Source organism: Phaenicophaeus curvirostris, chromosome 7, assembly GCF_032191515.1.
Source record: "Phaenicophaeus curvirostris isolate KB17595 chromosome 7, BPBGC_Pcur_1.0, whole genome shotgun sequence".
NCBI lineage: Eukaryota > Metazoa > Chordata > Aves > Cuculiformes > Cuculidae > Phaenicophaeus > Phaenicophaeus curvirostris.
This window is the reverse complement of record NC_091398.1, coordinates 26,324,656-26,756,262: the sequence shown is the minus strand read 5'-3', so window position 1 is coordinate 26,756,262 and position 431,607 is coordinate 26,324,656. Positions and strand designations below refer to the sequence as shown.

The 431,607-nt window shown below is 44.7% G+C and overlaps 8 protein-coding genes and 1 long non-coding RNA gene across 12 annotated transcripts; 6 read left to right on the top strand and 3 right to left on the bottom strand.

Moving 5' to 3' along the window:
• Nucleotides 1-3,607: 3,607 nt before the first annotated feature.
• Nucleotides 3,608-23,100, bottom strand: PECR (peroxisomal trans-2-enoyl-CoA reductase). The gene is made up of 8 exons (XM_069861384.1): nucleotides 22,968-23,100; nucleotides 19,373-19,506; nucleotides 10,393-10,558; nucleotides 9,642-9,723; nucleotides 7,820-7,916; nucleotides 6,247-6,357; nucleotides 5,540-5,651; nucleotides 3,608-5,416 (listed from the first exon to the last, which is right to left on the bottom strand). The coding sequence occupies exons 1-8, from the start codon at nucleotides 23,080-23,082 to the stop codon at nucleotides 5,328-5,330; spliced, it is 906 nt and encodes a 301-aa protein (XP_069717485.1). The 5' UTR covers nucleotides 23,083-23,100; the 3' UTR covers nucleotides 3,608-5,327.
• Nucleotides 23,101-23,784: 684 nt separating this feature from the next.
• TMEM169 (transmembrane protein 169) lies at nucleotides 23,785-41,498 on the top strand. 2 transcript variants are annotated; one of them, XM_069861354.1, is made up of 3 exons: nucleotides 23,785-23,803; nucleotides 35,581-36,011; nucleotides 37,455-41,498. In XM_069861354.1, exons 2-3 carry the CDS (start codon nucleotides 35,708-35,710, stop codon nucleotides 38,075-38,077), a joined length of 927 nt encoding a protein of 308 aa, XP_069717455.1. In that variant the 5' UTR covers nucleotides 23,785-23,803; nucleotides 35,581-35,707; the 3' UTR covers nucleotides 38,078-41,498. The 2 variants fall into 2 exon arrangements, with proteins under 2 accessions (XP_069717455.1, XP_069717453.1); XM_069861352.1 differs by lacking the exon at nucleotides 23,785-23,803 and adding an exon at nucleotides 28,184-28,457.
• A 12,160-nt stretch (nucleotides 41,499-53,658) lies between these two features.
• On the top strand, nucleotides 53,659-107,627 carry XRCC5 (X-ray repair cross complementing 5). Its single transcript, XM_069861377.1, has 21 exons — nucleotides 53,659-53,708; nucleotides 58,346-58,459; nucleotides 58,990-59,173; nucleotides 60,364-60,412; nucleotides 61,932-62,054; nucleotides 64,833-65,021; nucleotides 67,648-67,762; nucleotides 70,612-70,750; nucleotides 72,634-72,746; nucleotides 76,081-76,143; nucleotides 76,823-76,960; nucleotides 77,858-77,948; nucleotides 78,966-79,099; nucleotides 83,836-84,032; nucleotides 88,186-88,279; nucleotides 89,681-89,750; nucleotides 97,577-97,686; nucleotides 98,204-98,300; nucleotides 100,327-100,394; nucleotides 105,082-105,153; nucleotides 106,096-107,627. The coding sequence occupies exons 1-21, from the start codon at nucleotides 53,691-53,693 to the stop codon at nucleotides 106,108-106,110; spliced, it is 2,193 nt and encodes a 730-aa protein (XP_069717478.1). The 5' UTR covers nucleotides 53,659-53,690; the 3' UTR covers nucleotides 106,111-107,627.
• Nucleotides 68,520-307,620, top strand: RPL37A (ribosomal protein L37a). Of its 2 annotated transcripts, none has more exons than XM_069861389.1 (4): nucleotides 68,520-68,524; nucleotides 304,811-304,939; nucleotides 306,154-306,236; nucleotides 307,461-307,620. In XM_069861389.1, exons 1-4 carry the CDS (start codon nucleotides 68,522-68,524, stop codon nucleotides 307,522-307,524), a joined length of 279 nt encoding a protein of 92 aa, XP_069717490.1. In that variant the 5' UTR covers nucleotides 68,520-68,521; the 3' UTR covers nucleotides 307,525-307,620. The 2 variants fall into 2 exon arrangements, with proteins under 2 accessions (XP_069717490.1, XP_069717488.1); XM_069861387.1 differs by lacking the exon at nucleotides 68,520-68,524 and adding an exon at nucleotides 303,867-303,945.
• On the bottom strand, nucleotides 136,413-238,278 carry MARCHF4 (membrane associated ring-CH-type finger 4). 2 transcript variants are annotated; one of them, XM_069861381.1, is made up of 4 exons: nucleotides 237,832-238,278; nucleotides 167,665-167,826; nucleotides 158,553-158,745; nucleotides 136,413-138,291 (listed from the first exon to the last, which is right to left on the bottom strand). In XM_069861381.1, the coding sequence occupies exons 1-4, from the start codon at nucleotides 238,276-238,278 to the stop codon at nucleotides 137,930-137,932; spliced, it is 1,164 nt and encodes a 387-aa protein (XP_069717482.1). In that variant the 3' UTR covers nucleotides 136,413-137,929. The 2 variants fall into 2 exon arrangements, with proteins under 2 accessions (XP_069717482.1, XP_069717483.1); XM_069861382.1 differs by having other exon boundaries at nucleotides 167,671-167,826.
• Nucleotides 238,134-239,467, top strand: LOC138722791 (uncharacterized). The gene is made up of 2 exons (XR_011337751.1): nucleotides 238,134-238,268; nucleotides 239,419-239,467. It is a non-coding gene; the product is annotated as an uncharacterized lncRNA (long non-coding RNA).
• SMARCAL1 (SNF2 related chromatin remodeling annealing helicase 1) lies at nucleotides 261,993-298,687 on the top strand. The gene is made up of 16 exons (XM_069861374.1): nucleotides 261,993-262,985; nucleotides 263,661-263,711; nucleotides 265,735-265,995; nucleotides 267,197-267,247; nucleotides 270,911-271,091; nucleotides 272,064-272,214; nucleotides 274,836-274,994; nucleotides 276,202-276,267; nucleotides 284,816-284,956; nucleotides 291,023-291,241; nucleotides 292,080-292,150; nucleotides 294,355-294,457; nucleotides 295,571-295,753; nucleotides 296,247-296,347; nucleotides 297,897-297,993; nucleotides 298,413-298,687. The coding sequence occupies exons 1-16, from the start codon at nucleotides 262,115-262,117 to the stop codon at nucleotides 298,617-298,619; spliced, it is 2,913 nt and encodes a 970-aa protein (XP_069717475.1). The 5' UTR covers nucleotides 261,993-262,114; the 3' UTR covers nucleotides 298,620-298,687.
• A 34,282-nt stretch (nucleotides 307,621-341,902) lies between the features above and the next one.
• On the top strand, nucleotides 341,903-404,733 carry IGFBP2 (insulin like growth factor binding protein 2). Its single transcript, XM_069861383.1, has 4 exons — nucleotides 341,903-342,305; nucleotides 398,904-399,127; nucleotides 400,607-400,747; nucleotides 401,986-404,733. The coding sequence occupies exons 1-4, from the start codon at nucleotides 341,903-341,905 to the stop codon at nucleotides 402,151-402,153; spliced, it is 936 nt and encodes a 311-aa protein (XP_069717484.1). The 3' UTR covers nucleotides 402,154-404,733.
• A 4,751-nt stretch (nucleotides 404,734-409,484) lies between these two features.
• IGFBP5 (insulin like growth factor binding protein 5) lies at nucleotides 409,485-430,905 on the bottom strand. Its single transcript, XM_069861385.1, has 4 exons — nucleotides 430,523-430,905; nucleotides 412,572-412,798; nucleotides 412,275-412,394; nucleotides 409,485-411,913 (listed from the first exon to the last, which is right to left on the bottom strand). The coding sequence occupies exons 1-4, from the start codon at nucleotides 430,851-430,853 to the stop codon at nucleotides 411,782-411,784; spliced, it is 810 nt and encodes a 269-aa protein (XP_069717486.1). The 5' UTR covers nucleotides 430,854-430,905; the 3' UTR covers nucleotides 409,485-411,781.
• Between the last annotated feature and the right edge of the window lie 702 nt (nucleotides 430,906-431,607).

Below are 431,607 nucleotides of genomic sequence, written 5' to 3'. Positions count from 1 at the left end.
CATCAAACACTAAACCATGCCCCTCTGCACCTCGTCCAGCCGTCCCTTAAACACCTCCAGGGAAGGTGACTCAACCACCTCCCTGGGCAGACTCTGCCAGTGCCCAATGACCCTTTCTGTGAAGAATTTTTTCCTAATGTCCAGCCTAAATCTCCCCTGGCGGAGCTTGATGCCATTCCCTCTTGTCCTGTCCCCTGTCACTTGGGAGAAGAGGCCAGCTCCCTCCTCTCTACAACCTCCTTTCAGGTAGTTGTAGAGAGCAATGAGGTTTCCCTTCAGCCTCCTCTTCTCCAGGCTAAACAACCCCAGCTCTCTCAGCTGTTCCTCATAAGGCCTGTTCTCCAGCCCCTTCACCAGTTTCGTTGCTCTTCTCTGGACTCGCTCCAGAACCTCCGCATCCTTCTTGGTGCAAGGGACCCAGAACTGAACACAGGATTCAAGGCGTGGCCTCACCAGTGACAAGTACAGGGGCAGAATCACCTCCTTGGACCTTCTGGCCACCGCAAACCCAAATACTGCCTTCAGGCTGCCCCTTTTTCCCCGCACAGACTGGCCACTCTCTGCAGGAGCTACCTTTAATCGGTGAGGAGCGCTCCCCAGCAAGGCAACTACTGCTGCGACCCTTGGAGTCTAAGGAGCAGATGACTGTAAATAGTATCACAGCACTGTAATTTGCTTTGTATGGACATAAAAAGCAGCTCAGAGGCTTCAGCTATTATGTACGAGATGCAGGGATAACCTGTGAGTGTTCAGCAACCCCTTCTGTGTCATGCTGGCAGGTGGTGCATATTGAGAGAGCCGTGATCTGGGCCACAGCACCGGATCCCGCAGCACAACAGTCCCAGCTGAGCTGTGCTCACTGCTGCCTTCTGGCCCTTTGGACAGAGCTGTTTAACCTTCAAGACAATCAGAGGTTTGTAAAGCCTAGACAAGCCCTTGAAATCTACCTAAAACAAGGATTTGGGTTATTGTGGCCACCCTACACAAACTTGGGAAGACATACTTGAACAGAAGTTTAAAACTACATCACTATTATAGGCATAAAAAATTATGCCAGAAGTTCCTTACACAGACAGGTCTGCAGTGGGACAAGACCTAAGCTACATATTCAGGTGCCTAAGTCACGTTCCAGTGGGAATCACATATAAAACTAAAAAAATTGCACATCAAGGCCCACAACTTGAGTAGTCTGAGGTCTTCCACTGAAATAGGCTGCAGGCAGTGATAAAAACAAATATTGTCATCTCTTTTTCAAAAGAGGACTGTGCTAAAGACAGACTGATGAAGCCCATCCAAGAAAGGCACAAGGCTCTGAATCACGCTGATAAATAAGAACTCCAGAGCCAATATGAAGGAGATGCAGTCACACCTCAAAGCTAAGACATTCTCTTCTACAAGCTGGCAAAATCGTCAGCCATGTTCACGAGACATTTGCCATGACCAAGAATCCTTAATCTGAAAGTTAAAGGTGACCTTTTCTGCTAAATGAGCCTATAAAAAAAGCTGACGTTGTGTGATGCTTCTGCATCATCAAGTAAGATCAACGAGGCACAGTTGCTTACACAGCTTTGAAAACACATCCAGTGTTTCCCTTGCCTTAATGTTCTAATTCATGGCCATTTGTCAGTTTTAGCATCTTGCAAATGGATTTCACTGATGGAGGAAGCATTAGTGAACACTACATTTGGAAGTCAGAGTTCCTGCACTACAGAAGAAGCCAGCAAGGATTGTGAAAATCATCCCACATTCCTCTCCCTGTGTGGTGCTTCATATTTCTGCACAAAGCCCGCATAGCACACAGCACTCTCGCTGCACTGTTAGCACCATCCCATGAGGGCTCTGAAGAGGTGATGCACATCCTGGCAGTCACCAGTGCTACTGTGCCATAATGCCTAAAATAGAGCATCTTCAGTATCAGGAGCAGGATAAACAGCTAAATATTGACTTTGAGATAAAAAAATACCTACCAGCTCCAGGGACTAGCTCTTATGACACTGGCTCAGACTAAGCTCAGCCCAAACCCAGGGGCATGGTTCTCAGATCACGTGTCACACTACTGGAGCAAAATAAAGCTTATACAACAGAGCAATTGCTGATGTGGAAAAATATAAAAATAAATGACAGAAGTTACAATAAACCATATTAGTTATTTATGCATTCAGCAGAAGCCCTGTGCAGGCGATGGAAGCTGGGAGAAGTAGGGATGGAAATCATAGGGTAAGCACATCCTAGGATAGTCTAGTCAAACAATTAACTGAAATCTGGCAGTATGGCTCTCCCTGGATTCCAGAATCAATACCTCATTGCAATAAGAGGTTCTCACCTTCTAAACATATTGCTTGAGGCTAACAAGTGGCTGTATTAGTTAACACTAATGCTAAAGCCATAGCTTCTAAACACTTTAAATGGGAACGAGCCAGGCCCCATAAGACAAGTGTAATTGATCAAAATTCCCCTTTGTGGAACTACACCACTTTCATAAATGTTGAGTTCTATGACATATTCAGAAATAACACTAGACAGTAGAGCAAAGAAGCAGCTGATAAGCATCTATTTACCAGTAAAATGAACATCTGATAAGGGGTAGGCAGAATAGTACAGGTTTAGCTAGTCAGAGATAAATATTAAGGCAACTGGAAAGAGATTTCTACAAAACGGTAAATGTAACTGTCATTCTAACATTCTTCTCTTTACTTATTACAACTTACAGTACTGCAAACTTTTGAGTTTTAGTGTTTGGTCTATAAATCTCCTTGATTCCTCCTAAGGTTCCCTAGCTCTTTCCCACAGATGCATTCAAGTCCCTTGTAAAATAAATAAAATAAAATCAAGCTCCGTTCTCTGAACTTCAGCTACCCAAATCTTAGGTGGGTCAAGGATGTTTTTGTTACCACACCCATTTTTTTAACCTCTCAATACCCTTTGATCAAGGGCTGTTGTTACAAGAGTGTAGGAAAAGCCTTGCTACGGCTGATATTATCTAGAGCACTAAGAGCAGAAACCTGAAACATTCATGCTGCCAGCTGACACAACACCGGCTATCTGCAAGGTGCTGCAAAACTTTTACAATAATTTTAAACGGCATAAAAACAGGCCAAAGAGGCAAGGACCGAAATAAAACCTCTGTTCTGAGAATCAAACATTTCACATTCTCCCCAGTGTGAGAAAAAAATGCAAGAAAAAAAAAGATAGAGAGGCTGTGCTCATTGCAAAACCATTACAGCAAAGGAGTTACTATCCTAACATGTAATATAATGTGATAAGCATTTTAATATTGTGCACAGTAAGCCTCAGTGCTTGGTGAACATTAGCATTGTTACAGAAAAAAAAAAAGAGAAAGTGAAAAAAAGCAGAAAACACTGATGTTACCCCTTCTCTTTTGAGGATGTATTTTGTGTATTCTTACACCACGCTCACCCCTAGAGTATTTTGAGTATATTCTCCTATTGTACTAAACAGCTGCGCATTATGGCTTCACAAACGCTGGCTGTTTCAACTTCTTGCCAGGGAAAAAAATGCACACAGGAACAAGCCTCTTCTAAAGAGCTACCTTAGATCTTCTTAATACATCCATTCCTTTGCTGCATGTTGAAGAAGGCAAGGCCAAATAAAGGTTCCTTGTATTCAGTGCAAGGTTTGTTATAGATCTTACTTGTGGAGGAGTTTATTAATTGCAGACTGAACATGTCTCCCCCATAGGAGAATGCTCACCTTTCTAAAGTTCCATTTCACTGAGATGAGTGATTCATTTCAGCATCATTATCTATAAATTTTTCCTCTTTAAGAATATTCTGACTCCAAAGATAAAGAGGAAATCTGCAACAGTACAAAATAATTATTTCCAAGTTTATGCTTAAATCCTGTAGAGAATAATTCTGAGACATAATAAAAATAATTTAACTGTATCAAATCACTTCCATTGCACATCAAATCTGCAGTCCACACTTATCACAGAAGCTCACAGTCAAACATGAAGAGAAAGTAAATTCCACAAGTCTCAAGCCTGTTCATATTTAGCCTGCTTTTGCAGAAAAACGTTAAGAACATAGAAACAATCTCTTAAATAATTTCTCTTAAATGCAATGGGCTAGGCTTCTAGAATTAGATAACTAACAGGTGCATTATCTTCCAGGAATTCTCTTGCTGTGTACCCTGAACTACTACTTGCAATAACCAAAATATGCCTTGCACACGAGGTTTGAAAAAAAACTAATATTAGTTTCTTGCAACCAGGAGAAAGCATTTTAGCTCAAACCCCATAAAACTGGTGCGTCTTCATGAACCTACGTAAGTTCCCATATTTTAATGAAAGACACAGAAGTCAAACATCTATGCAGAGAACAAGCACATGGCAGAGACTCTTACATTCAACCCAAAATGAAGTGTTAAAGGGGTTGCTTCTATAGCAGCAACTTGATTCCACAAATTTCACACCACAGCTTTTGCTTCAAGACTTTGCATGTTATGTTGTTCAATCTATACTGTTTTCCATCACTGTATGCTAAAGCTTAACTTTATTAGCTGATTATTCTATTATTTAAGTTGCAGCCAGATCAACTCATTATGTTGTTATATCTGCAAACTATTCCAAATATTCCCAAGATAATATACTGTATTAGTCTGAAAAATTAGAATTATAGAATCATTAAGGTTGGAAAAGACCTCTAAGATCATCCAGTCCAACCATCAGCATAACATCATTATGTCTAATAAACCATTTCCCAAAGTACCACGCATACATACTTGTTTAACACCTCCAGGGATGGCAACTCCACTTTGCTGAGCAGCCTGTTCCGTTACTAAGAGCATTCTGCCTCAGTTTTAATTCTTTCCAGGGGAATACCTACTCAGTCTTTAAAATCATAGTTCAATACTCAGTGTGTGGCTGAACAGAAATAGTGTAGAGCTAACAGCACCCTCAAGGGTTACTGATGCAGCTAACAGCTATTTAAATGATCTCCTCCCTGAATTCATCCAGCATAGAAGGGTTCCAAAACATTTCTGCTGTTTCCTTCACTTCAAAAGAAATATATTTTTATTCACTTCTCACTGAGATTCTTCATTACTTAATGCCCATGCAAACAGAGAATTTGTCTTTTTACTTTCCCTTCCCCAAAAGACAATGATTTCAAGGCAGTGATTATTTTCAGAGAATAAAGTTATTATGTACAGCCTTTCAGATTTAAATATAAACCAATGAAAATCAAGGCACTCAATGTAGTTACATATGAGCAAAAAAAATTATATTATCGAGAATAAGACGATCAAATCACAAAGAAGCATTATCAGCAAGTGTGCAACTAGGAATAAGGTGAAATCTAAGTCTTTTACAACTTCGGCTTGATCGTGTCAGAAAGAAGCTTTTTCAGCATTTCGGAATTTTTTCCTTCTGGTGACGAGGGCCACCTGTCATGATCTGAGGGAAACAAATAAAACAACACATTCAGTTGACTGAGAAACTAGGAATTTTACTTTTGTGTCCTCCCACTGCCCAACTTCAATCACTTGAAGGGCATGAATTTGTAAGCCCATTTCTTACCAGGTATATCTAGGGCATGGCCATATAAACTTTGGCCACCATCCACGACCATGGTTATCCCAGTTATGTAAGAAGCAGCTGGAGATAGTAGGAAACACACTGCAGGAGAGATCTAGCAAAAGAAAAGACAATTTTAATCTTTCTTAAACTGCTGGGAATTGTTCACCTCAAGAAGGCTTGTAAAAACTTTTACAGGCAAGACATAGCAACATTTTATACTCTGTAAGGAAAACAGTAACAGTGTTAAAACTGTCTTTCTAGCCACAAACATCAAGTAACAGACAAATGCCAGTAAGCCCTCAAAGACCAGCATCAGATGCCAAAAATCAAACTAAAAAGTTGACCAGTTTATCAGAGACGCACATTCTTCGTAGAAGAGAGCTAAGTACTTTTAAAATACACCTTTTTTTTTCCACATTAACATTCATTCTTTCAGCCCTTCCTGCTGGAAGTAAACTTTTTTAGAACTGCTGTCTACTATGAAATGCTCCAGCTCTTACGAGGTATCTAAATTATGTTGCCAGTGTAACAATGACTATTGGTTTAAGTCTCCCACTAGGCACTACTATACATTACTACAAACTTTTTTCTTTTTTAATATTTCATTGCAGTGAAAAAATAAGTCTTTTTTGTTCTCCATGTAATAAAGTGGCTTCAAAATTGAGACAAAGAACTAGAAATATCACAAATGTTCTGAAACACATTACCTCTTCAGGAACCGCTGACCTCTTGGCGGGAATCTTTGGTATGCTCTGTAACCACATGTTTATACCTTGTTCTCCATAGTTCGCAACAGCAGTTTCTGAAAATACCAGTCCCTATTTTTAAAACAGCATAGTGAAAATTAGGCTCTCTTGCATATACTTAAACTACAATCATTCTAAAGTTGTGAATTTGCCATTACTGTGATCTTCTGTTTGTTTAAACTAAACAGCACTTGAATGCAAGTTCTTAAGTTTAATGGAACAGTATAATTTATACTAGAAGGTAATGTGGCTGCTAGCCACATCTCCATTCAAGCATAATAATTCATATTACTCCAGTTTTCCGCTGTCACTTCAATAACTCAAAGACTGTTTTGAAATTACAAGCACTTCATATTATCTTACAGCAGAAAACTACTAAGCCCCAAGAACAGTTCTCAACGGTTTCTTGTAATCTGTAAGAACACTACATTGATTTTATTGTCAATTATGGAAGCAGACAGATTTCACAGTCAGAATTCAGACTCTCTGCTTCACTGCTATAGAAATACAAATAAGTGACTGCCTTTGATCTGACAATTATGCAGTCCAGCTTAGACTTGAGAGGGAAGAGGAAGGCTACCACAACAGGAACGCTGGTTACATAAATTAGTTACAACAGAACCTTTGGGATGCAAGTTCAAGTAAGGTAACAAAATCTTAATTAATCAAAGGAGCATACACTATGATTTATTTTCTAAGATAACTGTGAAATGTGAAGGATTATATTTCAGGAGCTAGGAAAGTAACTTATATGTGAAATTATTTTTTTTTAGAGTTACCTATATACCCATTCCATTCATGTTACTGTGCTCCTATAAAGCAGTAGCAGTTTTGTATGGTTACCACAGACCTAGCGTTTCCAGAAAGGTGGCAGAAGGATCTGAAATATTACAGTAGCTAATAGATTTTTTTTGTTATCAGCATAGCAACAAAGCTAGCAAACATTCCTGAAAGAGGCAAAACCTTGAAGTGTTTGCTTGTGAAAAACTTCTTCTGACGTGTACTATAATCTGTACAATTAGGGAATTATTATGCCTGAAAAATATATTCACATAATAATGCTGTCTTAATTATTTACTTCTGAATGATGTGTCCCTGCCCATGGGAGGGGGGTTGGAACTAGATGATCTTTAAGGTCCCTTCCAACCCAAACTGTTCTATGATTCTATGACTTGATAAACCAGAAAAAAAACCTCTCTTAACAAGAAAAATAAGTCAAGAGGTCTTAATATTTATCAGGTCTCCAAATGAATTGGGCCTCACAACTAACTCCTCCCAAGTATCCTTTCATTAGGCTAGCAATCAAGAGTGCCTAGACAAAGCAGAGAACAGAAGTAATTTTAACCTACATGCCTGGCTTGTCATCCAAACAGTACAAAACACTCTCAAATGACTGGAAGAATATAGATGAGGGAATAACAAATAATCCACAAACATTTTAAAATAGATTTTAAAATCTCTTCTGGTCTGAAAGTTTCTGAAACACGAACGTGCATGACTGCTGAACTTAATCAGATCATTTGCAATTACTTACAGGAGCAACACAGTTGATTCTTACTCCGCTGGGGGCCCATTCTAAAGCTAAAGTCTTGGTTAGGTTCTCCACTGCGGCTCTTGCAGCTCCCGTATGCCTATTGAGAAAAGAAAGCAAAAGAAGCATCTGCTCCCTCAGCTAACAATGCCCAATGTTAATTCTACCACAGCCTCACTAGGGCAGACAGAGTAGCTTTCTGTGGCTGGACCAACCACCCCAGAGAGAGAGAGAGATGTTCTAGTTTGTAAGTTTGACCATAGCATCACAGTATAAACAAACTATGCTAAGATTTTCTGTCATGTATGGCAATACTTATCATCTCTCACCCAACACGGCATGAGGTCAACTACATTCTACTGCAGAAGCAGGCTTATAAAATGAAAAACAACCGGAGGCAAAGTTCACCCTGTGTAAAACTACAAAAAGGTAGGCTACACAGGTACAGCAACACTTGAAAGGTCAGTGGTCTGAGAAATAGTTTAGACCTACTGACAAACATGATTAAAATCAGCCACTGTTCAAAAAAAAATTATTATAGGTAAGCAGTTTTGTCTGTTCACACATCCAGTTATATTTCTCTTTTTTTATCTCTTGGTTCAACCCTCAAATACAGCTTCAGTCTATTTGCTGTGACAATTCAACCAGACTTAACTATAGTGGAGAAACTCAAATAACTGTAGCTTCAGCACCACCCTGTGGATCTCTAAATTTATTCTGGATTGCCACAAGCAGGCTAGTGAGAAAATATTCTGCTGTTCCTTAAAACAGTGAAATTTTGAAAACCTGCAACCCTGAATGAGGACAAAGAGAGGTAATATACAAATATAACTTGAGCAACTGCTACATTTTCTTAAACAGAAATTCAATTTCAAAGCAAAAAAAAAAGGTAGCTGCAAAGGAGAAATTAAGATTTTTTTCAGTTAAGAAACTGCCAGAATGCAGCATTTTGACAACTTAAAAATTTCCCTTGAAAAGAAAATAACTGAAACAAATCACTTTATGAGCATCCATTCACTTTTAAAAAAATTGAAACTTTTTTGATGGAAAAGGTTCAAATCTGAAGACTCTTGCTCATCTTTGTTTTGTGGGCACAGAAATTTGAACATATATAGTACACATAAGGATAGGGCAAGGACGCTGCATTTTCATGCAGCTGTGATCATTTGTATCAGTATAAAAGAACTACAATATATTTGTATCCATGAACCTCCTCCCAGTAAAGAAAGTGGCAAAGAAAATGGAAACGATTCTTTGCATCACAGATTTTCTCCAATAAAGATAAGTACAAATTGAGAGTAAAAAAGGAAAATGGGAAAGGCAGGCATTAAGTGACCCGAAGGACAAATGCAAAACCTTTTAACATACTAGAAATGTCCCTCTTACTCTCCTTCTGCCACTCCAACTCCCCTAACTCATTACACCATCAAGACCTGTAAACTGACCATACAAGGGGAAAACAGGTGCCAAGTTCTTGTAAACCTTCCCGAAATTTGGACAAAGAACAAGCAAAGGTGACGTTTCAGTGCAACTGGTCCCACTAGCACCAGTAAAAGCTTCACTAGCAAGTCTTGCTTCGTAGCTTCTTACAAACAAGTTGACAGATCAGAGATGTCATTTACTCCTGTAGTCTGTACTGAATTAACAGAAGATCCCACACATAGAGCCAACGACAGTCTTGCTCTCTCTTGACCTAACTCCTGCATTTCCATACTTTGCTGCTGGCCAGCGCACATCTTTCTAAAATGAAGTATTGAAGAGCAATTTTAGTACTTCTAGGAGAAAAATATATGAAAACGTAAAAATAAAATAAAATATATATTACGACATTCCAGGAAACCCATTTCTCACGGCAGCAGTAATGTTGACAATGACTCCTCCATGTTCCTGCATCCAGGCATTGTACACTGTATGAAGGAGGAAGATAACCTATAAATATTAGAAGAAATGCATACAAATGAACCTGTCAACTGGAAGCTAAACTTGGACTCATAACTCCAAGTACGCTACACATTTCCTGTGCAGATTTAGATAAACAATCTGCTCTTTGTACCACAGCCTCACCACTGGATTAGTGAGATAACAGTTGTGGTCTGGGTAAGACTCAATGTTTCTAAGAAGCCTTTGGTGAAAACTAAGATTTCATGCTTCCATGTAAATCACATCCATTTCCACGTTCCCAATGCTATCTGACAATCATGTACTTCACTTAAATTTAACTTTAAATTGACAGGTCTGATGGGAGAGAAGTCTTTTTCTGTGTTACACAGAAAGAACACTGGCCATAGAAGTTAAGTGGTCTTCCTATAGTCCTTTAAGAGTATCCAAGCCAAGTGACTCCCCAAACATGGCCCTAACCAGAGGATCACACTTGCCTAAATGTAGGTTTGTATATATGAACAAATGTAATGTACAACTTTACGCACAGGTTTGGATGAGTTTCATGGAAACAAATATCCTCTGTCAGAGAAGTGTGCGGAAAAAAACAAGGCAGGGAAATTTTACATTTCTTGTCTTCTAGTTCTGCTTTAAAAACAAAACAAATAAACAAAAACGGCTTAATCTTTAGTCCTTACCTGCTTTGCAGCAGTAGAAGGTGCCTGTCAGATTCGTATCTACCACAGCATTCCAGCCTTTTGCACTAATGGCTTCAGCAAGACTTGCGAATTGTCCCCCTCCATTATTCACCAGGAAGTCAATTTTCCCATGCAGACTCAGTGTAGACTTCACTAAAGCTTCTACCTGAAATAATATTTGTTAGTGTGGTGTGCTGATGAAGCTATATACCCAATTTCTTTATCAGATAGTATTTTCTCCCTCATGGCCTTCTCACACACACGGAGGAGTCTGAATTTCCATGACAGGTTTAGACAGCCAAGAGGGATTGGGCCGAGTCCACGTTTATTTAGGAAACCTTCCTGGCACAACGCAAGTGCTACATGAAGTATAAGCACCGAAAGAAGGGGATCTATGCTGCTGAAGGTTTGTAAAAACAAAGGCACACGAAAGCTTGCAGTTTAAGACCAACTAAGAATCTTCTGACATTTTTCACAAGGATTGGGGTGTTCAAGTCAGATGCTGGATGACTTCTGCATAAGATAGCTAGGTTTTTTTCATCTGACACATACAACTGAGCATTTAAAATAGAAAACATCAGTCATCTTGTGAATTTTAACATTCTTATCTAGAAGTTATGTACATTCACTAAAGCTCTGACATTTGAGTTGGCAACAGCCAGTCTTATGCAGACCAAGAAAGTTGGTTTGGTACCCTATGAAACATGAACTCTAAAAAGGATATGGAGCTGTTGGAACGGGTCCAGAGGAGGGCTACAAAGATGATCAGAGGGCTGGAGGGCCTCCCGTATGAAGATAGGCTAAGAGTTGGGGTTGTTCATCCTGGAGAAGAAAAGGTTCTGAGGACACCTTACAGTGACCTTCCAGTACCTGAAGGGGGTGTACAAGAAAGCTAGGGAGGGACTGTTTACAAAGGCTTGTAGTGATAGGATGAGGGGGAATGGCTTTAAATTGGAAGGGGGAAGATTTAGACAGGACATAAAGAGAAAATTCTTCACAACGAGGGTAGTGAGGCACTGGAAAAAGTTGCCCCAGCCCTGGAAGTGTTCAAGGCCAGGTTGGATGGGCCCTTGGGCAGCCTGATCCAGTGGAAGGTGTCCCTGCTCAAGGCAGGGGGGCTGGAATTAGATGATCTTTAAGGTCCCTTCCAACCCAAACCATTCTAAGATTCTATAAAAAGTACTGGAAATACTCTAAGTTGTAAGAAAGGTGACTATTTGAATAAGCAAATACCTTCTGTCTATAAGCAGGATGAATACTTATAACTAAAAGCACTGTCTGGCACTATTTGCCCTTGGGTACTCCAAGAAGGTATTAACAGCAAATTGTAATAGACATTTTATCCAGTCACTCAAAGAGCTGTCAGCGCAAAAAAGGAATGGCTTAAGTTCATATGGAAGGAAAGAGATTCTGAGAATCTAAACCTTACTCTAACACTAACCTAATATGAGCTAGTGGCTCCACACTAAGCCTTTTGCATTGTTTCCTCTTTTGGAAGTACAGAAGTTCTGCCCTATGCTCACACTAAAGGCAAGAGAACTGCAGGGCAATGTATTCCAAAGCATTCAAAGATTTTACAGATATCAAAGCTGATGTATTCTTCCGATCACAAGATAGGAATCAGAACTCTGTAGCAACTGCCTAGTAACTTAACCTTTATCTCCCAAAACAGTGGAAATAGGACAACATGACTGTTTCCTAATTGCATTACCTATCGTCACTAGATACCATGCATCAGTTATTTTTATTCAAGCATATGTAAAAAGTTAATCTTGCATCTGTGGTCAAAGAAAACACAGACTGAAAAAAAAAACCCAAAAAGACAAACAGCAGAAGCAATGTTGCTGCTGAAAGAGATTTGATTAGGGAAAGGACATCAATCAGCCTTCTTCTGGATTGAGTTAGCAGTAGAAGACATTTAGGAACAAAAGAACAAGCCATGCATGATCTGTATCTTGCCAAGAGCATCACCAACTCAGTTTCATAAATAGCTGCCTTACATCTTTTGCTGCTAACAGTGCAGGATGTTTTCACTGGATAGTATAGATCCTTTAAGGATGCACTTCTCTGAAGAAGGAAACCTTAAATAAACATAGAGTGATTGAAGCCTGATTGAAAAACTAATGCCTGCTGAGAAAAAAATGCCTCAGAAAAATAATCGTGATATATAAAACACCATGTTTAAGTTTTGAATAGCATCCTATTCCTCACATCAGTAACTACAGCTTGTGGGATTTGAGGAAAAAAAAACACAAAAAACCCAAAACATCTGTGACAGCAGTCCCAAACCCACAACTTGGGAGAACTACCTCACCAAAAGACTTCCAGGTTTGCTTATAACCAGAGAAAAGTAACGTATGTCCTGGTGGGCAGCAAAAGTTATGCTTTACTCAGCAATATCAAACTCTTGTCCCTGTCCACCTGGGAGTCTTGCTTTGAATATTTTTCTCCATAAGTTATTGAAGTACGGGCTCATCTATTGAAGAGAAATGCTTCCAGTACAAGGAATGTTTAAGCAGACTAAAGCTAATCAGGCTGGGAAAAAAATTAATAGAAGAAAATCGACCATGAAGAGACATTACAAACAAGTTTTCAACAGGTGGATATAACCTGCTATGATGGATCAATTCAAAATGGTTAACATGTTGTATCTTAAGAAACTCAGTTGTTCCTCCTTGTCACACCATATTCTCAGGACAATTAAAAAAACCAACAAAAATAACCAAAAAATGCATACAAATTCTGCTTTCTGAAAGGCTCTCCAAGGACAGCCCAGATGGCTCCAACTGTAGCAGTCCTCATAAAGCCTTCTCTGCGTAGAGAAAGCACAACTGCAGTGCTTCTTCCAATTACACTAAACATGGTGACAGCAGCCATCAACACAGTGTGAAAGAGGGTCTGGTAGAACACATTTAAATCACAGTGAGAACTGAAGAAGACTCCTTTCTATTCCTAAGCAAAATTCACAGAGAAAGATCTCCATTAAAAAGCTACTAAAGACTTTCTCCGGAAGCAAAGCAAAACTGCAGAAGGTATAGCTAACAGTTTAGGATGTGCTTCTGAAAAAGACTGAAAAGAACAAAACCAGGTACTTCAGACATAACCAGAAGACTGGAGCTCTTCAGTAAGTATTACGCTGTAGAACACCTTCACAGATAATTGAGATGACAGCACTTACTGACACAGAGAAAAGGGACAAACATCCACATGCATTCACAGGTCACCCTGACCTTGAATAAAACTCAACGGCCACTACAGAGCGTTAGACATTTGCTCTCTGGGGACTAGAGCTAATAGGCATTCTTGCACAGTCATAACAGGTATTTTCACTTTGTTATTGCTGCATTATTTCAAACTAAAACAACAGTAATCTCTTAACCACAGCTCCCCAGCAAGTCACGCTCTTCCACTACAGGCTTCACACAGACAAGCATTAAGTATTTACAAACCAACTGAGACAATGCTAACTATAAAGTTTATTGGAAAAGAAAAGCTAGTAGTGAACTTGGATGCAAGGTAAGTGCTAAACAGTACCACACTGAGTCAGTCTCAAGGAGTCTTGTGATGTCCAAGCAACAGGTTCTATCCTTGGGGTCTGGCCCAGCAGCAGTTGTTGCTGGATCCTGAGTATGGAAAGGGGACTCTGTGCACAGAATTCTGAAGTGCTGATTTCAAGAAAAGCAGTGGCCTACAAGAAGTACAAGGTTTTACCTTCCACTTACCTAGATACGTCTTCTACTCATCTAGATGCCAGTTAAAGAAATGTTTGTCCAGAGCATGCAGCACAAAAGCTTTACAAGAGTAAAAAGTTCCTCATCTATCAATCGATTTCCTGCAGCTCAACATTTAAGACAAATACATGCTTCCCCCTGCCAACAATTAGTTATATAAATAGAAACCTCTTTTCATAATGGAAAAACAATGGGGTCTCTCTCCTCCACTCTGGCCATCATTACATTAAAGCACTGGAATCAGTTATTTAGATCCTATGGATTTTGGGAAAAGAGCTTGGTTTGAAAAGACACACATACAACTGTCTGGCCTGCACCTCAGCAAAAGCAAACTGACCTACTCTTGTTATATTCAGCATATTATGTGCGCGGTGCTAGAAAATATCCAAATAATTAAAATCACTTCAGCTTCATAATCACTAAGAAACAATATTGATCACTATGTACACTGCACACCACAGGATAAGGGATAGGTGCACAATCATTGCCTCAGTGTAAGGCCCCATGAAGGCAAGACATAGGAACCTCAGGTGATCTTACTGGCAACCCAGAACCCTCTACTCTTCCATCTTAAAAATCAAAACAGGTTTGTTATCCTTTACAAAACACTCAATGGAAAACTAGACAAAAGCAGCAGCAGCAAGCTCACGACAGAAATAAGCCTGACAGGTCGTGCTGTAACTAGAAATCCTCCATCAAGCAAGGTTATTTCTTGCACATTAAATGAAAAGTAAGCTTTGCTAGAAAGCAAGATGGCCTCTGAGCACAAAGATTAAGAGACTTAAAAATGTAAATTCATTAAGCTATTCCCACGATATCTGCCGTCAAGCTTCTGTAGCAATTAATTCACTGCACCTTCTTTGACTCTTCCTAGGCCAGAAAGAGCTTTAGCAGACATATTGCACTATACAATGAGGGATGGATCTTCTAATGCTTGAATTTCAGATTTAAGCTAGGGCACACAAGAAGAATGAGCTGTGTCATCTTCAGAGTAGGTTGGTTACTTTAAGATTTGCAATAGGAGCCAAAAAAAAATCACGTGGCAACTTTGAAAGCACTTTCATCTCCTAGATCTCCTCTATTCTAAGTCTCTCCCTCCATTCTGCCCAATTATAAAATTAAAACCAGGATAAAATTCATAGGGATCTATAGAGAAATGCAAAACCACTGATGGAGAGATAAAGGCAAAAAAAGGCACACGTTGTAGTTCAAGATAAATTAGAGTCAGTTTTGTGATTAACTCACTTGCTGTATGTAACTTCATTCTTTGAAAACTAACTGCATGTTTCTGAGACAGTGTTTTTCTTTAAAGTAATAACACAGGGCATTGGTATGCAAAAAGGCCAATGCTTATGCTGAACCAAGGCCATCCTCAAGCTGGCAGAAGAGCCGCCGCACCTACGAGGAGGGGCGAATAGGACAGGTGACCCTAAACTGACTAACAGATTATCCCATCCCATATACGTCATATTCGGTATGAGAGATCACAAGGATCTCCCTGCTCTTCTGCGGTGGCTGATGTCCAGCAAGGATCTTGTTTGTTTGGTTACTCCTGATCCCAATCCCGTGTGTTCCTGAATCCAGTTCCTGAGTCCAACTCACTCCTAGCTGTGGACCCATTCCCTCAAGTCTGCTCTGCAATATTTGTGGTGAGGTATAGTCATTGAGGAGTAGGGTGGGGGCATGATCTCATATATTTGTATATACTTTATTACTTTCTAATTATTTTCATTATTATTGTTTTAGTTACCATTTCATTAAAGCTGTAGTTTTAGTTTACAACTCGTAAGTACTTTTTCCCCTCATTTCCCTCTCCCTTTTCATCGAGGTGAGAGGGAAAAGATTTTGAAAGCTCAACTGTATGGTTTTTAGCTGCCAAATTTTGCCGGGTGGGGCTAAACCGTGACAGTATGGTGCAGTACGAACAGAGGGCTTGTTCCTACAGGTAATTATGGTGGCCTCCTTTAAGAGAAAGATTTACTCTTAGAAAGATTTCAGTGAGATGTCAAAGAGAAGGATATAATAAAACGAATTCCGTAGTTCTTCAGGAAAATCCCTGGGCTTTGTAGCTTGTGATGGAACAGTTCTGACACGTAAGGAGGCTTGAACTCCCAAGTTTCTTCCCTTGTTGAAACATTTATAAGGACATTCTCCTTCACACATTCTTTGGTACCTGATATAAGAGCTGAGAAAGAGGATGTAACAGTTCAGAAGGAATACTTGTAGAGGCTGTCCTCTCCACCCAACAATATGCTTCTGTGAATTTCTGAGATAAATACTCTTCACTTACAATACTGAGCTGGAACCAGACAAGGAGTTGTAAAGATATTAATGAGCAGCACACAGAGCCAACACATTCATACAGTTCTTGTTTCTTTAGGGAGGGAATCCAAAACTTTAAATGCCTTGTCACCCTATCTCCCACAGTAAACATGAAGCTACTCCTGTATTTGTGAAAATGCTGAAGTGAGTTACATTCTTATGTTGCCTCTACTCAAGATTTACCTCCTAGGCTAGAGAAAACCTTCATTAGTTCTTTTACTGAACCCCGTTCCTAAGACTTCAAGTCCCAGGCACTAAATTCTAGGTTAAGAATGGAATAGGTTTTGGAAGAGGATGCACGGTGGTCTTTGAATAGAAGTAAAAGCCCAAAGGTACCTCTCCTCTAGCCACCATTGCTGTTCTTAGCAAACATAATAAATAAGCAACAGTGAGCAGTGGGTCATAGAAAATCTGCCACAACCCTCAGCTAAAAGTTCTGACAGCTTTTAGCAGCATAAGTCACCAATTGTTAATTTAGGTTTGTCTAGCTTAAACTTACAAACACTAAGCACCTAAGTGTAAGGAAGTGCTATCCTCACTACAAATCTAAAATCTGAAAATGCTATTCACATATTTCTGGTCCAATAGTAATTTTAGAAATTAAGTAACGAGTGGCCAGGGTTTAGCAATCTTTGAGAATCTTAGCATTAAAGAATTAATGGAGGAGGATGGAGAGATGGAGCCAGGAAGAAAAAAAAAAAAAAAAAAAAGGAGCTGCATCACAAAAATCACAGGATGTCTCTAAGCAGTAAAAGTATCTGGTCTTGGAGATGGGCCTCTGCAATGGATAAATATTTGTTTAGTGGGTACACTTCAGTGCTTCTGCTACCGTGCAACAGACATTGCATTTCATATTCAAAACTTCCACGAAAGACTTACAAAAGCTTCAGAGTGATTATTTTTCAATAGGACTTCAACAGAAAGAAGTAAGAGAAGTCGGAAAACTGAAGTGAGTCAAACTATAAGACCGAGCCAATGACTGAAAAATTCAAGACTGGAGTTTAAACTACCTTATTCCTCTGAACCTTCTCTTCAAGTGACAGGGGACAGGATGAGAGGGAATGGCCTCAAGCTCCACCAGGGGAGGTTTAGGCTGGACATTAGAAAAAAATTTTTCACAGAAAGGGTCATTGGGCACTGGAACAGGCTACCCAGGGAGGTGGAGTCACCTTCCCCGGAGGTGTTTAAGGCACGGGTGGATGAGGTGCTGAGGGGCATGGGTTAGTGTTTGGTAGGAATGGTTGGACTCGATGATCCAGTGGGTCTCTTCCAACCTGGTTATTCTATGATTCAATAGGTACAGATATGACATATCAGTGGTTTATGAGAACTTCCAGTGGCAGAAGAGACCCGATAGAGGATACTCCAACAACATCTGAAAAGTTCAAAGAAAGTTCTGATGTGTCTGTAACTAAGTAGAGCTCACACCTAAACTGGAAACAAGATAATTCTATAACGGAACCACAGGGTAATAGTAAAGACAGAAATTTCTCCAAGTATCAGCATGGCTACCGCTACCACAGAGTAATGCCTTAACACTTTACACAGCACCACAAAAACGCTTTTAAAGCACCTTCAAAGAAGTTTCCAAAGCCATACGCATTTAGCCTCACTTAATAAACAGGAAGTAAAGAAGGAATGGTAGTTTATTAAATGGAGATCACCCCATTTCACCATACAAGCCCTCTACTGTCTCACAAAACACTGCAGTACCCACTAAACCATTTTTAAACCAATGGAGAAATAAGATTCACCTGAAGGTTATTAAGCCTGCCAGAGTACTTTCTGCAAGAACAGTGACATGAAGGTTTAAGCCTTTTCCTGTTCTCTACCTCTTTTCTTTCTTGTAGCTTTAATCATGTAAGTTGCACTCTGACATCTGTCATAACCTATTATATCTCACTGCTGATGCTAGTAAACACAACCCCAAAATTTACTGGTAGGTGAAGTAACATACTGCACAACCTCAGGGCTCATCTTTTTCAGGAGAGAAAGTCTAAGTGTATTACTATAAATATTTTATGGCATGAGCTGTTCCACAAGGGAAGAATTCTATTTTTTATTTGCTTTACGGCTGTATATTAGGACATTTCCAGAATCTGCATAGCTACTGAAGGTCATTAAAATTTCTTTAAGTTATGCTAGAATTTAAAGTAGACTTTGAAAGGTGAGGAAAAACATAGTAATCAGTGGTTACTGGAATATTTTCTAGCTGCCTTCAATAAGGTAGAAGTCCAACACGATGCTGGACTTGTAAATGTTTAATTACACGGGTTTAAAAACAAGAGGCGAATGCAGACCTCTGAAGAACAGGGATTAAATTCTTTTGCTCTTGATTTTCCATTTTTTATAACATGACGAAAAAAGAAAAAACCCAAGGTGGATAGTAATAGTTTGTAAGGAGACACGCCTCAAACTGTAACCCAAATTTGAAAGGTAGCTAAAAATAAATCCTCTGTGAAGGGTTTTTGCTTTAATACAAACAAAACTGACAATGCAGGGCACTTGTGTCAAGTCACAAGAGTTGACATTCCATGCTGTGACTTCCTGTTTGAAGGAACTATTCTGAGGTCTCCATCTTCACAAGTTAACGCCCCCTCACTGCTGTCACAGAAGTGTGACACAGACCACACTAAATGGGCTCCAGCTCTGCAGTTCCAAGGCCTGCTTCTCTTAGAAATATCTGAAATGTGTATACATGGTCAGAAAAATATTTGCAACAACAAATGCCTCCTTGCTGCGGCAGCTAACAAATGGTCTTGGAAAGCACTTCTTCATCTAGATGAACCTAACAGTGCTTTATTGCACCTGTTCCCTGACATAAGCCACTTTTGAAGGACCAGAGAAGACCTCTGGAGACCTGAGAATATATATACACCATAGGCTTTTGAGATATTAAACCCCAGAACAAGACCACTAGTCTTTACCTCCTCTTCTTTGCGGATATTGCACTGTATTGGAGTCACTTGGGCAGGACTCATGGAAGAAAATGTGTTATTCAGTTCTTCTGCAGCAGCTTTTAATCGGTCGAATTTACGAGAGGCAATAACAACATTGCAACCTGCAGAGACAAAATGAAAGATCCTTCAGAGAATATCATAAAAATTGCAGGTATGCCAGTTTTTTAATAACATCATAGAGATATCCTGCAGGATGCGCATTTATTAGTCATTGACTAGAAGATACAGTGTTGAAGGTCCCACAAGAGAGAGAAATGACTGATGTCAGGCGCTTCTTAGCAACAAGATCCCACTGTGCGAGGAAAAGAGCAATCAAAAAAGGTCCACAAGGTTCCTTCTCCTTCCTGCAGAAGGGAAGATAGCCTGTGAGTTGCAGAGTCAGCAAATTAGCTTTCAGACATCACTTTTGCTGCCTCTGCTCATAGCTACCTCACTGATCAAATATGCAATTTAAAGATGTTTCCTCAGGTCTTGATTACAAAAAATGCTTCCTCCTAAAACCACAAAAAGACTCTTATTGTATAGCTGGCTGTAATTTCGACTAGTGGTGAGCAAATGTAATGCTCTGCTTCTTAAACCTACAGAGTCTGAAGGAAGGGATGATAGTAATTCCTATCTGTGGACTACAGAGAGCAGGAACAGAGGCTTCCTTGTGGCACTGCAACATGCTGCAGAGTACTAGCTCAGAAAGGAGAGGAAAAAAATAGGCAGGAGCTCAAGCCTTCTGCTTTTTTCAGCATTTGGAGGCAGAAGGACTCATTTTACAGAGAAAAACAATGCAAGTGCCAAATAAATGGCAAGTACTCACACTACAACCAGTCTAATTTCTTCTTCCACACCAGCGGACTCAGGACAGCTTTAAGGCTTCAGCAACTGTTGCTACATAGACTAAAACAGACCACACCAAATTAATTCCTAGTGCAAATCCAGTAGGCATAAAATTTCATATTATGGATAAGCAAATTACTAGTTTCCACTGCCAAGTATGCAAGAAGGTTTTGCTCCCAGTTTGCTCTTAACATAATTTCAGCATCCTAGCAGAAGCTGTCCTTTCCTCACACCAGCTGTGGTGCTCATCTGCTTTAGCATAAACCAATTCAACACCCTAAAACAGCCAAAATAAGAAGTTAACATCTTGCCAGGTGTTTGTTTTTGGTTTTTTTTTAATTTGTTGCTATTTTACTGAGTGAAATTTGGCTTCTCATGTGATCAAACAAACACCAGAATAAACGCAAAATAACTAGTAAGAGTAAATAGCAGTAAGCTGTTCATTTGGCTCCAGCTGTCTTGTGAAACTATACAGAAAGCTATTTAAAAAAAAATAAAAAAAAAGAGAGAGAGAGAAGGGCTGAATCGCTGAATTCTTCCAAATGGAAGTGCTGCAGCTACATATCTATAAGAATGGAAGATTCACTTTTAATCAGCAGCCACTTAAAACAACACATGCAAAGACATAAGTCTCTGAGGTGTCCCAATTTTTTAAAGGAAGAACTCCAGTCACTTGCACAACCACCTGACTAGCGCAGAGAATTCATAAAATAGCACACAACTACTGATTAACACAATACTAAATCACAGTAGCACAGTTATAATTATCAACTTAAGTGCTTATTAATACACACACTTACATAGAACAAGGTGTGGTAAAAGACTGTATTTTTGTTAAATACCTTAAATTGAGGAGGGGGAGATTCTAACTTACTGAGGAACATTTGGTGTCTACTGTACAAGCTGACTCTATTTCACTTATTTTTCTTTAAGAATGACTAGACCATTTCCTGAAAGGGTCAGAGGGAAAAGGGCACAAGTTTCCAGATGACAGGTTTAAATCTGTCCAGCAAGCTGCAAAGGAGAGTGGTTACAAAAACAACGTACAGCATTACTGCTTCTACAGGCATTCTCTGTCCAGCCAGCCGCCCTCCATAAAAAATGCAGCCTAAAGCACAAGGTATACACGGAAATAGTTTCCAGTCATCATCTTGTCATGAGTAGACAACCGCTCTGTAGGTGAGGAAGGCTAGTCAGACTTAAGCCATAGCTCTTTCTTCATTTTCTCACATGTGTTTTGTATGTATTTTGCAGCCTTGTTTTCTGTTCAGGATGTTATGGACACACACTTTCTGTTATCTGTATTTTGCTTGAGAAAAATAACATAGATGAAACAATTTTAAGGTAATTGGGTAATGTCATCAACCAGCAGTGTGATGAGGCAGAAAAAGGCATGTCTTTAAGACCACACATAAGGTCACCCTAAAAAAAAAATGCTTAGCTCCCCAGTAATGCAAGTGTCACAGAACGAGTCCTCACTTCAGCTCCACAGAGCAAGTGGAAAGCTGGAGTGACAAAGGCCAGGAGAGACAGAGATGTCTCCCAGCACACAGTCTCAACAAAGCAAGCTCTTTATTACACAGTGAACTAGCGTGGTGCACATTCCGACAGCGCAAACCACAGGACCGTAGCACCATGAAGCATAATGCTACCCTTGGTATTTTGAAGACAATGAATCCATCATAATACATGACATATTATCCCAAACCAGTCTGATGACAATGATCCCAAGCACTTATGTTGAAACCCGCAGAAAAGGTGCTGCAAGGTGAACCCACAGAAAAGGTGTTGCAGAAGACTGACTTTCACTCCAGATTTTACCACTTCTCTGCAATGAGGACTGAAAGAAAACCCACAAGGTGCACACTGATGATTAACTTCAGCACATTTCTGTCACAGGAACTGAGAGAGAAGCTGACCATGCAGACTTCAGTCCAAACCCACACTACTCCACAGGAATCAGTTCAACAACCAGATAAATCCTCCTGATAAGCAAGACGAAAACTCACCTCAGAGAGCATGTGAAAGGGCTGGGGTTTAACACAACCTCACTTTCACTGCTGTATTTCAAACAGTGTGTGTTCTAAGCGCCAGTGGGTCACAATACACAGCCCCACATCACCCTCCCATCCTCCCCCTCACTGTTCTCCCTACTCCTGCCACAGTCCCAGTCCTGCCACAGTCCCAGACCCACCACCCGCCCCGAGAACAAGCCACAGCCCCCAGCAGTGACAGAATCGCTGGGCTGGAAAAGATCTTTGAGGTCATTAAGCCCAACCAGCTGTCCACTACTAAACCGTATCCCTGAGCACCTCATCCACCCGTTCTTTAAACGCGTCCGGGGATGGTGACCCCACCACCTCCCTGGGCAGTTCCAGTGCTTGAGAGACCTTTCAGCGAAGAAATTTTTCCTAACATCCAATCTAAACCTCCCCCGGCACAACTAACTATTCCCTCTCCTCGTGTCATTTCACACAGAATCACTAGGTTGGAAAAGACCCACGGGATCATTGAGTCCAACCATTCCTGGAAGAGGCCAGCACCCTCCTGTCTACACCCCCACCTCAGGCAGCGGCGAGGTCTCCCCTCAGCCTCCTTTTCCCCAGGCTACACAGCCCCAGCTCCCTCAGCCGCCCCTCGTAACGCTTGTTCTCCAGCCCCTTCCCCAGCTCCCTGCCCTCCTCTGGGCACCGCAGCGCCTCGAGGTCTCTCTCGGGTCTCTCCCCGCGCCCACCTAGCGCCAGCAGGTCGGCGGTGATGGCCCTGCCGATGCCGGTGGCGCCGCCGGTGACGACGGCCACGCGCCCGCGGAGCAGCCCCGCCGCCAGCAGCCCCCGCCGCGCCGCCATCTTCCCCCATCCACGTGACCGCGCGGCCCCGCCCACCCTCCCGCAGCGCGCGCGACCGCGACCTGCGGCGGGACTGGGCTGGACCGGGCTGGGCTCGGGGCGGCGCCGCTCGGTACCGCTCGGGGCAGGGCGGCTCGGCAGGGCTCGGTAGGGCTCGGCTCGGCGCAGCGCGGCTCGGCTCGGTGCAGCTCGGCTCGGCTCGGTAGGGCTCGGCTCGGTACAGCGCGGCTTGGCTCGGCTCGGTAGGGCTTGGCTCGGCTCGGTAGAGCTTGGCTCGGTGCAGCTCGGCTCGGCTTGGTGCAGCATTGAACAGCTCGGTAGAGCTCGGCTCGGCTCGGTAGAGCTCGGCTCGGCTCGGTACAGCGCGGCTCGGCTCGGTGCAGCTCGGCTCGGCTCGGTGCAGCTCGGCTCGGCTCGGTAGAGCTCGGCTCGGTAGAGCTCGGCTCGGCTCGGTGCAGCTCGGCTCGGTAGAGCTCGGCTCGGCTCGGTGCAGCATTGAACAGCTCGGTACAGCCCGGCTCGGCTCGGTGCAGCTCGGCTCGGCTTGGTGCAGCATTGAACAGCTCGGTAGGGCTCGGCTCGGCTCGGTAGGGCTCAACTCGGCTCGGTGCAGCATTGAACAGCTCGGTGCAGCTCGGCTCGGTGCAGCTCGGCTCGGCTCGATACGGCTCGGCTCGGCTCGGTGCAGCATTGAACGGCTCGGCTTAGCTCGGCAGGGCAGGTGAGGGTGGCGGCCGGGCACGGGTCCGGTGCGGGGGTGGGTCCGCAGCAGCGAACACGCCGCCGCCCCCCGCGCTGGGGGCGCTCGGGGCGCCCCGGGGCTCTGGAGGGCGGGCAGGGCCGGGCTGGTCCCCTGCGGGCGGAGAATCCTCGCTCCGTCGGGAAGAGGCCGCGGGGGCTGAGGTGACGCCGGTTACCGCGTCCCCGGCGTTGCCATTTTGTGCCTAAATGCCTTTGTAGTGGGTTTGTCGGTTTTTTTCACTTAAAAAAAATCACCCTCCCTAAGCTCAGTAGGAATTATTCAGCTAACGTAGAGGTCAGCCGGCGTTATTTTCCTCTCCGTCCCACCGTGAAGTGACAAAGCATCTTTGTCCATTGCAGGTGATGTTCGGTCTCTCTCCAGGCATCTCCTCTGTCCTTTTCAGTAAAAGAGGTATTTGAAAGTATATCTCAATTTTATCCTATTGTTTTTGCCTTAGGGGAGGTGGCTAATGTTAGAAGAGAATGAGAAAAAAAATTACAAAGAGAGGTATAAAAGTGGGAGAATCCTTCAGTCTGTTTTTATTTTCTCATTTGTTAAATGAGTTTATTTACTTTTCCCCAAATGTGTTCTATTGTTTAGCACTTTAAATCGGAGACAATCATAAGATAACATCTTTATCATAGAATCACAGAATCACCAGGTTGGAAAAGACCCCCCGGATCATCAAGTCCAAACTTGATTCCTATCAATCACTAACCCATGTCCCTCAGCACCTCATCCACCCGTCCCTTAAACACCTCCAGAGAAGGTGACTCAACCACCTCCCTGGGCAGCCTGTGCCAGTGCCCAGTGACCCTTTCTGTGAAAATTTTTTTCCTGACGTCCAGCCTGAACCTCCCCTGGTGGAGCTTGAGGCCATTCCCTCTCATCCTGTCCCCTGTCACTTTATCCTGAAGTTCAGTGTGTTTCAAAGGAAACTGTGTATCCTCCTTCTAAATGTAGGGAATGGAGAAGTTAACAGTGTGTCCTGATTCATTCAGCAAAGGCTGAAGAGGCAGGAGTGGAATTCTGCAGGACGCCTTGGGCTGGTGAGGCAACCCTTAAGCAAAGTTCCCTTCCAGGTGGGCTAATGTTTGCAGAGCACTTTAATATTTTAAAGCACAGTATTCCTTTCCAGAGGCAAAATCTGAAGCCCTGTGGATGAGACTGCAAGACTTATTTTTTCCTCCCTTTAAATTATCTTCTACGGTCTGGAGATTCCACAGATCCCCATTAAATGTCTGTGGCTGCCCTACATATCTCAGGCAGGCTGTATAAGAGTGATCATTAATTAATCCCAGGGAGAAGCACTCATCTGTGCTAGTGAACTAGATCTTCATATTCCAACCTGCCAGCCATCCTGACTGAGCTGTGGGACACCAAGGAAAACCCAGTGGGCCTCTGCTCACATGACTTGCTTGATTTCAGTGTTCTTTGTGCTACAAAAAGCACTATCAAATGATTTTTCTTCACCGTCAGGATAAATTCCTTGTTTTCTAGAATTTCTCAATAGCTGTAGAAGCGCTATCAATAAGGGGTTGAACACATGAATTAAGGTGCTGTGAGTGATGGGTGAGAGGAGAAAGAGGAAAGGCATAAAGAGGAGAGTAAGGAGGTGAAAAAAGGAGATTTCCACTCCTTGGCATTCAGTGGAGGGGTAGACCCTTCTGGTCCAAAATCTATCCACGAAGAACGGAGCTGACATAACCAACACTCACAGATGTTTTCACCAAGGCAGTGGGTTTTCTTCACTGTTCTGTGGGTTGCCTTTGAACCAAGGGTTCAAAATGTACCTTTGTGTGAATTGATTTTACTCCAGTGGTTGAAATTCAAAATTATTTAGGCTGAAAAGAAGAAAATCTTATTAACTGAAATAAATTTTAATCTTCTTCTACTCTTGCACTTTCTTATTCGCAAAGGAATGTTAATTTTCTTTTATTGGTAGCATTAAAATATGTTGGTCTGTCACTACATGCAGCCATAGTGGTAAATTCAGTAAGCAGAAGGCTCTTCTTACATATTTATTTTATTCTATAACTTTAATGTTCATATTCTCAATTTTCATGCATTAGGAAAAGTGTCTGCTTAGATACTGAAAAAATAAATTAAAAATCAGCTACTTGTCAGCTTGCATTTGAAAGAAAATAAATCTGCATTTAAAGCCTTGGAGTCTTGTTTTCATTTTTTTAAGGTAAAAATCATCTGAATTTTTTTTTTCTTGGTATATCTATCAACCATTCAAACCCCAAAATTATACATTTAGGAAAAAGAATTCATCAGTAGTTTTTTTCCAGTTGTCGGATCTTTCAGAGCTGTGGCATTAGCACGTCATTCTTCAGCATCTACTTTTTTATTTATAGTTTGAAGAAAAAAAAACAGCTTTCCTGTTTTTACAGCTCCCAGATTGTGTCTTGGCTTTGAATGAACTAGTTCAGTTTGTTGAGATGAATAGGAAACTGCATTTTCAGAAAAGGCTACTTTTGTCAAAGCTGATTTTGTGCTTTGTCAGCCTATGGCTCAGCTATTCAGCTGATGACATCTGCCAGTCCAGTACGCTGCCATTCTTTAAAAATCCTGGCAGTGACACATACTGCCTTAATAATTCCTTATAGCCTGCTCTGCTTCAGGGGGTCTGTGCCCTCCCATAGCTCGTAATCCGTGTTGGCAAGGGGGAATGACTCAGAGTTGTTAAATACCAACCTGATGCAAGAAAACAGATGGCTCCAAACAGGCGGCAAGGCTCCATGGGACCCCAAACCTGGGAGAGGTGTCCCTGGGGCCATCAGTCTCACAAGGAGGTAAGAGCAGATTTAATTAAAAGCATCTCAGTACCAGAAATTAAACTTTAAAGGTGACAGATCTTTTGTGACAGAGGTTTTCCTGCTAGTTAGCCTTCAGAAAAGATCAGGCTTGCACTCCAGCTGCTTCTGCTTTCCCAGAACCACGCTCTCATAGAGTGAGAGTTCATATATTTCATGCAACAACAATCACTTCTTCCCGCTGCCCTGTACCTATTACAAGAAATGCCGTGATGGAGCTAAAGCCAAATGAAAAGCAGTGAATTTCTCTTTCCTCACCTCTCTAGACCTTTCTGCAGGGTTATGCAAAGGCCTCTTTGGAAATTGTGGCTACTTTCACCTTCTGCCTGTGTGTTCGCTCCTGTGGCTATTTCTCCTTTCATCATTTCTCACTGGCAAGTGAAACCCTCTTTGTTTCATGTCTTCTGGTTTCCATGCCAGCAGCTCCTGGTCAGCCCCCACTGATGGTCAGGCTCTCTGGTCAGTTCACCTCTTTAGGGACTTTCCCCCTGGAAAGGAATTTGACTATCAGTGGTATCGCAGGGGATTTCAGTCTAATTAGGAGTTAATCAAGATTTTAAAACCTTTCATTATTATCCCTAGGAATTTCATTCCAATGTTTAAAAAAAGAAAAATAATGCAGCAAATACCAAGACAGAAACCTCCTCAAAGTAGAGTTTGTAGTAGTGCAAGATGTAGAATATCAGCATCAAACAGTTTGGAACTGGGATGTAGCCAGCTTTTCTAAATAAACACGCACCCTGCTAATACAATAGTAATGATACTGAAGCATTCACTTGTCTGCAATTGAAAGCGCTGCATTTTTAATACCCTGGCATCATGGATCTGCATCTGCACTTGTATCCAGTTGTATCCAGTTGAGGGTCCCCTGAGCCAACTAATTCCTGCTGCAGGAGATACTGTCTAAATATCTTAGATTATTTTTACTGTGTAATGCATCCTAAATCACTCCCAGGGGAACCTTCCAGTTCTCTGTCTGGCTTTTGAGCAACTCCTGGGCTGTAGCTGGGTGTAACTCAGAGAAAGTTCTGCTGTGAAGCCCCCAAGTATCTTGCCCAGATAATAACTGCAGGATGTAGTTTGGTGATGCTGTTTTTCAGGGAATCCTTTACAGACTGGATTTACAGTTGACTATGTTTTCCATTGGGCTGCATGGCTGCAACTTCTTGCTGTCTGGTTGCAGGTGGTTCTGTGTGGTTTCGACTCATTTTGTCTGAGTAAATCATTGGCTGCTTGGTCTTGCCAGCACAGAGTAGGGCAGGGAAGGAGAGGAGGCTGAAACGGTCAGGAATCTTTTGAGTAGGAAGGGAAGGAAAAAGCACCTGTGCTAACACAGGTCCTAGGTTTTAGTTGTTGTAAAGGTCAGGAAAGAGTCCAGCATCCATTGAAACATCCTGGCCTAAGCACTGCATGATTTCATAAGCAAAGGAAACTGAGGTCTTGCAGTCCCTGCCAGCCAGGTCTCTAGCTAGCTAGGACTGTACTGTTCTTGGGTTAGCATGAGTGCTTCACACCCACCACCAGTGCTTCATGGATATCTGTAGTCTGCAGGCATAGCAATTCCCGTTGTTTCTTACTTGCATACGTGTGTGGGCATACACTGTGTAAAACATGGTTTCTCTGCACTCTGGAAACGGAGGTGAGGGGCTCAAAACTGCTTTCATGTACTACATGCTTGTTCTACTGTTACTTTTTTCTAGGCATCTGCTTGGATGCTTAGAGGAAGCACACCACCAGTTTGATGTGTGGACTAAGCTCCTAGTGCATCTTGCAATCCTGTTTAATATAAAGGCTTCAAACTGAAGATGGATCAGGTATTATAGCAATAAAAACAGATGCTACACCTGATCCCAGACTACGGGCACTGCTTTGGAAGCAGGGTGCTGGGTTTGAGTTGGTGGGACCTGCTTGGTTCAGCTGTTCCTACGGTAACTTCTAAGCCAGCAGTGACCTCATGGAGGGGTAGGAATTAACAATGGGCATGGCACCTGCTGTTTGAAGATGCAGTATGGTCTGCCTTGGCAATTGCAGATGTGAGAGGTAGAGCAGGAGAACAGAGCGTTTTTCCACTTCATCATTGAGATTTTTTTCCCTCACAAGATTTTGGGAAATCTGTTAAGTTTATTCAAGATTCTTATGTAAAGCACTTAAATTGCTTTGAAGATTTCAAACCAGCCTCCATTTCCAAGACATTCTCTATTTAAAACCTTGGTTCTCTTTAAAGACTAGTGCATGTGCTATTCATTGACTTTTTTCGCATAGTATAATAAACATAAAGAAGCAGATCTCATCCCTGTGGAGGCAGTGGGAAACTTTGAGTCCTTTGTCTCAATTTTTCTTTCTCCTAGCAGTCTGAACAAAAAAGTGGAAACAAAACAGAGAGACAGCACTTCAGGCTTTCACTCTAAAATAAAGCTGGAGTAGTACAGTTTGGGGATTTTGAAAAACTTGGTATGCAAGAAAATCAATTAGGTATTTCATTTAATGTAAAATAAAAATGCACAGCTATTCTTGTATGCTGTTTTCCAGCTTTCAGTAGCACTGATCTACACAGCAGTGTCTGTAACATTTGAAAAAGTTATGAAACAGCAGAGGAAAATATAGAGAACTGATTCATAAAACAGATACTTTGTAAAATGTCCTTGACTTAAAAAAAAAAATTCTTAGAAAATGTCATCCAGAAATAATTTAGTGATACTACGGAATGCGTCTCTTCACTACTTTTTTGTTGTTGTTGTTTTGGCTCTATCAGTAGAATACTGTCAGCAGGCATTTGGATGTCATGGAAGGACGGGAGGGAGAGCAAGGGGCCTGAGCCAGCCAGCATGGCCCCAGGAGACAGCAAGCTCTTAATCCACACCTAAGCAAGTCTCGTCTTGCTGCAGCTGCAGCTGCAGTGGTGGTCAGCCTGTGCCGGCCAACGCAAGCCTGGCTCATGGTGCCAAAGAATTGGTTCAGAAGCTGCTCAGCAGCATAAGCGTAGGGCAGCGCTGGCAATAATGCCACCTGCCAACAGGCAGGAGCCTTGTGGCAGTCGGAAGGACTGGCCAAAGTTGGGTCTGTTAGTGCCTGCCTGCAGAAATAGTGTCACTTGCTCACTCTTCCTTTCACTCTAACTTGAGCTTTTAGCACCCTCTGCTCCTGGGGGAAGGCTTGGGGCGGGCTCCGTTAGCAAACACCCATGCAGGTTTTGGTGGCGTGAGTCATCTTACTGTGTTATTCCCTCTGCTGTTGTGCTCAGTGCTATCTTCTGCCTTTGGCAGCCCAGCTTGAGGTCTGCTCTGGTCTTCTTGGATGCACACTCAGAGCGTGGTCATTTTTCTTGTCTCTCTCTTCAAGAATTCAAAGTGTTTTGAAGTTTGTGGATTAGGCAGGGAGGGAAAGACAGATGTGATCTATGGGCTTGGATGTTTGCTTTCTCCTACCTTGTTGGGATGATATAGGAGGATGTTTCTGTTTGTGCCTCTTGGTATCATTATACAGTCACCTAAAGCAGCCTTGAGCCTTCCTTAGATGTTCTTTCCTGTAGGTGTAGCTGCATGGTGAACCTAATGAAGGAATCTGTCTGGCTGAAAATAACATTTTATTTTCTTTTAAAATGCAACAGGTTTATTTTCAGTGGGATAAATCCCCTTGTCAAGCTCACCTCAAGCTGTGCAGACTCTCATATGGATAGGAAGGGGCTGTTCTTGCCTTGCCTATTGACATGCCATTCATCACAGCCTCGAGTATTGGCTAGATGGAAGTAACTGTGTCATCTAGTTTGAGCTATTTTACTGTGAAATGGGTACAGACATTGTCCTCTGTTTCAGCAGGGCATGGTGAAGACGCGTATGTGAAAGATCACATGGACTCATTCAGGTGTTTTAAACAGATCCAAAGCTGTTAAGGGAGTCCTGCTGTTTGCCCTCTTCTGGCACAAGGCCTGAACTAAGTGTGCTTTCTTATTTAGGTCTTGCCACATGTTTTTATAGGGTCTGGGGCTGTATCTCCTGCGTTAGACCAGTGTGTTTTGTCATAACATGATTGACTGTTAACAGACAGATCTGCCCTGAACAGCTGGATGCACATGATACGATCTATTTTCCACGTGTATCATCTGCCACAAGATAACCCCTTTAAAATACTAGGGATGGGAAATAATCCTTTGATAACGTGCATTCTCAGAAATGCACACGTGTACATGCCCAAAGCCAGATGCGAGGTTAGGTGGAGAAGGGATTGGGGATGGAGAGACTGGAGTGAAAGGAGCACGCGAAAAAGGATCTGTGGGTGGGAAGCTCACTCTCAAGGTAGGTCTCTGGGGTAAATTTCCCCTCATCTCTACCCCATCCTAGGTAACTCGCAGTGCTTCTAAAGCACAAATTGTTTTTTGTGTTTGCAGATAAGCCCTGCATGATGTGAGTGAAGACACTGTGCCAGTTCTTATGTCTTGTACATTTTCTGTGACTATAAAAATAAAAATGGATGTTCCTTGCTGCTTACTGTCTACATTTTCTCCTCCCATGTCTGCTCTGAGCAGTCATAAAAAGGTTACTTGTGCTGTAGCAAGAATTTAAAATCAAGGATTTTATTAGCTTGCGGAAAGGCTCTTCCTTCCTGTCTGCATTCAGACTAGATAATTTCTCTTCTGTTACAAACAGGATCAAGCCCTGAAAACCAAAGGAAAAAACTTCCTTTGACCTAAATGGTGGAGGGCCAAGGTTTTAGGCTCCTATTTTGTATGTCGAAGACTAATACTGTCATGGGAAGTGCAAGCAGTAGTAGCTTTCCTGCATGGTAACAGAGGACTGTGCTTCTAAAAATTCCTCTATAGAGTGTTTTTGCAGAGCTGTCTCCCCAGGGTTCTCCATCTGTTTTCACAAAGAGATTAATAACAAAGCGTTTGGCTAATAAACTGCTCCCTGCTATCTCTGAAATTTGACCATTTCTTTTCCTTCTGTCCCATGGACAGCTATTAGATTCCTGTCTTCCCCTGTGCTCCCACATGGGAGGCATCACTAATATTAGATGCATGGTAGTTGTCATGCTTCAGCTCCACAGTGAAGCTTTCAAGGGGCAAAGACCTCGGTGTATGGCCAAAGGAGCTGGTGCTGTGTACGGTTGTGTAGTGCTGAGGGACAGCCTTGTTCTTACAGGACATAAAGAAAAAGAAGATAGAAAAAATAAGTTTTGTGTACACCAGGTGATTTCTGTGAGAACCCAATTTTTGTTTACAACTATGGAGAAAATATTCCCAGGAAAAATGGGACTATGGCATGAACCTGTTTGATTTATCAGCATTCCTGCAGGATGTGGGGCTGATAGTGCTGTTTTGAAGTGCTGTGTTCAAAAGGTCTGGACCAGGTGGCAGAGGTTAACCCAGCTGCTCCACTAGCAGAAACAGATGAGAAAAGAATAAATATCTTCTGTGAAAACAGACATAAGATCAGGAGGGATCTTTGTGATCTTTCAGTCTGACTGCGCCCTAATACAAGCCGACATTAACACATCTTCTGGTCGAGTACTTGTGACCAAACTGCTGCAAAGATACCCAATCCAGATCTGGAAGTTTCCATGGATGGGACAACTCTCCACAGCCCTCAGTGATGTATGTCAACTGACACCTACCCACTTTGTTAAAACACCTACCTAACGTCTGCCCTGTATTTCTATCTTCCAGCTTTTTATCTTACTGCATCCTCTGCTGGATCAGAAGGATCTTCTTCACCAGTTTTCCATTTCTGATATAGACAGGCTGACACCAGATTTTACTTCCTTGTGCCTTAAACAGAATAATCTGAGCTACTTCACTTCCTTATCCTCAAGGCTCTGACCCAGTCACAGCAATGGCACTTCTTAGGGGCTTGCCCCTCGTTGCCCATTCCCTCGTCTCAGCTCAACAGCAAGAGAAGATGAAACTGAGCTACCACCACTTGATAACCCTATTGTTCAGATGTTTCTTGACCTGGTGGTAACTCGCAGTGCCATGGGAACATCAGACTTCATAACAAAATAATTTAGATATTATAGGCATCTTCCGGTTGTTAATCAGCATTCTGCCTACCTGGTGAGCACAAGACCTGCACACAGGTTCCCAGTATCAATCCTGTCTGTGCCAGCTTCAACAATAACATCACCTTGCTCTTCCTCACATAGTCAAGGGTCACACTGTCCTTTAAGCTTTGGCATCACACTGTGAACTGACATTAGCTTGTCATCTACTGTGTGTTTAACTAAGGACCTATCTGAATAACCTTCTAAGGGAAAAAAAGCCCAAACAAATCTACCTGTAGCTTTGGGGTTTTTTAAATGTCACTTTTCAAGGCAGTAGGGACTGTGCATGGAACTACAGCCAGGAGCTTCAGGAATCTAATCCCAAATCAGTTTCCGTGTCTCCAGACTTGTAGTAGATGTAAAAAAAGCAGCAATGCTTTTGGCTTCTCTGTGACTCCAAGCCTGCTTTCTTTTCACCACCTCTGGGAGAGAATCTCGCTGTTGTCTCAGGATCTCATTAGGCTCAATCAGGTGAGTTTAGAATTTCATAGAGGCGTTGATCCTCAGAGAAAAATGTTACAGCTTATTGTACATCCTGGATGAAACAAGGAGTTTTATTCCATAAAATAAATTTGTTCCATTTTCCCATAAAGGCATTTTTAAAAAACACTGAGTGAAAGCTTATGTGAGTTCCACTGGATTTGAAGGGATCTCGGAGACCTGCCAATGCTAACACGTTAAGAGCCAGAGCCCGCTGTCTTTGAAGTCAGCGGATGGTTTGCTTTGGAGTTAAAAGGGGAAGTGGAAAGCTAAGCATTAGATTTCACTGTGAAGATTCTTCCATATCCTATTCCTCTTTTATATTACGGCAGGTGGAAAAACGCCTATCTGCGTGCTGCTTCCAAACCGATGTAAAGGCCATTGTTTCTCAGGCAGATGAGGTACCAGAATGGTGTTGAGGAATCGCTTCTCGTTAGCTCATTTATAGATTTTGGTGTGGGGAGAGGAAGGGGATGAAGATGATGAGGTGCTTTTCCCAGACACCCAAAGCTCTGTAGGAAAAATTCCCCTCTTGTTTTTGCTCATTCTCTGTTGAGGTTGGACTTTAGTATGGGAGGAGAATGCATAGGCAGTGATCTCAAACAACCGCTGCGCTAAACTATGCTTATTTTGTACACCAAACTAGGGTGTTCATTATCACCGCCCTTCTTCATTCTTGCTTTCACTAGTCAACAGCAGAATGTTTAAATCAATTTTCTTCTTGGTAGTTCTAAAGTACAACACTTGACACTGTAATGGAGGAAGAATATTTGCAGTTAACGTTAGTATTTGATAGAGTTGTTTTTAAGTAAGTCTGCAAATTTAGGCATTTGCAGGGTGGTGTAAACTCGTATGGCAGTCTGAACAGTCTGTTCCCAGCCATGCTGCAGAGCTAGCTGAGATATCCCTTGCCCAGTGCTCTAGAAGTAGCCCAGCTTCTGGGGTATGCCAAACCTTGATTTTTTAAAATTCCATTTAATGTGTCTTCTGATCACCAGGGAAGATTTTTTTCCTATAATCCAAAAAACAATCTAAACTGATGAGTTCTTCAAAGCCACACAGAGCCAACTGGCCACTGTCTTAGGTGTTAAAGTGATCCAATTAAAAATTGTGTGTATGTGTGTGTTTGAGTGTACGAGGCATAAATAGTTGAACTAAAGTTCTGTGAAAGATTTCAGAACAAATCAGCAAAACCTTATATCTGTGGGAAGACCAGGACCATGCTGCCAAATCTAAAAATGCTCAACTTTTTTTCTAGCATCTGTTCAAATAAAACAATTTCCCCACTATTGTGTGGGCTGTAAAGTATGATTAACTGTGTTTCTTAGTTTCCTGTTAAAAAGATGACTCAGATACTATGTAGAAGCTTAATTATTTGTCATGTGCATCCCTTTAAATATAAATGTTCATGTAAATGTTCAACAGAGCTCTTCAGAACTGTTAAAACATTATTCCGTGTATTCAGATTTGTCTCTAAATACTCCATGAATACTTGGCACAGTCAGTCTCTTCAATGTTATGAAATCTGAGAACCATTAATCTTGCATCTTCTGTGTTCATGGAGCAGGATTTGTCTGCCTCAGTGCATGTTTAATTATATGGGTTTTACTTAGGCAGCTCTCCTATGGATAACAGTGTCACTTGATATTGCTGTTAATTTTGTTTGAATGTGAGGTAAAAGACTAAGCCCTTATATTTTTGCAAAGATTTGTGAAGATTTGGGTTGTTTTCCCTGTGCAATCAGAAGACATTACCGTGGTTTCCAGTTCCCTCACCAGTGAAGTCATCTTAATAGTAGTTCTGCTTTAAATCCACTGTATGTAATGTATTCTTAAGGTTTGACAGCACTATAGAGTGCTCAATTGCTAATGTTTGAAACATCATTCATTGTGACATCATTTGATTACTCTTTGTAATATCCTTGTAATGGGCAGTAAATCAGAAGACACTCAAAATGAGAGAGGCTGGCACCAAGATAGCTGTTGTATTGCAGGATGAATGCAGTGTTCCTGCTGCAGTCATCTCTAATCTAGGCCAATCTCTTAAATCAGTCAACTTCTTTTTCATCTATGCTTTCAGTTCTTCGTTCTCATGCATGTAGGCCAAAACTATTGTCTTCCTCCGCATTGCAGAGTGATGTTAAAACCACCCAGTAAGCTGTGCTTGTTTAATTTCTTCTTCTAAATGTTAATACTCTTTACTTTTCCAGTAGCTTTGGTTTGTTATATTTAAAATTGGAACCTGAGAATCAGGATTAGGCGATATTATAAAACATGTATCCATGTAATAAAGTGGATGTTCAGGACAGTGATAAGGATCTTCAGCTGACGTTTAAACCACTAACCCTTTGCGGGAAAATTCTGGCAATTTTTTCTGCTTGGTAAGAAAAAGACACTTTTTCAGTCTTCTTTCTTGTTTTAGGCTGGGAATGGAGTGCAGAGTGCATGTCAGCAGTGGGACATCTTACCAAAGAAGCATTCATGGGACCATTGTCTAATCAATGACTTCTAAGTGCAGGAGCTGTTAGACTGGAAACAAGTGCTACAAGATGCCAAGTGAGGTGCTTGAGAGCAGCAGTGGGATGGAGGAGACTGTGCAGAAGGAGAGCAAGTCTGGAAGCCAGAGCCCTCGCCATGGCTCCATGAGAAGGGCTGTGGCAACCACTGTCACCTTTGATGGGGAAGCCACTATGGACCGGAGGAAAAAGAAGAAGAAAGAGTCCCGTCCTGAGTCCATAATAGTGTATCGGTCGGAGAATGAGAATAAGGTGGAAGAAGAACAGGCAGATGAGGAAGGAGGGGAGAGGAGCTCTGAAGAAGGCTCCAAGTTCCTGGGTCAGTCCATGGCAGATGGTATGTATTCCTGGGGACACCCACTTTTGATAAACTATTTTTGGTGCCAGCATGCACTGAGGTCAAATGGAAGTGACTGAGGGACCAACCCTCTCCAAGACTGCAGATTAAGAGAGCTTGAGTTCATACATTAAAGTGGTCTGAAATAAAAGCATTACGGCCTGATTTGAGGACATCTCCTGCAGTTCTTTGCAGAGGTTGGTTGTTGTCACATCCTTGGTTTTAAATGAAGAAAATGCTGAGTGTGGTTTAAGCCAATGATTCTGTGATCAAGCCCCTGCCCCTGCTAAAACAACTGCCTGTTAAGTGAAGGGATGGAAGTAGATGGATTTAGTGGCTCTATTTGTGACAGGGAGTTTTACTCATTATCTAGGATTTTCTGTTGCCTTCTGTTTGCATATCCTCAGCACAGCTTCCTCTTTAAGAGTGATTATTTGGCAAGGTCATCATAGGGCATCTCAGAACCACTATCACTACTGATGTCTGTCCTGAATAACTTTGCAGGGAAAAAGTGTGGGAGGCAGGTCCCGTGAATGCAGGCTGAGAGGGGCTTAAATGTGAACGCATTCTCCTGCTCCATCAGCCACAGCAGAGTGCCCCATGATGAAGAAGAACCATTCTTGTGACCTATATGTTGCCTTCCTATTTCTGTGGGCCACTTCAAAATGCTCAGACTCCTTTTAAGAGCCTCTGAGGACCTCTGAAGCTAATCAGAATTAAGACGAGGAGGAAGCATATTTTAGCCCTATAGAAGAATTTATGGCCAGTACCACTGCAGGGATCACCCTAAACCAACACCACTTGGAAGCGAAGACAGTCTGTATGTGACTTTAATACATATTCCAATGCTTTCCTGTTTGGTGCCTTTGTTTATCCCTTAAAATGTAAATATAATTATGTGAGAGTTCATAAGGATTTCTAAACTTTGAAAATTAATTTGTATTGAGATACAGTGTACATGTAAAGTAAAATGCTAGCTATTCAAGTATGACTCCATGTGTGGATGTGCTTATTCCAGAACAAGAGTCCTAGTCATATTTATCTGATTCACCCTGAGTGTCCACACTGTTCAGGAACAAATCTATAGGGGTACCAGAGAAAACCGACATACCATTTTTTTTCAGTTACTCTGTATCATCTCTTTCTCAAATACTCTACATCATTTCCCCTTCACTTATTGTCCCCAATAGAGATACTGGAGTCTTCTCCTTTGTGATTTCTGCCATCTGTAATTCCTGTGTTTTCCCTCACTAGCTCTTCTTCCATTTTCTTCTGTGATAATCTTTGTATTGCATTGCTTCTTGCATTCCATCTTTTCTTAATTTAACTATAATTCCATATTCACTGTCAAAGTGTCTTTGGGTTCTTTGGGGTCTTTCTATTTCATGAAACACTCCACATAGAAAATAAATCTAACTTAGATGAGTTTATATCTGTTCACAGGTGTCTGGAACATGCCTTTAGACAGCCGATATGTCACCTTGACTGGAACAATCACCAGGGGAAAGAAGAAGGGTCAGATGGTGGACATCCATGTCACACTAACGGATAAAGAGCTGCAGGAACTGGCTAAGTCAAAGGAACCTCCTAAAGAAGATGTATCTGAGAAGAAGAAGAAATGTGATATTGGACTGGACAGAGGACCCCACATTGTCCTCTGGACCATCATCTGCCTCCCCGTCATTTTCGTAGTGTCTTTTGTGGTTTCATTCTACTATGGAACCATTACGTGGTACAACATATTCTTGGTGTACAATGAAGAGAGGACCTTCTGGCACAAAATCACCTTTTGTCCCTTCCTGATCATCTTCTACCCAATAATAATTATGGTTTTGTCTTTCTCCCTAGGCCTGTACTCAGCTGTGGCACAGGTTGCATGGTCCTTTGGGTACTGGTGGCGTGCTGTCAGGGATATGGAGAAGGGCTTCTGTGGCTGGCTCTGCAGTAAGCTGGGTTTGGAAGATTGTTCTCCATACAGCATTGTTGAGCTGCTAGATTCTGACAATATCTCAGGTAGTCTCTCAGGAAAGAGTTCTGCACAGGGGGTTGAGACCTCAGCAGTCTGAGCTTTTGTCCTGGTTGACTATTTTGTTCATATGTGAGTGGTTTTCACCTAGAAAATTACACACTGATTTTTTTAAAAAAATATATATATATTTAAACACAAACTTAATAAATAAAATATTGGGCTGAGAGTGCTCTTTAAATGTCACAAAATGCAAGAGTGAGAGCTTTGCATGGTCTGGGTGGGGAGGCGCATGGCTCTCCAAGGATTTGTCATCTGTTTTAGCTAATTACAACTGCTGGGAATAGTGAGAAAATCCAGGACTATGAGGCTTGGACTGTTTGTGGGGTGCAGAGATACATGCCTAAAAGTCCAATTTGGTAAAGGTAGACTTTACTTTTAGGGAATGGGACACAACAGTGACCTGTCAACTCAGTGAAAAGAAACAGGATCACCTCCAGGAACTAGGAAGTCATTCAGAGGTGAAGGCTAAATTGCAAAACAAGATGTTCCTGCAGTGTTCCTAGAAAGGATCCTTTTCCAGTCCTTCCGACAAATACAGCATACCTCCTAGGTAGGCTAACTGCTTAGACACCATCACAGTCTGAAAAATAGGCCATTGCAGTAGCTGTGCCCAGTCTTTCGGTGGAAGAGGACAGTGTAGCCTCCAACAAAGGCACTTGAGCTCTACACTGACCTGAAATGCACCCATCATATGATGGAAGAGTCAGGCTTGCTCTGTAATGCGGTATGTAGGGACCTGATGGACCTGTCACCAAGCACACTCAGGTGGCTGCTGGTGCACAGATAGGACCTTAGGACACACTTGCTTAGGACACACAGTGCATAGATGCACTGCTAGGAAAGAATGAGCTTCGGGAGTCTACACAGTATGCAGTGCAAATCATTGCATTATAGGGAAAAAATTCTGGTCTGAGGAAAGTTAATCAGTTTACATGTCACTGCAATGCAGGTGTGGACCTGTGGCACCTATATGTAGAGCAGTGGAGTGGAAGGTGCTTGGGATGGGAAGGTCCCACAGAAATGGTCATTCTGTTTTCCAAGTTGCTCTAATGGAAGAGCTGCTGGACCTTCCCTTTCAAAACAGGGTATCCGTGACCCCATGTCTGTTAGTCCCAGTACAAACTGAGTTGGTGCCTCAGCTCTGGAAAAGTGCATCCCCCCCACACTTCCTGGTTAATTAGTTATTTATATGGAAGAGTAATGGATTATACATCCTCGTCCTCTTATGCCTCATTATCATAATTTGTTCCCTCCTTTTGGGACTTTGCATGACATGTTAGTGGGCTCCCAGACCAGGCTGAGGTGGCCACCATATGCTGAAGAAATTTTAACTCGTCTGTTTAAAAAAAATGACTACCAGAAAAATTCTTTTTCTGGATTGACTGTTGGGGTTTGGGCCTAAGAAGGACACAAGGAAAATGAAGGAGATATGTAATGGACTCTAATGGGGACTGACTTACATGTCTGAAACGTGATTAATTTTCTTGTGCTCTAGTTCAGCTGGTGCTGCTGGAAAGTCTGGCTCAGCCCCAACCCAGTGGAGCTCACCATTTGCATGTGTGTAGGTAGATAATTCATAATGTGCAGTCAGTCAGGCTGCACAGTCACTCATGTCTATATAGGTGTTTCACTTCCCCAGTTTTCTTGCCAGAGAGGGACCTGCTCTAGTTTTGGGATGGTAAAGAGAAGCATTCAGAAGCTGGATTTCACAGGAAGTAACGCTTCGTGTTGCATTTCAAGGATAAGGTCAAGACTACACCGACTGGCTGTCCTGGTTAGGACATCTGGGAACCTGTGATGTATAAACAAATCCATCTAATGTTGTAGGCCTGACACTGAGAAATAAGTCAAGTCTCTGCTGCTTTCTCGGTCCGTTCCCTTCTGGGAGGTCCAGCCAAAGCAGCCTTTTACTGCTGGCTTGAGGATTAACAATGTGAATAGTGTGCAAGCCAAATATCAAGAACAGGCCTGCCCCCACACTTGACTGACAAAACAGAGGTGCTCCCTGGGCGTAGGTACAGCCAGGCTATGTTTGCTGTTTCCTGATGCACAGCTTTCAGTTTTTACTAGCTTAGTCTTCAAAGGGAATGACCAACTTCCAGCAAAAAATAAACCAAAATGAAATAAACCCTAACTTGTAAGGCAGTGGCAGATGATTCAGCGGGGTTCAAAAAGGTTGACATGTGCCTGGGACTGATTCAAGCAGCGCAATGCTGTTTCAGTCAGGAGCTTGGTAAACCTCTGAATTGATAGAGAAGCTGAAGATAAGTCGTGCCAGTGCTGGCAGTCTGCTGTGACCCAGCGCAGCCACCTGGTTAATACTCCTCCATATGGAAATAACAGGCTCTCACATAGTTGGAGAGTGGGAAGAAGTGATGCTTATCAAACGTTAATGGAAAGGAAGGTCCACTGGCAAATGTTCTCACGTTTTGCCTAGAGGGACACTGCTGGTGTGAAGAGAGTGGATTGTGTATCTTGGCCTCAAAATGGAGCAAACAAGTGGGTTTGGGAGACGGATGGCTGGCAAGTGTGCATTGCTGCAGAGCGAGAAAACCCAATTCAGCTGTCACTGCCAAAGAGCAGCTGTTCAAGCCTAGACGAAAGGCTGGGGTCAGTAGCACAAAGAGCTTTCAGCTTACAGAGGGCTTGAATGATAAATACCAGCTCATTACAGAATACGGCCATGTGAAATGTCTGCTGAGATGCAGGATTTGCTTTCAGGATGGCAAACAGCCTGCCAGAGTGGAGACAAAACTAAATCTGTGCCTCTTACTGCTATGTAGACACAAAGGAGTGTCAGAGAAGTCGTACTACCCTCTCTGCCATGGCAGCTATGCGTCTTGGTTTGGAGGCCACCTTTTGGGGGACATACTGGGACAATCCGTTGTGTGTTTTCTACTTCTTTACACTTAACCAAGTTTGCTTCTGCTTCTGCCAGAGTCAGGGTGTTCTGCCCTTGATTTTGGTGGGGGTAGTTTAAGCTTGGGATTAGTTCTGGTGCTATTTTTAAAAGTTTTATTCATAGGTTTTATTTCTCAAAACAGCTCTGGATAGCTTTCGCTCTTGCCCATTTTACCCCAGAGCGGTTTGCTTGCTGCAAAATATATAATTGTAATCACTTGTTGTAACAGAAAAAAAGCACAAGTTTTGTCTTCCTCTACCCTTGCTTTCAGAAACTCACGAGTAATTTTTGTTTATGTGCCACTGTCAAACTGCAGGGAATTCCAGATATTCTAATTGTTAAGTATGTTTCTGGCGGCTCTTGCCTGGATGGTTTTTTTAAGTAAAGATAATGTATGTTTGCTGATTGTTATATTTAATTGCATTCCCTCTTCCCATTCTTGCTGGCCTGAGTGGAGAATAAAGATGTATGTGGCTTTAGAGGAGTGTTGTTCTCATGCTTCTACTTGACTTCATGTTAAAAACAGTGCTGTGGAATGGACACAGTCATATGGCTAATAATTCATAGAATCATAGAATCGCCAGTTTGGAAAAGACCCACTGGATCATCAAGTCCAACCGTTCCTATCAAACACTAAACCATGCCCCTTAGCACCTCGTCCACCTGTGCCTTAAACACCTCCAGGGAAGGTGAATCAACCACCTCCCTGGGCAGCCTCTGCCAGTGCCCAATGACCCTTTCTGTGAAAAATTTTTTCCTAATGTCCAGCCTAAATCTCCCCTGGCGGAGCTTGAGGCCATTCCCTTTTGTCTTGTCCCCTGTTGCTTGGGAGAAGAGGCCAGCTCCCTCCTCTCTACAACCTCCTTTCAAGTAGTTGTAGAGAGCAATGAGGTCTCCCCTCAGCCTCCTCTTCTCCAGGCTAAACAACCCCAGCTCTCTCAGCAGCTCCTCATAAGGCTTGTTCTCCAGCCCCTTCACCAGTTTCGTTGCTCTTCTCTGGACTCGTTCCAGAGCCTCAACATCCTTCTTGTGGTGAGGGGCCCAGAACTGAACACAGGATTCAAGGAGCGGTCTCACCAGTGCCGAGTACAGAGGGAGAATAACCTCCCTGGACCTGCTGGTCACGCTGTTTCTGATACAAGCCAAGATGCCATTGGCCTTCTTGGCCACCTGGGCACACTGCTGGCTCACGTTCAACCAACTGCCAACCAACACCCCCAGGTCTTTCTCCTCCAGGCAGCCTTCTAGACAGACTTCTCCTAGTCTGTAGCTCTGCACAGGGTTGTTGTGCCCCAAGTGCAGGACCTGGCATTTGGCCTTGTTAAACCTCATGCCATTGGACTCTGCCCAGCGGTCCAGCCTGTTCAGATCCCTTTGCAGAGCCTCCCTACCCTCCAGCAGATCCACCCTTCCACCCAGCTTAGTGTCATCCACAAACTTGCTAAGGGTGCACTCAATGCCTCCAGCCAGGTCATTGATGAAGACATTGAACAGGGCTGGACCCAGCACTGAGCCCTGGGGAACCCCACTTGTCACTGGCCTCCAGCTGGATTTAACACCATTTACCACCACTCTCTGGGCCCGGCCATCCAACCAGTTTTCCACCCAGGAGAGCGTGCGCCTGTCCAGGCCAGAGGCTGACAGTATTTTGATTACAAGCCATTATCTTTGAAGACCCAAGTTGATGTGAAATGGGTCTCAGTTTTACCTCTTGTTAACCTGTGCCTACCCAGAACTGTCATGTGTCTGGGCTCTGGGTTCTTCTTTGTTTTTACTTCATAGTGCAGAAATGATGACTTTTTGATTTAATTTCACTCGTTGGGTATCTGTTTGGCTTTAGAAGGGTCATCATGTTTGCTCGTCTTAATTACCAAAGCATCATTTCCAACAGGCAGCTGCTTAATGAAGAGGGAGGGCTTTTGGTTGTATGTTTGATTACAGGATAAATTGCCGTGGGGTTAAAAAAAACCTCATAAGCATCTTTTCACATAAATGGTGAAATGTGGCTGAATTTGAACAGGCAGCCCACAAAAACGAGGCTTGGGGGGCTCTCATGGGTCCCCTCTGGTCACCTGGTTCCTTTAAATTTTAGTCTCCCTAATTTCTTGTCATTTCACAGTAGCTGCATTCTGTCAGAAAGCATTAAAATAAAGAGAACACTTGAGGCAGGCCAACAGTGCATTTGTCCATGTGTTAAAAAGATGCCCTTGCATTAAACCATAAAACCGTCCCACAAAAAACAGAGCAGCTAAAATCTGTTGTGCTTTGCATCCATTGAAGTTAGGTAGGCCATGGGTGAATGTGACCTGGAGCCCTCTAATTTACAAAGTTTCTGTGCAGATGTGATCTTTCTGTCTCAGGGTTCCTTTTTCCAACTATTTCTTTATGCTGAAAATTTAACTTCACAAGATCAAAAAGGATAACTAGTGAATTTGATAGTACCTTCTGCCTGGCAAATAGCGTAAAACCCCACCTCTCAGGCAACGTATTCCCTCAGGGCTTGGTTTATTGCAAGCTCCTCCATCAGTAACATATATCAAGACTGATATATTTCAAGGTGCCTACGACTATCTTCACATATACACCAAATTCTTTCTGCCCCTACAGTGATAAGGTAAGTGAATCAATTATTTCTACCATAAAATAACAGCAATTTGACTCATTGTGATAAAACACAAATGTAGCTTAATTTATTCTAGCCTGGTTATCTGAATCACCTGCAGTTGTGATCATAACAACCTCAAATACCATTAGTAAACTGAATAGCTTTCACAATGTCTATGCTGGGCATAAATCCAACAGCTCCTTGGACAGTTGGCCTAAACAGACCCTGCCATTTATTCAGTCTTTCTTTCTAAATTACATTGCTTGTTCTAAACTATGGAAATGTCAGCTTCTAATGTCTTTTGCTGTGATATCTTCAAATTTATTTATAGCAAGCCTCCCTTACAATTACAGGCAATTACTAGAATATCCTTCTATCATAAGGGAGACTTTCGTGAACGTTTTAACCATGCAGAAGTTGCACACAGAATTAAGAAATACAATCAATTTTAACTTTCATTTATTCAAATGACCTCTCCTGTGACTTCAGAAATGAGCAAAAACGATCCCTTGTATCTGCACGTCATAAAAAAAAAATAAGTAAAATATTTAATACAGTAAGCAGTATCATTCCAGGGCACATGTGGTGTTATTGCCAAATGACATGTCAGTTTTCACCAAATATGTGTTGGTAGAGCTACCTTTAGTGACTCAAACCTGAGGTGACTCCTCTGCAATGCAATTACACGCCACTGAGGTGGTGAACTCTAATATTGAAACAGGCTCAAAAGCAAGAGTTTCATGTGGTGGTGGTGGTGCCACAATTACAGCAAGATTACTCTGAGCCTCCTATTCCACCCTGAAATCAAGTTTCTTCATGGCTACATTTGCCATTTGTTTCAACATAAATTTATAAAAATTCTAATGCCTGCCTTGTCTAGTACAAAAAACCTGCAGAAATCAGCAGCTGTGATCTTGATAACTCCCTTCCCTCCAAGGAATTCCTGCAAAAAATAACTGTCAGAGAAAACATGAAATTATTCTTCCCCTGCCTGTCACATATCTGCTGGTGTCATGGGTTAGCAACAAATTACACAAATAAAACCAAACGTAATCCCTTCTTCTTTCCTCTAAAATAGCAACTTCCTCCTTCACACTGCTGCTTTGTTCCCCAAAGGTGTACAAATTGGGAACTCACAGGAATTAAAAGCTTTAAAACAAGATGGCCTATCCTCCATGTTTGCAATGCTCCATTTTTAAAGTGCATTAGGGCCGATATTTCTCTAAAGATCCAAACTTCCATCCTTTTGGTCTGATTTCAATCTGCTTCCAGGTACAGGCAAACAAATAGGGATTTAAAATGAGGTCTTCTCTCCCAGCTTGGGAAGACCCTTGTTCAGCAGCTGAAAACTCTCCCTGTGCCCTCCTGCAGGCTTCTTGGGTGGATAAAGAACAAATCCCTGTGCTATGAGGATTAAACAGGACTATTAGCTACTACGTGTGTGCGCATGCATGCATACATGCATGATGCTGGTGGGGGGAGGATGAAACGGGGAGGATACTAAAGGCTTATCCTTGTGTATCCACAAAGCAAATCCTTCACACAGTGAGTTATCCTAGCTAGCTTGTCCAGAACAATCCCTCCGCATGAACGCGCTTTCCAGAGATGCCAAAAACACAGCTGGATTTCTAATGGCTGCAAACAAAGGCTTACTGCACAGAGAGAGGTGAGATAGAGAGAAAGACTGTGAAAGAAACTAAGAGCATGTTGAGAAGAAGACAGATTAGGTTCTGCTTCTGCGACAACCAGATCTGAAAAGGCAGTAGCCAATACAAGACTTCTGGGCAAAGCATCATTCTTTTGCTGTGTCCTATAATGAAGTCTGTGTTTTCCCCTAGTTTCTAGTGTGCTGTTTCATTTTATTGGCATCTACTTTATACTTCATACTGCTTCCTATTTTTCAAACACTATTTGATACTCTTGTTGGGCTGTGCTTTTCCCAAAGCAAGAGTATCTGACATGAACTCCCTGGTCCCCTTCAGGAACCCAGGTGCTCCTGAGTTAATTTGAGACAAACTGTTTCTATTAATTTTAGAGAAAATCAGACCCTACACTGCTGATAGTTGTCTAAAATGTAAAAAAGAAATCATCCATTGTAAGGGATTTAACGACTAATCCAGAAAAGTCTGCAAGAAGTATTTCAAGAGTAGAAACATGTGTCAGATTTTCAGATGCTCAGCAACGGGAAATATTTCACCTCTCGTAATACCAGGCTGAGTGGCCCTCACACAGCCTCCTTCAGAAATTGTTTTCTAATCCACAGATTTAGGACTCGTGAAAACATCACTCTAAACAGAAAATCAGATTAATAGATTTTAGATGTAGGAAGGAATTTTTAAATGTATCTTTCCCAAAAAGTGTAATATAAAGCTATATATACACATATATGACTTGTTGGTTTTATTTTCCGATTTCTGTCATACCTGTAAGCAGAAATTCGTTTGCAATCGGTGCTGCCTGCTGCCCGATTCTCCAGGCTGCAGGGCTTCCTCTGCCTCGATGACTGGGATCGTGTTGCCCTCCAGTGGCTGAACTGAAAAACGAGGAAAAAAAGCCCACTGCGGTATTTTTTTCTGCCATAGAAATGCAGCCAAAGAGCTCCACATGGCAAATACTAAGAAGATACATCATGCTAATTTTTAATACAGTCATATAAAATCAATCCCTCTCTGTTCCTGCAGGTATGCAATCTGAAGCAATCTTCAATTAATCAATCAATCATAGGAGCTCATGCTATTCTTTCTCTGGCATGCCAAGTTTATATATTCGGGTATGCGAAAGCATTTAATGAGAAGACAATTCAGCTTTTTATTTTGCCTTTATATTTCAAAGTGTGGCTAAAACCCATTTGCACAAACTATTCAATAACACAGGCCACTGTAACATACAAATACTTAACATAAATTCCTTTTTTTTTTTTTTTGCAATAGTGTGTGACATTAAAACCCACAAATGTTTATGAAGTCTCAGTGTCCCTCTGAGATGCCTTGCAAGCGATTTTTTCAGAACATATAGCATAAGGCATTTTCTGTGTTGAAAGTGAAGCTCTTTTCATGAACACTGCAAGTGCTCAGTACTTGCACAGACCTGACTGTATCCCAGACTAAGCACTAAGAAAATATAACTCATATAACCAGTGCCTACAGGTGAGAGACTGATTCCAGTGATTTGTAAATAAGAGTGCAGTGAACCTGCTGAAAAAAAACCCCAGATAATTTAATTCTTAAAATGTCATTCAGTTACCATAATCATAAGAATTTCTGCTTTTGCTCTGTCTCCCAATTTTTGTAACAAATGAGGCAACAGCCTTATGACTCCTTTAGTGCACCACCCTGATTTTATTCCAATACATATTAAAAGAGACTAGGGCATTGCAGGACAAAATACTGCATGGGGGAAAACGGTTGCAAACAGCTTGGCTTGTGACTTGATGCTTTCCCTTTCTGTGGCACTTACCAAGGCCTCTGCTGGTGTATTACAGCCTGTGGGAGTTTTTACTCTGCCAGAGAAATGTGTGTTAACTGGATAGTCTGGAAAAGAGAAAGGAACTGGTTAGAGGAAAGGGGAGGCTGTAGATTCAGCGGCTGGGGTCAGGGGCCAATGAGGAGGAAAAGCAACACTGACACTGTCTTTTGGAAAAGGAACTATGGACATGGGGCCTCAGAGTCTCTCAGCTCTGTGCAGAACGATTTGTGGGGCCATTTTTGAAGTATTCCCTGTCTGCTGTGCACTGGTGAGGGATTAGGAGTTGCGTATGCTGTTTGTGTATCATCTGTGATCCACACATTTGCTGCAGTCTGGGAGCCCCTGGGCTAGAATGTGCCTGGCAGGACACATCCTCAGTCAATATACTCTCATAACTCATGACCTTTCCTTACTATGATTTTTGTCTGTGTTTTCAGGCAAGGTTAGATGATGTGGTATAATCCTTTCTATTTAGCTTTCTAGTTTTCCTATCACAATTATTTCCTTGTGTTTCCTAACAGACTCATTTCCTTCCATTGCATGAACTAAGCCGAAAATGGACAGAGCAGGTAGACCAACAGATGGAAACACTTAAATCCCAAGAACGATTTTTAAAAATTATTTTTCAGTGTATTAAAGGCACAGTTTTGTAGTGTGACATGTGTTCGTGCATCACAGATGGCCAGAGGACAAACCCCATAGACTTACAGCTGATCCTCAAAGACCAGTTTTGCTTTAGACAGTAGAACCAGCATTTGAGATCTTTTCCCTGTGGGTGCATTCCACAGAAGCACCAACACAAAGACAATGTGTTTGGTTTGCATCTTTTGGGAAGGACCATCAGGAATCACTAGATACACATCACAAACACTGCTGTTGGTCTGCACCACAGTTTTGGCATGCGCCTGCAAGCAGGTTTTTGGAATGACCTCTTGGGAGAAGACAACTGTGCACAGCTCATGAAGCCCAATGCAAGAAGATGCAACAGATGTGCTTCTAAGCTCTGCTTTGCTTTCAGTGCCAATTTCCTGTTTACTCATCTTTCAGCTTGCTGCCAAGCTTTTACTGGTAGAAATACAAAGCCGACTGGTGTCACAGTGTCCTTGTCCTTCTTTGTTTTTCTCTGTAGGAAATACAGTTCGTAATTCCTCAGTTTGCAGATAGTGCCCACCTTTATGCATGAACACAGATGGAGGCTAGGCAATGATTGCAAAGTTAATTCTTCTGTGGAAAGTCCTGCTTCATTTATTTATTTCAATAAAACTATTGGTCTAAATCCCAGATGGCTATGGTACTCCAGACATTTACCCAAAGTTTTACCCTGTGGGCAATTGCTCCAAGAAGAGAAAGACCAAGCCATCTTTCTACTTCTACATTAAAGCCATACACTTTTGATCAGAGCTGCCATGAGCAGCTGGGTTCCAGCTGCAAGTCTCTGGATAATACATTCCTCCTAGTACCAAAGCAGGGATGCCATTTTCCTTGCTGCCTTGTAAAGGTCTTGAGCGAAGTAAAACACAGGGCAGGCCCCTCATTGCTGTTTCTCAAGACCGCACTTATTTAATCCAGGCTTAGGTGTTTTTTGAGGGGGGGAAGAAAAGTAACCAAAAAAGCAGTAAGCAGAGGCATGAGTAAGAACCATACTGGGACTGAGGTCTGACTTGCTTTGTTTCAAATGAGATTACATCTGATCACCCTAGATGCTGAGTCCTCTGAGATGTCACATATTTATTATTTATACCCTGAGAGTGATGTTCTGTAAAATGGAAATGGCAAATTAATCAGAAGCATCTTTTGGCAAGCATTTACAAGCAAAGACCTTCAAGTCTTAATCCACGGAGCAGAAGCCTCAGTGCCCCCAGATGGAGTTGATTAGTCTGCTCTGATGATTACCTCTAAGGGAGCTCTGTGCAGACCTGCAAAGGAAATGATTAGCCAGTTTTCCTTTGAATGGTGGAGATGAGGAAATTTGACAGCATGAAGGTGCAAAAGGGGGAACATTTGGGTTTATTGTTTGTGTATTTTGCTGAGGAAGTTATAAGACCACATTTATGCCAGACTGAGAACTAACACATGGAAAAACAAAAGATGGAATTTCATTGTTAGAAGTGTATTCAGTTTTACTCAGTCTTCGTAAGGGAACAGGGTTACTGTACCGGGGCTAGGCACGCCAACTCCCCTGCAAAACAGAGGTTCCTAATTCACACCCAAATTAGGTTTTTCTAGGTAATATTCACAATTACTGCTCTAGCTATAAAAGTTTGGACCAAAGCCTGGGATTTGGCTTTTGTGTTGAATCTAGGATTCAGAGATGACTATGAAGGACTTCGTGTCAATATTCTGTGCAAGTAGTCCTAGCTGTAGTTTTACTTCCCAACCCTGGCATAAAAATAAAATGTTTCTTGATTATATTGCCTTGCAAAATGCTTTTCTGCTGGCATATGAAAAGCCATTGATGATGAGGTTGATCACTCCTTGTTTCCCTGCTCTTCCTGTTTGTGTGTGTGCGGGCAGGTGCACACATCTCTTGTTTTATGCCCAGACTGCAAGCTATGTCAGAAATCAATTGGGGTGGGGGATTGCCTAATTGTTAGTGCAAAGGGGGGCGTTTGGTCTGTGGTAAACACTCCTTTGGACTAAGATAACATCAGGAACAATAATAATAATAATAGTAAGCAGATCTGATTTCCTCAGCTGATTAATCTGAAATCTCCTTAGAGACACTCAGGAAGAGAACATACAGCTTTCTCTTGTAGTTGCTGACTGGGGTTTTTCTGGTTGTTTTTTTTTTTTTGTCTACAAGTTCCCATAAAATGTTTGTGACATTGCCAAGCTGCTCAGTTCCTTTGATAGGCAAAGTGCATTGAAGAGAAAATACCTCAGTTACCAGCGTTCCCAAAGCATGGCGACTAGTAAGGAGGGAAAAGTGATTTTTGTCTTCAGACATCACTCAATATAAGAAAGGCTTGTGTTTGCAGGGTCAGTCTTCTGGTACAAGGTTTTTGGAGTGTTTAGGTAAATTTTAGTCTTTTGTAGCTATACTATTATCAATACTTTGCAGTCTGTTTTCAGAATAATTATTGATAATAATGTGGCTTTTGAGATGCACTGAGAATAGAAAGAACACTGGTGATGATGCTCTCAAAGGATGCGGGGAAGGTAATGCAGAACAAGAAGTACTCAATACATGTGATGAAATATTTGCTATTCCCTATGCATCTCTGATGACGATTTAATAACCACCAGGTGCCAAGATATACATGGTACAGCATCTATTATAAAATCACCAGGCTTCCGTTTTATCAGAGAGCTTGGATGTAATTTGGTTGAGAAATTCTCTCTGCTGTTAGTGTGGGGAGAAAGCAAGTGTTTTGCCAGTGTTTAATTAAGTAAATCAATAAATCATGTCCCACTGGTGATCCATTGGCAGAATGCAACTTATCAGACACTTCCATCCAGCCCAAAGCCCTGTCCTGGTGGTGAAGGGGAATGGCTGCTCCTCACATGTCCTATGGGACTTCAGAGAGCCAGAAGGAGGAGGCTGGAGAGCCCTGGGTAGACAGGCTCTGTGGCGAGATAGGGTGAGTCAGGAGATGATCAGAGGCAGGAGTTGTTAGGAAAAGAAATGTTGTTTTTGCAATACAGGTACTGATTTTTGCCCGATAAGGACCAGAGACAAAGACACCCAAACCTTTGTGCTTCACATAAGTTAGGTCTGCAGTCAAAGAGTAACACACAGAACGACGCTATCCTTTTATAACACATGGTAATACTGGTGTAAACCAGTATGGTGGTTAAGGGGACAAGCTTAAAGAGTTCTAAGAAACCAAAAACCATGGAAGGAAGTGTCTAGATTAAAAAATAAATACAGTGACTGGGGAGAAATGGTGGGAGATGTGAACAGGGGAAGGAGACTTGATGGGCTAATCAGAAGTGTTGAATAGGCTGTAAACCTTAAAGTACCCAGCCAGTGGGGAAATAAGGGAAGGACAATCTGGGCAGGGGGTTAGGAATAAAATGTGTGCTAAGTATATACCAGTGTGTGCCTACTAAGTGGGACACCTGTTCATGCAAGGGTGTGAATAAACTGTGCTTCACTAAGGAATCTGAGTCTGTTTCCAATGGTTACAAGGACGCTTCTCACAGAGTGGACAATGGGGCCACTCTGGCCCCAGACTTGCCCTGCTGCTACCTCTGAGCCAAATCCACCCAGAACAGGCTTGTCCTTGGCTGCTCACCCTATGGCCAAAATCACAGATACCGACATGCCTACGAGACGTGGCACTGTGAGGGAGTCAGGAGGGGACGATCTGAGGGGAGCACCCCACATCTCCCCTCCCTCTCGACCACCTGGGCCATACCCTGCCCCCTGCAGCCTCGCCCTATTGCTGGGGAGACCAGGGTTCCCACCAGTGCAATGTCACCCCCTCCACTCTGATGGAGCCTGGGTATCTTCTCATCACCTGCTCTGCGCTGGTGAGGCCACACCTCGAACACTGTGTTCAGTTTTGGGATCCTCACTACAAGGAAGACACTGAGGTGCTGTGATCCCAGAGAAGGGCAATGAAGCTGGTAAAGGGGCTGGAGAACATGTGTTATGAGAGGCGGCGGAGGGAACTGGGGCTGTTGAGCCTGGAGAAAAGGAAGCTGAGGGGAGACCTCATCACTGCCTGAAAGGAGGCTGTAGCAAGATGGGTCTTGGTCTCTTCTCCCAAGTGACAGGAGTACAGGGAATGGCCTCAAGCTGCACCAGGGTAGGTTCTGATTAGACATCAGGAAAAATTTCTTCACAGAAAAGGTTACTGGGCACTGGAACTGCCCAGGAAGGTGGTTGAGCCACCATCCCCAGAGGTGTTTAAAAGATGGGTAGATGAAGCACTTAGAGATCTGGTTTAGTAGTGGATGGGTACAGCTGGGCTCGATGACCTCAAGGCTCTTGATGCCTTGAAAAGCCAGACTCAATAATCAATGACGATTTGACTATTAAGTAAAGTATTCTTCAATGCGAGGCTGGGCATGCAGGGGAAAGCTCTACCCAATATGCATGCAATGTCCAGTACCATTCCCTAAGGCTGTACACAGCCAAAGCATACATATTGATCAGTTTTCCTGGAACAGGTGTGTCTCTTATAATCAGTTCCTGGAATTTATTTACCTGTTTCCTCCCCTTGGTGCACACTCTCTGCCCTCTGGAGGTCTCCAGATGAAAGCTGTAGATTTTCCTCACAGTTGAACTTCACAACTGTCCTTGCGCATGCTCTTAGACTCCTTGGGCACCTCTTCAAGGTTGTATCTGGTCCCAGCTGGTTCTTCTTTCTCTTATCATTGTGCTTGTCCTTGTTAACTGGCTTAATTAGGTACAGTCACATTCTTTCCCATTCTTTCTAACTGCAGCCTTGTTAAAAGTCCTTAGTTAAGCATAAGCATGCAGGCACAGGTGAGCTGAAAGTTATCATAGAATCATAGAATAGTTTGGGTTGTAAGGGACCTTAAAGATCATCTAGTTACAGCCCCCCTGCCGTGGGCAGGTACACCTCCCACTGGATCAGGCTGCCCAAGGCCCCATCCAACCTGGCCTTCAACACCTCCAGGGATGGGGCATTCACAACTTCCTTGGGCAACCTATTCCAGTGTATCACAACTCACACGGTGAAGAAATTCTTCCTTATGTCTAGTCTAAATCTGCCCCTCTCTAGTTTATGCCCATTCCCCCTTGTCCTTTCCCTACAAGCCTTTGTAAACAGTCCCTCTCCAGCTTTCTTGTAGCCCCTTTCAGGTACTGGAAGGTGGCTAAAAGGTCTCCTTGGAGCCTTCTCTTCTCCAGGCTGAACAACCCCAACTCTGCCAGCCTGTCCTCATACGGGAGGTTCTCCAGCCCTCTCATCATCTTTGTAGCTTCCTCTGGACCCGTTCCAACAGTTCCATATCCTTCTTATGTTGAGGATTCCAGAGCTGGACACAATACTCCAGGTGGGGTCTCACAAGAGTGGAATAGAGGGGCAGAATCACCTCCCTCGACCTGCTGGCCACGCTTCTTTTGATGCAGCCCAGGATACAGTTGACCTTCTGGGCTGCAAGCACATATTGCTGGCTCATGTCGAGCTTCTCATCAACCAGCACCCCCGAGTCCTTCTCTGCAGGGCAGCTCTCAATCATGTCAACCCCCATCATGTACTGAAATTGGGGATTGTCCCGATCCAGGTGTAGGACCTTGCACTTGGCCCTGTTGAAGAACAGAATGGTTTGGGTTAGAAGGGACCTTGAAGATCATCCAGTTCCAACCCCCCTGCCATGGGCAGGGACACCTCCCACCAGCCCAGGCTGCCCAAGGCTCCATCCAGCCTGGCCTTGAACACCTCCCGGGACGGGGCAGCCACAGCTTCCCAGGGCAACCTGTGCCAGGGCCTCACCGCCCTCACAGCGAAGAAACTCCTCCTTATGTCTAGTCTAAATCTAAACTACTCAATCTAATCCTAGATTTTAGTACTAAACCTCCACAAATCTATATAGAACCTTCACATACACGATAGGTTAGCAACTCGTAGCAGACCCTCCCTCCCTTCGCTCTCCCGCCGAGCCCAGGGCTCCCCGCCCCGCCCGCCGCCAGGTGGCGCCGCGGGTTCCCGAGGGGCGGGGCGGGGCGGGGCGGGCGCGGCGGCGCGAGCCGGGGCGGGCGGGATGGCGCGCGGCGGGAAGGTGAGCGCGGCGGGGCGGCGCGGGGAGCGCGGGGGCCGGGGGGCCCTCAGCGTCCCGGCAGCCTTTGGGCACCCCTGACGCTTCGGCCGCCCGGGGAGGGCGGGGGGCGAGCGAGCGCTCGGGCCTGGCCGCGGGGCGGGGGGACGGGGAAGGGGAGGGTGCGCGCGTGCGTGCGCGAGGGGCGGGAGGGGGTGGGGGGGAGTGTGAATGGGGGAATGTGGGAATGTGTGGGGTGGGTGAGTGAGTGCGGAGTGTGAGGGTGTGGGGAGAGTGTGGGTTAGGGGGAGTGTGTGAGTGAGATGGGTGGGGGGGTTTGGGGAGGGAGTGGGGTGGGCGGTGAGTGTGAGTGGGTGAGTGTGAGTGGGTGAGTGTGAGTGGGGGGTCTGTGGGGCGGGGAGGGTGAGTGAGTGGTGGGAGTGTGGTGGGTCGGTGTGAATGGTGGAAGTGGGAGTGTGAATGGGTGAGGGAGTGGGGTGTGGGGTGAGTGTGTGGGGGCGGTGAGTGTGAGTGGGAAGTGTGAGGCAGGGTGAGTGAGTGGTGGAAGTGTGTGCAGCGAGTGTGAATGGGGTGAGTGTGAATGCGGTGGGTGAGTGAGTGGGGTGTGGGCCTGTGTGGGGTGAGTTCTGGGGGTGAGTGTGTAGCATTGGTTGACTAGAATCATAGAATAACCAGGTTGGAAGAGACCCACCAGATCATCGAGTCCAACCCTTCCTATCAAACACTAAACCATCCCCCTTAGCACCTCGTCCACCCGTGCCTTAAACACCTCCAGGGAAGGTGAATCAACCACCTCCCTGGGCAGCCTGTTCCAGTGCCCAATGACCCTTTCTGTGAAAAATTTTTTTCCTGATGTCCAGCCTAAATCTCCCCTGGCGGAGCTTGATGCCATTCCCTCTTGTCCTGTCCCCTGTCACTTGAGAGAAGAGGCCAGCACCCTCCTCTCCACAACATCCTTTCAGGTAGTTGTAGAGAGCAATGAGGTCTCCCCTCAGCCTCCTCTTCTCCAGGCTAAACAACCCCAGCTCTCTCAGCAGCTCCTCGTAAGACCTGCTCTCCAGCCCCTTCACCAGCTTTGTTGCTCTTCTCTGGACTCGTTCCAGAGCAGGAACGACTAAGTGGGGTGAGTGTGTGGGGCGGTGAGTGGGAAGTGGGGGGTGGTGTGGGATGAGTGGGGTGGGTGTGAATGGTGTGAGTGTGTATGGGAAGGGAGTGTGGATGGGTGAGTGTGAGTGGGGTGTAGGGCTGTGTGGGGTGAGTGAGTTGTGTGGGTGCCTGTTGGTGAACATGAGTGGGGTGAGTTGTGTGGGTGAGTGTGTGGCATTGGTTGACTGAGTGGGGTGAGTATGTGGGGTGGAATGAGTGAGTGGTGGGAGTGTGTGGGGTGAGTGTGAATAGTGTATGAGGGGAGTGTGATGTGGGGCTATGTGGGTGAGTGTGGCGTTGGTTGACTGTGGGGTGGTGAGTGTGAGTGGGAAGTGTGTGAGGCTGAGTGAGTGGTGGAAGTGTGTGCAGTGGGTGTGAATGGTGTGAGTGTGTGTGGGAGGGGAGTGTGAATGAGTGAGTGTGAATGCAGTGGGTGAGTGTGAGTGGGGTGTGGGCCTGTGTGGGGTGAGTTGTGTGGGTGAGTGTGTAGCATTGGTTGACTAAGTGGGGTGAGTGTGTGGGGAGGTGAGTGGGAAGTGGGGGAGGGTGGGATGAGTGGGGTGAGTGTGAATGATGTGAGTGTGTATGGGAAGGGAGTGTGAGTGGGGTGTGGGGCTGTGTGGGGTGAGTGAGTTGTGTGGGTGACTGTTGGTGAATGTGAGTGGGGTGAGTTGTGTGGGTGAGTGTGGCATTGGTTGACTGAGTGGGGTGAGTATGTGGGGCGGAATGAGTGAGTGGTAGGAGTGTGTGAGGTGGGGTATGTGTGGGGTGAGTGTGAATAGTGTATGAGGGGAGTGTGGGTGAGTGAGTGTGAGTGGGGTGTGGGGCTATGTGGGTGAGTGTGAGTGGGGTGAGTTGTGTGGTTGAGTGTGGCATTGGTTGAGTGGGGTGAGTGGGGTGGTGAGTGTGAGTGGGAAGTGTGAGGCGGGGTGAGTGTGAATGGTGTGAGTGTGTGTGGGAGGGGAGTGTGAATGGGTGAGTGAGTGGGGTGTGGGGCTGTGTGGGGTGAGTGAGTTCTGTGGGTGAGTGTGAGTGGGAAGTGTGTGAGGCAGGGTGGGTGAGTGGGTGGTGGGAGTGTATGGGGTGGGGTGAGTGTGTGTGGAAGGGGAGTGTGAATGGGTGAGTGTGAGTGGGGTGAGTTTTGTGGGTGAGTGTGTGGCATTGGTTGACTGAGTGGGGTGAGTATGTGGGGCGGTGAGTGGGAGTGGGAAGTGCGTGAGGTGGGTTGGTGAGTGAGTGGTGTGAATGGTGTAAGTGTGTGTGGGAAGGGAGTGTGAATGGGTGAGTGTGATGTGGGGCTGTGTGAGGTGAGTTATGTGTGGATGAGTGTGAGTGGGGTGAGGGGTGTGAGTGTGTGGCGTTGGTTGAGTGGTGTGATGTTAGCGGTAGGTGGCACAACAGCCAGGGCTGCAAAAGCCCTTCCTGAAACTGAGTGACTCCTCCCTTTGCCTAGCTCTGAGCTGCCGGTGGTACAAACCTGTCTCACTCGAAGAGACTAAAGTGTTGAGAGGTGAAGGCTTAGGGGAGACCTTATCGCCTTGTACCAATACATAAAGAATGTCTACCAAGAGGATGGAGACTCCATTTACAAGGAGTCATGTGGAAACAACAAGGGGTGATGGTATAAGTTGCTCCTGAGGACATTCTTATTGTATTCCAGAAGAATATTTTTCACTGTGAGAGTGGTTAAACATTGGAATAACCTCCGCAGGGAAGTGTTAGATTCCTCTATGCTGGACACTTTCAAGGCTCAGCTTGACAGGTTGCTGAGCCATCTCATTTAAACTATGTATCACCTAAAAAGGTTGGACCACATGATTCTTGAAGCCCCTTCCAACCTGGCATTCTACGATTCCTGTCCTGGGGGTAGCTGTGCTTGAGCGCAGCAGTGCAGCTACCGCTGTAATTGCCATTGCTCTTGCTGAAATAGTGGTAGAAACGGTTTCACCCTGTTAGAAATGTAGTTTGTTTGGTATATTTAAAGAGTCTTGATGGTGAAAGCTGCTCTGAGCTCTTTTGTGATACAGAGCGGTTTAGTATCTGTTAAACAGACTTTGCGCTGCAGGCTAAAGTGCTGCTGTAGCAATCTCTCAGCTATATTATAACGAGGTTCAGCACTGAGAGGTTAGAGATAAAGGCAGGCTCATTTTGTTTCCACCCTTATCAGTACTTGAGCAAAGCATATTGATGTTAGCTCAGGTGTGACAATGTTGTCCTACAGTCATACATGCTGAGTATCTTAAAAGTGCAGCTTAGTATACTGCACCTGAAAATCACAGTACTGGATGCTCAGAGGTGAGATGCATAGAGGTGAGTGACAAATGAAGAGACATATAGAGGAGGATTACCAAAAGAGAGACCTGCCCTCTTCCTGAAAGAGGATTCCATGTACCTGAGTAGGCACTAGGCTTGGAGTTGCTGCCTTCCAGAACATGTTAGCACTTGACACTTGATCGTTTTCTCTCAAGCGAAACAGCAGCTCTTTGCTGCTACACCTGCTCAGTTTCTTTGCTCTTATCTTGCCAGCTGTGAAGAGCATTTTATGTGGTTTGGACAGCAGGATTAATTCAGCTGACAGCCATGGTGTGTCTTGAGGCAGAATAGCAACAAGCAGAGGTTTTGCAGTTAGTGAAGCTGGTAAAGTAATTCCTGAGGCTGGCAGGTGAGCAGTTACAAGGCTCTTGTGAGAACCTAGTGCAGCCCCAGCTATTTCTCTGTTCCACTATAAGCTTCTGCAGACATGGCTGACTCAGAGGCATTAATTCCTGGCTCCTGAGCAAGCCATCAGTGAAGGCAGAGTGAGGAGTAGAGTGCTGAGACCGAGCATAACCTGCTGGATGTCTCGTGGAGTCCCATTGCTAGGTCTTCTTTCTTTCTTACCCTTGTCCTCTTGTAGGAGAATGTGGGGAGTTAAAACAGTGCTAGTGACAGGGGAGGTGCATAATGTATTTAGGGAAAAGGAGGAGGATAAGAAAATAATTTGAGAGCTGCTAATACAGAGCATTAGACAGCTAATCTGGGCCATTCTTACATTCCTGGGTTAGACCAAACAGCTGTCTAAAGTTATTATGAGTTACTGCAAGGCATGGATGTAGCTGAGAGTTTAGGGAACAAACTTGTATATCCGCCTTGTGTTGTGCAGACATACTGTGTTGTGCTGTGCTGCAATTGTCATTTGAAATATCTCTGGTTTATTTCCTAGTGAGGCCTTAGATCCATAATAAGTTCATGGGGTTGAACAGAAATTGCCCCTCTTAACATACTATTGTATAACGTAGGATTTTTTTGTGTTTTCCATTGGGATACTTGGAACATGGTGCAGGATTAAAGGATTCTTAGTCCAGTGAGAAATAACAGTTACTGTAGAATAGATCTAAAGTGACGTAGTTTGATTTTTAGGTTTTGTGTGTTCAAGGGTCTGAAATAATCCTTTTAAGTAATTATGCTTATATTAGCCCTTTTACATCTTATTCCATATTGCCTTTCCTTTCTAGGCGGCCATAGTGCTGTGCCTGGATGTTGGCTTTACGATGAGCAATTCTGCCTCTGGTGAGGAGTCTTCACTTGAGCAAGCCAAGAAGATTATGACAAAGTTTGTACAGAGACAGGTATATGTGACTTTATGTATGATTAAAAACTGTTAAAAAGGGAGAGAAAGCATAGTAACTGAAATATTTTCCTTATTTGCTAATAATTGAAATAAATGAGAAAGAATTAGTCTGTTTTTCATGCAAGTGCTCTTTGATTCAGCTATACTTTTGTGGAGACGTGGCAGTTGAGTTGATTATTCTTTTTTTTTAAGACAGTAGAAACTTTTAGGGGGAAAAAGTAATCTTCTCTTTCTCTAAAATGTTTCAACCTTATTAAGATTCACCATACTGAAGACTCATTTCAAGGTTTAATCCGCCAATTTTACTGTTTTTATAGCAGATATGCTGATGTCAGTCTGTTAGTTTAATTATATCTAAATTAGTGAACTCTCTGTAAGATTACATTTTGGTAGGATGGCATTGAAAAGTAAATCCACTGTACTTGATGTTGTTTCAAGATTAATTTAGCTTGATTGAGTTAGCCCAACACAGTTGTGTATGAATCGACCTGTGTTTTCATTCCTGTTTTGTATTTTCTCTCTTTCCAGGTTTTTGCTGAAAGTAAAGATGAAGTTGCTGTAGTTTTGTTTGGCACAGATGGTACTAGGAATGACCTCGCCAGTGAGGATCAGTACCAAAACATTACTGTACATAGGTCACTAATGCTACCAGATTTTGATCTGCTGGAAGACATTCAAGATTTGATTAAACCAGGCTCTGAACAAGCAGACTGTATCCTTTCATTGTAGTGCTGCTCTTGAACTGATTCAGCTACATAGGAGGCAGGAAGTTGGCGTTGTGAAATGGGCTCAGATTTGCCTCAGAAGTTTTGACTCTTATTGGAGTTCAGCTAATTTGTGGTTATAAGTTTGTTCAAAACCAAATTAGCTGCTTTTTGACATTCTTTTAGGCTAGCAAATAGAGTCTTGGCTGTAGTGAATCATTGCTTTTATGAAGTGTTCTGGTAATTAAAGAGAACAAAGGTAGCGATAATATAATTTTAGGCCTCAAATGAGGCATGTGTTTTCAAAAACAGTGTTGCAGAATCTGTTTTATACTTTTTTATCAAATAAAAATATTATTTATGAAGTATGTCAGCAGAAGTACCAGAAGCCGGACAAAGCAGAATAGAGGTCTATAGGATTGATATATTTATAAAGTATTTCTAACATTGCCAAATGTCAGTCATTGGTTTGAATGTTGTTCAAGTTTGAATGTGTTCTGTTGTTAGCTGCCTAAGGTGAAGAGTTTTAAAAGAAGGTGATTTTTATAGTGTCCCTTTCTGTGTTTCTATTAAATACTATTCTATGTTGTCTTCCCTCTTTCTGGCCATAAAATGGTTGTAGTGAATTCTGTTCCGACTGTCGGAGCTGTTTAAGAGAAGTGTGCAGCCAGTCAGCTGTATCTTAGAGGAAGCAAAGCCTTTTTCAATCGCTGGGCAGGTTTCTGCATAGTGATAATCATATGTTCCTGGTGAAAATTGTGGTAAGAAAGATATGGTGAAGAGATTGCTCAATGCTGATGGTTTGAGGGAAAACCTTGCATGAGGAAATGGTATCTTGTGTTGAAAGTACAAGTAAATTTTGTTTGTGGAGTCAAAGTAATGTTGTTAAGATTAGATTGCTCTTTCATTGGACTTGAGCCTCCTGATTGACAACTAAAAGAATGGGCCCTGAGGCAATCTTTTTACTGTTCTGTCAGATAAACGGGGAAGAGACAAGATCACGGAACAGACGAGTTATATAGGAAGTTCTTGCACAGTACATATTTGAAAAGTACTTGTCTCAAAAAATTAGTTTGCTTATTAATGAAAATGCATGTTTGTCAGTGTTTGTGAGGGGTGAAAACAGCACATGTTTCATAGGAAAAGCACTTTTGTGATGATTCATGTTCTAGATGAGATTTTTCTTAAATTTGCTTAGTTCTAGATGCAATTATTGTGTGTATGGACTTACTTCAGAAGGAAACAATGTGAGTATGTAACCCAGCGCTTTTTACAGAATTCTGGCCTTTCACTTTGGAGCTGATCTGATTTCTTGTCAGTATTACATTTCCAGAATGGTGTAAATATGGGAAATGTTTGTGGTGTTTGGTTTATTTTTTATTTTTATTTTTTAAATTAAAACCAAGCAACACACTACAAGAGTCTATCCCGGAAGAATCCCCAGGAGGCATTCAGCTTCTCCAAACAATGTTAAGAGCTTTCTGATGCAACTGGGAATTTTTTAGTATATTCATGAGAATGAATGACTTCACAAGAAATGTGACACTGTTTTCAAAAAAGATTAATTCAGCTGCTACAATGCATAGAAAGGGCTAGGAGATTTATAAGGGTGATGGCATATCTTACAAAGAAAAAAGGAAAATCAAACTAGAAAGGTGATTTTGTTCAGCCTAGTGACTTAAAGGCTGTTGGAGATATAGTGGCTGTTTGTAAATATGCAGACTATTGGAGATAAACATGCCCTAGGAAAAAAACACTGTTTAAGCTGAAAGAAAATCTTGGCATAAGCGTTGCAAAGTTGTCAGTGAATGGACCATGGGAAATGTGACTAACACTCAGTGGACTAATGGTATAGGGAAAGGAAGATAGCCTTACTTCCTCTTAAAACAGAGACTGAACGTGTTTCTAAAAAGTTTGAGATCTAATTGTGAATGCTGAAGACTAAGACTTCGTGATGCAGTTTGTGTATTTAATCATAACATTGTAGTCAGCATGGAAAGCTCTATCAATTTAACAATTAAAACTATATTGTGAATTAAAATCACTGCATTTGTACCAGTATAACCTTTAATAACTTTGTTTTCTGTAGCTTAGTTGCTTGCATGCATCAAACCATTTTTATATGGTGTTTACTTTCAGGTTAGAAAATACTATTGGATTAAAATTCAAGACAATCACCCTTATGATTGAATATCCAGATACAAACTTTGTCAGTCTAACTGAATTTTGTTCTGCAGCTTTTAGAACTTTCTTATGTTTATTGTTACTTCTTCTTAGTATTAAGTAGGGTTTAAAGTCCATCTTATCCAATGAACCTACTGAATTAGCTGACTAAAATGGAACCCCCACTAGCAACAATAACTTACGTTATGATACATTTTTCATTTTCACAAGGACAGACTTAGAGATGCCAAGGAAATTTGCAGTATAATCAATATATAACCTAACATATTTTATTAGCTTTTTATCTACATAAGTGATAATAGGCATACTTCCATTTGTTTAGATGTGGTTAGTGATTTATACAGTCACAGGCCTGGAGTGCTCAGTTTTAGGGTGTAGGAGTGAGTAGAGGGAATCATATAAAGATAAAATCTTCCCATAAATAATATGAGCACTGATAGAACAACTTCTACAAAGAAGGTTGGTTTGTTTAATATTTTTTTAACAAATATATTTGATAAAGTTTCAATTTTGTAAGGGAGGAATTAGCAAATGTCTTTTAGATATTTCTGATATACTTAAATATTCTTTTTCTATTTCAAGAGGAAAGAAATATGAGAAGAGACACATTGAACTGTTTACAGACCTTAGCAGTCCTGTCAGTGAGGATCAGCTGGAAATTATCATTGCTAACTTGAAGAAAACAGGAATTTCACTTCAGTTTTTGTAAGTGTGGAAGTGACTGTTATACACTATGCCATTTTCTAAAGAGAAACTATACTTTATTAAATGATCTTGAAAGAGTTGATAATCGACTCTTGTATTGTTTCTTTGAGGGTGTACCAGAATGTAATATGATTGTTGTAAGTACTTATATCAATTACACGTGCCATGAATTCAAGTTATGAACTAAGTCCCCTTCATGAAGTGATGTGCAAACACACTTTAAGATGATGACTTCTTCACCCTTTAAGCTTATAGCTTAGAGTCAAAGTCTAAAATGGGACACAAAAGATCTGTATGAGCAGTGAAGGAAACAATGAATTAGAAATAACCTCAGGAACAGTTATTTTGTCACAGCAGCAGCTTAGGTTCTTCTTCATAAGGGAGTGACTGGAAGAAATAACAAGGTAGCATTGCAGTTGTTTATAGCCTGATTCTTCTGTCAGAAGAAAAGCAAGCCTGAATGGAAGGGTTATATTCACAGTGATGGGCTTGGAATATGGAAGAGGAAGATGGAAGCAAAGTCTTATGATGAGAGTTCTTTGGATGTCTTGATATAGGAATAGGCATTGAGCTGAAGTAGTGGTGCTGAGATCTGTATTACTTGTTGCATGTGATGGTGACGGTGACATAGGGAACTGTAGGCCTAATTGAAATTTGTTTAAAACCAAAACTTTGTGTGAATGTTAATGTTTGCTGTGTATAACAATTTCACAGGAGAAAAGTTAAAGATGAAGTTTTTCTTCTGACCATTTTAATATTTACTTTCACCTAGATCTTGTAAGGAGCTGTGTTGTGAACTTGATAAATTCATTAAAGCAGACCCACCTGCAAGATAACGGTGGGATTGGGTAGGAAAGCGTGACTGAAAATCATGGGCTGATTCTCCATGGAAAAATTCTTTTTGTCCCTTCTTGTGAGAGGCTGAATGTACAAATGTCAGGCTGCTCTCAGGTTCTGCCTACCCTGCAGCATGCTTTGACATGGCCCTTCTAGGTTATTTGATCTTCTGTTGGCACTGGAGGCAGCAGAGACACAGTACCATGAATCTGAGTACACGTTACCAGCCAGAGTTACATCTTTAGAGACCTGGTATTTATCCCTTTCTACTTTGTCTCCATACCTGTAATTTGCTATGCAGACTGCCTCCACAAGTTAAGGTTGTAGTTTTATTCTGTGAGATTTCTTATACATCTTTACATTTTCTTTCCTTATAATGTAGCAAAGGAAAAGCCCCATGGCTAATAGAAGCACTAGGGGAATGTTGATGTTACTGTCTCAACTGCAGATTTACGCTCTGTCTCCCAGCCACAGGAGCAAATGATGCTTTCAGAAATGTATGTACAAGTGTAAAACACTCAGGATACTGGTTTAAAAATAATTTTTTGCTAAACCTCATCCTTTTGTTGTAACACGTGCTTCCATCTCTTGCACCCTGTTTGCTGATGAGGTTGTAACTTGTGGCAGGTGGTTGGTTCTCCTCTCCGTTATCAAGCTTCCAGCACCTGCTGAGCACTGTGCAGCTTTGGGTATTACACAGTTCTCATCACAGGAGTCTCTAGGCACTGCATAATGAAAGTAACCTAACTTTAATATATCAGAGGTTTGAAGGTTTTTGCTCTGCTAACAGCTTTAAAATACAGTTTCTCTTTGTCAGTGGATAGTGCTTCCTGAAAAGGTACCAAACATTTCACTGACGTTTGATCTATAATTCTGCTGTATGTGACATTGTTGTGTGCATTGTTAACTCTGCTTATTGTATGTTGCTCCACAGATGATTTTAGTGAGGACTAATGAGGTGAAAGTAAGGTAGAGATGTGTAGGCTGTTTTTTGAAAACGCAATACAATGCTAAAATTCTTTTACTTTATGAAAGGGGGTAAAAGGTATCATGTGGTTCATTCAAAATTGAATCAGAAGAAAGATTTGAAAAATCTGCAAGCATTGTCAGGGACACAGAGTAGAGGATCTTACACATATCTTTTTTCTGTGGTTATTATATGTAGATAACTGTCATATTTTAAAGAGCAGCAAAATAATTTTATCTATAACCCCTGGCTAAATTTTTAAATCTGATTCTTGAAGTGCAGAAAAATATGTCATCTTCAGTCAGAAATTCACCTATTGTTGTAAGCTATTAAAATCTCTAAGAGAAACATCTATTCCAGAAATACCTAATAGCCCCACTGCAGAGAACGGCCTGTTTCTGGCATTTAGAGCCAGTGCAGATCACAGGCCTGGAATGGCCTTTAACAAGTCATCTACAGCTGTTCTCTACATCAGGCTGGGTCGGTTGAACTATGTTTGTTTAATCTTTTTATAAAGATTTCCAGTGATGGAGACTCTTCTGTCTCCTCAGGCAGTTGGTTTTCGAGATTGTGGTTTGAAATGCCTTTATCAGATTTTTGAATATCTGACCTGACTCCATGATGTAATTTGAGTGCAGGCTGAATAAGAAGAACTTACTGTTTGCTTCCTCTGCAACAGCCTTTTATATTTGAGACTGTCTTGCCCTCCGACTTCCTTCTCTATGGGCTTTGTTTTATTTGATCCTTTTTCATAAATCTTGTTTCCTAACCATCGTTGTCTTTACTCCCTAATCCTTCTCTGTATGTGGACATCTTTATTGACATATGATGCCCAGAACTGGTGCAGACATGCAGCTCTTTGTGTCTGACTGCAGCTAGATGGAAATAGTTGATTCAGATACAATTTTCATTATATTTTTGGCTACTCTAGTTAAGAGGAAAGTCAAACTAACTACTTCTGCCTATGTTCTTAGTCTGCCATTTTCAGCGGATTCTGATGGTGGAAGTGGAGATACAAGTGCTACTGTGCGTTCTCAAATGCAGAGAAATTCTTTTCCAAGAAAGGGCTTAACTGCGCAGCAGAAGGAAGGCATTGGTGTGGTGAGGAAACTGATGCATACTTTGGATAAAGAAGGAGGGCTGGAAGAAATTTATACTTTCAGGTAAATTTGGCTAATCCTCTTTATCACACTGTAAATTCACTTTCTGATTTCTTCAGTGAAAGATGAAATTGATCAAATAATCACTTGCTTCCAGTTTCACTGAAGTCAATGAATTTTATAACTTGTCTGGCTTATAAAACTTATAGATATTTGAATATTGTTGTTTGTTGAATCTTGCTCTTTAATCACAGACTACTGTGCAATTGTGCCCAACAATATACTTTTTCTAGCAGCATTCCTAATGCAACAATTGAAAGGTGGTTTTTCACTTTATGTTTTCTCAATGAAAGAATGAAAATGTGTGCCTCTGATGAAGTGTAGATATATCTAGGGCTTTTCTACATAGCTGTTGTCTCAGTTGGAAAACAAGCAAAATGTATCCATGTGCCTTACAGAATTCTGATTTTATTATCTTAGTAGTTCTACTCTGCAATTATGAAGTGTGACCTCTTAGACAACGTGTTTTTCAGGAAACTTAGTAGGCCATAGCTGTAATGGGATCATCAACTATAATTTTTGAATGAGATACCTGTAGGTTTGGATGCAGTTAGTCATAATTTTGTTTGTGGGATTTCCTTCCCTCAGCTTGCCCAACAGATCTGCTTTGCACCTCAGCAGCCAGTTAAACCATTATTTGAGCATTAGTGAAGAAATATGTGTCACTGCGTATGTGTTCCATACTGGTCAACAGAGCAGTCTGAGTCTCCAGAAAAAAAGTAAGCCTTGTCATTTCATCAAAAGGCTGCACAGAAAAGCAGTATCTTTCTGGGCCTGTTTATCCTTTGGGATAATCCATATGCAGGAAGCTACTATGTGACTTGGCCTCTTCTTTATATTATTTTTATCACAGGCTCTTCCTACTGTATATAAGCTGTCTTTGTGCCATGCTTTCAGGGGAAATCCAAAATCTTTGGATAAATAGGCATTTGGCTAATAGATTAAAGCCTTAGTTGTTTAGGAATATGTGAGGGTTTTAGATGCAGTTAAGTTGCTTATCAAGCTTTAAGAAGTCAGCCTTGCAAATCTGTCATGATAATTTACCAGCTCAGATATACTCTTTTTTCCTGGTTATTTATTAGTCCTGCTGGTAAAAATTTTTTAGCCTTTGCAAAAATAAATTACTCATGTCAGGAAAGCAAGTGAGAAAATGTTGTTGTATTGCTTTAGGGTTTGATATTCTGACCATCAGATAGGCAATACTTCTGCCTCTTGGTTTTGGTGGAAGGGCTTGGAGAGCCGAGAAGAGATACGTATTTAAAATACAAGTTGAAACGTGCATTTACTAGGGTTTTGTTGGCTGAGTCTTGTTTGACAACAGGGAGGATTTTTCTCCTACAAATGTAAGAAAATAAAGGATTGAGTTAACAAATTGAGCTTAGGCATTTTTGGGCATTTGAGGCTTAGGTATTTAGTTTTCACTTTCATCTTAGACTCTGCGTGTTACAGTTATTTTAATGACATAGTAACAGGTTCTTTTAAAAAATACTATAATGATGTCTCTATTGCCAGAAAAAGCAGTTTTTCCTCCCTTCTTTCCTTTCCCCAAGGAAAAAAATGAAAAAGATGTTTATCTCATTATAAAAATCCCAGTATATGTTCTTCTTTCTTTGTGCTTCTGTTAGAATTTTCAGAAAACCCCTACTTGTCCTAAGAAAGTTGAAAAGTAGAATATGAAGTTGAATTCTGTACTAATGTCTTTAGGAGTTATCTTAATTTCTGCTAGACAAGTGCTTTAATCAAGAGAGAGGTAGATTGTGGCGTTTATCATGATGTGGAAAAGGTGAGGTAAACACTATTTTATCTTTGCTTCGTTATGCAATAAAAAAAATTTGAGTACTTTCTCTGAACTGGAGTTTTATAGCAAAGAAACTTATAGAGTTTGTATTAGCTGAAAGCTCTTCTGGGGTGCAAACCTGTTTGATTTCACAATAATATACTATAAATTACTTTTACTATCAATTTTTAATTTTTAGACTTCATTGCTTAGAGTTGTGCAATTGACTGATCACTGTTTAGTGTAAAATCTTTACAGTTTCTTTTTTTTTTTTCTGTTTTATGAACTTGCATATGTGCTATTTAGGCTAGAAATACTCCAACTAACTTGTTTCACTCTAAGTGAATGGCCTGAAAATAATGAGTTCATTAGTACAGTATTAAAAAAACTGTCAAAAGTTAATTACCACACAAACAAAATCCTGTTAATTGAGACTGCATTCTTTATTTCTTTACTTTCACTGTAGAAAACATTTTTCGACTTAGAGAAACCTTTTCTAATGTGGGTTGTTCATCTAGCTGCAAGCCCTAATTGAGTGAGCACAGACAAATGTAAAATGCTTAATAAGTTATTGTGTAGTTTCATCACAAGGCCTAACACGCTGTCTTTAAGCCCTAATGTCTCGCCATCAGAAAGGATCAAGATGGGAATAATCCACTCTACCTTTTTTTGTTCCCTTTTCTGACAATAGTTAATGACAAGATTATTTATACAGTTTATTTTCTAATGCTTTCTGCAGCCTAGGCTGAAAACAATTGGCCTTCTGCATCTCCTTGAAGAGAGTGTATTGTCTGTGATATTTTATTACTGTTAACTAAAGTTAATTTCTATTTTCTCAATTCTTTCATTTAGAGAGAGCCTGGAGCGTCTTTCAATGTTTAAGAAAATAGAAAGAAGGCCTATGGCTTGGCCCTGCCAGCTTACAATTGGTTCCAATTTGTCTATAAGGATTGTGGCGTACAAATCAGTAAGTTCATAAAATTGTATGTTTTAGTGTATTTTGACAGCAGGTTAGGTGCAGCTGCACGTGTTTTCCTTAAAGCTAAGAAATCGAAAGATAAAACAACATCCAAAATAATTATGGTAGAGATTTTATGTGTGTAGAAGCCAGTACATCTAAAACTGTGGTTCCCACAGCAACTCTTAACTTCACCATATTGTACACATATGTTAAGGAGCTAAAAATCACGACGTACAGAAATAGAAGTAATTGGCATCTATGCTGTGACACTTAATGGTATTGAAGTTGACAAACCTGATCAAGAGTGCTGCGATTGTGTGAAGCTTTCCATTTGGCATCGGTGGTATGTCTGCAGCTCAATGGCACTTAATACATATATTATTTCTTAAGCCCTAGGCATGAGAGGAATTATGCACATGTGTTTTTAAAATGGTGGATGGAAATGTTTTACCAGCTATTGTTTCAAAATGCATCTATTATTATTTCAGCCTTGGAAAAGAGGTATATTTTTTCAGCTTGTTTGCTTTATACTGTTTGGCAGAGCTTGTGCACAGTTGGTTTCTCTTACAGTTTATAAGGTTCCTTCACACAGTGCTAGGAAGGACTAAGTGTATTTAAACAAAGAAAATGTGCAAAATTCCAGTTATTGAATAGTTAATAGATGACTATATAGCATAGCAACATTGATGAATCTGGTGAGATGGAGATTGTTTTGTTTTTTGAACGCAAGACTGAGTCTGGCCAGTATCGCAAGGTTTCAGGAAGATGTGTTATGAAGATGAAATATATCTAATTTCTGGGAGGTAGACGTACTAGCCTGGAAAGAGATCTTTGCTGTCAGTTTTCTATTTATACTTATTCATCTTTTTTTTTTTTTATTAGGGTTTTGTGCCAGACCTGTACAAATGTGCAGCAAGAGTGCCCTCCCAAAGGCGTTTAGAAACAAAATAAATGAGGCTTGGGAGAGTAAGCAACATGAACTGAGTGGCTTGCTGGAGGTCATACAGCAGTCGGATCAAAGCTAGGAGTAGACTTGTGATATCTACTGATATAATCTATTCTGTCTTTTCTGTTTTCTACCCAGTTCTCAATTTTTCTTCTCAATCACTAAGTACGCCATCAGTTTCACTGAAGTAGAGAGAAAAAAAAGCATTTTTCTTTCCCTGTAGTTGGGAATCATTCACTCATTGCAGAATTTTTTTCCTTCTTTACCTTCCCAGTCCCGTAACGCAGCTGGGATTTCTTTCTGCCTTCTCAGAAAGTTGCAGGAATTTAGGGTATTTTTATCCCGTAGTGTAGTGAGCCTGATGCACAGCTTTAGTGAACAAGTGTGAATGAGCATTGGGTCCTCTTGCATCCTTAACATAGAATCACAGAACCATAGAATCACCAGGTTGGAAAAGACCCACTGGATCATCAAGTCCAACCATTCCTGTCAATCACTAAACCATGCCCCTCAGCACCTCGTCTACCCATCCCTTAAACATCTCTGGGGAAGGTGACTCAACCACCTCCCTGGGCAGCCTCTGCCAGTGCCCAATGACCCTTTCCGTGAAAAATTTTTTCCTAATGTCCAGCCTAAACCTCCCCTGCCAGAGCTTGATGCCATTCCCTCTTGTCTTGTCCCCTGTTGCTTGGGAGAAGAGGCCAGCTCCCTCCTCTCTACAGCCTCCTTTCAGGTAGTTGTAGAGAGCAATAAGGTCTTCCCTCAGCCTCCTCTTCTCCAGGCTAAACAACCCCAGTTCTCTCAGCCGTTCCTCGTAAGACTTGTTCTTCAGTCCCCTCACCAGCTTTGTTCCTCTTCTCTGGACTCATTCCAGAGCCTCAACATCCTTTTTGTGGTGAGGGGCCCAGAACTGAACACAGGATTCAAGGAGCGGTCTCACCAGTGCCGAGTACAGAGGGAGAATAACCTCCCTGGACCTGCTGGTCACGCTGTTTCTGACACAAGCCAAGATGCCATTGGCCTTCTTGGCCACCTGGGCACACTGCTGGCTCACATTCAACCAACTGCCAACCAACACCCCCAGGTCTTTCTCCTCCAGGCAGCCTTCTAGACAGACTTCTCCTAGTCTGTAGCTCTGCACAGGGTTGTTGTGCCCCAAGTGCAGGACCCGACATTTGGCCTTGTTAAACCTCATGCCACTGGTCTCAGTCCAGCGGTCCAGCCTGTTCAGATCCCTTTGGAGCCTCCCTACCCTCCAGCAGATCCATGCTTCCATCCAGCTTAGTGTCGTCTGCAAACTTGCTAAGGGTGCACTCAGTGCCTTCATGAAGATCTAGGTCATTGATAAAGACACTGAACAGGGCTGGACCCAGCACTGAGCCCTGGGGAACCCCACTTGTAACTGGCCTCCAGCTGGATTTCGCACCATTTAGCACCACTCTCTGGGCCCGGCCATCCAACCAGTTTTCCACCCAGGAGAGTGTGCGCCTGCCCAGTCCAGAGGCTGACAGTTTCTGAAGCAGAATGCCATGAGAAACTGTGTCAAAGGCTTGATCTTAATGCTTTGTCAAAAGCATTGATGTAAGTGAAGGAAGTAAAATACATAGCAAACAAGTTACATGTTATCCTGTGACTTAGACTTCCCCAAATGACTGCCTCGTGGCTTTAATGAGTAACCAAGGCAGGTGCACAGTCAATATGATGTAGTTCAGGGGTAGGTCTCATACAGATGAAACAGTGTGCTGGAAGCACTGTGGTAACAGTCAGAAATGAATATGTGAGACTGTTGTTATTGGTCCCTTATTGGCAAAATAAAGCAGTGCTTAGTCTAAGAATTTTTTGCATGTTTTTGTAAGCACTCTGGATCTCAATGAAATGTTAAATGTTTTCTTTGAATTCTGATATAAAGGTCACAGAAGAGAAGGTGAAAAAAGTTTGGACGGTTGTGGATGCTAAAACCCTTAGAAAAGAAGATGTGCAGAAAGAAACTGTTTACTGCTTGAATGATGATGATGAGACAGAGGTTCAGAAAGATGATACTATTCAAGGTATGACTTCTTTACGTGCACCCTGAAGACAAACACAAAACTAATGGCTTGTAATCTGAAATGATTTAAGTGCCTTTTAGTTTTATACTTTCAAGCCTAGCTGTGATCGTTAAATGAAAGCTCTGTAAGTTGATACAGACTTAAGCGAGAACCATACCTCAGTTCTGTAGTGAGCAGTACTGCTTTATCTATTCTGTTTTCAAATCTTCAGTTATACAGATAACGTGAATACTTCCGTAGCACTGGTCTTGTTTAGATAAACAACTGCTCTAGATATTCTGCAATTGGGAAGTTGAACCCATTAAAAGAAGGTTTAGTGTTCAAGAGTCTACAAGCTCTGCTGCTTAAATTCCCTAACAGGTTCACTCTGAAGTGATATGCAGAGTACTTCTTTTTATAACCTTCAGCTTCTTTCTGAGTGGATTAAATTCTTTGGAAGTCTAAAGACCCTGGAAACAGTGTGAAATAGTCTACTGTTTAAAAATGGAGTTAAGCAAATATTTTTAACTTTTTGCAATTGTGTAGCTGTATTCTGTTACTAATTTTTTTTCTTTCCTTTGCTGTTTCAATCCCTCACAAGTAGAGCAAATATATTAACAGCAAAGGGAAGAACTATTCAGATAACAGTATGGAAAGTGCTGTCAAAGTAATAAAATAAATTAAAAAATTAATACTGTATTTTTTATTTTAATCTTTTTCTATTGTAGCAATCATAGGCATTTCATAGCAGTAACAGATAAAAACGTCCCAACAACAGTGGGATTTTCTTTAAGCAGAAATGACAGTTAAAAGCTAGTCGTCTATATTTTATAACTTCAAAATTTTTAATGAAATAAAAAAATAACCCTACTTTTTATAGTGAATGTACTTTGAGGCATTTTGGGCTGTTTTCTGCTAATGTCCTGACTGCCTAAGTTGGCAAGTACTTGTGGGTACTGGTATAAAGAAGTGATGAACAGTTCAATGTGAATAAAAGACACCAATAATTTCTCTGGCAGTGGTTTTATGTTTCTTACAGTTACAGAGCTGGTGATGCCCCATGGACTTTTCTGTATATTTTGAGAAATGTCATAATTGGACGATATTTTGCTTCTGAAGTTCCCATCCTGAAATTCCTTTCATTCTGTGTGTGTGTTTGCTTTTCAGTTGCCTGGAAATTGTACCCGCGTATAGTTTTTTTCATTGAGGGATTTACTGCTGTTCCTTCTAATTTCATTGTATCTGAGGATAATGTCCTTAGTCTACAACAGTGTAATAATGTGATGATGCTACAGGGAGGATATTGTGGTTTGAGATCGGAGAATAAGCAGTTGGAACAGATGATAACCTCTGAGGAACTAACAGCTTCCCATTTTGTGGAGATATCCCTGTAGTGTAAGGCAAAGGAAGTAAAACACAGAAGCCTATAGAAAGTCTGCTTCTGCATACGAGAATGTTTTGGTTTTCCGTTGTGTGTGAGGGCGTACCTCACTTCCACTGTTAACACTTCTGTTCTCTGAACCCCTTGTGGTTTCATTTCTTGTCCATGATTTGCAGTACGTTTTGGTTTTTTCATATCACACTTGCAGTGTCTGCTGATTTGCTTAAATCTGTTCTGTGAGCATAACACTATTAAGCAAGATATCCAGTTTCCCTATTTTCTCTCTAGGAGAGTAGCCACATTACATGCAACATTGTAGAAGGAGTGTAGCTGCTGCTCGTGAAGTACATAATGTGTCTATGGAGTGTCTGTGTTTTTTGTTAAAAGGGGAAAGTAATCTGATGAGCATGTATGGCATGTAGCTGTGGGGCATGCATGCATTGTTAAAATATTCAGAGAGCTAATTTCGGTATTAGAGTTGTAGGCCCATATGCTTACCAGATGCTATTCTCTTGTTTTCCAGGGTTTCGCTATGGGAGTGATATAGTTCCTTTTTCCAAGGAAGATGAAGAGCAAATGAAGTACAAAACAGAAGCAAAATGTTTTTCTGTTTTGGGATTCAGCAGATCCTCTCAGGTACAGTACTAAACTTCTTCCCATTTAATTTCCTGGGCTGTTCAAGATAGTTGTTTTCAGTTCGAGTTCACTGAAGTTGTGGTGGTGGTGGGAATGGGACATCTGCAGTCAGGTATACGGGGGTGATGTGTTTGCTGATTCTATTACATGTAAACAGTATGTAGTCTTGTGCAGCATAGAATCTCATAAATGTGGCCATTGGGCCTTCAAGTGAAGCAAATGCCTCTGATCTCTACATAGCAGAGGCAGAGGTATTGTAGTCTCATTTCAACTCACGACCTTAAATACTGGTGATAGATGTGCAACAGAAGATGGTGTCTCTTCTGTTCATGTCATGCAGAAGCATTCTTTGGCTTTGTCCTGCCAGAGGTATGTTCCCTTTTAACAGATGAAGCCTCACCCTCAACATTAAAGGAATGTTAAAGTCTGAGAACTGGCTGCATTCATTATCATTTCTGTAAAGATTAGTTTCTGAACTGACTTGCTTTTTGTTTCTACTATAAAAAAACCTAAATGTAGTGAAGACTTCATAGAACTTAGATGCAGATAACGTCATTCAAAAAGCTCTGTATTTCAATAATCTGCTTGGTGTTTGTATGCACTTACATGTGCTTGTGGTATTATTTTTGCCACTTGTTTTACCTGGAAGTTGTAAGAAACCTAAAATTGAGCAAGTAACTTAATAAAAGCTATCCAGCACAAGGTAATTTCCTGCAGAAAATTCAGGACTTAAGCATTAGGAAAGCTGTAGGTGAAGGCTTAACAAATCCTTCTTGTAGTAGGATGTATGAGGAGAAGGTACAGAGATGTGAGTGTCAGTAATAGCTAGAAATGCTAAGCTTCTCTCACTCTTTCTTCTCTGGGATATTGCACAGGATGACTGAAACTTGGAGTTCACTGCACCCAGTCCCCTTCACCACTCAAAACTGAAATAAAATCTTAGGGCAGGTCTGTGCTTTCTGTTCTGAAAGCTCCCAGCTCTCTTGCTCCTCTTTGAAATATCTTGCTGCCTGAATAAAATAGAACACTTGACAAAAGCTGAGAAATTATTACCTATTGCCAGGAAGGAAAGATGCTTATGAAATAGGAAGTGCCTCTGGGAGCTTACTTCCAAATGGATATAACTAAACATATTTTTGCTTTACAGTACAGGTGGCACAGAAGCACATGCGTTTTGCTAGATATGCGCTTAGACTGTGGCAGTGTATTAGTAACTGAGGAGCCAGGAAGTTGTGTTGCTTTGACATGAAAGGCCAGCCTAAATGGGAACTCTAACCTGGTTACTCCTTGAGGACATTCAGAACTTAAGTAACCTGGGAGCTTGTGTACTGAAAGTGATTGATTGAGGAAACATATCATGCTTGACCGTGTCCAGGGCAGGGAGTTGTTAGGGACTGCTAAATCCTGTACCTAAACCTGGGTCTAAGAAGTGAAGTGTTAAATCTGAACCCAGTGTTTCAATGAGACAACTTCTTGCATCATTTCATGCATTATTAGCCTACAGCTGAGTGTTACTGTCTTCATTTGATTCTGTAAGATATATTTCACCATGTGCAGCATTTTGTTATCCTGGAGGCTGACATCTTATTTCAATGTGAAGCCTGAATTTTATTGAAAACAGAAACTTAGAGGAGAACAGAAACATTGTGCTCCTGTAATGAGCTATTGTTTCATATGCATTGGGGTTTTGCCACCTTCGGTCACATAATGCGGTAATACCTTCAAATACATAATTAATAATTAATTGTAGAAATATGTTTAATTCACATAAGTATTTCTCAAAGTATTAACAAATTGATTTTATATTTTTTCAATGCTCAAAATGTTGCTTTTGATAATTTTTACGATGTGCTTCTCTTGTCTGGATTTCATAATGAGTAGGAATTTCATCTTAAATAAAGTGTGCTCTGGTTCTCTAACTAGGAGCATGAGTAATTACGCCCAATAGTGGTTGCATAGTCCTCAGTGGAATAAAATTATTCAAGTGTGATTGCAGGATTAAAATTATACTAAATAGATAATGATATCAGGAAATTTTCAGCTACAACTGGAATTTTGAAGACCCATGCTTTCATTATGTTTTGGCTTCTGAAATTTTATTGTTTGGAATCACACTACTGATACTATTCAAATGTATATTTTATATTAAATTGTTTCTTTTAAAAACTTTGGAGGAAAGATAATTTATTATTAACTAGAGAAATTGGAACAGCTCCAAATACATAATTAAAGAAGGAATAGAACCACCTCTTATTATTTTTCTGAGTTATTCACATCCCTCAGGAAAGAAGATCAGAGACCTCCTAAACTTTGATTTCTAATTTATAAGCAATGCCGTGTAAATCAAGAAATAATACTTGAAAATGTTACAAAGGGACTATTTTCTTTGCAAACAAAAAAGATGCAGTGATACACACGTCTAGATATTTATACTGTACTGAACATAAAATTTTCTAAGATTTTAGAGACAGAGCAGCAAAGAATTAGTGCAGGTAGAATAATCTGAATTGAAGACTTGTGCTGTACTACATGAAACAGATCTGCTCTGGTGCAAGCTGTCACTGACTTCAACTGCATTGTGGTAATTTGCTAAATAATGAAACTGCAGGTTAGTTTGGAGACACTGTTATTTGAAGAGATTTTTCCTTAACAAAGAAAGGTTGCTTTAAGCAGTGTTCATAGTAATGTGCAGTCTTTCTGACAGGTTTTCCACTATTGCAGTGTTACTCTGGGTGTGTTTTATGGCCTCTGTAGTTCTGCAATGCCCCTTAAAGAGCCTGGGTTGGTTGGGTTTTTGTGGGGTGAGTGTGTCAGCCATGTTCATGAGCATAAACTAATAAATAGCATAAACTCTGCTAACAGAAGTCCTTCTTTGCTAGCAGAGATGTATGTACTCCAGGTTGTTGTTGAAGTAGCTTTATTAATTACGGATGTGACTTTTTTCAGCTCCTTTTTGTCATGGCTTTGTTAGGAAAATGTAATAGCATACATGTAGTGTCAGGTTTAGGTCTTCTGTTAACTACTGTGGTTTTCCACACTGACATTTGAATTACTACAGTGTTATTCAGACTGGTAACAGCTGCAAGTACCATAGCCTGTCATTCCTGCCCATCAGTAGGAAGACATGAGAATATCCTGCTGAAAATGACTGGGTATCCATATTGAGTGATAAGTGTAGGTATAAAACACATACAGGACTTTAGTTTCTATGTACAGTAATTATGTTTTGTGTCTTCTCACTGGAGTAATGTGTTGTTTCATAATTTAATTTGTCCGGTCACATTAATGACAGTTGTTTTAGATCAGGCTAACTCTTAACCATTTGAATCTGTAGATTCAGAGGCATTACTACATGGGCAACCAGGTTCTGAAGGTCTTTGCAGCAAAAGATGATGAGGTAAGGTGAACTGAAGTTTAATGCTGATGTTGTTTTGCTGTGGAAGGGAAAAGTGGTGTCACTTGAGATTGTCCCTTCTTTCCATGTTAATAAAACATATTCGTAATGCACCTCACAGAAGTCTCATTCTGTTGCCCATTAGGATGAAAAGAAGTTGGATTATAGCCCAAATGAATACCATATCTCATGAATAATGAGAAACTGGTAAATATTATGTTTGTGGAAGGGCATGGGGAACTTGGAATTGTTGCTTAAGTCCATTCTCAGACAAAGCATCACTTGACCCTGTCGCTGTTATTTAGAACAGACCTCCACATTATCTTAAACACTAGAGGCAAAAGCCTCATTGTAGTGCCCTGATTTGTTCCTTTAAGGGTCTGACTTTCCTCCCTTTCTCTTGTAATACTTCTGAGAGCTCTTCACACCTAATGAAAAAGGTGGAACATGCTGGATCTAAAGTTTGCTAGCTTTGAATGGATCCACTATTATGATGAGATTTGACATTTCTGCTGCCTTACTTTTTTGAACATAAAAGATGCTTGTGTTGAATTTATAGCTGAAATGGAAACTAGTCTCGACTAAATCAGTGCTGTTGAATTAACTGTGAAGGGTGTATTTCAGCAGACTAATGAGAACTTGCATGAGTCTCTAGATTTATTTTTTAATTTTTTCTTTCCAGAATGCAGCAGTTGCTTTTTCTGCCCTTGTTCATGCATTGGATGAGTTGAGAGTGGTAGCTATAGTGCGTTATGCTTATGATAGAAGATGCAACCCACAAGTTGGGGTAGCTTTTCCACTTATTAAGGATGCATATGAGGTAATATTTCACTCATACCTTTCTATAGAGAACCTCTGTGTTGATGCTTTACAAATGCCAAGTAATAAAAGACCATATTTGAAGTATATGAATTTGTATGTTTGTGTAGTATCAGAATAAACCAATGTGACTTTTCAGAGTGACTTTAGGACATAGTACCAAGTATCAGGACAACATTTAAGAAAATTCCCAAGAAAAACCATGGAAAAATAATGCCATATGTTTCTATTAGTATTCCCTGTATTACTGATCAGTAATACTGATTTTTATTTCAATAACATAGTAATAATTTTATTTTGTTATCCTGTAAAACTCAAATTTTTCAATATCAAGAAACAGTGTAATCACATAGTTCTGTAATAAGTAAGCACTGGTTTCTTGCTGTGTTATTACCTGCCTCTCTGCATACAATCCAATGTTGCACTAGATTCTTTCATTTTCTTAAACTGCAGATTTACCTTTAGGTTGCTCGGTAGTACAAAATTTGAATTTGATAGTTGGTGTATTATCTCAAGCGTGTTGAACTATGCTGTTGTCATTAGGTTTCCAAGTCAACTGGAACTGAGGGGTGCAGCTCACAGCATTTAAAGCTGTTGTTTAAATTCATATGGAGAGTTAGGAACAACACAGTAATAAATTTATTTACTTGAAAAGGTTATTTTAAAAAACAGGAGAAAGAAATTAAGTCGGTTTCTTAGGAGAAAAAAAAAAGTTTTTTATACAGCAAAAGCATATTTGAAATAATTGTATTAAAATTCTGAGAGATCCTGAAGCAAAATGGTATATCAGAATTTTTGCAGCATGTTTCTTACATGTATATTACCCTGATAGGGCCTTCTGGGATACTTTAGATTTATTTACCTCAGGCTCAGTTGTTTCTTCTTTTGTCTTGCTCAGTGTCTCATCTATGTGCAACTACCCTTCATGGAAGACTTAAGGCAGTACATATTTTCATCCTTGAAAAACAATAAAAAATTTATTCCTACAGGTAAGATCCTGTTAAATGACTTCTGAATCAGGTCATGGGATTTTTAGTCTTACAGGATCGCTGTGATAGGCATCTGAGATTTAGTCCTCTGTATCTTCTGATCACTGAACTAATTTATGAGACGTATTGGCCAAACCTTATGGGACCTGCAATATGTGATCACCTACCTAGAATTACAGTATAGACATCAGCTCCATTCATACAAAGCTGGTCCTGTAGTCAGTTGCAGTATGGCCTTTTAATATAATGCACAAAGGCAAAGAGTGTATAGTATTTTTTGTGGTGTGTTGTTTTTTAAAGCATGCGTTTACTTGGTGTCCAGATTCAGATGGAGGGCATCTTTGGAGAGTCAAAGAACTTGCACCTATACAAAGCTTGACTAGCTGTTCTGAGAGTTTTGCACAGCCATGGGTGTAAATGGATGTAGTTTAAAATCCCCTCCTGCTTCTTTAATTTGTTATGAGAGCCATTGAATAGGCATCTACATGTCAGAGAATATAAAGCATGCTGGGTTGGAAACAGTTTTTATTTTCTTGCCTATAACCAGCAGTTTGAGAACAGATCTAAAAGCTGGCTTACCAAAGCAGTAGTTGACTGTTGTGAACTGTGTTGATTTGCAATCATAACTTTTAAAATTTATATTACTCCATTTATTTTTTCAAACAAATTGTTCTCCTTGTTTTCTAAGTGGCCTATAAACCTTCCATTGCAAATAAAAACATCCTGAAAAAGAAGAAAAATGGAAGCAGATGGCAGCAGTGATTGAGGTCTTGGGCAGGGAGGGGGAAGACTTTATGACTTTACATTGTAGTCCTTAAATAAAGCAGGGCTTTTATTACTGTGTCCATTATCCATATTCTCTATTGGCACATCTCTATCTGCAGTGTATTCTGTGGCATGTAGTGACTTGGTCAAAGTTTTACATTGTGAAGTGAATCTTCATGTATACATTGTTTCAAGAAATGCATCTATTGGCAAGTGTATTTGATTTTTGTTTGTGTGTCATTGCTGCCTTAGACAATCAGTTGTCTGCTGTCGACTCTTTGATTGATTCTATGAATTTGATTTATGAAGATGATGATGGAGAAACTTTTGAGGACCTGTTTAAGCCCAGCAAAATCCCAAACCCTCATTTTCAGAGATTATATCAGGTGAGATGGACTATACGGCAATTTAAAAAACTTCTTTTGTTAAGACTTTTCACCCTGCTGGCTTTCTGTGATTCACATTGGAAAGATCTGCTTTGCAAAGATGGGAATATAAATTCTTTTGCATTTAAGTATGGGATAGCCAGTGATTTCTGTGTTGTCCCTGACATAGATTTTATGCTTAAAATGTCTTTTTTCTAGGAAGCAAGGGAAATTATGCCTGTGTTGAGGTGTCTACAACATCGGTGTTATTTACAGGCACCTAGACTAGACAGGTTAAAACTTGCTTGTATATTTCAGTGCTGTATGGCAGCAATCATGCTGCAGACATATACTCAGTCTTCAGCTTTTGGGCAAAGAGACAAATTGACTGAAAATTGCGGATGTCTTTAGCTCCTCATTCTGTCTCCCATCAATTTTTGAGCACAATCATTTTTCTGTGTATTGTTGCATCTAGCAGTGGTTCCAAAACAGGTCAGTCTGAGGTGAACTTGATCAATGGTAAATGGTTAACATTGCTGACATTTAAAATGTTCCGTTTGGGTGTCTGGGTTGATGCATTTTATGGCTGAGCAGAACAGTTCACACTTCTTGCAGTTATTGTATCAAGCTGTCTAGATTTTGATTTACATTCCTTTCATATCATGAAGATTTTCATTGCCGCTGTGAGGGCGAGAGATTTAATTATACATTGGAATGTAAGTGTTCAAAAAAATGACACAGCAAATTCAAAAATAAGGAAAATTATGATGCAATTTGTGCAGCTGCGGAATTGTGTTGTGTACAGAGCCATGGAGATATATTGAGTACGTGACTCCACTCTGAAAATTGACCAGCAGTGGTATTGTAGCAACCATGTTCATCGATTTTTTTTGTTAGAAGATGCTTTTTTAAATTAAGAAAACTTATTCTAGCTGCCAAAACCCATGCTTGCCTCATTACTGTCAAAAGAAGCAAAGGATCCCAGAACACACCTAAGCCCACTGTCTTCAAATTCTATTCAGATTGATGTGTGAAGAACTTGGTGTTCCCTTCAAATTCTGCCAGTCATATTGACAAGACAGTGTGTAAATGAATGCAAGATTTGGTCAGTAGAAGGTTATTGCTAGGCAAGAGCTAAAATGGATTGACCTCTGCATGGCTCATATTTAAGGAAAGCTTGTAAAGCTTGGGTCTTACAAAACAGATATGGTTTTGCTTGTAAATGAAACACACAGGGGATAGAATTTCCTCTGTTATATTGCTAGATACAAGTTTTCATTCTTTTGGTTCAGAGGATGTTGTCTATCAATGAAAGATGTTTCTTCAGGTGTGGCATTTGTCTTCCCAAACGGCACGATAGTGTTGTCCCAGAGCTGAGTCAAGTGCTGCTACAAGACAATAACTGCATAACCTGCGAGTTTCCTTAGTGGATAATAGGGCTTTGTAAGAGTGAATGCTGCTGGTGCAGAAAGTAATTATTAACTGTTTCAGTGTACTAGGTAGTATACAGTTCCTATCCACAGTGCTTGCTGTTTATAAAGCCCTAAGTGATCAGTCCTTTTAGTGCTTTCTTTTGGCCATGCACAGCCCCATTTTTTTTGTCTTGGTTACAAAACTGCTCTATATCTCTATAACTTGCAGAAAGATTGTTCTTCTTTTGCTGCAAATGTGTTCCAGATTCTTAATATTTTGCTTTTAGAGCAGGTGGCACTACCAGTTCCTTAAGAACAAACTAAAATAATACATCATCTTTTGAATGTAGCTATTAAGTTGATTGGGCTGAACAGGACCTATAAACGGTCTGGAAAAATAACTCTAAAGAAAGGATGAAATCCTCCTTCATTTTCTTGGTCTGTTACCTCATGAAGGTAAATTGAATGATAAGTGACAAGAGCCAGAATTTAATCAGAAACATCAAGATAAATTATGTCTGTGGAAGCAGTGTTAGGCATCAGGAAATGACAGAATGAGTGGAAAGGAGCTGCTAATGCTTGCTGGAGTGGAAGATGAGGAATGTCCTTTATCCAAAGTTTCAACTATTATTCTTTGCTTCCAGAAAAGCCAAAGTGAACTTCGATAGCTTTTGTGGTGGCAGGCTTCCTATGTCCCTGTTTAAATTGTTCCTCTTAAATACAGGCTTTTGAAGTACATAAGACATTTGGGGAATGCAGTGCATTTTATTTGGTAGTCGGATAAACAAATTGTTCAACAATGATTGTTCTATTCTGCAACAGACCTGGAGTGAAAGTTTGTGGAGATGGTGGCAATGCAGTGTTGCATAGTTCCTGGGATCAAGCTGCTGCAGAGTCTAAATCTTTAATGGCCTTTGTTAAACTATGTCTAAGTGACCTTGGAGGACTGAGCTTGTTTACGTTTCAAAAAGCAGAGCAGTGGTGGGACAGGAGGTTGCTTGTGGAAGGTCTATAAGGACTTTCTGCAACAAATAATCTTATCTTTGGTTGAATGTAGTGGATCTGTTGGAGGGTGATTTTGCATTAGTCACAAACTAGGTATAAATTTAACACTCATGTTGGGATTCAGTTCACACAGGTTTAATGACCCAAAAGCTAGCTAACTAGTGTAAGCTGACTTGTCCAAGTCTATTCCTTAGACCATGAAAAAAGAACTTTTGGGAAGTAATTGACCCTTCTTGTTTCGGAGATCATAATTACATGATAGTTGTGGTTGTGTAGAGTGAGTAGGAGACTGGTATAGACTAGGTCCTTATCTTTCAGATAGCTGAACCTGTCTCCCATATTCTAAGGCTTTAAATACTCTCAGGTTGCTGTAGGATTTACTGATATGTAAAATACGTTCTTTCAAAAGTGTGTTCCTAGATGTTCTATGGAAGGGAACAAGACAGGATGCTTTCTTGCAACAAGTTCCTGTATATTCTTGCATTTATGCTGTTGCTTTTCATGGAGTCAATTATGTGAAAAGCCCATTTCATTACATTGATCTACCAGTATCTTAGTGTTGTTGCTGTTCCTGAAAGCTTGGCTGCATTTCTGGGCTGGAAATGTAAGGAAATTAGGAAAAGCAAGGAGGAGCTAGTACGTTGCTGACAACATGCATGAGTAGAATGGTGAGTCTGGAAGCCAGTGGCAGCGTGGGTCACCTTCTAGCCTGCAAAGGCAGGAGTGATTCTTGCTGGATATGGAAGGAAGAGGAAGCAAGGTTAAATGGGACTGGCTGGGATTAGAAACTCCAGACTAAATCTGTTCAATTTCATCTCCACTTAGCACCTGAGTTTTGAAGGTACCTGCTATCCCATCTTGGGTTTCAGAGGTTGTCATCTACTCTGATAAAAAGGAGCAAGTAGAGGCTGTCACTCTTCAGTCTGCTCAGGTCTTGCACCGGCACCCATAGAGATTTTAGATCTAAAAGCCTGATAAATGCATTCATAACAGGGGACTTCGGGTTTTTTTGCTTTGTGAGGTTAAATCAGTCCCCTAATGTTGTTTTAGTATGTTTTTTTTTTTGTACCACAAGAGTCATTACTGCAGCTTCCAGCAACATTTTTACTCTCTTTCAAAATAATTATGCTTTAAATCGTTACAAATGTTTCCAAATCAGCAGCCTTGTATGACTGCCTGGTCTGGAAAGTATGCTCTGATATGGATTGGAATCCTAATGGCAGCATGAAAGCACATCAGTATTGATGTGCAACATATGGTCTGGATTTTCTTTATTGGCAGCTTTTCAGCATAAATAGAGGAGTTTTTTCTTTGTTTTGGTTTTTTTTTTTTTTATATTAATGTCATGTCTGAAAGCCAACAGGGGTGCAAATCTCTGCTATATTCCTAGTTTACTAAGTTACCTTCACACTTGTGTCTAATTCACTCAGTACAGTGGGCTTGGCAAATTATTTTCCCGTGTACATCACATGTTTTCTTGCATCTGTGTGCATGCAGTGGTACCTGTGTGTGTGCATATGCATGCATCTCTACTGCTATCCCACAATTCACAGCACATAAGACATACCTACTTTTTTTTTTAAAAATTCTCGATGGAATTTCCGTAGCCTGCCTCATTAACCTCATCTCTGTCCCTCTGCTTGGCTCCCTGACTGTGTGCAGTGCCTTTACTCTTTGGTGAAAAAGCCTTCTCTTCTGTAGCTCTTTACCATCTGTTCGAACTTTGATGTACATCTGTCAGGCCCCTTCATTCCCTCACTCTTTTCAAAGCTAATTTGCAAGCACACCTATATTCTGTGCCTCGACTGCGCACATTTAACTTCTCTCTTTCCATTTGCTCTTAAACTGGTGAAAATATTTCTTGTATGCATACTGAGTTTTATAGACCAAGAAGAAATATTTTTTTGAGGGACAATGAACTGTTAAATGGAATGCGTGATTGAGGTGTGTGTCTTAATGAATAATTTTGCAATGTATAGAAATCTCTCCCATGTGACTGTTTTATCTAGAACTGCATTTTAAAGGTAAAGTGAAGTTAAAGCTGAATAGATGCAGATGACCTTTCCCGGGGTTTTCCTAATAATTTTCATAGAACATTCCAGAGAGTGTGCAAGCTCATCTGATTCAGTATTCTTATTTAATATAAATATTCATCTCCTTAAACAGCTGCTCATATGACTTTGAATCCATCTGTGACCTGGAATATTTGTCAGCAAATAGCAACACAATTTCTTTAATATGGAAGCTATTTTGCATGTACCATATGATGTCATGCATACAGGCATTGTATTAAAAGCACATAAACGACAAGTTTTTTTTTGTTCAAATTGTTTCTTTCAGTGTTTGCAGCATAAGGCTTTTCATCCCAATGACCCATTGCCGCCAATTGAACAGCACCTTTTAGAGATGCTGGAGATGCCCCGTGTGGTAAAAGAAAGGTGTGAGGCTCCTCTTGAAAAAGTAAAAGCACTTTTCCCCCTCAAGGAAGTCGAAAAGAAAAAGGAAGAGAAGACTGCTCAAGACATCTTCAAAGACAAGTAAGTTGGAGATGTATTATGTATTTTTTTTGAAACTTTTTCTTTCACTTCATATTGTTTTTGCTGGTAGAAGCAGACTTGGAGTCTTTGAACCTAAGAACAGTAAGTTACACAGTATAAAAAATAGTGATGGGTAGAGAATATTGTGATACTGCAGTATGTCTGGAGTGTTTTGTGAATAGTGTTGGTCTTACTGTTATGAGACAAGGCACACCAGGAAGCAATCTGTAGCTTCCTCACATCTGTATTTGTTGTCACAGAATCACAGAATCCATCAGGTTGGAAGGCGTCTCAGGAGGTTTCTTGTTCAACCTGCTGCTCAGAGCAGGGTCACTTGTGAAATCTAAATAGGTAACTCAGGACTTCATCCAGTCTGGGCTTGAAAACACCCAAAGCTGGAGACTGCACATCCTCTTTGGGCAATCTGTTGCATTGCTTACTGTCTTCTGGTCAGTTTGTTCTACTAGTAGTTATAAAATAGTTCAAATAAGTATAATAGTAGGTCTAATTTAGTTTAGAATAAATGCTGTGGAGCTTCAAATTAGCTGTAAAGATGAGTGTTCCTTCTCAGCATGCTCGATTTAGGTGTTCTGTAGTTTTCATTTTGCATACCAAATCAAAAGAAAAGCTGCTTCATTATTGTCTGCTGTGTACTAAATGTGGATGTCTTGGAAAAAAATGGTTAAGTACTCTTCCTGGAACATCTACTGTCTGACCAATTTCCAAGATAATTTTTTTTTTTTACATAAACTGTGTTTACTTTATTTCTGCTGCAAATATGAAGAACAAATGCTTAATTGCTACTGCACTGGTACTGTTATGTCAGCCATGTCAGTTTGCTCAAACAAAATCTGCTTCTTGGAGCTTAATTTATTATCTCTAATATAATTGGTGAACACTCTGGGATGTTTCAGAGTTCAGTTAGATATTTCTCCCTCTCTTTTGTCGTTTTTAGTTTAGTCCTTCTAGTGTTAGGAGCAATGTCTTTGAGCCATTTTGAGGTCTTGCTTAGCTGAGCTGTCATACATCCTTTACCTTGGATTGGCTAGAGCATCCTCACTGTGTTATCATTGGGAAGACGTGATATAGGACTTCTCACATTACTGCTCTTGAATAATGAGCACATTTCTGTATACAGACTGGGAAATACCTGGCTTTTCAACTTGTTCACTGCTACGTGTGCTTGTCTTGCCCTGGTGTGTCTGTGAATTCATACTGATTAAATATTCTTGTCCTTGCTCTGTGCTTCAGTTTCTCAGCTCTCTTCAGTTTCTCTTTCAGCTTCAGTGTGTGTATAACATACATACATTTGTATGTGTGGTTTAAAAACTGGTAAAACCAGTACAGAAAGGAAAAAAAAAAAAAGCAAAACTTGGGTTCAAACAAGCTAGGGGGAGAATTTAAACAAAAACCAGTGACCTATTACTAGTATTTGCTTAAAAACATATTGCTCCAAAGGCATCAGTTTAACAAGCAACAAGGAAAATTGTTCTGTTTAAAAGCTAGTTTCCTTTAGAGGGGTGCTGTACAAATAATTGAGATAGAAATTGGTGTAAGGCATTAAAATGATCTAAAAATAAACTTGTAAAAGAGGCAAAAGGGTACAGACTCCACTTTGCAAAGAAGAAAGCATGGTAATATGATTTAAAAAATATGAAAAAAAACTGGTGTTGCTGTAGTAATGAATGGTGTTGCTGTAGTAATGAATGGTAACAGTAGTGCTGTCAGTACTGCAGCAAAGTCTTAACTTTGTGGTTTTGTTCTGTGTTTGGGGAAAAGCCGAGTGATATAATTAAATCACTTGATAAGAAAACTACATCACTGCAACAATGACTAAAGAAAATGTTAAGCGCCGGCTAACACTCAGCTATCAGATCTAGATGATTTGCACTGAAGTGTTTTGAAAAAAGTTGGCTAGAAACTCTTGAACATCGTTTTTGTTTTCTGAAACAGATTTGTCACCTATCATCTCATTGACCTGATTCATCTCTGCTCAATTTTTATGGTCTAATGGGATTAAGGCAGCATAAATGAAGGCACAATATCTTAATACAGATTCTAATATTCAGCATTTGTTTGATTCACTTTGCTAAGCTGTATGTAGTCTAAAAAAAAATCTAATAAATAGAAAGCATTTTACTTTTTACTCCCTAGGTTGTCTTAGGAGAGGCTGTTGCCTCATCCAGCTTGGCAGTATGTCAGAGGCTTCTAGATAAATGTAGAAGTGGGTGTTCTAAACTAAACTAAGCTTGTATTTCATGAATTTTTCTCAAGTAGTAGTTGCACATTTTACAGTTTAAAAGTACTGCAAGTAGTGCATTACCAGTAACAGATTCTAAATGTCACATCCTTGGCTAGTATAAATGGGTATGGATTCATTAGTTTCTGCTGTACTGAGCTGATTAATGACAGCTATAGATTTGGCCCTAGACAGTTAAATGCAGCATCATCATTTACGTTCTCTTCCTTCCTTCAGTCCCAAAACATTTTGAATCAGTAAAAATAATACAGGAAGGAAAAGATTTCAAGACATTGCAATTAAGTGGAAAACACCCTTGGAGAAAAAAGTACTCTAAAAGAGAGTTTTCACCATTCTGTGCACTTTTCATCAAACTATGTCAATGACCAAGAATTTTGGTTCAAGCACAAGTTCTAAACTCACTGGTATCAGTTTCTCTGTTTTACAGACAGGCATATCAGTTGTTGAAAACAATCAAGCAACTTGTTCCAGGTCAGCCAGAAAGTCAGCAGGGTTGAGAATGAAGCAAGGTATCCTATCCTTGTCCTGAGGCATAACCAAAGTCATCATTTCTCCTAGAGTGATAAGTAAGGTTATGTTGGATGACAGGAGTTGCTGAGGAGAAGGGATTTAATTTCGGTAGTGACAAAATTCAGGAAAAAACAGAGAATACTGCTGAAACAAAGTGGTATAGACACTGGTTGTGAAGTAGGGGAGGAGAGTGCTATAGGAAGTAAAAAGGAAGACTGTACAAGTTTTTTCTAATAATTGATTGCTTATGTAAGGTTCAATGCAATTTTAAAAATTATTTCTAACCTTGTAGAATGCAAAGTGGTCCCTATTCTGGAATCTCTCCCTTTGTCCCTACGTTGTTAAGAAGTTTCTTCTTTTCACAGTAGCAGAATTTGTAAGAAAAACTTATTACTTTTTTTGAGGTTTCCTTGAACACAAATACTGCTGTTTAGGTTGCTGAGTAGCTTTTAGTCATTCTTAAACTGAATTTGATTCTTCTGTGTCAGCAGCCTGCACAGTAACACAGAATACGGTGTCTGATTTTCTTCCCCCTTTTGTGATTACCTGGATTTCCTTCTGATGCCAAGGTGCATTCTGAATTTTGACATGTTAGATGTTGCGATTAATGTCCTAGTTTGGATGTACATCTTGGTATATGTTACCCATGAAGACAAAGTGATAAAGTAGCCTGAGATCACAATTAGCTTTTAAAAATTAACAAATAGTCTTTTGAAAACATTTTGAGGTTTAGTTTAAAATGTCCTAAGAGAGTTATTAGGTACTTAATTGACATTTTCCTAGCAGGTTTTGACTGCTGTAAGTGGATATACAAAGCTTTTGTGTGCTCATGAAGAATGTGGGTCATTAGACTCATAAGCCACTGTGTAAACAGGTTTGTAGTAGCTATCAATTTCAAGACAGGAGCTAGCAGGTAATTTTTGAAGAATAAATTATTTTCGTTCTTAAATGTTCAGTTTTCATTGCCACTTCATGTTTAGAACAAATCTGGTGAGAGTACCTATGTCATTTAATATACTGTGTATCATGTAAGCTATAAAGGTTAACTTAATGTACAGGTTCTAAATGAAGTACTGGAAATACTGTGTATTTAGAAAGGTGGATTAGATGTGTGTAAGTAAATTAACTCCTGAAATAAATCTTACACCTTCAACAAATGGTGCCTTTGCTTTACGCTAAGATAAAGTTTGTTATCTCTTTCTACTGGCTGCCTTGTGCAGCCTGTAGGGAAGAATGAGGCATGGTTTAGTGTTAATTTTGGAACAGTTATATAATGAAGTTTTGTCGAGTGTTCAGTGTGTATTTCATTAATTTACTGATTCTCTACTTATTAGGCAGGACAGTTTAAGTGCTTATATTAATTTTTGTCCTCCTCATTTGCAGCAGTGAAGATGGACCCAACCCTAAGAAACCAAAAATTGAAGATGAGGACGGTAGCTTTAGCATCATGAAACTCGCTGAAGGAAATGTCACCTCTGTAAGCATATATTTACAAATCTGATTATTAAAGAGGAAGATTTATTTCTCTGAGTGTATTACAGTGTATATGCAGAATTCCTGGTAAAAGGAGGATTTCTAGTTAGTGACTGAAATGCTGTTTACTTGTAGGCTTGAGACTCTTCGCTAGAGACTGTAACGACAACTTTCTCCGCCCTTAGGCGTATGCTAGCACAAGTTTCCATCAGTCTTGGATATTTCAGGAAAAAGTAGCCCTCGGTGTCTAGAACTCTAAAGGGCAAGCCTGAGGATTTGAAGAAAACAGTATCTCAGAACTCTGGGGTTCAGAGGTTCAATTTCATTCTTGTGCTCTTTCATAACATCTGCAATGTAGAAGTTGCTTCTGTACATTTAATCAGAGGTATTGCTGTGATTTCAGAGATTGTTCTTTGCATCAGTTGAGTCTAAGTCACAAATTTGGCTTTATCTTGCTGCTAAGTTTAACTTATTCCAGATGTTGTATACAAAGGCAGATGAAGAATGCATCTTCCTTTATTTGATTTTTCGTATTACAGGAAAAAAAGTATTTAATACTGAGATAACATGACTTGGTTTCTGATGAGCTATCCTTTAAGGTTGTTTTTTAAAATGCATAATTGAGATTTAAGAAAAAAATTAAAATTGAAGAAGATTCTGCTATTTCCTGAAAAGTGGCATTGCCAAATCTAAAAGAAACACAAAGAGGTCAAGCAAGCTTTTTGAAAGATTTATGAATTCTTTTGACAGCAAATCGTAAAGATTTCAAATAAGCTTAGGAGAATTTTGATTACTGAAGGAAATGTTAAGCAATGTAATTTTTTCTAAAGTTATTACTGGAAAACCAATGTAAGTGTTTGTTTATATTTGGCTTGCTTTTAGTTCCTTTGTAAGGTTTCTGTGCTTGTATGGCCATTTAGAGCTTCAGCTTTAAGGTGTCAGACTGGACCAGAAGGGTAAATTAGCCTAGTGCAAGCTTTTAATTTTGAGCTTCCTACTGGAGTGACAAACCAATGATTCTGTATCCACATGCCTGGGAGCTCCCATTCCTCATTAAGCGTCTTATCAAAATTGGTGAGGTGTCTGCGCTACAGAAAGTCTCAAAGCTGAACTAGCAGATAACCTGAATTACTGTGCTTCTGATCTCTAAAGCCAAGAGAACATGGACAGTTTATAACAGTATAGCATAGAAAGTGTGTGTTTATCTTGCTCGTGTCGTAACTAACCTTTGCTGGGAGTACTGCACTTGACCGCAATTGTAAGACTTGCGTTTTATGAGTGCATGCAGAGAGGTGTAGAGCTCCTGTTTCCATATTAAAATAGAAACTTCAAGGTTTTTGTTGCCTTGGAAGAGGAAAGAGAAGGATATTGGTAGATGATGGTGTCATTTTTGGACCTTTCGTAGGTTGGCAGTGTTAACCCAGCAGAAGATTTCCGAATTCTGGTGAGGCAGAAAAATGCTGACTTCAGAGACGGTAAATTGCTTTTATCTATCTTAGTTATATTTAATAGCATCTTTAGGATTCCGTGAATGCAATCCATTTGTCTAAGCATAAGTTTTTGTGTAATGCTCTGGAGTTTACTGCTTAGCTTTTAGTGCCACTCAGCATAGAAAGTTGTCAATTGCAATTCCCATGTCAGTATTTGCCCTCCTCATTTGAAAGTCTCCGGTGCCTGTGTTTGTGTAAGATGGCAATAGACAGCTGCACTGAGGCATCTGAGCACCTCCTCAGGTGTTGCTAATGGAAGATCCCTTGGTACTGACTGGCTACCTTCAATCTAGGTATCAGCTTCTCATCTGGCTTCATGCAATCTTTCTGGCTTGAAGTGAAAGGCTGTTGGCTGTGTGCTTTGTGAGAAACCTGTCTTCTGCTCTATGAAGAAATAACAATCACATCTGGCATTTATATCTGTACATTCAAGCCTTATTTCTTACTGCTTGATATAAGCAAAAGAAAGCATGAGAGAATTGAGGATGTAACAAGCAGACAGTATATGACTCTTAAAGATGAGAGGAGGCTCTGTGTGCATTGAATCTATTCTCAACATACAGCAAGACAGGGTTTTGATGCAGAGGCAAGAAAGAAGACAAAGCACAGGTCAGCCACTGTCTTGCATGCCATAAATCGGAAAATGCAATGGAATTGGTCATTTGTTTGTATGGTATTTCCCTGCTGAAATAGCTATACAGAGAGATATGTAATCCAAAGATGTCTTAAAAAGAATGCACAAGATGGATGGAGTCTTTTTTTTCTTTTAAAGGGCGATTTGAAGGTTGTGAAAAGATAAGCCTCGTCTGCCAAATCGCTTTTCTTTTCAAAGGAAAAGATTTACAGAGGTGCTGAAGTAAGGTGTTAGGTATTTCAATGAGGCCTTTGGTCCTTTTGGGCATAGTTTGGGGAGGATATTGAATGGTATATTGATTCATGATTTAGTCTGTTAAAGCCTACATAGCTATTTCTCTTGAGAATTTCCAGACACATAAGTCAGCTAGGCCCTTTTTAACGTGGATTTTGCATTAGATCCAGAAGAAATTGTTTATTGAAAAGAATTTGGAATTGTCTTCTCAAATCTCAGATATACTATGATGCAGTAAAAAAAGCATTGTACAATATATTAGAATACAGAAACTGTGAAGCAGTTGACTACTTTGTTACAGTGATTAATTTTATCATGTAGGAAAGCTTTAAGACAGAAGTAAGTACAGTGATTACCCTTGAAGATGGTTTAACTAAAGAGTACTTAAATATGTTCACTTGGTAGCTGTGCTGCAGATAACTGCAGTGCATGTTTGGATGGCTTCTGAAATTTTAAGCAATCTGCTTTTATTTTATGTGTGATCTCCTCTGTAATTATAAGGTGTAGTTAGACAGAATGTAGTGCAGTCACCCATTTAAAGGAGAGGTAGAAGCCGCTATAAATAAAAACATGCTCTGCATATTTTTTTTTCTCCTGCATAATCCTTTTTTTTTTCTTTAGAGCTTTTTAGGTAGCTTAATACATAAAACATTACAGTTATGTTTTTAATGGCTTTCTGTATTGCATTCTGGTTATGTAAATAGTAAATTCTGCCTTAAAACTGTACAGTAGTTCTAAGGAGGGGTGGTAGTGGTGTAATTTTAAATCATATTTAATGATGAAGCTTTTTTTTTTTTCTCTGCTAGAGCATGTGAAATGTAAAATGTTTTTGCCAGAGAGGATAATCTGTGGCATTCATATAGTTTATCTAAAAAAAATATATTTTATGTGTCAGGATGCAGACAAGAGAATTACTAGGTTGCATCCTGATTTGCTTCTCTCTTGTGTGAAAAAAACATCCAGTGTAGTCTTAAAAACTGAATAGAGCCTATCTTCTCATTACCTTCTCATTTTAAAACAAAATAGCAACAGAGTTCCCTCATAGGAGGAGAAAGTCCTTTCAGCTGTTTGGTTGGAGGTTGTTTTTTGTGGTATGTAGAGAAATTGTAGCAATAGAAAGAGTTGTACTTTAAATACTGACAGTGCAGTGGCTTTTTAATTAAGCTACATCCTCTTCATTGCACAGCAAGTCTCTCACCAAAATTGTTATGAATACTGAAGTATGGCAAGGAGAATTTTGATTTTTTTAACATCTTGTAGGAAGTTTTGATGGTATGTTTATCAGTGAAAATGAGTACCAGTGCGTCTCCCTGCAGTGGCCTCACTGGGATTTGATTATCAGGGTTTGTGCCGTTCACAGAATCGCTAGGTTGGAAAAGACCTCCAGGATTATTGAGTCCAGCCATTCCAATCAACCACTAAACCATGCCCCTGGGTACCTCATCCACCCATCTTTTAAATACCTCCAGGGATGGTGACTCAACCACCTTCCTGGTTCACAGGAGAAACCTAAGTGCAAGTTAGATGCTTTGTGTCTGATGCTGTGTCCCACAGCAGACCGGAGCAGGAGAAACAAGGTGTTTGCTGTTAGTGGGTCACTAACGTGTGAATGCATATTTTTAGGAAATCCAAGGGTTTCGAATTGGTAAGGATCTTAAGGATAGTTGTTCTGAGACTGGCAGCTCAATTCCTGAAACAGCAATCAACTTTTGTTTTTAATTGGCATGAGTGTAGTTTATTACAGTAGGGACTTACTTACGGCTTACATGATAAGCTTTGTGTAATGGTGTCAACTTACTGTTTAATGTTGATTGCTCATGTAACTACTGTTGTGTTCCCCTCCAGGTATCTTTATTTTCTTACTTGCATTCATGGCCAGAGAGATTTCATTTTATGTAGGTCTTATTTTGAGCAGGTTACAAGTGCACAGTCATCACAAAGAGCAGTCTTCTGATAACAGCTTCTGACGTTTTTTGTCAATGAATGCAAGTAAAATAGATTAGTTTGCCTGAGTAGAATCTAATCATTACTCTCAAGGATGTACAATGAGTTTCTTCTTTGCCGTGGCTGCAAAGGAGATTCTCAAAGGCAGTGAGTGCTTACCATCTTTGGTAATGCCAAAGAAGTAGCCACATGACCAGCAGTTCATCCTGTTGGACTGTTTACAGGTTTCAGCCCATGTCTGCATTTCTAGAGAGCAGAAGGTGTCTGATACAGGGTGTTGCATTTTCATAGGATTCTATGGCTTAGTCAGGGGTGAAAAAAAAGATACTGACACATGCACATTATTTTCTTTGATTTGTAAATTTTCTGTGTGAGCTTCTAGGCCAGAGTTCATTGCATCTTACAGAAGTGCTACCTGAAAATTTGATGTCTGAAGTTCTGTAGTTGAAAGAGCTTTTTTTTTTTTTATTGTACTGATTGTCATTGAAGAGATAAATCTGCAATGACAACTGTACAGTTTGTGGACATAAGAAAAAGGTATCCAGAGACAAAGTGTGCCAAACGTTCATTTTCTATTTATAGTAAGTTGGTTAATATTTTTATTCCTAGGCATTTCTTGAAAAAGGAAGTTAAAAAGAATCAGTAATTGCACATGGTCTCAGCAAATATTCTGTTGTGGCTAAGATGTCACACTTTTGCCATGGCATGTAGATAGCTTCTTAAGTAAAATGTAGAACACTGGTTTTGCACTGGATGCTTTGTATGTATAAAAGAATTGTGTATACAATATTTGCAATGGGAATTTATTAGACAGTTGCAACAGGAATATTTTACTGCATGCTTTTCTGTAAAAATGTGTATATACACATGTATATGTGTATATAAATGTGTATAGAAAGATATATATCTTTCTAGACCTAAGATAACATAATAAAAACTCAGTATTTACTTTCACTTTTTGTTGGCATATGGCTTTGCAATTTGTCTGCATTTTTATCTTACTAGATGATTTTGTGTGTTTCAGAGACTATTCATACCCTACTGCTAGGCAGGACAGATGCAATGACTGGTTTCATGAAAATGATTCAGTCATTAGAAGAGTATTTGCAAATCAAATACTCAAGTATATAAAATCACTTTGAAGTTTTCTCTGTGTCTACTTCACAGAGAAGATGAAGCCAGATTCTTCTTTGAAGGGTAGAGCGATTGGTTGAAATACAAGCAACAAACAGAATTTGGATTACATGTTATGGGATAAAAAAGGTATAAAAATCACAATTATGGCAGTGAAACACAGAAAAAGGGCCCAGAAAACTTGGAGACTCTCTGTCTTTGAAACTACTACTACTCAGAATTCGTCAGTAGAGCATTGAGCCACCTGATACATAGCAACCCTGGTCTGAGCAGGGATTTGGAACAGGTGTCCTTCAGCCAACCAGCCTAAATCATTCTGACCCATACCCCACAGGCTGTTTAGAGAGACCATTCAAAATTGAAGAGCACCTCATAGGACACTGGAGTAGTTCAACAGCTCTTGATCTAAAAATTCTTATTTTTTGGCTTGAAGATTGCAAAGTCCATAAAAGAACAGTTTTCTGTTTAGAATCCCTTCTTTTTAGTTACCAAAAGATAATACTTAGAGAGCAGTAGTTTTAAATTTATCATCACGTGGTTTAACTGATTTGTCAGTGACTTAATTCAAGCACTGTCAATGCAAATTATTACTGCCACCAGTGGCTAAATCGAAAGCTTGGTAACAACAGGAGTCTTTTGTCTACAGAAAGCTATCTTTCTAACCTGATGATTTTTTTAGGAGTGAGGAATCACCAAGGAATTGAACTTGGACTATAATGCAGCTTTATCTATTATTATGCTGTAATCGGTTGACATAGTAATCAAGACCAAGGACTCAACTGAGCAAACATGAAAATATAACTACACTTTTGTACTGCAACTATTCAGAAATAACAAGTGAATATAATTGTTCATGGCATATTTCACAAGAAATAGCAGCCCTGGTGAGTGTATTTTAGAGTAAGGAATGTATCTGAATGACAGTGGGGAAGGGATTAAATTCTGGTAGAACACAAAGATCTTCTATTCAAAGATTTTATTTTTAGCTATAGTTCTTCAGCTTTTGCTCACTATATTTGTTATCTAACCAATTGAGCACAGTGGAGAAGGAAAGCTGGAGATTAAAATTTCTTGGGATCATCTGCAAAATGCAGTGGTTATTAGGAGCGCTGGAATTCCAGTTTATGCAAAATGTAGAAGTTTCTTCTTACACTTCCTTGAATGTATGTAAGGAATGAGGGAGGTTGGGAGAGAAGAAAAAAAACTTGTTGTTACACAGTAATAGCTTGTGTAGGCTGTGAGTTTGTAACTCTAGGACCTGCTGCTCAAAGCCTCAGTGCGTGACGTTTGTCTAGGACACATCAGAGTTAATACTAATATTCACAGCTTAGTTAAGTAGAAATCTTTGAGGAACATACCCTTCTCTAAAAGCAGGGAGATCCACTTATTGCAGCATCCAGAACCAAAGAGTCACACTACTGGAAAGGCAGATGAAAGGCAGCAGGAAATCAACAAAAAAAAAAGTTCTTGGACCTAGAGTGTGAAGGAACAGAGTCCGCTTTGGAGAACTTCCAGTTGCAATCCTTATCTACCATTTCTAGTACTGTCTTTGACCCCCTGAAGTAATTTGTAAGTCTAATCAGGACACGGGATTTTTATCTATTTTGGATTACTCAGTCATTAGCCTGTCCTTTAAGGGAGACCCAATGGACAGACCCATTTTTAGCCAAGCTATTTGAAGATATTAGAAGAATCTGACTTCAAATATTGTTACCATGTAACCTTTTTCTTGCATATATTATGGTCTTTCAGTGCCTAGTAAAATATTGTAGGTTTTTTTTGGTTCCTTACAACGAATTTCAAAAGGAGGCAGCTCACAGTCAGTGGCAAGAAAAAGGCTTTTCTTCTGATGCCTGCCAGTGCAATCAAATGGAAAAGGATTTTTTTAAAAAAAAATTGAATGCAAAAGAAGAAGTGGAGTGTCTGATAATTTCAAACAGTATTCCGGAATCATTCTGACAATAAAGATTTTTATTGCACCCTCGTAGTGCCCGGGGTTTTAATTTAACACATCAATGAAAAGGCAGAGTTTAAAAAAAACACCACCACCACAGAAAACACCAGCAGGACTTGCTTTTATTAGTGCAATTCGTAAGAAATTAGAACATTTAATGAGAAAATCGTTAACAATGAAAAAAATGGACTTAGTTAACTTGGGGAGCTTGAGTAGTGAGACTTCAATTTACTTTGTCAGCTACTGGTAAAATAAATAAGAGTGAGCTGATCACCTCTGGAGCAGTAGGCACTTTAGCACGCTTTCTTGTGTGATGGCTGCTGTTGAGCAGAACTGTTTTCTTCCACCTTTTCTAGAAGCTTTGTAGACTTTCCCATTCTAGTGGGAGAATATCAAACATGTCATGTTTTGCTCTTTTCAGAAATGCTGTCCTTTAGATTCAGTTCATTTAGGCATTTTATAGAATATAAATATGAACTCTAGTGCTGTGTATGCTTACAGTGAGCGGACTGGAATACAGTATTTAAATGATGTCTGCTTCTTGGTGTGTTAACTTAACCTTGTCTCTTCCATCACTCTGGCAGATGATTTTCTATGTTGATGTTTCCATGGCTGAAATAGTTGCAGTGACATCTATGCCCATAACATCTGAAAATAAGAAGGGCTGTAGGTCAGGTTAAAGGTAATCTAGTAACCCATTTTTAACAGTACAAGAACAGATTAGGCAGATGCTGTGACTTGTCCAAATCGCTTTCCTGCATTTTCTTCCTCAATGGCAACACCTCCTTCTATCTCCCTTGATAGATTTCCCCTCTTGAGAATTCTAAGGATTTGTTGAAGCATTTTGTATTAAGCTGTTAAAACTAGCATCCCATCACAGCCTGTGGTAAAGAGGTTAACTGGTTTTGTTTGAATTGGTATTTTTTTTTCATTTGTCCTTAACCCAATTTTTTGTTCTTCTTTTGAGAGAGGCAGTGGACTGTCACTTCCTATTTATCCTTTTCACAATGCATCTGAGTTTCTAGAACACAGTTGTACACTACTCACACCTGTCTTTTCCCAGCCTGAAGTGTCTGCTAGTAGGGTAAAATGGGCCAGTTTCTCACCTGTAATTAAACATGAAGAAAATAAGGGACTATAATCCAGCAGAATTTATTTGAGATTGCAGAGTTCTGGGTGGCATTTGCACTTGTCACATTTGTAGTGTTTTACAGCTACCTACCTTTTAGGAGTTAACAGTGAGGATTCTCACCTTCTTCCTCCTCACTCTTCCCCTTCTTGTTGGCACAAGTCTCATTGTTTGCCTCTGCTTCTCTCTGTCAGGCATGCACAGTTTAATAATTATCTCCATAATCATAAACAGCATTGCCCCAATGGTAAGTCATCAAACTACCTGTACAGAGAGAAGATATACAGTATTGTTGGTAACAAGGTAGTCTTGTAACTGTAATCACCCTACAGCTGTTGTTTTGATTGTATTTACACCTTCATTGTAAATTTTAATGCTTTTCTTGAAATACGCATGTATTTCAAAGGATGTTTAGGTAATCTGCCTGTGTTGTAGAACGTAACCTCCCTCAGCTTTAGGATCCCTGATGTCCTGGTTTTACTTTCTATCAAACAAGCTACACTGGTGCTTTTTCTTGTGGCTTTTGGGAAAGACTTGGCCTTGGCCATGCTTGAGTTTGAGTTTTTTCCTAGTATATGTAGGTTTTCCAGAGAGGCTGAAGTAAATGTCAGTAGCTCAGATAACAATTATCAGCTTGAGTAGCTTGAGGCAATATGAGTATTATTAACTTTTTTGATGCCTGTGGAATATAGAGAGAGGAATGTAAAAGAAAAATATATATATATTTTTTTTGTCCTGAAAGTGTGCATTCTTTGGTTTATTTATTTCTCCTTGCCTTTCAGTGAGTCAGCAGTTGATAAACCGCATTGATCAGTTCTTGGAAAATAAAGGGTCGCAGTACTACATGAAAGGGATCAATTGCATCAGAGTTTTCAGAGAGGAGGCCATTAAGGTAATGTTAATATGTGAAAACTCTCATCTCTTTCAGGTTAAAGACATGGTGGGCCTATTTGCTGTATTAGAAATTTGATGATTTCTTACTGCAGCAAAAAGTATTGATTTGTAGCATAAAATCTATTATGCTGTTTGGAAGTTTAGAAGTATGTTTGCCTTTTTTTTTTTTTATTTTTATTGAAATGGGGACTAGCTTCTCTGGTATTATTTGCTGTTGTTTATTTTCCTTTAAACTTAAAAACAGAAGGCCTGTGACCTGAATCTTGTAAAAGAAAAATAAGCAATCCTCCAATTTCTTCTTAAATAAAGCTAGCTACAAGAAAGTCTTTACAGCTTTCTGAAAGGCAGTTTTTGTGGCTTACTTTTGCTTAGAACTCTTGTTTTTAGTAGAGAGAAAAAACCAGAATCTCCACTGACTTTTGTGTTGGATGACTTCATGAAGAATTAAGTTTGCAGCAGTCTTCAGTAAGCTACTTTAATATTTCTCTGTTATCATTGCTGTTATTTTTTTCCAGCTGTCCAAGGTGCAGTGCTTTAATGATTTTCTGCAGGCCCTGAAATCAAAGGTGGAAGATAAAGCCTTAGCTGATTTCTGGGAGATCATGATACAAGGTAGGATTGCATTTAAAAAATGGGGGGAGGAATGTATTTCTAGTTGCAGTATCCATTATGTAAGAGAGTTTTGTTAGCAATGGGACACTTAAACTAAACCCAGTGCAGCATTTTGATGCGGTTCATTCCTTCAGCCTGTTAAAAAAAAATTCACATTCCAACTTCCTTTTTTGCACTAATAATTTCATATCAGCATATCCATAATGCCTTGCCAAGTCTTGTTGAAATGGTAAATTAATTGTAGAAGAAGAGAGACAAATTAAATGTTACAGGGCAAGGAGAAGAAGAGAGGATTTCAGCTGAATTTCAAAATAAATGGGGAAAAAAATCATGCAGCAGAGATATAAAAAGACTCTTCCAAATTAAGTGTCAGAAAAGGCATAGATAGCATTGAAATGTGTCACTGATCATTTTGTGTTTAAGCAACCTGAAGGACAGAATATGTGGTAATATGACACCTACCTATGATTAAACTGGGAGATACAAGGCAGTGCAATTCCAAAAGACATTCGGAGACTACGCAAATGATAAATAAAGGAGCATTTTCGCAAATACGAGACATACTGGACTAAAAAAAATCTTTTATGTCATACTCAGTACTAAGAAAATCTGTTAATGCCCAGCTGTATCTCTTAAGGATGCATGCTATAAAATGCAATTATGTGCTTTTGTAGAGCACCTTTCAAAGTGACAAACTCCAGACACCTTGTAATGTCTACTTTGTCCAGTGTTTTCAAAGTACAAGATGCGAATTTGTTTAGCAACTCAAAACAAGAGAACAAGACAACACTGGAAGAATATTATATTCAGTAGTACTGTAGGGGATCTTCTCTGAAGATATTTGAAAAGAAAGAAACAAAAAAACAAAGCAAGCAAAATGCTAACAAACTTTGAAAGTAGGAAACTTGGATCTTTCAAAGCTATGCTAGAATACTGTTTTAATAAATTAGTTGGTACAAAACAGTTTTTAACAATCTAGAGTATATTTCTGAGGAAAAAAATTACAAATACAAACAGGTGATATTTTCATGCAAAATAGATTACTTACTTGTGAGAAGATGATAAAATCGTGGTGCTTCATGCATAACCTAGCCGTTCTCATTGGGTAGCTGAAATTGCTTTTTGCTTGCCACTACCAAAAGCAGAAGTCCTGTTTTCCCTGCTGCTTGCCACATGACCCATCCACTCTTTTCTACCAAATGTGGTGTGTGTTGGGCCTTGTCATGAGCAACTGTAATCACCAGAAGAGGATGGATGTGAGTTAATGAGTTAGTGCTCAGGAGTAGGGCACATCTGTTTGACAAGTTCACTTGTCTCGTAAAACCTTGCCGTGTAGGTCTATGGGCACACTAAGGTGGCGTTATGCTCGTGCTGCTGAGATCTTTATGAATCTGCTGTTGTTTGCTGTCACTCCCACAGCTTCTTTATTCAGACACAAGCAGTTGTGTAGCCATGTGATGAGCTAAACTGAAAAATTTGTTGGGGTACAAATTAATCAAGCACTGATTGTTTGGTTTGGGTTTTTTTTCTGGGGGCCACTGTACCAGGATGGTGGTGTTGGTACAACCAAGGTGCAAAGTGAGAGCAGGACCAGCGCTTTGGTAGCCAGACTACAGGTAGTCACAGCATAAGTGTTTGTATGTAAGGAGTTAATTTTTCTAAGGCTATTAAGGACCTAAGTGCATGCTGTGAATGACTAAAAGTGTAATAATTTCTGATAGATTTTCAGCATTTCATCTGTGATCTATGATTTCAGTGTCTCATTAGTTTGATTGTCATAATATTAGCAGTTTCCTAAATGGATACTTCCACAAGCTTATGAATATGCTCATTAACTTATTTTTATATCATAGTTGACTCATTTATGCAGGTCACACTTTCCTTTGAGCAGTATTTTTTTATTTTTGCTGGTGATGATGATACATTCAGAAGTTGCAATTTGGAAGACTTTTTTCATTTCTAACATTAAGTGTGTTTTTGGGAAGCCTTCTAATGATATTTTTATATCTCCTTTTTTTTTTTTTAGACAAAATTTCTTTGATCACTAAAGATGAAGCAGAGGGAAGTTCTGTGACTAGTGAAGAGGCTGAAAAGGTATCATTTTTTTAATGAGTATCTATTTGTTTAGAGCCCGTGCTATGGAACAGGAGATCCTTTCTTATGTGGATAAATCTTTAGGTAAATTAAATAGGATCCGTATGAAGGAAGAAGAGTGTGCTTTTGCCACGCAATTGAAATTGCCTGAATTCAGAGCAAAAAAATTCTGTAGCATGTACTGCAGCATTTTGCTTTAGTTGGTCTTTAGAAAGTAGCGTGTATGGATTTCCTTATTTGAAACCAACTTCTACAAACAATAGCAACTTTAGGAACTCAGTGTAGTAGAACAGAAACAGGCTATTCATATATGCAAGATCACTATTTGAACTTCGTAGAAGGAACTGTGATCACATTGTTAGCACATGAGTTAAAAATATCAGGATACTCTTGTGTTAGTGGCATTGTGAACTCTAGGAAGATAAGGTTATGGCCGGTTTTAACTATGTATGTTATTATATCAGTGTTTTCTACTTTATGCAGCTCTTGTGTATTGATGATAACATAGATGATGCTGATAGTGCTGTTGGTAATTATATAGATCCTTTTTGAAACAAAAGTTTAGGAATATTTGCAAGTGTTCTTTCTACAGAAATATTACATTTCAGTAACTGCAGTGATGAGCGAAGGATGTCACAGTTACAAAGGAATGAATTCTAACAGGCAGAATGGTGCTTTTTGTTTGAAAGAAAGCAGAACTCAAGAGTTGCTGTCAAAAATGTATTTGTGTGGAAAAGGTAGGACAGGCAATTTTGTATCAGGCTGCTGGCCGTGATTTTAAGTAGTTTAGGAGAAAGAAGATCCTTGTATTAGAGACCCTTCAAGGTAAACCTGTGGCTAAAACCACTAAGTACTTTGCAGAGAAGCAGCTTTTCTAAAAGAGGTCACATTGATTTTCACAGCTTCCAGGCCTTACATTAAACATAACCAGAAGGGGGTAGAAGTAGGTTCTCCATGAGTGAATTAATGAGCAGGTTAAAAGTTGTATTTTAGAAACTGCTTTTTTCATCTCTAATAGTTTACCTTAAGGTGAAGAAGGCACAGAAATGTTATGAAAATGAATAGCTAGCAAACTAAGATTCCAGAGAACTAAGCATGTGTGTGGAGTACAAACAACAGAACATGATGCTTTTTCATAGGCATCAGGAAGCTTGTGGCTACTTCTCAACACATGTAATTGTATAAAGCAATTATTTTCCCCAGTATGTTGTGATGGCTTTAAAGAGTATCAGTTTTTTTGCTATATATTCCAAATGCTGTGTATTTACTTGGAAACTTCCTAAGACAATATGTTTCTTGAGAACTTCACTTTCTAGTCTGAAACTACCACTGATGCTTAAAATGTGCTAATGCTGTGTGAAATAGCCACTATCCCTTAAGGAAATCTCTTCTAGCAATGAAGACTTTGCAGTATACTGTTGTCCTAACTGTGGGCTTGTGGTGGCTGAAAAACTGTGTGTCTGCGTAAGCGTGCAGCACAAATGATAGAGTACCAAGGACTAGATTTGCAACTGCCAGGCTAAGCTGGAACAAAGCATTTGTAGACTGACTTAAAAATAACTTTTCTGTTTTAACATCACCCTCTAGTCAGTCAGATGTTGCAATGTAGGAAATTTATTTGTGATTGATTGAAGATTCTACAACAGCCATAACTTTCCTTTTAAAATAGGGTAATAAAAAAGATTGTATGAAATCAGCTCTGCAAGAGTTCTCTAACATGGCAGTTACCTTGACTTTCAGAAAAATGGGTTGCATCTCTTTGCTAACGAGGCAGTTGGAAATCCCAATTATTCACTAGATAACTATCTCCCCACGTGCTTTCGAGATGCAAACCCAGAATCCTGGTTTACCGTTGTCTGACAGGGATTTATATAACTTTTTACTTAAGAAACTGGAAGACGGCATATTCTTGGAATAAGATCTGCAGGGACAGAAAATTTTATATTGAGGTTATGAGTCTGATATAAAATCTAGTCCTCCTTGACAGTTAAACCCTGTCATAGGTTTCCTGTGTTTTACAAAGCCAGCATTTCCCTAGGTGTGTAATACATTGCAAATGTGGCGCAAAAGTCTTTTCTCTTATGTGCAGGTCACTTGCTGATAGCAGTTTCAGGATTGTTTTCGATATAAGGTTTCAGTTTTATAGGGTTGCTGTTTGAGGGAGAAAGGAAGACTTACAAGGCCACTGATTAGAGAGGTCATGTAAAAATTTTCTTTTCGTTTTTGGTTGAGCTAGGTTATCCATGCATATTTTCCTATCACAGAGAAAAGTGGTTTTAGGTAGGGTGGGTTTTCTTTTTCTGTAATAATGGAGATACTGTTTCTAGAGCATGAGGATCATAGGTTAAAAGTTACTGAAATGTCAAGTGCTTTCTCAGGTTGCTTTTGGGAGGATAATGGATTTCACACAACTGTTGTATGTAATTTGCCTTTGTGGAAATGCAAAACAAGTTTTGGAAAAAAACTTTGGACGCACAGCATCTGATGGAAACTTCAAGTTTCAATTTATTGCAGGTTTTCATCATACATTTCTTCAGCTTTTAGCTTTCTTTACTTAATTTAGTGTGGGAAAGCTAATTTTGAAAACATTGAAAAATGTGCTACTTTCAAAAAATACCATTTGACTCCTAATTAACTGTGTAAAATAAAATTTGGCACAAAAAGCTTTTCAGAACTGATGAAATCATTAGCTTTTAGTTTCATAGTATGTGCATTATATTACTACTAGATTGAGAACAGAAAAAAATGATACACAGACATAAGGCATCTTGAAATGCTAATTCCTTCTGGCCTTGTCACTTTCTTATTTTGTTTGCAGCTACAAAATCTATATAATAAGTTGAAGTCAGCATGTTAAAACATGACTGTTTTCTGTGCAGTAAGGTTTCTACGTTTGTCTCGGATGTTGCTGCTTAGGGTGTAGGAAAGGTCTGACCTTTGAGTAGTGAAGCAGCTAGGCAGAGATTGTCTACATCCTCTGTCTTTCATGTTAACCAAAAGCAATGTATTTGCTTCTCATCCTAAGAGATATAATTTCTAGTACTTTCCCACAAATGGGAGGCAGCAGGTAACTTCTCAGTGTATTACCCCTTGTCTAAAGCTGTCACTGTTGCTCTAGACAACTATCAGAATGTTTTATTTACGTAAAATAATATTTGAGCTGTTTACAGTACAAGTATATTGCCTCAGAGATTGGTAGTGCTCCCATGGCCTTTTACACAAGTTCCACGACTGTTAAAGTTGAAGTCCTCAGGTAAACAGTAGCTTGCTTTCCGGAGACAGCTATTTGCACAAAAGAATTACCTAAACTCTAAACAGGTATTTGTAGTGTGCATAATGTGTTTATTTTCTAACTAGCTGTACTCATTCATCATCTAGAGTTAGAGCGAAGTTGTTGAAAGATTAAACAACTGATTCTGAATCGAGGGTGTTGGAACTCAGACTCATGGAATGTTGCTTTTCTTCTTCCCCAGCTGTTGGAGCTCTCTTTAATCTGGGGCAGTGTTGTTCCTGGCTGTGTATACTTGTTCTGGGGCGTATTAATAGGAAAAAGAAAATTCATGGTTTTATAGTAAGGGTATTGGTAAAGAGACAGTAACTAAAACTTGTAGACAACTGGATATTTTTTAAGTAAGAGTCAAGTACTTGCATTTTTTTTCTACCATTCTAGCTACAGTATTATTTTTTTCACTATGTTAGGCTAAGAGATAAACAATTCAGAGGTGGTTGTACTCCAGAGATTTTCTGTATGTTTGGTTTCAGTTGTTATAGTATCTGAGCAATTTACCTTTATCTTCTGTTTATGAATGCCATGCTTTAAGTGAAGGGCATATGGTGAGTTGTATCAGCAGCTATGGCAGTAGAATTCTACATAATGAATTTTCTATTTTTAAATACTGGCATTCTAACCATCTTGCGTATTTGAGTTTGGTTTTTTTTATTAAATTCAAGTCTTTGTTCATTTGTTAAGTGTTAATTGAATTAAATGGGAACCTTCAAAGTTTCATACAGGACTGGAGTGTTGTACTGAAGAACTTTGTTACAAACAAGCCATTGATCAGTTTATGTATGTATTAATATCAATATCAATGGGGAAGCAGTTTGCTGTCCTTAAGTGTTTTTGTAACTACATGCAATATTACTTCTAAAATTTTCTTTTTTTTAAGAGCATGAACATGGCCGTACTGTAATGGTCGGTATTTCCATCTAGCCCAGAATCCCATGTTTGGCAATGGACAATAACAGTTGGGCAGGGAAAAGCATATAGGCCCAGGCTCTGAGTGCTGATGTCTCAAGGTCTTCCTGTGCTTGAGGTTGTTTCTTTGGGCTTAGTAGACTTCAAAGGATTTCTCTTCTATGAACTTTCCCCATCTCCTTGTGAGCGTAGGGAGTAATATTTGCAGCATCCTTATTTCAGAATGTTCTACAACTTAACCATATGTTGTCTGAAGAGCCATATCCTTCTGTCTGTTATTCGAAATGCTTCACCATAAAATCCTTTAAAAGAAAGTCTTCTGAAATTTCCTGTACTTTATGGTGATTTTGGAGTGTAGAAACCAGAGCAAACTTCTTTCATAATTTTTAATTACAGGTGGGTTTGTTTTGCTATACAAAGGAGGCATTCTGTGAAATTGACTTTAAGGGTCTGTATTTTGTTGATGTCATATAAATACATTTGTATTTTCAGTTCTTGGCTCCGAAAGAAGAGAGAAATGAAACTCTGCCTCCTACAGATGAAGGTGGTGATGTTGATGATTTGGTGAGTGCCATAAAGGCATGAGTACAAGGGGTAATGAGTACAAGGGATAGTGCTCTGAGCAATCTGACTAAGTTGAATGTGTCCCTGCTAACTGCAGGGGTGTTGGTCTAAATGACTTTTAAATGTCCCTTCCAACCCAAACTATTCTATAATTCTGTGATGTGGCTTTAGCATTAAACTGTAACTGAAATGTGCAGTGAGAGTGAGCAAATGCTTCTTAAAGCAGTAGATTAGACTGCTTGGGTTAGAAAATGCCTAAGGAATTCAGTTAGAAGAGAGCCACATGAAATTACTTATTTGCTATTATAAAATTTAACCAGGTGTGTAATTTCATGATGGCAAACACACACAGGTGTTTATATAGGTTAAACATGTCCTCTGTATTTCAAAAGGACCGGTGAGGCTGCTCATTTGATAGCCAGTTGTTATAATTTACTATAGTAGTATTTAACAAAGCTTGTAGGTCTACAACAGCTATTTGTGTAGCTTGAAAAATGAAAATGTTTTTTAAAAAAGGTGTTTTAATCTTTTCAATTAACCTTCTCTGTATATGCTTGCTGAAATTCAAGGATTTCAAGGGGTTTTGTAATAAATATTTTAGCTGTGTTTTACAGGCTGAGTCACTACAAATCTGTCTCCAAGTCTGAAGCTGATAGTATAAAGAGTTTTAAAGAAGCTTCAATAGCAGGCAAATCTATACTTTTGGACTGTACTTTTAAAAATCTATAAATTGCACATATGGTTATGTGAAGATGAGATTTTTAGTTTGAGTTTCTTTAATAGCAGCTTAGTATTATGTTCCGCGTAGTCAATTTATGTTACATGGATAAATATTTCCAAATGTGCTTTCTCTTCTAAGTTTTTGAGTTCTTTTCTAAACACCCATAAGAAATAACTTGAATTCAATCCTATTTCTTCCAAATCTGTTTCTTCTGTTTGCAGCTGGACATGATGTGACTTGGTGATATATGGTGACTATACAAGCAAGTTTTTGGAAGAGATTTCGCTGTGAGACAGGGCACAAAACAGGATGCTAATGAGAGGACTGTATATCCATCTTTATTTTTTTGAATGAGAGCAGAAGTCCCAGAGTCGTTTCAGTTGGTATAAATGTCATCTGTCTTTTCAAAACTGGAACAGAAGATTGAAATCTGAAGTATTTTTAAAGTAACGATACCTTTAAGGCATCTCTCCTTTTTTTCTGTAGCACACTGAATCTAGTTTATCCTTGGTATTGCTTTCAGCTAAACACTACTGAATTTAATAAGAATCTGTGCTGGTGCCTGAAATTCTTGTTACATTGCTTGGGAAGGAACATAGAAATGTCACAGTGAGGTTACCAGGTGTTGTTGAATCTTTAGTGGAAGTAACACTATAGCGTTATTGTTACAGAAGGGGAAAAGTCTCTGTTTTCATGCTTTTTTCTTATTAAAAAAAACAGGCTGAAAAAGACCAACCACAAAGGTTTACTGGGAAAAATTCTAGGCCAGGGAATCACAAAGTAGTAGCTTGAAAAACACAACAGAATCAAAAGCACACAGCAAGGCCAGGTGTACCGACTCTGTACCCAAGTCAGTTATTATGGTCATCTCTCTACTACAGATTCTGCATCTTAGCTCAGCAACAGCTCAACAGTCTCTTCTCTTTCTGTTATACATTTTCGTGTTTCATGTGCTGGGATTTCTGACTTTTAGTCTTTTAACTAGAACGGTTACTGTAGATAATCCTGGTACTAAAAGCGTGAAACAAATCTGTTATATCCCCTTCTCAATACACTTCAGATAACTGCTAGCACAGAGCAGCAGAATCCATGAAAGCTGTACACTGAGACCTGTGATATGTAACTGATAATAGTTAACTTTGGTAATCAAAATGCAGTACTGTCTGCACAGAGCAATCCAAGCTCGTCAAATACTGCTTAGAAAGAGATATTCGAATTTGATTACAGATCTGGGTAGACCTTGATGACACCTTCACAGATCCTTGTTTGTTACAACCAGATTCATTTCTTTAAAAGCTGTTCTTTCGTTATTGCAAATGTATAAACCTACTGTTCAAAATGGTATTAAGATCATAAAAAAAGAATAAAATCATGAGTTGTAGTTAAAAATGTTTCAGAATATCTGCACTTTATATCAATCAACAGCTCCTATGTGGGAAACTGCAATTGCTTTTTGTGTCCCTTCATCCCTACAGTTACCTGCTTTTTCCTCTCTTACATACTATCCCAATTGGATTCATGCAGACTTTGAAAGGGTTTCTTAAATGCAGATGACGGGGAGTAAGTTATATTTCCAGACCTGTAGAGCATTTGTGGTACCAGAAGATATTTTTCTGAACTGTAAATAAGAAACATTTGGTCAGTCCATTGTTTGGAATGTCTTTTTATGTCAATTTGTAGAGTATAATGCTGGTTGGGATTTTTTTACATTTTATTGATTTTTTTTTTTAAATTAATAAAATATTTAAAAGTTTGGATTTGTCTTCCTTAGAACCGTATTTGAAAATAATAAGATGATTAACTATCTATGTGGTATCTTAGACAGACTATCAAAACCCCCCTTTTCTGAGCATACAATGCAAACACTGAATATCAGAAGCCCTCTGCAGAAGCTGAGTGTAATTATTTGTACTTAGAACCACAACACCCCAATAAAATAATCTTTATCATTTTGCAGAGATGATAAGTCTTCATTAAGGCCAAACAGGGTTGAGAATTACTTTGCAAATCAAAATAATGATTAAGGCTTTCTATTTCTTTTCGAGTACTTGTCCACATTTTTAGAGACTATTCCTTCTGTAAGCAGTAAATATTAAGCTCATGGAGTATTATTTCATAGATCTTGTTACCTGTACAGCACATTTAGGCTCCATAGGATCACTGAGTTGCTAGTACTGAAGAGGAGTAGGAATTTATGCCTCAGTTAAAATAAGTGAAAGCAGATTCTTAGAAGGCAAGAAAAGTGTCTTTTATTCTGCCCAGCCTTCTGGGTATCAGTCATCAGAAACTTGTGATATGTCTTGCTGAGAGTCTTATCAGATAGCAACTTGATTTCACACTTGTTCTTTGGCAAAGGGCCAGCTTTCCAGTTCTTATTAAATGACTGGAAAAGATCTTTCACTTGGTCTAAGCTCACATTTTCAGTTATAAAGTCTGCCCTATTTACTAATTGCATTGAGTATACTAGTTTCTGGACAGTGTTCAAAAGCAGTAGAGTAGTTAGTCATCTGCTTCAAAAGCAGACATGCAGTAAATGCCATGCAAATATATTTTCTTGCAAGCAGCAGAACATGCCACGGTAGATTTTCTTCTTGCTAACTTTCCCGATATTTTGGTTTTGGCAGAATTGTCTGTTTGGTGTTTGGGCAGGGTCTTTGGAGGTAGAAGATGAGGAATGAAATTCACAGTCATCTGTGGAGGACTACTGAAGTTTAGGTTGCAAATTCTGAAGATAGGACCCATCTTTATATTCTGCATTTGCACATTGCTAAGCATAGAAGATCCTCTTAGGATGAGGTTGCTGGCCACTACCGCAAGTCAGATAATATAAGGTAAGAGAGGAGTTCCCTCATGATCTCAGTTGGGTTTAGGATAATCTGGAAAGAGAAAGAGATTTGGCTTGTATTTTGCTAAGCTGGTGGATGTTCCTGTTTATAAGCAGTTGGAGGGGGGGGTGTAATTTTTAACTTTCTTTTTTTTTTTTATTTTTCCTTCCTCAAGTGAAGTAACCAGTTAACATTTGCTCTTGGTTTGACAGAAGAAAGCTCATTACCACCAAACTTTGAGCTTTGCTTCATTTCATTTCCCCTTCTATCTTCATTCTTGTCTTGGTACTAGTACAGCATTACTTACATAATGGAGCACAGTGTGTGGCAGTATTAACAAGAGTAAGTATCAGCTGTAACAAACCTCTAAGTTCATCCCTTGTTTTAGAGGCAGGTTGGAAAGATGATTTTTTTTTAAAAAATACCCCACTAGAGGCCCACTCAGTCCCGTGTTTCTGAATTCCTCGAAGAACTACCGCTTGGAAAAGAACAGCTTTCTTTGTAAGCCTCACCACTGGCAAGGTGCTGTTAGGTGAAGGCAACATTGGCTTCTGCAAGAGGCTACTTGTCTTTTTAGCTGGTGAAGTTTATGTACGTAGGACTCCTGTGCACAATTGTGAAGATCTCTCTGTGAGCTACATTAAACATCCTGCCAAGCAGTCTGGTAGAAGCTCTGCACCAGTTTAGTCTCTCCTTTTTTTCTAATTATTGAACCTGAAAATTTTAGAGGAACAGACTCTCATACTAAGGAAGATAAAGGAAACCAGAATAGGTTAAGTTTTCTTTTGTAATACTGTTATAATCTAATAAAAAGAACTAAAATATCTATATTTAAAACAGCCAAGGCTGTGATTTTTAACTTCTCTTACCTTTTCAAAGAATTAAAAAAAACACTCTGAAGTTTACAGAAAAATTTGGCATAGAGGCAGCGATACTTTTTGCAGTCCAAGAAAATTACTTAGAAAACATTTTAACGCATATTAGCCTAAAGTTTGACCATGTTTTTCTATACAAGTTTTGATAAGGTAAGACTAGTTTCCTCCTCTCCCTCCAACTGTCTAGAATAGGTCTTTCATTTATGATGATAAAAGAATTAAAGAACTGGAAAACCTGTCCCTTCCTCTAGTTTTTACAGACCAAAGCTAATTTTAGGCATCTGAGAGGTAAGAGTGCCTCAAAATAGGCCCTTCACTCATCTGACTTTCAGCACATACTTACTGTGCTTCAGTGATTTAAGTTGGGCAGAAATTAATCTGCTGCCTCTTCCCAATAACTTTACCAGCAGCCTAAAGTACTCGCAGTACTTTTTGCTGTTACTTAGCCAGGAATTAATTCAGAGAACTAAAAAAATACTTAAATTTGGCCATACATGTATTTAGTGGTGTACTAATCCTTAGGACCCCTCTGTATGCACCAAGGCAGCTGTATGGACTCTAATGACAGTTTTACAAGTCTGTGATGGAATTGGTAGGTTGACCATAGAAATATATTTGATGTTGCTTTCAATATGTCCAACCAAAAGGATTTTTTTTCTTCCATAGTTTTGCTCAGTTCCAACCCTGTCTCATCCTTTCTTCCTATTTTGATGCACAATAATAGGCAGTAATAACTGTCATTTCCTTTTCCTCCAGACGGGAGTGATTGTTGCAGCTTTCAAGATATTAACAGAAAACAGAAATACCTCCAGTGCTGGAGTGTAGCTAGAAACATTTTCTATCTGCTGTCTGAGACAATACATAAAGGGAGCACAAGCCCCTGAGGAGACCAACTGTGGTGCAGTTTTTTTTGCCTGAAGCATGTGGATCAGACATAATGGTGGGTAAAGTAAGGTAAAATAGCTGTAGTACCTGATTGTTGGACTTTTATACAGTTTGGATGTATGAGAATTCTTCTCCAGCCTGATAATGTGAGTAGTCAAAATGATAAATTTTTTCTCCCCATGGAGTGAGGTATATCCACAATCTGAAGGAATAGCTTACAGTCCCCTGCACCATGGTGGCTTTTCACCAGACTTATAGCAGCTGTATCAGAATGCTTAGGGACGCTTTACTTACTAAAAAGGAGGGGGAGAAAAGAGGTTTTTTACTTTGATCCCAAGCTGGCCAGCATGGAAAGCCCTGATCTGAATGGGTAAGAGGGTTGTCCAACAGCTTTTCCCTGTGGTTCCTTAACACTGTGCACGAATCCTATGTGACTTTCATCTTCTAGCTCACAGCCTTCCTGAATATTCAGGGTGTGTCACTTGTCTATCTACAAAGGATAAAAATGGCTCAGCAAGGGTGAGATGAGAAACAACATGACCTTCTTTGTTTAGTAACTTAGGATGTTGGGTTCGCACCCTAGAGTCTTCTAGTACTCCTTGTGAAATTTCAGTGTCACCAGCCATAGTATCTTCATGTTTTAGTTAGGTCTATGGTGTCTCTCTCTGTTGATAACCCTCAGCCTAATGGCTCCCTGTGGAAAGTTGTCCCTTCCTGTTTCAGTTTCACCCCAAGGTTTGAAAGGCTGTATGCTCTCCACAAAGAACACAGCATAAGCAAAATTGATCCACCTTTCATAAAACTTCACTGGGTACTGTACAAATTTGTGTATTATCTGAATTCCACCTTCAACTAGCGTTCTGATCATCTTATAGAAACAGAATTAGATGATTCACTTCATTTTCTTGTGGGGGCATTTATCAAAGGTAACATCAGTCAGCTGGTATATTCTCCCTGAGCAAAAAGAGTACGGGAGACAAAGGGGTTTGGGATGGAGAGCATCTTTGGTGATGCGGAAATGGTGTATGTGTAATGAACTTGCTTCTATCTTACATTCTACCACTTGGAATACAATTTATTAAGCCTTTTTTTCTCTGGTATGGGTTGTGCTTTGCAGACAGTAACGTTGCATTTGGAGACGTGAACTTACTGCACAAAAGTCTTGAAAGGGCAGAGTTTCTGTCTAGTATTTGCTAGCAAGCAAGGAAAACTTGAGGACACTGGTACTTAGAAGGATCATGTGCACCACTGAACTGGTTGGGTTTGTTGCATGCTTTTTCTGAGGGGTCTGTGGCTCTATGCAAAACTTTGTGAGATTCTTAGGAGATAAAGAAGGTATTCTTGACGAGGTATGTTCTATAACAGGTGAATATCTCAGTGATGTACTAATACTAAATCAACCTGTAAGTTAAAGATTCAGAGAAGCAGGCTATGTCCCCTGTAGCTTCCTTAAAAATGTTTCATTGTCTTATTACATAAAAAATGTAGCAGAACTAATCTGGTTCTCTAGTGGAGGACAACAACAGCAGGGTTTTATTCCTAGCTCTACTAAAGACTCATTTGGGGCCACTTATTCAATCTCTCTGCCTCTTGATGATCCTTCCTTTGCAACTGGGGAAAGATGTTTACTCATGGTGTCTAACATAGAAGGCAATTGAAGGACTTTTGAGGTAGTTTGGTTGGATGAGACTTTATATAGAGAGGGTATGTAGTGCAAAAATTTAATGGCAAAAGATTTGGGGGGTGGAAGTAAATGAAGACAAAAACCAAGTTATTGTGATGCTCCCTGGGACATGAGTAGAACATGTTCATTAGTCTCCAGGAGAAGTGGAGCAGTGGGAATTCCATTAAGTGTCATGCAGGCAGCAGGAATATGTGAGAGGCTGACATTAAACAGACAAAGACCGAGGTATTCTGGAGAAATGGACTATCAGTTATTCCTCTTAATGACTTTGAAAAGCAAGGAGAAGAAACAGATGAGATTTCAAAGCTTATTATTGGAAAGAACAGCCTTTCTATATTTTGTTCACAATCCAGAAAGAATGACCTGTTTTACATAATGAACATTTACTTACTGTTCCTCCAGACACACGCACACTGACCTATTTAAAAATGCAAATGGTCACAAAGTTCCCTTCAGGCAGCAGTGACAGAATCTATGTAGAAGGAATAGGGTTAGTCCAGCGAGACAATATGTAATTGGGTTGTAGCTTGTCCGGGAGAGATTTCTGTGCAGTCTTGAGGAGATGGAAGCAATAGAGGCTGTAGCATTTGAATGACTCACAGCTCAAGCTTTACACATGAGATTGTGTATAATCCCCATTAACCCAAAGCTGCTGATGAGTCAGATATAAGAACTGCGGTGAGACAGAGGACGTGAAAAAGAACAAACACGGAGAAAGGAAAACATGCAGGAATGACCTTTACTACCTACTTGAAACACAACAAGGGTGAAACATACCCAAGGGTACAACTGGAAATTAAGGGAACGAAATTGTTGGATATATGTTACAGAGTCAGTGTGTGCTGGAAGGCAGGACCAGCTTCACCTTCTGGTGTATATTCTTTAAGGGAAGATTACTCTGCAGAATCTAGTTCTTCATGGAAGAGCTGAGGGCAGTTTCAGAGATTTACTGTGGGGTAAAGAGGCAAATCACAACTATATGAAGCAACACGTGTTAGGTACTCAAAGCAAATTGTTTGCTCCTCTTAAGTTTAACTGCGGAAGTTTTTGTGCAGTAATTTCCATTTGATGAGATCTGACCTTTAGGTTCCCAGTATCTGTTCTTGAAGATTACTCTAGACTGTAAATGTTTTGAGACTGGTACAAAAAAAGAAAGAAAAGGATGAGTGAAAATGAAGAAAATAAACTATGATTCTCTTGGTAGCTGCAGAATGACTGGAATTGTTTGGGTTCATTGTATAAAGATTTCCTCAAGTCTCTGAAGATTTCCTCTGTGTTCTTACAGATGGCTTGAAACCAGCCGATGGGGCAGAAGTTGATGTCTTCATTGCATCACAGTTATCTTGGGCAGCATTAGTTTTCCTTCAGCTAGCAATGATGGCACAGGGGTACTAAGCCAAAATCACCAGTTATGCCTAGAAGTAGCAGCCCAGCTGCTCAGGTTCAAAAAACTGATGGCAGCGTGCAGGGAAGCTCTCATGACTGTTGTGGATGCCTCTCCACTTATCTGGGGATTTGTTGGGTACCCAACAAGTCAGCCATGCCTGTGGAGCACAAATTGTTCCCTGCATGAATTAGAGGCATCAAGGGAACTGAGAGAGGAGAAGGGAAAAGTAACTCAAAACATGTATACACAGTTTGGGATTAGAGATTAGCTGAAAACATAGTGCTCCATAGCAGTGCAGAACTGAAACAAATGTCCTTAAAATCAGTTTTGATATACCCTTTTCCCTTTCTTTGTATGCTGTTGTAATGCAGTGTAAGAAGCAATGAGTGCTTTATGAGGTGCCATAGGATGAGTATATGATTTTTATGTTTTTATTGGTGCCCTGAGATCATTAACAGGCTTGTTTGCTGACCACATGACTGTTAACAGCCTGAGAGGAAGTGTAGGTTTTATATTTACTAACAGAACTCAGAGATATAGTCTCACTTGTCTCAAGCTCAGCAGGCCTTTGAGCAATATGCTTATGTGCTTTGCCTCTTGTACAGGGAACAGACAACAAAGCAGCTCCTTCAACTGGGTGATGCTTCTCTGTGAGATTTTATAGGAGAGGCAGCGTGTTGAGTGACAGTGAGTTTGCTAGTTGGTGTTTTACTAGCTCCAGACTTTAATGCTTTAATGTGAAGAGACAGGGAAATGCCATCACTCCAGACTAGCAGAAGTGGGTTGGGAGTGAGCTGCTCTGGCTCTGTGTGCTGAGTCCCTAATGTCTTCTCTTTCCTCCCGTGCTGTCGCCCTGGGTCTGCCATATATCTGTTACAGTCAGCACAATGGGTGCTTTGTACAGCTGCTGTCGTGCTGCTTTTGCATATATATTTGAGAATGCAGAGATCTGGTGACTGTAATTTGGGATAAGAAGCAATGTGTTGTTTGCAGACTGCTATAGGCTGAGTGTATGGAGGTTCACACTGTAACCATCACCGCCTTGCTGGTCATCAGGAAGCAGAGACACAGTGGTTTCTGGGGAGGTGACCTCACATGAAAGTACTGTAACTCTTCTTTTTCTGTCTCTTTCCATGCACTGCATCTTCTCAGTGTTTTCCTTGCCTCCTCCATGTACCATGTGCACTGCATACAAAGCACCTCTCCAACTGGCTGCAGGCTTTTGGATCTCCACCCAGCTTTGCTCACTTACTCTTACTTTTGCCTTTTTGGCATTTTCCAGCTCCAGCCATAGGTTTTGCTGCTATGCTTCATTCTCAGCTCTTGCCTTCACCTCTGTCTGCTACCCTTCCAGCTCTGGGAGGCAAACCCACTGGCTGCAGGAAATTGCCATCTGATTCTGACTCCTGAGTGCAGGAATGAGGCCCCTTCAACCCTTGTAACTTAAGGGCTTTTCGAAATTGACTTCTCCAGGAGGGTATCTAAAAGGCTTCAAACAACTATTCTTTATGGAGTTATCTATATTCCCAGTGCTGTGTGGTGGACCTCTTGCCAATTTGTCTTCTTAAGTGCTAGGATGCTCCATAACAGTTTTTCATCTTGTTCCTGCTGTACAGCTAATCTCTGCTTTCTGGGACCAGTGTGAGACTGGTGATCTAGTATTATCTCTCTCTGAATTTTCTTGAGATCACCAGTTACTGAAAATCATTCTGACTGATAAGGTGAGAAGAACTTGCATTATGGTGCTCCTGTATGAGCACTTCTAGCATTAAGCATATGTATTTATTTCATGTCCAGAAATTTCTGTGAATCATGAAACAAGGATTCAGGTTTTTCTATGCTGCAGAATTTCTAGCCTGTACAGGTGGTTGGTTTTTCATTGAGAATCTGATAAAAAGATTTCAGAACTTTATGTATTTATTAGTAAAATTTATTAATGGCCCAGAGAGTGCTGTAATAGCTTACTTTCAACCCAAGGTTTTCAGAAGAACGTTGAGTGTTGCTCCTATTTTTCAGCTGAGTGAATTATAATGTAGAGAGGCAACATCCACACAGATGGGTCAATATTGATAGAAACAGAGAAGTCAGCAGGGCAGAAACATTTCTGTGGAGCATTTTGAAGGTGTCCATTTTGGACTGGGACACAGCAGCAAAAACTGTGCTCTGCAATCATATGCTGTGTACGCTCTCCAGTGTCCCAGGGCTGCATTGCTTTTCTTGTAGATTTAGCAAAGAGAGTGTTCTTCACCCAGAGGCCTGAAGGTAGGTGTCCTCAAATGATGTCTGTGAAAATCGCTTAGATCTGAAAAACATTTAGTGGAGACAGGCTGGCTGTGCTGTTCTCTTACCCCCTTATTGTCAGTCCTAGTCAAGGGTTAAAGCATTTTATAGCCGTATTAGAGCCTCAAATTCAAATCCTTGCTCTACCTGATTCCTTTTGGCTGTTAATCTCGAATCCTAGTCTTCACTGCTGAAAATGTGCTTTTTGTATAAGTGTAATATCCGCTGGGTGACCAGCTGGAAGCTACATCTGTCAGGCAACTACTAACTACCAAGCTAGAGCTGCATTTGCTGGGACATTCTCAGCCTCCTTGGAGACATCATCCCCTCTAGGCCTCTAGCTACTTAGAAAAGAGCCACTTTGCTCTGAGGACAGTGTCTGTCTGACTGCACTATAAATAAACAAACCCTGCATTTTGCTTTTCAGGAGAGATATGGGGAAGGAAGGTGAAGGGGGTGGACTGGAAAAAAACCCCAAAAACGTAATTTTACAGTATGGAAAAGCTGGACTCTGTTCTGGATTCTGGCACAGATACTCTGCACCTTACATTCAATGGGATCCTCATTTCCCCCCCCCATACCTGATTTCAGAGTGCCCATTTATCTATGCAGTGGATGAGTCCTTTTGGGCAGAGGTGCGTGCCTTTCCTGGAGTCAGCTGAGGTGACTGAAAACTGCTGCTGCTGCTTTGCTGTGGGACCGTTGCTTTGCTGGAGGCTTGTTCTTCCCACGAACAGCTCTGTGGTGGAAAGGATGCAGGAGGTGCAACCTAGCTCATTGCTTTGCTAAGCCAGCTAGTCTGGCTTAGTCACCTCTGCCGGAGACTTGAAACAAGCTTGTTGGCTTTAAGAGGTGCTTACATTCCTGTCCCAGCAACTCAAGCGTAAGGCAGGCAGCAGTGTCTTAAACAAGTGCTTAAATAGTGCCAATACACTGGCTGAGCTGAAGCCTTCAGCAGAAAACTAACTGGGGCTCGGAACGTGGTGCCTGTAGCTCCATCTGAATGACAGTGGAAGTGCTGTGTGTGCTTGGTGACAGTTCCTCTTCCAGCTGCTCTTTGGAGTTGAACTCTGCTCCCTGGGCTAAAGCGAGTCATCCAGCTTTGTACTCTTCACCATATGGTTTGTATGACAAAGGAGTGATTTTTATAGCTCAAATAAGATCAAGCATAGATGATCTTTTAATGAAGTGATCTTTGTGCCTGATTGTATTAACATCACAGGAATACAAAAGCACTTGAGCTGCGAAGAGCCCCCTGCAGCTATAATTAGATGAATAAAGAGGTTCATATTGATCTGTAGATCAGCAGGAGGAAAGAAAGAGCATCACCCATGTAAGCTTTCAAGACTGAAAGCTAGTGCAGGCTGCAGAGAAAACAACTCGGGATCTTGAACCTAAAGCAAAACCTCCAGCGAGAATATCTGATGCTGCCCCCACCTACTCTGCAAAAGAGATGGCATTGAGTTGAACCGGTTGCCTGGAAGGAGCTGTGTTTGGATTTGTGTGGTGCAGCTAGGAGAGAACCTGCACTTGACCGATCAAGCAGTGAGAAAGGTGGTCTGGTATGCTAAGAAAGCTTCATGTGGGACTTCCCTTATTTGTTGGCACCAGGTCAGCTTGTGCTCAACTCAGCGGTACAAGAAACAACTGGATATGTGTAAAACCCAGGTCTAGACACTACTTCATGATTATCATCCTGTGTAACCCTTACTCCAGCTGTGCCGGTTAGAAGAAGCAAGGTGCAGCCTTCAGGTAGGGCTCTGCTCTGGCAAACAGAAGTCGTTTCCCTGCCACAGATCATTGCGAACTGGCTCTGCACACTTGAGCTGAGCCAGTCAAAGGTGATAGGGAAGTGGTGTTGGTTACGTGTCTTCCTGTGTGCCACTGGTGCAGAGTCATACCTGGGCCAACATCAAGTATGGCAACAAAAGCCCTAAGGGGCTTTTTAAGGTCTGTTTGGACTGTAAAAGACAAGCAACTGGCCTATCTTTGGGGTAATGGTATTTAACAGTGGGCTTTGCTCTAGCAGCAAAAATTTGGTTTCAGTGTGGGCTTCTCAATGGAAAGCTGCAGAAATGACAACTGGAAAACATTGTACCCTCAAGGGTGCAAATAATGCAAAAATCCATACTTTCCCTGCACTGCAGGGCTGGAGAAGAGGTAGAGAAAGTGTGGGAGGCTGAAGAGGATTGTGACAAGGCATACTACCAGGCAGATTCTGAATGACTCCAAAAATACCCTTGCTGTTCCTGGTAGCAGAATGTGTCTCTGTGGGTTCGAAATGTGCCTGTGTTGAGACTAGCATTGTCCTGTTGTCTCCTGTCAAAATCCTTTGATAACTCTCCCATATAATCTTACTGAGCCCAATTTAAGCCAAACTTCTACCAACTGATCATGTTGGTGTTATCTAAGTACCTATACTGAGCATGGCATAGCAAATTCTCATGAAATGCACTTTGAAAGCAAGCATGGCTTGCTGCTTCCCTTGTTAAATATAAGCAGCAACTGTGAGAAACAGCTCACAAATCCAGAGAAATTTTGATTTAAGCACATGCATTTGTCTGTAGTAACACCTTTAAGTTTTGATTCAGTTCACAGACGGTACTTGAATTCTAGACAATCTGCTTTTAATTAGCACCGTGTTTCTCCTTATGATCTTGCTGCACTTTGTTGGACTGGTAGTAAACTTTTTGCCATGATTTTGAGGTTTGCAATGTGTAGTTAAATGATTTGCTCCAGGATGCATTATTAAAAACAGCAATGGCAGCAGACCTGGAGAGCCGATTCCCTGCTCTGACAGTTTGGACCAAAACACTGAGGAAACAGAAGGATTTTCCCATGTCCTGAAGGCAGGAAGATATTAAAAGATATATCACGTACATAGGGAAGGGGAGAATAGTTCAAGTCTGACTTGAGCCTGGATCAAAAATACTTGCTCTAATTCTCTCAAATCTAGATGGTGTTTTTGTCTCTTGAACTAAGTTCTTATCAGCTGAACTGGACCAAACCAAATGCTCAATTCCAGACATGTATGAATACTTTGAAATATCATCTGTGAACACAGACATCAGGCCAAGATCATAATGCTAGGGGTGATGTGTTGCATCCTGATTTTATTTTTGCTGGTTTACATACCTATACAGTTTCATTGACTTCAGCAGAGGGATGCTTATTTTGCATATTTTTGTGGATAATGTCAGTCCATCTGCATATCCAGATGCATTCATTGGTCTGTGACAGAAACATGGCAGCTACACTGCAGCAGATAGTTCACCAACTCAAGAGCTAATTGATATCAGAGAAGAGTTGGTTTTGCTTTCCTCTCTTCCTCCTCTCACGCCTTCTAAAGATACAAACAAGATACTACCCTGATATTGAGAACTGAGAATGTAATTAGCAAGGGCCTAATGTGCCACTCTAACTACTGCATCTCTTGAATATCTATGACAATAGTGCTGTGTAAGTGGAGGGATTAGTTGACTTATAAAATATGTGCGAGAAAATGATACATTTTTTCAGATTACAATTCTGCTACATGCCTGTTTGTGGAGGAGCAAGACAGTAATAAAGAATTGCTAATTCAGTATGACAATTGTTTTGCAGTGCAGCAAGTTACACCAAGTATTTCTGTAGTACCTGGTCTATACAGTGGATAAAAATAACATTAGAGCTTACTTTAAACTTATAGTGGTAAGAAAGAAATTCAAACCCAAAGTAATGCCCATATCCCCATCTTACCTGGCAGTGGCCAAATGCTGCAGAGAATTTGGAATGAAGATTCTTGCAGCATGCTGTAAGGTTTTTATATTGTTAAAAAAATTTTTCTTTTACCTGGATTCTTTTTGGAGGGAGCTATGGCTTTAACATTAATATGGACTTAAGCCTGAAACTGGGACAAAAAATGTCTGCATTTGGAGAGTATTTTCTCAGTTCCTTCCCTGAATATGCAATCTTTTTTGGGGTTGGGCAACAGAAAGAGAACTTTTTGAGAGTAACATGAGTTGTGTCTATGATATTTTAATATTTTAATTGATGATATAGACAGTGAGATTGAGTGCACCCTCAGCAAGTGTGCTGATGACACCAAGCTGAGTGGTGCAGTTGTCACACCAGAAGGATGGGATGTCATCCAGAGGGATCTAGACAGGCTGGAGAAGTGAGCCTGTGAGAACCTCATGAGGTTCAACAAGGCCAAGTGCAAGGTCCTACACCTGGGTTTGGGCAATCCCTGATTTCAATACAGGATGGGGGATGATGTGATTGAGAACAGCCCTGCAGAGAAGGACTCAGGGGTGCTGATTGATGAGAAGCTGGACATGAGCTGGCAGTGTGTGCTCAGCCCAGAAGGCCAACCGTGTCCTGGGCTGCATCAAAAGAAGCGCGGCCAGCAGGTCGAGGGTGGTGATTCTGCCTCTCTATTCCTCTCTTGTGAGACCCCACCTGGAGTATTGTGTCTAGTTTTGGAATTCTCAACATAAGAAGGCCATGAAACTGTTGAAATGCATCCAGAGGAGGGCTACAAAGGTGATCAGAGGGCTGGAGCACCTCTCCTACTAGGACAGGCTGAGAGAGTTGGGGTTGTTCAGCCTGGAGAAGAGAAGTCTCTGAGGAGACCTTATAGTGACATTCCAGTACCTGAAGGGGGTGTACAAGAAAGCTGGGGAGGGACTTTTACAAGGACATGGAGTGATAGGATGAGGGGGAATGACTTTAAATTGTAGGGGGGATGATTTAGATTAGATGTTAGGAAGAAATTCTTCACAATGTGAGGCACTGGCACAGGTTGTCCAGGGAAGCTGTGAATGTCCCCCACCTGGAGGTGTTCAAGGCCAGGTTGGATGGGGCCTTGCGTGGCCCTACCTAGTGGGACATGTCCCTGCCCATGGCAGGGGGATTGGTACTGGATGATCTTTAAGGTCCCTTCCAGCTCGAACCATTGTATGATTGAAAGGATAGAAAGCAAAACCCTGAATATAGTCACCCATCATGCCCTGTCCTCATGCCTCTGTGTTTTCAAGTGGTCTTTAGTTGAGTTGCAAAAGGAGTCAGAAAATCTGACCCAAATCTTAGGCTGAATGATGGATTCACTCCACAGTGGATGCACTTGTCTGTATGTATTTGTCACATCAACTGATCTGCAGAGACATACTTGCTTATCTGCTTCCTGAAGATGGCTTAAAATGCACTGGCAGAACATTAGCTTACTCTCACCCTTTTGGCTCAGTGGAGTGCAGTGCTCTGAAGAGATACTTACATGACTCTGACCTAGCTGGCTTTTTCTGAGATGCCTAGGGCGCATCTGTATGCTTCTGTACTGCGTGATATAGACATACCTTAAGACAGCTGGAGCTCACCTGAACAATAACAGTGCCTTGTGCGGTTTGGTTACTCTTCAAAAATTTTAATTCTTGAACATCTGGTCTGTCCTAATTTCTCTTCCATTCTTCTCCTGGGAAATCTAGGTATGTATGTGGCCTCTGTCTCTCACCCTCCTTTGTTTAGATAAAGACAAAGAGTTATTAGTATCTGCACATGGCCACTTTATCTGTTGGAAAGCGTCTTCGTACAACCCTCCCTTTAAGGTCCCTTTCTTCCCTTGACTAGTTTCCTCTTCTTTAACTGGAAAAGGAGTCTGGTGTTTGTTATACTTGCATACTTCCTTTCCATAGTGAAACCTTTTAGAATCATAGAACCATCAGGTTGAAAAAGACCCACTGGATCATCGAGTCCAACCTATTCCTATCAATCACTAAACCACGTCCCTCAGCCCCTCGTCCACCCGCCCTTTAAACACCTCCAGGGAAGGTGACTCAACCACCTCCCTGGGCAGCCTCTGCCAGTGCCCTTTCCGTGAAAAATTTTTTCCTGATGTCACGCCTGAACCTCCCCTGGTGGAGCTTGAGGCCATTCCCTTTTGTCCTGTCCCCTGTCACTTGGGAGAAGAGGCCAGCACCCTCCTCTCCACAACCTCCTTCTTTTGCAACACTTTGGAGAACCAGCTTCTGTAACTTGAAACAAGAGCACTTTAAATAAACCCTTTTGTTGCCTTCTGCTTAGTTACCCCTGATTTATCCTTTTATTCATGGTTCCTTTTCAATTACTGAGCCGAAGACCCAGCAATAAGGAAGAGTCATCCACCCAGGACATAATTACTCTCTCTGTGTGATTCCAGGGCAGTGATCTCTATTGACTTTAACATGTCTAAACTCACTGTTTTCTGCCCCATTCCAGCGTGGGAAGTTACAGCCTGCATCACACTCAGCTGAGGCTGGTGCTGTTGCAGAGAGGATTCTCCTCATGTCCTCAGGAGCAAGCAGTGTTTAATGAGAACAGCTGTCATGCTTCAATGCGCTCATGCCTGCAATTGACTGGCAGGCAGTGGGATTGTTGTATTGTGATCGTATTAGCTAATCACTGCTGATTGTTACTAATCATTGTCTTGGATCTGTGGTATGAAAAAGCTTTAGTTCCTCAATTGTAGCTGTATGAGGTGAAATGCAAGAGCTGCTTAACAATGCATAAGTAGGATAAAAATGGAAGAAAAGCTTCCCCTCCTCCTCCCCATATCTCAGAAAAAACAGCACCTTGTAGTGCAGGGTCTCCAAACTACATATTTGAGCTGCACTGGCTCTAAGGGTGGTCTAGGGTCCTCTAGCCCTGTTTGCTGCTAAAGGGAATGGTCTTTCATGGTATTCTCTCAAAATACTGTTGTGTCCCAGCTGGGCTTAGTTTGCAAGACTGATGTGTGGTGTAGACAGAGGGTGGAAAGTAAAGAGCAGCAATACTCTTTGCTGGCTGAGGCCAGTTTTCTCTGCAGCAGATTGGCAACGTTTTTTCTCTAAATGGTTGTGTGATTGGGACTTTCCCCTTCTGCATCCTTTGAAAAATGGCTCTGGAGTTTAGGATTTTCTCACAAGAGAAAGTCCTTTGGTTGTCCTTTTCTTCTCCTACCCATGCCTTTGCTCCTGACCCCCACAGTCTGCATCTGGAGCTCAGAACTAAGTATTTGCTTGACCTACCAATAGGGGCACTGATTTGCCACCAGTTTTAGGGCAAATGCTGTTGCTTTTTGTCATTCTTTTAATGAGGAATGGGGAAAGCACTGGAAGAGTTCAGCTGGCCACGAATTTCCAAAATCCTCTTTGTCAGGACTGGTCAGCAAAAGTTTAACGTATTCATTGCAACTTGGGAAGTCTGGACAAAGGATAAAAAGTCCAGCATCTTCTTAACATTACCCTCAGCAGTTCATGTCCTTTTCTAAGACTTTCCCTTCCTCTGATCTTGAGAAGAAAATAAGAAATCGGAGCGAGAAGAAGACTAAGCAAGAAGTTAAAATTGCTCAGCTCCCAGTGTTACATCAAAAAATTAATGCATCATGTTGGGGATGCTTTATAGTCCATAAACTGCTTCACTGCCTCTGTTCTGAGGCTGTTCAAAGTGGTCTTTTCTGCCAGTTCAGTCAGCAATGCTGTTAGATTTATTGAGGACTTTGGCAATTAATTGCTTTCAGACCCAAGAAGGGCCTCATTGTCGTCCATCAGATTTTTAATTAATCAAAGCGGCAGATGGGTAGTATAAGCCTCAAATGTTGATGTAATTAACTCATTCATTATCATGTTCTCTTGCTATGTGATGGTTTATAAAGGACATCTTTAATCTGGCTGCTATCATGTTGTCCCCATGGCAGACGTTAAATTATTTTCATCAGTCTTTACCATAATTATGTTGTATCCAGGATACCATTAGGGAAAATGCTAATTTTTTGCTATAAATATGTGAGGCTTTACTTGGCTTCAGACGGGTGAGTAGGGTTTGACCTGCAAAGATGATTTGGGCTGGTGAGATTAAATTCACTTTGAAAGTCTCCGGACCTTCTTTGCTAATTTGCCTCCATAAACATCCTGTCCAGAACTGTCTTGTCTCCTGGCTCTTCACACTGTGTCAAGATAGAGGTTTGAGAGATGTCCTTCATTGTGAATGAGTGCCCAACAAATATTCCCAGGCACTGGAGTTGTCTTGGTAAGTTGTTAGCATAGCTTTTGGCCTGCATTTGCCTTAGGCTGTTTCTGTGAGAGTACCCAGCATGGTTCAGGAGTTAACAAGTCAGGAGCAATACATAGTGTGGATGTGGCCACCCTTTGGCCTTTTTTTCCCTAAGGAATAAGAGATTGGACTTAAGTGAGTCTGTGCCAGTTAGCATTGGCACTAGAATATGGTCCTGAGCACACTGAGCATACTAGGATATATGTTGCCATAGATACTCGTCACACATTAAATGTGCAGTTTGAAAGTAGAATCAGAAGCAGAAGAACAAAGAACTTAAATCCCATGTCTCTGAAATATATCCAGTACTTCTCCTAAAGCTAGATGTGGTCCTTGGAGGACTCATAACTTCCTTATAACAACAACTTCTTCAGGAACTTCAGAGTGACTTGTACAACTGCTCATCTCCAAACGGGTGCTTGCAACCTAATATGGGTACTGGGAAGCTGCCTTTGCTTCCAGGTGATATTTCCAGGATTGCCTAAGCGGGATGTCAAAGCAGGAGTTTTGGCCTTCTGAGGAAAAGCCTTTCTCCTGGATGCTTTCCTGAGAAGAAGAGGAGGAGAGTCCCCGTCTTATTTCAGCTGTAGCCCCTTTGCATCATGTTGGGGGCAACCTCTCATGGTCCTGTCTACCCAAGCTGTGAAGCTAGTGCTTCTTCCCAGCACTGAGGCCACGCTAAATAATGAAATTGTGCATCTTCAATGTGGTGTGGAGAAGGCAAAGTAAAGAGTTTACATCTCTGAGTGGTGCTTGAAGGCTCTACCACTGCCTGCGTAGTTCCTTTGAAAACATTTTGTAGGAACACAAAACCTATTAAAACCTAGACCAAAATCCTCAGCCAAACCAATAATGTGGCTGTATTAATCAAAAGGTTCGGGAAGAGAACAGCTTGGCTTTTCTTAATTAAGATTGTCTTTCCCTGGCAGATTAATTACCCAGAATTCATTGCAAATTTCTGGCTCCACGGATGTTATTGATCCAGTCAGGCTGCTAGTTTGTGCTTGCAGGGATCTGTCTGTGATCCTGCTTCTGTGGGAATTTGGGGAGGGAGGGAAAAAGGGAGTTGGATGCCAGTTATTAATAGAATTTGGAACAGTTCTTTTTTCCCTAGCTGATTAAATAAAAAATGCTAGACAGTTGCATAATTTCGTGCATCTCAGTAACAGCAGCAATTACCACCACATGACTAGAAAAGAGTGTGGAAGAAATGTGGAGACATGCCAAAGACAGCACTGGATTTTTTGTGTAGAAGGAAAGTAATGGGATTTTTTTAAAACATGTTCAGAAACAGTCTGTTTAGAAAAGTACTGGGGGTGTTTCAAATGCCTCCTGGGCTGCAGTTTTAGTGTAACATGATGGGTTCAAATCAAGCCCAGGAAAAGGAACAGGACCGCTGGTCCCTTTTGATGGTGTTGGCAGGAACGAGAGAGGTGGTCCCACTGTAGCTGTTGGTGCTTAGTGGCCCACTTGTTGGTGGGGATGGTGTGCTAATCGGAAGCCAGTGACATCTGCCTCTGCTTTGCAGAAGAATAGCAAGTCCTGCCTTTCCAGAAGGGGAGACTGAGACAGGTTGAGTGTCCAGTGATGGGAGAGGAGCACTGCTGTTTGGGTAACTGAGAAAGACTGTCCAAGGAACGTTCCTGGGTGTGACGCTCTCCCCGTAAAACACCAATTGCTCGTTGTGTGGAGTCATGTGTGGTTCCCTTTCACACATCTATTACTTTGGAAAATATGATGGGCACCAAACAGCTTTGGCTTTTTGAGCCCTTAATCTTCAAGTTTGCAAATAGCATTTTAAAGCCTGAACACACCTGTGTATGCTGCCTCTTGTTTGCTTCGACCGTCGGGCGAATTCCTTAGTTAAACATTTTCAGGGATGATTTCTAATCCAGGGACTGTCCTTTAGCACGAGGCTTTGTTTTCTGTCAGGCCAGCTTGTTGACTTAAGTACTTGTTCCATTCTGCCTGGATACTCAGCCTCTTTTCTTTTTTCTCAGGAATTTTTTCCTCACTACTGCAGTCTTTAAACAAGAAAACAAACAATTCCCCAAAGCTCTGAAACATGCTTCTGATGCAAGATGTGCTGTAATTATTAGAGGTCTCTGCAGTATCACAAGTCACAAATGGTGACAGTCGTAAGAATAGCTGCCTTGCTGTTTGGAGACAGCTTTTTGCCAGGCTTTATTTGCAGCCTTTCAGATTTTGCTGTATGAAAAATGCTAGTTTTCCCCTTAGAGTTAAAAATTCAGGCCTGAATTTTCAGGAGGTAGCAGTAGTTTGAGGGCCCTAAATTTGCCTGGAAAGTGGTTTTTTTTTTTTTAATTTTAGGAAAATTTAAATACTGTTGTTTTGGGGTCCCACTTTAAAGAATCTTCTGAATTGAGCACCCTGAATAGTTTTGTACAGTTTGCAAATTCAGAACAGAAGTTGAGAATAAGAGGTAGGTCGCAAGCAGCAGATGTAACAAGCTATAGACAATGAAGGACAATTGACTGCAGTGCTATTATGTTTGGTGGTTGGAGTCTCATACTGACTGTGGATGGTAGGAGAACCTCACAAATCCCTTATGTTTCTTCTCCCTTTTTCAATAAGATGAATGAAGAATCAAAGTTCTGGGGACTGCATCTCATATTCAGTCTGGATAGACGACCTTAATTCCCTTAATTAATAAAGTCAGGGGAAAGATGACCATTTTGATAAGTGACTACCCAATACATGCAAAAGAGGGGTGAGTGTTTTCTTCTGAACTTTATGCTTGGGCTTCAATTTAAAATTGAGACACTGAAGGCCAGTCAAGCATCTCAAATCATACTAGACAGCTGTTTAGGCAGTTTGGTGCTAAATACAACTGGGATGAATAATTCCTAGGATTAGAAACTTAATTTTCTCTGAAGTAAGGCAGCTTAGAATTTGCCAAGTGGCCTTTAGATGTATAATACTGGACGAGTCGTAGCTGTAGATGTCTATGTTAAATACATACACAAACAAGTTGAAATACTTGGCCTTAAGCATTGCTCAACTCTTAGAGCTGGTTACTGGAAACTGGAGACAGATGTAGCTCCCGGCGTCACTGGTCCTTGACCTGTGTACAGAAATAACTCCAGATCTGGCATCTTTCACCACCATGAAACCCTGTCTCATTCAGAAAGGACAAATGCATAGATTGTATATGAAAGTGGGAATCTAGTGAAATGGTTTAGCCTCCCTTTACTCTGCTTACAGCCTTTGAAATAATCCATTATGCTCCTACCTGAGACTGCTCTAAAGTTTAAGAGGGCCTTAGTGATGTGGTAAAGTTCACAGCATTTACAAACTAAAGGTTGTGGGCACTTAAAAATTATATAAAATAAGTGAGTTTACAGATGTCTGTTGTTGTTTAGTGTATTAAATATCTGGGGCACTGTTTACGTTAAGTAATCAGTGCTTGTTGCTCCCAGCTAAATTTAAAATGAAAGGGAAGGGAATGCTTTATTTATTCTTTCTAAGATGTCGCTGTGTATTGCCTAGATGCATGGGGCTACTGTTGGGTATTTTTGGGGATGCTAGGTATTATATTATTATAGAAGTGACTGATCTTGTCAGTGAACTCACAAGATTTCAGCTAATCTACCATAACTGCCTGTGAACAGGCTCCTTTCTCTTACAGATGCAAAGTAACTAACTACATTTCCACTTTGCCTGATGCCAAGTATATCAGGCAGTAGGACTGTGCATGTCAGGAATCAACACAGCATAGCTGGGGCACGTGCCTGGGCTTCCCTTGCACTAATTTTGTGAGTGCTCATAGCAGCTTGAGTTCTGTCTCATGCAGGCATATATTTATACCTTTTCTAAACCAAAATTTTACATTCCCAATGGTTAAAACCTCTTCCTGCCAACACCTTGCTTGAAATTTTATGCAGTGATTTTTGTGATTTTTGCAATTCTGCTGTGAATTTTGCAGCGTGAGCTTATACCCCAATGTTTTGTCAACACTTCTGCCTGTGTGTGAGGGAATCCAGGCTGCAATATCACTCAAACCTCTTTGTTTTACAGGCTACCTTCTATCTCTGTAGAGCACCCTAGTGTTTCAGCCTGTCTCTTCTCCTGAAATCCACTGAGCTGGCAAAGACCACAGAGTGTTAGAGCTGCGGCAATTCAGCAGAGCCCTGGTTGGTGTAGGAAGTTACTTTTGGTATTAGCAGGTGCAGGACACATTATGGGTTTTAGCACAGAATAAAGGAAAATCCAGGAGGGCTTCTTGAAGCAGGAATAATACTTGTTTTGTGAAGAATAACTGAATTACAGGTAAGATAATGTGTGCAGTAATTTGTACTTGCCTAGCCTGGGTGATGCAGCTTTTTGTTAATTGGGGGATATAATTTAACCAAAGCATTGTTTGTCAGGCAGCTTTCTATGATAGACCAATTCTGGGTCCTGGACTTATGGAGAGGACTCTGTGAAGTCTAGTCTGCCAGTGGTTCATGGCTCTTCCCTCCTTTTCCTGAGGATCCTCTATGGCCCATCTTGTCCTCTCTTCTCCAAACCATCAGCATTATCGCCGCAATGATCAATAATTGCCACCAGCCTCTTCACACCACGTCTCCCCTCTCTCTTCCATTCCTACCCCTGCTCCATATGTTCTGCTCCTACCCCCTGCTCCCACCATCCTATCTCTCTCATTTCTTGTCCTCCACTTCGAATTAGCACAGCTGTTTCTTTCCAAACATAGCCTTGTCCTGTCCATTTCTTTTTCTCCACTTTTTTCCTTCTTCATCTCAATGTCTGTGTGTACTTTGATAGGCTTATTGGAATAGACCTATATTGGGGGAAAAAAAAAAAAGAAAAAAGAAAAGAAGAGAAAGAGAAGAAAAGGACTTATCTGGTTTCCAAGGGAAGGATGAAGAACAGACTCTTGCCTCTCTCCAGGGCAGGATCCTCACATATGCAAGCATGAGAAAGTTTTGTGACCCTTTAGCAGAAGACGAGTTTTCAGAGCTTCTTGTGACCACCTTTTGTGACCTCTGTGTTTCACTAGTGAAATCCTGCCTGTTTTCCTCCTGAGACAGGAAGGCTGCGTGGCTGGTAGCTCTGGGCTTCTAGGCACATTACCTTGAAAAGTGATGCTTTGCGCATTCAGCGGGCACTACAGAAACAAGGGGCAGTCTCAAAAGATGTCCTGGGGTATGATGTGCTTTCCTGTGTCCAGCATTCAGGAAATGAGCTGTAGATCTAGCCTAGCTCTTTACCAACCACTTCCTACCGTGGCATTGGTGATTACTTCCATTGTCCTCGCTTTCTCTGCACATACCTGCTCTGAGCATTCCATATGTCTTGAAGTTCACACCAGCAACTTGTAGGAAATAAAGCTGTGAAGTAAGGACTGACTCCAGTACTTCTTAGATGGGGCGTGTTCTTTGTCAAGGGCAGTTGTGTATTGTCCCTGGGAAGGACCTAGCGCAGCAGAGTGGGTACTCTGAAAATAGCCACATTTTTCAGTGTTTGACTATACTTACCATGGTTGCCTCAGGCTTTTCTCTTGCACATAGGGACAGCACTATATATGAACCTTATAATAATGTGTGTTAAATGATTTTTGCTGTTTAATGCCATTAACAAATGATAAGTCAAACTGCTATCACATTGTGCTATGCACGCTAAGCCATAGCATTTTCTTCAAATCCCTTACGTGAAGTCTTCACCTCCAATGCATCGGCAGAAGATGAAAGCTTACTGTATAAGGCCATGTGTGGATTGTGACAAGAAATAAAGAGATTTTATTGACCAGGAATGGCAGTAAACAAACAAAGAAAGAGTTAGATTTCACAGTGTGTGTTACAAGTCAACAGAGGAGAGGAAAAGATTAACAAGAGTTGTTCATTTGCTTTTTTTATTATGTATATTTTCATTAGAAAACAACCTTGAACACCCAGGAATAGTTTTCTAATAAACGTAAGCTCATGAAGAGCACTTGGAAGTTTCCATTTTGGGTTCAGGAGAATGACGGGACAGTAACACAGTTGACATGGTCATTCCTCTTAGCCAACCCCTCCCTTGTGGCTGTTTCTTACATTGCAGCCTTCCCTTCCCCATGCTTCCTGCCCTGAACAAATCCAACCCTCCCTCCCAACCCCACAGATGTCTCTGTAGAAGTCTCAAAGAGAGTATTTCTGCATGGACACACCATTGACTCATCTCATCCCTCAGTGAACATAGAGATTTCTTCCAGGCCCAACTCAAGACTCTGCCAACGGACCTTGGAGATCCATGCAGAGACACTGCTTCCTCTCCAGGGCAGACCCTGTAGTAGTGAAGGATCAGGCTGTAGTCCTTGGGAGTGATTTCAAAGGGAAGATACAGAATTAGCCTACTAGGTACTCTGCCCACTGGGGATGAAGATCCAGGGAAGTGTTCTCGCCATCCCTGCTAGCTATCTCCCTTCTTACTCTCAGCCTCTCTGGGGCAAAGTCCTGAAGGGGTTGATGCATAGCTACGGGCTGGTTGTGCTTCTGGAATGAGGAAGATTTCCTTCCCAAGCCTGGCCTACGTTGCCTACAGAGGGTTTGTTTATGATGGAGAGATGATGTGTATGAGCTAAAAACATAAAGGACAAGGCCATTTCGCTTTGCTGTTGTATACAATTGAAAAAGATTCTTTCTCCCCTGTCATCAGGGCAGACCTCACAGTTTTACCACCATCTATAAAAGTGCTTTGTCCTCAGTGTGTTTTTGGCTCAGGAACATCATACATTCTAGTTACCCTGAGGCGAAGAAACAAAAGATTCCCCATGCCATTATCCCACAGCTCGATAGCAGTGAAGGAGATGATTGAAAGCATTTACTCTTCTGGATCAAGAAGCTAAACTCCATGAAAAGGGGTTCTGCTGGCCACACCAGTCTAGAGGGATGGGAGGAAGGTTTGTGTGCTTGTTAGCAAGGAGTAGAAGGGCTGTCCATACTCCTATCTCAGAGAGATGCTCTACCATTCAGTACCAATGAATTACCCTTTTTGAAAGGAAAGTGAAGATTATGGAGTAGTGAGTGAAAGGGGAGTGGGAATATGATCTCATAAGAACACGGGTACTGACTCCAGACATCAATTTTTGTCCCTTGAGCTGAGAAAGATCAGTTGCATTAGGTAGAGATCTGCACATTCTCCTAGGAAAAAGGACTAAACTGAACCTCTGTAATATCCAGTGGAAAAAACTCACAGAGAAGTGTATCAGGCTGGAGTTTAAACAAAATCTGTCTTGTAATGAAGCGCAAAGAGTAGAGTAGCTCTGTCACCAACTTTTAAATGTGAAAGTATAAGACAGGTCACATGTGGGGGCACATTGGCCATGTGCAGTTCTTTTGGTTACTGATAACAAAACTCATACAAACTGATAGATGCTCCCATTGCCCACGTGTGACTTGCTAACAGCCTTCTGCTTCTTCGGAAAAGCTTCCTTCTTGACCAGTTGCTAGTGACCAAGGTGATGTCTACCCAAACAATACAATTGACCTTCATGAGAACTTAGAGGCCCCAGACACCAGCTCTTACAGTGAAGAAGTGATGTAGTAATGAACTCGTTGTCACCATGCCATAGAGGGATTTACATGAGGCAAAACATCTCTGCCTGATATTGGCTATCTCATCCAGTGGGAGCCTGTAGAAGGTTATGCTCTAGGAGGGCTCCTTGATTATAAGCAGAATCAATCAGTCAGACTTTCTTTGAGCAAGTAGGGAACTGAATGAAATGTCCCAATTCTGTTTGGGTAAAGCAACATCTTGATACATACCATAACACCTAAAGAACCTCCCCTTAGTACCTGTTATTTAAGACCTGGGTATCAGAATCCTTTTTGTCTTTTTTCTTTTTTTTTTTCTAAGATGCTTGGAAAAAGCGGGGGTAATATTAGGAAGGAAACAAGCTGGGAACAATACTGTCCAGGTGGCTTGGGAAATAATTTCTCTCTGAGTTCTTGCCCGTGTTTAGAATTCCACCTCTTGTCAAACGATTGTGATGGCAGATGTTTGTGCTTTTGTGTCATTGTGCTTGTTTGAGTATGGCTCAGGTAGGTTTGTGGGGTCTTCAGTCTGTTTCCCTCTGCTGGAGCTGAGTGTCTGTTTTCCACATACTTCTGCAATAATTAAATGCTACACTATAATGGGCCTGAACCAGAGACAGGCCAGAGGTCAAAAAAGCATTTCCCTCTTCTATCTTCTTTTTGCCTGAAGTCAAATCATGCATTGTACTTTCCACACAGCAACTCCCTAGCTATCAAGACCTAGTCAATACAGTTAACTATTCTTTCAAGTTTATTTGTTTTTTGTTTTCTTTTCTTTCTGTTTTCAGGATAACATTTATAAATATATATGTATATGTGCACATATATTTTATCTTGCTGTTCCAGTTCTGGAAGAGGTAATATCATTCTTTCATGAAAGGAGAAATTGACCCACTGACCTGGAGGTAATTTAAATAACAAAATAAGATAGTTTTAGATGTTTGTGTAAACAGCACAAAAGTGGCACATTCTGTTCTCCTTGTACCCAGTGTGCTAGATGTGAGATCAAAGGCTGCCTTCAGTAACTGCAGCATGTCAGATATATTATTGAGGGAAATATTCCTAGATCCATCAGCTCATTGCTGTCGTATAGAAACTTCACTATATATGTTTCAACTATATATTCTATATAGAAGAAGAGGTGAAGATCAATGCAATAAGCTCCTACAGTTGCTTCTCCTCTCAGGATTCAATATGTCATTGTCTTTCAATAAAATGAATTTGCCTGTCTGGATACATGAAGGATGTAAAAGACTGAAATCAGTCTGTGAGGAATCCTGTGTCTGCTCAGATCTTCAGGGCTGAAGTCCAGGGATGGCAGAGGGGATGAGGCATCTGCTGGCTCAGGAATGAGAAGGTGCAGTCACAGGTGAGGTGAATAGAGGAGGAGCTTAGGATACTCAGACAGTAGCCAGTAAGGCAATTGCATTGCTGACTATTTTCCTCCATGTACTTGACCAACATTTAATAGTAAGGGAAAGAATAGGTCTTCTGGCCATGTGTTCTCCCAAGGAAGTGTGCAGGAATCCTGGTGGATGAACTACAGGTCTGAAGTGTTCATGGTGCAGCTTCCTCCTACACTGAAGATTGGTGGTTCTTTGCCTAGACAAAACGTTTTTTTTTTCTCTTGAGGAAAACAAAGAGGATGCTCGAATGACTGACTGTCACACGTGGGCAGGGAATGCAGAATAGAAAATTCTTCAGAATTGTCCTCCATCCCAGGCACTGGCTCTAATGTTTTACTACTGCCAGATACAAGGACTTTGGGAAAGATCAAGGAATTGCCAGACATTAGTAGTACTTTCCTGTCTCCCAGAGTGAAAACAGTGGACAGACGACACCTCTCTTGACTCAAATCTATGCTGCTGACTTGTTCTTTCTTTGTCACCCATTATGATAAGGTTAAGACATGGTCCTCTTCAATACCTTACTCAGGAAACAATAACAGGGAACACACCTGATTTACTTGAAAAACAGTCCATAATTTCTGACATTTGAAATTGGAAACCAAGTGTTACCTGGATATATAGGTTTTGTTAGCATTATGTTTGGTTTTTGTTTGGGTTTGGTTTTTTTTTTGTGGCAACCAATTAACAGAAGGCTCTGTGGCTGGCAAAGTGAATATATATCAAAGAGGACTGACTGATGGTTATAGTCTTACTATCGATACAGACTCTTAATGGTTTCTGTGTCTCTGATGACCCTTGGGTCAGTACACGTGCTTGAGCTACTCGAGGCATAGAGGAAAAGACTCTGAACTTGGCAGTGAAAATTTAGCAAGACTGGATGGCAAGAATGGAAGAGCTGTGGAAACTGGAGGCCAGTACTGATTCTTCAGTAGGCAAGAATAGCATTGGCAACTGACATAGAGCAGAACACCTCTGAAGAGCATAACCAGAAGAGCATTACCAGAAAGACCTGTCAAAACTGACAGAAAATCAGAGGACTAGCAGAAATCACAAGAATGAGCAGGACCACACACACACATGATTCTTGATGATGGTTGAACACAGTCCTCCACACTGACCACCCCCAAACAGTGTTGGAGGACACAAAGCCCAGGAATTGAGGGGTCTCCACAGTAATAGGACCTGGAATTTTCTTCACTGGGAGAACCAGCTGCCAAACTCTGCAAGCTTTTTTTGTTGGTGGAAGCTGTTCTAACTGCTTTGTAACAAAATACAGAGAATGTTTCTTCAGGAACCCAGCAGACAAGACTAGAGGAAAGATGTAGGGAAGAAGAGATGCCTTCTGTAGCGTAGTTGCCCCATCTCTTCTGTCTGCTAGAATCCCCCAATATGCAACGTATTTCACATGTCTCAGAAGCGTACTGTCTCCTTTTGCACCTTTTAAAGTCCTGCATAGTAGCACAAAGGGGATGGCACAAGGAGGCTGTGGGAGACAAGAGAACAGTGCTATGGAAGGAAGAGACCCTCATCAGTATTTCTGCCATCAATACTTTGGGGAGGAAAGAAAAAGAGAGTCCAAAACCCCAAATCCCACACTAAATTTGCACTTGTTCTCTGAGGCTGGCAGCCTATAAGTTCGTAAACTCAGAAATACCTTGTTCTGGAGTAAACTGTTCTGAAAACAGTTTCCAATGGCTTCCCCGAGTTTGCTTTGCTGGTGGCAGCCCTTCGGCTCCATGCTGGCACAGGTACGAAGCTCTTTGAACAAGTTTTGACCTTCCTTTAACCCCTCTGCCCATCAAGCCAGCTAATGACATGCTTTGTATTGCACAGAACACATACAATTGACAAGTTCATAGTATTGTTTAAATATTAAACAGTCTAGACAGGCTTTTGAGTCTTGTGCCGCTATGAAAAGACTCAGACCATACCCATCTCTGAAACTGGGCTGCGGGATCATTTGCACAGTAAGACAGACAATAAGACTTGTATACATTGCCATGCAACAGAAGAGACCCCGAACCGCCAGCCCTAAGTGGAAAGTTTATTTCTAAGCACAATATATGGAAAAACCAAACCAACAAATCCCACAGATATAGAAAATGTTGTAGTAAATCCCTGGTCAAGTAGGAGTTCATGTCTGTCACTACCCTGCACCTCACAGCCGCTTAAAATGTCATGCAATGGAGGAGAGGGCACTCAGACGACACCCTCTGCTTCGGATCAAGGAGGATCTCCAAGCAGGAGGGGGCCTATGGGACTCCCGCTGAGTGATTCGGACTGTAACCAGCAAAAGGGCAGCACTGCTCACCCCCACCACGCGCTTCATGACTACCAATGGTAGACAGAGCACTTCAACAGCCTTTACCAACATGGATTCTCACAACACCCCTGTGAGGTAGGTACGTATTGTTATTCCTCCTTTGCGTGGAGGGGGGACTGAGCCAAACAGCCCAAGGCTACAGAGTCGGTGGCAGAGCTGGAGTGAGAGTATGCAGAGTCCTGTGTGCTCAGATTACTAGACCACACCACTCTTTAATGGCAAGTTGTGCTTCTGACCTCATCAATTTTTAGTTGTTATCCAAATTAAAGGAATTTGACATCTCCATATTAAATGAGTGGAGGATAGGGAGGGTAACAACATGTCTGATAGCCGCCCCTTCACCTGCGTATGCTTCCTCAAACCACCACAATTGCCCATCTCTTGGAATAAGGACAACTTCCAGGACAGGCATGGGGGTAAGAGGCTGCTGTGTTTTCTTGCTTTGGCCAAGTTTCTCTCTACTGCGGATCAGAAGTGATTCTTCCAGAGACTGTTCATTGCAACACCTTCATTCTGGGAGTAGCTGCTTTTAAAGATGATTATAATTTCCCCTTCCCTCTCCCTCCTCCCACCAACATCCCTTCCCTCCCCTCTGCCAAAACACTCTTTGGTAGATAGTAAGATTGGTCAGGTAAAGTACAGTGGCCTCAGAAACCATGCTGTTCACATGGGTCCTCAGTAAGTCAGCTTTCTTGGCTGGTGTTTCATCTCCCACACTCTCTGCCACAGAAGTACCTGTTCTGTTGCATTCTGATATTCAAAGGGACACTGTCAAGTAATTGAGGTGAAAAACGCAACCTGCCTTAAGATGCTAACCTCCACCTTCAACACTGCAGAGTGGCCGGTGTGTTTGAACCCAGAAGTTTGACACCTTCCCTAGTGTAGAAACACCTGACCCATGATGGCCTGCCTGCCAAAGGAGCTGGTGGCTCACGTTTGCCCTGGCTCCAACAGAAGCTGTGAGAGGTGCTGGTACAATGATGGAGAGCAATTGGATACAGACATTGTGCAACGCTGCTCAGCACGTTGGAAAAACGGTGGCAGTTTGGCTGAAGTCCTTATCTTAATTTTTGGGGGAGCTGGGTTTGATCACTATGGGCTCCTTGTTTGGAGATTTCCGAGTTGTTGGTCCTCAATTACCTAATCTCTGTATGTTTTAGGTTTCTGCTCTTACACTTCCTTTGTGGCAGTTGCACTGGCAAAACAGCTCAACGCTGTAGAGCTTGGACGTATGTATCCTCCTTAGAGCAAGGACAGTCAGAAGGAAATCAGTAAGATGGATTACGCAGAAGATGGGGAGAAGAAAGATAAGGATGGTAAAAGGAATGGAGAGAGTGGAGAGAACAGTATGTGCCCAAATGGAAAAGGACAAAATTGTTAGGGAAAGAAATTTTATTTTCAAGCTTGTAAGAGAATATTACAAACAATGGAGAGTAAAAAAAGCCCAAACCCTAAAAACTATTTAAAAAGTACTTGACAGTGTCCCTTTAATATCCACAAATGATTCAATCATTGTGCATTGAAAGAGAATGTTCCTGAAGAGCAACCGGTACCTTCGAGGATATATCCCAGAGAAGCAGACTTAATAGAAGTGTTACATATTCGATTAGCGACTGTGCTCCCTCTTCAGACTCTCTCTTGAATGACTGAATGGAATAGACTGTAATAAACTAATAGACTGGATGTGAAAGGCTCAGCCTACAAGACTGAGTGAGACTGTTGCAAATCGAGCAGCAGGGATACAGACACCAAAACAAAAAGTTGTGCATCTCTAATGCATGAGAGTCTCACTCATCAAAGTAGCACAAACCCACCGTGATGGGTCAGCTTCTTATGACTGGATTAAAATGGAAGGAAATTAACCTGGAATGTCTGCATGAAAAATGATGTGTGTGAATGGCAAGATTTGGATGCTGGATTTGGGGTAATGAAGGCATAAATCACACCAGTACTTGTGCTTGAAACACCTGCAGAGCATTGTACAAAATTTGCCAAAAATGCCTATACGTCGAATAAAGGTCATGGAGCGCCCTCCCCCCTCCCAAGTCCACCCTCACAGACCCCTTGTCAGGAACATTATGAAAAAAACAGGACTTTGAGTGAAATTTGGGTATGCCTGGGTTTTGCTAGATTTTCTTGGTGGGATGATTCAATCTCTCTTTCTGTAAATCAACACTGAATAATCCCCAGCCATTTCACTTCGGGTATCCTATAGTAAATCGAACAAGGCTCCAGAGTGATTCATGAAACAAAACGGCTCATAGCCCTGGTTAATCACAGTCTGGAAAATAAAAATACTCCAAATATTTGATATTTTGTTCCCTTCCTTGTTTTTATAAAACTCACACTCTGTGTGTGTGTTTGTGTGCGCGTGCATGTGTGTACGGGGGGTTGTACAGAGCAATACCTATTCCAGGTAATAGGATTTGTAAGACATGCTAAACCGTCTGTTCCTCTGCTTCCCCAGAACTCTGCCTACTCAGTTTGTAGTCTGTATTGCACTTGTTTTGTTGTTTTGCTTTTTTTTGTGATTCATGTTGGGTTTTTTCTTTTTTTTTTTCTTTTTTTTTTTTTTCAAACTGGCTGGAAAACTCTTAAGCATGAGTGTGCAGCTCTCCCTCCACCTGTTTTTTTCCTCAGCTGGCCAGGTGTCGCCTCTTACAACTTGTGCAGTTATTGAAAAAGAAGAGGAGAGGAGGGAAAAGGAAAAAAAAAAAAAGAAAGGAAAGAGAAAGAAAAAGGCACACCATGCTCTTCTGCTTTATGAGTTCTTTGTCTCCTCTTCATGTTAAGGCCTCCTGAATTCCTCGGCTCAGACCGTCGTGACCCTCATGACGAGCTCTCTGTTACTACTAGACTGACTTCTCTGTTCGTGAGGCCTCAGGTGGCTGAGTATATGCAGGATGGTATAAGCACAGTGGTGGTCAGAGAGGGTGCCTGTGGCATGGCCGGCAGCCCGTGCCCCGCTGTCGGCTGGAGCGGAGTTAGTGGCTGTACCACCAGTGGAGGACGAGTGGGTGGTTTGGGAGGAGGGGCGCTGATTTGTCCTGGTCCCTGTTTTTTGTTCCTCCATGTCCTTTGTTTTGTCATAGTTCAGCACTTTCCACTGCTGATTGACCGCCTGCCACCGCTTAAAAATCCGGTAAACCGAGGGCCCTTCGTGTATTATTAGACCTGGAGGGAAGGGGGAAAGAAATAAACATAAAACAGAACCAAAATTTTAGAAAGAACCATAAACCTACCCCTGTATCCTGCCCTGAGCTAGCTTTGTTAGCTCAGCTCTCCCTCGGCCAGGGTTTATCATAGAATCACCAGGTTGGAAAAGACCCACCGGATCATCGAGTCCAACCATTCCTATCAAACACTAAACCATGTCCCTCAGCATCTCGTCCACCCGTCCCTCAAACACCTCCAGGGAAGGTGACTCAACCACCTCCCTGGGCAGCCTCTGCCAGTGCCCAATGACCCTTTCGGTGAAAAATTTTTTCCTAATGTCCAGCCTAAACCTCCCCTGGTGGAGCTTGAGGCCATTCCCTCTCGTCCTGTCCCCCGTCACCTGGGAGAAGAGGCCAGCACCCTCCTCTCCACAACTTCAGGTAGTTGTAGAGAGCAATGAGGTCTCCCCTCAGCCTCCTCTTCTCCAGGCTAAACAATATATTCAATGATAAATCACGTATTTTAATTACTGACAGACAAAGCACCAGTGCTTCTGCTCTGCTGGATTCCTTTACCCCTGAATTAAAAGGATTACAGCTTTATCTCAGCAATCAATAAATGGATTGTAAAGGCAGCAGAGTGAGTTATGCTCCTACAGCAAAACAGTATCTGTTTACCCATAAGTGCCCGAGGTTTATCTATCACTGGACTAGTTTTGCATGCTGCATAGGCATGATTCACTGAGCTAACGGCATGTGTTTGGAGGGGGTGTAACTGGATCTGACGTGCCAGTGACGTCTGCTGCACCAACGTCATGAGCATGCACAGCCCGAGTCTCTCCCCACACACAAAGCAGAGGAGCAGACACGCACACGGAGGCCAGAGGTGTCAATCAAGCAAAACATTTGTCTATACCTATAAATGGCTTGTCATCCTAGGCAGGGTTTTGCTCACCTGCAGCGCGGGTACCTCATCATACATCATTGCTTTCTTCCAAGAGGAGAAAAAAAAATGCTTGAAAGAAAGGGCAGATGAGCTTACGCTGCGTGCACACCAAATATGCACCTAATGCATGTGTCCTGCTACCCATCAGCATATACTAGAGCTGACGTCCAGGGCACGGCACTGGGCTGTAGGACACTTGACTTCTAATGGTCTCTGCATTTCAAAGAGAGTGATGAGCTCAGGTCCTTCTATCCAGCAGTTAGCTCACCTCCCAGTAGTGTCTGTGATCCTCCCTACCCTTTCAAGAGAACTGAAGCAGTAGACAACTTTAGAAGTTTAGAAGATGATGATACTCTTATTATTCAAGCTGCCAGGCTTTGGCTAGGCCCTTTGAATGCACTAGAAACAGCAGTACCTGCCACGCTTTGTTGTTCTTATCCACTGAGGCTGGAGGAAGCCGCAACATCTTATGTAGACTGTCTTGGTTGACACACTGTAATATGATTAACAAGCTTGGCTAGAGAGTGGGATTTATGCAGAATGAGGGGAGTCTCAGTCTCCTTGTTTTGCAGCAATTTGTCTGTTAGGAAAGTGCCTTCATGTCCCATATCACTGAATGCAAATCAGCAGGTAGGACTCGGTGAGTTAGCACATGGATAGCATCACTGTTCTCAATAATGACGGCTTCACTGTTCTTGGTCAAGGTTATCAGAAACATTTCTAGGAAAAGCAGCTCACCTGCCTGCCTGTTGCAAGCATATACATACAACAGCAAAGAACAAAAGCCCCACACAGAAAATCATGCCTACATGCAGAGCCTGCCTCACCCAGCAGTGTGTGGGAAGATGATGGTCAACACAGAATGAAGTGGTTTACTGCTGTCCCTTATGAATCAAATGCTAGGGCTTTACCGTCCACCCAGTTTTTCCAAACTGTTCTAGTTTCAGATGACTGGAATAAACCTGTGATATGTGAAGACCCAAATTATCTGAAGGTCACCCTACTCTTAATACTGATCTCCCCATTACTCACTGATGGGATCCAGCCACCTGGTTTCTTAGGTTATGCACCTGATTTTACAGAGTGTAATCTCTAGATTCAGTATAGATTGAGTTTCTAGCCTCTCTGGTTTTAAAGCAAAACTAGAAGCCCTGCTGATTTGAACATAGTTTAGCCTTAGGGGGACTCTCACTTTCATTGTAATGGGGTGCTGACCCTACTTACTACTGGCTGTAGAGGTAATCACATTAGATAGTTTAAATATGTAGATCTGGCTGTTTTGACACAGGGAATGGCGTGGGGCACAACGACACAACAGAGATATTCCCTCTGGTTCTCAGAGGCCAGCGAGATTGCACAGCTGTAATCCTGCAGTGATGCCAGCTTTTCATAACCAAACACTATGATGTCGTGATAGTAAAATCTGTTTTTAATCCCCTACTTTGAAACATGGTTGAGAATTCTGACATCTTCTGATCAAAGCATCAACCACAAAAAGCAAGACTTAGGGAAAGCCTGTAGATCCGGTCAAGGAGATAGAGCTTTGAAGCAGGCCTGAAGTGGATCAGCCCATGACAAGGGACATTAGAAATATATTTAAATGAGCTGTCTGATCTGTAATGAATGAAATTCCACTCTGATCAATGACAGAGACAATGTTTCTCTGACCACTTTAAGCCTCAGATAAAAGAGCCAAAATCGAATGTTTTCTCCTTGGCTGTAGAACATTCTCCATAGAATCAAATCCATTCTCCAATGTATTAAACACTGAGCCAGGATTGTAAATCTATTCTTAATTACCTTATCACAAATATTTAACGTGCAGCCTGATTCAAGAGGGCTGTTTATAACATTCTTGTTTGTTTGCCTTCTAATTATAAATGTTTATGATCTTATGCAATTAACTGTGTGATGCTGATGGATGGGTTGTTGAGTCAACTGAGCACCTGTTTTCTTAGATAATTTTGGTTTCCAAATATTTATAAAAGTACAAAATAACTTGTTATCCTCTGTAGTTACTGGGCTCTAAATTACTTATCGATTTACCAGTGTCAAGCTCAGGAAGCTGTAAAATTAAAAAGGAACCAAGTGGAGGGGTGGGCAGGGAGGCAGAAGTAACAGTGATTCATTTGCAAGAGTTAATGCCAAGAGTAAGCAAGAGTCCATCAGTTTATATGAAGCTGCAAGACACTTAATGCTCCCATCAAAACAAATTTTGTCTGCCAGAGATAACTTAGGATTGGAATTCCTACATTCAGCTCTCTGTCCTCTTCCAGGAGTACCCCTCCCTCGAGGATCATTCTTGTTTACAGAGGTGAAACTTTCCAATTAAAGGCCAGACTCAAGTGGGATATCCTTCAGGAAGAGAAGTATTCAATTAGAAGCGCCCAGCTAGAAGCAATTATTTCATAAGCCAAATCCTGTTTATGTGAGGAAGATAACAGGTTGGTGTGAACTTCCCTCTTCATGCACTCCTCTCTTTTCCATGCAAAAATGTCTATATAGAGAATTTCAGATGGATTCTGGTAATGGCCTGGTTCTTTTCTGCTCCTCCCAAGTTTCTCTCACCCTATTCTGCTTCACAAAATCTGTTCTCAATGGATCCTCTGTGAAACCCAACCTATCAAGAAGGAAAATCTCTGTGAATTTTATGAAAAATGTGTTGGTCCAGATTGTTTCCTGGTCCATGAAATCACTTGTTTGTGGTGTCGGTGAGATGAAGTTGCTATGGAATATGGGCACTGAAAAAGTGCTGTTCTCATTCCCATTTTTGCATGGGCTTAGATGGACCAGCAGTATATGGAATTCTTCGAGCTGAAAATTGCTGATGCTGGAAGAAATATTCAGGGGAACTATAATATGCACTTGTCTTGTTCTTATTTCATTCTTATGTCTGTTTGTGGCCAATGATGGAAACAGTGCAGCTGGCTAGGTGGAGCCTTGGCCATTCTTACATTCCTAGACAGACACTGTCTTGTTTCATGAGATTTCCCAGATATCTTTGGGTATGAAGACAGTCCATATTATGTGTTGGGGTCATTAATGAGATAGAAAGTCTGCAAAAAAAAAAAAAATTCTAATGACTCTGGTTGCGTTGCCACATTGATGCAGCTACGCTGTTACGAAGACATGACATAGCACTTCTGAGTGAACATAGTAGAGCCAACCCAGTGAAGTGCTCTGAATTAATTCATGTTGAATCCCAAACAATATGCACAGGAAACTATATTGATCTCTTTCACTATGCTTACTATCTCCATATATTAGCCTTTTTTTGTTCTTTCTCTTGCACCTTTACTATCATTTTTTCCCTCAGTCTTCACTGACAACTGCTCTCCTCACCCCTCCTGGGTCAATGGACAACAAGATGAGGACCAGGGGGGTAAAGCCCCTCCCACTGCAGGGGAGGATCAGGTTCGTGACCACCTGAGGAACCTGAACATATGTAAGTCTATGGGACCTGATGAGATGCATCCCAGAGTCCTGAGGGAATTGGCTGATGTGGTTGCCAAGCCACTCTCCATGCCATTTTGAAAAGTCATGGCAATCAGGAGAAGTCCCTCGTGACTGGAAGAAGGATAACATTTTCCCCATTTTTAAAATGGGTAGAAAAGGGAACCACTGACCTGTCAGCCTTACCTCTGTGTCTGGGAAGATCATGGAATAGATCCTCCTAGAAGCTATGCTAAAGCACATGGAGGACACAGACGTGATGAAGAGACAGCCAGCATGGCTTCACCAAGGCCAAGTCCTGTATGACCACCCTGTTGGCTTTCTATGATGGGGTAACCACAGCAGTGGACATGGGAAAACCAATGGATGTGATCTATCTGGACTTCTGTAAAGCCTTTGACACAGTCCCCCACAACATCCTTCTCTCTAAACTGGAGAGATATGGAAGTGATGGGTGGACGACTGGATGGATAAGGAATTAGTTGGATGGTCGCATTTAGCGCTGTTGTTATGCAAAACTATCACAGTAAGTGAGCCAGCCCCAAAGAGCTCAGAGCCTGGTTTCAGACTGGAAAGCAACAGGTTAAAAGCAACAGGTAAGCAACATCAATACAGGTTAGCCAAGGAAGTGTTGTGTCAGAGTCGCATACCCAGCCTCTGCATCCCCACAGCCTCTGGGAGAGCAAGCTGACAACTGCTAACACCCGCCCTCACTCATTTTCATCCCAGAGCAAGAATAACTGCATTGCTTCTTTTCCAGATGACCGAATTGCACTCTAGAACAGAGCTAGCACGAGTGAAAGCGGTTTTATTTCCATGTTCTGCTGATTGCCACAGCAAACCCTGAACTTCTGGACTCTTAATGTGCAAGAGTTAGAAAGAGGAGCATGACAAAAGGTAAGTATTACGGCCCAGAGGTGAGGCTCATGTCACTGTAGGATTTCTCTGAGCCTTGCAATACCTGCCCACACCACATCACGATCCATGTGGAGAGCCTCGGTGCAAGGAAATGTTCTGGGAGCTGAGGGGTGGACACATGTGGGCTGTGTGCGGGTGGCCCTTTGTCTCTTGGGACTGTTTGGGACAGAAGTGCATTGCCATCAATAGGCCTGGGGCAAGACTGATTCAGACAGAGGTCCTCAGCCCAATGACTAGAATGGCTGTTGGAAGAACATGCGCAAAACCCATATGTAATAAGGACAACTGTGTTTATGCCGCTGTATGGGCAAGGGGGGGTGGGTTGTGTACCACCATCCTGTGAGACTAACCTGAGCAGCTGTGAGCCTTCAGTTTAAGGCAACTTTGGAGCAGCAGTTTCTCAGAAATGACAAGCAGTCACTTCTTCACATTGTAGGCCTCTGCCACCAAGTAATCTTTTCACCAGGACTTCCAGCCTCTAAATAACCTCCCTATTATTAAAATACTTGCCATGCATTTTCTTGAAAGCGACAGGTAAATTCTTGGGGCAAGAACTGTTTCTCCTGTTTGTCACTAAAGAAAAAACTAAAACAAGGCTTCTGCTGACAGTGAGTAGTACATCACCCCTGCCCTGACACACACGTTACCACAGGAGTAAAAATCACAGTCCATTCCCAGCCAGTTATTCTCTTCTCCTTCTCATAAAGCCCCTGTCCTGCCACCTGAGCTGTCACCTCTTGTTTCCACCTTCAGCAGCACTTTCCCCCTTCGGTTTCAATTCCAAATGCAGCTCCACCTCAGGCAGACAGCTGCCATGCGTTAGCCTGTTTCTGTTGCTTTCATTGCTCGGTGTCAGGGGAAGATTATGGCAATTGTGATCAAAGCTTCATGTTTGCAACCACAAAATTGGTGGCTCAGTTCAAGGCAAACCAATCCTCTTGGGAGATAACACTTTCCCCGCCAGTCCTTCACTCTATTGAAATAATTGTGTACACAAACCCTTCTCGCCCTTTCTGTGAATTCTTTCAGCTTTTGTGGCAATCTCAAATTCCCCAGGTTTGTTTCCAAAGTTCCAGCAGCTTAGCCATCATGTATCTCTCTGCCTTTATCTCATTCTATATATATTCCATCCTCAGCCTCCTTTTGTCTTAATCTAAGAGCAGAAAAGTGGCTGTAGTGGTTCAGGCAATGGGTCTGCCTGTCACAGCATCCTGCCTCCAGCAGTGGCCAACAGTACAAGGAAGGATGTAAAAACAAAGCCAAGACAGCGATGTTTCCCTGGTGGGCTCTGCACATTCCGGGGACCCTACCTAGCCACAAATGGTCTTTTTTTTTGGCTCGTTTATGTTTCCTAACCACAGGTTTCTAGTGTGGAACAGTAGAGTGTACTCACTGTGCTCTGCAATTGCTCGAGTTAGGCTGCCTCACCACTTCCCAAATCCTAAGTTCCCATGAGACCACTTCATTACAAAAAGCACTTCAGAAATAACCATGAATCTCTGCCTTACCCCAGCTTTGCAAGTACCTCACAGTACACGAGAGATGAGTCACTGAGCTCCCACTAGACCCTTCCAATCCATGCTGCTTTTCAGTGCAACCCCCTGTACCTTATACTTCTTCCACGATGCAAAATAGTTCTTGGTGATAAAGTGGGAAAAGGGAGCCAGAGACACCTCTTCCTGCACATACAGGCCGGGAAAGGGGAACCTCGTATCTGGCATCCCTAAACATTGTGGCCGGGTCAGCTCCAGCTGCATATGGTAAGTTCTCAGCTGAATATGATAAGTTCATTAAAACATCTAATATCCTTAAAACCTCCAGGTGTCCAAGACTCAAGGCAATGGGGAAGAGGGTGAACCAAGAAGTGAGGGAGATGTAGATTCGTAATTAAAAGCAATGTCATGGCACCAGTGGGAATCTGAATTTGTGCTGATTTTGAAGGAGAGATTCGAACATCCCTGTTGGTCAGGTGGGGAATGATGTAATGCCCTCCTCCCTTCAGTCCTGTTCTTCATCTGCAGAATCTCTTAATTACATCCTGCTTTTTCTGCAGAATCAGCACTGTACACTCCACCTTCCCTTTGGTACCCTGGTGAAATAAACTAATATGTCACAGAATTACTATCTTCAGCAGAGAGACTGCCTGGTCTGTCTTGTGTTTGGGATTCCAATTTCTCCTTCCTAAGGGTAGCACTTTGCACTTCTCTTTATTCAATTCCATCTTGTTGATTTCTCCAATTTGCTAAGATAATTTCAAATGCTGATCTGATCCTCTGGAGTGCTTGCAGCCTTTCCAAGCTTCATGTCATCTCTGAATTTTATAACAGCGCTTCCTATTTCATTATCTGTGTCGTTAATAAAAAATATTGAAGAGAGCAGAGTCCAAAACAGTCCTACTTGAAACATGTTTCCAGTGCACCACTGACAAGTACTGTGAAAGCAGTTATATATCACATTTCTCTGGCTTGTTTAGGAGAACCTTAAGGCAAAGCATCGCCCAAGTCACAGCATATCAAATTAACTACCTCCTTGTTAGCCACCAGGACAATTACCTTTCCAAATTAGATAGGGATACACTATTGTACTCATCAATTTGTTAGCTAAAAAAATTCTCTAATATCTTTCTATGCATCAGTTAAGCTGATTTGCCCTTCATTTTTCTTGATCCTCAGTTCTCATCTTCTTTAATGATAGAGATTATATTTTAAGCTAGGTACTCTGGTCGCATTTCCCCAGCTGCCTGGCACTTCCTGCATCCTCCCCAAGTTCTTGACGATAAAATGCTCATGGGTCAGAGACTGCTCCCGCAGCTTCCTCTGAAGTTCATTAGGACACGATGACAAGGACAGAGCTAACTCTTTTGAATATTTTCGAGTCTGTTGTTTTCTGATTCTGCCCTGAGCTCCTTTCTCCTCATTAAAATTATTTTAGTTAAGTTTTGAAGACTGAAACAAAGGCACCATTTAACTCTTTGGCCCTTCTTGCATCAAAAATTATTGTAACTCTTAGACATGCCTTGTTCTTACTTTACAAATGCTTATGGACCCATTTCTTGTTGCCTTTTGTATCTCTGGATGGTCATCCTGGGGCTAAGCTCTGACAGCTCCCCATGTCTGTGTGATTCCTAGAGACTTGTCATTATTTGAAAGCTCCTATTCCTGCTTTTCGTGTGACTGGAGCGTCTGGTTTTGGGTCCTCAAAGAGCTCCTGATGCAGCCTCAGTGCTCTCTTCCCATGCTTTTGAGCTTTCCCCTGCACAAGCAGTTTGCTGTTGTGCCTTTAGTATCATCCTTTTTGGCAGCCATGAGCTGTTCGTGGCTCTTTTATCCTTCAGATTCCCTTCCCAAGAGACACTCCCTGCTTTAGTCCCCTGAGGCTGCTGCTGCTGCTTTTTTGGAGTCCATTATCCTCACATCATACTTTTCACACTTTTCTTCAGCTCAGGAATGCTTTCATCACACAGTCACTTTTCGTACAAACTACTGCTACGTTCAGTTTTTCAGGACTTTGCTTTCTGGTGAAATCAAATAGGAAATATAGGCTCCTTCTTAAGCGTTGTCCCTGCTTTCCAAAACATAAATTTTGTCTCCAAAATGTTTCAAGAACTTAGTGGACAATCTATCTTGTATACAGAAGTCCAGATAATGTATGACCTCGGACCCCTGGTGCTGTCTTTTAGAAATTTCGGGTAGTTAGAAGACATTGCACCAATGAGCAGGATGTCTCTAGTGAAGGTCTGCTCCCAATAATGTGAAAACTGTACAAGGAGAGTGGAAAAGCTTAAAAATGTCTAGCATTGAATGACATATAGCATAAACTGAAAGTATATTGATAACGATTAGAGTTCAAATGAATGCTTAGCACATAGAAAAATATAATTAGCTGATAATAATCAGGCATTTTCTTATCAATCATTCTCCATGCACATTTTTTTAATATCTAAAGAACTGAATAAATATGCATGAATCTGGACTGTGTTTTGGCTCAGCAGAACTGGGATGGCTGCATGGCTGGACCCTGTTGGCCGCTATTCACCACCAGATGACGTGTGCTGTCATGGAGCCCACAGGAAGATGAAACGCTCCTTCTGCCCATCATCCTTTAAGTGTGTTTGATGTAATGGGACTCCACTGGCAGGCAGGTTACACAGCAATATACATGCCATACTTGGCTCTTCTCAGGCCACAAGGGCCACAACTCGAGCAAGATTGAAATTGAACCCCTTAAAGGGTGACATATCCATGGCCCGGCCAGAGTTCCCACCAGTGCCTGCAGAAAAGCTGCTCTCAGCTCTCCTGGGAAGGGATTTTATGGAGGTATGGACTCTTCCATTTCGGGTCATCAACAGTAGAGACAAGCTGGTTCCTAAGCCTTTCACTGCTGACTAGCGGGCAAACCTTGTGTTTATTATGGTTTGTCTCTTCTCATGCAAGCTAGGGTTCAAGAACAGCTCTGCCTCAAAGCTTCCCCAGCCCCAGGTGGGCCAGGGTCCCCCACAAAGGCACTGAGACCCTTCTCCTTCCTTTCCTCCTCTGCTCCACCTGGAAGAGCAATGGGAGCAGCAGGTCCCATCTGGGTGGAGGGTTACACTATGTCCCAAGCTCTCTGCAGCCATTAACACCTGCTCCCAGACTCAGCAGGTGCAATCTGGACCCAGTTTGCCAGCATCTCAGAGGCCCTACGGTTGCTGTTCCATCAGGCAAGTGGTCATGGCCAACGTCACCCACTGCAATGCTCCTGCTGAGCATGGGGGCCTGGGGAATTTATTTATTACTGATGAGAGTGCTTGGCATGACAGCCAGCAGCACCTCTCCTGCCAGTAGCACCTCTCCTGCCAGCAGCACTGTGATTTTTCAGGATGCTGCTGAGCTGCTTCCAGGTTGTGACACAGCAACACGTCATGTGTTCATGTGATTTCTATGTGGCCCTTAGCAGCAGGGGAGTACAGGTAGGACTGCCTGTCACAGGGCTTGTGGAGCTGGTGGGAGCTGGGGCCAGAATGTTGTAAGAGCATTGAGGAAGCTTTTATAGCTGCCAGGTAGACGCCAGCTTCTCTGTGAGGTGCCACCTTCATTTCAGGGCAGCCATCCTCAATGTCTTCTGCCCACCCTCACGTTCCTCTGCGACACATGGGCTGGCCCCCGTAAGGCTGAGCTGGTAAAACCCCAAATGAGGAAAGACCAGCAAAATTAAGGAGCTGATAGGAGGAGTCCAGGGAACAATAGATGCCTTTTTTTTAGCTCTCCCACATGGCTAGTTTGTAATGGGCAAACACCACCAATTGTCTGCAGGATATCATCTGTAACAAGGGAGCTGGACTGACCCTGGGGACTGCACACAGCAACATCACCACTCTAGTAATGCTGCAGTATTTTCAGCTGTAAGCACAGAAATTTCCAGCCACCACAACTTTGTCCTGCCCTGTCCAGACTAGCACTTTTACATCCTGCCTCAGAACTGGGACAAAAGCAATCAAATCAAGGAAAAACAATCAAGAATAGGTAAAATGATACACAGAGAAATCCTTGCCCAGGCAATAGATAAACCATAAACAGAAGCACTCCTTTAAACACAGTTGGCTGTGGACATCTACAGTGAAATGGATGTTGTGCCCCTAAGGGCTCTTATACTCCTGTGGTATTTAATTCACGGTGCACAATAAAGCAGAGGCTTAAAGGCCAGTCTCTAGCTGTGCAGGCAACAATAAATAAGACTCTTCTTGGAAAAAGTAAATAAATAAATAAAGATTTACTCCACCAGCAGAGTAGCCTTGCTTCTGAATCACGCATCTTCAGCAGCAGTCCCCACACGTGAATCTCCCCATAACTAAGCCAGTATAGGAGCGGTAGGGTTTGGAGGCATTACCCATATATCCCCTTGCTCTCTTATAGTTTCTCCTCCTTGCTTTGTAGCCAGGATTAGATAGACCCTCTGGCGCAGAAAGCATACCCCAACTGATGAATGAAAATGGTGACCTTACATTAACAGACAAGGAGAAGGCTGAGGTACTCGATAACAAGTACAGTCAGGAGAAGTCCCTGGTGACTGCAGAAGGGTAACATTGTCCTCACAGCTTCACAAAGACCAAGTCCTGTATGACCACTCTAGTGGCTTTCTATGATGGAGTAACCACAGCAATGGACACAGGAAAACCAATGGATGTGAGCAATCTAGACTTCCACAAATTCTTTGACACAATCCCCCACAACATCCTTCTCTGAATTGGAGAGATATAGATTTGCTGTGTGGATGGTTCGGTGGATAAGAAATTGGTTGGATGCTCGTATTCAGAGAGTAGCGGTCAACGGCTCGATGTCCAGATGGAGATCCGTGCAAGCGGTGTCCCTCAGGGGTCCATACTGGGACCAGTGCTATTAAATATCTTCATCAATTATATAGACAGTAAGATCGAGTGCACCCTCAGCAAATCTGCAGATGACACCAAGCTGGGTCATGCAGTTGTCACACCAGAAGGCTGGGCTGTCATCCAGAGGGACCTGGACAAGCTGGAGAAGTGGGCTTCTGAGAACCTCATGAGGTTCAACAAGGCCACGTGCAAAGTCCTACACCTGGATTAAGGCAATCCCCAATTTCAATACAGGATGGGGGATGATGTGATTGAGAACAGCCCTGCAGAGAAGGGCTTGGGGGTGCTCATTGATGAGAAGCTTGATATGAGCCGGAAATGTGTGCTCAGAGACCAGAAGGCCAACCGTGTCCTGGGCTGCATCAAAAGAAGTGTGGCCAGCAGGTCAAGGGAGGTGATCCTGCCCCTCTATTCCTCTCTTGTGAGACCCCACCCAGAGTATTGTGTCCAGCTCTGGATCCTCAACATAAGAAGGACATAGAACTGTTGGAACAGGTCCAAAGGAGGGCTACAAAGATGATCAGAGGACTGGAGCACATCCACTATGAGGACAGACTGAGAGAGCTGGGATTGTTCAGCCTGGAGAAGAGAAGCCTCCGTGGAGACCTTATAGTGACATTCCAGTATCTGAAGGGGGTGTACAAGAAAGCTGGGGAGGGACTTTTTATAAAGGCATGGAGTGATAGGACTAGGGGGAATGGCTTTAAATTGGAGGGGGAAGATTTAGACTAGACATTAGGAAGAAATTCTTCACAATGTGGGTGGTGAGACACTGGCACAGGTTGCCCAGGGAAGCTGTGGCTGCCCCATCCCTGGAAGTGTTCAAGGCCAGGCTGGATGGGGCCTTGGGCAGCCTGACCTAGTGGGAGGTGTCCCTGCCCATGGCTGGGAGCTTGGAGTTGGACAGTTTTTAAGGTCCCTTCCAACCCCAGCCATTCTATGATTCTATGATTCTCTCAGCGCCTTTTCCCCCCAAATTTAAAATGGACACAACACCAACATCCCACATCCTTGTGCACAAGAGATAAAAAAAGTTCTGTGTGCATGGCAGGTAGTATTAAATCTTTAAAGGATAGGACTAGAAAATAATTTCTAAATGGATTGAGCAGGGCACTGGTCAAAGGCACACCCCGGCCTCTGGGAGATGTTATGGGTCTTTTCTAACTTCAGGCTTCCAGACATTCCTTGACAGAAACACGCAGAGGTGAAAACTCATGGTGAGGAGTGAAAAATCACGTGGTTTCCATTTCACTACACTTGGACCAGGGCAGTCAGTCCTCCAGGTCTGAGTCTTGAATGTTTCTATCCTGTATCTAATGATACATTGACCAAAGCCCTGCCTGTGCAGTCATGCAGAATCCTCAGTCATTCCTGGAACACTTTTTTTTTAAATGGAAAGTTGGGCAACAGCACGGCTTTGTGTAGAACTTGGAAATCTGGCTTCACAACTGCTTGGAGCGAGACTTGAAAAAGTCATGCTGTCCCCCAGAATGGAAGAATACATACATATTTTCAGACAAGTGAGAATGTTTCATTTGGACTTGAAATTTTTTTTTTAATGTTGTATTCCAGTTCTGACACTGAATTTAAAATACTCAGCACGAGCAGTCATTTCTAAATGCTAAATCAAAATGCTTTGTTCAAAAATGATCAAAACATGACATTTGCTTATTTTGAAGGTAGAACTAGTGCCTCCCTCTCTGCTTTTATTAGCAAATGAAATTCTGTAAGAAAAAAATTGTAATGGTTTCACAGTTTTTCATTTTCTAAGGGATGCAGGTTCTGTCAGAGCCTGCTCCATCCAAATTGCTCCAGTCACCCAAGATCTCTTCCACTAACTGGAATAGGGACCACTTAGGATTGACAGAAAGGCATGTGCAGATAACCCTGACCAGAGCATTCCCCATGGTAATATAGGGCACACAGACTAAACTATTGGACTTGGGAGTGCCTCTGAAGTTGCAGATTGGCCTGTGCATTGTGATTGCTTCTACCCCTTTTCTGGAGCAAGATGTGGGCATTTTTCCTCTCTGCCATGCTCGTATGGATATTGTGGATCCAGCTCTGCTACAGGGCAAAGGGACTCAGGTTGTGGGTCTTGGTTTGGGAAGAAAGCACTGCTTCAGGTAGTTACTTTCAGGTGGAGTAAGTTTAGCAACTTAAGCTCAGCAACTTAACTTATGGGGTTGTTTGCAGCATTAGTGCTTACAGACTGTTGTACCTGGGTCTGAAAGATGGCTCTGTTGGTAGGTAGCTATCCCTCCAGGAGAACTACTACTCAATTACTACTTTAAGAAGTGATCCCAGAGTTGGATTGATGTGGCTTCATGGTAATCTCTTCCTAGCTCTACCTCTGGCTCCCCACAGAACTGAGGACACACTAAAAACAGCCACATTCTCTATGCGTGGGGGATGACCCACTGCAGCCTCATCTTTGACTATGGAGTCGACTTTTCTTGTTGCAGCCATGGACCACAGCCTCCTACCTCCTAGAGTAATGCTTCTGCAGGGATGGAGACTGTAGTAGGAGGAGCAACGGGACAGAAGACACTCAGAAAAACACAGCCTGGCACAGAGATGAGGACTTTTTCCAGCCTTTACTAGACAGCACAATTTATGCAAATGGTGTGGGAGATCCTACCAGCTGTCTAGAAGAGAATCTCCTGCTGTAGTGTAGAATCTGTGACAAGCAGGTGAATGCTTCTGCCTCAGCCCATGGATGGGAACTTAACCCAGGGACACCAGGCACTGATTCCAGCGTGCGGTTTAGTGACAGGGAAGTATCGTTCTGATTATAATGCATCACCCTCAAAACCACAAGATGCAGTTCACAAGGCAAAAGGATTTCTTTTCCACCTCAGAAAATGTTAATTGTGTTGCCCTCATTAAATGCTAAACACATTGATCCACTGGAGCAGAGAGCACCATATGGTTATTCACGACAAAATACATCTCCGGAGCCCTGTTTCAACACTGGGAAACTGCATGGTGATGGATGTGGTGAAAGACTGCAGAGCTGAGAGGCCACGTGTGAAAGCCCAGGTGCTGTTCCGACTGTGCTGGAAGCCTAGCTCCTTCCCTGCAAAAAGGAAGGGGATTCAGAACCAGGTCCAAACTCTGTGGCATTTTGCTCAGCAGTGACATTCTCATTCCATGGAGAGCTGCTGGAGCTGCACTAGACTTAGTAGGTGCATTGAGTCTCTGCAGAAATGCCCGCTGGTGAAAGCAGCACACATGCACACATGCTGGCTGGCCCACTCTGCTCTCTTATTGAATAATCAATGCAGCATTAGACAAAAATAGGTCCCATCTTTCAGGAACAGAGAGGCAGCATGTCTCAGCTTTGCTGAGCATCCGCTGTTCTGGATAGTGGCCAAGAAGTCAGTCAGCAGATCAGCTGTGCAGTGTCGTTTCTCCTAGTGCTGGCTCAGCTACAGAGCCCTGAATGACTGCTCTCAAGGGATAGTCCCTGCCCAGCTGGATTGAGAACACCATGACGGTCTCTGTGGGTACTGTTTCTGTCTCCACGCTGCCCTTTATAGCTGAAAAAATCAATGACTTCTCAGTGACTTTTTGAGCACACATGTTGTGGCTGAATATATGCAAACCAGAATACGTGATGCAAAAAAAGCAAATCAACTGCCTGATTTTATCCCAACTACTTGCTCTGATGATAGGGCCTGGATCTGGTCACTCGAGGTAGCTCCTGGTAGCTCCAGTTTGCAGGCAACTGGGCAAGAAGGGTGTGAACACCATGGCACACAGTGCATTAAGCTGAATGACACAGAAGACCTGCATACGCTCATGGGTCTCTTCCAGGTATGTCAAAGCCATGCACAATTGCTGTATGGATTGGTCTCAGGTTTCTCCTCTGAAGATGTCTGCTGAACTTCTCTGCCATGCACCCTGCTTTTAGGGTGTCATCAAGCCAGCCTGAGCTTGGTGCTTCCCCAGAAGTGCTTCCCTACTGCTGTAGCAATTCCTCCTGCTTTGTACCTTGGGGGACTACACGCACCTGAATGAAAACATCTACCTTCCTTTTGAGAATGAGATCAATAAAGATGAAGATCCTGAAGACAACTCATTTCTCAATTTCTCTTTACTTTATTGGAACTTTGACTCCCAAATCCTTTGAATGCTGTGGGTCTGAATGACCTGGCTAGGAAACAACCCGAAGCTACCTCAACCTGGCATTTCCTCTAGGAAGCAAAGCTCATTTAAACCAAAACCACATTAGTCTTGGCAGGAAGTTTGAACTGTGACTGTCTCAAGGAAGCTCCATTAATTACTGTTCCCATTGCACTATGAAAGATCAAATGCCGTGGATCAGTTTTAATTGGCTATTGATTTCTTATGTCATTACCTACGGTTGTGCTGATATGCCGTCAGACATACTGGATGCTTTTGATTATTCTTGCTGGCAGCTGGGATTAAAAACAGCGGGTGCACGCTTCCTGATCTGTAATGGATTGCCATAGTGTGCCAACAAAAATCGTTGGCAGGATGAATGGTCTTGCTTTGCCTGTCTCTCATGCTATTGAGCTGCAGTGCAGTTACTGTTGTGAAGGCAAATACCCTCAGGGACTGGCTGCCAAGGAAAGCGAAGGAAAAGCTTCAAAGAGCACAAGGATTTAGTGCTGTCAGCACCAACGCAGGGTGAGTCAGAGAGCAAGAACTAGTTGGGCATGGACAAAGCAACAGTCCCCACCAGACAGCAATCCACATAGAGTCAGTTTGGATTCTTTTTTGGGGGGGATAAAGCCCCCAGCATGCGAACCACAGGGACAACCCTGTGTGAGCACAAGCAGAACGGCACACACAAACTGTAACAGTGACAGCTCTGCACACACATCCTGTTAATGGCCTTCCTGAGACGTGTTTCCCCTTTGGAGCTGAAATGGTGATGCCTGAGCCTAGAGACTGTGACATGCTCTCAGTAGCTGGCAGAGTTCCTCCTTGTTTAACAGGAGATGGTTTCCTGTCCTCCTGACCCCACATGACACTTCAATCTACAAATGCTGACTTTTCCTAATTGCACCTTGACAGAGAGAGAGGCAAACTCGTCCTTTTTCCTCCAAAGACTGTCATTTAATTAACAGGCTGGTATCTCCCAGGACTTACAGCCCAGGTCTAAGCTGCTACTCTCCCTACTCAATAACACAGTCCTATGAATGCTTGTTCCATTTATCTCTGCATTTCAATAACTGCATTTCTGCTAATCCCTCTATATGCCAGATTTCTGGATTTACCTCTCATGAATCCATGCAGAGAGCAGTTAATCAAATGCACAGTCCCCATCTCACTTTTCATTCACCTCCTGGTTGCTGATCTCAAACGTCTGTGGTGTAGATAGCTTCATAGCAGAGCAATACCTATGCTGGCATCGTTACCAGTTTCTAGCTTAATCCAACTCTCATATCTGTCCTACAGACATGACAAGAGATAGCACATATGAAAAAGAGAAAGATCAGAATCAGAGATGTTGGGGCTGGCTGGATATCAAGAAGCCTTTATTCTGTTCCTCCATCACAAACTGAGATCATCTCTCCGCAACCTGTCCCTGACATATGTTTTCTAACAGGTTCTTAAAAAAAGTTCAATATTGGAGACTCCCACAAATTCCAAGTAATTCTTTCTAGCACTTCCTGCCGCCCTGTTAGATGTTGGAGAGCAAATGGGAGAACAATGTTGAAAGACCATCTTGCATATCTTGCCCAGATGGACACAGCTCCTGGTACCTGGGGCCATACCATCTGCCCTGCCATTCATGAGGAGCAAGTTCATTTTACTTTGGTTGTGGTTTTGTTTCCATAGTAGGTAAAGGGGTAGAAAATGGTGTTTGACCCTTACAAACTCATTATCCATGAGTTGTTTTATCCTGAATTTGCAGAAATGGAACTAAAGCCCAGAGAGGAGTAACAAAAAGCTTTGGGACATACTGGCAGTCAGGAGCAGAACTCTGAATCTCTGAGGCTGGCTTTGTCCAGCTGTGATCAAAGACCCTGCGCAAGGCTACAAGGTTTGGGAGAAGGGTAAAGAGATAGAGAATAGCTGTTCCACGGTATAAAACTCACCACAAGTCTTCTAGGGAGCTGGCACTGCTGCATCCATCACAGTGGAGTAAAGCTATAGTGAATGAGGAAAAACACCCAGTCGTGGAGTTCCCTTTGATCATCCCCTTCTGCTGGCCTGATCTGACCTGGCCTCTCCACGAAACAGACTAGTTTTTTGGCTAATGCAGCTCTTTGAAATCTGCAAGGCTGGAGAGAAGCTGCTCAGAGGAAAGATCTGACCCCATCCACAGCCAGGGTGTCACAGCTCCCCTCATTTTCACTTGGCTCAACCTGGGCAGAGAAGAGGTGAAAGAGGAGGCGGGGAGGAGAGTGAACACCAGATATCGGCTAGCACTGCTCATAGCTCCCTTCCTCTCCGCTGCAGGCCCTGGAAAAGCAGCAACTGCAACTGCAAAAGGAACTGGTGCATAATACAAGCAAGTTTTCACTAGAGCAGGGCAGGAACGGAGGGCTCTCTGCATGCATATATGAGTTTTTCATAGGGAAACGTATACAAAGGCTTGCATGGTCCAGAACATCATCACTTCTGGCTGAGCGTGTGTGTAGGCTGTCTGGCAGCACAGGCAGACACGTGGCATGTAGCGCCAGTGGAGTTGGGCAAGAAAATCCACACACAGACATGTTAACTCACTGCACCTGAGCACTTCCCACCTGCTTTTGAGTTTGTGGGAAAGCCAGCACGTCTGGCCCACCAGGACTACCAGCTGCACAGAGAGGACTGTGAGACAAGGGTCTGCCCCAAGCTACAACTCTGAAATGTTCCTGGGAATGGGATGGCTACTTGCTTTTTGACTGGAAAAAATCAAAGCTCCTAGCTTAGGGCACTGAGTTTCGTGGTGACTTCAGTAGAGAAGGGGCTTTTTTCACCCTCAGAGATGGTGAAAAAAGAAATAGAGGACAGACTCTTTAAAAAATTCAATAAGAAAGAAACAAAAACTCTCAAATATGAATCTATTTGCCCAGTTCCCCCTTAGTTCATGGATGGTATGGTTTGTTCACTGCTATGTGGGAGGATTTAGCTCCTATTGACTGATGAGCTAATCAGTCTCCCTCAGTTCTCTAAACTTTAACAAAGCCAGTTAATCATGTTACCGACACCTACCCAGGCCAGGGCTCTGCACTTCTGTCCTCAGCCAACAAAGCAATGCACACCACACACACACAGAGGTAATTCTTTTCCATTTCCAATTCCACCAACAAGAGGATGTCACCAGTGGCTATTGTACCAACATGTGGGTGCTGCCCATCTCTCTTTCACTGCCTTTACATCTTCTGCTCTTGGAGAGATGTGGTAGTTCCACCAGCATCTCATGGAGGAGCAGGATGATCTCTACAGGCCAAACTCACACCTCATTCTTAGCACAATGGTGGCAGCAGTGGGAGGACTTTGCCTGGGTTTTAGCAGACCTGAAGCCAAGAACCATTAGCAGGATGAAGCCAAGAGCCATTTGATGCCAAATACCAGGATGTGCAGTCCAGACATCTATCTGTTCATTTTACTTCTGTACCCTGATTTCACCAGCTGCTGCTCTGTGATATAGTCTGTCCTTCTCCTCTTGTGGCCTGACCTGGGGGCTGTGCTCCTTCCTTCTGGAGTGGGCCTACCACGCAAAACAAATTCACCAAGTCAAGGGGACTGCCTTGTGCCACTGAGTTTCTGGAGCTTTCTGGGACCCTCCTTATTTCCTGGCAGGGTCAATTGAATTGACGTTACCTGGTAGACTGTGCTTGAGTGGACACTGCCGAGGAGCACATCTGCAATGACTGGTGTTCAACAAAATGTTCTGGTAACCACCACTCCTTCAGTTGCCTGCCTGGTGATTTCATCTGACCATGGGCATCATCAGCTGTGTTCCCTCACATCCTGCAGGCCTGCACTGGCACTCCAGCTCAAGCCCTCAGGGAGATGATCCTGCTGGAGCTGGGCTGCCAGCATCTGCTTTGCTGTCTGTGCTTGCTCAGAAGCAGGACAGCTTCATCATCAGAGCTGCTCTGTACCAACAACCTGACAAGGACACCAGGCTAGGACATGACCTGGGCTGACTGGGACTTGCAGCTCCAGGCTGAGCCACAAGAATGGGCAGCCACCTCTGCCCAGCAGAGATTGGGCTGTGGAGCTAAGAGGCTGCATCCAGAGAGAACTTGCTGTATGCAGTCATTGATCTGTCCCTAAATTTGCTGTTCCAGAAAGGAAGGAGTTTCTTTCCTAGTGTTACTCCAAGTCTTACATTCCCCAGCCTCCTCCAGACCTCTCCCCCCATTTTCTTGCTCTGATGAGAGATTTGTTCTCTCTGGGGTTGCTGCAGGTCCCTCTGCCAGCCCAGCCAAAAAGATATTCCAAGGCTGCCCAGACAAGCAGAGAGGATTTTAAAATAGGTGTTGCAAAAGCAAAGAGCAGGAAAAGCCGAGGAGGCTCAATCCACATAGAGCTGTACCAAATGACTCTCCACACCATCTCCTGCTCCTCTCCGCGGGAGACCGGGTGGGCAATTTTGTCTGTGCCATGAGATGCGATCACCCACCTATACAGACAATGTCCATGAAGCCGTACATTCCATAGCAGATCTGGAAGAGCAGGTCCTGGCGCTGCCACTTGGCTGAAGGACTGAAGGTCGACCAGATAAGCCATGAGATACTAGCGATGAGGAAGAGGGAACCCAGGATGGCCGCTGCTATCTGAACCTTCTCAATGACTGTCAGAGAGATGGCTTGCCACTGCAAGGGGAGGCAATGGGAAGAGGAAAGGGGACAAAGGGGAGGAAGGAAAAAGAGAAGATATTAGTTAGTTGGGGTGCATTACAGTTTTACCTCACTGAGGTGGTTTTGAGATCTCAAAGAGCATCTATGAGTACCTGGTCCACATCTGGTATGGAGCATGGCAGCTGTTCAACAGTGCATGAGCCCATGTTTCCTGTTAGCAATGCTGAAGAGGCAATGGGGAGTAATCCTGCATCTCACCAAGAAAATACAGAGAGCTCGGGGAGGCAGGATGGACTTGAGACCAAAAATAAAATCCCCATGACAGTAGGTCTGTGATGGCCATCACAAACTGGGACACTCAGTTGCTGCCTCACATGGAGGCCAGGCAGCGTCCTCAGCCAAGGCATCCTGTTAGCATGAGAAGCATCTCAGAGAACCAGGCTTTCCTTCAGAAGCCTCCCATGAGCTCGCTCTGTACCACTTCGTGGGATCTGACAGCATCACAGTAGGATATCACAGGAAAGGATATCACAGCCGCAACACGCATCCCACGAAACTCATTACAAACAACATAAGGTGCTGTGGTCAGGACACCCTGCCTTTAGATGATGACATATTCAGGCCGTGTTCCAAGGTAAATGTCAATGTCTCTTCCTCAGAAGATGAAAAAAAAAATAGAAATAACTCCCTCAAATCCATTCACTATGTCAAATAGCTTTGTATAAGCTACAGTATAAATATCCTAAGACCAGACTCCTCTCTGTCACCCAGCATAAAACCGCCTCAATCAGATTTACGCTGCTGAGAGAACTGCCCTGTAAAAACCAAGAGCAGAAATTGCCTGCTTTAACAAGACGTGGCGACATGGTCCATAGCCCCTCCTGCAAATTAGAAATCAAACACGTAAACAGGCTGGGGAGAGACAGCCTCCCCTGGGACTGAAGTATATAGGCCACCCTTAGCTGTGAGATACATGTCCTTGAAATCTCAGTGGGACTGGCAGAAGGATAAATCAAGGCAGACTTCAGCCTCCTGTGAGTATAGCGGATTCAGAAGAACTGAAAATATTTATCCTGGATTCAGCGTAGATTCAGTGCCCCTGTGAGGCATCATCTGCAGCACGCCCTCAGCACCCTGTCCATTTGTCAAACATCCTGGAACAGCAGGGTCACCCATCAAGCCTTGTCACATCCTTTTGCAGTTCAGTTGGTGGGTTCCTCTTATAACACCGAGGCCAGCCAGGAGTTACCAGTGTGTTTTGGGAGGTAGGGAGGACTTTCAATCCTGATTGAAGGGCAAGAAGAACAACAGGTGACTTGTGGTGGTACAGGCCTGTATGGCATTGCTACCAGTCCAACGACCAACCCCCTGAACAGAATGCACTCCCAGGGCTGCCTTTGGAGAGGAACAGATGAGAGCTTCAGCCTGAGGCTGAGGTCTGCGGGTTGCAACTGGAAGGAGATTGCCTGGCTTGGCTCAAAGGTGAGCTCAAGTGTTTGTGTCTGCCAGCCTTGCTCCTTGGTTTACATCCTGCAAAGGCAGACAGCCCTCAAATCATATGTCAGGGATGCGCAGCATCAGCGAGGTGGGTGGTACCAGCTTATTTCATAGTTAGCTACAGAGTAGACAGCCATAAAGCCGCTGAGCAGAGAGAGCGCTTGTTCCCTGCTGAAGCCAGATTGGGCGCAGGTAACACCAACCCCCTTCCCAGGCTCAGCTAACCCCAGGTCCCCTTCCTGCGATCCGGACCAGCAGCTGGCAAAGGCAAACACCAAGCACTGAGGACACTCATCTCTTAAACAGCCTGCTCCCACTCGGCCATAGCCCAGCCTGCTCCACACCTCCACCAAATCCAGCCAGACCAGTGCCCTCTGTGTGCCAAAAAGAAGCTGAGGTAGTCAACAGCCCCCCTCTTAGTGCTGGAGCTTGATGGTGCCAGTTACAATGGGTGAAGGTAGGTGCAGGGATGCTGGAGTCCACAGCAGATGTACAGCTGTGCAAATCCTCTCCTGACATAAGACAGAGATAAGGTTACCTAGAACACATCACTTCCAAATTTGGGTTCCGAGGGTGGGATCAGCAGCTCTGCTGCCCTCCCATCAGCTTTTCAGCTTTGTTCTCAACAGCACCATAAGCAGACACACTACAAACCCACAACCGGAGCCATCAGCTCAGAGCTCCAGGACTAGAGGCGTGTGGTGGGAAGGCGGTTTGGGTACGTGTGTGTGGGATGGCACTTTCACCCCGGCAACCTTCCACAGACCTTATCTCTTCTTCCACTAACTCTGGTGAAAGCTGAAGGGACAGAAGTGCAGGGAGCTCAGTGCGCAGCCTGGTACTGCCTGTAAAGGTTTTACTGCAGGTCCCCCACGCTGACCCACGTGCGCCTGTGCCAGCCAAATCATTCTGCATCATTTCTCTCTCTCGAGGAGGTAATGGACTCGCTCCTCACCATCTGTCTGGCACACTGCAAGGCCTGTGGTGGCAACAGGTCTTTCCAAGGTAGCAATTAAAGGCAGAAGAAGAAGAGAGAGCTGTTTTCTACAACTAGCAGCCATGTACAACCAACATCACTGCTTTGCAGATGGGCGTTGTACTAAATACACTGTCAAAGGGAACAGGGCTCAGGGCACAGTGATGTTACATCTGAGTGCAAACTTCAAATCAGGCTCCCTTTGGTTTGGAATAGAGATGCTGAAACACAGGCAGGGACATGGCCTGATGCTGCTTAGCTGGCAGCAGCTGCCAGGAAGTTTGCTGCAGTGATAATGAAGAGGCTGGAGTCCATCAGCCATGCCAGGGGGTAGGAGACTCTCTCCTGGCATCTGGCACTAAGTGACAGTGACACACACAGCAGCAGTCCTGACTGTTCAGGAGGTGGCACTGAGGTGTGATTACCCTCTGGCAAGGAGGTCAATCGGTCAGAGCTGAACACTGGGGAAAATAACCAGCTTGCAGAATAATTTAATATTTTCCAGGTAAAAAAAAAGTAAGCAATAAATGTTGTGTTTCCTCTCTGGGCAACCCTGAGAACTGCAATTTAGCATCACGCGTCTAGCCTGAGCCACCAATAACCATCTTTTAATTTTGTTTTGCTACACCTCCTACGGTATGAGGTTTGCACAGAGAGGAGAAAAGAGGTGACAGAGAAAGCACGTTACTCAATGAGAGCACAGACAGAAGGGTCCAAGAGCTGTTCGGACGTGGAACATGCTGATGAATTTCAGCTGCAGGAGTTGGGCTTGATGCATCCCTGCACCAGTGGCCTCAGGAGCCTGCCTCAGTCACAGCACTGTGCCTTTCAGATTTCATAACAGCCCTCAGAAAATCACCCATTCTCCTAACCCCTCTTCACATCAATATAGCCAGCAGACCAGGGATTTACTGGGTGACTCTATTGTCCTTGGATCACTGCTACAGCTACAAAGAAAGATAGAAAGGTCTCAGCAACACTGCAAAGTCCCTTTACTGGCACATCTGAAACTCCCAAAGCTCTTTGTCTGAATGCATGGCTGCAGACACAGCTCTGTCCCTCCGAATATCCAGTTCAAACATTCAAGTTCTAGCAAGGTCACATTATCAAGCAATCCCATCTTGCAGGAAAAGACTAAACCTGAGCCCTCCTTTCATCAGCTGATAATGACTGTTGAGTCCCAGGTAGCCACTGAGCTGTTCCGAAGTGCACCTTTAAGAACTGGCAGCTCACTCAGGTTGTCAGTCAAGAATATGACCTCTAGGCAAGTAGAAAGCTCTGCAGATGCTCTGCCAGCATTGAACAAGGCAGAACTAAGGACTCCGTGGTACCAGAAAGCTTCAAAGGCTCATGTGAGTTAGCAGGAGCAGCTTTGTGAGCTCTGGGCTTACAATGACTTCAGAGCAATCCCAAGCAACTGTCTGTGATAGCTTGCTGCCTGCACTGGAAAAAGGGCTCCATCCCTCCAGACCACTCTGAAGAAAATGTTCTCATTCACTCAGGAGCTGTTTGTCCACTGCTACCACTACCACATCCTTTGGCCATCTGCTCTGGCACGCCAACCAGGTGTGCAAATGCAAAATGCCTTGCTGTCTTGGACCGATTTCCCCCACGTTTTCTCACTTCCGCCATATCACAAAGCTCTGTAACCCAGGTGCTTCAGAAAGGGCTTCTTAACAGCCCAGGTCTCATATTTACAATAACCTTAGCCTGGGCTAAGCTGGGGCCAGTGCCTGCCAGTCAGGTCACTCTTGTATTCTTGCACTCTCTCATAACCTACTTTGGATAAACCCATTTCCATGTTTGCTTCAGTGCTTCTCAGAGGCTTGTGAGTGAAACCCTCCACTGCTGATGTAACACAGATTAATATTGTCATTGCTATAGTATTTAAGGCCTGATCCATATTTCTCTTTCTTTGGCACCAGCAATCACCAAAGGTTGCCAAGACCAGCATGAGCAGATGCAAGGCAGATATTTGCCTACAGAATGTATCTACGCCTTACTGCAGCAGTTTGCTAGGAAGACCTGTTCACTGGAAAACCCTCCCTGCACTCCTCTTGAGAGTTCCCCCATGCCTTCCTTAGCTCAGTTTGCTTTTACTGCTGTATCTGACATGTCCCCTTAGTATGCAACATTAACACCCTGAGCTGTGCTAGTCAGCAATTTCATTTTCAGACCCAGGATCACAAGCAAGCAGAGGCTTTTCTTAGAAGGACCACCATTTCCAGTACAGTTTAGGTCTGTATCCCCCCTCACTGGTATCCAAAGGCCTTGACCATCCTCCACTATCTTTTGGAAGGTGGCTTTTCCTTTTATAAATTCACCAAGCAAATTTTGCTGTCACTATGGTAGCTTCCCTGCTGTACATTTACAGATTCTGTGGCTTATTCAGATGCAGGAAAGGCAGCAGGGAGAAAGGAGGGTTTACTAGGTCCATGTAACAGAACTGTGCAGTGATGAACCCCCCTGTCTTCTGTCTGTCAAGCATCTGGTAAAACTCAGGCTGCAGTATTGGTATCCTGGAAAGCCGCCGTTATAAGGAGCAGGCCACGAAATCTCTCTTACTATGACTGCAAACAGCTGGACCTCAGCAGAGATCAACCAAGGCTTGCTCTCAACACAACAGCAAGTTGGGACAAGCAGGAGACACCAGTGAACTTGTCTCAAGCTTTGTAGCTCAGGAGCTCAGGTCAAAGTTCAAACATGCTAGGATCTAGGCTGTTTTTCTTGCAGATGTGGGAATCCTTATGAAAAGGTCACACAAACACTCAACAGATCTTAACAGTGCATCACATAGTCAGAATAGAGCCATAGAAGAACTAGGACCAGGTCCCAGCACCAGCACTGGATAACTGAAGATCTGTGGAGCTGAAACAACCCACAATATAGCAAGAGCTAGAGATAACTGTAAAGCAAAGTTGAACTCTGAGTCTGCAGATACCTGTAGGTCTAGGAGAGTTGGTTCAAACAGACTTTCTATGTGCTAAAATCAGAGCATCAGAGTGGATGTGGCTCAGGAGCAACAAAGGAGCTGTATAGATGAAATTCTTTGCAGAGCCCCATCACGGCAGATACCTTCTCGAATATGTATCAGGACCACGGTGCCTGCAGTACTATTACGTGCTTCTAATACCCCGTGTCTTCAAGGTCCTTTTAAAATCATGGGCTTTGCACAAATGTTGCAGTGGAGAGGAGTATTTAAAGCCTCTATATCCATGATTCCTTTTTCAGTGACTGGCAGGTTGGAAAGCAGAAGAGATGGATGGAGGGACAGACAAAAGCTCTGGGTTTTCTGGTTGCTCACAGATGGTTGTATATTTTTGCTCATTTGCAGTCTGACTGCTGTTTGGCAGTATACTTGCCATGTTGTCCCACAACTTCAACCCCCCAGCCTCAGAGGGTTTGCAGTGTTGCTGCTTTAAGACCTTTCTTCTTTAATGCCTGCAGTCCAGAGATGGGGGTGCAATTCATTCTGAATACCTGAATACCTGACTAAAGGCCTCTCTCTGGTATAGGACATCATAACAGCCTGGAGGCTGGAAGGAGTCTCTGTTAATTATGCATGAACCACGTTCCTCTGGCTGTAACTTTTCTGCCCACGCCATGAGTCTCCACACACATATGGCCCTTGCCGTGCTCCTAGGCTCTCCAAAAAAATGTGCAGCAGATGTCAAAATGGGCAGAGAAACATGCAGATCCTGGGGAACATGTGGGTGTCTGGTGTGCTGCTCTGCTCAGATCAATTGGATGTGCTTCACGGAGCTCAGGGCCTGCCAGCTCCCTGGGTTTGGCTTTCCAGAGGTCTGCCACATGAGAAGACACAGGGGCTAGGTAGGCCACATTGCTTTTGTAAAATATCGCCAGGCTCAGAGCACCATCCAAGCAGGTTTCATTCGACAAGGAAGAGAGGTTTGCGTGGTCCTTGCCTGTATTATGGTTGGTCTGGAATAAACAGATGGCCATGACTTCTCACAGCAATTGCCTTCCAAAACTTGTGCTTGAGAAATTCAGATCTTTCTAAAAAGAATAAAGGTGGGCAGAAGTTCCAGGAAACCCTGAGAGGCAGGGTCTTTAGTTAGGGACATGCTTGCATTTCCAGGTAGTCCCTGTTATCCACATGTAGGTTGAAGACCAAGCAGAAAGGACGCTTTTCCCACCTGCACATGCTGTGACATGTTGTTATGACACAGCATCAGGACAATTGCAGCCCTTTGGTCCTCTCTGCTGCTCCTTCCTAGCATCAGAGGATGTTGAGAGCCACTGAGGAACGAAGCATGTGTGGTGACGGGTTATGGGGGGGGTGAGCTCTTAGCCCTCATGGGAAGTCCAGGCCTGGTACATCAGCCACTTCCCATGGTACTTCACACTAGTGCTAGTGTAGCATCTGCTTTCCAGAAGTGCCTTTGTGCTGGCACCAGACAGGGCGCCCAGGCACGCAGCTGTAACTCCACACACAATGCATTTATTCCAGACCAAGTGGCTTTTCACTCCAGTTACTTCTTCCCACCCTTCAAATCTCCCAGTGCTTCTGTGAGAAGTGCTAAGTCTAAGCCAGCAATGTAAAGCCTCTGAGCCTGAGGTCTGCATGGTCTTCTGGGACCCTTGCGCCTGGAGCTGAGCTCTCTAACTCCGTTGCTCCTGACACTCAGGTTTTGTGTTCATCGCAAAGGCCAGCAGATCAGACCACCTTCTGTCAGGGGAGCACAGAAAGAGCAATGCTTTGCGCAGGCTGTTTGTGGGAGGGGAGCTTGTCTCTGAATAGTTCCAACAAATCTTAGCTGAGTGAGGAACAGAAGGGAAGTCACTTGCCCATTACCCTGAGCCCCATGAAGGTGCAGACCACTTGGAGGTTGTTCATTAAAGGCAGTGCTTGCAAATCTGCACCCACAAACATTCAGTGCTGCTTAGCATTGCTCCCTCAATCTGAGACACAAGAAACATTAGGACGATCATGGACCAGCTTTCCAGAAATAAACAAAAGCTGCTTTGTCCACATCTCCTCTCCTGTGTTTCAATCTGCTCTGAATTACTAGAGCCAAGAAATTAAAACACCCTAGGTCTGGGGCTTGGGATGCCAAGACTGATTTCTTCAGTCCATGGCACACGGAAAATTGAATCAAAAGCTGCAGGGTCTTGCAGAGAAGAAGGCAATATTTTTCCTTCCCCCCAGCAAACTTTCCCCAAGATGCCCCACTAATTTCACTACTTCATCTAAGTCTGGAATCCTAAAGGGCTGTTCCCATTTCCTCACTGTGGTTAGTGACCTCAGGCCTGGAGAAAACACAGAGACTGCAGTCTGGAGGAGAGAGCAGGAGCGTTGCATTCCCCACAGCGCCCACCCCTGCCCCAGCCCCTCTTACAGTGGGACAACATCATGGGCAAAGTCTTCACCTTCTGTTAAAGAGCAGAACATCCAGCAGAGATCCAAAGCCCTCCACCAGGTACTGGACAGACCAACATCCTTACAGACATTGCCCTGGTCTCTAAACCACAGCATTCAGCTATAATGCCTTTCCAGTCCAGATGATGCTAATTAAGCAGTACTGCCTGGATATAATGTGCTTCCTTACGTCTGAGGCACTAATGGTGCTCAATGAAGGCATGTAGCAATTAGTCCATCTTCAGGTGTTGCCCCCACAATAAATCAATAGCTATTAGGATAATTTATCCCATTTTAAACAGTCACACGGTTTTTCTCATTCTGAATCTTGAGCCTGCAGTGGTGCTTATTAAACCACAGTACTTTTGAACTCAGAAGAGAAAGAAGGCGAGTCCTCTGATGCTTTTCACAGCCATACATTAAGATGTGCTTTACCTATTGTGTGCAGATCTGCAAATGTCCACCGAGAATCAGACCACAGCATCGGAGCCAACACCCCTTGTGCCATGCCAGGACGTATTTAGTCATAGGAGAGCAGTAAAGTGGAAAGTGTGGCAGGCTCAGAGAGGAGAGCTGTAAGAGCCCTCCATCCGCCTCCCCCAGCACCCCTCACGCCAACACAGAGAAGGCTCAGTAGGAGATCAGGATTAATGGCACAAGTATAGACACAATGAATGTCGAGATATTGTTCTGCCACAGACTGTGTGCTCTGTTGTAGCAAACCCCATACCTGGTTAATCCCCACCTGCCCCTGGGGATACTGGCACACCTGTGGTCTCCAGTGGATAAACACATTTGAAGGGCTGTGAGGTGTTACAGCACTATCATGGTCACACCGGCGTTTACAACAGGAGGCAAGTGAATGTGGGAATTGTCAAAGGACAGAAAGAGTAGACTCCTGAGGGATGGCTCCAGTACCACTGAGCAGAACAGGAGGCCTCTTTGGACCAGTCCCCGACAATCCTTTCTAAATGTCTCAGACATACAGTTCATTGTGTGAACCCCACACAGGTAAAATCCACTTGCTGACAGAAACAAAAATAGAAACAAGAATAAATAGACTTTGAAATGTCTCTAGTACCTTTACCTGCAGAGGGTTCTTTGTGCTTATGGCAATGACGTGATACTTGTAGTAACACAGCTCACAGCTCCAGCAGCCTCTCTCGCTAATCCATTTGATCAGACACGGCTGGTGTGTGCACTTCACCGATCCATCGCATCGGCACGGGCTCAGCAACTCCCCCTGAAAAACAGACAATATCAGCTTGGCTCCCCTCCTCCCATAGGCACAGCACGACATGGCATAGCATGGCAGAAGCTCCATCATCCACCCATTTGCTCTTTGTTCCTTTTTACCTGGTTTGGCTTATGTAATCGTGCTGCATCGATCCATTTCCCCTCTAATAATTCTTGGCTAATGCAAACAGAGTTTGACAGGAATATAACAGTCTCAACTACTTGGGTCCTACATTTTTTTTTTCAGAAAGAGACAGCTGGGTAGACAAAAGAAGCTTAATATCACTGCTGAAGGAGAAACTAGGTAAGTACAAATCTTACTAGACTCTAGAGGACTCACACTAGACAACAACAAGCGGACACTGCCCTGTTGGCAATCAGATGCCACTGCTTCACTGCTCAGGTTTCTGTTTCTCTGCTACCTATTTTAGCAAGTGAGGTTGGTAGTTGGGTTAGCTGCAATACAGCCTCTGCTGCAAGCTGGTGTCTCACTCAGCCCAGGGTGGCTTCCTCAAGCCCACCTGGGCAGGAGGGCCAGCACAGATGTGGTGACCCTTGGGCTTTCTGCACAGGCTGGCTTGTGCCATCCATGGAGGTGCCGCTCCTCCCCGGGGTCTGGGCTGAGCCCAGCACCACGCAGTACCTCCCAGGACTAGCCAGGAAATAGGAATCTGCAGCACAAGACACAGGCATCTCCTCCCCAGTGCTCCTGTATGAAGAGGGATGAACCTGACCATGGGTGGTGGGTGTGTGCTTTGCATCCAGGCCTTTGTATACTCACAGCTCAGCAGGGAAAGAGTCCTGACATTTCAGCCCCCACCCACTTCCCCCGACAAGAGTGAGTCAGCCTGTAGGGCTGGCTATTTCCACCCCAGAAACAAACAAGATGGGGAACAAATTGTGTCCTGGCTTATGACACACACTTATGAGTGGTGGCCAAAACACTGAAGCTCCCAGCTCACTCCCTTGTTTCTGTTATAGCTCTGAACAGGGGTATCCAGGAAACCCCAGTATTAATATGATCCATGTGCTGTCTTGTTCATCACAGGACTAAATTCCTCTCTGCACACACAAGCTCAGAAGCTCATTTTACAGTCATTTACCATCGCTCATTTAGGGAAGAACAGAGATATTACACTTTACTCCCCACCTCTTAATGTTCAAAACCCACAGTATAGACCCCAATAGTGTATTTAGCTGTGCTGCAAGATTTAAAAGCCTTTGAAGGCAGAATTATATCTTCAAGACGGAGAAGGCTGGCATCATACTTTCAGTGTTGGGGAGAGAATGTTTTCTCTTGTACTCCTAGATCAGCCCCATCATTATCATTGATCAAGCACCAGGATAACAGAACCTGGTGTCTGAGGCTGCTGGACACAGCAAGACTGCCGCCTTGGGTTGGGAAACCAGATCCCGCTCTTACTAACCCTACTGGGAAACTACCTTAGCTTTCAGGTTATCACATCAAGGCTCAGGACCAGAGGAACTGAGCATCACACTGGGAAAACCTGACTTTTTTTTTAACGACACCTAATGCAAACACATTAATAATTTCATTTGGTTCAGCGAGGTGTCCTAAAACTGTCATCTTCCATGAAATTTAAAAAAAAACATAAATAACTGCTTATGTTACAAACCCGGGCTCAGCTCTACCTATCATTGGTTTTCCTTGTACACTGGTGGGGATGTAAAGGGATGGGGGGAGCAAGGAAGGTTGTAGGATCCCAGAACCTTTGTCATGTGGAAAGGTGTGACCGGACAAACCAGGAGAAGGGAAACAGGTAAGGATTAGATGGGAGGAAGGTGTGTGAGAAGGAGTGCTGGCGTTTTGCATTCAAACTCTTGTGTGTGAGGTGCAGCTTGGGAGGCCAGGGTTTGTGCCCCTTGCTGGGAGTGGGGTGGTGTAAAAAGGAACCCACATGAGCACATACTGCCAGCCAGGATGTGAATAGGGAGCAATCAGGGCTTAGCACAGCTCTCTGCTCCCCTGTTTGCCAAACCTGTGGCTGTTGTACCCCTCTTCTGTGCCAAGAGCCAGCCTGGTGCAAAGGCCACTGTTCTGTGCCTCCAGTCTATCCTCCCCATCTCAGTCCCCAGTGCTTTGTTTTCTTAGCAGCACAAGTGTGACCCCAGCACTAAGCAGGTAACGCAGAAACCTCCCGGCTCTACAGCATCCCTGCCTTTCCACCTCACCACACACCAGGGTCTCCTGCAGGGCTCAAAAGGGCAATTGAGCGATGAGGGTTTTGTCTAATGAGCAGCTGGAGGCAGTGGTGATGACGGATCAGGAACAGGGCAGAACAGAGCAGGAACTAAGAGCAACAACCTCCAGGTGAAGGCAGAGGAGAGAAGCTGTACCTGCAGCCTGGATTCATATTCTCTTCTTGGGCTCTGTAATAAACGAGTCTGTGAAATCTGAGCTTGCCTCTTCAGAACTAAGAGATGCCCATACGTGTCTTACACCACTGTGGGGAACCGGTCCCTCTTTCCTAATCGGAACCCTCCAACCCAAATGGTCCTGCCTGCAAGAGCTTAGGACTCCCCCAGTTTCTTGATTTTTGCAAATCCAGCAAAAGCCTGGTTTATCACATTTTCTCCAGCCGTATGAAAGATTCTATCCCTGTGTGTAGCACACAGCTGTTTCTGCATACTGTGAAGCCCAATTCTGTCCACAGTAGGCATTTGTAAAACACTGCCAGATATACACACACACACGCGCACTCCTGTACCAGCGGAAAAATAGGTACCAAGGACATATTAAAAGAATAAATACTTCCTAGAGCAAAGGAGAACAAGTCTCATCCCTGGCTCTACAATTAGCTCAGAAGCAGTTCACTGCCTGTGATATGCATGAAGGATTCTCTGTGCAGAGACCCCTGCTAAAAACTACACACACACACAAACGCAAGCCCAAAATGAGGGGCAGATCACAGCAATTAGGAATTGGAATTAAACTCCCTAAACCCATTTCTGTAAGTTCGTAGAAGACTGCTCTGCATAACATATTCTCCAGTGCTTCGAACAAGAGCATTCCCACCAATTCCCTTTGGGGATTGCTCTCCAAAGACCTTTTGAAGGTTCTGCTCCCTAACACTTATTTTTGTAATTTTCCTTTGTAGAGTTACAACCTGTCACTCGGATCAGCCTAAGCAGCATTTCTGCTTTATCAGCAACTAGTGGAGAAACGTTCCCCGGCTGCAAGCTTCATCCTCCCCTTGCTCAGTACTTGAAACAACGAAGTGGGCTTAGGACTCAGGGCATCTGCCTTTTTCTTTTTATTGTTATCCAAGTCTGAATCAGGGTTCATACCGTAGGTGGAAAACCAGAGTTAACAAAAAGGGGAGGGTGGCTCCAGCTTTAGCTATCACCCTCTCAACAGGTGGATGAATTACTCCTCCCTATATATTATCACTTTTCCCTATTTCTATGAAGAGTAATATACTAAGCAATTATGTATAACACCCTTCTCTATTTCTGTTTGTGATGTGAGCTTATCCCTAGAAGCAGCAGTGGCAAGGGCAGGTTGAACTGGCTTTATTCTGAGGAGGATGATACTGTTGGAGACAAACCAGGAGTGTGGGGCTGTTCCAGCTCTGTCCTCTCCTTATGAATTCCCAATCTGTGCCCACTGCAATATGTCAAAGTGGTCAATGATTATCTGGGCCCTGCTATTTTAAGCCTACTGGGAGGAGTTCTGAGAAAGGATGGAAAAAAATTATTGCCTGTGTATTGCCTTTTACTGCTTGGCATATCTAGGGAGAAAATAAAGACGTCAAGAGCAGTGTTACCCTAGTTGCATGCTGGTGTCAGTGTTTCAGACAGTTGTTTTATCTGTCGTTTATCAGTGCTGGGAGCCTATCCACACGCTGCTACCAAAGCTGCAGCTGCTTACCCACCAGCAGGCAGGCATGGGATCTATTTCCAAGGCCTGTTCTTTTAACCATACATTAAATATAACAAATTTTCCCACCCAGTCTCCTTTGAAGGTAACAGTGCTGGGGATGATGGTGTCATTGGGCCAGGACTGGCCTTCTGGGCTCTTCCAGCTCCAGCTGTGCTGACCTGCATCTGCTGTCTGGGCTGCTCCTGAGCACCAGCTCAGCAGAGAAGACCCACGTAAGCAAGATCCTACTACCACGGCTATTAAAGCAAACATTCGGAAAACCAGTGCAAGCCGTACAGCAAAGCAGGAGGGCTGATGGCAATATTAACACCTGCAGTTTTTCCTCAAGTTTGTGTTTTCCCTGCTCAGGTGTACAAAGTAGTATCAGTCACTAAAATCACTTGTAGGCCCAGTGACCCAGACTAGAGCAGGACAGTGAGAAAAAGCTGATGGAGTCGTCCACAACACAAGGGCTACCTACATCTCTCTAGTTATGCACATGCAGCTGCATGCACATATCTGCCTGGTAGCATTTATCTCAGTTTGTCTTGTTTGGAAAAGAAAACCAGGAATATTTAATTTCAGGTCTTCAACTCAGTCTCCTAAATACACTTAAATCTTCACATTGAATTTAAACACAATAGGAAGTTTTATTATGGCAAATAAATGCCAAATGATGTCTATATTAGGAACATAATTACAGTGGAATTAAATCTGATAGCAAAGAGAAGCCCATTGTTACAGAGCTGGTAAACTTCAATAAACAAGCACTAATGATCACTCTGTCTTCACACATCCTTACAGGAACTGCCCCTCCATGCTTTTAAACCTAAACATGCACGTTACTATCAGCATCGCAAATACTTCCCATGAGCACCCCACCATGTGCGAGCACTGTGCCAGCCAGCAACAGACAACAAGGGACATGAAACAAGTATCAATGAATAAATATGTGTGTATTACACAAAAAATTCTCCAGCATTGTGTGAGACTGATGCAGAGTGTGGACCCAGTGAGGAGTTGGCATAGGTTTCCTGTGGTATCAGGACAGCCCAGGACATGGTTATGTATGGGGCTCTGTGGTGAGGTGCCACACCCCCAGGCACCCTGACAGACCCGGGGGCTGGTGCTGACCCCCATCACTGACTTGGCAGCAGTCTGCTGAGAGGCCTTCCTTGAGGGAGGATCCCCCAATTGGGCAGTTCCCTATAATCTAGGGAACCTATAGGAAAAACTCTGTGAATGATTAAAAGAAATTGTTCAGGCTCCTTGCAGCAACTTTCCCTCCTCCAGATGCCAGCACTACTTCCATACCACCTCTGGGACCAGAACAGGCTCATCTCACAGCTGCCTGCAAGACTGGGCATCCTTGTGGCATGCAGAGGCAGTGCTGCCCTGTGCTAGATGAGATTCGTGTGCTTTGGGGTGCAATGAGTACCCCCCACCCAGGCAGCAAGAGAAAATGCAGCCCAGTAAAGGTATGGAGAAAACTCCCACTCTAGACAATTATTTCTCTTGCTTAGCTGTGGCTTTAAGCCTGTGACTGTCTGGCTGAAGTTTTTGGTGTGGGATCTTGGCCTGACAGATCCCTGGGGCAGGACCACATCTCTGCAGGGCTCTGGCATGGTTGAGATATGGGTCCCTCTCTGGGTCTCCTCATCCCCACAACAGTATGGGTGAGCAGCCACAGCTGGGCATGGCAGCCTGGGGGCTCTGAGATGGGTGTGGAGGGGCTCAGCTTTGCTTTTTCATGGTTTCCTGCGATTTTTTATGGGTATTAGCTATTCTGGCAGCCCTGTGAATGGGGCACTTGTCTCCAACAGGGCGATGACTAATGTAGCAACAAAACGCAGGCATCCTTCTGCCTATAGGCTGGGTGCGAGCAGAAAGACAATTTGGCTTTAATGCAAACAGGAAAACAACAAGCCCCTCTGGGACAATCAGGCACGTTTTGGCAATGTCTGGAAACATGGGCAGTGGTCAGGAGATGGATGTCTCTCACATGTTCCTGAGCTGAGACTCAATGTTTGTTCCAGAGTGAGTTCTGTCTGAAAAGCTATCACATCTGCAGAGCTCCTGATCCTCCGAAAACAGCACAAATTGCCTTTCCACCCACAGAGGCTGCTGCACCTGTGAGGAGCGCAGAGGCTGCCATGCTTTTTCTGTACCTCTCTGATGAAAATAAGAGAGGCTGCAGCCACAGCTGTGGGGATGACAGGGTGGGACCCCTGCAGCCTCCTCCTGCAGAAAAGCTCGTCCCACCGCTACCATAAATGATGTGTCTTTCTGGCTGAGCAGCTGCTGCCCACAACCTTCAGCTTTACCACAACCATGGGGAATTTAAAGTGATCTCTGCTCCTTCCCATCTCCAGCGTTTCATGTCTGTTACTGCTGCTGGGACAGACGGCAGCTCGGAATTTGGCAGGGGGGTGGAGAAGCAGGGGGGAAGGAGTTCTTTTTTTCTGAGCCTTGTGTATCCCCACAGGGCTTCTGGTAATTTTTGTCACTGCAGAGCAAAGGGACCATAACCCCATCCAGCCTGCTCACCAGGCTATCAGGGAAGCTTGCCATGTTTTAAGCCAAAAGATCTTTTCTTTGGTTAAAGCAGATGACTCGGGAGGCTCAGCTGTGCTGGAGGCAGACAGCAGGCAAAACCTCTGTGCCCCTATACCAAACAGGTATAGGGATTTGGAGCAGAGGCATCGAGCTGGTCCCCATTCCAAGGGCTGTGCCGTGGTCAGCAGAGCACAGGAAAGCCCCTAAAAGGCCCTGAGCTGCACCATGGCATTGGCTGTCCTCTTTACCAAACTGCCTTGCTTCTCCTCTGCCACCTCTGAGCGGGATGTTCAAAAGCAAGACTCCCCACAGTGTGTCCTGTGTGCCTCCATGGAATCCTCACCACTTATTAAGAGGTGCTGCTGGCAGCCTCCATGCTCCCCCCACAGGGTAAGAAGCCAGGCAGGAGCAAGGATGGGTCTCCTCTGCACACAGATCAGTTCTTGACCCAGCCAGGGAGCAGAAAAAAGGCTGGCTTTTTCCCCCTCCCTTAATTGCTAAAATCCGATGAGCTCTGCAGATTAGGAGGACTGGCGAGAGACAAATGAACACAAGGAATAAAAGAATAGGGGAGAAAAGAAGGAAAAGTAGGAAGAGGCTTGAGAAGTCCTCGGTGCAGAAAGCCCAGCGCATTACAAAGTGTTGGCTCTGCCGCCCTCAGAAAGGAGCCTTCGCGGCAGTGACTCATCCTCAGAGCAGTCTAGAGTGGTGGCTCTGCCCTCGCTCCTTCACTGATTTTGAGAGGAAGGTGATTGAACAAAGCTCCACAGAGCTTAATGTGAGCTGTCAGGGCACATGTGCGCTGGGGCATGTGTGCGCAATGCCTCAGAAACAGAAAAGCAAAGCAGGAACACTGCAGAGTTTAATGTGAAATATTTGGACATTGCTCTACCTGTTCCCATTAATAAAAGCTAAAAAAGGCGCTTAACATAGGCTAGGGCAGTTTCAATATTTAGCTTGTTAACTTGCACATGCGTTTGCCTGTATGCAGGGATATTCCACCAGCTCTGGGCACAATCCTGGTAAAGGCTAAAGGGAGCTTGTACAGGTAGGACCATGTATCTCATGGCTTAGCATCAATTTCCTTCAAGGGGAAGCAAGTTAGAGGAGCAGAAAGCCTATATTTTTGTGAGAAACAGAGAATCACAGGGTATTTTTTTGTGCAGTGGGCTATGGAGGACTTTAACACATGCTTTCAGGCCAGTGAAAGGTGAAGGGCACAGAGCCCTACAACGCAGGTCTCAGTCAGCTGTGAAAGGGGGACAGCATGAAAAGGGATGCTGGGGGCCTGGGACAGCCACTTCTGGGGAGGTGAGAGGGGAGGACAGTTCCTTAGGGTCTCTTTAACTGAGAGATGCTGAGCTCTATCTCTGTGTGCAGGTCTTGCCAACAGATGGGCTGTGCTGGGAGTAGATTCCTCTGGACAGGAATCCTGACCCATTAGCTCTCCTCAAAGCAAAAAATACAGCAAGCACAGGGATCTGCAAACACTCCTGCCATGCTGTTGCTGCCACCAGTGAACCCAAGAAGAAGCTGAGACTGATCCTGCCTCGTGCCCAGCAGATCAGGCTGTTCTGCATTGTGCGATGCAGCAGAAGCACTTTACTGACTTCAGAGAGGAGAAAACATGAACCTTGACTTTCTGCAGGTGTTTTTCTACAGCAGTTTGCGCCAATGGTATCCCTGGCTGTATTTCTCAGCAAAATCTAAGCCCTCAGTTTGCAGGGTCTGGGCAGTTAGGTGGTGTCTCCCTGCTGTGCCCCGTCAGGCCATCACACCTCTGTGGCACAAACCATTGAGCTCACCCAGCTCCCACATGACTGGAGGTTGGAAGTGACTTGCCCCCTGCTCTGCTCACTGAAACAAGCTTTGTACTTTGCACCTTTACAGCTCCACTGCCTTTTTTCAGCAGAAGCCCTTTCAGATAGCCAAGCTGCATGCAAATATACTTCCTAAAGTCAGAGAACACCCTTCCTAGAAGATCAAAAACAAATCAATAGAAAAGGCAACTAGTGAACCAATGCTGCAAAGGACCGTACCACCACCTATATGCACCATCACCAAAACCACACCTGCAAACGGCCCCACCATCCCGTTTCCCTGGCACAGGGAAGCAGACACCAGCCTGAGCCGGCTGCACACAAACCTGTGCACAGAGAGCAGCCCCAGCCCAGCTGTACCACTGCAGCCATTGCTCCAGCAGCTACCACACAGGCTCTTGGCCAGTCTCAGCTATACCACCAAAATAGGAGAAGTTTGCGAAAACCTATTCCACCAGAATAGTCAAACCTTGCCTGAAATATGGAATAACAAAGAATTTTCAGGAATTACTTATCAATAGCTCAAGGAGCAGAGAGCTTACAATATATAGATCATATGGGGATTTATTTGCTTTTCTCTACGGAAGGATTTCCACAAGAAAAATAACTTTACTTAGGTGTTTTAGAGCCCTCTTCATCCTAATGTCATAGAACATGCGTTTGATTAGCTGATTTAAGTAATTCTTACTACATGTTGCTCAGTTGCAAGACATCAAAAGGCAAGCATCTCAAATATCACCTGCTGTGCCTCATCAGGTGTGATAATAGCACCGATTAAGTGAAGAGCCTTCACTGCACAGAAATCACAGCGCTGCGCATGTGAAATCAAGATACCTGAATATCCCTGAGCACTTGGGTGTTACAGTGAGTTCAGCTCCAGACTTGTCCTGAATACAGAGCAGAGCTGTCTCAGCGTCCCAGAGAATAAATGTCCTAGTCAGTACCCCTGGACTTCCACTCAGAGTATTGAAGCTTTAAACTTGAGAGATTTGCTGTAGACCACATCCACTTTGTGACCTAGAGCAATCTGTTTTCTTCTGGAAGAGAAATCCACTGTTGCTTCACTCTGGCTCTTTTTAATTAAAAAGAAAATTATTTCAGACAATACTTAGATTTATTCTGTGTGAGATACAAAAGTGAGGTCAATTTTGCTCCCTAGCATGCTGGGGTAAATCTGATGCGACTCCATGAAGCCAAACAGCTCTTCAGCACAAATCAAGTGCCCTTAAGTTATGCCTTGTTGTAATAAATTTTCAACCAATTAATGAGGTTTTCGATTAAATTTTTTTTGTACAAATTGCTTTTTCACTAGAAAAAGCCTTAGCTAAATAGAACTCTTCTAAATATACAGCTTCTTTTTTATGGAAAAAAAAGGATAGCAATTATTCCTTATTATCTCTAATCCTTAGGGACCTTCACCTTTTTACTTCTTCCGTCCTCATCAGATCCATCAATACACATTTTAAAAGTTCAAAGTATAAAGTTAATGCTTTCAGAATGCAAGTACCATATAATGCAATTCTTATCAGAGACGTGCTCATAATTCAGCAAATTGAACTGTGCAGCTACTTCCCTGGGAAGCTGTTCATAAAGATACTCAGCTAATGGCCATTTCAGAAAACACTATGCCATCAGCTGCTGAGGAGCAGTCATGGAAAATCCACAGAAATGGATGCTGGTCTGACTCTCCAGATGATAGATCCCACTTTTAAAGACAGGGAAACAAACAGAGCAATAGACTTTGTTCTTATTTTTCCCCAAGAAAGCTGAAAACCTCTTCAACATAAGAGCTGAGAAAATCTTTATTCTGTAATATTTGCCTCATTTTCCTGCTTTCTTCACAAATGAGAAAATGGCCAGGTGCTGCTGGCAACCTCACAGCAGTGAGATGCTTCTTCAAGAGCTGTTTTGTGCCAGCACTGTCAGCTTATCGATGGAGGGAAGTGGAAAATGATGGCACTGCAGTATTTAGGGGTTCCTGTTTGCCATATTACCCTCAGGTGACCTCCAGCCAGGATCGAGGGCAGCAGGGTGGGGAACTGGAGGAGATGTGTGCACGTTCAATAAATGAAGCCAATAAGGTGAAGTCCGAACTGCAAAGCGTGTCTCCAGTACTCAAAGGCAGCATTTCCCAGTGGGGAGCAGAGACAGAGATTTGGCAGGAAGGGCTGCCCCAGCAGGTCTGGATGGGGATGGTTATGCAGGAGCTTTTCCTGCTCCACCTGGGCTGAGCAGGACCAGCAGCTCAGAGATGGAAACCCTCCAAAGCCCTGTCTGTCTCAAAAACCCTTTGTGTCTCCTGCTGCATGGGGCAGCACTGGGATGGGGGTGGCCACTGGTCTGGGTGCACCTGAGGGCAGCCCAGTGCTGGGTTTAAATCAGAAGTAGTGGAGAGGTGGTGAAGTGGGAGACAGCACGTCACACACAGGGCTGCTGCAGCGGCTGGGGAGCTGCGATATAAAATAATGAGCACAGTTTATTTACTTTTAGCTTCAGTATTGCTGCAGGACTGAGCCGTTTCATTAAGACATGGCCTGATCAGCTTTTCCTTTCTGCCTCCTGGACTCAAGGAGAAGAATATGCAATTACAAAGTTCACCCATGTAGAGCCCTTCAATTACTGGGTAACTCTGTTATAGCTTTTCCAAATGTTATGAGACTCGTGCAGTAGGACATGACATCTGAAGTAATTCATTTCTCATCTGCTGATTAGCAGAAATTAAAATGGGTCTCAGAACATCCCAATTTATGTGAGATCAAGTTCCTTGTTACTACAAAGTGTCTTAGTGGAAAAGGCATTTCTTTTTAAGATCTCAGGCAGTCCTGCAAGCAGAGATGCTGAACAAAAATATACAAAGGCGAAGGTGCAGGGGAGAACAGAGGCCCTTAGGGACCATGGGTGGTGGAGCTCTAGAGCTTTGCCTTCCAATCTTGCCATAAGGTCGCTTAAATGTTTGGCGGAAAGTCAAAATGCTTGTTGGCACAAATGTGCACTGGAGGCAGAGGTACCTCTCTTGGAAATGATGCAGTTACAAAGTGAGGCTGCCTTTACTGGCAGTGAGCTAAAAACCAGTCATAAATATAAGTGTTTCTTCAGCAGGTATCTGTCGAGCTGGTGGGTGGAGCAGCAGCAAAGCGGCTGCCTGCAGGACGCACTTGTGCAGCGATGATGGATACTGTGCACAAACCCAAAGAGCCACCACTGGTAATACCTCTCTGATGGGATCTGGGGAAATACCCGTGGGACTGGGGTGGGAGGTGTCTGCAGGGCTGGCAGCTCAGGGTCATGCCTGTGAGAGTCAAGCGACTGCGGATTAGACGGGACAGCCAGCGGCAGCACAGAGCAGCCAGAGCAAGGGATGGGATGATGGAGGGCATAAAAGCAGGGAGTTTCAAACCACTTGTCTATGCCAAGAGCAGCCACATTGCCCCTTCGCTTGCTTTCTACTTTCAAGGCATCAGGGGTTGCTGGAACAGTAGGTGGAGTCCCCTGGGAAAAGGCTGAGACCAAAAGGCAGGCAAGCACGCTCTCGCTGACTCTCAGCACCACCTTCCCCTCGCTAGGAAGCATGGTCCAGAGCTCATAAATCTGCAGGCCCACTTAGTTGAAGTGCAGCAAAAATAAAGCATAGGAAAGGAGAATAGGCAGCTTAATCCCCAAATCCCTTTGCCTTGCGTAACAACTTTCCAGCTGAGAGCAGCTCAAGAGGATAGAGCTGAAGGAGCTGAAGGAGCCGGCAATACTGGCTGCACTGTCCCTGAGGGAAGCTGCACAACATTAATTCTGATTTTTCAATGCTGCCCTGACCAAAGGTCTCCTGTATAAGAAGCTGCATGAATGCATGTGTTTTAGTCTTTGCCTGCATATACATCCTGGTGAAAAGCCTTGTTGCATTCTCCTACCCCAGCTAGGGAAACAGACACAGCGACATGTGTATATATGAAGTGCCAGGGCTCTGAGGTTTTGGCACTGTCACTGTAAAGACATTAAGATTACATACAGCTGATTTATTATCTGACTCTGCAATAACCTTTTGAAGATATACTGATTGGCAATTTGCATATGAACAAAAACATTAGCATTAAAGCAATGTCAGATATTATGCATGGCTATGTTCCACTCCAGAGGTGGCCGAATTTCACAGTGGCCAAATCATCTGTATCCTTCAGCATGAAAATCTACCCCACTGAAATATGAATTATTATCCTCACTGTTGCTGGTCCTTCTTGTGCTTTCTCAAATTGCTTCTGCTCCCTCCCCATGGGATTTGCTGTATCAGTTACAGAACAGTTTGTGCTATGTGAGGTTCATCCTACTGCACCTACATGATGTTACTTAATTTGGTGAACTACATCCAGTCAGACTGGCTGCAACGGGCCTTCCAGCATCCTCCTTTAGCTAGGGGATAGGCTGTGTTCCTCTGAAACAGCACATCTTATCTGTAGCTTATCGAGCTGCACAGAGACACCATGCTACCACTCTCTCCAGTGGTGGAGATTTTCTTGCCTGTCTCATCTGAAGTCAGCTTTTAGGATGGGATTGTCCTTTATACCCACCCAGCTGCTCTACTCCACTTTTTGGTGCACCAACCTAACAGCAACATGGAAACATGATGCTTGGTCGGCCCGCCTCCCTGATGATGACCTGCTGTCTTCTGGCACAACTGGTTAGTCCTTCCTTCACTTTTGATCCTGCTGCAAGCAGCTGGCATGCAAGACAGTCACCAACTGGCACATTAGAGACAAAAGACAAAAGAGGGATGCTGTTCTCATCACTTTGGCTTGAGAGGCATGGGTGCAAACGGGCCAGGGCTGGAAGTCCCAGGGGTCAAGATCTTTAAGTGCAATGTTCTTGGGCTTTGTTATGCTAAGAAGATTTTAAGAGGCTTGTAAAAGTTTCTGCTTTTATTCCCCCCCTCGCCCCCAGCCCTCGCAGAACTGGGGTTGGTACAGAGATGAGCACAGAAATGACCACTATTCACAGATGCACATTAACTGGAAGAAGTCCCACTACCTGTTGAGATCTGTGTTCAGAGCAGGGTAGTGTGTAATCAGCTACTCATCTGCTCTCTGGTGCTGAACACTGAGAATTTGTGTCTGCAAAGCTGAAAGCAGTCAAGCAAGACTAAAGAAACTCATTACCCAGCTATCACCCTTCATGGTGATGCTCTGGGAATGGAAAATATCTGCAGCAGCTGGTGCTCCTCATGGGCTGCAGTACTGGGAGGTACAGCCATCTGAGGTTGTCACGGGCAGAGCAGGTCCCGACCCCATCTCTCCTTCCTGCAACTCCACTGATGACATCCCATTGAGTTTGGGACAATCATCCTGCTAGGATACTTGCTCTGTGTATCAGGGTAATGACTCCTATCCACCGCACATGGCCAACTGAAGACTTCATTTATCTGCATTTCTTAAGGACTGTGAGATCTTGAATAAACAGGGCCATGGAAAAGCAAATGATTAAACGTGGCTGGCCACCGGTCTGCATGGAAATCGATCTTCAAAGCTTTGCTGCTTTAGTAGTCAGAGTGTATCCCAGCTTTGAGCACTAGGGCAGCTCATGTCTGCTCTGGAATAAGGTCCCCTCCCTTCTGGCAGCCCTGTTCACCTGCAGGGGTGTTTATGTGTCCTTCAGAGCCCTCTGCCAGCATTATATGAAAGCAAACCAAGCATTTGAGGGAAAAGAAATTATCCTACTACTGCTCATCCACCCTATCAGGGGGCTTTTTATTCGAATCCTCAGTCTCATTCAAATCTTTCCGTGTTTTTGCTAAAAGGAATGGCCGGTGGGAGATGATTGTTAATTTTTAAATTAATTTCAAAAATGAGTACTTCCAGCTGCTGTGCAAGCCCCCATGAAATGCCGGTGCTCAGTGAGGTCCCTGGCTTCAAGCATGGCAGGGTGGGATTGAGGTGCCTCAGCAGAGACACAGCACCTGCATTTGTGGTTCCTGCCTAAACCATCTGCCTTCATCTCTCATATCCACACATTTCCACAGGCAGTAAATTCACTTAGAGATTTTTTTTTTGACAGGCAGTGAGCGGGAAATGAAACCAGTGGTGCCTGACGGCAAGGGTACTTGCAATCATCCCAAGAAGTTGGAGGACTTCTGACAGCCGCAGGGCCTGTCAGGTGGAAATACTCCTTCTGCGTCCTCCAGATCCTCTCCTTTTTGTTATTGGCCACTATCCCTGGGCTCTGCCAGCAGCCAGGAAAGCTGAGCAGGATCTCCAGTGGGACCGGCATCCTGGGCTTCACTGTTGAGGATCTCCAGCAATCTTGCCCTCCTGCTCCTGGGAGGACAGCAATGCTTTTGAATTTTTAATTTAATTTATTTTCTTTCATTTCTTTGGAGATGTCGGAGATGAAAGTCTGCCCAGTAACAGCGCTGATGAACACAAGCACACAGGGGGAAGGTCTTGAAATAAGCTCTGCTGCACTGCCACGTGTTTCAGGGATGGCTCCATTACAGACAGAGAGAAGAGTGCCCAGTTCTCTCCTGACTAGCTTATTTTCTGGTTAAATTCCCTGCTAATAAGAAAAAAAAAAATACAAGCCTGCGGCTATTGGATCTGCTTGTCATTACAGGGGCGAGCTCACCTCCCCCCTTAGCTGATTAGATTGCAAGGGAACAGGGACATAAGCTAAGTGAGAGTTTCCCCAAGGTGAGCCAAAAATATGGGCATGTTTGTCACTGTGGAGATAATTTTATTTGCACAGCCTGCAGGTAACTCAGGCATGTGAAAGCAACACTGGGCGCTCGGGCTGGAGCGCATGACAAGGAAGGCAGAGGAGAAGCGGTCACCACGGTATAATGTGACGAAAGGGAGCAAGGTGTGAAGCTGCAGAGGAAACAGAAACACAGAGAGCTGTGGTGTGAGGAGTAAACACAGGCTGGCAGCACGGGCTCAGCCCTGCCTGGTGCTGCATGTGTGCTGGCCACACTCGATAGCAATGATGTCTGTGCAGAAACAGCAAGGCAGCAACCCAGGGAGGTTTGTTATTTGGTCTTCCCCATGAGGCAGGGATAAAACGCTGCTAGGACTGAACGTGTCAAAGTCACATCATCTCAAGCCTGCCAGCAGATCTGGTCCTGCTTCGACCTAGGTGATGCTTTGCCTATCTGCTTCAGACCTTGGGATTTCAAGGCTGATTAACTGCTCACCATCCCAGGGCACGAGTCCTTAAGAGAAGGGCTTTGCACTGTCCCCAGCTTTGTCCAGCCCCTTGCATGTTGTTTTCCAGAAGTAAAACCAGTATTTTCCCTGCACTAACTCCGAAACAAGCTCAGATACGCAACAGCAGTCTCTCAAATCTACTGGACTGAGTCGACCATAACCTTCCTCTTCTCCCTCTCTGCTCTTTACGTGACCTTCCTACACTAATTTCCTTCTCACCCCATACTGTCAGGAGTAGATGACAAGAGACGCCTGCATGTGCTATGCCGCATCCACCTGAACTGTTCTCTGAGGAGAAACATCATAGGGTGCAGCTGTGAAGGATAATGGGGGCAATATATGGGGACAGACACTGGGAGAGAGGACCTACAAGGGGAATGTCATTGTGCATCACTGGTGCAGGTGTATCCAGGCTTTTTGCACATCGATAGTTATGGAGATTGTCACACGCAGAAAAGCTTCCCTGTTCCCACCAGGCAGTGTGGGGAGGTTCCTAAAGTGCCCTGGAGCATGGAACAGTCCTATTACAGCCTTTCTTTTTACCTATTAATATTGAATTAAAAGTAAAAGCATCCTTGCTCTAGTAGAAAACATTTCCAGGAGCCCAACTTACTAAAATATAGTCTGGGGAGAACCTTAGGCTTCTCCAGCTCAGAACTCCTTAGCAGGGATCGCACAGCATCACAACCTACCTGCAGCTGCCGCAGCACTGCACCTTTCCAACAGGCATTCCAGGACTTCTCCTGCTCAAGCCTTCTCTTTAATCCCAGCGTCACCAGGACTGGAGCTTCCATAGCCGAACTGCTTCTCAGAGCCACTGTGAGGAGCTAGTTTTTAAGCCTCTACTAAGGCAGAGAGGTGGCTGGGCATGGGTTTTCTATGGGTTCCCCAGACATCTGGGAAGTTTTTGCTGCCTCTTTTGTGCTGCACTTCGCAACTGTGTGGCTGTGTGCTTGGCCAGCTCTGCAGATCTGGCTGAAAACCATCCTGGGAAAAACTTTAGTCTTTGATGGGGCCAGGCAGGGATGACCATAGAAGGGAACCAGTGCTTGGAAGCAGGGTGGAAGGAGGTTATGCTCTCTTTCAGACAGCAATATTATGGCTTTGATTTGGCTTGAGTGGGTTGTGGTATGTTACTCTGAGTCTGCAGAATTGTTTTCCCTGGTAGAGTGACAATGCTTAATGTTTAATAACAAAATACAAACTAACTTTTTTCCTAAATCACAGCTGCTGTCATTGGGAAGAAAAATAGTTGCAGTGACCAGAGCACACCCAAGCCCACCATTCCATCAGAGACTTTGCTCTCCCCCTGCCAGGCTGGGCAGCCCCAGGGGTCATTTTGGAGCCCTTGGGATAGATTTATTGGTCCTGGTCCACAATGCAGCTGGGTGCAAATAGGAACATGAGCTCCGAACTGATGTGACTGAGACTTCTCCAGTATCCCTCCTTCCTCTGACTGTTTCCCAGGTACAAAATCTCTCAAGAGCAGATTAATGGCTGTATGTGAGCAGGCAGCTGGTGTAAGCTTTTTAACTTGATCGCTTAACACATTTATTTTTAACTTTTTGTGACTCAGAAGCCCTTCACATTCTTCTAGTCCCTACAGGATAGTTTCTGCTTATGTTTAACTCCCTTACTCTTGCCGTGTTTTAGGGTCCATACTTGTCCCCTCTCCAATCAATATGAATAGAGACATTCAGTCAAGGGGGTGAAGGGGGCATGTTTTCTCACCAGAGAGATGATACAATTCTGACTTTTTACTTCCCTGATCCTCAGGAGTTCAAGAGAAGATCTCAAAGATAAAAATCAGCATTTTGTCAATGAACCACTGTGTCTCTCAGGTTTAAGGCTCACAATAACAGAGCTGCTCACCCCTGGTTTTGGTCTGTGCTCAGCATCCTTCCCTCTCTCCATTTGGGACTTGCAGCCTTTCCCTCCTCTTTCTAACCCCCTGCTACTTCATGGGGACTGCTTACCCTCACCTCTTTCTGTACAGCCAGGTTAATCCAGAGCCTCTGTACCTGGCCTGTACTCGTCATAGGCTTTTCTGTGAGGCAGACTAGTTTTCACTTCTATCAGCCCTGCTGCTAAAAGCTGTTACTGGTCTCCACAAACCTTGCTGTGGACTATGGGTTTGCACAGAGAACGGCATCTCCTTGCCTCACCCCTGGGCTCAGGGAAACATGCTGTTGCCACCCAGCAGCCTTTCACAGTAGACACACACTTCTTTTCTGTGGTTTTGCTGTAATTTCATGTCATGAAGTGGTCCCAGGCAGCACTATCTTTAAAAACTTTTTTTCTTGCCAGCATGGCAGGATAAGACCCTGTGAAACTGAAGGCTGAGACTCTAGAAAACAATTACAAAATCTGTACCCCAAAGAACACCCACTTCCTCCAGATAATTCCGTGTCTTTCTTCATACATTAAGAAAACTCTCTTAACCTGTATTACCAGAGAAACAAGCACTGCCAGCAGCAGGCTGGAGATACTGTTGGGTTCTTTGGGATGCTTTCCTTAAGGGCAAAGATTTTCTTTTTTTTCTACTCTCCTGAATGTCTCATTAGAACCTATTTAGGTGGAAACCGTACTTATTTCACTTGGGAGGCACTCAGAGCTGTCTGCCACATAAGCGCTATCTACCTGAAACTATTTTGAAGGATACTCCTCTGCAATTCAACAGTAATTGTAACAAGATCACCCAGGTGTATTAGCAAACTGGGAGCTTTGCTGAGCAATAATATTAAATGAGCAATAAGCTGTTTACCAATTTGAGATTTACTTGTTCCCTCACGCGCGTGTGTGTGTGAGTTTGGAGCTGGTTGCTTTCAGTGATTGTGGCTGATTTGAGAATGGCTTGTCCTGAATCAGAATCAGAAAACCTAAGGGAGTTCAGCACAGAGGAATGTGCTAAAAGTCAGCAAAAAGGCTGGAGAGGGACAGGTAGCCACACTGTGCTCATGGTCCACTGAAAGCTTCAAGATCAGGGAGGGAGAGTTCATTTGGCAAAGTTCAAGGAGAAGCAATAGGAGAAAGGGAACAAAATTCCCCCAAATGACGAGGTGCCACCTTAGCCTTGATGATAACCTCCTGGGTGGGGAAGCGTCTTCCCCTTGCACTGACTCTGTTCTAGCCTTGGTGTGTCTGTCGTAAGCCACACCGCTTCCACCATTCTGTGGATGCCTTTTCTGGATCACTTCTGTATCAGGAATAATAAACTTTTATCCTTGTAGCCAGAGGGGAAAAAAAGCCTAAAAGCATTCAAGAGAGGCTCTTTCTGAAATAGCACAACAGGCTTTGACTTTAGAGGAAGGAGTTTCTTCGGTGCAGAAGTTTTTGTTGCCTTGTGCTGTAGCTTGATGGTGTCTCCTTAGACCAAGAACTGGGAGCCTCCAGCCCAACCACAGAGCAGACCATGATAAGCAGATCCAAGCTATGGGGAGCGTCCCTGTGCCAGTAGCCAGCCACACATCTTCTCTTGCTAACTGAAGTAAATGTCTTTATATTAAGAAACTGGAGCCTGCTTTGAACACAAGGATATAAGATTTAAGAGATCACTTCAGCAGTCAGCTCCAGCCTCCTGTTATTGCATGTCATATAAATTTGCTCATAAATGTGCTCTGCTCCATTATAAAATCAGTTCAATTTAATGCCCCAGCTCCTTCTGGAAAGCTCCTCCAAACCTCCCTACTTGGTTACTTAGAAACTTGCTTACGATTTTCACTCTAAATTCATTCCAGCTCTGTCTATATTAAACATTTTTGTTGCAAAATAATTTGGGGAGCTTGCACAGATGTTTTTCCTGCCAAGAATTCCCCCTCTCTTGTGTATTTACAGGAATAAATCAGGTCCCCTGTCAGCAGTTTCTTCTTTCTGGACTCCCAAGCTCCTGCTCATGTGACCACCTTGCTGTGTTTATGCGTGTAGCCTGGTTTTGCACTGCTTCAAGGTTGAAGGCCTCCCCTTTAAGCATGGGTGGTCTGGTCCTTGCACTATCTCAGCCTAGCCCTTCTCATGGCCAGACACACAGGAATCAATATTGCATGAGAGCTGTGGTGGACACCCTGTTCCCCATCATGTTGCAGGACCACATTTGTCTTTTTGAGCCTAGAAGCATTCTAGTCATTCAAAATCACTGCATGTTCAACGGTAATGCCGAGTCTTTATGTTACAGACTCACAGATAACAGACTCCCTCAAGGAGCTCAGTTACCTTCTCTCTGTTCCAGGGGCGGAGATGTCAGACACAAGGAAAGAGATCTTTCTGCTTCTGATGTGTTCAGGACTTCACAGCAGCAAGTGCAGGAATATTATTTACATCAAAAGGCATATACTGGAGCCTTGCAAGATGAGCCTGTTGGAGGTGGAAGCCTCACAAGTTTATCAAATTTCTAATATTAGGGACTATATTAGGGATTTATAACAGGGTGCCACACCTTTGATATTGTCCCACACTAGATCAGCAACAATTCTGCACAAGTTTTGTCTGGGACTAAGCAAAAGCACAAGTGAGATGAGTATTTCCTTCAGCAAAAAAGAAACCCTCAGTATCCCTCGTCTGCATTTCCCTCCAAGACTGGGGGCACAGCAAGCACTTTCATGCAGTGATGCTCTAAACTGTGGAGCTGGGAGGGGGAGGACTGACCCATTGGTGACAGCGCTGGGAGAACTTCCACTTCTCTTTAATAGCAGAATTTCTTTGTTTCCTGCTCATCAGTTGAAATATTGTATTGTCCAAACAATTCATTACAAAAGGGAATTAAACAAACAGCTCCTTTTATTATCCACAACAATTGTTTTATTCCTGGGAAACCTTTTGGGCTGCACTGTAATTTAATGGGCATAGGCCAAATGTACCGATTAAGTAAATGTATCTAAATTTACTCACTCGGTGCAACAAAAGAGAGCTTAACCTTGCAACAATGGGATTTGAATGACAGGTACTTTTGAGAGGCAGGTCAGGATATGAGGCCAAATAAAAACCCATCCTGGGGAAACCTGTTGCCCTGTTCCTCTATCCCTCTCCAACTGTTCCTGCATGTGGGGAAGAGTGCTGAACTGGAGGCAGAGGTTCAGACCTCTAAAATACACTCAGTGCCATTCACTACAAGGCAGTCCTTCTCCCAGGTTTGCTCAGGCTGGCTGTGGCAACAGCAATGTCACACCATAACCTCAGGATCACAGGATGCCCAAGAAGGAAGTCTTATGTGTGTTCTCTGCCACAAGCTTTTTCAAGGCTATGGTTATTTTCAGACCTCACCCTACGAAGCCAGTGGAAGGTTGCAGACACAGATCTCTGAGTGCTTTCTAGATCCCTTTGGTGCATCACCCCCCTACGAGCACATCAGAAGTGGTGCTTTACTACTGCTGCTAGAAAAGCAAAAAGGAGGTGAATGTGTTTTGTAGAACTTCGGCTTTTGCAGAAGAAGAACATAATCCCCAAGCTGATGTTTGAAGTCCCCCATGGACTGGATGAACTTTGCCTTTGGGTTTCAGCGCAGCCCATATGACCTATCCCATGAATGTGTCTGGTGGCTAGCTCGGTGGCTGACTAATGGAGATCAGCTAACTGTGCTTATTTCACAGTGAGACATCTCCCATGTCGCAGCAAAGGAAAAACCTGATTCACGGTGATGCCTGTTTCAGCTGTGGTGCCTGGGTTGGATGAATCACCTGGTCAACTTCACATATTCATAAAAAGCAGGGGCAAAATCCAACCAGCTGCCACTAAAACCAGTTCGTTCAGGCGTGCAGCCAACATCCGAGATGTCCAGAAACTTCTGGGATACGTGGCAGAAAGAAAAAAAACATCAGCGCTTTGAACACCTAATTCACAGAAATGTTTATGCTTTTTCTTATCTAGCTGCCATGGCTTGTGAGAGCACAAAGGCGCTCTAGGGATGCAGACAAAGATTTAAGATGTAATCCTTTCAGTTTGAGACATTTTAAAAATATTAAGGCATCACAAGAATAACTGCCTTTCCCAGGTCTAAGATGCTGGTAGTTACGTGAAAGGGAAAATCAGGAAGGACAAAAAGGTTTAGTCCTGCTCTCCAGCACATTCAACTCCAAAACTCTTATTGACTCTGATGAAATTGGGACCTTGAAGAAAGTGTCTCCTGCTGAAACATTCAGAGGATATTTTAAAACCAGATTAATAAATAATTGGACCATCCGCATCAGAGCCTGTAAGTGGAATGACACATGGAGGGTGTCTGTAAATGGAACAGCTTCAAATATGCAGAGTAAAATGCACAGCGGAATGGATCTTTTTTCTCTATAATAAACATAATGATTGCCAGTTTGAGTCTCTATTGCAAGCACAATGAGTGGCACTGTCTGAGAGATAGGTTGATTTCTCCTAAATACTGAACAGACAAATAGTTAAAGATTGCTCCTGCCCTACAGAGCTGACCATCATATTAGTAAGACAGACCAGAGTTTGGAGCAATACCAAGGAAATGGTCTGCCTGAGGCCATGCAGCAGATCAGTTTCCTATTTCCTAGAGTCCAGCTGGGCTCTTTTGCTTTTTGACAAATCGCCTCTAAAGCCACCAACGTCTGTTAATCTCCCACTACCAGGGACTATCTGATCTGGGCCAGACAACTGTGTTTTAATTAGTATTCCTCTTGGGGTGCTACAGTGGTTAGGGTTAAAGTTCCACAGTGGTGAACCACATCTAGGTGGTAGAAAAGATTATGCTGCCAGAAAAGGCGAGTCCTGAAATTTAGACAACTGCCAAAGCGGGATTCAAAGAGTAAGATAATGCTAGGACTTATAATAGAGACTCCTACCACCAAAATAGAGACGCATCACAATAGAGACTATTCCAGAGACATGTCACAATAGACACGTTACCACAGGGACAATTTCATAGATGCGTCACAGGAGAGATGATGGCAGAGATGTGTCACGATACAGATGTGTCACAGTACAGACGATTCCAGAGATGCATCACAATAGACACAGATCACAACATAGACAATTCCAGAGACACATCACGATAGAGACGACTCCAGAGACAGGTCACAATAGAGACACATCATGATAAAGAAGTGTCACAATAGGGATGATACCATAGATGCATCACAAAGAAGACACATCACAATGGAGAATACTTCTGAGAAGCATCACAATAGAGATACGTCACAATAGTGATGTGCCACAATGAGATGATTCCAGAGACACATCACAATAAGGAAGCATCCCTACGTAGATGTGTCACAATAGATGGTTCCAGAGATGCATCATGAGACAGACATATCACAATAAAGATGCGTCATGATAGAGGCAACTCCACAGAGGCGTTACAGTAGAAATGCATGACAACAGAGATGATTCCAGAGATGCTTCACAATAGAGACGTGTCACAATAGAGATGATTCCAGAAACACGTCACAACAGAGACACACCACAATACAGACGTGTCCAGAGATGTGTCACAAGAGAGATACGTCTTAATTGAGATGAAAAGATGCATGAAAAGAAATGAACTAAAGGGTTAATTTTGGCCAGAATGTACATGACATACACCCACACTGCACCCTCAGGATAACCCAAGCTCCCTGCTCTCATCTATAGCAGTCTAGGGACAGTTCCTGCTGGCACCAGTGTGTGGTTCACTACATCTCTACACTTGGCCCCATCAACCCTCACAACGTAAGAGCACAAGTGGAGTCTCTAGTCATAATCTGTACCCAGACCCTTCACCTGATAGGATGTGAAGTCTGCATTTGCCAAACTCATGTCTGCCTTTTATGCTCTGTGGCCTTACATTCTTAACCCTGATGGATAAGAAATTGGATTTCATGGGAAGCTTTTACCCCAAACCACCTCACCATCGCCTGCTGAAATCCCTGACTGTGAGCTGGGGCAAGGTGGCCATCCTAGCCTTTTTGAGAGATTCGGGATGGGCAGTACAGATGGCATCTCTGGCTTGCCACTTTGGCAGAGATGATCATGGTTTAATCCTTGTGCAATGCCTCCTCTCCGCATTCAGGCATTCAATGAACGTAAAGCAGAAATATAACAATAGCTTCATTAAAATCTTGTCACAGAGCTGAAGATAATATCCCTGTCTTCGTCAGATATGAAGTCACGTGAGCCCCAGCAAGGAAGGGAAATGATAGATGGAGTAAAATGTACCTCTTGTCCCTCAGACACTCCCTGCTCCTTTGTGGTCCCACCAGTGGCGGCCGTCAGCACATAATGTCTCTGGCAATAGGAGTGACTGACAACTCTGCATGAATCCCTGCTGGAGAGCTGTCAGTCAGGGACTCTTAGGAGGAAAAGGAAGAGGAACCTGATTGAAGAAATAACCCCCGATGGATATCTCTTGTGACTCCCCTCCTCACCCTCAGTGGTGGATTCAGGCGCATCCCTGAGAGCTGATGTGTCCGAGTAGTGTAAATGAGGTCAGTCTTCTCTCTTTGCTCAGCACGGACACCTCCATCCTTTTGAGTTTAGCACTCTTAACTCCCGGCTGAAGGCTTGCTCCCTCGCTCCTGGCTTCTCCTTGAGCACAGCCAGTGCTGGAGAGCTACCAATCACTTGCTCCTCTTTCACCAGACTTCCAGTTCCCCCACAAGCTACTATCTGGGATTCTGTCCCAGCCCCACTAACACCTAGCTGTGAGCACATCTTGTCATCTGGTTCCTTCAAAACCAGCCCATCCAGGGCTCAGCACAAGAAATGAGGTTCAGCTCTTCTGACAATACCACCCCATGTGGGCATTCCCTGACCAGGATTTAGACCAGTGAAAGAGAAAAAAAGAGTTATTTTTTTCTTGATTCCAGTCCCTTGAGCTCATGGTTGCTGTGACTGTTCTCTGTTTTCACAAAGGAAGCTGACTGCTCTGGAGAAGTCAGGCAGCACTTAGTTTTTGGATCTGAAGAAAGGGAAAGGCACAATAGAAATCTACATCTTAGAAAAACCTGTTCAAATATCCCCTCAAAAGGCCTTCTTCGCCCAAGATGTAGCACAAAGAAAAACCTCAAAGCTTTTAAATGCACTGAACTCTAGAGAACTGCCCTGGGCAGAAAATGTGGATGGTTGGAGCTGATCCTAACTGAAGTGGCCCAAAAGCTGCTGAGTTCAGGCCTGAAATCCTACCTGGAGCGCTGCCTACATGAAATCTGTCCGACTCTTGAGCTTCAGCCTGTTGTAGAGATGGGAGCTGAAAGCAAAGGTCTGGCTCACAACAAACTCCTCCTCCCTGATGGTAGCTGCGGAACTTTCATTTAACAAGAGGATTGCAGGTAGATGCAAGTATTCCCAGCCTGGTGTCTGGCAAGCTGGATCTCAGTTGCCTATGGAGGTTGGCCCAATACCACTCTTGGGCTGTCTCCTCCTGCATCGCTGTGTGAAGCCACCTTCTCCCGTGTGATGGCTGGGGACAGGGATGGAGAGGTGCTGCCCCTGCTACTGGATGGGGCTGCCTTTGAGGATACAATCTGGTTGCCTACAGGATACTCCAGAGACACCATCTCATGTTACCACAATGAGTAGTTTCTTTCAAACTATTCCTGTAGTAGGATAGACTAGACTGGACACCGAGAAGTCCTAAGCACCCACTATCTGGGTACTGAGGGTGCACACCTCTCAGCACTGCCCCTTGAGACGCAGACTGGGGAGCTCAGGAGAGCAGGTGACCCGAACTGTTCCTTTTTCCCTAGATTTGCACACTGTAGGCATGTTTTCAGGCTGGATCTGAGCGATTCAACAAGATCTCACAGTAGGTCTGTGCCAAAGTTTGGTTTCTACTCTCATTTTTAGTTTAAATAAGAATCCTACATGACTTCCTATTTCTTCTGAGAAACGCACAGATTTTGGTATGGGCCAAGCAATAGATTTCCAGACAATTACAGAGAAAAGTAAATGTTAAGATAGAACAATCACTTCCAAAACTGACCATTGCAAAAATAAGCAAGTAAAATAACTTAAAATAAATTTGTTTGTGTGCCATAACTGGATTCAGTCTGTGTTGAAAGGACCGGGATGCAGAGCATGCAAATGAGATCATTAGTCCTCACACAAAGCAGGGGTTGCATGATGGACACTAGAACCGAAATGTTGCAGATACCTAGTCAGCGGTTGGCTTTCCATCTTGGCTGATTTTCATCGGCCCCAATGTCACCTGAACAGTTTGACAAGTCACTTGCTGCAACATCCCACAGTCACAAAATGGTTCACAACAGTGCCCAGCCACAAATGCCTTAGACTGTAGCATCTCTTCTGTCGACTGGTGAAAAGAGACCATGCACTTGGTGGAAAATATGGTCTACTGTGACTGTAAATACTATGTGAATTATTAATTTGCTGTTTACTAACTTCAATATTTTTCTATTCAATTATTCTCTATAGATAGAGCAAGGGACTGCTCTGATTTTTAAATAATACACAAATTATTTTTTGTACATATTTACAGGAAGAAATTTTGCACATCTTTTTCCTTGAATAGGTTTTGAATTATTTGTTGCATGTTTTATTAAAGCATCTGTTCAATAATTAAGGAGGATATATAATTATATGTAAGGCTACCAAATGATTCATATTGCAGCACTTATTAACAGCGTATTGAAAATACAACCCCTCTCATATCAGTTTTCAGGATTACTTCATAGAACTTTATCAGGAAGGGTGGCCACTGTCTCCAATCTACTGCTGGGGCAACTGAAATATGGGAAGGGTAAATGCCTCAGGGGCCTAAAAATGGACTTAAGAATCAAACTCAGGACTCAAGACCCAGTAAAGACCTCCAGCCATCAAACACAGCAGCTTCCTGGCACATTTTCCAGTCCCCTATAGTACTCCCAACCACACACAACTTCTGTGAGCAAAGCAATAATCACCCTGGCAAAAGGAGTGTGGATAACTAAAATCCTTATTGCTCTTGCCAGCATTCAGTAGGCATTTATTGACCTCAGCCTTCAAAGAGACAGGTCCCATATCCTCTGCGCAGATGACATTTAAACACAAATGGCCTTAAAGTTATCCAGGAAAACTCGCTGACTCAGGAAAAGGAGTGTTTCATGTTTAGGCTGAATTCAATTGCACACACTGTGATATAATTTATTGTTCATAATATACAACTCATTTAAGGCTCTGCAAGCTGTGAAACATTTAAATCAGCACGAGGGTGACTCTGAATGCTGTTACTGAAATATGGTGGAAAAGCCTTCAGCTAAAGGAAAGAGACGGGGAGTTTGGAGTTGTTCTGTTCATTGCTGGCCATCAGAAAACTAGCTCAAAAGGGGCAGGTTTTGGCTTAAATGCAGGATTCTCAGCACAGCTTTTCACTTATTCATTAACTATTTGCAGCACTAACCAACAGACATGAAGTAAGACTAGACAGGGGTATAAATCTATTGGGAAAAAAAAATGTAAACCTCTTAACAACTGATCTTGTCCAAGGTAACTCTGGCTATTCACTAGACGCAGACCCAGCTCCTCAGCTAAGAACTATGAATCAAGTTTTCATCAGCACCTTGTGAAAACGACATAAGAGTTCTAGGCTGAAATGGTGCAGGAGAAATAGCTGCACGGAGACTGCAGAAGTTTTAGAGACCAGCCTGACAGGAAGGTGGACACATTACAGGCTAGAGGAGGTTTGCTTTCTAGCTATCCTTGATAACGGGGAATTAACCTCCTAAGTGAGCTGAGTTTTATTTTCCCTGAGGCCTGTGTGTTGCATGAGCTTTGTTATGTCCTTGCTGTGAATTTCAGAGTTGACACATAAAAATCTCTCCTAAATTGAACTGAAGTATATCTAGCCCACCCTCTGTCCTTGGCATGCCCCATATTACACTGCCTTTGTGCAAGTCTCCACATAAAGATTCTGGCAACTGCTGATTAATGTCAGGTGGAGGACACACATTTTCTTCCTTCCTACAGTGGGCGTCTCCCACAGAAGTGAAAGGCAATGGATTTTGTGCCACCTATCTTGCCAATGGGACCTGTCCCCCTTCAGTGACAATCTCGGTTTTCACTGCAGTGGCAGTTTCTAGCCCTGTTGCATACAGACTTTCTCACAGATGATCCCCCTCCTAGAGAACTGTCGTGTTCATTTCATAGTCCTGTTTCTATAAATATTTCCAAGGGGTTTGTGACCCCACTGGCTAAGGTGAAGCCTAATTTGGGAACAGATCTGGTGTGCTGGACAATGTAAAGACTGGCTTGACCCTATTTTCAACTAGAGACCTGGTGATGCCAAGTCCGATCTTCATAGGGAACCTAATCACAGGTTCTTTCCTGGAGAAGTGAGACCCTTTTGGATTATACCTATGTGGTAGTGGGGGAACAATTTGTGTGAAGCTCCGTGGCTTTCTGTCAAACAAAGAAAAGTAGTAGATCTCTCACCCAAACGTGCTTCCTCCCACAACACTGACATTGGAGCAGTTCTAAATCACCATGATGCTGGGTAGCACAGGGGCTTGGTTCAGACAGTCCAACGGGATTTGAACATGCCGCCACATGATAGCACCACAAAAACATCCCAGAACTGCAAATTTATAAACAAAATTCAGCTTCTGTTGTTAATGGTGTAAGATGGAGCTTGTAGAAATAACGGTCAGATCACCTCTCTCGGGCCTCTTAGTTTATTTATCCAATCTGTGCTTCCCACACCAGCCACGCTGGGGACAATGCATTATTGCTCAACATGCACCAATTACCCTTGTAATGACATAGAACTTGGGTCTCCTCCTGCCAGCAGGGAAGCAGCTGAGATCATGGCTGTGGGAATGCAGGAGAGTTCTGAGTGCCAGCCACATGCTGAGGAGTTCCAAGAGGAGTTCATATCACAGCCAACCTCAGAATGATCCTCAGCATAGAAACACTCCAAAAATCCAGCCCTTCTTGGCACTGATCTGCCAGTGATGGGAACCCCCAATGATGCAGATGAAATGAAGTGGTGGAGTCCAATTACTGAAACCTATTGGTTCACAATTATGATATCATCCATGCTGAGCAAGCCCCAAAGACGTTCCCTTTGAGACACAGACCACGGAGCTGCCATGCTTTGTGGAGAGGGCAGAGACAGAGGTAGGCAGATGTCTGGGACACTGGCTGTAGCCCTGTAGAAGGAACCCTTTTGATTCACCACACTGTCACTCCCTCCATGTAGAGCTCCTAACACATCATTCTGTCTTATTCACCAGATATGTAAACCTCAGGTCATCACGGTACAGAAACTGCCTCAGCATGTATCTCCACCGGCCTATGGTGATCAAAACATGGTTTCTAACCTCCTCTCTGATCTACTCTACCTCTCTCCTCAGCACAAAGCTCAGCAAAGCAATGGTTAGCGCTGTCTGGGGGCAACACTGCTGTGGTTACCCAGATATAACTAGGAGCTCTGCAGTTCTGATAGCAATGACAGTGTTAGGTTTGGATGTGGTTTCAACTCCTGACCTGGGGACCACTCAGGTTTCCTCTGTAAACTGCAATAACAACTCCTCCCCCAAAACAATGCCAGTCTCAAGCACTGCTGCTCATTCTTTCCCAAACCCAAACTGATGCTGTTGTGTGCTGGATAAGGCACTCTGACTCGCAAAGCTGTGCCTTCTCTGTCAGTTGGGAATGCTTATAATTACAATTCCCACTACTGTAAACTGTGTGCACGGTCCTGTAAAACATGACACTTTAATCCTATTAATTGCTGTGTTTTGAATTCTTGCCAGTGACTTACCCTTCCTTCCTCCACCCCCAAACACCCAACACCCAAAAAAGAAATTATTCAGTCAAATCTGTAGTGTGACACCACAGTCACAAGACCGTCCAGGCTGCTGCAGCCAGGTCTAGGGCTTCAAATCAGCTGTCCTGAGGCACAGTTCGCAGGGGTTTGTAGGGTCCTTCTCCTCAGCTGCTGGCAAGGTTTGCTTTTCCCATGAGATCAGTACCATGAAGGCTCTGACAAAACCCAGGCAAAGGATGCCAGCTGTTTCTCCTGCTTCCCAGTCCTGCTAAGCCTCATCCTTCCTCAGAGAGTGTTTGAGCTTAGTTAGTTCAACCCCTGAACTTAGATCCCTTTCTGGTCACCGACGCTTAGCTCTGCCTCATGACTCTCACTCCGGACCCCGCAGTGTGCCAGGAAGGAGTGTGCTACCTTGCCAGGAAAACAGGGATTCAGCATCTCGTAAATGATGTCCAAGATGACCTAAAGTATCTGTTTGTATACTATGCAAGCATAGGTGGCTTAGTCCTGATCTCCTGCCCAAATTTCAGCTTTCTTCCCAAGAGGAAGTCTTGTCCTTGCAAACTACTTTCGAACCATGAAAGTGGAAAATAATGTAGCAGCCAGAAAAGGTCTATAGGTAGCAAAGACTAAGTTGATTTTAAATACTAAATTTTCTGTCTGGAGCGCATGTGAGGACCCCAAAGTGTTTTGCAAATGATGGTGAAACTTTGATCATGTTGTGATGTGGGAACACAAAGAAATCATGTCTAATCAGAAAGGGAGATGGTGAGGAGCCAGAAAGGGAGACGTTGAGGAGCCAGGAAGGGGACAGGGGTCCCACTCACTTTTGTCTTCGCTTATGCATGGGACGTGTCACTGGGTTCAGGAAAGGGAACACCAGGACTTCACCCCTGCTTTAACTGAGTTCTCCACCTGAACAAGAAAAAGCAGAGTGAAGCACACAAAAGCACGACATGGAGATCTTGCCCAGAACCAGGCACTAGCACAAGAGCTCCAAGTGCTGCATCTGACTCTTTCCTAATCCCTCACCAAACAGACTTCCAACATACTCATAATTAGGGATAATAATTTAAAGAGGTAGTTGAATACCCAAATCTGCTAATCCTTTAGTGGAGCCTCTTTCCCTTTTCCCTCTCTGATTCACTAATACACAAAAATGTAGCCAAGCACCCACTGCCTCATTAGAGGCAATCTCTACCCTCTTCCTCTCAGCCTTGGAGGCATGCTGGGAATGAACAGAGGGCACAAAGGAAGCCCTCTGACCGCTGGAGACATGCGGGAACTTTGAAAACCATCAGCCTGGGCTTGTTTCAAGACCGATGTCATAACAGAGGCCGGCTGTCATGGTAACAGCTTATCAGCTATCAAAAACTATCCATGAAAAAGATATCACAAGGAGACATGTCGGCTGGGGCAGGGGAAGATGGACACACAGCAGGGAAGGGGATGCCAAAAGGTGTCTTTGCCCCTGGGTGAGGGGGATGGCAGGGAGGATACCTGTCCTCCATGTAAAAGAGACTGCAAAAATCCACCACTCTCCTTTGGTTCTTATGCAGGTACCGACAGGCAGCAGAGCAAGATGGCTTTTGAGCACAGGAGGGAAGGAGATGCAAATGCACAAGCTACTGGTCCCCCCTGCTATGGAGGTTAGGGTGAGGAGGCTCACACAATGCCTGTTCCCTGGCAAGGCTGGAGCATTTTATAGGGGGGAAGAAACAACTGATGCCAAAGAAGATGCCTCAAGAAGAGATGTTAGGCAACAAAATGCCTCAAACCCTCCTGTTCAAATAATGTGAAGCCCTCCGCTAGGAGGGAGATAAAAGCCTACAGCCTGGTGGTTAGGAACTGGGGCTGCGGGGAAGATGAAGGCTCTGCACACGGGCAACTCTCACTTCACCAAGCCTCCAGCTCCATTTGACCACATGAACATCCTTCCATTTGCTATCGTTTCTGCAGGCACAATGGGCCACCCCACTCTTCCTGTGATAAAGTCTGGTTTGCCACTAGGGTGGTGCTTTTGCATGTCCCTCCCAGCCCTTCTGTTAGTGCCCTGCCCACTGTGAACCCATGGTGGGCAGCAGGGAGCCCCGCGGTCAGGACCAACAATACCAGTGCCAGAATCTGCCGGGCAAGAGCTGATGCATTTGCTGGGCTAGGGACAGTCACAAGTGGGAAGCCATTGTTAATTAACCAGACATACCATGTAATAGCACTAATCACAATCAATACATTAGACAGGGATGATGAAGATGCTGCAAAACCTCTGTCAGACAGCAAATACACCCGCACATCTGACTACAACCACACACAGTCCTCGGGACACCCATGCTCTTTGCCTGATCCTTCCAGGTTGACAACAGCATCGAGTACTCTTTTTGCTTCTGCTTCTGGAATCCTGCTGACCTCTCCTCCCCTGCCTGCTCCAGGGTTCTCCCTGCCAGTTTGCCTCCCTCCCTCTTCCCTGCACCCTGCCTGTATTCCTTGTTTTTCTCCAGTGACGTAATTTGGAGAGCAGCTTTGAGAGGCACCCATCTCATCCACACACGCCTCTATCTCCAAGGCTGGCAAAGGCTTCAGGGAGGCTGGGAATGAGACCTCGATGTGCTGTTGTGTAGGTGGGCAGTGAGGTCTGTGCTCCGCCTCTTAGAGGCCTTCTGCTCCACCAGAAAAGCTTGTTAGCCTCCGCCAGAGCCAAGTGACAGCAGAGACTTCCTAGAAATGCAACACACTCACACCATTTTTCTCTATTGCTCTTCCCATGTTTTCCTAAGGAGCAAACTGCATCCTCTCATCTTTTGGTGTCCCTCATCCTAGGAACAAGAATTCTGTGCTGGAAAGGCATCTGCACTCTGGCAGAGGGTCCTTCCAGAAAAAAACACTCTTCCTTTCCCACACATGCAGCCACAACCCTCTCTGTGCAAGCTGGAAGTGTAATGCATTTTTTTCTGGCAGTGTAATGCATTTTTTCTGGCAGATGCCACTGCAGAAGTAAGAGGCATCTTCGAGATAACAAGACTTCATTTCAAACAGGAATGGTTTTCATGGCAGGCATAGTGAATAAATGTAAGACATCTATTCTTGTTTCAAATCCCTCTCTCCCTAACGTGCATAGAAAAGAAAACCCAGACATACCAAAAACTTTGACAGGGATAATGACCATCCCAGGTTTATAAGCAGAAAATCATGCCTTAATCTTGGGTTAAAAAAACCAAACCAAAACAAAACAAAAAAAACCAAAAACCTAAATGCATTCCATTAAAGGCAGATGAGAGGATATAAAAAATGTTTTTGGAGGCTAAATAATAATAAAAAAAAATTAACCCCAACAAATTGGCAGAAAAACCTGGTGAGTCATTCGATGCTCTCTGTGCAGCAGGCAGGCGCTGGCTAATGAACGTCCCTCCCCAGGATGCTCTCCAGGCAGGTTTCTCAGGGAGAGGGTGTTCAAACTCACCATGCTTTCTGCTGTGAAGAACTAAAGGCCCTTTCCCAATCCACTCACAAGGCCATGTTGGAGCTGGAGAGGAGGTATTCTACCTGTGCTGGAGCAATAATGAAGCTGATTGGGATCATTTCTGATGGTGAGCAAAGCAGCCTGTGAAGTAGTTCTACTGTGCCCTGGTAAGGCAGTGCCAGCAGGACAGGAGCAGGGCTGGAGTCTGTGTGAATGGTTGGACTCGATGATCCAGTGGGTCTTTTCCAACCTAGTGATTCTGTGATCTCCTACCACACGTGAAGGCTGAAGGAGTAATTGCATACAAAGTTTGTTTTGTGGTTGATGAAGGCGAATGATCTCCTCTGAGTGAAAGAGAAACACAAAGCTGTTACTCTGGGATGGACCAAGAAGCATGGCCAGATTCCCCCTTGCTCAGCTGCCCTCTTGCCACCTTTTTTTGACCCTAATTTGTGGTGCTGCAAAGTGTCTGGAGATAATTCTAGGCAGAGGGCTCTGCCTCATTGTGTGGGTCAACAGGAGACTGCTTCCCATAGAGACCAGCCAACCCAGTGGCTGCCTCAGCGTGTGCAAAGAAGGGCAGCAAAACTGGTGAAAGGTCTGGAGGACAAGTCTTATGAGGAGCGGCAGAGGGAATTAGGACTGTTTAGTCTGGAAAAAAAGGAGGCTGAGGGGAGACATTATTGCTCTTTATAACTACGTGAAAGGAGTCTGGGTGTTGGTCTCTTCTCCCAAGTGACAAGTGATGAGAGGAAATGACCTCAAGTTGCAACAGGGAAGGTTTAGACTAGATATTAAGAACTATTACTTCACAGAAAGGGTCGTCAAGCATTGGAACGGGCTGTCAAGCATTGGAACGGGCTGTCTGGGGAAGTGGTTGAGTCACCACCCCTGGAGGTAGTTAAAAGACATGTAGATGTTGCACTTAGGGACATGGTTAGTGGTGGCCTTGGCAATATTAGGTTTACAGTTGTACTTGATGATCTTAAAGGTCTTTTCCAACCTAAATGATTCTGGGATTCCATGTTTCATAAGGTCTCTGGAAAGACGAAGCTGCCTGTTTAAAGGGGACCTCGCAATTTGTCAGTGGAAAAATACAGTCTCTGTAAGTCCTTTGAACACCACCCTGAAAGGCAACTGAATCAAAGGCCCTCACATTCCTGTCGCTGCCTTTAGACATGCACAGATGTGGCTGCTGTGGGTACCAAAACCAGGGAGAGTACAAGTGAGTCTTCTTTTGACATAACTTCCCAGGCTGTGCTGCTGTGAGTTCAGTCAACCATCAGCCTCTTCAGAATTACTGGAAAGGCACTATTTATGTAACACAAAGAATTGTAGCTGTGGAGAAGCAACGCTACCTTTACTTAGCGGAGGATGAAATGGAGTGGGAGTATGTATGTCCTGCAATGAATCCACAGCAGAGCTGGGCAGTGTATCCTCACGTACCTGTCTGGTACTCAGCAAAAAAGGAGACAAAGATAACGCTGAGAGCTGCATGAAACAAAGACAGGATGAGAGTTTGAGGGATATCATCTGCTGATCTGCTGCCTCTTGGTAAGTCCCAGGAAGAGTGCTTGATTCCCAGATGACCTTCCTGAGAGTGTCTGGATTTTTCTCTAGTAGAGAGCATTAGGTATGTACATAACTTCAGGCACTGGAGAGGTTGCACTGCCTTACACAGATGGCTGAGGTACAATGGGACCATCACTAGATGCTGCCTCTGAAGAACCTGCACTATCTAGGCAATCAGTTACAGCTAATGCCAAACCCAGTTGCCTGCTGATCAGTTGGAGTTGTCCTCAGACAGCCATGTCTTGACAGACCAACAGTTGGAGATTAAGTACTGACCTGAATGATTTGCATCTTACCTCTCTTCTCTCTAGAAATCCATGAGAGCTGACAAAAAAAGAGATAAGGTATTGTTGTCTGTGCTTGCTGTGCCCTTGTTTATGAGACCAGGAGCTGGACCAGAGCCAATCTCCTCTCTACACCCCCTGACAGCAGACCTGGCTACTTAGGTGGGATGAAGAGTGTGTGTGGAGATCCAGATCTTTCCCAAATTTAATATTCTATGTTCAAAAATTGTTCTGATTAAGATCTAGGATAACATTTCTTTAACTAGATATAGATTACAAAGATGAACCATTTGATTAATAGCTCTAGTTTTTGACCAGGGAGAAGAAACCAGGGATGATTAAATAGTCATAAGTTCAAAGTTATTTTTATTTTCGCTAGTGGAGGAGTCTCAAATGACTAAGAAAAAAAAAAAACAGCCGGGACTAGCCAGCAGTATGTACAGAATTGTATACCTAATGTCGGAATCTCAAATCCTCCTCTCCCAGCTAAAATTTCATGCCACCTTCTTCTCACCTGTAGCCACTTTATTTGTGTGAAGAACAATATGGTCACAAACTCTGGGACATAAAATTGCAGGTGATTTATGTGACACTTTTCTGAACTGACTATTGTTATAGAGGAGACTTGGAACTTGAGTATATCAAGTTGTGTAACTCCAGGGCAAGCCTCAATTCCAAAGAAAGGTTTTGAGCTCCTCTTACATGTTGCTTTCCTCTTCTTGTTTTTTTCCCTATTGAGAGGCTGTTCCTGAATCCCTCTCCTTTGAGATCCAGTGCTGACTGCTAGTGTACCTGGGTCTTTCATGATGTGGTCTCCCACCTCCACCAGAGCTAGAACAGCCCAGCGTTTTTCCTTCAGAGAAAAGGAGAATTTTGCTTTCTTAGGCTAAACGTGACTGGTGTCTTCCTCTCATCCAATGGGGTCTCCATGCCTGTGGCCATCCCAGAAACCCTCCTCTGCCTTTGCCTCCCCAGAAGGGCTTGCCAGTGCCACGGTCATGATTTTCCTTCCTCTGCAGGAAACACCTGGTTTGCTAGGTCAAGCATTGCCCTGTCCAGCTGCAACACTGGAAGTTCAGGCTTTTATTCCTAGTAGCCCTATCCCATTTCATGTTGGTTCTCTTACCCAGACTAATCCAAAGCTGAGACTCTCCTCCTCTCCATGGCGAATACCTCTGAACCTCATGTCATCAGCAGATTTTTTTTAGTGCATGCCCATAATAGCCCACCAAGCCACTCTGCTCTTCAATTAAGCTTTCTCTGCCCCTCAGGAAACCTGATAAGCATAAACCACCATGACAGCAGCCATGGTTAGAGCTGTGTTAGCAGTGCAGGGACTGCAGTTTTGATCCTTATTCTAAAAGTGTCCAGAGACAGAGAAAGCTGTAGAGATCACAACTATCTCCGTTGCATACATTCTTTTTCTTTTTTTCTTCTCTCTTAGTTTCGTATTTTGTGTTTTCTCGACCTTCTCGTTTTGGGGTTTTCTTTCCATTTTTTTAAAGTGGAAAAAGGAATGTGAATCCATACATGTATACACTGTGAATACCCATGATCTCTGCATGGAAAAGGATCTCTACATGGGAGAAAATTTCCTCATTGCTGAACAGTCTCTTCTGTAGTCTGTGTGGCTTTAGTGTTTACAGGTACCCTGAGGCTTGAAGTTAAGTTATAGAAGCCCAGGGGGACACAAAGTGTACATTTTAACCACTGCAGGGTGGACTTCTAAGGATCAGCACTCTGATCCACTCTTCCTACTCAGACAGCTAATAATCTCCTTAGTTAATAAGAAATTTAGCAAGTATTAAGTTACATGTTTGAATGACTGTGGTAAATGCATTTAGTTGGGATTTATAACAAAACAGGCAGGTGGCTCCTTAAATTCCTTCTTAGCATTCATAAGGATTAATTATTTTTAGTCTGAACATTGCAGTGTATCTGCTACCTAAGACCTTTCACTTTTGCTGTACTAATAGGACAGTAAGGGAATTAGATCCCAGCTATGCACATAATATTTGCACAACTCCACAAATATCACACACACTTGTATCTGCTAAGATTCATGCACTAGGCATGAAACCCCACAACCACTTCTCCACTGCATCGTGTGACACATAGGAGGCACTGCCCAGGCCACCACCCAACCACCACCATATCATCTACCAGGAAAGAAAATTCTTGCTCTGGAAAGTCCAGTGCCAGTTGAAGGCATTGAATTTACTCCTCAGTATAAACTCACCTACTCGACACATAGATTGGAGGTGCACATATGACAATGGGCAACTGGAAACAGAGCAGATTAGGGCCGAATGCAGGGAGGCATTGAAGTAATTTTCCCTCAATGCCACTAGTGCTGGCAGGCGTACCACAATTCAGTAACTCTAAGGAAAGCTCTAGGCAGACTGCAAGAGTAGTGATTTCACCAGCCTGTCCAGTGGCCCAGACACTGTTGTTTGGATGCCCTTTCAGAGGACATTTTTTTTGGCTGCCCTTTCCAAAAGCATCATGAGAACTATCACACCTGCTGGTGGGACTGGGCACTGCCATTCTGGCCAAAACCAAACTTTTCAAGATAAACACAAGATCTAACATTACACTGGGGATTGGAGACAAGTGGGAGATATCTCTTTAACTCAGTAACATGGCTCCAGGCAATCTGTTGAGTCTGGACTGGAAGGGTCTCCAAACAACAGACAGGCCTGCTGCGGTGACACTTAGGATGAATTCCAAGCACAACTCTCCCTCTTCCCCTTAAGCTTAGAGCTGTTTTCTGCTTTTCCTCAATATATCTTTCTGTGTTGTCTTGAGTACTTCTTAGTCTTGAGGTCTCTTCAGGCCCTGGCACAGTTTAGTCAGCTGGGCATCCCTCTCCTGATGCTTCACATGCCATAGAGAAGAGGACCAAAAAGGCTCTGGGGACTTGACAGTGCAATCTGAGTGCATTAAACCAAATCAGCTAGTAAGGGATTCATCTTTCAGAGACAACATCACAAACAGCTTGCAAAGATGCAGCATGGGGCATCTTTCAGTCCCCTGCTCACAGACCTATCCCACCCACTGCTCCCAGGTGGCAGCAATGACAGCATGTTCTTAGACTGAATGGATGAGAATTTACAGCGAAGGAAGAACATGCAATCGAGGTGTGGCTTAGCAAGAAATCTCAGAGGCACAGATCTTTTTGAAGACTTGGCATGTATGGTCAGGCAGGACACATGCTGTCTTTAGAGCTGTTCTGTAATCTGGGATTCTGGTACCAATGCTAGCAAGATAGGAGCTCATGAAAGTAGCAGGGGGAACAGTTACATGAAGCTGCCCAAATTTACAGACTTCCAATAAGTTTCAGTCTGAGCTTTGGATCAATTTTTATTCCTTCCAGATTGCTTTGCTCATCCCTCTTGGGTACTCCTGATCAAATCACAAAAACGCTGAGCAGATTCTTACAACATACTTCCTAATAAGCCCTTTAGGAAAGCAGAGTTGACAGCATTTTACAGTTTTTTCTTCTTTCTTCTTTTTTAAAACTAACTCCACAGCCTCTGCCAAATGCAAGGATGCCAAGTATTATCCGGCTGTGGATGACACCACTTCGTTTGTGTCAATCCTCTTCATGCTAAATGAGCAGATAGGACATATGGGCCTATCCTTAACAAAGCATACACAAGAAATAAGCAGGAGATTTCTGCAAATCAGTAAACTTCCAAGTGGAAGGTTAACCCAGCCAGACATGGAGAGGAGCCACTACAAGTTGGAAAAGTTAAGAAATGTTCTTTTAACTTCAATTCCTGTAAACACATCCTGGAAGGAGATAGAATGGAGAGGAGAGGTCTCCCAGACTGTATTAGACTGTACTTAATCTCCATGGACCAGGATCTAGCAAATTAGCATGTCAGAGCGTGGTTAGCCTCTCAAACAGAGCATGCAATTTATCCTCAGGTCTTGGGGTTAGTCTGGTCATCTGGACCATCTGGGGTGTACCCTGACTCCCCTCAACCTTCCTATAATTCCAGAGGTGAAAAGTAGAACTGTGAGCCCATGTTTGGGAAAACCTGCCTCTCTGGTGAGCGGAGAGAGAAACTTAATCTGCTTAGCTTAATGAAGAGAAGGTAAAGACGTGATACGACTGCAATCTGTTAAGTACTACCACTGGGAGAAGGCTTTTAACAGTGGAGGGCTTTTTAATCTGGTAGACGGGCAGAATGAGATCCAGTGGATGGATGATGAAGGCAGACAGATATAGTCTAGAAATAAAGTGCTTTTTTTTGGAAACAGTGAAAGCAATTAGGCTTTAAAGAACCTATGTAGAGATGCACTAGGTCCAGCACCTGAAGGCTTTAAAAAAACTGATTATGTTTGAAATGATAGGTGTCACTGGATCTGAAATGAGTGGACATGCCAGAATTTCACACAACAGAGAAATCAGGACAACTGGTTTATAAAAGACACACTTAAAATAATCCATGAATTTACCTTTGCCTCCTAAAGGCTTCTGAAGGTCTGTGCAACAAGTGCTGCCTTCCAGTTATGACTGGTGTATCATGCACAACATACATTCTCCACAGGATGAAGTTAATCAAGCTCTTAATCACTTGCACGAAGTCCTACTCTCCACTTCAGTTTTCAAGGGCCCTATGGTAATAACGGGCCCTATGGTAACCACGTCTATACCTGACCAGAATAACCTACCTCCTCTTGCAGCTCACTCCCATGCTGTCTTCTCATACTGTTTTCTCCTTGAACCTTTTGGCCACAGACATTTCCTGTCTCTCCTCTGCATCTGTTCAGAGGCTGCAGATGCATCTCAACCCAGCCACAACATCTGGCTCCCACTTTGGAACATGTTTCTCTCCATTTTCACACTGATTAGGGTGTGCTGCTCAGACTCACACAGAGCCCCAGATGCCTTTTAGCCTCCACCTAGAAGCATTTGTTCTGGCCAGGCTGCTACATTCTGAATAACTGAAAGTTCCCACAACTGAAGTGGTCTTGTTGGCACCCATCTGGTGACCAAAGGGCCACACAGGTGCTGTTGAGAGAATTGAGGACTTTCTCTCCTAGTTACCACAGTCGTGGCAATGACATATCCCAAAGGCATTTTCCATTCTTGCTGGTACACTGAGCACCTGCCAGAGACCTTCCTGACCAAATCCTGTGAGACACTTTGGCAGTCCAGCCCTGAAGCCCTTATGCAGGGCATGATGTGCTTGTGTAGTCATTTGTGCAGAAATGCACGGGCCTGCCCTTCCTCAGCCTTCCCAGTGACCACCAATAGTCTACGCAGTTCTCCAGCTCACACTCTGGGACATCCACAGGAGCATGGAGGCATTTAAACCACCACTCAGTGACAACTGAAGTATTAGTCTTTGGCCAGAACTGCAGTCTTTTAAATCATCCCAGCACATGCTTTGGTCAGCTTATGTCAGATACATCCCATCATTTCAGCAGCCTCATACACTGCTGAATTTCATTCTTCCATCTCTCCTGCACAGTCAAGGATACCTCATCTCTGCTCTCTCATGACTGCCACCTTGTCATCTCGATAGTGTCGCATGTCTGCCCATCATCATTTTCCTCATCTCATTAGATATCATGGAGTCCCACCAGATTTTACTCTTCCCCTTTTCCATGGTTTGTAATAGGAATGGGGCTTACGAGACCACATTGCTGGTAACATGTGGGTCTGTGTATACCAACCAATAACTAATTTTTCAGTCATTGGCCACTTTCAGTCAAATTCAGCAAAGATTGGAAGACTCCAAGATAATAGACTTGATTATGTTTCTTGAAAATAGGGGAATGCATAGAAGAAGAAACCTTATCAAAAATCATCATGTAGAAAAATCAATCAACTGAGTTATATTCCTTATTAAACTGTGGAGTGTGTGCACAAGACAGAGAGAACACAAAGGAAAGTGTAAAAAATGCCCCCGTATTCTGCAAATCGCTGCAGTTCACATGAGTAAGCACTAGAGAATTTGACTGCAAGGCACAGAGGAAAGAAATGGCCTCTTCTCCCAAGTGACAGGGGACAGGACAAGAGGGAATGGCCTCAAGCTCCACCAGAGGAGGTTCAGCCTTGACATCAGGAAAACATTTTTAATGGAAAGGGTCACTGGGCACTGGCAGAGGCTGCCGACGAAGGTGGTTGAGTCACCTTCCCTGGAGGTGTTTAAAGGACGGGTGGATGAGGTGCTGAGGGGCATGGTTTAGTGTTTGATAGGAATGGTTGGACTCGATGATCCGGTGGGTCTTTTTCAACCTAGTGATTCAGTGATTCTGTGAAATCTCCATCAGCTTTAATCCACTCTTTTCTTCAAGACCTCCACAGCTGGGACTAGGGTGCTAGCACCGGAGACAATGTTTGCTGAAGGTGTTGGTGGAGGAACCTCCCATCTTGAAGACATTTAACTAACAGGATGACCACATATTCCAGGTTCCTCTGAAGTTCCCTCTCTGCCTGGAAAGCATGTATTTCACCCCAGGTGACTAGGTGGTGTGTGGAGGAGTAGAAAAGGCAGAGAATTCAGCAAATGAGAGACTGGGAGTTTTCCCTCTACAGGGATCCCATAAGTATCTGGAGGTTTTACAGCATGAGGAAAGCCTGTCTGCCAAGAGTAGAGGGAAATCCAGGGACTGGGGATTCCTGCTTTGTGCAAAGCCACTCCAGCAGGGCAGGGCTCTCGAGGCAGAGCTGCAGAGCTGAACAATGCATCCACTGGGACTTAAAAGTCATCTCAACAGGCCCATTGTTCTGACGCTAGATCAAGTGTGACTGTGCCGTGTTCCCAGCTCAACCAGGATGTGGAGAGAGCACAGAGCACTCCAAGACACACAGCTCTCATTGCAGGCAAACATGCTCTGCACAGCTTGGACAGCCACTGGGGTCCTGTTCCTTCAGAATGACCTAGTCTTACGTGTGGCTGTGACACGGCTTCTGGCCACATGCTGGTCCCACTTGAGGCTAATCCTTGGACTCTTCGTTGGACTTATGTGTGGACTTGTCTTGTCTGCTCCTGGGATGGCGCTCTCATGCTTTCCCAGTGTTGCCTCAGAGGTTTTCAGCCACACCTGAGTTTAATCTGTGCAAAGCCGTGACACGCCACACAGCAAAGAGCAAGGCCAAAGACTCAGCAGGTGACATCTTCAGAGGAGGAGAGGAAATTAAGCAGGTGTGAGAGCAAGAAAACGTAAGCGCTGAGTATTACTGCATGAATCCCATTTCTCCTGTCCTCAGCATGACAGCCTGTCTCCGGACTCCAACACCAATACTCTCATCCTCTGCTTGAGCAGCCCCAGCATGGATACTGACATGCCCTCACGTCCCTACCCTTCAGAGAACCTCTCCCCAGGGACCATCAAATCTGCTTGTCCTGATGTTGACACCTATTAAGAGTGTGGCTTGGGCCTTGCTGGTATATAAATACAATGGGGATCACATTGGCAGCCAAAGCCACCGAGCAGTAGGGATTGGTGTGCGAGGCTGCATTGATGCGCATTTTGCTGGCACACATAAACTCTGCTTGTGTAGAGAGCAGCTAAGCCCCGGGCCTGTTGTGTGAACCAGCAAGAATCCTTTAGCTTTTAGCTCTGCTGAAAGCCTGTATTACTTCCAATCGAATATCTACCCCTGACACTCTCTCCAGATTCAGTCAAAGCCTTTGTCTCAGCTTGCAGACTATAGCTACAGCTGGGTGAGGCACTGGTGTACAGCCCTGTACGTGGAGCCACCAGAAAGAGAATCAGTCACTGCAGAGGTAAGAAAGCAGCACTTCTTCATCCCCAGGGCCTTTGTGCTCCAGTGTCAATCTCTGCTTTGTGCCCTCCTGCTCAGAGAAAGAGCATCAAAAGGTGGTGATTGCTACTTAGGAAAAGGAGGAATGGCTGGTAAGCAGAGAGCACTGCGGCTCCCAAAAGCAGTGGGAGGAACGGGAGAGGGGTGTACTGGGGAAATAAACAGGAATGACTTTTAAAAGGAAACTGGCAGGGTATTGTGCGTGATTTTCCAGTTCTTCCTACCCACCAAGGCTCTCTGTTCACCCAGCATCCTCCTGAACACATTTTTGCACTGAGTGCTGCTGCCTTTCATGTTTTTCGGTGCAGGAGGAGTGGGGATAGCGGAGAGGGAGCTCTCTTTTAGCTTCCCTGATGACACTCCAGCTTGGCTTTATTTCCCATTACACAGTTGCTCTGAAAAGCTAGGCTGCACACATAGATTTGCTACTTTGGGGTTACTCCTCCAGAAAAGGTTGCTATATAAATGCATTTATTTTAATGAGAAAACAAGCAGCATGGAAGGATTTGTTCTGAAACCCAGGATGATGGGGAAGATTTTCCAAAAGGGAGAAGCCATGAGGATGACATGAACTAGTGCTAGACATTCGCAGCTGCTGCTGAGCTCAGGACCTGAATGCTAGGCTATGCCTGTTTTTTCAGACCATGAACAGGGTCTTTAGGGTGGGATGATCCACGTGGGCCCCAGCTATGGTCCTTTAAGACACCTTATTGTAAACAGCTGCAAAAGAACCAGGTGCCATCAAAAAACAAGTATGAATGCACTTGTGAGTATCCACACTCATTGAAAGATAATAGTTTCAATGAAGCCCCAGGACACAAAGGAGAGTCACTTAAAGCCAAGGAGATTATAACCTATTGGACAACAAGGCTCATTAAAAAGAAAGGCTGGCAAGTTAGAGAGAGTGAAGAACTGCATTTCCTGAAGCTGAATTTCCTAAAATGGCACGTATCTAAAGGCAGCACATTCTCCTTTAACAGCCCTTACAAGCTGCAATGTAAAGTAGAGGATGGGGTGAGTCATTATAACCATTTTTCCCCCCTAGTAGGTAAGGAAACTGAGGCACAGGCAGTCAATTAAATGGAGATAATCACTGCATTTCTGAGAGCTAATGCAGAGACACCCAAACTTCTCTTTCAGGCCATAAACATCTGTAGTTAATGACAAAATGTTAATTACTGGCAATCAGCTAATGAGGGTAAAAGCTGAACTAATTTTCTGCTGCCTGAAATGCTGCTCTAGACCATGTTTTGCCCGTCAGCTGAACTGCTATTAAAAAAAAAAAAAAAAACTATGAAAAGAAGATGAAAAAATAAAAGCATTTTGGCACTTCACTCTGTCTCCCCTGCCAGACCACATTGCGGGGGGAACTGGGGGTTGGGGGGGGGATGGAAATTCTCTGGTGCAAACAAGCCCTAGTTAATTTTCCTGTGTCAGGCAGTGAACCAGCTACCAGCTGAATACTGGGCGGAGGGGCCCAACTGCCCAGTCCTGTCTACGGCTGAGATCAGCTCAAACGACTTTACTCAAGGGTGGAAATTCTGGTCTTAATGCTCAGTAGAGACTCTGAACTCTGGTCTCCTCTGAGGGACAAGGAGAATTTGCCATCCCTCTTTTTGCCCACCTAGGGGCTCAGCCTCAATCAGCCATGGCACGGGGCAGGTCTAAATCGCCCCCATCTAGCATTTTGAAGCAGCAGTTGGAGGTGACATTCCTGGAGCAGTAAGCCAGCACATATTGCTGCTGTGCATGAGTAACCAGCAGCCAGTCTGGAGGAAGTTGTGTGCTACCGCTGGGCAGAATGATTCATCTGTATGTCACAGACATGGTGGCATTAGCCCTGTAACAAAAGGCAGAGCTATGGGGTACTTTGTCATTATGGTGACTATCAGCCTTGAACTGATCAGCTTGAGTGGTCACATCTCTGGCACGTGCAATAAAACCTCTCCATAGCACTGAAGAGGGAAGGGCTCCAAGCTGGAGTCACCGAGGATCTGGCCCTAGTAAGGACCCTGAATTAGTCTATTGTACAAAGTGGGTTTGGGGTTACGGAGGTGTTAATAAAGTCTTCCACAGTGAGTGAGGGGATTGGAGATTTGCTGTTAGTGTTGCCTATAAGACAGTAAAACCAATTTCAGCTGGCACTGTGCTTTACCCTGTCCTGGCATAGTGGGTTCATGGTAGCCCCCTGCTTTGGGACCAGGGTGAATCTTATGCAGGATGAGCAGCTAAATGTCACTAATCCTCTGACCCAGTTGCCAAGGGCAGCTACCTCTGAAGATTACTACCTCCAAAATCCACTTTTATATTTGGTATTTCAGATCAGTCCCAAGCCCTTGCTTACAGACCTCATGCCCAGGGATTGGTTTGTGGCCCTTTTCCAACATGCACATCAAACCAGGTTTCTCGGGCAGCACATTCAGGACGCTCTCCTGTGAGCCCTCCTCCTATGAGCCCAAGTGGCTGCCTTCACCTCCAAAACCTGTTTGTGCCCTCAGCACTAATGCCAACAGAAGTGCCTTTTGCCCAGCAACCAGATGAAGAAAACCTTCTGATTAAGCCGATTCCCAGCTTTTTGACAAAGCTCACCCCTTTGCACACCTACCCCCTGGTGCCATGGTGCTGACTGTCAATCAACTTCTACTGCTGGTGCAATTAATTCCATCTCCCTTTGGAGCCCCACTTCACCATATGCAGGGAGAGCTATCACATTTCATGCTCTAAAGGGCTTAAACCCCCACTACACATACAGCCACTCACTAGCAGGGTGGCTGGCAGAGTGGCTTGAAACAGACTGAAGGAATGGGAAATAAGCGGGTTTCCTTGTAGACGAGGCCACCCTAAATCAGATTTAGGGGCTGAGAGAACGAAGCAAACATGAGCTGCTTCTGTGCTGCATGACACGTGCCTGCTCTAACGCCCATAAGCCTCTTACCAGGTCAAGGCTGCGTCCACCCCACAGCCCCTCCATGGTTACTGGAGCTCTGCATTTTCTCACTCGGGCCATTTTTAACTTGTTTTCTGAGCCAGCAGCTGCTGCAGTGTCCCAGCGGTCCTTTCCCTGATTAAAAGCTACCTGCCTCGCAAAGGGGCCAGGTGCAGAGGTGGCTGGGGGCCATGAAGCAGAGCAAGTACATTTAGTGTTTAACTCTGTGGCGAATGTCCCTTGCTTTGACACTAAGGGTCAAGCTGAGAATCCAGCTGTGCACACCAAGCCAAAGCAAGAGGGACACATCCCACCATGCAGCATTTCCAGGGATGACTGTGCCAGCCCTGAGCCTCAGGGGCTGTTGTGAGCCTCCATGCCACAGCTGGGACCCCCTGGCTGGTTACACCTCATCTGCAAGGGACCGGCGACTTTGGGGAAGCAGCACAGAATGAATGGTAGAAAATGCATTTAATAAAAACGTGGAGCCATTTTCCACATGCTTTCATCCAAGGCTATCCAGGCACCATGCAATCTTTAATACACTAAGCATCCTAGTTCCTATCAGAGCTAGCTGCTCTTCTTTCTATTTAATATAGAGGGGGAAACAAGGCCCAAGTGGAGTGAAGGGAACAGCTGGAAACTGCAGGGAGAGGGAATGTGCCAGGGACAGTCACTTTCCAGCAACAAAACCTGCCCTGTTAAGCAACTCCAGAAGCTGCGAAATGGCCCTTTACTCTGACAAGAGTATCTCCATGTAGCTACTGGCATTTTGCAAGCCAAGCCAGTGAGGACATGGGGAAGCAGAGCAGCGATGCGAGACTGGGGGTAGGCAGCCCATGCTGGGGCTGTGCATGGGATGGAAAGCAGAGAAAGCGGGCAGCAGAGATGCCTGTCAGGTATGTCCTGCTCCTGGTTGCTTTGAGTCCCCACTAAAAGGCAGGTTAATCCGTCACCCAGGGTGCCTGGAGATGTGATGCTCAGTTATCACCCATAAGCTGCAGAGGGAAAGTCCTGGCCAGAGCCATACAAGCAACTGGGAAGGAAGAAATAAAATAATATTTGAGGGGGAAAAAAAAATCACCTTGGGCCACAGCAGAGACGGTGATACCACAACTGAAAATCACAGCTGTTTTCTTCCACCCCGTGAATAAGTGCAAAGCTCACCAGGAAGGTGAGTGATGGGTTTCTTTGCACCTCGCGCTCCCTTGGCAGGGGCTTAAAGGAGGCCACCAGTTTGCTGCAGAGCCCAGGACTGGAACCCAGCACTGCCCTGACACCAAAATCCAATTCCTCTCCATCTTCTACAAGGCACTTCCAGCCAGCTCCAAAGCTCCCCAAATTCAGCACGTTTCTCAGCAACATCACTGCCTTCTGGGCTAATGCAATGGGAAAATATTTCTGGACTGCTGCAGCTGCCAAGAGCTCCCCAGGTGACCGTAGCAGGAAAATCCTACAGGTCACTAGCTTATGATATTCAGGCTGCATTTTACAAACGTGCTGTCTCCAGTTCAGCTCTGTGAGAGTAAATGAGCTGCGTGACTGGTGTGCAGGGGTTGGTGCAGCTCTCACTTCTCCTGCATTAACATAACATGGCTGGTGTGCCCAACAGCGCAAAATAAAGTTGATAACTACTATTGTTATTATCTTTATTAATCATTAAAATATCCTTATTTCCGCTTGCGGGGCTTCCCAGCACATCCTCTTTTATTTATCCTCTGTCTTATTTATGTCCCGAGCTTGCAATTAGGTCTGGGTGAGCAGCTCCCAGCCCAGCTGCTGAAACCCAGCCGTGCTTTCACAGCCAAATCCTTTTCAGGGCAGGGATGATTCCACCAACCTCAGTCAGCCTGCCTGTGAAGAAGGAGCCTGGCAGAGCTGGGGCTGAAGCCATCGGCTGCTCTAGGCAGCTCTGTCTGAGCTGAAAGGGTTGTAAGTACCTAACCTCCCTCCAGGGAAACACAAAGACATCTGCTGCATCTGTAAAAATACATAAAATGAGGCAAGGTTAATAGTGGCTATCTTGGCCATGTGCATGTGTCTCTGTCTCTGTTGCACAGGGCTGTGCAATTGTCAATGCCTTTACCTTGACATTCTCCCTGGGGAGAAGGGACAGCACAATGTTCCCAGTGCCTGGGCAGAAGCCGGCGCGTGGACAGAGACTCACTGTTGGACACACAAGCAGCCTCCAGCAGGGCTTTACACTACAGCTTTCCAAGTGCTAGGTGAGAGATTTCATCTTAGCACCATCCTTCCTTCCTATAGCCATTCTGTACGCCCCTCCCTTGCTTCATATTCATCCTCTTGCCAAAGAAACCTGACTGTCAGCCCGCTTTCAAAAACGAGGGCAAATTCCTGAGCTAAGCCACATTTGAGTAGTGAGAAGCGACCTTGCCACAAGAGAACTCTTGCTCTCGGAGAGTACAAAACTCGTTCTGCCTAATTGCTCCTGGCAGTGCACTCTGCTGTAACAAGGGTGGGATCACTGTGGCAGGGGAAGGCAGTGCTACTCCTTTGCAGTGAGCCTCGAAATCCATCCTTTTGTGGCAAAAGCATGATACAAGCCCAGGCTCTCTACTTCAGGTCACTCGCATTGTGGAGAACAGCATCTGCTCCGAGCCAAAATTCACCTTGCACGTTCACCCAGCTCCAAGCACTGGGAGGAGGCTTGTCTTACTTTATTTTTAATTTTATGAAAAGCCTAAAATTCATCACGAGTGAGAATCTGCATCATGGAAAGGCTTTTTCATAGATCCTTTGGTCTTTTTGTTTCATGCACCCAGCAGGCTTTGCAACAGTTAATTTTGCCTGCCAGCTCCCAGGAGGGAGTGATGGAGTGATGGAGGGAGGTGTTACTATTTGTGGTTTGCTGAATAGGGTGGCAAGGTGGATAGCTGAGAAATTAACTCTGCAGCCTGACGATGCTTCTCAAAAGCATTAACACACTTTCTCCCTTCTCACCCGCTGGCACAGTGACATTTCACGCTTCTGCTTGGGTCTGGCTCTCCAGAGACCTCACAGCCGTTCCCTAATGCCTCTCCTTTCACAGCAGTTTAAGTAAGAATTGAAGTCCATGCTTAAATCAGGAAAATGGTTCCTCTGCAAATCAGTGGTCTGGTACCAAACCCCATGCGGAGGATGAGAAATCTGCCTCTGTTCAAGGACAGACAGGCTGGTTGTGGCATCTGATCCAAACTCAGGCAGCATAAGAGAGTGGGAAGGAAATTTTAAAAGAGGAAATTAATCGCAATTTAAAGGAATATGGATCAACTGTTTCACACTGTAGAGGGCAATGAGGGGGCTGAGGGCCTGACTTTTGTTAAATGAAGGACTTTGTAGACACAAACCCAAATGGGTCTCAAGTAGCCTGGACCCGTGGACAGGCTAGAAATTAGTTGATATTTCCTGGCCATCCCAAGCACAGGGATCTCAGGATCTGTCCCCAGTAAGAGCAGAGGAGAAAGAAACTGCCTGTTGGTGCTGAGTGTGCTCAGGAGACAGGGGGCTGCCTGCGCCCGCTGGACACGGCTGGCTGAGCTCACACTGCTTTTCCAGAGCCGTCCTCTTTGCCCAGCTCCTCCGCTGGGACAGGCTGAATTTGGTATTGCTTTCTCCCTTGGATGAACAGGATCAGATTTAAAACCTTTCACCTCCTCCCTTGGGGGAGAAAACAAGCAGCATTTCAAAGCATGCTTCAGGTGACCACACTCAAGACTTTTGGTAGCTGAATCTCAGACAAAAAACAGCATCCACAGGTCAACAGGGCAGGTACTTTCCCTTGAAAGAAGGTGCTGCAGTGAAGCAGCAACGTACCTCTTCTTTTTTCTTTCTTTGAACATCACAAATGAAATCCATTAAGCGGTGACTGAGCAGACAGCAGTGAAAACAAACACCAAATTAAGCACACCCACTCTAAAGGGAGAGGTTTTGCCTGCCTTCTCCTCCCACGCTGCTTCTAGGGAGGAAGGTGAGGATGAAGCAGGGCACCTGTAAGGACCATTTCTGGAGCTGGGCAGGGACAACTGCTGGGAGAGCGGGGGTTGCACAGGTGATGTGAACGTGCCGGGGGGAAACAGCCCTGTCTGAAGACTATCATAAGTGTGATGAGTTGGTAGTACTGAGCTTGGAAGGGCTCTGGGAAATGAGGGGATTAAGAGAGGTGCTTCTGTAGGAATCAGTGATAGCAAGGTAGACCTGTTTGATACTTCTTTGACTTGGGGTCCTTGAACTGACCTTGGGTTGTAAGAGCCGGAAGGTGAACAAAGAGGTGAACATTGGAGATGCAAACCAGGGTGGAGACAGCATTTAGGGGCAGCGTGTGGAGTTTTGGAGGTCAACCAATCAAATGTTGACGCTGGTGCTTGCAAGCACGTGGACAATAGGCCTGGGCCAATCAGGTTGCCATGGGAAGCGAGTGGACAGATAAGCAAAGGTATATAAGCCTGTAAGTTCCAACAATAAACGTCTCCACGTTTACATCTATCTGGAGTCCGTTTCGTCAATCATTCCTGCATGCTTCCAAGTGTAGCTCTGAGGTGACAGTGACTGGTGATGGAGGACTGCGATGCCCTAGCAAGATGGACTGGGGAATAATAGTGAGGCTAACACACACAGATGAAGCACAGATAAAGCACACAGCATGCCTATCCAGCCCTTTCCAGCTCCAATTTTCATTGATTCTACATTAATTTGATCTTAAAAGTGTAGCAGCCAAAGGATGGCAGCAGCAATCCCCCCTGACATGAGTGCGAAACTAGGAACAAGCACCTCCTGGGCACCAGTGATGCACTGACTGCTGCCACCGGTTCAAGAGGCCATGGCTTTGCTGTGCTCATTAGGGCAGGTTCTCATGTTGGCCCAGCTCAAGCATTTAAAGGTCAATAAGACAGAAGCTAGGACACCACTGAGATGGCTGCAAGCACATTTGTGTCTGAAGGTAGACAAGGAGCAGGCACACGTCTCTGCATGTGTAAAACTCTTCTCTTGCTGCAACACCCTTCTTCAGAACAGGAAGTTTAAATTCTATGAGCAGTGACATTGATTGCAAACAATTTTCATTTTTCAGGACTGCAGGAATCAGAATTCAGGGTTTCTTTTTTTCTCAGGGTTGTAGAATTCAGATTGGGAAAGGTCTCTAATTTTCTTTAGTCTAACCTCCTGCTCACACCTGCTCAGGGTTGCTCTAGGCTTTGTTTAGCTGAATCCTGACAATCTCCAAGGACTGAGATCCTACCACACTTCCAGGCCCTTGTCTCAGGGCTGCACTGCTCTCACTGTGAAAGTTTGTTTCTACATATCCAACAAGTATTTCCCTTCCTATAACTTGTGCCATTGCCTCTTGTCTTTTACTATGCCACTCTGGCTCTGCAGTGGCTGTAATCTGACTTTAGGTAGCAGGTGGCAGCGGATTTCCCCTTTCATCTTCTCATTGCTATACTGAACAAGTCCAACTCCCTCCAGCTGTCTTTACCCATCATGGGTTCCTGCCCCTTCACCATTTTAGCAGCCCCTTCATGGACTGGCCCTGGACTGCCAATCTCTCTTTTGTCCTGTAGGGTCTTTGGGCACTAAGAAAGAAATCTCAAAAATTACAGCCTGCAGCCACCTCATACACAGGCATAGTATAGTCCTTCTTCCCAGGCCGGCCAGAAGTCTTTGCATCCCTGATCTGGGAACAAATTCAGGGTCACTAAGGAAAAGCTGCAAAGTATATGAGAACAAAAATGGCATGATTCCATGCCTAGAAGTGCCACTGGTTTTCCTTTTCCTTTTACAGAGGGGTAAAAGGGATTCCCTCCTGGAACAGATATTCAGATGTCTGGCCAGGTAGGGAGCTTATTTTCTTGAAGAGCTGAGCCCAAAATATGCTTTATCTCACTAGACTGAATTTAGAATTATGCCTTTAAAATTGCTGCGGTGTATCTTCAAACGCCTTATATTGCATTGTTGTTAGAAGGGAGTTGCTAAATTTGTGGTATTGGGATGCAATTCTATGCACAGTTTATACCCACCTCTTTTCCTTCAACTTCAATGACACTTTTTTTTTCCCCTCTTAGGAATGTCCCTGTTGCTCCTGGTTCACTTGGTGAGCAGGGAGACACCATGCCACGAGGACACGTTTCTGAGCTGACTTTAGCCTGATATTGCTCACCATGGATGTTTTGCCCTCAAGCACAGAATGTCTTGTTCCACGCAGCCTCTCCCCAAAGCAACTCATTTGTGCTAGCCCAGCCCAGCCATCCTTACTCCTCATCCAGCCCAGCCCCATCACCTCTCTGAAGTCCCCAGCAAGGCATCAGTTTTCATTAGCAAAGGAGTATGGAGTTTTGCTGATATATTTTCCCAAGCAGTCTGGCTGCATACACAGTCCTATCAGAGCAATGGCACTCCAGGACTTCCCTCAGTATTATGAGCTGGGGTCCTTTTGCTGGCATCCCTGATCTCAGCTGGAGTGAGGGCTCCCTGATGTCTCTACCCCCGAGGGTTTTCTCTCAGGACAGATGCATAGAAATATCTCACTCCATCCTACGATGTGGGCCAACTCCCTCCCTAGAAGGGATCTCTGGCCTAGAAGTTCCCAGGAGATCTAGCTCTTCTTTATTACAAATATCTGGACGTGTCAGCATCAGAGGGAGATGCATCCCTCTTAATCCTTCCCAAAAGGATTAACTAGACAAATCAGGAAGAAATTAATTAAGCAAAAGAAAAAAACAGGCTGAATACCTAGGAAAATATCTTGACACTGAATCATCTTATGATAATCTCTTAGGAACTTAAAGGAGGCTGTGGTACTCCTGGCATTTGAACGCTAGTATGGAAAAACAACACAGAAAGCAATGGGAGTGACATGTTAGTGCTGGAAGGTAGGAAATTGAAAGGAAACAGCAAGACTTTGGTATCTGTGACATTGCTGGAAGAAGGATAGATTTAGCCAGCATAGATTTTGAAAAATCCCAATAATGTAAATTCCTTAAGTACGAGCCAAGCCTATGAATAAGATAAATCTCTTAGTCACTTTGCCAGTGATATCCTTCTAATCTCATCCTTCCTCAATGATGCTGCTCAGAGAGTGAAACACTTTGCATAAATGGGTTTGCTGCTCAGAGCAATCACTCATGCCTCCCACTCTGACCTCAGGATTAGAGAAGTCCCCTGGATTAAAGCTGTTACTATTTTCAGCTCAGGGTGAACCAGCTAAGCAAGGGCTCAAGGGGACTTCCAAGCAACTGCAAGAGAGCGAAAAAGAAAAGGGGAAGCAAACAGGAGGTCACCATCATCTTAGAGAAGAACATGTCCCACACTGGTATTTAATGCGTTTTACAAACAGAAATGATCCAATAACAAGGATTTATCAACCTTGGGATAGCAACAGTAATACAAAGACCAACCTAGCCAACTTTTTCTTATAAAATAAGAATTACATTGAACTGACGATCCCATTTCCAGAGATGCTGAGTGTCTTGTTCCCCAGCAGACATCTCCGGCAGCTGAGTAGGCCCAGCAGATTGAAATTCAGAGTCAAGGTCTGCTGAGTTGTCCCTTCCACAGTAGAGATTAGAAACGACCTGCTCAAGGTTAAAAAGTGAGATGGGACCAATAGACATCCACCTGAGCTCTGATGCCCTAGAAGCGTGGTGCAGCTATTTACATCAAAACGAGGGGAGCCTCAACACCAGATTTCACACAGACTTTGAGTCGCTTTACGGAGGTGAAAAGATCATTCTAGATGCCAAAAAGAAACCCATGCCTCTTCATCCAAATTACACCTAAGGCTATCAACAACTATTTGCCTTTTGCTTTCCATTCCCTTGCAGTGCAGGGACACACAATAAGTTTCTCAGTACTACTTGCATAGGATATACTGTAATAAAGTATGTAATCCCTTAAAATATAAGAGCTTTCCTTGTAATCCATGCTTGTGCAAACTCCAACAAATATTTCACAAATTCTTATCACACCAACAGGAAATAGTTTTAATGTCTCCAACAGACACATGAATTTTCAGAAGAGCACGCGATGCGTTTATTACATGAGTCTCCAAGAATTGCTCCTTCTCACTATTGTTCTGTGGGGGCACTCTCTACCAACGTTCTCCTTCCCCTACAAGAGAGTTTCCTGCAGCAATTCCAGCTGGATACTGGGAATGGTAAAATAATGACTCCTCAGAAGCCAAAGGAGTTCTGCTATTAACAGCATCAGACTGGACTTTCAGTGTTCTTCCAGGATAACGGTGTCTTCATGTGCAGTTTCTGCCTAGGTTTGCAGAAAAGCTTCTCAAAGCTCTGGTTGATTAAAATACAGTAAGTCTCATACAACTGTTGAACTCTATTTCTGTAAAAGATATGCAAGGCTGCAGGCTGTCCGTCACATTCTGCATGTCCCCTGTGCCAAGAGTATAGTTTTCTATTTGACTGTAAATCATCCATTTTAATTAGATGCAAGACAATTATTATTGGGTTTTAGTGAGTCATTTTTCTCTCAGTAATTAGTAGTTGTCAGTTCAATTCAGCCCAGTGCTGATGTAACCCAGTGACTTCAAGGCTGGGTTTAAAATCTCTTTTCTCCCACACAGCAGCTCATCATAAACAATATTACTTTTCCTGCTGTGTCCAGTGGAGCTGCGTCGAGCTGTGATTATCTCAAAAACTCCCAGCCAGGCCAGTGATGAGGAACGCCTGCTGTCTGAGCACAGAAGGGACAGCCCAACAGGAGAACTTGGCCAAGAAAAGACAGCTTACCTCCTTGACCCCATTTCATTGCTATATGCTTCAAATCCTGGTTGCGTCTGTCTCGCTATAAAAATGTCAGACTGTCTCTAACACTTATTTTTGCTCACTGCTTCAGCATGGCCTTACTTGGCAACTTCTCCCATCTGTTTACTACTCTTCAATGTTGTACGTGTATTTCCGAATTGCTGTTTACTTATGATAACATGAATAAGCAGCATTTGCAGATTACCTCGCTTTGAGGCGTTTTAGGTGTTTTATAGTAAAGCAACGATCCCTTACAGCTTTCCTAGGAGGAAGTTAAGATTTCTGGTCCTGCTTTGCAGCAGGGTGAAAGGTGAATCCAGGTCCAGACAGACTATGTCTAGATGTAGCAGATATTTGTGCACTGGGTATCTGTGTTCCCATATTATCGATGGAGGTCTAGTCAATGCTAACAGCGGAACCCCAGCAGTGAGTCAGCTGAGCAAATGTAGGTGTATAGCTCTCCAGTTCCACTGACTGTATTGACTAGGGGCATGATTATCTACCTCAAGATGTTTTCCACTAAGAAATCGTGTGAGCGTGAGTCAAGCTTTTGATTTTTCACTGCCTAGACTCCCAGTCCACATGCAGACACCTACATTGTGACACTCAGATTGAGGTGTCTGCAATCCAGGGCTGTGTCCTGCCTCGGTCATGTGCCCAGGATCATAACATGTTTACAAATCTCAAAGAATAAGTCGAGATCCTTGTGTTGCCGCTCATCCTCCTTCATCTGCTTAAACTGGAAGAGGAACCTCCTCTAGTCAAGCTGTCACCATGGGGGAACTACTCTAAATGTGTCCTCACAGAGCCAGTGAGCAAGCTTCCACTTGGATTGGGACTTGTTTGTTATCCAGTGACTAGCCGCCACCTTGGCTCTAAAACCTGAGGCTTGCTAATACTGATCTGTGCGATAACTCTCTCCTGAGAGAGCTGTTTGCTGCTCAGCTCCTCACACTCTTCAGCTCCCCACAATCTTCAGCTTACCTCTGTTTCGCTAACATCTGCAAAAACAGCAGAAGTGCTTCTCTCTGAGCGCTCACAGGAGCAGGCCATGTGGTTTTCCTCCATAATATGGTGTGGTGTTTACTTAGGGATCTTCTCACATAAGCTAAATACTGCCCTAACTGGGAAGTCTGCTTTAGCACTTGTGATGTCCAGCAAGGGGTTGCTATTTTTTCACAGTCACAGCCCTGACACCCCAGTGTCAGAAACTGCTCAAGCTTAAGCAAGCCTAAGTCCTCACCCATAACCATGTCTTGGATCTTTCTAGGTTAGCCTTTCATGACCTGGTGAACCTCACAGCTGTTGGAAAGACCTTTTTCTGTAGGTGGACACAGAGCACTAGTATGAGGACTGGAAAAAACCAAAAGACACATAGGCCTGATTCAAGGGCCACTGTGATTCATCCCAGTCACGATACACTGCAAATCACCACACCGCACTGGACATGCCATGCACACCCTACTGTGACGAATAGTAAACGTGCTGATCTATGAGCACAAATGTACCACTTACAGTGAAGAGCACTCACTTTTTAAACCCCCACTTTCTGCACAGGAACGTCCCTGGCTGGGGGAGTTCCTGGTTGTTGTGTTGTGCCTCCAGCTCTGCAGTGAGCTCAGCAAAGACCTCCAGGAAAGTGCCTTGCAGCAGCCTGAAACTCTGCTGCGTCTGTTCAACAGCCCAGATGTGCACCATGGCACATCTGCCCTCTGCAGGAAAAGCTGACCCACAAGTGACCACTTAATCTCCTTCTCTATCCAATTTGGTTCAGCCACATGGCATCTGCCTTCCACTGCACTGCTGCAAATATGTACACAGCAAATTCCTGCCTAATAGTGAGCGCTGGGATGAGCACACACTGCAGCAGTGCATGACGGCTGGCTGCTGCTTGGAAAGCAAGTCAATTCTCCAGAGACAGAAGAGTTGGAGAGTGTGTTAGTTGGGAATCCAGGTCCTCGACCTTCATGGTCCTCTGAGCATCTCATGAAAGCCCCAAAGGGTGTGTAGCCCAGGACTCACTGATGATACTTACCTCCGATGCTGCTGTGCATATTTCAGGAAGGAAAACAGCTCGAGGCAATGTGGACACAGTGATTTAAAAAGAAACCGATTAAAGGCAGGCACATGAGTGCCTGTGTTCCAGCAGTTATGCCACAAGTATCCATTTATAGGTAGACAGATACCTAAAATAAAGAATCCCTCCCTCCTCTAACAGGGTATAAATCACGGTAAGGGCCATTATTCACCCTGTGACCTACTGGTGTTATCTGAAGCTGTGTCAGAGGACTACCACACTGTGTCCACCAGGAGGACTCATGGGTTTTATCACATTTCTGGGAACCAAATACCACAGGATAGGCTGAGAAAAGGAACGCAGGGGGTGCATATTTGTTCCAGAAATGGTTAAGGCAGGCCAAATGGCAGATATCTGGATGGTTTTCCGGACCCCCATATGTTTGTACAGCCTCTTTTTGATTCATCAGTATCTCTAGCATACAAATAGATAAGTGCCTTAGGGGCATTTACCCATGGGCAGAGACCTTGGCCAGTACCGATGTCTGATATGTGTATGAAAATGCAAAACAGCTGTCCCTGGAAGTGAGTTTTGAACTCCAGGTTGTTTCATTTCCAGCTGAGCAAATTTTCTCTTATTTTACAGGATACAGAGAGAATATACTCTCTTGTGCCTAAGTACCACTCCATGTCTCTGCAATACAACAGAACAAATAGCCTAATCAGGCCAAAATGCAGAGCATGCTGAAAAACTGGGAACACTCAGGATGTAGTTAGAAAAGGTGAAAACCTCCCCTGTAGCCTGGGAGGGCTCGTATTGCTGCTGCAATCACAGTGCTTAGGGGCAGAGGATTATTGAGCGAGAAAGGACAGTTACCATTCCCCCACTGGAGAGATCACCTAGAGAGCGATGAAGTTATTAATCCTAAGGAAGGAGATACACAAGTGAGGAAAGGCAGAACTGGGAGTGATGCAAAGAAGCAAGGAGCAGATGGAAGTCATTGGGCTCATGGTGGCTGTGGGATCGCCTGCAGAAGCAAACGAATGAGGCTCCACCAGGTGCAACAAAACCTTGTGCTGATTAGAGAAGCACAGCATGTATTTTCCAGCTCCTGCTTTCCCAAGATCATCCCCCTGCACCTTCTGTTTCACCAGAGAAACTGTCTCTTTACATCCATTACAGCAGAAAAACAACTGGATCCAACTCAAACAGAAAACAGAGCCATGCTATGGCAGCAAACCTCCTGCCAGCTTCAGAGGAGATTGCAACATTTGTCTACTATGCTTCTGATCCTCCTAAACACACACAGCAGCTCAGTTACATGTCCACATTTGTATGCCTTGCATTTGTAAATAATCTCTGATGCTGAGCCTCTTGGACTGCTCTGTAGAAATCCATACGCCAGTAGCCATCTCTGCATTCGCCTTGGCTTACCACAACAATAACACCATCTGAAGAGTCCCAGAAGCTTAGTTAGCCTTCCCTCTGACAGACACACTTTGGCTGCCTCTGACTTAAGTTCCTCCTCTCATTAAGTTGCTCAGAATTATTTCTGATATTCTCCCCACGATGCCTGCTCACTTAACTGGTCTACAACTGCTCCCCCCATCACCTGGCTCTCCACTCCAGTTGGGTTTGTTATAGCAGTTCAGTGATATGGGGGGGGGGCGGTCTGCAGGCTTGGGGAAGGGCTGCTGCCATCAGCCAACCACCAAAGATGCTAGTTCAAGCTTTCAGGCTGTCCTAGGCAGCTCTACATCAACCCCATCCATGCTCATGCTGCCTAAAGGGCAAACACCATCATTTAGCTGCGTACGATTGCCCTATTGTGAAGTTCCCTTGCCAGAGACTGACTGAAATAGGAGATCTTGGACTGGGATCAGGGGAGAAAACTCCAAAACTTTTACTATGCAGTTCCTTGGTTTTCCTAAATGTATAGATTTCTGGAATAATCTAGTACTGCATTCAGATTTGCTAGGCTCACCCACTGCTAGCACATGGATTTTATTTTCTTGCCTTTTTTTAAATAGAATGGAGAACAAAACCAAGAGCAAACCCAGAAGTTCTCGGAGCAATGGAGTCAAACAAAGTGTAGGTTCCCTCTGATTTGTACCCTTGCATAAGGTGACGTTGATGTCTAGTAGATGTGGACCTCTTAAGACAGTTTCCTCCATGGCATCACAAACCCCATGAAAGGGTACGCCCCGCTTTGCTATGTATTTGCATGCAACTCAAACTGCTGTAGCTTTTACTTACCACAAGTGGTTGAATTTGGCAAAGAAGTTCAAACGTCACTGAGTGTATCTCATGGACTTATAACCAGAATTTACATGGCTAAATACTTTTGCTTAGAAAAGCAAGCTAGAAAGTCAGAAAAGAATATTTTTCATTTTTATGAAAACACATTTTAGGACAGGTTTTTAAGAGCTTTCCAGACAAATTAATTGAAGGCAGAAAGCAAAAAGAGATTGTAGAAGGGAGAATGACTGCGGGCTTCCAGAAAGCAGCGATTGTAACTGAATGCTTTTGTTTGTTATAAAGAGACTAATGGCTGTTTTAGTAGTCATTAGACAACGTATAATAAATTTCTGTTATACTGCATATTTTTAAAGATTCCTAATTTTTCAAAAGCTGCTTTTGCAAAGTTGAAAACTTTAGTTACAGAGCTCTTTTTGCTTATCCTTCTGTTCAATTTAAACACAAATAGTTCTTGCTCAATCAAGCTTTTCTACAACCAGTATTTCTGTATAAGACTCAGATTTGAAATAGTACCACTTCTTGGAGGTTTAGAGATTAATGGATCAAGAAGTGTCTTGGCGATGACAAACAGAAATATCTGAGCCTTTGCTAGTACTAGCAATGTTTGTTTTCATTCCTCAGTCCATGCTTAGGTGGCTATTTTTCCTTTGCATTTATCTGACTACCATTACTCCAGGGGGCTAAAGCAGATATTTAATTCTATCTTTTGTACAGCTCCTCCTTAACTGTAAAAGTTAAGGGGAGATTTTATTGCTCTCTTTAGCCACCTCATGGAAAGGTGTAGCAAAGAGCTTTCAGACTCTCCTTGAAGGTGCATGGTTACAAGACAAGAAGCAAAAGACACACTTTGGAACACAACTTCCAATTAGAAATCAGAAAGAAACATTTTCCCTATGAAGGAGGTCAAATATTGGATTGGGGTCTAGATTGATGAGTGGAATAACCAACCTGGGAGACATCTAGTTGTTAGCTGGACAAGGCCCACAGCAATCTGATCTAGTTGAATCTGCTTGAATAGGGGGTTGGACAAGATGACGTCCAGAGATCCCTGCATCCTAAATTACTCTGGGGCTGTGTGATTTTGTTTGACCTGAGTTATAACACTCAGAATTGACACCTTCCCCTGATGCCTGAGCATACCTACAAAGTGACAAAGCTCTTGTGTGGCAACACCAAGAAAAACACCAAGAAATCTCTTGAATAGCTGCACGATGGGAAGGCCAGGGGCTCTCCTGCAGTTTCTTGCATGTCTGCAAGAAGGGCAAGACACAAAACCCTGAGTACTGGGAAAGAGAAAGCCAGTGGCAGCTGGGCCAGGTCATGGCAGCTTAGCAAGATGGATTTTATGTGCGAGTCCTCACTGCAGGCTATAAGGGCTGAAGAAATGTTTTTCTTAGAAATGATGTAGCCATCCTGCCCATGAAGAAAATTTTCCAAATGTGGGTTAAATGTAGGTGACAGCACTTCGGCTCTCATATGTCAGAGGAGGCCATGAACTTTTTTTTCCCAACTAGCTGAACCCCATGCACGTTTTTCCAGACTGAAAGTTTCTTGCTTTTAATCCAACGTGGAATAAAACTGTCTTTAAACAGAGAACTTTTTCCATGAGGGAAAACTCCTCTGCCAGCCAGCCCAAGGGTTTCTGAAGCTGATTTCTAAGGATGTGCACAATACACAGTCCTTTCTATAACAGAAAAGACAGAAGTTCATACGCAAAGACAGTTTCAGTTCTTTGTTTCCCCAGATATTCTCCTTGGGCACTGCAACTATTTCCCATTGTTGTAGATCTTAAAATCAAGATGGGATAGTTCTTCTCCAGTCCTTGCACAGCTATTAACCTTCAAATGGGAATTTTATAGCAGGAACTTATTTTGCTGTTGTAACAAAGAGGCTCAGACTAGACCAGCCCAGCCCAATAACCCATTCTGGCCCTAAATCTTGTAAGAATTCACCTCTCTTCAATATTAAAGAAATGTTGGGGTTGTGTCCTAAAATGTGAACTCTTCAGGGCAAGAAAAGCCCTTGCTTCGCTGCTTGGTGCAATGCTTGACGTACTGACATCCTCTAACGGTTATCACAGCATTAAAATAAAGAATGGTCCAGGAGCCAGAAGCCCCCATAACTTTACTTCTGCCTGTTGTGCAAACCCTTTCTTTAATTACTTAACTACTGTTTCTCTGCTAATATAATATTTTATTATTACCTATGTCTCTTGAATGCTCATCTGATCTGTCTTAATGTTCTTTTAATAACACCTGGGATGGAACAATAATCTGCTTGTACTTCTCCACTACCTTTATTCCTTACAGGTCCTAGTGTGCTTAAGAAGGAGAAAAGGAAAGAAAAAATGCTTCATTCATCAGACAGGGTAAGGTCATGCAAGATATCAGGCTCAGAAGGAGACCTGAGACAACTAAAAGTCCTGGAGTGTTTGGAGAGGTAGGTTTAGCCCATGGCCCTATACTTGCAGAAAGTGCAAAACATCCTTTGAGCTTTAGTTCATTGCCTGCACGAAATTGCCACGTTAGGTGCTGATGTGACATTGGTAAAGTGTTTATCAGGATTCCTGTGTGTCAGTACTGTATGTTAACTGTTCATCGGATCCATCCACAGGCCTTTCTTGGCTCTCCCAAAGATTAGGAATTGGATTGAAAAAAATCTACAAGACCTTTCTGGATAAGGTCAGGGAACACTGAAGCAATGGGAGATGCACGTGAAGTTCTCAGGGGAACCCCTTCTTCCATCAAAATGCCAGTCAAAGAAAGTGATCTTCACACCATGGTTTTAACACAACTGACGCCAGGCAATGTCTGCGCAGGGAAGGTGGAGAAGAAGGCATCACACAAATGATGGCAAGAAATGAGATCTTAGCAGGCATCTGTGCAACCTAAAAGAAAGCAAAAGACTATCTGGGCACGACCTGAATACACAGATGTGAAAAGAGAGGAAAAAAACTCAAGCTGAGGGTAGGGTTAATGCCCCAAGTGACAATGCTGGCACAAGAGGAAGGCAGAAAAAAATGGGCATGGAGGAAAACGCTGGATAGAAGAAATCTGAACTGATTTCAGAGCATTTGATAGCAGGTGTCTGGGAGACAGAAAGAGATCTGGGGTTGGACTGAAGCAAATGAAGTCTGCAAAGTCAGCCTTAAGGGCTGATATAATGGAGGAAGTGGATGAGTTGGACTAAGATGGGAAGGACAAGGAGAAAAGACCTTTGTGGGACCCAATTAGGGGACTGCATAGGAAATGTGAGCCACCCCATCAATGACAGCATCATTGGAGAAATAGGAGAGAAATGGGTGGTGGGAGCAACATTTCAGGCAGGCCTGGCCAGAGGCCTGCATGTCAGAAAGGGTCATATTCAGCCTTGCTGACAGTGGATTTTACTAGGGGCAGAAAGCAGACACCTGAACTGAAGTAATGAAGATCCTTTCTCTCCTCTTTCACATGGAAGTGAGGCGTGACGGGAGCAGCCGTAAGTCTCATCTCTGGCAGCCAAGGGAATCTTAAAGAAATAGCTGCTCCTCCAGCCTTTTCCAGTGAACTCTCTCCAAGAGGCAAGGCAGAAGTGCTCAAGTCATTAATAACATGGACGAGTCAATAGAGTGAATGCTTACTGCATCTGCGGGCCCATCTGGAAGGGGCTGCTACTGTGGAGGCAAGGACTGGGGGAAAAAGGACATAATTGAGTAGGATCAACTACAGAACTGCCACCAAGACTGTAACATCATCTGCACAGAGCCAGGATGGAGGAGGACTGGCCAGGGAACAGTTCTGAAGGACATGGAGATTCTATGGGTTCATGAGTTGAGTGACAATCAGGAAGGAAGGAAGGAAACAAGCAAGCAAGTAAGTATCACTCTGGAATGGATGGAATCTGTTAAACAGAACCCAAAACCTTTCTGCATTGCTCAGCACTGACAAGGACTCTGCTGGAGAATTGTTTCCAACTTTAGACAGTGCATTTAAAGCAAAATATGGGGCATTTGGTGAGAGTCCAGAGAATACCATCAAGGATGATTAGATGTTTAGAAAACTTGTCATAAGAGCAAAGGTAGAATTGGGATTGTTTGGCCTAGAGAAGAAGAAGGGGTGTCACATTCAGCTGTCAATTGTCTGTCTGTGACTCTGTGGTAGAAAGTATGGCGTAAAAAGTTCTGTTCTTCAACCATAACAGAAGTTGCCTACTAAGCTCTTCTACAGAGGAGACAGAACTTTGTCAAGAATGTCTTCAAAATTAAAGTACCTCATCCCCCAAGCACAGCTTGGTTTCTCCAATAAACACAAGGCACAAGATGCAAGAGAGCCCAAAACAACATGTAAAACATATTTTGGCTTCTTATTCTCCCATTCTGTACCATCCCTTCACTCATTCTCTCCCAGGGAAGCAGGTTAAACTTGTGTGACTGTTGTGAGTGGTGCCACTCAGTGCACCACCAGTGTTCATGCTGCAAACAGAGGGTGCTTGGATGATATATAGGCCATAGGAGAACCTGATGGGATAGGTGGGACCAAGGTCCGATGCGCCCATTGACTTTGGTTGAGAAGAAGAGGAGGAAGAGGTGGTGAGAGCAAACCACCAAAGAGTGTAAAACCACAACAGACAAAATAATGTGTGAGGATTTGGGGATCTGGAAACAGTCTGCCCAACAACATTTTGCTGTATCTCATCATTTTTCGTAGAGGGGCATGGGGACAGCCCATTTATTACCTACACAGCTTTCTAGGTCTTGCTGGTCTTTTTCTTCAACAGAGGAAAGTCATCACTCACCACTCTCCACTGCCAACACTGTGATCTGTTTTACTGCAGCCAGTGATAAATTAGAAAAGGATAAAAGGCTAGTTGTGAAAAGATGGGGAAAGCTAAGAAAGCTTTCAGCATCATGCAATACATTTTAGGCAAGTAACCCTGATTGACAAAGGAAACGGAGAAAGATAAAAAGTTAACAAGCTATGCTGTGAGTATTATTCAAGTCTGGTTTCCCATGGAAACCATACCATGTTGGGTTTTGGTTTTGTTTGTGTTTTTGGGGGTTTTTTGACTAACGGGATACACCTTCCTGTTAAAGCTTTTCCTCCAGCTGAAGCTCTGTCCTGCATAGATTCTACAGTGCGGAGTGCAGCTGAGCCAACGCTTTAATCTCTGCCATCCCGGGATGTTTCTGTTTTTCTTCATCCAGCTAGTTTTCATGAAACCTGCAGGAATTCAATGCCTTTCAGATATCCACTGCCAAATCTGGCTGAACTCGGCCAAGAGATTTACAGGAGGGCTGGTGAGCATACACTCTAACAGCTAACACTGTCATATGGCTTTTATTCCTCTAGCAATCAGCTAATAAAAGGGATGGAGTGGCCACGGATATGGACCAATAATGATTACAGTCTATCTTATTATCTTAACCTAAGCCTAGGAACAATGAAAACACATGCAGTGGACACACTGGACACACAGCATCACAGATACTATCAATCATCCTTTATTTTTTGGCACAACCATATTTCTGACTTCTGGATTAGTCCAACCTTGAATGGAAAAACACCAATGTGAGGAAAAGGCTTGCACAGAGGAGGCCCTTGCTGGGAATGAATTCTTGCTTGAAAGACAACTTGAATGCAATACAGTTTTGTATGAACATATCCCTTCCAGGAGCAAGTGTTGCCTTTGTGGAAATAACAGTGACTCTACAGATGCAAACAATGGAGCTACATGCTTTTCCATTGCTTGTTCTGTCGCTAACTGACATCAGCCACTGTTAATCATGACTTGAAATGTGTATTTAAGAAACACTGACACAAGCACAGACAAGTTCCTTCATGAAGCCTTTTGTATGGGGAAAAGTGAAAGAATAGGAAAACTGTTCCTTGGGCTAGCTAGTGGCACTGAAATAAATGGGTCAGGAATCAGAATTTCAGTAGGTACAAAAGGTGAAAACCCTGTCTCCTGCTGCAATTAAAAGTCAATGGGATTAGTGGCCTTCACTATTATTTATAGAAACCCCACTGCGTACACAACATTATTGAAATACAAGGGTCAAGTCCCTGCTACTGGATGCCTACCCTTTTGCTGTTGAAGTTAATGGGAGCTTTGCCAATCGACTCTATTGTAAAAGAGTCTAAATCTAAAATAGATGACATCCTGAGCTCCATTCAGTTGACGGCTCAAGCAAAGCTCTTGCTCAAGCCAGAAATGTTCTGTCTGCACAGTATAGATTCAATCCTGTGACAGATGAGACAGTAGAGGTAGCTATGGAGGTGTTAAGATTCAAAGATGGGAAGGCAGAGAGGTGGACTGAATGTCACAGTAAGAATCTTCCTTTTCTTTCTGTCATAAATTACAATACACAGATTGAAATCTAAAGGGCTACATCCTGCCATATCTTCCAAAGAACGATCCTCCTTCTAACACCAAGTAAATGAGTCCTGTGCAAACACATCTATGAAAATGACATGGATAGGAAGTCTGTACCATCATTATATGATTCAACACATTTGAAAACAGTGTCCCGATGGTCTAGCCTATTTGGACAGACCCCACCAAACACCAGCATTCCTCTTCCTGATTTTGCCTGTGATGCTGGTTGCAAAGTTATTTCTTCTTCTGCTCATTTTTTATCACACTTATGCCCTGAATTCTGCTACAGGCTACCACTTCTCCTTTTTGTCTCACTTCAGAAAAGAGGTACCCAATTCTCCTCAGTCTTACAACATTGTAAATCAAAAATCAAGCATCCCAGAGACTTCCTCCACTCCTCTGCGCCGCTGAAAGACCAGTTTGTAGAGTGGCAATGTTTCCTGGCTTAATTCATGCCTTCTCTGCAGACAGTACCAGGCAGGAAGCTAATGATGGCTTTTCCCTGAGACTATATTTATAACAGGAATGGGGTTGAGATTCTCACTAGTTTTTTCAAGCAATGCATGCTAGTGACCAGCCATTCAGTGGTACTAAACATTCACTGATCCTACACAGGGCCCCCAAGAATGGTGTGATAGTTCAGACTGAGTAATTTGGAGTCACCCTAGCTCCAGAGAGGTCCTGAGCATGGCAGATGCTTACATGCTGAAGATATTACGTTACAGATGCATAAAATCCAGATGTGCACTTGGAGAGGTGGATCTTGCTGGCCAAACACAAGGGGTGGTGAGCTGTGAGACTAGAGACCAGCTCCAGGGCTCTGCTCTTTTTCAGTGTTAACCTGATCTCTAGACTGGGTTCAGACCCGAATCAACTTACTTTAAGAAGTGTTATTATTAATTATGATGACTGTGGATATCCTTAATAACCACATGGCTTTACAATCCTTCATTAAATTTACTTAGTTCTTTGTCCTGCCAACCTCCTGCAGCAGGAAGCTCCACAGCCTAATGACATATCACATGAAATTGCATGTCCTAATATTCATTATAAGTTATCTTCCCTTCCAATCTCCTTGAAGGTCTTCAAGTTCTGAAAAATAATGAGTTAGTGTCTCTAAGGTCTGGAGGGGACTTTGGTGGGAAGAATAGTCTATTTTCAAACATTTCTATTGAATACCAAGCCAAGTCCAAGCTAGCAGCCTGCAGGCAAAAGAGTCTACAGTCTATTCTCTCTGATCCTCCTTAGCCACCCAATCCTATTTGCACTGACTTTTCAAATCTCCATCTTTTTTTCCCCGGAACAGAGAAATAGAGGAACGCAGACAGAAACTGACAGGTTAGAAAAGATGTAAACACACTCTAACTGACAATCTAACAAGCAATCCTTGAGGCGCACTGATTTCCAAACAATCTGAGTTTCATTTAAGAGTGCTTTTCTATTTATTTTCAGCACAGCTAGCACCAACTCATGAGATCCTAAACTCCATGGTACTGCTAACTCCTTGTGACATAGGCAAAGTTTACCCGCTGATGTGAAGGGACTTTTTACCAATGTCTTTCCCTGCTTCTCACCATGACTTGCTTTCAACTTGGATTCATACCAAGCACTGTGAAACATTTGTGAAAGCGGAGCTCATCTTAGTTTCTTTCTCTTGCAGAACATTGTCAGAGATCCAGGAAAGCAGACAAAATTCTGCAAACACTAAGAATTAACCAAAACAGAAGAAAAAACTCCAACATCTTTCCTTCTCACTTTCTTCACAGAGCTTTGCTACTTAATCCAGGGTCTAAGAATTAGCTGACAAATGGTGCAGGATGCTCACTCGGTGAAATCTTTGAAAATGCCAAGCAGACCCCCAAAGGCAATGCCAATACCAAGCTTAAAGTTCAGCCCATCAGCTTACACAACTTAAGCCCTCATTTAAAATAAAAGCAGTCACCTATTTCACCTGCCAGACCTGAGCAGAGGTTGCTCTTCATGCCCGCAAAACAAGAGCCCGGATGCTGTGATCACCTGGCCATCAGATCCACTCTTTCTCATCTGCATCACTCGTTTCTCTCGAGTAACATTGCAAAGACCAGAACAGTTCCACAATAATGAGCTTTACTCCTTCATATGGTCCTCAGCACATTTTTAAATGAAAGAATCAGCTTACCCATAGGAGCCACAAACAAACATGAGGAGCTTAAGATATAAGCAATTTGATGGCCTGAAGTATCATGCATGTTGGGCAATCATAAATTTAAAGTGAAAATCCCTGCCAATTTTGTTTTGCATTAGATATTAAACAAAACCTACTTGCGAAGCCCGATTAGTAAGAAACATTTTTGGCCATTTGTTTGGGGTTTTTTTAAATCAAAACAGGATTAAAACATCTTTTGGAGATTCGCTGTCATTTTCTCTGGGCAAATAAGCTCAGAATGCCTAACAGTCAATTTATAATGAAAGCTTTTGTTCTTGGTACTGTGATGCAGCCCTGCAAATTTGCCCACAGCTGCAGCATTTTCAGATGGTTTTGACAGGTAAATAAAACACTGTTTATATCTGTCATTGTTATTAATCTGCACAGTAAAGAACTAGCAATTACATTTTGTTTCCAAGTGGATAAATTTTCGTGATGATCTTGGCAGGAGTGGTATAGAATAATGCGCATTTATGATTTTTACAGTTGTGAGGGTCCAGAACATGAAGGGTCCTTGCTCAGCTGTTGAGTTGGAAAATTAATGAGAAATAAAGGCTAAGCCAGTAATAAACACCATAATAAAAAAAGAACATGGAATCTGTGATTTAACCCTGTTGGACTTTAATGGATGTAAGGGCCAAAGAAACCAAACTGCAGGTCTTGACATCAGCTGCACTGATTTAGCTCTCAGTTACTCTGAACCATACTTCTAGGAAGTTGTGTCAGGATCTGGCCATGCTTTAACACCCCATGATTTGTGCCTCCATAATGACTTGTGCTTCCCAGCTGCTGCAGGGCAAAGGGTTTCAGACACTCCTCAAGCCACGCTGGTGAATTAAAAATTATTTGCGGAATAAAGTACTGCTCAAGGATGAGTGGCAGAATCCAGCTGTAAGTGTCTTATTATATTGGTCAGAAACTGTGAGAAGCAAAGCAGAGAAATCCTGGTGAAATCCTATTAGATGCCAGTCACGTCTGCTCAGCTTCTCACTCAGGTAGGCTGGCAGATGGTCAGCAAATAGTCTCACTTTTACAATGCAACCTACACAGGTTTTCAGTGTGAAAATTAGCATCCAATTATTTTTGAGCATTAATGTTCGCCAAGGAAGTGAGTTACCTCTATTTTAATTCTGCCTAGGTTCTATTTGCTCAGACGTGTAAGTCAATCTTGCAGGCGCTACATCTCATGTACACAGGCAGAATGGCAAGCCAAGGAAGAGTACTACAAATGCGGAATAATGCAAATTCCCACGCAGGGAATTGCACAGCTTCCAACTTTCACAAGAGATGGGAAGGAGACTCTCAAGTGAGGAAGGCATACAATTTTCCCCACCTCCATCTAAAAGCCTATGGTGAAAATTGTGTCTCACAGCTATCAGTCAGCTGCATAAACCATTACAGCAGGCTACACTTCATTGAGCATCAAGCTCTGATGCATGGGACCCTTGGTATGACACATGCAGCAGGGCTGTGGATATTCAGATGAGTTGGTGGCCCGCTCTGCCTCTCCTAAAGAAGAATGGGAGCCTATTCCCCACCTCCCTGCCCCATCACCACCATTCTTGGATAGACACAAGGGAAAGCATAATCACTGCATCACAGACATGGGCAACCCTGTGACAAGCAGGCCGTGTGCCAGAGCACGGCCATTCTCAGATGAATGCCGGCTTTTCTTAGCAGAGCACACAGGTCAATGATGGGGAAAGAAGACATGGAACAACACCTGCTTTTCTCAGGATTTTAACATATCACCTTACGTGTCAGAATCTGTGTATAAAATGGAAATAGGTATCAGCCAAGTCAAACCTTGCAACCCTTTAATGCAAAGATCCTTTATTATCATAGGTAACAACTATCCTGGGGAATACAGGTTATCTGCATATTGGGACTTGATCCCACAAGCAGAGGTCTGCAGCCTTCCCTGCCGCCTGCATTGTTAGGTACAAATGTTGCTGTATATACAATTGTAAGGATGTTGCCAGCCTGAAAATACATGAACTGCTTTTAATTGTCATCAAATAGGGAGAATAATGCCCCAGAGTGGCACCTTGTCGTCTAGTGAGATCACATTTGTTTCACTCTCCTGTGTGGTGGAGGAAAACTTCATTGGCCTAACCTCAGTCTGTGCCACCGAGTATCTCAAGGCTGCAGCTTCAGCAGGTGTAAGTGTAACCAGCAGTTTTCCTCCTCTAGCTAGTGCAACCGGGAGCATGGGAGCAACAGCAAACCTGCAGAGCTCCTACTAGCTGTCACCAGGGATCCATGGATGAGGTAGGGCTGCATCCTGCCACGTGTTTATACAGTCTAAACCTGTACTTTTAAAAGCAAACAGCACAATAAACACCTCCTTTGCATCATTTCTGGGGTCATACTGGATACCTGCAAGGCAACAGAAAGCCTGGCGTGCCAATATGTGCTAATCTCCATGAAGGAGTCCACGAGTGCCTGCCATGCCACAGCTGCACAGCTCCAAGGCATGGGTGCCCATGGCAAGGCTGCTGGGCTGCAGAGAGGGACAGAGGGGGCCTGTGCCCTGCACCTCCCTGGGGAACACTGCTGAGGTGCAAAATCCTTGGGAGAGGGCAGAGCCCCTCTGGCTTTGGGGTCCTGTTCTAGGTAGCAGGGAGCCCCATGTGAGCAGGAAGGCCCCAGTTCCCACAGGCTGGAGCATCATCACTGTCACAGCCCCAATTCCCACACGCTGGAGCATCACTGCCACAGCTCCAGCTCCCACAGGCTGGAGCATCATTGCTGCCACAGCTTCAGCTCCTGCAGGCTGGAGTGTCACTGCCACAGCTCCAGTTCCTGCAGGTTGGAGCATCATTGCTGCCATAGCTCCAGCTCCTGCAGGCTGGAGCATCCCTGCTACAGCTCCAGTTCCTGCAGGTTGGAGCATCACTGCTGCCACAGCCCCAGCTCCCGCAGGCTGGAGCATTGCTGCCGTGGCCCCAGTTCCCACACGCTGAAGCATCATTGCCGCCACAGCTCCTGCAGGCTGGAGCATCATTGCTGCCACAGCTCTAGCTCCCACAGGCTGGAGCATCATCGCTGCCACAGCCCAAATTCTTACAGCTGGAGCATTGCTACCACAGCTCCAGCTCCCACAGGCTGGAGCATCATTGCTGCCACGGCCCCAGCTCCCACAGGCTGGAGCATCGCTGCCACAGCTCCAGTTCCTGCGGGATGGAGCATCGCTGCCACAGCCCCGTCTCCCGCAGGCTGCGGCCCCGCTGCCACCGGGCGGGTTGTCCCCCCCGCCCCGTCCCGGCGCCCGGCGCGGTCTCACCTGCTCGGGCCCCTGGAAGCAGATCCTGCAGAGCGGGGTGCGGATGCCGCTGTCGACGCTGCTGCCCAGCGAGTAGCGGTCCTCGGCCTTGCCCTTGCCGAAGTCGTCCGAGGAGGTGCTGCTGGGCAGGGAGGCGGGCGGCTCTCCGGCGGGGCTGCCCCACTCCTCGGCCCCCGGGCTGCCCGCCCCGCCGCCCGCCGCCGCCGCCGCCGCCCGCCAGCCGGGCCCGCGCGCCCCGGGCGGAGCCGCCTCTGCGCCGCCGGGCATGGGGAGCGGCGGCGGCGGGGAGGGCGGCGCGGGGGGTCTCCGCAGCAGGAAGACCTTCAGGTCATTGAAGAGCATGCGGCAGCGGCACTTGAGGAGGCCTTGGTTTCGCAACATCTGTCTGGGACGGAGGAGCCCGCGGCAGCAGGAGCAGAAAGGGACCGCGCCGGGTGGTGTTAACATGTGCCTTTCCTTGGCCGGGGGGGACGGCGGGGAGAGAAACGGCGAGGGACCCCGGCAGCCCGGGGGATGCGCCGAGGAGGACGGTAAAAAAAACAAAACAAAACGCCCGACCCTTCCCCCCCCACTCCCCGCGAGTTTGTTTAGGAACGAGCCAGAGGAAGAAATAAAAATCTCCCACGCCCGAGGGTCCGGGCTGGGGAGAGAGCCCCTGGTCGGCTCCCCCAACTCCTAAGCCTGTAAAAAAGAAGGGTCGACGTATCCAGTGGGTGTGGGGAGGAGGGAGAATATGGTTCTCTCGACAGTATTTGGCATCTCAAGTAATTTTCCTTTTTCTTCTTTTTTTTTTCTTTTTTTCTTTTTTTTTTTTAAACAATTCTTTCTCAGTTAAAAAATAAAACCCGGTGTGCACCCAGGCAAAATAGCAGCCGGTGTGGCTATCAAAATGCAAAATTGGTAGCTGTCGTTATTATCAAAATTGCCTCTTTGACAAAAAAAAAAAAAAAGACCTTCACATTGTTTGTGGGAAAACACCCTACGTTTCCAACACTGTACTCCCAGGTGGCTTCAGATTTTACCGTCGCCTTTAAAACATTTCACTGTAAATATTAAAAGTCCTGAAAGAAGTAATTAGCATTCAATAAGCTTAATCCCAGATGTACTGAGATAAGTATATATTTATATATATAATATATGAAATATATATCATATATATTTTATATATATTTATAAATTCTGACCTTCTCTATTCCAGCAGCTGTCTGGACCACACCAAAAAAATGAGAGCGACATTGGTGAGGGAAGGCGGCTGTATTATTCCCTAAGCTGTCACCATCCTGGACCAAAAAAACCACCAAAAAATCCCGTCGAAATCGGATCTATTCTTCGCATGTAATTGACCGGGGAAACGTGGATCTTACATGGTCACGTTTCCTTTCCTCCTTTCACAAAACGGGAACGTCATCAAACGCACTGGCAGCTCCTCCAGAGCATTGTGGATGGCGAGGCGGCCAGGGCTCTACCAGCAGTCGCAGGGACCTCCTTGTGATGCATTGGATGAGGCTCCTTCTTTCTCTCCAGCACCGTCCCCACCTTCATTTTCCTCCCCTCGTGTCCTCCTCTGGCTGTCGTTCTCTCTCACAGGCAGCGACATTCAACCATCGCAAGTCTGTCGCACCCTCGCTGGCGGGGGGAGGGGGGGGGTGGAAATAAAAATCGGAGCAGATAAATCTTTTCTTCCTCCTAAAAGGCTGGGATGGAGCACAATGCGCCAGACACACGGGGCAGCATGGCTTGTTTTCCGTGCGGCTCCTACCGCTTTGGCAACATCGAGCTGGTGTGTGCGTGTGCTCCTCTCTCGCTCAGCAGCAGCAGCCGCCTCGCCGCTCTCCCATCCGGCTTTGCCGCGATGATGCCGCCGTTCCCGTCTCCCTGGGATGCAATGAGCGAGGCAGATTGCTTGCAGTGCAAGCGGGGATATGCGGGAAGGGAGGGGTGTAACGTGGCCGCGCTCTCCTCCTCCCCCGGCTTTAAAAAAAAAAAATTAAAAAAAGGGATGGGGGGGGGAGAGAAGCAAAAAAGCGGGGGGGGGGGGAATCAAAGGGAGAAACGGGGCCCTCCCCAAGCTTTGAAGCCCCGGGGCCGCCGGCTGCCTGCAGGAGCCCCCGCCGGGGAGGAAGGGAGGCGGGGCGGGGAAGGGGCTGGGCGGCCGCTGCGGCTTCAGCACCACGCGCGGCGGACAGCTCCGGCGGGGCGGGGGCGCGGCGGCTGCGCTGAGCGCCCCGGGAGCCCCGAGAGCCCCGAGCCGGGGGGCGGCGGCGCCTCCGCGGGGCTCCAGCCGGGATTTCACCTCCCACTGCGGGGACCTATGGAATAAGGACACTCTCAGGGGCAGGTGGCGGCCTTTGGTGCTTTCTCGGGCGACCGTGCCTGCTGTACAGGTTCCCAGCAGGAAGCCGAAATCTAACTAACAAACTTTTCCTTAGCAGATTAATTAGTTGCAGAGGATTTCATGGTTTAATAGCGATGATAATCAATATTCCTTCACTTCACTCCAGCAGCGTTTGCTCGCTGATAGATCTGTTTGGTTTCCGTAGCGTATATTTCAGTAGAAATACCGGTTTCTTGTAGCCCAGTGAAGAGTAGATATGACTGAACGCTATCACTTAATGAGAGAATTGCTGAAAGCAACCAATGGCAGCCAAAGCGAATAGTTTCTACTCTCTTCAGCCTATTTAAAAATTTTAAGTAGCAGCTGCCAGAGTCCATCAGCTTTTCTCTGCAAACATCAGCAGAGGTGGCTTTCTCCACATTGTCTTGCTATGTTATAGGAAAAAATTTTCACGGAAAGGGTCATTGGGCACTGGAACAGGCTGCCCAGGGAGGTGGTTGAGTCACCTTCCCTGGAGGCGTTTAAGGCACGGGTGGATGAGGTGCTGAGGGGCATGGTTTAGTGATTGATAGGAATGGTTGGACTCGATAGTCCGGTGGGTCTCTGCCAACCTGGTGATTCTATGATTCTGTGTTTGTCCATGCAGCCCTATCCAGCCTCTGAACACAAGGGGAAATACAGCTCTTCACTAAGGCTTTGTCTTTGCCACCCAAGCTGGAACAGCTGCCAAAAGTTTGATGTGGAGCAGAAATATTTGATACAGATGATCTGAAGGCTTTTGGTCTACACAGTCTGGCTAATATCCGTGCAATGTGTCAGCTCTGGGACCAGTGAACACCCGCTAGATGGGACGAACCTTTCAGTGACATAAAGCTGGCCCTGGGTCTTACATCATGCCAATGCCATTGAAATTTCAGGCTCCTTAATTTGGCTTCTCCATAGGGTTTCCTCAAACTCAGGATATAGCATGCCCCAATGCCCAGGCTGGGTTTTCTAGCTGGTTTTTATTGGCACTGACCCAGGATTTACAGCTGATAGAAAATCTATTGCCACACAAAAGTTGTGCTAGGCCCTAGACAAACGACTTGAGATCGTCTCCCATAGAATAAGATGTGACATGCATAAACCACTGTGCCATGAACAGCAGAGGAATCTATGGTGTTACCTAATTAAAAAGGGAGCAAAACCTGATTATTCACTACAGGAAAAAGAAACCAGCACATGCAATTAATTTCCAGCAAATAAATTACACATCGGGATGCTCTAAAGCTAAAACATTCATCACTGTAGCCTGCCATTTCTCCAAAAACCTGGGCAGATTTGCCAGCATGCCTCTCCACAATATATTTAAGGTTTCTAAAAATTTCACCTGTCTAATGGGGTCATTAAAGAAATAATAATGGAAAGAGCATTTTAGGGACTTCCTGAGCATGAGACAGTCTGGCTAGAGGCCCATGCTCTAGGATGGCTTTCAACCCCCACCCCACAGCCCCAGCCTCTGCCTTCTGTTGCCCTCATCTTCTTGTCTTGATGTCAACAACACTTTTAGAATGGTTCCATCAATAAAGAAATTGGAGAAAAATATATTGTTATCATCCTTTGCTTGGACAAAGCATCTTTCATGCTTCCCTCCTGCCCATGTCTGGTTTTACAGAAGGGATATGCTCAAGGTAGAGGAGATGTTTGTGTTGTACTCTGGGTTTTAATGTATGGGCTGCATGCCCAGAGAGTTGAATGGTTGATAAATGTGACAAAATAAATAAAACAAATAATAAATCAGAGGTGCTACATATTCTTCCCAGAGGTGAGTGGGGACTATTATTTCTCTTTTGGTAAATGGGACAGCAGCCAGTGTTTTCATACTTGGATGCTGCATTCAGGCCCTTTAGTATGATCAAGGTTCCTTGCTTAAAATGCTCACACTGGAAAGAGCTGGCCCAAGACACTTTGGTGAGTTCTCAGTGAGAGCAGGGGGCTGTCAGGAGGCCACTGCAGCCTTGCTAACTTTGCTCCAAAGGAAGCAACGTGCAGCCAATGATGGGTAACACCTTATCCTTTTTCAGAAGGGCCTGCCTCTGTGCATTTTGATGCTGTAGCTCTTGAGCCCAGTAACAGTCATGAGGTTATCGTACAGAGGAAACGTATGGGAAATACCAGCTCTGGCACACACCACTGCTGCCTTTCTCAGGTACAGAAACAGGAAGGAAAAAAAACATGGATCCATCACCTCATAGTGGGGAACTGGTTCCTCTTGTCTGGTTATATCTGAGCTACTGCCTGGGAAATCAGAAGGGGAGATGCCCAGGCATCTTAGTGCAGACCGGCATGCTTTTTTGTTATAGATGCTATGTCAGGACGGATTCAGGTGTCAGGCTGCAGATCAATCTCATGGCAGACATTCTAACTCTGGTCTTCTAGGGCAGAGTATGGGTCCACTGGCCCCTGTCTACCACCTCAACAAGCAGAAAAAAATGTTTGTGTGTCTTCTCTTCACCTCTCCGTACAAGCTATTACTCAGTACAGAGGGAGTGGAGGAAGGAAGAAAGAGGGTGACTAGAGCTGCAGCGACTGATCTGTCTACGTGGCAGGCTGATATAAAATCCTATCAGAAATATTTTATTTTTTCAACACTGTTAGGTCAGAGATTTAAAAAATGGTAGAGATAGTGAGAGGGCAAATGCAAACAGGAAAAACACTGTGGGCTGCAGCCAAACAGCTTCAACACAGCATACTGGTCATTGTGCACAAATATGTGAGAGACAGACAATATAAATGCTGATGTGGACAGCGAGGATCAGAGAGACAGAAAGCTACGAGAGAAACATCCCTTTGTGTTTTCCATCTCTCAGGAAGTAAACAGTTACCTAAACCCATTTTCATGCCCACCTACTCGGTCAATAGCTGCACTGTGCCTCCTGCTCCACTTACAGCTCCTTAATGGTGCAGAGGAGCTTTGATTGCTGTGGCGTGGGCCCCATCCCTCTGGCAAACCATTACTTAAATCCAATCCATCGAAGGTTCCTACTGCTCTCTCAGTGATGGGGAGCTGCTCATCAGCTGAGTACCCTCTGATTGCTTGTCACAGCCAGACTTCCTGGTTCCTTTTCCCGGATGGAGATACTAAATAAATCTCAAGTGATGCAATTTCTTTCTTTCTGGGCAGTTGCAAATGTGCTGATGCAAAGGATGTTGCTGCTGGGAAGCTGGGCTCAGCAGGTGGGGGTTATGCATCCTCCAAGCATCCAGAAATAATCCATGTATTGATTGAAATGATCTTCTCAAAGAAGATCAGAAATAATTTCTGGAGCGCTGTGTTTTGGTATATCTGCTGCCTTGGACTGGAGCAAAAAGCACGGCACTCTGCACATAGGGAGTCGGCACACTATATCCTGCTCCCCAAGCAGGGTCTGAATGCCCACTCACTCGCTTGCTGTGAGGGCCATGGTATGCCTCTGAGTTGATGTAGAGCAAATTTATCTACTTCCAGGGCAGCTTGATCTCTGCTAAGAAAGGAGAAGGAATTGTTCTTTTTTGAAAAATCAGGCATATTCCATGACAGGAGCCCAAGCAAAAAAAGTACAACTGCACATCCATTTCCTTGGGTTTATGAAAAATCTCGGGTCTTTTTTTATTTTTTATTTTTATTTATTTTCTCTACAAGTAGTCTTGAGGCCACTCTAAGTGCAGGATTATGTGAGAGAGACGATACAATTTCTGATGAGAACAGCCCCCACCTTTCCTCCTTTAGGATTTAGATTTCAAATTCAAACTTGCAAAGTCACAGCACTTCTCTTCAGGACTAGACAACCCCAAACATAGAGCTTTCCTGGTAACAAGTCCTACACTAACTCCTACAAAAGGAATTCCTTGTCCCCTTGGGTGACTAGTCATAACTGTGACTTGAACAGAGCAGCTGCAATAGATGGTGCATTTCAGGATATATTCAGAAGGCATGTAGCCAAATGCTGAGTGGTTTTAACTATCCAGGAATGTAGTAATTGTCACGAAATCCCAAACCTAAAAGGACCTGGAATTTAGACATTAAAATAAAAAAAAATAAAAGAAGAGAAAGTATATAATCACAGGTCCCTTGGATATTTCCACTACTCTCCTGAGTCGAGTCAAATTTGTTTCAAGTCTCTAATTGCATTCTCAGATGCATGTTGTTTTAGTGACATGCAGCTGTCCTAGAACTAGCTCCCACTTGTCTGACATGGGATTTAGAGAGAAAACAATGTTGTTAAACAAGACCATTAGGGGCTGATCCTGAGAGACATGTTATGCTCTCCAAATCAAGATGAACTGAGAGGATCTAGTATGTCATTAGGCATTTGCTTAGCTACCAGGATTCATGATCAGACACAGTAACACTGAGGAGATTCTCCTTAGGACCACTGTGATTATACTCTGGCACAACACTGCCATACTCAGCATAAGAAAACAGGAGCAATTTTGTATGGGAAGATTGAATGTCTGTCCTCAGGAAGACCCATTCATGGCACAAAGGGGTCATGTGTGGTGACACTATGCCAGGATAACCAGGAGATGAATCCTGTGAATCTTGTGCTGAGCTGAGATTCCTCTTGAGCTACAATTCTGCTTTAGTATAACAAAGATCTTGAACATTTGAGAAAGTTTCCCCAAATACTTACAAATCCATATCTCAGGATTTAACACCTTAGGCTGCCCAGGTAACTTCCTCAACTCCAGCAGCTTGATTCTGGATCAGTACGCAAATGTACACATGCTGCATAAATACAATGCAGGCAGTGAAGTCACTTAAATCTAGATAATATGCTTAGTTTCACCACTAGCAGATGACTTTCCATGTTGGCAGAGGCCAAGGTCAAGACATGAGGAGAAGACCATTTTAGGTGTCTCCTAAGGAAGCAAACTTCCAGCTGTTCCATACGATCAAGGGACAGAATAGACTTGGTAGATCTTTAAGGACGCTTTCCATAAAGCCCAAGAGCTTCTGATCTCCACCTGTAAGAAATCATACCCCTGGTATCAGTAAAGGTTAAGGAATGAAGGGATTGAGAGCAGCCCTGCTAAGAAGGACTTGTGGGCACTGGTGGATGAAAAGTTGTACGTGAGCCAGCAATGTGCACTCACAGCCCAGAAGGCCAACCCATGCCCTAGGCTACATTAAAAGAAGCGTGGCTGTTGGGTCGAGGGCAGTGATTCTGACCCTCTACTCCGCCCTGGTGAGACCCCACCTGGAGTACTGCATCCAGCTCTGGAGCCCTCAGCACAAGAAAGACTGATCTGTTGGAGTGGGTCCAGAGGAGGGCCACAAAAATGATCAGAGGGATGGAACACCTCTCTTCTCAGGAAAGTCTGAAAGAGCTGCAGTTGTTCAGCCTGGGGAAGAGAAGGCCCCATGGAAACCTTTCAGTACTTAAGGGGGGCCTACAAGAATGATGAATACAAACTTTTGTGCAGGGTCTGTTTGCAAAAGGATAAGGGGTGGTGGTTTTAAACTAAAAGAGGATAGATTCTGACTAGATATAAGGAAGATTTCTTTTCAATGAGGGTGGCAAAACACTGGAACAGGTTGCCCATAATGGTGGTAGAAGCCCCATCTCTGGAAGCACTCAAAGTCAGGTTGTATGGGGCTCTGAGCAACCTGATTTAGTTGAAGATGTCCCTGCTGAATGCAGGGGGGAGTGGGCTAGGTCACCTTTAGGGGTCTCTTCTAACCCAAACTCTTCTATGATTCTAAGTGACCCTTGTTACATACACATATAGTAAGTCTCGAACAGGGAGGGCACAATGGAGATCAGAGAAAGGTATGCAGTGAAGAACACTGTAAGAGAACATCCTAGTTTCTTCCAGTACAGAAGAAGCACTCACTACATGCACCAGGTCCACATCATTTTCACAGTAGAAGCAGTCAATGCGTTTCCAGATCTGTCAGGCACAAAGCACTGGGCTAACCCACAGCCAGTGTTGCCTCTCCCTTGATCTGAATATGCTCCAATGAACATGAGAAATACAGGGAAGATCACAACTGTCACTACTAAGTGCACAAGGATTTCATTGGCAGGTATTTCTCTCCTTGCTGACTTCTTCCCACATCTTTGCATAAAAGACAAGTACAGTGTCTGTCGATGAAAGAACTGAGAGCTCCATCAAGAAGAGATAAGACAGAGATAAAAGGATTAAGTGTGGATTTAAAGGAAAGGCTGTCAAAGATGGAGCGCTGCTGGCAATGAAAGCAAGAGAGACATCAAAGAATCATAGAATGGTTTGGGTTGGAAGCTACCATAAAGATCATCCAGTTCCAAACCCCCTGCTATGGGCAGGGACACCTCCCACTAGGTCAGGCTGCTCAAGGACCCATCCAACCCAGCCTTGAACACTTCCAGGGATGGGGCAGCCACAACTTCCCTGGGCAACCGGTTCCAGTGTTTCACCACCCACATCACAAAGAATTTCTTCCTAATGTCTAGTCTAAATCTTCCCCCCTCCAACTTAAAGCCATTCCCCCTCATCCTATTACTCCATGCCCTTGTAAAAAGTCTCTCCCCAGCTTTCTTGTACACCCCCTTCAGGTACTGGAATGTCGTTATAAGGTCTCCTCGGAGCCTTCTCTTCTCCAGGCTGAACAACCCCAACTCTCTCAACCTGTCCTCATAGGAGAGGTGTTTCAGCCCTCTGATCATCTTTGTAGCCCTTCTCTGGACCTGTTCCAACAGTTCCATGTCCTTCTTATGTTGAAGATTCCAGAAATGGACACAATACTCTGGGTGGGGTCTCACAAGAGCAGAATAGATGGGCAGGATCACTTCCCTTGACCTGCTGGCCACGCTTCTTTTGATGCAGCCCAGGATCCAGTTGGCTTTCTGGGCTGTGAACACGCAAAGGAAGAGCAGTGAGTAGGAAAAGTCAATAGATTTCCACCAGTGGAAACAGAAGTTGATTTATGACCATTGCACTTCTAAGGAGGATCCCCCAACAGTATATCAGAATGGAAACCTTATTCTGAAATGGAGGTCTTGGCTTTGCATGTGGCCCAGACACAGCATTTCAAAGGCAGCTTGAGCATCACATTATCACACTCTACCAGGGCCTCAGGAGCACGTGAAGTGAGATAGTGTCGTGCCCAAATGATGTCCTAGATCTACTGCTTCCCAATGGACTTTACGTTAATTAAAGGGAGATTTCAAAACCACATACCTTTTCTTGCAAAAATAATTAATTGATTTAGAAGTTTATGTAGTTAAAGGAATCTGTAATTACATTTTATAGTGGGGAGGAACATCTTAGGAATGAATGCTGCCAGGTGCTGAACACCTCCATGAAGGTGCTGAGCACCTGTGGGCTGAACCCTTGTTGCTGCTGAGCTGGAAATCCCCTCTGGTCCTCGGGGTCACATAGCTCTTCATGAATTGGTCCACTAGACTGAAGTATTCAGTCTCACAGCCCCCGAAAGGAAACTTTCAAACTCCCTTGCTTCTAAGGCAATGTCTTCATGTAGGCAGCAATTTCCTGCTGTTGAAGGGGCTTTTCCTTCCTAACAGGCTTTCACTGTCTCTGGTGATGGTTTTGTAACCCTCTGGTAAAATGCAGGTGACTGTGGCAATGGGCTGGCTATAATGCAAGCCCTTTCCATCTTAAGAAAAATGGATCTTTCTCCTAGACCAATGCTTGCTCTAATTTGAGAAGAGGGGGAAAATACAAGCCATTAATCCCAAGAAACGCTTCCCTCCCTGTATCATCTCCAAACTCACATTCCTGCCTTCCTGTCCTGCCCAGTAAGGGCATGGATAAAATTCTGGCCCTGAAAGGAGTTAAGCTAGGTGGGAAGAACTGCAAGCCCTTTGATTTGCATAGGGAAACTGAGGCACAGACGGGAGAATGCCCTCATTCAAGTCAGCCCTAAAGCATATGGGGGCCTATTATATCTCAAAGCAAGATTCTGTTCTGAGAGCAATTTGTACACTCTTGTGTGATGTGCAAATAAGCACACATGCAATATATACCTGCTTTTCGTCTCTCTCTTTATGACTGAATAATCACACAATCTTTGTTCCACGGAAGTTTGATTGCTGCTGTTTATTGCCCCCTGGAAACAGGATGACAACAGCCCACAGTTCCTCCACAGCAACTTTCAAAGGTCTCCTGAGCAAAGAATTATGCCTGTTGGAGGCAATAAACAGCAGGAACAGTAGAGTGACTAAGCACCAAACATCCTACATTTGTGTATAAACCAGCAATGAGGAGGAAAGGATGCCCTGGAGGACAGATAGTGCCTTAGGAAAAACCTTTCCAACAAGTTCTTAAAAAGAAGTTTTCCACACATAAGGCACAGGCCAATTTTGAACCTCATCTCATCCTTGGACCTGCCTGTGGTTCTGAGTAGGGCTCCTATCACAGACATGGAGGCCAGGAGAGCTGGCAGCGTGGTGCCCCAGATCCTCCCCACCTACCCTTGGAGGAGCAGGGATGGACATTTGAGCTTGCTGTGGCCCCAGTGGAGGAGCTGGTGGCCCTTGTCTTCCCTGTTCCCAACCATCACCCTACCGCCAGCACAGAGGTCTCTGCACAGGCTCCTTGCACAGGAGTGTGCAAGGAACAAGGTGGGATTAGACCATCATTTGCCACCTGCAGGGCACGGTGTTGCAGTACCCATGGTAACTCTGGGAATGGCCCTGGGTCTGAAGAGACCCAGAGGAAGATCACAAGCTAGCAGGACTGTAGGAATGACTGTGCTAATGTACAGTATGATGATGAGGAGCTGCTGCTGACACACACTAAATTAAGTCCATGTCTGCAGTCCTGGTCATCCAGGCAAAAGGCAGAGCAGGCAGATCAGCAGTCTTTTCCTTGGGATGATGCTCTTTCATTTACATGGTGGCACTACACAGAGGGAACCCACGAGTTTACTGGAAAATTGGAAATTCACGGGAGAACTGGCCCACGGCACTCAAAGAAATATCTTCCTCCTGCCCTCCTTGATGTGGTTTGGATGTGTGATATCAGGAGAATTTGTAGAGGGAGGGTGTCCCTTCTATCTGAAGGCATCATGTGTTGAGGCTGTGCTGCTGCACTTACCTCTGTCTACCTTCTGAGCCCTCATTTAGTCAGAGAAGGATCAAACCCATGGGAGCACAGGAATCTGCCCACCTGGTCTCTCTTCTCTGAGGCAAAGCTGCTCCTATGGTGGCATTGGCAAGATATGCTCCACGAAATTGCTGTCCCAACAAAATCCTGATGTACACAGGAAAAAAAATTAATCTCCTTTTGTTCTCTTCCCTGACAACAACCTTCCTACATTTTTATTTTTGATTCATTTTTATATTCAGTGGTATAAATTTTCCGGGTCAGTGCTAAGTCCCTTCATTGTGTGATCTTTACATACCAGCAGACATATGCACAGAGATGAGAGGAGACCAAGTGCAAACCAATCCATCCTACTGACACTTTAATTTATCTGTTTTCATTTCCCATCTGCCACTCCTCAGCTCCCTCAATGTATGTGTGTGTGTGAGTGAAAAAGAAAAAGATGGGACAAGGGGATGGGATACTCCTAGAGCCGCTGAAGATCTGTCTGGAACTGTAGCTCTCCCCTTTCCTTCCTATTACCCTGCTATCAATCCCTCCTCGGATCATCTCACATTGCTTCCAAACCTTTGCTCCTGTTCTGCTGTGTGGCAAAAAAGAAACTAAAGTATCAAGTAAAAATAAAACACAGGGGTTTTTAGTGCTGATGCAAGATGCCAGGGTGACAGTCAGGAAGCAGGAGCCATCTGCCAAGCCCAGACTCAAAGCCAGTGGCAAAGCTGCCCCGCTGCTGGGTGCATCGAGGGCTCCCAAGCGAAAAGCACCAGCATCCACAGCTTGTGCTCAGCTCTGTGGCTGAAAGCAGAGACAGATGCACATCGTCTGTGGATCAGGCAGAGAGGGAGACTCTAAACACACACTATTAATATTTCATGGTCCTGACGTCCAGCAGCCATGCTGAGAGAAGAAACTGGAGTTTATTCTTCTAGGTTCACATTTAACCATGCCTTTCCCACAGAATGTGCGAATCAAGGCTAATCATGGCACACAGTGGAGTTCTTTCTCACTCGGCTCGGGTTGAGACCCTGATTTTTTAAATTTATTCTGTATCAGCTTTAACAATTTCTACTCTATTTTGACCCATGATGGTTCTGAACCATCAACTACAGGCAAAGTAACGTCCTATGGCTGTTAAGTTTGTTACCTATTAAATAATTTGTATGATCTCTATGTAGAGTATTTAGGTTTTCCAGCAATCCTGTTTTCTCTTCTACGAATTAAGCCTCAAGAACTCATAACCCACCAGGTATTTGTAAAGTGGCATGCATTCAAAATGCATTTCTTTATAGCAGTAGTATTATCACACAGCTAGCTTGTTCCTGGAATGAGCATTGCTTAGAAGCTGTCAATACTTTAATCTGATTTATACAAACTGTGTTGTCTCTCTCTCTCCCTCTTCTCTCAAATAAGCACTAATAAGTTCTCAACCTGGACAAATCCCAGGTAGTGGGATCAGTACCTGGCAATATATCAGCTTTGTTGCTGAAAGCAGGGATGAAACAGGGTCAACTGAAAATGTTTCTCCCCTCTGTTCTTAATTCTGCTTGCAGATAGCTTGGTGCCTGTCTAAAGTATTACTGCCCTATAGGAATACATTTCATTTATTATATTACTCTGAACCAATTAAGTAATTAATGAAAGTCTGGAAGATCTATTAAAAAAGTTGGTTGCATCCACAGGGAACATTAATACTGCCTGGTGTCAATGACCATGAATAAAACCTGACAGCATGAGTAAATTCAGAGGAAGCTACCTGTTCTGCTGTAAAGAGAACAAGTTCAGGCTGCATCAAATTATTTTTGAGACCTGAACTTGTCTGTGGAATAGAAAATATTTCCAGAGCATATGGGAGTTAGTCTTTGTCCACCAGGACTCAGTTGTCACTTTACAACCATATGATATATTAGACATCGCTAGACATGAATGTCACTGCTTTTAGTCTCAAATTCTGTCAGCATGATATTGTGCTGTGATGCAGTCACAGCCAGTATCTCGATTTGATTTGTGCATTGCTTCGCAATTCACTCCAGGAAGGATTGGGATACAATCCTGCAAACAACTCTGCAAATAAGAAAAGTCGTCCCCACCACTGCTTATAGACCCGAGCCCTTCACAACCAGCAGGCAGTGTTCTCAGAGCATGGGGCAGCACCACCTGTACGGGCAAAACTGTATAGAAATGGTGGCTATTTCCAAACTTTAGTGAACTCAGAGGCAACGCTGGATTTCTCTGTGTAACAGTGAATCCAGATGGACAACAAGGAAAGAAACAAGGGACTTGCTGAAAAACCAGCTGCTGCTTCTGAGCTTGGATTTTCCAGGCTGATATATTTAAAAACTTGTTCCACCAACAGAGAGAAGGGAAAACCTCATCCTTCCACAGTCAGTCTTCAGTCTAGCTCCTGCAATATAATTTTAAAAGGAATTGTTGCCTTTTAAAGGAGGAGACCCACTCCCAAACCATACTTTTGCACTGCAATTTGATTCAAGGCTGCCATGCAGCAATAATCGGAGCTTCATCACCATCCCTCTATTCTGTCTTAGTGAGGGTCTAGCAGCAGCAGGTTTTGTAGCATGGACATCTGGGTTTTAGGACCTGGATCAAGAATCATAAACTCATTCCACGTACACCAGTGAACAGCTGTCAGAGAGCAACAGATTTCAGCCCTCATCAACCTAAACTAAATGCAGGCCAAAAAGTTACTGGCAGAAGACTCTCAGTTCTTCAATGACTGTTAAGTATTTCTGTCCTCAGCAATAGTGGCACAATCTCGGATTAATACATTGTCATGAATCCAGAAAATTACTCTATCAGCAAATGTATATATTAGTACAGACAGAAATACGTACACATGTATAAACTCAATATGTGTATTGTTGGTGTGTTTGTCTGTGTATCTCACATGACACACAACGCTCACACTTTAGTTCTTTCCTAATGCAAGACCTACGGAGCAACCACTGGGTCTGGACAATGGAAAATGTCAAACAGCCTACCAGGAATAACTGTTGTTAAAACATATGATCTGCAAGTGAAACATATTGCCTCAAGATATCACCCAGAATCAATCTGTGCATTTTATAGTGGACGGCTATGTGACAATCCCATGATATTTCTCCTAAAATATGGATATGCTCCCTAGTACAGACAAAAGAAAGGATTCAGTGGACAACCACGCTGAATGGGATGAGTAGTTCCTTTATTGTTGTATAATGAAGCTAAATCTCATCATCTTTTCCTGTTGTAACTCTTGTGTTCTGTAGTCCTTTTTACTGGACAGAAATATTCCAAACAACACTAGTTTCTCAAGTCCCAGAGCTCAGACAAATTCCTTCAGCCCTCAAACCATGATATGACTGAACTTTCTGTGGATCCTTCATGAACATTTCTCAGGGTGAGGCAAGACCTCTCCTCATGGTGTTACACAAAACTGATTTCCTAGATCAAACTCGAATTTGTAATTGAATTTGGACATACTCAACTTTAGAACAAACACTAAACCTACTGCTTGTTGTACAATGTATAATGTCTATTTTTAGTTATAGCCCCACTGGGGGAAGGACAACTCTTGCTGTCCACCTGTAAAGAACCCTGCACCTCTGTGCCACCACAGGGATAAAAAAATATTAATTGCACTACCAGTCCCTTCAGCTATTCATGCCACTTCCTTCTCCCCTCCATCTCTATTAAGCCTTTTAAAGCCAAAAGTGCCTGTAAATCTTTCTAAATGCCAGAGGACCATTTTGCTAAAACATTATCCATCTCAAAATCATGCCAGATTTCTGAATGAGAATTACTTCTTCGGTAGGAACAGGCCTATAACTTATACTGCTTCTCATTTCCTGAAGCACTGGAATTGTGCTGCTCCCTAATGTTATTTTATTAAGATGCGATTTGTCATCATATTACTGAAAACAAGATAAAATGCAGGCTAATTAAATTCCTTATTTAACTTGATGAGCATCTGCTTTCTTTAGTCACATTCTTCTAAACAGAACCTTTGTAGTTGTTTCTCAGGATCTGGCTATCACAATTTTTACGGTGCAATCAAATCGGGGAAATACCCTCCCTAAATAAAAGCATGTGCATTCCCATTGCCGATGACCCTTGTTATTTATAATGAGAGATGTACAGCACCGCCCAGGCAGACTGCAGCAGCGCCTTGCGAGCATGCTGCCCTGACACTTCAAGAGCACTCCTTGTTGTGGAATAATTGCTATCCCAAGGAGCCCAGTGGAAGTCACTGAGACAAGCTGGTAGCAAAATACTGCAGCTGACACCAAGTGTTTTCTAGATCAGGCCGCTAAGCAAAATGTAAGAAATCACCTTGTGACTCCCTCCTTCTGTAGCAGATGAGACTCCTAACTTAAAGGAAAGTGGTCTCTGTTGAAGAAGGAGGCTTAACAAGCTAAAGCACACACTTCAAGTTAAACGTGTGTTTAAGTGTGCTGTTTGCCAAGGTCAGATTCTGGCTCACTTTCCACGCACTGCATTCATGAAGGTTTTTAAGGTGAGAGCAACCTTTCTCAAGCATTGCTTGAGTGCAGACTGAGACAGAAGTGAATCCTGTGCTGAATTCATGTTCCTAATTAAAACAGTGGTCTTATGCTGCTCTCAACTAAGCCACAGAAGTTGACAAACAGTTGTACCAGAACCCACTGTAAGTTCCGGGCTTCTAGGAAAGTCTGGGGTGTGCCACAACCCTGGCCCTGTCTCTTGGAAATCCCTTTGGCATCTGACTTTGTATGCCACAGAAGTCCAGAGTTGCTCTGTCAACTCCTCTTGGTCTGGAGTGTGCTTTGAGGTCCTCCAAGGAGAGATATTGCTCATGTACAAGGGCAAAAGGAACATTAATATTACATTTGTAGTTAATTATTTAGCATCAGTGACCTCTGATACTCCCATTTAAAGGGTTTCTGCATATCTCTTATGCACCAGGAAGAGAAATGTCAGAGAACTGTGACTAGCTTTAACAAACAGGATCTCAAAAGTTGGCTTCACATCAATACTAAGGCCAAAGGATTAGCTACTTATTCTGAGCATGAAAACCAGGCCAGTAATTTAAGTTCCAGAGTAGAACAAGGAATGCAACTTTTGTTTATCCTGGTTTCCTAAGGAAATAAAATTTATGCAGTAAACTTTTCTCTGTGTGTACATTAGCCTTCCCTTCTAACTTTAAACCCTTCTGCCACTTCAACCATGTTTCACCAAGATGAAGTTGTCTTTGGCATCTGGACAAGAAAACCCAGTTGTGTAGAGCAGAGGGATGCCTGAATTCAAGCATATTATAAGACATTCGGCAGTCCACATTGCTAGTGTCCTCACCCCAGCTGGATCACATCTCACGTTGTATTAAACGCTGGTGACACAGAAGCTTTTGGAAACACTATTTGCATGTCAATGCAGGATATGGGGGTTTTATTGTCTTTCAAATCTTTGTTCTGGGTGCCAGTGAACTGCCCCCTACACCTGGGTTGCATCGCATAAAAGATCAAGAGCCAGCTCAGCTTTGCAGCCCTGTAAGCGTGGCAGTGGCCTGGCAGCAAAGTGGAGGCCATGTGCTGTGCAGACCATTGCGCTGGACTGGAGCTGTGGAGAGGAATCCAGCCAAGAAGGACAGAAGGCAGAAAAGAGACCCTGCAATCTGTTGGAGGGGTTGTACTATAAACAAGAGCAGGAAGGCTTTGGCGTGCCAGGGAAGAACAAGCTGTGTAGATAAAAGAGGCTGCTTCAAAAGAGTGGAGGGTGACTAATTTTCCTTGCATTGAGTAGCCAAAGGGTAGGGAAAAAGAAGTGGTCTTCACCGAGCTGGCCATCAGAGGAGGAGCGCAACCTTCTCATGCTAGAAAAGCTCACAGAAAAGCCTCTGCAGGCCCCCTTTCAACAGAGTTTCAAGGGCAGCTGGATTCAGCAAATTCCAATCTTTGTCTTTTGTGATACAAAGATGTTTGAGGAAAGAACCTGATTCAGAGTCAACTTGTGGTAGTAGCCAGGCTGTCAAATGGGCCAGCAGGCCATGGTCCTTGATGTGCCTGGTGGCAGAGGGGAAGTAAAAGGGATGAGAAGCTGTCTAACAAAAGAAATTCAGGGAGAACTGTTACAGAGCAGAATGCAGGCTCAGCATCCCCCCAGACCCCAGGGCTCTGGTTCTCCATTAGGCAGCTTAGACCCTGGTAAGGACTCCAAAGTCAAAGTAGAGGAAGCACAAATCCACGGCCTGTAGATGACAAGCGCTGTGAAAAGTATTTTGATCAGATCCTAGCAGCCCACACGTAAAGGTTTCTACAACCAGAAGATGCTTTGCCAGTCCAAGAGCCCTTCTCTGACCCTCCTGCTCCAAGACCTTCTCTGAAGACCTGACCTGTATGTTCACAGTCCAGCCACTTGACTGGTTTTAGCTGGGAAGGAATTGATAAGGCTCACGAGCATGGAATTAATTTATTGTAGAAGGTGCAACTACCATTTCTCCACAGCTGGTCAAAGACTGGCACATTTTGGCATTGGTAACAGAGTCGCTGAGCTCAATATGGGCTACCACAACCCTCCAAGAAGCTGTGGCATATGAGGGCCGTTAGCCTGGGCTGATTTCCAGTTGTCTGCTGGGTGGCCTTGCTACACCCAGCAGCTCTGCATGCAGTTCAGCCCCAGCAGAGAGTGCAACCTGGCTACACATGCAGGATGAAGGTGGCCAGCTCCGTCCATGTGGAGAATCATCAAGGTGTGTTGGCAAGGTGTGGAGTGGGGGGAATACATTCAGTATGACAGCAGTAGCACCTCCTAAGAGCAGCTCAACACCCCTCAGAAGAAAATCCATTAGATCCCAGAATAGCTCTGGGGGCTTGAGTCACTCGTATTTCGGATATTAGCTGCTGCTAATACATGACGTGCAATGCAGGCAGTTCTGTCCTCATTTGGGAGACAGCAGTTAGGACCAGCCAGTCCAGCCCAGGAGAGGAGGATTAGAGCACAATCCAAGGGAAGGAAGAATCCTGGTAAGAACAGCACTGAGAACCCCATTTGTTTACATTTTTTCACTGATGGGAGAGTTTCTTCAGAACCAGGTGAACCACTGCAGCAGAGCAGGGGTGTGCTAACCCTCCCAGTCCTCACAGGGATCTTCTGTTTCATCTCTGTTCCCTGACCCAGTATGCGAAGGGTGAGTCCAAGCCACTGCTGGGAGCATGTTCTGGCTGAAAGGACACCTGGAGTGCTACCAGCAAACTGCTCACAAACGGCCTCTCATTTTGTAGGTCTCTTCTCTGCATGGCTGGGCTGTTCCTTGTGCCTTGCTGAAGTTGTGCCATATGGAGCAAATGCTTCAACGTCTGTCTGTGTGTCTGCCTGATCGCGCAACCCAAGACCTCTCTGCAAATGATGGTCTGCTGTCATAATTTTCACAAGCTGGGGATAGTCCCCGACAGGGGCTTTTCTCCACTTTTCCCTAGTTTATTTTTTCCCACAAGATCTCCCAAAATATAAGGAGCCATCACCAGAGACCTGGAACTGAATAGCTAGTGGGAGGGAAAAGGTGGCTGGAAACAGTTGCAGGGTTATGCTCTGCATGTTCTCCCTCCCATATGTGACACTGGGATCTGGTTTAGCCTTGGGCAGTTAAAAGTGTGATAAGAAAGAGAAAAAAAGATCTCTCATCCATTCCTTTCTCTCTTTGCTGCACAACCAGCTGGAGCCTGCTGGCTTGCAGGGGAAGAAAGGGCAATGGCAGAGGATCTGAATAGAGACCAGAGAGCTGAGCACCCTTTTCCAGCAGACCCACTCTGCAGTATAGAAGCCTGGAATATGGAAAAACATTCAACATCTACTCTTTTTCTTGAAAGAATCTGAGACAAAACCCTGGACCTCTCCTCAGCCTTGTGGCTTCCTTTAAAAGCAGCATGTTTGCAAGTGCTTGCGTGCATGTGGTGTGCTCACGTCTGTGCGTGTGCAAATCCCTAGTGAGTAACAGCACTCCCAGGGTTGTGCTGTGTGTTGAGTCGCACCTCATTCTTGCTGCCTGCCTTGTTTTTCGCAGGCTGACAAGCTCCTGACTAATGGCAGTCACTGCTGCTTAATCAGGAAGCAATTTAAGGATAACCTTTACTAATTAACCAGCAGAGAGAAGAATGAATAAACTGTGAAACAGCCAGCTGGCTTCGGTGTCCCCAGCCAAAGGGTCTGTCAGATTTGAAAAATGGTATCTGGGGATGGTGATGCCAGCTCCAGACCTGCCACTGGGCAGGTCAGCAGAAGTCAGAGATGGGAGGAGGTTATGGTGTTCCCCAGGACCTGTTCTCTGCTTTCTCTCCAGGTATTGCTCTGGTCACACACATGGGCATCATCACTGTCTAGGAAGGGCAGGTTGATGCGATAATCAAGTCCTATTTATAACTAAAACCCTGAAAGACCCTTTTATTCAGAACTTTGATGCAAATATGAGGAATTACCTTATTATGAAGGTGTTCACAGAAACATAGAACAGTCCAGGTTGGAAGAGACCTCCAAAGATCATATGGTCCAACCATTTGTGGGAAAGGGAGTGTAGATGAGATTATGTAGCACAATGTCCAATCTCATCTTAAAAACCTTCCCCATCATATCCCTGTGGAGGTCGTTCCAGTGATTGATTATTTTCATTGTAAAAAGTTTCTTTCTTATGTCAGGATGAAGTCCTTTCTGGTGTAACTTTTTGAACAGCATGGGGCACTGTATCGATCCCTGAGGGACCCCGTTTGTGACAATGTGCCAGTCCGAGTAAAACCCATTGATCACCACCTTCGCTTAATGGATGAAGGAAAGGCTGTGGATGTAGTGTACGTGGACTTTAATAAAGCCTTTGACACTGTTTCTCACAGTATCCTGCTTGAGATTCTAGCTGCCATTGGCCTGGACAGGCACACCCTCTGCAGGGTAAAAAACTGGCTGGATGGCCAGTCCCAAAGAGTGGTGTTAAATGGAGTTCAACCCAGTTGGAGGCCAGTCACAAGTGGTGTTCCCCAGAGATCAGTGCTGGGTCCAGTTCTGTTCAGTATCTTTATTGATGGTCTGGATGAGGGGATTGAGTGCACCCATAGTAAGTTTGCGGATGACACCAAGTTGGGAGGAAATGTCAATCTGCTTGAGGGTAGGGAGGCTCCACAGAGGGATATGAACAGGCTGGATAGGTGGGTTGATACCAACGGTATAAGGTTCAACTAGGTCAGGTGCCAAGTCCTGCACTTGGGATGCAACAACCCTGTGCAGTGCCACAGGCTTGGGGAAGAGTGGCTGGAAATCTTGCTGGAAGAGAAGGACCTGGGGACGTTGGTTAACAGGCAGCTGAGTATGAGTCAGCAGTGTGCCCAGGTGGCCAAGAAGGCCAATGGCATCTTGGCCTGTATCAAAGAGCAGTGTGGCCAGCAGGACCAGGGCCCAGGACCAGGACCAGATTGTGCCCCTGTACTTGGTATTGGTGAGGCTGCACCTCAAATACTGTGTTCAGTTTTGGGTTCCTCACTACAAGAAAGCCATTAGAGCTGAAAGGTGCTGGAGCGTGTCCAAAGAAGGGCAACGAAGCTGGTGAAGGGGCTGGAAAACAAGTCTTATGAGAGGCAGCTGAGAAAACTGGGGTTGTTTAGCCTGGAGAAAAGGAGGCTGAGGGGACATCTCATTGCTGTCTACAACTGCCTGAACGGAGGCTGCAGCGTGGTGGGTATTGGTCTCTTCTCCCAAGTGATAAGACAAGAAGGAACACCCTCAAGTTGCACCAGAGGAGGTTCAGATAAGACATCAGGAAAAATTTATTCACCAAAAGAGTTGTTTTGCACTGGAACTGCCCAGAGAGGTGGTTGAGTCACCAGGCCTGAAGGTATTTAAAAGGCGGATAGATGGAAGTGCTCAGGGATATGGTTTACTAGTGGACGGGCATGGTTGGGCTCAATGATCTCAAAGGTGTTTTCCAACCAAGTGATTATAGGATTCTATGATTCTGCATGTGGTCTGTGAGACAATTTCCTACTCATCTCTCAGACCACCCTTCCAATCTGTATTTAGCCAGTTTGTCGAGGAGGAGGCTGTGGGAAACAATGTCAGACACTTTGCTGAAGTTCAGGTAAACAACATCCTCTGCTCTCCTAGTTGTCCCAAAGTCAGGAGTCTTTTACCCAGTGCTCACAAAACCAAGCCACACACAGAGAGTTGAGATATTTGTTCATGTCATGTTTGTGCAGAGATAGGTGCTATGTAGAAATTCCCTGTACAGTGAAGGTTTTATGCAGTTTTACAACCAGGAAGATACTAGGGCTAACACAGTTGGTTACAAAACTTTACATACCCATACATATGTTACACATGTGCTAGGACCTGGGCAGGGGAAGGCTATGTTCCTACAGTTTTCTCCTAAGGGAGAGTGATTTTTAACATTAAAATGAAGGTATAATTGAAAAATGAAGGGTAGGTCAGTCTTTGGGCAATGTGATGAGTCAGCAGATGTTTTCCCTTATGTGTATTCTTGCCAGGCTTGGGCTTCAAGGCCCCAGCTCCGTGTCTCCCTGCCAGCCCCCACTGCAGCATCCTGACTCCCTCAGTACTCTGCCTCTCCCGCTGCTACATCCCCATGCAGACAGTAAATGTAATTTTGCTGTAGAAGGTGATCAGGCTAATCTGGCATGATTTGCCGTTGGTAAATCCGTGCTGGCTTTTCCCAACCACCTGCTTCACTTGGTTTGTGACAGTTCCTAGGAGGACTCACTCCAGTAATGGGTCTGTAGTTTCCTGGGTCCTCTTTTGGACCCTTCTTGTAGATAGCACTGGCATTTGTCATCTTTTGTCAGGGCCATCTCCTCATTTCTGCATCTTTTCTAAGACACTGAACCAATGTCAGCCATTCCTCTTAACACCTTTGGGCAGAGTCCCTCCTCACTGATAACAACAGCGTTTGCAGCCTTTCTCATGCATGACCTCCACTTTTTATTCCCCACTTGTAAAGTCACTCATTTTAAAGCCACACGCCTTGGCATGCAGTGTCCAAACCGTTCAGTTTTGGGATCCTCATTACAAGAAAGGCATCGAGGTCATGGAGTGCGTCCAGAGAAGGGCAACAAAGCTGGTGAAGGGACTGGAGGACGAGTCTTACGAGGAGCAGCTGAGGAAACTGCAGTTGTTTAGCCTGGAGGAGGCTGAGGGGAGACCTTATCACTGCCTACAACTACCTGAAAAGAGGTTGTAGAGAGGTAGGTGTTGGTCTGTTCTCCCAGGTGACAGGAGGAGAAGGAATGGCCTCAAGTTGCACCAGGGGAGGTTCAGATTGGACATCAGGAGAAATTTCTTCACTGAAAGAGTTATTATGCACTGAAACTACTCAGGGAGGTGGTGGAATCACCACCCCAGGAGGCGTTTAAAAGATGGGCAGATGAAGTGCTTCGAGATATGATTTAGTAGTGGTCAGTTACGGCTGGGCTCGATGACCTCAAAGCTATTTTCTAACCAAGCGACTTTGCGTGGTTCTGTGTGAAACACCCGAGGCAGGCGCAGGGAGAGCCCTGCCCCAGCGGTGCAGCACTGAGTGCCGCCTGGGGCAAGACCTCAGCCCGTGAGCCACACCCCCGCCAAAGAGTGGCGGGGGCAACCTCTGGCCCCTCGACTCCGACATCGCGCAGCTCTCAGCCCTCCTAAGATGGCGCCGTGGGGCAAACACTACATTTCCCAGCGTGCCGAGCACCTTCCCCCCCCCCCAGCTTGTTGAGGTTCCGCTTCCGGCGCGCCGCGCGGCTACCGGATATTCCTAGCCGGCGGGCGCGGCCGCGGGGGCTGCTGGGAGTTGTAGGCTGCGCGCCCGCGCGCCCTGCGGCGGGGCCTCTGTGGGCCGGTGGGTGTGCGGGCCCCGGGGCGGGGGCTGAGCCCGCGGGGGCTGCAGCGGAGCCCATGGGGGGTAGAGGGTGGTCCTTGGGGACGGTGGGGTCTAGGGCAGGGGAGCATGGTGGGTGGGAGAGGAGCGGGCGAGGAGGGAGCCGCGCTGAAGTGGGGCTGAGTGCTGGGTGGGGCGGACGACCCCGAGAAGTGAAGGTGGAGTGAACTGAGCTCCTGGGAGATGTGGTGGGGGCCAGGTCCTCGCTGGTATCAGGTCTTTGACCTGTGAATGGACCTTTCTCAAGGCAGGAACCCGCTCTGCTCAGAAGTAAAGACAGACTGAAGTTAGCTCCTGGGAGATGTGGTGAGAGCCAGGTCCTCACTGTTATCAGAAGGTCTTTGACCTGCGAGTGGACCTTTCTCAAGGCAGGAACCCTCTCTGTCCTTTGGGGTTAAGTATGTGACTGCTACATGCTGAGAGATGCCCAAGAACTGAAGATGATCAGGAAAGATGGGGTGTTGTCCCATCTTTGCTGTTAGGTACCAGAAATATGAAACACAAGACTGGAGACATGCATTGCTTTGCCTGCATTTGCCGTTGTAGGACTGGCTTTGCAGTGTTGGCTGTCTCTATGCTTAGGTATTTTATCAGTTCTGCTGGGATTTGCAGAGAAGAGTGCTCAGAAGCACGGTGGAATGTTGGCTTTCTCCTTTTCCCATGTATTCTATCCATGTCAAACTGGCATGCAAAGCCCCAGCTGTGGTTGTCAACACCTACTTGCTGATAATAGCTCAGCACTGGTCTGACAGCTTTGCTTTACTATTAGGTTTTTGTGTAGGTGCAGTTACAGTACTATTCAGTCACTAGTAATACTGAGTTATCAATACTATAAGCATTTTTGAGGGAACAGATTTTAAACTTTCTGTTTCTTTTTGCTGTTTGTTTTTTTTTTCTTTCTTTTTTGGTAGGCTGGCCTCAATTGTTGTAAAGAAGCAGGTGCCTCTGTGATTAATTCCCAGTGCAGCTTCGATTCAGATTTATTGTTTGAATTGTTGAAGATGTCATCAGGCCTTACAGAGGAGCAAAAAAGAAGAATTGAAGAGAACCGCCAGAAGGCTTTGGCTAGGAGAGCAGAGAGGCTAGCGGCCCAAAGAGATGGGCAGGTGGGCATTGCTGGACAGCAGGTGAAAGAACAGAGTCCAGGCAATCGGGGAAACTTGAAGCAAGAAAACAATCATGTCAGGTTCATTAGCCAGCACCAACAGTATCCAAGCAGTCCTGTGGAGCAGAAGAGCTGTCTTCAGAAAGATTATAATCATCACACTGCAAAGCAACAGATGGCTTGCTTACATAGAGAGCAACAGAAAAATTGTTCAGAGGACTCAGAACAAGCAAGTGGCATTAAGCAGTGTGCTACAACGATCCCAAATTCTCTGAGTTATTCCCATAAACATTACTTGGACGCTGGTGGTCAGGAACATGGACAACAAGCTTTAATTAATCTTGGTACATTCCAGCAGCCCACATGCTACCCAGCTTTCAAAAACCCTACAGAACCATCTCATCCTAGATTAATTGATAACAGGCACCCTGACGGTACTAAAGATTTACAAAGTCAGAATAAATCTGCTATAAAATATGTTCCACCACCAAACAGTGCCACCCTGAGTGATTCAGAAATGCTCGTAAACACAAACACACCAACGGAAAGAGAGGGGGGAGGTGGTGCATCCCAGGCCAGTGGCAGGATGCAGAAGCTGACCAGCTCTGCTGGTGCAGGCTCTGCCTTTGAAGCTGCCTCTTGCAAGAAAACAAATAGTATTACGAGAGGAAAATGTGTGAAATATGGGGAAGACCGATTCCAGGTTGAAATAGGGTATAATGCTGAACTCATTGCTGTGTTTAAGAAGATACCAAGCAAAAGCTATGGTAAGAAATGATTGCTATTATCTCTGTTTAACATTGGATCGAGGTTTCAGCATCTGCTAGAACTGTATTGTTACAGGCTTTTAGCAGTGCAGCTATTGCTGGGGTGGAATATGTGGTGTTCATAGGGGACTGGAAAAGTAGGCAGCTGGCGTTGAAAAGAAATTCTGGGCATAAATAGCTTTAGCTATCAAGAAATCAGAAGCCCTGCTTTATGAACAGTGCTCTAAAAAGTTTAGTGACAGCAGCTGGTGAGATTCTTTTCGGAGTGAAGGAAAAGAAGTTGTTCATAAATTGGTGTGGGAAAATGGGTCACTTCAGCTGTAGTTCAGAGTTGATGAGCTGATTCTGTTAACTGGGTTACTAAGACCAGTGGCATCTCCACCTTTTGCCTTGCTTCTGATCTCTTCTCCCTGCCTGTATTTGTTATATTTTACTTTTGTTTCCCTCCATGTGCTGCTGCTCCCTGTGGATGGCTGCTGCATTCTTCTTGTCTTAGTATTGATGTGCTCTATGGCTTTTTTGGTGTCATGTAGCTGTAAACTTGGCCATACTGTTTTTCAGATGTGTGTTGAAAAGTTTGCCTGAGTAGACTGAATTCTCTCTCACCTCACATGAACATTTCACAACGCCACTTTTTTTTCTACACCAAATGATTCATAATCTGTCCTATTTTAGATCCTACTATGAAAAAATGGAATTTCAGCCTGGAGGATTACAGCAGTCTCAGTAAGTAAACGGGTTTTTGAATGATAAAGAAGAATCCAGATCTTGGCCCCCTTCCCCTGCCTTGTCTGGAGTAATAAAAGTAGTGCTACTCAATGCCCATCTTTTTGGCATCTAGCTCATAATATTTTTCTGGCACTTTGTAGTTGATTAGAAATAGCTTATTTTTTCACCTAATCTAAATGCCAAGCATAGGTTTAACTTTTTCTGCCATTTGCTGAATTTTTCAGCAACCAACAAGCCTGATCACAGGAAAAACATTTGCTTTGCAGGTACTTCCTATGAACCTGTATTGAGAACAAAGTGTGTTCCACTGGCTAATTTATAGGTCTGTTCGCATATCTTTTTTTTTTTTAACATTTTTTCCTGTTAATTTTGGGTGTTAGAAAATAAAAAGGATAATTCTCTAGGACTTTGAGACTGAAAATGGATTTGTCTTTTTTTGCTATCACAAGAATGTTTTTTTCTTTCTTTTTTTTCCTCTCCTGTCATTTTGTTCTGCAAAGATTGAGAGATGATAGAGGCAAACACTTCACATGAGCTTTTCAAAAGCACATTGTATTGAAGCGAGTGATAAATCAGTATTGATTTCAGTGGGAACAGAATTAGGCCTATGCTGAGCGCTTTGAAAAACCCACTGTTGAGTGCTGGTATTTTAGCTTCCCATGTGGGTTGCCACACATTTATAATTTAAATGCTGCTGGTTTGCTTGAAGTGTATCAAGTACAGATGAGAGGAGTCTCTGCACCAAGGAGCTTGCAAATGAAGAGGATGGCTTTGAGGAATCAGGTTTTTTTCCTCAAAGCTATCAAATATATGAGTTCTTTGTAGAAAGTTCCTGTTGACAAGTGAAGGCAATATCTGGTCAACATTGGGCAATGATATCGGGGGAAAGATATCCATGTGCAGCTCAGTGCTCAAAGGACTGGATTCACCTGGATTTACTCTAAACGGCTACCGAATAGGGGAGATTGATTCTCTCTACAAATACATGGAGGCAGAATGTGCTTAGTGGTCCCCCGCTCTTGAATCTAGTGGACTCTGGAGATGTTCGTAAGTCCTTGTGGGTTTGTACCTCTGAGCTGGGAGTCCTGGGGATGAACTTCACTATTTTAGTGCTGTAAAAATACAAGAAAAAAAATGGCTTTTGTTCCATAACAATAACAGTTCAGCTATAATAATAAAGACAACATATGGATATAGGTTGTGGTAGAGAGACACAGGAAAAACTGGAATGTTTATTATCGTGAATAGCTGTGGTCTCAGGCTAACAGCTGTAAAATGCTGTGTCCTTTTTCTCCCCATGCACTGGCATCATGGCGGAGGTGGTTGCTAGTGATTAGTAAGACAGGAGTGCAGATGCCTGGGGTGATGTACAAGTCTAACCATAAGAAATGGTAGGATAAAGGGTGATAGACTTAAATTGTAGCAGAGGAGATTTAAGAGTTTGGACTAGATTCCTTCCTGATATCCTTCCTTGTTGTGGATATACAGCATTCCTTCCGCATGAGTTTGCATGTCAGACATGGACACAAGGCAGATACTTTCAGATCTTTCTCCTTTGCTGTTTGCAGAAGCACCTTCCTGTCTTTTCAGGCACATACTATTGATCACCATGTCCCTGTCCCTGCAACTTTGTAAGTGAAAATGCTATATGGCTATGTGCCATTTACTACTGAATATGATTCTGCAGATTGTTTGCCCTGACCTAGTGAGCTGTGTTTTGGGATTGCTGATAGAGAGGGAGCCTAATGCAGTGACAAGTCTGGTCAGGTCCTTGTTCACCTACTGTCACACGTTCCATCTGCGGAATATCCGACCAACCTCTTCCTCCAGGCCAATTACTTTCTCTATTTATCCCTGTAAATGAAAGCAGAGAATAATCGTTCCTTTTAAACTTGAAGGTACATAGTTTGTTTGTTACCCTCTTGTCCCTTCTCTTTCCAAAGCATCCTGTGCATCTTTAGGTTATCCTTGTTCTTTGTAATTAATTCTTTTCTCTTATATCTCATGCTTTTCTCCCTAGTGGAAACAGCAAATCAACTTCCATCAGTAATTCTGGCACCACTGAAAGGAGAAAATGCAGTTGGCTTGGCATCAAGCTCTCATTTTGTTGGCAGTGGGGTTGATATGAAATCCCTCTTGAAGATGTGCAAGAACTGGAAGAAACCTTCAGCCCTTGTCAAAGGGAAGTGCGTGCTGATTTCTCGCTTGCGGTTTGAGGTTGATATTGGGTATTCTGCGGAAGTGATTGGAGTGTTCAAACAGATGAATTCCAGAAATTATGGTGAGCCTCTGGTTGATTTTGCTTTATTCTATTGGCATTGTTTGGGCTGCTTTTGGAGTGCTGTGAATGCTTCAGTGTGAGAGAGATTGTGAAGGTACATCTGTCTTAAAAAGCGTGGGAGGATGTGCTTTAGTAAAGATTTGGAGAGTTCCTGTAGTTCTGGTATATTGCCATATCTGTGTCTTGCACTTTACTCTGTGCCAGAACATGTCCTCTTCTGGGCCTGTTAGCCATGGTGACATTTCAGGACTTGGCATGATTACATCTACTGTTGAGGTGGTATGTGCTGATAATTTGCCAGCAGTACAAAGACCACATGTAAATTCTTGTCTTTGTTATCAAATGCAGTTGAACGTTCTTATATTTCTCCTGCTTTACTCTGATGTGTAATCACTGCAACTGTCTGAGCAGATTGAGTTTACTAGCAGCTTCACTGATGTTTTTGAAGCAAGTGGAACTGTAGAGCACTTTTTATGTTGGCATTTAGATTTCAGTGGTAAATATCATCTTTTCCCACTTGTAATGTGGGAAATGAGGCACACAGTGATGCAGTGTCCTATGCAGTGTCACAACAGGTCAGTGACAGTATGGGGAATGAATCCCACAGCTCTTGTTCTTTGGGCAGGGCCCCACCTAGCTGATTGTGTCTTCAGATGACTCTGAATTCACTCTGCCTTCTCTGGAAGTTGCAGGCAGGTGCTATCAGGGATAAACATGCCAGAGGAGTCTGGCATTGATGTTACATTTTGGGTACTGATGAATTGGTGAATTTCCTCTGTACTGTCCTGAGCAGGTCTGTAGGGTACACAAGTACAAATGCAAGTGACTGTGTTACTGACTGAAGTCAGAGTTTGTTGGTTAACAAATAGGAACCTTCAGGCACAGTCTTCATCCCTTCTTGCGGTGAAGAGAAAGTGATTGCCAAAATCCTTTGGCAGGTGGGTTCATTACAGTTAGAGGATCTGACCTTGGCTTGCTCTGGTGATACTTTCATACTTTTCTGCTCATACTTTTAAGTCCTCTTCAAACTTTGCTTAATGTAAAAGCAAATGGAGGTGAAATGATTACTGAACAAGGTAAGAATTCTTTTAAAGCAGTTCCAAAATGCAAGAGGATATGGATGGGATAGCCATGCTCTTATGGGCAGAGAAGTCAATCTTTTAAAAAAGAGGCTTATGACAGTGTTTGTTGTAAATTGCAGATATGAACACCAGAAAGTGGAGTTTCCTGCTGGAAGACTATCCCAAACTGAGTGAGTAGCTGTATTTTCCTCGCTAGGGCTGCTTTCTGTGTAGGCAAATGAATTCAGACTTCATTTCTAGGTCTAAGCCTTTTCAGTCTGGGGAGATAACTTGCTAATGAACCACGAAGCATGTATCTTCATGTTTTGTAAGACGTTTACACTGTTTGCCCAGACTCAAAACTGTATAAATGTTTGTTATTTATGGCAGTCCTTTAGAGGCCTATTGAGATGGTGGGTCTGTGTTGTCAGGTTCTGCACTGAAGTTCTGTGTCATTCGTTAGAGCACATGAATGTATTTACTATTGCAGTTACTTTTATTGCTTATAACATACAGCAGCTCTACTTGAAATAAGGAGTTGTAGGAGAATGGATTTCTCTGTTTCTACTTGACAAATTTGAAATGGTTGGCATGTTGGCTGCCAGACTTTCCTGTCCTTACAGAAATTCTATCTTACAGATTTTTTCAGCTATGCTTCCCTTAGCCTCAGTGCTAGCCTTCCTTGCTCCCTTTGGTGTGTATATCAATTCATAAACTGGCACAGCCACCCATACTGTAGAAAACAAAAATGTATCAGGCTGTTTTATTTCCAATTCTTTGTTTTGGCTTAGTACAAGATTCAAGTAGCGTGTATGGAGTTGTGCTATTTCACGCCCAGAAAATTTTGGTTTTCAGATCAGAGCAATAGATTTTCAAGTCAACTGATGATTTCTGTAGCAACCAGTTCATCCACAGTTACAGTCAGGGTAGTGACTTTCTAGCTGATTTTTTTCAGCCTCACGTGTTGCTGCTTGTAATAATGGCTTTGCAGGCAGCATACAATGGTTAAGTTTTTAATTGATGTACAAGGCAGGTTAGAATTCAGGTTGCTTCAATAGCTGAGCTGATTTTGAGGCATACGAGAAGAGCTGCTTGTTTCTCTTGCAGAATTTTGCGTATGACTTGACGCAGAACCATTCTTCTTGGAGCAGAATTTCATTCTCTACTAAAATGATTCAGTATTTGTTGATGGATGTTTGAAAGAAAGCTTAGCAAAAAAAAAATCATTTTGGGAGAGCATCATATTTTCCCTTACAAGTGGAATTTAAGCATATAGTATCACTGCAATGTTCATTTCTTTATAGAAGCTGACGGGTAGACTCCTGCCTTCATGTATCAGTGTAATGCTGAGGGAACTGTGACACACTGAACTGAAATGCAGAAGTGGTTTGATGTGGTTTGTTGTTTTTTTGGTTTGTTTTTTTTTAAATGAATGCCACTGCAGAATAATCCAGTCTCGGCAGCATACTCCTAGCACATTGGCTTCTTTAGGATTTTATGTTTAGTTACATTTATAGAGTGATTTGAAATGAATAGCATTACACAAGTCCTAAGTATTATTATTTATCATCTCAGTTGGCCTACTGTGCTTGCCTTGGTACTCATGTGAGGTTGTGTGGCTATGGAATTGGATTGGGGTAAGCTTCAGAAAGATAATAAGCAAGGTGCTTTACATGCATCCTTGGAGAGCATGACTGAGTGTTTCAGAGCTGAAATGGTGTTGCTCAGAGTAGTTTTCTCCAGCATGGCCTTCCATGGGATACAGAGGTGTGTTTAATAATTGAGTATCTGCATGGTCCTATGATTCCTGTCTTAATAACGTTAGTAATGGTTGTAGGGCTGAAAGCTACATTGTGGGGCCTTACAGGAATAACATATCGTAAAAACAAGTGAGTGTGTCTTGGAGAAGGCTATTGTGAAACTCCAGGATTGGGATGTTGATAGGCCCTGATTTCAATTAGAGTTGACGAGCTCTCTCTGTTTACTGGAAAGGCCTTTCGTATGTGGAAAGGGCCTAATCCTGTAGTTCATGGTAGGTGATCTGAGCAAACACATTATCTGCCAGTTTGTCACTCCCTTGGCCATGCTGGCTGGCAGCTGTATACATCACATGAAGTATCCAGAATCCCACAGATTTAAGGAAAGAAAAAAAAACCCCATTTCTGTAAATGTTCTTGCAGAGTATAATTTGTGAGGGCATTTGAGGCTTTATAGCATGTGCCTTTTTGAGGAACAGCATTCACTTAGTGCCTGTTTGTTTACCTACATCAAAAGAAAAAAAAAGAAAATTATTTTAAAGGGCTGGCTGCCATTTCCAGCAGAGAGATCTGTTAGCTGGGAACTGTTTGTAGAGGTTAATGTCTCTTTACCTAGTTGCTCAGTCATCTTTATATAAAGGTCACTTCAGTAAAAAATGTCTGTTGGATGAATCATGCTGGTGGCAGATATATCTTAATCGCTCTCCCAGCTCATGTGCAGAACAATAGCAACAGAATTATCAGTGAGCAAATTGTAGCAATTATGCTAACACATAGCTCAGTCTGTAAGTGTAATAACAAGCTTGTGCTGTACTTTGGGTGGAGAGAGTTCCTGCTATTGAAGAAGTATAAATTCAACTGGAGAGTTTAAAAATTTGGTCATTGACCAACCGCAAATGGCAATCTTTTCATATGTATATTTACTGGGATTGCTTTCCTCCTTCATATGGCAGGAGTCCATCCTGTTGCTTTCCTCTTGGAGATAACTGAAATGAAAATACCTAATTGGATTCTGGAGGTGCATGTATTGCTGGTGGAGTGAGTTGTGATTTCAGTTTGCATAGCTCTGGTTATTTTTGCAAACAAAGTTGTTTTATGTCTTCTTGACTTCATATACAAACCAACCATTAAATAACAAGAAGATGCTTCCTGCAATAAAGGATCTGTGCACATGCATTTGTGTTCCTATTGTGGAGGTGTTTTTTTGTTTCTCATTGTTGTAATACATGGGTTTAAAAGATGAAGATCCTGAGGTTTTTGCATAGTGAAAGCTGGGGATCACTTTAAGTGGTCTGGTAAGTTTTTTATGCTGCAGATGAAGTTGAGAGGCCTCAAGGGTGAAACAATAGCAGCTGCCTCTGTCCAGGTTCTGGCCGGCAAGCTACTTCTGTCCAGGAGAACCAGCTGAGCAGGGAGTTGCCATTGGTACCACTTCCCTGAAGGATGGCTGTTGGAGCACTGCTGATGGTGATACAAGAGCAGTTTCTCTGAGTCTTGTGATGCTTCCTATTTTCTTGTCCAAACATGGTAAACAAGGGGTGATAAAGAGGAGACATAGCCAAGCCTGTGTCCATTTGCGGAACAGGAGGAGAAGAGAGTTTTCAAAGCTGAAGACATATGATGTTCTTTAGGTTACTGTTTCTCAGGTAAATCCTGGCTGCTCAGGAATGATGGGGGACCTCAGAGGTATCTAATGCAGAGTCCCAAGGTCAAGGTAAAGCTGCTCTTGCTTCTAAGGTTCAGGAGCTCTTTTGTTCAAATCTGTACTTTTATTTCTGAGTAAAGTATGCCCTCGGTGTGAATAATCCAGCTCCAGCTGTATTAGTAGCAATCATCTCTGAGAGATGGCATCAGACTTTCAGTTTTTTATAACCAAGTCTAAATAAGAGTGGAGGAGATGTGATTCATCATGTGGTTCCAAAATAAATTTTAGGGAAGAGGCCAGGCCAACACCTGTGCATGAAACAGTGCTTTCTTCAGCTGTTTCAGGATAGGAAATGATACTACTCATGAGTTTGAGGGTTGTGCCCTGATGTGCATCATAGAAGTTGTGTGTATGTTGCCCTTTCTGATAATGAACTGCTCTGTTCTTTGCAGTGCAAGTGTTACAGAGCCTTGTGTCAGTAGAAGTGGAGCCATTGCCGGAGGCAATAATACAAACCTTTGCTGCTCAAATACGGAGATCTACATCACAGACAGACATTCCTGATGCTGACCTTTCGGTAGTGGACTCCGAAATTGTGCAGAGCCTCATGCCCTTTCAGCGGGAAGGTGTGAAGTATGTCCTTTTTGCATGCTGTTGAGAGCTAGTTCTTGCCTAGAATTGCGTGCTTTATGTTGGTGTCTAGGCTGCATTCTTTTCCATGGAGGGTTCCACGTTTCTCCAGAGCCTTGGGCTGTTACACTCTGATACCCTCGGCTTTTGGTTGTTCAGTATAGTTGTTTTGTTGAGTTGTTTTTTTGGTGGATTCTTTTTTTTTTTTTTGAGTGACACATCTGTTCTGTTTCTAGCTAGAACTCTTCATCATGAGTCAGGAGGAAAGTAGCATTTTGCTAGTTTCATAAAATTGTTCAAATGATACATCTCTGATCTCCCTCTTGTGATTCACTATGAGCCTAATTGTCATATGATTTTTTTTATTTTGTGAGGTCATTTTTTTTTTCCCCCAAGTGCATCTCTTCTGTTGTTGTTTTTTTAAATATTAACTACATGTAGGGGAAAGTGCCAGGGAATAGGGCTCAGCCCCTGAAAGATTTAAAATGACTAATTGTGTATAGAAATAAATTTCTTAATGCCCCTGTACCTGTCACGTATGGTTGGTAGTTGTTGACTTCACAATGCAATCCAGGAAAATGTGTACTTACTGGCGTTAAAGTGGCGTTATTATTAATAATGTTTTCTTAGCTCAGCCAGGATGAACTGTGGGACAGAATGTGATACCATGAAAAGAATGTGCTTTAAATAATTGTAAGGTCTTGAGAGTACACCTTATATGAAATCGAAGTCTCCAAGGACTGGGCTGAACCTCTCTTTTCAGGAGCTTCCAAGCTTTGAGGGGTTTGTCAGAGTTGCTCACTTGTGTTAAGAGTAAGGGAGAAGATCCAGGTTTACGGAAGAACCCAGATCACTTCCAAGTGATCACTTCCATTACAGTCTTGGTGATGAGTTGTGCTTGTCTCGCTTGGCTGCCAGGACAGACAGTAACCTATTTCTTGACTCTTACTTAATTCTCTTCTTTATTTTCCCCAGTTTTGCCATTTTACAAAATGGACGTTTACTTCTTGCGGATGACATGGGCTTGGGAAAGACCATCCAGGCAATCTGCATTGCTGCATATTACCGAAAGGAGTGGCCCTTGCTGGTGGTGACTCCTTCTTCTGTGAGATTTACGTGGGCAGAGGTACTGTGAGCTCAGCGTGTGCTGGTGGCCAGTAGAGGGCATGTGCGATGGTTATTGCTGTGTTGCTCTCTGTGCAAGAGTTCTCATTATCATCCTTAAGTGTCTGTCATAGTAGTTTTTTGGCCGATGCACTGTGTGCTGCTGACTCAAAATCCTTTATCAATGTTGATCGGAAGCCTACAAAAGTCTGAAAGGCTGGGAAATGTGTCTTGAAATAAATCACTGTTGTGACTTCTACACTGAAACTGTTGGGTTGCCATAGGCTAGTGAAAGGTTCAGTGTGGGACAGAAAGGTGAGCCAGAGGTTTTTACGTCAGTAATTTTGTGCCTGAGCAGGAGACGGTGAGAGTTCAGCATTCTCTGGAATGTTACATCGATGAGGAGTGTATAGGTTGGGATTCGCTGGTTTTGTGCTGTAGTCGTGTTGTTAGACCATCTTGGCTTATGTTTTCACATCCAGTAGTGCAACAGAATGCTGGGCAGCAAGGTAATTGTTTCCTGAACAAGGGAGTCATGCTCATCTTATTTGGTATTTAAAGGGCCTGTTAAAATTCACGGCTGGGTGAACACCTAACCTAAATCCGTGGCTTCTGTGGGATACCTACTGAGAACAATTTGGGGTATGGTTTCATGACATACCGAGCAGCAGCAGCTGAACTTCTAGGTCCTACTTCAACAGATTTAAGTAATATGAGGGGTTATTTTGTTTCAAGTGCTTGACTTCCTCTTCCTTCCCCTACTCCCCACTCCCCAGGAGGCTGTTGTGGGAGGTGTTTTGTTAGGTCACTTGCTTTGGAATGATCTGTGTTGTTTTGTGGATGTGTGAAGGATGCAGGTGTAAAGAAAATGTGTCACAGAAAGTGGAAGAAGGTGGAGTTTAATATGGTCTGTAATCTACTTGGTTTATTCTTGCACGGGTGTGTTTTACTGTAATGGTAGAACATTTTGTGGTGTCTTTGGAGATGAATTGCCAGAAATTGTTTTTATCTCAGAGTTGTGGACTTTTTATTTTGGCTTTCTGGACTCTGGCCACTGAGTGCCTTTATTCAAGGTGCCACAGGAAGCTAGAAGAGCTAATGAGGTGCTTTTGGGTGAGAAGTACTGCAAACATGTGCATTTGGAGTTCATCATTGAAACTTAAAGAATTAATGGTCAGGGTAGTTTCAAAGCACTTCTTGTGGACAAAGGTCAGCCAAAAGTGAGAAATATAGGATCACTTTTACACTGTGAATTAGTCATGTGCCCTTTATAAAAGACCTGGAGAAGTAGATGTATGTGAATCTCATGAGGTTCAACAAGGCCAAGTGCAAGGTCCTACACCTGGGTTGGGGCAATCCACAGTTTCAGTACAGGATGGGGGATGATGTGATTGAGAACAGCCCTGTGGAGAAGGATTTGGGGGTGCTGATTGATGAGAAGCTGGACATAAGCCATTAATGCACACTCACAGCCCAGAAGGCCAACTGCATCCTGGGCTGCCTCAAAAGAAGCGTGGCCAGCAGGTCGAGGGAGACCCCATCCAGAGTACTTTGTCCAGTTCTGGAATCCCCACCATAAGAAGGATATGAAACTGCTGGAATGGGTCCAGAGGAGGGCTATGAAGATGATCAGAGGGCTGGAGCACTTCTGCTTACGAGTACAGGCTTAGAGAGTGCAGGTTGTTTAGTCAGGAGAAGGAAGGCTCCAGGGAGACTTCATAGCAGCCAGCCTCCCAGTATCTGAAGGGAGGGCCTGCAAGAGAGCTGGGGAGGGACTTTTTACAAAGGCATGTAGCGATGGGACAAGGGAGAGAATGGCTTGAATTGGATGGGGGAAGATTGAGACTAGACGTTAGGAAGAAATGAGGGACCAGATCCTGACTGCTAAAGCGCCAGCCAGGTTTCTGCAGAGCAAAAACTCAAATGTTGCGGAGAGGTTGGTGTCACTGGGGACACGATTACAAGGGAAATAGTGGGTGCTCAGTCACTAACAGATGGGTTTGGGGGAGGATATGTTGCTTTGGTGTGTGGAGCGTTTCAAGAGGTTGATTTGAATGACTATCACCACATGTATTTCAGCTGCTGTCATAGAGCAGCTGGTGTGTTGTCAATTTGATCTTTTAATTTTGTTTGTTTGGGGCTTTTTGTGGACTTTTTAAGGAGAGGTGATGGAATAGTTCTTATTCATCTAGGTGAGTTGTACTTTATCCTCAGTGTGGAGTCAACATTGTTACAGTGAGAGATGTTTACTGCCTAGAAGTCTGTTTCACAGCTTGAGGTTTCCTGTTGAGTGGGAAAACTAAATTTCCCTGTCAGTAGTGGTCGCTGTTTTCTGGCTCTGAGCATAGCCAGTAACATTGTCAGGAGGTTATGCACAGTTCTGCTACAGACCAGATTTTTTTTTTTTTTCCAGTAAGAAGCAAGAATAGAGTGCTTGAGCCTTACTAGCTGTGGAGGGTAGATTTGGCCTTATAGCCTAAGTTCTGTTCTTGATCTTACCATTACTAGGGTTGTTGCCTTGAGAAGGCTGCTTAGGGTGGGATGGCTCCACATTCTAAGTATTAACGAGGATGCACTGTGAAGTGCTTTGGGATCCTGACAGAGGAGCAAATAATGCAATTATTTGTTTTCTTTTTCCTCCAGGCATTTCACAGGTGGCTTCCATCCTTGAGTCCAGGCAGCACCAATGTCATAGTGACTGGCAAAGACAACTTAACCGCAAGCTTGATCAACATTGTCAGCTTTGACCTCCTCAGCAAGATGGACAAGCAACTTAAGAGCACTTTTCAAGTAGTTATTGTTGTAAGTGGTACTCTAAAATCTAGCTTGAGCCGGTAGAGACCAAAAGTTTTTACAGAGTCTGAGTGTTTGATGGTCTCAATGTAGTTTTCAGCACACATATGCACCTGTCCCTAAGACCATGGCAACTGGTACTTAATAATCCTTTTGTTTCTCAGCATCACGTGGGCCTATGGGAATAAATGGATTTCTTTGGAGACTACACTACTAACGGGGGAATTGTTTTATTTCATTTTTGTTTTCTTGCTCTGCACCCCCTCTGACAAGACATTCTGTCAGGGTGGAAATGCAGGCTGTTACTTTTGTATGCTGGTTCTTGGGGTAAAGGGACTTTGGCTCTAGGGCTATTGCCTTAGAACCTTTTAGCAGCCTTGAGCTGGCAGATATTATTTCTGTGTATTTATATGTTCAAATTTGTGCCCAGTATTCTTTTTACAGATGAAAGTAGTCCTCCTGAGTGCTGAGCTTCCCTGCTTCTTCTCCCAGTCTTCTTTTGATGGCTGGGAACATTAATGTAGCTTATTTGCTAATCAGGAGGGAGAAGGCTGTGCCTGAGAGGCTAAGCAGTTGTATTGTCTTTGCATGCATGGTTTGCTTGCTTGCTTATCCACTTATGAAGAGATGAGAATATACCCTTGGAGGGTGCCTATTACTTTTTTGTCTTTAAGTTCTGCCATGCTACAGCAATAGAAATGAAGCATATTTGGAGGTGATGTCTCAAGTAGAAGGCTATTATGCACCTGGTGAGTCCTATCAGCAGAACAGCTGGATCCTAATTAGATTTCTTTATTCCTCATTGTTTTCATTAACCCATTATTTAGGGAAATGGCACTGGATGGGCCTCCTATATTTGGTGCATTTAAAGGTCACACGGGGGCAAACCAGTATTGGTGGTAGGAATAATGTTAGTCTTTCTACTTCCCTCTCCAGCCCCCTCTGCTTACTTGTTTGTGGTCATTTGAGAGTCATGGCTTTAAGGTTTGATTTCTGTGCATTTGCTCACAGCTGCAGGTTTGAATGTAGGATACCTGTTACTCTCCATGCTGTCTTTTTATTTAGAATTTGATGTGACTATCCCAGCGCTTGGAGCATCCTCTGAGGTGATAGGATTGTAATATTAGATACCTGAGAATACTGAGAATTTGTTCTGTAGCCTGCAGTTGGACTATGGATCAGAACTGTCTTCACTTTCATGCTTGTTTTGTTTCAGGATGAATCTCATTTCCTGAAGAACATAAAAACTGCAAGATGCCGAGCTGCCATGCCTCTCCTTAAGGTGTGTATGCTGGGTGCCCAACCTCTGGCAGCTGAGGTCAGGCTCCCGAAGCAGTAAGCAGTGCTGCTCCATATACCAGGTTTAGGCGCCAGCAGTTGAATTCTTTTGTGCAAGTGGAAATCCAGGTAACGTAGATCAGGAGCAAAATTTGGCTCTGGATTAACCACTTGTTCCTTACAAATGTTAGATGGTAACACCTGACAAAAGAGCTTCAGAAAGTCCTTTGATCTCATTGGGGTACTGCCACTGATGAGTTTTATGGTGACGGAAAAAAAAGGGAATGTCAAACGTTAATGAATGTATTCAAGGAGAGTAGAAAGAACATAGTAGTGTCAACGTAGCGTATTTAATGGAAATATTCGATATCAGTTATTTCTTGGCATGCAAATCACTGCTGTGTATCAAAATGACATTACCTGGGTCCCTTCCTTGGCTTTAGTTTTAGGCTCTACTCTGTTACAGCAAGCTTCCAATGTATTTGTGTGAGTGGGGTTTGGAAGCATTCCTGCTGGTTAAATGTACAGAGCTAGTAGAAAAAGGCAGAAGGTGAGGTTTGCAAGGCAAGCGGCCCACAGAAGGGAGGCATTGTTCAAGTATGCAGTAGCAGGAGAAATGTAAATTTTAAAGTCTGCCTGTAGTCCTGGGATCAAAGAATCAAATTCTACCTGGTAGCCTCTACCAGATTAAAGTTACAAGTAATTTCTGGACACTGCAGAGTCTGTACATTAGAGCAAGGTAAACGGAGTTCCTCTTCAGCAGTTATGAGCAAATGTGTGTAAAGAGAAGATTCGATCTGTGGTGGCTTTACAACAACCAACTTTTTATGCAAGACTCTTAGTGGCAAGCCAGAGGGTTTGTCCTTGAATAACTTCATTGTTCTCTTTAAAGGCCTGACTCTTGTCTTCTCTTGGCTTTCAAATTGCTTCAGGCTTTTAATCTTTGGAAACTAAGTAGGAGTTCCCATTTTATGAGCAGCTTGAAGTACAATACTTAAGGTGTATCTCTGAAAATGGTGGAAAATAACAAAATATCTCGTTCCAAAATGCTCAAAAAGCAGTCTTTGCCTTTTCTACTTGTAGCTTTGTAAGGATCAGCTTGTCAAAATTATTTGCAGGCTACAAGATGTGAGAGTGGAAGATGATAGCTGTTAAGTGGAAGTTAATTGCCAGTATGAACTTACAGAGAATTTAGAGTTTTATGCTGTCGCATCACTGGTCTTAGAGGATTAAAAGCTGATGCTTCTGAAACTGAATTTCAGTCTTCTGAAAGCACTGAGTTTCATGTTCATATCATTCACTATCTCACCTGCAAGCAGCATAAAGTACCAGATGCTTCATGTTAAATATTCAGGTAAATTTTACTTCCCTGCTTGCTGGCTATAAGTTCTGAGGCAAGTGTCAGGTGTACTAGGCACTCTTCTGCCCTCCTTGCTTTCCAACACAGGTGTTTTGCTCTGAAACTAGCCCTTGTGGCAGCTTTGTCTTCAACTACTGGTGAGTGATGCTGTATTTGTTACTGGCACAGCACATCACAGCAATGCTTTCATATTTGAAAGAACTGCCAAAATATGAGTAGTTTTCATCATCTGAATGTTGAATTTAACAACTGTACTGTGTCATCTTTATAGTAAATAGTCAATGGGGTAAAAATGGGAGTATTTTCAGTATTTTACGTGATGCTTTGAGATTGTTGAATGAGGCATTGATAAACATGCTGCTAAGGATAATACTCTTGGTCTTGCCTTCTTTATGTTAAAAGGATTAAATCAGTACTGGAGCTCTTCAAAGAGACTAATAAAGGCAAACCCTTGATGTATACAGTGCTTCTAGCACCTCAATCCCTGCCTTAAGGTCGCAGTGTGAAGCCGTGCCAGTGCTGTAACCAGAGCCCCTGGAGCCAACTCGTGTCTTATCTACCTTCTAAGTGTTGCTATTTCTAACTACTGTTAGTTAGCATTATTCTACTCTAAACTTTCTGAAATTGCTATAGTTGCTTATATTTCCTACAAGGTTTCCAACATCCTAAAGCATGAAAGTTTAGCCTTGAATTAACTTCTGGGGACAGAAAAGTAAAAAAGAAAAAACTCCTACAAAATGTGATCCTTAGTCCTTAACATGCTACCAAGATTTGAGTCCAGAATCATAGAATCACCAGGTGGGAAAAGACCTCTTGGATCATAGAGTCCAGCCATTCCTATCTGCCCCTAAACCAAGTCCTGGAGCAGGTGACACTAGACAGATATAAGTTGAAATGTTTCTGAGCCTAAAATATTTCTGTCACTTCCATCCCTGCTTAATGGATTCTTTTTATCTTGATAGAATCTGCTCCTGTGGCTTCTCCATTTGAATAATAAGTAAAATCTAAAAATTGTTGCGAGTGTTTAGACAGAACGGCACAGTAATCAGATTAAATCAATACTTTTATTATAAAAGATGACTTTCCTTGGTGTTAGACAGCCAAGCTGAATCTCTACCTCTGAAGTATTTAACACATCTTTAAAGCATCATTTTAGTTTTAATATTTGACATTGACTAGTTTTCAAAATGAAGTGGTACTTTTAGCCATTCAGCAATAATTCATTTTTTCTTGCTGTCTTGTAGATATTGTGGAGCAAGTGTGGTATGGAATTGTCAAACAGAGCCATGTATTAAACATGTAGCCTAAATTTGTCATTTGGGAACTTCTAATATTTTTTTTAATATTGAAATAAAAACACAAACTGTGTGAATGTACAGTATTTGGTGCATGTAGTGTTCAGTATCTTTTGTGGAATATTTAACTGCTACTCTGGCAGAGACTTAGGAAAGTTTAGCTTAGGACAATGTTAAGTGTGGCCAGAAAGACTTTTATAGTGGCTGGATGTGTGCATTGACCATCCTTGCCACCTGGTAGCTTGTCCCAGGTTGCCATTGTTGTAGAGTAAGTATATAGACATGTGCCAAATTTATTGTTATTGGACAAAACTTTGAGAGGAACTTGTAATTACACAAACAGTAAGATTGGATGAGCTGAAATAGCAACAGCAAAATGTTTAGTCTAACTTATTCCCTTCCTGATCCCAGTGAATGTGCAAACCTGGGGATATGAAGGCTGGTAGATGGGGGAGAATGCTTCATCTGCCTCTGTGGAACTAGGTAGCAGAGTTTGTACACAGTCTACGCGCATCCCTGTAAAATTATGGACTTGGATGGATTGAAAGCCATAGTAGAAAACAGTCCTTTGATGTTTTGGCATGTGAAAAAAATCCTGCTTTCAAGCTCAGCCATCCAGCTTTCATGCTGCCCAGCAGTTGTGTTAGATCTGTCCTGAGCCTCAGCCTCTCTTGCCGTACTCATGAGAGCTAGAAGTTCATGTGTTCAGAGTGGTCCTATTGTCTTGTTTCCATGCACATCAAAGTGAGAACAGTCTCCTACTCTGCTGGCTTTGGTTGAGTCTCTGTTCTCAGGCCTGGCTTGTCCCTGCCCTTAATCCAGAGCTGTGGCAATCAGTAATAGAACCTACTTCTCACCTTGCTTTTTTCTTTTAATCTCGTGATTGGGATTAAGTTTTTTCTGGAAGTACTGACAATACTGGTTGTTCCCTTTGCCCTGCATCTGCCTCCTTCAAAGGCAGAAGGCATCATGATGTTATGCCTTTTGTAAGCGTTTTTGGTTTTCCTTCCAAGATTAGGCTGGCCCAGAGACATGGATGTGGGAGAGGGAGTGTACATGCTACCAATATGAATAAACCAGCAAAGCCCCAGGGAGGCTGATGAAGAAGAAACAACAAAATGGAAGTTTTTCACTGATCTGTGGTGGGATATCTTGGGGACTGGAGTAAAAAGGATTCTACATCCTTTGACCAGCCAAAATGCTGCATGGTCTTTCTTCTTCTGTAATTGCATGGAGTATTGCAAGGCAGTGGAAACTGGGGAAGGTCCCGATGGAACATGCATGAGTTTTTTGGAAGCACAATGCTAAGTTTTTAGTGAAGAACTGGGTTAGAAAGTGGAAATAAAAAGTAGTATTTGTCAGAGGCTGATTTTTCGCTACTCAACTGGTTTGCCTTAAATAATTTGTTTTCAAATGTTAAGACTGCAGCAGAGGCAGTGTCCTTCAGCACGTTATCTCACTCTCACCAGCAGCCTGGCTGTGTTTTGCTGCTCAGAGAGGTCATGCTGTGATCCTGCTGGAAGGGAGAACAAGGGCAGAATAATACCTTGGGCTCACCTTGGACCCCAGAGCCTTCCTAAGTACCCCCTCCTCCCCGCAACTCTCTTCCAGAACCTTTCTGGAGGACCATGCATGCCCCAAAACTATAAATAATACTCTGCAAGTGCCATTTGTGCACCTACCATCCTTGGAGGAGAAGAGTGGCACCCAGAGTCCAGGTGGTGTTCTTGCATTTTCTCTCTCTCTGTCTGTCTCTGTGTCTCTCCCTTTCTTTCTTTGCCCTGACCACAGATTTAACATGCCAATACCAATCTTATTTCTAAGAATGCCTGTACAAATAAATTCCTTTTTAGACCAATCCTTTGGCATTGTTTTGCCTTCATTTAGCCCAGTGGGCACAGAACTCATAAATATATGGGAAGACCCAGGGTTTTACCTGGCTTAGCCCTGGACTGTCCAGGTTTGGGTCATGACAATATCTAATAAAAGGTTCCAATGGCATAAAATGGTCTTATTGCTGTTGTACTCCCTATGGCCTTTGTTCCACAATGGTTGTGTAATATTACTAAAGTGATTGTTCCTATTGAGCTGCAGTTCAGTTTAATAGCACGATGTACATCCTGATATTTTTAGGGTTAAAGGTCTTTGTTTCTGTTATGGAAGTCTAAATACATTGTGTCGGGCATTTAATACTCTTTGTGCTTGTTTTAATAAACAGATGCTTAAGAATATTAGGGGGAAATAGGTCAGTACTGAAGGTAGAAGGTAAGGAGGGAACACAAAAATCTGGCTTTCCAGTGGGAGATAAACTGCAGCTGTCTTTAGGCATTACAAATCCATATGGATTGGATAAATAATCCTATGCTTATTGTTACCTGCTGAGAGAAGGAACTTCATCTTGAAATTGGAGAAGCTGTGGGCCCTCAAGGCTGCATCTTCAGATCGGTTCTTACCTTCCAATATCCCTTCCTCCTCGTAATAGGGAAGTAGTGAAATTTTCTTCAGTCATAGCCGATTGTCACAATTTGACATACATTCTCTGTATAAGTGTTACTTAAGAATAGGGAAAGGTATTTATATTTTTTGGAATAACCACTGCGGGATCATCTGATGAAATGCCAAGGCCTGTCTGTCTTCCCAAGTAGAAAAACAGACTCCTCAAAGCAGCTGCAACCCTTTATCAAATCTTTTATTTCATCAGGTGATTATCTCTGTTATATTGTGGTCACTCTCAGATTTTTCATTTCACAGGATAAAGTGTTTTTATGCAAAGCAGTTCACAATGACAGGGTAAGCAAAAATGGGGTACACAAGTAATTGTACAGCTAGAACCAGCCACACTTTTTTTAAAAAGTATGTCAGTCTGTTAGCATATGGCAGAGCTCATGCTGTGAAATTCATTTAAAGCAGAGACAGTCATTGTATGTTAATGAGGCTCTTTGCATGTTCAATTATTTCTTTGCAGCCTAACCCCCCTCCTTACCTGCTCCCCTTCAAATCAGTTTGGTGTTGTATTTTGACCTCTAAATAAGTGCCAACGGGGGTTACCATTTCATAAATTTTTCTCTGACTTTTGAAAGTGACTCTTGTAACTGTTGTCACAGCTGTGGAATTAATTCTTGCTGGTGTAACACTTGTGCAAGTGTAATGCTAAAGAAACACAATTATCTCATACTAACTTAGTAAATGAGGGCTACAGAACAAGTCTCTGCTAGTCAAGTCACCATCAGAGTTCCCTTAAGCAAACTCATAAAAAAGTAAGGACACATAAGAGAGTAGTGCTTCTGGGGAAGATTAAACTTCATGCCTAAATGCTAGTGGTCAGCTAATGTTTATTCTCATGTGTGGAAATATGTGTCAATTGATTACAGATCTGATTTTGCTAGAAAGCCCTTGCTGGTCACCGCAATCTTATTTGCTGTGCTGTTGTTCCACATTATTCTTACAGACCTTAGAATAAAGAGTGTAAGCTCTCACTCTTGACAGCACCAAAGGTTCAGCAGGAAAACAGAATTAAGCAGTGATCAGCAGAGACTTCTCTGCAGGAGTAAATCTTTATTGGCATCTATGCAAAATGAGTTGCCACAAGAAAAAGAAATGTGAATCACAGCCACTTCTTTCATCTAGAATTTAAGTAAGTTTTCAACACTTGGAATCTTGTTGTCTTAGGATTTTTTTTTTCTTCTTTTCTCTCGAGTTCCTTCTGTTATGGCTTTTAAAACTGAAAGAGGCACTTGGGATAATGAGTTAGACCACCTATATTCCACACAGTTTTCTGGAATTAATTTCTTAGAGTTGTTCACAACTCCTGTAGAATTCATGTCTTTTGGGGTTTTTGTTGGTAGTGTGAGGATTTTTTTTGTCATTGTTTTCTATTTCTTGGTTTGTTTAAAATGGTTAATTGTAGAAGATGTATCACAGCCCCTGGTAAGTGTTTGCAGTGTTTAGATACCCTGTCAGTTCAGAAATAAGTTGTGCAGAGCAAAGCATCAGCTGGACAAGTTTAGAATCAAATAACCTGTAACTTCATCATCCTGTCTTCTGATGCCTATTTAGTGATTGGGGAAGGACCCTGACTAGTTGTTTCTACTTCTGGGGAATTAGCGTTCCAACCTTATTTCATGTAGCTCCTGGGAAACACCCTTCAGTGACAAGGAACCTTGAGAACTGCATAAAACCTTTCAACACAGTTGGGTTTATGTTATGTTTATTATTTGCCTGGTCTGTTTTGAGTGAACTTTAGCTTGATCCATAGTTATTTGAAACGGGCTGTCTGTAATTACATTACTTCCATGTTGTCTTTCTCCTACCAGTGGCCTTCTGTTAGTCAGGAGGAAAAAGTTTAATTTGGAGGTTTCTTGCATGTGTGGGGCTGGCTGGTCTTGCATTTCAGCAGATTCTGAGAGTGATGTCAGTTTACTCCTCAAAGGCTTCTGCAAGGTATCTGATATTGTCTAGGTTCTGCTCAGTTGTCCTCCACTGTTACCTTAATTTTAAAAACTAACCTAATTTCTGCTTTATCACTTCACTTTCCTCATGGAGTCTGTTATCTTTGGCCTCTGTGACTCCTCCCTCTTTTGAGGAGTATAGTCACCTCCATCTTGTGTGAACTAACTCTCACCTTCCGACATGTCCAAAGGTTTGACCTCTTCTCTTTACTTAGCTCAATAAATATCCTGCTTTTTAAAATGTTTATGGGAGTTGTCTTATCACATTTCCTTCTGATGTGTTTAATAGGAATGGAGGGAGAAGGCAAGTCCCACCTTGATTACAACCTACATATGAATATCTGATAGAAGAGTCTTGAAATTAATTTCCGGTAGCTGATCTGTGAACTCTTTTTTTCCACCAGATTTGGCTGGCAAGTGGGTGAATCAACTGAATAGATTTGGGTGACTGGTAGATCTCACTGAAATGATAAAAGAATTTAATTTTCTTTTTCATTTAAATGTGAATGAGCTGTTGGTACAGATGTCACTCAAGAACCTCTTTGTTATTTTAATGAACTTGCATTAAACCATGCAGGAAATTACAAGGCGTTTGTAATTTAACTACTGTATGTGAATTTACAGCAGTAGAAATTCATAGCTCTCATCTAATAATAGAATTAGATAATAATGCAGGTATGAGGGTAGAAATGCATCTTGAAGGCTTTTATGTTTGTAGTGTAATTTTTTTCCCCACTTTTTGGGAGCACCTGTATTAGATACAGGTTTCCCACCTCCCTTCCTGTCCCCCCTACAACACACTTTACGAACTTCTTACATGATTCATATTATTAACTCAGTTTCTAGCATCCAACTAGCTGTGTCTAGACACATCTGTGGCTTTCAGATGGACATGGTCTAGTCCTGCTTCAGGCAGCTTCACCTTTCTCTTCTTGCTAGTAGGATTTAAAAAGAAAAAAGTGAACAAGAAGTAAGCCAAAAGTCCTGCTTCTCTGAGTCTCTTCTGCCTTTGTGAGGAAGACACTATTTATGGCTTGCTGTGGCATGTTTATTGAAATTTATTCTGGAGGTGAGGATGTACCTGAAAGGGTCTGTTGCTCCTGTGGCATCTGATGCCAAATGAAATGTTGAGCCAGGCAAAGATATTAACATGCCCAGCAGATAAATGCCAATTCAGAAAGAAACTTAATGTTGCTTTCCCTTACGGCATGCGGATGATGAATAAGAAACAGTATGGTTTGTCCAGCTTCCTCGAAGTTTTAAGCACTGTTCTTGAGTGTCTCCAGGCAGTGAAGGCCGAAAATGTCTGTGGAAGGTTAAGTAGTCTTCCATTTAGGGTGCTTGGACAGTGGTTCTGGGTTTTTTTGGGGCAGGGCTGGGGATGAATTCATAGCAGGTTCTGCATATATTGTAAGTGTATGATAGCAGTGCTCCATTTTGCTTTCTCAGGCTGCCAGGAGAGTGATCTTGCTTTCGGGAACCCCTGCCATGTCACGCCCCGCAGAGCTCTACACACAGATCGCGGCTGTCCAGCCAGCCTTCTTCCCACAGTTCCACTCCTTTGGACTACGCTACTGTGATGCCAAGAAGGTAGTTCAGTGGGGAAAGTGGCAGACTGGGACTCAGCAAACAGCATGTTATGTTATGTCTTATGCTATATGTTATTTTCCTCTTTTCTCTTCAAAATATGGAGGCTTTATCTTTCCTTTCTTTTTTCTGATGTTGCATCTTCTATTTGGAGAAAGTCTCACTCCACAGTAACAATTTGAAAACGCTCAACTTGCTGCAGTGGTGGGCCTGAGTCATGGAGGCAGTAATGGTTTTTGTCAAAATCTGCCCTGAAAGCCACAGAAGTAATAAGTTAATAAATAAAATATTCTTAGCTGGGGAATGGAACATATTCTAATAAGAACTTGCCTGCAGAGTGTTTTCAATGGGCAAAGTAACTATGGAGTCTATAAAGAGCTGCAGGTTTGGGCTAATTGATAAAAAAAACCCCAAACAACCACAAAGCCCCAGTTTCCAGTCTGCTTTACTGACTATGTAACAATGTAAGGCATCTGTTGCTTTGGATTTTGGATTTTACACCTCCAGTTAAGTAAAAAATGAAGACTTATAATCCATCTTTAATTCTACCCTCTTCTAATTCCGAAAATGGATGTGCTTCTCAGCCTATCTTGAAAGTAAATTAACTTCTCTTAACTTTGCCAGCTGCTCAGCAGTAGTTTCAGCAGAATCACTGAGTCCAACCAGTGCAAGATCTTGGCTTTTCAGGAAGCCAGCATTTGCAGCCATGATGGCAGGTGTCTGCCTTGCTCTCAATGTGTGGGCAACTCAAAGGTGCTTGGCTTTGCCGTCTCCAGGGCTGCTGTGTTTATTGGAACACACGCTGCTGAGAAAAGAGCTCTTGCTGCTGTCTGTTGTACAAGGAGGCTCTAGGATCTTCTGTGTTGATTGCATGGACACAAAAATGGGGAACCAAAGTTTCTGAGTTGTGTTTGGAACAAGAGCCTTCTAATCTGGTCTACCCTCCAGTTCCTCTAGGACAAGCGTGTAGCAGTTAGCACATCCACAAAATGGCTTGGCAGTATGACCATGGACCTGTAGTACGTGAACTTGCTTTGTCTTCTTTGTTCTTGAGAAATCAGTTTCATTTCTTGAGCTTCATTTTCTCTTAAGACTGAGCAATAACTTTCAGCAGAGTGGTTGGAAACACCAAATTACCATTTCAGTGCTCAAAAATACTGAACATCATCAGCATGTGCCATAAAATTATAGCTATTTGTAGGGCTTTTCCATTTGTTTTCTTTTCTCTTTTTGGACTAGCTAACATTGCCATCAGGAGGGTTCATATTGCAGTGTCATATAAAGTTCTTGGGTCCCCTTTTTCCTACATCTGAATGCACACTTTTACTTTTGTAGCTGATGTAATGCTGTTCAATGTATGTCCAAATGTGTAAGATAGATGAGCAATTCAGTGACTTTGGTACTCATATGCTGATGCCGTCGATTAAAGTAAGGCAATTTGGCATGTAGAATCACAGATACAGTGCCTGAGTTCTGGAAGGTGACAACATAAGGCACTGCTTTCCTGGCAGAGGATGAACTTACTGTTTCTCCATCCATAGTAGGAAGCTTCTGCTGAGCTTCATTATCTTTGTTGAAAGATTCCTGTCTGAACAGTGTCCAGAACACTTCCTTGAGGGAAATGAAGAGATACAGTTTAATCTTGTTGGTTTTCTGCAGTAAAAAGGAAAGTTAAATTGCAATGTGTAAGTCTAAATAGGCTTGGAGTTTTATAAAACTGTTTGAGGGTTTAATTCTGCATGACTAGCTGTTGCTTCAATTGCTAGGCATGTGGACCTCAGGTAAGATGTTAAATTGGATAAAAGAAATAAAATTGTTCTGGATGATCCTTGTTGTAACACTGCATTCTGTGTAAATGAGTTTTCAGCCAACAATGAAACTCGGTGTGGAGGTCAGAGACTGTATCAGCTTCAAAACCTCTGCAGGTTTTGTAGTACAAATTTGTTTCTCTGTTTGACACACCTCTGCTAGACAGTTGAACATTACATCACTCAGTTGAACTGAGTGAATGTAGGAAGAATTTGGTTATTTAGAGAAGTAGAGCTGCTGAAAATTAAAAGATGTGGATAGTATCAGAAGAAAAAAAATGAGACTGCTGAATATTGGGTCGCCATAGATCCACTCACAGCTATGAGTAAATTAAAAGGTAATTTGATGATTGTAGTTATTCCCTTGTGACTGTAGTACGTCCCTCATGTTCCTTTTTGCAGCCCTAGCCTGAGATTGTGTTAAGAGTTACATCCTCTCTGAAGAATTGTGGTATTTTTGCTGTCATTACTTAAATAGGTTCTTCTTTCTGTCCTGAAAGTGGCATCGTTATCGGTGGAGATGGAATTGCACAGAACCAGAGAGATTTTGCAAGGCTTTTGGAGATCTGTCAGGTGATACGAAAGGTGCTATGCAAAAGTATTTTGGTATTAGCAATAAATCTGATTGCATTATTAGATTAAAGAAAAACTGATAAACCTGAACCATTCAATTTAAAACTAGAAAATTCAATTTAATTCAATTTTAAACATTCCATTTAAAACCATTCCATTTAAAACCAGACAACTTTCTATTTGAAGGTACTAGAATTTATGACATAAAATTGCAAATATCTGGCAGATGTGATTAGAAAAGATATAAAATAAAATTTATAATTTTTTAATTAAACCTCCCAGCATCTGTACTCTTAAAAATGCAGCAAGTGGAATGTCACCTGCTTATTTACAAAGTATCTCAAGTGCATTTCCCAAAATGTATGTTGTGAATTAATTTTTCAAACTGGATGATGTTGGCAATTATTAAATAATTTCTGTCTGAGCACATGCTCTGAATTTGTAAGTTTGGCAGCTTCTGCTAACACTGTAATAAGTTTACTGACTCATGTAAGATGCTGTTACACTTTGGTGAGAAAATCACAGTCAGATGCATTTGGAATGTTATAAATCAAACCTAGATGTGTATTTTGGCAAAATAACTGTCCCTTGGTTTTCTCTGCTTTTCCACGATAGGATATACTGTGCTATATTTTAATGATTCCGGGAAAAATAATCTTTTTTTATCACTATCTAGGTGCAGCACAGAACCAGCAGTTTCCAACAGTCAACATAAAAGAAATATAGTAATGTAAGCATACTGTAGGAACTCTGCCTGTATGTAGATTGTGTACTGGCTCTATGCTTTGTTCTTTCAGTTATGATGATGTTAGTCCTCTGAAACAAAATGTGCTACAGGGACACAAAACATATTCGTCACTCGCTTGTTAGGGGAGTGGAAAGTGGGAAAACACAGGCTACACGAACAGAATGCGAGATAGCCTGAGGAGAGCATCCAGGCCCCATAGCAGGTCTTGCTCAGCAGCCTAGTGAGTGTTGATCCCTGCTGCTTACCTACCAGCTCACCAAGCAGCGTGGACAGAGTGCTATGGGACTAGGTGCAGCACCACATGGGTCCTTCTTGATTCTGTACATTTACTCTGCTGGGTCCACAGGCCCTGAAGACATGCAGAAAGGGGGCACAAAAACTGTGGTTTAGCACTGTCAGCTTTCATGCAGCTTGCCTGGAGCTAATAAACTTGAGCCAGCTTTTCACGGACCTGCACTCCTTGTGCTCCTGGTTTCAGGGAAGAAGAGCAGTAATACCCATGCTGGCTTCTTGAGGGCTTGGCTTAGATCCAGGTGGGCTTACTGTCTCTGTTATCTACCTTTTACTACTACTGTGTTGTGTTGTGTTGTGTTGTTGTGAGAGCCAAAGATTCAGCTCTACAGGATCCAAACTGGCTTTGTACTATGATTCTATGTACCTAGGATTTGGATTGTTACCTGCTTTGAGGAACCAACTATAGATAATCAGATAGTACCAGGATTATGGAGGAATAGATTAAATCAAATGAGTTTTACTGGTGGCCGTAAGTGCCAGAATCTGAAGTCAGATAATGGTTCAACATGGCAATAGAATCACAGATTCTTAGACATATTAGACATAACATTGTCCTGTTAAGTCTAAGCCTGAAATTGGAATGTTCAGGTATCAGAGAGGTTTTAAGTGCCTATAAGCTGTTTGCCTCCTCCTCTTTCTGTCTTATAGCATGTTCTCATCTCTATTCCATCAAAGCACCATCCCTTAATACAGTCAGTAATGTGACTAACCTCATGGCTGGTATGATTTATTTTTCTTGTCTCATGCATTCTACAGGAGGATGAAGAGTGCAGTGAATACTTTAAAGCTTTTCCCTATTTTACTTCCATTTCTGTGTTATAGCAGTCTTCTCTTGGGGAAGGCAAATAAAGATATATAAATTTTTTTTTAAGGTTAAATCTGTTTTAGCAATTAATGTGATGCAGCAGATCAAAGGGGTTGGTGCTGAGGCTCCTTACATCTCTGTTATATGCATTTCAGGAGTAGTATGAGATCCAACACACAAAAAAATGAGACCATGCCTGTAACTCCTTTTATTTAACAAATTAAGAAAATGAGCTATGATCACCTTCAAAATAGTTCCTTTCTGAGTTGACACATGGCTGCGTATGATGCTGCCAACATTCAAAGCAATTCTGCAGATCTCCGTCATTTTTGTTTTCACATCTTCTACCAAAAAAAATTAGTTCCTTTGAGCACCCGTGCTGAGGCACAGTGATGTTGACACTAGCTAAAAACTGCTTCACAGACAAAGTGTTGTGGGATGTTGTGTTGTCTTGATGCTAATTCGCTGTTCACTCTTGCACACCAAAGTTTTCCAACTGAGGGTAAGAAAATGTCTGTATTTGAACATACGTCCACTCATACTGAGTGAAGCAATTGAGTTGAGCCTTGTTTCACTGTGACAGATTAGAACGTGTTCTATAGCCATCTCTTTGTGTCTCCCCTCCCACTCTTGCTTCCCAAGCTATCGGATTAGTCTCAGGGTTCTTTGTGTTGGACATTGTAGGTATACATATGTAGGGGCTTACTTTGGGTCGTTGTTCCAAGACCAGAGATTGTATTTTTGGCTTTTTTTTGGTGATGCTGCTGGTAACACTTGGAATTAGAGCTGTAAGGAAGATTTCTCCTCCCTCTGCCTTGTTTTTCACTATTACTGTAGATGTATTTCATATACTTATTTGTGAAACTTGAGCAGAAAGGTAGCTCTTTATCCTTTACTTCAGAATAAAAACCTTACCAGTCTCCTCTCCCAGAGAAAGTTGTTTAAAGGTGTTTCTTTAGGGGAATGTACCAATTTTGATGCCACTGTCAGCTTAGTTGTTCTTTCCTGGAGAACAAGTGATAAGAGTTACTATAGATTTACTAGTAGAAGAAGTGATGAGCAGAGATTAACTGAACAAATACATATTGTCTGTACACAGGATAGGGCAGGTTAAGGGGCACGTACTTCAAGGATGAGTAAACAAAGGATATGTTCAGAGGAGCTTTGACGTGATGGTGCTTTGAAGAGACAATGCTTGGAGGGATGTATTTGGGGCCACAGTTTGTTTATGGATTGCTTGAGTCTGAGCCAATAGTGGTAATGGCAGAAATAGAGTATGTCAGGAAGTGAATCAAGAGACAGGTTACAGTGGAAAGCAGGCAATTTTGACCTAGCATTTACTAGGTATGTCAGACAAATGTAATATCTCTGCAAAGGCATTTGGGTTAAGAATGTTTGTCCTCATGCTGTTAGAGAAGATTATTCTGTCTCTCTCTGCTTAAACCTGAATAAATATGTGTACACAGAACTGCAGTGAGTTCTCTTGGCCTGCCCAAAGCTGCAAGTGGGGATTTAGAAACACCTTCGTTTGTTGGGATGAATAACAGGGCACAATGCTGTGGTAGGGATCCCTCTCTTTCTGCGTGGCCCACTTCCGTGCACCTCCCTGAGCACTTGTAAATAGGAAAAAGGGAAGTTTATGAGTAACCTTCTCATGTTGAGTGGATTATTTTGTGCACTTATATCTTACTGCCATTTTTGTCAAATCTCTCTTCCTACTGAACATTAAATTCTTACCTTGTCCAGTTTCTCTGGAAGTTTATTCTGCTCTTGGATCACCTGCGGAACAGAAGAGTCTGTCTCATAAGTTTGACACTGATAACTGCTTTTCTCTTTCCTAGATGCCGTGGGGTTGGGACTACTCTGGATCATCCAACTTAACTGAACTGAAAATTTTGCTGGAAGAGTCCATCATGATCCGACGTCTGAAATCAGATGTGCTTTCCCAGCTTCCAGCAAAGCAACGCAAAATGGTTGTGGTGGCTCCTGAAGGCATTGGTGCAAAGACCAAAGCTGCGTTAGCAGCTGAAGCAAAGAAGATGGCCAAAGGATATACAAATGTAAGTCACACATTATTTTCATTGGTGTTTCAGGTACCTTTATTTAAAAACATAAATGGAAGACCAGTTTGCTGAGTTCCACAGTTCCACAGATCAGAGCCACACCTCATGTGAAGGTGCAGTGGAAGGCTGTTGAAGGCACAGTTTTAAATGAATGTTCAACACAATCAAAACAACTCAGCTTTTTTTCTTTTTGATTTAAGTCGCTTAAATCCCTTTTGATTAAGATAAATTTGATTCTTTGTCCCTTTGTGTGAAATACCATTTCCTCTCTCTTTTTTTCCTTTCTTGTTAGGCCTTTTTAATTGTCTTTTGTACATCCTGCCTCTGTCCTTACTCTTTTGTCTTGCCTTGTGTCCTGCTTTTGGCATTCATCCTCCAAACACTGCCTTGTTGAAGCTGTGTTGTGAACACAGCAGTAGCCGAAAATGTGAAAAGTATATTTTGACTTCTTTGTTTGTGTTTCTTAAATGGATGCTGAATGCAAGTTCTAGGCTCCTAGATTGCTAATACAGTAAGAACTTAGGAGTGTTTTCCTGTCATTTTAGTTGGTAAATGCTTTCTCAACTAAAATAACATTTATGATACGCTTGTCATCTAACTTGTAGGAGTTGAGTAGGAGGTAGGAAAGGAGGTGTCAGAAATTGGAGTGTGTGAGTATCTGCCACATACCCTGTGGCAAGTAGGAGACTTCCCCCTCCAGCCCTGTTTTGTTGTGCATTTTTAGGCTGATTTTTTTCCTAGCGAAGTGTTTATTGGCAGTAGCAAACATCCTGGATCTGTAAGCAAGAAGGAGAAAAGGCATTTCTGAGACTCACGTTTATCTTTCTCTCTGCAGAAACAACAGGAGAAGGAAGCTCTTCTCCTCTTCTACAACAGAACGGCAGAAGCTAAAATCCGTTCAGTCGTGTAAGCTGTGTGTCATTGCTTCATTCTTGCCTGTAAAATGTGTTTTTCCGCTGAGAACAGGAAAACAGTGCTTTAGAGATAACAGTGCAGGGACATGAAGCATAGCCTCGAGCCAGCTTAGAAAAAATTGGTTTTAATTACAATGCACTAAACATTTTCTTCTCTCAGAGTTCCTAGGCTGAATGAGTCTTCTAATTTCATTCCAGATACAGATCTAAACTGTCATTTGAACCATCTAAAATTATTTGGTGTTTGGGACTTGCATCAAGTTCCCTGGTCTGAGCCCTGTTTCAATTTAAGGGGTGGAGAGTAATGAAACTAAAAGATATCAACAGAATTCAGAAACCAAATTCTGCAGTATTGCTGCAGCAGGAACCTTGAGCCAAAAAGTTTGAGGTGGACTGAGCTTTTGTTGTAGCATGGTCTACGGGTGTCACAGCCCCTACTGAAGTTCTTGGCTTTTCCACAGAGCTCACATGGGACCTCAGCAGCAAAAGTTTTCTATCATAGGTGTGCTTTTAACTCTATCTTCCCTAAGAGTAATTTCCTTCGGTGACTTTCTGTATCTTTTCATCCTGAGCCTTTTGGTGGGACTGCAAAGGAATTGCTTTAGGTCATATAGCATAGCTTATTAAAAAGTAGTGTGCTAATAACAGGAAAACAGTTTACTTTTCCACAGCCCTCTGAAAGTAAGGACCAGCTGATGTGTGCTGTGTGATTTCATAGTCCCAGACCTTGCTGCAGAATATTCCTGTTTGGCACAGAACTGCATTTTAGAGTCCCAGCACTCGTTTCTGTAGAGGACTTTCTTCCTTTTATGTTAGTGAACAGTTAGAAGGCTTTCTTCCTTTGATATTCAGTTGCAAATGTGAACTGAATATAAAACCATGAAGTGCTATTTACTTGACTCCCTGACAGGAACTAGTCCATTTTTTTCCTGATGTTTAGCAGCATTTAAAATATCACGTATTATAAGCTGCTAAGGTACAGTACCATCTAGGTAATGATGGCGTCTGTGATTATCAGTACTTCCTGTGTCTTATCCTTGATGACGGTGTTTTCCATTGCTTCCATAGGCATTTGTTAAATGTAATATGGGAATGAGATATAAAATCATTGTTATGTGTTGGCATCAGCTTGCTACCCTGAATGTTCACTTTGATATTTGTTTTTGCTCTAAAATCCAGCGATTCCACTTATCTCTCAGACTTCTTTGATAAAGGATGTTGTCACGTAACTGGGATCTGAACATTACAGAACTCTCAAAGCATTAATGCATCTTAATATAGTGCTGGAAATCCCACTTGATATTTTCTGACAGGTACTGCTGACCTAGGCTGTGTTGTATTTAGCAAGGAACTTGGTATTCCTGATCTTTGCAACAACTTCGTTACTCCAAAGAAAATACGACATTTGTGTTGTTCCTTCTGATAGCTGTTGCTATACTTAATTACAAATTTTAGGCTTTGGGGTATTTTTCAGGCTCCAATTGACCTGCTTGTATCACAAGTTACTACCTAAAAATGGGTTCTGTAGCTCCACTATTAGTCCATGGCAAAAGCCAGATGTTTTAATTTTGTTCACCTTGTTTAACTGCATTTAAAAGAAGTGTTGTTACCTTTCATAGGTCATTAGCCTGTGTGCATATGAATAATGACTAGAAATAGCTGAGATATTTAGATTGCTAAGCTGTAGTAAATTGTCAGTGTGAACCCTTATAAGAAAAGCCACTTTTAGGATACTCTGATGCATGTTTTTAGAGACCTTTTCTTCTAAAATAAAAACAATCCTAAGGATACTTAGAGAGGATAATTGTATACAGACTGGCTTAGACTGTTATGAATGTGGATAAGTTACAAATGCAGAAAGGGGAATGAAATTATCAAATAAGTGTAGGTGGCCCCCAGTTGATTGGTCTGGGATGTCATGTTTCAAGTAGGATGTAATAAATTGACTGCTACGCAATTGTAAATGTAGGCAGCTGTCCACTGTGATGAAAAAAAATGAGTGGATTTTCCTGCAATGTCTTTAATGTGTAGGAAGCTTGACTTGCTACTTGCATTTTACTGGAAGTTTTTTATGCTAGCCTGTTTCCTAGTTTCTGTGTATAGATGAGCAGTATCTTTACAATTTCTTGTGAGCAAAGCCTATATTCTCTCAGCACATAATTCATAGAGTTTTGGGTTTTTTCCTCTTTCATGTAGAGAATACATCTTGGAGTTACTGGAAAGTGGGAACAGTAAATTCCTGGTGTTTGCTCATCACAAGATAATGCTGGATGCAATAGTTGCCGAGTTGGAGAAGAAAGTAAGTAATTGACTGAGTCATCTTAACTTTATCACTATTGCAGCTTCAAAGCTGTTTAAGAGCTCCCCAGAGTTATGGCCAATCAGATAGTTTATGAAAGTTAGTGGCAGATATAATTTCTACTTGCTGTGCTTCTGAATGTGCCCTTCACGGAGGGAGCTGAGCCATCAGGGTGAATGCCACACAGGATGCACTTTGTATTAGCTGAACGGCTTTTGTTGCATTTAATGTTCTTTAAACTCCATCTGATCCGCCCTGGAGCTTGTGAATTCTTGGAGGAGTGTTACCCTCTGTGACCATCTCTGTTCTGTCCTTCAGGCTTTCTTCAGAGAGGGAGAATGTAACAACCCAAGTCCAGCTATGGCTGCCTGCCTTTATCTCTGTGGTCCTCTTACATTTTTGAACTGAGGTACTGTAGGGAGACCTGATAGAGCTGCCAATCATACCTCTGACTTCAAAATTGTTTGGCTAATTATTCATGTGCAACTTCCATGAATACCCCTCAAGAGTTCTGTGTCATTCTGGGGCAGTGTGAAGGATGGTTTGCATTAATGTTCAAACTATAAGCTGCATTGGCAGTGGTGGCTTTGCCTTTGTGGCAGCATCCTCCAGAAGAGCAAGGAGGTTGGATACTGAAGAGTTATGGCCCTGTGTCACTCAAGTTTATCATGCCTTTCCCGAGCCTGCTGCAGAGCAGCGGAGGTCTGTAAGATCCCGTCTCTTCCCATCACAAACAGGGGAAAACTTATAGAGGCTGTAGCAGCTGTAACACCAGCATACTGACAGTGTTCAACTTCGTATTAAGCCAGTTACCTTTCCACTGTACCCAAGTTGCCAGTTGGTTGCTCTTCTTCCTGTTGCTCAGGACTGATGGGACAGAAATGGTCATAGGAGCAAGTTATGCATTGTGGACAGAGGGAAGGCACATTATATGCTGAGCTATAGTACCTCTGCCTTAAAGATGAGGAGAAATCTTAAAAATCCAACTGTTGCCTTTTTACTTTCCTGTTCCTGCCATGGAGAAGGGAAGTGGAATCCACTAAAATGTGGAAGGAGGAGAATATGGGAAAGAGGACACAAGGCCTCTAAAAATTATCTTCTGTCTTTTCATAGGATGTTGAATACATTCGCATTGATGGCTCCACGCCTTCAGCCGACCGTCAGTCTCTGTGCCAGAAGTTCCAGTTCTCAGAGAAGAAGGTTGTGGCCATCTTGTCCCTCACTGCTGCAAACATGGGCCTGACGTTGTCTGCTGCGGACCTGGTGGTGTTCGCAGAGCTCTTCTGGAATCCAGGGGTATGCGTGCTGGAGGGGAAAGGGGCCAGGTGCTCCCTAGGGAGCAGAAACTTCAGTGCTTGGGAGGGAGGGATAATGGGCAGTGGACTTTCTCTAGGGTTTTTCTCTTTCTCTGATGGCAACTTGTCTGTGCACCCCCAGGTGTCTGGGCTTGAACCAGTAAGACTGGTTACAGAGCTTAATTGCTGGAGAAGATGGCATTAAAGGGAAACACGCTCTTGGTTTCTTAACTTGACAGAGCTCTCAACAGCTCACCCAGCCAAGGCTTGAAAGGATCCATCATCAATGCTGACCCTCTAATTCTGAAAAATGCTCACTGGCTTCTGTGAACCCAGTGCACCAGGTTACTTCTTGGCTTAGCTTGGTTTGAGTATACAGATGTTAACAGGATCTGAATGAAAAATAGTTACTTAGCACAAGAAATGAGATCTTCCTGTTCTCTGGTGCTTACGTTATTTCTTAGATGTTTTCTTTGTCGTGTTTTTACATAAAGGTTTTGATCCAAGCAGAAGACCGGGCACATCGAATTGGACAGACCAGCTCCGTTAACGTTCACTACCTGGTGGCTAAAGGCACAGCAGATGACTACTTATGGTAGGAAGTGAGAAAGACGCTCTAGTTCTCCTGCTACATATTTTTACTGTTTGTCACATGCAATGCAAGGTGCCTGATGTTAGTGCTGATTTCCAGTCTGTGAGTGGAGGAATAGAAAGTGCCAGTCAGAGCTGCTGTGACTTGGAGACGTGGCCTGGCCACAGTGCATGTAAGCAAGTGGATGACAAGCAGGAGGAATAAGAGTAGTTTTCTGACAAAGAAAAGGGCTGCTGAGAGAAATTCTGGGAGACTCAATGCATTTAAAACCTTCACAGCCTCTGTATAAGGAGAAGGAATTGTCTTGGATACAGCCCAGAGCATTTGTGTGCTGGGGTACTGTATTTCAAGCAAAATCAACAGACATTGGAGATGGTTTGTTGCATTGTGGATTTGGTCTGAGGAGCAGTCTGACTGCTGAGTGCTTGGACAGGGAAGTACAGAGGAGGACTGCAGTGTTGCTTTTCTCTTGCTCTTCAATGAGCTCTTCAGAAGTGCTAAAGATTCACCTCTGGAGAGCTGTGGTCTTGAGCCTTCTTGGCTGCAGTGAAGAGCTATCAGTGGATGCTGATCCTTAGGTGTGGGGAATCTAACGTCCTGGAAATGATCTGAGGAATCCTTAGTACTGCAAGGGAACTGACCTGCAAATGAGGAAAAGAAATTATCCACCAGCTGGTTCATTTAAAGTCCAAAATTACATCTTTGTTACCTTGTTTAAAGGAATAAATGAACTAAGTGAGCTTGTGCTGTTCCCAGAATATCATGATGGCAAATAATTATAACCCTACAATGCAGGGATCTAGAAACTGATGCATCGCCCACGTTTCATGGACAGTTAATGACAGTAATTCTGACTTTATTTGTGAAATGCTGTCCATGCAGTCATTAATGCTTAATGGGAAGGAAATATGGCTTTTCAAAAAAAAAAGGACAGTGGCATCCTTTTAAAAGGCGAGAAAAGGAACAAGATGACAAGGCTATTTGGTAAATGCATTAATTGTGCTGTGACCTTTTCTTCTTTCAAAGTGCCCAGTCTGCGGGTGCGGTTGGGACCTCTTGGTCTCTAGGGCCAGTGATGAATTCTTCCTCTTGGAGTACATTGGGAGGTACCCTAGAAATGCTAATGTGTTTCTTGGCATAGATTAGTGTTGCTTGCCTTGAAAACTGATCACACAGGCTATTGGGACTCCCTTCAGCTGCATCTTCTTATTCTGACTGTGTACCATTCATGTTTCCTCAGTTAACTAGTGTCTCTATTGGATATGTGTGTTCTCCAGATATTCATAGCCTGAAATCCTCTTCTTGTTACTTATTTAAATTGGGTTGATACTTATTAAATGGAATTGATATTTAAGTGGGATTGATTGATAGCCCCAAGACAGCATATAGTCACCATAAACAAAAGCAAGACTGGCTAAGAAAGTAATAAACTTTGGTAGAAAAGCCATCTTGATATCCTGTTATATCTTTTTTTCATCTATAGATAGTAAATGACACAGTGTCCTTGCATGGTATTTTCTTCCTTTCAGTAATATCTGTTTATCTCTCCTAGGCCAATGATTAAAGAGAAAATCAAAGTGCTGGGGGAAGCTGGTCTTTCAGAAAGCAATTTCTCAGAAACAGCTGAATCCACTAATTATTGTCCCAAGGTAATTGACTCAAATATTGATAGTCCCTAGGAGAGGCTAAATGGGTTCTGGCTTGTGTACATCTGCATTGGCAGGTGATTGGCAGGCTGACCTGAATGTTTCTTCTGCCTTTAATGCCACAGTTCAGGTTCTCCAAGTCTTCCCAGGATCCATGCCTTGACTTGAATTCCTCACAGAGAATTCCCAAACCTGCTGCGTGCAAGGAGACATGAAAGCCTCCATAGCATATATATATATATCTGAGGCACATATATTATACATATATATGTGTGTATATATATATACACACACGCACACACATATCATGTGATAAGTATACACGCATGGGCACTGTCTCAGTGGGAGTGACTTCTGATTGCTACTCACTCCATTTTCATATGTCAATGTGTATACAGATGCTCTCTGTTCTAATTTCTCAGACAGATCCAAAGCAGAAGACAATCTACGACCTTTTCCAGAGGACCTTCTCTGAGACCAGAGATGACATTGATGAAGTTTTACTTTTGGAGGCAGCTGATGCTTGCTGTGAGCTTGACTCTGGCAGTGCCTTGCAAGATACAGAAGGAGAGAAATGTTCAGCAAGTCCCCCCAAAAAGCGGCGTGTTGAAGAGTTTTTTAAAGTGTAATGGTGACAGCAAAAGAGAAGGTGGCTAAAAGAGGGGTTTTTTTTATTAAAAAGCTAACACAAAAGTAATTAAGTATTATTTCTTGAGTTTTCAAAAACAAAAGACTTCAAGTTTTCTGTATCTGTAGTACATTTAATCTTAAAGGATGAGGTGAACATCTCAGCTGAACAGCCAAACATCTGGCAGACTGCAGGTTTTGCAGTTCTGGTTTTGTTGATGGCTGAGTGGCCATGGGCAAGCAGCATATCAGCTTCCACAGTTATTTTGTTTAAAAAAAGGTAACGGTTGTCCACAAGACAGAACTGTTGTGAAAACTAGCTTCTCAGCAGCTGCAGAGTGTTTTTAACAAGTCTTCCATTTCTGAGAATTTTACTCTATTTATTGGAGTCAGGTCACTGGCAAAATTATGGCAAAAAGTGATCCTTACTTGGGTCACTCACAAACTGGTCTTTGATTTGGCAGTGAGGAGAAAAGATCCAAACAGATCTCAGTGTGTATTGGAGGTGGAGGAGCGGAGGGAGAGCCCTAGATTTTTGTCTGTGCAGAACAGTCAGTATCTTGAAACTAGGCAGTGTAATTGTCTGCCAGGAGGTGTGTGTTGCCTGTTCGTCAGGTGTCTGGCTGAGCACACTCTGGCCTCATCTGCTAAATCTTAGGACCTGCTCCATGACATGTGTTTCTTATCCCAGTGGAGGGTGAAGCTTGTGCTGACCACCAGGGATTAAGCCTGGCTGCTCAGGAACGCTGTGGGTGGGTGTTTTCTTAAAAACTTGAGATTGATTTCCACAGGTGAGTGAGGAGACGGGGACATGCGTAACTTTTGTCCTCTTTTTGTAAGAAACTGATTATGGGCTGAGTTGTTTAAATAAAAAGTTGTTTTGAGTTTGGTCCTAAGCTTTTGGTACTTTCTCTGGTTTACAGTTTCATCTCCTGTTTGGACCTTAAGCTTGAGAAATACATGATGCAGTGGAAATATTAGTGTGTTTTAAAATATTTACAGTGGCAGAAAGATAGATCTTTTTTGGGGATCCCCCTTTTGTGTTCAGAAATGCATCAACTTTCAGAAGGGAAACTCCCATGGTATTTTGCTTGTAGATGAATCAACTGCTTGTGTAAGACATTTAGGCTGGTACCCTAGGAGACCTGTTATTTGCTCCCATTACAACAGCACTGTGCAGGTTACACTGATAACGCTAAAAGCAGTGCTGTTGCTTGATACAGTGATTAAAATGCCTGGTTTTTATTTGCAATAGCCTCTGTCATCCTCTCAGCCCTGTGAAGTGGGAGACCTTAACTCCCAGCCTCAGTGCCACCCCATCAAACCTGCTTTTTTGGTTCCTTTTGGTCACTGTCCCTTGGGCATGGTCTGATTCCACTTCACTGTGATGATGCCTCTACAAAAAATCTAGAGCCTACTTTTGATGTGAGCTTGATGAAAAGGCAGATGTGTCTGTTAATCACAACTGGTCTTTTCAGGCATTTCTGCGTGGCTGTTGTTAATTTGTGTATCATTGCCAGTGTGGTGTAGTGTGATCCCAGACTGAGGTCTTTCATGCTTCTGGTCTTGGCACTGGAAGATAGGGGAGAAATAATGGAAGAAATGGGCTAGTGTTAAGTGAATGTGACCAGGGAGTAGAGGAGAAGATGTAATTTCACAGAGGTACCAGTTAGTTACGTTTTACAGCCATAATCTGTAGAGAAGTGTGGAGGGAAAGCAAACTGATGGCTTCTGGAGGTCAGAAGCTAACGTGTGTGCAGATAGCAGACACTGACAAAAAGCCCTCTCTTCCATGGTCACAGAGAAAATAGTTTGTGCGACAAGATCAACCTGATAATAACTGGGATATTTTTTCCTGTGTCCAAAGGTTTGATTATCCCATTTTCAGCAAGTGTAGTCATGGAAATGCCCTACAGGCTGTATATGCAATTGTGCTGGGTAGAGACTAGCTTTTCATTCATGACTGCAGAAGGTGCTTTGGGGTGCATGCAAGTGAAAAAGAGTAGGACTGAGAACTGTGTAACTGGCCACTGGAGAAAATGCTTTATGTCTGTGTTTGAAAGCTAAACACCGTTTCTCTTTCTCTGCCAGCCAGGAGGTAAATACATGTTTTTCAACATATTTAAATGTCTTTCTTCTTTAATGCAGAATATTTAATCTGTGTCTAGGATACGTGATCTTTCTATTAGTGGAGAGGGTTTTTCTGAGTAAGGGGCAAGAAATATTGCTGTCTGCCTGTTGAAAAAAATAAGGAAGACATTTGTGTACCTGCCTTGTAATTTCCTGCAGGAGTAATTCTCTTCCTCCTTGTAAAGCTACAACTACTTCAAAACAGTATTTTTCTGAAATCTGCTGAAAGTACCCTTGGACAATTCAGTTTCTCACAAACTCTATTTATGTTACCCATATATTGATAAAGCCCAGCTCAGTTAGAGTGATGCTAAGGTGTACTCTTTCTTTGTTACGGCCTGTAAAATCCTATCTGGTTTGCTGCAGACTTAAAAAGGCTCTTCAAGTACACTTGAGATTCACTTCATCCTTACTAGATGAAAAAAGTGGAGAAGAACCTTGCAGGAAAGTGCTTTCAGTCATCGCATCAAGGGATTGGAACAATCATGCAGGCCTTAGCCCTATTACACCATTAGTGTGTCATTAACATGGTGAGGTGGTTTGGAAGCTGTCAGCAAGCTCAGACAGGATCTCCAAGGCTTGCTGATGGGAATTTGTGCAAGGTAGTGTGGAGGTTGCCAGTGAGACCCACAGGAGGGCTCAGGAGTGTGCAGTGGTCTTGGGAACTCTTACACCTGCCCAGCGAAGATGGTCTAACTAACTTCTTGGCATTATCTAAAGCCTAGTAGTGTAAAGGAAAAGGACCCTTCTTATTGGATCTTAGAGCTTCTTACTGTGACTGGATGGCTGCTTGTACACTTGTGTCCGTGCTTTTGGCCACGTTTGTGAAAGGCATGTTTTCAAGAAGGGTGCAGACCAGGAACAATGGATAAGAATACCTGGACTATACAACAGCAGTTTGAACTACAGCACACAAAGCTGGCCGGCCTAGGGCACGCTGAAGAGTTCAAAGTGTCTCTTTCTGTCTGCTGAGGCAAGGCTTTCGGAGCTGTGCTGGCCTGGCTGTATCCAGTCACTTCTCAGTCACTTGGAAATACATGTTTATTTTAGCAGTGCTGGGAGTGGCTGTCGGCTGAGGGGGCTGGCTCTGATTGTTGGCAGAGCTATCTCTGATACTGGTGGATGCAGGATATGACCATGTGCTGCACTGTCACAGTGGACTTCAACTGTAGATAGAGACTGGAGAACAGCAGTAGATCCCCTGTCCTGGGTGTGATTGCTGACAGTTTTTTTGGTGTTTTGTTTTTTTTTAACCAAATACTCATAAATCAGCTAAAGGAACTGTTTATTTTCTTTTTTTTTGTTGTTGTTTTAATATGTTGGTATTGAAGATGTATCCTGTGAGTCATCATTATGATGAGGATCTGAAAAGGGCAAATATATTCCTAGGATGTCTTGAATGAGATTTTTGACTCAACAGAGGGAGATATAAATCATAGAACAAGATCATAGAATTGTTTAATTTGGAAACAACCTTTAAGATCACCAAGTCCACCACTAAACCATGTCCCTAAGCACCGCACCTACACATCTTTTAAACACCTCCAAGGGTGGTGACTCAACCACTTCCCTGGGCAGCCCCTTCCAGTGCTTGACAACCCTTTGGTGAAGAAATTTTCCCTAATATTCAGCCTGGAACAGGGCTCTGGCCCACCATCTCCTGGGAGGGCTCACTCGGACAGAAGGAGAGCTTGCAGGGATGGCCAGGGAACAGGGAGCCTGGCATGACAGAGGGAATTAAAAATGTGAGTGTTCAAACCCTCAAAGCAAAAGCCAAGAGGAGTTGTAGTGTTTATGCATGAGCACATCCAAAAATACAAATTCCAGCCAGGGAAAATCTAATGTAGCGGTAGGTTATGCTCTAGTCATTAATTCCTTACTAATTAAATAGGCTGCAAATGGAGAGGAGAGCGTTGTGGGTTGAGGCAGCCAAGGGTAGGTATGGGGCTGTCATGGGAGGAAAACCTCCTGCAAACAGTACCTGGGGAAGGTTTCTCCGGGTGGGCTGGGTAGCCCTGGCACCCTCCTGATGGGAGAGTATGAGCTGCAGCTGGCTCTGTGCACCAAAAAGCTCTCAGGCTAACTAGATTACATTTCTTAATGGAGGTTAATGCATTGTTAATCCCGTTACGAGCATGGCAGCTCGGCAGCGTTGGTACGTGATTCACTGCCCGTGCCTTTGCTGGGCCAAGTAGTGCAGAAGCCCTGCCAGACCCTGGGCCTGCCCTGTGGAGCCGGTGGCAGCGGCAGCTCAAGGGTGTCCAGGGGCACCAACTGGGCACTGGTTGTTTGCCTCCGCAGTGGCGGACTGAGGCTTGTGGGTTTGGTTGTATCAATGCCGGACGACCCCAAGAAAATCAGGTAGATGCTGTGGTTGCGCCCAAGTGGGTTATCCTGACACATCTGGGTTCAGGGCTGGTGTGTTTTAAGATTAGAATTAATCTGCATTGATTTACATATACATACATATCTTCTCTTTTTTTTCTCTCTCTTTCTCTTTTACTCCTTCTGCAGCTCCAGTCTGGTTTGCCATTCCTTTTAAAACTCTGACATCTACTTAGTACTTATTTTCTTAAAAAATGAGGTGAGTGAATGCAACTGCTCCATCTGCTTCCCTGGTGTGACCTGCTTGTGTGGAAATGGCTTTAAATTGGAGGGGGGGCAGACTTAAATTAGATGTTAGGGAAGAAATTCTTCACGATGAGGGCGGTGAGACACCAGCCCAGGGAAGTTGTGGATGCCCCCTCCCCAGAAGCGTTCGAGGCTAGGCTGGATGAGGCTTTAATCAACCTGACTCAGTGGATGGTGGCCCTGCGCATGGCAGGGGGTTGGAATTACATGATCTTTAAGATCCCTTCCAACCCAAACCACTCTATGATTCTAAATCCAGGACTCTTGAGCTCTCCTGCTGTATTCCCCGTCTGGGCCCGGCTTTAGCACCGATACACGGTGCTTTCTCAGCACTGCATCCCGCAACACGAGCTTGCAACCGCATTCCGGTTCCTGTGTGCTTCAGGCTCTCGGTAACCCTGCTGGGGGGTGGGGAATGGACGGGATGCACCATAGAGTACGCACCGCCACGGTGCAGACAGGCCCGCTCCGGGTTCCGTGCCTCCCGCGCTCCGTCGCTCGCTCGTCACTTCCGGTAGCGACGCCTCTTAGCGTTCTTTCTCGGCACCGGCGCCGCGCAGGAAGATGGTGAGTGAGGCCGGGGCGGCGCGGCCTGTCCGCCATCCGCCCCCATCCGCCCCGGGGCGGCCGCTGGGGGGGCTGCGGGGCACGAGGAGAGGGGGGTCAATGCCCCGAGCGGGCTCTGGCCCCGCGGCTGCGGGAGGGGAAGGCCCGGGGAGGAGAGGGCAGGCCGCGGCGAGGCGAGAGGCGCTGGCGGCACCGCGGATGCCGGCAAATAAAACTCTCTAAGAGTCGTTTTGGAGTTTTGGAAGGCGAGCGGCCCTTATCCGGCCTGGGCAACGCGAGGGAGCGATCTCCATCAACCCAAGCTCTAATTTTAACGTTATTATGAACTTCACAACAGTCAAACCTCTGCTTATGTGGAGCCGGCTCCAGCTCTGCCTGACCCTGCGTTTGAGGCAGGGGAGGCTGCAGACGGCGGGGGGGACAGGAGGCACAGACCGCGCCGAACACCGGGCGTTCTCGGCCCCAGAGCGAGCAGCGCCTGGGAGAACTGCTTGTTAAAAAAATACTCTATGCGATCTATGGGACCTTCTGTCTCGCTTTCAAAAATACGGTTACTTGAACAAACTTAATCCTACTTTAACTTAAATCAAAATACTGCGCTGTTTGCAATAGGAACTGCTGCTTGTGTGGCCGCAAGTCCGAAGAGGCCGGGCCCGGGGTGCCTGGAGGCGGCTTGGCCAGGGGAAGGAGGCGCCCGTGCGGTGCTTGGCTCTCGGGCTGCGGCAGCCTGAGCCCCTCGGTGCAGAGCGTCGGGGAGAGAAGTTGTTCTGCCGCAGCGCTGCTTGTGAGCGCTTGCTTGTCGTGTCAAGAGAGGGGGTGGCTGTCTCTGGGAAGTTCAAGCTTATTCTGGTTTGCCTCCCAACAGGCGAAGCGCACCAAGAAGGTTGGAATTGTGGGTAAATATGGTACCCGTTATGGTGCATCCCTTAGGAAAATGGTGAAGAAGATTGAAATTAGCCAACACGCCAAATACACCTGCTCCTTCTGTGGCAAGGTGAGAGAGCTCCTTTCCTAAAGCAGTCTTTAAAAGTTACTGTTGGTGCTAGAAATGCAGTTTTATGCTTGGGTGATTTTCCTACTAAAGAGAACTTGACTAATTTTCAGACATTAATTTTTTTTATTGTGAGCTTTAGGCTACTGTCAAAATCATTTATAAAATAAGAGTTTGTAGGCATTTTACTTGCATGTTTAGTGGTAGGAAATGAACACAAACATAAATTGTATTTCATTATACTACATAATGAGAAAGGGTGCATTCCTTACGCTTTTGGTATGTAATAAAAAGACCTGACAGAATCAAACCAACATGCTTGTTATCCTGATAATCAAGGTGCTACTAGGGCTTTGTTTTTTCTTTACAGTGTACCTGGTGGAGGAACAGAGATTGCCTTTCACTCTTACAATTTTTGGTTGCAGTTGCTTACTTATATTTGTGTGCTCTATAACTCTGGATGAGGAAGAATTACTGAGTAAAAATAGTCTTACCTTCTCATCAATATTCTCTCCTATGTGCCATGTTGACAGTTTGTGAGGGTCATCAGCTGGTGCTTTGCCCTGATAATTTTTATTGGTATCTATAAAGTAGGTATCTTTAAGTGGCTGGAAATATAAAAATATTTTCATATATCGTGGGGTTTTTTTTAATATTTAGTGTCTTTTTCATGTGAAGTGAGAATGTTGATAACCCCAGTTGCAGAGTTCCGTAAGTCTTAGGTAGGACTAGGCAAACCCATTGTCATCATTGCAGGGTGCTGGAGACTTGCCTGGGTGAAAGGAGTTCAGTATCCTCCACTCACTTTTCACCTGCTGTTCAAAAGGGACCTGGCCAGGGAGCACTAGTAATGGCAATATTACATTGGTTATCAAATCAGGTGAGAATGTCAGTTACAACCAGCATAGCTCCTTATTACTTTTCTCCTTCAAAAAGCTGGATTTTTGATGAGGCACTTGGAAATGACTCGCTTTTATTTTGTATCCGAGTGAAAAAGTGTTTCAGAAGGACTTTCCCTGTTGTGATGCATCTGAATAAAAACATTCCTTAATCCTTACCTGCCCTAGTTAGGCTTATAGGTAATGCTGTAGCGTGATGCAGATGTTGTCACCTGGAATTTGTTTTTTGGATGATATCGCAAGTTCTCTTGGTTTTTTCAGCTGATGGAGAGTGCATTTTTTTAACTCTTATTTTTTTTTCACTCTGTTTTGTTACAGACCAAGATGAAGAGGAAGGCTGTAGGTATCTGGCATTGTGGATCCTGCATGAAGACAGTTGCTGGTGGTGCCTGGACTTACAAGTAAGGAAACAAAGTAGCTCCTATAAGCATTTATTCTCACATAGCTAAGGTGTAATGCAGCTTTTTACATTACATTTTTTTTTACTATTTTAATCTACTAATCATAAGTAATCTGTCTCAAGTTAGTGATGAGGGGTTGGGGGGTGCCTGCATGGTTAGAATTTGATTGGAATGGATCAGATTGGATTTGATTGCTGTTCTTTCCCCTATTTTTTGTGGAGATTCTGAGAATGTTTCATATTATCCATTGTATTATTGCCTCTGGGTTTGGTGGTCCCTCCAGAATTTATTTGGCTCTCTGAGTTTTATCAAACTTGTTTTATTCTTAAAAATGCAAGCTCTGCATCTTTTCACAAAATTCAAATAAAGGAATTGAAACACTTGCAAATGTTAAACCAAATATTTTTATCTAAGTAGTTTCTGCCTTGGTTGTAGCAGCATTTCTTACTGGAGATGTAAACGACAGTATTTGCTCATATGAGTTATTATGCTTGGGCTGGTTTTTTGATGATGTTGGAAGGAAAGGAGCAGAGGTGATAGCTGGTTCATCTCCACCATGGCAGGGTGGAATCAACTGCATGGATGACACCTGACAGTTGTCCCTCTGATCTATCCTGAAAAAAAACCCAGCTTCTAATAAATTGTGCCTCTGACCCATGGATTATTTTTCCTTCCTGGACTCTTTTGACTGTATAAAAATCTTAACTGTGTGGGGGAACTCCTACATCTTTTTTTCAAAGCCTAAGCAGCCTTTTCATTTCAGAAACAGTACAGTAGGCAAAATCAGATTTACTCCAAGGAAAAGTATTTCCACGTTTTGTTTTCATTTTAGAAGCATTGAATTTTCTATTCCTTATTGTGATGGTGCCCGTCTGTACTCCCTTTTTTCACTCTCCTTCCCCACCCCACTCTCCCCAGTTCTGGTAGAAGACACTGTTGTCCACTGCATTCCGGTCACTAGGAATCAGCCCATGCGCTTGTGCATGTTCTTGGTGCATGACTGGATAATTTGAGATGTAGCTTGTGATGTTCCATGTGCTTTTGTAGGAAAGGCCTACATTTTGTTGTCGTAAAAATTAGCTGTGCTGTCAAGGCATCAGCCCCCTATTGACAATTCAGTCAGGTGCTACCTATTTGAAATTATTAGTGCTTTCTCCAAAACATAACATTGGTGTGGGTAGTTCTTCTTTGGCCATGTGCAGATGACTCTGTTTCTTCTTCCAGTACCACCTCTGCAGTGACAGTCAAATCTGCAATAAGAAGACTGAAGGAATTGAAGGACCAGTAGAAGCTACATCTTGTTCTCCTTGTGAAACAATTTTTTTTTTTTGTCCACTGTCAGGATCTGTCCTTTTAACAATAAAAAGGAGATAATGGCGTGGAATCATGATTGTCTTTCTGCAAATGTCCTGTCTTGCTGTATTGTATTTATACCTATGAAGACACTGGTGGTCCTATCCAGTAGTGGAGTGCCTCTTGTTACTGGTGAAGCCATTAAAAACCAGTTTTCCTTCCCAGTTAATTGCTTATTTTGTTGCTGTCTGAGGACAGCTTAAGTAGCTTTAAGAAGCCTGGCACATCTTGAGATGGCCTTCATGTCTGTGCCTTGAGTAATGTTGCGGAGCTCCGTGAGTGGAGGAACAGAGAGATGTAAGGGAAGAGGAGAGAACATGGAAAGTGTGACTCTGCCTCTTCCTATTTGCTCTGGAGGAAAACTCCGGGGAGTAGGGTGGGTGCTGCACGATGGGGAGGGGAAAAAAGCATTGTGGCTGGCTTGGGGGCAGAGATGGGAGTGGCAAAAGAGTAGCTATCATCCTTTGTTACTGGCTGGTGCTGCTCATTTTCCAGTGCCAGCTACAGGTTATTGCTTACTGCCACCTGTAGTGTGTTCTCTTGTGCGAAGGTCTCGAGGTTAGTCCACCTGAACGCTGTGGCTTGGTCTTCCCAGGTCTGATTGCAGGCTCCCATGTCTGTATGTTCAAGTTCCCTACAATAAATTTTCATGTTGAACCAACTCCTGGGACATTCAGTCTTGAAAGAAAAGCTGCTGTTTGAGTTAATCATTGCTTCCAAATCATCCCTTTAGACTGTCAAGCTTCAGATGCTGGAACATTTTTTATGGTCTGTTTGTCAGGTGAGTTTTGATTTTGTTTGAGGTTTGTTTTTGTCTGCAGTTTTGGTGACTGCAGCACCTTCCCTGTCCTTACCAATACAGGCCAGAAAATAAGTCTGGTAATAACCTTTATAGCTGCCAAAGGAAAAGTAGTAAGCAGGTGGCACAGTGGTTGCTTGCTCTTGCTCCAGCTAAACTTTAAAAGGATTTAATGAGCTCTGGCAGTAATGCCATTAATGAGCCTGACATCTCTGGAAGTTCAGAACTGGACTTCTTGAGTAGGAACCTTTTCCCAAGTTGCAAAAGGTCTGGATCAGAAATTTGCAGTGTTCCTGCTTGTTTCCTAAACTTGTTTGTTTGTTTGTTTGTTTTAAAGTTCTGTGCTGTAAATTTCCCTTACTAAAGAAAGTCCCTATATTCAGATATCAAGTGTCATTCATACCAACCTGCATGTCTTTTGTCTGACCTCCGAACAGTGATAAAGAGTCCTTCCTTGGGACCTGTGCAGGGTGCTTTCTGGAGAGAGAGCTCTGCACGCTTCCCCATTGTCTCACTTTGTTCTGTCTGTAGTGGAGGATGAAAGAATTGTGTGATTAACCCGAAGGTGGCAATAGGTGCCTCCTTACAAGCGATGGCTCATTTTTGTGTATGTAGATAAACATCATCATGACCTTCTGTGCATGTGTATTCTCTTAGCAAGGTTACATGAAAGGCTGTGGGTTTGGGAAATTCAGCAGAACTCCCAGATTTTTGTTGTGGTTTTTCTTAGTGACATGCCCACAGCAGCGTTCTCTAGGTTGTCAGATTTCCCAGCCTGATCAAACTGGCTGCCCTTGGCAGTGCTTACTTCTGGGCCTGGTTCATGCTAAACAGCTTTCCTGGGATGTCATCTCCAAGCTGCCTTGAACTGTCTTTTCAGGTAATATGTTTCTGCTCCCTTGGGGCTGGCTGTCCCCTGGCGTGTGGATGGCTGGGACTGCTCAGGGAGCCAGCTTTTTTCCTGCTGGCTGCTGCTCCCACTGAAGGTGGGGTGAATGGTGTGTGAGGCCGGCTGATGCTGCTGTACAGAAAAAGCCTGCTCGCTTGCCGCTGAGAGTTTGCAAAGGAGTGCTGCCCCTAACTTTGCGTTGCCTTCCTCTGCAGCTTTATGAGCTGCTGTTGTCCAGGAGCTGCTCTGCAAGTATCTGAGCCGACCTTTAGGGAGACCCTCAGTGAGAAGGAAGGGTGGGGGAACTTTTATAGACTGCTTTTTTGGTTTTTATTCGGTTTGCTTGGGTCAGGTTTCCATGTAGCTCTCCCCTCCCAGTTTTGGATGCTGAGATATAACTGCACACCTCAGTGCTTTCTTCGTTAATGTAGAGATTGGTTTCTGATTAAAGCCCTGCTATAAAGTAGGCACTCATTAACAGGTGCAGAGGCTGTGTCTTCACTGTGTTGATATGCCGTGATGATTGCACAGGTATGTATCTAAGGTAGATAGATACCTGTCTATTCCTACTGAGGACGTTATTCATTCCCTTTGGGATTAATATTTGCAGAGGGCAGAATCTGGGTGGGCTGGACATAGGAAGAGAAGATGAGGATGTGGAATGATCTTTTTTTTTATCTGGCCTCCATGGTCCTACTTGCATCCCTGCTTGGGCTACATCTGCAGAGCCCCTGAGCTGCTTGTTGTCTTCCCAGGGCGCTGTGGTACCCCGGGACCCTTTGGTGGCGGTGATGCTGGGGTGTGAGCGCTGTCAGCTGTCAATGCTGCGAGTGGCCAGCGGGCGACACTGCTGCTCTGCTGCTCGGTGCTGCAAGGCTGCCGCCCGGCAGCATCTTCTCAGCTTCCCTTCCCATCCAGGAGGAAAACTCTGCTCACCTGTATGCCTGCTGTAGCTTCTTAGCTCAGCGTTTCGTGCTTTCCCCCTAAAACAAACCACGGCAGGGATTTCAGACTGCAACAGGGATCTGTGCCAAAACAGATCGGGAGGTAGAAATAGGAATAGGGAAGTTGGAGATACCATTTGTGGTCACTTGTCACCTCAAACAGAGCTGAATTTGTGTTATTGCTCTGTCCAAACCCTCTATAAATATATCCTAGGAGAATTTGTTGTATCGATAACTATGTGATTTGGCCAGGTGATCCTCAAAATGTGTTGTTTCCTCTGGCAATCTAGGGTGAAAGCAAGAATTGTTAGCAATTTTACTTACTGTTTTCAGTATACTTGCTGCGCCTCAGTCAAGAACTTGGATAGACTCCGTAGAAGCAGAGAGCAAAGTGCTGGCACCTGACCTGTCTTGGAGGGTGTGAGCTTATGGCAGTGTTGGGCCCATCTGGAATGCTCCAGCTACAGGAAGTAGAGGAAGGTTTGATGGAAATTGAGACTTTGATAGGATGAGGGGTAATAGTTTTAAGCTGTGAAATAGGGTCGATTTAGATTGGATATTAGGAAGAAAGTTTTTACTGTGAGGGTGGTGAAGTACTGGAACAGTTTGCCTAAGAGATATCAAGAATATCCCAATCCCTGGAGGTGTTTGAGGCCAGGTTGGATGAGGCTTTGAGCAACCTGATCCAGTGAAAGGTGTTCCTGCCTGTGACAGGAGGGTTGGAACTGGATGGTCTTTATCATCTTCCAACCCAAACCATTCTATAATTCTGTGAATCTGGCTGAATGTTCTGTAGATGTGGCTGAGCACATTGGTTGATCTTGGTTGCTTGTGAGAAGCAGATGAGAAGGGGACCACTTTCTCAGAGCAATCTGTCAGTCCCATGGGGTTTTTTTTTTCAGGATTGAGGATATAACCCAAGGGGATGGTGGCTATAATCAAAGTGGCATTTCAGGTGCCCAAAGGAACTTGGAAACCAAACCCTAAAATAGCTCAGGGCAGGTACCCTTGTTCTGATTTCCCTGTAAAGCATCTACCTGTTTCCAGCAGAAAATAGTTGCTTTAGCCCATTTGTGCTTCCTGCTCCATCCCGCTCACTGACAGCCTGTTTGGTCAATTTGGAATCATGAAACTAAGCCTTGGGGGCACCATTTGTGTTTGTGTAATGCCACGTATTAAAGGCTGTTGGGGCTTACGGCTCTTGGGGATGAGAAACCCTGGCCAGCTACAGGCACTAGCAGTTGCACCGGCCCACTATTCAAGCCTGTTAAGGTTCCTCTGGATGGCATCCCTTCCTTCCAGCATGTCAACTACACCACACAGCTTGGCATCAGCAGCAGCCTTGGTGAGGACAATCCTACTGTACATGTTGCCAACAAAGGTGTTAAACAGTGTAGGTCCCAATATCAACCCCTGAGAAATGCCACTTGTCACTGATCACCCCTTGGACACTGAACAATTGACGGAAACAAATTGAGTGTGATCACCCAGCTAATTCCTTATCCATCCATCAAATCCCCATGTCTCTCCAATGTGGAGACAAGGATGTCAGGTGGGACAGTGTCAAATGCTTTGTAGAAGTCCAGGTAGAAGATGCAAGATGCTCTTCCCTTATCCATCAACACTGTAACTCTCTCATAGAGGGCCATCAAATGTTTGGCCTGATTTGCCTTTAGTGAAGCTATGCTGGCTGTCGCAAATCACCTCCTTATTTTGCACGTACCTTAGCGTAGTTTCCAGGAGGATCTGCTCCATGATTTTGCCTGGCACAAAGATGAGACTAAATGGCCTGTCGTTCTCCAGGTCTTCCTTATTACTCTTTTTTAAAATGGGGGTTATGATTCCCCCTTTTCAGGCAGTGGGAACTTCACCAGACTAGCACAACTTCTCAAATATGATGGACAGTGCCTTAGCAACTTCATCCACCAGTTCCCTCAGGACCTGCAGGTGCATGTCATCAGGTCCTGTGGACTTGTGCACTTTCACATTTCTTAAATGGTATTGAACGTGATCTCCTCCTACAGTGAGTCCTTCTTCATTCTCCCAGTTCCTGCTTTTGCCTTCTGCACCTTGGGCAGTGTGGCTAGAGCACTTGTCAGTGAAGACTGAGGCAAAAAAGTCACTGAGTACCTCAGTCTTCTCTACGTCCAAGGTAACCAGGTCTTCTGTTTCCTTCCAGAGAGGGCTCACATCTTTTCTAGTCTTCCTTTTATCACTGATGTACCTATAGAAGCTGTTCTTGCTGCCCTTAATGACTCTGGTCAGATTTAATTCTATCAGGACTTCAGCTTCCCTAACGTGACCTTATCTACTCAGACATTCTCTGTGTTCCTCCCAGGCTACCTGTCCTTAGTTCCACCCTCTCTAGGTTTTTTGTGTTTGAGTTTGTCTAGGAGCTACTTGTTGATCCATTCAGACCTCCTGGCATTTTTACCTGTCCTCTCTTTGTTGGGATGCATCACTCCCAAACTTGGAGTGATCCTTGAATATTAACCTGGCCCCTCTTCCCTCTGGGGCTTAATCCCATGGAACCCTACCAATCAGGTCACTGAAGAAGCCAAAGTCTAGTCTCCTGAGACCCAGGGCAGTGAGTTTGCTATACACCCTCCTTGCTGCCCTATGGACCTTGAACTCCACCATTTCATGGTCACTGCAGCCAAAGCTGATGCTGAGCTTCCCATTCCTTACCGGCCCCTCCTTGTTGGTGAGAACAAGGTCCAGCATAGCACCTCTCCTTGTTGCCTCCTCTATCACTTGGAGAAGGATATTGTCCTAGCTTCCACCTGCTGCTCCTCTCACCTGGATGTTCACTAGCTCCCCTGGGGAAAGAGCATCACAAAACTGGTGGTCCAGCTTCCAAGAAAGTAGTGGGCAGGCAACACCTCTCTGCTTCCCAGCTATGCAGTGTGGCTCACAGCTTTTCTTGGAGAAATCATTCCTTAGAGGACACTATTCATACGAAGTGATATGCAGTGGCATGAGACTGTGCACCCAGTGGCTCAGGGTGACAGAATCACCTGCTAGAAACCTGCCCCAATGCTTGAAAAGTGGGCAGTTGCCATCGGTAACGTATTTTTCTTCTGAATATTTGATCCTTAGTGGATGTTTTTTGAGTCATGGAGTGTGGCAGAGTTGTAGCTTTGTCTCAGGTGCCCTTATTAGATACCTGGATGCATTTTGAAAATGGCTGCTTAGAAGACATCTGATTGCTGTTCCACATATTCAAAGTGTTGTTTTTTTTCTCTTGACAAGGCCTTGGCATGCCTTAGATTGCTAAATATACTTTCCTCTTGCAAATTCTTGGCAGGAATGCGTGTAAGGAATCACGCCAAGAAGTCTCTTCAAATGTTAACAAGCTCATCGGTGTGGCTTTCCCAGTGCATGGTTTGTGTTCTTTTTTTCCCCACCTCCCTTCCCAAAGAACCCCAACCCTTCTCCTTTCTGTACACTGTTGCTCGGAGCATATGAACTATGGCAGCTCTGCAAGAAAGGATTTTTCTAACCAGAGCTGAAAAAAAGTGTTTATTTTTTGTTCAGTAGTTTGATGTCACTGCCTGACTCAGCCTCCCAGGTTTCCTGTGGAGTTGGAAGTGTGGATTTTGGGGTGCTTTTGGAAAACCTAATCCATTTCCTCTCCTCTCCTGCCCAGCCTTGTTTTTAAACTGTTTTTAGCAAGTTGCCTGTATCCTTGAATGGCAATGGTAGATTTGACGTCTTTCTTTCAGTAGCCTATTAGCAAGTGAATAAGGTTGTCCTGCTCCCCTTTTCTTCCCCTTCCAGTGCTTCTACTGGTGTGGAAGCAGCTCTGGAGCTGGTGCCTGCATCCAGAGCTTCAGGCCTGGGCTGTTTCTAAGCTATTCTATGATTCTAACTATTCTATGATTCTCTCCCTCTGTCCCAGGCAAAAGGCAGTGCTGTCTGAAACTGCTAAAGCAAAGAAAGAGAGGAGGAACCTGCGCTGATCACTGGAGGCTTAATATCTCCCTGTAAGAAATCTCCTAGGACCCTGGCATCCATCAATATATCAGGTTACAAATGTCCCTTGAGCTCCAGCACAGCCAATCTTGCATGAATGTTTGGAGAGCTTTCCCTGGCTTTCCCTCGACCTTTGTACCCCTCTTGCTTCTTCTCTTGTTCTCTGTTACTTACCTCCTGACCTAGGGAATGAACAGTTTTGGTGTGGGAAAGTGTCCAGGTGTCCCAGTTTGTGGCCAGGGAGGAGCACAGTCAGCCCCATGGGGCTTGCACATCTGGGGCTTTGTTGGCAACACACCTCCACCTGATTTCTCAGGAGGGAAAATGGGTTGGTGGTGTCTTCACCTCCCTTTGGCAGCAGAGGGAGAGCTGGCCAGGATTTCTTATTTTGTGCGACTACAGGCACATTATTGCTAGGTTACACCAGCTGAGGCTTTGGGCTGTGCTTTTGAAATGTGATTTTTTGTCAAGGATTCCCTGGGCTTTGCTCTGTCTCCGATGTTCACTGCTGGCCTTCAGTCCTCTGATGGACACACCTCCACCTCAAGAACAAGTGCTTGTGCTTGGACTGGGGATGCTGGATATTCCACTGCTCTGAGTCCTTCTGGCTTTTTCTGGAAAGAGCTCACTGGAGGATGTGGGAAAGCTGCTGCAGAGGAAATTGAGTTGAGGGGCCACAGAGCCTGCGTTTATCACATTACAACCTCGGGTGAGCAGACGGCTGGGAAACCTTGGCACAGAGGAGGCCGTACTTGAGACAAGTGGAAGGGTAGTCCAGGCCATGTGATGACTCCCATCTTTTCCACTAAGGTGCCTCTTGTTCTTGAATTGTTACGAATTTGGCCCACGCCTATGAAATGGGCCCATTTAACCGGAGAGCTGAGACCTGCCCCTCCTGTATCTTGTAGCTCTCCTGTTAATCATGACTCTTTTTTTTGTATTTTGTTCACCAAAATGGAATATTCTCAGCCTTAATTTCCAAAGGGACCTCTATCCACAGCAGGGAATATTTATTTATTTATGACACGTAATGTATTCAAAGAGTAGTGGTCAATGGCTCAAAGTCCAGATGAAGATCCTTGACAAGTGGTGTCCCTCAGGGGTCCGTACTGGGACTGGTGCTGTTTAATATCTTCATCAGTGATACTGACAGTGAGATTGAGTGCATCCTCAGCAAGTCTGCAGATGACGCCAAGCTGAGTGGTGTAGTTGCCACACCAGGAGGATGGGATGCCATCCAGAGAGACCTGAACAGGCTGGAGAAGTGAGCCTGTGTGGACTTCATGAGGTTCAACAGGGCCAAGTGCAAGGTCCTGTACCTGGGCCGGGGCAATCCCCATTTTCAGTACACGATGGGGGTTGACGTGATTGAGAGCTGCCCTGCAGAGAAGGACTCGGGGGTGTTGATTGATGAGAAGCTCAACATGAGCTGGCAATGTGCGCTTGCAGAGCAGAAGCCCAACTGTATCCTGGGCTGCATCAAAAGAAGCGTGGCCAGCAGGTTGAGGGAGGTGATTCTGCTCCTCTATTCCTCTCCTGTGAAACCTCATCTGAAGTATTGTGTCCAGTTCTGGAGTCCTCAATGTAAGAAGGATATGGAGCTGTTGGAATGAGTCCAGAGGAGGCTACAAAGATGATCTGAGGGCTGAAATACCTTCCCTATGAGGACAGGCTGAGAAAGTTGGGGTTGTTCAGCCTGAAGAAGAGAAGGCTCCGAGGAGATTTTATAGCTACCTTCCAGTACCTGAAAGGGGCTACACAATGGGGACTAATCATAAAGGCTTGTGATGACAGGATGAGGGGGAATGGGTATAAAATGGAGAAGGGCAGATTTAGACTAGACATTAGAAAGAATTCCTTCACAATGAGAGTGGTGAGACACTGGAACAGGTTGCCAAGGGAAGTCGTGGATGCCACATCACTGGAGGTGTTCAAGGCCAGGTTAGATGGGGCCTGATCCTGTGGGAGGTGTCCCTGACCATAACAGAGGGGTTGGAACTAGATGATCTTTAAGGTCCCTTCCAGCCCTAACTATTCTATGATTCTATGAGTTTGGTTTCAAGAATTTGCTCTGTGACAACTCTTCATTCCTTTGCTTATATCTCACATTGTAAAAGGAAATGTAATTCTGCAGCCCTTGGCCATGCTGAGACAAATGTCCTGCAATTTGCTGCTTTGCTCTTCCCTTTAGGCAGGTCTGGAATGGCTCCAGTTATTTGAAAGTTTGGAGAGAGGATCCAATTCTTCCAAATAAATGTTATTTCATGGGAGATGTTAAATGGTGGGCCAAGAGGGCATTTGCCATTTTCATTGAATAAAGTTCCTCCAAGCCACCACCTCCTCCTGGGATTCACCTTTGAACGGCGAAGTTTTGATGCAAATCAAGATTGTCTCAAATATCCCAGCTGCGAGGCCACATTGATTGCTTGAAGATAGGATCTTGGTCTGTATCAGTCACGCCTGTTTCCATTCAAGCTGTTGGATGTGAAATTGTTTTTACTGTAATGGATTGGAGTTGAGATTAAAAGGCAAATCTGTAAAGGGTACATTTAAAAAAACCTCAAATGCAAAGTAGACACAAATCATGCAAGAAGAGAAGGGGAACAAATCATCCAGGCATTAACCAGCTGATTTTTCAAATATAGTCAGCTGAAGATGTGTTCTTCTTTGTGGAGGAAGAAAAAGAAAGGAAGAAATACAACCTCCCGCAGAAGCAGAGGTGTCTGTTCCAAAGTAGGTCCACCTCAGACAAAAATGGTATATATGCCATGATAGTTTGTATGAACCTCAGATGGAGACTGTGCTGGTACCTATAGAAACAAAGAATAAAATAGGCAAAGGTAAAGATAGAAGATGATAAACTGTCCAGCAGGTACGGAAGCCTAAAGCAGCTGGTTTGCAATCTGAACCCATCAGCAGCTGGGCTGTTGCCAAGACCTTTGGTTTGGATTTTTATTACTGAATCAGTGCTTAGCAGCTTAAGACATTGATGTTTTTTACAGTAAGAATCTTAAGCAGTGAAAAGTTATTGCCTACCTGGGGAATCCAAGGCATTAGATGTGGTAGACCTGCCAGTTGTGTTACTTCTTTTATTTCCAAGGGTGGAGATCAGCGATTGGAGTGGTTGTACATAGGGAATTGTGCTACTTCACTTGGCCAGTATCCTGTCCTCTCCTTTCCCACTATTTCCTTTTTTAGTGTGTTCTGACCTTACATGCACATTCCTGGAGGATGTGAGGTCCTGGAGGCGCGGAGTATCTGCTTGTTTTGCTCATCTGTGGACTGCTGAGCACAGAGGACCCTGGCCCTGCCTTTTACTTCTGTTGTTTTCCCATATGATGGTGATAATCCAGGCCTTTTAGAATACATTTTAGGAGCATTCCCTACCATCACTGCAGGAAGATGGTACCTTTTTCAAAGGGAGTGCTTGATATGACTTGCAGAAAAAGGGGTTGCATTGAACTGAGAGACTCTGGGTTGTGGTCTTGCTCTAAATCAGCTACATTTTTAACATTCAGAAGCCAACAAAGATGAAAGAGTCCTGGTCAACCTCTCTATTCCCTTGGAAAAAAAAATCCAAAACTTGATAAATATTTTGCATTAATAAATTCCATTTGTCTTTTAAAACAAAGTTTGCCAACTACCAAAGCAGGGAAAATATTTTGCATAACTCTGAGTGCGATGTCTAAAAGGTTGCTATGAGCCTGGTTTGAACAACTCTTTCCACAACCCAGAATGTGAAGGAATGCTAAACTTCACCCAGGCTAGGGCCAAGCTTGCTGTGTGTGTGCATGTGCTTTTCTGTTGGCTGCTTGGTTTTATTGCAATGGAAGTGGCAGGTTGGCTGCTTTCTGATGAGTGGAGACCAGCAGGTGAGAGGTAGGCCACAGAAAAAGGGATGAAGGCATGAATGTGGCCCAAAAGCTGTTTGTGAACCCAAAACAACGTCCCTCACTGTGCTGTGAGAACGTTGCTATAAAGGGCAGGAAAAGCACAGCTGTCTACTATTACTGTTTTGTTATTAATTTTTAAGGGTGGTGGTGATTAACCAGTGGAGCAGATTCTCCAGGGATGTTTTGTGGTCTGAACTACTGAGATTTTCCGATTCACAGGGCTGGGACTGAGCATTGGCTCTTCCTGCTAATCCTGAGAGGGTCTATGTGATGATTTGCATCATCCCACTCTGGTTTCACATCAGCCACAGCATTGAGAGGAGTTGCAGAAGGTTTTTCATGACACTTGCAAGCCTGCACCCTTGATCTTGGTTAGGACTTCCCAGCATACAGAAATATGGTTTTTTAAGGATAGAGGGAGGGGACACTCAAGCCTGACATGAGCAGGGTGCAGCTTAGGTCTGCCTTAAAATGACAGTCCCAAACCACTCAGGATTTGGCACTTGGAGAACTTCAAGCCAAGTATGCTCTTTTGGTTTTGTAGGATCCAAGTCATCACAGTTGACTAGCCTCCCTCCACCCCTCTCATCAGACTCCTGCCAGTCTTCTCCTAAGTTATTATCGGGACTTGCAGGAGCTGGGGTTGTTTATCTGCTCAGTTTAACACCGTCTCCTGGTTACCTCTGCCTACCCCCTTTAAAAATGAGCTGCTTGCAGCTTTTTACATGCTTATGCTTGTCCTTGAGCTTATGTTTGCCCTCTGCCACCAGCTGATGTCTCTTGGAGGAGAAGAGGCAAACAAAGGTTCCCAAGTCTCTGTCAGTGCCAAGGGTAGGCAATGCTGTGAGTTAAAACATGCAGAAAATGAGGGATGCAACAACTCTGAGTGCATAAGCATGGTCTCGAGTTCAGTTCCTACAAGCACCAAACTTACCCAGCTCCACTGCCTGGGATATACATGCCAGGAAAATATGCCATGGCTAGAGCTACATGGGAATTGTCTGCTCCCTCTTGGGAAAGCATCTGTAACAGTTGACTAAGGATTTATCCTGAACTGGGGTGAAAATTTATTTGTGAATCCCAAACAATGTCTCTCGTAGAGCTGTGGGAATGTTGCTATAAAAGGCACGAAGGGCCCAGCTGTCTGCGATTATTGTTTTTCTGTTAATTTTTAACAATGAGGGTAATTACCCATTGGAACTGTACCACCCCTGGGATGTTTGTTGGTCTTGAGTATTTAAACTATGAGGTCCTCTGAGCAGAGATGTGTCTAGGGCAAAGTGTACATACAGCACCAAAAACCGCAGCGCTTTCAGCCACGGCTTATGCAAACCTACTTTCAGTTGAGCTGCAGCAGTCTAGGAGGACGCGTGTGGCCAGACGCACTGTCTCACCAGAGGGATGTCAGCTCCCACTGGGGTGGCAGTAAGTCTTAGGAAAACCTGGAGAGCTGGTAGCCCTGAGCGCCTGAAGTCTTTCTCAATTTCATCAGATTGGTATTTTACTGCAGAATGTTTTCAGTCAGACTATTTCTAGCCAGCCCCTAGCAAAGAACAATTAGTATTTTTTTTAACAGTGATTGAGGCTCTTATGAAAGAGTTTCAACAGCTAAAGAGTCAGCCCTTGGTCACCAAGGGCATTTTTTTGTTGTTGTTTTTCCCTCCCCCTCAACAGACTGTGCAAGTGCCTTCTCTTTTAGGAATTTGTTCTGAAGCAAATGGAGACTTGCCACTAAATTATATCTCTGGGCAGAAAAGTAACACCAAGCCAGCCCATTGATTCTGTAATGTAGGACACAGCCCCCCTTGCCCTGCATGCAGTCATGCACAGACTCCTTGGCATCTAATTAATAATGTGCAGCTAAGCAGTGGCTACTTCCTTGCACCATTTCAACGTGGTTGCCAAGTGGAAAATTCAAAAGCAAGAGAGAGCCAAAGAAACGACAACAACAACAACAAAGGTTTAAAGTTCTAGGAAATTTCACTATGTGAGGTCAAAATTCCTTATGCGTTCAGGGGCTGGGCTGATGGTTGGCAGGCACTTCTAGTTAACACGGCAAGGCCCCTTCTCTTCAAATCTCTGCTCTCCTAAAGCACCTCCTGTTTAACTTGAGTTTCTCAGCCCTAAAATGTGCCTGTTTTGGGAGGGAAGGGAAGATATGGGGAGAATGTGGGACTAGGGCATGTTGAAGAGAAGCTGAATGAGGATTTTTCTTGCGGTTGGGGAGATGACAAATGCTCTGAGGGATGGGGCCAAGCAAGGAATAGTGGTGAAGCCACTGGATGGGGCTGGGAAGAGGATTGGGTGGCACAGCTAAGCAATTTGCACAGTGAGTGATACCCAAGAGTGGGCCAAGGGAGACCTGGTCCTAACTTTTCTGTATCTTGAGGAACTCATCTCACCATGAGCCTTGCCTCCCAGTCTGCCAGTTAGAAGTTGGACTGTATTTAGTCTGCTCATGGCACAAAAGGACTTTCCTCTGAGTGGAGGCATATTTTTTAGCACAGTGCTGTTAGAAAACAATAACAGTAATGTCTTGTGAGCTAGGTTTTCAACTCTTTCATGTTGTTAGCCTTGGGGAAAATCTAGGGCATACAACATTGTTGGCACAGCAAGAAGTACCAAAGCTATCAACAGCTGAACTGAGCACTTGGATTTTTATGCATCTTCATGCTAGAAGTGGTTTGAGATGTGAGGGGAAGGGGCCCAAGGGGCAGCTGGTGTTCAGAGCATCTGATGAGCTGTTTCTGCTTTGCTCTCCTTTCTTCTGTCTTCTCCTTTCCATAGAGGAAGCATGTGGAGGCATGTGCTTCTGTCCTCCCATTTACAGCCATAGTAGTCATCATGAGGTTGGCAGCTCCATGACCTATGTGACTGGAGACTAGCAATTGTCTGTGGGACGCAGGCATAAAAGATTAGCAGTCTTAAAAATGACCTATGAGAGAAGGCTGCAGGATCTGAAGAAGGAAAGGCTTTCTGCAAACATTTTTTAAATACACAAAAGATTTTGCTGTAAAGTGAAAGAGCCCCATTGATTCTCTCTATCAAGAGAACAAATAGAGATGGGTGAAACTGAAGCAAGAGAGATACAGGTTAGGTGTTGGTTGGACATCTGGACAGGTAGACAGACATCTGGTTTGGCCTTACTTAGAGATGGAGCAGAGACCTCCAGAGAGGCTCAAGTAGATCTGACATTATCTAGAAGGGTGGAAGTGGCCATCCTCTTGACATCCTTTCTGGCTTTGGCTTTGAAAAATAACCTTTCGAGCACTGACACATGAGGACATCAGGCTATGCATCCTCCATTTCTGCTTGGAGGTGTTTGAGGCTAACAGATACTTGGCATGAGAAAAGGTAGGTGAACCTAGGAGGCTGAATGCTAACAGGGACAGAGGTGGAAACAATACCTAGAAGTCCTGGTCTCCTTCCTCTGCTCTCACTTCATGATTTTATTACTCAGCCTAAACCCGGGTGCACAGTCCTTTCCAGGGAGGTATGTTTAACAGCACGCGTGTATCATCAGCCAGATCTCTTCCTCTTTGCTGTAAGCCTTTGTACACTAAGCAATAGCGGGGTGGCAGGGAGGGAAGGCTTGTAGCATCTTGCAGTTTCTTGCTTCTGTGGGATTCCCGTGGGCTGAGCGTGACTGAATGGCTGCAGTCCTGTGGATGAGAAATGCCTCACACCCTGCTCCTATCAAAAAAGGATTCCTCTGTTCCTCTGCTTAAAGTATTTTTTAAATGCCCATTCCATGAGGCTGTTTCTCAGGCTGTTTTCCATGCAGGATATGTCTCTTCGAGTGCAATTAGCTAAGAGACATTAGCTTAATGACTTATGCATGTCTGAGTTAGGCCTAACCCCATCTTGGATTGCTGCCTTTTCCCTCACCTTTCTCCTGTCTAGAGACTTTTAATTCTCTGCAGCACAAACTGCTCTGTCATGCTCATCCCAGGGGTTGGATGCAGACAGCGTCTCTTGCTGGTCCCCAGCCAAAGAAACCCTGCTATCACACATAATTAGCTCCTTGACTCATCATGACTTTTATTGCACCCCCTCCCTTTTTATTTTCTGTTCTATAAGTTTGATTTGCTGTTTCCAAGCTATTGTTTCCAGCCCTGTATTCCCAGTGGCTCTGGAGGACAGCAGTGCATTCATGCAGGAATTACTGGGGCGGGCTCTGTGGTCTGTTTTGTGCAAGAGTTCAGGCTGAGTGATCATTTTGATCTCTTCTGGTTGGTTTCTGAGCTGATGGGTTAGGGAGAAGTAGAGAAATATCTGGCCAGCAGGCTGTATTGTTCAGGAGTGTGGTCCTGAAGCAGAGAGTCTTTCACTGAAACGTAGGTCATCAGTTCATTTTGATGAACTGGTTGTCTTGGTCATCTCAAGGAGTCCACAACAGGGAGTTGAGCAGTAGTTCAGGCAAGTTGAAGGGGACGCTGATTCTCCTGAATAGTGCTAGAAGCTTTCAGGACAACAAGAGCAGACAGGGAAATACCCACCTGCTATTCTTCATCAGTGATGAAGGAGCCATCACAACTGTTGGTGAGCTGTGCCAATGGGTAATTCCTTCTACCAAGCTTATTTCAAAGCTGAATTCGGCCAGTTTTGCTGTTTTACCATGGCCTGCGTTATGTTCCTGTCTGCCAGCATGAAAAGCCCCTGTCATATCAGTTCTCTTCACTGTGTGCATAATTATGGCCTCAACCAAGTTACTCTGAGGTTGTGTCATTATTGGGCTGAATGGTTCATGTCACACTCGGATTTGACGTTATATCTCTGAACCTGGCCTCCCTTTCCATCTTTTGTTCTCAGTCACTTTTTTCCCCATACACTTCAGCCCCAGCTCCAAAACTCAGCCCAACATATTCATCTGGAGAGGGCACTGGGAAAGACAGGCTCCTATTTCTCCATTCCTGGCTGGACTGAAGTTTATGCTGGCTCAATGGGCTGGCTTCTCTTCTTGGCACAAAAGACTGAAGTTTCCAGAGCCACCAGTGACCAGACCTGTACAGCGTGTACGGAAAGAAAGGCAAGCAGATCTGGGTATCTTGTGGGCTTGCTGATAGATAAAAGCGTGGTTGGATAATTCGTTTGAACCAGACATTGTCTGCCTAATACCGCCTCTGGCCCTTTCCTTAAATGTGGGGGCAGGAGGGGTGCTATACCTTTTGGATAGCAGTAAACCAATTTATCTGCATCTCTGACCTTGTAAAAGGTTTCATTTGGACTGCAGAAGCATCAATATCCTTTCCAGTTCCTCCTTCCTTGCTCTCCGACCCATAGGTAATGTTCTTGAAGTCATCGTCTGCAGCTCACACTGAGGAGAGACATGTACTTTCTCCTTTGAAGTGTGCTGAGGAATAAAGGATCATTAGGGTGGACTGTGGTGGAAGACTTTCTCCAAGGATTTCTCTTTGGATATGATGTGTCTACCATGGAGCCAGATGTTTTTGAGAAGATAGTCTGAGATTCAGTCTGGAGCAACAAGAAAGTAAGTGACAAGTTCATATATTTCTTTGCTTTTTCTCACCAATTTGCACTTCTGAAGTGGATTTGACAAGGCATCAGCTTCAGACTCCACCAGGAGGAACAATCCTAATTAACTTACCTTATCCTTGCTTTAAAACCTCCAAGATCTATCTGTTTATTGTCATCCTGGAAAGCACTGTGATGATTCTCTTATTGCTGAACATGTTTTTCCTATTAAAAAGTGCCACTCCTGATGGTTTTTGATGTAGATGGATATAAATTAAATGCATTCCTTTCACTGATACACTTAATGAGCAGAAGGCACGGGCAAATAGTTAAGCTGTTGAATATTGCAAATTAGGGCCTTCAATAACAACAGCAAATCTCTGTGTATAATGAGAAGAGCAAAGATGCATCAGTCTTGTTTAGTTACCTGCTTATAGGATGCAGGTTCCTTTAATGACAGTTTCATAAAGAGTGTGACAGTGTGAGAATATAAAAGTACCAGATCCAGTAGCTCCTATTGAACCAAACTCATATGAACTGTCTCATCAGACATGCTCCTAATTTTCTTACAGGAATTTACCTGCAATGTTTATCTACAACGAAAACCAACCCTTTTTGTGAAACTGAGCATTTCAGCAGGGCACATCTCTGTCTGAGGAGTTTTACCCTAGAGTTTTTAATGGGAAACAGACCAAATAACACCAACTCTGGAGTTATTTTCTTTTTAAACAAGTTTATCGGCCTTTTCTGAAAGCCTTGAAGATTTTGTTTCTTCATCCTAAACCTGATAAGAATGTTAAAAAGATGTTAAGGATAGGCCAGTCCAAGGCCACAAGCTAGCCAGCCCAATTCATTTAGTTGCCAGCTCCCTGTGACCCACACCTTGGGGTTTTGACCCCAGTGGGATTCACTTGCGCAGAGCTGAGAAACCTCAGGCTTGTGCACAAGGTCCAGAGTTTCTGCACCTTTGAGGGAAAGCGGGTGAGGTGGGTTCTTCTGGGAGATGGGCAGGGAAGTCACCAGGAGTGCTTGCAGCAGAGAATAGACTCTGATCCTCATCTGGTCTGCGCATCTTCCACCCACAGAAGATATTGAAGGTAATCACCATGCCCACTTCTCAGGACTTGGTTTTTGTTTAGCATGTGGACCTGGGTTTACCATCTCTGGCTTTGCTTGCAGGCTCTCCCTGACCCCTGGACCAAACTATTTCTGCAAAGAAAAATTCAGACAAATACAGTGAAAAGGACTCAAGTCTTTCCCTTTTCAAGCCTTGAAGACAAAGCTCCATTTGGGCTTGTGGCCATCTTTAAATAATTAGAGTTGTTTCAAAAGCTGGGTTTATCCCTTCATTTATTGAATGAAACAGTCTTATCTCTCCGCCTTCCATGTGTTGCAGTTAAGCTGGTTGAGCCAGTGTTGTGCCTGGCTTCCCTGCTGCCATTGATGCTTTGAGTTTATCAGTGAAGGCATGAGAACATCAAATACACCTAAATGCGTCCGTGCACAGGTAACTCTCTCCCACAAACACCATGGTCTAGGTCATCCTCGTGCTGCCAGGTTCCCTCTGTTACACTCAGAGGGATGGAAAGGGTAAACGGGGGTTGCAGTGAGCCAGGAATGGAGGCCGGCCATCCTGTGCACAGGCCTCCAGGGCTTTAACTTCCAGACCACAGTGCTCAGCTCCTTCTGAAAAAGGACAAAGCTGTTCAGCAAAACTGTGGAAGTGGGAGGCTTGTGGGCTGAAATGAGTCCAAAAGACATATTAACAGGCATGAGAGGCCTGTGATGAAATAGATAAGGTATTAATGCAGCCAGAGGCTGGTAATGAATACAAGAAATGCCCACGTTTACCCAAGAGGTCCCAAAGGTCTCTTGGCCAGAACATTGTGATCCTTAATGGAATCTTAAGAAAGTTAAACCACAGGGCTACGGCTCCAGGAGCAAAATCTGGGGTAGTGAGGTGTCTCAGCTGCTCTGACCTCTTGGCTGATAAGACCCTATTTAGGAGCATTGTGTTTTTTAAAGAGCATGGATGTTATCCTCTGGGGTTTGTCACCAAGAGCCCTGTCAGATGAAGATGCCTCCTTGCCCTACGGACGACATGAGCCTCCCACTGCGCCCTGTGGCTCTGATGGAGGTAACAAAGCTTAATTCTCATTTTTCAGATGAGGCTCTGTCACCCATTGTCAGGGGGGTCATGAATACTCAGGTATTGCCTGGTGACATACAAAATGCCCTTCCAGCACTTCACTGTCTTTCCCCATCTCTTGGTTGCTGGATGAATCCTACAGCATGCAAGCACAGGCCAGTGCCAGCTAAACTGCCATCATCACAGTGTAGCCTTCACTTTTCCTTGTTGGCTTATCCCATTACTTCTTTAATGCACAGATGGCCTGGAAGTGGTCCATGGCAGCTGAGCAGAGCTGGGCTGCAAGAAGAAGATAGCAGCTGGAGGCTGATGACAGCAGACAGTCGTTGGGCGACTGAGCATCCCTGGTACTGGATATGATGCAAACATCACGGTGACATGGAAACAAAGGCAGGTTTGATGACTCTTCCTGTAAAGCTAATTCCAAACCAGTGTTCATCTGACCTGGTTTCTGAAGGGTTTCTGACTCAGATTTTTGTTGTATTTTGCTACAGTCATGCATCTTTTTTGACCTGTACAAGGGAGGCAGTCCCACCATTGGTGTGGACATGTCCTGCCTGTTCCTTCCTTGGGGCAACATTTAGCTTCTCTATACCTGAGAATTTCTTCTTTTCTGTGTGTGTACTTCTTCCCATTCAGGATGCCCCAATGAGGAAGGGCTGGTGAATGACAGACTTGTCACACGGTACTGGGTCCCTGGGCATGAAAACAGCACCGTGCTGTTGCTGTTTTGTGCACCTGATGGGATAGTGCTTACAGCCATCCTTTGCTTTGATCATTTCCAAGCCATGATTTCAGTCCAAAACAAGCTTCCGTGAAATAAAACAGTCATTTTCCAGTCTTCCTGTAGAAGCCAAAAGTATTTTAAGTTGGACTGGACTGGACTGTTCTAAACACAGGGTGGGGAGGGAGTTGGTAGGTTTGGTACATTTTAATAATGAAAAGAAGAATGTGAAAGGAAGGATTAAACCCTCTGTTTTATGTGTATTTATTGAGTCAATTTACAAGGTGCCTTTTGCAAAATATCTTGAGTGCTGCATGAAAAACCACAAAGCAAAATATTTGAAAAATTTGGACATGAAACCAGCATGTCCCAGCATACAGCCAGGCAGTGGAGGCTAACCTGGCACTGGGAGCAGCTCTGTAATCACCGACAGTGGCAGAAGGAGATCTGTGTCTGTAGGGCAAGGTGAGCCAGCAAGGCAAGAATCTGTTCCCTGTGGGCCAGCTAGGCACTGGTGGTCTCTGAGGGCAGCCTGGAGGATGGTCTGGCTTAGGACATCAGGTCTCCTCTTAGCACAGAGTCCTGGGGTGAAGTATCTTGTGAGAGGTAGTGTGACCCTGTCTGAGACAGGAGGCCTGGAGGTGACCCATTACAAGCCTGGCTGATGAACACACAACCCCCAGGAACAAGTCTGCCCAGGTGGGGAGCACAACCCAGTGGGGAGTGCAACCCAGTGGTGAACTGCCACGATCCCTGGCACTGCTGCCCCTGGACCAGTTTCAGGGAGAGGCCAATTAGCAGACTGTTACAATAACTTCACCTGGCCAGGGCACGAGCACAGCTGTTTGTGGCACAGTTCCCGATACAGGATTTTCTTGCTCACAGTTGAAGGTCAGCACGGGTGCCTCTGCACTAATGGCTTGTTCCCACAAGGCATCCAGAGCTTCCCCTCCAGCAGCAGGGCTCTGCTAAGCCCTGCCGAGACAGTGCTGTGTGCCACACCAGGATGGTTGCCTTCCCAGAACCTTTGAGAAGTGTGTGGGACAACTATATGGTGAGAAGTACCATAAAGAAAGTGGTTAATGAGAGTGCTTTACAGTCACAGGTAGCTGGGTAAGCTCTTGAATGGTGGACTGCTTGTGGGCAGGCACAGGAAAAATATCCTGTTGAGGGTTTAGTTGAATTAAAGACCAGGTAAAGACCTCAGGACAAAATTGCAGGACTTCTACTTTGCACCAACCTCAATTTTTTTTTAAGGTTTGCAAGGAACCAAACATCAATAGAGCAGAAAAATGACCATCCTGATTGCTTTGAGCCATACAAGACACATTTTTTAGTGTCTGCAGCACAGTTAATTTCCTGATGCAGTATTTTCCCTGAAAACAGTTTACTATAATGAAAATGAAGGAACACCATGCCCGGGGACAGCAATTAATCTGACAAGGACGTTTCTTCAGGGGAAGAAGCATACCTACAAGATGAGGTTTCATTGCAGGAAATACAACTCACTAAAATGCCAAGCTAAACATATTTGAAGAGATAACTTTGTCTTAGAAATCTAACTTGTGCAGTACCTGCTGCGGCTCAGGCTAGAAGAGATGAATGAGACCAACAAAACATTATGAGTGGGGTGGGCTTCATCACTTCCTTCCCTACAGTCAATGAGTTGGCTCTCTTCCAGCGAGAAGGAGAGTAAAAAACCAAGAAAACCAGCTCATAAAACTGTTGGCAGTGAGGTTCTTGCTTTTGTCAACTGACTGGATCTCAGTACACAAATTAGCTCTTTGGCTGGTTGATTAGGATAATAACTGCAAATAAAAAGGCTTCAGATAATCTCTGTTAAGAAGAAGGGGTTTGTATAGGTGTCCCTTAAGAGTGGTCCATGGTCTTCCAGGTTGGCTTCCCAATGGGAAGAAGACCATGACAGAGAGTCAGAGATGCTCTAAATGTGATCCATTTTGCTGGTGTATGATTTGCTTTTCCACACGTCCATCCATCTCTCCCAGTTTTGGAAGAGAGGTGATGACAAGAGTTACAAAGTCCAAACCTTCTGCTAGGATCCTGAATGAGAAGCGTGGACTGATGTGAGAAAGACAGCATCACCTGGCTTTTTGTTGCATGGTTTTCAGCTATTATTGTGAGACTTTCCTTGCTTTTAGGACTTTACCTGATTTACAGCCTTATATGTGTACCCAAAGTAGAGAGATACTTGTGTGAAAGATGTTAGAATAAGGACTGATACTTGGCAATGCTGCAACCTTTGCTGAAGAAGCTGGTTTGCACGCAGGAGGATTTGACCTTGAACTTTCTCCTGCAGTTCAAGACAACATCCTCTACCCCCTAGGCCTGAAAAATGTTCCTCCCCCTCGTTTTAAAAATATATTTGTTGTGTCTAAAGTTTCTGGCCAGAGCAATGCTACAGGCTTTTACCCGCAGAGCTATGTGGGTCAGGGGTGGTGGGTGACGAGACTCGTGAGTGGCTTTAGCTGGGCTTACTGAAGTCTCCAGTGTACTTATACCAGCAGAGCTTCTCTTTTCTGGGGGCAGCTTACTGCTGTCCCAGGGATGATGGCTTTATTATCCCAGTGTGCACTACAGCCCTGCTAGACTTTCTGGGTCCACACTAGGCTGCGGCAGCCACAAACCAGCTGTGACATCTACGCTACCACTTCAAAAGTAGGTTTGAAAGTAAATACCCAGAGCTCTTGCTTGCTCGTGTTCAAAGGACTCAGGCTCAGGGTGTCCATCCAGGACTGGAGCAGTGTCTCTGATTCCCCTAGAGTGTGTGAATAAAGAGCGCGTGTGAGTAATGTGGCTGGCAGATGAGTCCCATTTTCGGGATACGCTCAGGTACGGTAGTCATGTCCCCTGTGATCTCACGAGTTAAGTGCAGAACAGGGCATGAATAGAAGCAGTGATGGAGCAGGTTTGTCTGCCTGTCGTCTCTGCGCCTGGTGCAGAGTTTGCAGGCAGCCTGCCTGATTGCAGCCAGAGCATCACAGCACTCAGGCCCAGATGTGGACTGGTTCTCCTCAGGGTCATGCACACAAACCCTCCCACCTCAGCCATCAAGTTTTACAGGGGAGACTGGAGGCCACTGCCACGCTGTCAGGGGCCTGGGGTGAGTCATGGAGTGCAACTCCTTCCTCCCCAGGTCAGTCTAGACACAGGGGAAATCCAGGGCCCCATCTCACCAGCTTCCCAGTCAAGCTGCACTGTCCTGGGTGGTTTGGGTAACTGGGAAGGACTCCAGTGGAGGATTTGGCAGGCTGGTCTTTCGCAGCTTTTCCTACTTGAGACCAATGTGGTAAACCGGTTTACCAAGCTCTTCATACTGTTCACTGCACTATTTCCCTTCTTTGGCTAATGACTGTGTTTATTGGCAAAATGGCAACGTGCACACAGCGATGCCCTTTGTCCTGGTGTGAGAGGTTACCACCATGCTGGAGTGCGAGCATCTGCTGGTTTTTGTGGGAGAAAAGTGGGTGTAGAGGGCAACCATGGTGATTTTGCAAGCAGCAGTGTTGGGTATAGGAAGCCACATGGCTGGGTCCCATTTCTGCCATACCGGAGTGGCTTTTCTCTTGAATTTCCAATGGGGGATCCATGATGCATCCTGAAAAAGATTCTACCTGTCTGGGAGGATAAAGGCAAAAGAGCAGATATCATGGTGCCATGCATATCATGCTGAGCTTGCTATCAAAGCTCTCCAGGTGTTTACCACTACTGTTGATACTTTTGATGTGAATAGTTTGTCTAGAGGTGACATTTTCCCACAGATCATTATTTAAACCTCGTGGGAGCTTGTCTGCAGGCTGCTGGTGGTATGTGTATACAGGAATCCTGACTGGCTCCCATGCAGCTCCATGCCCTGACCTGTCCCACGAAACGAAGAGACGTAGAAGTTATTTCCTAGGAGATTTTTTGTGTTTATGTTCTGCTAGGGTGTGCTTGCCCCAAAAAGCCATTGGGCTGGGGGATGTTTCTTTTGTGGCTAAGTGGCTGGAGGAGTTTGAAAGCTGCACTGTCTTCCCCTAGCATTGGCCATGCACCTGTCTCCTCTCCGTGGGGCACATCAGCTCTTCTTGGATAGAAGGATGGCAGGACCCTCCTGATATCCGCCTCTTGCTCTTCTAGGCATGTTAATGCAGCACTTAGAAAGCAGCGTTAATCTCCGTCATGGAGACATACACCAGACACTCAACTCTTGAGAACCTCAGCTCATCGGGCAATTCAGAAAGGTACAAATGGCAAGAGGAAGATGTTTTTCCTTGTTTGTTTTTTTTTCTTTTTAACTCAACTTCCCAGTGCATGCAAACCCTGCAGAAATGAGGCACTGGACTGTAAAAGAGCTGATTTATAATTCCAGTGCTCTGGATATCTGGCTGAGCTTGCCAAACTCCTGGCACCCGGCAGAGGGCAAGCGAGCTAAGAGACGATCCTGTCCCTGCAATCCCGCCTGCACTGCTCACTTCAGGCCCAGAGCAGCAAATCCAGCAAATTGCTCAGGAAAGATCCTTCGGGATTGTTTTGGACTCTGAGCAGGGAAGATCACATTATTCAAACCTGTTTTCCCCCCTCTTCACCTGGCTGCATCTTACCATTTCTCCTGGCCAGTCACACCATATTTTCTTATTTGCTACACTGCTGTCCGTATTGCTACTGGCATATTAAAGCTTTTTACCTATTTTCCAGCCCTACCAACATGCTCAGATACAAGAAGCATTTTGTGCATTTGTATCGTTTTTGTTTCCTGTGTCTATTTCCTGCTGGTTTGGAAGACATCTTCCTCTTTTTTCTTGTTCCACTTCGGAGCAGAGGTCTGGGGTCTTGAAAGCTGAGTCCTTGGAAGAGCTGCTATTTCCCCAGCCTGCCTGCTACAAGCAAGGAGCAGTTCTGCCCCAGGTGTGCATAAGCATTGCTCAAATTGTGCCTGCTAATCCTTTACAGATATAGTGCGTCCATACATTCATGTTGTTACCTGTTGCTGTTCCAGCTGGCAGGTACACAGTCCCATGTGCTGTATGGCAGGAGAATTTTCCTAATAAAGCCCCCTTTTGCTGGGGGGGGATGTACACTGTTCACCCTTAGAACTGGCTGGGGTTTAAGATTTAATGAGCACTGGAAAAAAAAGGCAAGTTTGAAGTGAAACAGATATTTCTGTCTTTTTTTGGAGGACGTTTCTCTTTGTTCTCAGGATAAATTAGTGTGTGTGCATCATCAAAGTGATTTAATGTGTGGTTCAAATCTCAAAAGACACTGCAGAAAACCAGCACCAGTTGTTGTGCATTTGCTTCCTTTAAAGGGTCAGATTTGGGCTGCATTTACTGTAGGCTAGGAGAGTCAAGAATGCTAGAGGAAATCATGTACAAGTTTGCTTTTGAAAGCCTGTAGTGCACAGGCTCCTGATTCACTTAGACTTCTCTGAAAAACCCCGTCAATGAAGGCAAGTAGGCATTACACCAGTTCACAGCAGTTCTGGTAGGTGAAAAAGTGAGCAGCTTGTTTCTTGCTCAGGATAAGCGCTGTGTTTGCTCTTAATGGCTTGTCATACTCCCCTGCAGCCACACCAGCTTCAATCACAGGGACAGCAGGACCCTTGGGAGTGGTGGGTGCTGGAGGAGAATTGGACGCAGCACAGAGCAAGCAAGTGGTTTAGCAGGTTCTGGCTGACTGAATATCACAAAAGTCAGGGGGAAATCCATAGTGTTTGGGAAGGTAGATTTGGATCTTTTCTTTTAGAGCTGGTGGGCAAGGGAACAGAATCTACGTTTGCAGATGGCTTGTTACAAAACAGCTCTTTTTGGTGAGATGGGTTTCATGTGGAGTCTGCGAGAGACAATAAACAGCAAGTACCACAATGACATTTTTATAGAGCTGCTTTGCAGTGAGGGGCTGTGCTTAAAATCCAAATTTAGTTTATTTGAGTGGGAGCGTCCTTGGTTTTAATGTCCACTTGCTTTCAAAGCAACGTGACAGAGCTTGTCTCGTGCATCTCTGATGTCCAGGCAAAGGCAAACTCGTGATCTGGATTCCTCCTGTTATCTTCCTAAAACTCTGTTCCCTTTCATTGGGCTACGTTTTGGTGCTCATGCTTTGAGACCTTAGCTGTAGTGTTTTTGTGAAGGGCTAATTAGCAAGCTGTATTCTGCAGCAGTGATTACTTCATCTTAAGGTTTAAACAGCTCTGTACATTAGGCCAGTAAAATATTCTTGGAAATAGAAGCAGAGCTATAAACCTAAATTCATGCTCTACTGCTGAGACACCAGAATCTTTAATAAAAGGTCTGCTTAATAACTAGCATGTGATAGCAAGTGATGAGGAGAGGCTGCGGGCTGGCTTTGTTCAGCCTAGAGAAGAGAGGGCAAGAGTTAATTGCTATATTATTTGACACTCCAAAGGGCGGGTTCAGAGAGGATGGAGCAGGTCTCTTCTCAGAGTGCCACGAAAGGATGAGAAGCAACAGGCACGAGTTGCTGCAAGGGAAGTTCTGACTCAGAAATCCCAAGAAAGTTCACAGGGAGAGTGGTTTAACCCAGAGAGGCTGTGGATCTCCATTCCTGCAGATATTCAAAACCAGACTGGACAAGGCCCTGAGCAATCTTTTGCAGCTTTGAAGAGGATCTCCAGAGGTCTCTGGCCCAACCTTCTACTCTGCACGGCATCTGTTTCCTTGTGATGGGAGCCCCAGGAATCACTGATTTGTGAGCCCACCATGGGACCTTTTCTTGGGTGGAAAGAACATACATCCTTGGGCAGTGGTGGCCCATCCTTATTAGTTTTGTCATGCATTTTCTTTGGTAGGGTGTTTGCGTCAGCAAGGAGAGGGAGAACTCTCTTATTCCAGCTCCTTCTGTGTAACAAGAATCAGTGAGGGTCCAGAGGGGCAAGCCAGAAAAAAGCAGTGATGCTTAGGCAGAAAGTCATAGAAGATGTCTTGCTTGTGGATCGCATGTCACTGTTTGTGTTCACAGGCTGATACATATAAACATGCTGAAGAAATGCAGAATTTCACTGCTGTGGGAATGTCTTGCAAGCGTAAACCTACCCGCCAGGCTGCCTGGCTGTGTCAGCAGGGCTGCACCGGTGCACGAGGGCTCACCACGTTACCTTGGAATGAGATCATCCAGATCACCTCCTCCCACACCTGCCTTGACAGGTACTACGCTTTAAAGCATACAATTAAACATTCTGAGTTGAGGCCTTGTGTTTTTCTGCCAGCTTCTTGGTTAAATACCGTTATCAGTCAAACAGCCATGGTTCTCACCAGAGATGTTCATCTGTAGCTACTAGCAGAAAAGAACAATTTTATACCAGGTTCGCTCTTCAGTCCTCTGTCGCTAAGGTCGGCAAAGGGTTGTGTTTGGAGGCAGAAGGGCAGAGCTGGCAGTACTCCAAGAAACTGTACAACTGGTATCTGCCTTTATCAGTAAGCAGGGACAGAGGTGGGACAGAATTTGTCTGAGGCTAGATGAGCCGGAGTGTGAGGACCTGATTCTATAAGACGTTCTATCCCATCAGCTCTTTCGGTTCCACCTCTCTCTGCATCAGCCACATCTCTAGAAATTAATCGGACCCAAGAGAGGGTCAGACAGAGAACCGGGGAAACAGAACCGGGGCAATTAGTGGTTTAGGACTTGTTAGGAAGTCAAAGGCAGCACAGCCCTGCATGCTTCTGGAGTAACTCCGGTTTCCCAACAGCCAGGAGATTTCAGGGGCCTGGGGTTTCCTTTTTGCTAGGGGTAAATACCTTTGAATACTTCTCTTGTCTTAGGAGAGCTCTAAGTTAAGATCCGAAGGTTAAGGTCTGTCTTGTCCCCTGCCAACACAAGTCTGTTCCCTGTATTTTTTTTTCAGTACTTGTAAGTCACTTCCCCAAGGAGACTTTGACATAGGGAGCTAGAGGCCAGCAGCTGGAGTCTTTTATTGATATGTAGTTGCACCATACTTTCCTTTCCTTCATCCTGTTCCATCCCAGCACTTTCCATGGGCTCATGTAAGCAATCTCTGCTCCTCCTGGGGCTGCAGCCCCTTTCCACTCTGTTCCTGCATGTAATGTTGTTACTCAAAGCAGTATCACAGTGTGGTGCCTAGGAAAGTGCTGTTTTCTCTCTTGAGTAGCTTCTCCAAAGCTGTTATTACTTTTCCAACAGCAAATACAAAGCAAGTTGAAATGTTGGCTGGTGCTGCTAATAAAATTCTTAAGCATCTACGTGTGCTTTGAAATGCTTTCATCTCGCTGCCCTGCTCAAGGGGTACCAGACACCAAGGGGAAGCCTCTCAATGTGAATGTCAAAGGAACCTTTGGGTTCTTGTATTTGCCAGGGGCATCCTGCCCATTTCCTATTCCGACTGTGTCACAGGGCTGGGAGGCTGTTCCAGCCTACTCCAAGGATCTGGACCCTCTAGCAGCTGGACTTACTGAAACAAAGGGATTTTGAATCTAAATTGTTCTAAATCCCCATGGAAACCAAGGAGCACATTGGAAGACTCGGTAGGTGTAAGCAATATGGTGGCTTTTATGCCCAGGTCTGTGAGTTTGTGGAAGCCTCCTACCACTGAAGGGTAACCAGGGCTGAGTGGCTCAGAGAGTGAAAGTCTCTGAGACCAGAGGAGCAGGTCAGGTTAGAGCTGTTAGCCACCAAACCTAGAAAGCCCAACATGTTAGGACTCAGATTTTGTTATGTCTAAAAATATGCTGAAGGTTTAGGATCTTTGCAAAGAGGTTGCCTTCTGCTAATATCCTGAGGGCTGCAACTGGGAAACTGTAACACAGAAGCTGTGGGTAGTACCAGGTTCTTCAGCTACCCAAGGCATACTTCAAAGAGAGATTTATTTAAATAGGAATATCTCCACAAAGGCGCGCTGCTACCTCAGACTGAAGGCTCTTCCTTCCCCTTCCTCAGATACATCTCCTTTGTCCTGGCTAGGTCCTCTTCCAATAGCAATTAATCCCAGTATCCACTGAAGTCAAGGACAATCCCCACACAAATCCTCTCTGCTCTTGTTTTATCACCTCTATAAGCAAGTCACTGTGCCTGGGTAGCCTAGGTCAATATTCAACCCCTTCTGCATCACCTCCTCCTGGTCAGCTGCTTGTTTTCAGACTGCTTTGTACCCCTGAGACTAATGAAGACATCCTTGAGGGATGGTTAGGGATATGAGAGGACTTGGCTTTTGGGGTCTATGAATCCCCAAGCCTCTGCTATGTATGGTAGCTGCAGACCAGACAAACTTGCGGCACCCTGCCTTCCTCTCCTGCACCCCCACCAGAGAGTGGCAGTGCCTAAGAGATGGGAAGGCACAAAGCACCTGGCCCCTGAGCCTGAAAACCACCACTGCTTTGTGCCTTCCAGCTAATGGGTTGTTTTAGCTCTGCTAATCTCTAATCAGTGCTGGAGAAACCTAAACAAACTAGCCTTGACCACTCCAAAGCATTCATAAGTACTAGATCAGGCTCATAGGTAATGTGTTTAGGACTGCTCTAAAAACATCTCAGATAGATAGGGTAAATACAAAGAAAGTGGCCTATAATTGACCCTTGTGCTGACATCTGAGCTCTGGCCTGGCTGATGCACCTGATGAAAAGAATTTGAGGAAGGAGAAGGGGGGTTGGGGTGTCAGGCTGGTTCAAGCCTACCTCTGAGCGTGACCCATGGAGCAGCAGAGGTAGCGGTGCAGACCTGAGCCACAGGAGTTGGCAGATTACCCATGTTCCTCCCACTGCAGCCAACTAAGCTTGTGAGAGCAAATATTAAGGGAAGGATGGGTTTTGGTTGGAAAGAAGGACGAGAGGCTGAGGTGTAACCACAGGGCAAACAAAAGCACGTCACCACCAGGAGTGAAGGCTGGAGGGTAGGGACAGGCAGAGGGTGTGTAGGGGAGACATGCAACAACCCAGGTAGTGCTGCTCTTCCTCATTTGGGAGCAGAGGGTGGTGGTCAGAGCCAGCTAATTCCTCCGTATGAGAAAACATGAACTTCTTTTCAGATGAGAAGCATTCCTGCTTCCATGTTCAACCACTTCTGCTGACTGAGCCTGGTGGGTGGGCAAAATCTGGTTTTGTACCACTCAAAACTTTTGCTCCCTCCTGCATACCGTGATAGCACCATGTAAGATTTGCAGCAAACCTCTAGGCACGTAACCATGAGGAGGAAGAAGCAGCGATGCTGGCATGGTGTCAACACAAATAACAGCTTATTTTTTGGACGTGCTTTTATTTCCTTGAAAGCTTGTCATTTGCAGCGTGATTGCCTTGGGGAGCAGGTAGTGCTGTGGGCAGGCTGTCTCAAATGGGTCTCACAGTGCTTCCCTCCTCCCTGCAGTGCCCTGCTCAGCTCACTCCTACCACTCTGATTCAGGGGGTGAAGCTGCTAATCTGGGGTGTCTGGAGGCAAGTTAAGTTTCACCCTCCCTGCTCCTGTGGCCAGGGGCAAGGCAACGTGGGGCTGGAGCATTGGGGACCTATGGACCTAGGGAGCAGGGGAACGGGGAGCCGTTTCCCAAATGTCAGCATAGGGAAGGGGAGCTGAGCTTGTGAGCAAGGTGGTGTTTTCCTCCAGGAGTATGCAAGGAGGGGATCCAGCCCCCAAAGCTCTGGCAGCATCCTTGACCTGCTGCTAAGGGTAAGACGCGCTAGCTGGCAAGGGTGCGGAATCAACTGAGATCATGAACGCGTATATCTTGTGAAGAGGCTTGGCATCTCCATAATTGGATTTTAAGGCTATTTTGCTCCTTTTGAGAGGGGAGCCAGGAACTCCTTTTGCCCCTACTGCCTACTCTCTCTGACCTTAGGCACGTCCCCCTGGTATCCTCCAGGGAGGAACGGGGGTGAGAGAGAACAGACCCCTCGCTGTCCTGCGCTGATGCACTTCACTGTTGGTCAGTGGCAATTCTCAGGTCCCAGACCCATAGAAAACCTCGACTCATGGCCAAAGTTTGCTCAGTCTCTAGGGAGAAAGCAAGATGCTGGCCACCAAATACCCACATCAGGCCCAGCATCCTTGAATACTTCCTCCTCACAGCTTTCCCTTTTGCATCACCTGCCCCTCACTGTACCGGCTCTGGGACACAGGAGGCTTTCTCCACCATTAGCCGCAAAGCACTTTGTGTCAGTCTGTTGAAAAGGAGGCCTTTAAAAATAATAAGGCTGTTTTATTCCTCTTTCCTCTTTTGTTTTTTTTTTTCTCTCCCTCCCCCACCCCCATTACCTACCAGGCTAAAAGTGAGGGAAAGAAAATGCAAGAGGACACATTGTTTTCTGCCCTCCCTCCCCACCCCTCGCCAACTCCCAGAGCTGTAAAATACTTGTAAGTTATTTGGAGCAAGAGAATCTCAGTGCTGGGCCTCCACTTTTTGTTTGTGAGTTTATTTTTCCTAATTCATCCTCGACAAAGGACAGAGCAATAAAAGCATTGACCAGCCCGTCTGTGGGAAAAAACTGCCATGAAAAGGGTCGGAGGACTACTGTAGCATTTCCAAACAATTCCGAGGGCTAAAGCCTCTGTGCGGTGCAGCTTCAGCTATAACTTGCCCTTCTAGGAACAAGCCTACATCTGTTTGGCAATGCCATATTTTGTAGCATAAAATAAACCCTTGAGAACAAACAGGCCAGCTTATCCAGAGGGGTAAATGCCTGGGAACAGAGCTCACTTGTTAATCCTAAAACTGTCAGCAAAGACCCACTGGAGAAATTATAGCTGGCCATGGGCACTCAAGCTGTTTTCCCTCTGCCTCCCTGCCTCCCCCCATCCCCACAACAGCTGTAAAATCTTCTTTATTGTTCTGCTTGTTGGAAAGCAGCACAGAGAGGTCTCCCGGCTGAGGGCTGCAGCAGCCGGGGCAGGGGGAACATCTGATCCATTGTATCTGCACCAGCATTATTGCTTCAGTGGCGGACAAAGAAAATAATGGTGATAAAAGCAGAACAGCCTGAGCACCTACTAAAGAGGCATATGAACAGGAAATCCTGGCTCGTTCCCACATCTGAGCTGTGTATGCTTTCTTTCCCTCTAGGATCATTATATTTAATGTCCTCCTGCAATTCAGGCAGCGGAGCTGATGGAGCCCCTTCCCTCCCCCTCCTCTTTCCTTTCCTTGCTCTCACCAGATTTTGAGCCCTCCCTGTGGAAAAATGATTTATGCACAAGCAGCCTACACAACGGTGCTCATAAGGAATTTGCCCCTGCCAGGAGTTATTAATGGCACCCCAGTAAATGCCCCCAGCAAAATGGGCCACTGCAAGCATCAAGTGCGTGTTGAAAAATTGAGTTTAAATCACCCCTTGGGGAATGACCTATTGGCCACCTAAAAAATGCAGGATTGGTTTGCTGTATAATTAAGTTCAGACCATCTCTTGTGCTTACACACGCAAAAACCCAGATGTCAGCTTGGTACGAGTTAAAGTGCTGGGTTGCTTTTAAAGCACCAGCAGAAGACAGATTGTGAGGGCATAACATTTGCCACTGGAAGAAAACCTACTTTGAATAGTTGGAATATTTAACTGACTGCAACAGATAATTAGCCAAACCCTCTTATGCCTCCAAATATAGATTCATTAGTCATATGAATATATCTCATTGGAACCAAATGTGAGTCATTAGAGAAGTCAACGGCAGATCATAAAAAAGGTACCAAGAGCCTCCTTCCCTCCGTTCCCAAGAAGTTGTGAGTGTGCAGTGAAAATAATTTGCTTCATTTTCTATTGAACATCTTCTGGCAAATCTGTTTTAAAGTGAGGCTTTTGAGGGGCTGCTTGTGTGCTGGGCTGTGCATCGACTCTGTGATTTGTGGGAGTAACGAATGCAAAGCCTGTGCTGGTCTTTTCTCTATGTATTTTATTTGTTGTCTTGAAGAGACTCCCTTGAGTCACTCACGCTAAAATTCAGGCTCTGTGTGAAGTGGAACCGAAATATTTTCGTTATTTGCTTCTAATTTGGGGGAAACATTTTTGTTGACTTGGATTTTCGGAGTTCCCTACGCTCAGAGCAATTAGTGCTGCAAGTAGCAATGCTGCCACCGGGACTGGGTTACTTCAGAAGTGAAGGATGATTAAAATCACTGCCCAGCTTGAGCGAGATGCAAACAAGCAATGGTATATTTAAAAAAGGAAAGTAAATGGGCAGCTCTTTCACGATGAGGTACCTGCAACACTACAGGCAGCCAGAGGAAGGGACCATGCTCGATTAAACTCTTGTAAAAACCAAGTTATTGCTTGGGAAATCCCAGGGACTGGGATGGGACTGTTGTGCTGGGTCCCAGGATGCAACACAGGGATTTCATGGAGCGTGCTGAATGCCACAGACCGTTGTCCCATCCTGTGCTCATCGATCACACAAACAAACATGTTGTTGTATAACTCCAGGGCCATGAGTAATCCTGTGCTGAAAGCTGTGTTGCACGAGTCATCAACAGCAGCATTTTACATTTTTATTAATTTGAAAAAAACAAAACCATAGTAAGAAAAAGCAACAGCAACAAACGTTAACTTTAAGTGCCCCAAAGCTGACATTCCCGTGGCTGAGGGAACTCAGGCTGTCTCAGTGCGTGATTTTAACTATGCAACTCCACAATGATATTAACCAAGTTTTCCAGCTTCATTAGCTTGATTGCATTCCCTTGGCTTTGTTGTTATTATTTTTTGTTAGTGAAAAAAAGTCACCTCTATGTAATACCCCTTGTACTTAAAATCCTCAGCATAGCCTGTAACAGTCAGGCAGCAGGGAGAGGAGTGTGATAGGGTTTGAAATGGCTTTTTCACACCAATACCCCAAAGCATGGGGAGCTCTGCCTCTGCACTCCGGGTTGTACCCTGCTTCTGGCCACCCTCGCGGGGCAGTGCGGCAGGGGAGGCGCTGAGCCTGCTGCTGATGACTCTGGTCTTGGGGTGTAAAAGCCCTGTGGGGAGCCAGGCTGGAATTGCATGGAGCCCCAAGGGCATGGAGCCCTGCATCTCCGAGGGGGCTCACCCAGCCTCAGGGCGCTGCCTTCGTGGAGTCAGGGTGGCTCCCAGGCCCAGCATTTGGAGGGGGTTGGATGGTGGGGCTGTCCCTAAGCTCAGGTTTTGCCCCAACCCCATCTTCAGAGTGCAACCTGGTCTGAAATGTAGCTGCTTGTACCTGGCCTGGAATCTCTCCTGCAATGGGGTGAAGGTGGGCTTCTGCCTGCTCCACAGCCTCCTTCTCAGCTCTCTCTGGGGATGTGGAGATCACCCAGTCTCCCGCTCCCAGCTCTGAGTGTCCCTATGGGGCAGGACCCCAACCCTCCTGTGGGACAGGATATCCAACCTTCCCTGTACTTCATACCTGTGGGGCAGGCCCCAATCCCCGCTGTGGGGCAGTTCTCAACTCCCTCTGGGTCTTGCCCTACTCCATCCAGGAGGAAGATCTCCATCCCCTGTGGGGCAGACCCCAACTCCCATTGCAGCAATCTCTCACCCCATGTTGGTCAGAACTCCATTTCCCCTTTGGGGGTCATCCCCGAACCCCTATGGGGCTGACCTCTTCCTCTCACATCCAAGGCATTCCTGACCCCCCACCATGGGGCTGACCCCCTCCTCAGCATCCCAGACCCCTATGGTGCGGCTCCCTGCTCTTCCTCCAAGGCAGCACCTATGGGGCTGACCCCTTCCTCTCACATCAAGGTATCCCCGACCCCTATGGTGCAGACCCCTCCCCATCCCTCCGAGGCAGGACCTATGGGGCTGACCCCTTCCTCTTACATCAAGGCATCCCTGACCCCCTATGGGGCTCACCCCTTCCTCTCACATCAAGGCATCCCTGACCCCCTATAGGGCTGACACCCCTCCCCTTGCTCCTCAGCATCCCTGACCCCTACGGTGCGGACACCCCGCTGTCCCTCCGAGGCAGCATCTATGGGGCTGACCCCTTCTTCTCACATCAAGGCATCCCCGACCCCGTGTGGGGCTGAACTCCTCCTCGGCACCCCCGACCCCTATGGTGCAGACCCCCCCCTCCCTCCGAGGCAGCACCTATGGGGCTGAGCCCCCGCCTTCCCCCTCGGCACCCCGACCCCTTATGGCGCTGACCCGCTTCTCCGCATCCCCGACCCCCTGTGAGGGTGACCTCCCCTCGTTGCTCCTCAGCATCCCGGACCCCTACGGTGCGGACCCCCTGCTCTCCCTCCGAGGCGGCACCTATGGGGCTGACTCCTTCCTCACTCATCCAGGCACCCCGACCCGCTATGGGGCTGACCCCCTCTTCGGGCTGACCCCCTCTTCGGCCCCCCCGCCCCCCCCCCCCCGCCTTCGTCAGCCGCGACCCCCGGGGCGGTCCGCGGGGCGGTTCGCGGGGGCGGCTCTAGGACCCCGCGGCGCGCCCGGCCCCGCCGCCCTCCGCCGCCCTCCGCCGCCCGGCTCCGCTCCCCTCCGCGCCGTGCCGCGCGGCGCCGCCGGGGGGCCGAGCGGCGCGTCCACCTGCCGGCCCCGCCGCCCCGTCAGTCCCGCCATGGAGCTCGGCGGGGTCGGTCGCGGCGGCGCGGCGCGGGCCGCCTGGCCGCGGGTGCTGGTGGCGGCGGCGGCGGCGGCGCTGGCGCTGGCGGGGCCGGCGCTGCCCGAGGTGCTGTTCCGCTGCCCGCCCTGCACGGCCGAGCGCCTGGCCGCCTGCCCCCCGGCCGTCCGGCCGCCCTGCCCCGAGCTGGTGCGGGAGCCGGGCTGCGGCTGCTGCCCGGTGTGCGCCCGCCTGGAGGCCGAGGCGTGCGGCGTCTACACGCCGCGCTGCGCCGCCGGCTTGCGCTGCTACCCCGACCCCGGCGCCGAGCTGCCCCTCCAAGCCCTGATGCAGGGGCAGGGCACCTGCGCCCGCCGCCGCGACGCCGCCGAGTATGGCGCCAGCGCCGAGCGCCCCGCAGGTGAGCGCAGCCCCGCGCCGGGCTCCGCGGCGGCGCCGGACACCTGATGCTGCGGGGCTGGCATCGCGCACCGGGACCGGGTACAGGGACCGGGCGCCGCGCACCGGGACCGGGCACCGCGCACCGGGTCCGGGCGCTACCCACCAGGACCGGGCACCGCGCACCGGGATCGGGCACTGGGACCGGGCACCGCGCACCGGGACCGGGTACCGCGCACCGAGACTGGGCGCTAGGACCGGGCACTGCCCGCCGGGACTGGGCACTGGGACCGGGCATCGTGCACCGGAACGGGCCACCGCCCACCGGGACCAGGCACCGCTGACCGGGACCGGGCACTGTGCACGGGGAGGAGGCATTGCGACCGGGACCGGGCACTGCGCACTGGGACCGGGCACCGGGACCGAGTATCATGCACGGGGATCGAGCCCTGCCCATCGGGACCGGGAGATGCGCTGCGCCCCGGGCCGGAGGGCTGGACACCGGGCAGTGGGTGGTTGCGGGATGGCGGCGGGGCACCGGGACGTTCGGAGGACAAAGGGAGCGTAAAGACGATGCTCGCGGGGCAGAGGGAACCCTCGAGGAAGAGGAATCCGTGCGGGAAAGGAGAGAGAGTCCGGGGAGGGATGAAAGGAGCAGGAATGAGAGGGGCGCAGGAGGGGGGAGAGGAGCGTGGGTGCCTCCCTGGGGCAGTGCGGGGAGAAGGGCTTTGGGGAGTGCAGCTGCCCTGGGACTTAGAGGGGGAGGTCTGCTTTGCTCGGGGCAGGAACGGCAGGGCCGGGGTGTAACCGGGGACGGGGGGACAGGGACGGGGGGAAGGGGGAATGTGGGGACTGCCCGGGAGCCAGGGTGGAGTTTGGAGTCTTCTAGAGAAGAAAACCCATGGGGGCAGATAAGGGTGAAGTTTGGGGAGATGCAGCTGAGGGGGGACTCCTTCGAGAAGCAGAAGGAGGTAGCGGTTAAGATTTGGGTTCGGTAGGGAATAAAAGTACCCTGGAGAGTGACAGATGCCCCAAAGATCCGGGGAGAGGCGGTGTGGGAGGACCACGTGTTTCCTTGTGGGAAGCGGGTGGCTCTGGAGCTGTGGGGACCCTGTCATGTGGGCAGCTTGTTCCCTACAGCCACCTTCCCAGTAAAACCCACCTTGGAGGTGGTGTGGCTGCTGCTGGCTCCTGGGGGGGTCCTGCCCCTACTCAGTCATCCCTGATGCAAACACTGGGTGCCAGGGGGAAGAGGAGCGTCCTCCAAGGACGTGGCCCTGAAGATGGGGACGCTAACAGGCTCCTGACCTGTTGCTGCGATTGCTGCAGGAGGGAGCACTCTTGGGGATGCCGATACAGCAGAGCCTGGTTTTATTAATGCTTCCTCTCCCCTGCGATCGGCCGCAAGCTCTTTCCCTTTCTGTGGGAGGTTGAAAATTGCCAAATCAGGTCTGGGAGTAGCAACCATGTCTCTTTCCTCTGAAATCGCACTTTCTTGACTTCTACCGCCCTGCTGGTTTTGCTCTCCTGTCTACTGCTGGGGCTGTGACCCTGTTTGCATAACGAGTTCAGCAGCATGACTTTGAATTCCCTCCCTTTCCTCTTGATGAGGCTTTATTTCAAAGCGCTCTGAATGGAGCAGCTTCTCTTGGGTTCACTCCCCTGGAGGACAGGTGCGCAGCCAGGTACCTGTGCACACTGCTCTGGATACCTGTGCACGCTGCTCTAGGTACCTGTGCACACTGCTCTGGATACCTGTGCACGCTGCTCGAGGTACCTGCACGTGCTGCCCCAGGTACCTGTGCATGCTGCTTTGGATACCTGTGCACGCTGCTCTGGATACCTGTGTGCACTGCTTTGGATACTTGTGCATGCTGCTCCAGTTACCTGCACGTGCTGCTCCAGGTAACTGCACGTGCTGCTCCAGGTACCTGCACGCGCTGCTCCGCTGCTGGAGGAGATACAGAGAGAGGAGGGTGAAGAAAAACAACAGCAGGGAAAACAAGCAGCAAGCTGCTGCTTCTATGCACTCAGGCTCTGACTGGTGGTGTCCCCACTCCTGTCCTCCCTCCTCTGCCTTGCTGGGAAGGGCTGTAGAGAGCCCAGGAGTCTGGCGAACACGATGTGAAACCTTGGTTGACTACAGAATATGAGTGATGAGGGCATGGATTTTACACTCTCCAAAAGAAGACAAGGGCGTTTAGATTCAAGGAATCTGGCACTGACTTCCAGGCTTCTGCTTTCACAAGAATTTTTTTATTGAGGGGGGAGAGCATTGCAGTGGTGGGTTGAGAGGTCTCTTTCTGAGCTAATGCTGCTTTTTTAGTTTCTAGGGAATTTATTTCAGATTTTTTTATGTTACTTTACTGGTTATTTTGCTTGATCTTATTATCGCTATTCCTTTACAATGGATGTGATTTATTTGACTGTCTCACTGTGTAATACACACACCTGTAAATAGCAGAGCTTAAGAACATTTCAGTGTATGTGGTGCTCTGTTATGTCCATAGGGGGTGAATAATAAAAATATTGGCACATCCTTAACCAGCGCGATGTGAAACACGCAGCTGGAATATTCACAGTCGAGCACGTCTTGGCAGAGGAGCTTGGACATCAGGAAAAGGGTTTGCACTCTTCAGGTTACAAAACATTTAGCAGGTTGTGTAGCCATCAGAAAAAAAAACCAAACAAACAAAACAAACCCACAACAAAAACAAGACACAAACTTGCCAGCTTCACTTGATAGTCAGTTTTCTGTTCAGAGTCTCAGGGCAGCTCTCTTTAGGAGAGAGAGGTGGCTTTTTGTTTAAAGCAGTGATGGGGAAAGCACTCTGGCACCCAAAGAGCCGAGATTAGAATTCCCTTTCAAATGCTGATGTCAAGCTAGTTTCTGGAGTGCCCAGAGCAGGTTTTTGCTTGCAAAAGGCAGGTGTTACGGCCTTTTTGTTTGGTTGTTGTTTTTTTTTTTTTTTTTTTTTTTTTTTAATGTGCTTAAAGGTATTTGCCCTTTTTCCCCTTTCCAGCTTGAAAAGGCTCCTTTGGCTGATTCAGGGCTGGAATGCAGAGCTCGTGCTATTCCCAAATTGAGAGGTTGGCAAGGGTTTTTTTGTCTCTGATGAGAGGCAGAAGGATTGCCCAAGTGAAACAAGGAATAAAACTCTGCAAATTCTCTTTCTGTGGCTCCAGCATTGTTTAGTCTTCCACTTAGGTCTGTAAAGCCAATCCTGAAATGGTTGTAGGCGGAAAGTAACATAAACCACCACGTAGCTAGGAAGCAGGGGATGTTGCTCATTGCACAAGAGGCTTTGGGTATTTTAAAGATGCTGGGAATGTTGGAACAAAATAGCAGCAGTCTGTGGAAATCAGGCTGAGAACTCCTATCCCCCCAGGGAAGCGAGTGCACAGACTCCCACCGATGCTGAGAGCGAGATGGAGGCTCAGCACCTCCAGGGATCAGAGCCTCTGAAATAGTTTCGATGCCATGGGGCCACGCTCTTTTACAGTTTATTTCAGGTCATCATGTAGCAAACTTCACGTACTGCTGACTGGAACTGCCTGAACTGAGGACAGAGGGTTGTTACTGTCCACATGAAGCTTGTGGAGAGTTCAGGCCCATCTTGAGTATGTTTATTCTTTCAGCACCTCAGTGAGATCGGCATGCTGGTTTGCATAGGGACTAAATGATGTGTCCGAGGTCCTCCACGACACAGGGAGCAATGTGAGGGCTGTCTGTACATCGTGTTCACAGTCTGTGTCCTGGCAGATAATCTCTTAGTCCCCACTAGCCATGCTCTTTCCGAGAAGATCTAGAGTGGCCCGGGACTGGATGGGTCCTGGAGAGATAACATGCTTTGGGAGGTATTTCAGGTACCACTGGTGTGTCTCAGTCTCTCTAGTCTCAGCTCAGGGGTGGGAATGCTGCCTTCTGCTTTGGCCATCACAAACTGGAATCAGGGGCTGGTGTGATCTTGTCCAGCTTTCATCTGCACTCTCCCTCTCTCTTCCTTCTGCTGGGTATAGGTCTCGCCTTGAGTCACTGTAGGCTAGTTCAGGAGTTAATCTTGCAGAAAGCCAGTCCCAGGAAACAAATCAATGGTTTTCTGTAGGATCAATGACCTGAACTGACTCAACATACAGCAGAGTGCCAGTGCTGCTCCAAGATGGAACTTGTGCTGGGAGATGGAGCAAGGCAGATCTTAGCACTGTCAGCAAATGACCTAAATTGTCTTGCCTGAGTTATGAGAATAGCTATTTTCTCCTAATAGAGGCAAAGTCCCTGGAATAAAACTTGTTCCACTGAAAAAAAAAGGCTCTCAAGACAGTGTTCAAAGCTTACCAGTTAAGGGATTTTTCCCCCATTTGCTAGTGCAGTTCAGTGGGGTTTGTAGTATTGTTTTATTTTGTTGTGGGATATTTGTACTAATTCAGTGGGATTGGCCTCTGAATACACTGCTGGCTATACAGTTCTGCTTTGGAATCTCACTTCTTTGTTAAAACAAATATGTTTTTAATTAGTCCATGCCAGTGCAAAGTAACCTTTCCAAATGGAAAGGGAGACATGCAAAGAATGCAGCCCCAGACAACCCTGAACTTGTAGGGTTAAGGTTGCCTCATTCACCTAGTCAGGGACTAGGTTAAAAAAGCAGCCCTCCAACTAAAATCCTTATTTGGGTAGCCCCAAATACCACACATCCTTCCTTATGGGTCAAGTGTCAAAACCTCCATTTCCCCTTGTCAGGCAGCTGCTAAAAGACAAGTTTAATGTATTGCTCCAAAATACAGATGACTCTGAAGCTGGAGGTAGCATAATAAAGTGGAATTTTAGCAGCAACTTGAAAACCATGCTAGTAATGCATATTCACTGAATTGCCAGGAAGACTTCTGCTTTTACCCTGCTTTTATGAGGAAATGAAGCATCCATCACGATATGCATGTGCGTATCTGTCCACAGCTTCTGACCCCATCAGTCAAGTTGGCCAGATCTAACGGAGCAGTGGAGGTCCTGAAGGCACCACGTTGCTAAAAAGTGGATGAGAGGTGGAGGAGAGCCAGGCTATGAGTCTTCCTTGTCCTGTGCTAGAAGCCTTTTGAGGCGAAGCACGTGAGCAAGAGGGAGGTGAGTTATGAGTGCTGCAACCAGGCATTCAGCCTGGCTTATGCAACCCTGGATATTACAAGACACTGGAGACGCCAACCACAAGAACCAAATCCACAGGAGCACGTTAATATGTCTACAGCCACTAGAGTGGCTCTGCCCAGGCTAAACTGAACATCTACAAAGCTCCTTGACATGGAAGAAATTATTAAAAGTGAAATGCAATTAATAACAGCTCTAGGGATGATAAGTAAATGAAAAAAAAAAAAAGCCACATAGATCATCTGTCCTTGCTGCCTATGGGGCTTTACCAGTAGGTGGACCAGGTCTCCAAGCTCCTTTACAGCAGCAATGTCTGGTCAAGGGCTGATCTGACTGGGTCCTGGGCTGGCTGTCATCTGTAAGTATTAAGACAATAGATAACAACTTGTTGAGCAGCTTCTTGAAAATAATGCTACTCCCTGCCCCAGTCCCACCTGAGTTTGCTGGAGCGGTGGTGATGGCGGTGTGAAAAGGTGGTTTGGAGGGAAGGGGAAGCCTGGGAAGATTTCAGGGCTTTGGCCTGAAGAAGAAATGTGTTTTCATGCTGTCCCTTGGCAGATGATCTGTTTCCTTCTTGCCCTTTGCAGTTGTTTCCTTTCCTCTGGGTTTCAGGCTCATACTCGCTGAGCACAGTATTTGTCAAGGGAACAGCAAGAAGCCCCGTCTGTGAGAAAGTCCCATGTCGTTTGTTTTATCCACATCCAGGAATTGAGCTGCAGTAAACAATTCAGGAGGCAAACCAGTGAAAACTGGAATGTGAGAGGTGTGTTTGTGTGTGGCTTGATACTAGACCCGGCTGCAGTAGTACTGGGGTAATTTATCAGCCTGATGAGCTGCTATTGCTGTTATCCACAAACACAACTGGATTTATGGAGACAGGGTTTCATCCTAGTAACCAGCAGTACTCCTGTACCTGATTTCCCTGGCTGCGTGTTCAGCACTAGCGACGCAGGATGAACAGCAGTTTCCCTGATGGATTTTTTGTGTTTCTGCTTGGTTTGGACAATTCCAGCATTCTGCGCGTGGTCGCAGTTGCCTTTCCTACTGGAGCTCTAATTCCTTTTTGCTTTAGGCAGAGTAAGAGGAAGGCCAAGGTACAATGTGAAGATACTTTTAAAGCATTTTTGTTATAGCAAGAGGGCTGAGCTTGATCACGTTTTGAGTTTCCAGGTGTAAGGATTCCTGTTTTCTTTCCTTGAATCAGGATGAAATATATAATTTCAATACAGCCACTTCCACCCACCTTCACCCCTTGCTCTTCTTTGGGGAGCTGCTGCCTAGACCAGTGCATGTGATCACTTCCCTGGGTGTCCTTTAGCAGCACGTACTGAACACATTAGAATTGGCTTTCCAGCATGTCCTTGCTGATTGTTTGCATCTGCCATAAGAGGCAGGTGTGCCCTCAGTAGAAGAGAAAGGCTCTGCTAGATGGCATTAGCTTTGTGGAGGAAGGTGCATTAGTGCCCTGTGTCTGCTTGAGGGAGGGTGTTGTCTTAGGTGTCCCTTTGCTGTGTGCCATGCAACAACGTGCTGCTTCACAGCTACTGAGTGTGCTACGGGATTGGGAGGCTAACCACAGCGCGTGCTCCTGGTGTGGACTCAGGAGAGATGGATAAATCCTTGCTGAGGTCCTAACGTGCAGATTATTCTTGGCTGCATTTCATCCCCGCTGAGCTGATCTCGTGGCGGTTGTGCCCCACTCTCTCCCTGCCCTAGTGCACATTCTTGTGCTCAGTCACACAGCTCTTGTCTGGGCCCTTTGTGAGCCATGATGGGGAGTTAACCCAACAAAACTTTTACTTTTCTGGAAGGATAAGTTTTCTGCAGATTGCAAATGCATTTTTATTATTATATTCACAAAGACTGTCTGCCTTCAGTAGACTGAATCACTAACTGAAATGTCTTTGCCCACCTTCAGCAGTCACCTACAGCAAGCTGGGAGATGATTCTCATTCATGAATTACCCAAGTGTGACCTCATTAAACGTGCAGGTTGACATCTAATTACAAGCGAACACGATATGGTGTTTATCTTGGGCAAAGGATTAAGAGATAGGGGTTTGTGCCTGTTATTGGAGATTTGCTGAAGCCCAAATTAAGCTGCAAATTAAGCTGCAAATTAAGCTGCATTATTGGTTGTCCACACGTAATTTACTTAGATAAGTGGGAAGATGAAGTCTTTTCCTGCATCAGGTTATGGTAGAAATTGTTTTAGAAAGGAAAGGGTCAGTAATCATGTGTCTTTCTTATGGACTGGAATACTGGGAATCATCAGGTCACTTTTATAAACCTTAAACTATCCTTTGACACCTCAGCTTTTATTCTGAAGAAAGCTACACTGTGTCTCTCGGCTGGTAAGGGAGCAAGTTCACTGCCTGGTGCGCTCTGTAGTCAAAGATCCCGTTTCTTGGTATTTCATTCTGGACTGTATTTGAGTGACACAAACCACTGGTGAGAATTATACTGTGTTGAAATTCTTGGTTTTTCCTTACAGTTTTCTGCAGATAAACCGCCGTAGGTGGGATGAGGGGATTTCTAATCCTCTGCCCTTGAAATTAATAATGTCTTAAACACCTTACTGGCTGGAGGCAATTTTAGAAAGCTGTTCTTGTGCCTCCTCGCAGCATGTCCTTGTAGCCAAGTAATGGAGGATGCCTACAACATGTGACATGCTGTTGCAGTTACTTGCATGTCATCTGTGGGTAAGTCTTCTAGTCCTGTAATGTCGGGAAAATTCGTGAAGCTTTAACCAGTATTTTTGCCTGAGACCACAGCAAGATTTCACCGAAGATCTTGCTTTTCAGATTTCATCCAGAGCAGTCAGTTCGCAGTTCTTCTAGCTAGTTGTAGAAGACCCGTTCCATGCTAATGAACTTGGCTTGGCTTGGAGAGGAGGTTGCCTGATAGCTTTCCTATATTTTCCTCTTGCTGTTTTAGAAATAGGAAAGGGTGGGCACCTGACGTCCACGACTCAGGATTATATGTTCTTCAGTCTGGGGGACTGATGGGTGAAGTGAGTTGTTGAAGTGTTTTTGTGATTTTGGGTGTCCTCTTAAGACCTTTCGGTACCTCTGAAGATCCCCTAGTGTGATGTGTCTCCTGTAGGGTAGAGAGTGCCCTATATTTTAGAAGTCCCAAATTTTGCTCTTGTGGGGAACAGGACAGATCCTGAGTGGCCACAGTGAAGGCAGGAGAGCAGAAGCAGTGGAACTCACCAGAATCTGACCCTTGTTTGCATCTGGAAAGTTGCTCGTGGCTCATTTTCTTTTTGAACTCAGGAGGTTTTGTCTTTGGTGCTTGGTGCACCATTCGGCTGCGAGCTGAGCCAAGTGGAGACTCAGGGTTTGAGACGGGCGCAATGGCAGCCCTCCCACACAGCCCATGTGGAAACGCTCGTCTCCTGTTGCTTTCAGTGGGTGAGCGGCTCGCCTCCATCTGCTGCTGTTTCATCTGGCACTTCAAAAGCAAGCAGACATGGGGAGGGGAACTCAGGTTTAGCAAAGAGGAATGGCATGAGGAGGAGAAGCGGGAAGGGTGGCTGGTGTGGTACTCCTGGTCCCCCATGCTATTGGAGCCCAGGGCTGGTGCTGAGGCTGTGCCTTGTAGCCCCAGCAGGGATGTGCAGCTACTGAGACTGAATAATTCAAGGTGGCTAGTGGCTCATAGTCTGGTTCCTGGGCACTGGGAGGGTTTAGTGTGGAGGTTGTAGGGTTAGAGTGGTTGGCCACTGTGGTGTTTCTGTTTGCAGTGCGGCTAACCCAGCAGCTCTCAGTCTTTCTGTGGCTGTTTTTTGTTCCTACTGGTCCTCCTCGCTCCACTTGCAGTGCCTTTGCTAAAGACAATTTCCAGTTACATTAGTGAATTGTCTTGCCTCTTGGGGATACTTGTCAAGGGTGCTGCAATCCACACTGCACATGGTAGCTGCTTTGCTCTTCTAGGTTTGCAGCTGAACCAGTAGGAGGAAAACGCTGACTGATAACACTGTAATGAATCTTATCACTGCTTTCTGAAGTTTGGAAGAACTGCTCCAGGCTTCATCTGAGGCTCTGGTAAGGCTTCTCTTAGCCCAACTCGTTGAGAGCAAAGTTCCTGTGGTGAAACCTTCTCCATCTGCACTACTGGGCTTCAGCAGCTGTTCTTTATCTAGCACAATACCCACCACTAACCAAGGGCTGCGAGTCTTATATGAACCCTGATGTGCAGAGAGCACTGCCCTTTCTTCTGAACATCCTCTGAACAGGATTGATACAAAGACAGGGAAATCCTTGCTGCACTATCTTGATCTCACTGTGGTGTGACTGGACAGGTACATAATCTGCCATGATAGAAACTGGGTTGAAGAAGCCTAAAAAAATGGGTGGCCATGTCAGGGGACCTCTTCCTTTGGCCATGGTGAACAGTGCTGCCTCCACAGCTTGTCCAGTGGTGTTTTGGTGAAGATTTTGTTTAGGCTGTTAATCTGTGATTCTATAGTGTTTGATAGTAATGGTTGGACTCGATGATCCGGTGGGTCTCTTCCAACCTGGTTATTCTATTCTATGATAAATCCTGGTTGCTACAGATGGTCCATGACAGAGGACATTTGGGGCAGGAGGTCTTGATTTCTAGTGGTGATCAGGGAATATGACCATTCCTGGAACTGGACGAGGAGACGGCACCAGGGGTACTATTTAGAGGCTAACTATCTAATCCATTACTGAATTTAAAGAGCAGTCCAGAATTGGGAGAGAAAAACGAGACTATGGCAGAATGGTGTCTTCTTACACAATAAGTTCGTTCCCTCTGGGTGTTCTGAGCCATTTTGTTGTTGTTGATTTTAGTGACTAAAATAAATTTATTTCATGCTTTTTGTCCCTGCCAGACCCTGAAGACACTGTCACCCCCAGCTCACAGGCAGATTCCGTTAATTCTTGTGCATTATTGAGGGATTTAGGTCAATGAGATTCTTGCCTGGAATTTCTCTGTGGAGAAGCCCAGTTTCCCACTACTTGCAGATGGGACCTGAAAAGCTCAGTCTCTTCACATACCCAGCCTGGTGGTAGGAATACAGCTTCTGACATCTCCAGGACAAATCCAGTACCCTGCTCCATTCACTGAAAGCGTGGCTAAGGATGGGCAGGTGGTTAGAGTTCGTCTACAGAGCTTTGAATAATGCTGAACTGCATGATTTAGGATGATTTTGGAGGTCTAGACATCTGTGCACATGACTGGTGCATGCTTGGTCTAGGGGCACTGGGAAGAATTTGGCATGGAGCCCTCTGAGGCAACTGTCTTGTTTAGTAAAACTTGGGCTGTGGGATTTGGTGTGAAGAAAAAACAACATCCACATTGGCTTCTCTGTCCTGAGGGCCAGTCAAGTGTTGCAGGAGGCCACAGGAATCCTGCTTGTGACCACAGCCAGATTAATGGCCATTCTGGCATCTTTTCAGAAGCAAGGAATTTGGCCACTTTCACAATAATGGCTAGAAATTCCACTTGAATTAATTAGTTTTATTATGGGACATGTCCTTCCTGCTCCTCCAGGGCTGCCTGAAACACTGAACTAATTACATGAAGAAATAAAAATAGTACTAAAAATAAGAACTGGTATCCCAAGCCTTTGCGAGGAAACACGCAGAGTGTGCCGGCATCTTCCACCAGATGTTCTTCCCAAGCTGTGGCTTTTGGCCAGATGAGATCTAAACCCATGTTTGAGATCAAATGCAGCCACTAAAATGCCCCAGCTTGCTCCAGAAGGGTGTCTTCTCTCAGCCTCTTGGGCCCCTGCTCAGCTTAAGCCATTCATCTAAGCTTCTGAAATTGTCCTGCAATTTCAGTTTGATTTAGTGTTCACATTTGACCCTGCTGTGTTTTACCTCTGTGATGGGTTTCTGTAGTGCTGATCCTACCTTACAAGGGAACTGTTTGCTTCTATGATAATAAAGCCCTTGGAAAGAGTTGTTGGAAAGGGTACTCTGCATTTGTGTTTTGGTCAAGGATATGCCATAAAAATGACAGCACGTGACTTTGGAAAAGTGTACTCAAGAGCAGTCAGAATGACGTTAGATTGAGTAAATATTTTGGGAGCCCAGAGCTGAAAACTCTCTCTTGCTTACACTTGTGGGGAGTCAGCCTGTAGAAACTTATTGCCACTCACGTGGCTTTTTAGACAAAGGCATCTATGGACTCAGTATACTTTTATTTTAATCCCTTTTTAGAAGCACAAATGTCTTGAGATTTATGTGCTGTTAAGGAACAGGTGTGCAAAATGCTCACTGCTTGCTGATCGTTCCAGTGTTTGCTTTAAGAATATTGCTTCCGACACCTGTGTTTGGACAGTGGGTTCTCCATTTGAGTTTAACTCATGCTTTTGTGCCAGTTCCACCTTTGTGGAGTGGAAGTTTACTTATTAGGCCCCTATTTTGCATGAAGTGAGTTCAACACGGCTCACTGGGGAGGTGGTAAAGTTCCTGCAGGTTCCACTACACAGAATGTGATTTGGTTGGTGCTCTGCCCTTTTGGGAACTGTGACCCTCATCCTACAGGGACTAAGGCCAACTGAGTTGACAGAGGGCTGAAACACAACTTCATCATTAAGAAAATATGCCTGATAAGAAACAGTAAATGATAATGCAAACACAGATTTCTTCTCATATCAGACAATTGGAAAGCTCCCGTGTTTCTAGTAATGATTGCTATTGATTTTAGTCATTGCTCTCCTCCATTTTTCTGTTTATTTTTGTCTTTTTATCAGTCGGTTTTCAAGGATTTGTTACCTTAACCCCTGGACATTAGGTTGGTCGTGCACATACTAAAACTGACCTTTGCAAATTCAGACCATGCTGAATGTGCTTGGGCAGTGGAGCTATGACTAGGCAGCAGACCAGCGTGGCTAAAGGTCTGTCAAGCCCATAATCCTGCCTTAGATGGTAGCCAGCAGTGCACAAATTAGGGATTTATGAAAAGAGCATGGAGTGAGCCTTGCAAGGTAGTAGGAACAGTGTTATGGAAACCCGTCACAGTGCTGACACTGCTCAGCCCATGATTTCAGGGTTTTCCAAAGTACATCCCATTCTGCCAGCTGCTCAAAGAGGTACCTTCTTCATTGTGTGAGATCCCTTCATGACTTACAGCAGTGGAGCTTCAGGTGCTGTGGGAGGCAAGCAAACCCTTGTCTGTGTGCATCACTGCGGTGTCTTGAGGCTTTGGGATAGGAGGATTTCCATGTACAAGACCAATCTGCGGTTGCTCTTTCAAATACATTTTTCTACCCATTCCCATCTCCTGCTGCCTCATGCTTCTGGGAGCAGCAGCCATGGCGAGAAGGGAGGTCCCATCACTTGGGCTGTGCCAGTGAAGCACAACCCTGCTCAGGTCTGTTTTTTCTGAGTTACATGTTAGGAGAGTTCAGCCTCTGGGTTGTGGTTGTCAGCAGTGTCCTTGTCCCCTGGAATTCATCTGCTCCAGCAGAGCTGAAATGTCCCAGCTGACCTAAAAAACTGCTTGTGATTGAATTGCAGCACCCCTATAATTATTTAACTGAGTCTGTGTTTTTTTATTCCCACCTTCCCACCTAGCTGCCCCTCCCCCTTCTGCTGCTGTTCTTCCTTTTTATTTTCCCTGCCTGTTTGGGGATAGTCAACTGAATGCATATCCTCTCCATCCTGTGATGAAGCTGAATTTTTGGCAGTTAAGTTATGCATCTTGCTTGCCTCCTGCCATTGTTACCTATGTTCAAGACTGACATTGAGCTTAGTATTGTGTGAACGCTCTTGTGAGAGTGTTTACAACTCACTGTGGGTTGCCCACTGCCATATAAATTATATCCTGAGAAATTCTGCAGAGTGTGCAGTAGGCTTGCGTATTTCCTCTCTTGAAGCAGTGGCCTCCCATCAGATCTAGGAAACTTTTTTAATTGGGGGAGATTCCAGAATTTTGTGCATGAAAGAGCTGTGAATGGGTGGGACTTCAGGCTGCATGGCAGAAAGGATCTGCAATGCAAGACTGCAGTTAGTGCAGTAACATAACAAGGAAGGTACCTCTGTGAGCAGCTGGCAGACCTGGCTGTGCTTTGGAAATCCCTGAAATCGTGGGCTGAGTGGTGCCAGCAGCGTGACCTGAGCTGGGCTGACTGCCTGGCATCTGTACCTGAAGCTTGTTGTGAAAGGTGTGCAGTCTGCCCTGCACTGCAGTAACCCTGAGCCCCATTGCTGTCTTCTCTCTCGCTCCGTGGAAGCATGTACAGTGCCTGGAGGGCATGTAGCCACAGCCTGGCAGGGAGTGGGACATGGTCCGTCAGACACTGTCCCTGTGATGGAACTGGGGAGTTTTGCTAGGGGTGCTAGCTTCATAGAATCATAGAATCACCAGGTTGGAAAAGACCCACTGGATCATCGAGTCCAACCATTCCTATCAATCACTAAACCAGGCCCCTCAGTGCCTCATCCACCTGTCCCTTAAACCCCTCCAGGGAAGGTGAATCAACCACCTCCCTGGGCAGCCTCTGCCAGTGCCCAGTGACCCTTTCCGTGAAAAATTTTTTCCTGATGTCCAGCCTAAATCTCCCCTGGCGGAGCTTGAGGCCATTCCCTTTTGTCCTGTCCCCTGTCACCTGGGAGAAGAGGCCAGTTCCCTCCTCTCCACAACCTCCTTTTGGGTAGTTGTAGAGAGCAATGAGGTCTCCCCTCAGCCTTCTCTTCTCCAGGCTAAACAACCCCAGCTCTCTCAGCAGCTCCTCATAAGGCCTGTTCTTCAGCCCCTTCACCAGCTTTGTTGCTCTTCTCTGGGTTCGCTCCAGAGCCTCAACATCCTCTTGTGGTGAGGGGCCTTCTTTTCAGGAGCTGTGCCATCAGGTAGGGTCACTCACCGTTGTGTCTCAATATGTGGCAAACACAGTTTCTCCGTCATGACAGTGGTGATCAGCTGCATTTTGGAGCCGGAGATGCAGCATTGGTTCCTCTCCACTCTGAACCCAGCCTTGCACTGTGCAGGGACTTGGCACAGTGTCCCGATGCTGTCCTGTCCTGGCTTGCATGCTGCAGTGAGAGCGGGGCTTGTGGTGAGTCAGACCCTGAGTAGCCTTAGGCCAGGGCTCCAGGTTTGCTCTTTTTCCAGCTTGACACATGCGTCTGTTTTAAGGCAGCCAAGGAGGTTGAGACAGAATGAGCAAGACTAAACTTCCCTAAAAACCCTGCAGCTCCCCATGGAGCCAGCCCTGGGACCTCAGAGTGGGTTTAGATACCAAAGTCTGGGCAAACTTGCAATGCTTCCTGGAGAGACTTCTGTCCAGGGGCTTTCCCATAGAGAGACATAGCCGGGAAGCAGAAATAGCAAGTGACTAAATGTCACGGTCACATTCCTGCCATCTGAAAAGAACTCCCTATTTTCTTTTGGCTGAGAAAATTAACTTCCCTTTTCTCCTCCTTGAGCAGGCGAGTTGGCTCCCAGTGGTTGTGCCCTTACGGCGGATACACAGGATGGTCCAGGTCAGGCTGAAAGGAAAATTCTCCTACTGGGGGCTTTTCACTCTTGTGTTCCTTTCTAAAGAAAATGTGCAGGACTTTCCTGGCCCTAGTGAAGGCCAAGATGCGGGTCTGTAGCTGGGATAGGATAAGACTGGCCTCATTTGGGAGCTTGTCTGAGTTTTGAGCTGCTCGCTTCCCTCCCGCATCCATCTGTGCTGCTGCGTGGGGTGGGGGCTGGCATCCGGCATTTTGTCATTTGTGTAATTAATCTCATCCCTCCCCGACTGTGGTTCAGCTGCCCTGAGGCACTGACTGGCTGTGAGCACCTGCATTTGTCCTCTGCTGCACTATCAAAGCCCCACCTAGAAGTCAGGGAAGCTGAGGCAGGTATCTTGGATATATCTTGGGGATACTCATCTTTTGGTCCTGGAAAATCCAGTGGTAGGATTGTATCTCAGGACAGCAAGTTAGACTGAACAGCCTGCGAATTGCTTCAGTGATGAATACTACAGAAACCACGATGGTACCCCATGCTGCCTAATTTGAAGATTACAGGGTGATGAAAACACTGAAAAAGGTCCAATACAAAATCCCCTGGGATATTTTTGAGTTTATTTTCACACTTTTTCCAACAGCAGAAACTTAGACTTTATGCTATGAGAGTCTGTTGGATAAAGAATGATCCAGCAGCTGCCAAAACCAGTAGAAGTCAAGGGCTTGGTCCTGATTTGCAAAAGGCTTTTGGAGGCTCTCTGGGATTTCCTTGGTGCAGAGAAGAAAATATGCAAGATTTTATCCATGCTGACCATATGCATTCAGGTCAGGGTGTTAGAATCAGCCCCTCTTGCCTTTTTCCTTTGTTGCTCTTTTTTTCCCTAGAACTCTGTACAATTTTCCCATTGCATTTTTTTTTGGCCAGAGGGTTTATTTTTTTACTGCTATGAAGTGCTATACTCTTTCTTCCTCTTGTTTTCTCTTGCTGCATTTCTGCAAGCCTCCCCTCTCTTCCCCTCCCCACGCCTGCTCGCAGATTTGCTTTGCATATTTTCAGAGAGGTGCTAGCAGGCTTATTTTGACCTGTCTGGCTTGGTGAAGACCTGCTGAAACCTGCTCTTGCTCCAGAGAGAGCAGCTGTCAGGGGCTATCCCGCTGGGTTGGGAGGGTCACATGCAGACCTCTGTGTGAGCACATTTGGGAGCTATGGAGGCGACACGCTGTGGGTTTTGAGTGTGGTGGAGTCCACGTGTTGGTTCCCGCTTGGGGCTGATCATTTCGGTTTGGCTGCCAAACCTTTTTTAAAAAAAAGAAAGGAAAAAAAAGACAAAAGCTAAGATTTTATTCAGGTAACTTTGAAATATTGGCATTCTTTTGGGGAGCACAAAGGAACCTTAAACCAATCTTGCAAAGATACTGAGGGAGACCAGCAACAGAAAAAGTTTCCTATTTGAGCACCTTTAAATAATGCAAAGGCAATGAACAGCCAGACTCTCAAAAGTAGCCCCAAACTGCTTGCTGCCAGTTTAACCAGTGACCCAGGATGTATGAAAAGTGGACCCAAACTCTTTCTCTGCCTGAGTCATGAACACAGGCTTCCACACTGTAAGACCTGGGTCTTTCCAAACGATGGCATTTCGGTTCACATAAGCAGCTGGTGGTGGTTGGGAAAGAGACTGGAGGAGTACAGCGATCCTGTTTGACCTGGTAAGCCTTCTGAGCAGTAGGTGCAGGATCCCCAGGATCTCTGGTTCAGTGGGTGTGGAAGAGTTTAATCCCAAATGGCCAGGCTCTTAGTGGCTTGTGTTTTCATTGCTCTTCCAGTTCTTGCTGAAATAGTACCATAAATGTACCTCCACAATGGAGCTACTGATGTGCAGGCTCCTCTCCACCCAACCAGCCCCAGTGCTGGCCACAATCTTCTACTTGTTTTCCTTTTTAAAGGACTGAAAGGAAGCCTTGGGCTTGACCATAAGCAGACTTTTTTTACTTGGTTGCTGTGATTAAAACCAAAAAACCCCAAGCCCTGGAACATGTTCTGTATGTCCAGTTGTATTGCATTGGAACATTTTCTGTATGTCCGGTTGTATTTCCTTTTTTCCAGGTCATTAGCCAAACCAAAAAGCCTGAAAGAGACCCCAGGTGTTTGCACAATCCTGGTTTTCACACAAATGCACAGGTGCTTTATAAAAACATGAGGAAGACTCTGAATTACAGTGGAGTTTTCCTACTTGCTCTCTTTCTCAAGGGCATTTGGAGACAGCTTCTCTTCTCAGTTGCAGCAGTACTGACATGTTTTAGTTCTGGCTCAAGAAGCCATCAAGAAGCTGTGAAGAGCGCAGCATGACTGTGAAGGCAAGTGGCCTTTGAAGTCAATGGAGCAAAGCCCTACAATGAGGTTTTCTTGGGGGAGTAAGTGAACCTTCTGGATGGGTTAAATGTCTCCATCTCTAGTCACCCTTTTTCCTCCCTTCTGCAAACTGAATGGGAAGCCTAACCCAAAGCTGGGGCTGGTGGTTTGCTGTCACGTAGAGTGCTGCAAATCCAGTGCCAGGACTGCACTTGGACTGGTGCCCATCCAGTTTCCAGAGGGTTGGAGGGCGATCCCACAAGAAATGTGTTCCCAGGTTTCAGTAAGTTGATTGACCATCAGGGCACGTGGGCTGAGACTGATACAGGCCTTCATCTCTTAGCTCTTTTTTTCCAGTTACCTGAGGCACTGTCTGTCTCCTCAGCATGCAAATTTCTCTCTACGTTATGTTGCCCGTAATTCAAACTGGTGCAAATTGCATTCCTCCAGTGCTCATCTCCATTTTCTGACTTAGCATTTCTGCTGTCACTGAGTTTTGGCTTTCACCCTTTGGGGGCTGGCACCCAGTGAACCCAGCTGAGAATGTGGCCCTTTGTGTTGGAGCTGCTTGGAGAAGCCGAGGAGCTTTGCCTTCCCCTGCTGCGAGCCTTTTTGGCTGGTGAACGTGTGCCCTTTTCTGGTGGGGAGGGATTTAGACATGAGGGGGAGGTGAGAGCGCTCCTTGTGCTGGAAGAAAAATGATGAATGACTCTCTTGTGCTTCTGAACAAAACCAGGAAATCGTGGGGTGGGGGGAGAAAGGGGGGAAGCAAAAAAGGAGGAAATGAGAAACAGTAAAGAGGTCTCCCCTGCCTTCATATAAGCAGTCACTCCACAGCATCTGGAGCCCAGTAAAAGGGCTGTTCTCAGGAGACCTCGCACTCACCAGCCTCACAGATCTCTTTTATTGCACACTCCCGGGGCTTGCACCCCCACCTCCCCTGCACTGGCTCAGAGGGCAGACTTGCACTCAAAAACAGCTGAACAAGGGCAAACCAAAGCTCGGTTCCTGTGGCCATCGGGATCAGAGATGTGCGTATCCAGCTCAGCTGGCAGGCCAGGTCTAGATCTGGCCGGAGGACACGGCTGCATTACTGTCAAAGCAGACAGAGCACCTGACAGTGTTTGTGCTGGCACACTGCCTTGCAGCGGCAGGGCTAGCAGTACCTTGCTGGCATCACGTTTCAGTGGTGCAGAGGATGCGATACTCAATCCAGCATGAAATCTGCTGCTGGAACAGAGTCACACTTCTGCCTTCTCCCCTAAAATTATTGTGGATGGAATAGGTGCAGCAGGGATGAGTGTGGAGTGGGTCATTGGCCATCATAGTTTGGATCTGTTTTTAAGCATCCTCAGAATGGAGATAGCATCTCAAGGAACCCTGACATAAGCTATTTGGTTAATTTGATGCGGAAATTGTTGGGGCTGGGGGTGATGGCATTCCAGTACAAGCCATGCGGAGAGTGGTCTAGCAAACCTCTGCTGTGGCTTGTTCTGATGTAGCCACAGCCACCTCCATCCCTGCCAGGTGTTCAAAGCACACTGTAGTTTGGTGGTTTAGTTTGAAGAAGCTCCTTTGCCATTTATTAAAAAACATCTTGTAGGGACCTTAACAGGCCAAACTCCTCCTCAGTGTAACCTCACTGATGTTACTGATGTACTTGTGAAAGAGACTTGTTGGCAGTGGGACAGCTGTTCCTGAGCACTGCTTTAAAACCAATAATGGTGGTTTGAGAAATAGAGAACCTGCAAGGGGAGTGGCTCTCACCTGTTTCCAGCTGGAGACAATCATGATCTGAAGCAGCTGAGCATCCTCATCATCCCACTCCAAACACTGGCTACTCATTTGCTTGTATCTCTTATCCCCCTGTTGTCTCCATCAAGTTGCACCTGAATTTAAATGTTAAACGGGGTGCCTAGGGAGGCTGGCTTTTTGTTTCTCCTTTACAGGCTGAGAGGCTGCAGAGGAGTTTTCCTTCCACTGTATGCAGGTCTGTTAGATGTGGTTTACCGACTGTTGTCCTCTGGTTTGAGGATAATGGGTTTGCTTATGTGGCATTTGAGTCCTGCTTGGGGGTTTTCAGTACTCAGGGCTCTGTAGTAGAATTGTTAGTAACAACTGTAACACAGGTGTTGTGGACTCTCTGTGCCGATGGATGATTTTATTTCCTATATTGAGAGATTATATTTTCAGTTAAGATTGAGCACAATTCTTGCTTGCCTGCTTGTGCGACCTCACTCTCCCTCTTAGAAATCTAGAGGATGTGGTGTGTGTCTGAAAAGTACACTTGCTGTCCTGTGTGGACACGGGAAGAGAAAGTTTCCTCTTGTGAAAAGGTCAGTCTAAATCACTGCCTTGTATATTTACAGCTGCTTTTGAAGTCCCCTCTTATCACCTTCTGAGCAGAAGGAATCCTCATCCTATTTCACAAATGCAGTGCCCTTGGCGTGGTAGCATCGCTTGATTTGTGCCCAAAAGAGCTTCTTTAAAGGGGCTGGGAAGAAGGATGGCTGAACTCATGGAATAAGAAAGGCAGAAATACACTAACTGCAATGTGTCACAGTCACCCTGCTGTTGTGGGGAAAGACTGAATAAAATTAGGTTGTAGCCTTGCAAAGTGGTATCTTCAGGTTTTCCCTGGCTAGTTAATGGTGGTGTTAGAGGTGATGCTAGGGGTCTGGGCTGTTCAGCTGGGCTCAGTAGGAAAAGCAACGTTACTCTGGAGTTTAGAGCAGCTCTCAGAGTTGCTCAGTCTTTGAGGGAGTCATGCTAAGAGGGACAATATTGTAAAAAACCTCAGCTCTTCTGCCCACAACCCACACGGTAATGCCTTCCCAAACTTAATCTACCCCTCTTCTCATGTCCATGGCTCAAGGAGGGTTGTGGAAAGCCTCTCACCACTGCCTGTGTGAACCCCTGGCTCAGCTTTGGATTGACCCCTGAATTGCATGGATTTGGGGGCAGCAATCGGAAAAGGTGCTCTAGACCCTGCAAGTGAGGTCTGAGCCGCCCTGCTGTGAGCTCCTCACCTGGAGAGTTATGGTGTATGAGGCAGGTGGCAAGGCTGAGTTCTGTATTTCATATGGTCAGGGGCTTGGCTGGGAGCTGGGTATTTATTAATTTTTTTTTAGAGCAGTTATCTTAGGATGTATGTGGAAAATGTAGATCTTTCTCCTTGTACCAGGAGTGCCCGTAGGAGTCCACTAAGGAGAGTCTGGTCCGCAAAGGGCAGCTTATGATTCATTCCATTCCTGCAATGCTTTTAAAGCAGGGTCCTTGGGTGGCCAGGGAGGGGGTGTGCTGAGTCAGCATTTGTTACTGCCACCGCATCAGACCTTGGGCAGGATTGTGGAGGTGTGGAGAAGCTCTGGAGCATCACAGCCTCCTCCCCGGCCACCCCTGTGCAAGGAGGCCCTTGCGCTCTCGGTTGTGCTGGCATAAACTGGTGGCGTTTGAGCCTGCTAAGTTTACTTACTCTGGAAGTCACTTGATCGGAAACCCTGGGCTGGTTGGCAGGGTGTCTGCTGTATTTTGGTCCCCAGCCCTACAAATTAGCTGTGTCCACTCAAAGGGAGAGAAATCTTTGGTCTCATCTTCCTTGAGAAAAGCTCCTCAGGGAAGTCTGACTCCTTTGTGGTTTCCATAACACCACGCTGAGGTGTCTGTGCGTCCTGATGTCTTACTAATTTGCCAATGATGATTTTTTCGGAGTTATTTTTAACAGGCACATTGTGCAACTAATGGGCTTTTTATTGATGGTAAACAGACGAGCTAGGCAAGAATGCTGCTGAAGCTGGACTGGCAGACTTGCCTTTTAGTGCTGTAGAAATAACATATTCACTTTTTTCCTTTTTTTAAAAAAAAAAAAAAAAAAGAGACCCTCTGGCTCTTCTGCAGCCTGATGCTATTGCTCCCGCTAGCCCTCCCTGATGGAAGCAGCAGCAGAGCAGCTGAGGTGCCTGCTTTGCACCTCATGGCCTGATTTTTGGGTCTAAATCTGCTCTCTGGTTTGGTTTAAGGAGCTGTAACCTCTAGTAGGGAGGCAATGGCTTTGCTCAGCATAGCTGGATTGTGCAGGGCGCTGTCCTGCCCAAGTACAAAGTGCTCCTCCCTTCCAGACAGAGGTTGGGAGGCTGAGGGCTAAATGTGTGGAGCTAGTGGGTTTTGGTGGGGGCTGTGGAAACCCAGTATTTCTTATTGTGCTTCTTGCTGATAACCTCAAAACTGGCTGTGAACATAACAAGACATCAGAACCCTCCTGAGATCTGAGTCTTATCCAGAAACCCATACAACTAGGGGAAATGCAGGTACTGCTGCGAAGTGTGTGGCCGTTGCCTTGAGCATGCTTGGTGATGTTTGGTGTGTGAGCTCCAACCCATCACCAGGGGCTGTGCTTGGGGTGCTGGGGCTGGCACTGAGCTAGGAGCTGCCCTTGGCCTCAGGCTCTGTTCCTGCAGTGTGTGTGCCACCACGGTCCAGGCTAACCTCAAGTGAAAAGTATCAAACTTCAGTGGCCAAGAAAAGAGTGCTGACCTATTTTGGACACTTATTTATATTCAAGTTGCTTCTCTCTGTCTCTGTGAAAAAACCGTTGTGACTCCAACACTTTAAAAAAGTGTTTTCCCTCCCATAGCTTTTGTTTTTAACAGGATATAATCTAACATCTGTATTTTCCAGTAGTCAGAACAAATCTCTTTTTATCTTTTCTTTTAGTTTTCTTGCTGATGCAACACTTTTACAGAGCAAAGCCAGCTTTCTAATACAGCTGAGCCTTTGATTGTGTTGAGTCTCAATTTTTACAGGTTTTTTTTTATTTAAAGTTTTTGCTACAATTTAATGTTTTCAGACAAAAATGGAAAAAAAAGTTAAAAATATGTCACTGCTGTATCTCATCATGAGCTATAATGAAGAGTCACCTAATGTAGGGTCACAAAAAATTATGGAAAATGGTTTGGTTTAGCTTCTGTAGTTTTTTGAAGTACAGTTTCATTCTGTCACTTACTGGCTGTACTACTTTACTGAAATCTTGGTCTTTTCCTGAAAGGTGAATATCTTTTTTGTCTTGTTTTGACAGGTAGCAATTCTCTAGCTTTATATGGTGCAGTTCACTGTTAGTTTCTGATATCTTTTAAATTGAAACTCTAGTGTCTGTGACAAAATTGTATCATTGGAATAATCATAAAATTTGAACAGCTCAGTCAGAGCATCTATGTGCACTGACCCTGGATACTTGTCGTCCTGCATATTTTAGGACCTGCGTTTATTACTGTCAACAGTAGGAGTATAAATTAGATACTTAACCAGCAAGAAAAACAAAGGCAAATAGTACAGATATGTCACCAGTATGAATGAGTGACAGTTGTTTGTGCATTGTATTCCATGTTTTTCCCTGCTTTACTGTATGAGCTTTCTGTGTGTGTCTGGTTTCTTTTCTTTTTTTGTCGTTAAGACCTGAAAAAGCAAGGGTGAAAAACTGGGAGCGGCTTGATTTATGGAAATTGCAAGCCCTTTGGCTTCATTAGTCAAGCTTGCAAATTCACTTAACATACTAGTCTTACGCTTAACTAGCTGAGCTCCACACGACTGCATCTGCGTGAAGATCATATCCAACTCACAGAAGGTCAGTAGGAGCCTTTCCGTCATCCTTGCCTGCAGTTTGATTTGACTCCAAGTATATCTGAAAAGGATTAGAGAAATTTCTTTTTTAGTTGTGATATATGATTTTCTCTGTCACGTTCCTGTCTTCAGAGCGTCTGTCATGAAATTGCCGGTGCCACATCCCCAGACAGACGCAGCCACCTATACCCACATGTGCACTGAGATGTCTCTGTGCATTGATGAGGCTGGATTTAGGATAATTCCATTGCATTATGGGAGAAGGGCTGTGATGGTTGGTGCTCTAAAGAGCACTGTTTTCATGGGAATTCCAAGGGTGACTGCTCGCTGTTTGCCATCAACCATAGCTACTCATCCCTGAGCATGGCCAAAGTGTAGCAGTTTGCTGCTCTCAGGGCTGGTTCTGTACAAGGCTTTGTAGAGGAGGACTGGAGCCTGTCTTACAGAATTATAGAATCACTAGGTTGGAAAGGACCCACTGGATTGAGTCCAACTGTTCCTCAGCATTGATCTTTGGGCAGACAGATGTTGTGATGCAGTCTTGGAGTGCCAAGTCTGTGAGTTGTCTTCATCCAAAATCACCAGGTAGTGGAGAGCTGGAGGCAGACCACTCAATACAGCAAGGGAGACTTTTTCAGCCTCTTTCAAAGAGAAAAAGCAGCTGAGGTCCGTACCTTTTGGTCCAGGACCTTGTATTGACCTCCTGGTCAAACCTGCTGGGATGTTTTCAAATCAGTGAGGAACCTGAGAGCTTCCCAAACCCATCTGGGATCTGCTGGATTAGGCACAATGGAAGGCTGCCGAGTGTGGGTGGCCAGAGTGTCCCAGGAATTAATGATCTGTATATAGTCTGGATTAGTTCTATCTATAGAAGGTTTAATGCAGTACACTTGAAGAGTTGAAATGCTCCTTGTTCAAAGCAAGCTGACTTCTCCCTGCAAATAAGAAGGCAGACTCAAAGGAGGAATGCTCTGTATTGAGTTGGCTTGTTTATCATAGTTTAGCTACTCTGCTGTGAAAGTGAATTCAGATTAAGCTTCCCCTGTGTAAACAAACCAGTTGAGGGATTTTGTTGTCTGATGAACTGATGCAGTGAAGTGGCATTTGTAAAGGACATCTGTCCTGAGCACAGGAAATATCCCTGGAGCTGCTGTTAACTGCCCCTGGCTGGGGATGGCAACACATTAGGGAATGCATTAGACCCTCCATTTCAGTGCTTAGTCCTCATATAACCTATACATGATATATTGGATCTGAAGCCACTATTTTCCTATACTGGAAGGTCATGGAGAGGTTCTTTGGGTTTTTTTTTTTGTTTGGTTTTTTTTTTAACCTTGAGTACCTCAGAGTTCAGGCCCTTGTACTTTTTGCTTGATTGTCTTCAGGGTGCTGATGGTATTGTGCACATGTGTGTTGGCTCCAAATCTTACAAACCAGAATGCCAACAGGGTAAACTTTTTATAAAATTAGTGGGGAAAATGTATGGTATTCTGGATTGACAGTTTCTTGGAAAGGCATGGATTCCAATCTGAAGCTTGGGTGTTCTTCTTTCCCTGTATTGCTGCTACCGTATTTGTCTCTAAGCAAGAAGACTGATTAAATTACAGTGCACCTTTGCTAATGTGTGAGTATGGAGGCTCCCTTAAATTAATCAGTTCTATTTTTCATGTGGTGAGTAATCAAGCTCACATCCAACAGGCTGAGGAAAGAGTAGTGTACAGCAATTGTTGGATATGTATTTCAGAATTCCCCGTGGAAGACTGTCTAATTAGATTTAATGAGCTGGCTAGTGAGCATGCACGTGCGTGTGTGCTTTCACCACCTCTGTGTAGCTAACAGGATCAGAAGTGCTCATGTGTGTCCGAGGATGAGTACATGGGACAAGTGTGTTTGCATTTGTGGTGTGCGTGTTTGAAGCAGACTTTACCTAATTTCTCATGTCTGTGCTGTAATGAGAGACCTCCATTGTGGAGGTGAAGCATTTGATAATGCAAGTGGATACTGGAAGTGAGGTTTGCTGTGGTTTCAGCTGCTTAGGTGAGGAGGGATGGGAGCAAAGCGTCTTTGGTAGTTGATATTCTATCCTCCCTAATGCACTCCCAAAGGCTGTTGGTGCAGGGTGGTAGCAGAGTTACAGTAGGTCACTTGGACGTGTGCCACTGAGCTACCAGGGGAAGGTTTTAATTTAACTGGACACAAATGGTCAGTAAGGCTGGGATTTCAGTGAATGAGGTGGATAACAATCAGGCTGTGTCTTGGGTCTGCTCTGTTGGAGATGGCCTTGAGTTGGCTGTGTGTAATGTGGCTTTTTCCTAGGGGTCGCAGCCATGGGTCAGTGCACTGTTTCCAGGAAGGACCAATCTGGGTAGAGGGCTGTGAGAGGGTGGCTGTTTTAATGAGGGATTTCTCTTTGTGATTTTTCTTTTTTTTTTATTAATTAACCTTTGTTTTCTGTCAAGAAAGCTGTCCCGAGGCATGACTTAGGGAAGCAAACATGCCTGGACAAAGGGAGCATTAAGCCTGCACAGAGGGAGGGGAGAGGGTTACACCTCTAATTACTTTGTGTGCATGTAATTTTTTTTTTTTTTTCCCCTCTGGTGACTGATGGGTCTTGAAAGGACTTGCTGGGGTTGGTACGTGATTCACCGGGGCAGAGTGTGTTCTGGCCTGAAGCTGCAGGCTGTCTGGGCCCTGGATGCCGAGGGCAGGCAATACCCTTGTGCCAGTGTTACTCACGCCTGAGTCAGCACTTGTGCAGCACAGCTGCTCCTGAGCTGGAGCTCAGGCCATGGGTTTTGCTGCTTGCACCCGAGCTGAGCCAGATGGGAGGATGGAGAGGCTCAGCTCTGCCATGTGAGCATCATCCTGAGCCGGGATGGTCTGGGAACATGTGGAGTGGTATCTCCTGGTAGAAATGTACCTTTGTGGGTGTCCAGAGACATCTAAACAGAGATCTGAAGCACTGAGCTGTAAACTGCCTCTGCTAACCAAGCAGCAGTCCTGAACTTCTTTCACACATTTCTAACACCAAACAGGGATACAAGCACAGACAAAGGGATTGGTGCTCTCCCACCCTCTCAATGAGCAGCAGCCTCCAAACCACGCAACCTGCCATCCTGTCCCTTCCTCTGGTCGTCTTTTCAGTCCCTGGAGCTCGTGACAGGCACACAGGCTCTCCTGAATGAAACGGGACCCGTGTTTGGCTGGGACGGGAGTTAGGGCTCATGATGTTCATGTGGGAAGTAAGAAGAGGGAAGGAGGGGAACTAGGGAGAAGGTGGGAAATGGTGAATAAGCAGTTGTGGGGCTACTGTTTGGGAAAACGAGGAGAAGCTGAAGCTCCTTGGTAGAGGGGAGGAGGAGCTCATGGAGTGGGCTGCAGTCCTGGCCTTGAAGCCGATGGGTTAGGAGGGTTTGGCAGGGAGTTCGAGGTCAGTATAAAATATGGTGTGGAATTCATGAATGGAGCTCCAAAGCCAGTTGGTTTGGCTCCTAGAGATCTCACTGAAGAGGAATGCATTTTAGTCTGATTTCTGTAAAGGTCTTATCTTTCCCAGTAGTTTTTGGATCCATTGACAAACTCCCTGCAGGTGAGGTGGTGCAGAAGTCTGACCAATAATCTCCTTCCTGAAAGTTTGGTGAAGATCACTGGCTAGGTAGAGGAGGAAAGGCCATGCTAGTGCCTGGTTGGAGAGGAAGGCTGTAATGTGGGTTCAGCTATCATATTTAGACATCAGGACACCTACATGGATACTGGTGTCTGAGGTGCACGCATGGGTAGCACTGCTCCTGAGTTGGCTGGCTCTCCCTTTGGGAGACAATGCACTCTCTGCACCAAAATCATAGAATCATTTAGGTTAGAAAAGTCCTTTAAGACCATTGAGTTTAAGTTTAAACCTAACACTGCCAAGTTCACTACTAAGCCATGTCTCTAAGTGTGCCATCTGTGCATCTTTTAAATACCTCCAGGGATGGTGACTCAGCCACTTCCCTGGGCAGCTTGTTCCAGTGCCTGATATTTTTCCTAATATCCAATCTAAATCCCTGCTGGTGCAACCTGAGGCCATTTCCTCTGATCCTATCACTTCTTACTTGGGAGAAGAGACTAACACACCTGTCTCACTACAACCTCCTTTCAAGGAGTTTTCAAGTGATAAGGTCTCCCCTCTGTTCAGGGATGGCCTCTACCCCCTTTTCCACCACCCAGTTTCCTGTTCTCACAAGGTGAAATGCTTTGGACCGCCCCCCTTTCTCTCTTGGGTGCTGCTGCCTTTGAGGAAGGGTCGTTTTGGCTGTTGCTGAGAGGATACTGTGAGCGTGAGGGCTTTGAGATGGGCTTAATAAATCTCAGTGCTGTAAAGAAAATACTTGTCAGCTGATTTCCTCCCCACCATGAATATTCCTTACATTGTTTTCATTAATGAAAATTTGCCTTTACCTAAAAGGAATGTGCGTCTTTGTCATTTTGAGCAAATTTCTTGTCCAGCCAGGGTGGGGAAATCTGTCTCCAGCATTGCCTGTTTGGTTCCCCCAGCTCTTCTCTGCCAGTGGAAGATCAGTTGTGTCTTAGAGCTTGACAGCTTGCACCAGTGTTATAAGCAAAGATTCTTTTTTTCTTTTTTTTTTTTTTTTTTTTTTTTTTGGTGGGAGCCACTGTCTGCAGGTTCTTTCATTAAGCGGAGCTGATGGACTGCAGCAAAATACTTCTTTTGCAGGAATCCATTTTGGCTTGAAAGGAGTTATTCATGCTGTTACACAATCCATGTTGAATTTTCAATTTGTCACAGTTTTCCCCTGCCCCCTTCCTCTTTTCCACCAGCCCAACTAGGCTCCTGTTGAGTCTCTTCATTAACTGATATACTTTAGAAAGAGTCTTAATGTGTAGGTGCAGTCCTGATCCAGAACGCTCCATGCTCCGAGATCTCTGCTTGGAGCAAGTGGCTGTGGTGCAGAATGTGGGTCTAGAGTCTCTCCCAGTTTTAAGGTTACCCCTGCCAGGAGGGAAAACCATTGGTTTTCATCACAAATTCTTTTCTGAGAGGCTGTGGTTGCCTAGTGTCTCAACTTCCTTCCCTGCATCTGTGTGGGAAAGCCTTTAGCTTTTCCAAGCAGTTCACATTCCTTACAGGAAGAAATCTCAGAAGCAGAGGACTACATGGTCCTCTGCAGCCACAACCTGACGTTGTCCTAATGCAAAGATATTGGGAAAAGCTCAGGGGCCTTCACTTCAGTAATGCTGGCTCTGATGGGTGATAGCTGAGGTCAGTGTTTTATTTTGCTCGAACAATTTCAGATATGAGATGGAGGTTTTCACTGCTTATCCTGATGCAGGAGAGCTCTGCCATTTGCAACAGGAACCTGAGCTGCTGATGGCACCTGTTAAATCTCAAATAGGAGCTTACCTGTGCTACACATCAGTTTAAAATAGTAGTTTGGCACAGATTGTTGCTTCATTAGTTCTGAGTAAAAATAATCTGCTTCCAGGAAGTGTGTGTGGAGTTTGAGCCAGTGTAGGCACGAGCATCAGCATCTTGTAGGGTAGAGGCTTCTCCTGTTGGTGGAATCGGGGCCATGGAGTATAAGCCTGCTCTTCCTCCACTTCAGCTGAGAAACAAAATGGCTGAGACTAAATCCCCCCAGATGCTTGAGTTTCTTACAAACTGACTGAAGTGGAAGCATTTGGTCTGGAAGCACTGCATGCAGGTGGCTGCTGTGGCTTAGCTGGTGGCCCCGGAGGCTGCTCTAAGCGCTGTATGAGTGCCCTGTGCTGCCCAACATGTACTGGTACCAATGCTGTTCTTCAGTCAGGAGGAACCAGGTGGGATGGCAAGTTAGGCTCCTTCTGTGCCCTCGCTCCTCCTGCGCCCTCGCTCCTCCTGCAGGGCCCAAGGGTTGCAGAGTATCTGCAGCAGGAATATGGGGATAAGGTTGTCCTGAGAAAATGTGGGTCTCCTGATCACCTTCCCTCTCATGTGTCTCACCCCTTGGAGAGGGGTCTGAACCATGGGGTGTCCTCAGGCTGAAGGAGTTATGCAGTGGGCAGTGCCTGGAGACCACGGGCACACACGTTGGAACTGATTCATGACAGTGATGCAAATGTCTGTGTGATATGGGCTGGAGGTGAAATCCTGTGAGATGGGGTAATGTGTATTATTTTTTTCATTTTATTCCTCCTTTGCAAAGATCATTGCAAGGGACTACATGTAGCAAAGCTAGCTGTTGCCTTTCACAAATGCATTTTCTTTCAACTCGCTGAAAGCTCCAGAAAAGAAAATAATAAAAATTCGTTTGCTGTTCTCATTTCTAGGGTGTTTAAGGCTTGCACTGAGATGCACGGAGATAGTGGAATAGGAGGATCTGAAGGAGTGTGTACGTTTCCCAGGGCTGTGGTCAGAAGTCTGAAAACTGTTTAAAAAAAAAAAAAAAGAAAACAAAGCAGAACAAAGCAAATCAGCTTTCCTTAACGACCACTTTTGCTGCTCTCCCTTGGTGCAACCAGACCTTGAACCTGACACCCTCATCTTTCGCTGTGCTGGTTTCTGTTACTAATTTCTCTTGCTGCAACAAGTGTTAAAATCCCAGCTGCTAAGCAGCAGGCCTGGGCTGAGTTTCAACCTTCCCCCCTTTCCCAGGGGCTGTGGACGTGCCTGTGCTTGCATCCTTTGTGCTGTGTCCTCCATCCTGACGCAGCTTTTTCCTTTCTCTCTCCTCTTCCTCTGCCTAATTTTTGAAGGGTTCAGGCTGGGGATGTGGTGTGTGGTGGGGTATGTCAGCCTTGTCTTAATCTCAGGAGAGAAGAAAACTTGTGAGAATGTTTTAATTGTTGACTAATTTGATGGCTTCTTGAGTAAATGTGGCACAGGAGCAAATACTGCTCTTTGCAGATGTTGGAGTTGGGAGGTCTTTTGCCTGCAGAGGTGCCTGGAAGTTCCTCAGTTGCAGTGTGGCCAGCCCAGCCAGACAGCAGGGTCTTCCCGACCCGCTGTAGTTTGTTTAGGTCCTAAAGTTGCTTTAAATGAATTCAAACCTGATTCCTCCTGCTTGATCCGGCCCTATCCATGCTTTACTCATTATGTGATGTGCTGGAGTCAGAAATATGGGAATACCTCCAGGCCTAGATGGTGTTTGGCATAAAACATGCCATTCCTCTGTGTGGGGCTGCCCACCTCTGCCCCTTTCCTGGGGTGCTGCCCCACCGGCATCATGCATGCAGGGACCACATCCCCTTGCTGCAGCAGCTGGGGGCAGGCAGTAAGCAAAAGCCTTCCCTGCAGGCTTTGCAAGGTGAGCAACTGGCTTTTGCTTCCTTGCGAGCTGCTCCATAACATGTCTGTCCCCGCTTGTTCGTGCCACCGCCTGAGCCCCAGGGATGAGGAGGGTGGGTGGGATCCCCTGTGCTGCCCCAGGGCCTGATGCTGAGCATCTTTTAGCACAGGCGAGTGTGTGCATGTGTTTTGTGAGGCTGGGTTCGCTGTGCCCATTCTTTGCCTCTCCCTCACCCCTGAAAATTCCCAAATCTTACGTTTTTGATCCCCATCATGTGTATACATGCACTGTGTATCCAGAGTGCTCTAAGCATCTGATTACAGTCAAAGTGCAGATCCTTCCTCCTTAACATCTCTGTGGTGTACCATGCCGTACTAACTCTGCTGGGAAGGCATCTGGGCAATAAAGTGCAAACGTGGTCCTTGTTTAGCTCTTGCACTCAGTAAAGACTTCTCATTCTTCTTTTAGACCGACATACTGGCTGTCCCATTTTGAGCCTGGCTTTCTTCCAAGTGAGCCTTGCGTGTGGGCACGTGTGGATTATCTTTGTCTCTATGGCTACCCTGAAAACTTTTGAACCAGAAAATTCATGGGAGGGATCGAGTTCTAAGATACTAGTTTCCTACAGCTTTTATGAAAATAGTTGCTGGGTGATGGGAGTGTACCTTGATCGTGTCTCCTGATGGGTTGTAGCAGAAACTCAGACATCGGAGAACTAACAACTAACTCTCAAGCTCAGTCTTAGGAAAGAGCTACATAAAGCCTCCTTGAAAATCAAGCTTTGTTAGTTCTTGCACTCCAGTGTATTAATATTAATTAGGTCATTTTACTAATTACCTGTTCATCTGTATGTAAGGAGCAATTGATAGCATGCTGATGTGTCCCAGCTGGAAACTGTAGAGCATGAGAAACAGACTTTGAGAGCCATGTGTGGGTAAGAGGGGGTTGATTATCACCTCCAAGAGCTTGTTTGCTATGGTTTTAAATCATTTTGGCAATCCCTAAGGTTGCATGTGGCATGGAGAAGTGCTCTCTTTGATGATGGCTGAACATGTGCTTTTTAAGAGAGAATTAGCGTATGTAAGCTGTCCAATGGTGTGTGCTTGCTAAGAGCTGCTGTCAACATTTGGAGAAGATAACAAGTAATGGCAGTTACAAATATCATTATCATTATTGTGATGTTTTGGCTTTTTTCAGGCTGGGGATTTAGAGATGTTTCTAATTAGTCAGCGTTTCTGGCTCTGGGAGATGATTTGCTGAGACTCCTGTCACAGGCATTCTCTGGAGCTTTTCCTGGGATAAGCATCGTCTCTGCTTCTCTTGTGAAGGTCATGCGCTGTGCGATGAGTGTGAGGAGCTGAAGTAGCAGACTAGAAGAGGACCCTCATAGACCATCTTATGTTATCATGTTTCCTGTGGGTGTTACGTCTCTTAAAATGGCAATGTTATTTGGGGACTTATTAGCTTGAGTTGCAGCATAAGTTTGATGTGCCAAGTCCTTTTTCTTTCTCCGCCTTGTCCAGCTGCAGTGGCATGCAGCTACTATCTGGCATCAGGAGTTTTTCCAGCTCCACCTTCATTCAGGGTGCTTCTGTGCTAGGCTGGACTTTGGGGATGGGCATTGCTCAGGAAGGAAAGATTTAATGGTAAGCAAATAACTTATAGTCTCTTCTCAGTCCTTCTAGGCTAACTATGGGTGACTTTTCAGCCTGTTTTTAAACAAGCAGAAGTGTGACATTCCCCATGTTTCAGTTGTTCCATTGCATGCCTGTTGCAATAATCTTTGAAGCCATTTAAACTACTTGTTAATTTTGTGAAAACTGGCAGAGATGAGACCCTTTTAATGCTTTGAATTTAGTGTCGGAGAACTGCATGGAAATCATCCATCCGTGCCGGTCCCCTGGACAGCTAGCCTCCTTGGTTCTGTTCCCTGGAGGACCTAGCAGTTCATTGTCATTTTGGGCATAAGACATGTTGAAGCTGGCCTCATCCTCCCCCAGCCCAAGAGTATTGAAGTAGAAATCTGTCCATTTTAAGGCAATTGTTTGTTTCTGGCTCATCAAACCTTTTTTTTCCCCCTGTTCTCTGCATTTTCTGGGAGTTGCTGCTGCTGTTTCCACCCGTGCTGATGGCAGGTTGACAACTATCAGACTTTCCTGGTCAGTTCCTAAGCCCAGCTCCTTTTCTCCAAGTGTTACTTGATCATGCAGCGCAGCAGAACCCTCAAGTACAGAGTAAGATTCTACAGAAACTGATGTAGTCCCTAGAGTTTCATCCAAGTGGAGTTCCTCGTTATGGAATGGGTTTTGAAGTACTGCTTATTTGGCATTGGAGCAGAAGGAAGGACAGGGTCACAAATTCAGAGTTGCTCTCAGAAGAGAGATGGTGAAGGCTTGGCCCAAGATGTGGAGGGGAAGCAAACAGAAGAGGGGGGAGTGTCCTTCTCTGAAATAAGAGCTGTTGTTGCTTAAAGCAAGGAGTGAAATAACATAAGATATAATTGACGTTGTGGCATAAGTGTTGGAGACAAGGCGACAGAAGCGTGGAGGTTGCTGCCTCTGGACATTTATGTATGTACAATCACCTGTCTTGGGAAGAAATTCATTTGCCCTGGGAAGAAATTACTCTGGATGGGAACTGGTTAGAGCAGGTTTACTTCAGCACAAGGTTGCATCATGCAGTCTTTTTTTCCTTCCCCTTAGGCCATCTGGGGATTTCCTGGCTGATCCTGTGCCTGCTGCTTTCTCTAGGTGCTTGAGATATCTTTAATAGGTGCTTGTGAACAGCTGTGGTGACAGAGCATAGAGCTGGCCTGGCCCAGCTCATGAAGGGAAAAGGGGTTCAGAGCAACTAGAGTGATTTGGGGGCAGTAAATAGTAGAAGGTAAGGGGTGGGTTTTTTGCTTTTAACTGCAGCAGCCTACTGAAGGCAAGATTGGATCTGGCAAGATAGGTAAATGGCTGCAGTATTCATGGAAGCAATGAAATAAGATTCTCCACTGCCCTTGGCAAAGGTCCTTCACCCTGTTGTGTTGCTTCAGCAAGGCACTGTTGTCTTCCAGTCATTAGTCATCCTCTTGTTATTTCATTTTGTGGAAGGGATTATAAGCAGCTGAGGAGATGGGCAACATGAGAGACCAGGCTGCTGTCTTATACTGCTGTATTGTTCCTTTGTCCTTGCCTTGTCCTACTTCCAAACCCACGGCCATCGAGACTATATAAAGGAGAGCAGGCAAGAACATTCTTTATGGTGGGAAGAGCAGCCAGTCCAGACTTGCAGAAGTCAAGTTGCCTAACCCTGGAGTTAAACTACCCCTTGTGGAAAAAAAAAAAGGGCTGGAGCCCGGAGCCCAGGACTCTGTTCCCAGCTCTGCCATTGATGCCTGCATGATCTTGAGCAGATGATCCTCTGTTGCTCCAGCTTGCCTGTCTGCTGTATGTAAGCATTGCAGTGGTGCAGTGTTGATTTTCTAGAACTTACCAACTTCGATACATTCAAGGAGAGTGAAGGCTCTAGGCTGAAGGACTTCCCCATAACGTGACTGGTTACTGCAGCCTTTGAGGCAGCGAGGCCCCAGGAGGTTCCGCAGGAGCAGGTGGATTTAAGGCAGCTCAGCTTCAGGATCTGAACCTGAAGATCCATATTAGCTAATCCAGTTGTGTAGCAATGAGATTAGGGGTGCTCATCTCTTCACTTAAAGCCTGAATGTTTTTCTTTGATGAAGCAGTCTTTAGGAGACAAGATTATCTCTAAATGGGTTTGTTCAGCAAATTGTTTGCTGGGATTCTTGTCCTGAAGGGACCTCAGGTCAACATGTTCATCTTAAATGATAACAATAGCATTTGACATAGTGGCTCAGGTGTAGAATTAGTTTATCACTTTGAGGAGGAGGCAGAGTCTGATCTTTGTTCCTGGGGTCTTATGGTTTTTTCATGACCAAACCTTGGCCCCTTTGAAAATGTTCACTGACTGGGAGCAAGTTTCTTCCCATGAGTAAATAGCTCATTACTGCTTGACTTTTCTCAAGGGCAAGTTGGAGACTACTGTTGTCTATTATGTGTCTAGGCTCACGTGTGTTTTGGCACGTACATTTCTTTGATATGAAAAATGACTAGGTTGAAAAAATGTAAAGTGTTTCTGCAAAATTGCTGATTCTTGTTGTATGGGAGGGGGAAAAAAAAAAGACGCACCCAAATCTTTCCTGAAAGTCCTAAGTTTGAGGAGTGTCCAGCCTGTGCCGCACTCTGTAATCACAGTGCCTGATGCCAAGCAAGATAAAGGCTTTTTGAGCAGGTAAGAAGGTGATATGGTTAGGTGGATTGTGTGTGTTTGGTGCTGTGGGGAAACAGCTGCATTTCCCCCACCCTGCTGGGTGGTTTTGAGTGAGAGCGAGCATCCAGAGGCAGTTTTCTCTCCTGGGTTTCTGCTTGGGGTCAGCTTTGCTTACTCTGCATACTTTGAGATAAAAAGCAAGTCAGATGCACAGCTCAGGGTTAATGCCTGAGGTTGTCTCAGTTTGGGCAGCTGCCATGCATGAGGGTTTTTTTTGTGAAGAGGCAATCTTTTGAGTGAGGCAGGTGAGGTAATTACCACAATCCTATTCCTCTCAGATTTCACTAAACAGCTCCAGCCTTTGCGGGGCTGAAGAAAGAAACCTGCCTTTCATCCTCATCCGCACCCCTCTTTTCACTTTAACCTGCATGTGCAGACATAATAGCATGCCAAAATAAAGTGGAATTATTTATGTGGCACTAAAAGCATGGTCAGTGCCAGAGCAAGGGAATTGCACCTAAATATCTATTCAGTGTGGCTATATGGCTGTCCTTGCCATAGCGACAAGGACTTCCTTCTATCTTCTGGCTTGATACTAACAGTCCTCTCAAGGATGGGATTTTTATGGTCCCTATTTTTTATAGATATGTACTGCTGGGCAGAGTGATAAAATTAGTTCTTCAAGGTCTCTTAAGGAGGGAGAAGCAGAGAGCAGAGTAGAGGAGGGCTTGAATTCAATTCTCTTCAATCCCAGGTTATGAACTTCGCCTTGAGCCTATTTATGGGACCTTTCTTGTGTCAGGACTGACTTCCCTGAAGTCAGGTATATTGCACCAGCATAAACTGCCTTAGGCAGATTATGGCCAGGGCCATATTGGCTGCTTTCAAGGACTTCACTATGAAATGCACAAAAACTGGAGTGGGAGCAGGAACAAAGACAGTACTGATAGCAAAGTTCTTTGGCCCCACAGTTAGTAACAGAATGGGCACTGGGACTTTTAGTTCACCAGAATCCATTTCTGTTTCAGTCTAATTCATCCTCTTTCATTTGCTTTGTCCCTTTTTTGGATAATGTTGGTTTTGATGAAGAAACGTGCCAGAGCCTGTGACTTACATGACAAGTCCATTCGCAGTCCCTCACATTGAAACAACACTATTAACTCCATCTCAGACAGACCCAAGATGAGGATACCAGCAGCAAATAACTTAAATGATCTTCTGTGAAGAGTGTTTGTAGTGATATTTTTGTATGGTGGTGTGTCTTGTTTTCTTCAATAGTATCCTCAGAAAGGAGGAGGATCTCGGTGTCTGCAATCAGAAGTCAAAGGCCCCGGAACTGGTGACACCACAAACACTAGCATGTAGGCTATGTGGACTGATAACGTTGTTGTCCTAGCTGTAGTAGTCTAAAGACATAGACAAGACAAGGTTTGCGGGGAAGGGTAACCTCTCTCATTAGGCTTGTGACCAAACTTTCAGGTACGTGAGTTGAAGTCCAGAACAGAGACAGTAATCGTCAAAACTGCCTTCCGTTGGAGAACAAATACTCCAAGCTTAGTAAGGTAGGTTATCAGGTAGGTTGTTGGAGAGAAATGTAATTCACACCTGCATACGAGAGGTGTGTTAGCAAAAAAAAAAAAGTTAAGGAAATTATCTTCTACAGGGAAGCAAAGGAGAGTGTACCATCTGTTGAACAAGGGAGGAAGCTGAGCTGGGAGGGAGCAGGAGAGAACTACAGGAGACAATGAAGCCAAATTCCCTGTTGAATCCAGGATTTCTAGTCTCTAGCAGAACTGTAAAAGCTTGTTTCCAGGCTCGCCTTTTGAAGGTGTTTTATGTGTCTATAATGCTGTGAATGCTTATTCCAAGTGCTCAAGGGGAGGCTGGGGAAGTTATTGAGGGTTAGAATTCCATCTATCAGTCTTTGATCTCCACCTGCTTTTGCCTGCTGTAGGAGATGAGGCTATGTGGCTCTGTTGTCTTAGCTGGTACGGTTATTCCTTTGATAGGCTGGTTGTTTTGAGAGATATTCTGGTGATAGGACTGCTTGAAGGTATTTGCAAAATACCTGAAGAGGCTGCAGTTCATCTAAGTACCTTGGAAAACAGCTATGGGAGGATAGACAGATAAGAGCTGCAGACTGTGAGGGATGGCAGGGGTTGTGTGTATAGATCTCTCTGTAATGTTATTAGAAAGATAAATGTTACCAAAACAATATTGCTGTGGGAACTTAGGAATGTATCTTAATATCTAGGAATACACGTTGGCAAACACCTTGTAATAATAAGGTAAACCATAGATATTCCTGGATGGGAGAGCCCAGATTTTTTCATTAAATAGTAACAGCACCAGCAAATGGAGGTGCTATTTTAGGCTTTGTTTTGGTAACTAGTGTTGATGTTACAGGAGAGCCTGGTTGTACAGAGGAATTTTGGACTTAGTGTTCATAAAATGGATTCCTTTTAAATTAAATGGAAGCCTAAACAAAAGTAGGTCTGGAACTAGGATACTTGTCTTTGAAAGGGCAGACTTTGAAAAATGAAAAAACCTGGTGGGTGAAGTCATCTGGACAGAGAGGCATGAGAACTTGAATGCAGAGGATGCAAAGCCTCTCTCTAATTCAGAGGTCCAGAAACTATCTGGACCAGGGATCCCAAGCAAAGGAGGAAAACATGGCAGGAAAGGGCTCTGAGTTGAAGCTGGTGAGTAGCCACCTTAAAAATGATAGTTGGGATTAAACAGAGTCTGTAAGGAGTGGGAAAAATAAAAAAGACTAATTGACAAAAAAGCATTGTCTTAGAGGTCAGGAGGGGTAGGGATCAAATAAGAATTGCCAGAAGTCAAGCTGTGTTAGGCCTGGCAAGGGAAATTAAAACAAATAGCAACAGGTTTCTCAGCTATATAAATAAAAACAGACTCGAAGCCGCTGTGCAGTGAAGACCAACTGGAGATTAAAGATGATCTAGGTATGCCTCCAGTATTAACCAAACTTTGCTTCAGTGTTCAGTGCAGTTTGAAGGGATGAGGATATGGAAACCTTGAAAACTGAGAGGAAAAACAAAAGTCAAATTAAATTGATTTAAATTGGTCAGAGCAGAAGCCAGGAACACTGGCCTCACTTTCAGAAGGAACCAGAACAACAGCAGAAGAAGAATCACTGTATTAATATATGAAGATTCTTAGGTCATTGTGGTAAATGGGAGACAGGGATGCAGTATTTCAGATTACTAAAGGTGGGGGAGTGTTTGAAACACTCCCTGCCTAAGGTGATCCAACCCCAGCTGTGGATGACACTGGCAGATCTGGAGGACAGTAATAAAGGATTTGAAGGTAAATGCCAAGCAGATGAAGCAAAGGTGGATCATACCAAGCTGTGCCGATACTTTTGTCTTCTATACTGCACTTTTTTAAAAAAGTCAGTTATCTGGTCTGTTATTTCCCATGGAGCAGCAGATGCAACTGAATGTGAGGAAATATTCCTTAAATAAGGACAAGGGGAGTCAGAGAAGTGGTGAGAGAGTGACGAAGGTTTGTGTGGAGATGGTGGAATTTGGCTACAGAAGACCCCAGGGGTAAGAAGTGAGGGGTACCTGGCTATGGGTTTGTAATCATGGCCCTGGTAGAAATTGTAGGTGTTGAACCCTTGTGATTGTGCTGAGTTAGGCTCATTGTCATGGAGAGAGAAGGCTCACAAAAACTCTTTAGGATAAATTATGTGAAGGGATGACAAGGTCAGGAATGGGATAAAACCTATTAGCACAAAGTGCTGGGACAGACAATGAAAGAGCAGACTGGAAACTTTGATGAATGGGACTTCTGCTAGCAAAATCTATCAGTGGACAACCATCACCTGTATATTTTAATTGATCCCAGAGTGAGGGCAGACTGCTACTTGGGTCTTGCTTTGCAAAACCATCCAGGCTCGCCCTGTTTCCAGAAAGAACTGACCTACAGGGGGAGGGAAGTGTTAACCTCTCTGAAAGCAGCTGGCAAGCCCTTGGCTGCAGTCCTGAGCTTGAAAAATTTGATGTGGGCAGGCACAGATGTGGGGATGAACTCCAGCGGAGCAGGAGCATGTGCCACAGGGAGGGCTTGGCAGGGGAGGACTTGGCTGCTCCCTTGAGATACAGGAGGAAACAAAGATGGGGAGGGGAAAGAGCGCTGTGGGTTAGAGAAGAGTGTCAGTTTGAGAACAGCACAACATAACTTGGCCCTGGTAATATCCAGGTTCTTCTGCTGGTTGGAGCACTGTCCTAGGTCACCTTCTCCAGGTGAAAGCTTCAGGAAAGGGCAGATGCTTTGCTGTTCCCAAGGAGGGTGGTGCCATGTAGCTGATGGCAAGTCGCCCCATCCTTGCAATAATACCAGGGAAAATTTTGTTTTTCCCTTTAAAAAAATACTTTTTTCCTAGATTTTTTTAGTTCTGTTTGTGGAATGAGCAGGTTTTGTGAGTGCACAGGGAAATGTAGGGCCAACGTTGCCATACTAATCTTCCTTTGACTTGGCAAAAGGGAACTTTTGTCATGAGAGTGTGGTTGTTAAAGATCAATATTTGTCTACCAAATTAAAAATAAAATTGTGCTCTTGGAATTTGGAGTCTAGTTCAAAGCGCAGTCGAATCTAGGCTGAAGCAGTGTTCCTCTTTCACAATAAGTTACTGTACTGAATATTCTAAGGGAATGGAGGTACAAAGATTTTTTGCTGTCTTTGTTAATGCTCTTTTCTAGGTGCAGGACCCCAGTCTCCTTGTCTGTTTTCTTTTGTTAAATAGATTTTATTTTTAATTGTAGCAAACCAAGCAGCATGACATACTCTGACCTAAAGCAACTTCCCTTGTATTTATTTATTTACTGAAATTTTATTGCTCAGCATTTCAGGGTAACAGAAGGTTTCTATGTGTTTGTTTTTCTCTAGGCTGTAGAGTTTGCCCTGCAGCCAAGCCAAATTACTCCAGTTTTGGGGGGAACTGAAGTGAGGAAATCTGTACTTTGTGACCTTGTACTTTCAATGGAAGAAGATATGGGGAATGGAGAAATGGCAAGTGCTCAGAAAGTGAATATTTGCAGTGTGGGTAATGGGTAAGAGTTTAAAACCAGCCCTTGTACAATGCCAGTAACTACATAATACAGTAAAGTTAGGAAGCCCTTTATAGACAATCCATTTCTCAGGAGGAGGTAGCAGGTGCATTGCCTGAGGCCAATGGCACCAACATAAGTGGGGAGAAGGATAGTTGGCATCTCTGATACTTTAATTGCAAATGAAACAGCAGCTGGTAGGAGGGAAACTGAGAAGTGTCACATGGTTTTAAGGTTTCTAGAAGGCTCTTCACCATCTTACAGTGGTCCTTTGTAGATTCCTGTGACTCAGTGAAGGCTGGATTTTAGGCATTTCCTTCTCCCCACCTCCAAGTTCCCTTACTGCAGGCATGCTGTCTGGGGCAAAGGAGCAAGATGCACTTCAGACTATTTATGGCTCATTCTACCGTTTCATTCTGGGAACATCCCAGGGAGATTGGTGACTGTTTAAGCACCAAATATTTATAAGCCTTCTGCCATTTTCAGTTAATTTGTCTGGATTACTTCTCCAGTGACTTCTCACATTTTCCACCACCTGATGCTCTATTAGGAGTTTGTTCCTTTGTCAGCCTCTGGGGTTGTTTCATTACATAGACATTGCTTCGTTTCCTATCTGGATTTATGCTAACCTCATCCATTGTGGCAACTGATCAACATAATTTTTTTGAGGAATCATAATCTGGAGACCTCCATCCCACTCTCACCAGCTGCACAGTAGCAGGTCTGATCTAAGCACTGCTCTTTTCTTTGGCAGAATTATGCTATTTAGGGGTCAGCTCATGAGATGTCAAGTCTTCTCCTAGGTGCATCCATCTCTTGGACTCCTGGGTTCATTTTTGACAGCTTTAAGGCCAGAATGAGTGTGTCCTGTCCTTAAGCCTGACTCTTGGTCCAGTTCTGACTACAGATTTTTGCTGCATGAATTGCTGTTTTAACTACAGCATTACACAAGACATTAAATTTTTACTATAAAATCACTCACAACAGGGGACACTATAGCAAGCCTTTTGTAAGCTGTACCAGTGGCTAATTAGTTGGGTCATCATGTCTGTCTCATACAGTAAAGTCTTCATCTCAGTAACAGTTGACTATTTGCAAGTGTCATTAATTCCTTTTTAGTCTTTAAATACTTAACTATAAGTGAGGTCAATTTTTCCCTGGTTGCTCTTTTTCCTTCTTACTATCTTATCTGACCAATTTATCCTGCGTGCTTCTGGTGTTCCATTACAGTTGTATGTCAGGAATGAATAATAAGCTTGTGGGGAATTTCCTCTGCAGGTTCTATTCACTTTTACTTTTCAATACCAATTAGCAGTTTCCATTCTCTTATTCTTTTTTGCTTCCTTAATAATAAACATTTGTGCTGCCTGTAAATTTACTTGGTATTCTGCAGACACCAGAAGAGGTAGAGTCCTGCTCTGCTGATCTCTGGTCTTTCCATGCATCAGCTGTGCTGCTGGGGATGCACTGGGATCAGAGATGATAGTTTTGCTGGGGAGGACTCAAATACTGGAGATGCTGAGTGCATTTCACTCCTTTGGAGCTCCTTGGGAATGGAAGACCTTCCTACTTCTTCAAAGAGGAGGACATACCTGCTGGTCATATTTCATGTACGGAGTGTGGAAGTACTCTGATAATTAGCTTGGTGCGTCTAGAAGAGGTGGCTTATGTGGTACATCATGCAGTCTGGTCTTTGTATGAAAACAGCAATTGCCTTTAAAAACCCACTGTTCTTTTTTTCCTGCATGTTTGGCTGTTGTATGATGAGACCCACTGCTGAACTTCGCAGGGCTTGCTCAGCCCATGGCGTGGCATCCTCTGCTGGGGCAGTGGATCCAGGCTGCTACCAGTGAAACTGGACCTGTCAACTGTCTCAGCTGCTGTAACAAATCCTGTCTTTGAATGCCCTCTCCCCACAGAATTTGCATTACTGCGCCTGTGAGGTGTTAAATGTTACTGGTTACTCTTCGCTGCTGACTACAAACCTTGCCTCCAGAGTTACTTGTTTGCTGCTCTTCCAGGCACTCTTTCTATGTGATGCAGGAAGGAGTTGTAGTGAAATGAGTCTATAACTCAACTGTTGAAGCTCTAGGGATGTCTCTGGTCTGGAAGAACTTGATGAACAGATCTGTGATTGTGTAGGGGCCAACCCAGTGATGCTGGTACAGATGAGATCAGCCCAAGGATTTTCTTACCCTGGCATTCAATAGGAAGAATCAAATGCAACGTGATGACTGCAAGTGCATGTGGCTGTCCATCTTGAGGCTTGTTCAGTGAATTTATTGGAGTTTATCTGTTTGCCAAGAACAACACACTTTTCCCCTTTAACCCTCAGCAAGCCTTCCAGTTTTAGCCCAGCTGACGCCATCACGGTTTATTTAGTGAGGCCGAGGGAGTGGTGTGAGATGGGCCACAACTGGGTTTTGTGAAAGGTGGGGAAGGGGCAATGGAGGAAAAAAAAAAGATAGGAAAAAGCAAGTGTTTTGGTGCAGAATTTTAGAGTGGGGCTTGTAATGTTCAGTGGTAAGTAGCCAGTTAATCAATGCCAGATTGTCTGTTGGACGTCCTCTTAATTACTTCAGCCTGTGCCAGACACTGATATCCTTGAAACCTGAAAAATCCCATTAGAAGGTGCTTTCATTGGGACCCAGCCAACATGCTTTGCAAGCTTTTGAGAAAGAGCAGCCTGCGCTGAGAGTGACTACTGATGTGCTGGGGCTGTTGAGGCAGCAATAGGGGTGGCACTGGAGGGCTCTTGTCCTGTGTTGGGATGTCATGTGCAGCTTGTCAGGAGCTTGCAACGAATCCCTCACTCTGGGATTGCATCCCGGGTCTCCAATTAGACAGGCAACAGTAAGAACTGCTGCTGCTGCTGTTTTCCATGTGCTTTGGCTTTGTTCCTGTGCCCTCGGCTTGCCAAGGCCTTCTGTATTTGTGAAAAGGCTGGGCATTTTTTTCTTTCTCTTTAGAGAAGAGGTGTCCTGGCTCCTAGCCCCTCGCGAGGGCTGCAGTTGATTTCAGAGGTGTGATGGAGGTATGTGTGGCACAGAGTAGATGCACATAGCTTTCTGAAGGTCAGCCTTTGATTAAGGGGTCTTCAAAGCCTGTCTCAACAAAGCATGAAGACTTGCGCTTTGGTCTGTAGGTCTTTCTGCTGACTTGTTCTTGTGGGTGGAGATGGGGAGCTATGAAATTGTGAATAAGGGGAGGAATGAGACGGTCACTGTTTTTCAGTTTCATTTGGCGTTCCCATGAAAAGATCAAGCAATATATCTGAGGGAAGCAGAACACAGAATTAGATGGTGAAAGTCATTGTTGTAGGAATCTGGAAATGTCCTTGATATAAATGGCTTCTAGAAGGAAGTACAGAAATTCATAGAGGGATGGCAGGCCATGAAATGTGGAGATCCATGTGCAGCCTGTGGCTCAGAAAGCCCTGTTGCTACTGGTGCATCACAGAGATTGCAGCCCAGTGCTGGAAGAGTATCCTGGTGCCTTGGCAAGGAGACAGGTAGAAGAGTCGCGTGCTGTGGCCTCAAACAAGCTGTGTGTAGCTGGATGGGTCTGCTCTACTCCTCCCTCAACCTCTGCATGGATGGGCTTCTGCATCATGATCTGCTTGTGTTTCAGACTTGTGACCAGTTTGATCTCTGCACAAAGAAACACCACAGCCCAGTCCCTCTCTCACTGGTGAGCATTGCTGCAGATGCCCTCCACTGACCCTTCTCCATGGCTCTTGGTTAAAGGGGGGTTAACATGGATTGCACCTAAGCCATACTGAGTTCACGGGACACTGAGCAGAGGACATGCAGTCAGAGGCTCAGGTTGCAGATTTTGCTTTTAATGTACTGCAGTATCTAAGTTCTCTGCCTTCCCAAACTTTGGAGGATGGGGTGGCCTTGTGAGGATGACTCGGGTTGCTCTTCCTGTGGGCAGAGTCCAGCTGGGTTCAACTGGAAAGCCTAAAGAGGGATTTTTTTGGTAGGAAAGGTGTCTCTGCTTTGTGCATATGAGCCTTGCTGGAGGAAGGGGGGAGGACAGGGAGACATCTAGAAATTGCAATTTGCTTACTGCCTTTTTCCCAAGGAATCCAGAGGAGCTTGTCTTATTGAAGACAGGACTACTTTCCTTCCTGGTGAAACAAGAGTGCCTGAGTAACTCTCAAACCCACAGCAACATCCACTAATAGTTTGGGATAGGAAGTACAGAGCTTAATTACATTTTGACCCTCTTTTACTTCACTATTCAGATGTTTCTTCTCCTGGACTTGGAGTCTTGTTGGACTGGGACAGGAAAGACCAGGGGAACTCATTCAGCTGCTGCTAGTATGCCTTGCTTTTTGCTCGCTTCAGGGGTGGCTTTTGTGTTTAGACATCTGAGAAAAGATACCAGGCAGCAGGGATAAAAGGTGGTTGGACTCGGCACCACAGCATGAAATCAAACTGGAACACAGTATTGGGAAAGCTGTCAGTGCTCTGAATATCTTACTCTCGTATGAAGAGGGACAACCAGGACATCAGCGCCTGCTTCCACTGGAAGAGTTGAAAGCCAGAGCTTACAAGATGTGACATTGGCTGAACAGGACTCCTTTGTGGGTGGCGGGGCAGGAGAACATGTAGCTGATGGTTAGCAGCACTTTTTGGGAGGTGACTGGTGGGGATGAGCAAAGTACCTGGTGGGCATCAAAAGCAAGTAGTGTCATTAAAAATCTTGCTTCTGAGTGTCCAAAACAGATTGTGGGTATTTTTGCATCATAGCCATAACGTGTGGTGGTGTGATGAGGCATTGCTTTTCATCTGAAAGCTGCAATAGCTTTCCTGTCAGCAGATTGTCCTGCTTTTAGCAGGTATAAAGCTCCTGGGCTGTGTGTGTGGGTTGCATCCTGTGTTAGCATCAACTAGCATAATGCATCTTCTGTGCATTTGGTGCTCATTGAAAGCCAGGCTGCCTGCTGAGTGATCCCAGCCGCAGTCTGTGGCAAGAGAAACACTGTCTGGGGCGATGTTTAACAGCTAGGCTTTGGAGACACTGCTAGTACCTGCCCATGCCAGATCATGGCCTGAAAGCTGCAGAAAGATGCTAGGCATGGGTCCCTGGGAGGATGTTGCAGCCCAGCAATGGTGCCCCAAATCTTTCCTGCAGGAGGGACTAGTTCTGTTGTTCTTTCAGTGGCTAGGAAGCACTTGGGGTGGCTTAGTTGGAAAACAGCCAACTTTGCAGCTAGTACTCCTCTCTGTTCCCAGCTACTGTGTGCCTGGCTTCTCCTTTCACAGGGAAACACAAGCATCTTCCAGCATAGGAGCTGGCAAAGAGGCTTCAGGGTAACCTTTCCTCTGTCTGGGGGCATGAAGGACCTTTGCGCTTCCTGGAAGGGATTTCAAGCACCCCATGCATCGGATGCAGCCTTCCTGAGCTGGGCTTTTCTGTTGTTCAGGCCACCTGGAAGGATGTGCCAGTGGAGGCTTGCAGTGTGATTGTTTGTGAGCGGTAGCTGGCACTAGCACAGCTTGTGCGGGGTGGATGGAGGGGGACGTGGGGGCTGTGTTTTGATTCTGCTTTTCCTGTTTGTTGTAACTTGGCAGAGGTAAAGTTTCAGAGACTGCAGGGGCAGCAAGAACCTTTTTCTTTCCTTTCTTTTCTCCCTGGCATGTACTGCGACACCTTCTGCCAGTAACTCTGATTTTCTTTCCAGGGGAGACAGAGGGAGAGTGGGAGGAGGGTTGGTGTGTCGAGGCTCTGCAGCTTTGGAGCATGTAAACCAATATTGTTAGGATGGGCTTCACTATCTAGAGGGGAGACTTTCCTAAAGGCATCCCCTAGCATGTGAGCAGCTGTCAGAGGGGCTTTTGTTCTTGCTTCAGGTGGTATTTCAGTGGGAGGGAAAAAAAAATTGAGAAGAAAAAAAAAAAAATTAAAATGCACAAAACCCTCTCCCCAAGGCCTGTTCAGCAAATGGAGATAAAGCAGCAATAAAGTCAAGTACTCAATTAAACCAGATGTACGTGCTTTAAAGCACTAACAGATGTGGCAACAGTGGCTCTAATCAATTGGAATTTTATGGACCTAGTGTGATGGAGGCGGGTACATGTGCCCGTTGCTTCCTGACAGAGAATGGTGCAGCAGCACTTTTGTTCTGAGGGCTTATGAAAACCCTCACAGGGTATGTGGGTGCTCAGGACTGTGGTTTCCCACTGTCCCCTTGGCTCCTGGCTCTTTGCCCCCATGTTATGGCACTTTTCTGTTGTGGTGGTCTGTCTGCGAGCCGTGAGGATGGGTTAAGTATAGTACTCCAGAGCAATTTCTCCCATGACAGCCTCCCAGCATAGTGTTCCCAGCAGGTCCAGTGGCCCCCTTGATACGCTCCTTCCCCAGACCCTATGCCTGGGGAGTTATGTGCTCTTAAATCACTGCCACATTTTGTTTTGCAAATTTAGGGGTTCAAAAATGCAGCAGAAAGCTGTGAAATGCTTTTGGCTGTAAGAAGATGGATAAAGGCCAGGTAAAGTGTTACTCACATGCTATGCAACACCTGCAGAACACAGGGTGAGTGATACATGCCACAGAGCAGCTGTCTGCCTATTGACGGGGGAGGCTTGCCCAGACCATGCTTAGACCACGTGCAGGGTTGGTTCGGAGGAGTATTTAAACTTATCAGTGTGCCACAAGTAGCTGAAGCTGTCCAGTGATTTGGGATGAACGCCATGCAAATGCCAATCCTTGTTGAAGCCAGGCGTTTTCTTGCAGAAACTCAGTATTTTAACTATTTAGCTTGTTAACACAAGCATGGGTGGTTTGCCCTTTAAAGGGCTCTTTGCCACAAGCCTGGGTATCTTCCAAGCCTTTAGGTAGTAGCAAGATCCTCCCACCAGGAAAGGGGTGCTGTGTAGATCAGATGCACAGAAAATGTACCAGGGCACTTGGTGCTGAGCATGCTGGAGGGGTGTACATGAAATGTTTTCTGGAGCTATTTTGAGCAGAGAGCTGACTGAACACACAAGCTTCCCCTCTGGTTGTTCAGCTGGCTTATCACATATATCTCTATCACTCTGTGTTTTGTAGTGGTCTGTTTTTCAAACTTTGCAGTGACTCCCTCCTCCTTGGGAATGCAGCCGACTGATCTTCCCCTTTCTTTTCTTCCTTCCTTTACCACAGTTTTATTACTTTCTTCCTGCCTTTTGCTCAGTGGGAGTCTGTGTATTCCTGAAGCTGGAGCTTGGGCAGCTTCATGGGTGGCCCCAAATACAGATTCATTTGGAAACAAAGTGAGGTCCAGCCCCTCTCTCTGTAAAGGCAAGAGGCCAAAGCAATGACACAACAGGGCAAAGCAGCAGTCTGCCTTGCATTGCTTCCCTTTCACCTCTGTGGGAGGAAACTTCTCTTTCTGAAAGCCGAGTGACATTGATCTGGCCATGCTCTAGGCTCCGGAGGTTGAAAGTCACTGAAGGACCGTAAAGGTAACTTGCATTACTTGCATGTGCATGGCTGTTATATGCCATAAGCAGTTGTTGCAGATTAAACCATCTGCAGTAAATTGCTGCTTTCTGGTAGTCTGTTCATGAGTCTGAGCACTTCGTGGTGGTATTGAAAGTGTGCATGTGTCATTCAGCAGTGGGACAGATCTACAAGTCTCAATTCTGGCAAAACTCCTGTTTTTTGATACAACACTGTGAGTGAAATAAAGATTTTACACCTAGAGAGTGGCAGTTGCCTTATTTCAGTGAATGCACATAGTAAGGTAAATAGTAAATGTGCATAATAGATACACATGCAAGACCAGGTTCAGTCCCTGGTCGTGAGGGTTCACCCTAACGTGAGGGTTCAAATTCACCTCTGCCCCTATCTAGGAGAAGGATAAAACAAGGGTTAAAGAAATCCAGCAAAGTGACTGCTAGACTGAGTGAAGTCTTGCCCCAAGAATAGATGAACAAGTGTTTTGACATAATCAGTGTTGTTTAGCTTGCATATCAAATGAGAAAACCCCACAATTTGTGAACAGCCCAACTTGGGGCTTAAGTGTGGGATATGGCAAATCAGTAATAACCCCTATAAGAAGTGAAGGATATTGTCTGTGGTGCTGGAGGCAGCTGGGAGATACTAGTAAGCAGAAGAAACTCAAAACTGGGTTACAGTAGATACTGGCTCTTTGTGCCTACAGTTCAAACTCTGGTTTTATTTGGAGGCACTTGTGCTCTGTCCTTGGGGAAAAAGTTGTTTTTGAGGGATAGTGCTTGGCTAAGGGGCTGTGTGGGGAGAGTAGCTCCAGCAGACCCTTGAGGTCACACTGGTGGTAGTTGCTCTTGGGCTTTGTCAGGGTTTCTGAGGAGAAGGTAGGAAGGAATTACTGTAATAATAATGCATTTTGAAAAAGGCAGACTTTGAGGAAATGTGCAGTGAGATTTGGGTGGGTGGTGAGGGGAGCCCTGGACTGAGCTGCTGTCTGGAAAATTGACTGTGGAAAAGTGAGATGTTATTTAAAAACTAGTAATACAAATGGCTGAAGTCCATTCCATTTGCATGCAATAGTCATAATAACTGGAGAAGCCAATGTGGCTGGGAAGGGAGTGGAGTAATACCAGAGATAGGTGAGAGACGGCTCTTGCAGGCAGGGTGGGGCACTGCTCTGACCTTTTGGGAGTTTACAAGTAAAGCAAAAAAGACTTTAGGGTTTTTTTTCCTCCTGATTTTGAAGTTTTTTTTCCACTTTTCTGCTGGATGGAAGATCAGACTTTTGGCCACTCTGCACATAGCCTTCCCAGAAGGTGTGCAGAAATACTCTGCTCTAGGCTCTTCTGGTCATGCCCTGTCCAGAGCCACTTCCCCAACCAGCTGTTGACATCAGTGGGAGTTGTGATCAGGCACCAAAGGGGGCACAGCTGGGCTTCCAGAGCCAGAGGGCACCTTTCTCATAAGCTAAGCTGTCCTTGAAGAACCAGAAAAGGCAAAGGGCATTGCCAGAAATAACCCCTAGTTTCTCATACGATAAAGACCACAACATTTCCCTCAGCCACCTTTCCTTTCAACAAGATGTCATGTATTTAGCTCAAGCACCCTATCCAAGAGACACATTGTGTGGGTTTGAAGACCCTGATGGGCAGATACAAGCAACTCCTCCAGTAGCACATCTTTCTTTGGTGCAGGTTCAAATTGATTCTTGACAGTCTGTTTCCAGCTAACTTGGTGTTGGCTTGACACAGCCTGCACCTAGAAAGGTAATAATCTTAAAATAGGAGAAGAGTCTGAACAGGTCCTGTACATTATACTTTTTCGAAAAATGGGTGAGGGAGGCAGGAGTGTTTAGTGTAAATTTGTTTGTGTCCACCAGACTGTCAGTCCTTCATTAACTCTTGTTGGTGGGCTGCAGATTATCTTACTTGGGAATCAGCCTTGTTAAGATACACAGCTCCTGTAATTGCCAGCCTCTGGCTCTCCTGCAGGAAAGAAAGGTGCAGCATCCCAGTGTCGAAGAGGGATCATCTGGATGATAACTAACATACAAGCACCCTCAGGGAGGCTGTATGGAACGCTCTTCTGTACTTGGACAGTCTGGAGTATGGGATGCAAGAGCCTCAATGAGCATGGAATTAAGGTCAGAGGTGAGCCTGTGTTTCCAAAAACAAATTGGGGAGATAAAGATAATTCAAACACAGCAGTAAAACCTGTAGGAAATGAGTGAGGGGGTTTTGTGTTCTAGTTCTGTTCTGGAAATTCATAGGAACTGAGGATTTAGGAGCTGAGCTTGTTACTAGAAGTTTGTCCAGGCTTTTTGGCGTGGATGAGGCATTGAAGACCACACAGATACATAGGAGTGATGGGGTAAGAAAAGCAGGCTCTTGGCCTGGTGAGGTTAATGGCTTATTTCATTCAGGCAGAAGCCCCTAATGACTAAGTAACAGCTACTCTGGGGATTTTACAGACGGGGTCAAGGTCAGATCAGGAGGCTGCAGTGCAATTAATTGAAGCTTGCAAGTATTTTCAAGTTAAGTCATTTGGTTCTAATGGGGAGGTTGCAGATTTGCAGAGGGCTAATCAGAGAAGTGTGTTGAAAGGGCTGAGATATGGTTCACTAGCAAGGGGGAATGCTTTTATGGAGGCAGGGAGCTAGGAGAGCCTCACTCAGCAAAACCTTCTAAGCATGTTTAGGTCTTTCCCCTGAGCAAGCTGCTTTCACACATGTTGAAGTTAAGCACGTGCTCAAAACCACTGTCGTAAGCCACAAGATGAGACTTTCTGGCTCCTCGGCTTTTAGGTTTGTCTGTAGGGTCTCTGCTGTAGGTATCGGGATGTTCAGCAACCACACTGTTGGGGGAAGAAGTGAGTGAATGAAAAGCAGGATTATAAATAGAAGTTGGATGAATGAGGGGACTTCAAGTGTTCACCTGCATTTTTGAGAGACTTGAATAGTGTTTTCCCATCTTGTTCTTGGCATGCAGCAAATGGCTGGCATGGAAGGGAACAGGATGTTGCATGCAACACTTGCAGACTCTCTGTTGGCAGTAGGAAAGCTGGAGGAGACCTTCCCCAGGAGTGGTTTGTGCTTTGCTGGGTTCAAATGGAGTGGGCTGGTGACGTGCTACACATCTCATCAGTTGAATCGTTTGGAGAAAAAAAAAAAAAAGCTAATAACCGCCCCCCGCTCTTTTATCTCTCTTCAGCCTGGCTGCACATTTCCATGAAACTTACTATTTTTGAGAATTGTGTTCCTGTTTGAGAGGTAGTTGGCATTTGCTGACGTGTTTGTAGTTATATTGGGAGGTGGAGGAGGACTAATAGGGAGACAGGCAGTCATGCAAGCACATGCACATGCAGAAACATATAGAGGCAGGCTGTTTTATTGCACAAGTCCTGTATCCTTGGGAAACCAGTCTACAAACATGGGTGTGTGTGGTTGTTTTTTTTTTTAAAAAAAAAAGACTGAAGCAAAGCCTGGGAGAAGTGACATCTCAGTCCCTCTTCTTCCCTCATCTGACACCAGCTCCATCTCAGTATTACTTCTGTGCTTGCTCTGGGGCATCAGAAGAATCTGTATGTGATGGGGCACAGGTGTATTATAGGGCACCATCCATGAGTATGAAGTTTTTCCCTTCCTCTGGGCACAAGGGGATGGCGGATGGAAAATTACTCTCTCCCGCCACCAGGAATGAGCAAAGAAAAGACAGTGAAGCAGGCTGCTGAAAGCTGTGCTGCCCCAAGTCAATGTCACTGGCACTTTGGAGGAGCATAAAGCATTTCCTGCAGGATGCCCGAGCCAAAGGAAGGCACTGGGTGCCCCTTGGATCACCCCTCCGTGCCAGCCGCTTGGGGTAGGGAGAGAAGCTTGCTAAGCAACCCCTGGCCAGAACATGCCGTTCCCTCCCCAGTCCTGCCCTCCCTGCTAGGAGAGATGGGCTGAAAAGATCTCATGGCAAAAATAAAGGGTGTTTGCAGAGCCCCAGGACTCTTGGCCCCAAGGGATCTCAGAATGCTTTGTGGACAGCTTATCACAGAGGTAAAACAAGCTCTTGGAGACTGATGCAGGAATTTTCTGGCTGTGGAATTGCCTTGCTGTAACTTAGCAAGCTGGCATGATGAAATAACCCCGGGGAGTGCAGGCAGGCAGAGGATCCTGGGAACCAGCCCTGAGGAGCTCCTTGGCAGATGGAGAGATGTTCTGAGCTGGCCTCTGTCTCTGTGTCTCATGGGAGCCCATGGCTCTGAGAGATTTGGGAGACCAGCCATCCTGCCAGCCCTCCCAAAAGCTTAGTGGCACAGACATCCCTAGGCTGCCCAGGAATGCTCCCTCGACCTGCTGGTCACACTTCTTTTGATGCAGCCCAGGATATGGTTGGCTGCCTGGGCTATGAGCACACATTGCTGGCTCATGTTGAGCTGCTCATCCACCAGTACCTCCAAGTATTTCTCTGCAGGGCTGTTCTCAATCCGTTCTCCACTCAGCCTGTATTTGTGCCTGGGATTGCCCTGACCCAGGTACAAGATGCTGGGCCTTTTGGCTCCTGAACTGCTGATTGTTAGGAGGACAGCTGCAGAGGGATTGATCTGTAATTGTGTCCTTTCTTCCGCTCCTTCCCTGAGCATCTGCAGCCGTCGTCTTTGAGAGATGTTGTCCTAGTGCAGGGGGGATGCTTCTCTTCCTGACATCCCTTCTTCATTCTTTCTCCTCCCGTTGTCTCCTCTCCTACATGGCCTGTTGCTTGTGCTCCCTCTGTGGCATTTTCCAGTCATGCTTTTTTTTTTTGTGTAAAGTGAAGAGTGAAACTTGAGTGGCTGCTTTGATTTCATCTGCCTCTGGAGAGCTGCATCCAGCCTGACTTGATTATGCTTGGGGCCAGACCACGTACTGGTGCCCTCGCATTTCCCCTCTGCTGCTTGGCTGAGTGCTGATGGTTGCTGTGCCATTGCTCACTGCTTTGCCTTTTGGCACAGGTAATCAGCAAACTCTGGGTCCTTCTTGGGGTAGGATGGGCCAGAGGGCCTGGGGGAACTCCTGGGAGCTCTTGCTGCAAGGAAATGGCAATCCTTGCTGGCAAACCTTTTCTAAGGTATCCAAGCTCCAGGTCAGCAACACCTACACCAGAGCTATTGCGTAGGAACCTTTGCCCAGGGCTCTCCTAGAAATACTTGCAGAGTGAAGAGGCAGAGGTCATCAGGGCTGTGGTTGGGGGTTTGTCTGCTCATTCCCCACCTTCCTGCAAGTAATTTCCCAGCTCTGGCTGTTGTGCATATTAAAGGTCAGGTTTAAAGACCCTGCCTGCTCTCTGCTCATGGCAGCCTGGGACAGGCTTTCTGCTCCTTAAAATAAAAAGTGGCAAGCAAAACCCAGAAGAGGCACTTAAATTAGAGGCTAAAAGTGTTGGGGGGATGGAGGAAGCTATATGAGACACACAGCACTGCTCAGAGTGAAAAAAATCACTCTCGATGCTGCGTTCCCAGAGCTTCAAGTGCTGTCACTCCTGTGCATGGTGTGGTGGCAGGGCAGAGGCACAGGCTTCTGGGTTCACTCATCAGTTCCCTGTGTGGGTTTGTTTTTTACTGTGTGCAATGCAGGATGAATACCTCTCTCTCTAGGGTAATTAATAAAATGAAGAGCACTTTGACGTCTAGGGAGGGAAGGTGCTGGCCAATGGAGGCTGTGATTGCTGCGGAATGGCCGTGTAAGCCCCATCCAGCCTGGGATACAGCAGGGCTCCAGGCTGGTTTTCGAAAGTCAGTTAGGTGACGCTTTCTGTGGGTCTGAGACCTTAATCAGTACTTAAACACTATGCAAACAGCCTGGGCAGATAAACAAATGTGTGTGAAACACTGTAGGGAAGGTGTCCTTGAAGGAAAGCAAGTACCGAGAGAGAGAAGCATCGAGAGTGGCTGCAGTACTTGGCATCATGTATGTTCCCTGTGATACAGGTTGGCCCTCCTGTGCTAAGTGAGTGCTACCGGCTCAATCCTGTCCCACAGCCCAGATACACTTTGGGGCTCTTCAAAGGGATAAAAGTGTATTTATAGCTTCAGGCAGCTGCCATTTTTTTGGTGGTGCTTTTTAGTTCTTGTAGCTCTGAAAGTGGCAGGTTGTTTTTAAGTCCCTTTGTTTCTCAGCCATCTTGGCGGAGGTGCCTAGAGGTCTCAAACTAGATTCCTGAAAATGTCAGCTCTGGAAACCGGTAGCTGCTTTTGAAAATGTTGGCGAGACAGCACAGCTCCCTACAGATGTTAGCTGATGGCAATTTGAACATGCTTTCACCTCAGCCAAATCCTTGCCCCATTGAAGTCAATGGGAATTTTCCTTGAGAAAGGCCATAAAGAAATAATTTTCTTGGCGTGGAGGGGTGTGTTTCACGGGCTTCACATCAGTGTTCAGAACTTTAGCTATCTGCATTGATTACTGCTACACTTATCCCAGCTTGCACAAAAATCTCTACCTTTTGATCTGAAATAGCACATACAGGAGATGTTTTCCACATGCCATAGGAAAAGAGAACTACAAAACATAATCATTTTGGAGTTTGGTACCACTCCATTCACAGATATATTTAGTGTGACTTGGAGTGGGTCAGCAAAATGGCGTTTGCCAGAAGGATAAATGGATTAGAGTTGTATAACTGAGGCAATTGCATACCTGCCCATCCCATGCTGATAGGGTTGGTGGGTAGCTTAATTGGTTCATGGACAGTCATATGCAAGCATGCATGACTCCCTTCTTTCGGGCAACATTAAAAAGCATTACCTGGCTGTAAAACTCATCGTTTGGCTCAGGCATGCTGCTCTGTGTTGTCCTGACCTTGAGTCTCAATGTCTCCACTCTTGTCGTTGCTACCCAGCCCATTTGCTCTTTGAAATGTGATCCATTGCACCTGATGTTCAGCCTCCTTCTGTGCATGCAGCTCATCTGGGAAGGAAATGCTGGTGCTTTCTCTGTCCCTTCCCCCATGACTGAGCCATCCCTGCAAGCCCCAGGTCAGGAGAGCTCCTCCTAGGAGTGGCACTGGGTTTGGAAGAGGGAAGAGCTGTGATGGGGCTCCAGCAGCAGCCCCAGCTGGATCAGTCCAGCTTGGCACCAGAGTGAAGATACGGCTTTCTGTGGCTGGCTTGGCTTTGGAAAGGAAAGCTTGCAGTTGATTGCAGCTAGACCTTTCTTGTCTCTGCCGCTGTGATGGTGCTCAGCGAGCCAAGACAAATCTCTGCTATCCCTGGGTGTGTTCCTGCACATGAGCCTGCATGGTCTGCTCCCATCAGTGGTTTTCTTTGGGCTGATATTTGTTAGCACTGGAAAGTGAGAAAATTGAGAGAAAATATTATCAGAAGCAGGTTTTGTGAATGAATCAGCCGACGAGGCTTACCAGCTCGCCTTCATTTACTAGCACAGTGCTTATTTGGGCAGATGTCTATATATTTTAGTTGGAGGCAGGAAGGAGCAAGAATTGATGGGGGAAGGCACCACTTTGCTGCTTTTCCATCAGTTTGTACCCTTGGTTTTCTGAACAAAGCAGGGGACTGCAGCATGTCTTGAGATGCTGCCGTGCTGCTGTGCTTGTTCTTCTTTGGCTGTTGACAGCTTGGTGGATCAGCAAGGAGTAGAGCACAAAAGACATCATAAGGCTAAAACCCTTCTAAGCAGCTCGTTGAGGATCAGAGCCTGGCCAGCCTTGCCCATCTCTTGCACAGTGCTTTTTCATTTGATCCTGTCTGAAGGGCAGCCTTGTGGCCTTCTCTCTTCTCACTATGTGTTTCTAATTAACAGGGAGACTGGTGTATAAACAGAAGATTCCTGCTCAAAATATTCCTTGTCCAGCTCCTAGAATGACAGCCAGATGGCAATAGCCAGGCAGCAGCTCAGACTCTGAGCTTGCCCATCTGGCTATGAAACCTGGTCCCGGTTCTCATCTGGAACCAGTATCGAGGGAAGTCATGGACTTTGTCAGATTAGTTTTGCCCCATGTTTGCTTTTCTGTTGCTACCTAAGCAGCTAAAAACCAGCAGACCAAACATATTTAGTATTCCTGGTAAGTGGGATAATCCCGGCACTGGGAGATGTGAGGCCAAAATGGTGAGGAGGTTCAAAAGGGTATTGGACAAACCCACTGGGGTATGGGTCTGTTGGTGGCTTTTAAATTCTGTGGGTCATATGCAGTCTCTAACCATGAAAGTGCTTTTACTGCTGGTCTGCAGCACAGATTGGGAATAGTCCTTCTGATGTGTGTCCCCAAACAGCTGCTGATGGTCTCTTGTGGATGGGTTGCTGGACTGGGGTGGCTTTTTGATCCAGCCCACTCAGGTCGTTTTCTTGCCATCAGGCTGCAGGCAGCCACACATTTACTAAGTTCAGACATAACTCTTCTTGCAGTTTCCCATGTGCGTAACGTCTGAAAAGAGCTTGGAAAGCTGTGGCAGAAATAAAATAGTTGCTATTATGATTTTTCACACTGTCATGACAGTAGAGCTATGCCCTCACAAAATATCATGATGCAGCTTCTGAAAAAAAAGAAATGTTTAAATCTGTAAATGCTTTGCATGCTTAGTCTTCCAAAAAACAGGAGAGATCCGTTATTAGGCATTGTTACACAAGATTTAGCATTGCTCACCCTCTGTTGTGCAGTTTGATGTGATTTCTGTACTTCTACATAACTGACTGAGTTCTGTAGTGCTGGAAACCTGAATTGGAGGTGCCAGAGGCAATGCTCATGTTGGGAGGCTGGGTGCTGTGGTTCCTCCTTGCAATATGCTAAAAGACACTTGTTGTTTGTCACCTGTGTAGGACCAGAATGGCCTGGTCTGTCACTGGTATGGGACCTGTGGAACTGCTGAAGAGCTTTTGTAAACAGTGAGATAGATAGATATATATATATAAAAAGAGAGAGAGAGATGTACTTAGATTTGGTTACTGCGGTGAGAAGAGATGTGAATGCATGACTTCAATCATAATTTGGGCTGGAAGGGACCTCTGGAGGTCTTAGTGCAGCCTCCTGCTTAAAGCAGGACCAACTTCAATGTCAGATCTAGCTACAGTGTTAGATGTGCTTGCTCAGCCAGATCTGACCAGGCACCAAGGAAGGGTCAGCTGTCACCTTCTGGGCTTCTGGAGCAAACAGAAGGAATTGAGATCTATTCACTGCAAAATCCAAAGGGACCTGTAGCTGTAGCATCGTGACCACTGTGTCCTACTTTGACGAGGATCACTCTCAGAAACTGCACACAGTGAACAAGAATAATTCACAAAGCAAAGAGTGGAGGTGGTGGGAAAAGTCCAGTGCTTATCCCAGGATTTCTGCTAACTGATTTTGAGGTGACTGAATTAGCTGAGGGTCTTGTAGCTTGCAGCAGTGGCAGAGCTGGGCCCAGAACATGTGGAACTGTTCCATGATCAGCATAATTGGCCAAATGCAGAAGCAAATAGATGCTAAATGACTAATGCACTGTATGACAAATGATGTGAAAGATAATATGGCAAGGACGATCACTGAAATGGCAGGATCTTCGATGAAAATTAGAGTGGCCATAAAGCAGAAGTGAGGTATTTTTGAAAGCAGGCCTGAGGATTTATTTTAGCACATTAATATTGAGTAAGTATTCCTGGAGATACTCTGGGGGATGATAGGTTGACTCAAGGTATTGTTACTAATCACTGTGGTTTTAAGTTTTTGGAACCGAAGTACACTTGGCATACCTAACCCAACTGGACTTCTTATGGGAAAATTTCATTCTTTGGGAAGTAATTTAGAAGGTCAAATAAAAGCCAGAAAGAACTTCTCCAGCAACCATTTCCCCTGCTCTCTAAACTGTATTTTAGTGTGATAATAGCTCCACAATGAAAGGATGTACTCTCACCTTCCAGATGAAAGGGCTAATGCAATTTAAAATTTTTGCATGCAGAGATTTTATGGCTTGGTAACCAACCACACTTGAAAGCAATCCAGGATGGGATGAACACATGAGAGAGCACTTGACTGAGCTTGACCCTTTCCTCATCTGCCCTGTCTCCTGCAGATAATGGTGATGACCGGTCCGAGAACATCTTTGCTGAGAACCATGTGGACGGCACCACGGGGATCCTGAGTGGAGCCAGTGGGAGGAAGCCCATGAAGACGGGCATGAAGGAGCTGGCGGTTATGAGGGAGAAGGTGAACGAGCAGCAGCGGCAGATGGGGAAAGTTGGCAAGCCCCATCACAACCATGAGGACTCGAAGAAGTCACGGCTGTCAACAGGCAGGGTGAGAGGGCAGGAGGCATGGGGCACTAACTGAGGCAGCTGTGAGCTTGCCAGGGAAATGCTGAATGCAAAAGCCTTAGTGACAACTGCCACAAACTGTCTTAAAAATAATAATAAAAAACAAATAAAGAGAAAGAGGGAAGGGGGTGGGGGAAGAAATAAAGACAAGCAAACATTTGTTTTGGCCTGAAGCTGAGGCCAAACACACCATCTGATGAACTTTGATGTGCTGGTGAAGAGGATTATTTTCATTGCAGCTTCACCTTATGACAGCAGAGCCAGGGAAGGGGGGGCCTGCTGGCTGAACACCTACCTCCACAGGGGTGCAAATGTGCCCTTTGCCCGTGGACTGGTTTTCTCACGCCCTTTTTCCCTAAGCAAGTGCCAAGGATGGCCCAAAGGGATTTGGGAGGTGGAAGGCTGTGTGGCTGCTGCAGGGCATCTCTAGTCCAGGTTGAGGTGGGGACCCAGAGTCCCTGAGCAGGGGTTGTGTGGCTGTTACACAGCAGGAAAAGTGCCCAGAGTCCTCCCTGTCCCCTTTTTCCCTGTTCTCTGCCCTCCACTCCTTGGCCGTGGTTTCCCTCTAGTGGGTAGCTTGGTCAAGGCAACTAGATGGGATGAGAATGGAAATCCACTCCAAAAGTTCCATACTACATGTCTCTATAAACATAGAATACTTATATCTGGGGAGCTCAGTGAGAGAAAACGGCTTTAAAGAGAGAGCCCTCATCTCCTTCAAGGAAGAGGCAAAACAGAGGTTCAAAATAAGGTGAAAGCACCATCAGCTTAGAGAGCTCCCATGCTGCTGCTGCTTCTTTGGAAAAAAAAAAAAAGCGCAGCAACTGCAAAAGTAGGGAGATGTGGACTCACTCTGTCTCACATCAGGCATAATTCAACCAGGCTGCCTCTGCTGGGAGCGCTGGCTTAGGGCTTCCGTGGACCAAGATGGGTGCCTCCAGAGGCTGGATCTGCTGGGTGCTGTTGTTCCCAAGGCTTCCCCTCTACTCCCACAGGATCTCACGTGCTTTGAATTGCACTTGTGGGTCAGAACTACATCACAGGCATGGGATCTGGACTGTGCTCATGGAAACCTTCCTAGTCTGCCAGGATTAGTTCTGTTTCACATCACTTGTCACCACCAGTGGAACCCATAGGAGTGTATCTAGGGCTTCTCCTCCTCTGTGCCTCCAGGGCCTGTGACCTGGTGCCATGTGGGCTCTTGGATGCAGGAGGCACATGGGAGAGATGTGCATGTTTCTGTGTGACTCTCCACACGTCAACATGTGCAGAAGTGCAGCAGTCTGATTTTGGCTGCCTTCGGGTGAAGTCTGCAGTGAAACCCAGTAGCACACCGGTGCCTTGAGGAGGTGCATCCAGGTTCATCCCTACTGGTGTTTTTGTTGTCCAAACTGCAGATGTTGAATTGTCCCATTGCCCTGATATTTTTGGTTTTGTTTTCTGCTTTCTGGGCTCTTGTCAGACCCCTTGTCAGCAGGAGCTGGATCAAGTCCTGGAACGCATCTCCACTATGCGGTTGCCAGATGAGCGAGGTCCCCTGGAGCACCTCTATTCCCTCCACATCCCCAACTGTGACAAGCATGGCTTGTACAATCTCAAACAGGTAAGTGGGGAGACTCAGAGGCCCAGGGTTGGCCGCACTCCCAGCGGCAGCCCTCAGCTTAAAATGGGTCACACACAGCTTAGGGCTTGGCTGATGTCCAGCACATGGAGCAAAGAGTGGGATAAATGACAAACATCATATGTGGTGTGGACAGGTTAGTAGCACCCAGGTGCATCTGCAGCTATGGGTGGCCCACATTTATGCTTGGCTGTGAGCACCCCAGAGATAGAGTATCTGTTTAGTTCAGAGCCCCTTCTTTCTTCTGAGAGCTGCTTAACTGTCCAGGTCTGTTTTCACGTGCTTTGAGCCAAGCCTTATCCTGGCTAGGCTGTGCTACAGGAGGAAAGCAGAGAGGGGATGAATGCTGGCCAGTTCTGCAGATGAAACAGAAAGCACTTCAGGGGTCAGGAAGGTTTCTAGCACACTTTACTGGTTTCCCTCCACAAACTGAGGCTGGTCCCACAGCTGCAGTAGGGATTCCTTCCAAATGAGGTAGGAGTTGCAGTGCAGCATCCTATAGAAAGTATTTATGTGGCCTAAAAAGGACTCAAACAACTTAATGTATGTCTGAATTTCGACTTCTTGGCTTCATTCATGCAAAGCCAGCAGGTGTCAGCATCTGAGAGACAGGGAAAAAAATGCCAGGAAAAGCCTCTTGGGCAGCAAAACAGCAGCTTGTCCAGGGTTAACCAGCAGCAGGGGAGTGGGCCAGAGTCTGGGTCCAGGTGCACCACAGTCTCTACCTCTGTTCTGGAACAGACTGAAACTCTGTTTAGAAACATATTTTCGTTTGGCTGTGGGGCCCTTGTTCTCAAGTTTCAGTTTGTTTAGCCCTATTTGCACGTGAGAAGAAGCTTACACAGCTCCACTGTTAGTCTATCCCATCCCTATTCCCTGAGGAATTTTTGACTCCATGGATGCTTTCATCCGTAGTTGACAGAGAGCAATTCATCTCAGGGGCAGTTGTCCTTGTAGTTAATTGAAATTGGCTTCTTGGTCCCTGGCACAGCCCCTGGGGTTAGAGATCCATCCCTCAACCTGGACCACTGGAGCAGTGATGTCTGAGGTCTTCCCAAGCGCAGCATCCATGAATCTTGCCTAAGTCTAAACAGGTGCCAAGTCACTGGAGAAACCCCAGCTCTGCTTATGTTTGGGCTTTGGGCTGGTGGGGTTGGGAAAGGGGTTGCTTTGTTGCCCCTATTTCCTCCTCTGACACTTGCCCTGTCTTCTCCATGCAGTGCAAGATGTCGGTGAACGGGCAGCGGGGTGAGTGCTGGTGTGTGGACCCCATCCATGGGAAGGTGATCCAGGGCGCACCCACCATCCGTGGGGACCCCGAGTGCCACCTCTTCTACACAGCCCATGAGCAAGAGGACCGGGGAGCACATGCCCTGCGAAGCCAGTAGATGGACGTGATCCTGCTCACTGGAGGCAGCTTGCCATGGCCCCAGTGTTGGATTTTACATGGGTTTCAGCGTGTCTCTTTAGGCTCTGGAAGAGACTGGGGTTGGGTCCTGCGTGCTGCCCTCCTTCCTGGCTCCTGGGGATGGGAGGGGTAATGGGAGGGGAGGCGGTGGGGGGATTGCAAGGAGAAGGGACTGCTTTCCTATAGTCTTTCACCCAACATAAGCCAGAGAACCAGTCTTTTTTGCTCCTCACCCTACAGCCCTGCCCTCCCTGTTGCTTTGCGGCATCTTCCCGCACCCTCCAGCACGGAGCACTACGTGCTCCCTGACACCTCCCAGGGGGCAAAACCCCTTGCTGTGGCAGGAGGGGGACAAAAAGCAAAGGAAAATACCCACCCTTTTCCCTTCTTTCCCTCCCTTCCCCAAGACCAAAGACTGTAAATACTGTTTTGCCTGCCTCTTGTGTCCTGCCAGTCCCCTGTGCCCCAGCCCAGCCAGTGGTCCTGGCATGGGATGCGGTGTGCGAGGGAAGGAGGAAAGCCCTTGGCTTCCCATCTGGAACATGCTGGTCTGGTCAGGTTACATCCCCCAGGGAGGCATAAGAGAGGGAAAGGGTTGAGAATGAACTAGCCTGCCTGCCCCACACCACCCCTGGGTGCTTCCCTTCCTGGTGCTGGGGCACAGCCAGCCCCACAGGGACCCAGCTCCAGCCACTGATCTGGGAGGATGGGGCCTTTCAGTGATGGCGAAGCTAAACGCTTGGTTTTACAGGGAATTTGCAGGGCTATTGCCCAATATTTTTTAGGATCAGCTTATGCTGAGGGAGGTTAAGTGAACTTGCTGAGGCTGGGTAGAAGAATGCCTGTGTAGATTTAGGATAACAAACCAGGGAGTGTCTGTCTCTTTCTCTCTCTCTCTCGTTCATTCTTTCTTTGTTACTAGATAGAAAAAAAAAACCATCTAAAACCTGCGCTCCCTAGCAGCTGCCCTTGTCTCCCTCCATTTTTGCTTGGGACTGGAGTGAGCATCTGCTATTCAGCACACAATTTTTCTTTTCTTTTCTTTTTTTTTTCCTTTTTTTTTGTAAGTAAATTACAGTATGTATCTTGCTTTGTAAAGGCCCTGACACACATGCACCCCTCTGCTCCCCCCATTTGTATAGATTAAATCCAAGTGGTTCCAGGCAAGCTGAGAGGTTTTGCGCTGGACCTGCCACCCTGAGGAGAGATTTGTCTCTGCTGTTATTTCATCTGTTGATTTGTTTCTGTACAGAACACACTGACGCTGGGAATAAATAACTTCCCCGTCACCTAAGCAAGGAGATTTTAAAAATTTTCTTCCATTTTGTTTCTCCCCCTCCTTTTTAATATGGATACAATTTACAGAGCACTTGTGAAAGACCCCTCCTTACAGCAGAAATCTTGGGCTTTCCTTAAGTGAAATCCGGGGTGGGGAGGAGTGGAATTAAAGCATCTCTGGCAAATGCTTCTGAGTAGCAAACAGCCTCCAGATTCCTGGTTCTCCATGGGTTAGGTTGAATAGGATGGAGGAAGGAAGTTCCCTGGCAGGTGTAGGGTCTGGCTGGGAGCACCCTGTGTCCTGGCTGTGACTTGCAGGAATGGTATCAGTCCCTGGTAACTGCCAGCACAGCCCAGAAACACCAAATGGTATTGGAGAAGCACCACAGTGGGGTCCCCACTGCTGGTACCCTTTCATCTGAGGACTTTGACCTGGAAAAGGAAAAGCAAAAAACCCAATGGGCTCTAGAAGAAGGGAAGCACTAGGGTTTGTTGCTTTTTCCCCCCTTCTTGGCCCCACATTTCAGATTCTAAGTGCAAAGGACATAGGTGGTCTCTGCAAATTAAGTGCCTCATGACTTTGCAAGGATTTGGATGTGACGTTGGAGGAAATGGGGAAAGGACCCCCCTTCGGAAAGTCAGGGGTGGGGGTATGTGCATGTGGATGTGTATGAGAGGGAGTGGGAGCACATGAGAGATAAAGGAAACATAGCTGCATGCAAAGCTAAGTATCTGTAAAAATACTACCTGTTTTCTGTTAACATCTGAGGGTGTTCTGCTTTTTCATGTAAACCCTGCACATGCTGGCTCTCATCTGCAGTTTGTACTTTTTGTTTTCTTTAGGAACCAGGAAGTTCTCTTTTGTTTTTCTGTTTCTCTTTTGGAAAAGCTGAGCTGCATAAAGTTGGAATAAATTAAACGGGATGCCAGAAAACTGTCATCTTCCCCCTCCCCACTTCCCTCTGTTCACAGGGCATGTTTCCTGATTCACCACACACAAATTTGGGCCTGGTCAGCTTTTGTCCTGGAAGTGTTTAAACATTGGGCCAGACAAGCGGCAATGGAAGATGGGCCTTTTGTTATTACTGGTCCCAGTTGGATGAGTGGGGAGGAACTGGTGTTGCTCATCCACTTCATGCTACGTGTTCCTGTTCCACACGTGGTACCCTGTGAGTCTGCAAAATGCAACCTGGAGTCCTCTTGAGTTGCTGTCTGGCCAGCATGTGTGCATTGATCATCACCCTGCCTGACAGTAGCTGTATTTGGTTGTGTCCCACTTTGCTGGGCAAGAGAGGAGGGCAATATGAAACGCTCTCTCCAGAGTGATGCTTGTGGAGGTCCCTGAGTCTGAGAGGCTGTGCGAGAGCAGTGATTTACTATTCCTTGATCAGGTTTCTCCTACCCAGCACAGGGACCTTGACAGGTACTTGGGCAGATACTGTTAGGAGAAGGGAGCTCTGCTCTCTACAGCTGCCCAACCTTGGTATTTAGGGGAATTCTTGAGTCAGAGGTTGCATCCAGTGGTGATGTTCATTAGCTGGCAGAGGTACCTGTTTTCCTTGAAGCATCTCACAATGGGTTTTGTCTCCCTAGTGCCCCATGTAAAGAATTTCTTGGCTGAATAAGTTTGAGTGGAGAAACCCTCTATGCATTGCCATGGAGGACCTTCCAAGGGCTTTTCCCCTCTGCTTGCTCAAGGAGAGCAAACTTTGAACCAGGTGAAAAGCCAGCCATGGTGTTTCCGTGTGAAGTCTTTGCCCAGACTGGGCTGCTTCATTCATTGGGCTATGGAGACAAGTCCTTTGAAGGTCCTGCACCGTCTCCCAGGGTGAGATGTGCTGCCTAGGGGAGTATGATGGCACAGGTCACTGTGTAGAGCGCTACAGTAAAGCAAAGAATAACAACAATAATAATAATAAAAAACCATGCTGCATTCAATTAAAATTGTGGCATTGAAGGAGATGCCTAGTGTGGCCCTGACAGCCAGCATCCAGGTGGCTGTAGTCTCCTTTGGCTTCTCCAAATTAAGGCAAAACCACCGAGCTCTTTCCGCATCTATTTTTTACTACCCCATGCCAATATGTTGAGTGAGACCGACACATGCTGGGGAGCTGGGCAGTGGCAAGGAGCATCAGGAAAATGTATGGGGACAGGAGCCAGCAAGCACATAGGGCTACAGAGGAGGTGGGGGTGGACAAGCAGGAGCTGGGCCGAGTGGTGGGATGTGAGCTGCAGAACATGGGAAAAGGAGTCAAATTAATATTTGGTGCCATCCTGTTTTATGCCCGCAGGGGGAGCTGAAAGGGGCTCAGGAGATGCTTAAGGTAGGACCTGAGGGTCAAGGGCTGGAGGGGAACAGGAGCCTGCAGCCCAGCAAGGGGAGCTTGCAGCTGGCCAAGTGCCTTTCAGAGGGACAACAGTTAAGCAAGCAGAGCAAAGAGCTTCTGGTTAGGTTTCCCCACGGTTGCAGCATGGCTTTGAAGACTGTGTGTGTGTTCATGGATTTGATAAGTGTCACTGCTTGCATCCTGCCTGTGGGGTTTTGCCTGGACTGGCTTTGCGCCTCCTGGTCTCTGGATAATCAGGTGTGCAGTCGGGTACTGGGACCTGGCCAGCTGCACGTAGGGTACTAGCCGAAACCCCAGCAGCTCTGGTGTACACACAGAGAACTGTCTACTCTGACAAACTACAATTTTAGTATAGCATAAAAATTATGCACTAGTATAATATAAACAATAATCTTTAATATAGAGTATATAATTAGTGTAAGACTGTATGACTGTATCTGTGTACAGCTATAGCTATCTATATAGAATCATAGAATCATTAAGGTTGGAAAAGACCTGTAAGATCATCCAGTCCAGCTGTTAGCCTAACACCACTGTGCCTACTAAGCCATGTCCCAAAGTGCCACGTCTACACATTTTTTTTGAACACCTCCAGGGAAGGAGACTCGGCCACTTGCCTCAGCAGCCTGTTCCAATGCTTGACGACTCTTTTGGTAAATAATTTTTTTTCTAATATCAAATCTAAACCTTCCCCGTGTAATTTAAGGCTATTCCCTCTAGTTCTATCCCTTGTTACTTTGTAGAAGTGACCAGCACCCACCTCGCTCCAACCTGCCTAACAGCTATAGCCTGGGAGTAGGAGTATAATTTACTAGCTCACTAGTTGGTGCTAGGAAAAGAGCCCTAACTTTTGAGGTGGAAAGCCTATTATCAGTGCCTGTGTGAATGAAAGCAGCAGCCATGCCTCCCTGCATCCCATCAGGACCACCTGGTGCTGGCAGCAGCACCCTGTGGCTCCCCAGCACAGCCTGGCAAGGTGGCACTAGGGGTGCAGACCTCCCACCTGGCTGGCTCAGGGGGGCAGGTTTGGCTCTAGCCAGGGTATGGGTTGAGAGCCATCAGGGAGCAGGAGGCTGAGCCAGCCCTGGGTGGCGCAGGTAGGTTGGGGGATGTGTTGAGCAACCCAAGGTCTCCAGTGGGGACTGAAGAAGGTTTTGTGTCTCACTCTGCTCTGGGTACATGGGATAATGTTTGCATTTGGGGTGGGGATGGGGAACACAGGAGGCAGGGGTTGAGTGTAAGTATGGGAGGATGAAGGGGGATGGCTGTGTAAGTGGAGGGGGAGGCTGGATTTGGCACACAGGAGGACATGGGGCCATGGGAAGGGTCACCACAAGGTGTTTGAGGGCAACAGTCTGACTGGGCTACCCAGGGATGGCACAGGGATGCTCCTGCACACTGCAGCAAATCTCCCTGCTGCCCAGTGAGGTCTGAAGCTCAAACATCATCTCTAAACCCAAGATGTGGGGCTCAGTCTGGGATAGCAACTGGGAGCTCAGCATCACCAGCAGTCAGGCCCTCTACCTCCCCTAACCAGACAGATCGTGGTTGCCTTGCCCCACTGCTACATCCATGCAAAAAAATCAATAAATAATATAAGGCAGCTCTACCTTAAGGATGCTCTTTACTCAAGCTTGCAGTTTTACCACTGCTTTAGCATACTGCTCTGCTATTAAAAGCTCTCCTAAACCCTTGCAACCATGTTACTCCATGCTCCTTACCTCCCTCAGCACCGCTTTGGATCTGGCTGAGCCTTCCAGGGACACAACATGACCAGCCAGGGAATGCTTGGGGCCAGAGCAGCTCACTGGTGGACCCTGGCACGCAGAAGCTCCATGAGGGTCAGGCACAAGCTAACTGAATGCATAACTTTATTAAATAAATGCTTTGTCATGAGAAAAGACAAAGATCAAAGAGTAACATAAATTATAAGTTGAATAAATAGTATACAGCAATCTTCACTTTTTAATAAAATGTGAGATTTTTTTTTTAAGTACAAAATGCTAAACAGAGCATTAAGCTCTTCTTCCATTGTCAGTTTTTCACAAACTGCTTTTTTTCCCACCAGTAAGATTATGAATATTTCTTGTTTACTGGAAAAAAAAAAACAACAAAAACAAAACAAAATGAAACAACAGAGCTACCGTATGTATGTAAAGCTATAAAAAGCTACCGTAAAATGTGTAGTGAGTATTGCTTAAAGATAAAAACCAGGCAGGAAACTCGGAATCTGGTGTGTTTTAACAACTGCGTTACAATGGTGGGTATCATGCGCAGTGACATCTGTCCCGGTGGCAGTGGCGGGGGCTGGTAGGGCTGGGGAGAGGGGCACAGTAGGCAAGGCTCCTAGCCAGAGCCAGGACAGCGCTCTGGAAGCAAGGTGAACTGTCAGTCGTTAAATATACAATGCTCCGTTTGGGAAAAAAAAAAAATCAACAATAACAAAATAACCCACCCCAACAACAAAAAGAAAGTTTTCACAGGGAAGGGGGAGAAAAAGAGAAGGGGGGAGAGAGCAGAGAAATAGTGCAAAATGCTCTTGTACTAGTGGTTTTCAAAGTCCACTGCAGTACAGACAAGGGGTAGCCCAGCCACTGAGTGCCACTCCTTGGGGAGATGGTGGAAGGGCTGTCCTGACCCCTGCTCCATCCTTGTCCTCTCCTTCCCAGCCAGTACCCTGGGTACCAACAGGGGCTTGGTGCAAACACTGTGGCTGAAGACTCCTGAGCCTTGTGCTTCCCCGATGCACAAATTGCCACCACTTCCCCATGTGCCTGGATTCGCCCCTATGCTGCTTGCCCAGTCCTCCCCAGCTCCAAAATCCACCCCTTTTGTTTTTCTCGCCCCAGATGGAAAGGGCACTGAGAATGGGAGCACATCACTGCCGCCCCTGAGCAAGGGGTACCCCATCCTGAAGCTGCTTTTGTCCCCAGGCTCCAACCGCAGTCCTAAATATTAGTGCAGCTGCTGCACAGCCTCGTCCTGCTGGGGATCGTCAAGAAAGTGGGCGGCCAGGGGGTCACTTATTGCCACAACTCAGGAACTGAGGTGGCTTGGAGGGGTGAGGGTGGAGCAGTATCCTCCTTGCATCGTCCTCCCACCAGGTTGGAGGAGCCAGGACAGGCAGGATGTGCAGTGGGGAGGGAGCCTGTACAGGTGCTTTGGGCTTCCGGGGACACAGCTGAGACTAACTTTGTAGGGAGAAGTCAGGGAGGCACCTTGTGTCCCCCTCCCAGTGTCATTGAGGTGGCCACATCATGAAACCACCCTCAGGCCCCATAAGCTGACCCTCACCCTGCAAGGTCTATGGGGAGCCTCTCTGCCCGCTCCCATCCCTCCCCGGCGACCTATCTCCTTTCTCTGCAGCCAAAGGCTTTCAAGTTTTGAGAAATCAAACAACAAAACAGACAACAATTGAACAAAAAAGCAAGAAAGTGGGAAACAGAGGGAAGGATCTTGGGGAAGGTGGTACTGGCCTATAACAGTCAGGAGGTTTTGCACAGGGATCAGCGAGTGGAGGAAATGGGGACGGTATCAAGAATGGTAACCAGTGGCCCTTAGGGTTAGCACATTGCTGCTCCTCCTCCTCCTGCTGTTTTCACCCCACCTTCACCGCACCATTAACCCACCACCCTGGTCAAAATGACTCTGCTCCATCAGCCTTGCAAAGCCTTCCCCCAACCTCAGCACCCACCATGCTCCTCTCCAGCAATGCAGGGGTCACCCCCACTCTGAGAGAATTTCTGGGGAGGCAGTTCTGCATTTGGTGGCACTCTTCCTACTTTTCAGCAAGTGAAGAGGCCTGCCCGCCAGTTCCAAACACATTCCACTGGCTCTCTGTGGAATTCCATCAGCAAAACTCATCCCTGCCATTAACTCTGAAGGAAAAAACTGCAGGGCATCCAGTTCTTCCCTCAGTCACGTCAAGTGTCCTGGTGGGGTGCTCAGGGGGGTGATGCCACGCCGTGGGAGGCTATGAGGACACCGGACTCTTGATGGAGAGGAGCCTTCATCAGATCCCCTTGGTGGTGAATCCCCCTTGTCTCATTCCTGCTGGCAGGGACCCAGTGACGCTGCAGATCCCCTTTCCTCTCTGCCCAGGTCTGTGATGCGCAAAGGAGCTTCAGGGGTGCAGAAACCTTCCCCCTGAGATTAGCCAGGTCCTTTGGCCAGCGCCAGCAGCTGGCTCCATCCATGGCAGTAGGTTGTGTTCCCCATGGGGTGCATGTTTGCACACTGCGACCACAGCACCCAGACGTCACAGCTCATTTTCTTTTCCTTCCCTTCTGTGAGACTTCTTCCCAGCACCAATGTCCTGGAGACCCTTGTCATGGGGAAGCGAGAAGCAACAGTCCCAAAATTGAATGTAAAATATTAAAACCAACAAAAAGCGAGGACAGGAACTGAGAGCTGTCCCAGCACACTGGAGACTGTGGGTCTCCGCGGCGTGGTGGCTGCTGTCACTCAACAAGGAGCTGGATCCCAGGTTAATGGCGAGGGCTCGTTGCAGGATCTTACTGCAGGGTGGGAATCAGCCGTGGCAACATAAGCGGTATCCTCAATGCGAAAGGACAGCAACCAGCATTTTCCTACCCACAGGGAAGGCTATAAACTAGCCTTAACAAAAATCCAAGATAAACCAAAGTTTAGGTTTAGTTTGTTTTTTTCCCCCTGGACCAAACCACTTTTTTGGCTATTGAGAGAAAATTAAACCAATCATCTCCATAGTTGTTCTTCCTTGTGGCAGCAAAGGGTGATGAAGAGTTTTGGCCCCGATCCCCCTGATCCCATACAGGGATGCTTCAGTCTGGACAGTGATGGACTGTGCAGCCCTCGGTGTCGGCAAGGCTCTGATCCCACAGGCATCAGTGCTCCTCTGTAACTCCGCTCCCATGCTTAGTCTGGCAGGTTATAATCATTTTTTGGGAGGCTGCAGAATCTGTCCCCCTGCTTACAGTTATCCCTCTAGACTGCAGGTTTTGAGGTGAAGTTTTGCAAGGAGGAAAAGCCACGTCTGTGCACACACATGCTTGCACACAGGCACATGCACGCAGGTGACAAATGCTTCCACACCTGGATGGACAACAGTCGCAGTCCCGCTTGTCCAAAAACTATTTCTGACCTCCCATTTGAGAGGAAGCAGATGGAGAAGGATATCTTTCCTTTTTGGATGATGTCTTTTTCAAGTCCATGAATACTTTTTGTGAGGGTATTTGTGCCGCTGCAGGAGCTGTGTTTCACTCCCTGGCTCATCTCCAGACACAAAGGCAGCAGTCCCATGCCTCCTCCACATGTGTTGAAATCTGCCTGGATCCAGGGCGGTCACTTGAGATGGAAATCAAATCAAGTCTCAGTGATGTGGGGAGGAGACTCTGGAGGACTGAAGTGAGGAGAAGGAATATGGTGGCTGCAAAGTTTTCTCTTCCAGACCCTTTAGAAAACATCTAGCTAACTAGGAAAAAAACGAGAAAATAACCTGCCCAAAACCCATACTGGAAAATCACTGACTTGGAGAACTTCCTACATTGAGGTGGCTTCTGCTCACAGCAGGGGAGTATGGGCAGTGCTGGGGAAAGGCATGAAGAGATGTGGGATGGTGAAGCGGCCATGGCTGGTTTGTCTCTGGCTCTGTCCTTTCCTTGCTGAGTCCTTGTTGTCAAGAGGCTGCTGTAGATTCCGAGTCCTCAGTTTCTTCAGGGTTTGTTCTCTTCTTTTCTCTTCTTTTCTTTTCTTTGCTTTTCTTTTCACTTTTCCTTTCTTTTCGCTTTTCCTTTCTTTGCTTCTTTCTTTCTTTCTTTCTTTCTATTTTTCCTTTCTTTCTCTGCTTTCTTTTCCTTCCTTTCTCTTTTTTCTTTTCCTTTCTTTTTTTCTTCTTACATGAGATGAAAGGAGTCGGAGTCCCGGGGCACAGGGAGGTGCGGAAGGGAGGGTGGAAGGGAGCCTGGGTAGGTAGTGATGGGGGTGGAGGGAGGGGATGTGACTTCACTCCACATTGCTGCTGTCAAACGCATGGCACTGCAGGTCTCCGCTCAGGTAGTCAGTCCCTGGCAGCTTCATGCCGTATTTGTCCACACACCAACACAACCCACGCTTTCGGCCTCGGGAAGGCTTGCACTGAGGAGACAGCCAAGGGCAGAGATCAGGAGATGGCCACCAGCCACTGCATGACTCCCTCGCACTGGGCATAAGGATCAGCCCTAGCTCTTGCTCTCTTCTTTCAACACATCTCCATCCCCACTGCTACCCCAGCCCAGAGCTCTCTGACTTTTCCTCCTCCCACACCACCTCCTTCAGGATGCTCGCCTCAGGCCAGATGGCACTCAGAGCCATCAGCAAGACCACCCACCAACCATGCCTGGAGATGCTCACAACAATCTTCCCACCAGCCCAGCAGAGAAAAAACCTCTGTCCTTTCCATCCAGGGCAGCAGACCCTCCCTGGGTGGGAAGCATCCCTCTTTGGGGCTCTTTCTTACCTGCTTCCTCTTGTAGAAGCCCTTTCGGTCACAGTTGGGGAGGTGGACAGCACGGGGGACCATCCGCTGGCTGCTCTTGAGCTCCTGCAGGGATGCCTCCATGTGCCTGCGGCAGGGTCCCTGCAAGCAGGGAGAGGATGGAGCATGAGAAGGGGAGCACGTCACAGCAAGCCTCCAGCAAATGCCCCCAGGTCCCCTGTTGTCCCCTGCCACCAGCACCCACTCCCCAGGGGGGAAAAGCCCTCCCAGAGCCCCCTTTCCACAGAAGCCCCATGGAGGGAAGGTGAAGGCACCCACCAACTCAAACTCTTGCCGGAGCTCGGGGATCACCACACGGGGGTGTGCTGTGTTCTCAGCCATGCCCACAAACTTGGCCAGGGTCAGCTTCTTCCGGCGGTCCTTCTTCAAAGCCTCAGCCTTGAGCTCAGAGAGCCGTCCATGCTTGGGCCGGTAGGCTTTGGGTGGGTAGGTCTCCTCTGTCATCTCTGATGTGGTCGGCTCCTCATGCTCTCGGGACTCCCGTTCTGGAAGAGAAGGGGTACCAAACCATCAGGTCTCCATGAGCTGACTGGGGTTTGCTTTTGCACAGGGAGCTTCCTGCTCGACCCCAGAGACATCTTTGCACCAGGCAGGGCAGGAACAAATGACCAAAGAAACCCCTTTCCCAGCTGCTCCTTACAGGGAAGTGTCTAAGAGCATGGAGTATTTGGGGCTCAGGATGGGCTCCTACACACAAGGCCACTATTGACTGCAGTGTGTCAGTGGAGAAGGAGTAGTGGGATGGTTAACCACACTGAGAAAGGACCAGATGACACAAAAAACGTGGCAGAGAAGTCCCTCTTTAGCCGTTGTGAGATGACTAAGTGACAAATTCACACCCAAGCCCCAAACCAGGGATGCTCAAAGATGAGACAACTCCGAAGTCAAGGTCAGTCACACAGCAAAGCCATTGAGCGGTTGGTAGACACTTAGGTAGCAATGTTCCAGGCTGCTCAGTGCACAGCCCTGTGCTCATGGGGCTGAACCATGCCCCATCTGTTGGCACCTACTGAGCAGCCAGCAAAGCCTGGGGTAACGCTGCCAGGCAGTGCTGCGTGACTGTAGCTGCCACCAATGGTACCAATAGCAAGGGAGGAGAGCATGACCTGCACCAGCAGGATGCAGTCAGGAGTTCTGCACAGTTATATATAGGAGACAGCTAGTAACAGTCTAATCTTAGATGACTTGTGACATTTAGTACGGCCACTGGAGTGAAAAGGGTTATTTCTGGACTAAATTTGAACAGAGTATAAGGCTCCTGAGGCTCCTTGGTCTCCCAGTCTCTGGTTCCCAGCAGCCCTGTGCTGATGCCAGGTTTGGCTGTGGCCAGCAGGCAGGCACAGGGGAACCCACCACAGTGGGAAGAAAAGCATCAGGGTGGCTGAAATCCCTCCCTGCATGGTGTCTTTCGTGACTGCGATGCCAGTGAACTCTGCAACTCAGATCATTCCCTCTTGCAACACTACAGTAAAGATAGTGGGGCACCAATTTTGCCCCTCCTTGCAACATCACTGCTGGGACAAAAGATAAAAGGTCAGGATGAAAATAAGAGCTGGTAGTCGTCTGTTCTCCCCCTCCCCCACTCCTTCCTTTATTTATGAAAGCAGCCTTTGTTCTCTTTCCACAAAACGGAGCTAGGTCAGCATCCCAGACCCTGCAACCCTCCTAACTGCTTACAGCAACGTAAATGACCCCATGCACCATCCCTGGGACTTTTATCCCTGTGATGGGATTCTCTTGCCATTTTGCCCCATGATGCTCTTATGCTTGTGTTTATTTTTCTTGCTGCAGGACTCAAAGGCTCCCCCAGGTTGGGACACCTATGTTATAGGGGGATGACAGACAAGGGATATGGAAGAGATTGATGAAATTAGGAATCATCTTGTGCCTGACAAAATTACGCTGCACAAGGCCTAGTAGAAGCACAACCTTTGCCACAATAATGTTGTGGCAGTCTGAGGTCTGAAAGGAGACTGCAGACATCTGAATGACTAAGCCCTTCCAGGGCTACGAAACACGCTGTGATCTGTCCCAGGAATCCCCTCTGGCACTGACTGCCAGGGCTGGACAAGGCTGAGCCAGGGCATTTCCCTGGGCTGCCCCATGGTAATTAAGGGCAGGATTCACACCAGTGCAGGCAACCCTACAATTACACTAGAGGGGCACACCTCATTACCTCTGCAATAACAAATATGAGAGGCATGGTTACCTGGGCAAACCTAAAATAACAAACAAGTGGGACAAGGAGTGAGGGTTGAGCATGGGATGTCCAGTCCCCAGGACTCGCGATGCAATGGGTGTTTGCAGTGGCTCAGCCTGCTCAAATAGTCAGCAGCTTCAGCCTCTGCAAACACCTTACTTCTCTGCTTCCTGTGAGCTGTCAGCAAGCCAGAGTGGGCTGGGAGCTGGACGCTAACATGGAGCCCTTTCAGCAAAGGGAGATGGGAGCCACAGCAGCCCACTGTTCTGCATAAGGAGCCGAGGGCTAGCATGCACCAAAAGCTGTCTAGCTCTCAACCTGAGCCTAGCTTTCCTTGCACAGCTGAAAAAGTACCTGAAACTGACCCTCTTTGTGCCCCTCAGTGTGCACACATACCTCCTCAAGCAGCGATAGGACAAGGGATGGCTGTGGTGGGACTCCTCTGTCTGCTGCTCAGCATTGACATCTAGTTTGGATCTTTATTTCCCACTGAGAAAGCCATGGACGCCTTGGAGGGAGCCCTGTACTGCACCCTCTGATTTTTTTATAGCCTTATTTCCTTGAGCAGAAAGGCTGAAGCAGTCATGCTCATGAACCTGACAATCTGTTCCCTAGTTTGATTCGAAGAAGCCAATTTTGACAAAATGTAGGGCAAAGGTCTCTGAGACACACGCTCTGAGCAGCTGGTGAGGGACCTTCCCAGTGCCAACCAGGAGGGAAAGCCAGAGCCAGGGCAAGCATCACTCAGTGCCCCCCTTCGCCTCCTGGCTGACTCATCCACATGGACCCGCAGCTGCTCACTGCAGCCTGGACCAGACACCCACGTCAGCATCTCCAGAGTCCCTGCAACCGTCTGCCCATCCTCACCCAACAGCTCGTTTGTTAACCTCTGTCTGGCACCGGGGCTGGCTTGTGGCAGGCAGCACCGGCACGGCTGCACCTCTTCTCCAGAGGAGACGCCAGCAGGAACAACGCCCAATTTCCCCGAATGAGCCCTAATTGTGCCTGTCTGAGACTCAGGAAAGAGGCTGGAATTCCTCGCCCCTCGCCGTCAGGATCTAGCCTGCTGCACAGCCCCTTACCACCTACTCCCATCTGCCTTGCCAGCCCAGCAATAGGATTTCAGGCAGGTAGCTGTTTGCAGAGGCAGAGCATGTTACACCGCCAAATCTCAGCTGTGAGCACGAGGTATAGGCAGAGAGACTGTACTCACTGTGTCTCCAGCTGGGGTACAGTGGGTAGCAGGGGATGGGTGGCTCTCCGTTCTCCATTCCTTCTTGCCACTCCTCAGGAGTAGGTGACCTTTCAGCTCCCTGGCCACACAGAAGAATGGCACTGCTGGCCAAGTCAAGGATGCCTGGCTAGCCTGGAGGGGAGACTTGGGCTGCAGCCACCTCAAGGAGATGTAGGACCTACAGCCAAGGCAGGAGACTTAACTCAAAGCCATCCCATGGCTTTGTGTCTGGTCCAATGTTGCAGTGCCCATAAAGGACTTGGGGGGACTCTGGAGATGCTCCTGACACAGGTCAGGCCAGAAGGAGCATGATATTGATGTCCTAATCCACGCAGGCTCCCATGATACCTGGAAGCCAGAAAATACCCATGGTAGAGCTTGGCCTGTCCTTTGCCCCAGGGCTGAGGGCTTAGTGCCTGCTCCCCACTCCAGGCTGTAGTGAGGGAGCTCCGTAGCAGGAGCCATTTCCAGCCCTTTCATCCTGCCCCTACAGAAGGGACGCAGAGTAGGAAAATACCAGGCACTGTATCTGGGAAGCTGCAAATTGCTGCTGTCTGGCTGCCTGTTGTCCTTGACAGACATCACCCAGAACAGCCTGTGCACCTTCCTGTACCTGGGCCAACACCCAGCCTGGTGCTTCAGTGCTCCAGAGGTTTTGGACACGTGTGAGGTCCCCACAGTGTGTGTGTGTGTACACACACCTGGGTGCGGGGCGCATGGGAACACTGCCTTCCCGTTTGCTGAGATTACAGAGTACAGCAGGAAGATTTTGCAAAAAGGCTAGGAGGCTTGAATTTTTGTCACACGTTTTCATTCCTTTGTGGGAGAAAGCTAGGAAAAGTATCTATTCACCGCTGCTGCAAGCGATCCTTACTCCTTACACCTACAGCCCACTGCTAGAGGACTTGCTGTCCTGTTCAAACCCACCCCCCCTCAAAAGCCACAGACACCTAAGGACAAGCACAGCCATAGCACAATCCTGCTAAACAGCTCTCTTGATTATTATGTCTTATTACTTTCAGCATGAGCACTAACTAAATACACCACTTAAGCAGGAAGGTGTTGGAGAAAGATGTAATGGGGACCTCGGTTAAACCTTTAGCATAGGAACGATAGCAAATGCCACTGGTGGAGACCTTTACAAGTTGCCCAGTCCTTCCTCTGCCCCTAAGCTGGACAATCTCTGTTCAGAGGTGCCCATTGCAAGACGGAAATTAAGGCTTACATTACCAAAGGGTGAAACACTGCTGGTTATAGAGCAGCAAGTGTCTCCCACTAAACAGTACAGTGAAACAGTGCACAACTTCTCTGCTCCTCACCAGAGGAGGATTTACCCCTAGGAACAAGTGCCACTCTCCCAGTATGCACATGAAGAAATATCCTCAGCTCCTGGACTTCATGAGTGACTCCAATGCTGCTTTTCCTATGGGCTCCTTGTAATTTTTGGGCCTTGGTAGCAGCTGCCTTTGGAATACGCCAGTTTCTGTCCCATCACCACTCACACCAACGTGGCATTTTCCAAACCTAGCTGGGTGATCTCTGACACCTTGTTTTTCTCTCTGGGGGGAGTGACAACATTTTGGGATCAGACACCTGGGCAGCTGATGCTGGCAATGGAGAAGGGAAAAAACCATTATGGGAGAGGCTGAGGGAGCGTGAGGTATTTTTCTGCAGTTTTCAGTTACTAGGACCCTGAAGCCAGATCTAGACACTCTCTGAGCTCCACCCATAACAACAGCTCCCTGGCACAAAGAGATGCTGATTCCTGTCTATGGTGGCTCCATTACCTGTTGAGACCCACACCGGGTCCTTATGTGTTCCTGCTGGACTTTACATGCACACACAGGCAGAGGCAATGATTGCTGAAATCAATGTTTGTCTTCTTCCCTGTAACTGCTGAAGGGATGGGGTCCTCCCATTTCTCCTTCCACCTCTATCCTTTATGGTACTGGTTCTTGCTGGGCAATGTAAAGCAGCTTCCCTGGGCTCCCTGTGGCTGGGAGAGGAGGAACGTCAGTGCTGTCCCGGAAAACAGATTTTGCACTTGCAAATCACGGTAGAGATGTACTATTTTTCTTCAGATTGGGTCTTACACAAGAAATCTGTGCTCAGGTCCCTGGCTGGTAAAAAAAACCCATCGTACATTTCGCTCAGCTGCCTTCCCCGCTTGTCTCCAGTCCAGAGGAGAGGATGTGCCTGACCTATGCCAAAACCTCCTTAGATGGGCAAGCAAGTTCCTCCCCAGCCTGCAGTTGCACCTGTGACCACGATGGGAAAGTAAAAATCCCTCCCTCCTCATTAGCACACAGGAACAGCCGCTGTGTTTGCATTCCTGAAATGCGTTCCCAAAACGCAGGCAGGGAAGGGATAACGCAGACAGGGAAAGGATGCAGACCGAGGAGGGTCTTCTCACCTCGTGCCCTTTGGCTGCAGCTACAGTGCACAACTGAGCAAAAGCATTCCTGAGCTCCCTAGAGGCTGCTGGGATCAGCCCAGTTTGGGCTTTCACTGCCCTAACAAAGAACAGCTCATTTATGTTCCCATCGCAGGCACAACCCCCAGCATGGTGGTGAATGGTCCCCAGTCCCTCATCAGAGCCCCCCCGGGGGGAGCAGCAAAGCCATCTCAGGCGTGATGCCTGGGACTGGGGTCACTGCTCCAGACCACCGCCCTGGTGAAGTCAGAGGTGATCTCAGGCGGCCGCCCAGCCCGAGGCCGTCTGGCACCCACTGGAGAAGAGGCAGCCAGGGCTGGGGATGCAGACTCCAGCCAGTCCCTCCACTAGCCCAGGGCGTTGGCTGCTAGAGAGCCAGCTGCAATGTGCCTTGGACTTTTGACGAACTTTTGTGCTTTGGTGGGGAATCGACAGCAGGCCAGCACGGCCAGTCTGGTGGGGACTGGCAAGGGAGCACACTGGTGATGCTCGCAGGCGATGAGAGACTGGGAGGAGACACCACACACTGAGAAGGACAGAAAAACAGCATCCCTGCTTGGACTGTCACTCCACATCCCTCAAGCCCCAGCAATGTGCAACAGGCGCTTATGACAGATCTGTATCGAGTAACGCCCATCTGCTAATACAGAGGTGCTGGGGTTTCACTGGATGGCTCAACTCCACGTTTAAGTAATTGCAGAGATGCTGCACCCTCTGAATTGTGACCAGCCCCATCATTTGGCTTGGGGGCCTGTTTTAAGTTGGAACAACATATCTCTGGATCCTCAAGCCTTTGCTTCTGTGACTCCAGTGGTCTCACTTAGGCCTCCAAAGGTCTGAAGTTAGGAAAGATAAATCCCATTACCTTTTCAGTACTGGTCCCCTTGCAGATTGTGGTGTTGCTCTCATGAGCAGCAGTGCCAAACTGTTTTACAGGCACAGGAGCAGTGGTAAGAAATCCCAGACCCTATTTCATTCTGTGGGAATTAGGTACCTCAACAGCTGACAAAGGCAGCATGTCACCTTTGTGATTTGCAGAGTATGGAAGGAAGGAACACATGCTTTTGGAAGAGAACTCTGGGGTATCCCAGTACCTTAACTCCCTGTGACAGCATGATAAAAGTCGCTAGGACCTCACTCTCTTGTCTCACAGAGACATCTTTAAAGAGAAGGATAAGGATCAGTGGAACTAAGCTCAGAGAAAAGAAGGAAAAGCTAATAGAGGGCTGGATGGACTCAGCCCTAGGTTAAGAATAATCTCCATTTTATTAAGCCAAGGCCCAGCAGGATGCTTGGGAACAGCTCAGGAATACCTGAAGAACCTTGGGGAGCAGGGATAGATGGGAGAGGGATGTGCTATACTACGGTGCTTTTTTAAAAGTTATTGTTTTGGGCTTTGCTGAACTAGCCTGGAAGACCAGTTCTTTCTCAGGAGATTTTTGTCTCCTCAGCAGAAACCTGCGGATGCAGATTCTGCTGCATCAGCCAGGGCTCACCTGCAGAGCGTGAATATCAAGTGCTTGGGCTGCCCCCAGGTTCACGTGGGATTCATGGGAACAGGAGATCATCATCCTGATGACCTCAGTGTCCTCATACAGAGCTGGATAGGGGAGAAATGCAGCTCAGCATGTGGGAAAAGAGCTCTCAAGGGAACCAGCTCATGTTTTGGTCTGCTCTGGAAGCACAGGGCCTATCTGTGGGAACGGATCTCTGGGTCAGCATCACTTCTCCGCAGTGCCAGCAAGTGCTGTGGAGGTGAGAGAGGTACAGCTATGGGAACTTGAACCGTAAGGAAGGATCTGCGTTTCTGTATGCCAAACGGTACTTTCCTGAGCTGCCCTTCCTTGCTGCAGCTACAAAATAAAACTCCCTGGGAGCAACTCTCTAAAGCAAGGAGAAAAGCACATTTAGAAATGGGCTCCTTCCCTACATGTTGCTGGTTGTCAGTTCAGCAGACTCCAAGTATCTACGTTGCGCTGGAAAAGCCAAGATTGGGCATCTGCTGGAGCACTGGGCTTGTTCTGACCTGGGATGTACAAGCAAGGACTGAGGCTCACTGCTGTCTTTGACTTGCCTCTTTCTCTCCAGAGAGCTCCTAAATCTGGCTGTGTTCAGTTCTCAACAGAGGCTTGGGAGCTGGCAATGCACAGATAAGACACACCAAGTTCAGTGAAGGTCTGGGCCTGTGATGGACAGGCAGTGTGGCCAGAGACTTGGGGGTCCCAGCAACAACCATTCTGGTGCAAGAGGGGACCCAAAATGCCTAGCCAGTAAAAGAGCAGGGAAACTTCCCAGATCTCCCTCCGGTAAGATCACGAACAAACATCCATCCATTACAATTAAATTAAGCCAACATGCGCCATCTTGCAAAACTGCAGGCACTCTGTTTCTAGATAGCTGCTTGTATCAGCCTGAAATTTCCTGAACAAAGTTATCTTCCATGGAACTGAACTAGCAAGTGGAGGGAAAGGAAGTACTTCAGGATTAAATTTACACTGAGAAGCTCCTGTTGCTGATGCACTGATGATAGGAAGATAAAACATATTTCATTCAGATCATCTGAAGACTACAGACGTTCCTCATTCTATATGCTGAAACTGCATGAGATGGTGAGAGGTGAACTGAAGCATGACCCAGAAAAATCTCTGTAAATTATCCTTCAATATCATAGTGACCAAGACATATTTTTCCTTCGTGGAAACGATGAAATCATTCAGTCTTTTGCATCTTTTCCAACAAAGCAACCCTAGTGGCAGATTCCATTGGTTGTAATAAAGGCAGCAAAAAAGCCACCAGGCTGCCATGACTGAGAGCATAAAAGACCAAAGAGAGAAAACTCAGGGAAGAGATTGCACGACAGTCTGCATAACTGACAGTAAAAGTGAGAAAAATCTAAAGTAGCTCCTGACAAGCATTATTTGCTTACCAGCAGTTTCTCTGTTGGATTTACCTGTAGCAAAAAGATGGGAAAACCCTTCCTAGAAAACAATCTTATTTTCAGGTCTTCTGAGTGAAAATGAAAGGGTGTGAAATGCTTATCTGGCCACCAGGTGGAAAGGTATCATCTAAGAAAAACCTCGATGTCTTTAGGAATGAAGGAGGTGTGATGGATTGGAAAAGAAACCTAATAGCATCCATCAACTATCATTAATGTCTGAGATTGAAGGGGACAAGGAGGACTTTTTCATATGGAGGTACCTGGACAGCAGTGGTGGAGGAAACGTCTATAGGGAGGAAGAGTAGGTGGCTTTGCCCCCTTAAACTATGTGGGCCCATCTCCAAAAGTCAGCTGAAGGTAGGCATCAATATACACAAGATGTCAACAAACCTGCACTTGAAAGGAGGATGCTTCCAGGGTGCTGATACTATTTTGATCACTGAAATGCAAGCACAGCAAATCATAGGTGCTAAGAAAGCCTTAGAAAGAGAACCAGGAAGAGTGTTGCTGGAAAAAAGCTGGAATATCAATCGTCACTGTGGGCATTGTAGCATTTTACCCTGAGAACAATGCAATTAAGAGAAGACATCTACGTTAATAGAGATGATCCCAAGAAGATGACATCCTACCAGAGATGCAGCTACTACAGTTTATGCTAAGCTCTCTGGCCTTCTCATGGATGAAGCTGGCCTTTTAGTCAGGGCTTTGAATCTGATTTAGTTTCATACTAAGCAGAAGCTTTTCACAACTGGCTGAATCTGTGAGAAGTTGCTCCTACTGGAGGCTGGTGGTCTCCATCACAAGTTCTATCCTCACTTATATTATTGAAGGTCTCTGTCAGTCTCAACAGCCGCCAGTAACTGGAAGAACCAAGAAAGCCAAACCCTTTGCCCTCCCACAGAGCGATAAAGGCACATCAGGTAGAGCCTAGAGATGCATCTGTGTCAGGTGCTGGATGAGAACTGGTCCAACACCATAAGTATTTCAGTCATGCAGCTGTGCTTGCAACCTCCAGCCTAGCCTAGACTGATTTCTAGGCCTTCAGCCTGACTTTCACAGCTCTGCCTTAAACCAGATGGAAAAGATCTGTGAGATCATCCATTGCTCATCTCTGTGTCAGCACCAGATGACACATCATCACATGTACTGTCCAACCTGACTTTTACAACCTCCAAGTGATGAGATTGCCACCTCTACCCTTAGGACTTCCTTTTAAATGATTAATGGCTCCTTCTCTCAGAAAGGCTTCACCCGGAGTAGGTCTGGCCATTTTTCAGTCCCTCAGTCCACCACAGAAATGTATCAATGTTCACACTCTGACGATATTGATAAGCGGAAACTTGTCCAAGCTTGATCCTAATGGATGACTCTTGCCTCTCCTAGCCATTTCCCTCTCTGCACTGTACCATACACTAACCAATTCCCTCTGATCCAACATGATGCAAAGATGCTTTCCAACATTAAAAAAATATTGCAGGTGTTTTGGTCGAGCAAAGGGTGAAGAACTCCATTTTGGGGTCTGAAACTCCAAGGAAGACAACTAACCATCCTTTGCCACAGGTCCAAACCCTTTCTAGAATGATAAAATTGCTGTTGCACTTTGCTGGTTTTCCTGCAACCTCAAGCTGCCTCTGCTATTACAAAGCCAAGTAACCGAACACTGAAGTGATTATGAAATGATGCAGCACCTGCTTCTGCTATTTCTTCAGGAAAGCAGGAGTCAAAAGTGAAACATTATTAAGATCTATTAAGACATACATGTGGCTATGGCAGCACCATTTTTGACTGCTGGACAGGTCTTACACACAGTCCCTAATAAAACTTCTTTCTTTTCTAGCGTGCCCTTTAAATTAGAAAGTGAAAGCTGGGTTCTATAGTTGTTCACTGGCTTATTTAATTACTAGATTTTCATAATTAGTACAATGCACAACATCTGATTTCTTAAGCATGAATAATAAATGGATCTGTTGATTTAATTGTCCTCTGAGGATGAATCCCATATAAATTTGGAAAATGAAAGTATTTCTGCCGGTTTTCTACAAAAAAAGAATTATGACTATTGGCTTACTTTGCTTCCAAAATTACCCTTAGTATACAATCCCTCTCTCTTTATCTAGGGGATCACTTCCTTAAGTATCTGTCAGGATTACCTTCTTGCCCTTAAATAGCAAGCAGACCAGTTATCTCCATCAACATAACAATTATCTCCATCAGTGAGCCAGCTGTGTCCATCCGACAAGCAAACAAACCAAACTGCAATAACAGCCCTCAAGGCAGGCAGCTGCTAGGAGCTTTCCAATCCTACTGAAGCCAAAAGTATCTTGAGCTTTAGCCTTACAGTCCTTCAAGGACTGAGGTAACTGGCTTCCACGAAGGGGATTAGTTGCCTAAAACCTATGATGCTCTGGGTCTAGTGAAAAAGTGTTCAGCATCTTGCAGGATCAAGCCAAGCTAATAGGGAACAATGTATGAGTTTGCTGTGGGCAGTATTTACACTCCATTTCCACATTCTGTGTGAAAGAAGCAGTACCAAAACAGTGCAGCCACATGGAAAAATTATGGGAGCATGAGAGCTATCTGGAGAATGAGGGCAATAGTGAGAGCAATGCTTTATACAAATGCACACAAGAAGTTCCCACTGACTCCACAGGCACAAGTTTAATATGCATCCTCAAAGTTTAGTGCATTGATCAGAGTCTCTTTGTAGCTAGGGAGGCTTAGACCTTCCTGCAAGCATAGCTTAAGGCAGCTGTGGTCTCCCAGCCAGAAGCTCATGGTTAAAAGATATAAATTGATGGGCAGTTAGCACATTTGTCCTGGAAACATCATAAACAGACAGGAGGTCCACCAAAACATGCTGAGAAATGGCTTCCTTGAGGGCAAATTTGCCCACATCAAACCACGACGAGTCCCAAATTTCTGCAGAAACATTACACTGGCTTCTACTGGGATTATCTGCAAGCTGTGGATTGACATAAACACCAAGGGGTCCCCTCAGATCACAAACTTCAAAGAGCCACCTCAAACACAACATCTTGCTGAGAGTTGCCTTGGCTACACAGCTGAAAGAACAGGGAGTGTCATGTGAGATCTGAGTGGTGCGATGTGACCCTTCCTGGATGGATGGAGGCATCAAGCATGACCCGTGCTCAATGATCTCAAAATGGGCAGCCTCGGGGTCTGGGAGTGCTGGTATAGCAGCAATCCCACTCTATGACATATGGTCAGCCCTGCACATCGCTTCAGCGAGATATGGCATGAAAGCCCTCCCTAAATGGGCCTGGGGTGTCCAGGTCTTTGAGGAGCCCCAGCAGGTCTTCAAGGACTCTCAGGTTTCCCTTTCCTCTTTTGGTGGCTAAACCTGTCCTGAGGATAAACAGATAATATCTCCCTTTTTACCTTAAAAAAAATCTTCTTACAAATGACTAGGTGGTTATTACGCTGGCTGCCACTGAGTTTACCCAGGCCAAAATCTTTGCATCATCTTTGACCTCTGCATGTACCATGTCCTCAAGCCTTGCTGCTTCTTCCTCCCCTGTGCTGGTGGTTGTTTCTCCTGCCCTCAGCTTACCACACTTCAGCAAATTTGCGATGTTTCCCCAGTCAAATTCTTCTTTGCCGCTTTCCCAAAGGGCAGTTGTTGTTGCTGCCTGGGCAAAGAGAAGTTTGTAGGATCCCAGTGCACTCAGTGCCCCTGATGCTCTCTCCTCTACTGATGCCACCAGGCACATCCAGCAGGAGGATCAGCTGCCCCCCTCAAGATACAACCTATCTGCACCTTCACTAGAATATCTCTCAGGGTATTTAGCTAATGTAGACTCAGTCCATCCAAAAAATACAGTCCAGCCCACTTCCAAACATGGGGGGTGAGTTCAGATCCATGCAGATGGCTGAGAAGACTATCTTCCCTCTCTCTCCTTCCCTGCCTCCCCTTGATATGATCACCTGCTGCATCTCATTTCTCAGCCCTCAGTGGGAAGATAGGGTAGGATGGTCTGTATGCCAGTATCTGATCTTGACAGCAAAATACCAATGTACCAGTCATAAGCAGAACCACTACACCAGAGAGGTTTGTGTGTGCTGCCTGGAAACCATTCTGCCCCCAGAGACAAAAACGCTCTGTGTGTTTGCACACATTAAATGTTTGTACAGGCGTGTGTGGGTGTGTGAACACAGATACATGTGTGGGTATGCTCACATGTGTATCTTCATTGTGCATGTTAATCCTGCTTCTCTGCAGCTCACATGGAGGGGCAGGTGTGTTCCAGCAAAATTCAGCTTTTATTTATATCTGATCTTTGAATTTACGCTACTAAATGCTTGGTAAGGAAAAAAAAAAAAGATATTTGCTGTGCCATGAGCCCTTTTATCTCCCTTGTGACTTAGCTGCAACTTTTCTTAGTGGCTCACCCCACTGAATAGGGGAGGATGAAGGTCTGAGGTTCCTGCCTGCCTTCCCAAACTGCTCCCAGGCTTTCCAGTTTGGGTGAGGAGCACTGGGAACTGCCACTGCTATAACAGCTCCCACTGCTGCTCTGTGGCGTCTTTCAACCCAGTGCAAGTAAAACTTCCAGCGGACGTTAGGAGGAAGCAGAGCACCACGCTCCCTGTAAGGCAGCACCCACTCGCTGCTTTTTCTCCTCTCCTTCCTTCCCTGCTGCCCTGACACATATGTGCCAAACTGCAACCAGAAGAAACTAGGGGCTGTCCTAAAGCTGGCACAAAATGTACCCAAGTTTTCCTTGCCCTCTCTTCCGAGCTTGATGAGACACCTCATCCCGCAGTCATGTGTGCTTCCAGACACACACAACTGTACTCACGCTACTGATGTGCCAAAGCTGCAACCGTCACCTGGGCACAGGATGCTAGTGCTTAAGCATCGACAGGAGGAGGCACACAACCTTTCTCCAGCATCCCTCAGGTTTGCGGAGGCTCCCACTTAAAGCCAGAACCTGTTCCCTGCTGCAGCAGTACAGGCTCTGGAGGGGCTCCCCTAGTTCACCTGGAGTGGGTCCAGGCTGACAGCAGTGTGCAGGAACTCAGAAGCTCTGTCACTCACACATACACACACACGCCTGCACAGAGCCACGTCTTTTCTCCAGTGAACTCTGCTGGCACCCGGCAGGAATTTCATTTGGATCAACTACTTAATATTCTTGCTCCTTCCTTACAAACCAGGCTGCTGAAAAATCTTTCCAGCCAAGGCCCCTCCTTTCCTGTTTGAACCACCCCATCCCTCCCACCCCCGTACACACACACCGCAGAAACCTGGCTCTCTTACTAGCACCTTATGGATTTCACTCTTTTTTTTTTTTTAATTTTAATATATTGTTATTGTTGTTGAAAGTTCAGATCAAAAGAAAAATGGAGACTTTCCTGTTTCAGATCAGAAGCTTCGCAGGCCTGTTGCTACTAGCTTTCACCTTGACATCTTGGGAGCTGCTTCGCACAAAGGACCTGCTGCTCTGCACAACCTGGGTCCCTCTTTGAGCAACATGCGTTCGCATGCTGGTGTATCCCAAGTTCCCTGCTCCCATGAGCCCTGTCCTAACCCTCACCCTTCCCCTGGACCTCGGCGTGGGGCTGCCCACCTGCCCTGCTGTGTCCCCATCACTCGCCCCTGAAGTCCCACAACCCCAAATCAGGAGCAGAAATGCATGGGAAGGAGAAACAGGGCAGGAGGGATTATGTAGGGAGGGATAAATGGCTGCACTGAACATGAGCTGCAGGAAAGTTGGGCTCAGCAGCACTCCTCTTCCGCCTACTTCCAGCTGACACAGCAAAGATGATTTTCTTAGGGCTAATTCTGCAATGCCCCCTCCCCCTCCTTTCCCCTCCTGGTTATCGTTGGCTCACGGTTTCACGAGGAAACTTGCCAAGTCTTGCTCGCTTTCTAGAAAGAGAGCAGGAATGAGAGGAGAAGGAAATATTTGACAACCTTTGTTTTTCCACAACCTTTTTAGGGCAGCAGGCTCAAGTCTATGCCCTCCACTCCCCAGCGCTCAGCCTGACCTTGCTGTGTCAGCAGGAGGAAGCCTGGTGGGAGCATAGGGGAGAAAAATGGGAAGACGTGGTGTATTTCAAAGGAAACATAAACAAAATAGAGAAAGCCCAGAATCCCACAACCTATCCCATAAATGAAGTTCCTTCGTGGTTTTGTACCAGGAACAGTCAATTACAGCTGTGATGTTTGGCTTTTGGTAAAGGACAGTGTCTCACTGCTGTGTGCCAGGAAGGACTACAGGGACCATCCTGTCAGTACCTATACAGCTGTCTACCCAAAACGAGCCTTACCAAACCTCTTTAATCCCACACTTGCTTTCATTTCTGACCAGGAGCGCATCCTGCCCAGCTGCTCCATCGTTTCTCAGTACTGCCTTGCCTGGCTTACAGATGAGGAAACTGAGGCACTGTACCCGGGAGCATTTTGTTCCCAGGCATGACATCTGGTCTACAGAAGAGCCAAGCCCAGCCTCCCAAGCTTGGACTCTTGCAATAGTGCTTGTTGCGTCTCCACCTCTACTATAAGGAGGAAAGCATCTGTGATCTTAAACTCGGCCAGTGCAAAAGCAGAAATAGATAGAAATGCAGTTTGATCTAGTCCTTGCTGCTGTCACATAGTTTATTTTACAGAGTGCTGATTCTTTCTCAGCGGTTCACAGTTCAGGGCCAATTTTGGTCACTGATAGATCAGAGGGCCAGGCCAACTTCCCCAGCTCACGGTCCCTGCACTCTTGGCCAAACTGGCAGAGGCCAGAAAGTTCAAGTCAAAATTAATTTCTTTCCTTGTCCCGTTGCTTAGAAACACGCCTATGAAAATATACTTTGTTCTCACATGCTACCAGTCGAATGCCAAGAGAGTTTTTCCCTCTCCCGTCCTTAGGAATTCCTGATTTATTTCTTATTTCTTTTTTTGCAATCACACAAATCTCAAGAGTAGCCTGCTGGTCTCTTGTGGCTTCCTGCAGCAGCCTGTCCGAAACAGGCTCATCTCCTGGCTGCAAACAAAACCCATCAAAAAGAGCCCCCTGCGGCACTTGGGGAGTCCAAACTAGAAGTGCAGGTGGTGCCAGGGGGATGGTTTTGCAACAAGCCTGCAACCTCTTTCCTATCTCTCTCTCCTTGTTCATTCAATAGGAGCTCCCCATCTCAAGGAAACCAAACCCAGCGATATTACAAGCAGACATGCCAAAGGTTTCATGCAAAGCACCTGCTAAAGGACCAGTTTCCTTGGGAAGAGTGAGGCAGGTGGAACAAAAGGAGATTCATGTTGGGAGCCAAGTGCCAAAGCTTTTTTTGGGTGCCTTTGGTGTGCACGGGGCACCCTTGGCCCCACTCTACCAACCATTCAGTGTAACAGCTGCATAGCTTTGCCTTCCTGACCACACTGCCCACCCCCCCTGGCTGCACACACACGTGCAGAGTAAATAAACACCACAGAAGACGCGCTGCAGGATACTTCACATAGCTCTGCTGCCAGCGAGTTACTGACCAGCTTCCTGGGCTCCACAGCAGGAACGCTGTTCCTGGCATCATCCTCCTCTCCCAGCACAAGTCTCCTCCCAGCCCTTGCCCTTTCCAGCTGCCCTTCAGAGAACCCAGCTCACCTTTGCTGTTTCTGGCTGATTTTAGGGGAGTTTGGACATTAGCTGTCATTTGGGATAAGGAGTAAGTTATACACGCAGAATTTGGCTTCTCTGTGAAGGATGGAGTGTAGCAACACAACCACTGCCTGCAAGCAGCAAAGGGGGAAAAATAATAAAAGCATCAAGATTTATTAGGTGCTAGAAAGGAGAAACGGACTCCCATTGTGTGGGTATAAGCAGAAGCTTGCTAACAAGCAAAAATGACTTTTATGGACCAAAAAAAGTGGAGGGCTTGTTCCTGTTTTGGTTGTTTTGCCAAGTAGTTCCCAACTCCACTGTGCATGCAGATATCCTCCCTGCCTCCCCTTCACGCCACAGCAGAAATACAGACGTATTGGGAAGAATATAGGGAAAGCATCTTTGCTTAAGCTACAGGATCCAGAGTTTAACATGTGCCAAAGTGAAGGAATGCTTTCTTTTGTGCTTTTGTCACATGAAAGATGCAAATATTTCAGAAGCTTGGCTTCGCACTGCTGCTGTCGTGCTAGCCTTGTGCTTGTTTTTAACCTTTTCTTTCTGATTATTAGCCACGCCATCATTACTTTTCCCTTTCACATAGTCCCTACCCCTAATGCACCTGCACCTCCCTCGACTTTAATGTCCTGCTCAACAAAGACAGCCAGCAGTGGGCAGCCAGGAGGAGCAGGCTGCAGGGATCCAGGGAGAAAGGGAGAGGCTGAGCAACAAACCTGGGGGGGGAAGGGCGAGGACTTTGCGGATGGGACAGATGGTTTCAAGGAGGTGTCCCTGCCTTCCCCTCTATCTCAAGCTGCTGAGGCCAGCTCGGGCCCCAGAGCAAGGTGGAGGAGGATACGGTGAGAGAAATGGGTCAGGGAGAGGATGAAGACAAGGGATGCAGTAAAGATGTGAAGGATGCAGCCAGGAAAGGACTGGGATGCAGCTGTGACTAACAGGGTGCATCTGGGAGGTGGGGGAGAAAAGCTTTCCACTGGGTATGGGACAACCCAGAGGTGGTGATGGAAGAGGGGGTGGGGGAGGTTGTGAGATGATGCAACAGTGGGGTCGATGGAAGAACAGCCAGGGGGGTGGAAGAGTGCCTGCAAAGATGGAAATGCAACTGGGGGATGGAAAAGCAACTGAGGGGGTGGAAGAGCAGCTGGAAAGATGGAAAAGTATCTGGAAAGGTGGAAGAGCAATAGGGGCATGGCAGAGCAGCCAGGGGAAGCGGTGGTGGTGCAGCAGCAGCTGGAAAAGCAACCGGGGGCTTGGAAGAGCTGCTGGTGGAAGGGGGAGAGGTAAAGAAATGGGGAAGGAAATAGCTGGAAAGGTACAAAAGCAGCCGGGACGCACAGATGTGCGTGTGCAAGGGAAAAATCAGGCACAAAGATGCAGAAGTTACCACAGAGGCGGACAAGCAGCTGCCGGTGGTGGAGAGGAAGGGAAGAGCAGCCGGGAAGACAGAAAAGCGCACGGTGGTGGTGGTGGTGGGGGGGGATGAAAAAGCAGCCGGGGAAGGCGAGCACGGAAAAGCGGCGAGAAAGATGGAAAAGTAGTCGGGAAGGCGGAAAAGCGAGGAAGGGCACCCGGGAAGACGGGAAAGCAGCCGGAAGGATGGGAAGAGCAGACGGTGGGAGGGAATAGAAAAGCGATCGGAAAGATGGAAAAGCAGCCAGAAGGAGAGGGGGAGAAAAAAAGCGGTCAGGAGACGGTGGCGGGTGCAAAAAGCAGGTGGAAAAGGAGCCGGCGGGGCGGAAAAGCATCCGGGAGAAGGTGGTGTGTGTGGGGGTGTCACTCACCGGCCTTGGCTTGCTCGCGGTAGCTCTTCTCGCTGAGGCAGACGGCGGTGCCGTGCAGCAGGGCGTGCAGCGGCTTCTCCTCGCCCTGGCGGGGGAGGCAGCGGAGCCCGCGGGCGCAGCGCTCGGTGTAGACGCCGCAGGGCTGCCCGGCGGGCAGGGCGCAGGTGAGGCAGCAGCCGCATCCCGGCTCCTTCACCAGCTCGCAGCCCAGCGGCGGCGGCGGGCACAGCGACAGCGCCTTGGCGTCGCAGGGCTCGCACTGCACGAAGGAGCCCAGGCAGCGCGACAGCCCCGGGCAGGCGCCCAGCAGCACCAGCAGCCGCAGCAGCATCGCGGCGGGGACGCTGCGGGACGGGGCGCGGGGGCGGGCCCGCTTGCCCCTTCGGGGGCAAAAGAAAAGGAAAAAAATAAAAATATAAAAATGAAAAATAATCAAAAGGGTTCGGAAAGCGCAGCCCCTCCTTGCAGGGGTTTATGCTCGGGGTGCGAGACCCTCCTGCTTTTCTTTTGGCGTTGGGAGAAGGGGGCGGGGGGGGTGTCTAGGTTTGCTTTTTTTTTTTTTTTCTCCTTTTTTTTTCTCCTTTAAGCTTTTTCTCGCCTCGAAATGGAGAATTTGCACCGCGATCCGCAGCAGGGGAAAAAAAAAAAGAGAGAGAGAGAGAGAGAGGGAAGGAAGGGGAGAAAGGGAGAAAAGGCTGCAGGGGTTGCAGAGCCTACAGGTTGCAGGGGGAGGCGCGGGGGAGCAGGGGGGTTTGGGGAGGTGGGACGGCGAGTTCGCACACTCACACAGACACACACACACTCTTCCCAAAGGCAGGTTGTGAAGGGAGCAAAAAGTTCCTTGAAAACCAGTGTCCTGCTATTAATGCATCAAAGAGGTCAAGGCGAGGCGGGGAAGATGGGGACGCAGGAGAAGGAAGAGGGGATGCAAATCTCCCCTTCCCTCTCTCTCTCTTCTTCTGCAGGAGAAGAAAAAAAAAAATAAAAAGTCTCTCCCGACGCAGCGAGGTGCTGGGAAGCTTGGTATGAAGCAAAGTTGTGTTTCGATCGGCTCTGTTCAACCCTCCCACTTTCCTCTTCCGAGA

Bases quoted from the DNA above. Each gene is read 5' to 3' on its own strand.
- PECR (XM_069861384.1), bottom strand. From the start codon at position 23,082: ATGGCGGCGCGGCGGGGGCTGCTGGCGGCGGGGCTGCTCCGCGGGCGC. The intron at 7,917-9,641 runs GTAATATATATT...TTTTCTCAATAG, and splicing joins AATGGGTTTCCTGGAATGTC to GCATACGGGAGCTGCAAGAG. The intron at 5,417-5,539 runs GTAAGAAATGGG...TGTTTCCCTCAG, and splicing joins CCATGCCCTAGATATACCTG to ATCATGACAGGTGGCCCTCG.
- TMEM169 (XM_069861354.1), top strand. From the start codon at position 35,708: ATGCCAAGTGAGGTGCTTGAGAGCAGCAGTGGGATGGAGGAGACTGTG. The intron at 36,012-37,454 runs GTATGTATTCCT...ATCTGTTCACAG, and splicing joins GGGTCAGTCCATGGCAGATG to GTGTCTGGAACATGCCTTTA.
- XRCC5 (XM_069861377.1), top strand. The intron at 62,055-64,832 runs GTAAGTGTGGAA...CTATGTTCTTAG, and splicing joins GGAATTTCACTTCAGTTTTT to TCTGCCATTTTCAGCGGATT. The intron at 67,763-70,611 runs GTAAGTTCATAA...TCTGATATAAAG, and splicing joins GGATTGTGGCGTACAAATCA to GTCACAGAAGAGAAGGTGAA.
- RPL37A (XM_069861389.1), top strand. The intron at 304,940-306,153 runs GTGAGAGAGCTC...GTTTTGTTACAG, and splicing joins CCTGCTCCTTCTGTGGCAAG to ACCAAGATGAAGAGGAAGGC. The intron at 306,237-307,460 runs GTAAGGAAACAA...TTCTTCTTCCAG, and splicing joins GGTGGTGCCTGGACTTACAA to TACCACCTCTGCAGTGACAG.
- MARCHF4 (XM_069861381.1), bottom strand. From the start codon at position 238,278: ATGTTAACACCACCCGGCGCGGTCCCTTTCTGCTCCTGCTGCCGCGGG. The intron at 167,827-237,831 runs GTGAGACCGCGC...TCTGTTTTTCAG, and splicing joins GCTTCCAGGGGCCCGAGCAG to GGGGAGTTGCTGAGCCCGTG. The intron at 158,746-167,664 runs GTACTAGAGACA...CTCCCCTTGCAG, and splicing joins AGAACCCTCTGCAGGTAAAG to TGGCAAGCCATCTCTCTGAC.
- SMARCAL1 (XM_069861374.1), top strand. From the start codon at position 262,115: ATGTCATCAGGCCTTACAGAGGAGCAAAAAAGAAGAATTGAAGAGAAC. The intron at 262,986-263,660 runs GTAAGAAATGAT...GTCCTATTTTAG, and splicing joins GATACCAAGCAAAAGCTATG to ATCCTACTATGAAAAAATGG. The intron at 272,215-274,835 runs GTACTGTGAGCT...TTTTTCCTCCAG, and splicing joins TGAGATTTACGTGGGCAGAG to GCATTTCACAGGTGGCTTCC.
- IGFBP2 (XM_069861383.1), top strand. From the start codon at position 341,903: ATGGAGCTCGGCGGGGTCGGTCGCGGCGGCGCGGCGCGGGCCGCCTGG. The intron at 342,306-398,903 runs GTGAGCGCAGCC...TGTCTCCTGCAG, and splicing joins CAGCGCCGAGCGCCCCGCAG to ATAATGGTGATGACCGGTCC. The intron at 400,748-401,985 runs GTAAGTGGGGAG...TTCTCCATGCAG, and splicing joins GCTTGTACAATCTCAAACAG to TGCAAGATGTCGGTGAACGG.
- IGFBP5 (XM_069861385.1), bottom strand. From the start codon at position 430,853: ATGCTGCTGCGGCTGCTGGTGCTGCTGGGCGCCTGCCCGGGGCTGTCG. The intron at 412,799-430,522 runs GTGAGTGACACC...CTTCTCTTCCAG, and splicing joins CCGCGAGCAAGCCAAGGCCG to AACGGGAGTCCCGAGAGCAT. The intron at 411,914-412,274 runs GTAAGAAAGAGC...CTGTCTCCTCAG, and splicing joins GCTTCTACAAGAGGAAGCAG to TGCAAGCCTTCCCGAGGCCG.